We start from the raw sequence: 575010 nt of genomic DNA, 5'->3' as shown, positions 1-575010 counted from the left end.
ATGCCTCTCCCCTAGCTTCTGATGGTTTGCTGGTAATCTTTGCTACTCCTTGTTTTGGAGAAGCATTGCTCCAACCTCTGCCTTCATCTTCACATGGTATTCTCCCTGAGTGCATGTATCTTGTCCAAATTTCCCCCCCCTTTTTTTTTTTTGCGGTACGCGGGCCTCTCACCGCTGTGGCCTCTCCCATTGCGGAGCACAGGCTCCGGACGCGCTGGCTCAGCGGCCATGGCTCACGGGCCCAGCCATTCCGCGGCATGTGGGATCTTCCCGGACCGGGGCACGAACCCGTGTCCCCTGCATCGGCAGGCGGACTCTCAACCACTGCGCCACCAGGGAAGCCCCCAAATTTCCCCTTTTTATAAGGACACCAGTCATATTGGATTAGGGACTCACCCTACTCCAGTAAGACTTCATCTTAACTAATTTCATCTGCAATGACCCTGTTAACGTATAAGGTCGCATTCCGAGGTACTGGGGGATAGGACTTTAACATATGAATTTGGGGGGGGACACAACTCAACCCATAACATGTCTCTCATTTTTTGAAAGAAGGAGCTTTTTTTGACGTGGTTTCTGAAAGTATGAATGGAAGAGCAGGGCCCAATCCCAAGTAAAATTTTCAAATATTATATCTATCTTCCCCTTTCCATGGCCCTGGCCATTCTCTTGTATCTCCTAAACACCTTCTTTAAATTTTAAGTAAAGGTTTTCATTAAGGCTTTTAATGTCATTAGAGTATATTAGGATTAAATGTCCTTTTTGTTAAAACGCAATGATCAAATATTGCTTATGGGGTCTCATTCCCTCCCAAATTTTCTATCGTCCTAATGCCCCTAGTTATGCAACTTCATATTGCATAGCATTTTTCAAGACTTTATCCTCCTTGTAACCTGGGTCTCACCTATACAACAACCTAGTTCATTTAAGGAGGCTTAAAGAGCAATTTATTGATTTGGGGGATTTGAGATTTTTCTCTCTCAGTATTAGGCAGACATTTTAAATTTTATTTCCTTTGGACGTCTAAAGCAAAAAGAAAATAAAACAGGCACATCCCGCTGCCTCATTAGGGAAGCCACAAGTCTTTGGCTTTTCTAACCTAGCACTTACCTTGCACTTGATGTTTTTAAAATACCATCCAATCATTAAATAGCCAGTTCCTACTACATCTTTGTAAGATGTGAGAATTCTTGCCTTTTTTTTTTTTTTTTTTTTTTGCGGTACGCGGGCCTCTCACTGTCGTGGCCTCTCCCGTTGCGGAACACAGGCTCCGGATGTGCAGGCTCAGCGGCCATGGCTCACGGGCCCAGCCGCTCCGCGGCATGTGGGATCCTTCCCGCACCGGGGCACGAACCCGTGTCCCCTGTATCGGCAGGCTGACTCTCAACCACTGTGCCACCAGGGAAGCCCAATTCTTGCCATTTTTAGTAGAGGAAATTGAAGCCAAAAGAACCAAGGTGACCTTTGCAAGGTGAAATAACAAATGAGGAGTAGACCCAGATATCCACCATTTTATGAACTAAAACTTTGTCCTGTGCAAGCCCAGGGGTAGATTTTCATGACCACATCCTTTTCTTCTCTTCCCAGAAGCCAAATGCCCACTTTCCCCTTTGCTCTGCAGTCATAAGAGGGGCAGCAGGAAAGGCAGGAGTTAGCAGATGCCCAGCAAACAAGGATGCCTAGCAGATACCTACTGAGAGCAGGCTTGTTATTAGTGTTTGTAAAACACCCCCTGGAGAGTCCCAGAAATCTTAAGGGGAAACTTTGGAATATGAAGCCCTGAGTCAGCAGGTGGGCATCCCAGTGCAATCTCTTTTGCATTTGCTGGGTGGTGAGATCTGAGAAATTCAGGTCATATGATAATAATGAAAAAGATATGGAAGGTGTTCCTTCTAATCCTAGAAAACTGTAATCTTCTTAATCACAGATTCTATTAGAAACAGGCCCCCAAAATACTTTGGTCTGGTCTTATGCCAATAAACGGCAATAGCAAATTTTACCCTTAATTCAAGGAAGGTCTGCAGGAAAGAATCCCAGGCATCTTGTGTGGTTGCCTCCCCAGGAAGGTCAGTAGGCACCATGATGCCCTCTAGTATTTGCAAAGTTCTCAGTTATTTCTCTGGTGAGGAAAGATTGCGTATAATTGGCTGGCCCTATCCTTGAGTGGAGGGAAATCAATGACATGCACATTATCTTGCTTAAGGTAATTCAAGATGCCACCCAGATGAGCATGTTCCTCTTAGGCAGGCCAACAAGAAGCAAGGGGCCAACTCATATCACATTCTCCTCTCCTGAGCTACCGAACACACCTTTTCCTTGCTTTTCTCTTTAGTCATTTACTTTAAAACGGTGACTAGCTTTTTACTGGGCCGAAGTATATCTAGTAAGGTATGCTTCGCTTTGATTATATGATACTTACATGAAATAGCACGTGATATGGCCTTCTTTATGAGCAAGGATATAAATTGAGGCTTCTTGTTTTCATATCAAAGTGCCACCTTTGTGTCCTGTACCCATCAATTCTAAGCATAAGGATAGAAGCATTTAGGCCTGTTTTCATAATCAATACTAGGAAATTCATCCTATTTCTCATTTCACATTGGCTGCTGAGAGTCTCAGAGCCAAATTTAGTGCTCAGTTTCATTGTATATTCTTAGGTTAGGTTTTCAGGTATAAAATATTTACGATGTTTCTTATTTATCCGGTCTTAATGATTTTATTTTCAAAGAGTTTTTTACTACAAGTTATGTCAAATCTTTTTTTCTTAATAATTTAAGCATGGTATTCATAATAAATAAAATACATTTTAAAAAACAGTATAGTATTCAACACTGAGAATGTCCTTAGAAAGTCATTGTTTGTTTTGTGCACGGGTTGATTAGAGAACACTGGTAAGAGATAACCAGTTCTGACAGTTTGCTGGCAAACACCTATCCTGCCATACTGGAAAGTTAAGATGTTGACATCTCTCTATGAATTGTTTAAAGACACTGCCCTGAGCCTCCTTAGCACATGCCACAGCAATTTACCTCTGCCCCTTGCCTGGGACCACTCCCTCCTGCACCTTCCCCAGGATCCAGCTCTGACCTGTAGCCATTCTCTCAAGTTTGGTTGTCTAGCCATTCTGGTGATGTATTTTAATAACCCCCTTGCCTCCTTTTAGTGCAAGTATTTTAATAACCCCCTTGCCTCCTTTTAGTGCAAACAATAGCTCTGCTTATTAATATAAGGACAGGATAGTGATGGAGAATACAGACTCTCAAGCTGGACTGCTTGGGTTCAAGCCCTGGTAAAGCCTCACGTTGTCCCTGTGACCTTAGTGAGTCCTGTATCTTCTCTGTGCCTCATTTCTTCCTCTCTGAGCTGGAGGTTCTAGTGTTATCACTGTCACAGGACTGTTGTGAGGAATGAATGAGTGTAAAGCAGTTAGAGCAGTGCTTGTATAAGCTCCATGCATTAGCCATTATTATTGAGCATCTACTCTGTGCCAGGCACAGTATTAACTGCTTTATGTTATCAAATCCCCCAAATCCCCCATCAAGTAGGTATTATCATCCCTAATTTCAAGAGAACTGAATCTCAGAGAAATTAAGAAATGTGCCTGAGGTTACTATGCTGGTGACAGAGAAGGAAGATTTAAATTCCTATCTTTGACCCTGACTCCATGCTTTCCCTTGTGCCCTAGATTCTTCTCTGGAGGAAGTGGTACTTTGCAGCAAAGAAGAAAAAGGAGACAACTGGCTGGTCCAGGTACCTTTGGGGAATGCTGAGTATGTGAAGATGGTCAGTGGATACAGAGACCTCAGAGGATGGGTGGAAAACAGGGTTCCCCTCTGACTAGGAGAGTCAGAGCTTCTGTTTATAACAGTACTCTCCCATCACTCAGGCTTAAAACCTGGCAGTCAGCCCCGACCCCTCCCTTTTCCTCCTCCCAAGCACCTCTGTTCTGCTCTAAAGTGACGCCTCTCACATCCCTTTCATTCCGTTCATGCCTCATGCTAACACTCCATTTCAAGTTCTCATTACCTCATGTCTAGATCATTTCAAGAGCCTCTTAGCTCTTCTCCCAGCCTCCATGTCTCTAAGACACCCTTCCCACAACCTCCGTGTTATCCCTAAAGAAACTGCTTCCATCATGTGATTTCACTGGTCAAACCTTGCCCCCTCATGACTACCCAGTGTCTCCTGAACACAGTTCAGCTTTCTGGAACAGCATTCAAGTTTCTTCTTAAGCTAATTCCAATCTGCATTTTCAGATTGCTCCCTCAGGACTCCTCTGTAAGAATCCTGTGATTTAGCCAGGACTGTTTCCTTGTTATTCCTTAACTACACCATTTTCTTCCCCACCTCCAAGACTACCTACTCCATTCCCCACGCCTGGCACACCTTCCTCTGTCCCATCCGTCACAACTCAATTCAGCCCCTCCCCACTGTGACCCCTTCCCTGCTCACTCCAGGGCAAGGAGCCTCTCCCTTATCTGAATCATACCGCCCATGAGGCACTCAGCCCCTACTGCCTTATAGCATTAGGAATCAGCTTTTCATTAGCACATGCTCTGCTTTCCCGGTTACACTGTGACTGACTTCCAGCCAGAGGAGTGAAGGAGAGGGGTGGTGGGAGGGCTGTGACACGGGGAGGTAAGTGGTGGGGCTGGTGGCTAGGCTCTTGGGCACAGAAATCAGACAAGCTGGGTCTGAACCACAGCTCTGCACCAACTAACTAAGGAGACAGTCTTATTAGGACACCTAATCTCTCAGTGTCCCCATCTGTAAAAAGAGGAGAATGACCACCCCTTCCTCATAGGGCTATTGTGAGGATTAAATGAGTTACTATGCAGAGAGCCCTTACCCAGGGCCTGACACACAGATAAAGGTCAATTAATATTAGTTATTATTACTTTCATTATCAAACAAGAGATGGTTTATGATCTACTAGACACTGTGTAAATGACCTTATTTAATTTGTATGACAACCATATGAGACAAGAAGTTCATGCCCTAGCTGTGCCCAGCTGTGGAGCCCTCAGATCAGCCCTGAATGGCTAAATTGGGACTTCTACAATGAGAGGGAAATACACGCCAGTCATATTTAGTCCATGTTTAATGTCCCTGTTGCAGCTGAGCTTAAGTCTAACAGGCACGATTCCTGTCTCTCTGGTGCTGGGTGTAGCAGAATTTCTCTCTGGTGGCCATTAGGAACTTCATTTCTCGTATTAAAAATTCTGGTAAAGGGGGTTCCCTGGTGGCCCAGAGGTTAAGAATCTGCCTGCCAATGCAGGAGATATGGGTTCAAGCCCTGGTCCGGGAAGGTCCCACATGCCGCGGAGCAACTAAGCCCCTGTGCCACAACTACTGAGCCCGCGTGCCACAGCTACTGAAGCCTGCGTGCCTAGAGCCTGTGCTCTGCAACAAGAGAAGCCAGCGCAATGAGAAGCCCGCGCACCGCAACTAAAGAAAGCCCACACGCAGCAACGAAGACCCAACGCAGCCAAAAATAGAAAATAAATAAAATTTAAAAAGAATTCTAGTAAGAGGAAATGACTCAATTTCAGTCTTTCCCACACTGTCCAGGTCTCTCGAGTGAGCTGAAAAATATGAGATTGAGGAATAAAAGAGAGCGAGAAACAGATATAGAGTCTTTCTAAATAGATGGGAGGAGGCAGGACAGCATTAAAATTGGGGACTCTAGGCTGCCACTGCCCATGACACCCTGGGGACACTGGGGCAGGTAGAGTTTCACTGTTGACACAGTCTCTTCAGAGACTCATGTAACAGCATCAGAAGTGGATGTTTCAGGCTGTATAGATCTTAAGCCCAGCCTCAGATCAAAATGCGCCTGGAGCTGGCTATGGGTCATGGTTTAGCAATTTGCATTGTCATGACCTTGATTTGTCCTTTGTGCATCTACATCTTAGAGATAAAGAAAAGTAAAACAGGGACTTCCCTGGTGGCGCAGTGGTTAAGAATCCGCCTGCCAATGCAGGGGACAGGGTTCGAGCCCTGGTCCGAGAAGATCCCACATTTCGCGGAGCAGCTAAGCCCGTGCGCCACAACTACTGAGCCTGCGCTCTAGAGCCCGCGCGCCACAACTAGAGAAAGCCCACGTGCAGCAACGAAGACCCAACGCAGCCAAAAATAAATAAATTTTAAAAAGAAACATAAAACATAAAAACAATGAGTAGGTGGTCAAATCAGTGACACAACACCCCTCACCCCACCTCATTCTGACTTGCTAGAGGAGCTTGTCCTTCAGTAGAGCTGCGAATTGTAGCTGGGCACAGACATGAGACCCAGTTTAGTCCAACTGACTGGTGATGTCTTCTGAGGGTCTTATGGGAAACTCCTTCTTCACTGGATATAATGTTGTTGACATGTGGTGCCTGGAACTGCTGCAGCCAACTGGTTAGTAGAAGGGAGACATGGTTGAGATACCCAGGAAGGCAGAGCCAGGAGATGAAACATATCTGGATCCTGAAGACGTCATTGATCCAATCTTTTAAAGTTGGACTGAATCCAGACTTATTGCTATGTGAAAGAATAAATGTCCTTATTGTTTAATTACTTTTGGTTAGATATTGTTATTTGTAGAGTAACTTACTGATGCAGTGGCCAAACACATTTTAACATTCTAAGCTGTGATGCTACATCTGTTTTTTTTTTTTTTTTTTTTGCGGTACGCGGGGCTCTCACTGTTGTGGCCTCTCCTGTTGCAGAGCACAGGCTCCGGACGCGCAGGCTCAGCGGCCATGGCTCACGGGCCCAGCCACTCCACGGCATGTGGGATCTTCCCGGACCGGGGCACGAACCCGTGTCCCCTGCATCGGCAGGCGGACTCTCAACCACTGCGCCACCAGGGAAGCCCTGTGATGCTATGTCTTTATAGTCCACCCTAGGTCTTGCCTTTGCTGGCATGTTATTTCCCCATTTTCTGATGGGAGACAGGCTAGGGAAACACGCTATATCCACTTAATGGAAGATTCTGCAGCTAGGTGATCTGTGTTCAAAATCTGGCTTTACCTGGGTGACCTTCGGCAGATTAACTTTTCTGTGCCTCAGCTTCCTCATCCATCAAATGGCGACGAGAATTGTCCTGACTGATAGGATTGTACTGAGGATCAAATGAGCTAATACAAACGCAACACTTGGAAGATTGCCTGGCCCATAGCAAGTCATCAATCAGTTTACATTAGCTTTATTTTCATCCTCAGCAGCTGCGCACCCTTCTGCATGTTTCCAAGGCATTTTGCTGTCACACTTTCCACCCATATTTTCCTTTGCCAAGCACTTCTGGGAAGAGCTAAGATGTGGGACAGACATGGCCAGCTCAGTCCTCATCCTAGCATGCATATCACAAGATCATCAGAAAAGAAGCTTCATGAACAGAAAGTAACAAATATTTTGTTTGGAAACACCATATAGGAGCCAAAATTCCCTACGCTCCCCCGATCCCACGCTCTGGGATCCCACGTCCTTCACCCTTTGTGCTGAGACAGAGATAGCAGGGACTCCCAGGGCTGGTTTTCCCACAGACCCCTGGGCTGTGCCCTTGGCAATGACTGTGTTCCTCGTACGACTAAAGTCCTAGAAACTAGAAATGGGAAAACACCACAGATCCTCTTATATCACTAGCATTTTTTACTTTGCTACCTGCCATTTCTCCCCCTCTTCCTCTTTTTCGCTGGGCCAAGGATTCTTCTAGTCTTCTCCTGGGAGACTCCTTTTCCCATCCTTGTCCCCCTCGGGGACTGCAGAGGCCATTTCAGCTTCTTACATCTGTATTATGCTTGCCAATCTAAGTCGGCTTGCAGCCAAGACTTGTGTATATCTCATCTGTAGAGCCCTTGGCAGCTTCCAAGATACTTTGGCCCAAATTGTCTAATCCTCACAAAAACCTTGTATGGTGCATGTTTTTATTCCAAACCAGACTCCTCGGGGCTTTTCTCCTTTCCTGTGGAGATCAAGGGCAGAGGGAGGTAGGACAAAAATATTCACTTTCTTTGCAATACAGACCTGAGGCGATTAGGACCTCGTCCAATTTTACCTCAGCAGTGAGCCTTTCAGGTGGAGAGAGAGCAAAGACCCTGCAGAAATCACTCAAAGTCCACCTAAAACTCGAGTACCTGGCTTTTAAAGGAAAAACAAACACCTGATACTTCTCTGGGTCAAAGGATCTGGTTCTGACTTCTCACTGGAGGTCCCGTGCAGATAGAGGGAGAGGGAGGAAGAAGGCTCTGGAATCTAAGCTGGTTTAACGAAGTGCTTCCTGGCGTGAAACCTTTGGCCATTTGTTTGAGACTGAAGAAGCCCAGTACCTGGGCCCTTCAGATTAAAGACGCTCTACTGCTTTGTTGACCGGAGAGGTCCTCAAATGTTTATACTGGCAGCGACTGGGCTAGAAACTGAGGAGTCCACCCTGTGCTCAAAGGACTGGAGGTTTCAATTCTCTGTGAAGAGCTGACGTGCAGGTGAGGTTTGCCCGAACAGGACTGCAGGTCTGTGGAGCTCCGCTTGCCGCATTCTGGAAGGTGGAAGGAAACGGAGGCCTCTGCGTGCGAGCTGGTACCTCACAGTTCTGCCGACTCAGCCTCTGTCTGAGCTGCCAGACTCATGGAAAAGCTCCTTTCACGTCTTCAGTTTCATTCAGTGTCAGGTTGGGAGGCCTGGAGAGGGATCAGGGTCCCAACCACTGCGTTAACCAGAGCAGTACAAGTGACAAACAAATACTGTGCTTTCTTTTTTTTCTTTTTCTTTTCTGCCTTCCAGGAAGAATTTTTAAAACCACAGAAGCAAAAGCCCAGGTCACTTTCTGCTTTCAAGCACAACCTGTTCCTTCACAAGGAAAAAAGAAGCCCACAGAGCAACATTTACTCATAAAGTCTCTATTCAGCTCTCCTTGCTTGTTTTTGACACAGGGTTCAGCTAACTGGTGCCCACACAGTGCAGACCAGCGGGGGAAGTGGGGTTTGCAGCAGAGAACAGTAAAAAGATCTGCTCTTCCAGAATGCAGGGAAAAAACGCATTATTTCTGGATGAGTGGCCCGGAACACAGTGGGGACTCTCTTCCCTATTTTCCCCTTTGGATTGGAGACTGCCCACCTGCCTATTCCTGCCTGGGACACTCTTCCTCGCAAGGGGCTTCCTCGGGGGGAAATGGGGCGTCTGCCTTCACGTCATTTGAATGGGCTCTTTTTGGGTGGCTTTCATGGTACAGCGATTCCTACCTTAGAAGGAGACAAGTGAGCCACTTTCTAGCTGCTCAGGGTGAAAATTTTGGAAACATCCTTAACTCCTTTCTTCCTCACGTCCCACTTCCAGCCCACCAGCATATCGTGTTGGCTCCCCATTCAAAAGTTAGTCCGTATTTATAACGATCTAAATCACAAGATGTACTCAGTATCTGTAACTATATATGGTTCCACAAGTGACAGAACCAGTAGGAGATTTATTGCCAGGAACCGGCTTTGACAGTTGCAGGGGCTGGTTAGGTGAGTCTGAAATCTGTAGGGTGGGCCATCAGGAAGGGCAGGAGGGAACTCTCAGGCATGAGCCGAAACTGCTGTCCACAGGTAAATCTTCTTCTTCATCAAGGAACCCTTAGCTCTGCCCACAAGGCTTTTCAGCTGATTGAATCTAGGATGAGCTCCCTGACTTAAAGTCAACTAATTAGGGCTTCCCTGGTGGCGCAGTGGTTAAGAATCCGCCTGCCAATGCTAGGGGACACGGGTTGGAGCCCTGGTCCGGGAAGATCCCACATGCTGCAGAGCATCTAAGCCCGTGTGCCACAACTACTGAGCCTGCGCTCTAGAGCCTGCAAACCACAACTACTGAGCCCATGAGCCACAACTACTGAAGCCTGCGCACCGCAGCGAAGAATAGCCCCCGCCCACCACAACTAGAGAAAGCCCACGCACAGCAATGAAGACCCAGTGCAGCCAAAAAAAAAAGGGTCAACTAATTAGAGACTTTAACTATCTTCACAGCAACACCCAGGTCAGTGTTTGATTGAATAACTGGGGACTGTAGCCTAGTCAAGGTGACATATAAAACCTACTGTCACTTATCCAAATTCAACTCTCCCCTCCACAGCCCCCTCCCTTGAGCCGGGCCACCAGCATTTCTCCCCTGAATTATTGCTTTAGCCTCTTTACCAGTTTCCCTGTTTTTCTTTTCTTGGCCTCCCTGCCCCTCCCCACAACTGTTTTCAACAAAGCAGCTAGAGTGATCATTACTCCATTGCTCAAAGCCCTCATGGTGGGCAGAATCACGGTCTCCCAAAGATGTCTGTGTCCTAATCCCTCGAACCATGACTCTGTTACCTGACATGGCAAAAGGGGCTTTTAAGGATGTGCTCAGGGTATGGACCTCGAAATAGGCAGATGATCCTGGATTACCAGGTGGGTGCAATCTAATCACATGTCATTAAAAATGGAAGAGAGAGGCCTCAGAGTGGTCAGAGACATCTGCTGTGAGAAGGGCTTGACCCTCCACCACTGGCTTTGAAAATGGAGGAAGGGGCCACAGCCAACAGCAAGGAAAGGGGGGCTTCGTTCCTACACCGGCATGGAACTGAATTCTGCTGACACACTGAACAAGCAAGAAAAAAGATTCTCCTCTAGAGCTTCCGGTAAAAAGTGCTGCCCTGCCAACCGCTTGATTTTAGCCTGGTGAGACCCGTGTTGGACTTCTGATCGATAGAACTGCAAGGTACAGATATATGTTGTTTAAGCCACTCGGTTTGAGGTAATTTGTCATGGCAGCAATAGAAAATGAATTCAGCCCTCTAGTGACTTCATGCTACGCAGGGTAAAAGCCACGCCCCTCTGATTCCCTGCGCCCTTTGCTGTGACATCATTTCCTCACACTCCCTTCTTTCTCCCCTCACCCCTCCAACAACTCCAGGGTCTGAACTAGAGTGTAGTTTGCGAGGCACAGGCCTCGACGTGCCAAAAAACTCAGTAATCAAGATAAATATTTTAGTTTAATATCAGAATTAATGCAAAAAAATCCACGAAGCACAAAATGTTAAAAGTTAGAAGAGGGACTTCCCTGGTGGCGCAGTGGCTGGGGGTCCACCTGCCGATGCGGGGGGCGCGAGTTCGTGCCCCGGTCCGGGAGGATCCCACGTGCCGCGGAGCGGCTGGGCCCGTGAGCCGTGGCCGCTGAGCCTGCGCGTCCGGAGCCTGTGCTCCGCAACGGGAGAGGCCGCAACAGTGAGAGGCCCGCGTGCTGCAAAAAAAAAAAAAGTTAGAAGAAAGACAGGACCCGACCCTGCATTTGCACAGTTTGCCTCCCCCTAATCCCAGCCCTGAACCTTATTGCTCTCAAGCTTCTGGGCATACTCCATCAGCAGCACTTTTCCATTTGCTTTTGCCCCAAATATCTGCAAAGTGTCCTCCCTTACCTGCTTTGGCCTTTGCTCAAATATCGCCCTCATAAGGAGCCTTCCCTGACCCTTTAAAATTGTAGTGCCCCTCACCAACTCTCCCTGACCCCTCCTTTGCTTCATACTTCCCCAAAGCACATTACACATCTAACATTCTATTTTATTTATTTTCTACCATAAGGGAGGTAAAATTTCTCCTTTACCCTCTTAGGGTTTCCACCTGGGACTGTCTTAACAAATTAACGGGAAGAAAGCATAAAAATTTCATTATCATAAAATTTTACATGTACATGGGAGTCCTCACAGGAAAATGAAGACCCAAAGAAGTGTATAGGCCTAAGTGTTTATATGCTAGGTTGAACAAAGAGGGACGATTGTGGAAAAGTAAGTAAAATACATGAAGGGGCTAAAGGAAGATAAGAGTTATTTTAACAATGTCGGTTTCTATTGATTTCTCTCAGCCTCGACTCCTTGTCTCTAGTGATACGAATGTTCTTTTCTTCCTGGTATTGGGAGGGCATCTTTCACATGAGAGTTTCATCTCCTGCTCTCAGGAAGAAAATGGGAGGTCAGAGTGCCCTTCTTGCACCTATTTTTCAAGTGCCTTTAGCTCGAAATAATCGTTATGCCAAAGTGGCATATTTTGGGATGTTGTATTCTAAACCCCTTCCCTACTTATTGTTCACTGCTGTTTCACCAAGGACTAACTGTATGTGGCACGTGATAGGTGTTCAATAAGTATTTGTAGTAGGAATGAAGGAAGGGAAGGCGGGGGGAAGGAGAGGAAGAGAGGAAGGGTAGGAAGTGTTATTTGGGTAACAAGGTGTGTATGTGTATTCAAGGATAGACTTTCCCATTGGTTTATTGAAGCCTAAAATCCCTGAAGAACTGCAGTAAATTTTAATCTGTCTGTTTAAGGAACCATCAGTTTTTAAGCAGAGTTATTTTTTTCCTTTCCCAAAGGAGAAAGCCAAAAAAAGCCAATGTGTTCTATTAGATTAATTAGCAGATTTAGGTTTGCTGTGGACTTTCTTTTCTAGGATTTTAGCTGAGATTCTGGGAAATGTTTGAAGCCCATACAGTTTGTCCAAATTCCTTTGAGATAGAATCTCTGCAGCCCTGTATTTAATAATGCTTAGAGATTTTATTCTCTTCTAGTTCCCCCTCAAATAAAAATTCGATTTTGGGGCTTCCCTGGTGGCGCAGTGGTTGGGAGTCCGCCTGCCGATGCAGGGGACACGGGTTCGTGCCCCGGTCTGGGAGGATCCCACATGCTGCAGAGCGGCTGGGCCCATGAGCTATGGTCACTGGACCTGCGTGTCCGGAGCCTGTGCTCCGCAACGGGAGAGTCCACAGCAGAGAGAGGCCCGCGTACCGCAAAAAAAAAAAAAAAAAAAAAAATTCGATTTTGATGATCTCCTTCCTCCAATTTTTTACGAGTGCATTCTAATAATGCTATTGTCAAATATCAGTGATAACTTGCATCATAGATAAATTGATTTTTCTGACACAATAACAAAAAATTGTATATATTTAATACAATTGTACATATGTAAATATATAAGATACATTTCAAGGTTGATTAGGATGAAAAATAGACCCCAGTTTTACCACCATCTGTTGTCTAACACCCGTAAGACTTGGGGGTTGGCTGGAATATACGAGCTGGGATTTCAGCAGAGTGAAGTTGCATTTGGTGGCACATGCTAAACTATGTGGATTGTGGGCCAGAGTGGCCAGCGTGGGCATGTGTAGGACAGGTAAGCAGGGGAACTAGGTCAGGAGAGGGAAAGGAGAGGTGCAGAGGTGAGAAAGGAGAGGTGCAGAGGTAAGCAAAGGAGAGAGAAACTGTGAGACAAACTTGAGAGAATAGCATCTGTTCCTGACAGCTGTTCCAGTTCCTGTCCTTGATTCTTTGCTTCCTGTCCATGAATACCCATGGACTTGCTCCTTGGCCTTATTTAAGCTAGTTTGAGGTATTCTCTGTTCCTTGTAGTCAAAACTGAGTAGACTGTATATTCCTGAAGATGGTTATTGAAAAATCAAAAAGTTATTTGAGCAGACTTGGAAAACCACAGCCAGAATTATGCAGTGTTTCCACTGGAATTAAAGAGTGGGTTTTGATGTTTTTAGTGTATGAAAGAAAAATGGGTTTCAACTAAATGTAGTATCTCAGATTGGATCCTAGTACAGAAAAAGGATATTGGTGAAATCTGAATAAAGTCTGGAATTTGGTTAATAATACTAATACCAATTTCTCAACTTTGACAAAGTTAAGTTTGAAAGATGTTAACGTTGGGGCAAACTGGAAGACCATACACAACTCTGTACTATCTTTGCAACTCTTCGTAGGTCTAAACTTATTCCAAAATACGAAGTGTATTCTAAAAATAGGCTTCAACTGACTCACTTTGCTATACATCTGAAACGAACACAACATTGTAAATCAACTATACTCCAAAAAAATTTTTTGTAAAAAATAACCTTCAATTCCTAGATAGAGAAGGAAGTAGAATGATGGACTGGAAATAGCAACTATAACAGAAGTCAGAAAAAACAGGGTCAAATCTAGAAAACCCTTGGTTCAAGTCTATGCTTGGCTTCTTCCCAGCTGTGATCCCCAGTTCTCTTGTGAATTCATAGTGTTTTTTGGGGACACAAACAATGACACCAACAATGATAGCCTGGCACAATAAGCCAGGGTGGTGGAATAGGAAGGAGAGGAAGCTGATCCAGCCCAGATACCTGAACAACATATGAATGAGTTCAACCCTAGGCTGCTGGTTGATACTTACTTTTTTGCACTTTGACAAATAAAAAAATCACCATCATGCATACCACTATTACAGCCTCTTCAGAGATGCATGTTAACGTACGTAGAAAATCACAAATCACCATGCACACACATTTCGTGGGGGCCACCTTTTAGGTAACGTTATCTCATTGGCATTTTAAATGTTTGTAATTGTCCTTATAAATATTTTAACAGAAAATATAAATGTATGTATACCCATATATATACAACATACTGGTCAAGACCATGGCTACAGAGTCAGGCTCTGCGTTTGAATCCTAATTCCACCGCTATGTGATGCCCATCCTCTCCTGTGCCTCACTTTCCTCAGGCAGAGAAAATGATAGAACTTGCTTAAAAGACAACTGAGATAGATGAATGAGGTAATGGATACAAATAACAGAGTATAGTGTCTCCCCCTCCCCATTTGGGGTCTTTGCATTTTTCTTGTCCATGTGTATGGATTCTTTATTTATTTTTTATTTTATTTTTTTGCGGTACATGGCCCTCTCACTGTTGTGGCCTCTCCTGTTGCGGAGCACAGGCTCCGGACGCGCAGGTTCAGCGGCCATGGCTCACGGGCCTAGCCACTCCGCGGCATGTGGGATCTTCCAGGACCGGGGCACGAACCCGTGTACCCTGTATCGGCAGGCAGACTCTCAACCACTGCGCCACCAGGGAAGCCCCGTGTATGGATTCTTTATATTAAAAATAGTAGTCCTGGGGCCTCCCTGGTGGCGCAGTGGTTAAGAATCCGCCTGCCAATGCGGGAGACACGGGTTCGAGCCCTGGTCCAGGAAGATCCCACGTGCCGCGGAGCAACTAAGCCCGTGCGCCACAACTACTGAGCCTGTGCTCTAGGGCCCGTGAGCCATGACTACTGAAGCCCGCGCGCCTAGAGCCCGTGCTCTGCAACAAGAGAAGCCACCACAATGAGAAGCCCACGCACCGCAACAAAGAGTAGCCCCCGCTCGCCGCAGCTGGAGAAAGCCCGCGCGCAGCAACAAAGACCCAACGCAGCCAAAAAAAAAAAAAAAGTCATGGGGACTTCCCTGGTGGTTCACTGGTCTTCCACTGCTAGAGGACAAGGATTTGATCCCTGGTCAGGGAACTAAGATCCCACATGCCACATGGCACAGCCAAAACATAAAAATAATAAATAAATAATAACGAAATTTATTTTAAAAATAAAAATAGTAGTCCTTTGTCTTCCTGTTTGCTAAGTATTTCCCCCAATCTACTGTTTATCTTTTGTTTTGATTATTGGCTTGGAGGTCACATGGAGGTTTGGTAAACATGATTTCATAGCCTATGTAAACTAGATTTCTGCCCATTCCCAGGCTGATCTCCTTTTCTTGAGGAAGTTCAGGGGGATGTGGATAGTATCAAGACGTTGAGGAGAGGGGCTGGAATTTTGTGCTCTCAGTATCACAGTCCATGATGGTGGTGCCTTCTGAGGTGCCCTCATTACCATCTGGTCATCAGTTGTGGGTCCATGCAGGTCCCAGCCCTGAGACCTCTTCAAGTCCATTGTCTGCCAGTGCCACATCTGGGACCCTCCTGACCAGATCAGTGATCCTGTACTGTTCTGGAAGAAGCTCGGGCCTGTGGGAAATACTGAGACTCACTTGGGCCTTCTCAGCTGACACAAGCTGCATGTCACTTTTCCTCTACTCTCCTGCACTAGGCTAAGCTTCAGGGATTCTGGGGACCTCTCCAGGTGCCTTCCATTCCTCAGTTTTCAGGTGTCTTCCCAGGAGGTGCCAGGAACCTTTAGGTAGATGAACATTTGAGTGCAAGAAGCTACTAAGGAGAGGGAATGGGGAGACTTTTGGGAACAGCAGCTACGTTTGGGCCAAGGGAGAGATTGAACTGGGGTGCAGTTGCCGCAGAGGCCCCTACCAATGCCTCAGGAAGCTCTGACACTGGATGGCCTCTCAGAGTTATCCTAAGTTGAAGCAAGGGGGCTGGACCTTTGTTCTTCCACATAGAAGAATCTTTATTACTGGTTGTCCCTAGGGAGGGAACATAATCTTGGGCAAGGCAGCCTTCTGTAATACCTGGGCAGGGACTCAGGTATGAGCCAACAGCAGTCAGCACTCCCAGAAGTTGGGGGAGGGGTGAGTGTTCAGTCCTAAAGGGGGGATTTGGGCAGCGTCCACAGCAACCCTCACCATGGCCAACCGGCCTTTGAGCTCATTTGGTGCCCCTGGCTGCTCTCTCTTTTCACTCATTATTATCTAGTCTGCAGAAGTAGCCTGGCTTTTTTATATTTTTCCTGATTCATTGTGTTTGCTTTGAGGCCTGGGATTTTGAAAGTGCAAAGCCCCAAATTAGCCTCTTTTGTAATCCACATTCTGCTGTGTCACCCCATCCCTGAGACAACAAAACAAATTGCCTAGCTTCCTAAATGTGGGTCAGGGAAAGGGTAAACAGGGAATACCAGGACAAAGCGTTCAGAAAACAACACACAACGTGTACCTAATGTTTCTTTTCTTTTTTAAAATTTATTTATTTATTTTTGGCTGCGTTGGGTCTTCGTTGCTGTGCTCGGGCTTTCTCTAGTAGCGGCAAGCGGGGGCTACTCTTCGTTGCGGTGCACGGACTTCTCATTGCGGTGGCTTCTCTTGCTGGGGAGGACGGGCTCTAGGCGCGCGGGCTTCAGTAGTTGTGGCTCGCAGGCTCTAGAGCGCAGGCTCAGTAGTTGTGGTGCACGGGCTTAGTTGCTCCGCGGCACGTGGGATCTTCCTGGACCAGGGCTTGAAACTGTGTCCCCTGCATTGGCAAGTGGATACTACCAGGGAAGTCCCCCTAATGTTTCCATGAGGCAAATGACCGAAGGTGATGCTCTAGACTCTTCTTACCCAATGAAGACACAGAGAAGATGGAGGGATTCTCAAAGGGGACCAGAGCACACCTTGCTAGGGAAAACCTTTCAGAATCTCCAGGGCATGGGGTGAGAAGGGATTGGTGAGATCTTTCTATTTAGCCAAAGGGAGTGTGGATTTATTTATAAATATGAGAACATTGCAAAAGGGTAAGATCTTTTCAGAGGCTGACAAGAGATGGGATCCAGAGACCAGAATGATTCTTGGCAGGAGGAGGGAAAGTTCTTCTCTTTTAACTGGAAGGGAAGAGGAAAAGTGGGATGTGTGTAGGAGGAATGGCTGGATACTCTGGAGTTGCCTTCAAGTGGTGTCTTTTTCACTGACAAGTTAGAAGCAGGGTCATTTGATGAGAGTGAAGGAGGAAATACTCCTGTGGAAAGAATTTTGAGAAAAGAGAAAGCCCTTCCCAGGGACATATGGAGGGATCGGTGGGCAGCACAAGAGCCCCACAGAGATTAGGCACCACTCACAGAGGTTGGGAGATTTTCTCCAGCAGCGCTGAAGGGCACAGGTGTGGGCTCAGATAAGGAAGAGCAATGCTTTTTCTCTTTTTACTTTTTTACTTTTCATTGAAGTATACTATATACATAGCAGTGTGCAAACATCACATATAACATGATGAATTCACACAGAGAAGACACTTGTATATCCAGCAGCCTAGAAGCCCCTATCATAGTTTCCTAGGGCTGCTGTAACAAATTACAACCAATATGGCTTAAAACAACAGAAACCCATTCTCTCACAGTTTGGAGGCTAGAATGTGAAATCAAAGTGTCAACTCTAGGGAAGGACCTTTCCTTGCCTCTTCCTGGCTTCCAGTGTTCCCCAGCAATCCGTGGGCCTCCTCAACTTGTAGATGCACCACTCCAATTTCTGCCTCCATTTCACACGGTCTTCTTCCCTTGGTGTATGTCTGCGTCTGTGTCTCTCTGTCTTCTTATAGCCTTATAGCCTTCTTATAAGGCTATAAGGCTATAAGAAGCCTTATAGCCTTCTTATAAGGGCACCACTCATTGGATTTAGGACCCACCTTCATCCACTACAATCTCATCCTAACTGATTACATATACAAAGACCCTATTTCCAGATAAGGAACATTCTGAGGTGCTGGGTGGATATGAATTTTGGGAAGACACTATTCAAACTAGTATACTAACTTTGTGTCTCTTTCCAGTCACTAGATCCAAGTTTGTTTATCTTTATTTGTTTTGGGTTTCTGCCACAGGGTATAATGGCAGGGAAATGGAGCAAGGAAGTTGAAAGTATGAGCAAATAATTGTTGAAACAAAACATGGAGTCTCCATCACGTTGGGAAGGGAGTGAAGACAAGAGACGAATAGGTAGGGATGGATACTAAGAAGCAGAGGGGCCAGGGATTCAAGATTTTGACAAGGGTGAAGAAATAGGTCTACAGGGATAACTAAAGGAGGCTGATGGAAGGAGAGGAGATTGTGCTGAGAAAAAGGCCATTGAGTTGGACTGTTTCTACTTTAGATGGTTCCACTGAACTACCTGTTTATTCCAGAATTATTAATATACTGTTTTAATCACTGTAACTCTAAAATAGTTCTACCCTTTAAAATGTCTAGCCCCTTCAGGGTTATCTTTTTCCAGAACTTTCTTTGATATTCTAAAATGTTTACTCTTCCAGATTAATTTTAAAATAATATCATTACAAAAATTCTTTTAAAAAATTTTTTTTTTATTGAATGAAAGTTTTAAAATTCTACAATGCTTTACAATTTTCAGAAGTTTCACACCAGGATTTCATATAATCCCATAATAACCCTTTTTTAAAATCCCCTATCCCTATATTTCTCCTCCCCCCACAAAATTCTTATTGTAATGTTGACTAGAATTGCATTAAACTTACAAATTTATTTAAGAAGAATTAACATCTTTTTTTTTTTTTTTGGTACGCGGGCCTCTCACCAATGTGGCCTCTCCCGTTGCGGAGCACAGGCTCCGGACGCGCAGGTTCAGCGGCCATGGCTCAAGGGCGCTGCCGCTCTGCGGCATGTGGGATCTTCCCGGCCCGGGGCACGAACCCATGTCCCCTGCATCGGTAGGCGGACTCTCTACCACTGTGCCACCAGGGAAGCCCAAGAATTAACATCTTTAATATTTCTATCCAGGAAAATTTTTTGTCGTACCATTTACTCAAGTCTTTTACAACTCTCAATAAAGTTTTACAGTTTTCTTTGCATATACTTTTGTAATGGAATGGAATGTTTCCTTCTGTCATGGAGCCTGGACTAGATGACCTTATATCTAGGAGGAGGGTGGCTATATGGTCTCAGGCGAGTAATTGTGCCTTTTGATCACTTTCTTAAAAAGAGATTTAAAGTGACCATTAGTTACTATTTTAAGACTATAATAAAAGTATGTTCAAGGAAGCAGTATAAAGACAAGGCTGTGAACATAAAAAGAAATGAACTACTGATACATACTATGACATCAGTGAATCTTAAAAATATTATTCCAAGTGAAAAGAGCCAGGCAAAAATGGCCACATATGTTATGATTCCACTTACATGAAGTGTCCAGACAGGAAAATGCATAGAGAGAAAGCAGCAGTTGCTAGGGGCTGGGGGGAGAGGGGAATGGACAATGACTGTTTAATGAGTATAAGATTTCCTTTAGGGATGATGGAAATATTCTGGGACTAGATAGTGGAGATATTTGTACAACATTGTTAGTGTGCTAAATGTCACTGAATTGTATACATTGAAATGGCTGAAATGGTAAATTTTATGTCTATTTTATTGTGTGCATATATGTATGTGTGTGCCCACACACGTAAACACACACACACAACTCAAGGCTAGGGAAAGCAGGCACAGGGTTTTCCTTTATTGCACAGTTGCGCCACCACTTCTGTCACCACCCCTGCCGGGAACACAGGCCTGACTCCACACCCTGTCCAGCCTCCTTCCCCTGGTCTTTGACCTGGCTGCACCTCTGCAGGAGGGACATATGTGCCGTGCACACAGGTGTGGACGAGATGGCCTCTAAGGATCCTTCCAAATCTGAGACTCTCTGATCTTATCATTCATTTGTGGGAATCTCCTTTCCTTTCTCCTTCCCACACACTCTCCTACTTAGAGATATACCAGTATGACATACTGAGGAAGGAGCAGGAAATCTGGAATCAGCTGGATCTACATTCAAATCTCTGCTTTGCCAGTGCACCTGTTGTGTGGGCTTAAGCCCATGATATCACCAAGGCTCTGAGCTTCCTTCTTCCTTGGCTGTAAAGGGGAAATCATGACCACCACCTTGCCAGGGCACTGTAGGGATTAGCAATGGTGAATAGGACTGGCACTGAGTAAGAGCAAATCCATGGTTTTTTTTTTAATCTTTATTGGAGTATAATTGCTTTACAATGGTGTGTTGGTTTCTGCTTTATAACAAAGTGAATCAGTTATACATATACATATGTTCCCATATCTCTTCCCTCTTGCGTCTCCCTCCCTCCCACCCTCCCTATCCCACCCCTCCAGGCGGTCACAAAGCACCGAGCTGATCTCCCTGTGCTATGCGGCTGCTTCCCACTAGCTATCTGCCTTACGTTTGGTAGTGTATATATGTCCATGCCTCTCTCTCGCTTTGTCACAGCTTACCCTTCCCCCTCCCCGTATCCTCAAGTCCATTCTCTAGTAGGTCTGTGTCTTTATTCCTGTCTTACCCCAAGGTTCTTCATGACATATTTTTTCTTAAATTCCATATATATGTGTTAGCATACGGTATTTGTCTTTCTCTTTCTGACTTATTTCACTCTGTATGACAGACCCTAGGTCTATCCACCTCATTACAAATAGCTCAGTTTCGTTTCTTTTTATGGCTGAGTAATATTCCATTGTATATACGTGCCACATCTTCTTTATCCATTCATCCGATGATGGACACTTAGGTTGTTTTCATCTTCGGGCTATTGTAAATAGAGCTGCAATGAACATTTTGGTACATGACTCTTTGAATTATGGTTTTCTCAGGGTATAGGCCCAGTAGTGGGATTGCTGGGTCATATGGTAGTTCTATTTGTAGTTTTTTAAGGAACCTCCATACTGTTCTCCATAGTGGCTGTATCAATTTACATTCCCACCAACAGTGCAAGAGGATTCCCTTTTCTCCACACCCTCTCCAGCATTTATTCTTTCTAGATTTTTTGATGATGGCCATTCTGACTAGTGTGAGATGATATCTCATTGTAGTTTTGATTTGCATTTCTCTGATGATTAATGATGTTGAGCATTCTTTCATGTGTTTGTTGGCAGTCTGTATATCTTCTTTGGAGAAATGTCTATTTAGGTCTTCTGCCCATTTTTGGATTGGGTTGTTTGTTTTTTTGTTATTGAGCTGCATGAGCTGCTTATAAATTTTGGAGATTAATCCTTTGTCAGTTGCTTCATTTTGCAAATATTTTCTCCCATTCTGAGGGTTGTCTGTTGGTCTTGTTTATGGTTTCCTTTGCTGTGCAAAAGCTTTGAAGTTTCATTAGGTCTCATTTGTTTATTTTTGTTTTTATTTCCATTTCTCTAGGAGATGGGTCAAAAACGATCTTGCTGTGATTTATGTCATAGAGTGTTCTGCCTATGTTTTCCTCTAAGAGTTTGATAGTGTCTGGCCTTACATTTAGGTCTTTAATCCATTTTGAGCTTATTTTTGTGTATGGTGTTAGGGAGTGATCTAATCTCATACTTTTACATGTACCTGTCCAGTTTTCCCAGCACCACTTATTGAAGAGGCTGTCCTTTCTCCCCTGTACATTCCTGCCTCCTTTATCAAAGATAAGGTGACCTTATGTGCGTGGGTTTATCTCTGGGCTTTGTATCCTGTTCCATTGATCTATCTTTCTGTTTTTGTGCCAGTACCATACTGTCTTGATTACTGTAGCTTTGTAGTATAGCCTGAAGTCAGGGAGCCTGATTCCTCCAGCTCCGTTTTTCGTTCTCAAGATTGCTTTGGCTATTCGGGGTCTTTTGTGTTTCCATACAAATTGTGAAATTTTTTGTTCTAGTTCTGTGAAAAATGCCAGTGGTAGTTTGATAGGGATTACACTGAATCTGTAGATTGCTTTGGGTAGTAGAGTCATTTTCACAATGTTGATTCTTCCAATCCAGGAACATGGTATATCTCTCCATCTATTTGTATCATCTTTAATTTCTTTCATCAGTGTCTTATAATTTTCTGCATACAGGTCTTTTGTCTCCTTAGGTAGGTTTATTCCTAGATATTTTATTCTTTTTGTTGCAATGGTAAATGGGAGTGTTTTCTTGATTTCCCTTTCAGATTTTTCATCCTTAGTGTATAGGAATGCCAGAGACTTCTGTGCATTAATTTTGTATCCTGCTACTTTACCAAATTCATTGATTAGCTCTAGTAGTTTTCTGATAGCATCTTTAGGATTCTCTATGTATAGTATCATGTCTTCTGCAAACAGTGACAGCTTTACTTCTTCTTTTCCTATTTGGATTCCTTTTATTTCCTTTTCTTCTCTGATTGCTGTGGCTAAAACTATGCTGAATAAGAGTGGTGAGAGTGGGCAACCTTGTCTTGTACCTGATCTTAGTGGAAATACTTTCAGTTTTTCACCATTGAGGACGATGTTGGCTGTGGGTTTGTCATATATGGCCTTTATTATGTTGAGGAAAATTCCCTCTATGCCTACTTTCTGCAGGGTTTTTATCATAAATGGGTGTTGAATTTTGTCGAAAGCTTTCTCTGCATCTATTGAGATGATCATATGGTTTTTCTCCTTCAGTTTGTTAATATGGTTTATCACATTGATTGATTTGCGTATGTTAAAGAATCCTTGCATTTCTGGAATAAACCCAACTTGATCATGGTGTATGATCCTTTTAATGTGTTGTTGGATTCTGTTTGCTAGTATTTTGTTGAGATTTTTGCATCTATGTTCATCAGTGATATTGGCCTGTACTTTTCTTTCTTTGTGACATCCTTGTCTGGTTTTGGTATCAGGGTAATGGTGGCCTTGTAGAATGAGTTTGGGAGTGTTCCTCCCTCTGCTATATTTTGGAAAAGTTTCAGAAGGATAGGTGTTAGCTCTTCTCTAAATGTTTGATAGAATTCGCCTGTGAAGCCATCTGGTCCTGGGCTTTTGTTTGTTGGAAGATTTTTAATCACAGTTTCAATTTCAGTGCTTGTGATTGGTCTATTCATATTTTCTATTTCTTCCTGATTCAGTCTTGGCAGTTTGTACATTTCTAAGAATTTGTCCATTTCTTCCAGGTTGTCCATTTTATTGGCATAGAGTTGCTTGTAGTAATCTCTCATGATCCTTTGTATTTCTGCAGTGTCATTTGTTACTTCTCCTTTTTCATTTCTAATTCTATTGATTTGAGTCTTCTCCCTTTTTTTCTTGATGAGTCTGGCTAATGGTTTATCAATTTTGTTTATCTTCTCAAAGAACCAGATTTTAGTTTTATTGATCTTTGCTATCGTTTCCTTCATTTCTTTTTCATTTATTTCTGATCTGATTTTTATGATTTCTTTCCTTCTGCTAACTTTGGGGTATTTTTGTTCTTCTTTCTCTAATTGCTTTAGGTGCAAGGTTAGATTGTTTATTCGAGATGTTTCCTGTTTCTTAAGGTAGGATTGTATTGCTATAAACTTCCCTCTTAGAACTGCTTTTGCTGCATCCCATAGGTTTTGGGTCGTCGTGTCTCCATTGTTATTTGTTTCTAGGTATTTTTTTATTTCCTCTTTGATTTCTTCAGTGATCACTTCGTCATTAAGTAGTGTATTGTTTAGCCTCCATGTGTTTGTATTTTTTACAGATCTTTTCCTGTAATTGATATCTAATCTCATAGCGTTGTGGTCGGAAAAGATACTTGATACAATTTCAATTTTCTTAAATTTACTAAGGCTTGATTTGTGACCCACGATATGATCTATCCTGGAGAATGTTCCATGAGCACTTGAGAAAAATCTGTATTCTGTTGTTTTTGGATGGAATGTCCTATAAATATCAATTAAGTTCATCTTGTTTAATGTATCATTTAAAGCTTGTGTTTCCTTATTTATTTTCACTTTGGATGATCTGTCCATTGGTGAAAGTGGAGTGTTAAAGTCCCCTACTATGAATGTGTTACTGTCGATTTCCACTTTTGTGGCTGTTAGTATTTGCTCCTATGTTGGGTGCATAAATATTTACAATTGTTATATCTTCTTCTTGGATTGATCCCTTGATCATTATTTAGTGTCCTTCTTTGTCTCTTCTAATATTCTTTATTTTAAAGTCTATTTTGTCTGATATGACAATTGGTACTCCAGCTTTCTTTGGTTTCCATTTGCATGAAATATCTTTTTCCATCCCCTTACTTTCAGTCTGTATGTGTCTCTAGGTCTGAAGTGGGTTTCTAGTAGACAGCAAATATATGGGTCTTGTTTTTGTATCCATTCAGCTAATCTGTGTCTTTTGGTGGGAGCATTTAGTCCATTTACATTTAAGGTAATTATCAATATGTATGTTCCTATTTCTATTTTCTTAATTGTTTTGGGTTCATTATTGTAGGTCTTTTCCTTCTCTTGTGTTTCTTGCCTAGAGAAGTTCCTTTAGCAGTTGTTGTAAAGATGGTTTGGTGGTGCTGAACTCTGTCAGCTTTTGCTTGTCTGTAAAGGTTTTAATTTCTCCATCAAATCTGAATAAGATCCTTGCTGTGTAGAGTAATCTTGGTTGTATGTTTTTCTCCTTCATCACTTTAAATATGTCCTGCCACTCCCTTCTGGCTTGCAGAGTTTCTGCTGAAACATCAGCTGTTACCCTTATGGGGATTCCCTTGTGTGTTATTTGTTGTTTTTCCCTTGCTGCTTTTAATATGTTTTCTTTGTATTTAGTTTTTGACAGTTTGATTAATATGTGTCTTGGTGTATTTCTCCTTGGATTTATCCTGTATGGGACTTTCTTTGCTTCCTGGACTTGATTAACTATTTCCTTTCCCATATTAGGGAAGATTTCAACTATAATCTGTTCAAATATTTTCTCAGTCCCTTTCTTTTTCTCTTCTTCTTCTGGCACCCCTATAATTCGAATGTTGGTGCATTTAATGTTGTCCCAGAGATCTCTCTGTCCCAGAGACTGTCCTCAATGCTTTTCATTCTTTTTTCTTTATTCTGCTCTGCAGTAGTTATTTCCACTATTTTATCTTCCAGGTCACTTATCCGTTCTTCTGCCTCAGTTATTCTGCTATTGATCCCATCTAGAGTATTTTTAATTTCATTTATTGTGTTGTTCATTGTTGTTTGTTTCATCTTTAGTTCTTCTAGGTCCTTGCTAAATGTTTCTTGCCTTTTGTCTATTCATTTTCCAAGATTTTGGATCATCTTTACTATCATTATTCTGAATTCTTTTTCAAGTAGACTGCCTATTTCCTCTCCATTTGTTAGGTCTGGTGGGTTTTTATCTTACTCCTTCATCTGCTGTGTGTTTTTCTGTCTTCTCATTTTGCTTATCTTACTGTGTCTGGGGTCTCCTTTTTGCAGGCTGCAGGTTCGTAGTTCCCGTTGTTTTTGGTGTCTGTCGCCAGTGGCTAAGGTTGGTTCAGTGGGTTGTGTAGGCTTCCTGGTGGAGGGGACTAGTGCCTGTGTTCTGGTGGATGAGGCTGGATCTTGTCTTTCTGGTGGGCAGGTCCACATTTGGTGGTGTGTTTTGGGGTGTCTGTGGACTTATTATGATTTTAGGCAGCCTCTCTGCTAATGCGTGGGGTTGTGTTCCTGTCTTGCTAGTTGTTTGGCATAGGATGTCCAGCACTGTAGCTTGCTGGTCGTTGAGTGAAGCTGGGTGCTGGTGTTGAGATGGAGATCTCTGGGAGATTTTCGCCATTTGATATTGTGTGGAGCTGGGAGGTCTCTTGTGGACCAGTGTCCTGAAGTTGGCTCTCCCACCTCAGAGTCACAGCACTGACTCCTGGCTGCAGCACCAAGAGCCTTTCATCCACACGGCTCAGAATAAAAGGGAGAAAAATTAGAAAGAAAGAATTAGTAGAAGTAGAAAGAAAGAAAGAAAAAAAGAAGGGAGGGAGGAAGGAAGGGAGGAAGGAGGGAAGGAAGTAAAAAAAGATAGAAAGAAGATAGAGTAAAATAAAATAAAGTAAGATAAAATATAATAAAGTTATTAAAATTAAAAAATAATTAAGAAAAAAGAAAAAAAATCAAAACAAAACAAAACAAAAAAAAAACGGACGGATAGAACCCTAGGCCAAGTGGTGGAAGCAAAGCTATACAGACAAAATCTCACACAGAAGCAAACATATACACACTCACAAAAAGAGGAAAAGGGGAAACAATCATAAATGTTGCTCTCAGAGTCCACTTCCTCAGTTTGGGATGACTCGTTGTCTATACATGTATTCCACAGATGCAGGGAACATCAAGTTGATTGTGGAGCTTTAATCCGCTGCTTCTGAGGCTGCTGGGAGAGATTTCCCTTTCTTTTCTTTGTTCTCACAGCTCCCAGGGGCTCCGCTTTGGATTTGGCCCCGCCTCTGCGTGTAGGTCGCTGGAGGGCGTCCGTTTGTTCTTCGCTCAGACAGGATGGGGTTAAAGGAGCAGCTGATTCGGGGCCTCTGGCTCATTTAGGCCGCGGGGGAGGGAGGGGCACGGAGTGCGGGGCGGGCCTGCGGGCGGCAGAGGCCGGCGTGACGTTGCACCAGCGTGAGGCGCGCCGTGCGTTCTCGCGGGGAAGTTGTCCCTGGATCCCGGGACCCTGGCAGTGGCGGGCTGCACAGGCTCCCCGGAAGCGGGGTGTGGATAGTGACCTGTGCTCGCACACAGGCTTCTTGGTGGCGGCAGCAGCAGCCTTAGCGTCTCCTGCCTGTCTCTGGGGTCCGCGCTTTTAGCCGCGGCTCGCGCCCGTCTCTGGAGCTCCTTTAAGCAGCGCTCTTAATCCCCTCTCCTCGCGCACCAGGAAACAAAGAGGGAAGAAAAAGTCTCTTGCCTCTTCGGCAGGTCCAGACTTTTCCCTGGACTCCCTCCCGGCCAGCTGTGGCTCACTAGCCCCCTTCAGGCTGTGTTCACGCCGCCAACCCCAGTCCTCTACCGGCGCTCCGACCAAAGCCTGAGCCTCAGCTCGCAGCCCCGCCCGCCCCGGCAAGTGAGCAGACAAGCCTCTCGGGCTGGTGAGTGCCGGTCGGCCCTGATCCTCTGTGCGGGAATCTCCCCGCTTTACCCTCCGCACCCTTGTTGTTGTGCTCTCCTCCACGGCTTCGAAGCTCCCCCCTCTGCCGCCCGCAGTCTCCACCCGCGAAGGGGCTTTCCAGTGTGTGGAAACCGTTCCTCCTTCACAGCTCCCTCCCACTGGTGCCGGTCCCATCCCTATCCTTTTGTCTCTGTTTATTCTTTATTCTTTTGCCCTACCCAGGTACGTGGGGGGTTTCTTTTCTTTTGAGAGGTCTGAGGTCTGCCAGCGTTCAGTATGTGTTCTGTAGGAGTTGTTCCACGTGTAGATGTATTTCTGGAGTATCTGTGGGGAGGAAGGTGATTTCCGCGTTTTACTCTTCCGCCATCTTCCCGGAAGTCCCATGTTTTTGTTTTTTTTTTTAATCAGAGAAATTCTGAAATCCCTACTAAGAAGTAGCTATTTGACCACTGCTGATTGGGTGGGATTTAAATTTATAAATGTACTTGCTGAAGCCCAGAAACATCTAGGCCCAATCGGACACTTAAAGGATATGTATTACCTTTGAGGCACACCTTGGCAAAGTTAGATAATGCCTAAGAAATAATTATTAAACTTTGTATGTGTCAGCCAGATTTGCCATCAGTTAAGGCTGAAATTGGGGTATAATCTTATTTAAAAATCAAAGCCACACAATTACATCATCTCATCAGAAAGGCAGCAGAATTATAACATGCCACTGCCGTTTACATGAAGGACCTAAGCCCTGAACAATATTTTCAGCAAAACTCTGCTCTAACATAAGCCAGTGAGATAATAAATGGGAGTTGGAAATGATTTGGAGTAAAATCCAAGATGTAGCCCTGAAGGAATGAGGCAAAGATATTCTGATACTGCTGCCTCTCCCAAGGGCTCTGCAAAACCCCTGAGGCCTTAACCTGTAATTTTCCAATAAATTCTCACGTCTCCAAACTTTACCTTACCTTAAGGTGACAAATAAAGCCCTGCAAACTGCTGTCTGAGAACAGTTAGTGCTCCCCAGATTTTCCATGAGTTCTTGTCTTAGCTTGAGTTCCCCCCAAAGCAGAATCTGACAGCAGGACTTGGTCCAGGTAGTTTACTGAAGAGGGATCCCCTGAAACAGGAATGGGGGGAGCAGGGAGAGTGATGTCAAGAAGGAAAATGTGTTATCAAGATGAGAACAGTACAGAAGGCCTCCTACAACCATTCACCTAAAGGTGAGGGAATTTATCCACTAGCTTCCATCCCCCAGTGGTTGGAAGTTGCCAAGAGAGACATTAACACCCCTGTACTTTGGGGTACTATTACCTGTAGGCTGAGCAGGGTCCTAGGGTATTGAAGAAGGCCCTGGGGCAGAACGCGGAAGGCTGAGACCTCACACTGGAGGAGAAATGCTGTCAGAACAACACCTGGGCTCACATAGGATGACTGTCCATTGTAGCCGTGGCTGATATCAGAGATGGCCAAGGGGATGTGATGTGGGCCACCAAATGTGTTTGTTTCCACACTCTTACAGTGCCCAGCCTCTCTTGTAGCTAGGTTGTGATCATGTGATCCTTGAGTCTGTATGGAAGATATCTGACAAACCCAGAACCATATTCTTTTTTTTTTTTTTTTTTTTGGCTACACTGCATAGCTTGTGGGATCTTAGTTCCCTGACCAGGAATTGAACCCAGGCCCCTTGCAGTGGAAGTATGGAGTCCTAACCACTGGACCAAGAGGGAATTCCCAGAACCATACTCTTTCTACTCATGTCCACTTCACCAGGGAGGCAACAACCTCCAGGCAAGTGCGGGGTGGACATAGAAGGGAATTGTTTCCCAGACTCAGGCAACAGCTTCAGTAGGGCGATTGTGAGGATTAGGTGGTATTTTTCTGTCCTTTTCCCTCTGAGGAGCTATATCTAACAGATAGATATGTCCATAGAACCACTCACCTCCTTGTAAATGTACACATAAGCATAGTATTTGTTTTAACGTTCTGGGTTTGAATCTCATTGCTTTGGTTTAAATCACAGGTCCATCCCTGTGGCCAAGGTGTGGAAAACTCTGATGGCCAGTCCTGGATCATGTGACGTATATATGAGGTGAGCATTGTCTACACCCCGTAAAGGTAAAGGACAGTGGTAAATCAGGGTTAATTACTTTAAGAAAAGGACAAAAAAATGCTGGATAGCAAAAACAAAAGCTATCTATAACACACTCTTCTTCTTTTTTTTTTAACTCTTTATTGAGGTATAAGTTAAAGACAGTGAAATGTACCAATCTTAAGTGTATAGCTGGATAACTTTTTACATATACTCTTGGGTAATCACCACCCAAATCAATATTTAGATATTTTCAGAACCCTCAGATTTTCCCTTGTGTCCCTTCCCAGTCATAACTCTGCAAAGATAACTCTGTAAAAAGGGTGTAGACACCATAGATCATCTTGCCTGTGCTTGAACTTCACATAAGTGGAATCATACAGTATATGTTCTTTTGTGTTTGTCTTCTTTCAACTCAATATTATGTCTATGAGATTCATCCAGGTCATTATGTATAGCAGTAGTTTATTTTTTTCATTGCTGTGTAATATTCTATTGTATAAAATACTATCCAATCTACTATTTTTTGAAATAAATTTATTTATTTGTTTTTGGCTGTGTTGGGTCTTCGTTGCAGTGCACGGGCTTCTCATTGTGGTGGCTTCTCTCGTTGTGGAGCACGGGCTCTAGGCGCGTGGGCTTCAGTAGTTGTGGCATGTGGGCTCAGTAGTTGTGGCTCACGGGCTCTAGAGCACAGGCTCAGTAGTTGTGGTGCACGAGCTTAGTTGCTCCGCAGCATGTAGGATCTTCCCGGACCAAGGATTGAAACCTGTGTCCCCTGCATTGGCAGATAGATTCTCAACCACTGCGCCACCAGGGAAGCCCCTATCCAATCTACTATTGATGGACATTTGAACTGTTTCCAGTTTTTGGCTATCATGGATAAAGCTGGCATGAACATGCTTGTACATGTCTTTTGGTGGACATAAGCACTTGTTTCTCTTGGGTGTTTACCCAAGAATGGAGTTACTGGGTCAAAGTATATATAAATATTTAGCTTTAATAGGTATTGCCAAACAGTTTTCACTCCTACCAGCAGTGTGTGAGAGTTTCAGTTGCTACACAGTCTTGCCAGCTCTGGGTTTTGCCAGTCCTTCTAATTACCTACTCTTCTTGATTTGTCAAATACCCTTCTATTATACAAAGAGATACAGATATTCACTAGTGGACTAAAACTCCCAGGCATGGGAAAGGTTCCATAGATCAACAGTTAGAGGTTGGGCTTCCCTGGTGGTGCAGTGGTTAAGAATCCGCCTGCCAATGCAGTAGACATGGGTTCGATCCCTGGTCCGGGAAGATCCCACATGCCGCAGAGCAACTAAGCCCATGCGCCACAACTACTGAGCCTGTGCCCTAGAGCCTTCGAACCACAGCTACTGAAGCCTGCGCGCCTAGAGCCCGTGCTCCGCAACAACAGAAGCCACCGCAATGAGAACCTGTGCACAGCAACGAAGACCCAACGCAGCCATAAATTAATTAATTAATTAATTAAAAAAAAAAAAAACAGAGGTTGAACTTAAGTGCTTGGTCCTGACCCTAAGGGCAATAGGAACTCAGAAATGGGAGAGATCAGCATGGACATGGCGTTAGGTGATAGATACAGCCTGAAATCATGCAGGGGGACGTGTAAGGTAAAAAGGAAAGAGGGACAAGGACAGTGCCATGGAGAACACTAGGCTTTAAGGGGTATGTGAACAAAAGTCGCCCCAGGGAAGAAGACAGAGGAGCAGTTAAAAAGATAGAATAAAGCCAGAAGAAATTTATACTGTGTGAGGGCATTTCTCCTCGTTCATAATGTATCCAGACCTCATAGAAGTGTCCGGCTCATAGCTGTTGCCTGAATGAATAAACAATTGAGTGGAGTGGTGTCATAAAGATAAGGAGGCATTTCTAGAAGAGTACACACTCCAGTGCTGCAAAGAGGTCAGTGATGCAAGATGAGTACTAAGTGTTCCCAGGCTGATAGGCACTTGAACAGGAAGCCCTAGGATAGCCTCAGCCACTTCATCCTGAAGGGCTCTGCCTGAGTTGCTTTCCTCCCCATGTAGATGAGGGTGTGCTCTCCCCAGTGTGACAATAGGATGCTCCTTCAATGGTGACTCTCACCCTCAAGGCCTCCCCAACTTCCACCCTCATATCCTAGAGCTGGGTCTCTGGGTTCCCAAGTTCCTCCTTTGGTACATTGCTGAATTAGTTATCTATTGCTATGTATCAAAATACTCTAAAATGTAATGGTTTAGAACAGCACACATTAATTATCTCACAGTTTCTGGGGTTAGGAATCTGGACATGGCTTAACGGGGATCTCTGCCTGAGTCTCTCAAAAGGCTGAAATCAAGTTTCACCTGAGGCTGGATCCATTTCCAGCTCACTCAGTCGTTGTTGGCAGTCCCTCACAGGCTGCTGGACTGATGGTCTCAATTCTTTACAGGCTGTTTGGCCTCAGGCTTCCCCCAGTTCTTTGCTGTGAGGGCCTCCCCACCAAGGCAGCTTTAGCATCATCACAGCCAGCAAGAGAAAGAGCCTGCTAGCAAGACCAGAATCACAGCCTTTTGTAACCTAATCACGAAAATGAGATCCTACCATCATTGTCATATTCTGTGAGTTATACACAAGTCACCAGGTCCAGCCCACTCTCAATGGGAAATGGATTACACAAGGGTGTGAAAACCCAGAGGTGGGGACCTTTGGGTTTCATTTTAGAAATCCGCCTATTACAACTGCCTAGAACCTCCATTCCTTCCCAAAAGTTAGGATCTGTTTTACTGAGAATAATTCTTCTCTGACAGTCATCTACGCCATCTTGGTTGAACCAAGGCAGAAAAATCTCATGACCTCAAATTTTCCTGTACCTACTAATAGCTAATGCTTATGTAGGGCTAACTACATGTTGGGCTTTACATGAGCTTTACAAATATCAACTCATTTATTCCTCACAACAGCTCTCTGAAGTAGATACTCTTGTTAACTCATTTTGCAGACAAAGCAACTGAGTCACAGAGAATGAAGTATCTTGCCAAAGGTCACACGGCTATTAAGTGGTAGCAATGGGATTTGAGATCCAAGAGTTTGGTCCCAGAATTCCTGCTGTTACGCTGGAATACAATATTGTCTAGTCTAAGCATGGTATGACATAAAACCAAAACATTAAAAACATAAAACATTAAAAGCGGTGAGCAGCCAAAACCGAAATTGCAACATTTAATTAGTATTAAAAGAGATTCAATCCATACCATACAACAACATATTTTCTATCTTGGAGCCTTTCATTTATCAAGACTCCCCCTGCAAATGTTCCCTGAAGCCCAGCCCAAAGTCTTTTTCTTTTTTTTTTTTTTCCTACTTCTCTCTTAGGTCCGTATTATATGGGTTGACTTGATCTTCTGGCTTCATTCTTTAGTATCTAGTCGATATAGTTCTTGATGTGAATTTTACAGAGAGAAGGGTAACCCTGAACTGGAGCAAGCCATCCGAATTTTATCCCTTTTCCTAACTGTCCAGTCTGGTTTCTCTCTCCCTATTTCTGTATCACAAGAAAAACAGGATCAGTAGACGGAATTCTTCTTAGAGAGTAGAGGAAGGGAAGAAGCTAAGCAGTAAAAAAAAAAACTCTCTTTAGTTGGTGGAGGGTGTGGAGGGGAGAAAGGACAGTAGGTTAAGAACACGTAAGCTAATAATCTGGTCGTTGTCACATTCCAAGAGATACATGACTGTTGTGCTGTGTTTTTATTATTACAGATGAGGGTGCCAAGCCTCATCCTGTGATGTGGGGCTGTCCAAGCAGAACTGAGAACCTGGGGAGGGGCGGGGAAGCTTCCTTCTCACAGCTCGCTCCTCTAGCTCTTTCCTCTGAGGCCGGGCTAAAGCACATGGAGCACCAAGGAGAATAAGAGATGCTTCCAGCTCTCCAAGCCCCTCTCCCAACCTACAGACCCGGGGTCCACACTTTGCTTCCAAGCCTGGGGTCTTTTCACTGGAAGATAGTGAGAGTTGATTTGGGAAAGATGAAGCATCCAAACTTCATTTTCTCTTCAAGTAAAACAAGGGAACTGACTTAAGTCCTATCGTAGTTACCTCAACAAAGCCTCTCCAATAGGCCCCTCTTGCCCATTCCTGCTGCCCACACCCTCGTTCGTAATTTCTTCCCAGATCCACTTCAGCTGCTCCCTAAGTCATCCCCCACTTCCTGCCGTGCTCCACCTCAATCCCTTTCACATAACACTGCTAGTTTAATTTTCCCCATTACCAGTCTGATCACACGACTTCCCTGCTCAAAATCTCTCAGTTGCTCTCCATTCCCTATAAATCTTCATCTGAACCTCAAGGCCCTCAAAGCCCTCTTTCTAGACTTATTCTTCTACGTGTATTATATGATCCACCTAAAATACTTTGTTCCTCTCATTCCGCCTGCCTCTAATCTACTTTCCTCCCCTACCCCATGGTACCAAATGCAAAGACCATCTGGAAGGGTACCTCTCTTGAGAAACATAACCAGATAATTACAGCTGAATGTAATTTCTGCCTTCTTTCATTTCCCATATTGTTCATTTGATCATCTTTATGGCATTTTTCTCATAGTAGCATATCTATATGCTACCCATTTATTAGAAAGTATATGCTTTGAGAGAAGAGGTGTTTTCTTGCTGATCTTCAAATTTCCAACAGTGCCCAATGAAGAGCCTTAAATGTTAAACATTCAATAAATAGTAGAAGTTTGAACTGAAATGAAGTTTGCAGGGCTGATATCTCTCCTGTCCTAATTTATTATCCAATTTATCATTTTACATCTTTCACTGGAATAAACAAAACACATTCCTTTGAAGAGGGAGGGCATGAGGGAGAGCACAGTAGAGGCCCTTGACCTGGGTCATATACATTCCATAGCATGAATTTCATCAAACTCCATGAGCATTTAGTCTCGGTGTTACCTAGCGGACAACGCCTTTAACTAGCCTGACCTCATGCTTTGTGACCCTGTCACCCATCAATGTGGGAGTGTGGCGTGTCAAACAGGAAAAGCATCTATATCAAATCAAGTCTGCAAGCATCCATTCAGTACGTACTAAGACCAGCACTCTGTTAAGTGCTGGGGAGAGAGGGATGAACAAGAAAGACACGGTATGGGACCCTCCGGAGTATAATTCCAGCTACCATGTACTGATAGCTTACTCTACTAGGCCCTGGACTTGCATTGTCTCACTTAATCCTCACAGCAATCCCTAGCATCACCCTCATTTATAGATGGGAAAATGGAGGCTTAAAGAGGTCAAGTATTGTGCCCTGGGTTAGCAGGTAGTGGAGCTAGGATGTAAACCTCGGGCTTATGACTTAGGTGCATTCTTAGAAGCACTAACTCTGCTTCCTCAGCATGCTTTTGTTAGGCCCCAAATAGATTCTTTCTTCATTCTTTGAGTCTTGCGATGTGGATTTGGATGAAGTAATGTATAATATAAACAGTCTTGTCTTCCTTCGCCTCTGGAGCTTCCACATGTTCATAGAGCAATCTTGCTCTGGATTTCTCTGACATTCCTTCACCTACAATGCTCAGATTGAGAGAGCCCATGGACAGAGGCAGTGTCTGCTCATATATCTTAAAGGTATCCCTCCCACCTTTCTCTGCCCTGATACTCTTGACTATGTATTTTATCCTTTTCTATTGTATAGGTTTTTGCAAATCTTCTCAAATCCTTTGTGGAACAGGTAATGTATAAGTAAATCAAATATGCCTTATGCCTATTGGCTGCTCAGTATGTCACGTGAATGTAGACTCATTGATGCTTGACACGTGAAGGAGCCTTAGAGCAGCGGTCCCCAACCTTTTTTGGCACCAGTTGCATGGAAGACAATTTTTCCACAGCCAGGGGTGGGGAAGGGGGGGTGGTTCAGGCAGTAATGCAAACGATAGGGAGCCATGGGGAGCCGCAGATGAAGCTTCACTCACTTGCCTGCCATCACCTCCTAACAGGTACCGGTCTGTGGCGGCCCGAGGTGTTGGCGACCCCTGCCTTAGAGAACGTCTTATCCAATTTTCATTTTGTTCCATAGAGACACTCTTGGGGTTACTGGACTCCTCGCCCCCACTGCTTTGGAGCACTCCACTCTAAATGTCTTTTGCATATAGAGCATCCTGGAACATTTCTTCTGAAAAATGGATTCTCTGACTAATAAAAGTTCAATGTTTTATTGGCACCCTTGTGCATTGCTGATGGGAATGTAAAATGGTGCAGCCACTATGGAAAACAATTTGGTGGTTCCTCAAGGAATTAAACATAGAATTATCGTATGATCCAGCAATTCCATTTCTGGGTACATAGCCAAAAGAAGTGAAAGAAGGGACTCAAACAAATACTTGCACACCCACGTTCAAAGTAGCATTATTCACAATAGGCAAAAGGCGGAAGCAAACCAATCAATGGATAAATGGGTAAACAATATGTGGTATATACATACGATGGAATAGTGTTCAGACTTAAAATTCTGACGCATGCTACAACATGTGAACCTTGAACATAGATAAACCTTAAAGACATTATGGTGAGTGAAATAAGTCAGTCACAAAAGAACAAATACTGTATGATTCCACTTATATGAGGCACCTAGAATAGGCAAATTCATAGAGACAGAAAGTAGAATGGTGAGTGTCAGGGTAGGGGAGAGGGAGGAATGAGGAGTTTCTGTTTAACAGGTATGAAATTTCAATTGGGAAGATGAAAAAGTTCTAGAGATGGATGGTGATGGTTGCACAACAATGTGATTATATTTAATGCCACTGAACTATATACACTTCAAAATGATGAAAGTGATAAATTGTATGTTACATATATTTTACCATGTTTTTTTAAAAGTTCAAATTCTAAGTCAGACAGAAAAAGACAAATACTGTATGTGGAAGCTAAAAACAAAAAAAACTAGTGAATATAGCAAAAAAGAAGCAGACTCACAGATATAGAAAACAAATTAGTGGTTACCAGTGGGGAGAGGGAATGGGGGAGGGGGTAAGACGGGGGTGGGGAGTAAGAGGTACAAACTACTAGGTATAAAATAAGCTACAAGGATATATAGTACAACACAGGTAATATAGCCAATATTTTATAATAACTATAAATGGAGTATAATCTTTAAAAATTGTGAATCACTATGTTATACACCTGAAACGTCTATAATATTGTAAATCGACTATACCTCAATAAAAAAAAAAGTTCAGTTTCTCATTTAATAGAAGAAGAACCCACGTTTCAAGGTGAAGTGGCTTGTCCAAGGTCACTCAGCAAAGCGAGGAGCACAGTTGAGAGCAGCAGAACCCAGGGCTGCTGGCCATCAGGCCAAGACTCTCCCTGTTGTAACATACCCCCCTCTCCGGGAGGAGGGGTCCAAAGGAGACCCCAGGGAAACTCTAGAGATCATCACCCTCTAGAGCCAGGAAGTGTTTCCACAGCAGCCCTTCTCCCTTGCCCGTGGCCTTGTTATCTTCATTCTACTCTCCTCTCCCTTTTCACCCTGAACTGAATGTTCTTTTTTTTTTCCTGCTGCACAGCTTGTGGGATCTAATTCCCCACCAGGGATGGAACCTGCCGCCCCTGCAGTGGGAGCGCGGAGTCTTAACCACCACACTGCCAGGCAAGTCCCTGAACTGAATGTTTTTGATGGTCAATGCAAGTAAGGTCCTCACGGCAAGGCCCTGGAGAAACAAACACAGATGGAATGGCTCCAGTGAAAATGTATGTGTCGATGGGAGTTTTCCTGTTTTTTCCAACTCTCTTGGCTCTTGTTGGGATTTCTTTCAAAGTGGACTTTCCAGCCCCAGGTTGGCTCCCAAGTTAAGAGTTTTATTTTTCCATGTGCATCTCTCCTGAGCTTGCTGGTCGTCTCCTGTGGACGCTCCTGGCTGCCACGCTCCGGCGGCTCAGTTGAGCTTGAGCAGTGCCTGCATTTCTGGAGAAGCGTGCCCTGGCAAGCTCTGAGGGCACATCCTGTCTGACTGGGAGAGGGCACACCCTTGAGAAACAGGTTGTTTCACCCACTGAGAAAACATCTGCTCCCTTAGAGTGCTCAGTGTACCAGGGGAGAGACCTCAGAGAGACCCGAGTCAAGACTTTGTTTGGTCTTTGGATGGATGAAAGGCTTAGCCCAGAGCAGGAAGGCAACAGAACATGTTGAGAGTTTGAAAACCACTCTGAGAGCTAAGATGAACCTTCCACCAATACAGCAGCTAGTGCCCTGAAGGGAAACAATTCTTTCAGTCTTTGCTCACCAACTATGTGTTGAGCACCTCCCACAGACTGGATACTGTCTTAGGAGCTGGTATATGCTGGTGAATGAGAGAAATAAGTCCTCTGCCTTCATGGAGTCTACGGTCTAGTGGAGGAAGCAGAAGCTAAGTAAGGAAACAACTAAATAAATAAGAACGTTATAAACTAAGACGTACTAGGGAGGAAACAGTGAGATTGATGGCAGGTAAAAGTGGCAGGAGCAGAGGTTATGTTACTTTACATGAGATGGTTAGAGAAGGCCACACTGAGAAAGCGACCCTAAGCTGAGACCTGAAACATAATAAGAAGCTGAATCTGTGAAAAGCCAGAGGAGCAGCATATGCAAAGGCTACAAGAAAGGAAGGGGGTGGCATGTGTGAGGACCAGAAGGGTCACCAGTGTGGCTGGAGGACAGGGAGTGGAAGAGAGATAAGAGACCAGGACATGCAAGTCCTGCTGGGCTACAGTAAGGAGTCTGGCTTTTATTCTAAGGGAAGTAAGGAAACCTTTGAAGGTTTAAACATAGATGGATATCCACACATGTCAGGTCTATAGTCCTCCGCTCTACCAGCTGAGCTCTCAAAGGGTGCATGGAAGGTTTTAAACATAGATGGAATTGGTTGTGAACAGACCTCACCTCCTTGGCTGAGACCTCCTTATCCTGACCATTTAACTCTCCAAATTACTGGGCCCCAGTTTTGTTTTTTTTAATATAAATTTATTTATTTTATTTTTGGTGGCGTTGGGTCTTCGTTGCTGTGCGCGGGTTTTCTCTAGTTGTGGTGAGCGGGGGCTACTCTTCGTTGAGGTGCGCGGGCTTCTCATTGCGGTGGCTTCTCTTGTTGCGGAGCATGGGCTCTAGGCATGCAGCCGTCAGTAGTTGTGGCGCATGGGCTCAGTAGTTGTGGCTTAGTTGATCCACGGCATGTGGGATCTTCCCGGACCAGGGCTCGAACCCGTATCCCCTGCATTGGCAGGCGGATTCTGAACCACTGCACCACCAGGAAAGCCCTGGGCCCCAGTTTTAAATAAGCCCTTCTCTGCCCTCATGCTAAAGGGTAGAAACTGGGCTGTCAGAAATTCCAGAGACCCATGAGATTCCTGAAAGGCCTGGGCCATGTTAAATCAACTTTCCTAAGTTTCCATCCCTTTGTCTGCTTTTAAGGTGTTGGAATTCAGTATTAAAAGCCTCCTCTTGTCTGAGGCCTGAGAAAGCAGAAGAGAAGCACAGAGCATATCACTGATCTCACTACATCTGAAATAAAGATCAAGCCAGCTGCTCTTTAAATTCAAAGTGCAGATTTCCTTTCCTGCCTCCTCTCATTTAACAACTAAAGTTAAGCAACAGGCATTGAACTGGTGAATGACACATTCATCAAAAATCTACCTGGGCGTATTTTCATTATTTATTTACCAAAGCTACAATTAACCCTAATTAAGGCTCATCCATCTTCTCCCCATTGCCCCACCCCACCCACAGAGAAAAACCCAACCCTCTCCCCACCTGTTACCCAGAAAAATAGAAACTGCTTTATGAGGGCATGTGGACCCAGAGCCCTCTTACAAAGTCATCATTTGTGTTTTGTTCCATATACTGGCCTGGACTGTGGAGCATGGAAAACAGGTTGACATCTGTAAGAAATGTAGGGAAAGTGTCTGTCCCAGCTGGAAAGGTGGGATTCTGGCCCGTTTTCCTTCCTACTGACGGATTGTCTTTCTTTGGCCCCTTAAAGGATTCCTGGCTCCTGCTTGACTTCTTTCTTTTCTTTCATTTGTCTCATGAATATTTATTGAGCAGTTAATATATGTCATGCAAAAATGTCTTGTATGAGTCTTCTCTGGAATGATACAGTAGAAAGGCATGAATTCTGAAGTTAAAAGACCTCACTGTTGGGCTTCCCTGGTGGCGCAGTGGTTGAGAGTCCACCTGCCGATGCAGGGGACACGGGTTCGTGCCCCGGTCCGGGAAGATCCCACATGCCTCAGAGCGGCTGGGCCCGTGAGCCATGGCCGCTGAGCCTGCGCGTCCGGAGCCTGTGCTCCGCAACGGGAGAGGCCACAGCAGTGAGAGGCCCGCGTACAAAAAAAAAAAAAAAAAAAAAAAGACCTCACTCTTGAGTCTAGGAGGTTTCACTTGCTGGAGCAAAACATTTTACTTCCCAAAGTTTTGGTATCAGCTCTGGCAACCTAAAGGCTGCTCTGAGGATCAGCTATAGTGATGAGTATGAAAGCTCTGTAAGTTATAAAGTACTGCAAAATAACAGTTGGTTTTTGAGGATATTGCATTTGTTTTAAGACGGATCTCCTCAGGGTCACTTACAACCTCTAGCCAGGGGAAGCTCATGGAGGTTAAGCTTCACTTGTACATGCCCCATCCAAGGCCCATTGAGCAGCCCTAACAATGTATTCCAACGGTCTCACGTCTTTATAAAGTTTGGGAAATAAGGATATTTCAACAGCAATGGTTTAAGACGACTGTGTCTTTCCTCTCCGACTTTCTCACCATCAGTCTTCTCCTACTGAACAGTGATGTGTGGCAGTAGGCATTTTTGGTAACTGGCTAAAGAGAAGTTGAGTTGAGGATACATGAAGTTTGGACTGACTGGCATATATATCTGTGATTTGTAGTCACTTCCAGGTTTGGTCATGTTATCACAGGCCTCCTGGTATAGAAATGGCTTCTAAGAATACTCCTGACCCTCCCATGCCAACTCATCGGGCACCATAACATAAAAGTGCAGAGCCAAGGGTAAAATAGTGGTATGAACATGTCCCAAGGTACCCAACACCAGAAATAGATGTAAGTAATGGAGGAGAAATAAGGTTTGGAAAGTAGGGGACCAAAAGCTAGTCTTCAGGAAGTTCTTCCAATCATTAGATGTGTACAGTTGTAAGTGGAAGGCTCAGTTCTCATTGAAACTTACTTAAAAGTTTGCTACTTCAGAAATATACTTGATGGTACAATGTACACAATTATTAATGCGTCATATATTGTTTCTTTTTTGATGGAAATCTTGCAAAATAGAATTGATCACAATTCCTAGGTTTATAGGGCAGGTACCTGTAGCAGTATTGTCAATGACAAGCACATCTGTGTATGAAGACTCATGTTTTATGCATCAGATCAAATCAGATTACCTCTTAGCCTACCGGGTGCTTCTTGTGCTGACAAAGTCTATCGGTTGATGAAAACAAACACAGCATTACCATAGACACAGGAAAATGGCCCAAAGAAGCAAGGGTTCCTGTATCAAAAGTCCCATACACATTCCATTAATAAGTCAATGTAAGTAATATAAAAATAATTTGATTACATAATTATGGAGATCAATACAAGAAGCAATTTTAAATTGCTCTTCTATATACCTTAATTTCAGATTAATTTTGTGTATTTTTTGACAATTACTATGATTTCTTTCCTCATTCTAAATAAGTATTTATTTTGTGTTCTTGATACATAGTTAATTTTGTATTCATAATTTTGTATTAGTTTTTTTTTTAAAGAAGGCTCCCAAATTGTATAAGCTTCAGGCACATAAAAGCCTGGATCTACCCTGCCTGACCAGTGCAAAATGTGGTTACTCCACCATGCCATAAACATGAGTCCAGTATCCCTTCCCTACTCACTGCTCCCCCTTCACCAAGAGCTCCAAGCCCAGCCATACACATTGCTGATCCTAGGACCTTCCACCCAGGACCAGAAGCAGAGCATCCCAGAGTCTGCTAACGAAAAGATTCTCATTAGCGAGCTCCTGAAAGTAAGGGTTAGGGTAGAGTGCCAAGAGAGGCTAAGGAAGGAAGAAATCTGCAGAGGTTACCAAGGCAAATGCCTCTCAGATAAAAGCCATACAGAGCCATCTCACAGTAAAGATATTAAAAGATTGTTTACACATCTCACCCTGCACTATTTCAAGCAATGCTAGCCATAGGGAAATATTTCTGTGGTGTAGAATGCTAGTTGTCTGCCAAAATCCATCTCCCCCTCTTCCACAGACATAGATTTTAGGCCAAGCATAGGGACACTTGTGTAGAGATTCCACTTCCCAGCCTCCTTTGCAGCTGGCTGTAGCCCTGTGGCTAAGTTCACCAGTGGAACATGAGCAGGAGAGATGTGTGTAACTCATACCTGGTTTTCTTTTTTAAAAAAATTGCTTCCCTGGACTTTCTCCTCTCCCCTCCCTGCCAGCTGGCAAGTGACAGGTCTCACGTTTAAACATGTGGATGAGAACAATGCACTAAGCCAGAAGTTCCCAAACTTTCCAGTTCATAGCATCCCCCTAGTGTCTCAGTAATTTTATCATGGTGCTCTTGGGGCAAAAGAAAGAATAGTTCTGTATTTTAAGTAGTTTTGTCCAAACAACCTAACAAGTACTTATGTCCTAACCACTTAGTGTCAAGAACTGTAAAGAGTCTGAGGTTTTATCCTATTTGTAAACTAACAAGTTAGCCAGCCACAATTTCATGGATGTTGGCAGAAGACAGGAGACTCTTGGGTCAGAGATAATGGAATGCATTACTCATGGCAAGAGCAATAGTCAGCGTGTCAGCACTGGCTTTGGTTTCCTGAGCCCCAGTTCCTATGGGGCTCTGTGAAGAGGGTGGTGTGACATCTGCATAGGCAGCAGGTAGCGTTACAGCAGAGGTGACCTGAGTCTCTCTTTACCAAGCTTTGGCAACCTGAATCTTTTGTAACGGGTAGTAAGCCTGCCTGATCTTTGCCCTAGAGGGAAACGTTATTTCTTTTTTAAAAAAAAATTTTATTTATTTATTTTGGCTGTGTTGGGTCTTCGTTTTTGGGCGTGGGCTTTCTCTAGTTGCGGCAAGCGGGGGCCACTCTTCATCGTGGTGCGCGGGCCTCTCACTGTTGTGGTCTCTCTTGTTGCGGAGCACAGGCTCCAGACGCGCAGGCTCAGTAGTTGTGGCTCACGGGCCTAGTTGCTCCGCGGCATGTGGGATCTTCCTAGACCAGGGCTCGAACCCGTGTCCCCTGCATTGGCAGGCAGATTCTCAACCACTGCACCACCAGGGAAGCCCAAGGGAAACGTTATTTCTATTATACTAGACAGTAAGTAGACCCACCCACCCTTTGTTCCAGAGGCAGTCACTATCTCTGTCTTCCAAGCCTATTAGTTATACAAGCATCCTTAAAAAGATAGCCTGGATCAATGGCAGTCAATGCCTCTGCTTACAACATGTGCAAAACAATGAGAGATCCATGGAGAATTGTCTCCCAACATTTAGTAGACATTTGTAACAAGTAATATGCATAAACTGAAAGAAAAATATTTTACTTTAAACAACTGCAGTCACTTGATGATGGAATGTGTATACCTATGGGGCACTGCACAACTCCTCAAACCTTGGAATCAGATTGGACACCACTACCCCATTCCCTGTTCCACATTGATTTTCTTAGAGGACTTGCTTTTTATCATGGCAACCACCAAAAACCTAGATTCAGAAATATGTCATCAAAAGGAAAGCAGTGCTATCTGATGTTGAAACTGTGAAGAACCTCAAGCTAGTAGTTTATGTGGTGTATATCAGATGTGGAGGATTACTGTGTTTTCCTCAAAAATCTGACACATCCCATGGTGCTCCTGTGAGCTCACTGAGGCTCTTTGGGACAACTTGGGAACTGTAGCCCTAAGCAGTGGTGGAAGAAGCATTGATTCTAAATGATCACGCAGAGTAGCGCTGTCTTGGTAGCCTGGAGTAAATGGTTGTTATATCAGAGAGAAATAAACTTCTATCCTCTTCCAGTCAGATCTGTGGATGTTTTTGTTGCAGTAGCATAGTCTCTATCCTAACTAGTACAATCTCCTAATAAATTCGGCTGCGTCTCATAATGTAGTATTTGATGACATGTCCTTACATTGTGAAAACAGTATTCACTATGTGTTTCTTTTGTCTTTCCAACCTCAGTCATCACCTCAGTCCACATTTATTGAGCCCCTGCTATGCCCTGGCAGTGGGTTAAATCAAATCCAAGACCACTTCTATGTTCCTCAGTCCCCTCAGCTGCAGGCCAGCTGCTCTTGAGCATTTAGCCACGTCTAAGCAAGTCCCCTCCCCATTTAGCAAATAGGGTCTGGAAGTTGCATTGATGCTTTACTCCCAGGAGTAGGTGGTGCGCCTTTGTTGCTGACTGGGCTTGGACCTGGAACTCGATGAGGAGAACTTGGGTGATCTGAACTGAAATGTGTGCATCAGTCCTTTTTGGCCAGTCTGGTTAGAACGAAGAACTTTCGGACCAAAAGCCAATCTGACACATCCAGCAAGACACAGAATGTGTCCAGAAAGAAGCAGGCAGGCAGCAAGATAGAAGGTACTTGTTTTCACTGCCAGTGCTGAGCTGGCCTGAACTGCTGCTGGGGTAGTGAGCACTGTGTGTGTCTGTGCAAAAGGGAAGCAGGAAGGAGAACAGACTCTTGGCCTGTCAGTGATTGAAGGGAGAGAAGAGCCCAAGAGCTGGCCTTGGGTAGCATTGGGCTAAGCAGGCCCTATGTCCACTCACTATTTTGCAACCTGGGGCTCACACACACACACCCACACACACACACTGAGCTAGGAATGGGCCCTGATATCCTCCAGTTCTGCAGCATGGAGAGAAGAGAATGCTGAAAGAGTTTCAGTCTTCCCACACCCAAAATGAGTGACATTTTAATGTACATTGATCGCTAGTAAATTTGATCCAATAAGAGTCCTAGAGGGACTTCCCTGGTGGCACAGTGGTTAAGAATATGCCTGCCAATGCAGGGGACACGGGTTCGATCCCTGGGCCGGGAAGATCCCACATGCCGCGGAGCAATTAAGCCCCTGCACCACAACTACTGAAGCCTGCATGCCACAACTACTGAAGACTGTGCGCCTAGAGCCCGTGCTCCGCAACAAGAGAAGCCACCACAATGAGAAGCCCGTGCACCGCAACGAAGAGTAGCCCCCCTCACTGCAACTAAAGAAAGCCCATGTGCAGCTATGAAAACCCAACATAGCCCAAAAAAATTTTTTAAAGTCCTAGAATTTGAACAATCCATACCAACTTTCTTCTTCTTTTTTTCTTCCTTTTTTTCTTCTTTTTTTTTTTGCGGTACGCGGGCCTCTCACTGTTGTGGCCTCTCCCGTTGCAGAGCACGGGCTTCGGACATGCAGGCTCAGCAGCCATGGCTCACGGGCCCAGTCGCTCCGCAGCATGTGGGATCTTCCCGGACTGGGGCGCGAACCCATGTCCCCTACATCGGCAGGCGGACTCTCAACCACTGCGCCACCAGGGAAGCCCCCAACTTTCTTCCTGATGGCAGCACAGGGAAGAGGAGAAAGTTGATGGAGGGGGTGCTTTGCCTCTCTTAAAGCATATTCTGTGTAATACTCATGGACTTATTATAGTAGGAAGAGTCCATTTACCTAAGGATCTCGGAAGCGTTGAAATAAAGCAAGATTTTAGGTAAACTTTGAATAAATGAGAAAATTTGTCTTTGATTTCTGGTTTCAAAATCCACTGTTATATGTTATCATTTTTTAACTTGTAGATTGGCTTAAACTGCTGTTTTATTGGAAATACTATTATTTTATTGAAAGATAAATATACAACCAATAAAAAGAATCAAGCAGTACAACTCTTAGCCAATAGGACAGGTGAAAAGTGACATCTTGTTTGTTTTTGGCTGCATTGGGTCTTCATTGCTGCACTCCAGCTTTCTCTAGTTGTGAGGACCGGGGGCTACTCTTCATTGTAGTTCACAAGCTTCTCATTGCAGTGGCTTGGGCTTCTCATTGCCATGGCTTCTCTTGTTGCAGAGCATGGGCACGCGGGCTCAGAAGTTGTGGCTCGCAGGCTGCAGGGCACAGGCTCAGTAGTTGTGGGGCACGGGCTTAGTTGCTCCGTGGCATATGGGATCTTCCCCGACCAGGGGTCGAACCCGTGTCCCCTGCACTGGCAGGTGGATTCTTAACCATTGCACCACCAGGGAAGTCATGTGATATCTTGTTTTTATTTGCACTACTTTAATGATGAATGAAGTTGAGCAACTCTTCCAATGTTTAAAAGCTTTTTCTGTGAACTGCCTCTTCACATCCTTCATCCATTTCTTTTCTTTTTATGCTATTGGTATTTTTCTTATTGTTTTGTAGCAGTTCCTTGTATATAAAGGAAATTAGCATTTTGTCTGTCATAACTGTTTTAAGTATTTTTCTGGGATCTTTTACTTTGTTTAAGGTATTTTTTCCATGCAGAATTTTTTTTTTTGTCCGTGCCACATGACATGTGGGATCTTAGTCCCATGACCAGGGATTGAACCCATGGTCCCTGCAGTGGAAGCATGGAGTCTTAACCACTGGACCACCAGGGAAATCCCCACCATGCAGAAATATTTGATAATTTAATGTTCTTTTTTATGAATTCAAGGTAACTTGTCTTTTTCCATTCTGGGATTTTAAATAATTTTTCCAGTGTCGTCTCCTAATAATTTATAGGCTAAACTCTTTAGGTTTGCATCTGTTCTCCATTTGGAATTTGTTTCAGTGTATAGAATTAACTGGAGACTTAGCTTTGCTTTTCTTCAGGTGGCCAGCCAGTTGCCCCAGCACCATTTACTTAAAAATCCTTGTTTCTTATGATTTGAAATGCTACCTTTATCATAGTCTAAATTTTCACAGTTTTGGGTTGATTTCAGAGTTCCCTTTCCTGAGGCATTTGTTTGACTGTCTAGTCAGAGTCCAGTACCAACCTACTTTAATTAGATAGCACCTATATTAAATTAAAAATACATATTATTTATCAGATGTGCAAAGATAATAATAGCTTACATTTATTAACACTTGCACTGAACCCTGTGCAATTGCTGATTTTTTTTTTTACCGTTTATTAATTTCAAATGGCTCAACCTGAGATATTCAGGTTCATTGCTAAGCACTTTACAAAAATTAATTCACTGAATCTGTACAACAACCCAAAAGTACATATTATTACACTCCTTGTATTATAGATTATGTAACTGAGGCACAGAGATATTAAGTAATTTGCTCAAGGTCACACAGCTAGAAAGTAGCAGAGCCGTGATTCTAATTTAGGTACTCTGAAGCCATAGCTTATGCTCTTAACTACCATACTTTACAGACTCTAAAGAAAAAAAACAGGGAGGGAAGCTGTCAATGTGCAGTGTAGGCAAGGATGTAAGAAAAACACACTCATTAAATATATAAATTGTTACCAGTTTTCTAAAAAATAATTTTTCAATATGCATCAACATTTAAAATACACCTACCTTTGACAGCAGTTCAACTCCTAAGAATTTACCATAATGATCTAAGAGTTCAGAAACACAGAGGAGTGTCTATTGGGATGTTCACACTTTACCACAGTGCTCTGCTTCTTGATCTCTTCCCCAACAAGGGTTAGGAGCCCCTCAATTTGTGAACGTCATGATTTTGCCCTAAATTGGCCCCGGTCTTGTCTCTATGAATGTTAAATATGCATGTTTAACATGAATGTTTAAACGATATGTAACGGATAATCTCATGCTGTCATTAGAGCGAGAAACTGCCTCCCCAACAGACCAAATCACAAACCATTTTTCTACGAACTGGAAAGAGAAAAAGTATTTGACCTGAGGGCTTATCTTTATGTGTAAAAGACATAGGAGATGAGATGCACTTGGTTAATTTTAATCAAGCTGTTATAATGCATGATATCAAAAAAATTTTTTAAACACATTTATTGTTAATGAATTTGAAGAGCAAGTACTTGAAGAGCAAGTGACAACTAAATAAAATGTGAACATTTTATTCCACAATAATTCTTTGCACTTAAAGCATAAGCTCACTATTAAATTACTCAGTTGTTTCCCACATGGACATCAAAGGATTAGAATATGTTATCAATGTTACCTGGGAAAATTATACTTACATTCTTGCTGAAATGTTTATGACTCAACTACAGATGAAGAATTTTTACTTTTCTTCATTAGCTGGAGGTAGCTTAAATAAATTTCTCTATTCCTAGTTTTTCAATGGCAAAAGCTGGAAAACCATTAGACTTGGCAGGCAGAGCAAATGGCCTTGGGATTGGTCCAGGATAATGGTTCAGTCGTGGGGTCAGAAGGACTAACTGGTGCTTCTGGCTCTGCACCACTCCCTGCAGCCCCTCATCCCCCAGGTCATGGGGGTCATTCAACCTGCTTCTCTGCCCTCACAGTCCCATCCTGTGGGGCATTTGGTGGTTTACGGAATCTGGTTTCTCTATAAAGCAAATACATTTATTATTATAAGTCAATATATTTTTTGAAGATAAGTTTTTTGGTTTTTTTTGTGTGTGGTGCGCGGGCCTCTCACTGTTGTGGCCTCTCCCGTTGCGGAGCAAAGGCTCAGGACGTGCAGGCTTAGCGGCCATGGCTCACGGGCGCAGCCGCTCTGCAGCATGTGGGATCTTGCCGGACCAGGGCACGAACCCGTGTCCCCTGCATCGGCAGGCGGACTCTCAACCACTGCGCCACCAGGGAAGCCCCAAGATAAGATATTTTTAAAACATAATTTTTTCATTAGAAAATATTTTACTAATGTACTGAGATCCTATGAAATTAGTCCCTGTTTTGTTAGAAGCACATATTACTTTTAAATATAGGTTGTTGCTAAATGTCTATCTTAGGGCACAAGTAAAAAAAAAAGTTGTTATTTACATAATGGAATACTACTACACAAAGAAAGAATAAGGGCACTCAAAATATGGATACAAAAATTTCTCTGAGATATATTGTAAAACAAAACAAAAGCAAGTTGCAAAAATAGTATGTATAACAATGGAATATTAATTAAGCACCAGTGAGAATGACTAAATTACAACTACATCTGTCAATATGGAAGAATCTCACAAACATAATGTTGAGAGAAAGAATCCAGGCACAATCTTACTGAATAATTCCATTTATGTAAGGTATACATAGACTGCAAAAGTAATGCATGCTGTTAAAAGTCAAGGTTGCCCTATTTATATAAATATAGCAAAAGTATACTGTTAAAAATGAGAATAGTGGACTCTTGAGGGATGTAGTGACTAGAAGGGACATTGAGGACATTGAGGGGGCCAAGGGGTTCAGGTAATGATGTTTCTTGATCTCAGTACTGGTAACATAAATATGTCCAGTGTATGAAAATTAATTGAGGTGTGCATTCCTTTTTGTTTTTTTTTTGTTTTTGGCTGCACTGCACAGCTTGTGGGATCTTAGCTCCCCGACCAGGGATTGAACCCGGGCCCCAAGCAGTGAAAGCACCGAGTCCTAACCACTGGACCACAAGGGAATTCCCTGCATTATTCTTTATGTTATTCTTCAGTTAAAAGGTTTTTAAATTTTAAACTGTGCATAGGTTGCCACCATTTGTGCAGAAAACATCTCTGGAAGTATAATAAGAAACAAACTGCCCCTCTGTTTCCTGTGAATAAGCAAACTGTGTAGTACGGAGAGAGACTGGATGACTGGAGGATAGAAACAAGAGGAAATTTTCATGTTTACACCCGTTTATACTTTTTGACTTTTGAATCATTTGAGTGTATTACCTATTCAAAAAAGTAACTTTTTTCTGATAGTTTTTTATTTTTTTCCAATAGCTTTTTTTTTTAATTAATAAATGTATTTATTTATTTTTGGCTGTGTTGGGTCTTCGTTGCCGTGCGCGGGCTTCTCATTCTGGTGGCTTCTCTTGTTGTGGAGCACGGGCTCTAGGTGTGTGGGCTTCAGTAGCTGGGCTCAGTATTTGTGGCTCACGGGCTCTAGAGCGCAGGCTCAGTGGTTGTGGTGCAGGGGCTTAGTTGCTCCGCGGCATGTGGGATCTTCCCGGACCAGGGCTCGAACCCGTGTCCCCTGCATTGGCAGGCGGATTCTTAACCACTGTGCCATGAGGGAAGCCCCCTGATAGCTTTTTAAAAATTATTTTAAGAGTAAATTTACACTGACCAGGGACTTCCCTGGTGGCCCAGTGGGTAAGACTCCATGCTCCCAATGCAGGGGGCCTGGGTTCGATCCCTGGTCAAGGAACTAGATCCTGCATGCCACAACTAAGAAGTCTGCATACTGCAGCTAAGACCCAGGGCATCCAAAATAAATATTAAAAAAAAATTTTACACTGGGCATGCTGCTCAATATAATCATGTTATTTTAATTTTTTATTGAAGTATAGTTGATTTACAATGATGTGTTAGTTTCAGTGTATAGCATAGTGATTCAGTGAATATATATATATTCTTTTTCAGATTCTTTTCCATTATAGGTTTTTATAAGGTATTGAATATAGTTCCCTGTGCTATACAGTAAGACCTTGTTATTTATTTTACATATAGTAGTGTATCTGTTAATTCCAAGTTCCTAATTTATCCCTTGCCTCCCACTTTCCCATTTGGTAACCAAAAGTTTGTTTTCTATGTCCGTGAGTCTCTTTCTGTTTTGTAAATAAGTTCATTTGTATCATTTTTTTAGATTCCACGTATAAGTGATATCATATAGTATTTGTCTTTCTCTTTCTGACTTACTTCACTTAGTATGATAATCTCTACTTGCATCCATGTTGCTGTAAATGGCATTATTTCAGGTTTTTTTATGGCTGTGTTGTATTCCATTGTATATATGTACCACATCTTCTTCATCCATTCATCTGTTGATGGACATTTAGGTTGTTTCCATGTCTTGGCTATTGTGAATAGTGCTCCTATGAACATAGTGGTGCATGTATCTTTTTGAATTAGAGTTTTGTCTGGATATATGCCTGGAGTGAGATTGTTGGATCATATGGTAATTCTATTTTTAGTTTTCTGAGGAACCTCCATACTGTTTTTCATAGTGGCTGCACCAACTTACATTTCCCCCAACGGTATAGGAGGGTTCCCTTTTCTCCACATTCTCTCCAGCATTTGTTACTTGTAGAGTTTTTAATAATGGCCATTCTTAACAGTGTGAGATGGTACCTCATTGTAGTTTTGATTTGCATTTCTGTAGTAATTAGCGATGTTGAGCAGTTTTTCATGTGCTTATTGGCCATCTGTATGTCTTCTTCAGCGAAATGTCAATTTAGGTCTTCTGTCCTTTTTTTTTTTTTTGCGGTACGCAGGCCTCTCACTGTTGTGGCCTCTCCCGTTGCGGAGCACAGGCTCCGGATGCACAGGCTCAGCGGCCATGGCTCACGGACCTAGCCGCTCCGCGGCATGTGGGATCTTCCTGGACCGGGGCACGAACCCGTGTCCCCTGCATCGGCAGGCGGACTCTCAACCACTGCGCCACCAGGAAAGCCCCTTCTGCCCATTTTTTGATTGGGTAGTTTGTTTTTTTGTTGTTGAGTTGTATGAGCTGTTTGTATATTATGGAAATTAAGCCCTTGTAGGTCCCATCGTTTGCAAATTTTTTTTTTTCCAATCCGTAAGTTGTCTTTTCATTTTGTTGATGGTTTCCTTTGCTGTGCAAAAGCTTATAAATTTGATTAGGTCCCATTTGTTTACTTTTGCTTTTATTTCATTTGCCTCAGGGGACTGACCTAAGAAAACATTGCTGGTGAATTCCCTGGAGGTCCAGTGGTTAGGACTCGGCTGGGGCCTGGTTTCAGTCCCTGGTTGGGGATCTAAGATCTCACAAGCAGTACACTGCAGCCAAAAGAAACCCAAAACAAAACAAAACAACAACAAAAAAGGGACTTCTCTGGTGGTGCAGCGGTTAAGAATCCACCTGCCAACGCAGGGGACACAGGTTCAAGCCCTGGTCCAGGAAGATCCCACATGCCTCAGAACAACTAAGCCCATGTGCCACAACTACTGAGCCTGTACTCTAGATCCTGCAAGCCACAACTACTGAACCCTCCTGATGCAAGTACTGAAGCCCACATGCCTAGAGCCCGTGCTCCGCAACAAGACAAGCCACTGCAATGAGAAGCCCATGCACTACAATGAAGAGTAGCCCCCGCTTGCCACAACTACAGAAAGCCTGCACACAGCAACAAAGACCCAACACAGCCAAATAAATAAATAAATCTTTTAAAAAAAAAACAGAAAACAAAAAAGACCATTGCTACAATTTATGTCATGAAATGTTTTGCTATGTTCTCTTCTAGGAGTTTTATGGTGTCATGTCTTATATTTAAGTCTTTAAGCCATTTTGACTTTATCTTTGTGTACGGTGTGAGGGAGTGTTCTATCTTCATTGGCTTAGAACCAGTGAAGTGCTATGGCTGTTCAGCTTTCCCACCACCACTTGCTGAAGAGACTGTCTTTTCTCCATTGTATATTCTTGCCTCCTTTGTTGAAGATTAATTGACCGTAGGTGTGCGGGTTATTTCTGGGCTCTCTATTCTGTTCCACTGATCCAATCATATTATTTTATTTTATTTTTTATTTTTATTTATTTATTTATTTATTTGTGGTACGTGGGCCTCTCACTGTTGCGGCCTCTCCCGTTGCAGAGCACAGGCTCCGGAGGCACAGGCTCAGCGGCCATGGCTCACGGGCCCAGCCGCTCCGTGGCATGTGGGATCTTCCCGGACCGGGGCGTGAACCCGTGTCCCCTGCATCGGCAGGCAGACTCTCAACCACTGCGCCACTGGGGAAGCCCTAAATACAATCTTTTATTTAGGAATTTTCTACAGGAATTTATTCCTGTACAAAATTTATTAGGAATTTTGTAAACTGTGGCTTTTGTAAACTGTAATTTATTAGGAATTTTGTAAACTGTGGCTCAGGGTACCTTTCCTTAAAAATTGCTACACTCTGAGATAACTGGTTCTCCAGATGAAGAATATATTACAGTACAAATTGTCAACAGAAGAAAGATTTTCAGAGTTTTCCATCTTGTTGAAGTCTGAGGAGGAGAATGTTTTAGGCAATGAAGACCATTTCAAGAAACTGAAGGGCAATTGGAATACAGTTTGTAATGGAATTTCATCTTATGTCCTCTAAAAAGATCAGCTTGTCCTGCTCTCTTTGTGCATTTTAATCTGCTAGGCACCCTGGCAGACAAGCTCTCTACACTGTGTATATGCAGGCCTGTGGACCCATGTTATTTCCAATTTGAGTTCAGTCTCCCGCCATCATCAAGATCTTCACCTGCCATCCATGTGAGTTGCTGGTGGCCCATCTGAAGTCCCCATGCCTGCCATGAGGGGCTGAGGAAGCCCTTGGAGAGGACTGCTCCTAAAGGAAGAGGGAACCAGACAGGACAAGTTTGTGCAGAAGAGAGATGTGATGTCAAGTAGAGTTCGGGGGCTGCCGTTCAGCCTGGTGTCTCAGCCTGGGATCCCCATATAATCGTGTCTGAGTGCTATGGGAGCAACAAATAAAAGAGCTTTCAGTTAAAGAACACTCAATTAAAACAAAACCAAAGACCTCTGTGAGACGGTGAAAGAACATAAGCAACGCTGTTCGTATTCATTTCCTAAGGCGGCTGTAAAAAGTTACCACTACTGGGCTTCCCTGGTGGCACAGTGGTTGAGAGTCCGCCTGCCGATTCAGGGGTTACGGGTTCGTGACCCGGTCTGGGAAGATCCCACATGCCGCGGAGCGGCTGGGCCCGTGAGCCATGGCCGCTGAGCCTGCACGTCCGGAGCCTGCACTCTGCAACAGGAGACGCCACAACAGTGAGAGGCCCGCGTACCGCAAAAAAAAAAAACCACTACTGGGTAGATGAACACAAGAGAAATTTATTGTGGCACAATTCTGAAGTCCAGAAATCAGAAATCAAGATGTCAGCAGGACTGTACTCCCACTGGAGGTCCTAGGGGACAATCCATTCCTGCCTCTTCCATCTTCTAATGGCTGCCTTAGCATTTCTGGGCTTGTGGCCTCATCATTCCGAATCTCTGTCTTCATATTAGCTTCTCCTCTGTCTGGCTCTTCTCCTCTGTGTCTGTATCTTATAAGGATACATATGGTTGCATTTAGGGCCCACTAGGATAAGCACCTCCTCTCAAGATGGGTAATTTAATCACGTCGGCAAAGACCTTTTCTCCCCAATAAGATAACATTCACGGATTCCAGGGATTTGACGTGGATATCTTTTGGGGGCTATTTTTTGGCTTACTACATGACTCTTAAATACCCTAAAAACAGAGTAAAATTTAAACTAAGAGACAAGGTACTCTCCCCCTGCTTTGCCCTGCACCACAGTAGTGCAGGGGGACAGTGCAGGATGCTGGCAGCAGAGTCCAGGGACATAACATTGTAACTCAGCTGATTTAATCCTAAGGACCCAAGAGAAGGTCCCTGTGGGCATCCAGAATTATTTAAAATGAGGAGTGGGGAGAACTTTGCAGGCGGCTGGGATCCTGCATTAGCAGGAGAGGCAAGAACACCCTAAGACTTTACTATTTGAACAGTTTGTAACAAGACCAGTACACAAAACCTGTGGCTGGCTTGGAGGAGGTCCAGAAGAGGCTCCCTGCACCCCCTAGTTTGCAGCTGTTAATCTGACAGGTCAACCTGTTCCAAGGGACTCAACTCTTGGCCTCTAGGGCTGCAGCGTGCTCTGCCTCTGGGGGAATAGCCAGCTTGGTACTTGTGAAGGCTTCACTGCCCGACCCCAGGCAGCTCGGTCCTTCAGGCTGATTCTGGGTCTGGATGGTGTGTTCCAGGCCCAGCCTGGGCCAGTTTCAAAGGTCACCCCTGTGCCATCTCAAACCAGCTTGGGCTCTGGGAGATGTAGGATGGAAATGGCCGAAGATCCAGGGTGTACACCAGGCCAGAGGCAAAATGCTGGCAGTCTGTGGGCTTATGCAGTGGGAAAATACTCAGACATAGTGCAGTGGGGTCCTCCATACCCAGACCTTGCAGGCAGCACCAGCGTATCAAACAGTCTGAGAGCTACGGGCAGCTAGGGTATGCTGGTAGGGCTGGATGGGCTTGACACTGTTAAACACCTTATTTATTTGGTTGCACTGGGTCTCCTTGCAGCTTGCGGGCTCCTTAGTTGTGGCTTTCAGCCTCCTTAGTTGTGGCTCACCGGCTCCTTAATTGAAGCATGTGGGCTTCTTAGTTGAAGCAGGCAGCCTCCTTAGTTGAGGCAGGCGGGCTCCTTAGTTGTGGCTGGCGGGCTCCTTGATTGTGGCATGTGAACTCTTACTTGCGGCATGCATGTGGGATCTAGTTTCCTGACCAGGGATCGAACCTTGGCCCCCTGCATTGGTAGCACGGAGTCTTATCCACTGTGCCACCAGGGAAGTCCCTTTTGTTTTTCTTTTAAGAAAGTACAAGTACAAATTATGTTATTGTCTTTTTCCCTGCTGGCCTGCCTACTGATCTGTTGCTTGAGAGAATCCACTGCATTTCCCACAAATACTCAAGGAGCTGGGGAGTGTCCTGGCACCCAACCTTCTGTTCTGCCCTGTTAGTGTGAAGCCCCTGCTCAGGCTGTCAAGGGGGAGGGACACAGGTTGAAATCTGGCATCTCTGGAGCCTTGGGTTTGGCACTGAATTTGGAGAGACCATTAACAATGGAAAGCCTGGGACAGGGGTTCAAGGGCTAACTGCCAGGATTTGACTTTCAGTGATAAGACATGGAGGTGGGTGAGTTTAGTGCAAAGAACTGGGTTTTACTCACTAGCTCTGCAGGGGCTAAACCTAGGTGCTTTTTTTTTTTAAATATGGTTGTTTGTTTTGATCTCCAGCTTCCTGTAGTATCAGTTTCTGTCAGACTAGTTTGTTAAAAAAAGCACTTTGAGTAAATACCAGGGGCCAGGATGAAAGTCAAATAAGGAGACTTAAAAAAATGTTTTGTTTTCACATACCTTGAATTTAATTCCCACTCAGGGTTAAACAAACTTCTCTTCAGAATAAAGAATGCCCACTGGCTTGGGTGAAGTTTCGGAGCTGGGGGAAAAACAAGCTAGAGCCCTGGAGTTGGAGACCCACCCTATGGTATTGCAAGCATTTGGTTGCATCTGCGGGCTTTAAAACACTAAGAACAAAATTAGAGAAGAGTTGTACCTTTTGTTATAAACTAGCTTTGTTCCTGAAAAATTATATGAAAAATTTCTAAACGGACTCCTATTCATAGTGCAATAGATGAGCTCTCCAAAGAACCTTCACCAGAAAGTTTCATAAAGCAAGCCTCAGGACTTCCCTGGTGGTCCAATGACTAAGACTCCATGCTCCCAATGCAGGGGTCCCAGGTTCGACCCCTGGTCAGGGAACTAGATCCCACATAACGCAACTAAGAGCCTGCGTGCCGCAAATAAGACCCGGCACAGCCAAATAAATAAATAAATAAAAGCAAGGCTCTTGCAGGGCCAGGATTAGAGTGAAGCAAGTAAGGGGTGGCCAAAATACTTAGCAATCAAGATGAATAATATGTTAATGTAATATTCTAACAAATCAAAATTAAGGCAAAAAATCCATGATGAACAAATCGTCAAAATTTTAAATGAAGACAGGTCCTGTCCATGACTCTTTTTTTTTTTCCCAGCAAGTTAAAAAGATTTATTACCATTCCAGGTTTCATATGAGTCCAGAACCCAGGGCTAGTCATGGGTGATTACATTGTGTTTGTGACACTTTCTTCTCTGAGGTTTCAAGCACCTGCAATTGCTTCAGGTGAGGATAAGGTTACTTCTTCTCTGATTGAGGGATGGAGAGAAATTTTCAGGTGTCAACCCCCATGATACCCTCATCACTCACTACCTTGTTAAAAGTGACCCCGTCCTTTTGTCTCCACTGAATGCAAACACCTTAACGACTGCTTATGTATTCAATTACTGTGCATGTGGATTTTATCACATGTTCTTAGTATCTCTATCAGTGTTGCCTGGATTAATTTGAAAGTCTCCCTGAGATAGACTTTCAACTGAAGTCTGCAGTGGACAGTGACCCTCACGATTAGACATATGGACTGGATGACAGTGATGATGATCAGTGGCATCCTAGTAACCACCAGATAGAGAGTAGAATTGTTTCGTGAAAACTACGTGCAGGATCACCGTGTGATGAGCCGTACGGGGACCCAGGGGGGTGCAGAGTCAGAAAAGAAAATAGGAGGTTAAATCCACTTTGACTCTATGTGGGAGCCTGGGATGACATTCTGAAGAAGTACCACTGATATTTACTTTTTTCTTTGTTTCCTTTTGCCCAGTGGGTAGACAATCCCCTCCTTGGGCAGACGCTGCTGCCCTGGAAGACCAACTGTGCAATGATGAATAAAAGGGTGGTGTGCTGGGTATTTTCCATTCTTTCCCACCAGATGCACTTTCTGCCCCACTCTGTGCTTAAGTAGGATGGCCTCTATAAACTGTATCAACAAGGATCCCTGGTGCCCTGTCTTTGAGTTGGGTTAGGAAAATGGGAGGCAACAGCAGAAGATAGAGGAGGGAGAAGAGAAGGGTTGGGGTATTAGGTGCTCTGGCTCCCTTCCAGCTGGGCTTCAGATTGGCTGCATTCCTCCACTGAAGGGTCCAGCTGTTCAGTGCCTCTTTTCAGTTGTTGTCTCTGAGCTTTGTAACTACTCCCTGACCCGTCTCTTTAGACCTGGGGTAGGGGGTGTTCTAGCCCTGAGGGGTCTCAGCATTCCTCATTTGTTTCCTTAACCCTACCCACACCTTGTAAATAGCCTTATATTAAACCCGCTTCCTCCATTGACCTCTGTTGATGTGGCATCTGTCTGTGGCAGGACCCTGACTGATGTCAGTCGTAGGTGCCTATCACCCAGCAAAGGTGGGGCACAGTCCCGGCCTCAGGACCCTTGACTCTGGCAGTTACCTTTCCCCTCAGAGAATAAAGCAGCCCTGCCTGGCATTTCCTGGCTATAGATCCTGTGCACAGTCAGGTGCACCTGTGAATGAGTGAGCTGCAGGAAGTTTAAAGAATGGAGGATTCCCATTAGCATCATCTCTGTCTCTTTGGATTTAAAATATTTATTCAAGAATTTGAAGCTTGACCTCATTCCCAAGGACGACATCCAATCACCTGCCACTGAGAGGCGACAGCCCTTAGTCAGCATAAATAAATACAGCCCCAGCAATTGTGTTACTATTAAGCTTTCTTCCTTGTTCCAAAGTACTGGGAAGAGCAGACATTTCAGGCCCCAGACAAGATGCTCTGTATCTCTGCAGCTGTGAAGATGACAGGCGATATCAAAAGATCAAGGGACTTTGCTGCGCTCACTGAGGTACCATCTGCATCCTCCTGTACCTTTAACTTGGTGTCTCATACCTAATGGTTCCCGGGACATCCCCAACCCCCTTTTGTACCACCTTTCTCTCCAGGTATGCCTCAACAAGGAAGCACTGTAGCCCTGATAACTTGGGCAGGTAACTTACAACTCTAAGGAAAATCGACCTTAGGTGAAGCTAAGGACAATGGAGTAGAGGAGTGGAAAGAGCCTGAGTTCTTTTTTTAAAAAAATTTTATTGGAGTATAGCTGATTTACAATGTTGTGTTAGTTTCAGGTGTACAGCAAAGTGAATCATTATACATATAGACGTATCTACTCTTTTTTAGATTCTTTTCCCTTATAGGTCATTACAGAGTATTGAGTAGATTTCCCTGTGCTATACAGTAGGTCCTTATTAGTTATCTATTTTATATATAGCAGCGTGTATATGTCAATCCCAATCTCCCAATTTATCCCTCCCTTCCCTTTCCCCCCCGGTAACTATAAGTTTGTTTTCTACATCTGTGACTCTGTTTTATAAATAAGTTTATTTGTATCATTTTTTTAGATTCCACATATAAGTGATATCATATGATATTTGTCTTTCTCTGCCTGACTTACTTCACTCAGTATGATAATCTCTAGGTCCATCCATGTTGCTGCAAATGACATTATTTCTTTCTTTTTTTATGGCTGAGTAATATTCCATTGTGTATATCTACTACATCTTCTTTATCCATTCCTCTGTCAATGGACATTTAGGTTGTTTCCATGTCTTGGATATTGTAAATAGCGCTGCAATGAGCATTGGGGTGCATGTATCTTTTTGAATTTCTCCAGATACATGCCCAGCAGTGGGATTGCTGGGTCATATGGTAGTTCTATTTTTAGTTCTTTAAGGAACCTCCATGCTGTTCTCCATAGTGGCTGTACCAATTTACATTCCCATCAGCAGTGTAGGAGGTTCCCTTTTCTCCACACCCTCTCCAGCATTTATTGTTTGTAGATTTTTTGACGATGGCCATTCTGACCAGTGTGAGGTGATAGCTCATTGTAGTTCTGAGGATGTCACTGAGAAACTGATGCACACTGTTACTGCAGCCCATCCTAATTCTGGACTTACACTATAGTGACACAGTGAGATCCCTTTTGGTTTTCATCAGTTTAGTCAGGGTGTTCTGTTTCATTCAGTCAAAAGCAACATAACTCAGGAGTATCTACAAAAAATCCATATCTAACCTTATATTTAATGATGAAAGACTGACTGCTTTCCCTCTACGATCAGGAACAAGGATGTTCACTCTCACTATGCCTATTCAGTATGTTTGCATACACACACACACAGTACTAATAAACACGTTCAACAAGGTTGGAGGATACAAGCTCAATATATAAAAATCAATTGTATTTCTATGCACTAGCAAGACTAATCCAAAAAGGAAATTAAGAAAACAATTCCATTTACAATAACACAAAAAAGGATAAAATATCTAGGAATAAATTTAACAAAAAAGGTACAAGACTTGTATACTGAAAATTATAAAACATTGTGGAGGGACTTCCCTGAGGGTCCAGTGGTTAAGACTTCACCTTCCAATGCAGGGGGTGTGGGTTTGATCCCTGGTCAGGGAGATAAGATCCCACATGCCTTGCAGCCAAAAAAACCAAAACGTAAAACAGAAGCAATATTGTAACAAATTCAATAAAGGCTTTAAAAATTGTCCACATCAAAAAAATCTAAAAAAAAATTTGTGGAAAGAAATTGAAGAACTAAACAAATGGAAAGACATCTGTATTTATGGATATGAACATTTAATATTAAGACAGCAATATTCCCTAAATTGATCTGAAGATTCAATGCATTCCCTACCAGAATCCTAGCTCTCTTGTAGAAATTGACAAACTTATCCTAAAATTCATATGGAAATTCAAGGAACCCAGACTAGACAAACAACCTTGCAAAAGAACAAAGGACTTTGAAGGAGTCCCTGATTCCAAAATTTATTACGAACCTACAGTTACCTAAAGAATGCAATACTAACATAAGGATAGGTCTATAGATCAATGGAATCGAATTGGGAGTCCAAAAATAAACCCTTACATTTATGACCAACTGATTTTCAACAAGAGTGCCAAGATAATTCAGTGGAAATAGAATAGTCTTTTCAACAAATGGTGCTGAGACAAATAGATATCCACATGCAAAAGAATTAAGTTGGACCCCAAAATCACACTGTATACAAATATTAATTCAAAATTGATCAAAGACTTAAATGTAAGAGCTAAAACTATAAAATTCTTAGAAGAAAACATGAACACATCTTCATGAACTGAGCTTTGGCAATGCTTTCTTATACATGGCATCAAAAAACACAAATGATGAAAGAAAAAAATAGATAAGTTCGATTTCTTCAAAATTAAATACTTTCATGAATTGAAGGACACTACCAATAACGTAAAAAGAAAACACACAGAATGAGAGAAAATATTTGCAAATTGTATATCCCATAAGGGACTTGTATCTAGAATATATATGGAATTCTTCAACTCAATAACAAAAAAGACGAATATATCAATTTAAAAGTGAACAAAAGATTTGAATAAAGTGAACAAAAGATTTCTCCAGGGAGTTCCCTGGTGGTCCGGTGGTTTGGACTCTGAGCTCTCACTGCCGAGGACCCAGGTTCAATCCCCGGTTGGGGAACTAAGATCCCACAAGCTGCGAGGTACGGCCAAAAAAATTATTTAGAAAAACCCCACATTTCTCAAAAAAAGATACACAAATGACCAACAAGCCCATGAAAAGATGCTCAACATCATTACTTGTTAGGAAAACAGAAATCGAAACCACAATAAGATACCACTTCACACCCATTAGGATGACCATTATCTAAAAGACTATAAGAAATGTTGACAAGGATGTGCCTTTCTCCAAGAATCTCCTTCAAAACTCTTTGTTTTAGACTCTTTGTCTAGAAGCTCTATTCATTCCTATGAAAACTCAGGCTTTAACTACAAGGAGGGAGCTCACTCCTGGAGCGGTTTACCTGTTCACATTCAGTGTATAAAAACTTTCTGTCTCAAAAGGCACCTTGTGCGGATGCTGCAGTGTAGTCCCTGGGTCCCCTCCTGGAATGAAGGACTTGCCCCTGCTGTGGAAATGTGGCCAAAAGACAGCTCTCACCTGTCAGCCCTCTCTTTGAAGACTGCCTCTAACGATAAAAACTGCCTTGTCCCAAGTCAACCTCTTTCCAAGGGTAGCACACATACAATGACTAATCAACACAAGGGTGTAAAGGCCCAACCCCCTCACTCTGACTTGGGGCATCTCTGCAGGACCATTTCAGACCCGAATCTCCCTGTGGGGTTGGTTAAAGCCCTTTGCTGGGTCTGCAGCACAACTCAACTTCTCCCTTTGTCCCCATCCTGCTTCCTCTCCTTCCCTTTCACGGGTGTTGGTTGCAAGAGCACTGTGATGCCCTACACGAACACACACACACACACACAGGCTTTATTTATTTATTTATTTATTTTTGGCCACCCCTTGCGGCATGTGGGATCTTAGTTCCCTGACCAGGGACCTGTGCCCCCTGCATTGGAAGCATGGAATCAACCACTGGACCACCAGGGAAGTCCCCATGTAGGCTTTCAATTTTTATTTATTTATTTAGGCTGTGCCGGGTCATAGTTGCGGCACATGGGATCTTTTTTTTTCAGTTGCAGCATGCGGACTTCTTAGTTGTGGTATGCGTGTGGGATCTAATTCCACAACCAGGGATCGACCCGGGCCCCCTGCTTTGGGAGCGTGGAGTCTTATCCACTGGACCAGCAGGGAAGTCTCCCCACATGGGCTTTAATATGATGCTCCATGTCCCTGTTGCAAAACATCAAGGGCATTAAGGGGTAGGGAGCTGGGGCCTCTAGATCTCAAAGTCAGTGGGACCTATGTTCTTCTTATAGGATTTGTTTTCAATAATTCACCAGTATGAGCTGCATACACACTGGTTTCTTTACCAGTGAATACATTTAGTTAAATGAATAAAATGTACAGCCATACTAGAAAGGACATATTCAGCAATTCTCATTTAGGTCCTTATTTTCATGAGGGGAACACTTTCCCTATTCTTTGGAAAGGAATTCTTTCCTCATCTATAAAAGGGAATAAATAATCTCTTCAAACAGTTGTAGAGTAGTGAGTTGGTATATGTGCCCAGCATGTTGTGAGTGCTATGCTTACCAGAATAACAAAGACATGAGAGTATTTTGAATAGCAGCTCCCTTTGTTATCCCAGGACTCTCAGACTTAATGGTTAAGGCTCTGCAGTTTCTCTCTGTGGGAGGAGGGTTGCCAATTCGTTCATCTTCACTTGAGACATTTTACGTGCATATGTGGGAGGGGCTCTTTCCCATAAATGCGACAGACACTCTGTGCTTCATGATAATGCATATTACATTCCCCGTGGAACCCACTGCAACATCATCATAGAGGTATGTGCCTTGTGAGTCTTGAAAGGGTACATAGTGTTTCTTAGGTGTATTTGTCCATGAAATCCACCCCCTCCCTTGGTTTCTGAGTCATACCCAGGAATTATTTCTTGAATAGTGTCCTGTGAGACACATTTCTGGAATCCCTGATCTCTTCCAGGTGATTCTATTAATTTGGGAGGACGTTTTCCCCAAATAACAGCAGGGAACCTGCTTTATGTGTCGGGTACCAAGCATTGTCCTGAGAGCTGTACAAGCATCACCTCTTTTAAATCTCTCAATAGTTTTTTTAGAGATGGCCCTTTAAAGCCCCACTTTAGAGATGAGGAAATTGAGGAGCAAAAAGGTTAAATAGCTTGTCACACAGCAAGTAGTGGAGCCAAGATTTAAATCCAGGTCTATCTGACTTGAAAGCCCATGAATTTCAATTTCTGGTTTGAACATGGTGATATAAAGGTAGCATCTCTCTTTTCTCTTCATTGAAATCAGCCAAAAGCAACAAAGAGATAGAGAAACAAAGATACAAAATTCTTTTTCTTAGAACGTAGGAGATAGTTAAAACCCCAGGTCCCCATTTATTTGGAAGGGCTGCCAAAACCAGTAGAAACCAAGGGGACATGTGGGAACAAGAAGAGAAAAAACCTACAGCAAGGGGACACGGGGGCTGTTTATCTCAGAAAGAGCTGGATGCACTTCTCCAAATCAAGGGGCAAAACCTAACTCTCTTGTTTGCTATATTCGGGTAAATATGTGTCTGCTGGTATCAAGAATTTCCCTGTACCCTGTTTCATATCAAAAGACAAAGATAAACCTTCCTAGGAACCGGAGATTAGCCACTTTTGGGAGAAACCCTGTCTTTGTGGCAGCACAGAAGAGTCTTTGTGTTGTAAAAACTTCACAGCTGCTCATCTTCATTGCTTAGGAGATGCAAAAGCTAAACAAACTCACTTAAAACCCCAAATAAAGAAAAGTTGCAGCTAGCCTGACCCTTCTCCTACACAAACCTTCTGAAAACAGCTCATCAAGGAAAAACTCATATCCTGCAAGGATGAATAATATAAAAGAAACCAGTACAGGAAGCTACACAAAATACTATAAAAAAAAAAGTGGAAACGGGTAGGAAACCACATAGTAGACAAAGAATACAACCTGGTATGTTGCTATGAAGCAGGTAATAGATGTGATCAAATTTTTCATCAGGAATTTTTAAAATTTAATGAAGCAATTGCCTGTGTGAGACCAGCACACAAAGCAAACAATGCCAAGGGTCAGGAAGGACACAGTGAGATGATGGGATAAAATGAACTGGCAGAGCTCAGATGTCAGCGCAAGCCCAGTAACAAAGCTCACCTGTTCTTCTACATACATCACTAGTAGAGCACAAAAAGGATGATGATAGCAAATGGAAACAGGGTAGGTTTCTCTTATGACCAGAGCATAATTGGAGGGGAAATTTGGGGCTAGATGAGCTCACCTCCAGAAATCCAAGATGGTCTGTTATAGTTTTTGGTACAGCTGTAGGGCTAACTCTGACTACAACTTTCAACAGATATGATGTGTTCATGGAGATGTAAGGTAGGAACTAAGTATCAATAGATTGTGTCAAAGTTTCTCTTGGCTGTCAATTTTTTTTTCTTTTTTTAAATTTTATTAATTTTTTAAAATTTTATTTTATTTATGTATTTTTTATACAGCAGGTTCTTATTAGTTAATCTACTTTATACATATTAGTGCATATGTGTCAATCCCAATCTCCCAATTCATCCCACCACCACCACCCTGCACCCCTGCTTCCCCCCTTGGTGTCCATAAATTTGTTCTCTACATCTGTGTCTATTTCTGCCTTGCAAACCAGTTCATCTGTACCATTTTTCTAGATTCCATGTATATGCGTTAACATACGATATTTGTTTTTCTCTTTCTGACTTACTTCACTCTGTATGACAGTCTGTAGGTCCATCCATGTCTCTACAAATGACCCAATTTCGTTCCTTTTCATGGCTGAGTAATATTCCATTGTATATACGGTATATACATACCACATCTTCCTTATCCATTTGTGGGCATTTAGGTTGCTTCCATGACCTGGCTATTGTAAACAGTGCTGCAGTGAACGTTGGGGTGTTTCAAATTGTTGAATGGGGAATTTAGTTTGAAAGAATCATGCCAAGGAATGATTGCTATGGGAAAATAGAGGAATTCTTAAATCCTTTAACACACACATACACACACACACACACAAACATGCATGTACACTAGATAGATAGATAGAAAGACAGACACACACGTATGTCTTAAATAGACTCTAAATGCGTAGGCCGAGGCCTTTCCCACCAGAGACAACAAAACTGCCACATTTTCCTCTCATTGCCAGGTATCATTAGCTTAAGCCCTCATTTCACTTGCCTTTAGGAAATCTAGTGTTTTTTGATTGTGTTTTCCACACCCAAGTATCACTGAAATTCCTGGAAAATGCTTACTTCTGAAATTCATCTTGGTTGTCCCTTTCCTCCTCAGCAGTGACTAATCACCTCTGAGCCATCTTGGGCCACCATCTCTTCTGCCAAATTCTTCCCCTGGAAGTTCCTAAAACGCCCTCCCTCTGGTTGCTGCTGCTTTCCCTTCTACCGCTTCATCCCAACCAGGCACAGACCTCTCCCTCATTTCTACAGAGCACCAGTGGAAACCAGGCTGTAATGTTTAAAAAAATTTTTCTAGAAGCTGGTGTCTAACATGAGGGAATTACAACACAGGCCTAGAATCTTCACAGTCCTTGAATGCTTCACAGGAGTCCCTCGTGGAGCATAGCTTTACTTAAACCCCAGCCTGCAGTCACATACTGAGGCTACTAAACATCATTTTTCTCCTGAGAAGACCCATGGGTGAGTCACTGGGTACATTTTCTCTTCCAAGAGTTCAGGTCCAAGTAGAGGATGGAATTGCCCACTCACACCTGTGTAAAGCCTTCTTCCAGAAGCCTTACCTCATGTTCTAGGACCTACATTTTCCCAGAATGATTGACAGTAGAAATGTCCCCTTCCCAACCAACAGGGCTAACCTTGCCCCAACTGGGCAAGCAGTTTCTCAAGAGGTCCAGCTAATTCAGTACTTTATAGGATCACAGTCTAGTGCCAGGTCAGGCACAGCTAGTCCAATCAAATTTATTTTTTAGAATCTCCTTTAATTCAAGAGAATAACGCTCCAGCTGTTTTCAGAGTCTTGTGTCTTGATTTCCTGTTTGCACAGCAATACATATGCATACCTTTACCAAAAATGAGAAATAATATATTATCTATACCTTACACATTATCATTCAGGGCATTTTAACTTCTTGGAGCCACACATATCAAATCCATCCATTCTAGAAGATATGATAGCCAGTCTCTGAATATACCCCCCAAAAAACCATACCTCCTGGTATGAAATCCTTGTGAAGTCCTCTCTAACACGAAATCTTGGCTAGCCTCATGACTCACGTATTCAATCGAACGAGACAGAAGTGACATTGTGCCAGATCTAGGCCTAAGGCTAAAGAAGGCCAGGAAGCTTCTATGTTTGAACTTTTGGGAGCCCTGAATCACCATATAAGTCAGACTACCCTACTGAAGAGACCATGTAGAGGGAGAGGGCATGTAGATAGAGGTCCCAGCCTTCCAGTCATCTCTGCCAAGGCTGCAGACATATGAATGATGCCTTCTTGAAGGTTCCAGCCATTACCACTCTCCCACCATTGCAGCTGGTTGAGAGGCCCCAAATCACTATGTTCTGGAGTGCATTGTTATGCAACTATAGATAATTGCGACTTAACCTGTTGTCATACAAGAAATGCACAGGAAAAAAAAAAGGTAGTTTACTCCAAAGGCGAACTTTTTCAAAAATTTATTGTACTGAAGAATAGTTGATTTACAATGTTGTGTTAACTTCTGCTGTACAGCAAAGTGATTCAGTTATACATACACATATATACTCTGTTTCATATTCTTTTCCATTATGGTTTATTACAGGATACTGAATATAGTTCCCTGTGGTCTAGAGTAGGACCTTGTTGTTTATCCATTCTATATATAATAGTTTGCATCTGCTAGTCCCAAACTCCCAATCCATCCCTCCCCGACCTCCCCTTTCTTTTGGCAACCACAAGCTTGTTCTCTATGTCTGTGAGTCTGTTTCTGTTTCATATATAAGTTCATTTATGTCATATTTTAGATTCCACAGATAAGTGATAACATAGGGTATTTGTCTTGCTCTTTCTGATTTACTTCACTTAGTATGATAATCTCTAGGTCCATCCCAAAGGTGAACTTTTTAACTGTCATCTCTTATCTGCTTAAAGTTGTAAAATTTTAATTGTTTCCCTTTTGATATTTCAAATATTTTAGGAAGAGTATGTAAGATTTGAGCTCAAAGTACCATCACTTTCTTATCCCCTTAGCAGTCTCAGTGTAGCTCATAGCTTTCACAGGTCAGTTTAAGCCTGAAATTAGGGTACAGGATCTCTTTCCTCCTTCCATGCTTAACTCCAAAGGTCATGGCCTTTCTCTATTACAGTAAGTGAGTTAGTTAAATTAAACAAAGCTACTTATGAAAGAGCATGCATTAAAAGTTTTACAAGTATAAAAAAAACATGAAATTTAAAAACATTAAGCTAGAGATATAGGGATGGAATGAAAGGTAAATGTAATAGAATGGAGTATATTGTACACCTAGATTAAAATTAAAATTTTATTCTAATCTGACCTTACGACATCACAGTTAGTATAAGGCAATTCCATTTTTACCACTGCCTAAGGGAATCACTACTGAGTCAATGGTTATTTTGTGTGGCCGTCTTACCTAAAATATGTTCTTGCGACATAGAGCAAGAGGACACTATTTTATCTCCACTTACTCAAATAGCCAATTCCCAGTTACCCAAAAGCAATATCATGGGTATAATATCATATGTTGCTGACAAGTCTCCTTCTGCCAGTTAGCTCCCTCTTGTCATCCCCAAGTCCATTATCTTGGTCTTTGTAATGGCCTTCTACTCCTGGCCCACAAGGTCTATAGGAAGACAATTCATATCTATTCATTCAATCATCCATTGATTCAACAAATATTCAGTGAGTACTTACTATAGGATAGATACCCTTCTGCCCTATCACTGCTGCAACAATTACAGAACAATTTGTAGTTTACAAAGTGTATTCAAACACATTACTTCCTCTGTTTTATTAAATTGGTCACCAAACATTTAAACCTCTCAAAGTGAGGCTCATTCTACCCACCCATCTCTAAGTTGGTAGGATTTTTTTTGCCTAACTTCAGCACCATTTAGTGAGGTTTACTAGTGCCCTGAATTATTCCAGACATAAAGAATGATAGTGATATCTCTGCACAGAGAGGCCTAATAGAAGTTTCTATCAATAAGTGGTCACAAATGTAGGTGATGATGTCATTGTAAAATCACAATTTATCGTATAAATAATACAATGCAGTTGAAAACTAAGTGCAACTCTGAAAAACAGAAATGACGCAAGCCGACAAAGAGAAATAAATGACCAGTGTGTTATGATAATAAGTGCTTTATAAATACCTACTTACCTCATATTAAACTTGGGTGGAAAATGGGGTTGGGGGAAGCTATACTCACATGTGTCTCTCTCTGGTTCCTGAGTATTTCTCAGGATTTTCCTTACAAGGTGGGCACACAGTTTTAAACTCCATGTCTTAGGACAATGTCCAAATTTTCTTAGGTGGACCTGATATATTATTGAGTAAGCTCAAACAAATGATAATATTAAATATTTTATTAGTAGCAAGAAAAGCATTTTGAACATGTAGCAACATTTTCTTAAAATAGGTGATTTCTAGAATCTTCAGGCTAAAAAAACTATTCAAAAGATAGTATGGATTTCTCAGATTTAAAATGTGGGCATTAACATTGTATTTGCGAAAATTTGGTTGTCTATTTCAATATATAAAAAATAATTTGAACACATTTGATATGGGTGGCTGAATGATAGTGGTCGTTTGAAACATGTTTCTCAGAGGCTGTTTCTAGGCATCAAGAAATTTAAGATCTAGTTTTGTTTTTCAGTCCAGAGTGAAGGTAACAAATGTTGAAAGCTATTAATTTTACAGATGATGGAAAAATGATGAGAAAGGAAAATGAGAATCCCGTTTCCCTATGACTTCAAAGAATCCTGTAAACATAGCTTCATTCATGTAAGAAAAGAATCCTGCTAATTATATTATATGTAATTATTATATATAATAAGTAATCTCATAGTTGCCTGTTTTATAGAAAGAGAAGTCAAGCCTTGGGAGAAGAGTTGTGCAAAAGTGGAAAAACCGGAATGAAGCCCCTAGATTTTCTAACTTTTTGGCTCAGACTAACCTTCCATGTAAATGGAGATGCGTTTTCCTCTTGGTCTAACTGGTTCAGTGGGTTGTGAGCTCCTCCCTAGTGGGAATGTATCTTCTTCACCTCCCTGGTTTCCATGTCACCACTCACCCACTTCGTTTCTCTTCCTATCTCTCTAGTCACTTCTCAGTCTTCTGTAGGTTTCTCTTCTATCATGTGCCTCCTACATCTTGCAGCTATTGGTCCTTCCTTGGCCCTTTTTCCTTTTGACGTTATTCATTCTCCCTGGGTAAATTTTTCTTTCCCATGTCTTCAACTACCAACCATATGCAGATGGGTTTCAACTTTAATCTCCAATACCAGCTTCTCCTTAACCTCCAAGCCTATCTGTCCAGCTGTCTACTGAGTGTTTCCTGGAGTTCAGCATATCCAAAGCTGAGATCCTCATCTTCCCCTGAAGACCTGGTCTTCTTCATTTCCCCCCATCTCAATGGATGTCACACCATCTACTAAATGTTGAAACCAGAAAACTGGGAATTGTCCAAGATTCCCTTTTCTTTCACAGACTCTACATCCAAACCATCAAGTCCTGACCACTAGTCCCTGAAATCTTTCTCAGGTTTGCCTTTGTCTGTCTGTTCCTATTGTTGCTGCCTTTTTTTTTTTTTTTCAAGTTTTCATCCCTTCTCGCTTGGACGAAACGCTAGCCTCCTTTACTGGTCTCCCTGACTTCAGACCCATTTCCTGCCCCCCCACCCCATCCACCATAGTGTCTCCAAAGCAGCTCTAGATATGAATTCTCTGTTAACCTTCAGTGGATCCTCATCCAGGACAATATAACATGGTCCCTCTCTATCTAAACTTCCTTGTCTTACACCAATTTCATACTTTCATAAATCCTTTCATGCTGCATTTTATGCTCTAAGAACATCAAACTCTTTGTAACTCCCCAAATGTGCTAGACCTCCCTGCCTTTGCATGGCCTTTTCTCTCTGCCCTACCCTGATGTCCAGCTGGCAATGTGCACAAGCCCTTCATGTCCTGGTTCAAGCATTCCCTCCTCTGTGAAAGCCTTCCCTGACTCTCCAGGGCAGGTTTTATCCTTCCTCCTACAACTGCAGCAGCCACAATACTGTTAGAGCATTCATAACATAGATTGTGAGGCAGGAGCATGCTTTGATATAATGAATTGGAAAAACTCAGTCTTTCCCTCGTATGTGTCTCCTTTACCACCACAAAACACTTCACTTCTCGTTACTAAACATGTGCTGGTTTTTCCCCCACCACACCAAGGAATCCTCTTTGACACGAGCTAGGTGTCCTACGATTTAACTCAATTCTAACACTATTTAGGTGGAGATAGTGTCAGATCCCATAGGTTAAGTGCTCAGTCCCCTTAAGACTGCTACCAACCTGGGAATGTAAATTGACACAGCCACTGTGGAGAACAGTATGGAGGTTCCTTAAAAAGCTAAAAATAGAACTACCATATAATCCTGCAATCCCACTCCTGGCCATATATCTGGAGAAAAACATGGTCCGAAAGGATACATGCACCCCAATGTTCATTGCAGTATTGTTTACAATAGCCAAGACATGGAAGCAACCTAAATGTCCATCGACAGAGGAATGGATAAAGAAGATGTGGTACATATGTACAATGGAATATTACTCAGCCATAAAAAAGAATGAAATAATGCCATTTGCAGCAACATGGATGGACCCAGAGATTGTCATACTGAGTGAAGTAATTCAGACAGAGAAGGACAAATATCATATGATATTGCTTACATGTGGAATCTTTTTTTTTTTTACATGTGGAATCTTTAAAAAAAAATGATATAAATGAACTCATTTACAAAACAGAAACAGACTTATAGACTTAGAAAAAAACTTATGGTGACCAGGAGAGAAGGTTGTGTGGGGAGTGTTAGTTAGGGAGTTTGGGATTGACATGTACACACTGCGATATTTAAAATGGATAACCTGGGACATCCCTGGTGGTCCAGTGGTTAAGACTCCACACTTCCAGTGCAGAGGGCATTGGTTCTATCCCCAGTCAAGGAAGTAAGATCCCACATGCCTCACGGTGTGGCCAGAAATGTTTTTAATTAAAAAATAAAATAAAATAATAATTAAAAAAATGGATAACCAACAACAGGGAACTCTGCTCAATATTAGGTAACAACCTAAATGGGAAAAGAATTTGAAAAAGAATGATGCATGTATATGTATAACTGATTAACTTTGCTGTACACCTGAAACTAGCACAACATTGTTAATCAACTACACTCCAATATAAAATAAAAAGTTAAAAAAAATGTACCACCAGAAAACCAAAAAAAAAAAAGACCGCTTCTACCCTACATTAGATGCCGATCACAAGTAGTAGGTCCCACAACTTCTGCCCGATTTGCCTACAAACAAGGGTTCCCATGACCCCCTCTTCATGTTCAGTTAATTTGCTAGAGCAGCTCATAGAACTCAGGGAAATATTTACTTATATTTACTAGTTTATTAAAGGGTATGATAAAAGATAAAGCTGGACACCAAGATGAAGAGTGATATATAGAACGAGGTCTGGGAGGGTCCCAAGCTCAGGAGCTTCTGTCCCTGTGGATTTGGGGTGTGTCACCCTCCCAGTGTGTAGATGTGTTCACCAACCTGGAAGCTTGTCGAACCCCATACTATTGGGATTTTTATGGAGGCTTCATCATGTAGACATGATTGATCATTAACTCCATTTTCAGCCCTTCTCCCTTCTCAAGAGAATGAGGGGCAGGGCTGAAAATTCCAAGCTTCTAAGTATGGCGTGGTCTTTCTGGAGACCAGCCCTCATCCAGGAGCCATCTGGGAGCCCACCCAGGGTTAAGGCAGGTGGATTGTACCTTTGCCTCCATAGTGTGATTTTAGGGACCTGAGCAGCTCCCTACAAAGCCTTCTTACCTGCTCGTTCTAGGTGATGCCTGGAATTCCATTGTCAATACTCCATTCCCTTAACCAGAGATTTTGATCCTTACTAAAATGGAGGCACATTCGGGAGAAAAAATATTTTGAGTTGCTATCAATATTTGGGGTGACCAAGAGAGTCGAGGAATTTTTTAAAAAGAGGTGATAAGGTGGAGAAGAAGAGAGTTAACAGGTACCTGGAGATTGGGAAGGGGACTCCATGAATAGAGAAAAAAGAATAGAGAAATGTGGGGTGCAGATTCTTGGTGGACTTTGCAGTGCTGCCTTGGACCTACTCTACCTGTGCATGGATAGGATTTGGTTCTGGATCTGGGAAGGCTGGGACAAGAGGACAGAGATGCTTTCCCCTTGCCGCCACCTCCTGACAGTAGTCATTGGCAGTGTGGGAATTATCCTGGCCTGCTCGGCAGCAGTTTTCTGTCTTGGATCAGTTGGTGCTTTTCTAAGCACGAAGAGAGCTGAATTGGACTAAACAGACGTAAACACTAGGGCATGTGCCAACTCACCAAATTGCTTCCTGAGCTTGTGATGCAGAGAACTATGTAATTATGAGACTAATACGTATATGTTGGCTTGAAGAAATTAGACATATACACCCAATTGCCAAGAGCAATGAGAAAACATGGACTTGTTGGAGCCAAGTGAATGGTGTGGAGACAAGGACCTTGGAAGCTTGGGTTTTCTGATGAGAAGATACTGCTGAATTAAATCTAATTGCTGCAGGAAGTAGCTCTCACTTTCCAAAGCAAAGAAACAGTCATGGCTGTGGCATGGCTATGACAAGCAGGACCTGAAGGTGTGTCTCAGAATTTCCTAAGATTGACTGCCAGAGCAGCCCATTGTCCTCCTGTTTCACTGGGTCTTCTCAAATGGGGTGAAGATCTGTTTCTCTCCAAGTTCATCTCAGCTGTGCTTCTGTCCCAGTTATTGAACAAGTGATGTACCCCTGCTGTTGCTTAGAAACAACTGTACAGTCATTGATTGTAACTTAGGTGTCTCTGGAAACTTAGCACCTCTTTGCTCTTCACCCTTCCTGCCAATGGCTCTGCCAATTTCTCAGTCTCTGAGTTGGTAAATAGTAAAGTAAGCTCTTGCCAAGAGCCGAGGAAATGCTTGTTGATTCTCCATCAGGAAAACAATGCAATCACTAGTTCATTTCAGTATAGGGTTAGCAGGACCTTAGTACTAGAGCTTGAAATGCAGTGGGTATGTAGGCCCCCAGGGACTCTTCTTGCAGGTTACACAGGGGGGTAAACAACGGGGGTGAAATGTCCCTTCACTGTGCTCGAGAGATAATTGCAGGTACAAGAATGAACGGGTGTGTAAGAATAAATCCACGCTAATATCTAGACAGAAAAAAATATTGAAAAGAAATCAAGAGAAATTTGGATTGACATCTTAGAATCAGGATAATGAAAATATCAGCAGTTCCCCCCAAAGACCACTGTATTAGCCAAGGTTCTCCCGAGACAGAACAAATAGGATAGACAGAGATAAAGATAGAGTCAGAGAAAGAGACAGAGAGAGATTTGTGGGGATTTCTTATGATGAATTGGCTCACATGATTATGAATGCTGAAAAGTCTGAGAAGATCTGCTGTCTGTTAAGCTGGAGACCCAGGAAAGCTAGTGGTGCAATTTAGCACTGTTCCCAAAGACACCTAAGTTACAATCAATGACTGTACATTTGTTTCTAAGGTACAGCAAGGGGTACAACACTTGTTCAATAACTGGGACAGAAGCACAACTGAGGTAAACTTGGAGAGAGTGTTTCCTGTTATTTTTTTAGTTTAGCACCTTGAAATATTTCCTCCTTTACTTGGGTTTATGTGGTGAATACAGAGTATTCATCAAAAATTTATCTTTAAATTTGGATTTACTTTATAAACATTTTCATTTACCAACAACACTCTGAGGATATTTTTCAAGTGATGGCATACCTTAAGGAAGGTGGGAAGGAAATGAAATGTGAAGGGAAACCCCCCTCCCAGGCAATGGGAATGGGTGGCTGGTGTGAATGGAGGAAAGCAAATATTACAGAAGAGAAGGGCCCTGCACAGTCTGTCGATGCGAATGTGTTCTGAGATAAGGTGCCTATTCACCTCAACTCTGCACCTGGTGTCTTGAAGAAAAGAGATTAGCGGGTGGGGGTGAGGAGGGGAGAGGGGGAAGATAAAGGAAAGCAATGCAAAGAGTTATTGTCAATAATCCTACAAAACTCTGCAGGATGACACATGGATAAAATTCATCTGGCATCAGCTGACCCAGGAATCCATGACAGCTCTCCTAGGCTCAAATCTTCCCCATCTTGCCAGAGTCCGACTTCACTGGGGGGCTCTCCAATGTCCAACAGTACGGTAGCCAGTGCCCTGGGGATGACTAAGGCGAATTCTCTGCTTGCGGTACCCTTCCCTGCAGATGTGAACAAGAACCCCATGGCGCTCCTGCCGGAAGTACACGGGCTGCTGGCCAGCCCTCATGTCTCAAATCCAAACACTAGATTCCCTTTCCAGATCCTCTGTCCTGGGCTTGGGCTTCCACCCAGCTAGCTTCAGGGCCTGGATCAGTCTTTACACAGCTGTCCCTTTTAAGACTCAGTAGACCTGACTTCCTGTTTAGGTTCTCTTCTCCCTGGGGGCAGATTGCTGGCTTCCTTCTTCCTCTAAGCAGAGGTGCATAAAATTAAATGTTAAGTAAAACATCTGTGTTGTGAAAGAGAGATTTGACAGAAGAGCCATGCAATAGAAGCCTCAGGAAGAGCGCAGTAGGCTGCCACGTGGGTAACCCCAGATGGACCAGGCCTCCTGACATTCGCACCCCGTGTAGACCCCTCTCCTTGACTCCCGATGGCCCTGTGACGTGCTTGACCCCCAAAAATGAGGCATAAGTGATGCCGGGCCAGTTTGGGGCCTAGAACTAAAGAAAGCCTGGGAGCTTCTGCTCTGACACTCGGTGTTCTGGGGGAAGCCAGCTCCTAAGGAGGAGAGCTGATTACCCTGAGACCATCATGCTGGGAGGGAGCCCGCAGGTTTTAGGGTGGTTTGTCACCCAACATGAGATAACCAAAACAAGGAGCTACTATATACATTCTATTTAGGGTTTAAACCTAGAAAGACTTTGGAAATCTTTCTATAGGAAATAGAAATGGAAAGATTTAGAGGGAGAGGTAGTATTTCTTCACTTGAAATCTTTCTATAGAAAATAGAAATAGAAAGATTTAGAGGGAAAGGTAGTATTTCTTCACTCAAGGGTAAGAGAGTGGTTTTTTTTTTGCGGTACGCGGGCCTCTCACTGTTGTGGCCTCTCCTGCTGCGGAGCACAGGCTCCGGACGCGCAGGCTCAGCGGCCATGGCTCACGGGCCTAGCCGCTCCGCAGCATGTGGGATCTTCCTGGACAGGGGCATGAACCCATATCCCCTGCAACGGCAGGCGGACTCTCAACCACTGCGCCACCAGGGAAGCCCAAAGAGAGTGGTCTTTTGACAAATGGTCTTCCAACCCAAGCTTAAGAGAATGTGTGCTACTGCAGAGCTTCGTGTGAATACTAAGTTCATCTTCCCGCTCATCTCCTTCCCTCCTCCACCTCCTCTATGTATGCCGTTCCCTGTCCCGTGGATTTGCGTTATGCTTCTCCCACTCCTGTGGTTGGCCTGTGCTGTACCATTCACCTGTAACGGCTCCTCCTTTCCTCACTGCATATCAAAGTCCCACCAGGTCTTGTAACCATTGTGAAGCTGGGCCACTTTATGACAGTTTCCCAGTGAGGGCTCTTCCCTTCCTCTGAACTCCATTCCCAGAGCAATTCTAAAATGGAAAACTTATGGGTCATTAGTCATTTTGTACCATCATTTCTCTTATTATCTTGAACTGACGTGTAAATGTATTTTGATTTAACTTTATACTGGTTCATTTCTTGTTCCTCAAATCAGATTGTATCTTATCAAGACAGGAACATGTGTGTCTCCCCTCAAAGGATAGTCAGTAAATATCTATTGATTTCTACTATACTTTCCAGTTATCCCCAATCCAAGGGACCCAGCAGTTGTATTTTCTTTTTCTTACTTTTTTTTTCTTTTGTATGAAGCTTGAAATAGTGCTTTTGCAACATGCAGGTTTTAATTTATTTTTTTCTTGTGATATAATTGACATATAACATCGTATTAGTTTTTATTTGAAGTATAGTTGATTTACAATGTTGTGTGCACAGCAAAGTGATATATATAGATACAGATATATACACATACGTACATATTCTTTTTCATATTCTTTTCCATTATGGTTTATTACAGGATATTGAATATAGTTCCCTGTGTTCTATAGTAGGCCCTTGCTGTTTATCTATTGTATGTATAGTAGTGTGTATATGTTTGTCCCAAACTCCTAATTTATCTCTCCTCCACCCCCATTCCCCTTTGGCAACCGTAAGTTTATTTTCTATGTCTGTGAATCTGCCTCTGTTTCATAAATAAGTTTATTTTTATTGTATTTTAGTTTCCACATGTAAGTGATATATGGTATTCGTCTTTCTCTGTCTGACTTACTTCACTTAGTATGATAATCTCTAGGTCCATCCATGTTACTGCGAATGGCATTATTTCATTCTTTTTTATGGCTGAGTAGTATTCTATTGTAACATTATATTAGTTTTATCTTTTCTTTTTAAAGCTTCCATTTCCCATCAAAACAGTTGTAGTGATTTTAAACTCTTGCCCGAGACTAAGGAGACTCCTGGGAAGTAGGACCTTTAGTATTAAAACTGGGAAAGTCTCTTGCAAACCAGGGTAGTTTGGCTACCCTCCTTCTATAAATTATTGCCACATCTAATTCATTTGGCGTCCCACCCAGAGTTTCAACTGCAGAGACTGCAGAACGGTTGCCCAATCCTATTTTCACATAAAGTTCAAGCAGATGGTCTCCTAAATGAGTTTCACTATCATTTACATTTGATAGGAAGGTTTTTGAAAACTACTTGTGGTAATTATATGTTAGCATAATGGTGGTTGTTTTCATAGTAGCAGCTATAAAAAGGAAGATTAAAAACTTGCTGAATTTTCTCCAGCGTGGTTCTAGAGAGGGAAGCAATATAACAAGCACATGCAGTCCAGAGTCCAGAGAGTTTACCATAGTCCATGTGGCAGTAAAGAAAGTCCAGGACTTCACTCATACCTTCATTATAGCATTTATTACATTGCATTGTATTTGCTTCTTCACATGTCACTCTTTATGCCTCAGTACTGTGAGCTTCTTAAAGACACAGACAGGTGTATTTATATGACAATATTTATAAAACATGTATAATATGCCAGATAGTATTCTCTGCTTTTTACAAATGTTAACTCCTTTAATTCTCATATCTCTCTTATAAGGTAGGTGCAATTTTTATTCTCATATTACAAGTGAAGAAACCGAGGCACAAAGTAGTTATGTAACTTGCCAAGCTAGTATGTGACAGACTTCAGACTTGAATTCAGGCAATCTGGCTCCAGAATTGCTTCAACTATGACACAATCCTGTCTAGTCCTTATTTACTTTTGTATTCACAGCACCTAGCCCCATCCTTGGCATAGGACTCAATAAGTATGTACTAAGGAATTAATAAATGAACAACTCTCATATGTAAGACAATCATATGTCCAGGATATTCTTGGAGAGTTCTAATTTTAAACATTCTGCTGTATTTTCAAAGCATGTATTTAATCTATACATCAGGTGCTCGCTTTGGCAGCACATATACTAAACCATGCATCAGATGATACATCTAGATTTGGGGGTCAGAAACTGTGACACAGTTTCCATAAGTTTATAAATTCCATTTATTCTAAGTTCAAACTGATATTCTTAGTCCAAAAAATCGTGATGCCCTGGATAACAAGTTTCAAATACCAGACATTGGAAAAATATCAAGTGTTCTTCATTCCTATTTGCAAGTTTGAAGCTGAAACAGTAATGAAAATATACATTATATATGATTTTGCAAGGGTTTGGGTCAAACAAAGGATTGGAGGGAGGATGTAAGAAGGAGTCTTCTTAGATCTGTTATTATTAGATGTAAAAACACTTGGAAAATCTTAGAAGGGTTGCCTGGCCAGGAATGCACTTTGTTAAGATACTATCTTATAAAAGGGGCTGCTATCTCAAGTTTCAATCTGGTCTCCAGAATATTTCAGCTAAGGACTCCCAGGTCCAGAATATTATCTACAGCAGTGATTCTCAAAGTATGCTCCCTAACCAGCAGCATCAGCATCTCCAAGGAACTTACTAGAAACACAAATTCTTGAGCCCACCCTAGACCTATAGAATCAGAAATTCTAGGGGTGGGGTCCAGCAACCTGTTTTTTTTTAACAAGCCCTCCTGGTGATTCTGATGCAAACTAGAGTTTAAGAGTCACAGATCTCGACTCCCCTGGTGGTGCAGTGGTTAAGAATCCGCCTGCCAATGCAGGAGACACGGGTTCGAGCCCTGGTCCGGGAAGATCCCACATGCGGGGGAGCAACTAAGCCCGTGCACCACAACTGCTGAGCCTGCGCTCTAGAGCCCGCAAGCCACAACTACTGAAGCCCCATGCTCCGCAACAAGAGAAGCCATTGCAATGAAAAGCCCACGCACCGCAACAAAGAGTAGCCCCCACTCACTGCAACTAGAGAAAAGACCGCGTGCGGCAACGAAGACCCAACGCAGCCAAAAATAAATAAATAAATAAGAATCACAGATCTACAATAATGAAATTTGGTTTGTTTTTAACTTTATTCTTTCAAAAAGAGGAATGTTTTGAGAATAAGTGAACTGGTCTTTGAAGTGAACTAAACACAGAATTGTTGAATTAGTAATGTAAACAAACATATATACACACCCATAGGTGACAAGTGTGACCCAAGTTTCAGAAGCCGCATAGGGTTGAGCAGGTATTCGTCTCACATTTAATCAGAGTCCGTAGCAAAAGCCTTCCATCTGTTTCAATGGCCCTGTTATTTCATGACAACCCACCAAGCAGAAAAGCGTTCCCAAGACTGAACTTGTGGCTCCTTATGACATGGTTCTTTCTTTTCTTTCCTTTGCACCATGGCTTCCTCTTCCCAGGCAGGTGTGCCGTCCCTGGAGGAGCTGGCAGCTAAGGTAGTTAAGACCAGCTGCCCCTAGAACACTGCTTCCTTGGGACAGTCTCAAGTCCTGATGCTCAGTCCAGCTGGCTCTACTAGAAGGTCCTACTTTCTCTCCTTCTAGTCCTTTCTTCTAGGGTCACAGTCCATAGGTACAATTTCTACATGTCTGAACTGCAACTCTACTGGGTTCCACTTCTTTCCCACAGGGTTTCTAGACCGCATGTGAAATGAGGGGTATGTTTGGGTATTTATGTTAATTCATATCCCTGAGTGTGGCAAAATGGTTTAAAAGCTCTCAGAATATTCTCTAATACTCAGGAGACTGACTTGTCTAAACCTCATAGAGGCCTTGTACAGGATAGTGTTGCCTCAACTAACCTTACCTAAATGACCTGTCAGACATATCCATCTATCTATCATCTGTCCATTTGTCCATCCATCCAAAAACACACATAGGCACATGCATATCCAGGTGCTTTAAGTCCTTTCTAGAAAAAGGCAAAATATTTTTTAATACCCATATCTATAAGTGTGTCTAAGAATGAAAAACACATAAATACTACAAAATATGACTTTCAAAAAATATGATTTTTATATATAGAATATGACTACTCATCACTAAGGAACAGATGAAACCTTAGTTAGGTGAAGCTAATGTAAATATTTCTTCTTTCTTGGTCCAGTATGAACCCTCCACCCCATTTTTAAAAAATAAATTTGTTTATTTTTGGCTGCGTTGGGTCTTCGTTTGTGCACGGGCTTTCTCTAGTTGAGGCGAGCAGGGGCTGCTCATCGTTGCAGCGCGCAGGCTTCTCATCGTGGTGGCTTCTCTTGTCATGGAGCACGGGCTCTAGGCACACAGGCTTCAGTAGTTGTGGCACGCCGGCTCAGTAGTTGTGGCGCATGGGCTTAGTTGTTCCACAGCATGTGGGATCTTCCCAGGCCAGGACTCGAACCCATGTCCCCTGCATTGGCAGGCGGATTCTTAACCACTGTGCCACCAGGGAAGTCCCACCACCCTATTTTCTGGCAACTAAATCTATATTTTTTGCTAATACTCTTCAGTGGCTACATCATTCTGTTTTGAAGACTTTTTTAAAAAAAATCTTTTTGGTCGTGCAGCACGTGGGATCTTAGTTCCCTGACCAGTGATCGAACCCGCAGCCCCTGCAGTGGAATCGCAGGGTCTTAACCAGTGGACCACCAGGGAAGTCCCCATTCTTTTTTGGAAGGAACAATGCGAGACTTTTATGCTCACCACTGAATATTTGGTCTCTCCGCAATAGTCTAAATGTTAGACCAAGAACAGAATTGAATGTACCTTCACAGCCCTCACTATTTTGTTATTATTTATCAGGAGCTTCCTTCACTTTCAAGGTGCTTTCTGGAATGTGTCAGCTGCAGCTGGCCCTCTCTTAAAAGGACTTCACTCTCTGTATGATTTTCGCTCTGCTTTTATATTATGGGGGTCATGGAGACTGACTTTTGGTAGGAAGAGAACAAATTCAAGGTAGTTCAAGCAACACAACACCTGGAAAATCTCCCCCAGCGTGCAGGAGACGTTGACCTCATTGTTTTTTTCTGGGTGACACCATCCAACTCCCCTTGGCAGTAGCTGCTCAACATTTTCCGTTCAATTTCAGGCCCACTATGTGTGAGCTTCACTTGGCTTAGGGATAGAAGAATATCTGTGTGCAAGTCTTGATGAATGAGCTGATTGGAGATGGACAGTTACCCATTTAGGAAGGCCTGACAATATTCCACTATTATAAAGTAAATGTCCCACAACTTTTATTTTGTAGATCAGCCACCCTGGTTTTTTATTTCTGCTATTAAAGTAGTATCGGGCAAAGAGCCTGGGGTGAAATTGTGATGTAGAACAAGCTTGACCTTAATAGCTCCTCTCATACCCTCATTATCCAGTTTCCCTGCTTCTAGAACCTACCAAGGGGATATTGTATTATCAATCTATTCAATTTACACTGCTACAGCAGGGATGCCAAAGAGGCTTCAGCTCATCTGCCACCTTTGATTAGCCTGGATAGGCTGCCAGGAGCACTGTGTTGAGGATTTAACTCCAGACTCCTTGAGAAAGCGTGCATGTCTGCCATAGACCGGAGTGTGCCAGGAGATTTGCCTAGAATTTGCCATCCCTGTGTTAAGAATTTAATATATTACCTTTCTATGGGATATTTGCACATTAAAAGAAGAATGTGAAAGAGAGAGCAGTTTATTACGATGGATAAGTGGATGTTCAGGCATTTGTAGAAGGTCAGTGGGGTATATATTTTGGGGAGTCCTTAGAAAGAGTGCTGAAGAAAGTGAAAGGAAGATCTGTCCCAAAAGAGAATCAGTTTGAAAGGGTGCAGAGAAGTTGCTAATCCTAGCCTTAAAAACTACGATTTTATGGACCTAACATTAACTCTAAATTTTGGTTAAGTGTATAAAATGTGTCCAAGGTGCTTTGATTTACTTTGCTGCTAATGTGATTTCTATTTAACAACAACTTTCTAAGATTCACATTACACCCCTTGGTCTGTTGCTTATTTTATTCTCTGTCTGTGATATGAGCCAAGGAGCCTGAGAAGGTGGCTTATAGAAGGCACAGACTGTACCATGCGTCATTTTACCGGACTGAGCACATGCTTGATTCTCAACACATAATAAACCACCCAAGTGCTGCCACCTACTTAGAGACCAACTTTTTTCCCAACAGGGTCTAAGTAAGAAACTCCTCACTCAGCAGCACTGAAAACACCAAATGCTGGGAATTCCCTGGCGGTCCAATGGTTGGTTAGGACTCTGCACTTCCATTGCAGGGGGTACGGGTTCGATCCCTGGGCAGGGATCCTGCAAGCCACGTGGTGCGGCCATAAAAAAAAAAAAGAATAAGAAAACACCAAATGCTTTTGGAGCCTTAGTTTTTTAGGTTCAGAATTGGAAAACAGTAGCCACCAAATCCACTGCAGAGAGAAGCAAAAGTGGTCTGGTGATAGGATTTCCTTAACAGAGAGAGATTTTCAGAGCACAGTGATTTAAAAAAAAAAAAAAAGAATCCCAGATTTAGAGTCAAAAGATCTGCTGTGCCCTTTGATTGACCATGACACTTAACCTGTTTCAGATTTTCTCCTAAACCATAGAATAGAAACACAACAACGCCCAACTTTCAACCAGATCATTCCTGGTTGACAATCAAAAGAGAAGCCATCATGAATTTACCCTGAATTCCTATAAGCACAATGCTGTTTCCTATCACAAAAATTATAAAATTGATCACAAAAATAGAACAAAAAGAACCCCTCCAAATATATGTGCCTTTATTAAATATGTAAAGCCACACAGCCTTCAAAACTAGGTAGTAGATGCTTCTTTTGTGAGATTCTTCTGCATAGCTTAGACTTGCTGCAACTTATCAAAATATATGGTTTAGGAGGACAAGTTTCCCTAATAAATCACCCTATGGCAAACAAAGGATTTCTTCACTCCTCCAAAGATGAACATACGACATTGCAAGTTAGGGTCATCTGTCTCACAAATATTCATTGTCGATTCCATGCGCATGGATGCCTCTGAAAGTCTTTGAGTGGCAGATGCTTCTACAGTGCCATCTTGCCCTTCCTTTTCAGAAAGGAATTCATTCCTGAGCTCCCTAACCCAGATTCTAACACTTCCATTCTGCCCACATCACACCGTTTACCCTGCAGCTTGGTCCGTGTTTCCAGGCTAATGCGATGTCCTTGGCACTTGGTTCCCAGCTTTTCATTGGTTTTTTGGTATTAGCTTTGGTCAGTATGATGGAGTCTATTTCCAATAATAAAGTTCACTAAAAAGTGGGTGTCAAAAGTCAAAGCATTTCAAATAGTGGGTGATAAACATACATGAAAGTGGTTTATAAAGTAGGAAAGACTTTGGAAACTGTAAATAGCCAAGCTAATATTGGATATTACGGATTTTCTGAATTAATGGATATGGTTACCAGGGCAGAAGTTTTAGTCAGCATGGAAGACATTGAACCAGAGAGGGACAGGAGGCAGAAAACCTAGAGAAGAAAGGTCGGAAGCTTCTTCATAAACCTGCCCACCACGGAAGAACAGTCTTCTCTAAGGCCTGTCGGGCCAGAGCTTTTTGCTCAGGTCACCTAATCTTGCACCCTCCTCCTCTGGCAGCTTTTCAAATTCCACCCTTTCCAGCCACAAACTGAGAGCATTTGCCTGACCCCTACTCCAGAGGGTAAAACTGTTTATTTGTCAGCATTTCACCTAGGTCCTTGACCCCGCATGAGCTCCAACTGGACCATTCATTCGGTGTTATTCATAGAAACAGTGTCTTCAAAGAATCAAAGCAGGAGTCTTTAAAAGCAGTTTGCAAGTGAAATGTGACTCTCCCAGGCCAGTGGCCATGCACTAGAGACACATGACTGAGTTGGTTTCAGGCTGAGCTGCATGATTTGCCGGCAAGTGCCAGTTCCCAGGGAGCCGCTGCCCCCTTGTGGCTCAGCACTGGCCAGGAATTATTCCGTGACGGGGAGAACACTTGGCAAAAGTCTGTAAAAGATTATTGGAGGGGGCTTCCCTGGTGGCGCAGTGGTTGAGAGTCCGCCTGCCGATGCAGGGGTGCCCCGGTCCGGGAAGACCCCACATGCCGCGGAGGGGCTAGGCCCGTGAGCCATGGCCGCTGAGCCTGCGCGTCCGGAGCCTGTGTCCGCAACGGGAAAGGCCACAGCAGTGAGAGGCCCGCGTACCGCAAGAAAAAAAAAAAAAAAAGATTATTGGTGGGCTCTTTCTGGCCCTTAGATTTGTTGGTTCAAATAAAATTTCCTTTCATCTCATGGCTTTTTAAATTAAAATCTTTCTTCTTTCTTTAAAAAAACCAAATTTTAAAAGGAATATTTTATTACAATTATCAAAGTAGTGTATACTCCTTGAAGGAAAATTTGTGTAAAATTATTTAATTTTGTTAATGTTTTGATGTATTTCTTCCCTGACTTTTTAAATCTTTTTCCATATAAGGAAACCTAATTTTACTTCGGGACAGAAAAAAAGCCACAGAACTATGAAATCTAATTGTATCATAAATGTTATGTAAACATGACCTCTTCTCCACAGTAAGAAAATAGGCTTTTGAATATGATAGAGTACTATGAAACAGAATTGACTTTTTTTCCTACAAAATTTTAAATGTAAAGGATAGCATTTTAGATCATAGAATTTCATAAAGTTTGCTTGTAATTTCAATTCTATGGATTAAGAATACTGTAGTGAATGCAACTATTAGACACATTAAATTAAATATTATCTCATTTTCAAGACAGAAAAATAAAACTCCTTGCTCTAAAGATGGACTGTGGGAGTTATGGTAATTTAGCAGTGTAAATGATCCAGTCACTGACAAATGCTTCAGATGTTGGTCATATTTCTAAATACTGTATAGATATGTTGCTTCCCCCCAACTATGGAGAATGTAGAAACAAAGGCATTATAAGAAGAGCTGAGGGGCTTCCCTGGTGGCACAGTGGTTAAGAATCCGTCTGCCAATGCAGGGGGCACGGGTTCGAGCCCTGGCCCGGGAAGATCCCATATGCGGTGGAGCAACTAAGCCCCTGCACCACAACTATTGAGCCTGCACTCTAGAGCCATCGAGCCACAACTACTGAAGCCCGCGCCTCGAGCCCGTGCCCTGCAACAAGAGAAGCCACTGCAAAGAGAAGCCTGCATACCGCAGCTAGAGAAAGCCCGCGTGCAGCAACAAAGAACCAACGCGGCCAAAAATAAATAAATTTAAAAAAAAAAAGAGCTGAGAATGAGTCATTTGTGTCTCCAAGTACCTTTCCTTCTATATCTCGTTTGCTGTATGTGTCATCTAGATGTGTATATAACACAATATAAATATGGGTGATGGTGTCAAAGGGAGTCTGTGGACAAGTCCTAGAATGGGCTGGGAGGAAATTGACCATATCTTTAGCTGCTTTATCTGATCCTTTATTTTCTCAAGAGTTCTCAATCTTTTTGATCCGCAGATCATTTTAATTCTACAGGAAAAATGTCCACAGTCCACCTACTTCTTGTGTATCGCTTTTATAAAAACGTATATGAACATTTTATCACTTTCAACATAGAAAAATGAAACTTCCTAAAAAAAAAAAACTTCCTTCTGTAAAGAAAGCCAATGGGAATTATGTAATTTGGTCATTTAAATGACCCAGTTATTGGCGACTGCAAATGGCTATTACTATGCATACATACAAAATAATGCTGTATAAGTTTAAACAATTTTACCAAAAAGTCTATTGAATATTAAGCTATTAATTATAATACCTCAAAGTCTCTTATTGTTATTACACATTTCTACATGTTAACATCCTTGTAATCCATGCCCTATTTTTGGTGCTCTTCTTTTTATTTATTTATATTAATTTATTATTTATTTTTTGGCTGCATTGGGTCTTTGTTTCTTCACCCCTTGGAGGGAGGGGGGCTGGGGGGACTACTTTACATTGCGGTTGCGCGGGCTTCTCATTGCGGTGGCTTCTCTTGTTGCAGAGCACGGGCTCTAGGCGCGCAAGCTTCAGTAGTTGTGGCTCCCGGGCTCTAGAGTACAGGCTCAGTAGTTGTGGCTCACGGGCTTAGTTGCTCCACCGCATGTGGGATCTTCCCGGACCAGGGCTTGAACCCCTGTCCCCTGCACTGGCAGGCGGATTCTTAACCACTGCGCCACCAGGGAAGCCCTTATTTATTTATTTATTTATTTTTTTCCCTACCTAATTTGACTTATAATGAGGCCAAAAAATGATACAATGGAGAGTTAACAAGAGAGTGAGGAAATGGGCACTCTTGCTCACGTTCAAGGTCACAAAGCTGGGAAGAGGGCAAAACAAAATCAAAGCCAAAGTCTTATCAGAGTCCCAAACAAAAAGATGTGTTCTCTCTCCACCAGTACTCACTGCCTCCTGGGCTTGGAATCCTGTCTCTTGAGTAGAACCAAGGATGATGTTATTCACCTTCAGATTGTAGGGGAATTAATTAATGTAACCTCCAGTGAGTGTCAATCGATGTCCTTCCTGGTGAACACACTGCTGTAGCCTCTTGTTATCCTCTGAAACTTCACAAAGTAGCTTGAATAAAGCGTTTTCAATGGGCGATGACTGGATTAGACCAATGTCATGTGGATCGTGCAGGGTCTGGCCGTGTGATCCGGTTGTTTTTATTCTCACTCCAACTGCTGGTCCAGCAGCAGAGCCTTCAGCTCGGCACTTTTGTGGTCGCGCTGACTTTCTGAGGCTCAGCTGGCATCACATGCAGATTCCCCAAGTCACGTGCATCTCTGATATTAACCTAAGCTCCAAGCTTCTCTTCTCTCTTCGGGGGAGGCTTCGGAAGTCTGTATGTAAAGCAACTCCTCCCGCAAGACTGGCCAGGGCCGGCTCACTTCCAAGCTTCTAGAGGATGCTCCGCCCCCTCCCTGTGATGGGGAAAGCAGGAGGTCCTTCCCTCCTTTAGAAGGAGGACAATCTCCAAGTTGAACCGAAATACAGTTAAAGGAAAGAAATGTTCATTTTAAAGAACTTTAACATGTAATGGAAACATATGTCTGTTCAATTTTCTTTTAAACCCCGAAGGGTGGTGCTCTTCTTTTAAAAAAAAAAAATTATTTATTTTTGGCTGCGTTGGGTCTTCGTTACTGTGCGTGGGCTTTCTCTAGTTGCGGTGAGCAGGGGCTACTCTTCGTTGTGGTGCGTGGGCTCCTTCTCATTGCTGTGGCTTCTCGTTGCAGAGCACCGGCTCTAGGCATGCACGCGGGCTCAGTAGTTGTGGTGCACAGGCTTAGTTGCTCTGCGGCATGTGGGATCTTCCCGGACCAGGGCTCGAACCCATGTCCCCTGCATTGGCAAGTGGATGCCACCAGGGAAACCCTGGTGCTCTTCTTTTTTTGTTGTTTTTTTTTGCGGTACGCGGGCCTCTCACTGTTGTGGCCTCTCCCGTTGCGGAGCACAGGCTCCGGACGCGCAGGCTCAGCAGCCATGGCTCACAGGCCCAGCCGCTCCGCGGCATGTGGGATCTTCCCAGACCGGGGCACGAACCCGTGTCCCCTGCATCGGCAGGCGGACTCACAACCACTGCACCACCAGGGAAGCCCCGGTGCTCTTCTTTTTAAATTCATTTTTATTCTTTGAAATATATGAGCTTCAAATCTAGATCAAGATGGTGGAAAATATATATCCCGCAGATTTTAGTGGGATTTGCATTTTAGACTACTCTAAGGAGATAATCTGAAGGGTCCAGAGAGATCTGCTTGACCAGCACCGGTGGAGTAGAGTGCTCTACTCTAGGGCATGCGAGGGCAGAGTAAAAGATGGGGCCCACATTTCTCGAGATGCATGTATGGTCAGGCCACTCAAGATGGCTCTTCTATTCCTCTGTACATCCCCTGCTCGACCGGTCCCTGCTTCACTCACAGGACTATCCAATCCTCTTAATTACAGGAGTTAATCAGTAACTAATTGTGCGCTTGCCCCTGCGGCAACCGCTGGTTTCCCTGGTAACTGACGAGCCAAACCGACGTCACTTCCCCCTATTAATGGTAGCCTCCTTCTCCCGCCATGTCCCGCCTGCAGTCAGCCGTCCACCGTAGGGTGTCACTCCAGGACCCTTTTGCTTCTGACACGTAAGCTCCCCTGTCTGATAAACGGGATAAACGGTTGATGGCTCTGTCACTGTCTCCCGGGTCTTTATTCAGTCTCGAGGCTGGGCAACTACAAGGGTGCAGGCCTGCGGGGTGCAGCCCAGCAACGCAGCTCATCAGAGCTGAGGATACAGAAAGCCAACCAAGGCCACAAGTAACTGTATCAGGTTCATGGCTCTAATCCTAATCTAATCTAATTCTGTCTTGTGGTTTCTCTTGCCGTCTCAGTTGAGCGTTTCACTCTGATAGAGACTATTAGAAAGAATCCCTCATGCCCCAAGGAATTTTGCAATTGTACTTCCCAACTATCACCTCTAGCTCTCTGCTATCCTTGCCTGCTCCTAAAGCGGGGGAAGGGGAAATTACAAAACTGAAAGCTAATGCCAAGCCAGTGATTAGCGGTAATTACCAACTTGATGTCTACTGATCAGATCCAGAGAGACAATGCCATTTTGGGCAACTCTCAACCCAGTTGCTCCTCGGTTTACTCATCTGTAAATGACATTGGTCCAGTTATACTTCAGTCTGTACTAATTCAAACTCTAGGAATATGTATTTAATACTTGGGCTTCACAGGCAGAAAGTGTTTGGTTTAGCCAAGAAACAACAAGTGTGTCAAAATAACTTTATATTGGCCACCCCAATACCTTAAAAACCCAAATAAAACCAAGTACTGGGCTTCCCTGGTGGCGCAGTGGTTGAGAGTCCGCCTGCCGATGCAGGGGACAAGGGTTCGTGCCCCGGTCCGGGAAAATCCCACATGCCGCGGAGCGGCTGGGCCCGTGAGCCATGGCCGCTGAGCCTGCGCGTCCGGAGCCTGTGCTCCGCAACGGGAGAGGCCACAACAGTGAGAGGCCCGTGTACCACAAAAAAAAAAAAAAAAAACAAAAAAACAAGTACTTACTTAAAAATAAATATTGTTGGTCGAATATTCCAATAAACTAGGACGTAGATCACTTATGTCAAGGCTCATGGCCTTGGTGCACGTCCTGCCCTGGTGAGGAAGTGGCTGTCCCTGGAGGTTGAATATGAGTGATTTCTTTCTGACTGTTGCAACCTGCTTTACTGCCTGATTTTCAGACTCTCCTGCTGTTCAAAATACTCTTACCTTCCTAAATCTGGCCATAGAATACTGAAGCCAACAGAATGGAACTGACTTAAGGTAGCAAGCCCACAAATAGGTATTAAACACCTACTGTACGTCAAGCTAGGAATATAGTAGAGAAGATGACAGGTAAGTGTTCTAGCCTCATGGAATTTATAGTTTATAGCAGACATCGGGTTTTTAGTTTCCAGAAGTGAGAGTTGTTTGCTTTTCAGAGGAACTTAAGAATGTGATCCTATAGGCTCTGCATGAACAGGGCTACATTTCGTTCATCACTGTAGACCCAGTGCTCGGTACATGATATCCACAAATGTTCATGGCATAATTAAGGGAATAATCAGATATAAACTGGATACTTAACAAAAGACCTAAACCAAGTTTGAGGTATACTCCAAGAATCGTTCAAGATCACCTGGACATTCAGTCCCTTTTTCAGAATAATGAAGGAAAAAATTGCAATTCACTGTTGGCCAAGAGTCAAAACCTTGTTTCCTTTGTGGTGTGTGGGTTGTATATTTGCCTGTTTTCAAGGAAGAAGGGAATTCAGGGAGGTTAGTGGTTTTGTTGTCATTATTTTGTGAAGCCTCCTGGGCTATTTTTTTCTTCCTTTAATCAACAAATATGCACTGTGCTAGGCATTGTCCCAGGCACTGAAGATACCATGATGAGCAGGACTGGTGAGAACTCTGTCCTCTGGGAGCTTCTATTTCAGAACTCTCCATGGACTGGTGGGCTATTCTTTTCTCCACTTACTTTGGATGACTCTAATGATTACATATCACTTTCATAATGAGAGCATTTTTAAGAGGGTAAAAAAAGAGACTTCTTCAACAAAGGATGGATACAAATCTGAGTTTTCAGTACAACTCTGAGTGAGCATATTTGGGCAGCACTGCTTCCATTGCACAAAAAGAAAAGAAGACCAGGCACTAGTTTACCACAGAGAATATGTAAATAGGCACAACCTTTTCAGAAAGAAATTTTGAAACTTTAAACTTTCTTTAAACTTTGAAACTTTCTTTAAAAAGAAACATTTTAAATTTATTTGTCTTCCAACCAAGTGATTCCAGTCTTACGAATTTATCCTACACATTGCTTGCAAAAATAAAGAAGGATATATGCGAAACATTATTTGTGATGGTGGAAAATGAAAAATAACCTAACTGTCCATCACAGGGGAACTGCATAAATAGATCATTGTATGTCTGTATAATAGAATACAATAACGTTCTTCTTAAAATGAAGTAGTAACATATACACACTAGTATATATAAAATAGATAACCAACAAGGACTTACGTTATAGCACAGGGAACTATACTCAACCAAGAGAATTCTCATAAACAATTCAAATACAGAACAGAGACTGAATAAATTATGACACAATAATATAATGGAACACTATGTAGCTTTTACAAAGAGGAAACTGTACATTAATATGAAAACCTAATATAAGGGAGAAAAGCAAGTTTACAGGATGTATATGTATAGGTGTTTTATAATAATAGAAGGTTGTACAGAAAAGCACAGAAGTATTGATAGTTCAGTGTCATAAAAACAATACTGCAGGGACTTCCTTGGTGGTACAGTGGATAAGACTGTGCTCCCAATGCAGGGGGCCCTGGTTCAATCCCTGGTCAGGGAACTAGATCCCACATGAATGCCACAACTATGAGTTTGCATGCCACAACTAAGGAGCCCTGGAGCTGCAACTAAGGGGCCTGCCTGCCACAAAGAAGACCCCATTGCAACCTAATAAATAAATAAATATTTTAAAAAAACACTGCAACAAAATCCTTATAACACATGTTTACACATTTGAGTTTCTTTTTGAAATACCATTATTATCAGTTTTTTTCCTGAATATAAAAGTCTTCCATGCTCACTGTAGTGGGCAATAATTGTTTTATCACCTCACACACTTAAGAATTGCTTGAATTTATTAGTAGATGAGTTTCTTTTAACAACCCAACTCAAACTGCTACAAGCAAACAAGAAGAAGGAGAGGAGGAGGATGAAGAGGACAAAGTGGAAGAAGGAGAAGAAAAATAAAAAGGAAGGTGTGGGGGGGATCCTGAATGGGCAGCGGGCCAGCTCACAGATTCAAAGGAAAAGTTGACCAACTAAGAATGAGCCATGGCAAGGTAGAAAACAAGGGTGCTCCAGGAACCCTAATGCCTGGAACCAGACTTTTTAAAATTTTATTGAAGTGTACTTGATTTACAGTGTTGTGTTAATTTCTGCTGTACAGCAAAGTTATTCAGTTATACATATATGTATATATATTCTTTTTCATCCTCTTTTCCATTATGGTTTATCACAGGATATTAAATACAGTTCCCTGTGCTATGCAGTAGGTCCTTGTTGGTTATCCATCCTATATATAATAATTTGCATCTGCTAATCCCAAACTCCCAATCCTTCCCTCCCCACTTCCCCTTCCCCTTGGCAACCACAAGTCTGTTCTCTATGTCTGAGTCTGTTTCTGTTTCATAGATATATTCATTTGTGTTGTATTTCAGATGCCACATATAAGTGTTATCCTATGGTATTTGTATTTCTCTTTCTGACTTACTTCACTTGATATGATAATCTCTAGGTCCATCCATGTTGCTGCAAATGGCATCGTTTCATGCTTTTTTATGGCTGAGTAATATTCCATTCTATATATGTGCCACGTCTTCTTTATCCATTCATCTGTTGATGGACATTTAGGTTGTTTCCATGTCTTGGCTATTGTGAATAGTGCTGCTATGAATATAATGGTGCATGTAACTTTTTGAATTAGAGTTTTGTCTGGTTATATGCCCAGGAGTGGGATTGCTGGATCACATGGCAACTCTATTGTTAGTTTTCTGAGGAACCTCCATACTGTTCTCCATAGTGGCTGCACCAATTTACATTCCCACCAACGGTGTAAGAGGATTCCCTTTTTTTCACACCCTCTCCAGCATTTATTATTTGAAGACTTTTTAAATATTTATTTATTATATTATTTATTTTTGGCTGCATTGGGTCTTTGTTGCTGCACGTGGACTTTCCCTAGTTGCAGCGAGTGGGGGCTACTCTTCATTGCAGAGTGTGGGCTTCTCATTGTGGTGGCTTCTCTTGTCGTGGAGCACGGGCTCTAGGTGCGCGGGCTTCAGTAGTTGTGGCACGTGGGCTCAGTAGTTGTGGCTCCCAGGCTCTAGAGCACAGGCTCAGTAGTTGTGGTGTATGGGCTTAGCTGCTCCACATCATGTGGGATCTTCCTGGACCAGGGATCGAACCCATGTCCCCTGCATTGGTAGGTGGATTCTTAACCACTGTGCCACCAGGGAAATCCGTTTGCTGACTGTTTAATGATGGACATTCTGATTGGTGTGAGGTGGTACCTCATTGTAGTTTTGATTTGCGTTTCTCTAATAATTAGCAATGATGAGCATCTTTTCATGTGCCTCTTGGCCATCTGTATGTCTTCTTTGGAGAAAAGTCTATTTAGGATTTCTGCTCATTTTTCGATTGGGTTGTTTGGTTTTTGTTATTGAATTGTATGTGCTGTTTGTATATTTTGGAAATTAAGCCCTTGTTGGTTGCATTATTCGCAAATATTGTCTTCCAGTCCATAGTTTGGCTTTTCATTTTGTTTATGGTTTCCTTTGCTGTGCAAAAGCTTATAAGTTTGATTAGGTCCCATTTGCTTATTTTTGCTTTTATTTCTATTGCCTTGGGAGACTGACCAAAGAAAACATTGATACAATTTATGTCATCGAATATTTTGCCTATGTTCTCTTCTAGGAGTTTTACAGTGTCATGTCTTATATTTAAGTGTTTAATCCATTTTGAGTTTATGTTTATGTATGGTGTGAGGGTATGTTCTAACTTTATTGATTTACATGTGGCTGTCCAGCTTTCCCAGCACCATTTGCTGAAGAGACCATCTTTTCCCCATCATATATTCTTGCATCCTTTGTCAAAGATTAACTGACCCTAAGTTTGTGGATTTATTTCTGGGATCTCTATTCTGTTCCATTGATCCATATGTCTCTTTTCGAGCTGATACCATGATGTTTTGATTACTTTAGCTTTGTAGTATTGTCTGAAGCCTAGGAGGGTTATGCCTCCTGCTTTGTTCTTTTTCCTCAGTATTAGTTTGGCAATTCTGAGTCTTTTATGTTGGAACCAGAATGTTGAGCTCCACCACGACTCTCTGGGTCTCGGGTCTCTGCTCTCCGTGGCATGTTGGCCTCATGCTGTCCTACCGCAGTCTTTCTCTGTAGTGAGGGATCATGGCTTCCAGCAGCTTTCACTGACAAAGACTCTCAATCCCACCACCTAAAAGGAAAAGGGCTCTTCTCTGAGGGAGGACTCTGAATGGTCAGAAACCCACTGCAGACCAACCTCTGTGACCAGGGTAGGGGGAATTATTACTGGTCATGACTGGTCTAATTTGGACCAGGTGCTCACCCTTCAACCTATCACCAGGGTCAGGGATACAGGATCTTGTAAGAAGGCGGCAGCTCCATTCGGCCAGAAGTCTGGAGTGGAGTGGAGAAGGAGAGTGGGAAGCAGAAACAGTGCTTTTTTGGAGCAGAAGAAGGAAGAGCTGCTGGGCAAAACAGGTGATTAGTGTATGCTACATGAGCATAATTTTATTCTAAATATTTTTAAGTTATTTTCATCATGTGTATATATACATATATACATTCAAGTGCCAAGAATGTATTTATAAGGATATTCTCTGAAACAGTTTTATAATCATTAAAAACTGTAAGCAGCCTATAGTTAACATCTACTGATATTTTGTCTTCTTGAATTTTTCCCTCTGGGAACATTGCACCCAAGTGCTCATCTCAGCTGAACCAATCACATATCACCGTACTTCCTGTGACTACAGCAATTGGCCTGAAGGGTGGGTGTGTGATCCAGCGTGAACCGATTTGTCTTGGCCCAGAAAAGGGTCATTTTCTTTTCAGGTAGTGAGGCGGTGGGGCTGTGACTCAGGCAGACTTTTTCACCTGGAGCTGTTACAAAAGAGTCATCTCCTGTCAGGTCAGGAAGCTGCTAGGATACGATCTGGAGCCGCCAATTCTGCCTCCCACACAGGGGGTAAAGCTAGTCTATAAAGGAAGCTGTTTATGCTGAAATAAACAGAGATGAGACACGAAGAGACAGGGAGTCCTGATGGGTTAGAGGCCCTGGTCCCAGGCACCCTCTGAGGCTAACGCGCCCCCGCCCCGTCCCCCCACTCTTCTGCAAATATGACTAAATGGGCCAATTTCCTCCTTACCTAAGGCTAGTTTGAATTGGGATTCTTCCAGTTTCAACCACGAGACTCCTAATATCTGACTACAGATCAATAGAGCTGGGTAACTTATGGCACAATAAAATACTTTTAAGTGTAGCTTTTAAAAAGAGAAGACTACATATATTGACGTAAAAAACAAATATAAGGAGAGAAGCAAGTTTATAGGGCAGGGGTGTGTTTCTGTGTGTGATTTTATATATACCACATACTTACGGAGACTGTGTTCCGAAAGGTTAATATTGGTTACCTCTGGAGGCTAGTATGGGAAAGACTTTCAATTTTTAAATATATTTCTGTGGGTTTTTTTAAATAAATTTATTTATTTATTTTTGGCTGCGTTGGGTCTTCCGTTGCTGCACGTGGGCTTTCTCTGGTTGAGGCGAGTGGGGGCTATTCTTCATTGCAGTGTGCTGGCTTCTCATTGCGGTGGCTTTTCTTGTTGCGGAGCACGGGCTCTAGACTCACAGGTTTCAATAGCTGTGGCACGCTGGCTTAGCTGCTCCACAGCATGTGGGATCTTCCCAGACCAGGGCTCGAACCCGTGTCCCCTGCATTGGCAGGCGGAGTCTTAACCACTCTACCACCAGGGAAGCCCTCTGTGTACTTTTTTAACTTTCTGAAAATCATACATCACTTTTATAAAACTTTTAAGCCAAAAATAACTACAGGACATAATGTAATTGTGGCACATTTATGTTATACAACTTCCCACTTCATTGCCTCTATTTCTTTTAAGAACAGAGGTCTGGGAATTCAGAGACCAGGCTTCTAGTCCAGACTGTTTTGCATGTATTCTATAACCTTGGACAAGTTGGTTTGCCTCTGCAGGCCTCAGTTTCTTCCTCCCTAAGAGGGGTACTTAAGTAACAGTGCCTATTTCAGTGGTTTCCATGTGCCAAGTGCTGTGCTGAGCAGTTTCCTCACAGCAGCTCCATGGGTTGAGCATTATCCCCCTTTTCCAGATAAGAAAAGAGAAGCTCAAGTAAGTGTTGGAATCAGAATTCAAATTCACGTTTAGCCCACCCCCCAAAGCCATGTTCTGTTCACTACACACTCTCCCAGCCACCTCTTGCCTCACGGTCTCACAGTTTCCTGGCCCTGGAATGAACTTAAACCCAGGACTTGACTCAAAATCCTCTATCTGGAAAACACTATCTTTCTAAATTAACCTTTGGTCACTTTTGTTATTACTATGTCTGTTCTTTATGTTGCATCAAACTCTAAGACAGGATGTCTCAACCTCAGCACTACTGACATTTTGGACTGAAAATTTCCTGGTTGTTGGGAGCTGGATGTCTTTGGCAGCATCCCTGGCTTCTACCCGCTATATGTCAGGAGCACCCACCCTTCAAGTTGTGACACCAAAAATGCTTCCAGATATAGTCGCAAATGTCCCCTGGGGGATAATCGCCCAGGCTTGAGAATCAGTGTCCTAAAAAAAGGGAAAAGGCAAATTCCTGCATTAACCCTGAAGGAACACTGTTTTGAAAGGAGTTATGGAATCTTATAAGTATTTTTACCTGCATGATTCTTAGACTCTACCAGCTCAGAGTAAAGTCTCATCTCACATTATTTGCTCTGTGCAGAACACTGTACCAGTTACACATACATTACCTATCCAAGATTTAGGGAAATGGGGAAGGAGAATAAACTTTGCCCTCTAAAAAAATGACTCCACTTCTCCCTTAGTGAAATTCACTTTTGCCTCAGAGGGAAAGAGCCACATGAGGCTGCTGAGTGAGAATGGATATTCAACAGGGAATAGTGGTAATTGAATATGATGCTGATTTTATTCCAGCTAAATAAAGCAGCACATAAGTCATCTGGGCAATAATCTTAACTCAAGGGGCAAAAGCCAAGAAACAAGTATTTTTGTTTGTTTGTTTTAATTATTAGTCACAGTCCATGGCTCTCTTCCATACCTCACCTCAGAAAATGTGGGTTAACGTATTTCACGCAAAGTAACATAGGAAAAGAGAAAAAGGGAAGATGAAATGCATTTAGTGTGCAGTTAAAGGTGGTTTCTCCAATTTCTCTTCTGTGAACTGTTCCATTAGCATGGTCCACTTTGGATTATTTTAATATCATGACCATCTTCCCTGCAAAATGAACAACCATAAAAACACATTTATTACCTACCATATTGAAACTGTCCGCCTCTTTGTATTAAAAAGAGCCATGTCATTATACATTAGATTCTTTCCAGGGTGACACTTAATTAGTCATTTTTAAAGCTAAATCTAGGAAATTATGAGGGCGAAAGCCCAACTCTGCCATTTTTTTCCTAACCCAGTGGCACAAGGAACTATCCCCAAAGAATCACTCTGCGAAGACCTAGTAATTTCCTGAAGACTGAGTTCAGAGAATGGACCCCTGAAATACAAAGCAGCATACCTGGAGGGGGAGTCATGATCACCTGAGCTGGTCAGGTATGTTACATGAAGGGCATCAGGTATAATATCAATACACTTATTACTGAGCATTCTAACAGATCTGTTTTCTGACCAGTAGTGCAGGCTGTGTAGGTCGCCTGTACATGCCCTCTGAATTTAATAGAACATTTACTACTCCACAGAGTTTGACTACTACATATATTCTTAATTTTGGGAAACTACCCATCCCTGGATAGTAACATCACTTCATTATTTGGTCTATAATTGATTAATCACTCACCTCGTTCTCTAACCTTGACCTAGAAAATGTACTGAAGGAGTCTGTGTCTTTTTAAATGTCAGTCTTAAAATAGAACTACTTATGTCTCATTTGATTCTTATGTCCAAGAGTCACAACTTCCTAAGTAATAAAAATGCAAGATAAGAACTAAAGAAAACTTGGCTAGTTTATACTGTAAAATTGTTACCTGATTTTCATGCACAGAGTACACTCATTGGGATACGTGGACATGTCGCTTCCACACACGGGGTTAAAGTCCCTGGGACATCCTGGTAATTTATACTGATCGCAGTTTGGCTAGAAAAGGGAAGGGAAGACAGAAATTGGAGAATAACTTGAGACGTTCTCATCACAAAATAGCTGAGGGGAGGACAAAGTCCCAAGTTTCCCTAGATTTCCTAGAAACGGCCTACAGAAAGATTTCTATTTTCCACACACAAAAAAAGTTTTTCTAATGCAAAAATCAGATGCAGTATTGAAGCAATGGGTCAAAACCTGCTATGTAAGAAAAGGACCTCAGAGGAAGGTTCTGTCTGGCTGATTTTTAAATGAAAGTCCAAGACATGTCACCAAACCTACTTTTCTATCCTCCAGCTTCATAATTTGCTCTTCACTCCCACCTCCATGAGAATGTCCTGTTACATTCCACCTAATCCCTGTGCATAATGCCCAGATACACTCGGGAATCCTGTCTGGACTTTTAAGATACTGGCATTTAAGCAACAGCATTAAAGAAAGCAGTACGTTCAGAATCAGATCTCAGGGGTGGTTATAGGTTTAATTGTGTCCACCCAGAAAGATAGGTTAAAGTCCTAACCCCCAGTACCTCAGAATGTGACCATATATGGAAATAGGGTCTTTATATAGGTAATCAACTTAAGGTGAGTAGAATTGGCCTTAATCCAGTATGACTGGTGTCCCTATAAAAAGGGAAAATTTGGACACAGAGTCACACACAGAGGGAAGGTTGTGTGAAGACATGGAGAGAATGTCATTTACAAGCCAAGGAATGCCTGAGGCTACCAGATACTAGGCGAGAGGAAGAGAACTTCCTCTCTCGGAAGGAAGCAACCCTGCCAACACCTTGAGTTTGGACTTCTAGCCTTGAGAACTGTGAGACAATCCATTTCTGTTGTGTAAGATACTCGGTTTGTGGCTTTATTATGGCAGCCCTAAGAAACCGATATGGGGTCATGGAACTCAACCCTCAGATTTCATGGAATTGAGGCCAGATAGGTAACATGTCTTGTGCACAGCCACTAGTCTCTAGCAGGGCCAGGACTAGAAATGGTCACAATGGTCACACCATGGTGTGCAGAGTCCCACTTTAATAACAGGTTAAATATATGGCCTGCTGTATTTCTGTTTTGTGTGTGCGTGTATGTTTTAGTAAATAGTGATTACCTTTCCTCACTTCAGAGTAAGTCACACTGTTTAGCACTCTTAATAAATGAATTACACACTTCTACTGACATTATCTGGATTTATAAGGTGCTAAGCAGGGCTGGCCTTGGGCCAAACTCTGAAGTAAAGAAATTTTTTGACCCTTTCCATCCTCCGTTCAGCCCTCTATCTCCATTTTGGAGCCTGATGTGTTTCTTGCAGCTCCAGGCTCACTAAGATGATGCCTTCCAGGGCTTCCACAGGAGAGTAGATGCCCTCTTATCCAATGAGATTGGGACAAGTGGTTCTTGGTCATTTAACTGAAAAAGTCAATTAAAGCACATAAACAGTAACAAAAAATATAACATACCCTAAATATTTTATCTTAAAACATATAAATGAAAATAAAATTGCCACTCTTTTGATGTAAGGCAAAGACAGGGCACATGGCCAGCTGTAATGCTACCTACACTAAGATAACCTCCCTTGCAGCTAGGTATGACCACATGATCAAGGTCAGGCTGATGGGATACCAGTGGAATTATTGTGTAGTAGTGTCTGGGAACCTCCTTTAAAAGAAAGTTGGTACCTGTCCTCTGCTTCTGCCAACTTTTATTCTCCTTTGTCCATTCCTCCGTCCTGCTCCTGGGTGCACGGAGCTCTACTTTTTATCTTACAGACCAGGAAGACAAAAGCCACATCCTAAGATGGCAGCTCTGTGAGCTGTTATTTTGAGTCGTTGTTTCTTGCAGCTGAATCTAATCCTACCTGACACAAGACGTAAGACTTTTCCTATGAATGTTTCAACTAGAGTTTTGTGTAGTAAGACTGCAAAAATCATACCCACAATAAATCACCTATGATTTCTTGTTTTGATTTCTTTAAAATGGAATTTCTCAACCCCATTCATATTTTGGACCAGATAATTCTTTGCTGTGTGAGGCTGTGCGCTGTAGGATATTTAGTAGCATCTCTGTTCTCTATCCACTAGATGCCAGTGACAACTCCCTGGTCATGACAATCAAAATGTCTGCTGGGGGGTAAAACTGCCCCTTTTTAAATATGGTGAGACTTTATAGACACTGGCACAGCAAGGTAATATACAATTTTAAAAATTAATTCCCCAATTATTTTCAGTTGTTTACCTACACCTAATTCAATTTGTTTTTAGCATTTTGTCTTTCAGCAAGTCTTTCAAAATCATTTGACTCATTTCTCATATAAACAGCTTTATTTCTCTACACTCATGTTTATGCTGTCTTTACACTTTTAATTAAAATAGGACTGGCAACTGGCATAATAGGCTTGTGAACACACACACCTGAGTCTTGGTCAGCACATAACACCACTGATGGAAAATAAGCTTTACTGGAATACAGGAGAGTAGTTAAGCAGGAAGGTAACCTGTCTATAACCAGTGAGTAATCGATCTGCTGTGGGAATCGTTCAGAGAGAAAGGAGAGGGTCATATGTGAGTCTGCTTAAATGCAGGATGCCTGATTGAGTTTCTACTGTTATTATCCCCCATTTTCTGAAAGAAAATGAAACCCAAGAAAACTGAGTCATCTGAGCAAAAGTAATATTGGGCACCCATTAAGTGCTGAAGACTGGGTATCAAATAACAAATAAGACATCATCCATGACCACAGGAGTATACCGCCTACTAGGGGAAGACAGGCTATTACAATTCAGTGCTATGATGGGCTAGTGAAGAGCACCAATCTGGAGTCAGAATGCCTGGGTTGGACCCATAGTTGCACCATTTCCATGTGACCTTGCAAGGGGATAATAATGGTACCTACTTCATAGTGCTGTGAAAAGTTAAATGAGGGAATTCCCTGGTTGTCCAGTGGTTAGGACTCCACACTTTCAGTTCCAAGGGCCTGGGTTCAATCCCTGGTTGGGGAACTAAGATCCCATAAGCCTTGCTGCGTGGCCAAAAAAAAAAAAAAAATTAAATGACTTATTCTATATAAAGAATTTAGAACAGTGCTTGGCACATAGTAAATGGTATCTAAACATTTAGTGTTGAAGAAAATCAGAATGTCACCCCCAAAATATGGCTCTATGACATAAAAATTACTTTGAGCTAAAGGCAGTTAATATTGCAGCTCTCTCTCTCTTCCCCTTTTCTGCCTAAAGGCAGGATATAAATTCTCCTTTAGTGGAGATGACTCTGGACTCTTATCAGCCCAGAAATGGCACCTGAGGAATCTGCAAACAAACCTTACTTCATTAGTTCCCTCCCACTATTTTTCTTCCCACTGTTTGCCACCCTTGGAAGCCTAAAACCATTTTCCTTTGTCCTGTCATTTATCTACAAACTTATTGCTCTCTGGTAAAGATGCTATATAAGGCAGATTTCAAAGCCACCTCTTTGAGTTACTCATCTCTTGAGTGCTCCCATGTGTATGCACAATGCACTTGTTAATAAACGTTTGTTTATTTTTCTCTTGTTAACCTGTCCTTTGTTATAGGTGCCCCAGCTGAGAACTTAGAAGGGTAGAGGAAAGATTTTTTTCCTCCCTACACTAGCATGGTGATGATGATGATGCAGTATAGTTTGAATGGAAGCATGGAGAAAGTGCATTTATATCTGCTTTGGAGGAAAAAAAACAGAGTGGGAAGATTTCCTGGGAAAGGTCTACACTGAATTGAATACTCAAAGTTACCTAACCCACGGAGGTCAATATCCCCATATGTAAAATAATAATATCTATCTATCTTACAAGGTCATTGTGAGAACTGAGAGACTGCATATACAAATGGACAGTGTCAGACCACATATTAAAATAGAACTCTGACCCATAACCTGTAGCAACTTGCCTAGGAAACCAACCCATTACTTAGAATAACCAACCCAAGAAGCCAACCTGCTATAAATTAGACTCGTCAGAAGTCAGATGGTTATCTCTAGTGACAGTCCAATAGGCCAAAGAGTAAGCTCTGTAACGATTGGCCAAAATGGCCAGGCCTTGATTAATAACTGATAGTTTCCCTAAATTTTTGTTCCTGCTTCCAACTTAGGACCAATCAGAGAAAGCCAATATGCCCTCCTAACCAATCACATAGGATTCCTGCCTTTAGTTACCCACTTACAGCCTCCCCATGCCAACAGCCTTGATCAGGGCACACCTGATGCCTTCCCTTTTTCCCACTTTAAAGCTTTCCCACTCCTCTGCCTTTGAGTCTCTGCCAAAATGCAGGTGATATGCCTGATTCACTTGCTTCAACAAGCTCTGAATAACTAGCTTTTGCTTCTTCTCATTTGCTCGACCTTCGCTTGCTTACACAGAATTTAATTTGATAATATACATAAAATGTCTAGTACAAGGTGTAACTATTAGGGAAACAAAGCCCTGAGGCCTTCAAGGCCTGAGCTATTGTCAACCAAATTTTACATCGTGATCCGTCAAAAAGCCTGCCTGAGAATCTGGTTTCTAAAGAAGCAGTCCACTGTTTTGAAAGTGGCAGGTCAGACCTGAAAACCAGCCCCCAACCCAAACTCTTGAGGGCTTCGCTGTATCAGTAGAAACAATACAAGTGGTTTCCTACTTACTGTTCTGTATTCTGAAGGGTGAGCAAACTGAGTGTTCAAAGAGGCTGCAAGAAGGAAACAGACACTTTAAAGCATGGGGTTAATAAAGGTCAATTCTTGTTCATAAGGGTTTTTTAAAATTCACCTTGTGATTTATACGGGCCATGTGTCTCCCTTTCCCTCCGATGCCTAGCTTCTTTGAACCCCCCCTAAGAAGTATGTTCAGCTGTGTTCTGGCACCTCTCCTAGCAGGCACACAGAGAACATTTGGTACCGGTTCCGTAACTGACCACGCTAATAGAATTGCTTGAGAAACTTTGGAGCTACCGAATAAAAGTTAGAGAAGAAACTCAATAATTCACGATGTTCTTTTCCTCTGTGGCTCAAGGTAATAAATGCAAAATTTGACATTAGGTGTTACCACTTTAACTCCATTTTTTTTGTTTTCTGGTATGCGGGCCTCTCACTGTTGTGGCCTCTCTCATTGCGGAGCACAGGCTCTGGACGTGCAGGCTCAGCGGCCATGGCTCACGGGCCCAGCCGCTCTGCGGCATGTGGGATCTTCCCGGACCAGGGCACGAACCCGTGTCCCCTGCATCGGCAGGCGGACTCTCAACCACTGCGCCACCAGGGAAGCCCTTAACTACATTTTAAATGGGCATCATGTCTGGCTGGACTAAGTAAGGCCCCTTTCTCATGAGCCCCAGAGTGCCCGGCGCCCTTGGCGTTCACAATTCCTGATTCCTGTACATCTCCCGCTGAGGCTCTGTAGGGCCCCTGGTACATAAAAACCCAACTCCCGATCTTGGGCTCCAGGAAATCTGCTTTAAAAGAGAAAGAGCAGACAGCAGGGTCACTAAGAAGATGCTGGGACTAAAGAGGGTTGCTGGCTTCACAACGCCAGCCCCGCACACCCCCAAGTTCGTGTCCCTAGGCAACCGCGGGGCGGGCCTGGAACCGCCAGTAACGGCTGCGCGGAGGGACGCCAAGGCCGCCCGGACCCGGGCAGGGGCAGTTGCCAGCGAGACCCCCTCTCGGTAACTCCTCGGCCGGTCCTCCGCGGAGCAGGCCCACAGGTGAGCGTTACCTGCCGAGTCCCAGCAGACCAGGAGCAACAGCCCCAAGCGCAGTGCCTCGAGCGCCATCCTCCCTCCGCGGCCCGCGGTCGGGTCCCTGCGCTCCAGCGCCCGTGCCCTCGGGTCAGACACGCGACAGGGTGGGGTGAAGGAGAGGCGGGTAAGAGGAGGAAGAACAGAGCAGGTAGGAGGAGGGGGGAGGGGAAGGCAGAGGAGGGGTGGTGGCTAGCCCCCCATCTCCTCACCCCGCTGAGGGTGAGAGTAAGCAGTTAGAGGGCCACCTCTCCCTGCAGCAAACCAGAACCTTGTAAGAGCCCTGGATAAGCTTGTGGGCTCTCAGTCAACCTCAGTTTCTTCAGCATCTGCTCTGTACCAAGCAGTGTTTGTGGCTGAACTTAAAAGCGTCCCTGCTGTCTGGAAGCTTTCCAGTGTAGGTGTTGGGGGAGAGGTAACAGAGGGAACTCCAAAACAAGTGAATACAATAATTTCGAAAATTAAGTGCTAGAGAGTTGAGAGTGGGGAGAAGACTTTCCATTGGGAGGTCAGGAAAGGCCTTTCAGAGGTAGTTGAGCTGAAAGCTGAAGGATGAGAAAGAAGCCTGGTGAAGACCCTGGGGACAAGTATTCCAGGCTCAAGGAAAAGCGAGTGTGGAAAACTAGAGGCAGGAACCAACTCAGTGTGTTCAGCTGGAGCCCTAGGTGAGGGAGGGGGAACGGGGAGGGAGATGGAACCACAAGGTCATGAACATGTGTGGTCATGTAGGCCATGATAAGGGGTTTGGATTTGTTCCTGTTGCAGTGGGAAGCCAGTGGAGGCTTTTAAGCAGGGACATGGCCCTGGTACTTACGTCTTAAGAGATTGGATGAAGAATGGAGGAGATAGGTAAGAGTGGAGGTGGGGTGGGGGAGAAATTCGGTGGCTTTTACAGTAATCCAGGCAAGGGATGGTGGCAGCTTGAACTGGTGGCTAACAGGGAACTGGTGAGATGTGGTCAGATTCAGGATGTCTTTTGGAGGCAGAACCAATTGGAGTGAAGAGAAGAATCAAGGATGCTTCCCGGGATTTTGTCCTGAACAGATGGGTGTGTGGTGATGCCATTTCTGATGATGAAGAATGTTTGGAGAGGGTGCCTATTAGACCTCCAAGTGGACATGTAGACAAGGCAGTTGGAATTACAAATTTGGAGCTAGAGATATAAATGCAGAAGTCATCAGCATATCAATGGTATGCTGACCCAAAGCCCAGGGGAAGAGTACTGCGTGGGTCAGAGGTCAGAGCCCTGGGGCACTACTATGTGCAGAACTCTGACAGATATGGAGAACAAGGAACAAGCCAGTGAAGGAGGAAGAAAACCAAACTAGAGTCTGGGGTTGCTGAACTGTGGAGCAGCAGTGCAACCATGTGAGTTGCCACTGCAAGGTTGGGAATTAGGAGGACTGAGCATCATCATGAGCTTTGGCGAGATTGTAGTCACTGACGACCCTGATAAGATCTTTTTAAGAGAAGTGATGGGTTCCAGAGCCCAAATGGCCTGGTTGAAGGGATGAGGTGAGAAAGTGGTGACAGAGAGTGTAGACAGTCCTTGTGAATTTTGCTATGAAAGGGGAGCCAGAGGTGGGCAGTGAGTAGCCTATGAAACTTCCGAGTCTTCTGGGGATCATGTCAAAAACCCTCAAGTATCTTCCCACCTCCGTTGTCTTAGGAGGAAACCAAAGTTCTTACTATAGCCGCCAAGGCCTCTGCTGGTCTCTTACTGCTCTCCCCTGACTCACTCTTCCCCAGCCCCACCCTGTTCCCACCCTAGTGCCTTTGCACTTGCCTTTCCCTCTGCTTACATATCTATGGAGCTCCCTCCTTCCCTTCCTTCTGTTGCAGCTCACATGTCCCCATATCATAAGTGCCTTCCCTGACCATTCTATAAAACCATAGTGCCCCACCTTTCTATTCTCCTTAGCCTGCCTTATTTTCCCTCCCCCATAGGGTTTATCTCAACTTGACTTTAAAAAAATTTTTATTTATGACATCCTCATGTCAGTTCCTAAAGGGGAGTGATTCTTTTTTGGTTCATGGCATATGTCCAGCACCTAGAAGAGTACTGCTCAACAAATATTTGTTAAATGAATAAATGGATTCCTACGGAGTCGGGACCTTAGCTTACCTAAAAGTATGGTCCACAGAAAAAAAAAAAAAAACAAACCACCAGCATGCATAAACAAAATGGCTCTTTGGTTAAGAAGGAATTAAACCTTGATTTCTGGTTTTGCATGCATTCATTTCTTAGTATAACATGGCTATAAAGAGTTTTGCAGTCAGATACTTGCTCTGCAAGTTACTTTACAAGCTCTTAATCTCAGAGCTTCCACTTTTGCCTTCCCCCTACAAAGTGGGTATTATAATAATAGAATCTTGGGAGTATTAAATGAGAACATGTACATAAAGAACTTAGGACACAGTGGACTCAATAAATTTTTGTCTCTTGCCATCTTCTCCATGATGGCATCTGTAACAAAGACAGTTATTCAGTTTGTAAGTGATTATGCACCTGCCCTGAACTCACACAACATTGGCCACTGTGTTGTTACAGAGCTGGACATCACGAGCCTATAGGCAGTGACATTTTCTATTTCTCTTACTTCTCTAACCTAGTGACTAGCACTGTGCCTGACACAAGCTCAAAAAATATTTGGTGAATAAGTAAATCTTTGAAATATTAAACTGACATCACAACGGGAAAGTAGACCAAAAAGAGGAAGACATAGGACCCAGGAAACAGAAATTCCAACCCAAGAGAGAAGCAAAGGAATTATAGGCAGCAGTATAGCAGTCCTAGAGTTCAGCCAATCCAGAATGGAACAAGCAAGAGGCCCCTGGAGGCAGGTTCTAGAGGAGGAAGTAGATAGAATAAGAAATGCGTCTTACAGTAATTGAGATGAGATTGACATCAAAGGGGTAAAGTTTAGGGATTGATGTGCAACAAGTACATAGAAAACTAAGCAAATAAAAAAGACAGTAATTGGCTTCAGGAAAAACAAAGTTGTTCAAAGTTGTTCAGTCATTGATTTATCCAAAAGTATGATTCACTATTTTGGGAGAATGGGAGGCGAAGAAGTGTGTATGTGGGTAATGCGAGTGATGGGAGGTATGACAGAGTTACGTCTTTCATGGTAAAAATCAAGGGATGAAATCTAAACCTGAAAAACCAAGAAGAAACATTATATACATATTATTTAGAGATGGGAAGTTAACTGCTCAAATAATTAGTTAAAAGAGTACAAATTGGAGGGGCTTCCCTGGTGGCGCAGTGGTTGAGAGTCCGCCTGCTGATGCAGGGGACGCAGGTTCGTGCCCCGGTCCAGGAGGATCCCACATGTGGCGGAGTGGCTGGGCCCGTGAGCCATGGCCGCTGAGCCTGCGCGTCCGGGGCCTGTGCTCCGCAACAGGAGAGGCCACGGCAGTGAGAGGCCCGCATACCGCAAAAAAAAAAAAAAAAAAAGAGTACAAATTGGATTCTTCCAGGAATTGGAAAATGAGGCAGGAGGGATGGAGTACAAGCAGCCCACTGCTACTTTCTTAACAAACAGTGCATGTGTCATGGGCTGAACCGGGTCTCTGCCCCAAAGTTACATTGAGGTCCTAACACCAAGTACCTCAGAATGTGACCATATTTGGGGATTTAATTAAGTTAAAATGGTGTCATTAGAGTGGACCCTAATCCAATATGACTGGTGTCCTTATAAAAATATATTAGGACACAGACAACACAGAAGGATGAGCATGTGAGGACACAGAGAGAAGATGACCATCTGAAAGACAAGGACGGAGGCATCGGAAGGAAACAAACCTTGATCTTTGACATCTAGCCTCCAGAACTGTAAGATAATACATTTTTGTTGTTTAAGCTACCTGGTCTGTGATATTTTGCTAGGACAGCCCTAGCAAACTAATACAACATGTACAGTGTTTAAAAAATTAAAAGTATCATTTTGTATTACAAGAATAATATTTTAAGAAATTAGCAAAAAAAAGAAAGGTTATTCTGAGACTCATTCATCAATGACCTCTAAAAGTAACTAGTATAGTATGAGAACATTTATTTACTGATTATTTTTTTTTCCCTTGAGAAACTCCCTTTGACATATTGACTGATTCTACAATACATACAGATTTTTGTGGCTATTCAGCAAACCTTAATGAGAGGTTTAGAGATGAGAAATAATTTGCCCAAGGAGGCACAACAAGTTAGTACATTGGCAGATCTGTTTCTTTTCTGCCTCCTATATCTGTGTGTCAGTGTTGATCTGTGACATACTCCCTGGTTCAGTCCAGGTCTAGTCTGGAAAATACAGTCTACATCAAACAAAAAGATTCCTAAGCCCAAGCAGGTAGTTCACTCATTTGAAATAACATATGCCCTTCATCCACATTTCCGCATAATCACAGAAGTGGGACTAGGCCAAGTAAGTAACTCTATGAAAACTATCCTGTATTTCCTCCCTCAGCTCTTTGTTTAGTTGGGCTCAGCTCTATTTTGTGATGTCTACTGCCATCTAGTGGAAATGAATTGACATTTTAACTAGTGCCTCATTTTTAGGGTACTTTAGTTTTCGAAGAGCTCTCTTTTTATCTTCACAATAACCTATGAAGTAGACATTGTTATTCCATTTTGCTTTAACTTTTTAGAAACACTTGATATTATTGAGCTTATTGTGCTTCAGACACTACACATGAATGATCTTATTTACTCCCCGTATCAATTTTTTTTTAATTTATTTATTTTAGGTTGCATTGGGTCTTCGTTGCTGTGCGCAGGCTTTCTTTAGTTGCAGCGAGCGGGGGCTACTCTTCGTTGTGGTGTGCGGGCTTCTCATTGCAGTGGCTTCTCTTGTTGCGGAGCACAGGCTCTAGGTGTGCGAGCTTCAGTAGTTGTGGCACGCGGGCTCAGTTGTTGTGGCTCACAGGCTCTAGAGCGCAGGCTCAGTAGTTGTGGCGCAAGGGATTAGTTGCTCTGCGGCATGTGGGATCTTCCCGGACCAGGGCTCGGACCCGTGTCCCCTGCATTGGCAGGTGGATTCTTAACCACTGCGCCACCAGGGAACCCACCCCCCTTATCAATTTTGTGTGATCTGTGCATATTGCCTATGTTGTTATCCCATTTACAGATGAGCAGTCTAAGGCTTAGAGAATTTAAGCCTTAGATTTAAACCTCAGTAGGAATCAGGATTCAAACCCAGGAGAGGCACACATCACTAATACAAACCTTCTCCCCCTCCTTCTCCTTCTCCTCTTCCCTTTCCTCCTCCTCCATTTTCTTCTCCTCTCTCCTTCCCCTTCTTCATCTTCATCTTCATTATTGCAAACATTGTGATTATGTGCCAGGCATTTTCCTAAGTCCTGTACAGGTATTATATAACTTAATCCTCACAACAACTCTTATGAATTAAGTATAATTATTATTCCCATTTCATAGATGAGGAAATCAAGGCACAGAGCAGTTAAGCAAGTTAACTGAGGTCACCAGCTAGTGAAAGCGTAGCCAGAATTGGAACCCAGAGAATTTTGGGTTTTATTTTTATTTATTTATTTATTTATTTTTGGCCACGCCGGCACAGCTTGTGAGATCTTAGTTCCCCGACCAGGGATTTAACCTGGGCTCTGGCAGTGAAAGTACCAAGTCCTAACCACTGGACCACCAGGGAATTCCCTGTTTTAATATTTTGTTTTCTAGCTTTATTGAGCTATCACTGACATATAAATTGTGCAAGTTTAAGTATACAGTGTGATGATTTGATACACATAATATATGTGAAATGATTACCACAAAATAGTTAACACATCCATCACCTCACATAATCACAAATTGCGTGTGTGTGTGTGAGATGAGAACATTTAAAATCTATAATCTCAGCAATTTTCAAGTATATGATACAGTATTGTTAATCGTAGTCACCATGCTGTACGTTAGATCCCCAGAGCTTTCTCATCTTATAACTGGAAGTTTGTACCCTTTGACCAACATCTCCCCATTTCCCCACCCATACAGCCCCTGGCAACCACCATTCTTATTCTCTATTTCTATGAGTTTGGGTTTCTTTTATATTCCATGTGTAAGTGAGGTCATACGGTGTTTGTCTTTCTCTGTCTGAATTGCTTCACTCACAACACCACAGGGCCCTCAGGGGAACCCCAGGGAGCATTATATTATTCCAGACCCCATGCTCTCAACAGTAAGCAGTTTCAGAAATAAAGTTAATTTGTCTCCTCATTACAAAATTAATACATATTTAGAAAACCAGAAAGAAAAAAATCACTCAAAATTCTGTCTCCCGGGACTTCCCTGGTGGTCCAATGGTTGAGACTCTGTGCTCGTTCCCAATGCAGGGGGCCCGGGTTCGATCCCTGGTCAGGGAACTAGATCCCACATGCGTGCTGCAACAAAGATCCCGCATGCCGCAACTAAGACCCGGCACAGTCAAATAAACAAATATTTAAAAAATAGGGCTTCCCTTGGTGGCGCAGTGGTTGAGAGTCCACCTGCCGATGCAGGGGACACGGGTTCGTGCCCCAGTCTGGGAAGATCCCATGTGCCGCAGAGCGGCTGGGCCCGTGAGCCATGGCCGCTAAGCCTGCACGTCTGGAGCCTGTGCTCCGCAACGGGAGAGGCCACAACAGTGAGAGGCCCACGTACCGCAAAAAATAAATAAATAAATAAATAAATAAAATAAAAAATTCTGTCTCCCAAACACAATCAAAATTAATATTTGGTGTCTTACTCCTAGCCATAATTCTAAGCTACTTTGATTTTAATATAGCTGTGATTGTACTATAAAAACCATTTTGGGCTGTTTCTTTTATTTAACGTTTTAACTTAGGCATTTCCAATATCCCCAAACTCTTCATAATTGTTACTGTGAATAGGTCCTTTATTAAGATTATAACTTGTGTAATGCCTTCTATGGGTCAGGTACTGGTGTAAGGAATTTCTATGTATTTATTCCTTTAATCTTCACAACAAACCCCTTAAGACAGAGAGTATTTTTAGCCCTATTTAGATGGGGAAACTGAGACACAGCTGGTAAGTGACGCAGCTTGGATATGAACCTCCACAGTCTATGCCATCATCTAACTGAGGAAGCAAGGATTTAAATTGTTTATATTTTGAATCAGTTACTAAAAAGCACATGGAGAAGCACTAACAGTTTTACCATTAAATTGTAAGAAACATTTATGCAAAAAATAATAATGATGGTGATTAATGTGTCGCTTATTAAAGAGGCAAAATTTGCATATAATTAGATAAAGCCCAGAAAATAGAGGAGAGTATTAATAGTCACCATTTATCAAGTAATAGCTATGTACTTTTACATATGTTATCCCTAATCTTCACTGTGACCCTGTGAAATAGTTAATATTATTTCCTGTTCATATGATGAGGAAAGGAAACCAGAGAGGAGTAATTTGCTCAAAATCACAAAGCTAATACGTGCTGAAGCTGGGTTCACTCACAGATTTTTTTACTTTAACCTTAAGTTCCCATCTGCAAGCTAAACTCTAGAACTGCATTTTCTAATACTGTAGGAATTAGCCATGTGGCTATTGAACACTTGAAATGTGGCTGGTGTGAAGTGAGATGTGGTGTAAGGTTAAAATACACACTGAATTTAAAAAACTTAACAGAAAAAGGAGTGTAAAATATTTCAATGATTTTATATGGATTACACGTTGAAATTATAACCGTTTGTATTTATTGAGTTCAATAAACTATGATGACAATTAATTTCACATGTTTCTTTTCATTTTTAAATGTGGCTGCTAGAAATTTCAGATTACACACGTGGCACACATATTGCTATTGCTTAGTGCTGCCATAGACCAGCACCTCTTAAACTTTAATGTGCAGATGAATCACTTGGGGATCTGAATTAAAATACAGATTCTGGGCTTCCCTGGTGGCGCAGTGGTTAAGAATCCACCTGCCAATGCAGGGGACACGGGTTCGAGCCCTGGTCCGAGAAGATCCCACATGCCGCGGAGCATCTAAGCCCGTGTGCCACAACTACTGAAGCCCGCATGTCTAGAGCCCATGCTCTGCAGCAAGAGAAGCCCGCGCATGGCAATGAAGCGTAGCCCGGGCTCACTGCAACTAGAAAAAGCCCGTGTGCAGCAACTGAAGACCCAAAGCAGCCAAAAAAATAAAAAACAATAAATCAATAAATTAAAAAATAAATAAAATAAAATACAGATTCTGATGCAGGAAGTCCAGGGTAGGACCTAAGATTCTGCGTTTCTAACGCACTCTCAATGAAACCAATGCTGCTGGTCCAGGTGGAACACATTGAGGAGCAAGGCTCTAGATGGGAGGGAGGCGGGGGAGATCAGCATTAGAACCCTTAGCAACACCTGTGTTTGGGGGACTAAAGGGAGGCTCCGACGCGGGGAAGGGGAGAGGTGGCCTGAGAAGGTCCTTGCAGAGCCAGGACGGTGTGTTGTTGGGGAGGCCAGGGTGGCAGCATGTCAAGGCGAAATAATCAACAGCAACGCCTGTGCAGAGACTAATCGGGGCCTTGCTGGTTTGTCGACGAAGAGGCCACTGATGAATGCAGCGAGGACAGTTTCCGTGAGTAATGAAAACGGGAAGCAGATGTCAGAATGTTGGGAAATAGGACAAGTGGACCTGGTCGCTCTCTTTTTTCCTAGAACGACAGGGAAAAAACAGTAGCTAAGGCTGATGTCAGGGGCAAGTGAGAGAAAGTGGGATGAGGAGTGTAATGGATTATGGGGACACTTGCTTGGTTTGATTTTGCAGGGGGGAGACCTGAGTCTATGACTTATGCAGAAAGGGAAGGGTGTGAGGGAGAAGTTGGCCCAGAGAACATGGGCAACTTCTCTCCTAAGTAAAGGAACGGCCTCTCTGAATGTCAGCTGTGAGGCCATGCCAGGAATAAATATGACACAGCCTCTAGCTTCGAGGATCTCACAGTCTCGAGTACTAAGAGACCTGTGTGCCCCTTCCGTGAAGCCCTGAGAAGGCAGTAAAGCTGGCATGGATTAGTGATGAGCTATGTTTTCTAAATGAAGCCCAATTCAAAAAAAAATATGGTCCCCAATTTTCCTCACAGTTACATTTAAGCATTCTATATTTCTTGTATGGTCAGGCCACCCAAGATGGCTGTTCTCTTGCTCTCTGTACATCCCCTGCTGACCAGTGCCTGCTTCACCTATACCCTACTCACCTGACCGACCTTCATAGGTTCTTGCCGGGGCCCCAGCTGGTGATTGTTCTTATCAAAGGGGCAGTGAGGGGTGGGCCTCTCTGCTGGTTTCCCTGCTGATGAGCCAGCCTGACTTAATTCCCCCTGTAACTGGTAACCTCCCTTCCCCCTCCCCACGCAGTCTGTCACCACGTCCTGCCCGCCGTAGGACACACAAGGTGGGGGGGGGGTCACTCCAGGACCTTGCTTCAGATGCATAAGCTCCCCCCATCCATTAAATCATTGATGTCTGTCGCTGACTCCGGGCTTTTTCTTTGGTCTAGAAGCTGGGCAAGTACAGGCCTTGTAGACCTGAGGGGTACAGCCCAACATTCTCCATCACATCAAAATGAAGGGTTTTATGTTTTAGGCTAAAATTTCACAAACAACTTCACTAGTAACACCCACTGCAGTGACCTTGGTGACAATGAAACTGTGCACCTCAGATTGGGACTTGAACCCATGTGGCCGGTACTCGAACCCAGCCAAAACCCACGGTCTTCCAAGTGAGATCACACACCTCTCTTCAGGACTTAATGAAGCTCAGATTCCTGATGTCTCATCACAGAAAGAATTCAGTGAAAGACAAAGTGATAGGTAAGAGGTGGATTTATTTAGGGAGAAACACACTCCACAGATGGAGTGTGGGCCATCTCAGAAGGTGAGAAAAGTACCAGGGTATGGGGTTGTCAGTTTTTAGAGGGGTGGGTAATTTCATAGGCTAATGAGTGGGAGGAGTATTCCAGCTATTTCGGGAAGGGGTGGGGATTTACAGGAATTGGGCCACCGCCCACTTTTTGATCCTTATGGTCGGTCTTGGAACTGTCATGGCGCCTGTGGTGTGTCATTTAGCTTGCTGATGTGTTACAGTGAACATATACTGAGGCTCAAGGCCTATTGGAAGTCAACTTGTCCGCCATCTTGGACCCATTTGGTTCTAATCAGTTTGTCTTGTCCTCCCGCTATGTCATTCTTTCAAAGGTTGTGCCCTGCCCCCTTCCCTCCTGTTTCAACAACACCAAGTCTTTGAAGAAATGTTGAGTGAGGTGACACCACGTGGGGTTGGTGAGGTTATGACGTAGAGGCAGGGAAGAGATTTGGCGTCAGGATACCGTCACAGACCAGGAACGACCAAAAACCTCTGGCCCCTCGGAAAAGGCTACTTTTGGTGGCAACTGGAGGAGGCGGGGGTCTTGTCCTTTTAGTGGGAGCACATGGCGGGTATGGAGTGAAGTGGCAGTGTGCCAGGCCAGAGTGAGGGGGAGGGGATGCTGGTGCAGGCGCAAAAGAGAGATTTCTCCCTCCCTTATCTCCTTGTCAGCCGCCTAAAAACAGTTAAAAGAGAAATCCATATCAGGCCCCACCCAGCCCATCTTCTGAATAAGCTCTGCAGTCCATTCAGTTGCTGTAGAGATTCCTAGAAGGGTTAAAGGTCAATCCTCCAATTCTGTCCGGAAACCAGCCCACCTGGTGGTTTGTGTAACTATTGTCCCATTGTGTCACATTCTTATGCAAATATTCTGAAGCACAGCAATCAAAGAACCAGCCACAGGGAGTAAACAAACTTTAAACACACAATGAAGATGCTCATCCCTCTTCAGGATTTTGTTTTTTTAAATTTTTATCGGAGTATAGTTGCTTTACAATGTTGTGTTAGTTTCTACTGTACAGCAAAGTAAATCAGCTATACGTATACATATATCCCCTCTTTTTTGGATTTCCTTCCCATTTAGGTCACCACAGAGCACTGAGTAGAGTTCCCTGTGCTATACAGTGGGTTCTCATTAGTTATCTATTTTATACATAGTATCAATAGTGTTTATATGTCAATCCCAATCTTTCAATTCATCCCACTGCCCCTTCCCCCTTGGTATCCATAAATTTGTTCTCTACATCTGTCTCTATTTCTGCTTAGTAAATAAGATCGTCTATACCAATTTTTTCAGATTCCACATATATGCATTAATATACGATATTTGTTTTTCTGACAAGAGCACAGAATCGTGGAGCTCTTTGGAGATTCACCTCCAGCATCTTGGCTTCCTGGGGGCTCAACTGCCTCCTAGCCCTGGGCCAACCCTTCTCTGCCAGCTCTCTGGGTCCTTCTTCCTCCCTGAGACAGTCTGAGCCTTTTTTTTTTTTTTTTTTTTTTCCGGTACACAGGCCTCTCACTGCTGTGGCCTCTCCCATTGCAGAGCACAGGCTCCGGACGCGCAGGCTCAGCAGACATGGCTCACGGGCCCAGCCGCCCCGCGGCATGTGGGATCTTCCCAGACCGGGGCACGAACCCGCGTCCCCTGCATCCGCAGGCGGACTCTCAACCACTGCGCCACCAGGGAAGCCCCAGTCTGAGCCATTTTAAAGCAGCCTGGCTCAAATAAAGGAAGAGCCATTCCTGTTCTTTCCCTCAAGGATGAGTGTTTACACAGGCAGACATGGAGCGTTTAGAAGTGGTTCTTTTAACATGTCTGTGGAGAATGACCTACTTCTGTAATGACCTGTCCAACACACCAAAGAAGCCCAGCCACTTATGCACCTTCAACAGTTTTCTGACACCTTAATAATTAAGGCCCATGCACCTCACCAAGGTGGTTTTAAAAAACCTTTGTTTCCTTGAAACTTTCCTGCTTAAAGCCACTGTCTCACCCTGGTTAAGCTTCCTCCCCTCAGCCTCCTCCCCAGCCTCCTAAGTGCACCTTCATCTCCAAAAACCAGGCTCCAGTTTGCCAGCGTGTAAAAGCCCTGCCAAGCCCTGGCCCTTCCCTGAAGCGTGTCTGAAATTTCAACATTCTCCAAAAGGCACACCTAGCCCTCATGAATGACTTCTTTCTCTTCACTCCTATGGTTATTTTGTAAAACGTCCACACTCACAGTGGCTAATTCAGAAAATATAAGGCTTACTGCGTGCCTGGAGATTTTTACGGTGCACTAACAATTCCAAGATGTATAAAGTGGTCAGTCCTATTCCCACAGAGCTTGAAGATCACTGAGGGAAAATGACATGTAAACATATTACTGTATGGTAGGTGCTATGTTTGGGATATTCCCCAAGTACCATGAAAATCCATCCCAGCCTTGAGGGCCCTAAAAAGGCTTTCTGGAAAGGGAATGGGGAAGGGCATCCCAGGCAGGAAGTAGACAGGCAAAGGCCTAGAGAGGGGTCTTAGCCTAGTTAAGAACACCATTGGGTCAGCTAGGCTGGAGGGCAAGGGGAGGGTGGGATGAGGCTGGAGTGGAACTCAGGGTCCAAAGGGTGAAGGATCTTTTCAGCCACGTTCAGGAGTTTGGTCTTGATCCCTCAGGCATGTGGGCCATTTAAGAAAATTCCTCTGTGGTGGGCTGAATGCATTGGTTGGGGTGAGGGGACTGCAAGAATGAAGGTGCATCACATGGGATCTGACACAAATAGGAACCAGGCGAGTATTTCTTCCACGAGGAGACAGCTAGAAGCCTTTGAGGTTACCCAGATGAGAGATGACTGAGGCCTAAGCTCAACAGATGACTGTCTTCAGAGTATTTGTTTCTTCACTTGTGTATGCGTGTGTGTATGTTTCTCCTTCATTGGAATGGAAGCCCTGAGATGGCATTTCTGTCTTGTTTACTGCTTATTATAAGCCCAGGACTTACAGTGGCGCCTTGACCCTAAGAGGCACTCAATAAATAGGTGAATGAAGGAATGAGAGCAGCTGACAGTTGATTTGACAGGTGACTGATTGGGGTGGGGGGAGAGGTAGAGGGAGGCAGGACTGCCTGCGGTCCCTGCCCCAATGCCATGACCCCTGAAATGAGGCCCCCTCAGAGTTGGTGACTTTTAGTTTCCTATTGCTACTGTAACAAATGACCACATGCTTAAAACAACACACATTTGTTCTCTTCCACTTCTGGAAGTCAAATGTCCAAAATCAATTTGACTGAGCCAACACAAGGTATTAGCAGGTCTGGCTCTTTCTAGGGATGTAGGGGAGAATCTAACTTTTCTAATTTCTGGAGGCTGCCTGCATTCCTTGACTCCTGGCTCCCTCCTCAAATCGATCCAACCCCTTGTTTCCATCCTCAGGTCTCCTACTTGCTATTTTGTACTCAAATCCTCTTCTGCCCGCCTCTTGTAGGGACACCTGACTATGTTCAGACCCATCTGGATAATGCAGGATAGTGTCTGCCTTTCAAAGTCTTCTATTTAGTCACATCTGCAAAGTCCCTTTTGCCATATAAGGTGACATTCACAGGTTCTGGACATTAGGACGGGGATATCATTGGGGGCCATTATATCAGCCTATGACAGTGACCAGCACGTGAGGTGGTTACTGGGTGCTTGAGTTGAGCCCCCGTTGAGGTTGGTAGGACTGAACCTCTTCACCTGAGAGTGTTTAGGAGCACAGCCTGGAGCCAGACTGCCCAGATTCAAAGCTCTGCTATTCATTAGCTGTGTGACCTTGGGTAAGTTACTTAACCTCTCTGTGCCTCACTTTCCTCATCTGTAAAATAGAGACTAGCTGCCACACAGGGTTGCCGGGATGAGTTAATACAAAAAAAAGGCATGCAGGTAGACTAATGCTAGTCACACAGTAAGCCCTCAGGAAGTGTTGGCTACTTGGGATAGACCAAGGGAAAACCTGCGGATGCCCTGATCCCACTTCTCAGCGTGAGGTGTGTCAGCAACTGAACCCTGAAGAAGCAAACTACCCTGGGCATCTGAAGCCTCTCCTATGCTGGGGAGATTGAATGACTTGGAGGTGGTGAAGCAGGACATTGCTACTCAGAACTCCTCCATTGAATCTCCCCATTTCAGATAATCTTTCTATAATAAAAGTCAACACAAATGTATGCCACGTGCTAACTTAAGTACTTTTAATATTTTGAATCCATGTAATTCTCACAACAACCATATGTTATAGGAACTGTGATTATGTCCATTTTACAGTTAGGAAGATTGAGGACCAGAGACCAAGATTCACTGCAGGAACAGTCTGGCCAAAAAGCTGCCTTTAGCTCCCTCTACTGTGGGATACTCAGAGCAGCCACTGTGAAGAATCATTTCTCAACGATCGATCCCTACATCTTTAGGTCACTAAATCCCAGGCTGTTTCTGAATAGGCTGAGCCCACACGTGCCCATATTCTCGAGGAACTGAGGGCAGGTCATGTCTGGCTCTTTTCAATAGCCTTAATGGAGGCTGAGCCACGCCTTCAACCAAAGCTCAGATAATTGGTGAATTGCCCCTGGATTAGTTCCCTTTTCTGTGTAACAAATTACCCTAAATCATAGCAAGTCAAAACAACAAAACAAACATCATTTCAGCTTCTGTGGGTCAGGAACCTGGATCCGGTGTCGTTGGGTCTTTTGGCTCAGGATCTCTCACAAGGAAGCAACTATATTGTCAGGAATATAGTCATCTCAAGTCTTGACTAGGTGAGGATCCACTTCTAAGCTCACTCGTGGCTGTTGTTAGGCTTCTGGTCTTTGCTGACTGTCAGCCAAGTCAATAGTTCCTTGTCATGCAAGTGTTTCCATAGAGCTGCTTACACCATGGCAGCTGGCTTCCCCCAGAGTAAAGGCTGAGAGAGAGGAACGTGAACACCTCCTCAGTACAATATTTAGGAGGAGAGTAGAGAAGAGCAGACAGAAGGAATTAAGGTAGGAGGCGAGGACAACCCAAAGGACTGGTGAGATGGCTTGATCCTCAACATTTTTCTTTGTATAGTTTAGGCAGACTCAATATGAAAAAACGATATAACTTTAAAGGAAAAATAGCACAAAGTTCAGGAATCCACCATGTAGCAAGAAATGAACAGATTCTCAATATGAAAAACATGCAAGCATAATTTTTAAATGGATAAAACTGAAGAAGTCTAGGGGCTGCCGTGAAATACAAGACCATTGGAACAGATGGAAATCGTCAATGACATTATGCAGCAGGTGGAGAAAGGAAAGTTAACCCCTGGAAAATATGAGTCAGAATTTGAAGGCGGTAAGGCTGTGGTATACATTTTAATGGAGAAAAGTTGTACCTTCCTGTTTTGGTGTTAGGGCTCACAATTAAAGATACTCTCGGGAGTCATTTGTGTGTACAGAATTACATTCCATGTACCCTGAGTCCTGTGCACTAGTGGCTTTCAGACACTTTTGAAGTGGACAAAGAGTTAGAAATACATTTTACACAGCAACTGAGGTGCACACACTCACACATGTAACAGGGAAGAGCCAATCAGACTACATGTTGGATCTGTTTCTTTTACTTTAACCTTTGCTTTCTGTGCTTTTGTTCACTAAAAGGATACTGTCTCTACATAATGGCCTGCCTCGGGGAACCCTGCCCCTCTGCCTGAATGTTAAACCAAAGTGCCTTTGTGCAGGGAAACATCCAGACCCTGTCCACCTGTGGGTGGCTGCAAGAAAGAAGAAATTAACACATCCCCTCCCCGAGGCTGGCCATTCCAGGGCATAGTTGCAAAACTTAGTGCCTTTTTACTTTACTTCCTCATCTGCTCCCCCTCTCTGAGCTGTAAAAGAAACTGGCATCCAAACCCCGATAAGATGGTTATTTTGAGACATTAGTCTGCCATCTTCTCGGTCTGCTGGCTTTCCGAATAAAGTCGTATTCCTTGCCCCAGCACCTCGTCTCCGATTTCTTGGCCTGTTGTGTGGCGAGCAGAGTGAGCTTAGACTTGGTGACACACACACAACAGAAGTACAAGTTTTATGAAAACGATATTTACCCTTATTATGTGCTCAGATTTTTATATTCTATTTTAAAATTCTGGTCAAGATCCACTACACAGATTTCATGAACATTTAATAGATTGTAAACATGCAGGTTGAAGAATACTACTCTTGGGAGAATTTTAGCCAGTTTCATCCTGAATTATAGAGAATGGTCAGGATAAAGCCACAAAGCCCATTTACATTAACTGACTTCCCCATAGGGAAAAGGAAGAAAATCAGGTGTGAAATAAACATTTTATCTTAAAGATTATTTTTTCATTTTTATTCTTTTTTTTTTACCATTTTTAATTGAAATATGGTTACTTTACAATGTTATTTTAGCTTCAGGTGTACAGCAAAGTGATTCAATTATATATACATTATATATATTATATAATGTATATATAATTCAGAGTCTTTTCCATTATAGGTTGTTACAAGACATTGAATATAGTTCCCTGTGCTATACAGTAGGTCCTTGTTGTTTATTTTATACATAATATTGTGTATATGTTAATCACAAACTCCTAATTTACTTCCCCCCCACCCCCTGCTATCTCCTCTGGTAACCATAAGTTTGTTTTCTACATCTGAATCTATTTCGGTTTTGTAAATAAGTTCATTTATATTATTTTTGTAGATTCCACATATAAGTGATATGCTATAATATTTGTCTTTGTCTGACTTACTTCACTTAATATGACAATCTCTAGGTACATCCATGTTGCTCCAAATGGAATTATTTCATTCTTTTTCATGACTGAGTAATATCTTTTAATAATGCATAAAGTTGAACCAAGTACTTAAAAATGTTTTTCTATATCTGTGCTTATTTCCCCATTCTAATTTTTTATTTTGTGTATCATTTTGTTTTCTTTTTTCTTTGGTTAGCAGTTTATTGCTTTTCAAAGAATTCAGTTCTTGGGTTTATTTATTAGTTCTATAATTTTTCAGTTCTCTAATATGTTAATATTTGTATTCATCCTTTATTTTTGCTTTCCTTAGGTTTATTCTGTTTTTCTGTTAAATTTGAAAAATTCAATGCCTAATTTATTTAATTTTTCTTGTGTGAGTTATCTATTGCTAATTATTGCTAATAAATTACCCTAAAACTTGGTGACTTAAAATAACATACATCTATTATCTCACAGTTTCTGTGGGTCAGAAATCCAGGTTTCACCTGCCCTCTGCTCCAGGGTCTATTGTGAGGCTGCAATAAAAGTGTCAGCCAAGGACACAGTCATCTCCAAGTTCAGCTGGGACAGAACTTCCAAGCTCACCCAGTGGTTGTTGGTAGGAATCAGTTCCTCTCCGGCTGTTGGTCCAATGTTGCCCTTAGTTCCTTGACAGGAAGCCTTCTCCATCAGGGTAGGCATGGGAGAAAAGCCAGGGACAAAAACACAGTAAGATGAAAGTCAGTCCTTTGTAATGAAGAAAGCAAGAATTTGTCATCCCAAAATATTGCCTCTTTGATATAAAAATCATTTTGAGCTCAAGGCAATTGAGAAGAAGCAAATACAGGAAAAGCTCTCTGCCCTTCCCTTATTTTCCTAAAAGCAGGACATAAATTTTCAAAGGTGTCCCTCTCCTCTCTCTACCAGGAAAGATAAAAATGATCAGAGACAGCTTTAGGCTCATATCAGCCTGGAGCTGGCACCAGAGGAATCTACATAACCAACTTTACTAACTAGCCTTTATCTGCCATTGGTTCCTCATATATTTACCTTTCCTTGGAAGTCTAAAGCAATTTTCCTTTGTCCTGTCATTTCTCTACAAATTTATTGTTCTTTGTTGAAGATGCTGTGTAAGCTAGATTTCTAAGCCACCTCTTGGAGTTACTCTTTCCCTGAGTCTCTCCCAGGTATATATGAGATATACATGTTAGTAACTTCAGTTTTTCTCTTGTTAATCTGTCTTTTGATACAGAGGTCCCAGCTAGAATTTAGAAGGGTAGAAGGAAAAGATTTTTTTTCCTCCCCTACAGAAACCTAATGACAAAAGGAAGCTTCAATCCACCTCTGTCACCATGTTCTATTCATTAAAAGGGAATCATTATGTGCAGCCCACACTCCAGGGGAAAAGATTACACAAGGGTGTGAATTCCGGGAGGCAGGGACCACTAGGATTCATGTCAGAACTCCCTACTTCACTTATATACAATTGATCCTCAGGCACTTTTGCCTGAGGCTGTACAAGAAGGCTGTACATCATTCACAGACATGCAGAGCAGCAAAAAATTTGAGTCAGCTGATATGTTTGTTCCCAGATGGGGTTGAACAAGGTGAAACTCTGCCTTCTTGCTTTAGCTCTCATACTATAAAGTGTCCCTTCCACAGTCTATTTAGTGCCACATTTTTGTGTTTTTTGGTGGTGATTTCCATATTTATGCCCCCCCCCATGTTAAGTACTGAGCTATTGCCTAGTATTCCCAAGTACAAGAAACTTGTGATGAGCCTTAAGGAGAAAACACATGTGATAGATGAGCTCTACTCAGGCATGATTTATAGTGCTGTTGAACATGAGTTCAATGTTAATCAATCAAAAATGTATACGTGGGCTTCCCTGGTGGCGCAGTGGTTGGGAGTCCGCCTGCCGATGCGGGGGACGCGGGTTCGTGCCCCGGTCTGGGAGGATCCCACATGCCGCGGAGCGGCTGGGCTCGTGAGCCATGGCCACTGAGCCCGTGCGTCTGGAGCCTGTGCTCCGCAACGGGAGAGGCCACGGCAGTGAGAGGCCCGCATACCGCAAAAAAGGAAAAAAAAAAAAAAAATGTATACGTTAGGGGACTTCCTAGCCGTCCAGTGGTTAAGACTCCGAGCTTCCACTGCAGGGGGTGCAGGTTCGATCCCTGGTCAGGGAACTAAGATCCCACATGCTGCACAGCCCCACCCCCGCAAAAAAAGTGTATGTTAAAAAAGGTGTCTTTAAACATAAACACCCATAAAACTAGTTTATGTATTAATTGTTTGACAGAAATGTTGTGACCAGAGGCTCATAGGAAACTAACCCTGTATTTTCCCTAGAGCAATGGTTCAGTATTCACTAGTGCAGCGTTTGTGGCCACTTTATAGAACATAACTACTATAAATAATGTGAATAGGCTCTATGAGTGTTTGTATTTAAGACTATGATTTTCTTCTGAGGTGGGCTTTTTATGCATCTCAGAATTCTGATATGTGGAGTGTGCCTGTTCCTAAGCTTTTATCAAACCCAGAAAGAATTGCTTTCCAACTAGCTTGAATCCTATATGTTAGTGGTTTTGAAACCTCTGTGCTGGGCTTTGTGATGGCGGGACTAGAACTCTACAGCTTACATTCATTCTTTGTCAGCTGGCTGCTGTTAGGTTCTGCCAACAGGGGGCACTATAGGGAGACTTGAAGGCAGGAGGAGGAAGCAGGAACTTTGGTCCGCAATGCTCCTTTACCCTGGCAGAAGCAGCAGCTAGTTTCAGCCTCCAGACATTTTTCCAGGCTCCCTGAACCACTGTAGCCCTCAGAGCCCTGAGTCTCAGCTCTGTGGAGCCCTTCCTAGAACATGGCAGATGCTACCTGCAGGCCTTACCTCAGAGTTACCTCAGTGTCCCTTTCCTTTTTTTCAGACCTTTAAGGTCTGTATAACTAATTTAATTTCCAAGTTAAATTCTCTCTGTTGAGCTACCTACTATGGTTTCAATTTTCTTGGAACTTAATTGATACATAGAGGTTTCTTTAACTTTTTACTTTAAAATAATTTTATACTTACAGAAAAGTTGCAGAATAGTACAGAAAAATTCTGTATACCCTTTATACCCTTTACTCAAATCCATCATTTTGTTTCATTGAGGTGAAACTCACATAATATAAAAGTAACCATTTTAAAGTGAACAAGTCAGTAGCAATCAGTACAATAAAATGAATTGATCAACTTTTATCATTTTTGCACGTTTGTTTTATAATTCACTATCTATCTCTATAAAGCACATATGTATGGATGCATAATTTTGCATAATATTATTTCTCCTGAAACATTCGGAAGTTGCATACATCACACTCCTTTATCTCTTACTACAATTACATGTACTTTTTTAGAATATATTTGTATATAACCATTGGTACATTACTTGAATCTATAATCCATATTACAATTTTGCAAAATATCCCAGCAATATCCTTTACAATATTATTTTTCCCCATTAGTTCAGGACACAGTCCAGGATGACACATTGAATTTAGTTGTTATGTCTCTTTTATTTTATTTATTTATTTATTTTGAAGGTTCATGTCTTTATTTAAGTACACATACACCTTTTGTAGGGTTGCAAAATTCAGTTTTTGATGCACGCAATTTTTGCTCCCTTTTTACCATTACTGCGGTTGTGATTTGTAACCCGTTATGTCCATTAATAACTGTGACTTTTTCTTTGATTTTTTTTAACATCTGTATTGGAGTATGATTGCTTTACAAATGGTGTGTTAGTTTCTGCTGTATAACAAAGTGATCAGCTATACATACACGTATGTTCTCATATCTCCTCCCTCTTGCGTCTCCCTCCCACCCTCCCCATCCCACCCCTCTAGGTGGTCACAAAGCACCGAGCTGATCTCCCTGTGCTATGCGGCTACTTCCCACTAGCTATCTATTTTACGTTTGGTAGTGTATATATGTCCATGCAACTCTCTCACTTCATCCCAGCTTACCCTTCCCCCTCCCCGTATCCTCAAGTCCATACTCTATGTCTGTGTCCTTATTCCTGTCCTGCCCCTAGGTTCATCAGAATCAGTTTTCTTTTAGATTCCATATATATGTGTTAGCATACGGCATTTGTTTTTCTCTTTCTGACTTACTTCACTCTGTATGACAGACTCTAGGTCCATCCACCTCACTGCAGATGACTCAATTTCATTTCTTTTTATGGCTGAGTAATATTCCATTGTATATATGTGCCACATCTTCTTTATCCATTCATCTGTCAATGGACACTTAGGTTGCTTCCATGTCCTGGCTATTGTAAATAGAGCTTCAGTGAACATTGTGGTACATGACTCTTTTTGAATTATGGTTTTCTCAGTGTGCATGCCCAGTAGTGGGATTACTGGGTTCTATGGTAGTTCTATTTTTAGTTTTTTAAGGAACCTCCATACTGTTCTCCATAGTGGCTGTATCAATTTACACACCCATCAACAGTGCAAGAGGGTTCCCTTTTCTCCACACCCTCGCCAGTGTTTATTGTTTGTAGATTTTCTGATGATGCCCATTCTAACTAGTGTGAGGTGATACCTCATTGTAGTTTTGATTTGCATTTCTCTAATGATTAGTGATGTTGAGCATCCTTTCATGTTTTGTTGGCAATCTGTATATCTTCTTTGGAGAAATGTCTATTTAGGTCTTCTGCCCATTTTTGGATTGGGTTGTTTGTTTTTTTGATATTGAGCTGCATGAGCTGCTTGTATATTTTGGAGGTCAATCCTTTGTCAGTTGCTTTGTTTGCAAATATTTTCTCCCATTCTGAGGGTTGTCTTTCTGTCTTGTTTATGGTTTCCTTTGCTGTGAAAAAGCTTTTAAGTTTCATTAGGTCCCATTTGTTTATTTTTGTTTTTATTTCCATTTCTCTAGGAGGTGGGTCAAAAGGATCTTGCTGTGATTTATGTCATAGAGTGTTCTGCTTATGTTTTCCTCTAAGAGTTTTATAGTGTCTGGCCTTACATTTAGGTCTTTAATCCATTTTGAGTTTGGTGTTAGGGAGGGTTCTAATTTCATTCTTTTACATGTAGCTGTCCAGTTTTCCCAGCACCACTTATTAAAGAGGCTGTCTTTTCTCCATTGTATACTATTGCCTCCTTTATAAAAGATAACATGACCATTTGTGTGTGGGTTTATCTCTGGGCTTTCTATCCTGTTCCATTGATCTATATTTCTGCTTTTGTGCCAGTACCATACTGTCTTGATTACTGTAGCTTTGTAGTATAGTCTGAAGTTTGGGAGCCTGATTCCTCCAGCTCCGTTTTTCGTTCTCAAGATTGCTTTGGCTATTCGGGGTCTTTTGTGTTTCCATACAAATTGTGAAATTTTTGTTCTAGTTCTGTGAAAAATGCCATTGGTAGTTAGATAGGGATTGCACTGAATCTGTAGATTGCTTTGGCTAGGTTTCACAATGTTGGTTCTTCCAATCCAAGAACATGGTATATCTCTCTATCTATTTGTATCATTTTAATTTCTTTCATCAGTGTCTTATAGTTTTCTACCTACAGGTCTTTTGTCTCCTTAGGTAAGTTTATTCCTAGGTATTTTATTTTTCTTGTTGCAATGGTAAATGAGAATGTTTCCTTAATTTCTCTTTCAGATTTTTCATCATTAGTGTATAGGAATGCACGAGATTTCTGTGCATTAATTTTCTATCCTGCTACTAAATTTACCAAATTCACTGATTAACTCTAGTAGTTTTCTGGTAACATCTTTAGGATTCTGTATGTATAGTATCATGTCACCTGTAAACAGTGACAGTGTTCCTTCTTTTCTGACTTGGATTCCTTTTATTTCTTCTTCTTCTCTAATTGCTGTGGCTACAACTTCCAAAACTATGTTGATTAGTAGTGGTGAGAGTGGGCAACCTTGTCTTGTTCCTGACCTTAGTGGAAATGGTTTCAGTTTTTCGCCATTGAGAACGATGTTGGCTGTGGGTTTGTCATATATGCCTTTATTATGTTGAGGTGAGTTCCCTCTATGCCTACTTTCTGGAAGGATTTTAACATAAATGGGTGTTGAATTTTGTCAAAACCTTTTTCTGCATCTATTGAGATGATCATATGGTTTATCGTATTGATTGGTCTGTGTATACGGAAGAATCTTTGCATTCCTGGGATAAACGCCACTTGATCATAGTATATGATCCTTTTAATGTGCTGTTTGCTAGTATTTTGTTGAGGATTTTTTTTTTTATTATCATTTATTTTTGGATGTGTTGGGTCTTCCTTGTTGCCTGCAGGCTTTCTCTAGTTGTGGAGAGCAGGGACTACTTTTTGTTGGGGTGTGCGTGCTTCTCATTGTGGTGGCTTCTCTTGTTGTGGGGCATGGGCTCTAGACACGTGGGCTTCAGTAGTTGTGGCTTGTGGGCTCTAGAGCACAGAGTCAGTAGTTGTGGCACACGGGCTTAGTTGCTCCGTGGCATGTGGGATCTTCCCAGACCAGGGTTCGAACCCATGTCCCCTGCATTGGCAGGAAGATTCTTAACCACTCTGCCACCAGGGAAGCCCTTGTTGAGGATTTTTGCATCTATGTTCATCAGTGATATTGGCCTGTAGTTTTCTTTGTGACATCTTTGTCTTGTTTTGGTATCAGGGTAATGGTGGCCTCATAGAATGATTTTGGCCTCCCTCTGCTATATTTTGGAAGAGTTTGAGAAGGATAGGTGTTAGCTCTTTTCTGAATGTTTGATAGAATTTGCCTGTGAAGCCATGTGTTCCTGGGCTTTTGTTTGTTGGAAAATTTTTGATCACAGTTTCAGTTTCAGTGCTTGTGGTTGGCCTGTTTATATTTTCTATTTCTTCCTTGTTCAGTCTCGGAAGATTGTGCTTTTCTAAGAATTTGTCCATTTCTTCCAGGTTGTCCATTATATTGGCATATAGTTGCTTGTAGTCACCTCTCATGATCCTCTGTATTTCTGCAGTGTCAGTTGTTACTTCTTTTTCATTTCTAATTCTACTGATTTGAGTCTTCTCTTTTTTTTTTTTTTTTGATGAGTCTGGATAATGGTTTATAAATTTTGTTTATCTTGTCAAAGAAAGAGCTTTTAGTTTTATTGATCTTTGCTGTCTTTTCCTTCATTTCTTTTCCCTTTGTTTCTGATCTGATCTTTATGATTTCTTTACTTCTGCTACCTTTGGGGGTTTTTTTGTTCTTCTTTCTCTAATTGCTTTAGGTGTAAGATTAGATTGCTTATTTGAGATGTTTCTTGTTTCTTGAGGTAGGATTGTATTGCTATAAACTTCCCCTCTTGGAACTGCTTTTGCTGCATCCCACAGGTTTTGGGTCGTCGTCTTTTCATTGTCATTTGTTTCTGGGTATTTTTTGATTTCCTCTTTGATTTCTTCAGTGATCTCTTGGCTATTTAGTAGAGTATTGTTTAGCCTCCATGAGTTTGTATTTTTTACGATTTTTTTCCTGTAAATGATATCTAGTCTCATAGCGTTGTGGTTGGAAAAGATACTTGATATGATTTCAATTTTCTTAAATTTACCGAGGCTTGATTTGTGACCCAAGATATGATCTATCCTGGAGAATGTTCCATGAGCACTTGAGAAAAATCTGTATTCTGTTGTTTTTGGATGGAATGTCCTATAAATATCAATTAAGTTCATCTTGTTTAATGTATCATTTAAAGCTTGTGTTTCCTTATTTATTTTCATTTTGGATGATCTGTCCATTGGTGAAAGTGGGGTGTTAAAGTCCCCTACTATGAATGTGTTACTGTCGATTTCCCCTTTTATGGCTGTTAGTATTTGCTCCTATGTTGGGTGCATAAATATTTACAATTGTTATATCTTCTTCTTGGATCAATCCCTTGATCATTATGTAGTGTCCTTCTTTGTCTCTTGTAATAGTCTTTATTTTAAAGTCTGTTTTGTCTGATATGAGAATTGCTACTCTGGCTTTCTTTTGATTTCCATTTGCATGGAATATCTTTTTCCATCCCCTCGCTTTCAGTCTGTATGTGTCTCTAGGTCTGAAGTGGGTCTCTTGTAGACTGAATATATACAGGTCTTGTTTTTGTATCCATTCAGCCAGTCTATGTCTTTGGGTTGGAGCATTTAATCCATTTACATTTAAGGTAGCTATCAATATGTATGTTCCTATTACCATTTCCTTAATTGTTTTGGGTTTGTTATTGTAAGTCTTTTCCTTCTCTTGTGTTTCCTGCCTAGAGAAGTTCCTTTAGCAGTTGTTGTAAAGATGGTTTGGTGGTGCTGAATTCTCTTAGCTTTTGCTTGTCTGTAAAGGTTTTAATTTCTCCACTGAATCTGAATGAGATCTTTGCTGGATAGAGTAATCTTAGTTCTAAGTTTTCCCTTTCATCACTTTAAATATGTCCTGCCACTCCCTTCTGGCTTGCAGATTTTCTGCTGAAAGATCAGCTGTTAACCTTATGGGGATTCCCTTGTATGTTATTTGTTGCTTTTCCCTTGCTGCTTTTAATATTTTTTCTTTGTATTTAATTTTTGATAGTTTGATTAATATGTGTCTTGGCCTGGTTCTCCTTGAATTTATCCTGTATGGGACTCTCTGCACTTCCTGGACTTGGTTGACTATTTCCTTACCCATATTAGGGATGTTTTCAACTATAATCTCTTCAAATATTTTCTCAGTCCCTTTTTTTTCTCTTCTTCTTCTAGGACCCCTATAATTCGAATGCTGATGTGTTTAATGTTGTCCCAGAGATCTCTGTGATAGTCCTTAATTCCTTTCATTCTTTTTTCTTTATTCAGCTCTGTGGTAGTTATTTCCACTATTTTATCTTCCAGGTCACTTATCCATTCTTCTGCCTCAGTTATTCTGCTATTGATTCCTTCTAGAGAATTTTTAATTTCATTTATTTTGTTGTTCATCATTGTTTGTTTGCTCTTTGACATAGTTCTTCTAGGTCCTTGTTAAACGTTTCTTGTATTTTCTCCATTCTATTTCCAAGATTTTGGATCATCTTTACTGTCATTACTCTGAATTCTTTTTCAGGTAGACCTCCTATTTCCTCTTCATTTGTTTGGTCTGGTGGGTTTTTACCTTGCTCCTTCATCTGCTCCTTCATCTGTATTTCTCTGTCTTCTCATTTTGCTTAACTTACTGTCTTTGGGGTCTCCTTTCGCAGGCTGCAGGTTCATAGTTTCCATTGTTTTTGGTGTCTGCTCCCAGTGGGTAAGGTTAGTTCAGTGGGTTGTGTAGGCTTCCTGGTGGAGGGGACTGGTGCCTGTGTTCTGGTGGATGAGGCTGGATCTTGTCTTTCTGGTGGGCAGGACCATGTCCAGTGGTGTGTTTTGGTGTTTGTGAACTTAAGATTTTAGGCAGCCTCTCTGCTAATGGGTGGGTTGTGTTCCTTTCTTGCTAGTTGTTTGGCATAGGGTGTCCAGCACTGTAGCTTGCTGGTTGTAGAATGGAGCTGGGTCTTATCGTTGAGATGGAGACCTCTGGGAGAGCTTTCGCTGTTTGATATTACGTGGGGCCGGGAGATCTCTGGTGGACCAATGTCCTGAACTCGGCTCTCCCACCTCAGAGGCTCAGGCCTGACACCTGGCCAGAACACCAAGATCCTGTCAGCCACACGACTCAGAAGAAAAGGGAGGAAGAAAAAGAAAGAAAGAAAACAAATAAATAAAATAAAGTTATTAAATTTTTAAAATTATTAAAAATTAAAAAGTAATAAAAAAAAGAGAAAGAAAGAAGAGAGCAACCAAACCAAAAAACAAATCCACCAATGATAACAAGCAATAAAACCTATACTAAAAACAAAACAAGGCCGCACTGCTGGAGGGACCCAGCCTATCCCAAGTGTGCTGTTAGCCAGGGGTAGCCGGAAGAGACCGGGCAGTGGGGGAGAGCTGCAGAGGGTGGTGGAGTCCGCCCCGCACGCCCAGGGAGGGAAGGGGGAGAGAGGGAGGCAGAGTTAAGCAAGGAGCGCGAGTAAGTGAGCTTGGGTCCGACTTGAGCTCGGGCTCAAGACTGAGCCTGGTGGGCCAGGCCCCCAAGCCAGCGTCACACCCCATCTGAAGAAGACAGGCAGTCACATGGCTTCGCCATTCCTGCCTGCGGGAGCCACCGCGGGTGACAGCAGCGGAAAGCTGAGCTCGGGGGACAACTCTGGGGATATGGAATCCCTCCAAAGCCCGGAGACCGAGGCCTCCAAAAGCCTGACAGAGCTGTTTGAGAAGGCTGCCACGCACTTCCGAGGCCTGGTTCAAGTGGCCAGCAGGGAGCAGCTCTTGTACCTGTATGCCCGGTACAAGCAGGGAAGCATGGAAAGCACTTGGTGATTCAAGCCCCAGCCGAACAATGCAGGAGTATACTGCCGTAGTTAACAAATTAGATCCAAGTTGGAATCCTCAGCTTCTTGAAATGGAAACTTAAATTACTATGTTCTTTTGGGAATTAAAAATCACTCAAGGACTTCCCTGGTGGCGCAGTGGTTAAGAATCTGCCTGCCAATGCAGGGGACACGGGTTTGAGCCCTCATCTGAAAAGATCCCACATGCCTCAGAGCAACTAAGCCCGTGCGCCACAACTATTGAGCCCAAGCTCTAGAGCCCGTGAGCCGCAACTGATGAAGCCCGCGTGTCACAACTACTGAAGCTCGCACTCCTAGAGCCTGTGCTGTACAACAAGAGAAACCACCGCAATGAGAAGCCCACGCACCGCAATGAGGAGTAGCCCCCACTTGCCACAATTAGAGAAAGCCCGCACGCAGCAACGAAGACCAAACACAGCCAAAAAAAAAAAAAAAAAAAACTACTCAAGAAGAAACTTACTGAGGATAAATATCCAGATATATTCTTAACTTTTACTGGATTCTGTGGCTTTTCACTTGAACAAAAAGGAGGAATTTGTTCTTGTTTCATCAAACAGGATGTTGATGAATAGAAAGAAAGGGCTCAAAATAAAAATTTCCTTGCCTATGTAAGGCTAATCTTATTTAAGTATAAGCTAAAAACAGACCGACAGACGGTTTATCTCAGGACTGCAATACATGGGGCATAGAAAGGTAAATAAAGTAACATTTCCCCAGGGAGTATATTTTAGACCCCCGACAATAATCAAAAGTATCTTAAGTAACTGTCTCTGACCCATGCAGATATTGCAGAATAACGTTAAGGAGGAATGAATAGGAATTGTTTCTTTCAGTTAACTGAGTAGTTCACTCCTTTACCAATTTAAAGTCCTTGTTCACTAAACTTGTCTTGCCTTATCAGTCTCTGCACCTCTTTTTCATGAAATCATCCATTTTATTAAGATAGTTGGTTGAATGGAGGCAAAAGTAATGGAAAAGAGAATGGAATGGAAACAGTTTAGCAATACTAATCTATTCATTTGTGTATTCCCATTCAGGGAAGCATGGAAAGCTTGGTCTCTTGCCAAGTAATGGTCTCTTGCCTCTTCGGCAGGTCCAGGTCAAAAATCATTCAGAGTTATTGGAATTCGGGCATGATGATAGTGGTTGTAGCATAGTTTTTGAATTTTCCCGAATCCTTAACAGAATAACTAGGATAGCGTAACCAAAAGCACTTGGGCAATATCTGTAACAAAACCTAGTTGATCAGAGAAACTAGGGACAAACTATCAACAGCTCCAAGATTTGTGTAGCATTGGCATCTCTGTGGGAGGAAGCAGAGGAAACAGTAGGGAGTCTAATTGACCTGAGAATGGCAGAAGCCTAAAATTGTCCACAGGTGAAGAGTACAGGGGGTTCATGGTAAGGTTTTCTAGAGCTGTCTGGAGCTCTAGAGTTCCAAAATTAAGCAGCCAAAACTTCCCTTCCAGTACACAGCCTCACACTGAGAGGAATCTGCAGGACAAGTCAAGCAGGACAAGGACAATGAAGACAAAAGGAAAAAGAAACCAGATAAGCGTGGGAGAGGGGACCAGAGCCAAGTGATCTTGAAAGTATCCTAGGGGCCAGATTTTTAATTACTTCATGAAAATAACAGAAAAGGGACTTACATACCTAAAACTATATCCTGATTCACATTTCTATCTTAAAAATTCAAAAACATTAATTTCACATAAAGATGATCAACAGAAAAAGAATTACGGTTGAAACCTGTACAAAGTTACTATAATTCAGAATTGTATCTTTTTTCTTATAATATCCAGAAGCTGTATTAATGGTTAAAATAATGAAAATGTGCTAATATTTTTATGGGTCTTGGTAGGATTGCAATATTGCTTTCCAAAAGAGTAATACCATTTTACAAGAGCATTAGGGCCATTAACTTAGTATAGTGCCTGTTTCATTACAGTTTTACCAATTTGGATAATTTTGTTACCCTAATGGAATTAGTTTAAAATCTGTTGCTCGTTGTTGTTTTAATTTGCATTTTCTTAAATGATTATGGATGTTGAACTTTTTTCCAAGTAGCGATATAACATTATTGATATTTTTGTATGTACGTGAATAAAATCCTAAACCTCTGTGTCACTTCAAAAAAAAAAAAAAAAAGGAAAGACAGAACCCTAGGACAAATGGCAAAAGCAAATCTATAGAGACAAAATCACACAAAGAAGCATACACATACACACTCACAAAAAGAGAAAAAGGAAAAAATATATATATATAAAAAGGAAGAGAGCAACCAAATCAATAAACACAAAGATAATAAGCTCTAAATAATAAACTAAGGTAAACATAAAACCAGAAACAAATCAGATGCAGAAAGCAAACCCCAAGTCTGCAGTTACTCTCAAAGTCCACCGTCTCAATTTTGGGATGATTCATTGTCTAGTCAGTTATTCCACAGATGCAGGGTACATCAAGTTGATTGTGGAGATTTGATCCGCTGCTCCTGAGGCTGCTGGGAGAGATTTCCCTTTCTCTTCTTTGTTCGCACAGCTCCAGGGGTTCAGCTTTGGATTTGGCCCCGCCTCTGCATGTAGGTCGCCTGAGGACGTCTGTTCCCCACCCAGACAGGCCGGGGTTAAAGTATCAGCTGATTAGGGGGCTCTGGCTCAGGCCGGGTGGAGGGAAGGGTACGGAATGCGGGGCGAGCCTGCGGCGGCAGAGGCCAGCTTGACGTTGCACCAGCCTGAGGCGAACCGTGTGTTCTCCCCGGGAAGTTGTCCCTGGATCACGGGACCCTGGCAGTGGTGCGATGCACAGTCTCCCGGGAGGGGAGGTGTGGATAGTGACCTGTGCTTGCACACAGGCTTCTTGGTGGCTTCAGCAGCCTTAGCATTTCATGCCTGTCTCTGGTGTCCGCGCTGATAGCCATAGCTCACACCTGTCTCTGGAGCTCGTTTAGGCCGTGCTCTGAATCCCCTCTCCTTGTGCACCCTGAAACAATGGTCTCTTGCCTCTTAGGCAGGTCCAGACTTTTTCCCGGACTCCCTCCCGGCTAGCTGTGGCGCACTAGTCCCCTCAGGCTGTGTTCACGCAGCCAACCCCAGTCTTCTCCCTGGGATCTGATCTCCAAAGCCTGAGCCTCAGCTCCCAGCCCCCACCCGTCCCGGTGGGTGAGCAGACAAGCCTCTCGGGCTGGTGAGTCCTGGTCGGCGCAGATCCTCTGTGTGGGAATCTCTCCGCTTTGTCCTCTGCACCCTGTTGCTGCGCTCTCCTCCGTGGCTCCGAAGCTTCTCCCCTGCCCATCCCCCCATCTCCGCCCGCGAAGGGGCTTCCTAGTGTGTGGAAACTTTTCCTCCTTCACAGCTCCCTCCAGGAGGTGCAGGTCCCATCTCTATTCTCTTGTCTCTGTTTTTCCTTTTTTCTTTTGCCCTACCCAGGTACGTGGGGAGTTTCTTGCCTTTTGGGAAGTCTGAGATCTTCTGCCAGCATACAGTAGGTGTCCTGTAGGATTTGTTCCACATGTAGATATATTTTTGATATATTTTCATTTTGTGGGGAGGAAGGTGATCTCCACATCTTACTCCTCCACCATCTTGAAGGCACCTCTAGTTTCTTTTAATGTGGAACAGTTGTTAGCTTTTCTTTGTCTTTCATAACTTCGAAATTTTTTAAAGAATACAAGTCACTTATTAGAAAATGTTCTTCAGTTTGGGTTGCCTCATGATTAGATTCTGGGTTTACATTCCCACAAGTGATTTGTGTCCTTTTCATGGTGTCACAATATGTCTGTCTGCCTCTCATTGGTAATTTTAATTTTGATCATTCAGTCAAGGTGTTGCTTAGTTTCACCACTTGATATTATACTTTTACTCCTTGGCAACAGATCAACAATCCATGCAACGTCACTTTGAGGCCATGTAAATATCTAGAAATTTTATATTTATGTTCTGTACATTTTTCAGTTTGGTCTTAGATTTCTCTTTGAATCAAAGTTGTTGTAAAGATAGCTTTAAAATGTCCAGGTGTTAGGGTAAAATGTATAACTCCACAATTCTTGCTTATTATTTCCTTAAAGGAAAATATAAATCACATTATTAAGGAAACTGTTGGTTATGCCTATTTTGTTATGTGTTAAAATTCTCAATAGTTTCAATTTTCACAAATCCTTTAAAATTGTTGACATAGGGACTTCCCTGGTGGTGCAGTGGTTACGAATACACCTGCCAGTGCAGGGGACACAGGTTCAAGCCCTGGTCTGGGAAGATCCCATGTGCCGCGGAGCAATTAAGCCCGTGCACCACAACTACTGAGCCTGTGCTCTAGAGCCTGCAAGTCACAACTACGGAAGCCCGCATGCCTAGGGCCTGTGCTCTGCAACAAGAGAAGCCACCGCAATGAGAAACCCACACACCGCAACAAAGAGTAGCCCCAACTTGCCACAACTAGAGAAAGCCTGCGTACAGCAACCAAGACCCAATGCAGCCAAAAATAAATAAATAAGTTTAAAATTGTTAATATAGTTGAAAACTCAAAAGATAAAAAGAGCATACACTGAGAAGTCTCCTCACCAGCTACTCAGTTCTCTGAAGTAACCAACATTGTAATTTTCTCTGTGTCCTTCTAGAGATAGTTTCTGCATATAAAGCAAAATCATATATATCCCCACCGCCACTACCCCATACAAGTTGACTTTTGTCTATACTTTCCACACTGTTCTGCATTTGGCTTTTTTCATTTAACTATATATCCTGGAGATCATTAATATCAGTACATTATATATTAGCTTCCTTATTCCAATGGCTGCTTATGATTCCATTGTATACATATACTGTGATTTATTAAGTTAGTCCTCTATAGATACTTAGGTTGTTTCCATTCTTTTGCCTTTATATAAACTATGGTGCAGAATAACCATGTACATATATCAGTACATGTGCAAGTATGTCTATAATATAAATTCCTGAATATGAAATTTGAGTCAAAAAGTTTGTAGTTTTGTATTATAACTTTGATAAATGTTTCCAGTGTATCCTTCATCAAGATTTCACAGAGACTGTACCAATTTACAGGGAATACATTTTAGCACAGTTGTTTCTTTTTTTTTTTTAAATTATTTATTTGCGCCAGGTCTTAGTGTCCTAGCTGAGAGAACTCAACTAAGTGTCTTAGTGTCTTAGTTGCGGCACGTGGGATCTTCGTTGAGGCATGTGGACTCTTAGTTGCGGCATGCTGGATCTAGTTTCCTGACCAGGGATGGAACCCAGGCCCCCTGCTTTGGGAGTGAGTACAGAGTCTTAACCACTGGACCACCAGGGAAGTCCCTAGCACAGCTGTTTCTTTATCTTTTTTTTACTCTACATAATGGCTGTAAGAAAGGTAATTTGAAAATAGTGTTAACACAAGTAGATTCAAAAGGTGTGGCTTTTCCAAAAATGATACCTTCAGTATTGCAAAATATAATTCTTAGGGTTCAAAAAACTTACCTTATAGTTGAGGTTGGAATTTTAGTTTAATTCTTATACTTGTAAAGTACAAGTATTTCCTTGTTTCTCTCACTCTGAAGTCTTGCTATTGGCTTAATTTTTAACTTTATGATGCATATTTCCACGTCTGCTGTAAACAGCTGAGCAAAAACTCAGGAAGGTAACAAATAGTTCATCTGTTTTACAGACATGAACCCTGGCAGAGGGAAAGAGGAAAAAGGGCTCTCAGCTGGATTCTTCTGCAGACTTTTACTGTCCTTGAGGCATTTTCCCTGCCCAAATATGAAGGAAAATTGTTTTCCAGTCTTAAGTTGAATGCCAAAATTATTCTTGGAATTGCTCCCTTAATCTGTCAGTTTCTCTTTTTCCCATGGAGGTGTGATCAGGGCGGCCAAACCTTCCCAGTCAGAATCTGAGTTAGAACTTGATTGTCCCCACAGACAACTGGTTTGGAAAAACTCCCTGCAAGGTGATTTCAATTAGTGACCAGAAATATCAGAGAGCTGGTACTAGGATCTGAAGTTCTAACCTTACATGTGACTTCAGTCTTTCTACAGAGCTAGTGACTAACAGAGATACAAAGGAATTAATCACCTCCAGGGATTTCTTAGGAAAGAAAAGACTGAGGAATCAAATTCCAAAGCTCCTTAGTATTGGTCTCTAGCCCATTTCCCAAGTTCTTCATTTTCATTCTTTTTCCCACTCTGCTCTAGTCAAGAGTGTGGGCTTTGGTGGCGGATACACCTCAGCTCACATCCAAGCTTTGTCCTTTGCTGGCTTGGGACCACAGGTGAGCTAGTTAGCCTCCCAGAGACAAAGGGTCCTCACCGATAAAACTGGGATCACACTACCTTCCTTGCAGTGTTGATGTGAGGATTAAAGGAAGTCAAGTGTATGGGCACAGTGCCTAGCTCAGTCCTGAAAAATTAGCCTCAGTAAATGTTAGTTTTTTCCTAGTATCATCTTTCTTCCCCTCTCACCAATGGATTAAAACTCATTCTTCTGGAGCTCATAGTCTTAACCAGTATTAAATTATTAGAAAAGAAACATTATTGGGAACTCCACTTCGCTGTACAGTAGAAACTAACACAACATTGTAAAACAACTATATCCTAATAATAAAAAAAAAAAGAAAGAAAAGAAAAACGTTATGGTAAGACAATCTGAGTGAAAACTCCAGGCTTTATCTGGGCCTAACTTAGAATTTAGAAATTTTTTAGATATCCATTCTTTTCTAGGTGGTAAGTTTCAAACCCTCAGAAATGCGTTTTGCAGCATTGACAGCCACACTGTTAGAAAATCCACACCTTTGGGGGCAACTCTGGCAGGTTTTGTAATCAAGTCAAACTATAGTTTATATGTAAACATTTCACAATCTTGTAAAGCAATTTAGATACAAATGGAATTTTTACAAAAATCATATTCAAGTTTCTCTTTTCTTTCCTCTCCCCAGAGAATATAGAAGGCAGATCTTAAGAATAGGGAATGGTTTTATCATAGATGGAGACTTTGGAAATGCTCTGAAATAAATGGTTTCCAGATTTTATAAACACAAATATACAGTAGTGAATGATTTTACTCTGAACTATCTATTTATAGATATCTAACAGGGACCGACTTATTTAACCACAGTGGCAAAGATCAGCTAGATGTTTACTAAACCCTCTTCCTTCTCCACCTAGATACACCCCTGAACTATATTTCCAAACGTCCCTTGCCCTTAGGTATGCCAAGTGGCATGTGGTCAAAAGTGATATGTAGCACCTCCAGGCCTGGCCCATTAAAACTTCCATGTGTTATCCTCTATGCCCTTGAACCCTCCCAGGTGATGGGAAGGGAGATGACTCCCAGGGCAACCTTGGGAACCACATTTTGGAATGTGGAAGGAGCCACATATGGAAGGAGACTGAGTCCCTGAATCGATACTTGGAGGAAAACTGCCCAACCAGGAACATCTGCATTAGACTATTTTGCGACTGAGAAATAAGTTCTTTGTGCCAAGCTACTGAGATTTTGGGAGGTTTATCTCTTATAGCAGCTAGTATTACCGATACAGTCTGAAACACAAAATACCATCTCAAAGTCCTCAAATGTCTTTATACCAGTCCCTTTTTTTATGTAGTGTTGAGCTAGAGACCAACATTAAGGAGCTTTGGAATTTGATTCCTTCCACCTCTCCTTTCCTGCCTCCCTCCCTCCTTCCCATCCCACCCTCTCTTCCTTCCTCCCTTCCCTAGTACTAATTGAGCAACTAGTACATTCCTTCCAGGCACTATTCTAGGCACTGGGGATTTGGGTGAACAAAGCAGATAAACCTTTGCCCTTGAGAAGCTCACATTATAATGGGTGAAACAGGCAATAAATAAGTAAGTAATATGGTTTCAAGTGTTGAAAATTGCTTAGAAGAAAACTAAGAAAGAATTAAAAAACAAAAAACGTGAGAGTGACAAGGAGGATCTTTTAGACAAGGTGGTTAGGAAAGGGCTTTCTGAGGAGGTAGCATTTGACCAGAGACCTAAATAATACAAAGAAACCAGTCATACAAAGATCTAAAAGGACAAAGAACTGAATCATTTCTGTAAACTCAGTGACCTGTAGGAGAAAAACAAACATAATAATACAAAAGGAAAAACTGAAATGACATAACTTAGTCAAAGATGAGTCAAAGAGATGTGAAACTCAAACTCCAGATTTATGTATTCCTAACCTAACTTTGCCTTAGGCCAAGAAACTTAGCAGTGTCAGTAAACTCTTTCATTCTTGGCTGACTAGTTTCATATCTCCCAGTCTTCAATATGATGTTTGCCCATGTATTCAGGCAACTCAAAAAATACAATAAAATGTCAGGCTCCATCCTTAGATATTTATAAACACTGGGAACTCCAGCAGGTTATTTAACTTCTCCAGTTCTGAATTCCCTCTTCTTTTAAAATGGAAAGAGTCCTAGTAACTAAGTTACTTCATAGATTTGTTCTGATGTTAGATGAGGTTGTACACATAAAATGCTAGCACAACATAGGTACTAAAGAAATGTTTTTATTAATTTTAACTTAACCTGCTGCATGTCTATCAAATACTTGAGTCCATATTCTTAAAACACCGAGATATTTCTGCCTTCTTTAGGGTCACACTCCAATTCAATCCTGATCTGAAGGGAAAGGATAGTCTTCCCCAGAGCCTTGGTCAGTGGAGGCAGCCAACAGTTGGCTCTGCAGGAGCCAAATTAAAAAGAAAAAAAGACAAATAGCCAGAAGAATACAAAAAAAAATGTGTCGAACTCAATAAATTTTTACAGAATGGACACACCCGTGTAGCCAACTTGATGTGAAAAAACAGAATATTGATAGCATTTCAGAAACCCTCTATGCTCTATGCAGGAACCTTTATCTTAGGGATGCGTATTCACAAGCAGCTGATCTGAGATACCCATCTGGCTGTCTGAGGCAAGATCACCACCAGCCACTGTCTTATACAACCCCATTGGGCACCATTCATATAGAACTGTGAGTTGTAATCTGTTTGTAGGTTGGGAAATCAATTTGTGGATCATGGCTGGCATCTTTTAAAATGTTGTTGAAGTATAACCTAAAAGCAGAAAAGTGAACACATCAAAAAGTGTCGAATTCCATGCACCCCAATGTTCATTGCAGCACTATGTACAATAGCCAGGTCATGGAAGCAACCTAAATGCCCATCGACAGACGAATGGATAAAGAAGTTGTGGTACATATATACAATGGAATATTACTCAACCATAAAAAGGAATGAAATTGGGTCATTTGTAGAGGTTGGATGGATCTAGAGACTGTCATACAGAGTGAAGTAAGTCAGAAAGAGAGAAACAAATATCGTATATTAACACATATATGTGGAACATAGAAAAATGGTACAGATGAACTGGTTTGCAGGGCAGAAATAGAGACACAGATGTAGAGAATAAATGTATGGACACCAAGGGCGGAAAGTGGTGGTGGTGGGTGGTGGTGTGATGAATTGGGAGATTGGGATTGACATGTATACACTGATGTGTATAAAATGGATAACTAGGGCTTCCCTGGTGGCGCAGTGGTTGAGAGTCTGCCTGCCAATGCAGGGGACACGGGTTCATTCATGCCCGAGTCTGGGAGGATCCCACATGCCGCAGAGTGGCTGGGCCTGTGAGCCATGGCCGCTGAGCCTGCACGTCCGGAGCCTGTGCTCTGCGACGGTAGAGGCCACAACAGTGAGAGGCCCGCGTAATGCAAAAAACAAACGAACAAACAAACAAAACAAAAAATGGATAACTAATAAGAACCTTCTGTATAAAAAAATAAAATAAAATTCAAAAATTCAAAAAAAAATCCTATGATAAACCGTAATGGAAAAGAATATGAAAAAGAATATATATATATGTGTATAACTGAATCACTGCTCTACAGCAGAAATTAACACATTATAAGTCAACTATACTTCAATAAAAAAAAAAAAGACAAATAGCCAGAAGAATACAAAAACAAAAAAGTGTCAAACTCAATAAATTTGTATAGAATGGACACACCCGTGTAGCCAACTGGACGTGAAAAAACAGAACATTGCTAGCATTTCAGAAACCCTCTTCACGTGCCCTGCCAGTCACTGCCTCCCTCCAAAGCTAACCACTGGGCTGATTTCTAGCACTAAACATATGTTTTGTCTTCTTGGAATTTCATATAAATAAAACCTTATGGTATATATTCTCTTTATTTGGCTACTTTTACTCAGCATTGTATTTGTGAAACTCATCCATGTTGTTGTGTGTATCAGTAGTTCTCATTGCCATAGTAGTCCATTATAAGAATATTGCAATAGTAGTCCATTATAAGAATATACTGCAACTATCTGTTCTACTATTAATGAACATTTGCGTTGTTTTCAGTTTGGGACCATTACAGATAGTGGTGTAAAAGAAGGACCATCTTATCATGTTTGCAGATTCTATGAATCAGGAGTTTGGAAAGGGCACTCTGAGGATGGTTTATCTCTGCTCCAGTGAGGTCTGGGGCCTTGGCTGTAAAGGCTCAATGGTTGGGGGTGAGTTGACGGTGGCACCAGCACACATCTGGCACCTGGGCTAAGAGGACTCTAAGACTGAGTACTGTCAACTGGGTCACCTATGTGTGGACTCTCCTCGTAGTTTGGCTCCACACAGCATGGTAGCCTCAGAGCAGCTGGACTTCTTACACAATGGCTCAGAATTCCAAGCATGACCGTCCCCAGGAACAAGGAGGAAGCTGCGTGGCTTTTTCTAATGTAGGGGAGGAAAAACTGTTTTGCCTCTACCCATCTTAGGTTCATTGGCTGGAACCTTGTAAATTAGGTTAACAAAAAACAGATTAAGAGAGAAAAACAAAAGTTTTTTATCATGTGCATCGCACATACACATGAGAACACTCCGTGAAGAGCAACTTAAAGGGCAGTTGGAACTTGGGTTATATAGCGTCTTAACAAAAGAACAATAAATTTTGAGAGAAGTGACAAGAGAAATGAAAAGGACTTCAGGTTTTTAGGACAGCAAATTGTGGGAACGTAAATATATGGGGGAACTAATGGGAGATAAGGGCTGGACTGATAGGTCTACCATTGTCTCTGGTGATTATTAACTTCTGTTCTTCCTGGTAGAGAGGAGAGAGAGGACATCATTACAAATTTATGTCCTGGGCTTCCCTGGTGACACAGTGGTTAAGAATCAGCCTGCTAATGCAGGGGACACGGGTTCGAGCCCTGGTCCAGGAAGATCCCACATGCCACAGAGCAACCAAGCCTGTGCACCACAACTACTGAGCCTGTGCTCTAGAGCCCGCGAGCCACAGCTACTGAAGCCCGCACGCCTAGAGCCCGTGCTCTGCAGCAAGAGAAGCCACTGCAATGAGAAGCCAATGCACCACAACTAGAGAAAGCCCATGCGCAGCAACAAAGACCCAATTCAGCCAAAAATAAATAAATTTATAAAATAAACAAAAACAAAAACAAATTTGTGTCCTATGAAAGTAAAAGGCAGAGAGATTTTCTTATATTTGCTTTTTTCTCAATTACTTTCAGCTCAAAGAATCCTAATGTCCAGTGGCACATTGTTAGGTGGCATATTCTTCTACCCTCCATTCACTTAACTTTAGAAGTCACATGGTATCACCTACACACCACTCTATTGTTCCAGATGAGTCACAAGCCTGCCTAGGTTCAAAGGGAGGAGGCAGAGACCCTACCTCTCCTAGGGAAGAGTCTCCAGGTCACATATAGGAACGCATATGCAACAGGAGAGATTTTTACAGCCGTCTTCGGAAAATAAGATCTGCCTCAGCTGCTATGAGCATTCTGGGATATTTTTCTTAGCCCTATGTACATTTCTGTTGGGTATGTACCTCGGAGCTCAATTGCTGAGTCAAAGTGTGTATGTGTACTAAGCTTTAGTAGATAATGCTAGTTGTTTTTGGCTTGTGCCAATTTATACTCCCATAATGTATGAAAATTCCAGTTGCTCCATCTTTGCTAACAATTGGTATTGTTTTTGTTTTTTTAAATAAATTTATTTACTTATTTTTATTTTTGGTTGCATTGGGTCTTTGTTACTGTGCGCGGGCTTTCTCTAGTTGCGGAGAGCAGGGGCTACTCTTTGTTGTGGTGCGCGGGCTTCAGCAGTTGTGGCACTTGGGCTCAGTAGTTGTGTCTCGCGGGCTCTGGAGCGCAGGCTCAGTAGTTGTGGTGCACAGGCTTAGTTGCTCTGCAGCATGTGGAATCTTCCCGGACCAGGGCTAGAACCCGTGTCCCCTGCATTGGCAGATGGATTCTCAACCACTGTGCCACCAGGAAAGCCCAATTAGCATTGTTTTTCTCAGTTTAGCCATTTGGTTGGGTATACAGTGGTATTTTGCATTGTGGTTTAAATTTGCATTTCTCTGATAACTAATGAAGTTGAGGTACTTTTCATATGTTTATTGGCTATTTGAATATCTTCTTTTGCGAAATGCCTGTTCAGAGGTCCAGTATATTTTTTAATAGAATAGAATAGAAAATATCAGAATATATCACACATAGCAAGAGTAGATATATTTTCCTGAAACATAGTTTTAGTTTCATATATTGTAGTAGGTGCTGTAGTGTTCTCCCCAGATTTTTCCATCTGTGATTAAACACACACTCCCCAGTTCCCAGGAATGTTGCCTGCTGCTGACTCACTGCTTAGAATTGCGTCCTTCCCCAGAAATTTCCCTTGGTCTGAGGAAGCTGAGTTACCCAGGGTTAAGGTCCCTCCCCAAGGAAAGCCCACACCCAATGACTGGTCAATTTGGGAGGTAGGTACAGAGGTCCAGCCTTCTAGATGTATTCTGGCTTGCCTGGGGATTTTGAAACTGAAGGTCCTGTGTCCTGGGAGACCTCTCAATACTGGACAAACTAGAATGGTTGGTCACCCTACTCTTGCCACAATGTGGGACACCACTGACAAGCCAACTTCAGAACTCTGTGTAATCAACTGAAGCTTCACTTAGGTTGCAGGAGCATCACAGTTCAATTTCTCCCTCTGCCCAATCCTGTGTCCCTTGTTCTTTCACAGGTACTGCTTCTAGAGCACTCCCCAATAAACAAGCTGCATGCAATTCTCGATCCAGAATCTGCTTCCCAGGGAACCCAAAGTACTATATACATGTAGTGTTTCCTAATGATAAAATGCCTTTTCTTGCTGGCTCAAAAAGGTAATGGAAGCCACTGATAGAGTAGATATTACTGTTTTGCCCACCCAGTACTCCTCTCTTCCTTTTTTGACAGCATCCTGCTTCTTTGGGGGAAGTAGTACACCTCTCACTCAAGTCAGGGGTTCTTGTAGGCACATCCAATTTAAGTACCCCCATCCTCTGCCACCATCACAGGAGTGGGTCTGTGACTTAAGCCAGGCCAATCAGAATCCCTTCCCAGAATTTTTCTATTCAGCATTAGAGAAAAAGTCCTTTCCTGGGTCAGCCTCCGCACTACAATACTGAACCAGAGGCTGTGTAGACCACATAAAGAGAGAAGAGCAGGAGAAACATGGAGAAAGGGATTCCTGTGACATTACAGTTTGGTTCCAAGGCAGCCCTGAGACACATTTGCACCTCTACCCTTCCCTGATTCTCCTCCACTTTGGCTTGTGCCATTTGCAACCAAAAGCGTCCTGATTAGTGCACAGGCTTTTAAGAAGGGCAGATTATGATAATTCATCGGGCAAATAATCAATAGCTGTGCTGCTGCTTCTACCTAATGTTTTTTTCTGTCTTCTATTTATCTGTCTTCCTTATTTTGTCTTCTTTTCTCTACTTAAATCAAACCCCTCGTTCAAGATTTGTTTGAATGCCCCCTGCCCAATGAAGTCAAACTTTCCTGACACTCCCAATTTACATGAATGCAGCCCACAAACATTATTGAGCTCTTGCTACTCTTCTACCTTAAGCACCGTCATGCTAGCACTGAGGCCCAAAGACAGAACAGGGCATAGCTCAGGCCTCCAGGTGCTTTAGTATCATAGTGGGGGAAGCTGACTCATAAACAGATAGTTACCATATGAGGTGGCAAGTGCAATGACAGTTATTAGAGAGTCCCTAGGAGGGGAAGTACGTGGCAGCTAGCCTCCAGGATGGTCCCCAATGATCCCTGCCTCCTCTTATTCATACTCTGTATAGTCCTCTCCCACACTGTATCAGGGTTTATCTCTGTAACCAGTAGAATACCATGGAAGTAATTGTGCATGACTTCCAAGACTAGGTCAAAAGTTGACAAACGTTTTTGTAAAGGTAGTAAATGTAGTAAATATTTTAAGCTTTACAAGCTATAGGGTTTCTATTGTAACTACTCACCTCTGTCACTTTAGCATGAAAGCAACCAATAAGTAAATGATGACTGCAGCTGTGATCCAATAAAACTTTATTTCCAAAAATGTAGCAGGGTGGCTTTATCCATCACTTGTTGTTTGCCAGCTCCTGGTCTAGGTCATAAAACACATTGCGGCTTTTGACTTGCTCTCTTGGATCACTTGCTCTGGGGGAAGTCAATTGCCATGTCATAAGGACGTTTGAGTAGGTGAGGAACCAGTGCATCTGCCAACAGCCAGTACCAAGTGGGCCACTCATATGAGTGGGCCATCTTCTAAGTGGATCCTCCAGCTCCATCAAGCCTTCAGATGAGGTTGCAGCCCCAGCTGACATTTGACCACAACTTCATGAGAGACCCCAAGCCAAAAGCACCCAGGTAGAGCTCTCCCAAATTCCTGAAATTGTCTGAGCTAGTTTGTATTTATTGTTGTTTTAAGGCACTAAGTTTTGACTTTGTGCAGAAATAGAGAACTAATACCAAAGATTTGTCCTCCTACTGACTCCTGAGATAACCATTAAGAGACAGTAGGCTGGGCTTCCCTGGTGGCGCAGTGGTTAAGCATCTGCCTGCCAATGAAGGGGACATGGGTTCAAGCCCTGGTCTGGGAAGATCCCACATGCTGCGGAGCAAATAAACCCATGCGCCACAATTACTGAACCTGAGTTCTAGAGCCCGCGAGCCACAACTACTGAGCCCGTGTGCCTAGAGCCCGTGCTCCACAACAAAGAGAAGCCACTGCAATGAGAAGTCTGCGCACCACACAAAGAGTAGCCCCCACTCGCCGCAACTAGAGAAAGTCCGCGCTCAGCAACGAAGACCCAATGCAGCCAAAAAATAAGAATAAATTTATTAAAAAGAAAAAAAAAAGAAACAGTAGGCTGTTGGCACAACATTGTAAATCAACTATACTTCAATGAAAAGAAAGGAAAAGGAACAGGCCGGCTGTAGCCTTTAGTTAAGTCATTTATTTGAATTACAAATACATAAATACACACTCATGGTAAAAGATTCAAATAATACAGAAGTACAGAGACCAAACAAGTAAAGCCTTCTGTATCAACTCCCAACTGTGAATGAAGAATTTCACCTGTCATATCAGTAAACAAAGGATGTTAGGACCATCAAGCCATCAGCCACTTCAGCCATCCCCCCACTGTGGACCCTGAGGGAATTCAGGATGGAGAAAAGCAGGATCCAGGCCCTAGATAGCTAAGGTTCATATCAAAGGAATGATTTCAATGAGCCCAGACTCTTGCATCCTCCCATACATAGAAAAGCACCATATTCATTAACTTGAGTTGTCAGGTTTTCTTTAATTAACAGTAATCTTTTGATGTTCCAACTACCTGGGGTTTTTTGTTTGGTTGGTCGGTTGGTTTTTGTTTTTTTTGCAGAAACTCCTATATATCCCGGCTTCTCCCTTACCTCTTCGGAACAGTCCCTCTGAGCTATATGACAGGCTGTCTCCTGGGCCTAAGTCCTCAGCAAATTTACCGAATAAAACATAATTCTCAACTTTTTGGTTGCGCATTTTTTTCATTTGACACTGCCCTCCTCAGCCCCACATCCACTGCCCTTAGAGGATGTATTGGCATTTTTGTGTATAATCTTTCAGCCTGTTTTCTGTAGCATGGCTGCCTAATGGCTTATTCCCTTCTTATTTCCTCAGCACCTTGTGCATTTCTCAAGAGTTTATTTCATTCTATTTTGTCTTAATGATTTGTTGTTTTCTTCAGGGACAGCTTCATGGTTGTGTGACCGGTGCAATCACATGGGGCCCCACAATTAGAAGAGCCTAAGCTTGATTTTATGCTCTGTTGTCACTAATTTGAAATTCTTAAAAATGTTGTAACAAGGGGCCGCAACATTTTCCTTTCGTATGTGCCTGGTTTTCAGATTTATCTTCCCCAAGATTACAAAGACAGGGGCCCAGGGCAGCAATATTGTCATGGACATCTTTGAATTCCTCACAGCACCTTGAGAATACCCACAGTAAATATTTGTTAATATGAAGGGAAATTTTCTTATCTCTGAAGGGCTTTTTTTTTTTTTTTGCTTTTTGTTTTGTTTTGTGCAGCCATACACAGATATCTTTAATGATGATCAACAAGCACAGAAGAATCCAAAGTTCTTATTATTGAGGTGGAGTCCCATTTTCTCTCTGATTTTTGCATGCTACTCTGAACTTCATTTGTTCCAGGCAAAGAACAAAGAAGAATGCTGTTCTCTGTTTCTCATTTAGAGAGATCTATAAACACATTCTCAAGAAGAAAGAACTTCAGCCCCTTGCAGCCTATAAGTTCCATGTTTCCACAATATCTGTACTCAAAGAAGGATTGTGAGTCAGGCATAATGAAGTTCATGTTTGCAGGCAAGCAGACAGCAGGAATGAGTGAATATGTAATGGAGCTTAGAACTAAGATGTTCAAATTTTTTCATCTGTCCATACATCAGTCAGTGATTCTTCTGGTCATTTCACGTGTTGGATGGTCCTTGAATTTCAGTCATTGGGAAGATTTACCATAATTTCCTGAAAAAAATAAAAGTTAGATTTCAGGTTGTTCTGGTTAACTTTTTAGAATAGCTTATATAAAATCAAATTCTCTACTTTTCCAAATTTATATTTGGAGATCATTCGGGTCTTTCTCTAATCCATGTCCCCTACATGCGAAAATAATATTTTTCTCCAATTTTTATTACTCAAATATTTTATGCTTTTGAGAGTGTATTTTTTTTGGCTGCATTGGGTCTTCATTGCTGCACTTGGGCTTTCTCTAGCTGCGGCGAGCAGGGGCTACTGTTCATTGTGGTGCACGGGCTTTACATTGTGGTGGCTTCTCTTGTTGAGGAGCACAGGTTCTACGTGTGCAGGCTTCAGTAGTTGTAGAACGCAGGCTCAATAGTTGCAGCATGCAGGCCTTAGAGCACGTAGGCTTCGGTAGTTGTGGCGGGGAGGCTCAGTAGTTGTGGCACACGGGCTTAGTTGCTCCGAGGCATGTGGGATCTTCCTGGACCAGTGATCAAATCTGTGTCCCCTGCATTGGCAGGCAGATTCTTAACCACCATGCCATCAGGCAAGTCCCAAGAGTGTATCTTCTATATTATTTTATTTATTTTTTTGGCCACACAGCGTGGCCTGCAGGATCTTAGTTCCATGGCCAGGGATTGAACCCATGCCCCTGCAGTGGAAACGCAGAGTCCTAACCACTGGACGGCAGGGAATTCCCCTATTTTATTTAATTAATTAATTAATTAATTTTATTTTTTAATACATCTTTATTGGAGTATAATTGCTTCACAATACCGTGTTAGTTTCTGTTGCACAACAAAGTGAATCAGCCATATGCATACACATGTCTCCATATCCCCTCCCTATCCCACGCCTCTAGGTCATCACAGAGCACCAAGCCGATCTCCCTGTGCTATGCTGTTTCCCACCAGACAACTATTTTACATTCAGTAATGTATATATGTCGATGCTATTCTCATGTCGCCCTCCCACCCCATGTCTTCAAGTCCATTCTCTATGCCTACCTCTTTATTCCTGTCCTGCAACTAGGTTCATCAGTACCTTTTTTTTTTTTTAGCTTCCATATATATGTGTTAGCATACAGTATTTGTTTTTCTCTTTCTGACTTACTTCACTCTGTATGACAGACTCTAGGTCCATCCACCTCACTACATATAACTCAATTTTGTTTCTTTTTGTGGCTGAGTAATATTCCATTGTATATATGTGCCACATCTTCTTTATCCATTCATCTGCCGATGGACATTTAGGTTGCTTCCATGTCCTGGCTATTGTAAATAGTGCCGCAATGAACATTGTGGTGCATGTCTCTTTTTGAATTATGGTTTTCTCAGGGTATATGCCCAGTAGTGGGATTGCTGGGTCAAATGGTAGTACTATTTTTAGTTTTTTAAGGAACCTCCATACTGTTTTCCATAGTGGTTGTATCAATTTACATTCCCACCAGCAATGTAGGAGGGTTCGCTTTTCACCACACCCTCTCTAGCATTTATTGTTTCCAGCTTTTTTGATAATGACAATTCTGACCAGTGTGAGGTGATATCTCATTGTAGTTTTTTTTTTAATTAATTAATTTATTTTTTATTTTTATTTTTTTTGCGGTACACGGGCCTCTCACTGTTGTGGCCTCTCCCGTTGCGGAGCACAGGCTCCGGACGCGCAGGCTCAGCGGCCATGGCTCACGGGCCCAGCTGCTCCGTGGCATGTGGGATCTTCTCAGACCGGGGCATGAACCCGTGTCCCCTGCATCGGCAGGCAGACTCTCAACCACCGCGCCACCAGGGAAGCCCCTCATTGTAGTTTTGATTTGAATTTCTCTAATAATTAGTGATGTTGAGCATCTTTTCATGTGCCTCTTGGCCATGTGTATGTCTTCCTTTGTGAAATGTCTATTTAGGTCTTCCACCCATTTTTTAACTGGATAGTTGGTTTTTTTGATATTGAGCTCCATTAGCCGTTTGTATATTTTGGAGATTAATCCTTTGTCTGTTGTTTCATTTGCAAATATTTTCTCCCATTCTGAGGGTTGTCTTTTTGTCTTGTTTATGGTTTCCATTGCTGTGCAAAAGCTTTTAAGTTTAATTAAGTCCCATTTGTTTATTTTTGTTTTTATTTCCAGTTACTCAAGGTCAAAAAAGATCTTGCTGTGGTTTATGTCAAAGAGTGTTTTTCCTATAGAAGTTTTATAGTGTTTCGTCTTACATTTAAGTCTTTAATCCATTTGGAGTTTATTTTTGTGTATGGTGTTAGGTAGTGTTCTAATTTCCTTCTTTTACATGTAGCTGTCCAGTTTTCCCAGAACCACTCATGGAAGAGGGTGTCTTTTTTCCATTGTATGTTCCTGCCTCCTTTGTCATAAATTAGGTGCCCATATATGTGTGGTTTATCTCTGGGCATTCTAACCCGTACCATTGGTCTACATTTCTGTTTTTGTGCCAGTACCATACTGTCTTGATTACTGTAGCTTTGTGGTATAGTTTGAAGTTAGGGAGCCTGATTCCTCCAGATCCATTTTTCTTTCTCAAGATTGCTTTTGCTATTCGGAGTCTTTTGTGTTTCCATACGAATTGTAAGATTTTTTTCTTCTAATTCTGTGAAGATTGTCATTGGTAGTTTGATAGGGCTTGCACTGAATCTGTAGATTGCTTTGGGTAGTATAGTCATTTTCACAATATTGATTCCTCCAGTCCAAGAACATGGTATATTTCTCCATCTGTTTATGTCATCTTTGATTTCTTTCATCAGTGTTTTATAGTTTTCTGAGTAAAAGTCTTTCGCCTCCTTAGGCAGGTTTATTCCTAGGTATTTTATTCTTTTTGTTGCAGTGGTAAATGGGAGTGTTTCCTTAATTTCTGTTTCTGAATTTTCATTGTTAGTGTATAGGAATGCCAGAGATTTCTGTGCATTAATTTTGTATCCTGCAACTTTACCAAATTCATTGATTAGTTCTAGTAGTTTTCTGGTGGCATCTTTAGGATTTTCTATGTACAGTATCATGTCATTGGCAAATAGTGACAGTTTTACTTCTTCTTTCCCAATTTCTATTCTTTTTATTTCTTTTTCTTCTCTGACTGCTGTGGCTAGGACTTCCCAAACTATGCTGAATAAGAGTGGAGAGAGTGGATATACTTGTCTTGTTCCTGATCCTAGTGTAAATGCTTTCACTTTTTCACCACTGAGTATGATGCTTGCTGTGGGTTTGTCATATATAGCCTTTATTATGTTGAGGTAGTTTCCCTCTGTGCCCATTTTCTGGAGAGTTTTTCTCATAAATGGGTGTTGAATTTTGTCAAAAGCTTTTTCTGCATCTATTGAGATGATCACATGGTTTTTATTCCTTAATTTGTTAATGTGGTGTATCACATTGATTCATTTGCATATATTGAAGAATCCTTGCATCCCTGAGATAAATCCCACTTGATCATGGTGTATGATCCTTTTAATGTGCTGTTGGATTCTGTTTCCTAGTATTTTGTTGAGGATTTTTGCATCTATGTTCATCAGTGATATTGGTCTATAATTTTCTTTTTTTGTGATATCATTTTCTGGTTTCGGTATCAGGGTGATGGTGGCCTCGTAGAATGAATTTGAGATTGTTTCTCCCTCAGCAATATTTTGGAAGAGTTTGAGAAGGATTGGTGTTAGCTCTTCTCTAAATGTTTGATAGAATTCGCCTGTGAAGCCATCTGGTCCTGGACTTTTGTTTGTTGGAAAATTTTTAATTATGGTTTCAATTTCAGTGCTTTTGGTTGGTCTGTTTATATTTTCTAGTTCTTCCTGGTTCAGTCTTGGAAAATTGTACCTTTCCAAGAATTTGTCTATTTCTTTGTGGTGGTCCATTTTATTGGCATATAGTTGTTTGTAATAGTCTCTTATAATCCTTTGTATTTCTCCAGTGTCAGTTGTGATTTCTCCTTTTTAATTTCTAATTTTATTGATTTGATGAGTCTGGCTTTTTTCTTGATGAGTCTGGCTAAGGGTCTATCAATTTTGTTTATCTTCTCAAATAACAAGCTTTTAGTTTTATTGATCTTTGCTGTTCTTTTCTGCATTTCTCTTTCATTTATTTCTGCTCTGATCTTTATGATTTCTTTCCTTCTACTGACTTTGGGTTTTCTTTGTTCTTCTTTTTCTACTTGTTTTAAGTGTAGCGTTAGATTGTTTATTTGAGATTTTTCTTGTTTCTTGAAGTGAGATTGAATTCCTATAAACTTCCCTCTTAGAACTGCTTTTGCCTCATTCCATATGTTTTGGATCGTCTGTGTTTTCATTGTCATTTGTTTCTATGTATTTTTTAATTTCTTCTTTGATTTCTTCAGTGATCTCTTGGTTATTTAGTAGTGCACTCTTTAGCCTCCATGTATTTGTGATTTTTACAGGTTTTTTTTCTGTAATTGATTTCCAATCTCATAGCTTTGTGGTCAGAAAAAATGCTTGATATGATTTCAATTTTCTTAAATTTTCCAAGGCTTGATTTGTGACCCAAGATGTGATCTATCCTGAAGAATGTTCCATGTGCACTTGAGAAGAAAGTGTATTCTGCCACTTTTGGGTGGGATGTTCTATAAATATCAATTAGATCTATCTGCTCTATTGTGTAATTTAAAGCTTGTGTTTCTTTGTTTTCTGTTTGGATGATCTGTCCATTGGTGTAAGTGGGGTGTTAAAGTCCCCTGCTATTATTGTGTTACTGTCGATTTTCCCTTTCATGGTTGTTAACATTTGCCTTATGTATTGAGGTGCTCCTGTGTTGGGTGCATAAACATTTATAATTGTTATATCTTCTTCTTGGATTGATCCTTTGATCATTATGTAGTGTCCCTCCTTATCTCTTGTAACAGTCTTTATTTTAAAGTTTATTTTATCTGATACGAATATTGCTACTCCAGCTTTCTTTTGCTTTCCCTTTGCATGGAATATCTTTTTCCATTCCTTCACTTTCAGTCTATATGTGTCCCTAGGTCTGAAGTGGGTCTCTTGTAGACAGCATATATATGGGTCTTGTTTTTGTATCCATTCAGCCAGTCTGTGTCTTTTGGTTGGGGTATTTAATCTATTTACATTCAAGGTTATTATCGATATGTATGTTCCTATTACCATTTTCTTTTTTTTTTTAAATAAATTTATTTATTTATTTATTTTTGGTGGTGTTTGTTCTTCATTGTTGAGTCTTCATTGCTGTGCATGGGCTTTCTCTAGTTGTGGTGAGCGGGGGTTTCTCTTCGTTGTGGTGCACGGGCTTCTCATTGCTGTAGCTTCTCTTGTTTCGGAGCTTGGGCTCCAGGCATGTGGGCTTCAGTAGTTGTGGGCTCAGTAGTTGTGGCTCACAGGCTTAGTTGCTCTGTGCCATGTGGGATCTTCCCAGACCAGGGCTTGAACCTGTGTCCCATGCATTGGCAGGCAGATTCTTAACCACTGTGCCACCAGGGATGTCCCCATTTTCTTAATTGTTTTGGGTTTGTTTTTGTGTGTCTTTTTCTTCTCTTGTATTTCCCACTTAGAGAAGTTTCTTTAGCATTTGTTGTAAAGCTTGTTTGGTGGTGCTGCATTCTCTTTGCTTCTTTTTGTCTGAAAAGCTTTTGACTTCTCCACCGAATCTGAATGAAATCCTTGCTGGTTAGAGTAATCTTGGTTGCAGGTTTTTCTCTTTCATCACTTTAAGTATATCCTGCCACTCCCTTCTGGCCTGCAGAGTTTCCACTGACAAATCAGCTGATAACCTTATGGAGATTCCTTTGTATGTTATTTTTTGTTTTTCCCTTGCAGCTTTTAATATTTTTTCTTTGAATGTAATTTTTGTTAGTTTGATTAATATGTGTCTTGGTGTGTTTTTCCTAGAGTTTATCCTATTTGGGACTCTCTGTGCTTCCTGGACTTGGGTGACTATTTCCATTCCCATGTTAGGGAATTTTTCCCCCATAATCTCTTTGAATATTTTCTCAGACCCTTTCTTTTTCTCTTCTTCTTCTGGGACCCCTATAATTCGAATGTTGGTGTGTTTATTGTTGTCCCAGAGGTCTCTGAGGTCGTCTTCAATTCTTTTCATTCTTTTTTCTTTATTCTGCTCCTTGGCAATTATTTCCACCATTTTGTCCTCCAGCTCACTTATTCGTTCTTCTGCCTCAGTTATTCTGTTACTGATTCCTTCTAGTGTATTTTTCGTTTTGGTTACTGTGTTGTTCATCTCTGTTTGTACTTTAGTTCTTCTAGATCTTTGTTAAACATTTCTTGTATTTTCTCAATCCGTGCTTCCATTCTATTTCCAAGATTCTGGATCATCCTTACTCTGAATTCTTTTTCAGGTAGATTGCCTGTTTCCTCTTCATTTATGTGGTTTTGTAGGTTTTTACCTTGCTCCTTCATCTGTGATCTATTTTTTTGCTGTCTCATTTTTTGTTTTTTTATGAGTGGGATTGTGTTCCTGTCTTACTGGTTGTTTGGCCTGAGGCTTCCAACACTGGAGTTTTAGGCTGTTGGGTAGAGCTGGGTCTTGGTGCTGAGATCAGGAACTCTGTGAGACCTCACTCCAATGAATATTTTCTGGGGTCTGAGGTTCTCTGTTAGTCCAGTGGTTTGGACTCAGAGCTCCCATCGCAGGAGTTTCCACCCAGCCCCAGGCTCACAAATCAAGATCCCGCAGGCCGTACGGGGTGGCAAAAAAACAAACAAACAAAAACAATAACAAAGTAAAAAATAAAATTATACTAGGAAACTAACAGATATGTTAGAAAGAATGTAAAAATAAAAATGAATCAACAACTGGAAGGTACATCAGTACCAGAATAGTAAAAAAGAGGAGGAGGGAAAGGAAAAAAAAAGGGGGGGGGACTTGGCTGTGGAGAGCGGGGCCTAAGCATGGGCGAGGTTTGGACGGTGGGCAGGGCCAGTGCTCAGGACCCACAGGGCTGGAAAAGGCCCTGGGGCTCTGTGGGGTGGGGCTTAGGCTCAAGGATCAGACGGGGCCCAGGCGTGCCTCCACCCCAGGTCTCAGAGGGCAGGGGACCTCACCTGGTAGCCCAGCAGGTTTCCCGGGCTCGAGTGGGTGGGACAAACTGCCTCCTCTCCTCTCCTGCTCCTCTGGCCTGGGGTCTGGGAGGGCCCTCCCACTTGCCTCTCCGGATCTCCCCAGCCTCCCTCCTATGCCTCCAGGACCAATGTTGGTGGGGAAGGGGAAGGGGGAGCCTTGGAGGGCAGGGTACTGGCCTGGGAGCTCAGCAGGCTCCCCACGCCCAGGTGGGCGGGGCAATTGCCCTCCGCTCCTCTCCTGCTCCTCCCCGACGGCCCCTCCCACCTGCCTCTCCTGATCTCCCCCAGCCTCCCTCCTATGCCCCCAAGGACCCACGCAGTCTGGAGGGGGCTTGGAGGGCAGGAGATCGGCCTGGGAGCTCTGTAGGCTCCCTGGGCCCCTAGAGGGTGGGGCAATTGCCCTTCGCTCCTCCCCGAGGATCCCTCCAGCCTGCCTCTCCTGATCTCCCCAGCCTCCCTCTTATGCTCCCAGGGCCGACGCAGCCTGGGTGGGGCTTTGGATGGGGGGTACCGGCTTGGGAGCTCAGCAGGCTCCCCAGCCCGAGTGAGCCAGGTGATCGCCTGCCGCTCCTTTCCTGCTCTTCCCGGCGAGTCCCTCCCACCTGCCTCTCCTGATCCCCTGTCTGGCCTCCACTTCTCCTCCCTGCTCTGTCTCCCTACATCCTACCAGTTCACTCTGGGGTTCCTCCCATTTTCTTGAGGGTCAGAGTCCCACACTAGCGTCCAGCAGGTGCCCTAGTTGTGGGGAGAGCTAACTCTGCATCTCTGCACACCGCTATCTTGACTCCTCCTTTATTTTTTTAATTTATTATTATTTTTTTGGCTGCGTTGGGTTTTTGTTGCTGTGCACGGGTTTTCTCTAGTTGCGGCAGAGTGGGGGTTACACTTACTTGTGGTGCACGGGCTTCTCGTTGCAGTGGCTGCTCTTGTTGAGGAGGACAGGCTCTAGGTGCGGGCTTCAGTAGTTGTGGCTCATGGGCTCTAGCGCATAGGCTCAGTAGTTGTGGTGCAGGGGCTTAGTTGCTCCGCGGTATGTAGTATCTTCCCGGACCAGGGATCGAACCTGTGTCCCCAGCATTGGCAGGTAGATTCTTAACCACTGTGCCACCAGGGAAGCCCCTCCCCTATGTTATTTATTTTTATTTATTTATATATTTTTTGCGGTACATGGGCCTCTCACCGCTGTGGCCTCTCCCGTTGTGGAGCACAGGCTCCGGACGCGCAGGCTCAGCGGCCATGGCTCACGGGTCCAGCTGCTCCGCGGCATGCGGGATCCTCCTGGACCGGGGCACGAACCCGTGTCCCCTGCATCGGCAGGTGGACTCTCAACCACTGCGCCACCAGGGAAGCCCCCCTATGTTATTTTAAAATGGAGTAATCCAAAAGTTCAGAAAAGTAAAATAATAAAAATTTAAATAAAGTAGTTATATCTTAACTTTTTTAAAATTAATTTTTATTAATTTTTATTGGAGTATAGTTGCTTTACAGTGTTGTGTATACCTTAACATTTAAAGTGAATTTTTTGTTATTCATTCAATCATTAATTTAACAAATATCTATGAAGTTCCTACTATTTGCCAGGCAGGGTTTCAGACCTGGGGAGCAACCGACAAGTTCTCTGCTTGCATTATGGTGAGAGAACATGACAGTCAAGAGAAATAGGGAGAGGATGGATAAGCAACATAATAGAATGTTTCATTTTAGCTAGTGATATGTAGGATGAAGAAAAAATACAAATTTGGATATTTATTGATTTGAAAAGATCTTTAGAGTATAGTTGACCCTTGAACAACACAGGTTTAAACAACACGTGTCCACTTAGGTGTGGATTTTTCAGTGAACATGTACTACAGTACTGCCCAATTCGTGGTTAGTTGAATCTATGGATATGGAACCGTAGATACAGAGAGCTGCCTTCAAGTTATGCACAGATTTTGACTGCACAGAGGGTCGGTATCACTAACCTGAGAAGTGTTCAAGGGTCAACTGTATACTGTTAAATGAAAAATGGGAGTTGCAAAATAATGAGGTTTTTGGGATCTCAGTTTTAGGGATCTCAGTTTTAGGCATATGTAGGTGTCTTACCAAAAAAAGTTGAGAAGTATATACACTAATATATAAGTATATAAGATACTGAAAAAAAAAAAGAGAGAGACCATTTGAATTAGGGATCTATTTCCCAATATTAGGAACAAAGAAAATAGGAGGAGCTGAGTTCTCTGGGACCTTCAAAACATCTATCAGATTTTATGGCCACCTAGGGAGAAATTTTTCCTAATGGTCTGGAGCCATACTGACAAAAATTATTGACAGGGTGATAATTAATTTAAGATCTCTTGTTTGCATTAATGTGTTCCCCTGCCCACTTCTATGGTCAATTTTTTTTTTTTTAGCAGTGCTGTGCAGCTTGTGGGATCTTAGTTCTCCCACCAGGGATTGAACCCGTGCCCCTGCAGTGGAAGCACAGAGCCCTAGCCACCGGACCACCAGGGAATTCCCTATGGTCAAATTTTCATATTACCTGAAGAAATGCTTTGCAGGTAGTAGGTGCTTCATAGCTATTTGCTGCAAATTGGCAGGAAGGAATGTATGAACTTACTATGGAATGAAAAACAGATGTCACTATTTTGGAAATGTAATCAAACAGCTTTTGAGGTACCAGGAAGGAGCATATTTGCAAATCAGGAAATACTCAACCCCAGGAAGCATGTGCTAGTATGCTTTTGGTCAAAACATCTTCATAGAAAGCCCTGGGTCACATTTTTACTTTGGTGACTATTAAAATTTTTAATCTGTCCAGGGAATTTATTTCCAAAATGACATTCTGAGTGACCCCTTCCATTCACAGCAAGCTGGGTTTCGTGATAATTGCCTTTGATGTCTGTTCTGTGGCCTTCCTCCCTCTCCTAAACTGTGTAGCTGTCAATTACGGTGGGATGCTGCGCATAACAGTGGAGACTATTGCCTCAGTAAAGGCGGTATCCATGGTGCCAGAGGCTGCAGGCACTGCTGAAGGCTATACTGAGCGCAAAGGGAACTTCCAAGTGTTTGCTTACACTGAAATATATGATTTTCCTTTCTAAAACCTATGCCCATCGTCACATGGTTTTGGGTAGCAGTTTCATCTCAACTCTTCACAAGCTGTGGGCAAAGTGATTCTTAATATTGCAAGGCTGCATCTGGAGAATTCAGAGGGCAGGTAGAGAAAAAAGATCATCCCTAGGGTGTTAACAGTGCCCCAGGGGCTGTTTTTCATAAACCATTTCCGCCTTCCACAACCAGCATCTTTCTTGAAGGATTAAGATGTTTTACCACTACCAGAGAAAGGAACTAACATTTACTGAGTAATGATTATGGGCTGTTGGCTGTATGGATCAGTTTTAATTCTACCTTATTTAAGAGGTATTATCAATCCACTTTACAAATGAGAAAAATGAGTCTCCTTTAGGGTGTATACTCAGATTTCTTGACTCTAAAAATCATGTTCATTCTACTTACAAGGAGCTTTGAGAGAGTAGGGGACGGGAGTCAAGATTACTGGGTTGTTTGGGGCAGTATGCTCAGTAAATGACACCAGGACAGTGCTTCACAAGGATGAGCATAAAGTAGTCTAATCCAACATATTAGTTTAATTATATTCGAATAAAACACTCACCTTGAATGCATCCTGATTTGGGGGAAATAACTGAAATTTTAAGACAATTGAAAGTGCCTCTTTATGAATTTTTAAACAGCTTAATAGGTGTCCTGATCCCCAGCCCATCACACCTCTACAATTAGTCAAGGATCAAGGACTCCTTTTTCAGATCCTAATGCTCCAGGTTTCCACTCTTGGCCATTTCCCAGTAAGATAAAGGAAGATGCCAGCCATACTGGGATAAAGTTGTACTTTGGGCTCCCGCTGACTTCCATAATTCATCACTTTTCAAATACGCCCATGGTAGTGTAAGCTATGCTCATCATCATGAACTTCTCAATGTCTTTCTGAGCCTACCACTAACATTATTTAAAATTGACAAAATGTTTCCTAGACATGAAATTAAAATGTACTCACGGGTTTCCCTGGTGGCACAGTGGTTAAGAATCCACCTGCCAATGCAGGGGACACGGGTTCGAGCCCTGGTCCGGGAAGGTCCCACATGCTGTGGAGCAGCTAAGCCTGTGCACCACAACTACAGAGTTTGCACTCTAGAGTTGTGATCCGCAACTACTGAGCCCCTGTGCCACAATTACTGAAGCCTGCGCGCCTAGAGCCTGTGCTCTGCAACAAGAGAAGCCACCGCAATGAGAAGCCCTCGCACTGCAATGAAGGGTAGCCCCTGCTTGCTGCAAATAGAGAAAGCCTGCGCACAGCAATGGAAGACCCAATTTAGCCAATAAATAAATAAATAAATAAAATCTATAAAAAAAGAAAAAAAAATGTACTTGCAAACCTGACAAATAGAGTTGCAGGTAGAAGTGGATACAAATAATTCCTTGAAACCCAGAAGTTCATAGAAAGGAAATTTAAAAGTTATCAAACTCTTGGGACTTCCCTGGTGGTCCAGTGGTTAAGACTCCCGCATTTCCACTGCAGGGGGCGCGGATTCAATCCCTGGTCGGGGAACTAAGATCCCCATACTGCACAGCCAAAAAACCAAAACCAAACAAACAAAATTATCAAACTCTTGATTGTGTGGAATAGTATAAGAACAAATTGTCATAGAGAATGCTAGGTTGTCTACAAGCAGTGAAAGATGAGTTCTTTAGAAATAGAAAATGTTTTTAAAAGTAGATACCATTGATTCTGGAAGGAAAAAAAGAAGATATGGCAAGAGAAGCCATTTCAAATCTTCTACTTGAATCGTGTTCTTGGAGATGACTTTTTCCCAGGGCTGAGTCTAAAATAAAGAATGTGTCTTTTCCATTGTCATTATTTAAGTCCTACTTATCAATATGAAAGTCCAGCTCTCTGAAAAAAGTTGAATACTTTAAAAGGAGCTTCAGCTCTTTAGCAAGTCACTGGTATATCACATGTCACAAATTCTGTTTTGAACTTAAAATCTGATTTTGAAAAAATCTGATTTTGGAAAAATTTCAATGGTAGATTTAGTTTTAATTTGCCCTGCTTTAAGAGATTTTGCACAGAAAAATTCGCCTGAAGTTTTTCTAAGTTCCTTTTACCTCTTTTATAACAGTGCCTCTTAAATTTTAATGTGCATGGACAGCTTGTCAAAATGCAACTTCTGATTCAGTAGGTGTGGGTTGAGTTTCAGATTTCGCATTTTTAACAAGCTCTCAGGTGATAACAGTGTCGCTGGCCCATGAAATACATTCTGTGTGAGACTTTAGATCACAGAATTCTTAAAACTTGGTGGGACCAGTTCTCAAAAGCAGGGACTAAATGGAAGACTTTTTTTCATAAGGGGACATTTAAGAATGAAAAGAATATGAATAGAAACTATCTTAAACCAGGACTCAGTGAGGGCTTTACTGTGGAGAAACAATGATAGGTTTTAAACAAGGAGGAACTTGGTTAGATTGGTTTACTATCACTCCTTTCTTGCTAAGTAGGAGTCTACGTTAACAACACACAAGCCCCCACTGGGGGAAGTAGCCAGAAAACTGCAAAAAGGCCCTAGCAAAGTTTTTCTTTCTCCCTCCCTCATGGCAGTTATATGCAAGTTGAGAAATTTCATCAAGCATAGGATAATAAACTTTGCTCAAGATACATATGATCTCAAAGTTACAAACTCCCAGGGCTTTACAGTTTTGTAAAATACAAGAAAAATTATTTAAGGAAGCTTTCTGGATTCTATAACAAACTGCAACATCTTTCCTCTGATTCTTTTTAAGCCTTGATATCTTTGCAGTATATTCTCATAGGGTCATCATGAGACAAAACCATATAGTCCTTGGGAATTCCCTGGTGGTCCAGTGGTTAGGACTCTGTGCTTCCACTTCAGGGGTCACAGGTTTGATCCCAGTTCAGAAAACTAAGATCCTGCAAGCCCAATGCCTGCTTTCATCATGACACTTAATACCTTGTATTTATAAATCTCTTTATATAAATCTCCTTACTTAAACTGTCTCCTTGGAAAAGATAATAATAAAGGTAACCTTTATTCATCACTTACTATGTGAAGGCATATTCTAAATACTTTTTATCATTACAACAGGCTAATGAAGTAGATGCTGTTATCCACGCCCACTTACAGATGAAGAAACTGAGACAGAGTTGTAGTAATTGCCAAAGTCATTGAGCTAGTTAGTGAAAGGGCTGAGATTTGAGCCCAGGCAGTCAGGGTCTAGAACCCACATTCCACTTCAGTAGAAGCTTCCTCAAGTATTGCTCTCAAGAATTCTATAACATAGCACAGTGTGATGTGTACCAGGCATCTAATCTTGTTGGATTTCACTTTGATGAGATCATCAAGATCCTGCTAGGAACGTAATTATTGTTTGTAGAGTCTAAATCTCTTCCAGAAGTCTCAGGTACATCTGTAGTATAAGTTTTCTACTTGTACTGTCTCCACATCTTCAGCTTCCATTTACCCTTTAACCCATTCACATCCAGCCAGGCATCTGTCCTCATCATTCCACACTAAGCGACCTTTTTAAAGTCCTGGCTGTCTTCCATGTTGCCATATCTAATACATGCATTCTACTCCTTATCTGACACAGCCTCTCAGCAGCATTTGACCCAGCCCTCTATTTTCTCTGACACTAGACTGTTTTGTTTTCTGATGTCTCTGTTCCCTCTCCAGTCTCCTTTGCTACCTCTTCATCCTCTGTGGGTCTCTAAATATTGGAGTTCCAATTTGATATTGTATCACGTCAACTACTCTGTGTCAGTCTTTATTCCTTCTCTCATTCTTTTCCCCACTCCTTCATCCCTCTCTGTTTATCCTCATGACTGTAAATACCTTATTAAAAAAAATTATTAGTTTTATTTATTTATTTTTGGCTGCGTTGGGTCTTCATTGCTGTGCGCGGGCTTTCTCTAGTTGCGGTGAGCGGGGCTACTCTTCGTTGAGGCGCACGGGCTTCCATTGCAGTGGCTTCTCTTGTCACACAGCATGGGCTCTAGGTGCCCGGGTTTCAGGAGTTGTGGCTCCTGGGCTCTGGAACACAGGCTCAGTAGTTGTGGCACATGGGCTTAGTTGTTCCACAGCATGTAGGATCTCCCTGGAGCAGGGCTCGAACCCGTGTCCCCTGCATTGGCAGGTGGATTCTTAACCATCTGCACCACCAGGGAAACCCTGTAAATACCTTCTTGATGATGCAAATGACTCTCAAACTTACATTGTCAGCTCAGGCCTCTTCCCTGAACTCTAAGCTTAGAACTTCCTTAACATCTCCACTGGCGTGTTTCATGGGCATCTTAAACCTCGCATGTTCAAAACTAAACCTGATTGTATCGTATAAGCAGAAAAAATAAGCACCATAAGCTGTGGAGACTGGGCAAATCTTGTGCCAAAGAAAAGGTTTTTTCTCACATGACATTGACTACAAAGAGGAAACCAAGGGGTAAGGAAAATGATGTTTATTAGCTACTTGCCCAAATTTAAAATATGACTCCCAGAGGGGCGTGTGTGTGTGTGTGTGTGTGTGTGTGTGTGAGAGAGAGAGAGAGAGAGAGAGAGAGAGAGAGAAAGAGAGAGAGAAAGAGAGAGAGAGAGAGATTTGTTTAACTTATCAGCAAGGGAACTGGCAGACAATAAAGCTGTTTCAAAGACCATTTGAAGAATACAGATTTGTAAAGTCACCCAGGAAAGACATGCTAAATAAATTTGCTAGATGACAGACACAACTAGTTAATGTCCTACAGGGCACTAAAATTGTAGCCATTTGGAGGTATTGTTTCAGCTGGAGAGGAATCATTTGCCCCTCTATCAGGCAAAAGTCTTCACATTAACATGTAATTACCCAGAGCCTGGGCCTAATCAAAATGAAATAGCATGACAAAAATTGGCCATTTCCCTAGAGAATTAAATCATCCTTGGGTGGGCCTGTTAAGATAGACCTGAAGTGTGACATTGGAATCATACACAACCTTCTTTTTGCCTTATTTCCATGTTTTGGATAATTTTTCTTAACAAGTATCAGAATCTTTACACACTTTTTTCTTTTTTTTTTTTTTTTTGCGGTACGCGGGCCTCTCACTGTTGTGGCCTCTCCCGTCGCGGAGCACAGGCTCCTGACGCGCAGGCTCAGCGGCCATGGCTCACGGGCCCAGCCGCTCCGCGGCATGTGGGATCTTCCCGGACCGGGGCACGAACCCACGTCCCCTGCATTGGCAGGCGGACTCTCAACCACTGCGCCACCAGGGAAGCCCAACACACACTTTTTTCTTGAGCACACAGTTTATAATAAATGGACAGAACTGGGATTTTTATTCCAAAGCTCATATTCTACCATATACCATTGACACATACCTTTTATTTAGGTTGCTTTATTTATCTTATGACAGGAGGTCCTGGTAAGGAATGCGGAACTAACAAGCTACCATCAACCAGGAGAATTTGGGAAAGGTCAAAAGGAGACAGGAGACGCCAGTCCATATGTCCTACCAACCTCCCAGAACCCTTCTGGCTGGAATCCATCTTGGCTGAGCGATATGCGCGCCACCAAGAAGGATCCTGAGTCAGAGTGCTTGGCCAGAGACAACCGGGAAACTAACCCCAATATCATAAAACCCAAGACTGCGAGCCACGTGGCAGAGCAGTTCTCCTAGCTTCCCTTACTCTGCTGCTCTCCGCCCGGGTGCCCCTTCCCGATAAAGTCTCTTGCTTCGTCAGCACATGTGTCTCCTCGGACAATTCATTTCTGAGTATTAAACAATAACCCACTCCTGGGCCCTAGAAGGGGTCCCCCTTCCTGCAACAAAATGACAAAAATAATACAATTTAGTAATGAGTTCGATGAACTGTATTCAAGGGAAAACCATCCCTGGATTGGGGAGTACACTGCCTCACAGACAGTGGAGCACTTTTCCCAAGGAATTTTGGGCTACAGTGAGTTTTACAGAGCTTAGAAGAGGCAACAGGAAACAAAGCTAGATTGCCTAGGAGGTCAGCGATTTCTTTATAAGTCTAGAGCGTCCTATTTTCCAGGGTAAGGTGAGCAAGCTAAAGCTCAGCTAGAGGACTGTGATCTGTGTGTGTTAGGTTTCCTTGAGAGTGTGGCGTTTCCTGGAAGTGCAGGCTGACTCAGGTTTAGATTTGTGACCTGGGCCGGGCTGCTGGGGTGGCCTCCATTTTCTGGGTCCCCATACGTGAATTATCTTTATCCATACTTTTTATACAGGGGATATCGTGAGAACAAAGTGAGTCTGTGTTGGTCCCACATTCCCTAATCACTGAACGTCATTTTTTCTTAACTGTTCCTTGACGTTGAGTAATCAATGTCACCACAGCTGTCTGCATAAACCACCAAGAGTGACCACATAGTTGTCTCTTTTTGAGTTATATTACATGTTAAAAATAAACTTGAAGAAGTTCCGGGTTTGTTTTATTTAAGCTGGGGACTGTTCCTCATTTAATAGCTTCTGAATATAGAAAGCAAAGATAGCAGTTTATATTCACTAAAACAATTATATGGAAGGTGAGTGAGTGGTGAGGTAATTCGATTGACTTTCAGTCTGAAACCTCTGGATCTTGGAGGGTGGTGGTTGACAGTTAAAGGAATTAGCTTTAGCTTTCAGTTTCTTTTCGGAAGAAGCTGGTGTGGCAGGCCTTCCTTAGGATTGTGATCAAGGAACTCTTCAAATAGCACCCTCTATTTTATCTTCTACCCTGTCTTTCTGCACCCTGTAGATTCCTTGGTACCCACAAAACATTCAGTTAGTCATCTCCTTATTTTCTCTCCTTTTACAAATTATTTTTTCATCCCAATCTTAGATTGGTGAGAGAAGATTCAAAAGAGTAAAACCTGACACACTGTAAGTACCGAATAATTGTTAAGTGAATGAGGCAATTTATAAGCAAATTTGAACCCTATAATTTGAATATAACATTATAAGCTGCATAATATAGAAATGCATATTGTTGAAAGTACCCTCCCATAAGCCCATTTCACAAAATAATCCTGGTTAATATTTTGACCACTAGTTTTACTAAAAACACTGAACTGAGCATTCTTATTTATCTCTTTGCACCGTAGGAGGTTATGTTGGGTGAAAAGGTTTCTCGCTCTGTGTGTGTGTGTGTGTGTGTGTGTGTGTGTGTGTGTGTGTGTGTATTCTGGTAGTGCCAACTTATTCGCCAAAAAGTTGTAACAATTTTGACTTCCCTAAACAAAGTGTTGTAAAATGTTCCATGATGAATTTATTTTACTTGAAAAATTCTTATTTTCTAAATTATAAAAGTACACACATCCTTTAGGAAGAGTTGAATAATTTGGGAGCATAGAAAGTAGAAAATTAAAGTATTTCCCACCCTCTATCCAATTTTTGAGATAATTTTACAATGAGATGACAATATGGTCAATGTAGTAACCTCCCAAAGTCAATTATAGTTTTTTTTTCTTCTTTTTCCTCCAGCACATGTAAACAACTTATGTCACTCCTAAGGAATTCTGGGAAAGAGCAGCCTAGACCTCTGAGGTCTCAGGCACTCTTGCATTTTGAAAAGGAAAACCCTACCTTACATCCTACCAATCATCTTCAAATGCACCCACATCAAATATATATAATACAAAAGAGTAATAATTTAACATTTTTTCTCTGAAAATTACTTGACTATAAGTAACTTATTTATCAGCTATGATTTTTCAATAATTATTCAGCATACTCAGGGTTTTTTGGAAAGTAAGAAAATCTAGCCTATAAATTTTTTAAAAGATATAATGACATTTAATAAATGCTAAATTTATGCATTAAGTTGACATAATGTATTTATAGTCTTTTCATTCAACCATTGTCAATTTGTCTTAGAATTCATTTTTCTTTTTTTTCTTTTTTTTTTTTTGCGGTACACGGGTCTCTCACTGTTGTGGCCTCTCCCGTTGCGGAGCACAGGCTCGGGACGCGCAGGCTCAGCGGCCATGGCTCACGGGCCCAGCTGCTCCGCGGCATGTGGGATCTTCCCGGACCAGGGCACGAACCCGTGTCCTCTGCATTGGCAGGCGGACTCTCAACCACTGCGCCACCAGGGAAGCCCTAGAATTCATTTTTCAAAGCTTGGAGCATAAACCTTTGTACTGTTGGTTGATCTGGCTTAGAATTGAAGAGAAATTTATTCTCTCACAGTTCTTGAGGCTGGAAGTCCAAAACCAAGGTGTCAGCAGAGCCATGCTGCCTCTGAATGGCCTCTAGGGGAGGATCCATTCCATGCCTCTCCTAAATTCTGGTGGTTGCCAGCTTCCTTGGCTTGTGGCCACATCACTCCAATTTCTGCTTCAGTCTTCACATTGCCTTCTCTGTTTTCCCCTCTGTGTGTGCTTTATAAAGACACCTGTCATTGGATTTAGGACACAACCAGATAATCCAGAATGATCTCCTCATTTCAAGATCCTTCATTTAAGTACATCTGCAAAGGCCTTAAGACATCACTATGCAAGGCACGTGTGGCTGGAGCCCAGTGAGTGAGGGTAAGAAAAGGAAGAGATACAGTAAGAGACGTTAGGGGGAGAGTAGGAGGAGGAGATGCAAAAATGAGAATACTAGTTGTTAAATGACATAATTGTCGCTTGAAATCAAAGTATGGACGGTATATGTTATTAGCTATTAAGTGACTTTGTGAGTATGGACTTAATGTCAGGAGAGATAATCTTCACATCTATTCTGAGCCAAAAAAACCAAGTGAACTTGAGCTTGTCCTAAACCTGGATGATGCACCTCTATCTGCCAGATTCAGTATCTCAATGCTCTGTGGACTGTGTTAGGTACAGTGCCAGTTTCCCCCCCTTTGTTTTCCTCTTTTCTAGGTTACATGCAGACTGGCTTCTTATGGAAACAGTCTATCTTCTGATAGAATCTATCTATCTTCCACAACACAGGAATTTAGATTTCATTTTTGTCCAAATCAGTATACTGAATTCGGATAAGGTTTCATGGTGTGACAACCACAGCTGTGATTGGATTGTAGTGGTCTGGTTTTGTTTTCCAAAGAGACTTCATCACTGCTTATTTAAGACTTCCTTGGAGCAAGCCAAGCCTATGCTTAAAATGGTATCTGTTCTAGACTGATGCCATACACTTTATCTTCAGTCCTGATTTGCTCCAACCCCAGGTGCTTTGCCATTCTGGTTTACTTGAGTTTCCTGCATCCCTTCTCCTGCCTCTTCATCTTTCAGCAGAGGACCAGGCTCCCCTCCTCTCGGATGACACATTAAGAATGACCTTAAGGGGACTTCCCTGGTGGCACAGTGGTTAAGAATCCGCCTGCCAGTGCAAGGGACATGGGTTCGAGCCCTGGTCTGGGAAGATCCCGCATGCCTCAGAGCAATGAAGCCTGTGCGCCACAACTACTGAGCCTGTGCTCTAAAGCCCGCGAGCCACAACTACTGAAGCCCGCGAGCCACAACTACTGAAGCCCACGCGCCTAGAGCCCATGCGCTGCAACAAGAGAAACCACCGCAATGAGAAGCCCGTGCACTGCAGCGAAGTGTAGCCCCCGCTTGCCGCAACTAGAGAAAGCCCGTGCACAGCAACAAAGACCCAATGCAGCCAAAAATAAATGTAAAAAATAAAAATTAATAAATTTATTAAAAAAAAAAGACCTTAAGGTAACGGATCTCTAGACTTTGGAGTTTTTGCTTATAAACTGCCCATGAGTTGCTTACTTTCCTGAAATAAATACTCCTCTGAAGCTTTGCCTAGCTAGAAGCCATTTCTCCTCCAAACTCTAAAAATTCTTACTGTTTGTGCTTTTACTAAAGCAGGGTATGTTTTATTTCCCAAACTAGATCATAAGTTTGGTGAAGGTCAAAACCTATTCTATACTTCTTTACTTGCCCTCCACCCCCATACCACTTTTTACCTTAAACAGAGAAGATGCTTTATAAATACCTGTTGAATAAAGCAGCTTTAAGGATAAGAAGTAACTTTATAGTATAAATTAGTAGAGACTCTATCAGGAGGAAAATCAACATCCTTGGATACAATATTTTGTGAAAAGATTTGGAACACTTACCAAAATAATGCAAATAACTAAAACACCCCAATAAATCAAGTCTCCATTGTTTATAGTTACATTTTTTCAAGTTAGGTTTATTGAGGTATAATTTGCATTTAGCAAAATTTACCCTTTTAAGTTATTCATGTCTATGAATTTTGAGTAATTTTTACAGTTAGGTATCCATTACTACAGCCAAGATATAGATCATTTACATCACCCCCCCAAATTGCCTCGTGCCTTTTTATAGTCAATCCATTTCCCTCACCACCAGCTCCTGGCAATTACTAATCTCATTTGTATCTCTAGAACCTTTCCCAGAATGCTGTATAAATGAAATCATAAGGTAAGTAGCCTTTTGTATCTGGCTTCTTTCACTTAGCATAATGCTTTTGAGATTCATCTGTGTAGTTGCCTCTATTAATAGCTAGCTCCTTTTTATTGATATTTAAAGGGTCAGTAATACCCACTCACTGTGGCATATAAAAATTACTTTTAGCAGAAGGCATTTGAGTTCCTGAAATTACTTATCTTCCTAAAAACAGAACTAAGATGAACTCAAACCCCCTCCACTAGAGGCCATCCCTGGGATCCGCCAGGGATGATTGACTCTTATCAAGAGCCATGAGAAGTCTCCACACCACATGTAAACAGACATTGTCACAAAACTATCCTATCTCCCATCTGTTCTCCTGAGGCCCATTTATCTTTCCAGAAATTCATTTGTTTTCTCATGAGTTCCCTTTCTCCCTCCCTTTCGCTTATTGAGAACTCATTTGTTTGCCCATAATTGTCTTTCTCTCCCTCCCCTTCCCCTATTAAGATGGTATATAAGCCCCAAATTCTAACTATCCCTTGAGTCACCCTTTTCTCTGCACCCTCTACATACCTTAACAAAAATACGATGATTGAATGTTATCTTTTGCTAATCTGTCTTTTATCAGTTGAATTTGAAAGATCCCAATCACTAAAGAGAGTACAGGAAAAGTTTTAATTCCCTGAGACTTTATTCCATTGTGTGAGTGTATTAAAGTTGTTTTATCCATTCACCAGTTGGACTTTTGGGCTGTTCCCAGTTTTTGGACACTTCCCTACCAGGTCTTTGCATAGCATGAAATTTCAGTTCTGTTCTGAAATGGGATATCTAGATTATATGCTACATGTCTCTATAGGAAACTTCAAGACTGTTTTCCATAATGGTTGTATTGCAGGAAAGAGAGTAGGGCAAGAGAGGATAGTCATGTTCCAGGTTGCAGGCGAGTCCCTGGGATGGCCACCAAGTGTGGGTTCTTGGCTTTGTGCAGGAAAGAATTCAAGAGCGAGCCATAGTAAAGAGAAAGAAGGTTATTCAGGGAGATACACACTCCACAGACAGAGTGTTGGCCATCTCAGAAGGGGAGAGCGGTTGTCAGTTTTTACAGGAGTGGATAATCTCATAGGCTAATGAGTGGGAGGAGTTTCCAGCTATTTGGGGGAAGGGGTGGGGATTTCCAGGAATTGGACTTGTCTGCCATCTTGCACCTAGCTGGTTCTAACCAGTTTCTGTCGTGTTCTCAGGGTATGTCATTCTTTTAAAGGTTGTGCCCTGTCCCCTTCCTGTCTCATTTGTAACAGTTTGCATTGTCATCATTAATATATGAAGTTCCAGTTGCTTAGCATCCTCGTCAGCACTTTATATTGCCCGCTGTTTTACTTTCAGCCATTCTGGAAGGTTAAGTGATAATTTGAAGACAAATAAGGAAAACATACAGGTTCACTCATCAAAGAAACATTTATTGATAAAACCAGTTAACTTTGGCTGGGTTGCTACACTTTGTCAGATGTTTGATTTTCTTGACTGTCAGGAATAAGATCATGTGGAGAACGGATAACACAGTTCTTTATCTCAAGGTCCTCATGGTCATGTCAGAAAGACATGGGAAAGAAAGTATGTGCACAAGTACATTTCCCATGGCACTTTGGGAGCACATTTTGCCTGTTTCTCAATGTAAGAGAAAGGCTGAGAGAAGTTGTATTTTGAGTCAAGTCCCCTTTCCCCTAAACTGATGATGAGCTTTGTACATTAAAATGTCAATCCTGGCTCTTCAGTATTTTAAAAGCAATAGAAGACAATAAGGCCTCTCCTAGCCAGAAGATAATTAATTTTAACATAAAACTATACTTAAAAGTTAAGAAAATGTGGTCTGAAGAGACTTCTTACCTCAAATACCCTGTCTGTACAGCCATTGAACAAAGTAGCTCAACAGGCCCAGAGGAGTTTTCAGAAAGGAGTGCTGCTGGGGTCAGGAAAGAACAGAGGAAGCCTGGAGAGTTTGAGAGAGGTAGAAAGGTCAGCAGACTGGTTGGAAATCTGTGTCCCTGGATCCAAGTTCCAGCGGTGCTCTAACTACTTGTGCAAACTTGGACAAGCCAAATGCTTGCAGGCCTGTTTCTTTTCATCTACAAAACAATTTGGACCTCTAAGGTCTCTTTCAGTTGTGACATTTTCTGGTCTGCATACCATATGGAGGGAGAATCCTAGGAAGAAGGATAATAGGGAAGGCAAGAGCAAATAGATGGAATGCAGGGGAGGGGCAGGGCTGTGCAGGGAGAGGGTTATGGCTTGTATTTAAACAGGGGCAAATGGAGGGACCCTGGAGGCCCAAACGGACTCTTAAATTTCACTAAGGAAAATCCAAGGAAAGACTGGTGTGTGGAACTAGGAGTGTGCTAGGAATACAATATGCAGAAGAGCAGGAAGGGAGATTTTTGACAGGAAGGCAGCGCACAGGGACCGGTGATCTGAGAGCATTTATTTGTCCATTCAACAAACAGCTATTGAAAAGGGGATATTTTAGGGGCCATTCAAAGAGGCAGGCCAGCATTTAGCATGAGGGAAGTCTGTGATGAGTATTGAGCTGGGGGTACCAATGGGGATATGAGGGGCCCCATTTTGAGAGACTGTGACACCAAGCTAGGATCCTGTAAACTTAACGAACACATGTTGAGTAACTACCATGTTACAGGCACTGGAGATAAAGACTAATTTCTCTGCCCTTCTGCACCTTGGTTCTAGTAAGGAAAGATAAACAATAAAATGGTAAATAAAATGAATAAATAAAATACATGGCATGTTTGTTAGTGATAAATGCTAATAAGAAAAACAAAGCAGGGAAGGACAGTAGGATTGGGTGTAAAGGGAATGGGGCTGTAATTCTAAAGAGTGCGACCACTGAGAAGATAACATTGGACCCAGGAGGGGAGGGAGTGAGCGGGATGGACAGAGAGGTACTGGATAGTCTTTCAGAAAAAGAACAGCAAGTTGGGAGAGTAGCCAGGGTTCAACAAGGCCAGTGAGGTGAAGGGAAGAGGAACGAGGGGAGAGTAGTTCAAAATGTGGTCTGGGCTCCATGAGGAGGCAGGAAGGATCCCGGCTCATTCTGGAGCTCCCTTGCTCACCTCCTTCCCGTCCCTCAGCATTTAGGGAACACCTCTGTGGCTCAAGCTGCAGATACTGTCATGGATAAGACACTGTGTTCCAGTTACCAGAAGCAGAACAGAAGGTCGAGGCCCAACTGGCAGCGAGGGGAGATGAAGCTGCCATCAACAGCACTAGATCAGGCTGTAAATCCCTGTCTTCAGACACCATCATTCTTGAAGCCAGTGTGGCTCAAGACCTACTGGTGGGTCTCCCCACAGAGGGCAAAAGAAGCTACAGAGAAGAAACTAGGGTATATTGAACTAAAATATATATATAATTTTTCTAGAAAACACCTGCAGGAGATTCAAAATTTAACAGAATAAAAAGCACCTCAGATTTCTAAGCTGCTGAGAATTTTAGTCATCACTAGTACAACCTCTTCATTTTTTGGACAAAACTCAAGAGATGTTCTTTCTTTTTTTTTTTTTAATTTTATAGAAGTATAGGTGATTTACAATGTTGTGTTTAATTTCTGCTGTACAGCAAAGTGACTCATTTATACATATATTCTTTTTCATATTCTTTTCCATTATGATTTATCACAGGATATTGAATATAGTTGCCTGTGCTATACAGTAGGACCTTGTCATTTATCCATTCTAAGAGAAGTGATTTCTCAAAGCAACAGAGGAAAGGAGAAACAGTTCTCTAGCCTACATGGCCAGTACAGTGTCTAATTTATCACCACTTTTTAAACTTCACCAAAAGTTTCAGAATAAGGTTGTAGAGAGCACAAGCAATATTCTAAATTATGTTGTAAGTTCACTGTGACCTAAATGAGAAATAGAAATTGTGCTGACTCAGAGGACAAAAATTTCAGAGCCAGAGTTCAATTCCTATATGATCAGTTATATCAGGAGGAGATTCCTGGAGGGACAAGCATTGACAGGTACTATTGGAAATGTAGGGAAAATGGGAGAAAGGCACCATGCATAAGTCCCTAACAGACCAAAGCCAGCTCTGGCTGGTGACAGCAAGAATAGACCTGAAACCCAACAACATCAGGATGGAGATGTTGTACTCTTATTTTTAAATAGCACTAACTTTATGTAATATGTAACATTTAAAGCAGATTGTTGTAATTCAGTGTAACATTAACATAAGTTCAGTCAAGATAAGCTTTTTTCTAAAGGAAAAAATGAAACATGGTAAGGAATAAAAAGTACATGGAAGCTCAAAAACAATATTAAACCGAACTTATGAAATAAGTCTCTAGAGAAAAATATTACTAAGAGCATATGATAATTAATTTTTTTGTGTGTGTGTGGTACGCGAGCCTCTCACTGTTGTGGCCTCTCCCGTTGCGGAGCACAGGCTCCGGACACGCAGGCTCAGCGGCCATGGCTCACAGGCCTAGCCACTCCGCGGCATGTGGGGTCTTCCCGGACCGGGGCACGAACCTGTGTCACCTGCATCGGCAGGCGGACTCTCAACCACTGCGCCACCAGGGAAGCCCTAAATTTTTTTTAATGATGAATTAAATATATGGGAAAAAATCCATATTCTCAAAATAAGAAAACCAGAATTCATTGACATTTTAAAGTCTTTATTTTGAAGAAGATCTTAAATTTTGCTTGAAGCAAAGTAAAATACAACCTCTTGAAAAACAATTAAGAATTCAAGTTTATAACACTAGTTTCCCCCAAGGAGAGTTCCTATTGATTTGTAACTTGGCCTTGAATTTGACCTGTGGCCCCTTCATGTCAGGATAATTTGGGTCACTCTGAATATGCCATCTCTTGAACAAGGGCCTCTACTAATTTTAAATGAATGCAGCTGCCGATTTGCCATTCATTTATTTGCATCACAATATGTGGGAATAAATTTGCAATTAATAAAACATTTCCAGTAACAGTCAGACTGAGGAAATGAACATTTATCTAGTAAGTTTAAAAAGATGTTTCAAAAAAAAAAAAGATGTTACATTTTTGCCTTTCTGGACATGAAAAAAGGAAAGAAAGTATATATCTTTGAGGTATCGATTGAGGCCAGAATTGTTCCCTGGGCTACAGCATCTAAAAAAGCCATGCAACCTCAAATTAGATTTTAGTTTAAAAAAAAAAGAATACATTTTTTAAAAAAGAATAAATGTTGAAAATTTTGTACCAGTTCTACAAAAGTTTTTTTCTCCCTTTTTTCCCTCCTTCTTTCCTTGTTTCCTTCCTTCCTCTCTTTCATTTTTCTTTCTCTTTTTCTTTCTTTTTTCCTTCCTTTCTGCATTTCTTTTTCTCTTTGGTTCAATGAAAATGAATAGTTCTCAAGTTTGATTTATGGAGAGGGCTTGCATTTGATATTAAGAATCAAAACCTTTGGTAAACACATTGGGGCCTTCATTCCATCTTGCATCTGACACTGCAAAATTAATAATATATTGTCTAGATTTAGGGAAACAGTTCTACTGAGGAGTAGACCAGGGGAGTAAGGAGTTTGGAAGCTCTCGAAAAAGCCAGACAAATGAAGGAACTTGAAAAGAGAAGGAACTGGGGGAGCTCCAGAAAGAGTTAGGGAAGCCTCAGCGGATGGGTTTTGAGGCTTGCTGCTTTCACCGTGTGAAATGTTCCTTCCTCTATTTTCCACCTGTTGAAATTCTAATTCTCCAGGACCAGACTGGATAATCACCTACGGTGAGAAGTTTCTAGATCCTCTTGGTTAGAAACTATCTTCCTACTCTGAAGCCTCCTAGTACTTGCTGCTACCTTTACAGCATATTACTATGTACCAGGTAACATGCATGGTTACCCCACTTTATAAACGTGGAAGCAGGTTACTATGGGACACTTGCTCATGAAGCAGCCGCCATGTGTTTAACACCCTTTTTACCCTCTATAATCTGAGGGTAATTGCTACACTGAAATAGTGCTTCGAAGGTTCAGCAATGACCTGCTACTTTCTGTGTCTAGGGACTTGTCCCCTCTGTCCTCATTCGTGAATTTTGGGTCCACGATCTTCCCGAAACATTTTCTTCTTACAACTCACTGATTGAGGTTTTTTTTCTTACATATATACATATATATGCCTTCTAAATTTTAAACAGTAAGAAAAAAACCTCAATCAGTTCATATATATATATAATTTTTTTGTTTTTTTCTAAAGAAGCTTAAAACAAAGCTTAATTGGTTAAGGGTGGCTATGGATGGAGACTTGAAGAGATTCTGAAAGGTATTTTTGAGCGCTTTAGACTTGAAAGGGCGGGTGACAGTCCTTCTAAAGAGAATGGTCAAAGTCTGTAGATTTTTCTTTTAACAGCGCCTTTCTCCTGCATGCACTCCAGGGCTGGGGGATAACTTTTCTGTTGTTAGTTTATGAAGGAAATCAAGAATGGGAGCAGAGCGCTCTTCTCTTTAGACCTAAGGGTCAGAGTTGGGGGTCTGGGGAGATTACGGACCTCCACCTCTTGGCGCGCCCCCAGCACAGCCGGGGCCCAGAGCAACCTCTTTCGTCCAGGGGCGGGGCGCGCCAGGCGGCCACGCGCGGGGGCGGTGGAGGGGGCGTGTCCCGCGGGCGCGCGCGGGAGGCGGAGGGGGCGTGTCCCGGGAGTGGCGGCGGCGGCGGCGGCGCGGGCCGGGTGCGCGTTGCAGCCTTCTGTGTTGGAATGTGCGGCTCCCGAGAGCTCACGGCGCAGGAGCAGAGCAAGCGCCGCCGAGGCCCGGGGCCCCAGGCGGCGGCGGCGGCCGGGACGGCAGGGCGAGAGCCGGAGGCCTGAACACTCTCTGCAGCCCCTCTCCTGGGTCTTCGCGGGCCTCGACTGCCCCAGCGTCCAACTTTTCCGCCCTCTCCCTCCCCTCCCCCGAAACTGCAGCAACAAAGAAAAGTAGTCCGAGAAGGAGCGGCGACGCGGGTCTTCGCCCCTCCTCGCCCAGGAAGGCCGGTAAGCGTGGCGCGGTCTGGGAGACGGTTGGGTGGGGGCGGCGGGCCGGCCGGGCGGTCGTGGCGGCGGTTGCCGCGGGAGGGGGAGGGCGCGGAAGGACGCGGAGCGAGGCGCTGTCCAGGGCTGATTTGCAGATACTGTGGCTCCGGCGGTGGCGGCCGCGTCGGGCGGGGACTGGCGGCTGAACGGGATCGGGTTACACCGTCGCGGTCCGGGGGCTGGGCCGGGGGCGTTGGTGGGGAGCGGCGCGGCGCCGGGACCCCCTCCCCAGTTGAGGCCGGGCCGCCGCCTCCGCGCGGGCCCGGGCGTCTCTGGGAGTCTTGTCCTGAGGCCAGGAGCGGAGCTGCTTGGGGCCCTAGTTCTGAAACTTCCTCTCGTGCTCCTGCTCCAGGTCCCGCCGCAGCTCCTTGCTTGCCGGCGGTCCTCCCGCCCCCTCCCTCTGCGGCCTCTCCCTTTCGCCGGAAGGCGCCGTTGAGTGCGGCCGGGAGGGTTGAGTCAGCCTGGGGCTCGGGTGGTTCTGCCAATGGGGCTGGACAGCGATTTCTGCGATCGGGCCGCCCCGCCGCCGGGGCCCTCTGCGTGGGGCCACCTAGCCGCCGCCGTCGGCGGGGCCGGGGCGCGCGTCCCGCGGGGCGCCGTGGGGGAGTGAACCCGCAAACTTCCGGGGCGCGGGGTGCCCCCTCCGGCGCTCGGGGCCCGGCGCCTCGGGAGGGCGCTCGCGGCGGCTCCTCGGCCCCCTGCGGAGGGCGAGGCTGGGGCCGGCGAGCAGCCGGGACGGCGGCGACGCGGTAACTTTCCTCCCTCTTCCCGGACTCCGGCGCGCGGGCCAGGAGGGGGCAGCCTGAACTGGGGAAGACTTGACCTGGCCCAGCGGCACCCCGAGTTTGCCCGTCTTGCAGTCTTTAGTGTTGGGGAGCCCAGGGAAAGGTTCAGGACGAGTGTGGCGGCAACTGGTGTGTCAGTGGTGCAGTGAGCGGGCCGAGCCGAGAGGAAGCGAGAGCTCCCGAGTTTGCAAAGAGCTGCTTTGTGTTTGGTACGTATTTTGAGAAAATGGCCGAATGCCTATTTGAGTTAGGAATGCCGCCGCCGAGGCAGGCTCTGGTGGCAGCAGCACGTAGGAATTCGCGTAGCACGTTGGGCTTTCGGACTGTGCTTGGACAGTCTTCCCGACCAACGTTAAAATCCCTTTGGGGATGGTAGTTAGGGTTTGGGAAGAATTAGAAATTACCGAGTAGTCTGGGCTGTTAAACCCGTGGACAGCGTTTGCTTTGTGTGATGGCATTTGATTCCAACTTTTGTTGGTACCTGTGACTCAACCGGTTTGTGTTTATGCACTTGGGTGAGACAGGATTACTTTTTGTATTTTGGGTTTAACATTTTTTTTTAGCCTTTGCCACCTATTTTGCAGGAGAACACCTAATTTGTGAATAACACCTTTTAGATTGGAAAGTAAAGTGTGAAGACGGTTTATAAAAAGCCCAGTATGTTTTCAAGGTGATCTTGTAATGGCTCCGGTAGGCAAGTGAGCCAAGTCAAGCGCAATGCAAGAAAGTTGCTGATTGCGGAGATGACTTGATCGGCTGTTTTATATGGGGATTTGAAAGTTTCTTTACTTTGATTTGTGATCTCTTAAATACACCAAACTTCTCTTTTCACAGGAGGAAAGGTCCGTAATTTTTTTTTACTTTTTAACAGGTCGTCATTCCAAAAAAAATAAAGAGAAAGGGAAAGAAACTAAGTGGTACTTTTATAATATAGTTGATCCTTGAACAATACATGATTGAACTCTGAGGGTCCACTTATACGTGGCTTTTTTTCAAGAAATATATTGTAATTTTTTGGAGATTTGCAATATTTTGAAAAAATTAACAGATGAACCATGCACCCTATTAATATAAAAAATTAGGAAATAGATGTTATTAATATGTAAAATATATGTAGATACTAGTCTCTTATCATTTACTGCCATAAAATAACAAAAATCTAATAAAAGGTAAAATTTATCAAGACTTAACGCACACAAACTCATAACCAACCACACGAGTGCCATTCACAGAAATGCAAACATAAAGATTCATTATTAAATCATAATTGCTTAAAATTAACTGTAGTACATACTGTACTAATGTAATAATTTTGTGGCCACCTCTTGTTAATTTTGGTGAGCTCAAGTGTTGCAAGTATCTGCTTAAAATGCCAGGTGAGGTAATCATCTCCACGTGAGCAGTCTCTCCAGTAAATTGTGTGGCAATAAAAAGTCACCACTCACGGTTCTCGCATATTTTTCATCCTGTTCAGTGCAATACCAGAAACCTTGAATAACATCATGGACCCCATAGTGCCACTTGTGATGCTGGAAGTGCTCCCCAGAAGCAGAGTAGAGTCAAGACTTTACAAGAAAAAGTTGAATTGTTTGATGTGTACTGGGGTAGATTGATATCCGCACTTGAGGTTGCCCACCATTTCAAGATAAATGAATTGACCCTAAGGACCAATGGTTAAAAAAGAAAAAAAAGGAAATTTGTGAGGTCATCACTGCATCTACGCCAGCAGGCCTGAAAACCTTGCATGTTTTGGGAAATACCTTTTTATCTCGAATTAAGAATTCAGTTTTTACGTTGGTGCAGGATTGCTATAATAAGTAAGGCATACCTATGGACTCTAAATATGATTTGAGAGAAAGCAAAGTCATTATATGATGACTTAAAGCAAAAGGAAGGTGAAAGATCTAAAGCTGGAGAATTTTATGCCAGCAAAGGTTGTTTTGATAATTTTAGGAAGAGATTTAGCTTAAAACATGTCAAGATAACAGAAGTAGTGTCTGCCAATCAAGACGCAGCAGACAAGTTCCCAATCCACTGGTGGCACAGTGGATAAGATCAGTGCATGGGGCCCAAGTTCGATCCCTGGTCAGGGAACTAGATCCCACATGAATGCTGCAACTAAGAGTTTGTATGCCACAACTAAGGAGCTGGAGAGCTGAAACTAAGACCTGGTGCAACCAAATAAATAAATATTAAAAGAAAGTCGTTGATCACAACATTGTAAATCAACTATACTTCAGTTAAAAAAAAAAAACCTGTTCAGGCTGCTATTCTTTTTCCTCAATGACTTTTTTTTAAATTGAAGTATAGTTGATTTACAATGTTGTATTAATTTCTGCTGTACAGCAAAGTGATTGTTATACATATATATAAATTCTTTTTTTAATATTCTTTTTTATGGTTTATCGTAGGATATTGAATGTAGTTCTTTGTGCTATACAGTAGGACTTTGTTTATCCATTCTATATATAATAGCTTACATCTGCTAACCCCAACTTCCTACTCTGTCCCTCTCCCAACCCCCCCCTCCCCCTTGGCAACCACAAGTCTCAAGGTTTTTAATGCAGACAAAAGTGCCCTATTATGGAAAAAAATGAGAGGACATTTATTAGGAAGAGGAATGAGCACCAGGATTTAAGACAGGAGGGGTTAGGCTAACTCTTCTGTTTTGTGCAAATGCAGTGGGGTTTAGGATCAGGACTGCCCTTATAAAGCTGCTAACCCCCGAGCCTTGAGGGGAAAGCATAAACACCAGCCACCAGTCTTTTTTTTTTAAATTTATTTATTTTATATATATTTTGACTGCGTTGGGTCTTCGTTGCTGCGTGTGGGCTATCTCTAGTTACAGTGAGTGGGGGCTACTCTTCGTTGCGGTGTGCGGGCTCTAGGTCGCAGGCTCAGTAGTTGTGGCGCACGGGCTTAGTTGCTCTGCGGCATGTGGGATCTTCCCAGACCAGGGATCGAACCCGTGTCCCCTGTATTGGCAGGTGGATTCTTAACCACTGTGCCACCAGGGAAGTCCCCAGCTGCCAGTCTTTTGGTTGTACAACAAGAAGGCCTGGACAATGAGAACCCTTTTTCTGCATTGATTCCATTGATACTTTGTCTCTGAAGTCAGGAAATACATTGCCAGTAAGGGACTGCCTTTTAAAGTAGTTTTGATTTGGATAATACCCCTGGCTACCCAGAACCCCATGAGTTCAACATTAATGATGTTGAAGTGGTCTGCTTTCCCCCAGACAGAACTGTTTCTAATTCAGCCTCTAGATTAGGGAGTCTTTAAAGCTCATTACACATGGTAGTCTATGGAAAGATTGTCAGTGCTGTGGAAGGGGAACCCTGATAGAACATCATGAAAGTCTGGAAGGATTACATGATTGAAGTTGGCTGTTGTTATAGGAAAAGCTGTGAAGACTGTCAAGCCCCAAACAGTAAATTCCTGCTGGAGAAAACTGTGTCCAGATGTTGTGCATGACTTACAGGATTTACAACAGAGCCAATCAAGGAAATCATGAGATTCTGGATATGGCAAAAAGAAAAAGAAAAAAGGTGGAGGGTGAAGGGTGTCAAGATAGGGATCTTGGAGAAATTCAAGAGCTAATAAACACATCAGAGGCATTAAGATGACTTGATGGAGATGAGTGCTTTGGAACCAGCGCCAGGTGATGAGGAATAAGATGCAGAAGAAGCAGTGTCAGAAACAAATTGACAATCTGACCGAAGGGTTCTGATTATTCAAGACTGTTTTTGACTCCTTTCACAGCATGGACCTTCTGTGATACAGGCACTAAAACTAAAGCAAAGCGTGGAAGGATTGGTACCACATGGAAACATTTTAGGAGAAATAAAAAAGCAAAAAAGTCAGACAGAAAAATTAGGATGTATTTCCATCAAGTTACATGAGTGTGCCTGGCTCTCCTGCCTTACCCTTCATCTCCTTCACTTCTTCCACCCCTTAGACAGCAAGGCCAACCCCTCCTCTTCCTCCCCTCAACCTACTCAGTGTGAATGACAACTATTAGGATGAAGACCTTTGTGATGATCCACTTCCACTTAATGAATAGTAAATAATCATCATACTGTACAGTTAATGAACTAATCTGTTGTGTGTGAGTGTCTTGTGAAAATCTAGTAACTTTATGGCAAGAACCCTGAGACGTTATTGTGTCATCATCTTTATCGCCTACAGGTTCATTGTGTAGAACATGGTGTGCAAAACCTGTATTGACGTGGATAGCCTATCCTTACATTGGTATGAGGTGACTGATATTTAATATAAAATTAATTATGTGTTAGTTTTCCTACTGTTTTGTAACTTTGCTTTCAAAAGTTATAGTACCATACAGTATGCCTTTCTCTCTCCTACTTGGTCAAATTATGTATCAGCCTGTCATCTCAGGTAAGTGGCTTTTTAAAAAAAATGTGACATTTCCAATGCTGTATGATGAATATAACTGTAATACTATATGCCATAAATTTTAATAAAGATTCATTTGCATGTACACTAGACTACCGGGATGCAATCGTGTTGATGGTATTAGGTTACCATAAAGCAATCATATTGCTGCTTCTTTGTTGTCAATGCATAAATGTTATACCTGTAAATAAGTATGAATTTCTTTTTCATATTTTTGATGTCTAGTGTTAGTAATATGTTTAACATCAACAGTATTTTGTATCGTATAAGACAAGATGGATGTCTTATATACATGTTGTACACAAACTTATGGTATCAATAAATACAGTACTTTAAATATATTTTCACTTATGATTTTCTTTTTTTTAGTGCTGAAAAATTTTAATATTTCTGTCATTTCACAAAACATCTTTTTTTTTTTTCCAATTTATATTTTGGCCACGCTGCACAGCATGTGGGATCTCAGTTCCTCGAGCAGGGATTGAACCCATGCGCCTCCGCACCCCGCCATTGGAAGCGCGGAGTCCTAACCGCTGGACTGCCAGGGAAGTCCCCATTTCACAGAGCATCTTTTGTTGACATTCTACAAATGATACCATCCAATAATGTCCCAATACTTTCTTCCTGTGAAGATAGTTCATATATCTTTTTGACTTCTGTAATATGTGTTATTTCTGGGAGATTTTTCAGAGAAACTTTTGACCTTCTATCAGAGATATTAGGTCTTCTTGATTTATTTGTTTTTCCCCCTCTTCAGTATAAGCAGTTAGAATTGATGTGTCATTTGCCGAGGTACCAAATTTTTTCAAGGCCTCTGAAGTATTGTTATTTGGGGAAAGATTGAAAATAATTTCAGTAGATAGAGTTCTTGTCTTCATTTTTCCCAGTCTGTAGAGGTGAACTGCTTTGTTTGCTGCCACAAGTATCTGAAATGGATCGACAGTCACTGTAGGGTTTATTAACGAGCCATCAATGTCGCCTTCCATGGCCTTTATTCTCAAGCATTTTTTACATCATTAAATAACAGAAGGGTCACCCTGTGTTTGGGAAATAGGTCCAGCTGATGTGTTAACTGCATTTCATAGATAAGCAGGATTCAGCGGGCCCAGAACCCCAGGACTAGCTCCCTATTCTGCAGGCTACTTTGTCACAACTTTGGTGAGTCAATAGGCTTATCAGGATGATGTATCGCTGCTATGCTGTCAGCCCTCAAAGGGAGAGACTGAGCTGATTATTGCCAGGCTGCATCCCAGGGCCAGGCCTCGGAAGGTGTTGGATAAATGAAGGTGTCAAGAATCACAGGCGTCACCTGGAAAATCACGGTCATGGGTGCTGGGGTTGAGTCTCCTATTCCCTCTCAGCCCAGACCGGCCTGGCCCCTCTTTTGATTTTCTTTCTTTTTTTTTTTTGCGGTACGCAGGCTTCTCACCATTGCGGCCCCTCCCGCCGCGGAGCACGGGCTCTGGACGTGCAGGCCCAGCGGCCATGGCTCATGGGCCCAGCCGCTCCGCGGCACGCGGGATCTTGCCGGACCGGGGCACGAACCCGCGTCCCCTGCATCGGCAGGCGGACTCTCAACCACTGTGCCACCAGGGAGGCCCCTGATTTTCTTAATAACATTTTCTTTTCTCAGCTCACTTAATTGTAAGAATACAGTACGTAAGAATACAGTATATATAATACATGTAACATGCACAGTATGTGTTAATCTACTCTTTATGTTATCGGTAGACTTCTGGTCAACAGTAGGCTGTTGATAGTTAAGTTTTTGTGGAGTCAAAAGTTATACTCAGATTTAAGACTACACCAGGGAGTTAGTGCCCCTAGCCCCTTGCTCAAGGGTCAACTGTAGTTTATTCTTTTGAAGGTAGTTGAGTTCATATGAGATTTAATCCACTGGCCAATTATTACAGGCTTCTACTTTCCAGACTATACTTAATAAGTGCACAGTTGGCTTTTGAATTTTTCCCCTTTCTGATTCAGACCAGTAAGCTGTTGAAGCAGGAGATGGGAGGACAGCATGTTTGGAATTTATGTATGGAATTCATGTATGGAATATAAAATATAATTTTAATTAACACTAAAAATGAAGGTTACTTATATTTTTCTACCAGAGAAATTAAAAGTGCTTGAGGGAAGGCACACTAGTGGTAAACCTAGTTGATGGATGAGTTGTGTCAAACGCTTGATAGAATTTTTTGTAGGGGGTCATAGAAATTTTTTTGATGACTGCAGTAAAGAGAATTTGGAATTACAAAAATATTGTAAAGGCTTATTTTCAGTAGTTAATGAGGCTGATTGAGTTTAAAGATTATATGGGAAAATGTATTTTTTTTAAATTACGAAGAATTACAGTGATGTTGTGGTTTTAGACCAGTAAAAGTTGTGTTTAAAGTGGTGCTTTCGTGTTATTTGTTTTGTTTTGAATGCAGAACACCGTTATGGCCACCCAGGTAATGGGGCAGTCTTCCGGAGGAGGAGGTCTGTTCACCGGCAGTGGCACCATGGGCATGGCCTTGCCTAACGACATGTATGACTTGCCTGATCTCTCCAGAGCTGAACTGGCTGCGCCTCAGCTCATCATGTTGGCAAATGTGGCCTTAACTGGGGAAGTAAACGGCGGCTGCTGTGATTACCTGGTTGGCGAAGAAAGACAGATGGCAGAATTGATGCCTGTTGGGGAGAACAACTTTTCAGATAGTGACGGAGAAGGACTTGAGGAGTCTCCTGAGGTAAAAGGCGAGCCCAGTGGGCTGGAAAACATGGAACTGGAGAGTTTGGAACTCAGTGTTGTGCAACCGCGGCCTGTGTTTGAGGTGTCAGCTGCCTCAGAACCGTACAGCGCAAATAAAGATCTTCCTCGGGAAACACCTGTAGCAGAGGACAAATGCAAGAACTTGAAGACCAAGCCCTTTCGCTGTAAACCATGCCAGTATGAAGCAGAATCTGAAGAACAGTTTGTGCATCACATCCGAGTTCATAGTGCCAAGAAATTTTTTGTGGAGGAAAGTGCAGAGAAGCAAGCCAAAGCCAGGGAATGTGGCTCTTCCACTGGGGAAGAGGGAGATTTCTCCAAGGGCCCCATTCGCTGTGACCGCTGCGGCTACAATACCAATCGCTATGATCACTATACTGCTCACCTGAAACACCACACCCGAGCCGGGGACAATGAGCGAGTCTACAAGTGCATCATTTGCACGTACACCACAGTAAGCGAATATCACTGGAGGAAACACTTGAGAAACCATTTTCCAAGGAAAGTATACACATGTGGAAAATGCAACTATTTTTCAGACAGAAAAAACAATTATGTTCAGCATGTTCGAACTCATACAGGTAAGAGGACCTTTCTTGTTTATAAGTGTATGCTACCCCCCAAATAAAACACTTTAAAAATGAAAAATTTCAGGGCTTCCCTGATGTCGTAGTGGTTGAGAGTCCGTCTGCCGATGCAGGGGTCACAGGTTCATGCCCCGGTCCGGGAAGATCCCACATGCTGTGGAGTGGCTGGGCCCGTGAGCCATGGCCGCTGAGCCTTCGCGTCCTGTGCTCCGCAACGGGAGAGGCCACAACAGTGAGAGGCCCGCGTACCGCAAAAAAAAAAAAAAAGAAAGAAAAATTTCAAACATCTCAGAAGTAAAGAGAATGCCCCACTGCACCCATGGGTCCCCATCACCTGTACTCAAGGGTTATTAATATTCTGTCATATTTGGCAATTCAGTTTTTTAAATAACAGCTTTATTGAGATGTACTCCAATGTAATGTAATGTAAGATATTTTTAGATGTAAGATATTTTTAGATTCTAAAAATGTAAGACTTTTTAGAATTGTAAGACATTTTTAGAATTAAAAAAAGGAAAATGGAGAGAACTGGAAAAATTTCGGTTTTGTTGTATATTTCCAATTTTTTATGTATACTTTATGTATACTTTTTTTTTTTAAATAGGATCTCTACTTTTTGCCATTTAATGTTTTTTCTTATAGTGGTTTATTTTCACTTACTTACAGTCCAGGTGACTAATTTTAATAGCTGTATTTTATATACTTCATCATTCATTACTTTTTCTCCACATTAAAGTTGATATTTCCACAATAAGGTTATGACTTACATAGCTAACATTGGTTGTACATATCTCATTTCACATTTTAGTGTTAAACTTACTTGGACTTAATACATTTTTTAAAAAAATTATTTATTTATCTTATTTTTGGCTGTGTTGGGTCTTAGTTGCGGCATGTGGGATCTTTCGTTGCCATGCGTGGGCTTCTCTCTAGTTGTGGTGTAGGGGTCCGGAGCACGTGGGCTCTGCATTTGTGGTACACGGGCTCATTAGTTGGTGGAGCTCAGGCTCAGTTGCCCAGTGGTATGTGGGATCTTAGTTCCCGGACCAGGGATCGAACCCATGTCCCCTGCATTGGAAGGTGGATTCTTAACAACTGGACCACCAGGGAAGTCCCTGTCTTAATACTTTTTAAAAGCTTTTCCCCCCGGTATTACCTAATTTGTGGTTTTTTTAAAAGAAAAAAATTTCAAAACAAGTTGTTGGTGTATACACAGAAGGATAGTATTTTGATTATGTAAATTCTGAGAGTATCAGTGGTATTAAATGCATGGTTCTGAAGTTGTATTTATTGAAAAATTCAGCTAGTGCTGAAGAGCAGAGATAAGAAATGATCGTCAACAGGAATTGCTTGTTTCTTATTTCTTACTTAGGTAGCCTGCTTTTCAAGTTCACTTAGTGGGTCTCTTATGTTCCTGTATTGAGGGCTCAGTGTTAGGTGCTTTCTTCTACTCTCTGCTAATCTTCAGAACAATTTACTGAGGAAAACAGGGTAAGTGTTTACTGAAAGCCTAAAGTGATGTGCTCAGGGTCACATACAACTAAGATTCAAAGTTCCAAATCTCATTTCTATAGGTAGTTATCATGGTAGGGGGCTGAGGATTTTCATTTGAGTCTTCAGTCAAAAGATTTTTCAGTCTGTAGTCTCGATATTTAACCAGTTCACAAATTCTACTTTTTTTAAAATCAGTTTTTATTGGAGTACACAAATTCTACTTTAAAAGATGACATTAAAAAAAAAAAGACATTTTTGCCTATATGTATGACTGAAAAATTACTAGTGTTTCTAGAGTATTTATGCCTTTTTTGGTGAGTTGCACAGATAGAAGCAATCTATTTTGTTATGAAGAATTTTAAAGTAAATTGTCCTTAGTGGATTCTTCATGTTAATCTGTAAGGGTATTAAATTTTTCTTCCATTAACTTATTTATTTATTTACTGGCTGCATTGGGTCTTTGTTGCTGCACGTGGGCTTTCTCTAGTTGCGGTGAGTGGGGGCTACTCTGTTGCAGTGTGCAGGCTTCTCATTGCGGTGGCTTCTCTTCTGGAGCACGGTCTCTAGGCACCTGGGCTTCAGTAGTTGCAGCATGTGGGCTCAGTAGTTGTGGCATGCAGGCTCTAGGGTGCACGGGCTTCAGTAGTTGTGGCATGTGGGCTGTAGAGCGCAGGCTCAGTAATTGTGGTACAGGGGCGTAGTTAGTTGCTCTGCGGCACGTGAGATCTTCCTGGACCAGGGATTGAACCCGTGTCCCCTGCATTGGCAGGCGGATTCTTAACCACTGTGCCACCAGGGAAGTCCGTATGTATCTTCTTTACAGAAATACATTCAACAATTTTTAAGCTGTTTTAAAATTATTCTAGGTCAAAGTAGGCATTTTGTTGCTATAATGTATTTACAGCTAATCTATAGCTGCTGGCTAATAACAGCTGAATAGTTACTAGGAACACATTTCACAGTCATCAACACATTCTGTTTGTTTATTTATTTATGGTTGTATTGGTTCTTTGTTGCTGCTCGCTATCTTTCTCTAGTTGCAATGAATGGGGGCTACTCTTCATTGCGGTGCGCAGGCTTCTCATTGCAGTGGCTTCTCTTATTGCGGAGCACGGGCTCTAGGCGCGCGAGCTTCAGTAGTTGTGGCTTGCGGGCTCTAGAGCACAGGCTCAGTAGTTGTGGCTCACGGGCTTCGTTGCTTCGCAGCATGTGGAATCTTCCCGGACCAGGGCTTGAACCCATGTCCCCTGCGTTGGCAGGCGGATTCTTAACCACTGCGCCACCAGGGAAGTCCCATCATCAACACATTCTCTTTTTTCTTTCTTTTTTTTTTTGTACTCGTCTTTTCCTTATCCCATTTTTTAGACACATCTATTACTGTAACTTACAGTGTAGACAAAATAATAACTGATGGTTATTGAGGGCTTTTATGTGCCAGGCACTACGTTAAATGCTCTGGATATATTATCTTGATTTAAATTCTCACAATTCTAGGAAGTGAAGGTACTATTACTTTTACAGATGAGGAAGCTTGCCTGAGGTCATAATTATTACCTTGTGGTTAAAGAATATACGAAAACAAATTAGCAAGCTGGTTTTTTGATATGTTTTGTGGTTGACACGTGTTTCCAAAAAATACACGTTTCCTGCCTTTGAGTCTTAAGTTCTTTATTAAATCACTGGCCTCTCATCTTCAGTTGCTCTCAGTCCCTGTGGCCTTATGATTATAATTTGTTTTAACACTGAGCTGACTATTTTATAAAAGTTTTATCTACCACTTGAAATTTTTAGCTTACAACAACAGCTTCCCCACTCAAAAATGTTATTGCTTTAAGCTAACAATTTCAAATGGTAGATTTATCATTTATAAGGATCAAAAAAATTACCTGGGCTTCCCTGGTGGCGCAGTGTTTGGGAGTCCGCCTGCTGATGCAGGGGACATGGGTTTGTGCCCCGGTCCAGGAAGATCCCACATGCCGCGGAGCAGCTAGGCCCGTGAGCTATGGCCGCTGAGCCTGCGCTCCGCAACAGGAGAGGCCACAATAGTGAGAGGCCCGCGTACCGCAAAAAAAAAAAAAAAGTTACCTAAGTCATAGCATCAGAAAATTTGGGTAGTTTTTTTTTTTTAATTTTATTGAAGTATTGTTGATTTACAATGTTGTGGATTTTTTTAAAAGGATAATTCTAATTTTATACCTGATCTAAGATACTTTTTCATTTCTTAATATTTAATGTAATAACATGTAGCATTACTGTGAAAATTAAAAGGGCTGTGAGAATTCAGAAAGCCAATGGTATTTTTTGTCAGCAAAGCTAAAATAATGTAGTTAGTTGTATTCTGAATAATCTTTCTAATACATGATAAAAATCGATCATTTTGCCAGGGACAGGAAAAAAGAAATCCTTGTTAAAAAATGCTCAATACTGAATGATGTGTATATTGTTAGTGAGAATCGTAATTGCATTATTTTATCATATTTGAACATTAATCATTATATTTTTGTAGGAGAACGTCCGTATAAATGTGAACTTTGTCCTTACTCAAGTTCTCAGAAGACTCATTTAACCAGACATATGCGTACTCATTCAGGTTGGTAAGAAATGGGAACGTTTCTATCATTGGTAAACTACCATTATAAGAAAGTTCTTCTAGACTTGGAACTGGTTCCTTATTTATAGTTCATTTATAATATGATTTTGAAATTAGAGTTAAAAATTAGTGGTCTACTAGTGTGAAGCTGTATTTAAATGGAGATTCCTAACCAGGGAGTCTGTAGGTGGAATGTCCAAAACTAAATGTAAATGTATGTGTGTACTTTTTCTGGGAGGAGTGTCCTTAATTTTCATCAGACCTTCATCAAGTTCCATGATGTAATAAAAGTTGAACTGCTATCATAGACCAAGCCTGGTTTATCCTTTTTAGAGCAACCTCTGCCTTCTTATACTCCTTCCCGACTCTCCCTCCGCATCCCCAACAAAGTATAACACCAAGTTTCATAGTGTGTGGTTGCCAGGTTCCAGGGGTTCCTTATTAGCTACCTGCTCAGGTCCTGAAATTTGGCTTTATTCTCTTGACAATTGATAGGGCATCTGAGGACTGATTTATAAAAGCCAAACTTTAAAGAATGATAAATAATCCAGGATCCCATTTTATTAACCTATAATAGATAAAATGCAGGGCTATAACAAGTGGGAGATTTATATCCCCTCTAGTGACTGAAATTATCATGATCACCACCAGAATTGGTCCCCGCTATCAAAATATGTAGGTAAATGGCAAAGTTAAAAAGTCGAAATATGTAGGTAGATGGCAAAGTTAAAAAGCATAGTGGTCTTGAATGGATAATTATTTCATTTTGGCCACACTGACCCTGGGTGAACAGTCACATCTGATCAGAGTACTCTCTTCCTAAATTTAGAATATATACCCCTGTGGGGGAGGTATGCTAAAATCTTGCTGTTTACCAAAGTGTATGTAGACCCAACTCCCTTAAGTTAACAATTACCAATTACCTTAACAGTTTGTGCTGTCTAATTGGATAGCCACTAGCCACATGTGAAATGTGGCCGGTTTGAATTGAGATGTATAAAATAACACACCTGAATTTAAACAGTATGAAGAAAATTATGTAAAATATCTATTTTTTAATATTACACGTTGGCATGATACTGAATATATTGGGTTAAATAAGTAGTAAAGTTAATGTTACCTCTTTTTTACTTTTGTAATGTGACTGCTAGACAATTTAAAGTTACCTATGTTGCTTGCATTTTATTTCTATTGGGTATTGCTGTTTTAAGTCAGTGATTGAGTAAGACTTGATTATAGTATGAATTCTAATTTGAGCAGCTATGAGGGCTCACAGCATGCTTACTGGCTCAACTTGACCTTACATGCTTGTCAAGTTTTATACTTTGAATGTTCCTTCTCAATCTCCTAAACTATTGAGTCACTTAACCAGAAACCTGTTTTTAGTATTACTTTTGGGTGCTTCCTGGTTTCATTTTCTGTGGGTAATATGGTTGCTTTATTGAGGGTAGGCCATCATATCCTACTGATACTTGTGCTCTAACCCTTAAATAAAATATTTAAGAGCTTTTCATGAGTTGGATCATTTCCGTTTTCATAACTGTCTCATGATGAGTAAGTTCTGTTATTGTCCCCATTTTACAAATGGGGAAACTAAGGCCTTGGAGAAATATGGCCATTTTTCCTCTGGAATGTCCCCTCTTCTGGATTTGTGTTAATTTGCTTTCTCATGGTATCATTTAGTTTTTCCTCTGTCCCTGTGCCTTGTATAACTTGTACACTGGAAATTAAATCTAAATGCTTGAATTGTAGATAATAATGTGTCTCACTTGAAGTCATATCTGGTTGACCTAATATTAGTGTCACTGGATCAGAATGACAACACACTTGTATTTTTTTCATTGAATCGATAATACTTTTGTCACTGTATAAATTTTTATCTATGGTGTTTTACACCAGACAATAATGATTGCCTGAATGATTTTGCATTGGTTACTGTTATCTTTTGTCTGCTATATTTTAAAGGTGATTTTTAGTAGTTGCTGTTATAGTACAGCAAGTATTTAAAAAGTGTCATAATAATGAGTAGCAGTTACTATTTATTGTATGCATGCTGGGTACTGAAAAATTGGAATTTGTTATCTATAATCTTAGTACCTCTAGAATACTTAAATCCCAGTTTATAGATTAGGACACTGGCTTAGAGAAGATAAGTGTTTTATCTAAGGTTAATTGTCATTCTTCCAATTTAGAAGAGCTCGAGTTTGGCCTCGACTCCCCCACCCTCATTTTCAGTCATCAGCAGTGTTTAAAGAATATTATGGCTCAGAAAATGGCTCAAGAAACTACAGCATAGCACAGAGTATGGAGAGAGCAGAGCCATTGTCTTTTATCGTATGCCAATAATTTGTGAGTCACAAACAGGAAACAAACATGGTTAGTTTGTTTTGTGTATAAGTGTGCTGAATTATTTCGAGCCGGATCCTATGTTTTAGTACTTCTCTTAGAAGTTGCTGATAACACTTGCAAATTAAGTGAGGCTAAGTGTGGTCAAATTGGGTAGGTAGTCTTTCTGACTGGGTTGCATGGAGTGAATATCTTGGATGCTTTCTCTGTGGTCTTGAGTCTGAGCTTTATAGGTCATCTTGTGCATTCACTTCCTTGTTCATGTGAATGTATTTTAGGGAAGAGAAGTGTATGCTCAGTCTCTTATTTCTGGAAGAGACTAGGCTCTGCTGAGTTGGTACATTTTAGCTAAAATGACAAATTGGTTTATAAAGCAAAACCACATTGGTTATTTCCTTGGAGCACTACCATTAGGGTAGGTCTTCTGAGGCTAAAGTAAGAAGGGATCAGAGTATTGGTTTGGTGAAATATACAGACACACTAACCTAATCTGGTGTTATTCTGCGTTTTATTGGTGTTTGTAACTAATGGTTTTCAAGTATCCTCACTTGGGTAGTCTAGAGATACTGACATAATCCACAGCTCTCCATTTCCTATTCTGAGTGGATATGCTACCATTTCATCCTGGAGGAAATACATCCAGTTTATGATGTTTTTGTAGATATGACACTGGATAGTTCTCCCGTCCTGCCAGCATAGGAGTTCATTTTGATTATTTTCCCATTATGAGTATAATGGATGTTTGTTAAAGGAAACTAACAACTTGCCAAGTTCCACCTCCATCAACTACTCTTTAAGATGGAAAAATATTTTTTTCAGCAAAAATTATTTTCCTTTCACCAAGTATTTGAAACATGTTATGGTTTGAGGGTCTTTTTGTGAATTTTAGAATAATTTAAAAAATAGTATTAAGGTTTAATTAATACACATGAAAATGCACACATCTTAGGTATACAGGTCAGTGACCTTATGTATGTTTTCTCTTGTTTGACTACCATCTAGGTGAAGACATGAAATGTTTTACCACCTTCAGAAAAGTTCCCTCCTTACCCTTTCTAGTCAATACTCCCATAGTCTCCCCTCAACTGATACTCTGACTTAAATGTAACATCCTTCTGTAAAGTATTTTTGAGATTCATTCCATGCTGCATTATCAGAACTTTGTGTTTATTGCTGAGTAATATCCCCCTATTACTCTTTAATTAAAAGTTCCCTTGTTACTCTTTCTGGGCTCTTCTTGATAAGAATGTGTAAAGCTTGTAAAACTCCCTTTTTGAATTTCCCTTATCTCTGTAAATTAATTTAGGAAGAATAAAATAGACATCTGACACATTTATAAAGATCAAAAACAGGTAAATATTACTGTTGGTTCAGGGCAAAAGAATTTTCATTCAGCTAGGTATTAATAAACTAAACTTGATGAATAGATCTTTCAATACAAGAAAGGTTAACGGCAACAAAGCAAAAATGTGGGTAGGGTGAATGAAGCAACTAAATGATGCCATCACTGTTTAAAGAGAGTCCTACGAACTCCCATTCCCTGACCATTTCACAGATGGAGGTTTGCACCTTGCTTGATGCTGGCTGTGTAAATACCCTCATTCATTAGGACTTAAAAATGACCATTTTCATTTTAATTACTTTATGAGCACAAATACTTTCCTAAAGAGATCAGCTCCATTCATCAGCTCTTTGTTTACTGAGAGGTAGGGTTTATATGGTAAGGCAGGATAAACACGTGAAATCTTCCCTTTTGTTTACCCATTCTAAAACTTACCAGCCATTCCAAAAGTGATGCATTACAGGTAATGTGTATTGACTGCTTGGCTATCTATCCTTTGCTAAGAGCTCTATGTGGATTAGATTATTTATAGTTCACAACACTTAAGAATATTTTACAGATGAGGAAATTGAGCCTTACAGAGTTTTCAGTACCTTGCTCAAGACTTCACAGTAATTTGCAGAGCCCATATTTGATCCCCCCAGGTATTCTTACTGTAGAATAAATTCCTAACTGTTATGTCACATATCTTTTCCCCATTCTGTGTCTATATATGTTAAGTAAATGTTTGTCTCCTTTGAAGTCATTCAATGGAGAGGACAAGATAGGGCCAGGTGTAGACTAAGGCAGCATGTTGTTAGAAACCTCCATTTATGAATCTATTAGTGGACTAATGTGGAGAAGAGTTGTCCAGTTAGCTACGTTTACAATCTGACATACGTGGTTAAGTTTTTGTTTTTGTGATCGAGTATTCTATCATCAGACATTTTTTAATCATGTAAAGCTTACCATCTATATGGTTTTACTTCATGTCTGAGTAGTTTTGCTTTATGAAAAAAATTAAATAAGATTTGATGTGAATTTGAGAATGTTTGAGAGATGAATTTTCATAAATGTCAATTTCCATTTTTCTGCTATGCATTCCATTGGACCAGTGGGGTATGGATACCATTTGGTAATATTTGCTAGAGTGTGATCTAGATGGGTATGTATTCAGGTAGAATGAGTTAATCTTAATGCCTTTAATTTGGGGGTTGGGGGTGGGCTTCTGGTCTTGTATGTATCTGTGATTATGACTTTTTGTGCTTATTTTATATACCATATATATTTGTATGCCCCTTTTCGTTTACCTAGTTTCTTTGCCCATTCTTTAGAAGAAGGTGAGAGAAAATCAAGAAAAGATTTCTCACTTGTTTTATTTTTGCTGTGGAATAGCAACTCTGGCAGTGGAAAAGTTTGCTGAGTGAAACTTGACTCAGCTCTTGCCACGATGGGCAAAAGGGTTAAATTTAAAGAAAAAGCCTTTTGTTCCCTGAGGCCAAGAATTGTTTTAAAACTTTCACATGGAAGGTCTGGGAGTGTAGCCTATAGTGTATAATATTTCTTTTGAAGTCTCAAGGTTTATCTGAAATGTATGGGAGTTTTATGTTCTACTCCATTATACATTTGTTTTATCTAAACATGAAAACTTTAAAATTACCTTCTTTTTTAGTGCCCTTGTCCCAAAATTAACATCAAGAGCGCAAGTCACTTTGCCAGTAATTGTTGTGTACTTCTTTTTTTTTTTTTTTTGTGGCCACGCCACTCAGCATGCAGGATCTTCCCCGACCAGGGATCGAACCCGTGCCCCCTGCATTGGGAGCGCAGAGTCTTAACCACTGGAATGGTAGGGAAGTCCTGTTGTGTACTTCTTGATGAATCTGTATTTGATGAACTTTTTAGAAGATGATGATTAACTGAGATAATTATTCCTCCATTTGATATGAGAATCTATGTCAAGGGATAGAGAAAAGATATACAAATAAATATGGTAAATATGAGTTGCATGATAAAGTCTTCAAGAAATAGTTTCTGTCAGTTTTTTTTGTTTTTTGTTTTTCAATATATATCCAATTCCTTTTAAGTATGCTTGAGTAAATCTTGAATTCATTTCTTAATGTATGCCTTCTGCAACATCTTTTGTTTACCTTCAGGTGAGAAGCCATTTAAGTGTGACCAGTGCAGTTATGTGGCCTCTAATCAACATGAAGTAACCCGTCACGCAAGACAGGTTCACAATGGGCCTAAACCTCTTAACTGCCCACACTGTGACTACAAAACAGCAGATAGAAGTAACTTCAAAAAACACGTGGAGCTACATGTTAATCCACGGCAGTTCAACTGCCCTGTATGCGAGTACGCAGCTTCCAAGAAGTGTAATCTGCAGTATCATTTCAAATCTAAGCATCCTACTTGTCCTAATAAGACCATGGATGTCTCAAAAGTGAAGCTAAAGAAAACCAAAAAGCGAGAGGCCGACTTGCCTGATAACAAAATCACCAATGAGAAAACAGAAACAGAGCAGACAAAAATGAAGGGGGATGTGACTGGGAAGAAAAACGAGAGGTCTGTAAAAGTGGAGAAAAAAGATAATGTTTCAAAAGAGAAAAAGCCTTGTAGTAATGCCTCAAGCCAAGTGACTACGAGAACTCGCAAATCGGCACTGGAAGCTAAAGAGATGGATGTGCACCCAGGAAATAATGCAGAAAAAAGCTGTAAAAGCAAGAAAAGCAAAAGGAAGACAGAAGCTGAAGCCCGTTCCTTACAAGAACGTGTGAATGATGAGGAACCTGTGACAAAAAAGAAAAAGAAGGCAGAAAGCAAATCCAGAAATAGTCAGGAAGTGCCGAAGGGTGACAGCAAAGTAGAGGAGAATAAAAAGCAAAGTAGTTGCATGAAAAACAGTGCAAAGAAGAAAACTCTGAGAAGTAAATCATGTAAAAAAAGCGGCAAGCCTGCTCAGAGGAGGCCCACTCAGATAGAGCCTCCTCCTCCCACGGAGTCTGCTGAGGGGGGGCCTGTTCAGACGGAGCCTCCTCCCGCCGCCCCCCCATCTCCTCCTCCTCCCCTTGCCCCCGAGCGGCATGCTGAGGTCGAGGTTGTTCAGACGGAGCCTCCGCCTCCTCCTTCCCCTCCCCCCCCATCCCCTCCTCCACCTCTTCCCCCCGGGGTCGAGGTTGTTCAGAAGGGGCCTGTTCATGCGGAGCCTCCTCCTCCCGTGGAGCCGATCCCCAAAAGGTCTCCTCACAAAGATAATGGCAAGGAAAAGACCAACATGCACAGTGAAATGGCGCAGAAGGAGCAAGTCCTTATTGAAGTTGGCTTAGTGCCTGTTAAAGACAGGCAGGTTCTAAAGGAAAGTGCCGGTGCACAGGATCTCTTACCACCATCACCACCTCTGCCAAAGGAAGACTTAAAAGAGGAAGAGTCAGAAGACCAAAAATTAGTCCCTGCAGGGGAAGGACATAAAGAAGCTCCTCTTCAAAAAGTGGAAGCAGAAGAGGCAGATAAGAGTCTAGCTGGTCTTGCTGCTGTTACCAAGGCATCTGCCAGTATTTCATCCTCTGAACAAAACTTGAATATGCCAGAGGGTGAAACTTCAGATGGTAAACGTCAGGCTGACGCTATGCTTTGTGAAATGAAGATGGACGCTGATGAGAAGAAAACAGAGAATCCCCCCGGCAGAGACTCGGCGGTTGAAGAACCAGCTTCACCACCACTTCTTCCTCTACCGCTAGAAAAATGTGAAGCAGTGTCCACAGCTACTGTGGCATCACCTCCTGTCACCGTGGCAGTAAATGAGTCTCAGGAAATGGATGAAGACGAAGGCATCCACAGTCATGATGGAAGTGACCTAAGTGACAACATGTCAGAGGATAGTGATGACTCTGGATTGAATGGGGCTCGGCCAGTTCCACAAGAGACTAGTAGAAAAAATGGAAAGGAAGCCTTGGCAGTCAAAGTGGCCGAGGGAGATTTTGTTTGTATCTTCTGTGATCGTTCTTTTAGAAAGGAAAAAGATTACAGCAAACACCTCAATCGCCATTTGGTTAATGTATACTTCCTTGAAGAGGCAGCTCAAGGGCAGGAGTAAATAAACTTTGGGCAAGGCTTCAGTTCTTAGTTTGTAAGGTCTGTGACATTTTGTATTCATTTGTAGTAGTAGACAGCCTTTTGTTTTTAAAAAATTGCTTTAATTAGTATCCAATCTTGATTTTTAAGTGGCATTCTTTTCCTTAGGAATCCATGTACCTAATGATGTACAAATTTTAGCAAATCCAAGGGAGTTAGTGTAATAAACCAGCTAAATCTATTAGCTTTTGCTTTTAATTGAACCAAGAGGGCCAAGGTGGTATTAGAGCATTCTGTTGATTTGTTCAACTATAACTATTGAGTTTTTTCCCCATGTCTACTCCTGTTTCACTTTAGTTTATTCTTAGTTCCTTGTTTAGCTCTGTAAAAATTGGCATACTTAAATAGCAAATTACTTGAAGAATTTGCCTGCTTTATATAAAGTTAGCACTTTAAAATTGTTTTAGAAATGAAAAGAGACATTTAAATTGAAGAGAAGTTCTGCCAACAATGGACAGTGTATCAGCCCAGGTATTTACTTCCTGAGTTTTGATCAATACATATTTCTTATTTGTGTATATGTTAATTGTCATAAAAACATTGATTTTGGTGTGTTTTTTTATTTCGGTGCTTTAATAGCTTAAGATGTTGCACATTGTTTTTTAATCTATGCAGTTACATTTTTTTCTAGAACTAGCATTTTTGTTGAACAGTAACACTTTATACATATATTTGCATTTTATTTTTTCCTCTTTGGAGGGATGCTTTTAATCTTGTTTGCAAAAGGGCAGTTTTCTTTTTTCCTTTGCTGCAATTGTCGTTTTTGCAGAATATTAATGTGTGCAAATTTCTGAGCAAATGAAACATGCAGGTTAAATTCATTGATTTTGATATTCATATCTATGCCAGAATCTGCATTTCATAAGTTATTTATTTTAAATGCGTATAATGAATTCATAGCTCTCAGTTTGAACTTTACAATAAATAAGCCACTAGGTCTATACTGAATGGATTTTTTTTTTTCTGAATGGATTTTTATCTCAAATACCAACCATAAGTAAACTTTTGGCCTGTCTTAGTACATCTACTTCCTAAATGTACAGTGTTAAATCGTATTTTAGAGGGAAACCTCTTTCATAGATGGTTGGTGTTTTTATGTCTACTCCGCTGAATAAAGAACTGTAATTTTTATTTGGAAACTGCAAATCTGGAATTAGGAGGCATAATTTACTCCTTCAAGTTATACAGAATATCAGTTTGTGAGATTCCAAAGCCATAGCGATTTTACAGAAAACCTATGATGAGAAAGGTAGTATGAGTGCCGGTAGACCAGCTGCTACTTCCTGTGAATACAGTGAAAAAGGCTGGTGAAAGTTAAATTCAGTCCAGATTAAAAAAATCACACTTTCTCAGGGATCTCCACCAACTAGTGGGTGTCCTAGCTGTTCCTGTGACTGCCTTTTTCTACAGGCGAGGACTCAAAATGAGCTGCAGCTATTCTCGTGTTCCTGTGGGGCACTTTGTATGGAAGAGTATGTACTTCCAAACTTTGTTGGTAGGTTCTTTGGCCAGTCACCAAAGAATATGAAAGAATCCAGTAAAGGATTTTTCTTGTTGACAGCAGTTATTCATTGTAGTCCAATAAAGTATGATCCCCATAGGGAACCCTGAACAATTCCAGTTCTCCCATGTTCTATTCTGAAATAACCACTTTATATTTCATTGATTTTCTTCTGTCTGATGACCTCTGAAGCAGGTTTCAGAGTTTGGCAATGCAACAGGAAAGATTAGGAAAAGTATTGAAGTATGGGTGGAAAACTTGTTAAAATTCTGAGAAGTCCAAGTTAAAAGACATTTGAACTTGGAATTGACTGGGAGGCCAAAGATTTAAAGAAGCGGAAGATTCTCTCAAGACATGAGGAGTAAGTTGTGTTACTGGTGTGTGTTTTGTGTGCACGTTGGGGATTTGTAAATGATGTTGAATTCTAAGCTCCGACAATCATTGTCAATGGAAGATTAAGCTGCAAATATTTATGTTTTAAAACTTAAATTATAAGGCTAGTTAAATCTTTCTAACAACTATTTTTTAATATTCATGGGTACATTTTATATAAGTTACCTTTTACAGTATACATGAAAAGATTCATGTTAAGTACAAATTACAGATTGGGAATCAGTTTTGGGAAGAGGTTTTGTGGATTCTTTTGATACTTCAAAAGAAAAAAATCTGACTTCTGGGGAATTGGACTAATTTTCTTGTCTAGATTTTAAGACTAGAATGCCAAAAACAAAAATGTGAAGGAAATTAAAACTCCTTATTATGAAAATGATCTGTGAAAACATTGTTACTGGAAATTGAATGAACTTGAGGCCTTTCTTCCAGAAAACAAGGACTTGATTGTCAGGCCTATATTAGGTTCTGAACCTTAATGCCATGTATTTGTTCTTATTAAAAATTGTTTCAATGAAAAGTGCATTAGTAATAAGAACTTCTGGTCTAGTTGGGAGTTCTTCCATTTGAAAAATGTGATATTTGCATGGAACTGTTTGAATCTTTTTATTTTCTCAGTATACCCTCCACTGGATAGGATTGAAGCTAGAATTTTCCCTTTTGATAAAGGAATGAAAAGTGAACATGTTATTTGTAGATTGATGTTTAGTACTAGAGCAAAAGTTGAAATATTAGAATATAAGCCTAATCCTTGGTAGTCTTATAAAAATATATCTTTTAACTATCTTCTGAACCTATATTCACATTGGTTTTCAAGGTATTTTAAGTTATATTTTCTTCCTCTTTTCAGAGCTGCTTCTATGGGGCTGCCTTTTTTTCTTTTTTAAAGTTAAATTGAGGTGTCATTCGCAAAGGGCTGCATTTTTTGTTAAGGTTTCTTATGACTATGGCTGGGTGTTTTACTCTGGTCTCCCAAGAAGGGCCATTTTATCTTTGTCATGACTTTAGATTCCCTCTAGAGTCACTTCTAAAGTCATGTGGTCTTTAACTTTGGGAACTATTTCTCATCTGAGTGCTAATTCAGATTTAAGCTTGAGTCATCGCCTATCACCCCATGAATGTTGACAGTGGAAGGAATACCTTTCCTGTAGTTTCAGTTCTAGACTGAAAACCTGGGGGAAGAAACTTCATTTTCTTTTTTGCACAAATCAGAAAAACAGCTACTGTGCAGTTTCCTTGTTGACCTCAGCAGATGAACTGGACTGGTAGTGTTAATTCAGATTTAAGAAATTATCTGAATCTTGATTTGAGTAAACTTGTGATCTACATGCAATATTAACTAGATTGGATTGCTTTTATATTTTCACACGTACACATAGGCTCTCCCCACCCTCATCAACATCCATTAGTTATCGAACTTTGTGAACTGGCATTGAAACATTACAACAATGTTTTGTTGCACCAATTTTATAAACTTTTACAGTGCAATACGTGTTATTTTTCAGAGACAAACCAAAGTTTAATTTCTCAAGGTTCATGCTGTTTGCTTTAGCAGCATTTGATGGTGGATCTTTTATATACATTTGTAATAGATGGAAAAATAAACCAGATTGCAAATGCTTTTTCTTTCTTTTTTAAAGCAAACCATGTACCAAGTTTTTTGGTCCAAATTGTGTAGGATAAGTTAAATTGCGTTCTAATAACCAATATGAGTGTATTTCTGTAAGTATAGTTATGTTGAAATAAAGTTTTAAAAAGCATTTTATGCCTTTGTTTATTATTGGTACATCAAGTATCAAGGAAGTCAATTTATTTGGCTGGAATTGCAAGTGTATTAATTTTCAAAATCTTTTACCCCAGATAACCCATGGTAGGTAGAAAGGTTGTGGCAGATGTTTTTGTTTGAGTTAACAATCCCAGTGGGTAGTAGTCTAAAGCCCATCTTTCTATAATTTGCTTTTTGGGAGGCAGAGGTGAAGGTTGGGAAAAAACAACCTGCAGACAGTTTATAGGAGATTTTACGTAGTAATTCCTTCCCAACTACAGGTCCCTTTAACAGTTTTAATGTACACATCCATTCTCAGTTGCAGGCCTGGTATTAGTAAATTTTGACTCATAATTGGAAAAAGATGCACTGAAGAGAAAATAAAATGAGTTACATTGAATGTTCACAGAAAGCCCGGGCACTATTTTAAGGATTTTACTGTATTCAGTGGAAGTCTGAGAAGAATATGAAACCCATGAAAAAACCCATGAAAAAGCCACATTCTAGTAAGGTTCTCTTTCCTTTGTTAGTTCACATAAACAGTGGTGCTGTATGTTGAAGGCTTAGGTGTTTTTGTGGACTTTAGGGAAAAGGGAAAGCGATGCAAAGCATCAAAACAACTGGATTGCATCCTGTCCTGATGCAGCAAGTGACCTGGAAGCTGTCAGGAAAAGATAGATGTTTCTTGTTGAACCGATGAGTGTGATTCACTCTCTTCCCCCTCTTGCTTCCGCCTCTTGCAAGAGTCCTTATCATGAACAAAGCAAAATGAGTTTCCAAGCATTTGTTTTATTGGCATGGTAGAATCAGTGATGAGGAGCTGTAAGTTTCTGCCTAATGCAAGGATATATGGGAAATTTATCATGAATATATAAATGTTACTGATGTGTGACTTGGTTTGTTATTTTAAGGAATGAAAGAATTGTTATTAGTGTGTTTCTCCAGTCCCTTGCTACTCCTTTCTCAGAGGCTCACCCTGTTATGATTTTTATATGTATCATCCGTTTACGCTTAACTTTTGGCCATCCTTTCTTTGTATTCTGCCCATGGTCTCAGTCAGGGCTTAACACTAGTTTGTAGGTAGAGTTAACGGTACAGTAGTATGATCTCTAGGGTACGTTACAGCTCTCATCCTCAGCTCCAAAAAGGCAGGTTGGTGAAGCTGCTAAAACAATGTGCTAATGTTTGGTAATCAGGGAAGGTTTGTGGTACGAAATTTCCTTTTTAAAGGATTTCGATGTTTGCTGTATGAGGTGCTCTGTGGCCCTTGCAATTAGAGCTGGGTTCACAATGGGCCTCTCTTCCTTACTACTATAACTGGGCAAATCATTTTTAACTTTATTAAACCTCTTTCTTCATCCAGAAAATGGGGGCATATGGTACTTCTGTCCATAGAGTGGCTTTGAGTGTTAAATGCTTATTGAGCACTTAGCCTAGTGCTTGGCATGTAGTTTTAATATTAAGATATTTACCACTAGATAACAGAGTAAGTATCCTTAAATATATAGTGTGCTTCCTGTATTTGACATTATTAAATTGTATAATCCACCTGCTTGTCTTCATGTCTTGCAAAATAGTGGAGTTTTAATGTTATATGTGGGCTTTTGTGTCCGCTACTTTACTCAACTATATTGTAATCTCCATTAACAGTCAGAATGCTTTTGTGTGCACTGCTTTCCTCAAGCACCTAAAACAGTATCTGGCCCGTGGAAAGGCAAATAGTTTTTAATTGCCCAGGCCAAGAATAATTATGTGTGTGGTGTCTTGGTGTGTGTGTGTTTCCTTGATTTCAACTAATAATACAATGGTAGTGGTAATTTTAAGATTTTGATAATGCAGAAATCGCTGTTCATAGAGTAGGATTTTTTTTTCTGGGTGCATTAACAAGTCAAGGAGAGTTCACCCAAGTAGCAGGAAATAGTAAGTTTTGAGAAAGAGACTTAGTGAAGAAACTTTATTTTGGGACTTCCCTGGTGGTCCAGTGGTTAAGACTCTGTGCTCCCAATGCAGGGGGCCCGGATTTGATCCCTGGTCAGGGCAGTAGATCCCACATGCTGCTATGAAGATCCCATGTGCTGCAGCTAAGACCCAGCGAAGCCAGATAAATAAGTTAAAAAAAGAAACTTTATTTTGAGAAAGGTTCAGACTTACAGAGAAGTTACAGAAATGGTACCCTGAATTCTTGTGTACCTCTTATTATTTTTTAAAATTTTAATTTAATTTTATTTATTTGGTAGTGCCAGGTCTTAGTTGCAGCATGTGTGCTCCTTAGTTGCGGCTCGCCGGCTCCTTAGTTGTGGCATGCCAACTCTTAGTTGCAGCATGCATGTGGGATCTAGTTCCCTGACCAGGGATCGAACCCGGGCCTCCTGCATTGGGAGCTTGGAGTCTTAACCACTGCATCACCAAGGAAGTCCCTTGTGTACCCCTTATTGTGATCCACTACTCACATTTGCTTTCTATTATGTACGTATTATGTGGTGGACCCCCAGAAATTAAGTTGCAAGCATACCTGTTCATCTCTAAATACTTCAGTTTATCTCTTAAGGATTAGGGCATTCTCTTACAATGGTGAAATTCAGGACTTTAAAGATGGGTGTAGTCTTTAATACACAGTCTATATTCAGAGTGTGCCAAATGTCTTAATATTAACCTTCAACAATCTCCCTGTTCCTAATCCCTCCTCGCATTTAGTTGTCACATCTCTTCAGTTTCCTTTAATTTGGAACAACTCTATGCTTTTGTCCTTTACAACATTAAGAGTTTGAAGAACGTATGCCAGCTGTTTAAAGAATGTTCCTTAATTTGGGTTATTCTAATTGTTTTCCTCATGCTTCATTTCAGGTTACGCATCTTCACAGGAATAGTAAGTACTGGTGCATTACATCAGAAGGCATATGATGCCATTATTGGTTGTGTTAACTTTTATTATTTGGTTAAGGTGTTGTCCACCACATTTCTCAACCGGAAAGTTTTTTTTTCCATTTATAATTAATATTCTGTAGGATGATATAGTGAAACGATCTTATTCTTCAACACAGCCATTGATTTTAGCATCTACTGATTTTTGTTTAAGTCAATTATATATCTTCTATGGTAACTGGTATTCTCTATCAAAAACAGCTTTCTCTTTTCCCCATAGACCTAGGTTCTTGTTTCATGTGCTGAGTTATTCACTTTACCCCAGTTCGGGGGGGGGGGGGTGCCCTTTTAAGCTAAACGAGACTATTACAGTTTGAGTATCACACTGAACGACTGAAACTCAGAAATACTACATTACTCTGTGCTGAAGTCGTAACAGTCAATTAAAGTTATGAAAGCTTGATGGAATGCCTTAAGGGATAAACTGCAAGTAGAAATTTGCCAGTGGTAGAGATTCTACCACCAGAAGGCAATTTTACAGAATGATGTTTTAATTCTTTTATTGATTTTAAAATACCACACCTTTCATTTCTTTTTTGGTGTGCTCTAATTTTTAAAAGACATAATGCAAGTACAACTACATACTCAAAATTCAAGCAAGTTAAAATTCATCCCGACTAGCTCTCTTCCTACTAATCCTCTTACTTTCATTTGTTTCTCCTCTAGAATTAACTACTGTTAATGATCTGCTGTTAACTCTTAACCTCCATATGTGTATGCATATTGAAATGCTTGATTTCTATGCTTTTTACATAATTCAGGTTATTGATATTCTGCAGTGAGTAGAATTTGAGGATCTTTGTCCTAGTTAAGGACCTTCCTTATTCTTTACAACTGTTGCATAATATTTCATAGTATCATGGTTTAATCACTGATTATAGTGAAAAGTGACCATCTGGAAGTATTTTGAGAGTGGACACCAAGTGGAGTGAGTGGTTCAGGGGATCCAAAGGATCTTACAACCTTGCAAGTTATGTTTTTTGTTTGTTTGTTTGTTTGTTTTTTGTGGTACGCGGGCCTCTCACTGTTGTGGCCTCTCCTGTTGCGGAGCCTGTGCTCCGGACGCGCAGGCTCAGCAGCCATGGCTCACGGGCCTAGCCGTTCCGCGGCATGTGGGATCTTCCCAGACCGGGGCATGAACCTGTGTCCCCTGCATCAGCAGGCGGACTCTCAACCACTGCGCCACCAGGGAAGCCCATAAGTTATGTTTATGCTTATGTTCTTAAAGTAGAACAACTTTTAGATTTGCTAATAGTAATCAAGTCTTGTACTCTATTTCAAGGTGGTTTTTTGGTTTTTTTTTTAAATACAGAAGATGGATGTTTAATTTAGTGTTGCTTAAAGTAACAGAATGATGAGTAACATTTTCATTTAACATTCACCTTTGATGTGATAGGGGAATAGCACCTTGGTACTCAGCTAATTTTACTGGGGGGAAATGAATTCTCCATATGATGGTATATTAAGGAATTGCAAGTTAATAAGACAGAGGTCCCTGCTTGAGCACGAGCTACAATGGTAGCTGGAATTTTGCCATGTCTAGTGGACCAGTGTGGGGATCCCGGCAGGAGTTTTATCTGCATGGCAGGACAAAGATTTTTTTTTCTTTTTTTCCCTTTCAATTCGTTTAAGACCAAAGATTTTTCTGATGATATACAGCACATCTTACAGATACTGAGAATAAGGTAGGCAAGTTTGCCTAGTAGCAAGCATGAGGCCTTGCAGTTAACAGTAGCAGAGGTAGCTGTAGTGATTGCAGTACCCAGGGACCAGAGAGAGGCAAGGGCAGGAATCTGCACTAGTGTGTCAGAAGTGCTGAGATAGCCTCTTTGGTAGGGACACTAATGAACATGATTTTTCTGTAGGTTAGTAGCAGCAGCAGTGGAGTGGTGAGACTTGCATGTTTCTGCTCTGTGTCCTGTGTGCACAAGTATGAATTTCCACTGAAGGGAGCTGTTGTTGGGGAGGAAGGAAATGGCTGACTTCACGTAAGAGCAGGCTGGCCTTATTCACGACCCACGGGAGCCAACCCTGGGGACACCGGAAATAATTGGGAAACATTTTGCACAGAACTGGAGATCCCACATTAGCATCTAGGAGTAGTCCTTTTCTAAGTACCAGGCACTCTTCTAAGCGCATCCCATTAACTCTGAATCCTCTCAACATCCCTAAAAAGTAGATTGTTATTCCCACTTTGCTTCCTACAGACAAGCCAATTGCCTGAAGTCACACAAGTAGGAAGTGCCAGGTCTGTGTTACACTGCTTTTCTGATTAAGTGAAGAATTTTATGTGGGGAAATTAGGAGTGGTGGTGAAAAGGATTTCAGCCTGATCTGAATGTTCTCAATTTATGATAATGTATTAATTATATTAACATGATATAGAGGTCACTCTTTAAGCAGCCTTTCTCTATCATAACATCTAACCAATTTATATTTACTGACGATCATGAGTAGTTTACTAGCAGTAGTGAGATGAACTTCACCTTTTTGAGATGAAAGTGAAGTAGGGTAATACACTTGTTCCCTGATTCTACTTATGCCCGGTTCTGAGATAGCATAAGCTGGCATTTTTAGGTAAGCGACTATATTATGTGGGTAGTTATTTTTTAAAAAATAATTAGTATTTTAAAAATTTTTTATTGGAGTGTAGTTGATTTCCAATGTTGTGCTAGTTTCTGCTGTAGAGCAAAGTGAATCAATTATACATATTTCCACTCTTTTAGATTCTTTTCCCATATATGTCATTACAGAGTATTGAGTAGAGTTCCCTGTGCTATACAGTAGGTCCTTATTAGTTACCTATTTTATATAGTGTGTATATGTCAATCCCAATCTCACAATTTATCCCTTCCCCTCTTCCCTTTCCCCTTGGTAACCATAAGTTTTTCTACTGTGTGACTCTGTTTTGTAAATAAGTTCATTTGTATCATTTTTCAAGATTCCACATATAAGCAATATCATATGATATTTATCTTTCTCTGTCTGACTTACTTTACTTACTATGATAATCTCTAGGTCCATCCTTGTTGCTGCCAATGGCATTGTTTCATTCTTTTTTATGGCTGAGTAATAATTCCATTGTATATATATATACCACATTTTCTTTATCCATTCCTCTGTCGATGAACATTTAGGTTGCTTCCATGTCTTGGCTGTTGTAAATAGTGCTGCTGTGAACATTGGGGTGCATGTACCTTTTCGAATTAGAGTTTTCTCTGGGTATATGCCCAGCAGTGGTATTGCTGGATCATACGGTAGTTCTATATTTAGTTGTTTTTTTTTTTAAAGGAACCTCCACACTGTCCTCCATAGCGGCTGTACCAATTTACATTCCCACCAACAGTGTAGGAGGGTTCCCTTTTCTCCACGCCCTCTCCAGCATTTAATGTTTGTAGTTTTTTTTTAAATTAATTATTAATTATTTTTGGCTGTGTTGGGTCTTTGTTGCTGCGTGTGGGTTTTTCTCTAGCTGCGGTGAGTGGGGGCTACTCTTTGTGGTGCACGGGCTTCTCATTGCGGTGGCTTCTCTTGTTGCGGAGCACGGGCTCTAGGCGCGTGGGTGCTTCAGTAGTTGTGGCTCGCAGGCTCTAGAACGCAGGCTCCTGTAGTTGTGGTGCGCAGGCTTAGTTGCTCCATGGCATGTGGGATCTTCCTGGACAGGGCTTAAACCCATGTGCCCTGCATTGGCAGGCGGATTCTTAACCAGTGTGCCACCAGGGAAGTCCCGTTTGTGGAGTTTTCAACGATGGCCATTCTGACCGGTGTGAGGTGATATTTCATTGTAGTTTTGATTTGTGGGTAACTATTTGAAAACAGAAGAACATATAATTTAAAGAGAAGAGCGGCATTTATTTTTAAATGTCCTTGGTTCTTGGGCCCTGTGAGCCTGCTATATTGTAGGCCCAGATATTTGTCCCATTTGATCCATTTATTAGAATATCACTTGAGTTGCAGGCACTTGGCATCAGGTGCCTGTCTCCTGGTCTCTCAGAATCCATAGGGAGTGGTGGAGACATACAGCAACAAATGTCTCCACGTGGGTTTCTGTCTCCTTGTTTGGCGTCAGAGATGGAGAAATGCTGGTAGGTGGCCAATGCTAAGAGCAGGATTCTGAAATCACTTTCAACCCCATGTCACTCTACTCCTCTCCCTGGTTGTAGAGCCAGGAAAAGAAAGGAAGAGTTTCTAGGGCCTCAGGATCCTAAGCTTGGATTCTGCCTAAAACCTCCTTTCTCCTTCTTGGAGAGTAATAGGGTACTACTTTGAGATACTAAGTTCCTTCATTTCTGTGTCCTCATTACCTCCCCTAACAGAGACTATGCAGATAGCTGACATCCTGATTTAGCTTTCTGATAGTGTAAGTGCTCCATGAGGGTGGGTCAGGATGGGAGTAGAGATTGCCTAGGTTTGCACCTGAACGGATTTGTTTTTTCACTTTAAATTTATGAAAGTAATACATGCACAGTTAAAACACTATTCCTAAAAGATTCATGATGAAATCAAAATCCCACAGCCTTGTGTTCCTTCCTTTCCTCAGTCATGAGCTGTTCTATGTATCTGACTCCTGAGGTAAATTTAAGTCAGCATCAAATTTCTTATTTGATAAATTTACAGTGGATTTTCTTCACATAGGTCAGAATATATAGCATGTTATACTGCCTTTTCGTCAAGGGGATGAACATGCTGAAACCTTGTGGTGGATGAAAGTGGCTACAGATTCTTTGCAGCCCTTCCAGTCAGCTTGAGTCTGTGCTGCCATTGCGACTTGCTTTGACCAGTAGAATGCAGCAGAGTGACATTGCGTGATCTCTGAGCTTCAGAGGCATTGCAGCTTCTACTCTCATGCTTTTTCTGAACACGATGACCTTGTGAACAAACCTGAACTGGCCTACTTTGGGACGATATTCTAGGTAGAGAGAGGGACCCATGGAAGAATGCCCAGGTTTCCAAGTTATTACAGCCATCCCAGCTGAAGCTCCCGACATGGAGTGAGATCTGCAAATACATATCCCCACAGAGTGGGAGAACCATTGAGCTGAGCCCAGATTAAACTGCCAAACTAAAGAGCAAATAGAAGCTTGTTTGAAGTCACTAAGTTTTGGGGTGGTTAGTTATTCAGCAACAGATGTGGGTAGAAACCTAATTATGCCTTCAGTCTAGTTAAAAAAGAAGCATTTCCTATTGACAAATGAGCAAGTGTACCTAGAACTGATAGAAGCCAGGCTGAATGGGGGAGTTAGTGGGTAAGTGGGACTGTTAAGCATTGTTTTCTTTTGTTGAATAGTTTCATCCAAGTTCCCATGCTGTACATTTTCAGTACATTTCATGGAATTAACCTTTACATAATAACTTTTTCATCCAGTGAAAAAGACATTTTCCTTAGCAAGTGTTTCAGTAAAATATATATCTAGTATTTAAGGGAAAGAGGTCACCATATCTAATTTTTCTTCCAGTTGAATATTTAACCATAAAGTTTAAAGTGAACAGTGGAAAATGAGAAATCTCTTTAGGCTACATGTTAAATGTTGAGAAAACTGGAGATAATAGAAAGCTTTTAGTTGGGCAACTAAGATCCCCTTTTAGTGAAAATCAGTTAAGATGTGAAAAGGAACAGGAAACAGGATGAATGCTCAAGCAGAAAGGCAAGGCCATTTAAACACGTTCAGAACCAAATTAATTTGGTTTTTGAAGGTATTTGATTTGCGAATAAATAGGGACTACTAGTTCTATGTCACTTATAGGATCAGGACTTTATATATATTTTTAACATTACATTAGTTTACTTAAAATACAACTACAGAAATTTTTAAAATTAATCATCTCCGTTTCATTAATAAGAAACTTAATGAACTTCCTTTTTTCTCCTTTACCATCAATGGTTTTTCTTTTTTTTTTTTGGTAGGTTCTTATTAGTCATCAATTTTATACACATCAGTGTATACATGTCAATCTCAATCGCCCAATTCAGCACACCACCATCCCTACACCCCCGCGGCTTTCCCCCTTTGTTGTCTATACGTTTGTTCTCTACATCTGGGTCTCAACTTCTGCCCTGCAAACCGGTTCATCTGTACCATTTTTCCAGCTTCCACATACATGCATTAATATACGATATTTGTTTTTCTCTTTCTGACTTACTTCACTCTGTATGACAGTCTCTAGATCCATCCACGTCTCAAGAAATGACTCAATTTCATTCCTTTTTATGGCTGGGTAATATTCCATTGTATATATGTACCACATGTTCTTTATCCATTCGTCTGTCGATGGGCATTTAGGTTGCTTCCATGGCCTGGCTATTGTAAATAGTGCTGCAATGAACATTGGGGTTCATGCATCTTTTTGAATTACAGTTTTCTCTGGGTATATGCCCAGTAGTGGGATTGCTGGGTCATATGGTAATTCTATTTTTAGTTTTTTAAGGAACCTCCATATTGTTCTTCATAGTGGCTGTATAAATTTACATACCCACCAACAGTGCAAGAAGGTTCCCTTTTCTCCACACCCTCTCCAGGATTTGTTGTTTGTAGATTTTCTGATGATGCCCATTCTAACTGGTGTGAGGTGATACCTCATTGTAGTTTTGATTTGCATTTCTCTAATAATTAGTGATGTTGAGCAGCTTTTCATGTGCTTCTTGGCCATCTGTATGTCTTCTTTGGAGAAATGTCTATTTAGGTCTTCTGCCCATTTTTGGATTGGATTGTTTGTTTCTTTAATATTGAGCTGCATGGGCTGTTTATATATTTTGGAGATTACTCCTTTTCCATTGATTCATTTGCAAATATTTTCTCCCATTCTGAGGGTTCTCTTTTGGTCTTGTTTATGGTTTCCTTTGCTGTGCAAAAGCTTTAAAGTTTCATTAGGTCCCATTTGTTTATTTTTGTTTTTATTTCCATTACTTCAGGAGGTGGATCAAAAAAGATCTTTTTGTGATTTATGTCAAAGAGTGTTCTTCCTATGTTTTCCTCTAAGAGTTTTATAGGGTCCGGTCTTACATTTAGGTCTCGAATCCATTTTGAGTTTATTTTTGTGTATGGTGTTAACGAGGGTTCTAATTTCATTCTTTTGCATGTTGCTGTCCAGTTTTCCCAGCACCACTTATTGAAGAGACTGCCTTTTCTCCATTGTATATCCTTGCCTCCTTTGTCATAGATTAGTTGACCATAAGTGCGTGGGTTTACCTCTGGGCTTTCTATCTTGTTCCATTGATCTATGTTTCTGTTTTTGTTCCAGTACCATATTGTCTTGATTACTGTAGCTTTGTAGTGTAGTCTGAAGTGAGGGAGTCTGATTCCTCCAGCTCCATTTTTTTCCCTCAAGACTGCTTTGGCTATTCGGGGTCTTTTGTGTCTCCATACAAATTTTACAATTTTTTGTTCTAGTTTCGTAAAAAATGCCATTGGTAATTTGATAGGGATTGCATTGAATCTGTAGATTGCTCTGGGTAGTATAGTCATTTTCACAGTATTGATTCTTCCAATCCAAGAACATGGTATATCTCTCCATCTGTTAGTATCATCTTTAATTTCTTTCATCAGTGCCTTATAGTTTTCTGCATACAGGTCTTTAGTATCCCTAGGTAGGTTTATTCCTAGGTATTTTATTCTTTTCGTTGCAGTGGTAAATGGGAGGGTTTCCTTAATTTCTCTTTCTGATCTTTCATTGTTATTGTATAGTAATGCAAGAGATTTCTGTGCATTAATTTTATATCCTGCAACTTTACCAAATTCATTGATTAGCTCTAGTAGTTTTCTGGTGGCATCTTTAGGATTCTCTATGTATAGTATCATGTCATCTGCAAACAGTGACAGTTTTACTTCTTCTTTTCCAATTTGTATTCCCTTTATTTCTTTTTCTTCTCTGATTGTTGTGGCTAGGACTTCCAAAACTATGTTGAATAATAGAGGTGAGAGTGGACATCCTTGTCTTGTCCCTGATCTTAGAGGAAATGCTTTCAGTTTTTCACCATTGAGAATGATGTTTGCTGTGGGTTTGTCGTATATGGCCTTTATTATGTTGAGGTAGGTTCCCTCTATGCCCACATTCTGGAGAGTTTTTATCATAAATCGGTGTTGAATTTTGTCAGAAGCTTTTTCTGCATCTATTGAGATGATCATATGGTTTTTATTCTTCAGTTTCTTAATATGGTGTATCACATTGATTTGCATATATTGAAGAATCCTTGCATGCCTGGGATAAATCCCACCTGATGATGGTGTATGATCCTTTTAATGTGTCGTTGGATTCTGTTTGCTAGTATTTTGTTGAGGATTTTTGCATCTATATTCATCAGTGATATTGGTCTGTAATTTTCTTTTTTGGTAGTATCTTTGTCTGGTTTTGGTATCAGGGTGATGGTGGCCTCATAGAATGAGTTTGGGAGCGTTCCTTCCTCTGTAATTTTTTGGAAGAGTTTGAGAAGGATGGCTGTTAGCTCTTCTCTAAATGTTTGATAGAATTCACCTGTGAAGCCATCTGGTCCTGGACTTTTGTTTGTTGGAAGATTTTTAATCACAGTTTCAATTTCATTACTTGTGATTGGTCTGTTCATATTTTCTATTTCTTCCTGGTTCAGTCTTGGAAGGCTATACCTTTCTAAGAATTTGTCCATTTCTTCCAGGTTGTCCATTTTATTGGCACAGAGTTGCTTGTAGTAGTCTCTTAGGATGCTTTGTATTTCTGCGGTGTCTGTTGTAACTTCTCCTTTTTCATTTCTAATTTTATTGATTCGAGTCCTCTCGCTCTTTTTCTTGATGAGTCTGGCTAATGGTTTGTCAATTTTGTTTATCTTCTCAAAGAACCAGCTTTTTAGTTTTATTGATCTTTGCTATTGTTTTCTTTGTTTCATTTATTTCTGCTCTGATCTTTATGATTTCTTTCCTTCTGCTAACTTTGGATTTGTTTGTTCTTCTTTCTCTAGTTCCTTTAGGTGTAAGGTTAGATTTTTTATTTGAGATTTTTCTTGTTTCTTGAGGTAGGCTTGTATAGCTATAAACTTCTCTCTTAGAACTGCTTTTGCTGCATCCCATAGTTTTGGATTGTTGTGTTTTCACTGTCATTTGTCTCTAGGTATTTTTTGATTTCCTGTTTGATTTCTTCAGTGACCTCTTGGTTATTTAGTACCGTATTGTTTAGCCTCCGTATGTTTGTGTTTTTTATGTTTTTTTCCCTGTAATTGATTTCTAATGTCATAGCGTTGTGGTCAGAAAAGATGCTTGGTATGATTTCAATTTTCTTAAATTTACCGAGGCTTGATTTGTGACCCAAGATGTGATCTATCCTAGAGAATGTTCCATGCGCACTTGATAAGAAAGTGTAGTCAGCTGTTTTTGGATGGAATGTCCTATAAATATCAATTAAATCTATCTGGTCTATTGTGTCTATTTAAAGCTTGTGTTTCCATATTAATTTTCTGTTTGAATGATCTGTCCATTGGTGTAAGTGAGGTGTTAAAGTCCCCCACTATTACTGTGTTAGTGTCGATTTCCTCTTTTACAGCTGTTAGCTATAAATACAAAAAGCAGTTGCCTTTTGTATTGAGGTGCTCCTATGTTGGGTGCATATATATTTATATTTGTTATATCTTCTTCTTGGATTGATCCCTTGATCACTATGTCGTGTCTTTCTTTGTCTTTTGTAACATTCTTTATTTTAAAGTCTATTTTATCTGAGTATTGCTACTCCAGCTTTCTTTTGATTTCCATTTGCATGGAATGTGTTTTTCCATCTCCTCACTTTCAGTCTGTATGTGTCCCTAGGTCTGAAGTGGGTCTCTTGTAGACAGCATATAGATGGGTCTTGCTTTTGTATCCATTCAGCAAGCCTGTGTCGTTTGGTTGGAGCATTTAGTCCATTTACTTTTAAGGTAATTATCAATATGTATGTTCCTGTTATCATTTTCTTAATTGTTTTGGGTTTGTTTTTGTAGGTCCTTTTCTTCTCCTGTGTTTCCCACTTAGAGAAGTTCCTTTAGCCTTTGTCGTAGAGCTGGTTTGGTGGTGCTGAATTCTCTTAGCTTTTGCTTGTGTGTAAAGCTTTTGATTTCTCCATCGAATCTGAATGAGATCCTTGCCAGGTAGAGTAATCTTGGTTTTAGGTTCTTCCCTTTTATCACTTTAAGTATATCATGCCACTCCCTTCTGGCTTGTAGAGTTTCTGCTGAGAAATCAGCTGTTCACCATATTGGAGTTCCCTTGTATGTTATTTGTCATTTTTCCCTTGCTGCTTTCAGTAATTTTTCTTTGTTTTTAATTTTTGCCAATTTGAGTACTATGTGTCTCGGCATGTTTCTCCTTGGGATTATCCTGTATGGGACTCGCTGCGCTTCCTGGACTGGGTGGCTATTTCCTTTCCCATGTTTGGGAAGTTTTCAGCTATTATCTCTTCAAATATTTTCTCTGGTCCTTTCTCTCTCTCTTCTCCTTCTGGGACCAGTGTAATGTGAATGTTGTTGCATTTAATGTTGTTCCAGAGGTCTCTTAGGCTGTCTTCATTTCTTTTCATTGTTTTTTTATTTATTCTGTTCCGCAGCAGTGAATTCCACCATTCTGTGTTCCAGGTCACTTATCCGTTCTTCTGTCTCAGTTATTCTGCTATTGATTCCTTCTAGTGTAGTTTTCATTTCAGTTATTGTATTGTTCATCTCTGTTTGTTCTTTAATTCTTCTAGGTGTTTGTTAAACATTTCTTGCATCTTCTCAATTTTTGCCACCATTCTTTTTCCGAGGTCCTGGATCATCTTCACTATCATTATTTTGAATTCTTTTTCGGGCAGGTTGCCTATCTCCACTTCATTTAGTTTTTGTGGGGTTTTATCTTGTTCCTTCATCTGGTACATAGCCCTCTGCCTTTTCATCTTGTCTATCTTTCTGTGAATGTGGTTTTTGTTCCACAGGCTGCAGGATTGTAGTTCTTCTTGTTTCTGCTGTCTGCCCTTTGGTGGATGAGGCTATCTAAGAGGCTTGTGTAGGTTTCCTGATGGGAGGGACTGGTGGTGGGTAGAGCTGCATCGATGGTTTTGTTCTCAGATCAAGTACAGACCTTCATGAGAAGTGGTAAATTCTGAATAGAACATATTTTCCAGCACAGTTATAGGCACAAATGTAGAAGTCAAGCTGCTGCCTGCTGACCTCTCTTCTGGCTCTGTAACTGCAGATGACTCCACTTTTTAAAGCATCAGGATGAGGACTTTATATCAGTTTTTGTTTTTTAGGATACTTTACTGGTGTGTTTCTTTGGATGTTTGCATTCCAAATTTCCTGTATATGTAATTTCCTATTTTCTTCATCAGAATTGTGGGTCAGGATCTCCACTCATGCTGTGATCTGTCCGTGGTACTTGACAAAGCTCACTAGCAATGTGAAAAGATTCCCAGCCAGCCATGAAAGCACTTTCAATTTAAAACTACCTGAGATGGTAAGACAGCATGGAAATCACAGTGAGACACTTTAGGATTGGGCAGCAGTGCTGAAGTCAGACAGCAAGGGTGCAGCACATCACACCCCCTAGCTCTGAGGAATGTTCTCAGGCTGGGGTTGTATATGGGAGGGTTCAAAGGAAGATAGAAAGAGAACTAAGTGGCAGTAACACAGGGTTTCCAAGGAAATTGTGTCATAACCTTTGAGGTCTTCAACGTGGGTTGCTTTTCTTTTCTAAGATAACACGTTTACCTCTTAAGGTTGAAAAGTTCTTGCCTTCTCGCCTTTAGCCTTGTAATGGGTTCTAGTATATAGAGGAAGTATTATGTGGTGGTTAAAACCTGGGTGCTGGTGGAACTGTTTTGTATCCTGATTATGGTGGTTGTTAATTAACTTGTACATATATTAAAACTCCATAGAACTGTACATCGAAAGGGGAAAAAAAAAGTCAGTTTTACTGTATAATTAAACAAACCCACAGGGTGCTGTGGCTAGGCTGCTGGGGTTTGTTTGAATCAGAGATCCATCACTCCTTCATTGTGTGACCCTGGGCTGGTTACATGTTCCCTAGCTTCCTCATCTCCAAATGCAGGTAATAACAGTACCACCTGCATGGGATTGTTGTAAGGATTCAGTTAATCATGTAAAGTGCTTAAAAGCACCAGGCTCATTGTGCTTGCTTAAATAAGAGTTAGCTATTATTACTATTATAAGAATGTAAAGGAATAAAAAGAAGCTATATGGGCTATCATGATCATAGCAGCTGCGAAGTCTCACATACAACTGTCCTGAGGTACTGTCTTTAGGCAGTACAGGAAGAAACCCTAGAAAAATGTCAAGTTACTAAGCAAATTTAAGTCTGCTCTATTGCTATTTTTCAGGGAAGGCAAAAACCAGCTCCCAAAACAAAAAAGTCCCCTCTTCCTCCTAATTCATTCATTCATGCATTGAATGCTGGCTATTTTTGAGGGACTTACTGAAAAATTAGAAAGGATCTTGGCAGTCTCTCATGTCCAAAATCATCTGATGATGTGTTCTCTAGCATGTGTGTCTTTGTGTGTGTGTGTGTGTGTGTGTGTGTGTGTGGCCTCAGTTTTCTCAGATTTACCACAGTTACTGGCCAGAGGTACTGACTGACTGTGATTAAGCATCATAACTAGTGCACCTACCAGTGAGAACATTATGACCAAATTCTTCCACTAGGTTGATTAGCCAGAAGGTAAATTCTGACAATTGTTTGAGAAGCAAAAGGAAGCTTCTGCAAAACTGTTTTAAGGATGGTCTAGACTTAATAATCAGATCATGAAACTCCTGTATTAAATGAGAGAATATCGATGGTCTTTGACATGAAGGGGAAAAGTGAGGCATCATTCCTACATGATGTTAAAATGTTAATCTTTAGCCATTCCCACCCACTACAGGGCATCAGTGGGGCAGACAACATGACAGAGACATTAAGAGCAGGCAGAGGTGCTATCTATTGGATTCACGTGAGTCTGAAGTTTTGTTTTTATTGTTTAAGCACTACTCTTTGACAGTTGAGAGAAAACAATCCCCCGGGGAGGAGGAGAGCAGCCAAGAGAAAATGGAACATTCTGAGAAAGAATGGAAATGATTCTATTGCTCCACAAGACAGAGCCAAGCGGGAGGGATGCCAGGGTAAATGGTCAGAGGCCATCGACAAAACAGCTCGCCTCAGCTTCAGTGCTGGGTTCCTACTCAGTGATTAACAGCTCTGCCATGTCTGGCACAGGTGGAGCTCCAAGTTAGTCATCTGCAGGAAACTAGCCTTGATTTCCATTTTGCAAAAAGCGTCTGAGTGATCAAGAAACACAAGCACACAGGATTGCATCTGTGCTCCACTTTTCCTTGGTTGTCATGGGAATTGTTGCAAGTAACATAAACAAATTTAGACTCTGCGGAACTACACAGTAAAGACCTAATGATTAGTAGGGCTTGCTGTTTATGGTGATTAAAAATGCAAAATGTTTAAACTTCACTTTGTCTCAGTAAGTTTGAAGGAAATGCTCCTGTTTTAAAGAGGGGAAGAAAGATACGGAACTTTATAAAAATGCATATTTAATATCACATTGAAGTCAAAAAACTCTTCGATGGCACATATTTTCTTCCTTTTAAGGTGTCATGAATACAAAAGGGGTGACATGCTGAACACAACAAGGCTGCAGAACCAACTGGTATAAAGTTACTAAATCATTTTCTAGCCCCTCAAAACAACTTCTGTTCTGTGGACATGAGGGGGCTGTACTGACACCTTGCCATTAATTTCTACTCTTTACTAATTCCTGCATGCTGTCATAGTGTAAATGATTAATGATGGGAGGGCACTCTTCACACTAAGATCGATGGATTAAGGAGTATCAGTAAGCTGACGTATGCTCAGAAAACAACACAGTAAGAGAACTTTCTTAAAGCAAAATCCATTGTGGGTCAATTGGATAGAACAGCAGTGATCCTGGGCTGCATTAGGTTGGCAGAATGTGGTGTAAATTAATAGCAGATCCTAGCACCAGTTCTCAACTGTCTAGGCACAGTTGTCTGAGGTCTGAGGGCCTTTTCTGTCTGAGGTATTGTAAACACCGTTTCCTGGCTTTCCTGCCTGTTTTGGCTGAGAATCATAAAATGTTAGGACTGAAATATCTGCTGTCATTCCCCCCATTTTACAAATGAGAAAATGATGACCCAAAGAGACTAAATACAACCAGGGAGACTGAAACTTACTTAGTAAATTGCACTGTTTGAAATTGCTAGCAAAGTACCTTGGAACATTTTTAGATATGCCTCAGTCAAAACATAACCATTGAATTTTACAGGTAAGAAAAACCTGAGAATATAAGTTATGAACATTTAAAAATGGAATCTTTGCTGGTTGAGAGGTCTAAAAGCCTAGAGAGAAGATAAGGAGGGAGAAATATTCTGCTCTCTAAAATACATTATAAGTTTTCAGGGTGAATACAGTATCAGTTTTTGGATTCTGTATTTTTCCACAGATGCTAAGTTTACCATATTTTCTTCATTTTATCTAAAGATTCAGGCCTAGCTCCAAACTATAAACAGTAGATAGAAATATAATGGTCACAATTTTAACTTGTAAAATTAACTATTTCACTCTCTCCAAAATAAACTAGAAATCGACTACCAATCATTTTCTCAACTTGGGAAGCTACCGCCCTCTAGAGGGTGGGTCTGGAAACGTCAGGGGTACTTCTCAACTATCACGATGAGGGATGGGGCTGGGAAGTTGCTCCTGGCCTTTCATATCTGGGAATGAAGGATGCACATAAAGAACTACCTTTCCCAAGATGTCAATAGTATTCACTTTGAAACCCAATGAAAGTGAAATCTACAAAGTTTTGACAAGTTGCATTTTAAAACACTGACCGTTTATCCTTACTTAGTGAGAAGGGAGCTAGAGTGTACTCGTTGACAGAGAACATGGGACTATTAAGAAGTTCATGCTAGGGCTTCCCTGGTGTCTCAGTGGTTAAAAATACGCCTGCCAGTGCAGGGAACCCGGGTTCGAGCCCTGGTCCAGGAAGATCCCACATGCCACGGAGCAACTAAGCCCATGCACCACAACTACTGAGCCTGCGCTCTAGAGCCTGCGAGCTGCAACTACTGAGCCCACGTGCCACAACTACTGAAGCCCGTGCGCCTAGAGCCCGTGCTCCGCAACAAGAGAAGCCACCGCAATGAGAAGCCTGTGCACCGCGATGAAGAGTAGCCCCCGCTCGCCCCAACTAGAGAAAGCCCACACGCAGCAACGAAGACCCAGTGCAGCCAAAGATAAATAAAATAAATTTATTTTTTAAAAAAGTTCATGCTAAACCTGAGTCTATAGGAAGCTCATGGATCTGCGTTTCAGGCCAGCTTACTCCACGAGCTTTTATCTCAACATTGGGATCTGGGACTTGACTGGCCAGTGCATTGTCCACAGCTCTAGTGCCACTTACTCATTTAGGAATACATAAAGGTAAAGACTTCTGACTGATGTAATGTTATACAGTGTTTACAGGCAAATGTTGATAAAATGGTTAAAGTGCTCTGATCCTTGCAGAAGAAACTGAATGCCAGAAAAACATAACATGAATTCTTTTCTAAGATTTTCAGGCCCTTTTAGATTATGTAAGGGAAACTTCTACTTGTTTTCCAGTTTCTATTCTCCCCTTCTTCCCTTAAGTAATACAAGTCCGAAATCCCCATTTCCCTCTACATCCTCCAGCTTCCCCATGGGGGGTGTGGCCATGTAAGTGTTGACCAATGGGCGCTGTGATGTGGGCAACTTCCAGCACTTCCCCCTTCTTTTCAGTAGGGGAGCTGCACGCTCTTCACTCTCTTCTCTTTTTGCCATTGCGAAAGGATGACAACTTGAGCAACCACCTTAGACCCAGAGATGGAAGCTGCGGCATGTTCCCCCGGTGGGGTCCCTGGATGACTCTGTGGAGCAAAGCCACTTACTCGCTTCTATCTCATTTCAGCCCATGTATTTTGGAGACATTGATTTTCTGCCATTTTTTCATATGCCAACTGCTAAGCTGCTCTCTCAACTAGACTCCAAATTAGAAATGCCATCTGGTTTCATTAAAAATATAGTGGGAGAAACCTGAATTCAACAGAACTCCTTTTTAGGTATATCTGAATCACAGATATACACATATATGTACCCAGCAAAAAATAACTTCTGTTTACAAGCTCAATTCATTAAAAACTGGCACGGTCCTTGGTAGCTTAAAAAGGGTGGCGGAAGGTTTTATTATAGCAATATTTAATGCAATGTAATGTATACAGTATGTTGTATATCGTTAATTTTCAATGTGAACAGGTCAGCTTCATATATTATCTTTTTTTCTTTTTCTGCAGATTGTACACAAGGGCAGGAGGCTTTTTGGTTTTATAGGCCACGCTTCTCCAGATGCGCTCTCCTTTGATGTTAACTACATGTGGCAAGAGTGGGCGCCGGACCGTCAGGACTGTTCCTTGAGGTGTGTAGCCTCGGAGGTGCAGTTTGTCCTTAAACTGCGGCGTTACTGCTACCCAGCCTATGCAAGAACATGGCAGAACACAGGTGGTGTTAGCAACTATCTTATTAAAAACACCAAACACAGCTCAAAATGGAAACCCAAGGGAGGCTACTGTTGTCTTTCACTCTATTTTTTAAAAGCATACAATGCATTTGTGAAAAGGTACAGATTTATTTTCAGAGTAGGTTACATCTTATGAATAATCTAGTATGTATTTCTTAAAATATTCAGCTTATGTCAGTTAAGGCACATCTGTATAAAAATATACTAAAAGTCAGTAAGGCTACTTTATTCACCTTTTAACAAGTGCTTGGTGTAGGGACCTCCCTGGTGGTCCAGTCGATAAGACTCCGTGCTTCTATTACAGGGGGTGCGGGTTCGATCCCTGGTCAGGGAGCTAAGATCCCACATGCCGCGTGGTGCGGCCAAATTAAAAAAGATAAAAAAAGTGCTTGGTGTAAAATTACCTGCAGAGGAGAACTTGATATCAGCCACTGCTTCAGGTTCCCCAAGTCCTTCATCTAATGTGATGTCTTCAGCAACAAGAGGAGGAAATCCTGCCATTCTTTCTTCTCCACCCATTGGAACCTTCCATTGGGAGGAGATGAAGATATTTGGAGGTTCAAATTAAACCCCTGATAACTCTAATATTAAGTAAGGCACTGATAAGATAATACTGTACAGGTATCAAGAATAAAATCCTTTTAAACATTCAACTGTTGAAAAAACCTCAAATCATTTCTAGATCAAATGAAAAACCTGGGAGCTCTGTGATGGGATGAAGCCTATAGATCCCAGTGACAAGGGCCCCATGTGGGCATCCAACTGGTGGTAACCTCCAGACAGCAGAATCTTGCTTTATTAGCTTACAGTTTTTACAGTCCTCCATAAAGCTTTAGACACAATAATTTTGGGCAATTAAAGCAACATCCTTCCAAATACCTTAGTTCTTACAGGCCTGGCTGGACACAGAGATTAATCCCTGCCTCATCACCTCTCAAGGGTGCATGGATAACGGGTAAGATTCAGCTTCTATGTTTACATGAATTGGAAGTAACTGGATAATAATTTACCTGTTTATTAACAGATCTCTCCGTGTTTAGCACTAAGGACACAAAGATAGCTATTACAATATGTTCTATATGGTCCCTACCCCCGAGGAGATCAGAAGGTGGAAACAGCAAGTAAATAAATTACAAGGTAAGAAACGTGATGAGAGGCATCTACTAAGTACTGTGATTGTGAAGGAAGTAATGAACGTGGTTTGGTCAAGGAAAACATTAATGAAGAGCAGAATTTGAAAAATAGATTAAAGTTATTCAGTGGGAAGGTATCCTGGGTTAGTATCATGTACACAGAAATTGGAAAAAGGATGAGTTCAGAGAACTGTAGTTTAACTGTGCAGAGTATGTTATGTGTGTCTGTACATTACTGATGAGGCTATCAGTTTAGACTTCTCTCAGTAATGTGGAACTACCAAGGAATTATAAGCAGGAAAGAGAAAAGAATCAAAAAACAATACTGTGGCCTGCTTTGTAGTTTGGAAAAATCTGCGTAGTGCAGGGTTTCTCAACCTCAGCACTATTGACCTTTTGGGCCAAATAATTCTTTGTCTCGGGAGGCTGTCCTGTGCATTGCACAATTTTTAGCAGCCTCTACTCAGCATCCACCAAGTTGTGAAAACGAAAAATGCCTCCAGTCTTTGTCAAATGTTCCCTTGGGGTAAGAGTCAACCCTGGTTGAGAACTACAGCTGTGATGGGGTGAGGGTGGGCAGAAGGCAGTAAAACTGGGAGCTGGGAAAATACCTCAAAACAGGATTTCAAAACAGCCTAAAGAAAGTAGATTACAGTTTGGACTATGAGGCTGGACTCAGTGATAATTAGGAGGCAGGGTTGACTTTGACTTGGGAGGTGAGTAAGAAAACCAGAAGGCAAGGATGAGCCACAGAGCAGCCCAAGAAACCATTTGTATTACACCGGGAGAGAAGCCTCAGTGTTGTTTTGTGAATTATCAGTGAGTCCACTCTGAAGACTACACAGATGCATGGGGGTGGAGCCCTACCCTGAAAATCCCACATGTCTCTGGAGTATTAACTTTAGGGCAGTTATTTCGATGGAGTTTTAATTTCACTCTGGCTTTCTTAGGAAATCCAGAGAGAAAGAAGCATTTACTTCCCAAGTCAGGTTGGTTTTATCCTTGTTGAAGGGCGGGTGTGTATTTTGTGTTTTGACTTATTTTCAGTTGTATGAGCATTAATTAATGGTAAATCACCTCTGCATTGGACGTACCTGCTATTTTTGCAGTAGGTATGTCCCATAATCTTCATCACCACAAATACTTACGTAGCAGTGACAACAGTCGCCTTGCACTTGATCTTCTCCACAACCTCGTGGTGTAGGTACAACAGAGAGAGGTAAAGGAAACTTACCTAAAGTCACACAGCTTTGTTAAGTGGTGGAGCAGAGCAGGATTTGGACCCAGCTTGGCTCCAGAGATCTTAACTATCATACACTACACACCAGCCAACAGTGTATACCCATGTCTGGTTAAAGATCTGTAAACAGGCCCCATTCAGTCTCTGGTGAACTTGGAACAATTTCAGTGGCATAGAAAGGGCACAACAGGGACTGCAGAGCATGGGACGTGAGGAGTAAGCTTGATTGTAAAGAGGTGGAACGAGTGGGACACTGAGTTTTGTTTTGTTTTTTAAAGGTCAGAGAAATTTTAACACACTCCTTAACAGGTGAAAGGAAGGAGCAGGTAAAGCAGGAGAGAAGAGGTACGATAACCTCTAAGTGCCTGGGATTAAGAACCTCGGAGGAGAGCTTTTCCACTCATACAAGGGCTTCTCAACTCAGCACTACTCATATTTTGGACCAGATAATTCTGTGTTGTGAGGTACTGTCTTGTGCATTGCATTATGTTTAGCATCATCTCTGGCTTCCACCCACTAGATGCCAGTAGCATCACCCAGTTGTGAGAAAATCTGTAACTTAGAGCTCTTCACTCACATTATCCAGTACAACTTTCTGCAATGATGTGACCGTTGGGCAGTTGAAAAGTGGCTAGTGCAAGGGAAGGACTAAATTTTAAAGTTTATTTCATTTTAATTAACTTATTTAAATAGGTGCATGGCGCTACAATATTGGACAGTGTCACCTAGAGAAAACCCAGCTCTGTCACTATTCTAGGATCAGTCCAATCCAACATCACTTTTCTATAAGAGCCCACCTCAATTTATAGCCAAAATCCTCAAGGTGAACAAGGTCGGGGAGAGCTAGCTGATGGTGTAACAAAGTTGGTTCTGTCCAACAAAGTCTTTTTTAGCAGGGTGTGTTAACCTAACTATACAACCATCAAAGCATGTTGCCTCACCTTGAGTAACGTATGACCCCCGTGCTTCTGATATACAGTGTCCACCTTGTCCAATGAAGTAATGTGAACGGGAAGGAAGTTGGAAGCCACAACTGTAAGCACCGTTCACTGATTTTCCTTAAGAAAGGAAGAAGTAACTTATTTTATACAATGAAAAACTACCAACCAGTATAAAACTGCTGTGTGTATAAGTCAACTAAAGTTCTCTACAGAGAAAAACAGCTTTTCAAAGTTAAATACTGGTTTCAAAGGAACAAATGAAGTATTTAGTTTTGCCTTCTATGGCAAACAGGGCCATAGAAGCACCCATTCTGCAGTTACCACAGACGTTTCTTAAAGCCACATATTTGACATTTGACATTTGACATTCTTCTCAGCGAAGCCACACATCATATTGCATTAGTGAATTATTCAAATGTTAAATCTGTATAGTAATCTCATGAGTAAACTCAAGATACGAAGAGAAAGTGAGGGGTGAAGCTAGGTGTAGAAAGTGAAAGAAGGATTTTCCGGAGAAATATACAGAGAACTAAAGCTACGAGGGAAACCTCCAAGATAACAGAAACTACTTTGTCATCTGGTTCACATACAGTGCCTAGAAGAGGGACTGGTACATAGAAGTACTCTAATTATTTATGTTGGAAAGTTACTACAACATATACTGAATTTCCAAGCACTAAACTGACACAGAAGAGAAATGTGACCAAAGTAGGTAGATAATTTTTAAAGTGAAGGCTCCAGCCAGTCCCTGGTGGACATTAATGAAAGATATAGGATTAGGTGCCTGAACCACGATCAGACTCCCAGCGTCTCAGAAACCGATGGGGACTGGCGCCCTAAGGCTCACCATCTGGTCTATAGCTTCGGCGCCCTTGGCGATGCAGTAATCGGACTCCAGAAGCGTGTAGAAGAGAGTGCACTTGCCAGCGTTGGTGGCGCCAACCACGTAGACGTCGCCGCGGTAGCGTCAGGAACGCTGGAGCGCGGAGATCAAACTCTTCGACTCCATAGCCAGTCTTGAAGCTGATGAGCCGCACGTCTCTGAGCATCGTGCTGGACTTGGGCGAAGGATTCGCTTTCTCCTGCTCGTCCCGTGGCCGGTCCCCGCTGGGGTGTTGTGGCCTTCGGTAGCCAGGGGGCGGCAGGAGCCCGGCGCGGGCACAGTCGTTCCACTGTCGCTCCTGGAGCCGCTGTCGGTAGCCGGGAGTATCCAGGGGCAGCAGGTTCACCTTGTTTCCCAGCAAGATCAGCTGCTTGGGGCCCACCGGCGCGGGCAGGTGCGGTAGCAGGGCGTCGGGCAGATCAAGCAGGTCCATCATGTACAGCACCAGGGCGAGCTTGGGCCTCCGCAGCGCGGCGGTCACCAGCTCCGGGTACTACTGCTCGCGGCTCACCTGCAGGTGCAGGGCGCGCCGGTGAAACACCAGCAGTCAGCAGCGCTGGCACACGGTCTGGGTGCATCTGCCGGGAGTTCCGTAGTTCCTGCTGCCACCGCTCCTCCCGCCGCTGCAGCACCGTCGCTCCTCCTCTTCCTGCCGCTGCTGCAGCTCCCGCAGCTGGTCCTGGAGGGTCACTGCGGGCTCCGAATCCGGGACGTACTCGGGGAACACAAAACTCTCCTCCATGTCAGCCCTTCCTTGGTTATCCCCAGTCGCTGTCGCGCCACGGGGAAGCCCACATCCCAGGCCGGATGGGTACAGGGAGGAGGAGTTGGCCGCACATCTCCTCTCGAGGAGCGTCTCCCGGAGGCCATGGCGCGCTATCGTGGGAGTGGATCCCCGCAGGAAGCTGCATAGCAGCCTATGAGTGAGGCCCGTGGGCAGCATGAGAAACGCGGGCGTGGGCAAAAGGGGCTGAGCCACCTTTTCTCACGTGCTCTGTGGCCCCAGTTGTGCGCAAAACAGTAGAGACTACCTGAGAGCTGTCATTTGTCAGCGTCGCACTTCGGCTCCTCCTCTCGCGTCTAATCTCGTAAATTCTAGCGAGGAAGGCTCTGTGGCCTGAGAGCCCAGTTGAAACCGAGATAAAGGCACCGGGGGCTTAAGACTACGGTTGAATAGGCTAGCGAGTGAGGGTTTGTTCACTTTCAGGCTTCTTCAACGCGCCGCCGCTGGCACCATCTGCTGGTAAGAAATCACATTTTTAAAATCTTCGTGTTTTTTTTGTCTTTGGAACTGGAAAAAAATAGAAAATCGAATGCCGCAGACATATGGCCACAATAAAAACTTTTAAAAACATCTTTATATTAGAGTATAATTGCTTTACAATGGTAAAAACCTTTTATTAATACATCTTCTTGGCTTTTTTCCATGTGTCATTTGTGCAACAGCATTAAAAAGCAAAAACTTTCATTGGCTAGATCCAAAGCTTGAGAGTGTAGAAGCAGCCCCTGCTTCAACCGCTTGAAGCTTCAGCCCACAACTTGCGCATGTGCAGTTCAAGCCGTCAGCAAAGCTTAACCTGCACTTTGCGCAGGCGCAGAATTAATATTGGGCTTTTTTTTTTTTTTCCGCTCCCTCTGCCCCTCCCGCGCCGTGAGACGCAGAGTATTCTGGGAACGCCCGACACGGAAATGTTTTCTTTCGACGCTGCGTAGGTCTGTGGGCGCTTGGCTTTTCTCTCTGTGGTTTTGAGAGTTAGCTTCTCGTGAACCGTTTGTCAATATGTGTGACGCACACGAGGGTAGGTGACCACTCAGAACACTCCGCGGCGACCCATCTAAGGGGGGAAACGTGGGTAGCTGGACTAATTGAGGATTTGCGGCCTCCTCCCCGGCCCGCCGCACCATGGCCCCAGTCGTTTCCCCACACTCCCGAGGCCGGGAACGAATCCGGGATTTTGAGAGGTGGAGGGTGCAGGGAACGTAGCCTTTATCATCTCGGTCAGGGTGACTCTTGTTCTCTCCTCTGTCTGCCCCTGGGTGAGTCTGACACTCCCTTCCCGTGTTGAAAATAGTGCGCAGAACCATGCGACAGGTTCCGTTGTTCCGACTTTGAAGCAAAGGACTCCTTTCTTGATTTCCCTTAAGGCCAGAGTTAATGAATTTATGCATAGTTGAATTTTTGAGCGTCAGCCTGTGCCAGGCATTGTGCTAGGCTCTGGAAATACTCCGGGGACAAAGAGTATTGAGAGGAGGGGAGCAGGGATTAGTCTATTTTGGCGTTCCTTCATGCTGTCACGTGCCTAAGTAAATTATCTTAAAAGATGACTTTTCCATTTCCTCTTTCCACAAGATGACACAGTTCTAGGTGGCGTGTGTTTCACTGAACAGGACCAATATATCTTTTTTTTTTCTTTCTATATGTAGAATTCTTAGTCATGTCTAGTGTATTTTCATTATGTATTTTTAAAGCTCCCAATTCCATTCTCTACAGCTTCTATTTCTACGTCGTTTTCTTCTAGCTCCTTATACCGTGTTCACCCCTCACATTTATCCTTATTTTCTCAGCTGCTTCGTGGAGAAAATAGAAGCAGAAGCTTAAACTCTACTGTTTAAACGTCTGTCACTTTTAATCTTGAGTCTATTAGCATCATTATTATATTCTCTCTTTTTTTTTTTACATTCTCTTAACTTCTGTGTTGGAAAAAAGTGAAAGTTTTTTTAGCTTTATTTTTGAGTAGGTAATATATTCTCATGGCTCAGAAGCCATGAAAATGTAAAGTGTAAGGTCTTATTCTTGTCCGCCATCTCTCCTGTGTGAGCCCTCTCCATCATAAGTAACCACTGTTCTTTAGAGTCATAAGTAACCACTGTTCTTAGATTCTTAGCTCTCCAGATGCTTTATTTATATTCAAGGAAATACAAGTATAGTATTCTTTTTTTTTTTTTTACAAGTTTATTTATTTATTTTTGGGTGCATTGCACATGCTTTGTCTAGTTGTGGCGAGCAGGGGCTACTCTTCGTTGAGGTGTGTGGGCTTCTCATTGCGTTGGCCTCTGTTGTTGCGGAGCACGAGCTCTAGGCGCACGGGCTTTGTTGCTCCACGGCATGTGGGATCTTCCCAGACCATGGATCGAACCCGTGTCTCCTGCATTGGCAGGTGGATTCTTAACCACTGTGCCACCATGGAAGTCCCTACGAATATAGTATTCTGTTTTCCCCCTTTTTACAGACAAAAAGTAACTTCACATTTTTCTGCACTTTTATTTTTTGCTTTATCTACTATATCCAGGAGATTTTCATATCAGTACATAGAGAACATTCTAATTTTTTTTCACAGCTACTTAGTTTGTCTGGATATACCATAACTAAAGTTGTGTCTTGATGGATAGTTGGGTTATTTCCAGTCTTTTTCTGCTTTAAACAATGCTGTAATGAGTAATCTTGTACGTATCATTTTGTCCAATACAAATATATCTGTAGGATAAATTTTTAGGTGTAGAATTGTCAGGTCAGATAATGTATACATGTTACACAAAATATTAACATTTTGCTAAATGGTGCCAAGTGACCACTGTAGTGATTATGCTAATTAGTATTCTCTTAACAATGTATAATAATCCTGTGGGGAAACAGTTAACGTTATCTCAGTTATCAAGTTTGCTCCAGCGTTGAGTCTCAATTCCTGTCCTGCTTGTGTCCTTTGATCATTATTTGATATGCCCTCATCAGTTTTTAGACACTCTTTCTTCAGCTGGCTTCTTTCTGTGTGAAATACTAGATCTCTCTTGTCCTCAAGAAAGCAAGTTGAATGGTTTATTTCCTTTTTCTTCCAATATTTTGAGAAAATGAGTGACTTCTCAATTGATAAATCAGATGGACATTTTTTAAACCTTATCTAAACCCTGTGGCAGTCAACACTGTTGATGACTTTCTCATGGAAAGTCATTCCTTCTATCTGCAACATCACTCTCACTTAATTCTTCTTACCTTTGTGGCTTTTTTTCTCTTTCTCTTCTGCTATTCACATTATCCCTGGATGATTTCATCCCTTCCCCATGGCTTCAGTTTCCATACGTGGATGACTTCTGAGTACAGTCAGCCCTCCATATCAATAGGTTCTGCATCTGGGAATTTAACCTCAGATGGAAAATATTTGGGAATACAGTGCCAGGAAGGAAAACTTGAATTTGCCTTGAGCTGACAACTATTTATAGGTGTGCCTTGTTTTATTTTGCACCTCTTTTTGTGCTTCACATTACTGTTCTTTACAAATTTAGGTTTATGGCAACCCTGGATTGAGCAAGTCTGTTGATGCCATTTTTAAACAGCATTTGTTCACTTCATGTCTCTATATCAGATTTTGCTAATTCTTGCAATATTTAAGACTTTTTCATTATTATATTTGTTATGGTGACCTGTGATCAGTGATCTTTGATTTTACTACAGTGAGTCTCTGAAAGATCAGATGATGGTTAGCAATTTTTCACAAAAAGTATTTTTTAATCAAGGTATGTACATAATTTTTTAGACATAGTGCTATTGCATAATTAATAGACTATGGTGTAGTATAAACATAACTTTTATATGCCCAACAGGCTTTCTGTCTTGTTCAATTGATCTGTATTTGTTTTTGTGCCAGTACCATACTGTTTTGATTACTGTAGCTTTCTAGCATAGTCTGAAGTCAGGGAGCCTGACTCCTCCAGTGGCATTTTTCTTTCTGAGAATTCCTTTGGCTATTCGGGATCTTCGTTGTTACCATACAAATTTAAAAATATTTTGTTCTAATTTTGTGAAAAATGTGTAAAAATGTGTAATTTGATAGGGATTGCACTGAATCTGTAAATTTCCTTGGATAGTATACTCATTTTGACAATATTGATTCTTCCAATCCAAGAACAGGATATATCTTTACATCTGTTTGTGTCATCTTCCATTTCTTTCATTAGTGTCTTAAAGTTTTTGGAGTACAGATCTTTTGCTTCCTTAGGTAGGTTTATTCCTAGTTATTTTATTCTTTGGATGTGATGGTAAATGGGATTGTTTCCTTAACTTTTCTTTCTGATCTTTCATTGTTAGTGTATAGAAATGCAAGAGATTTCTATGTATAAATTTTGTATTCTGCAACTTTAGCAGAATTCTTTTTTTAAATTTTTCAATTTTATTTTTATACAGCAGGTTCTTATTAGTTATTTGTTTTATACATATTAGTGTATATATGTCAGTCCAGTCTCCCAATTCATCAGACCACCACCACCTCCCCCCCACCACTTTTTCCCCTTGGTGTCCATACGTTTGTTCTCTACATCTGGGTCTCAACTTCTGCCCTGCAAACCGGTTCATCTGTAGCATTTTTCTAGGTTCTACATATATGCATTAATATACAATATTTGTTTTTCTCTTTCTGACTTACTTCACTCTGTATGACAGTCTCTAGATCCATCCACGTCTCTACAAATAACCCAATTTCATTCCTTTTTATGGTTGAGTAATATTCCATTGTATATATGCACCACATCTTCTTTATCCATTCATCTGTTGATGGGCATTTAGGTTGCTTACATGTCCTGGCTATTGTAAATAGTGCTACAGTGAACATTGGGGTGCATGTGTCTTTTTGAATTATGATTTTCTCTGGGTATAGGCCCAGTAGTGGGGTTACTGGGTCATAGGGTAATTCTATTTTTAGTTTTTTAAGGAACCTCCATACTGTTCTCCATAGTGGCTGTATCAATTTACATTCCCACCAACAGTGCAAGAGGGTTCCTTTTCCTCCACACCCTCTCCAGCATTTCTTGTTTGTAGATTTTCTGATGATGCCCCATTCTAACTGATGTGAGGTGATATCTCATTGTAGTTTTGATTTGCATTTCTCTAATAATTAGTGATGTTGAGCAGCTTTTCATGTGCTTATTGGCCATCTGTATGTCTTCTTTGGAGAAATGTCTATTTAGGTCTTCTGCCCATTTTTGGATTGGGTTGTTTGGGTTTTTTTTTTTTTGGGGGGTTGTTTGTTTTTTTAATACTGAGCTGCATGAGCTGTTTATATATTTTGGAGATTACTCCTTTGTTGATTCGTTTGCAAATATTTTCTCCCATTCTGAGGGTTGTCTTTTCGTCTTGTTTGTAGTTTCCTTTGCTGTGCAAAAGCTTTTAACTTTCATTAGGTCCCATTTGTTTATTTTTGTTTTTATTTTCATTACTCTAGGAAGTGGATCAAAAAAGATCTTGGTGTGATTTATGTCAAAGAGTGTTCTTCCTGTGTTTTGCTCTAAGAGTTTTATAGTGTCCGGTCTTACATTTAGGTCTCTAGTCCATTTTGAGTTTATTTTTGTGTATGGTGTTAGGGAGGGTTCTAATTTCATTCTTTTACATGTAGCTGTCCAGTTTTCCCAGCACCACTTATTGAAGAAACTGTCTTTTCTCCATTGTATAACCTTGCCTCCTTTGTCATAGATTAGTTGACCACAGGTGCGTGGGTTTATGTCTGGACTTTCTGTCCTGTTCCATTGATCTATATTTCTGTTTTTCTGCCAGTGCCATATTGTCTTGGTTACTATAGCTTTGTAGTATAGTTTGAAGTCAGGGAGTCCGATCCCTCCAGCTCCGTTTTCTTCCCTCAAGGCCTCATTGGCTATTCGGGGTCTTTTGTGTCTCCATACAAATTTTAAGATTTTTTGTTTTAGTTCTGTAAAAAATGTCATTGGTAATTTGATAGGGATTGCATTGACTCTGTAGATTGCTTTGGGTAGTATAGTCATTTTCACAGTATTGATTCTTCCAATCCAAGAACATGGTATATCTCTCCATCTGTTTGTATCATCTTTAATTTCTTTTATCAGTGTCTTATAGATTTCTGCCTACAGATCTTTTGTCTCCCTAGGTAGGTTTATTCCTAGGTATTTTATCCTTTTTGTTGCAATGGTAAATGGGAGTGTTTCCTTAATTTCTCTTTTAGATTTGTCATCATTAGTGTATAGGAATGCAAGAGATTTCTGTGCATTAATTTTATATCCTGTAACTTTACCAGATTCATTGATTAGCTCTAGTAGTTTTCTGGTGGCATCTTTAGGATTCTCTATGTATAGTATCATGTCATCTGCAAACAGTGACAGTTTTAGTTCTTCTTTTCCAATATGGATTCATTTTATTTCTTTTTCTACCCTGATTATGGTGGCTAGGACTTCCAAAACTATGTTGAATAAAAGTGGCGAGAGTGGACATCCTTGTCTTGTTCCTGATCTTTGAGGAAATGCTTTCAGGTTTTCACCAATAGTGTGATGTTAGCTGTGGGTTTGTTATATATGGCTTTATTATTTTGAGGTAGGTTCCCTCTATGCCCACTTTCTGAAGGTTTTTATCAAAAATGTGTGTTGAATTTTGTTAGAAGCTTTTTCTTCGTCTATTGAGATGATTGTATGGTTTTTATTCTACAATTTGTAATGTGGCGTATCACACTGATTGATTTGTGGACATTGAAAAATTCTTACATCCCTGGGATAAATCCCACTTGATCATGGTGTATGATCCTTTTAATGTATTGTTGGATTCGGTTTGCTGAGATTTTTGCATCCATGTTCATCAGTGATATTGGCCTGTAAGTTTCTTTTTTTGTGATATCTTTGTCCAGTTTTGGTATCAGGTGATGGTGGTCTTATAGAAGGAGTTTGGGAGTGTTCCTTCCTCTGCAGTTTTTTGGAATAGTCTCAGAAGGATGGGTGTGATTGAGGTGCTCGTATGTTGGGTGCATATATATTTACAATTGCAATATCTCCTTCTTGTATTGATCCCTTGATCGTTATGTAGTGTTCTTCTTTGTTTCTTCTAACAGTCTTTATTTTAAAGTCTGTTTTGTCTGATATGAGTATTGCTACTCCAGCTTTTTTTTTACTTTCCATTTGCATGGAATACCTTTTTCCATCCCCTCACTTTCAGTCTGTATGTGTCCTTAGATCTGAAGTGAGCCTCTTGTAGACAGCATATATGTAGGTCTCGTAATTGTATCCATTCAGCCAGTCGGTGTCTTTTGGTTGGAGCATTTAATCCAATTACATTTAAGGTAATTATTGATATGTATGTTCTTATTACCATTTTGTTAATTGTTTTGGATTTGTTTTTGTAGGTCTTTTTTCTTCCCATTTTCTTTTGTTCTTTTCTCTTGTGATTTGATGACTACGTGTTTTTTTTTAATATATAAATTTATTTATTTATGTATTTATTTTTGACTGTATTGGGTCTTTGTTGGTGCACGCGGGCTTTGTCTAGTTGTGGCACACTGGGGCTGCTCTTCGTTGTGGTGCACAGGCTTCTCATTGCGGTGGCTTCTCTTGTGGTGGAGCACGGGCTGTAGGTGTGCAGGCTTCAGTAGTTGTGGCTTGCAGGCTCTGTAGTTGTGTGTTGTGGGCTCTAGAGCACAGGCTTAGTAGTTGTGGCGCATGGGCTTAGTTGCTCCACAGCATGTGGGATCTTCCCGGACCAGGGCTCAAACTCGTTTCCCCTGCACTGGCAGGCGGATTCTTAACCACTGCGCCACCAGGGAAGTCCCATGACTATGTTTAGAGTTGTGTTTTATAGCTTTTTCTTTTTTGTATGTGTATCTATTGTAGATTTTTGGTTTGTGGTTATCGTGAGGTTTTTATATAGCAGTTTCTCTCTATATTTTTATATGTGTGATTGCTTTAAGTTGCTGGTCTCTTAATTGCAAATGCATTTCCGATATCTTGCATTTGTACTCTTCTCTTCTCATGATTGCTGGTTTTGACTTCATATTTGTGTGTAGATGATTTCCTACCTTTACTGTATGTTTATCTTTACTGGTGAGCTTTGTCATTGGTAATTTTCTTTTTTCTCGTTGTGGCCTTTTCTTTCCCATCTAGAGAAGTTCCTTTAGCATTTGTTGTAAAGTTGGTTTGGTGGTGCTGAATTCTCTTAGCTTTTGCTTGTCTGTAAAGCTTTTGATTTCTCTGTCAAAGCTGAACAAGAGCCTTGCTAGGTAGAGCATTCTTGGTTGTAGGTTTTCCCCTTTGATCACTTTAAATATATCATGGCACTCCGTTCTGGCCTGCAGAGTTTCTGGGGGAAAAAACAGCTGATAGCCTTATGGGGATTCCCTTGTATGTTATTTGTTGCTTTTCCCTTGTTGCTTTTAACATTTTCTCTTTGTTTTTAATTTTTATCAGTTTGATTAATATGTGTCTCAGAATGTTCCTCCTTGGGTTTATCCTGTATGGAACTCTCTGTACTTCCTGGACTTGAGTGATTGTTTCCTTTCCTGTGTTAGGGAAATTTTCAGCTATTATCTCTTCAAATATTTTCTCAGGCCCTTTTTCTCTCTCTTCTCCTTCTGGGACCCCTATAATGCGAATGTTGGTGCATTTAATGTGTCCCAGAGGTTTCTTAGATTGTCCTCATTTCTTTCCATTCTTCTTTCTTTATTCTGTTCCTCAACAGTGATTTCCACCATCCGTCTTCCAGTCTCGTTTATTCTGCAATTGATTCCTTCTGGTGTATTTTTAATTTCAGCTATTGTATTGTTCATCTCTATGTCTTTGTTTCTTAAATTTTCTAGCTCTTTTTTTTTTTTTTTTTTTTGCGATACGCGGGCCTCTCACTGTTGTGGCCTCTCCCATTGTGGAGCACAGGCTCCGGACGCGCAGGCTCAGCGGCCATGGCTCACGGGCCCAGCTGCTCCGCGGCATGTGGGATCTTCCCGGACCAGGGCACGAACCCGTGTCCCCTGCATCAGCAGGCGGACTCTCAACCACTGCGCCACCAGGGAAGCCCTAAATCTTCCAGCTCTTTATTAAACATTTCTTGTATCCTCTCGGTCTGTGCCTCCATTCTTTTTCTGAGATTTTGGATCATCTTTACTATCATCACTCTGAAATCTTTTTCGGGTAGATTGACTATCTCCACTTCACTTAGTTCTTTTTGGGTTTTGTCTGGTTTCTTTGTCTGGAACATATTTCTCTGCCATCTCATTTTGTCTGACTTTCTGTGTTTGTGGTCTCTGTTCCTCAGGCTGCAGGATTGTAGTTCCTTTTGCTTCTGGCGTGTGCCCCCGGTGGGTGAGGTTGGTTCAGGGGCTTGTGCAGGCTTCCTGGTGGGAGGGACTGGTGCCTGCCCACTGGTGTGTGGAGCTGGGTCTTATCCTTCTGGTGGGCAGTGGTGTGTTTATAAGCAGCTGTTGGTTCAGGACAACTTCAGGCGGCCTGTCTGCTGATGGGTAGGGCTGTGTTCCCACCCTGTTGGTTGTTTGGCCTGAGACGTCCCAACACTGGAGCCTGCAGGCTTTCGGGTGGGGCAGGTCTTGGTGCCAAAGTGGCAACCTCAGGAGAGCTCACTCTGGGACCTCTACCACCAGTGGCCTTGCCCCTGGTGTGAGCCCCAGCTAACCCCCTCCTCCCCAGGAGACACCCCAAGACCTGCAGGTACATCTGGCCCAGACTCCTATGGAGTCACTGCTTTGCCCTGGGTCCCAGTGCATGTGAAAACTTGTGTGCTCCCTCCAAGAGTGGAGTCTGTATTTCCCCCAGTCCTCTGGAGCTCCTGCACTCAATCCCTGCTGACCTTCAAAGTCAAATGCTCTGGGGGCTCCTCCTCCTGTTGCCAGTCCCCCGCTGGGGAGCCTGACGTGGGGCTCAGAACTCTCACTCCTATGGGAGAACCTCTGTGATATAATTATTTTCCAGTTTGTGGGTTGCCCGCCTGGCAGGTATGGGATTGATTATATCGTGAAAGCGCCCCTCCTACCATCTCATTGTGGCTTCTTTTTCTTTGGATGTAGAATATCTTTTTTGGTAGGTTTCCATCTTTTTTGTTAGTGGTTGCTCAGTTAGTTGTGATTTTGGTGTTTTCATGAGAGGAGTTGAGCTCAAGTCCTTCTACTCCCCCATCTCGTCCTTATCTCCACAACACACTTATTCTTTTACATAAGAAGATGAGACTAATATTAGGACCAGTGCACACTAATTTTTACAATGCCCTGTTGTTTAAGTACCTATTATTGCATAACTACCCCAAAATGTGGCTGTGTAAAAATTAATTTAATATGCTCATGGATTCAGTGGGTCAGGAATTTGGACAGCATAGTAGGAATGGCTCGTCTGCTGCCTGATGTCAGTGGTTGAACTGAGAAGTCTCAAAGACTAAGTGTTGACAGCTGGGGGTTGGGTGATCCTAGAGTATTTACTCACATGTCTGGCATCCAGCCTAGGAAAACTCAAAGACTAGGATTGCTGACTAGAGCATCTGTAAGTGGCCTCTCCATATGGTTTGGGCTTCCTCACCCAAGTATACCAGCCTTAGAGTAGTAGAACTTCTTAATGGCAGCTCAGGGCTCCAGAAGAAAGTGTCTCAGCAAACAAGGTGGAACCACATTGTCTTTCCTGACCTAGCATCTAAAGTTATGTAGCATTGTTTTAGCTGTATTCTCTTGGTTATACGAGAGTCAAAAATCCACTCACATTCAAGGGAAGAAAAGATAGACTCTCATATCTTCGTAGTAGGAGTGTCAGTACGACTTTTATTATTATAAAGGAGCATGTGAAATGGACGATATGGATGTGATCATCTTTGGAAAATACAGCCTGTTATCCCTGTCCATGTATGAAATGTTGCTGTAATAGACAGCCCACCTTAAGGTATTGCCTAGCTATTGGAGTCCTTTGCTGGCTGTACCCTCTTACCCAAATGTCTCCAAGGAGCCTGTTGGTCAGAGGACTATGACCTTGTTCCTAGTTATCAATAGTTAGCTATTAATGAGAATTACATGGACTTTCTGGAGAAGATGGAATACTTAAAATTCACACAGTTTACACTGAACCTTTGTCATGAAGCCTCTTAGTGTTTTGGGAGAATACCTGTGTGACACAGACATATGTATACATAGACCTATGAATATTATTTCATTACAATTTAGTTAATGTAGTTGAAATTTTAGAAAAGTGGGGTAAAAGGATTGTTTTTTACTTAGGAGATAGTTATGTGTTTCTGCTACATCATATCATAGGAGCAAGATGTTAACTGGTTGCATTTTACTGAAAGTGAGAATATTTTTGTTTTTTGTAGGTATGCAGTATGAGGAGGAGGAGGATGAAATCCCCCAGATTTGTGGCAAGAGGCATGCTAGATTGTAATCAGGTAACTTTTTAGACCAAACTGAATCAACTTGAAAAGCACTATAACCTATACAGGGATTTCCTGCTAATTCTGTTTTTGAAAATTAAATGTTCTATATGAATATGCTACATGAGAGCTGGTTTCTCATTTTATTTATTTATTTAAATATTTAACTTTAACTTTTGAAGTATTTCCGACCTACACAAAAGTTACACAAAGAAATCATGTTTGTACTTCACCCAGATTCCATAAATGTTAACCTTATATTACATTTTCTTTGTCTTTTCCTTTTTCTCTCTCTCTACGTATATTTTTTTTCTGAAACATTTGAGAGTAATTTGGTTACATAAGAACATTCTTTTACATACTCATAATAGAACTCATCAAAATCAGGAAATTAAATATGCATACAGTTATCTTATTTAATTTAGAAACCATATCCAAATTCTGCCAGTTGTCCAACTAACGTTGTTTATAACAAAATAAAAAAAAATTTTTTGATCCTGGATCCAACATAAGAGCACATAGTGCAGTTAGTTTCCATGCCTTATTTTTTTGTCTCCCATAATCTACAACAGTTTCTCACTCTTTTTCTGTTTTTCCTTACCTTGACATTTTTGAAGAATACAGACCAGTTACTTTTTAGAATGCCCCTCAGTTTGGGTTTCCTCATAATTGGATTCAGATGATTACTTTTGGAAACAGTGAATTTTCTGCTCTTAGTGCATTATATCAGGAGGTACATGATGCCTATTAGGTGCTGTTAATTTGATTCCTTTGTTTTCTCATTATTTTAAATGGATGAAGCTACAGTAGGTGGTAGTATTTCAACACAAATTCCCATTCAATTCTGAGTATAATTAACTGTAGTAAAAGTCAGTAAGAAGCCTTACATATAGGTAAGAAGAGTAACTTTTAACTAAATAAAGTAACATCCTGCTACAGGATGTAAAATGTAAAAACTCTCCTCTCTTACCAAACTGACAGTTGCTTTGTATATAGTAACATTATGATGCCTCTTTGACCCTTGCCATCTCCAAGATGCACATCCTCTCAGTTGACCCTTTCTCCTTTTTCAAAGAACACATGCTTCTGACATTCTACTAGTTGTATTTGGAGGATAAGTGAACCTGTCTTGAACATTGTTTTGTTAAAAATCTATTGAGTTTTTGGTGTGTAAATACATATCTATTTTCCCTATTAAACATGACTATAAAAACTTCTTACTGAGATATTTTGTATTTTCTATGATGTTTGAGTATTAAACACCAAGAGACATTTTATTAGTAAATGCCTATATTCTGTAGGCTATGCCTAAATTCTGTAATCTCTAGGGAGAAAGAATATTTTGATCTTAGCCAAAAGAGAATTGTTTTCAATGTATGTGACAGGTTGCTCAAGGATAAAATACTCTATTTGACCAGTCATTGCATTTAACATTTGTTACAAAATAAATTATTAGATGCTTATACTTGAATTGATTATAGGTGCTTTGGCTATTGTGAGATGACATTTTGTTTTTTCACTATTTAACATCAAGTGATCTGTCCCAAGCATTGTGAATGTGATATTACTTAATATAACCAATGCTTTCAATAAGATGATTTCTTGTACAATTATGATGGTAGATGGCATAAATATGAACTATTCATAGAGTTTAGGTGTTTAAAGAATAGCATTTGAATGAAGTACTACTGTTCTAATGATTTGGGGGAAACTAACTATGGTTCAGCTCCGTGGGGGACTGAAACTTGTTCATAGTTTTGTAAAGATTTTTCATTGTAAATTGTCCATAAAAACCATTGCTATTTATCTTACGGACAGTGCCTTCTAGGTGCTTCTTACATATCAATGGCTAACCCAGATCATTGTGAGAAATTTTTCTTTCCTGTCAGCTCACAGTCTCTACTGAAGGAAATTGCCCCCACCATTCTCGAGGCCATACCTTGTACAGGGATGATTGTGTACTGTGTTCTCTACCATAGCATCTGACTTCTAATAGTGGTGGCCATGGTGGATTGAATCAGGGTGGGACTTTGACCCAAAGCCAGCCAATCTGTAGGCTGGCCAGTAACCTGTGTGGTAATCTGATGATGTCAAAATGGGAGGCTGATGATTAGTTGGGCTACACATGTTGTTTCAGAAAATTAATCTGAGGATGGGGGAGTTAGTTACTAAGGAGAGGAGGCTAGAAGCTGAGTCCGGCTATGCAGCTCTTCCTGTGTGGTGGTGAGGGGAGAGATTCCTCTTGCACTTATATCTACTTGTATCTTCATTGTATAGCTCCTTCCCCATCCCTGACATGAACAAGTGTCTATTCCTTATAAACAGTACATCTACTCTTTTAGATTCTTTGTTCTTCTTTAAGGCATCATTCTGTGATTTCTCTCTATCTACACTACTAATTCTGATCTCTCACTCTTGCTCCATTTGTTATCATCAGTCATTTGCTGAATATTTTCACTTCAGTGACTTATTCTCATCTTACCTTTAACATATTCAAAATAGAATAATTTTAACCTAAAGTTGAAATTCTTACCCATTCCATATTTTAGTCATTGATATCATCATCTTCACAGTCATTCAAATAGAGGGTTTTTTTGTTTTTTGTGTTTTTTTTAATAAGAAACGCTGTTTAACTTTTGAGGTGATAAAAAAGTAAAATAACAATGAAATATTTTGTTTTTACATGTCATGTTGAATCAGACAACAACTTAAACAAAATCGTTTGTTCTTAGAGTATATGGAAATGAGCAATCCTCCATACTCATAGCAGAAATATTAAGTGGCACAAATCTCTGAACAGCATTTGGGCAATTTAAATATTAAACGTTAATTCCAATGAATCATACATTTTCTGAAGAAAATAATTATATACATCAGCTTTTAAGAATTTGCAAAGGGTGTTTATCTCCAAGTTGTTTATGATAGAGGAAAAAAAAGGGAGGAAACAATCTAGCAACCTATATGTTTATCAAGAGGAAATTGTTATATTATGGTACAAACATTAAAGGAAAGATAAAAGTCATTAAAATTATAGTGCAAATAATTATTTGTGGTCATGGAAGTTGACTATGGCGTATTGTCAAATTAAGAAAGCAGTTTCAAGCAAGGTTTATAGCATGATTCCATTTTTGTTAAATCATGTGTATAAATATAGAGAAATTTGGGAGGAGATGCAAGAAATGTTAACAGAAGATCTGTCTGCATAATAGGATTATGTGTTGCCGTAATTTTTTCATTGTCCATAATTTTTTCATTGTCTAAAGAGATTTTAAATTTAGAAAATGTACAGTGAATATACATATAGTTCATACAAAAAAAACAAACAGATTTTCTCATTCTTTCATAGCTAAAGTATTGCCACGGAAATATTTTAATATTTCTTTTGTACTGGTAATATATGAAACAGAAGACTCGAATATATGGTTACAGGAAACAACAAAGCAGAGTAAAAAAAAATAAAACAACAACAACAAAACTATTTTTAGACACCTTTGGTATGAGAGAATCAGAATTTTAAAAGTAATTACTTAAATGTAAATAAATAACTCTTGCATCTATTTCCGAAGTGGATTTCAAACAGCACACAGTAAAAGTCAGTATAATAAAACCCTTTTTAAAAAGTATAGAGGAGCTGAGTAATATAGAGGAAAGGCAGAAGAGAATAAAAGATCTGGGAATGGGACTGAAATAAAAATCATGCTGGAAAGCAGCCTAAGTGATACAACTTCCATTTATCAGAAAATCAATTAGCGAACTTCTGATCAATCAAGGCTAAAAGTGAGCCTTCATAGGTTACATAGCTCTTAAGGTCTAATAAAGGAGACGTGGAGTTCATAAACTTTTACTGTTTTGAACCCTGAGACAATATCACTACGTGTTACAACATATAACAGAGATTAGAAAACACAGTTGTTAAAGAGAATGTCTGTGTTTTCTATATATGACTTTTGTAATGTTGGTACCTGGTTCAAAACTTAAAGCATAATTTTATGCTGTATATGTATGAAGAGAATTAAGAGTAGGCCAACTTTTTTTTTTTAGCGGTACGCGGGCCTCTCACTGTTGTGGCCCCTCCCATCGCGGAGCACAGGCTCCGGGACGTGCAGGCCCAGCGGCCATGGCTCACGGGCCCAGCTGCTCTGCGGCATGTGGGATCCTCCCGGACCGGGGCACGAACCCGTGTCCCCTGCATCAGCAGGCAGACTCTCAACCACTGCGCCACCAGGGAAGCCCCTAGGCCAACTTTTTGACCTGAAATGATACAGGCTTATAACTTAAGAAATGTGGAAGTTAAGGTTTTACTATTCAAGTCACAATTTTGATAACCAGCAAGCACCTGGATTATGTCAACCAATGGAAAGAACAGTAAAATATCCTATAAAGCAGGTTTGTAGGCAACATTAAAAAACTCCATCATTAATTTCAGCCATCAGAAAAACACCATTTCAGGATATAAATTGAAAGGAAATTCAACTATTTCCTAGTATTTTAAACATTAATTCAAAATGAAATTAGATATTGAGTTTGTAGTAGCAATTTTTAAACTTTGGTTTCTTTAAAAAAAAATAGGTGAGAAATTAGAAGATTTCTGTTTGTAACAATAAATTACTTTGCAATCCTTGGGTATAAGAACTACTTTGGGCATATTTTCATGGAAGAAATTGAAGCTAGCAATATTATTAAAATAAGAAGTATGCAATAAATGCAAATAATTACCACACTTCAGTTGGTTCAAAATGCAGTAAAAATATATCTAATTATACTTATTGCTATTAGCACTACATCAAAATCAGAAAAATATACCATATTATAATTAGATGGTGTGCCTCCATAAAAAGAACCGAGGTTCTAAGATTCACTTATTTTTCCTCCAAAGAAAAATAAATAGCTTTGTATACAAAACCTTCGATCCTAATGTTTACTAAACTAAGCACCCATCAGTTGGGATTTGAAATTTACTGAGGAGGATTCAGGCAGAGATCACTAACATCCCCCAAGCTGCTACAAACACTGGCTGGTGCATTAAGTTTTCCTCTCCTACAGCCTCTGGGCCAGGGCGATGTTGAGCGGCTTGGAGCCCAAGATGCGGCCATTCATCTCAGTCATTGCTTTAGTGGCCTCCTCAGGAGAGGAGAAGCAGATCAAGCCAAACCCTTTGTTTCGCCCTTCTTCCTGCATTACCTTAACTCTGCTAATTGATCCAAATGAAGAAAATTCCCTCCGTAGCTTTTCATCATCAGTGGTCTCATCCAGGTTCTTAATATAGAGTTTTGCCCCCCAGCACTGCCGAAATCTTTCCTGTTTCAGCTGTTCAGACATTTGCTTTAACTCAGCCTGTCACTCTGCTTTCTTTTGTGCCCGGCCTACAAAAAGCAGTTGTCCATTTATGTCCTTTCCATTCATTTCTTCAGCAGCCTTTTTGGCAGCCTCATGGCTATCAAAACTCACAAAGCCAAAAAGCCTTTGGATTTCCCACTGGAATCTGTCATCACCTTAACACTCAGGGTTTTCCCATATTTGCTGAAAACTTCCCTCAGTCTCTCATCATCCATGTCATCTCCGAAGTTTTTGATGTAAACATTGGTGAACTCACTGGCTTTGTTTTGGAGCTCGGCTTCCCGATCTTTGCGGCTTTTGAATCTGCCAACAAACAGCCTGCAGTCCTTAAGCAGTGCCCCATTCATCTCCTGGATGGCCCTGTCAGTGGCAATCTGGTTCTGAAAGTGTACGAACGCATAGCACCTGGAGCTGTGATCATCACTCATCATCTTGGAGGACGGGATCTTCCCAAAAGATGAAAAGTGTTCATAAAGGGTTTTGTTATCAATGGATTTGTCCAGATTCTTGATGAACACGTTCCCAATTCCAGATTTCCTCAAGTAGGCGTCACGCTGAGACCACATGAGACGGATGGATTTGCCCTTTATAGGGTCAAAGTTCGTGGTGTCCGGGGCCTTCTGGGCATCTGCCAGCTGCAGAAAGTTCACGTAGGCATAGCCCAGAGAGGGGCAGGTGACCAGGTCCCTGCAGATGCGGATAGACAGCACGGGCCTCACAGCGCTGAACTTCTTAAACAGCAGGTCCTCGGTGACATCCGCGTGGAGGTCACCCACGTACAGGGAGGCCTGGCGGTACTTGGCACCTACATGCATCTCCTGGCTCCTCACCACCACAAGCCGGTCCCTAAGGAGCTCCTGTTGTGACTTCTGCAGGAGGGTGGCCCGGGCTCATGCGTGGTGGCCTCAGAGTCGGCGCTCTGAGGCCAGGCGATGCGGTTCATTCATGTACAGCTCCCCAGGCTCGGGCAGCACCCTCAGTCAAAAGCCACTCAGCAACCAGTCCGGCCAACCCTGGAAGGGGGCGACAGAACCTTGAAATCTCAAAGAAGGATTCCTAGGTCAAGCCGGTCCTTCCCGGCCACTTGGTGAGGAATCTTCAAGTGGCGGGCTGGCCCTCCATCTCAGCGTTCTCCACAGCCATTCTCCGGTGGCTGGCTTCTGACTAAAAATAGGCCTCGCTCAGGCCGGTTTAAAGTTACAGCCGCCGGGGGAAAGAATTCCACAAGTGGCGTCTGAGGCGGCGGCCCGGGACGCGGCGCGCGGCCGGCGGGCGTGGGGCGCCGGAGCCCCGAACCAACCGGGACCGGGTCGTGCAGGCGCCACCGGCCGCATGCGCCCTGACCAACCCCGGCCGCTCTCCTCCCTGCAGACCCCGCCTAGAGTTCTTATTTTATCTTTTTTTAATCCTTTTTAAAAATTATATAAGTTTCAGGAATACAGCATTATAGTTCAACATCTGTATATACAACAGAGTGATCACCACCGTAGTCTAGTTACCATCCATCATCGTACAGTTGATCCCATTCACCCATTTCAACTACCCCTCAACTCCCTTCCCCTCTGGTAACCATTAATCTGTCCTATATCTGTAAGTTTGTTTTTCTGTTCTTTTGTTTGTTGGTTGGTTTGGTTTGGGGTTTTTTGTTTAGACTCCACATATGAGTGAAATCATATGGTATTTGTCCTCCATCTGACTTAGCATAATTATCTAAAGGTCCATTCATGTTGTCATACTTGTTTTTATCTTTGTGCATTTTCTTTAGTTTTTATCTTCAGACGCATTTTTCAAGAAATGTTTCAAACATATTGGATGAAATTGATATATAAAGGACATTTGTAAATTAGGGCTTTCTTATAGTTCTTAAGTTCTGTTTGAATTATTTTACCAATATGTCTCTTTCCCCCAAATTTAACTAAGTTCTACAGAGAAAGCGTTCTTAGACTTATTCCTTTTTTGGATACCACATAGTATTTTTTGTAATGATTTATATAGAGTGGTTGGTATTTAATGATTAGTATTTACTGAATTTAATAATAATGGAAATGGGGAAATATGCTGGAAAACATCACTGAGTTGTAACTGATTATGAACTCAACTGTTTTTCCAGTTCCCATTTTGACAAGAAAGGCTTGGTCAGACAACAGCTGGATGCTTTTGATGAGTTTATTCAGATGTCTATTCAAAGAATTGTGGAAGATGCTCCACCTATAGACCTATAAGCGGAAACAGCATGCTAGTAGAGAAGTTGAAGAACCAGTAAAATGGTTATTCTAATAAAGTAACATAAATAAGAGTATTGATTTGAAATTTCAGTCCTTAACTCACCTGGCCTAACAGTTAAAAAAAAAAAAAGAAGAGGGTCTGTAGGTGTTTTTAGTAGTGTTCTTCTAGTATCATCAATCAGCTCCTGATTTATTCTTACTAATGAAGAGATACATTTTTGCAAGTAATGTAAAACCCTAATCCTTATTCAGATAGTAAGTATTTAATAGCCAGTAAGACACAACTCAGAGATATGATAGACTACTAAGAGAAGCAAGCCAGAAATAGTTATATTGCTTCGGAAAAACCTCACTTTTTTTCTTTTACAGTGTAAGGAATCATAAAAGAAAAAGTATGTGAAGGACTTTTTCCCTTGATTATTTGTTGCATGAAATACATTATCATAACAATAGAAGATATAATAAAGGAAAACCATCAATCATATTAGCTGTTTTAATTTTTCTAAGTTCATTGTAGTCTCTGTTTTCATATGCATGTTTTTTTAGCATTGTTAAAATCATAGCAAGGCTATAACTTTATTTAACTTATTTTTTATATAACTTTATTTATTTTTGGCTGCATTGGGTCTTTGTTGCTGTGCGGGGGCTTTCTCTAGTTGCAGTCAGCAGGGGCTACTCTTCGTTACGGTGCACGGGCTTCTCATTCAGGTGGTTTCTCTTGTTGCAGAGCACAGGCTCTAGGCATGCGGGCTTCTGTAGTTGTGGCACGTGGGCTCAGTAGTTGTGGCTCACAGGCTCTAGAGCACAGGCTCAGTAGTTGTGGCACATGGGCTTCGTTGCTCCACAGCATGTGGGATCTTCCCGGACCAGGGATCAAGCCCATGTCCCCTGCATTGGCAGGCAGATTCTTAACCACTGCACCAACAGGGAAGTCCCAAGGCTATAATTTTAGAATCTAGTTTTACATGAATAATAATGACTGACCCTAGTTTTTGAGTAGAGAGGCAGCATGATGGGCCTTGAGGGACAGGGAAAACTGAAAAACAAGGGGAAGTAGGGAGAGCCCCAGAAATAGAATTAGACAGAAAGAGAGAATATTACTTCCGGCCAGTTCAGTCCCTCTTTTCTGTAGCTTATCTTGTAAGGGCTGATGTATTATTCTCATTCTGGCTGGAGGTGCTGCACAGACTTCTGCTGTTAAGAACAAAAATAATTGGCACTTCTGGCACTGTGTTGGAAAATGGGCATAAAATGCCTTTTTTATACGTAGAGCATTTTCTCTTCATGGTCTTTGCAAAACAAGAGAGACAACAATATTATAATGTAGCATTTTCAAAGTGCCAGTGTCATAAGTACTTATGGAGGAAGAGATGTCTCAAGCTGGTATATCAGAGCCTACAGGAGGAGATGGGAGGGACTTTAACTCTGAAGGGCAGGGTAGGACTTGTCTTAGTAGAGAAAAGATACTTAATCATTTCAGCAAATAAATACTTGGTATATCAATATTTGGCTTGGGGATAGATTTTAGGGTCTATAACAGTATATGATTTTTGGTTTGATTTGTTTTTGATAGGTATTAGTAGAAGATAAGATGAAACCAGATTGTCACAGCCTTTGGATGTCATTGGATGTCAAGGGGAATTGTGGAAAGATTGTCAAAGAATGTGCATGAAGCATTATTTTAGAAAGGTTACTTAGGAGATCATGTTTACTTGGCGTGGAGAGGCTGGAGTCAGATTAAAATCTTGGTATAGCTTGGGTTTCAGATAATAATGTCCTATACTAGAGTGATAGTAGAAATGAGTAGTTGGATGGCTGGCTTCCATTTGACTCATTATCACCACCAGTTCTCTATGCTTTTTTCCTACTCCAGTTTGGGAAGCTTGGGTGTCAACAATTTACCTTTAATGGTCTGCTTACTCTCATCTTCTCCTCCTCTGAGAATTGATCTAGAGAGAAATACACTATCCATTTATAATTGGAAAGTTTTCGTGGGTCTTGTTTTATTGGGCAACAAATAGATATGTTACTGAAAACTTTTTTTTTCTGCTAAGGGCTGAGCTATAGTCAGCCAGGGCTAGAAGTATTCAGTCCTTTATGTAGAGTAGTAATTAGGATTTTCTTTATGTTTAATTGAAGAGTTAGGTTTAGTTTTTCTGTGTTCTATTGATGAGATTAGAGTATAGTTCTAATTGTCCAAATTTATCTTTTCTTTTTTTCCTGGTAACTGTACTTCTGACCTGAATGAAGGAGAGGGCACATGAAACGGCTGTGTAGATCATTAGTGCAAATCCATTTTAATTGTTTCATATAAATTCAGAGCGTATGATACGTGTATAGTCTTACTTACTTGCGATATATTAACTCTTGATAAATGTTGCTTTTTGTCTTACACCTTAAGAAAGTGATGAAGTATAAAACTTTATGTCTGTGAAATATGGCTGTTGACTTTGGAGAGTACCCATATTAAAGTGGATTGATTTAGTCGGTTTATAGAGTTTTTTCTACTCAAAATGTTAATGGTGGTTTAAATGGAATCATCAAAAGTTTTATGGAAAAAAGTTGTTCACCCTCTTCATGTTTTTTGGTTTCATTTTAGCCAAGATATTTGCTGAAGTTTGAACAGCTTTACCTCTCCAAGCCCATAAGAGATGGTGCTGCTTCACCAGTGTTGCCACGTGAAGCCAGATTAAGAAATCTCACGTAAGAAAGAGTTATTCCAGCAGCTGATATTGAAATACAGTTTAGAAAATGCAGTTTTAACCAGTTGAGGGTTTTAACAATTACCTTACTATTAACTTGTGATCTGCTTTTATTTTCTGCTCCACTTTATAACAGAAACAGTCATTAAAGAAGGTGAAGAACAACTTCAGATGCAGCATCAGAAAACCTTTATTGGTAAAGTTCCAGTTATGTTGCATTCAATTTACTGTCTACTAAATGGCTTAGCAGATCATGATCTTTGTGAGTTACATGGCTGCCTCTTGGATCCTGATGGCTACTTCATTATTAATGGATCAGAAAAGGTATAGTAGCGTTATTTTTATAAATTTATTTTATTTGTTTATTATTTTTGGCTGTGTTGGGTCTTCGTTGCTGTGCACAGGCTTTCTCTAGGTGCGGCGAGCGGGGGCTACTCTTCGTTGCGGTGCGTGGGCTTCTCATTGCAGTGGCTTCTCTTATTGCGGAGCACAGGCTCTGAAGTGCACGGGCTTCAGTAGATGTGGCGTGTGGGCTCATTAGTTGTGGCTCGTGGGCTCTAGAGTGCAGGGTCAGTAGTTGTGGCGCACGGGCTTAGTTGCTCCGCGGCATGTGGGATCTTCCCGGGCCAGGGCTCGATCCCATGGCCCCTGCATTGGCAGGTGGATTCTTAACCACTGCACCACCAGGAAAGCCCTAGTAGCATTATTTTTTTAAAATTACACAATTATCATTAAGATTTAAATTATGAAAGTTGAAATTAAAAAGTAAGCTTTTCTATAGAATAATCTGAAAGTGGTAGTTGAATTATTTAGGGGGGTGACAGCTGAATTTATATAAACCAAAGTTTTATTTAGCTGTATATAATACGCACTAGAAATTTGGTCAGTTGTTCAAACTTGTATGTTTCTGTGGAGCATTTTTGCAAAATGGAGTTTGTAAAGTTCAAGAATTGATGTTTCAGTGAGCCTGTATGATGAGATTAAATTAAGATGCAGATTTCACGCTTCTTTCTACTTCAAGGACCTTGTGGGTTTTATGGCTGTAACTTTTATTGTCCATGTAGGTTCTGATTGGTCAAGAGAAAATGGCAACAAACACAACCTTTGTGTTTGCCAAAAAGGATTCTAAATATGCCTACACAGGAGAGTGTAGATCATGTCTGGAGAATTCTTTTGACCCACTATCTGGGTTAGCATGCTGGCAAGAGGAGGACAGGTATGGACTATTACATGATATTGTTTGGGTTTATTCCTGTTGGTCTAGTTTTGTAAGTTACCAGACTGCATGTTTAGTCAAAAAGTTTTTCTGGAGCATATTATCAGTGTTATATGCTAGGTATTTTATTATTTACTTACTACTGTGTAATAAATCACTCCAGTAGCAACATTTATCATCTTACAGTTTCTGGATGTGGCTTAATTGGGTCCTTTAGCTAAGTATCTCTCACAAGGCTTCAGTCAAGTTATTTGTCTGGGCTGCAGTCATCATCTTAAGGCTCGTTTGCATGGTTGTTGGCAGGAATCAGTTCCTTGCCGCTTGGCTCCCCTCCATACAGCAACTGATAACATGGCAGCTCACTTTGGCAGAGAGAGTAATTAAGAAAATTTGTAGAGCATAAGGGCAGGATGGTAGTCACCTTTTTTTTGTTTTTCTTTTTTTTGGCTGCGCCTCGAGACTTGCAGGGTCTTAGTTCCCCAACCAAGGACTGAACCCAGGCCCTGGCAGTGAAAGCGCCGAGTCCTAACCACTGGATTGCCAGGGAATTCCTAGAAATCACCATCTTTTTATACCTTAATCTTGGAAGCAACGTCCTATCATTTTTACCAAGTTCTATTTATTAGATGCAAGTCAGCACATCCAGTCCATACTCAAGGGAGGGGATTATACAAGGCAGTAATAGTAGGCAGGGATCATCGAGCAGTATCTTAGTAGCTGCCTACCCTAGGCATGTTGCTTATAATAATGTAATATAATAACAGCTAGCATTTCTTGAATATTTGCTATGTGCCAATTATGTTACTCAGTTTGCTTGATTTAATCTTTACAACTGTATTGGAAATTTGTTGTAATCAACTCTTATTTAATTTCATGTACATTTTTTATTAAATTGTTTTGAATAAGGCACATGTGCACATTAAAATAGTTCAAAAAATTACAAAAAAGGGTACACTATAAAAAGTAGTCTTCCTTTGATCCCCAGATTTCTTCCCCAGCGGTAGCTGTTTGTTTATTTATGGCTGCGTTGGGTCTTCGTTGCTGTGCGCAGGGTTTCTCTAGTTGCGGTGAACTGGGGCTACTCTTGGTTGCAATGCGTGGGCCTCTCATTGCTGTGGCTTCTTTTGTTGCAGAGCACAGGCTTCTAGGTGCGCAGGCTTAAGTAGTTGTGGCTTGCGAGCTTTAGACCACAGGCTCAGTAGCTGTGGCTCATGGGCTTAGTTGCTTCGCAGCATGTGGGATCTTCCCAGACCAGGGCTCGAACCCGTGTCCCCTGCATTGGCAGGCAGATTCTTAACCACTGCGCCACCAAGGAAGTCCTGTGGTAGCTGTTTTTGATAATTTCTCATGAATCCATCCAGAAATAGTCTTAACACAAAATTATAAATGGGAGCATAACATATGCACTGTTTGAAGGTTGCTGGTATCCTTTAAAAATATATTTAGATCAGCAATTGATCATTGTTTTTGAGCTGTGATATTCCATGTGTAGATGTAGCATAATTTTTTGAACCATTTCTTTTTTGATGGACATTTAGGTTTCCAGTCTTGTGCTCTTACAAACAGTTCTGCAGAGTCTAATATCACTTTTATAAGTTTTATAAAGAAGGAGTCTTGAACATCAGAGATGTTTAAGTGCCTGAAGTTAAAATCCCGTGTAGAATAGGTGTTTTAAAGAATTAAAATGGTTTTTACTTGTGAATGGGGGTAGAACGGGGCCCAAGCACAAGGGTTTGGAAAAGATCCCCAGGTGACTGTGATGTGCATTTTTTGTTGATAAGCATTGGCCTGGATTATGGAGGGCAAAAGTAAGAACCCAGTATGTTAGACAGATTATCATGGCAGCTATGGGCAAAATGAATTAATTAGTGGCAGAGAAAGGAAAATCATCCAGATATAGTGATAAATTTGATATAATATGAGAATGAGTCGATTAAGATTGTATGGTTCTTACTCTGAGGTCCTAGATAAAATAGAGAACTCCCAAGAATTGGTTTTTAGAGTGAACCTAGTGAGTTCATTTTTAGACAAAAGATTTTGGGTGGTGCATGATGTAGGCATTCTGCTTTAATGTTTTGCTTATTCAGAAAATTTTTTTTGATGAAACAAATAATAGACTGAATGGAATAATTGGTATCTAAGTCGAAAGAATGAAATAGCAATCGGAGACATGAGGGTTGACGGTACCGGAAAAAGATCAAGATGAAGATTTGCATATCCTTTATGTAAAGTTGTTACTGAACATCCGTGAGATGGGATAAGGTTTCTAAGGAAGAAGGCCTGAAGTAGGAGGAGGAAGACAACAGAAACTTTTATTAGATGGACCATGATAATGTAGGGTTATGAGGCCAAGAGAAGATAGAATTTGATATTGAAGGAAAGAAATTTGATTAAAACTGAGAAACCAGGTGTTGTGTAATGCAGTGTAAGCTAGTAACTTTTATTTCATTTCTGTCTGTGTTGCAATTAAAGGGGGAAAAATTGGAAAAGAGACGCTTATATGAGAGAGGCTGTTTGTTAATTTTGAAACATTGTTCGTATGTGGAGATACCTCACAGACCAACTAAGAGTTAATATTTATTTTTCATTTTGTGCTTAGCTTTTCCCACATTTGTCTATCCATATTCTCTCTTATTTTGCCCTCATTTCTTTCTTTCTTCCAAAGTTTTTAATTTTTTTGGTTGGGGGAAAGGACTGGGGGTCTGTGTTTTGCAGCCAAAGGTCATTTCCAAATCCAGCCTTGGGGAATTCTAGAGGATCTTGGCAGACAGAGAGAGTAGATAATGCAAGTTCTCTCAGGTCCAAATGACCAGTCTGTCCATCAAATGAGTAAACTTGTTCCATTGGTTTGAAAAGCAGCCATAGGACGTTCCTTAAAATATGAGAGGCATGCTTCTTTTGAAATACATATAATGAACATGTATATGAAATGGTTCTTATGATGTTTATATATGGCTACGATCTCTGTGTCCTCATATTCTAATGATGTTTTTTTTCCTAGGGTGCAAAAAGAGTGCTATTGGTCAGCACATTGTGGCAACCCTACCATATATTAACCCAGACATTTTCATCATTAATTTTTTTAGAGCGTTAGATTTTGTGTCTGACAGAGATATTTCAGAGCATATTATTTATGATTTTGAAGATCCAGAGATGATGGAAATGGTATTGCACAAGCAAAATGTATTCATAGTATTTTCATGAGATTTAAAGTTATTGACTGTTGCTAATCCTAAAACACAGTACAAAGCTGCTCTGAAGATCATTTTAGCTGTTGCAAACCCCATGCTGTTTACTGTGTAGTGCAAGCCTTCAGCCCTGCCTTGCCTTCTCTCCTGACAATTCTCTGTAAAATAGACATGAAACCTAGAGGCAGCCAGAGTTCATTGACATCAACAAGAAGAAAGAGTAGTAAGGAAAACCATAAAAGCATACTAGTCTGGCGCTATTTAGTATAAAGGGAAAAAGAGTAGTTGATACCGTTTTTTTTTTTAAACCTTTTACTTTGGAATCATTTCTAATTTGTAGGAAAGTTGCAGATAACCCTCCTATACTCTGCACCCAGAATCACCAGTTGTTACCTTTGCCTCATTTACTTTAGGATTCTATTATCTATATATACGTTTTATTTTTTTCTGGACCGCTTGAGAGTAAGTTTCAGGCATTCATGCCCCTTTAATCCTAAATACTTCAGTGTATATTTCCTAAGAACCAGGACATTCACTTACCCAGTTGTAGTATAATTATCCAAATCAGGACATTTAACTTTGATACAACACTGTTAGCTTTGCCATCTTATTCAGGTTTTTGCCTGTTGTGCTGATCATGTCCTTAATGGCATTTTTTTTTCTGGTTCAGAAATCTAGTCCACGATCATGTATTGCATGTTGTTTTTATGTCTCTTTAGTCTCTTTTTATCTTCCCTTGTCTTTATTTATTTATTTATTTATTTTTGGCTGCTTTGGGTCTTTGTTGCTGCACGCGGGCTCTCTCTAGTTGCAGCGAGCGGGGGCTACTCTTCGTTACAGTGCATGGGCTTCTTGTTGCGATGGCTTCTCTTGTTGCAGAGCACGGGCTCTAGGGGCGTGAGCTTCAGTAGTTGTGGCATGCAGCCTCAGTAGTTGTGGCTCACGGGCTCTAGAGTGCAGGCTCAGTAGTTGTGGTGCACGGGCTTAGTTGCTCCGTGGCATGTGGAATCTTCCCAGACCAGGGCTCAAACCCGTGTCCCCTGCATTGGCAGGCAGATTCTTAACCACTGCGCCACCAGGTAAGTCCCTGTCTTCCCTTGTATTTATCCTCAGTGTTTCAGAACACTGAAATTTTTGAAAAGGATAGGCCATTTATTTTGTAGAATATCCTCAATTTGGGCTTTTCCGTATTTCCTTATGATTAGATTCAATTTATGCATTTTTTGGCAGGACAAATACAGAGATCATATTGTGTACTTCCCAGGGCATCACATCAGGAGTCACAGGGTGTCATTTTGTCCCATTATTGGTAATATTAACTTCACAGTGGCATCTGTTAGGTTCTTCCACTGTGAAGTTACTATTTTTGTGGAAAGGTTTGTTGAGTCTAGATAAATATGCATTTCCTTATCAATTTTTTCCATTGATGATCCTTGTCTCAGGAGTAATTGATATTCTTAAAGTTGTCCTGAATTGTCCAGAGTCTTTAAGACTACAGAGAAGTAAGGTAATGTAGACCAAACACTAGTCACAGAGTTAGAAAGTGGAGTATATTTTAGTTATTAGAGTATTTATTGATATGGTTACATGACCCAAATGGATTCTTTAAATCCAACAGAGAATGAAACAAACAAATAAAATTCCCCACCCTTGTGGAACTAACATCCTAGTACTTGGAGATAGACCATAAACAAAACATTTACGTGGTATGTTAGAACTATATGTCATGTATTTGCCATCCCTGCTATAAGGGTCAGTTAAGTTACAGGGGTGAATAAGATTATCCAGGGCAGGATGGAGAAAGGAGGGATGGGGACAGTTGAACACTGAGTGGATTATATGTAAAAATATGACTTTGCTTCATTCTAGTATTTGCCAAAAACACGATAGTGTGAGTAACAGAAATGCCCAAACTTTAAAGATTTGCTATTGTTTTCTAGGTATTTAAACTGCCTGACTTTTGCATCTACTCTTTCTCACCTGTGTTGTTTAAATCCTTCCATTGGTAGAGATGGCAAGCTAGCAAAACCAAGACAGTTGCATAATACATTGTGGGGAATGGTGTGTCCTGCTGAGACTCCAGAGGTAATGCATTAGAATTTATGTTCAGGATAAAAAGTCTGACAGTAATTATGTAGGGTATAATTATTTTTAGAAGCAAATTTTTATTTAATTGTGTAGTGTAGTTTAGAACTAAGATATTATTTATAATTTTGTTCTTAAGAAGTAAGAGTACATCCTGAGGTCAAATTGAAGGAAAAATATTTTTGGAAAAGAATTTCGATAGGCATGTTAAATCAGTATGAGTAATACGTACTTTATTTATTCCAAGGGCCATGCTGTAGGACTTGTGAAGAATTTAGCTCTGATGGCTTATATTTCAGTTGGATCTCAACCATCTTCAATTCTGGTATTTTTAGAAGAATGGAGTATGGAAGTTTAGAAGAAATTTCTCCTGCAGCTGTTGCTGAGTGTGTATAGATGCAAAAAACTATTGTTAATCTTTAGTTATAGCTTATTATAGGGTTACTAAGTACAGAATGCTTTTGGTGTTGCATTTTAGTGCAACCAATATTTTTGTTAATGGCTGCTGGGTTGGAATACATAAAGATCCTGAACAACTTATGAACACTCTATGGAAATTGTGGCATCAGGTAGACATCACTGTGTCTGAAATAAGAGTCTTTAATTAACTAAGACCATGTGATCTGTGAGATTTCCAAATGAGGTATAAGACTAGTGAAAGTTATCTTTGCATTGGTATCTTTCTTGAACTGGTTTCCTTTGAATTGTAAAGTATATTGTCAAAATTATCGTTGATGTTTTGAGCTAAATTTAATTATAAGGTATTCCTTGCTTTAATGCCTTAGATATATACATCTATATGCATTGAGAATCTTTTTGTAAAGCTGACAACAGTACTTTTTTTTTTTTTTTTTGCCGTACACGGGCCTCTCACTGCTGTGGCCTCTCCCGTTGCGGAGCACAGGCTCCAGACGGGCAGGCTTAGCGGCCATGGCTCACGGGCCCAGCCACTCTGTGGCATGTGGGATCTTCCCGGCCCCGGGCACGAACCCGTGTCCCCTGCATCGGCAGGAGGACTCTCAACCACTGCGCCACCAGGGAAGCCCCTGACAACAGTACTTTTAAAAAGGGAATGAGCATCTCTGATTTCTCCTTTGTCTGATTCCAGAGATTCATTCATGAAATGTGATACACCTCTATTAGATCTTCTTATGTTTAGAGGCTGTTGAAGGACTCTGGGATTAGGACGAATTTTTTTTAATCATTAAAATAGAGTATGAGTTCTAATACTCCCTGAAAATAGGGCTTTTGCTTTTAGTGTACTGTATTGAGGGATAGGGCTCAGGCTTTTGATTCTCTCAGATATACACCTTGGGGTCTGTCTAGGTGAAAGTAGGTTTGGAGAGAAACTGTAACACACTTCACCCAGAGCTGGCCTCCTGTCTACGTAGCAAAGCAGAGAATCGAGGTTTGGCTGCTCCAAAGCAGGCAGACCCTGGGTTTTGATTCGGGTGTATTCGTACCTTGAAGTCAGGAACAGCATGCTTCACCTGAGGGCAGGCAGGGGTAAGAGAAAGCCTAAGAACCAACACTGGTTGTGTTTTTTATGATTGAGAACTCATTGTTAATGCCATGTGTTTCTGCTGAGAGCTGCCTTCAGCTTTTCTGTGTTCTCTAGGGTAAAATTGAGTTCTTTATGCTGTTTTAGGCCTCTTTGCCTTTCCATGGGCCCATTCCCTCAACCTGGAATGCCCTGTCACCCATGCCTCCTCAAAAATGGGTAATAGGGAAAAGGGTGCTTATTACTTTTTTCAGGTAAATCTCACTTATTCTGCAAAACTTATATTAACTCTCATCTCCTTCAGGATACCTTACCTGACCCCTCAATTTGATTTAGACCAGAGGTTGGCAAACATTTTCTGTGAAGGGTCAGATATTAAATATTTTAGTCTTTGTTTACCTTACCTGTTGTGTGTTGAACTCTGTTGTGTAGTGAAAAGCAGCCATAGACAATACGTAAACCAATAAAACTTTATTTACAAAAGCAGATGGCAGATGAGGGCAGATTTGGCCTGCAGGCTGTTCGCTGAGCCCCTGATTTAGATCTATCCTTGTGACTATATATGGCATATTTTCCTTAAATAACTTCTGACAGAATGTGTATACCAGATAGTAACTGTTGATTTATATGCCTGCCTCACTCACTACACTATTCAGTTTTCAGAGGCAGGGAACATGTCTTAATATGACTTTGTATTTTCAGCTCTGAGAATGGTGCCTGACATGCAGTGTCTGACACTGAGTGTGTGTTTGTTGAACCTATAAGTGGATCCTGTGTCCTTGGACTAGGCTCTTTAATCTTCTTTTGGGGAGTGTTGTTGGGATTTTATGAGTGGGAAAATTGTATTTTTCAGGAGTCTAGTAGTTTTCTTTTACTTCATATTTTCTGATAACCAGAGGTCCTCATTTTGCCTGTTTCTGGTAGGGTTTCCTGTCAGTAGTCCTCTCTAGACATACTAAAGAACCCCTGTTTCCTTTGGAACACAAGATACTATTTGGCCTTTGAGGAGACACAGCTCAGTTTATGTCTTCCTGTTAAGACAATAGAGCTATATTCTATTAGCTATATTGTAATATAATATTCTATATTCTATTAGGAATTCTCTAAGGATTGAAGGCAAGCATTTGAAAATGTCACTCATGCTGTTTTTGCTCACAAACAGTGTTTCATCTTAGATTGTTTTCTAAGGACAGGAAGTGGGCTAAGAATGTGGGGCATTTTCTGTTTCTTGACTTCTGACTCTTTGGGAGAACTTGATGTTTCTGATCAACCTTTTATGATTTACTGTTGTTTTTAAACTGAGTAATAAGCCAAAGCTTTTCCTTTCTTAAATAAACCTGATCTTTTTAAAAATAAAAGTGTCCAGATGTGATTTTACTTTTTTAAAGTACTTTTGTGGAGAAATACCAATCTATTTTTCCATTTCCCAACTAACTGGCAATTCACTTCTTAGTTGACATCCACGATTATACATTAGATATAGATAATTCACTGGAAATTCTTAATTTACTTTTTGACTTATACCTTTATATATAGGCACCTCAAAACCTGAAATGCTTTTAATAATTATTATGTCCTATATTGCATATTTTCCCAAAATATTTTTGATATTTTCACGGAATATATTTTCTAGTGCTATCCAGTAGAAATATAATGTGAATTACATATGCAGTTAAAAATTTTCTAGACACCATATTAAGGTAAAAAGGAAATAGATGGGACTTCCCTTGTGGTGCAGTTGTTAAGAATCCGCCTGCCAATGCAGGGGACACAGGTTCAATCCCTGGCCCAGGAAGATCCCACATGCCGCAGAGCAACTAAGCCCATGAGCCACAACTACTGAGCCTGCGCTCTAGAGCCCATGTGACACAACTGTTGAAGCCCGTGTGCCTAGAGCCTGTGCTCTGCAACAAGAGAAGCCACTGCAGTGGTAAGCCCTTGCACCACAACTAGAGAAAGCCTGCACGCAGCAACGAAAACCCAATGCAGCCAAAAATAAATAAATAAATTTATATTTAAAAAAAGGAAATAGATGAAAGTAATTTTAATAATATTTTTATTTGACCTAATACATCCAAAATATTATTTCAACATATAATCAACGTAAAAATTATTAATGAGAATTTTATATTTTTATGTGTGTGAGATATTGTCTTTGAAGTCCAGTGTGTAGTTTATACTAACAACATATCTCATTTCAGAATGGCCATATTTCAGGTGCTCAGTAGTGACATGTGGCTAGTTACTGCTGTATTAGACAGCTAGGCTAGAAGCCATTTGTCTGATAGGCAATTGTGAGAAGTCAGGCTTATAACTGGGAAAGCCTGATCAAGGCAGAGTGATATAGGACTGGATACTGAAAGGTTACAGAGTGAAGTATGTATAATTATCAGAGAGGCAAAATAAGAAATTATCAGATACAATTGACCCTTAAACAACACAGGTTTGAACTGCATAGTTCCACTTATATGTGGATTATTTTCAGTAAACATTTTGCAAAATTATTTGGAGATTTGCAACAATTTGAAAAATTCACAGACTAACCATGTAGCCTAGAAGTATTGAAAAAAATAATAAAAAGATATGTCATGAATGTATAAAATATGTATAGATACTAGTCTATTTGATCATTTTCTACCATAAAATATACACAAATCCATTAACAAGAGTTAAAATTTATCAAAACTTGTGCAAAGACTTATAGATAGTACATGGCCCTTTTGCAGTTGAGAGAAATATAAACAAGCATAAATATGCAGTATTGAATCATAAACTGCATAAAATTAACTATAGTGCATATTGTACTATTATAATAGTTAACCTCCTTTTAATATTGTGGTGAGCTCAAGTTTTGTGGGTATCCACTTAAAATCCCATGTGACACTAATCGTCTCCACGTGAGCACTTCATCTTTCCACTAAACTGCTTATCACAGCAAAAAGTGATGTCTTACAGTTCTTGCATATTTTTCTTCGTGTTTAGTGCAATACTGTAAACCTTGAATAACCCCATGGGACTCATTAGAAGTGCCACTAGTGTTGCTGGAAGTGCTCCCAGGAAGCAGAGAAAAGTCTTGACATTTCAAAAAAAAGCTGAATTGCTTGATGTATACTGTAGACTGAGATCTGTAGCTGCGGTTGCCAGACATTCAAGCATCACTACACCTATGCCAGTATACATGAAAATGTACTTTTTGTGAAATAACTTTTTATTTTATATTGAAAATGTAGCTTTTTTGTAGGTATAGGATTGCTATAAGAAAGGCATACCTACTAATATGATTTGAGAAAAAGCAGTCATTATATGATGACTTCAAGCAAAAGGAAGGTGAAGGATCTAAAGCTGGAGAATTTAATGCCAGCAAAAGTTGGTTTGATAATTTTAGAAAGAGTTTTGGCTTTAAAAAAAATGTCAAGATAACAGGAGGATGACCAAGAGAGAGCAGACCAGTTCCTAGGCACAATTAAAAAAATCATTGAGGAGAAACAATAGCAGGCTGAACAGGTTTTTAATGTAGAAAAGAGTGCCCTATTCTGGAAAAAAAAAATGCCACCAAGGACATTTACTAGTAAGGAAGGGAAGCGAATACTAGGATTTAAGACAGAAAGGGATAGGCTAACTCTCCTGTTTCGCACAAATGCAGCGGGGTTTAGGATCAGGACTGCCCTTGTCTATAAAGCTGCTAACCCCCGAGCCTTGAGGGGAAAGATAAACAGCAGATGCCAGTCTTTTGGTTGTACTACAGCAAGGAAGCCTGGACTTTGAGAACCCTTTTTCTAGATTGGTTCCGTCCATGCTTTGTCCTTGAAGTCAGGAATTACATTGCCAGTAAAGGCCTGCCTTTTAAAATTTATTTGATTTGGACAGTATTTCCCTGGCCACCCAGAACCCCATGAGTTCAACACTGAAGGCACTGAAGTGGTCTTCTTGCCTCCAAACACATCTAATTCATTCTGTAGATCAGGGGATCTTAGGGACCTTGATGGCTCATTACACATGGTACTCCATGGAAAAAATTGTCAGTGCTATGGTAGAGAAAGATCATGGAAGTCTGGAAGGATTATACCACTGAAGATGCTGTGTTATTATAGGAAAAGCTGTGAAGACCATCAAGCCCCAAACAATAAATTCCTGCTGGAGAAAACTGTCCAGATGTGCGCGACTTCACAGGATTTAGGACAGAACCAATCAAGGAAATCATGAAAGAGATTGCAGATATGGCAAAAAAGGTTGGCTGTGAAGGGTTTCAAGATAGGGATCTTAGAGAAATTCAAGAGCTAATAGACAGGACTTCCCTGGTGGTCCAGTGGTAAAGAATCCGCCTTACAATGCAGGGTTCAATCCCTGGTCAGGGAACTAAGATCCCACATGCAGCGGGGCAACTAAGCCCGCGTGCCACAACTAATGAGGTCACGTGCCTCAGCTAGAGCCCGCGTGCCACGAACTACAGAGCCCACGCACTCTGGAACCCCCGCGACACAACTACAGAGCCCACGTGCCCTGGAGCCTGTGTGCCACAACTAGAGAAGAGAAAACCCGCACACCACAACTAGAGAGAAGCCCGCACACCACAACTAGAGAGAACCCCACACACCACAATAAAAGAGCCCACGCGCCGCAATAAAGAGCCGGCATGCCACAACTAAGACCCAGTGCGGCCAAAAATAAATAAAATAAATAAATAATAAATAAATCTTAAAAAAAAAAAAGAGCTAATAGACACCATACCAGAGGATTTAACAAGAGATGACTTGGACAGGAGTGCTTCTGAACCAGTGCCAGACAATGAGGAAAAAGACATGGGAGAAGTAGTGCCAGAAAACAGATTGACATTAGACACTCTGGCAGAAGGGTTCTGATAATTAAAAACTGCTTTTGACTTCTTTTACAACATGGACCATTCTATGATACTGGTGCTGAAACTAAAGCACACAGTGGCCGAAGGATTAATACTTTATAGAAACATTTTTAGAAAAATATAAAAGCAAAAAAGTCAGATAGAAATGAGGATGTAAGGACTTCCCTGGTGGCACAGTGGTTAAGAATCCGCCTGCCAATGCAGGGGACACGGGTTTCAGCCCTGGTCTGGGAAGATCCCACATGCCGCGGAGCAACTAAGCCTGTGTGCCACAACTACTGAGCCTGTGCTCTAGAGCCTGCAAGCCAAAACTACTAAGCCCACGTGCCACAACTACTGAAGCCCATGCACCTGGATCTCGTGCTCCGCAACAAGAGAAGCCACTACAGTGAGAAGCCCATGCACCGCAACGGAGTAGCTCCTGCTCGCCACAACTAGAGAAAGCCTGCGCACAGCAACGAAGACCCAACACAGCCAAAAATAAATAAATAAAATAAATAAATAAATAGCTCCTCTATACTACATTAAAAAAAAAGAAATTAGGATGTATTTTTGTCAAGTTACACCCTGTGTGTGTACCTCTCCTGCCTCCCCTCCAACCTCCTCCACCTCTTCCACACCTGAGACAGCAAGACCAACCCTTCCTCTTTCTCTTCCTCCTCAGCCTACTCAATGTGAATCAAGACTACTAGGATGGGGCTTCCCTGGTGGCGCAGTGGTTGAGAGTCCGGCCTGCCGATGCAGGGGACGTGGGTTCGTACCCCAGTCTGGGAAGATCCCACATGCTGCGGAGCAGCTGGGCCCGTGAGCCATGCCTGCTGAGCCTGCGTGTCCGGAGCCTGTGCTCCGCAACGGGAGAGACCACAGCAGTGAGAGGCCCATGTACCGCAAAAAAAAAAAAAAAAAAAGCAAAAAGACTACTAGGATGAAGACCTTTGTGATGATCCACTTCTACTTAATGAATAGTAGGCAGTCATCATGTGCTACAGTTAATAAACTTATTTGTTATGTATGTGTGTGTCTTTCTATGAAAATCTAATAACTACTGCAAGAACCATGAGACATTGTGTCATCACCACCATCATCATCATTGCCTAAATATCATCATGTAGAACATCATGTTCAAGACTTGTATTGAAGTGGCTAGCCTACCTTATATAGGAATAAGGTGATACTTAATATAAAATTAATAATGTATTAGTTTTCCTACTGTTCTATAACTTTGCTTTCAAAGTTACATACATTACCATACAGTATGCCTCTGTCTTCCCTTCTAATTGGAGAAACTGCGTATCACGATGTCACCATAGGTAAGTGGATTTTTAAAAATGTAAGTGTTTCCAACACTGTATTATGAATATGACTGTATGCCATAACATTTTTATAAGGATTCATTCAGTGTATAAGCTAAGCTACTGTGAAGCAATTGTATCAATTACACTAAGCTTACCATGAAGTAATCATATTGCTGCTTCTGTATTATTATATTATATATGTATATAAATATATCTGTATATAAATATGAATTTGTTTTTACACATTATCTTTTCATTTGTGATGTCTAGAGTTAGTAATTCACATAGTATCTACAGTGTTTCGTATCATATACAATAATATGGATGTTAGGTACTGACAGATAATCTCATAAACAGATGACATTAACTTGTATTGATATAGTCTCTAGTTTATTGTAAGAGTACAATAATATTATATATAGTATCATGTATTTTGTATAATGGTACTATTATCATATAGTAGTACTATTGTATAATAGTGTATGTGTGGCATATAATATTGATACAAGTAACATAAAATATGTGTTAATTGACTATATTATCGGTAAGGTGGTCAGCAGTAGGCTATTGGTTGTTAAGGTGCAGGGGAGTCAAAAATTATATATGGATGTTTGACTGCACTGGTGTTGGCACCCCTAACCCCCATGTTGTTCGAGGGCCACCTGTACAAGCATCCTTGAAAAGATAGCCTGGATCAAAGGCAGTCATTGCCTCTGCTTACAACATGTGCAAAACCATGAGAGATCCATGGAGAATTGTCTCCCAACATTTAGTAGACATTTGTAACAAGTAATATGCATAAACTGAAAGAAAAATATTTTACTTTAAACAACTGCAGTCACTTGGTGATGGAATGTATATACCTATGGGGCACTGTACAACTCCTCAAACCTTGGAATCAGATTGGACACCACTACCCCATTCCCTGTTCCACATTGATTTTCTTAGAGGACTTGCTTTTTATCACAGCAGCCACCAAAAACCTAGATTCAGAAATATCTCATGTCATCAAAAAGTAGTGCTATCTCATGTTGAAACTGAACTACCTCAAATTAGTAGTTTATGTGGTATATATCAGATGTTGAGGATTACTGTGTTTTTCTCAAAAATTTGACACATCCCATGGTGCTCTTGTGAGCTCACTGAGGCACTTTGGGACAACTTGGGAACTATAGCCCTAAGCAGTGGTGGAAGAAGCACTGATTCTGAATGACCTCACAGAGTAGCGCTGTTTCGGTAGCCTAGACTAAATGGTTGTTGTTATACCAGAGAGAAATAAACTTCTATCCTCTTCCAGTCAGATCTGTGGATGTTTTTGTTGCAGTAGCATAGTCTCTATCCTAACTAGTACAATCTCCTAATAAATTCGGCTGCGTCTCATAATGTAGTATTTGATGACATGTCCTTACATTGTGAAAACAGTATTCACTATGTGTTTCTTTTGTCTTTCCAACTTCAGTCATCACCTCAGTCCACATTTATTGAGCCCCTGCTATGCCCTGGCAGTGGGTTAAATCAAATCCAAGTCCACTTCTATGTTCCTCCGTCCCCTCAGCTGCAGGCCAGCTGCTCTTGAGCATTTAGCCACGTCTAAGCAAATCCCCTCCCCATTTAGCAAGTAGGGTCTGGAAGTTGCATTGATGCTTTACTCCCAGGAGTAGGTGGTGTGCCTTTGTTGCTGACTGGGCTTGGACCTGGAACTCAGTAAGAAGAACTTGGGTGATTTGAACTGAAATGCGTGCATCAGTCCTTTTTGGCCAGTCTGGTTAGGACTAAGAACCTTCAGGCAAAAAGCCAATCTGACACATCCAGCAAGACACAGAGTGTGTTCAGAAAGAAGCAAGCACACAGGCAGCAAGATAGAAGGTACTTGTTGTCACTGCCAGTGCTGAGCTGGCTTAGACTACTGCTGGGGTGGTGAGCACTGTGTGTGTCTGTGCAAAAGGGAAGCAGGAAGGAGAACAGACTCTGGCCTGTCAGTGATTGAAGGAAGAGGAGAGACAAAGGATGGCTGGGCTGGCCTTGGGTAGTGTTGGGAGAAGCAGACCCTATGTCCATTCACTATTTTGCAACCTGGGGCTCCCGCGCGCACAAACACACACAGCTAGGAATGGGCCCTGACACCTTCCAGTTCTTCAGCATGGAGAGAAGAGAATGCTGAAAGAGTTTCAGTCTTCCCACACCCAAAATGAGTGACATTTTAACGTACATTAATTGCTAGTAAACTTGACCCAATAAGAGTCCTAGAATCTGAACAATCATGCCAACTTTCTTCTTGATGGCAGCACAGGGAAGAGGAGAAGGATGATGGAGGGGGCGCTTTGCTTCTCTTAAAGCATATTCTGTGTAATACTCATGGACTTCTTATAGCAGGAAGAGTTTATTTACCTAAGGATCTCAGAAGGGTTGAAATAAAGCAAGATTTTAGGTAAATTTTGAATAAATGAGAAAATTTGTCTTGATTTGAAACCAGGTTTCTGGTTTCAGAATCTATTGTTATATGTTATTTTTAACATGTAGGTTTGCTTAAAGTATTTTATTGACAGAGAAATATAGATGCAGTAAAAAAAATCAAGCAGTACAACTCTTAGCCAACGTGATGGGTGAAAAAGTGATACTTTGGTTTTATTTGCACTTCTTTAATGATGGATGAATTTGAGCATGTCTTCCCATGTTTAAAAGCTTTTTCTGTGAACTGCCTAATCATAGCCTTCATCCATTTTGTTTCTTTTTCTGTTGGTATTTTTCTTATCGTTTTGTAAGAGTTCTTACAAAACTCATTTTGTCTGTCACAATTGTTTTAAGTATTTTTCTAGGGTCTTTTAGTGTATTAAAGGTATTTTTCCATGTAGGAATTTTTAATCAGCTTGGTGTCTCATCCCAGGATCCCCATATATTCATGTCTGAGTGCTGGGAGCAACAACTAAAAGAGCTTTCAGTTAAAGAACACTCACTCAATTAAAACAAAAACCTCTGTCAGACAGTGAGAGAATATAAGCAACACTATTTGTATTCATTTCCTGAGGCTGCTGTAAAAAATTACCATTACTGGGTAGATGAACACGACAGAAATTTATTGTGGCACAATTCTGGAGTCCAGAAATCAGAAATCAAGATGTCAGCAGGACTGTACTCTCACTGGAGGCCCTAGGGAACAATCCATTCCTGCCTCTTCCATCTTCTGATGTGCCTTAGCATTTCTGGGCTTGTGGCCTCATCATTCCAAATCTCTCTTCATGTTACCTTCTCCTCTGTATGTCTGGCTCTTCTCTGTGTATTTATCTTATAAGGATACAGATGGTTGCATTTAGGGCCCACTAGGATAAGCACCTCCTCTCAAGATTGGTAATTTAATCACATTGGCAAAGACCTTAACAGATTCCAGGGATTTGACGTGGATATCTTTTGGGGGCTATTTTTTGGCTTACTACGTGACTCTTAAATACCCTAATAACAGTAAAATTTAAAATGGGGAATGAGGTGCTCTCCCCCTGCTTTGCCCTGCACCTCAGTAGTGCAGGGGGACAGTGCAGGATGCTGGCAGCAGAGTCCAGGGACATAACATTGTAACTCAGCTGATTTAATCCTAAGGACCCAAGAGAAGGTCCCTGTGGGCATCCAGAATTATTTAAAATGAGGAGTGGGGAGAACTTTGCAGGGGGCTGGGATCCTGCATTAGCAGGAGAGGCAAGAACACCCCAAGACTTTACTATTTGAACAGTTTGTAACAAGACCAGTACACAAAACCTGTGGCTGGCTTGGAGGAGGTCCAGAAGAGGCTCCCTGCACCCCCTAGTTTGCAGCTGTTAATCCGACAGGTCAGCCTGTTCCAAGGGACTCAACTCCTGGCCTCTAGGGCTGCAGTGTGCTCTGCCTCTGGGAGAATAGCCAGCTTGGTGCTTGTCAAGGCTTCACTGCCCAACCCCAGGAAGCTTGGTCCTTCAGGCTGATTCTGGGTCTGGATGGTGTGTTCCAGGCCCAGCCTGGGCCAGTTTCAAAGGTCACCCCTGTGCCATCTCAAACCACCTTGGGCTCTGGGAGATGTAAGATGGAAATGGCCAAAGATCCAGGGTGTACACCAGGCCAGAGGCAAAATGCTGGCGGTCTGTGGGCTTATGCAGTGGGAAAATACTCAGACATAGTGCAGTGGGGTCCTCCATACCCAGATATTGCAGGCAGCACCAGCGTATCAAACAGTCTGAGAGCTACGGGCAGCTAGGGTATGCTGGTAGGGCTGGATGGGCTTGACATTGTTAAACACTTTATTTATTTGGTTGCACTGGGTCTTAGTTGCAGCTTGCGGGCTCCTTAGTTGTGGCTTGCAGCCTCCTTAGTTGTGGCTCACCAGCTCCTTAATTGAAGCATGTGGGCTTCTTAGTTGAAGCAGGCAGCCTCCTTAGTTGAGGCAGGCGGGCTCCTTAGTTGTGGCTGGCGGGCTCCTTGGTTGTGGCATGCGAACTCTTACTTGCGGCATGCATGTGGGATCTAGTTTCCTGACCAGGGATCGAACCTTGGTCCCCTGCATTGGTAGTGCAGAGTCTTATCCACTGTGCCACCAGGGAAGTCCCTTTTGTTTTTCTTTTAAGAAAGTACAAGTACAAATTATGTTATTGTCTTTTTCCCGCTGGCCTGCCTACTGATCTGTTGCTTGAGGGAATCCAGTGCATCTCCCACAAATACTCAAGTAGCTGGGGAGTGTCCTGGCACCCAACCTTCTGTTCTGCCCTGTTAGTGTGAAGCCCCTGCTCAGGCTGTCAAGGGGGAGGGACACAGGATGAAATCTGGCATCTCTGGAGCCTTGGGTTTAGCACTGAATTAGGAAAGACTGTTGCAGTGGAAAGCTTGGGATGGGGGTTCAAGGGCTAACTGCCAGGATTTGACTTTCAGTGATAAGATGTGGAGGTGGGTGAGTTTAGTGCAAAGAACTGGGTTTTACTTCCTGGGAGTCTGTTCATTCTGCTCTGGCTGAACCTAGGTGCTCTTTTTTTTTCTCCTATATGGTTGTTTGTTTTCGGCTTTAGCTTACTGCAGTATCAATTTCTGTCAGAGTTTGTTAAAAAGGCACTTTGAATAACCAAAGGCCAGGATGAAAGTAAAATAGGGAGACTTTAAAATGTTGTTTGTTTTTACATAACTTTAATTCCCACCCAGGGTTAAACAAAGTTCTGGTCAGTATAAAGAATGCCCATTGGCTTGGGCAAAGTTTTAGAGCTGGGGGAGAAGCAGTGATAGCCCTGGAGTTGGAGACCCACCCTGTGGTACTGGAGGTATTTGGTTGCACCTACGGGCTCCAAAACACCAAGAAAAAAAAAAAAAAAGAATTGTAACTTCTGTTATAAACTAGCTATATTCCTGAAAAGTTATATGAAAAATTTCTAAACCAATTCCTAGTCACAATGCAATAGGTAAGCTCTCCAAAGAAACTTCACCAGAAAGTTTCATAAAGCAAGGCCCTTGCAGGGCCAGGATTAGAGTGAGGCAAGTAAGTGGTGGCCAAAAAACTCAGCAATCAAGATGAATAATACGTTACTAATCTAACAAATCAGAATTAATGCAAAGAATTCATGATGAACAAATTATTAAAATTTTACATGAAGACAGGATCTTTGCATTTCTGAGGACAGGATCTTTTCCAGTCTGAGATTTCAAGCACCACCAATTGCTTCAAGGGGGGATAAGTCCACTTCTTCATGATGCAGGGATGGAGAGAAATTTGTAGGTAACAGGCCTCATATGCCCTTATTCACCACTTTGCTCAAAGTGACGCCATTTCTTTTGTCTGCACTATAGGTAAACACCTTAATCATGGCTTGTGTATTCAGTGACTGGGTGGGAGTGTTCACCACCTTTTCTTAAGATCTTTATCAGTGTTGCCTGGGTTAACTTGAAAGCTTCCCCGAGATAGACTTTCAGCTGAAATCTAAAATGGCCCTCACAATTAGACATATGGGCTGGGCAACGGTGATGATGATCAGTGGCACCCTAGTAGCCCCCAGAAATAGAATAGAATTGTTTTGTGAAACCTGCATGCACGACTACTATGTGATGAACAGTGCTGGGACCCAGGGGGGTTCAGAGGCAGAAAAGAAAATAGGTTAAATCCACTTTGACCGTATGTGGGAGCCTGGGTTGGCATTCTCAAGAGGTACCACTGGTACTTAATTTTTTCTTTGTTTCCTTTCGCCCAGTGGGTAGAAAGTCCCCTCCTTGGGCAGACACCAGTTGTGCAATGATGAATGAAAGGGTTGTGTGCTGGGTATTTTCCATTTTTTCCCACCAGATCCACTTTCTCAACAAGGATCCCTGGTGCTCTCTCTTTGAGTTGGGTTAGGAAAATGGGAGGCAACAGCAGAAGATAGAGGAGGGAGAAGAGAAGGGTTGGGGTATTTAGTGCCCTGGCTCCCTTCCAGCCAGGCTTCAGATTGGCTGCATTCCTCCACTGAAGGACCCAGCTGTTCAGTGCCTCTTCTCAGTTGTTGTCTCTGAGCTTTGTAACTACTCCCTCCCCCTGTCTCTTTAGACCTGGGGTAGGGGGTGTTCTAGCCCTGAGGGGTCTCAGCATTCCTCATTTGTTTCCTTAACCCTACCCACACCTTGTAAATAGCCTTATATTAAACCCTCTTCCTCCATGGACCTCTGTTGGTGTGGCATCTGTCTGTGGCAGGACCCTGACTGATGTCAGTCGTAGGTGCCTATCACCCAGCAAAGGTGGGGCACAGTCCCGGCCTCAGGACCCTTGACTCTGGCAGTTACCTTTCCCCTTAGAGAATAAAGCAGCCCTGCCTGGCATTTCCTGGCTATAGATCCTGTGCACAGTCAGGTGCACCTGTGAATGAGTGAGCTGCAGGAACTTTAAAGAATGGAGGATTCCCATTAGCATCATTTCTGCCCCTTTGGATTTAAAATATTCAAGAATGAGAAGCTTAGTTAGCTTAGATGCAAACTATTACATATAGAACGGATAAACAACAAGGTCCTACTGTACAGCACAGGGAACTATATTCAGTATCCTGAGGTAAATCATACTGGAAAAGAATATTTAAAAAAGTGTGTGTATGTGTGTGTGTGTGTGTGTGTGTATATGTAACTGAATCACTTTGCTGTACGGCAGAAATTAACAACATTGTAAATCAACTATACTTCAATTAAATAAAATAAAAAAAAACAATGAGTGGAAAGCCCCTAGTTAGCTCAAATAAATACAGCCCCAGCAATTATGTTACTATTAAGCTTTCTTCCTTGTTCCAAAGTACTGGGAAGAGCAGACATTTCAGGCCCCAGACAAGATGCTCTGTATCTCTGCAGCTGTGAAGATGACAGGCGATATCAAAAGATCAAGGGACTTTGCTGCGCTCACTAAGGTACCATCTGCATCCTCCTGTACCTTTAACTTGGTGTCTCATACCTAATGGCTTCCAGGACATCCCCAACCCCCTTTTGTACCACCTCTGTCTCCAGGTATGCCTCAACAAGGAAGCACTGTAGCCCTGGTAACTTGGGCAGGTAACTTACAACTCTAAGGAAAATCGACCTTAGGTGAAGCTAAGGACAATGGAGTGGAGGAGTGGAAAGAGCCTGAGTTCTTGAGGACGTCATTGAGAAGCTGATCAACACTGTTACTGGAGCCCATCCTAATTCTGGACTTATCCTACAGTGACACAGTGAGAGGAAGCTGTACAATCAGCCTTTTACACTGGTGCATTAAAAAAAAAAAAAGCTGAGTGGTAAATTTAATGTGGCATAGACATAGTGGTCACCAGCCAGCAATGGAAAGCAGTGGAATCAAATACTGCATGTGAAAGCCTGGTGCGCAGGGCTTGGGCCATCAGAGCTGCTTCACTGTTCACTCAGCCTCACTGAAAGCAGGTCTTCTGTAGCAAGAAGACCTGATTCCTTTTAGAACGAGTGCCACTGCTTAGGTTGATTTCTTTCTTGCTTTGAGAGTTCTCACAAGCAGCAATATTAATAGAGTTGTTTTCTTTTTCTTTCCCAAGCTAGCACTGAAAGTGCTGATGAATATAAATAAAAATGAACCAGTCAACAAAATCTAAGTGATAGCAGTTAGAATGAGGAATACCTTCAGGTGGTAAAGAAGATGGGTGTGTGTGTGTGTGCACGCGTGTATGTGTGTAAATTCAAGCTCTACACTAGATTTTGCATGTATAGATTGCATTTCAATTTCATTTTTAAAAATGAGTCATATGAGATAGGCTAGCTGATAAGTGATACTGTGTATAAAAAAACTTTCTTCCGGGCTTCCCTGGTGGCGCAGTGGTTGAGAGTTCGCCTGCCGATGCAGGGGACACAGGTTTGTGCCCCGGTCCGGGAAGATCCCACATGCCGTGGAGCGGCTGGGCCCGTGAGCCATGGCCGCTGGGCCTGCGCGTCCGGAGCCCGTGCTCCACAATGGGAGAGGCCACAACTGTGAGAGGCCCGCGTACCGAAAAACAAAACAAAAAACTTTCTTCCTACTCCTAGCTCTGCCATGGATCTGTCTTCCATACTGCTGATCACAGCTTGAAACTCTAATATGTAACCCACTTGATAGAATTTTAAATAGATTCACAGAAAGTTGCAGCTAAGGCTAAAGAAGGCCTGGAATCTTCTATGTTTGAACTTTTGGAAGCCCTGAGTCACCACATAAGTCAGGCTACCCTACTGAAGAGACCACATGGAGGGAGAGGTCATGTACCAACAGATGGAGATCCCAGTCTTCCCGTCATCTCTGCCAAGGCAGAGATGAATGATACCTTCTCGAAGGTCAAAAAATTCCAATTATATGTATATTAAGTATGTAAAACAACACAGCCCTAAAAACTATGTAACACATGCTTCTTTTGTGATATTCTTCTCCATGGCCTAGATGTTGCAACTTATGATTTATTTTCCTAATAAATCAACCTTATGACAAACAAAGGATTTCTTCACTCCTCCAAAGACTAACATATGACATTGCAAGTTAGGGTCATCTGTCTCACAACTATTCATTGTCAATTTCACGTGCATGGATGCCTGTGAAAGTCTTTGAGTGGCAAATGTTTCTACAGTGCCACCTTGCCCTTCCTTTTCAGAAAGGAATGCGTTCCTGAGCTCCATACCCCAGAATCTAACACTTCCATTCTGCCCACATCGCACTGTTTACCCTGCAGCTTGGTCTGTGTTGCCAGGCCAATTCAGTGTCCTTAGCACTTGGTCCCCAACCTTTCACTGGTTTTTTTTATATTTGGTCAGTATATGGACTCTATTTCCAGTTAAAAAAAAAGTTAATTTGGGCTTCCCTGGTGGTGCAGTGGTTGAGAGTCCGCCTGCCGATGCAGGGGACATGGGTTCGTGCCCTGGTCCAGGAAGATCCCACATGCTGTGGAGTGGCTGGGCCCGTGAGCCGTGGCTGCTGAGCCTGCGCATCCGGAGCCTGTGCTCCGCAACGGGAGAGGCCACAACAGTGAGAGGCCCACGTACCGCAAAAAAAAAAAAAAAAGTTAATTTAAGTCAGAGTCAAAAGTCAAAGCATTTCAAATAGTGGGTGATAAACATACATGAAAGTGGTTTATAAAGTAGGAAAGACTTTGGAAACTGTAAATAGCCAAGCTAATATTGGATATTATGGATTTTCTGAATTAATGGATATGGTTACTAGGGCAGAAGTTTTTGTCAGCATGAAAGACGTTAAACCAGAGAGGGACAGGAGGCAGAAAACCTAGAGAAGAAAGGTTGGAAGCTTCTTCATAAACCTGCCCACCACGGAAGAACAGTCTTCTCTTAGGCCTGTCGGGTCAGAGCTTTTTGCTCAGGTCACCTAAGCTTGCACCATCCTCCTCTGGCAGCTTTTCAAATTCCACCCTTTCCAGCCACAATCTGAGAGCATTTGCCTGACCCCTACTCCAGAGGGTAAAACTGTTTGTCAGCATTTCACCTAGGTCCTTGACCCCGCATGAGCTCCAACTGGACCATTCATTCGGTGTTATTCATAGAAACAGTGTCTTCAAAGAATCAAAGCAGGAGTCTTTAAAAGCAGTTTGCAAGTGAAATGTGACTCTCCCAGGCCAGTGGCCATGCACTAGAGACACATGACTGAGCTGGTTTCAGGCTGAGCTGCATGATTTGCTGGCAAGTGCCAGTTCCCAGGGAGCCGCTGCCCCCTTGTGGCTCAGCACTGGCCAGGAATTATTCCGTGATGGGGAGAACACTTGGCAAAAGTCTGTAAAAGATTATTGGTGGGCTCTTTCTGGCCCTTAGATTTGTTGGTTCAAATAAAATTTCCTTTCATCTCATGGCTTTTTAATTTGTAATATTTCTTCCTTCTTTTAAGAAAACGAATTTTTAAAAGGCATATTTTATCATAATTATAAAAGTAGTGTATACTCCTTGAAGAAAAATTTGTGTAAAATTATTTAATTTTGTTAATTTTTGATGTATTTCCTCCTTAATTTTTTTATTTCTCCGTATAAGGAAACCTGATTTTACTTGGAGACAGAAAAAAAAGCCACAGAACTATGGAATCTAATTTTATCATAAATGTATAAACATGATCTCTACAATAAGAAAATCAACTTTTGAATATGCTAGAGTACTAAGAAACAGTTGCCTTTTTTTTCACAAAATTTAAAATGTAAAGGGTGGCATTTTAGATCATAGAACTTCATAAACTTTGCCTGTAATTTCAGTTCTATGGATTAAGATTACTACAGTGAATGCAATTATTAGACACATTAAATTGAATATTATCTCAATTTCAAGACAGAAGAATGAAACTCCTTGCTCTAAAGATAGCCTGTGAGAGTTATGGTAATTTAGCAGTGTAAATGATCCAGTCATTGGCAAATGCTTCAGATGTGATTTCAGATGTGCTTTCAGATGTGATTGGTCATATTTCTAAATGTCATGTAGATATGTTGCTTCCCCCAACTATGGAGAATGTAGAAACAAAGGCTTGGATCTGGGCATTATAGGAGGAGATAAGAATGAGTCGTTTGTGTCTCTAAATTACTTTCCTTCTATATCTTGTCTGTGTCATCTAGTTGTGTATACAATATAATATAAATATGGGGGATGGTGTCAGAGACAGTCTGTGGACAAGAACAGGAATGAGCTGGGAGGAAGTTAAACATATCTTTAGCTTCTTTATCTGATCCTTTATTTTCCTTTGAGACCCTGTGACTAAGAGAATATTTCAGTGTGGGTCAGGATCAATCCCGATTGGGGGTTTGGGGAGCAACAGGGGAAAGGAGCCCTGTAACAAGAGTTCTCAATCTTTTTGATCCACAGATCACTTTAACTTTTTTCTATAGGAAGAAATTCCACAGTCCACCTACTTCTTGTGTATCACTTTAAAAAAATGTATATTAACATATTACCAATTTCAACACAGAAAAAAACAGAACTTCCTTATGTAAAGACAGCCATTACAGAATTATGGGGAATTATGTACTTTGGTCATTTAAATGATCCAGTTATTGGTGATTGCAAATGGCCATTACTATGCATACATACAAATTAATACTGTATAAACTTAATTTCACAAAAAAGTCTGCTGAATATTAAATAAGTATAATACCTCAAGGCCTCTGATCACTGTTATTATACATTTCTATATGTTAACATGATTAATCGGTGCCCTATTTTTGGTGCTCTACGTTTTAAATCTACTTTTATTCTTTGAAATATGTAATATTCAAATCTAATTCATGGTGGAAAATATTTATCCCATATATTTTAGTGGGATTTGCATTTTAGACTCATCTATGGAGATGATCTGAAGGGTCCAGAGAGATCTACTTCACCAGCTTTTTATAAAAGTAGTAACATAGGGTGCTCTACTCTAGGGCATGTGAAGGCAGAGCAAAACATGGGGCCCACGTTTCTCAAGCTGCAGTTCATCAGAGCTGAGGATGCAGAAAGCCAACCAAGGCCACAAGTACCTGTGTCAGGTTCACAGCTCTAATCCTCCTGGCCTGTGGTTTCTCTTACCATCTCAGTTGAACACCTTCACTGTGATAGAGACTATTGGAAAGAATTCCTCATGCTCCAAGGAAATTTGTTAGTTTTACCTCTCATCTATCTACTCCAGCTTTCTGCCATCCTTGCCAATTTCTAAAGGGAGAAGAGGAAATTACAAAACTGAAAGCTAATGCCGAACCAGTGATTAGCGGTAATTACCAACTTGATGTCTACTGATCAGATCCAGAGAGACAATGCCATTTTGGGCAACTCTCAACCCAGTTGCTCCTCAGTTTACACATCTGTAAAGGACATTGGTCCAGTTATACTTCAGTCTGTACTAGTTCAAACTCTAGGAATATGTATTTCATACTTGGGCTTCACAGACAGAAAAAGTGTTTGGTTTAGCCAAGAAAAACAAAACAAAACCCAGTGTATCAAAATAACTTTATACCTTAAAAAAAAGATAAATAAATAGTGCTTTCTTAAAAATAAATACTGTTGATCAAATATTCCAATAAGCTAGGATGTAGATCACTTAATGTCAAGACTCATGGCCAGGTGAGCCACGTCCCGCACCTGGTGAGGAAGTGGCTGTCCCTGGAGGTTGAATGAGAGTGATTTCTTTCTGACTGTTGCAACCTGCTTTACCGCCTGAATTTCAGACTCTCCTGCTGTTCAGAATACTCTTACCTTCCTAAATCTGGCCATAGAATACAGAAGCCAACAGAACTGACTTAAGCTAGCCAGCCCACAAATAGATATTAAACACCTGCTGTACGTCAAGCTAGGAATATAGTAGAGAAGATGACAGGTAAGTGTTCTAGCCTCATGGAATTTATAGTCTATAGCAGACATCAGGTTTTTAGTTTCCAGAAGTGAGAGTTGTTTGCTTTTCAGAGAAACTTAAGAGTATGATCCTATAGGCTCTGCATGAACAGGGCTATGTTTCATTCCTCACTGTAGACCCAGTGCTCAGTACATAATAGATATCCACAAATGTTCATGGCATAATTGAGGGAATAATCAGATATAAACTGGATACTTAACAAAAGACCTAAACCAAGTTTGAGATATGCTCCAAGAGTTTGTTCAAGATCATCTGGACATTCAGTCTCATTCGCTTTTTCAGAGTAATGAAGGAAAAAATTGCAGTTCACTGTTGGCCGAGAGTCAGAACCTTGTTTCCTTTGTGGTGTGTGGGTTGTGTATTTGTTTGCCAGTTTGCGGGGGAAGGAAGGAATTCAGGGAGGTTAGTGGTTTTGTTATTATTTTGTGAAGCCTCCTGGGCTATTTTTTTCTTCCTTTAATCAACAAATATGCACTATGCTAGGCATTGTCCCAGGCACTGAAGAAACCATGATGAGCAGGACTGGCGAGAACTCTGTCCTCTGGGATCTTCTATTTCAGAACTCTCCATGGACTGGTGGGCTATTCTTTTCTCCACTTACTTTGGATGACTCTAATGATTACATACCACTTTTATAATGAGAACCTTTTTAAGAGGGTAAAAAAAGAGACTTCTTCAACAAAGTACGGATATAAATCTGAGTTTTCAGTACAACTCTGAGTGAGCATATTTGGGCAGCACTGCTTCCATTGCACAAAATGAAAAGACTAGGCACTAGTTCACCACAGGGAGTATGTAATTAGGCACAACCTTTTCAGAAAGAAATTTTGCAGTTTCTTTCAATATTTTAAATTTTTTTATCTTCTAACTAAGTGATTCCAGTCTTTTGAATTTATCCTACAGAGTGCTTGCACAAATAAAAAAGGATATATATATATATATATATACACACACACACATATATGTGCAACATTATCTGTGATGGTGGAAAATGAGAAGTAACTGAAATGTCCATCACTAGAGTATTGCATAATAGGTAATTGTATGTCCATATAATAGAATACAATACTGTTCTCTTTAAAATGAAGTACAGGGCCTCCCTGGTGGCGCAGTGGTTGAGAGTCTGCCTGCCGATGCAGGGGACACAGGTTCGTGTCCTGGTCCGGCAAGATCCCACATCCCGCAGAGCGGCTGGGCCCGTGAGCCATGGCCGCTGAGCCTGCGCATCCGGAGCCTGTGCTCCGCAACGGGAGAGGCCACAACAGTAAGAGGCCCGCGTACTGCAAATAAATAAATAAATAAATAAAAATAAAATGAAGTACAGACTTGGGAAAATATCATGATATATTGCTATAGGATCAGGGATAAAGCCAAAAAACAGCGGGGTTTTTTCTTAAAAGTATAGTTTTGTATAATATAGCCAACATTTCAGGTGTTCTGAGCTCCTTACATATATCTTATTTACATCTCACAACAACCCTATGAAATAACTACTATTATCATCCTCACTTTCCAGGTGAGGAAACTGGGTCAAATTGTAACTTGCTTAATGAACACAGATACCTGACTTTGAGCTCACGTACTTAGTCACTCTGCTATATCCAGGATCCAATTACACAATTCTCTCTTTAGCTTAGACTAGTTTCAGTTGGGATTTTCAACTTTCAACCAAGGGAGTTCTCATAAACAATCCAAATATAGATCAATAAAAACTAGATAAATTATGACACAATGATATAATGAAATGCTATGTAGCTCTTAAAAGGAGGAAGCTACATATATTAACATGAAAACAAACAAGGGAGAACAAGTTTACAGAATATATATGTGTATATATATATATATATTTTTTTACATCTTTATTGGAGTATAATTGCTTTACAATGGTGTGTGGGTTTCTGCTTTATAACAAAGTGAATCAGTTATACATATACATATGTTCCCATATCTCTTCTCTCTTGCGTCTCCCTCCCTCCCACCCTCCCTATCCCACCCCTCCAGGCGGTCACAAAGCACCGAGCTGATCTCCCTGTGCTATGCGGCTGCTTCCCACTAGCTATCTACCTTACATTTGGTAGTGTATTTATGTCCATGACTCTCTCTCGCTTTGTCACAGCTTACCCTTCCCCCTCCCCATATCCTCAAGTCCATTCTCTAGTAGGTCTGTGTCTTTATTCCTGTCTTACCCCAAGGTTCTTCATGACATTTTTTTTTCTTAAATTCCATATATATGTGTTAGCTTATGGTATTTGTCTTTCTCTTTCTGACTTACTTCACTCTGTATGACAGACTCTAGGTCTACCCACCTCATTACAAATAGCTCAATTTTGTTTCTTTTTATGGCTGAGTAATATTCCATTGTATATATGTGCCACATCTTCTTTATCCATTCATCCAATGATGGACACTTAGGTTGTTTCCATCTCCGGCTATTGTAAATAGAGCTTCAATGAATATTTTGGTACATGACTCTTTTTGAATTATGGTTTTCTCAGGGTATAGGCCCAGTAGTGGGATTGCTGGCTCATATGGTAGTTCTATTTGTAGATTTTTAAGGAACCTCCATACTGTTCTCCCTAGTGGCTGTATCAATTAACATTCCCACCAACAGTGCAAGAGGGTTTCCTTTTCTGCACACCCTCTCCAGCATTTATTGTTTCTAGATTTTTTGATGATGGCCATTCTGACTGGTGTGAGATGATATCTCATTGTAGTTTTGATTTGCATTTCTCTAATGATTAATGATGTTGAGCATTCTTTCATATGTTTGTTGTCAGTCTGTATATCTTCTTTGGAGAAATGTCTATTTAGGTCTTCTGCCCATTTTTGGATTGGGTTGTTTGTTTCTTTGTTATTGAGCTGTATGAGCTGCTTATAAATTTTGGAGATTAATCCTTTGTCAATTGCTTCATTTACAAATATTTTCTCCCATTCTGAGGGTTGTCTTTTGGTCTTGTTTATGGTTTCCTTTGCTGTGCAAAAGCTTTCAAGTTTCATTAGGTCCCATTTGTTTATTTTTGTTTTTATTTCCATTTCTCTAGGAGGTGGGTCAAAAAGGATCTTGCTGTGATTTATGTCATAGAGTGTTCTGCCTATGTTTTCCTCTAAGAGTTTGATAGTTTCTGGTCTTACATTTAGGTCTTTCATCCATTTTGAGCTTATTTTTGTGTATGGTATTAGGGAGTGATCTAATTTCATACTTTTACATGTACCTGTCCAGTTTTCCCAGCACCACTTATTGAAGAGGCTGTCCTTTCTCCCCTGTACACTCCTGCCTCCTTTATCAAAGATAAGGTGACCATATGTGCGTGGGTTAATCTCTGGGCTTTCTATCCTATTCCATTGATCTATATTTCTGTTTTTGTGCCAGTACCATACTGTCTTGATTAGAGTAGCTTTGTAGTATAGTCTGAAGTCAGGGAGCCTGATTCCTCCAGCTCTGTTTTTTGTTCTGAAGATTGCTTTGGCTATTCAGGGTCTTTTGTGTTTCCATACAGATTGTGAAACTTTTTGTTCTAGTTCTGTGAAAAATGCCAGTGGTAGTTTGATAGGGATTGCATTGAATCTGTAGATTGTGTATATGTTTTATAATAGAAGTTTGTACAGAAAACACAGAAGTATTGATAGTTCAGTGTCATAAAAGCAGTACTGCAATAAAATCCTTATAATACAAGTTTACACAAATGAGTTTCTTTTTGAAATACCATTTTATCAGTTTTTTCCTGAGCATAAAAGACTTCCAAGCTCACTGTAGTAGGCAATGATTGTTTACTTAGGAGAGGAGAATGGGACTAGAACAGGGAAACTCTTTCACCTCACACATTTCTGAATTGCTTGAATTTATTAGTAGCCGAGTTTATGTGATGAAAACCCAACTTAAACTGCTAAAAACAAACAAAAAATGTGTTGTGGGGAATATTGAATGGACAGCATGCCAGTTCACAGAATCAAAGGAAAAGCTGACCAACTAAGCATAAACCGTGGCAGGGTAGACAACTGGGGCGCCCCAGGGACCCTACGGCCTGGAACCGGAATGCTGAGCTCCACCAAGACTCTCTGGGTCTCGGGTTTCTGCTCCCCATGGCATATTGGCCTCATGCTCTCCTACTGCAGTCTTTCTTTGTAGTGAGGGATCATGGCTTCCAGCAGCTTTCAGTGACAAAGATTCTCAATCCCACCACCTAAAAGGAAAAGGGCTCTTCTCTGAGGGAGGACTCTGAATGGTCAGAAACCCACTGCAGACCAACCTCTGTGACCAGGGTAGGGGGAATTATTACTGGTCATGACTGGTCTAATTTGGACCAGGTGCTCACCCTTCAACCTATCACCAGGGTCAGGGATACAGGATCTTGTAAGAAGGCGGCAGCTCCATTCAGCCAGAAGTCTGGAGTGGAGTGGAGAAGGAGAGTGGGAAGCAGAAACAGTGCTTTTTTGGAGCAAAAGAAGGAAGAGCTGCTGGGCAAAACAGGTGATTAGTGTATGCTACATGAGCATAATTTTATTCTAAATATTTTTAAGTTATTTTCATCATGTGTATATATACATATATACATTCAAGTGCCAAGAATGTATTTATAAGGATATTCTCTGAAACAGTTTTATAATCATTAAAAACTGTAAGCAGCCTATAGTTAACATCTACTGATATTTTGTCTTCTTGAATTTTTCCCTCTGGGAACATTGCACCCAAGTGCTCATCTCAGCTGAACCAATCACATATCACCGTACTTCCTGTGACTACAGCAATTGGCCTGAAGGGTGGGTGTGTGATCCAGCATGAACCGATTTGTCTTGGCCCAGAAAAGGGTCATTTTCTTTTCAGGTAGTGAGGCGGTGGGGCTGTGACTCAGGCAGACTTTTTCACCTGGAGCTGTTACAAAAGAGTCATCTCCTGTCAGGTCAGGAAGCTGCTAGGATACGATCTGGAGCCGCCAATTCTGCCTCCCACACAGGGGGTAAAGCTAGTCTATAAAGGAAGCTGTTTATGCTGAAATAAACAGAGATGAGACACGAAGAGACAGGGAGTCCTGATGGGTTAGAGGCCCTGGTCCCAGGCACCCTCTGAGGCTAACGCGCCCCAGCCCCGTCCCCCCACTCTTCTGCAAATATGACTAAATGGGCCAATTTCCTCCTTACCTAAGGCTAGTTTGAATTAGGATTCTTCCAGTTTCAGCCACGAGACTCCTAATATCTGACTACAGATCAGTAGAGCTGGGTAACTTATGGCACAATAAAATACTTTTAAGTGTAGCTTTTAAAAAGAACAAACTACATATATTGACGTAAAAAACAAATATAAGGAGAGAAGCAAGTTTATAGGGCAGGGGTGTGTTTCTGTGTGTGATTTTATATACACCACATACTTACGGAGACTGTGTTCCGAAAGGTTAATATTGGTTACCTCTGGAGGCTAGTATGGGAAAGACTTTCATTTTTTAAATATATTTCTGTATATATTTTTTAAAATAAATTTATTTATTTATTTTTGGCTGCGTTGGGTCTTCGTTGCTGCGCATGGGCTTTCTCTGGTTGAGGCGAGTGGGGGCTATTCTTCATTGCAGTGCACAGGCTTCTCATTGCGGTGGCTTTTCTTGTTGCGGAGCATGGGCTCTAGACTCGCAGGGTTGAGAAGCTGTGGCACGCGGGCTTAGCTGCTCCACAGTATGTGGGATCTTCCCAGACCAGGGCTCAAACCCGTGTCCCCTGCATTGGCAGGCGGAGTCTTAACCACTGCACCACCAGGGAAGCCCTCTGTGTAGTTTTTTTAACTTTCTGAAAATCATATACCACTTTTATAAAACTTTTAAGCCAAAAATAACTACAGGACATAATGTAATTGTGGCACATTTATGTTATACAACTTCCCACTTCATTGCCTCTATTCCATTTAAGAACAGAGGTCTGGGAATTTGGAGACCAGGCTTCTAGTCCAGACTGTTTTGCATGTATTCTATAACCTTGGGCAAGTTGGTTTGCCTCTGCAGGCCTCAGTTTCTTCCTCCTTAAGAGGGGTACTTAAGTAACAGTAGCTACTATTTCAGTGGTTTCCATGTGCCAAGTGCTGTGCTGAGCAGTTTCCTCACAGCAGCTCCATGGGTTGAGCATTATCCCCCTTTTCCAGATAAGAAAACAGAAGCTCAAGTAAGTCTTGGAATCAGAATTCAAATTCACATTTAGCCCATCCCCCAAAGCCATGTTCTTTTCACTACACACTCTCCCAGCCGCCTCTTGCCTCACGGTCTCACAGTTTCCTAGCCCTGGAATGCACTTAAATCCAGGACTTGACTCAAAATCCTCTATCTGGAAAACACTATCTTTCTAAATTAAACTTAGGTCACTTTTGTTATTGCTATGTCTGTTCTTTTTTTTTTTTAATATTTTATTTATTTATTTGGCTGAGCCAGGTCTTAGTTGTGGCAGGCAGGATCTTTAGTTGCAGCATGCGGGATCTTTCAGTTGCAGCATGTGGGATCTCGTTCCCTGACCAGGAATCAAATCTGGGCCCCCTGCGTTGGGAGCACAGAGTCTTAGCCACTAGACCACTAGGGAAGTCCCTCTGTGTATTCTTTATGTTACATCAAATTCTAAGACAGAATGTCTCAACCTCAGCACTACTGACATTTTGGACTGAAAATTTCTTGGTTGTTGGGAGCTGGATGTCTTTGGCAGCATCCCTGGCTTCTACCCGCTATATGTCAGGAGCACCCACCTTTCAACTTGTGACACCAAAGATGTTTCCAGACATAGTCGCAAATGTCCCCTGGGGGAAAATCACCCAGGGTTGAGAATCAGTGTTCTAAAAGAAGGGAAAAGGCAAATTTCTGCATTAACCCTGGAGTAAAATTGTATTGAAAAGAGACATGGAATCTTGTATTTTTACCTGCATGATTCTTGGACTCTACCAGCTCTGGCTAAAGTCAGCTCCAGTGTCTCACATTATTTGCTCTGTGCAGAACACTGTACCAGTTACACATACATTATATATCCAAGATTTAAGGAAATGGGGAAGGAGAATAAACCTTGCCCTCTCAAAAATGACTCTACTTCCTTAGTGAAATTCACATTTGCCTGAGAAGAAAAGAGCCACATGAGGCTGCTGAGTGAGAATGGATATTCGACAGGGAACAGTGGTAATTGAATACAATGCTGATTTTATTCCAACCAAATAAAGCAATACATAGGTCACCTGGGCAATAAGCTTAACTCAAGGGACAAAAGCCAAAAAACAAGGATTTTGTTGTTGTTTTATCAGTCACTGCCCACTTACACAACTCATCTCAGAAAATATGGGTTAAAAAATCTCATGCATAGAAACATAGGAAAAGAGGAAAAGGGAAAAATGAAGTTCATCTAGTGTGCAGTTGAAGGTGGTTTCTCCAATTTCCTTTCTGGTCCATCAGCATGGTCCACTTCGGATTACCTTAATATCATGACCATCGTCCCTGCAAATCGAACAACCATAAAAACATTTATTATTAAATTTCCCCCTGTACCCATCTTGAGTTCTTGTGGCTGGACTAAAAATAAAATGGACACAAGACAGATTAACAGGAGAAAAAGAAATTTTCATTCTTGTGCACGGAGTTCTCATAGAAATGGGACCTAATAAGTGACCAAAGCAGGCAGATTTTATACATTTTAGACAAAGAAACAATAAATTTGTGAGGAATTGACAAAGAAACTTAGGCTCTGGGAGCTTAATTAGTAAAGAATCTAAAGAGAGCTTTGGCTTGGGGTAGTAAATTAAAGAAGTAACAAGGTTTGTTTATACAGGCTTTTCAGCTCTGAATTCCCTATGTTTGGTGATAAGAGTGTCCTTCTACCTCAAGAAGCAGGGAATGCATCTTTCATATGATTTATTTCCTCCTCTCAGGGAGACAGAGAGAAGGGTCAAAGTGTAACTCTTGCATCGGCTCTTTCTTAAGTAAATTTAATTCAAAATAATTAATATGGCATTGAGGCATATTTTGGGGTGGCTTGCCCTGGGCCTCAACAGTTCCCTCTTCTAAAACTTCCTTGGCAATCTCACATATTAAAAGTCAAGCTGATAGAGTGTTCCATCCCACTAAACCAGTCTCTTAGACTTGACAGTAAGTCAGATGAGTTAAGCTCATTTCAGGTGATGCAGGTGGCATCCCAAAGTTAGGCCTATGCTGCAAGCAATCAGGCATTTAATAAGAGGCATGCCGGAACTTCCCTGGTGGTGCAGTAGTTAAGAATCTGCCTGCCAATGCAGGGGACACAGGTTCGAGCCCTGGTCTGGGAAGATTCCACATGCTGCAGAGCAACTGAGCCCATGCGCAACAACTACTGAGCCTGCACTCTGAAGCCCACAAGCCACAACTACTGAGCCCTCGTGCCACAACTACTGAAGCCTGTGCACCTAGAGACCATGATCCCCAACAAGAGAAGCCACTGCAGTGAGAAGCCCATGCACTGCAATGAAGAGTAGCCCCCGCTTGCTGCAACTAGAGAAAAGCCCCAAAATAAATAAATAAATAATTTAATTTAAAAAAATAAATAAGAGGCATGTCTATGGAAACAAAGGAAAAACAGAGGTTAATGATTGGAGCAGATTATAAACCAGTTTCTGAGCCCAGGGGTCAGTCAGTTATGATTTCTAGATGTCAGGGTCACAGCATCTTTTGCAATTTGAAATGTCTCTGATGATGTCATCAGGTGTTCAGGTAAACTTTCTGAGTTGCTTATACAGCAACAGGCACAAAGATTGTTTAAATATGAGCTTTTGAAGTTTATTTCAAATTGTCTAGCTTCAGTTTGTAGGGCTTCATAAAAAAAGGGCAGTTTTAGTTTTCAGTGATTTCAGATAAAAAAATAATAGGACAAATTTGGAAAGGATAGTTTGGAGAGTAATAGCCTGATATAGGAGGAAACTTGAAGAATTCAGGATATAGTCTAGTTTACAGGTAAATAACAAAACCCTCAAAGACAATGAACAGAACTAGAATTTGGTGTGTACAAGTGTGTATTATAGTTTCTGCTGAAACATAATTTTCTCTCTGCAATTACCCCCAGTTTTTACCAAAAATAGCCAAATTAGACTAATTTGTTTGCAAAATAAGTCTAGATTCAATAACCTTGGCCTGGTTGTTTACATAAGTACAGCAAGAATAGTGATTGAGCATATGGACTATTTTAAATCTGCTTTGCTGGAACTTTTTATGAGGAATCTCAGATTGAATTTTTTTTTTTTTAAGATTTTTTTGATGTGGACAATTTTTAAAGTCTTTATTGAATTTGTTACAATATTGCTTCTGTTTTTGTTTTTTGTTTTTGGCCGTGCAGCATGTGGGATCTTAGCTCCCTGACCAGGGATCAAACCCACACCCCTTGCATTGGAAGGCAAAGCCTTAACCACTGGACCACCAAGGAAGTCCCTCAGATTGAATTTTTAATAGCCTCTCAAGGCTAAGAAGCCAAGCCAAACATTCGCCAACAGACTTTGCCTGCAATAGGTATAGATTTGGGTGAATTCCTTTCTTCACGAGGTCCTCAAAATAAACTATTTCCTGGGTCTGCCAGGAAATGACCCTTCCTATTCACCTGGTAAGACTGCTGGGAACCCTGAAAGTAAGGTACTAGGCTGTTTTTCCAAGAGGCTTTATTGGCTACATAAAGTCAACCTTAGTTTCTCAAAGCTGTCTGGTCATATCTGAGTCTATGCATGTCTCTCTCCAATATGACATTCCAGTCAAAGCGTTGATAATATTATATAATCAATGTTTCCAATTGTGTTTTGTTGTAAGAAAAACAGATTCTTACTGAACTTATGCAAATAACTATATTGCCAAGAAAATAAGAGTACTCACTGAGAGTTTCTGAATTCTGGAGGGATCCAATAGAGAGAAAAAGATAAATGTTCCAATGCTGCTTAGAAACCTATAATGGACCAAATTGTTCTAAGTCACAGCTTAAGAGAAAAGAGAAAAAAGTCTCCTTAAATCTGGAGAAACAAAAAAATTTTTAAATCATCAATGTTTCAAATTTTAATAAATCATAAAAAATTATAATTATCTTCCTCAGTTTATTTGGTCCCATAGTTAATTCTTGCTCCACTTGATCTTTTGTTAGAAATTTTTTGAAGCCATCAGTTTCTCCATTAGGGTTCTGTAAATTCTTACCCAGGTATGATTTGAAAGTCATCAGAAACTTATATTCTAGAATAGTTGTTAGATTGCTTTCCATGAATTCCCCTCAAGATAAAACACATTTGCAGAAAGCTTCTGTAAAAGCATGTGAGTAAAACAGTAACTGTGTGTAGATGATAAGACTTTAAAATGTCCATTATTGAAGATCTGATTCATTATAATGGAACTGATAAAGAAATTTAGTTATCTCTGAGACACATATTATTTTAAGATAACAACTAGAATTATGGCTAACATACTAGGACATATCCAAAGCTTAGGATTTTCAGTTATTTTCTAGAACATTTATGTTAATAACATTTACCCATACAATATGACCTAAGAAGGTTTATCATCATTTACTTGACAATGCTTCCTATGTAATTTAACATACAAAATAAGCCTAATTAATTTAGTATCTCTTTTATAAGGAGAGAAAATAAATTTTTGAGGTGTTCCAGGGGCCCTCTGGAAAACCCCAAAATTATTTCCAGTTCAATAAGACTTCATTTAGAATTTGTTTTTTTGTGCAGTTTGTCAAAAATATCAAATGTTTTTAAAACACTTGGTCAAATAGGATCATAGGTCACTGTGAAAGAATACTGAGCTGCCCATTTAATCAAAGTGACAAAGACATCCCTGGCATATACAGAAAGTTAAATAGTTGTAAAAAGCCTTAGTTCTTTTAATATTGAAAAGACTTAGATTTGTGTGTGTGTGTGTCTTCTAAGTGATCAAAAATCTGATAAAGACAAAACATAGAATCTGTTTTTCTAGACAGATTAAAGGTAAAGAAAACTCTTTTTCTTACAATTTCTTATTAAGACTAGACCAATAATCTAAGAAAACTTTGTCCTTTTAACAGAGATACATACCAAATTTTAATTTTGTACCAGTTTACTTTTGATATTAAAACTCATTTACTTAATTAAATTCATTTCAGTCTTAGCCAGTCCTGATCACACATAAAATTCCTAAAGATTCTATTTTTCATAAACCTTTTATAATTTTCTATGTTCATTTTATTTGTCCCTTGTTTTCTTTCCCATTTAGAAATAGCCAACTTTAGGAAAAAATCGCTTTCTCTTTCCTTAACAAAAGCACCTCTTTTCCTTTTTCTAGCCCAAAACACATAATACTTCTTTTTTTATTTCTGGTACCTTTAACTACATATATTAATTAGAATTCTTAATCCTTTGAAATCTTAATTTCGGGGGGAAATAAAGAAGTAAACAACTGTGAACTGTATTAACATTTTGCTGCTTGGCAAACGTAAATACATTTCATAATTTCTAGAAATATATGCCACTTCATAGCACAGTATTTCAATAAAGCACAAGCTATATCTACTAACAGACCCAAACATAACACATCAAAAGTAGGTAAACTTAAACTTGTTTAGCAATTAATGTTTCTGTATTTTATCTTATTTGGAAATGATATAGACACCCAATGAATTCCCATCATTTAATTTAACTTAGCAAAACTCTAAGGTTGTAAATTAAATTACCAAAGAATTTAGAAAAATAGACACATAATAAAACAATTGTCATTAAAAGCCTCAGCTAAAAATTCTTATCTAATTTACATCTATTTAATTCATTTGTTTTTAACAATCACACTTAGTTTACTTATGAAAATTTAATGAGTCATTAAAGCAGCTATTCATTAAGGTTTTCTTTCATTTTTTTCTGCTGGCAGAATTTGCAACAGAGACAACATAAGCCCATTTGACTAGCAAAACTAGGTAGAACAAAATTTTTTATATGCATTATATTTAATGCTTGTAACTCTGAAGACATACCTATATTAATTAAACCAAAAAGCCTAAAATTAGCTTTTATTTATCAAAGATTATCCTAGAACTTGAAAAAATTTTGGGTTCTTATTATATGTTTGAGAATTTTAATGTAAGTGCTTGTTTGTTTAGGCCAATTAAGTGGAGCTCTTCTACAAATTAATTTTGGCAATACCATCTAGAGGTAGAAAAATATCTATGATGTACCCATATAGACATATACACAACCAGAGATCTCTTAGTTTTCATTTTAAAACTTTAGTCATGAGCAGGTACAATAGAAAAATCACTAGTTTATAAATAAAGTTGAAATAAATTAAGTTTACTTGCTCAGATGGCTAACATCTTTTATTATTTGTGGAGAAGACTTAAGATCTGTATTTGCCCTTGACAAATAATTGCAGAAGGGATGTGATTTACTAGAGTTTGGGCAAGAGATCCTTTTAGCAGTTTGTGTTTTAAAAGGCCTCTTTCCCTTTTTTTTTTTGGTTTCAGGTTTTACCAATTCAGCTAATCCAGGCTCAGTCTCAGGCAATGTGGGCTGTGTTTACATTTCAAAGACATGATAAGATTTATAGCTTTTAGGGCCAAAGAAAATGTTAGGTTTTCTCCTAGGAGTTCTGGAGTATATTTATCTATTATTTATATATATATATATATATATATATATATATATATATATATATATATATATATATTATAAGTCTTAGGGTAATTATTATTTTAAAATAATTTTTAAAGTACAGGACAGTTTTGCTCCAATATCCTGATCTTTTATAATATCTAGAAAGCATTTTGAGAGGAATAGGTAAGGACTGGGAATTGGTAAAGGCAAGTGGAACTTGACTTGTTTCTACAGTTGCATTTCTCATTTTGTAGAGTTTTGCAAGACAAAGAAAGTTGTTTCTATTAAACCCTTGAATATTGGCTTCCAGCTGATTTACTTCCTGATTATTTGCAGGAGGCACTGGGGAATTATAGAGGAGATGGGCGATTTTTTTTAGAAGGGGAATTTATGTTGCATCTTACTTTTAGGTCTAATTTCTGTTTTTTCATCTTTATAAGGGCCTACCTAAAGCTCACCATTATACTTTTTTTTCCTTTCAATTTGATCCTCCCATAAGTATCAATATAAGTTATTTATGATGAGAGCTTTCAAAATTTTTTTCCTCTTAAATATAGCCAACTTAAAGGATCCTTTTTCTGGCCATTGATGAGTAGGATCTTGTATTAATTTCAAATACAGACTCAAACCAATAAGCCTTTTTTATGGCTTAACCAAAGATGAAAGAAGTATCTCACAAGAGTATATAGCCCTCACATGATCAAGAAAGTTCACTCCCATAGTTAGTCTAAGAAAGTAAGGCAATGAAGGTTGAGACAACAGCCCATTAAGACAAACTCTCCTGAGAGCTGGTATGGCCAGAGTGCTGACTTTCTGTTTCAAAACCCAAGTCTATTCAACTGACCACCAGATGCACCTTCCAAATGGCCGGGACCAGAGAGAATATTCTCACTGGACACAAAACTGAGATCTCAGGACATAAAGCAAGGTGGAAGGACAAACTTTATCTGGGTTTATATGGAAGATCCACAGCAAAGTTTGTTTAAGTAGATGCAGGTCTGGTGAGAAACATTAACTCACCAGTCTATGAGGGTGGCTCAAACAGCAGGCTTATAGGAAGGACCTATGCCTGCATTCTGCCCTATGGTTCTTCCTCCTTATGGCAAACAATACAACAGACAGAGACGAAGAAAAACAGTGACCATCTCTGGGAAGAAAAGAATTCCCAAGAGTTGCTAAGTACAAGGAACTAGCTCAAAAATATTTTCTCCTGCTAATCTAAATTTAGAGAGGGAGTAAGGAACTCTCACCACTTTCCCTTCCACCAGACCTTGCAGACAGAGATCCAGGAAGCTGAGGTGGTAAGAAATCTTACCTTCTGCTGGTCTTTATCAGATGTCTCAGGATCTCTCATCTGCAGTAGCCTCAGGGCGGGAAGCAGGTTCCAGCCAGGCTCCTGCCTGGCTCACCAACTGTCAGGTTGAATAAATTTCCCCCTCTACCCTCTTGAGTTCTTGTGGCTGGACTAATAATAAAATGGACACAAGACAGATTAACAGGAGAAAAAGAAAAACTTTTATTTATGTGCACAGAGGTCTCATAGAAATGGGACCTAATAAGTAACCAAAGCAGGCAGCTTTTATTCTTTTTAGACAAAGAAACAATACATTTGTGAGGAATTGACAAGACAAAGAAATTTAGACTTTGGGTAGTTAATTAGTGAAGAATCTATACAGAGTTTTGGCTTAGGGAAGTAAATTAAAGACGTAACAAGGTTTGTTTTTACAGGCTTTTCAGCTCTGAATTCCCTATCTCTGGTGAGTAAGGGTGTCCCTTCTACCTTTCAGATGAAGGGAGTGCATCTTTCATATGAGATTATTTTCCTGCTTTCAGGGAGACAGAGAGGAGGGTCAAAGTGTCTCTCTTGCTGGCTCTTTCTTAAGCAACTTTAATTCACAATAATTAACATGCCATTGAGGCACATTTTGGGGTGACCTGCCCTGGGCCGCCATATTGAAACACTACCTGCCGTATTGAAACTGCCCCACTATTTGTATTAAAAAGACCCATGTCATTATACATTAGATTCTTTACAGGGTGACAATTAATCATTTTTAAAGCTAAATCGAGGGTGAAAGCCCAACTCAGCTATTTTTTTTCCCTAACCCTAGGGCACAGGGAACTATCCCCAAAGAATCACTCTGAGAAGAAAGACCTAGGTAACTCACTTAAGACTGAGGTCAGAGAATGGACCCCTGAAATACAAAGCAGCATACCTGGAGTAGAAGTCATGGTCACATGAGCTGGTTAGGTGTTTTACACTAAGGGTATCAGGTGTAATACACTTATTACTGAGCATTCTACCAGATGGAGTTATTAAGACCTCTTTTCCAACTAATAGAGCAGGGTGCGTAGGTTACCTGAACATGCCCTCTGACTTTAAAAGAACACTTAATATTCCACACTTAATATTCCACAGAGTTTAACTACTAAATATATTCTTTTTTGTTTAATTTTTATTTTATATTGGTGTATAGTTGATTTACAATGTTCTGTTAGTCTCAGGTGTACAGCAAAATGATTCAATTATACATTACATATATCCATTCTTTTTCAGATTCTTTTCCCATATAGTTTATTACAGAATATTGAATAGAGTTCCCTGTGCTATACAGTAGGTCCTTGTTGATTACCCATTTTATATATAGTAGTGCATATATGTTAATCCCAAACTCCTAATTTATCCCTCTCCCACCTTTCCCCTTTGGTAACCATAAGTTTGGGTTTTTTTTTTTTTTTTAATTTATTTATTTTTGGCTGTGTTGGGTCTTCGTTTCTGTGCGAGAGCTTTCTCTAGTTGTGGCAAGCGGGGGCCACTCTTCATCGCGGTGCGTGGGCCTCTCACTGTCGCAGCCTCTCTTGTTGCAGAGCACAGGCTCCAGATGCGCAGGCTCAGTAGTTGTGGCTCACGGGCCCAGTCGTTCCACGGCATGTGGGATCTTCCCAGACCAGGGCTCGAACCCGTATCCCCTGCATTGGCAGGCAGATTCTCAACCACTGCACCACCAGGGAAGCCCCATAAGTTTGCTTTTGAAGTCTGTGCGTCTGTTTCTGTTTTGTAAATAAGTTCACTTGTATCATTTGTTTTAGATTCCACATATAATATCATATGATATTTGTCTCTCTCTGTCTTACTTATTTCACTTAGTATGATAATCTCTAGGTCCATCCATGTTGCTGCAGATGGCATTATTTTGTTCTTTTCTATGGCTGAGTAATATTCCATTGTATATATGTACCACATCTTCTTTATCCATTCTTCTGTCGGTGGACACTTAGGTTGCTTCCATGTCTTGGCTATTATAAATAGTGCTCTAATGAACACTGGGGTGCATGTATCTTTTCAAATTATGGTTTTCTCCAGATATATGTCCAGGAGTGGGATTGCTGGATCATGTGGTAATTCTTTTTTTAAGGCATCTCCATACTGTTCTCCATATTAGTTGTACCAATTTACATTCCCACCAATAGTGTAGGAGGGTTCCCTTTTCTCCACACCCTCTCCAGCATTTTTTTTTTTTTGCGGTACACGGGCCTCTCACTGCTGTGGCCTCTCCCATTGCGGAGCACAGGCTCTGGACGCACAGGCTCAGCGGCCATGGCTCACGGGCCCAGCCATTCCGCGGCATGTGGGATCCTCCCAGACCAGGGCACGAACCTGTGTCCCCTGCATCGGCAGGCAGACTCTCAACCACTGCGCCACCAGGGAAGCCCCCTCTCCAGCATTTATTGTTTATAGACTTTTTTTAAAAAAATTATTTATTTATTTATTTACTTGGCTGAGCCAGGTCTTAGCTGTGACACACGGGATCTTTGTTGTGACATGATGGATCTTTAGTTGAGACATGCGGGATCTAGTTCCCTGACCAAGGATAGAACCCAGGCCCGCTGCATTGGGAGCACAGAGTCTTAACCACTGGACCACCAGGGAAGTCCCTATAGATGTTTTGATGATGGCCATTCTAACTGGTGTGAGGTGATACCTCATTGAGGTTTTAATTTGCATTTCTCTTAATAATTAGTGATGTTGAGCACCTTGCCATGGGCTTTTTGGCCATCTGTATATCTTCTTTGGAGAAATGTCTATTTAGATATTCTGCCCATTTTGGATTGGGTTGTTTGTTTTTTTGATATTGAGCTGCATGATCTGTTTGTGTATTTTGGAGATTAATCCCCAGTTGGTCGCTTCGTTTGCAAATATTTTCTCCCATTCTGTGGGTTGTTTTTTTGTTTTGTTTATGGCTTCCTCTGCTGTGCAAAAGCTTTTAAGATTAATTAGGTCCCATTTTAAAATTTTAGTTTTTATTTTCATTACTCTAGGAGTTGGATCCAAAAAGATATTGTTGTATTTCATGTCAAAGAGTGTTCTGCCTATGTTTTCCTCTAAGAGTTTTATAGTATCCAGTCTTACATTTAGGTCTTTAATCCATTTTGAGGTTATTTTTGTTTATGGTGTTAGAGAATGTTCTAATTTCATTCTTTTTCATGTAACTGTCCAGTTTTCCCAGCACCATTATTGAAGAGACTGTCTTTTCTCCATTGTATATTCTTGCCTCCTTTGTCATAGATTAATTGACCATAGGTGCATGGGTTTATTTCTGGGCTTTCTATCCTGTTCTATTAGTCTATATTTCTATTTTTGTGCCAATACCATACTGTTTTAATTATTGTAACTTTGTAGTATAGTCTGAGGCCATGGAGCCTGATTTCTCCAGCTCCATTTTTCTTTCTCAGGATTGCTTTGGCTATTCGGGGTCTTTTGTGTTTCCATACAAATTGTAAAATTTTTTGCTCTAGTCCTGTGAAAAATGCCATTGGTAATTTGATAGGGAGTGCATTGAATCTGGAGATTGCCTTGGATAGCATAGTCATTTTGACAATACTGATTCTTCCAATTCAAGAACATGGTACATCCTTCCATCTGTTTGTGTTGCCTTCACTTTCTTTCATCAGCATCTTATAGCTTTCAGAGTACAGGTCTTTTGCCTCCTTAGGCAGGTTTATTCCTAGGTATTTTATTCTTTTGATGCAATGGTAAATGGGATTGTTTCCTTAATTTCTGTTTCTGATCCTTCGTTGTTAGTGTATAGAAATGCAAGAGATTTCTGTGTATTAACTTTGTATTCTGCAACTTTAGCGAATTCATTCATGAGCTCTAGTAGTTTTCTGGTAGCATCTTTTTTTTTTTCAAGACTGGAGTTGAAGTTTATTCTTGGGAAGAACAAAGTCCCCCCAACCCTCCACATCCAGGAAGGCTTCCCCAGGAGGCCCTGCCCCTCCAAATGGTCGTCTCTCTTTTCTGAACCCCTGCTTCCACCAACACCCATTATGATACTGCTACTTGGGTGAGAGGCTCCTTCAGGTACTGCACCAAGGCCTGGGCCTTGGCCTTGAGCATTCCGAAGCCAACAGTCTCCTTGGCATACATGCACAGTGGAAGGTTGGCCACTCGAGTGATGGCTACCCGGCCCTCCATGCAGTCCATGAGGATGAATTTGAGATTGTCTTCATTAAAGGCTTGGTTCCCATTCCGGTCGTAGGCCGCCCAGATGTTACTGGTGATGGCAGCGGTGACCCGGGCGTCTGTATCCCCGTAACCGGAGCAGGCCAACAGAGATCCCTTGTTATTCAGCAGCAGGGTGCTCTGGATGCCTCCAGTGTTGGCCTGGCTTAGCACCTGGGTCAAAGCCTTGGGACGCAGCATGCCTGCGGCTCCTATCCCTGGGCTTTTGCATCCAGATCCCCGAGTTTCCTACTGCTGCCCTCTGACTGCCGCTTCCCATAGTCCAGCTGCCCTGCTCCGGAACGCCCTTAGCATCTTTATGATCTTCTATGTATAGTATCATGTCATCTATAAAGAGTGACAGTTTTACTTCTTGTTTTCCAATTGGGATTCATTTTATTTCTTTTTATTCTCTGATTGCCATGGCTAGGACTTCCAAAACTATGTCGAATAAAAGTGATGAGAGTGGACACCTTGTCTTGTTCCTGATCTTAGAGGAAATGCTTTCAGCTTTTCACTATTGAGTATGATGTGAGCTGTGGGTTTAGCATATATGGCCTGTATTATGTTGAGATAGGTTCCCTCTATGCCCACTTTCTAGAGAGTTTTTATCATAAATGTGTGTTGAATTTTGTCAAAAGCTTTTTCTGTATCTATTGAGATGATCGTATGGTTTTTATTCTTCAATTTGTTAATGTGGTGTATCACACTGATTTGCAGATATTGAAAAATCCTTGCATTCCTGAGATAAATCCCACTTGATCATGGTGTATGATCCTTTTCGTTTTTTTTTTTTTTTTTTTTTTTGGTGTATTATCCTTTTAATGTATTCTTGGATTTGGTTTTCTAGTATTTTGTTGAGAATTTGTGCTTCTATGTTCATCAGTGATATTGGCCTGTAATTTTCTTTTTTTGTGGTATTTTTCTCTGGGTTTGGTATCAGGGTGATGGTGGACTCATAGAATGAGTTTAGGAGTACTCCTTCCTCTTCAATTTTTTGGAATACAGTAAGTCCCCTACATATGAATGAGTTCTGTTCCAAGAGTGCATTCATAAGTCCAATTCATTCGTAAGTCCAACAAAGTTAGACTAGGTACCCAATTAACACAATTGGCTATATAGTACTGTACTGTAATAGGTTTATAATACTTTTCACACAAATAATGCATAAAAGACAAACAAACAAAAAATAAAGAATACATTTTTTTTTTGGCTGTGTTGAGTCTTTGTTGCTGCACGCAGGCTTTCTCTAGTTACGGTGAGTGAGGGCTAGTCTTCGTCGCAGTGCATGGGCTTCTCATTGCGGTGGCTTCTCTTGTTGCAGAGCACAGGCTCTAGGTGCGCAGGCTTCAGTGGTTGCAGCACATGGGCTCGGTAGTTGTGTCCCTCAGACCCTAGAGCGTGCGGGCTTCAGTAGTTGAGGAGCATGGGCTCAGTAGTTGTGGTGCGCAGGCTCAGTAGTTGTGGCGCACAGGCTTAGTTGCTCCATGGCATGTGGGTTCTTCCCAGACCAGGGATCAAATCCATGTCCCCTGCATTGGCAGGCATATTCTTAACCTCCGCAGTGGAAGGGAAGTCCCAAGAAAACAATTTTAATCTTACAGTACAGTACCTCAAAAAGTACAGTACAATACCAGCTACATCATTGCTGCTTTTACGCTTGCTTCTGGACATCCTGGGCTTGAAATAAAGATACTGTACTACTGTACTCTATACAGTACTGTACAGTAAAGTACACAAAAGCACACCACTTGTAGAGGATGCACACGTGACAATGTACGCCAGATACGTGAACTAACTCATGTGATTGGACATGCGAACGCATGTTCACATCTTTGAAAGTTTGCAACTTGAAGGTTTATATGTAGGGGACTTACTGTAGTTTCAGAAGGATAGGTGTTAACTCTCCTCTGAATGTTTGAGAGAATTCGTCTATGGAGCCATATAGTCCTGGACTTTTTTTTTGGGGGGGTGCTGCATTGGGTCTTCGTTGCTGCACACAGCCTTTCCCTAGTTGCAGCTAGAGATTTGGGCTGCTCTTTGTTGCAGTGTGTGGGCTTCTCATTGCAGTGGCTTCTCTTGTTGCACAACACGGGCTCTAGGCATGTGGGCTTCAGTAGTTGGAGCATGCAGGCTCAGTAGTTGCAGCACGCAGGCTCAGTAGTTGCAGCACACAGGCCCTAGAGTACGTGGGCTTCAGTAGTTGTGGTGCATGGGCTCAGTAGTTGTGGTTCACAGCCTCTAGGGCACGTGGGCTTCAGTAGTTATGTCACACGGGCTTAGTTGCTCCACGGCATGTGGGATCTTCCCAGACCAGGGATTGAACCTGTGTCTCCTACATTGGCAGGCGGATTCTTAACCGCTGCACCACCAGGGAGGTCCCAGGACTTTTGTTTGTTGGAAGTTTTTAAATCACAGTTTCAATTTCAGTACTTGTGATTGGTCTGTTCATATTTTCTATTTCTTCCTGGTTCAGTCTTGGAAGATTATACCTTTCTAAGAAATTGTCCATGTCTTCTAGGTTGCCAATTTTATTGGCTTGTAGTTGCTTGTAGTAGTCTCTTATGATCCTTTGTATTTATGTGGTGTTAGTTGTAACTTCTCCTTTTTCATTTCTAATTTTATTGAGCCCTCTCCCTTTTTTTCTTGATGAGTCTGGCTAAAGGCTTATCAATTTTGTTTATCTTTTCAAAGAAACAACTTTTAGTTTTATTGATCTTTGCTATTGTTTTCTTCGTCTCTATTTCATTTATTTCTGCTCTGATCTTTATGATTTCTTTCCTTCTACTGTCTTTGGGTTTTGTTTGTTCTTTCTTTAGTTGCTTTAGGTGTAAGTTTAGGTTGTTTGAGATTTTTTTGTTTCCTGAGGTAACATTGTGTTGGTATAAATTTCCCTCTTAGAACTTCTTTTGCTGCGCCCCACAGGTTTTGGATCTTTGTGTTTTTGTTTTACCTGTAGGTATTTTTTGATTTCCTCTGATTTCTTCAGTGATCCATTGGTTGTTTAGTAATATATGGTTTAGCTTCCCTGAGTTTGTGTTTTTTACAGTTTCTTTTTATTGTAGTTGATTTCTGATCTCATAGCACTGTGTTCAGAAAAGATGCTTGATATGATTTCAGTTTTCTTAAATTTACTTAGGCTTCCTTTGTGGACCAGCATGTGCTCTATCCTGGGGAATGTTCCATGTGCACTTGAGAAGAATGTGTATTCTGCTGCTTTCAGATGGAATGCTCTATAAATTTTAATTAAGTCCATCTGGTCTAATGTGTCATTTAAGGCCTGTGTTTCCTTATTGATTTTTTGTCTGGATGATCTGCCCATTGATGTAAGTGGGATGTTAAAGTCTCCACTATTATTGTGTTACTGTCAATTTCTCCTTTTATGGCTGTTAGCATTTGCTTTATATATTGAGGTGCTCCTATGTTGGGTGCATATATATTTACAATTGTTATATCTTCTTCTTGGATTGATTCCTTGATCATTATGTAGTGCCCTTCTGTCTCTTGTAACAGTCTTTATTTTAAAGTCTATTTTCTCTGATATGAGTATTGCTACTCCAGCTTTCTTTTGCTTTCCATTTGTATGGAATACTTTTTTCCATCCCCTCACTTTCAGTCTGTATGTGTCCCTAGATCTGAAGTGGGTCTCTTGTAGGCAGGGTATATATGGGTCTTGTTTTTGTATCCATTCAGCCAGTCAGTGTCTTTTGGTTGGAGCATTTAATCCATTTACATTTAAGGTAATTATTGATATGTATGTTCTTATTACCATTTTGTTAATTGTTTTGGATTTGTTTTTGTAGGTCTTTTTTTCCCCCTCTCTTTTGTTCTTTTCTCTTGTGATCTGATGACTATGTTTAGAGTTGTGTTTGGATTGCTTTTTCTTTTTTGTATGTGTATCTATTGTAGATTTTTGGTCTGTGGTTATCTTGAGGTTTTTATATAGCAGTCTATATATGTATTTATATATACGATTGCTTTAAGTTGCTGGTCTCTTAATTGCAAATGCATTTCCAATATCCTGCATTCGTACTCTTCTCTCCTCATGATTCCTGGTTTTGACTTCATATTTGTGTATGGATGATTTCCTACCTTTACTATATGTTTGTCTTTACTGGTGAGCTTTGTCATTGGTAATTTTCTTGGTTCTGGTTGTGGCCTTTTCTTTTTCATCTAGAGAAGTTCCTTTAGCATTTGTTGTAAAGCTGGTTTGGTGGTGCTGGATTCTCTTAGCTTTTGCTTGTCTGTAAAGCTTTTTTTTTTTTTTTTAATTTGGCTGTGTTGGGTCTTAATTGTGGCGTGCGGGATCTTGGTTGCGGCATGCGGGATCTTTCGTTGCAGCATGTGGGCTCTTCATTGTGGTGTGTGGGCTTCTCTCTAGTTGTCGCACATGGGCTCTAGAGTGCACAGGCTCAGTGGTTGCAGCACACGGTCTCTCTAGCAGTGTAGAGCTTTTGATTTCTCTGTCAAATCTGAACAAGAGCCTTGCTGGGTAGAGCATTCTTGGTTGTAGGTTTTTCCCTTTCATCACTTTAAATGTATCATGCCACTCCCTTCTGGCCTGCAGAATTTCGGGTGAAAAAAACAGCTGATAACCTTATGGGGATTCCCTTGTATGTTATTTGTTGCTTTTCCCTTGTTGCTTTTAACATTTTCTCTTTGTCTTTAATTTTTGTCAGTTTGATTAATATGTATCTCAGAGTGTTCCTCCTTGGGTTTATCCTGTATGTAACTCTCAGGGCTTCCTGGACTTGAGTGAGTTTTTCCTTTCCCACGTTAGGGAAATTTTCAATTATTATCTCTTCAAATATTTTCTCAGGCCTTTTGTCTCTCTCTTCTCCTTCTGGGACCCCTAATGTGAATGTTGGTGCACTTAATATTGTCCCAGATGTCTCTTAGACTATCCTCATTTCTTTTCATTCTTCTTTCTTTATTCTGTTCTCTAGCAGTGTTTTCTACCATTCTGTGTTCCAGCTCACTTATTTTTTCTTCTGCCTCATTTATTCTGCTATTGATTCCTTCTAGTGTATTCTTAATTTCAGTTATTGTATTGTTCACCTCTGTTTGTTCTTTATTGACTTATTTTAAAATTTTATTTATTTATTGGCTGCGTTGGGTCTTTGTTGCTGCGTGTGGGCTTTCTCTAGTTGCAGTGAGTGGGGTCTATTCTTTGTTGCAGTGCACCAGCTTCTCATTGTGGCTTCTCTTGTTGCAGAGCATGGACTCTAGGCATGCAGGCTTCAGTAGTTGCAGCACGTGTTCTCAGTAGTTACAGCATGCAGGCCCTAGTGTGTACGGGCTTCAGTAGTTGCAGTGCATGGGCTCAGTAGTTGCGGTGCACAGACTCTATGGCTCGCAGGCTTCAGTAGTTGTGGTACACAGGCTCAGTATTTGTGGCTCACAAGCTCTAGAGTGCAGGCTCAGTAGTTGTGGCACGCAGGCTTAGTTGCTCTGAAGCATGTGGGATCTTCCCAGGCCAGGGATTGAACCCATGTTGCCTGCATTGGCAGGCAGATTCTTAACCACTTTTCCATGAAGGAAGTTCCTCTGTTTGTTCTTTAAATCTTCCAACTCTTCGTTAAACATTTCTTATATCTTTTGGTCTGTGCCTCCATTCTTTTTCTGAGATCTTGGATCATCTTTACTATCATTATTCTGAATTCTTTTTCAGGCAGATTGCCTATCTCCACTTCACTTAGCTGTTCTTCTGGGGTTTTGTCTGGTTCCTTTGTCTGGAACATATTTCTCTGCCATCTCATTTTGCCTGACTTTCTGTGTTTGTGGTCTCCATTCCTCAGGCTGCAGAATTGTAGTCCTTGGTTCTGGTGTCTGTCCCCTGGTCGGTGAGGTTGGTTCAGGGGCTTGTGCAGGCTTCCTGGTGCGAGGGACTGGTGCCTGCCCACTGGTGTATGGAGCTGGGTCTTGTCCTTCTGGTGGGCAGGGCCATGTCAAGGGGTCTGTTTATAGGCAGCCGTTGGCTCAGGACAACTTTAGACAACTTTGCTGATGGGTGGGGCTGTGTTCCCACCCCGTTGGTTGTTTGGCCTGAGTCGTCCCAGCACTGGAGCCTGCAAGCTGTTGGGTGGGGCCAGGTTTTGGTGCTGAGATGGCGACCTCCAGGAGAGCACACGCCCGATGAATATTCCCTGGGGCCTCCGCCACCAGTGTCCTTGCCCCCCACAGTGAACCACAGCCGACCCCTGCCTCCCCAGGAGTCCTTCCAAGACCTGTAGTTACATCTGGCTCAGGCTCCTGTGGAGTCACTGCTTTGCCTGGGACCCAGTGCACATGAAACCTTGTGTGCTCCCTCCAAGAGTGGAGTCTCTATTTCCCTCAGTCCTGTGGAGCTCCAGCACTCAAGCCCTGCTGGCCTTCAAAGCCAAATGCTCTGGGGACTTCTCCCAGTGCCAGAACCCCAGGCTGGGGAGCCTGACATGGGGCTCAGAACTCTCACTCCTGTGGGAGAACCTCTGTGATATAATTATTTTCCAGTTTGAGGGTTGCCCAACCAGCAGGTATAGCATTTGATTATATCGCGAAAGCACCCCTCCTACCATCTGGTTTTGGCTTCCTCTTTGTCTTTCAATATAGAATATCTTTTTTGGTAGGTTCCCATCTTTTTTGTCGATGGTTGTTCAGCAGTTGGTTGTGATTTTGGTGTTTTCGTGAGAGGAGGTGAGCTCAAGTCCTTCTACTCCCCCATCTTGTCTTCTGAGGGACAATGCATTCTGAGGGAACTTGATGCTCTGGGACATCCCTGTTCCCCTTCAAGTTGTGCCAGGATGGGTAGGGTTGTTTATGGGCTGGGGTCTACATGGCAGGGCCTCATCTCCATGACCTGCCTCAAAACCCAGAAATATCTACCATTCCCTTCCTTGTTTTCTTTCATTCCTCTGAAGACACACTGATTCATTACTCTGGAACTGTCCCTAGACACTGGGTGGCAGACCCAGGTCTTCTTTCTCAGTGCCCAGCACAGGCTCGACCAACGGGGCTGCAAAGTACACTGCAGCTACAATCCTAAATATATTCTTAATTTTTGGAAACTACCCATCCCTGATAGTACATCACTTAATTATCCGGTCTATAATTGATTAATCACACACCTTATTGTCTAACTTTGGCCTGGAAAATGCACTGGAGGATTCTGTGTTTTTTAAAATATCAGTCTTAAAACAGAACTACTTATGTCACATTTGATTCTTGTGTCCAAGAAAAGAGTCACAACTTCCTAAGTAATCAAAATTCATGAGAAGAACTAAAGAAAACTTGGCTAGTTTATACTGTAAAATTGTTACCTGATTTTCACACACAGAGTACACTCATTGGGATAAGTAGACATGTCGCTTCCACACACAGGGCTAAAGTCCCTGGGACATCCTGGTAATTCATACTGATTGCAATCTGGCTGGAAAAGAGAAAGGAAGACCGCAATTGGAGAATACCGTGAGACTTTCTCATCACAAAACAGCTGAGAGGAGGCCAAACACCCACATTTTCCTAGATTTCCTAGAAACAGCCTACAGAAAGATTTCTATTTTCCACAAAAAAAAAAAAAAAAGCTTTTTCTAATGCAAAAATCAGATGCCGTGTTGAAGCAATGGGTCAGTACCTGCTATGTAAGAAAAGGACCTCAGAGGAAGGTTCTGTCTGGCTGATTTTTAAATGAAAGTCCAAGATATGTCACCAAACCTACTTTTCTATCCTCCAGCTTCATAATTTGCTCTTCACTCCCACCTCCATGAGAATGTCCTGTTACATTCCACCTAATCCCTGTGCATAATGCCCAGATACACTCGGGAATCCTGTCTGGACTTTTAAGATACTGGCATTTAAGCAACAGCATTAAAGAAAGCAGTAGGTTCAGAATTAGATCTCAGGGGTTGTTATGGGTTTAATTGTGTCCACCCAGAAAGATATGTTAAAGTCCTAACCCCCAGTACCTCAGAATGTGACCATATATGGAAATAGGGTCTTTATATAGGTAATCAACTTAAGGTTAGTAGAATTGGCCCTAATCCAATATGACTGGTGTCCTTATCAAAAGGGAAATATGGACACAGAGTCACACACAGAGGGAAGATCATGTGAAGACACCAAGAGAATGCCATTAACTAGCCAAGGAATGCCTGAGGCTACCAGATACTAGGGCAGAGGAATAGAACAGATTCTCCCTCTGAAGGAAGCAACCCTGCCAACACCTTGAGTTTGGACTTCTAGCCTTGAGAACTGTGAGACAGTGCATTTCCATTGTGTAAGATACCCAGTTTGTGGCTTTATTACAGCAGCCCTAAGAAACCGATATGGGGTCATGGAACTCAACCCTCAGATTCAATGGAATCGAGGCCAGAGACATAACATGTCTTATGCATAGCCACTAGTCTCTAGCAGGGCCAGGACTAGAAATGGTCACAATGGTCACACCATGGTGTGCAGAGTCCCACTTTAATAACAGGTTAAATATATGGCCTGCTGTATTTCTGTTTGTGTGTGTATGTTTTAGTAGTGATTACCATTCCTCACTTCAGAGTAAGTCACCCTGTTTAGCTTAATAAATGAACTACACATTTCTACTGATATCTGGATTTATAAAGAGCTAAGCAGGGCTGGCCATGGGCCAAACTCTAAAGTAAAGAACTTTTTTGACCCTTTCCATCCTCCATTCAGCCCTCTATCTCCATTTAGGAGCCTGATGTGTTCTTGCTGCCCCAGCTTCATTAAGATGTTGCCTTCCAGGGCTTCCACAGGAGAGTAGATGCCCTCTTATCCAATGAGATTGGGACAAGTGGTAATTGCTCACTTAATTGAAAAAGTCAATTAACAGGGAAACAATAACAGAATCTCTTAAAACATAAAAGAAAACAGATGCCAATCTTTTGATGTAAGACAATGACAAGGCACATGGCCAGCTGTAATGCTACCTACACTAAGATAACCTCCCTTGCAGCTAGGTATGACCATGTGATCAAGGTCAGGCTGATGGGGTACAAGTGGAATTATTGTGTAGTAGCTTCTGGGAACCTCCTTTAAAAGAAAGTTGGTACCTGTCCTCTGCTTCCCCCAATTCTTATTCTCCTTTGTCCATTCCTCCATCCTGCTCCTGGGTGCATGGAGCGCTACTTTTTATCTTACAGACCAGGAGGCCAAAGGCCACGTCCTAAGATGGCAGCTCTGCGAGCTGTTATTTTGAGTCGTTGTTTCTTGCAGCTGAATCTAATCCTACCTGACATAAGACATAAGACTTTTCCTATGAATGTTTCAACTAATTAGAGTTCTGTGCACTATCACTGCAAAAATCATACACATAATAAATCACCTATGATTTCCTGTTTTGGTGTCTTTAAAAATGGGATTTCTCAACCCCATTCATATTTTGGACCAGATAATTCTTTGTTGGTGAGGCTGCCCTGTGCATTGTAGGAAGTTTAGTAGCATCTCTGTTCTCTATCCACTAGATGCCAGTAACAACTCCCCAGTTAGACAATCAAAATGACTGTCTAAATGTCTTCTGGCGGGTAAAACTACCCATTTTAAACATTGTGAGAATTTAAAGACACTGTTACAACAAGGTAATATACAATTAAAACATAATTCCCCAATTATTTACCATTGTTTTACCTACACCTAATTCAAGAGCAATTTTTTTGTTTTTAGCGTTTTGTCTTTTAGCAAGTCTTTCAAAAGCATTTGACACAGTTCTCATATAAATGGCTTATCTCTTTACACTCATGTTTATGCTGTTTTTACATTTTTAATTAAAATAAGACTGGAGACTCACATAACAGGCCTGTGAACACACATACTTGAGTCTTAGTGAGAATACAACTCCACTGATGGAAATATTCGACTTTACAAGAGAGTAGTCATACAAGACAGTGGTATATCTACAACCAGTGAGTGAGTGATCTGCTGTGGAAACTGTTCAGAGAGAAAGGAGAGGGTCGTATGTGAGTTGCTTAAATGGAAGATGCCAGAGTGAGTTTTTGCTGTTATTATCCCCATTTTTCTGAAAGAAAATCAAACCCAAGAAAACTGAGTCATCTGAGTAAAAGTATTATTGGGCACCCATTAAGTGCTGAAGACTGGGCACCAAATAACAAGACATCATCCTTGACCACAAAATATACAGTTTACTGGAGGGAGACAGACAATTACAATTCAGTGCTCTGGTGGGCTAGTGAAGAGCACTGGATCTGGAGTCAGAATGCCTGGGTTGGAACCACAGTTCCACCATTTCCATGTGAACTTGACCAGGGGGATAATATTGGTACCTACTTTTACTGCTATAAAGGATTAAGTGAGTTATTCTATACAAAGAATTTAGAACACTGTCTGGTATCTAAGCATTCACTGTTGAAGGAAACCAGGCTATGTCACCCCCAAAATATGGCTCTTTGATATAAAAATTACTTTGAGCTAAAGGCAGTTAATATGCAGCTCTCTCTCTCTTCCCCTTTTCTGCCTAAGGGCAGGATATAAATTCTTCTTTACTGGAGATGACTCTGGATTCTTATCAGTCCAGAGGTGGGACCTGAGGAATCTGCAAACAAACCGTACCCCATTAGTTCCCTCCCACTATTTATCTTCCCACTGTTTGCCACCCTTGGAAGTCTAAAACCATTTTCCTTTGTCCTGTCATTTATCTACAAACTTATTGCTCTCTGGTAAAGATGCTATATAAGGCAGATTTCAAAGCCACCTCTTTGAGTTACTCATCTCTTGAGTGCTCCCATGTGTATGCACAATGCACTTGTTAATAAACGTTTGTTTATTTTTCTCTTGTTAACCTGTCCTTTGTTATAGGGGCCCCAGCTGAGAACTTAGAAGGGTAGAGGAAAGATTTTTTTCCTCCCTACACTAGCATGGTGGTGATGATAATGCAATGTAGTTTGAATGGAGGCACAGAGAAAGTACATGTATGTCTGCTTTGGAGGAAGAGAACAGGGTGGGAAAGTTTCCGGGAAAAGGTCTGTACTAAATTGAATACTCAAAGTTACCTAACCCACTGAGGTCAGTATCCCCATATGTAAATAATAATATCTATCCATCTTACAAGGTCATTGTGAGAAATGAGAGACTGCGTATACAAATGGACAGTGTCAGACCAGATATTAAGAACTCTGACCCACAACCTTAGCAAGCTGCCCAGGAAACCAACACATTATTTACAATAACCAGTCCAGGGAGTCAGTCTGCTAGAGTCAGACTGGTAAAAAATCAGATAGCTATCTGTAGTGACATCCAGGGAGCCAAACAGTAAGCTCTGTAACAATTGGCCCCAAATGGCCAGGACTTGATTAGGGAAGCTGATAGTTTCCTAAATTTTGTCCCTGCTTCCAACTTAGGGCCAGTCAGAGAAAGCCAAATATGTCCTTCTAACAATTCACATAGGATGCCTGCTTCTCGTTACCCACCTACAGCTTCGCCATGCCAATAGCCTCAATCGGCATACCTGATGCTTTCCCATTTTCCCACTTTAAAGCCTTCCCACTCTCTGCCTTTTAGTCTTAGCCAAAATGACGCAAGTGACATGGCTAACTCACTTGCTACATCAAGCTCTGAATAACTAGCTTTTTATTATTATTGACCTTTTAAAAAAATTGAAGTATAGTTATTTACAATGTTGTGTTAGTTTCAGGTGTACAGCAAAGTGATTCAGATATATACATACATATATATATATATATTCTTTTTCAGATTCTTTTCCATTATAGGTCACTACGAGACATTGAATATAGTTCCGCATGCTACACAGCAGGTCCTTGTTGTTTATCTATTTTATATATAGTATTGTGCATATGTTAATCCCAAACTCCTAATTTTTCCTTCCCTCCCCCTCCCCATTGGCAACCATAAGTCTGTCCTCTGTCTGAGTCTGTTTCTGTTTCATAGGTAGGTTCATTTGTGTCATATTTTAGGTTTAAGTTATATATGATTATTTGTCTTTCTCTGTCTTACTTCAGTTAGTAAGATAATCTCTAGGTCCGTCCATGTTGCTGCAAATGGCATTATTTTGTTCTTTTTTATAGCTGAGTAGTAGTATTCCGTTGTATATAAGTACCACATCTTCTTTATCCATTTGTCTGTCGATGGACACTTAGGCTGCTTCCATGTCTTGGCTACTGTAAATAGTGCTGCTGCTGCTATGAGTACTGGGGTGCATGTTGAATAACTAGCTTTTGCTAGTTATTTGGTTGGTCTTCCTTTACTTCCACAGAATTTAATTTGTTAATATACATAAAATGCCTAGTATAAGGTGTAACTGTTAGGCTTAGGATCTTCTAAATCATCAAAGGGAACATTAAAGGAAACAAAGCCCTGAGGTATCCAAGGCCTGAGCTATTTTCAACCAACCTGTACATTGTGATCCGTATCAAAAAGCCTGCCTGAGAATCTGGTTTCTAAAGAAGCAGTCCACTGTTTCGAAAGTGGCAGGTCAGACCTGAAAACCAGCCCCCAACCCAAACTGTTGTCAGCTTCACATATCAGTAGAAATGATACAAGTGGTTTCTTACTTACTGTTCTATATTCTGAATGTTGACCAAATTGAGCATTCAAAGAGGCTGCAAGAAGAAAACAGACATTTTAAAGGATGTAATTAAGGTCAGTTCTTCTTCATAAGGGGTTTTTTAAATCCAGCTTGTGATTTTTTTTTTTTTTTTTTTTTTTTTTTTTGCGGTACGCGGGCACTGACTCAGCCTCTCCCGTTGCGGAGCACAGGCTCCGGACGCGCAGGCTCAGTGGCCATGGCTCACGGGCCCAGCCGCTCCGCGGCATGTGGGATCCTCCTGGACCGGGGCACGAACCTGTGCCGTTTCTCCTGCATCGGCAGGCGGACTCTCAACCCCTGCGCCACCAGGGAAGCCCCAGCTTGTGATTTATACAGGCCACACCTTCTCCTTTTCTCTCCCACGTCCAGCTGTTGAAGAACTCCTAAGAAGTATGTTCATTTGTGTTCTGGCACCTCTCCTAGCAGGCACACAGAGAACATTTGGTACCAGCTCTGTAACTGACCACCCTAATAAGTTTGCTTGAGAAAGGAATTTGGAGCTACATAACAAAAATGAGAGAAGAGGCCCTGATTCCATCCTCAGATATGTTTGCAGGGTTGGTCATACCCACCCCGCCCCTTGCCCCAGCTGATTCCTGAGGAGCCAGTGGAAGTTCAGAGATCAGAAAGAACTTCCCCTGAGCCTCAGCTGGAGAATGCTTACCCAGCCCTTGGAACAACAGCAGAAGAGGCCGTGTCCCAAGGTCCACCTGCTGCTCCTTGAGGGGGGCTCCCGAGACAAGCATGATGGAGCTTCAGCTGAGACAGAACTTTGGGCAGCTGCAGTCCCCCCAGAATGGGTCCCTATTATCCAGCAGGACATTCAGAGCCAGCGGAAAGTGAACCCACAGCCCCCACTGAGCGACATCTACCTCAGTGATAGTCTTGCCAAGAGATGCAAGCTCCGGGCTGATATACAAAAGCCGCTGCAGGAAGACCCTAACTACGGCACCCCGCGCTTCCCTAATGCCCACAGGACCTCTGCTGATGATCCCTACTCTTTGCTCCATGGCCCTCCATCATCAGGGGACCATTTTGCCCCTCTTCCTTCACAGTATTTAAGAAATAAAAAGTCAGATTTTCCTGGCTAAAAAACCCCAAAAGTCAGGGAAGTAATTCAGTAACTCACGGTATTGTTTTCCTCTGTGGCTCACGGTAATAAACACAAAACTTAACACTAGCGGTTACCATTTTAACTCCATTTTAAATGGGCATCAAAGTCTGGCTGGACTAAGGCCCCTTTCTCATGAGCCCCAGAGTGCCCGACGCCCTTGTCATTCACAATTCCTGATTCCTGTACATCTCCTGCTGAGGCTCTGTAGGGCCCCTGGTACATAAAAACCCAACTCCCGATCTTGGGCTCCAGGAAATCTGCTTTAAGGGAGAAAGAGCAGACAGCAGGGTCACTAAGAAGATGCTGGGAACGAAGCCCAAGCAAGAACTGAAGAGGGTTGCTGGCTTCACAACGCCAGCCCCGCACATCCCCAAGTTCGTGTCCCTAGACAACCGCGGGGCGGGCCTGGAACCGCCAGTAACGGCTGCGCGGAAGGACGCCAAGGCCGCCCGGACCCGGGCAGGGGCAGTCGCCAGCGAGACCCCCTCTCGGTAACTCCTCGGCTGGCCCTCCGCGGAGCAGGCCCACAGGTGAGCGTTACCTGCCGAGTCCCAGCAGACCAGGAGCAACAGCCCCAAGCGCAGTGCCTCGAGCGCCATCCTCCCTCCGCGGCCGGCGGTCGGGTCCCTGCGCTCCAGCGCCCGTGCGACACGGAGAGTGCCCTCGGGTCGGACACGCGACAGGGTGGGGTGAAGGAGAGGCGGTTAAGAGGAGGAAGAACGGAGCAGGTAGGAGGGGCAGGAAAGGGTGCGAGGAGGGGGTATGGAGGAAGTGGGGAGAAAAAGGTAGAGGAGGGTGGTTACTAGCCTCCAACCTCCCTACCCTTGCCCCAGTCCCACCCCTACTCCACTGAGAATGGGAGCAAGCAATTAAGGGGACCATGTCCCCTGCAGCAGACAAAAACCTTGTAAGAGCCCTGGATAAGCTTGTGGACTCTGTCAATCAACCCCAGTTTATTCAGCATCTTCTCTATCCCAGGAACTGTTTTGGGGATGAACTTAACAAAGGCGTCCCTGCTGTCTGGAAGCTTTCCAGTGTAGGTGTTGGGGGAGAGGTAACAGAGGGAACTCCAAAACAAGTGAATACAATAATTTCTAAAATTAGGTGCTAGAGAGTTGGGAGCGGGGAGGAGAAGACTTTCCATTGGGAGGTCAGGAAAGGCCTTTCAGAGGTGGCATTTAAGCTGAAAGCTAAAGGATGAGAAGGAAGCCTGGTGAAGACCTTGAGGACAGATATTCCAGGCTCAAGAAAAAGCAAGTGCAGAGATCTGGACAAGGTCATGAACATGTGTGGTCATGTAGGGCATGATAAGGGGTTTGGATTTGTTCCTGTTGCAGTGGGAAGCCAGTGGAGGATTTTAAGCAGGGGCATGGCCCTGATATGACTTACATCTTAAGAGATTGGATGAAGAATGGAGGAGATAGGTAAGAGCGGAGGCAGGGGGACAAATTAGGTGGCTTTTACAGTAAGGGATGATGGCAGCTGGAATTAATGGATAATAGGGGACTGGTGAGAAATAGATTCAGGATGTCTTTTGGAGGTGGAACCAACTGGAGTGAGAAGAACCAAGGATGCTTCCTGGGATTTTGTCCTGAGCCGGTGGATGTGTGGTGATGCCATTTCTGTGATGAAGAACATTTGGAGAGGATGCTATTAGACCTCCAAGTTGGAATCACAAATTTGGAGCTGGATATATACCTCAATAAAAAAATTAAATTATATGCATGTATCATTAAAAATATTTTAATTGAGGTATAGTTGATGTACAATGTTATATAAGTTTCAGGTATACAGCATAGTGATTCACAGTTTTTAAAGGTTACACTCCATTTATAGTTATTATAAAATATTGGCTATATTACTTGTGTGGTGTGATATATCCTTATAGCTTATTTATTTATTTATTAAAAATATTTTTTTTGGCTGTGTTGTGTCTTTGTTGCTGCATGCAGGCTTTCTCTAGTGGCAAGCAGGGGCTACTCTTCGTTGCGGTGAGTGGGCTTCTCACTGCAGTGGCTCCTCTTGTTGCGGAGCATGGGCTCTAGGAGCACAGGCTTCAGTAGTTGTGGCACACAGGCTCAGTAATTGTGGCTCACAGGCTCTAGAGTGCAGGCTCAGTAGTTGTGGCACACGGGCTTAGTTGCTCCACGACATGTGGGATCTTCCCGGACCAGGGCTTGAACCTGTGTCCCCTGCATTGGCAGGCGGATTCTTAACCACTGTGCTACCAGGGAAGTCCCACTTATTCATTTTATATGTAGTAGTTTGTACCTCTTAATCCCCTAACCCTGTCTTGCCTCTTCCTTCCTCCTTCTCTCCACTGGTAACCACTAGTTTGTTCTCCATATCTGTGAGTCTGTTTCTTTTTTGTTATATTTACTAGTTTGTTTTATCTTTTAGATTCCACATTTAAGTGATATCATACAGTATTCATCTTTCTCTGACTTATTTCACTTAGCATAATATCCTACAAGTCCATTCATGTTTTCGCAAATGGCAAATTTTTATTCTTTTTTATCGCTGAGTAGTATTCCATTTTATATATGTACCACTTCTTCTTTATCCATTCATCTGTTGATGGACATTTAAGTTGCTTCCATATCTTGGCAATTGCAAATAATGCTGCTATGGGGCTTCCCTAGTGGTGCAGTGGTTAAGAATCCACCTGCCGATGCAGGGGACACAGGTTCGAGCCCTGGTCCGGGAATATCCCATATGCCGTGGAGCAACTAAGCCCATGCACCACAACTACTGAGCCTGCGCTCTAGAGCCATGAGCCACAACTACTGAGCCCACGAACCACAACTACTGAAGCCTGTGCACCTAGAGCCCATGCTCTGCAGCAAGAGAAGCCACCGCAGTGAGAAGCCCGTGCACCGCAATGAAGAGTAGCCCCTGTTCGCCACAACTAGAGAAAGCCCTCGGGCAGCAACGAAGACCCAACACAGCCAAAAATAAATGAATAAAGTAAGTAAATTAAAAAAGAAATAATAATGCTGCTATGAACATTGGGGTGCATGTACCTTTTTGAATTAGTGTTTTCATTTTTTTTGTATAAATACCTAGGAGTGGAATTGCTGGATCATATGGTAGTTCTGTTTTTAGTTTTTTGGAAACCTCCATACTATTTTCCACAGTGGTTGCACCAATAGTGTATGAAGGTTTCCTTTTCTCCACAACCTCCCCAGCATTTGTTATTTGTAGTGTTTTTGATGATAGCCCTACTGGCATGTATCATTTTTTATTAAAATAATTAAAATTTAAGAAATTTAACAGGGGACTTCCCTGGTGGCGCAGTGGATAAGACTCTGTGCTCCCAATGCAAGGCACCCAGGTTCAATCCCTGGTCAGGGAACTAGATCCCACATGCATGCCACAACTAAGAGTTCACATGCCACAACTAAGGAGCCCGCATGCTGCAACTAAAGAGCCTACTTGCCACCACTGAGGAGCCTGTGAGCCACAACTAAGGAGCCCACCTGCCACAACTAAGACCCAGCGCAACCAAATTAATTAATTAAGTTTAAAAAAAAAGAAATTTAACAAATAATGAAAGGTTATTCTGAGACACATACATCAATGCCCTCCAACAGGACCTCATATAGTATTTCAGAATATTTATTTACCGATCTTTTTCCCTTGAGAAGGTCCCATTGACGTATTTACTTATTCTAAATACAGACTTTGGTAGTTATTCAGCGAATATTAATAAGTTTAGGGAAGAGAAATAATTTGGCCAAAGAGGCACAACAAGTTAGTGCATAGATCTGTTTCTTTTCCAACCCTTATGCATATGTGTCAATGTTGATCTGTGACATACTTCCTGGTTCAGTCAGGGTCTAGTCTGGAAAACACAAGCCTCACTAGGTATTTCACCAGAGAGAATTTAATATGAGAACTTGGCCAGGCTAGAATTGGAGAACTGAAAAAAGCAGAAAGGGAACCATGAGGTAACACACAGAGATAGTAACTTCAGAATATGGGCATCATCCCTAAGTCTGGGGGAACAAAGGGAAGAAATTTGGGATTTGCAGAACCTAGCAATTTGGAGGAGAGGCCCTGGAAAGCTGGAACTCAGACCTCTGAGCGGGGGTGCTACCTGGCTGGTGCTGGTGGGTGTAAGGGCCATGATGAGACATTTTGTTTGTTTTTTTAAATTTCTTTATTTTTGGCTACATTGGGCCTTTGTGGCGGCGAGCAGGGGCTACTCTTTGTTGTGGTGTGTGGGCTTCTCATTGTGGTGGCTTCTCTTGTTGTAGAGCATGGGTTCTAGGCATGTGGGCTTCAGTAGTTGTGGTGCACGGGCTCAGTAGTTGCAGCGCATGGGCTTAGTTGCTCCACAGCATGTGGGAGCTTCCCGGACCAGGGCTTGAACCTGTGTCCCCTGCATTGGCAGGTGGATTCTTAACCACTGCTCCACCAGGGATGTCCAGTGAGGCAGTTTTGAGAATGTGTGACAAAGCTGGAGACTGGAACCAGCTGCTATTGCCAATGGCCATAGCTGGGGCACCACTGAAAGAAACAGCAAGTCCCTCCTCCATCCCCTTGACTTGCAGTCACCCCCTGACACATCCCTATTGGCAGAAGAAGCCAGCTAGCAAAGCAGATGGGAGGTCTGCAGAAATCTATCATCACAGAGTCTGGAAGGCTGGTTTTAGAGCTGACATACTACAACCTAATGACTGGCACTGTCACATGCCCTACCCCTTGACTTTAGCAACCTCAGGTACAGGGACAAGAAGACAATGTGCAGTTTTGTTTTTGTTTTTGTTTTTGTTTTTGCGGTACACGGGCCTCTCACTGTTGTGGCCTCTCCCGTTGCGGAGCACAGGCTCCGGGCGTGCAGGCTCAGCGGCCATGGCTCCCGGGCCTAGCCGCTCTGCAGCATGTGGGATCTTCCCGGACTGGGGCACGAACCCGTGTCCCCTGCATCAGCAGGCGGACTCTCAACCACTGCGCCACCAGGGAAGCCTGACAATGTGCAGTTTTAAACTCTACCTGGAACTGTGCATAGCTAAAGTTCTGGCTAGTGTCCTATTGAGGTCAGAGCGTAAATTTGAAATGGATGTTAATACTTTTCTGAGATACGTAATGTAAATTCTTTGAACAATGGTCATAAAATGGAGATGACTTATTTTGCTGACTTTCATACAAAAATATTTTCTTAAATTTGTGGGATTTCTATTACCAAATAACATAGACACTTGCTTATAAACACCTTCACATTTGATGTTCAGGAACACAAACTGAAATCTGAGCACAGACTCAGGAACAGCACTTAGAGTTGTGTTAGCAGGAATTTCAGCTTCAAAAAGAAAACCATGTACCCCTCAAGGTAGATTTCTTATAAATTGATGTGGGTGGACGCTGCTGCCTTTATGTTATTTTGTTCCAAACAGTTGATATCACACCTTAGAAATATTTTATACCAGGGTGCTTTTCACATAGTTGTGTCAGCATTTGTCAGCTAAGAATAAGAGTTGACAAAAAATTTTCTGTAAAGGGCCTGAGAGTAAGTACTTTAGACTTTCTGGATCATGCAGTCTGTCACAACTCATCACTTCTGCCATTCTAGTGCAAAAGCAGGCAGATTATGTATGAGTCAGCAAATGGACGTGGCTGCATTCCAGCAAAACTTTGCAGAAACAGGCATCAGGCCATATTTAGACTGTGGACCATAGTTTACTGACCCCTGAACAAATATGCTGAACAAAAATGGCCAATGCAACCATTGTCATGTTAGTAACACAAAGAGCAAGGTAGGAGATTTGTTCTGCAGTTCTGTGGTTAATGCTTGTTGCTTTGTTTTTAGTCCTTCTTTAGGTATTCACTACTGCTTAGGTCTCCACAGCTCCAAATGAATGAACATTCGATAAATTACCTAGGCAATGTTGGCAAAATAAAAATTTTTTTCAGCCCTATATATGGTCCCTTCATTCAAAATCATTTTTCTTCTATCCTGAATCATCTGGTCGATTGTGCCTCTAGGAAGTGTGACATTTAACTTTAGTGTCTGTCACTTGCTGCTCTTCTGCCTCTGATTACAGGTGCTGGTGAATCTTCTGAAATTATGCAATCTGAAGGTGCTTTTACTGTTTCTAATGCTACAACCAAATAAGAAATCTTACATACAAACCCCACCATAGGATATCATCCAGTCCATATTTAATTATTGATACTAGGCTTTTAAAAGGCATCCATAAGCATAAAAAGGAAGTCTTGTTACACTAAAATTAACTCAAAATGGAATGTGGATTTAAATGTAAAACGTGAAACTTTAAAATTTTAGAGAAGGGCTTCCCTGGTGGTGCAGTGGTTGAGAATCCACCTGCCAATGCAGGGGACATGGGTTCGAGCCCTGGTCCGGGAAGATTCCACGTGCCACGGAGCACCTAAGCCCATGTGCCACAACTACTGAGCCTGCGTTCTACAGCCCTTGAGCCACAACTACTGAAGCCAGCGCGCCTAGAGCCCGTGCTCTGCAACAAGAGAAGCCATCGCAATGAGAAGCCTGCACACCACAACGAAGAGTAGCCCCCGCTCACCGCAACTAGAGACAGCCCGCGCACAGTAACGAAGACCCAATGCAGCCAAAAATAAATAAATAAGATTTTAGAGAAAAACATAGGAGAAAAATTTCAGAACCTAGGCAAGGAGTTCTTAGACTTGACATAAAAGCATGGTTCATAAAAAGACAAATTGATAAATTGGACTTCATCAAAATTAAAAACTTCTGTTCTGCAAAAAAAACCCTGTAAAGAGAATGAACAGACAAACTACAGATTGGGAGAAAATATTTGCAAACCACATATCCAACAATGGACTTATATCTAGAATATGTAAAGAGATCTCAAAACTCCAGAGCAAAACAACAATCTGATTAGAAAATGGGCAAAAGATATGAACAGACATTTCACTGGAAAGGATATACAGATGGCAAATAAACACATGAAAAGAGGTCCAACATCATTAATCATTAGGAGAATGCAACTTAAAATCACAGTGAGTTGTCATTATATATCTATCAGAATAGCTAAAATAAAAAATATTAGTCACATGAAATGCTGTCAAGGATGTGGAGAAGCCAGATCACTCGTTGGTGGGAAAGTAAACTGGTACAGCTACTCTGAAATATAGTTTGGCAGTTTTTAAAAAAATGAAGCATACAAGTACAATACAATCCAGCAATAGCGCTCTTTGGCATTTATCCCACAGAAGTGAAAACTTATTTTTACACAAAAATCTATACATGAATGTTTATAGCAGCTTTATTGCTAATAGCCAAAAACTGGAAACAACCTAAATATCCTTCAGCAAGTTAATAGTTAAACAAACTGTGGTACATTCATACCATGGAATACTACTCAACAAAAGGAATTGACAACTGATATAGGTAACAATTTGGATGGATCTCAAGGGCTTTATGCTGAATTTTAAAAATCCAGCTTCAAAAAGTTACTTACTGTAGAATATTTACATTTGACCCTTGAACAGCTCAGGGGTGCTGACATCCCATACAGTTGAAATATAACTTTACCCACCTTTGTATCCATGGTTCTGCATCCATAGATTCAACCAACCACAGATTGTGTAGTACTGTAGTACTTGTTTGAAAAAAATTTGTGTATAAGCGGACCGATGTAGTTCAAACCCATGTTATCAAAGGGTCAACTATATATAACATTCTTGAAATGATGAAACTAAAGAGATGATAAACAGATTAGTGATTGGCAAGAGCTGAGGTTGGGGGTAGGGGTAGGAAAAATGGCTGTGGCTCTTTCAAAAGTAGCGTGAGAGATCCATGTGATGGAATTGTTCTGTAGATTCAGTGGGTCACAGGAATCTAAAGATGTTATACAATTGCATAGAATTCAATGCACACATGCAAATGGGTATGGATAAAACTGGTGAAATCTGAATAAAGTTGGTGGATTGTATTAGTGTCAGTTTCAGGTTTTGAAGTTGTACCAAAATCATGCAAGATGTTACCACTGGGGCAACCTGCACAAAAGGTATATGAGAGCTCTCTGTATTATTTTTTACAACTGCATACACATCTATAATTATCTTAAGTTATAAAGCATAAAAAGAAGTGAAGCTCTAAAAATTGTCTGAGGAATCTGAATAGTAAAGGAACATCATCATTAGTTAAATTAACCTGAATAATTAATGTTGATCTAGCAAATTGTGGTGGCTTTAACTCTGTGTTGAGGATATGTAATTTTATTATTCTCCATAAGGAAGGGCAGTTTGTTAAGCATAAAGTAATATGATATAATGTTTAATGTGACTTAATATTTAGACTTTTCTAAGACTTTCAACTAAACAGATTCATAAATGCATATGAAAACAATCTTTTGTCAAAGTGTATCCTGATTATTTTACAGAACACAATCACCACAAACAAAATGACTGTGTGACTTAGAAATAAATAATGCTAAAATACCTTAACTTTTTCCCCGCTTTACACAGAGTATTGTGACATTATGTGTTCTGATGTTTTTAAGTTAGTTTCTGGTTAGCTATATATGCTTCTAGTTAGCTGGAAAACAGAGAAATATAGCGGTCAAAACTGAGAATTTATCAAAAACATTTTTGCTAGCTTATTACATACATGGTTCTCAGAATTTTTAAAAAACTGATCATCAGGGACTTCCCTGGTGGTGCAGTGGTTAAGAATCTGCCTGCCAATGCAGGGGACACAGGTTTGAGCTCTGGTCCCGAAAGATCCCACATGCCGCAGAGCAACTAAGCCTGTGTGCCACAGCTACTGAGCCCACGTGCCACGGCTACTGAAGCCTATGCGCCTAGAGCCCGTGCTCCCCAACAAGAGACGCCACTGCAATGAGAAGCCCGTGCACCGCGACGAGGAGTAACCCCTGATTGCTGCAGCTAGAGAAAGCCTGTGTGCCGCAACAAAGACCCAAAGCAGCCAAAAAAAGAAAAAAACAAAAAACAACAAAAAAACTAATCATCAGTAAAGTTAAATTGTATATCTTTGGAAAGAATTCTCAAATATTTATGACTTTTACCATGACTTTTTTTTATGACTTTTGAGAGTCCCTTCCCCCACTTTAAAAAAAATAAATGTATTTTATTTTTGGCTGTGTTGGGTCTTCATTTCTGCATGCAAGCTTTCTCTAGTTGCGGCGAGTAGGGGCTACTCCTCGTTGTAGTGAGCAGGCTTCTCATTGCGGTGGCTTCTCGTTGCTGAGCACAGGCTCTAGGTGCACAGGCTTCAGTAGTTGTGGTGCGTGGGCTCAGTAGTTGTGGCCCGCAGGCTCTGGAGCGCAGGCTCAGTAGTTGTGGTGCAGGGGCTTAGTTGCTCTGCGGCATGTGGGTTCTTCCTGGACCAGGGATTGAAGCTGTGTCCCCTGCATTGGCAGGCAGATTCTTAACCACCACACCACCAGGGAAGCCCCTCCAACTTTTTTTTAAAGTGGGCACTGTGCATGATCACAATTTGCAAATTACAGAAAAAGAATTTTTTTAAGATAAGTAATTACTTTTGAATGAAACCATCCCTACTATCCAGAAGGATAAATGATCCTAGAAACGTCACACTCATTTCATACATTCATCCATTCCACAAAAATTTACAAATTATTTATATATGCAGTCCTAAGAATCAGATTTAGCAGTGAATAAAACATACATCAGAATCAAAATCTCTGCCCTCTAGGAGCTTACATTCTAGTGATATTACTGTGATAAAAAACCCAGTTAAAACAACAACAAAAGACTCTTCAAATATAGTCACAATCAATGTATAACCTACTCCTAATTGATTATACAAGAGCTATGGATCAGAGAATTTTTTTAAAAATTTAATCAGTGTAGTAAATCAGGCCGTATAAATACCAAAAAATGTATGTTGTCGCTCCTAAGCCCATCTTGGACCAGCATGTTATCAAATCTCACCTAAACAGAAGTTATGGAAGCACCAAAGTCACTGTGGAAAACTTTAACTGGCTCCGCTGAATCAAATCCAAACCTTTGTGGGGTTTTGGAATATACAATTACTTTTCACAAAAATTTTGTTATTTATGTTAACAAGTAATGAATTGTTTATTATTTTAAATGACTTAATATTTTCTAAATTTCTTAGTTTTAATTTCTAATAGTATTAAATATTGATAGACACAACAGGAAACACTCTTCAGGATCTTCAATAATTTTTAAAAATATAAAAATTTGATTTTGGAGACCAAAATATTAGAGATCAATTGCCAAATGAAATAAATGCTATCCCCATTTTCTAGTTAGAGTAAATAGGCCCAAAAAGATCAGGAAGATGTAAAAGACAAGGCTAATTCAATCTTGTTTTCCTTTCTATTCAGCTCTGTGATGGAGATATTCACTTCATCCTCTGAAACTAACATAAGTAGAATTCTACTATATTAAGTCAGCTTTGGCAACCTGACATGCGTACTTCTATTGCCTCTGTCATCAAATTTAAATTTTTAAGAAAAATTATCCAAAATGTGGAAATAAAGCAAAATATTACTATGTGCTTTTGCAAAGTCATACTAGAGCATTGTCTAAGAATCCTGCAAGGAGATCGTGAGATTCTAGGAGCTATGATCTTATATGGCTTATTATTTACTACTGATAGGGTCTAGAGTCTATAAAGTTAGATCTTAATTTGTAGCTGTTATAAATGACTTTGTCAGGTAGAAAAGATTATGCCAAAGGTTACTGTTTTATTGATCTCTCGACAAAAAGCAGTGTTCCATTTAATTTTCATTCTTATTCCAACATTCTTTTTTCCATAGACTGTATATTTACCAGTCTCCTCTCTTCTCCTTGAACTGGGTTTACCATCCTGCTGGTTCCCTCACTAATGAGTTAAATAAGAGGAGTAAATAAGAGGCCAGTTTGCCTAGCATATGGGGAAGGGAGTGTTTCCAATTTGGGAAGACCAGCATGTGCAAAAGCTTCATGACTCCTTTAGAGAATTCCAAGAGGTTCAATGTGGCTAAAACTGTGCTTCTCAGACTTTGATATGCATGTGAATCACTTAGGTTCAATAAGTCTGGGATAAGGCCCAAGGTTCTGTATTTCTACAAGTTCCCAGGTGAAGCTGATGCCATGAACCACACTTTAAGTAACAAGGGGCTAGACCAGAGCATAGGTGTATGTGAGAATGTCCAGAGCTGAAGAGGGAAACTGACCATCTGCATCAAACAAAAGATTCCTAACTAAGCCCAAGCTGGTAGTTCATTCATTTGAAATAATATATCCCTCCGGCCCCATTTCAGTATAATTACGGAAGTGGGACTAGGCCTAGTAAGTAACTGCATGAAAACTGGCCTGGTTTTTTTGTTTTTGTTTTTGCCCCATGGCTTATGGGGTCTTAGTTCCCCGACCAGGGATCAAACCTGGGCCCACGGCAGTGAAAGCATCCTAGCCATTGGCCCGCCAAGGAATTCCCATTAGTCCTGTATTCGTGTTCTCCCTCAGCTCTTTGTTTAGTTGAGCTCAGCTGTATTTGGTGATGCCTACTGCCATCTAGTGGAAATGAATTGACATTTTAACTAGTGCTTGATTTCTATGGTACTTTAGTTTTCAAAGTGCTCATTTTATCTTAACGGTAACCTGTGAAGTAGACATTGTTTTCCAGTTTGTTTTAACTTTTTAGAACTAGTTAATATTAATGAGCTTACTGTGACCCAGGCCCTGTACATGAATGATCTTACTTATTCCCTGTATCAATTTCGTGCGATCCATGGATATTGCCTGGGTTGTTATTCCATTTACAGATGAGAAAGCTAAGACAGAGAATTTAAGAAACATGCCCAAACTCCAACAGCTAATCAGGATTCAAACCCAGGGGAGGCACACATCACTAACATAAACCTTCTCCTCCTTCTCTTCCTCCCCACCCCTCCTCCTCCCTCATCTGCATCTTCATCATCTTCATTATCACAAACCGTTGTGATTATGTGCCAGGCATTTTCCTAAGCCCTTTACAGGTATTATATAATTTAATTCTCACAACCACTCTTATGAGTTGAGTATAATTATTATTCCCACTTCATAGATGAGGAAACCAAGGCACAGAGGAGTTAAGCAAGTTATCCAAGGTCACCAGCTAGGAAAAGCATGGCCAGAATTGGAACCCAGAGAATCTTGGGTTTTGTTTTAATATTTTAAAAAATTTAAATAAAATTAAAATTTGATTCTCTGAAGTCTATGAAATGAATCTTTTCTTCCTCATTTCTTGTTTTCCAGATTTATTGAGATATCATTGACATATAGCATTGTGCAAGTTTAAGTATACAATATGATGATTTGATACACGTAATGTATGTGAAATGATTACCACAAAAAAGTTAATTAACATATCCATCACCTCAATCACAAATTTTATGTATGTGTGATGAGAACATTTAAAAATCTACTCTCAGCAACTTTCAAGTATATAATACAACATTATTAATTCTGCAGTCACCATGCTGTTCCCCAGAACTTGTTCATCTTATAACTGGAAGTTTGTACCCTTTGGCCAACATCTCCCCATTATCACTACCCATACAGCACCTGTAAATCACCATTCTATTCTCTGTTTCTTTGAGTTTGACTTCTTTTTAGATTCCACATGTAAGTGAGATCATACAGTACTTGTCTTTCTTTGACTGACTTATTTCACTTACCATAATGCCCTCAAGGGAACCCCAGGGAGTATTATTCCAGAGCCCCATACTCTCAACCAGTAATCGATTTAAGAAATAAAGTTAATTTGCTCCTCCCACTTACAAAATTAATACATATTTAGAAAAGCAGAAAGAAAAAAATCACTCAAAGTTCTGTCTCCCAAACACAATCAAAATTAATATTTGGTGTCTTACTCCTAGCCATAATTCTAAGCTACTTTGATTTTAATATAGTTGTAATCATACTATAAAAACCATTTTGTGTTCTGCTTCTTTTATTTAACATTTTAACTTAGGCATTTCCAATATCCCCAAACTCTTCATAATTGTTACCGTGAATAGGTCCTTTATTAACATTATAACTTGTGTAATGCCTTCTATGGGTCAGGTACTGGTGCAAGGAATTTCTGTGTATTTACTCCTTTAATCTTTACAACAAACCCCATAGGATAGAGAGTATTTTTAGCCCTATTTTAGATGAGGAAACAGAGGCACAGCTGGTAAGTGACATAGCTCGGATATGAACCTCCACAGCGTGTATGCCATCATCTAACTGTGGAAGCAAGGATTTAAATTGTTTATATATATATATTTAAATATTTTATTTATTTATTTATTTATTGGGTTGTGCCAGGTCTTAGTTGTGGCTCGCCAGCTCCTTAGTTGTGGCATGCGAACTCTTAGTTGCAGCATGCATGTGGGATCTAGTTCTCTGACCAGGGATCGAACCCGGGCCCCCTGCATTGGAAGCTCAGAGTCTTAACCACTGTGCCGCCAGGGAAGTCCCTAAATTGTTTATATTTTTAATCAGTTACTGAAAACCACATGGAGAAGCACTAAGACGGTCTTTAACCATTAAATTATAAGAAACCTTTATGCAAAAAAATACTAATAATGATGATAATTAATGTGTTGCTTATTAAACAGACAAATTTTGCATACAATTAGATAAAGCCCAGAAAATAGAGGAGAGTACTAATAGTCACCATTTAGCAAGTGAAAGCTGTATACTTTTACATACTTTAATCTTCACTGTGACCCTGAGAAATAGTTAATATTGTTCCCTGTTCACGTGATGAGGAAAGGAAGCCAGAGAGGGGTAATTTGCTGAAGATCACAAATCTAATACTTGCTGAATTGAGGTTCATACAGTGATTTTTTTCACTTTAAAAAGATTCCTTAAGTTCTCACCTGCATGCTAAACTCTAGAGCTGCATTGTCCAATACTGTAGCCACTAGCCATGTAGCTATTAAACACTTGAAATGTGGCTGGTGTGAAGTGAGATGTGCTGCAAGGGTAAAATACACACTGAATTTCAAAAATTTACTACAAAAAAAGGAGTGTAAAACATTTCAGTAATTTTTATATGGGTTACACGTTGAAATTATAACACTTTGGATATATTGAGTTAAATGAATGATACGATGACAATGAATTTCACTTGTTTCTTTTCACTTTTTAAAGTGTGGCTGCTAGAAATTTCAAATTACACTTGTGGTACACATTATATTTCTGTTGCTTAGTGCTGCTATAGACCGGCACCTCTTAAACTTTAGTGTGCAGATGAGTCACTTGGGAATCTGAATTAAAATGCAGATTCTTTTTTTAAAATTTATTTTATTGAAGTTTAGTTGATTTACAATGTTGCGTTAATTTCTACTGTACAGCAAAGTGAATCAGTTGTACCTATACATACATTCTTTTTCGTATCCTTTTTCATTATGATTTATCACAGGATATTGAATATAGTACCCTACGCTATACAGTAGGACCTTATTGTTTAGCCATTATATATAATAGTTTGCATCTGCTAATCCCAAACTCCCAATCCATCCCCACTTGGCAACCACAAGTCTGTTCTCTATGTCTGTGAGCCTGTTTCTGTTTCATAGTTAAGTTTATCTTTGTCATATTTTAGATTCCACATTTATGCGGTATGGTATTTGTATTTCTCTTTCTGACTTACTTCACTTAGTATGCTAATCTCTAGGTCCGTCCATGTTGCTGCAAATGACATTATTTTGTTCTTTTTTATGGCTGAGTGGTAGTATTCCATTGTATATAGGTACCGCATTTTCTTTATCCATTCATCTTTTGATGGACATTTAGCTTGTTTCCATGTCTTGCCTATTGTAAATAGTGCTGCAATGAAGAGGGTGCATGGACCTTTTCAAATTATGGTTTTCTCCGGATATATGCCCAGGAGTGGGTTTGCAGGATCATATGGCAACTCTGTTTCTAGTTTTTCGTGGAACCTCATACTGTTTTCCGTAGTGGCTGAACAAATTTACATTCCCACCAACAGTGTAGGAGGGTTCCCTTTTCTCCACACCCTTTCCAGCATTTGTTAATCTGCAGACTTTTTAATGATGGCCATTCTGACTGGTGTAAGGTGGTACCTCATTGCAGTTTTGATTTGCATTTCTCTAATAATTAGTGATGTTGAGAATCTTTTCATGTGCCTTTTGGCCATCTGTATGTCTTCTTTGGAGAGATGTGTATTTAGGTCTTCTGCCCAAAAAATAGATTCTGATGCAGGAAGTCCAGGGTAGGACCGAAGATTCTGCGTTTCTAACGCACTCTCAATGAAACCAATGCTGCTGGTCCAGGTGGAACACGTTGAGGAGCAAGGCTCTAGATGGGAGGGAGGCGGGGGAGATCAGCATTAGAACCCTTAGCAACACCTGTGTTTAGGGGACTAAAGGGAAGCTCCAACGCGGGGAAGGGGAGAGGTGGCCTGAGAAGGTCCTTGCAGAGCCAGGACGGTGTGTTGTTGGGGAGGCCAGGGTGGCAGCATGTCAAGGCGAAATAATCAACAGCAACGCCTGTGCAGAGACTAATCGGGGCCTTGCTGGTTTGTCGACGAAGACGCTACTGATGAATGCAGCGAGGACAGTTTCCGTGAGTAATGAAAACGGGAAGCAGATGTCAGAATGTTGGGGAATAGGACAAGTGGACCTGGTCGCTCTCTTTTTTCCTAGAACGACAGGGAAAAAACAGTAGCTAAGGCTGATGTCAGGGGCAAGTGAGAGAAAGTGGGATGAGGAGTGTAATGGATTATGGGGACACTTGTTTGGTTTGCTTTTGCAGGGGGGAGACCTGAGTCTATGACTTATGCAGAAAGGGAAGGGTGTGAGGGAGAAGTTGGCCCAGAGAACATGGGCAACTTCTCTCCTAAGTAAAGGAACGGCCTCACTGAATGTCAGCTGTGAGGCCGTGCCAGGAATAAATATGACACAGCCTCTAGCTTCGAGGATCTCACAGTCTTGAGTACTAAGAGACCTGTGTGCCCCTTCCGTGAAGCCCTGAGAAGGCAGTAAAGCTGGCATGGATTAGTGATGAGCTATGTTTTCTAAATGAAGCCCAATTCAAAAAAAAAAATATGGTCCCCAATTTTCCTTACACTTACATTTAAGCATTTCTTATTTCTCCATCACTGGAGGGTTTCATTTTCAGGCTAAAATTTCACAAACATCACTAGTAGCACCCACTGCAGTGACCTTGGTAACTTGTATTTGTATTGTATTTGGTGACAATATCAAGTCTTTGAACAAATGTTGAGTGAGGTGACACCATGTGGGGTTGGTGAAGAGATTAAGACACAGAGGCAGGGAAGAGATTTGGCAACAGAATACAGTCACAGACCAGGGACAACCACAAAAACTCTGGCTCCTTGAAAATTGTACACTTGGTGGCAGCTAGAGGAGGCAGGCTGCCCTTTCAGTGGAAGCAGGTAGGAGTTGTGGACTAACGTGGCAATGTGCAGGGCCAGAGTGAGGGGAAGAGAGAGGCCGATGCTGTTGAACAATAATCAATATCAAGGCTTCATAAAACAAAGAGCTTTATTTGGGGTTTTAGGAATTGCGATTCAGGAGGCACATATTTGGGTAAAAACAAAAGAGTGTTGCAAGGAATAGAAAGAGGGGCTTATAAAGTGAAAAACCACTACCTTTTTAAAGTTGTCCGGCAGAAATTATGATTGACTTTGATGTGTGAAGGAAATATTTGTCCTTAGGGATAGGGTGACATGCGCTATTTTAGGGTAAGGGTACAATGAGTATCTTGAGTTTCTGGAATATTGGGCAGATGTTCTGGATGCCTGCATTAATATTCCATCTGAGCTGAAATGTGCATAAGTCTTACTTTCTGAATGGTTTCCTGGCTCCATTTTTAATTTTAATTTTTAAAATATTTATTTATTTGGCTGCACCTGGTCTTTGTTGTGGCACATGGGATCTTCCTTGCCACGTGCAAATCTTGTTGCCATGTGTGGGATCTTCGTTGCGGCATGCGGGATCTTTAGTTGTGGCATGTGGGATCTAATTCCCTGACCAGGGATCAAACCTGGGCCCCCTGCATTGGGAGTGTGGAATCTTAGCCACTGGGCCACCAGTGAAGTCCCTCCTGGCTACGTTTTAGAGAACTCTCTTAGCAGTACCCACTCCATTTGTTTTTCCTTTCATATTTCCCCCCTTTTGATGAAGATATTCCTTTTGGAAAGCATCAGTATTCAAACATTTGGTTATTTGGCATCAGCGTCTATTCCTTCTCACTGGGAAGACTCATTCCCAGAGAGTCATGTCCCACAGAGGAGGGAAAGAGGTAGTTGTGTGAGAGGTGTGCTTTTAGAGAGTTTATGCCCACCTTTGAGCAACAAGGGGCCATCTGGGAAGTGAGTCTTAGGCAGTGATCAAAACAGGAGAAATTCACAGACCTTCATTAGGAGGAATCGCATAGGAGTGATTAATTATCTCCAGACATCAAGCTATCATTATTCTTTTTAGTATTACTCCAAGACTGGTATTGGGCCATTCACAGCATTTGCTTTTTTCATGTAACTTATTAAGTGGGTGACATTAGATGATTTATCTGATATAAAACACAACATTCAGTTTGTATTATAGCACAGGTACTGCCTTGAGAGGCTATAGTAATGTCAAGAGTCATCCAGTTTTATAAGATTGCCTTTCCTATGAAATATACTTCAGAATTTAAAAGATTGATATCTTGTTGGCTGCCATTTAGGGCTTGCTGGGTAAATTTGGTTAAAACTTCTATATCAGTAATGACATCTTCAAGTCTCAGTGAGGGAACAAAATTAGCTGCCACATGATCATACCAGTGAAAGACTGACCTAGCCCATCTTGCTTTTAATAAGGAGTAGTTTGCAGGGGCCGTGTTGAGGGTTATGCAAATATGCCCTTGAGTCCAAGGAAATTCTAAAGTACAATGTCCACTTGGGAGGGAGCCAAGGCCAGGGTTTAGTTCCACAAAGCCATTGGGTTCCATTTGGGGCTACCCAATAAATATTGGACAGTCTATTCCAGTCAGTTCCAATACCAATCACTAGCTTTTTAAGTGATAGTCACAGTACAAGAATCATGTGGTGCCCATAATAGATGTTGGGTATTATTAGGTAAGTTCATCTTTGTATGGTTAAGCTATTCCCCACATACAGGGGCTTTGGTACCTAGATGTTCATAATCCTGTGTTAAGCATATAAATCTGTCCCATCATTGAGGAACAGTACCCCTTAAAAAATGAAAGGTGACATTCTTCAATTCTGGTCTAGTTCTTTCCCATGTTTGGGCCTTGGTAACATTAACAGAAAACAAATTCCTATGCCTAGAGTCATTTAAGGTTTCATTGATGGCCATTCATGTGTGTTCCAATTAGTGATATCTGTGGTTTCTAGAGTACTACTGGTGTTTCTGTCTTTTAAAATGAAACTTATTAAAGCCAACAAGTCAGAACCTTGTAGTCAATTAACTAATATTTGCCAGTTAACCCAGCAGTGCTGGATGAGGGCAGGTGTCCACAAATCCAACAATTGGATTCACTTTTTTTTAAATAGATCTTTATTGGAGTATAATTGCTTCACAATACTGTGTTAGTTTCCGTTGTACACCAAAGTGAATCAGCCATATGCATACATCTGTCCCCATATCCCCTCCCTCTTGAGCCTCCCTCCCACCCTCCCTATCCCACTGCTCTAGGTCATCACAAAGCACTGAGCTGATCTCCCTGTGCTATGCGGCTGCTTCCCACAAGCTATCTGTTTTACATGTGGTAGTGTATATATGTCGATGCTTCTCTCACTTTGCCCCAGCTTCCTCCCCAACCCCGTGTCCTTAAGTCCATTCTCTATGTCTACATTTTTATTCCTACCCTGCAACTAGGTTCATCAGTACCATTTTTTTTTTAGATTCCATATATATGCATTAGAATACGGTATTTGGTTTTCTCTTTCTGACTTATTTCACTCTATATGACAGACTCTAGGTCCATCCACCTCACTACAAATAACTCAATTTCATTTCTTTTTATGGCTGAGTAATATTCCATTGTATATATGTGCCACATCTTCTTTATGCATTCATCTGTTGATGGGCACTTAGGTTGCTTCCATGTCCTGGCTATTGTAAATAGAGCTGCAGTGAACACTGTGATACATGACTCTTTTTGAAATATTGTTTTCTCAGGGTATGTGCCCAGTAGTGAGATTGGGTCATATGGTAGTTCTATTTTTAGTTTTTTAAGGAACCTCCATACTGTTTGCCATAGTGGTTGTATCAATTTACATTCCCACCAGCAGTGCAGGAGGGTTCCCTTTTCACCACACCCTTTCCAGCATTTATTGTTTCTAGATTTTTTGATAATAGCCATTCTGACTGGCAGGAGGAGATACCTCATTGTAGTCTTGATTTGCATTTTCCTAATAATTAGTGATGTTGAGCATCTTTTCATGTGCCTCTTGGCCATCTGTATGTCTTCCTTGGTGAACTATTTAGGTCTTCCGCCCATTTTTTAATTGGATTGTTTGTCTTTTTGATATTGAGCTCCATGAGCTGTTTGTATATTTTGGAGATTAATCCTTTGTTGTTTCATTTGCAAATATTTTCTCCCATTGTGAGGGATGTCTTTTTGTCTTGTTTATGGTTTCCTTTGCTGTGCAAAAGCTTTTAAGTTTAATTAAGTCCCATTTGTTTATTTTTGTTTTTATTTCTGTTACTCTAGGAGGTGGGTCAAAAACTACTTGCTGTAGTTTATGTCAGAGAGTGTTTTTCCTATGTTTTCCTCTAACAGTTTTATAGTGTCTGGTCTTACATTTAGGTCTTTAATCCATTTGGAGCTCATTTTTGAGTATGGTGTTAGGTAGTGTTCTAATTTCATTCTTTTACATGTAGCTGTCCAGTTTCCCAGCACCACTTATTGGAGAGGCTGTCCTTTCTCCATTGTATGTTCTTGCCTCCCTTGTCATAAATTAGGTGACCACATGTGCATGGGTTTATCTCTGGGCTTTCTATCCTGTACCATTGATCTATATTTCTGTTTTTGAGCCAGTACCATACTGTCTTGATTACTGTAGCTTTGTGGTATAGTTTGAAGTTGGGGCACCTGATTCCTCCAGCTCCATTTTTCTTTCTCAAGATTGGTTTGGCTATTCGGGGTCTTTTGTGTTTCCATACGAATTGTAAAATTTTTTGTTTCAATTCTGTGAAGAATGCCATTCGTAGTTTGATAGGGATTGTATTGAATCTGTAGATTGCTTTAGGTAGTATAGTCATTTTTCACAATATTGATTCTTCCCATCCAAGAACGTGGTATATTTCTCCACCTGTTTATGTCATCTTTGATTTCTTTCATCAGTGTTTTATAGTTTTCTGAGTACAAGTCTTTTGCCTCCTTAGGCAGGTTTATTCCTTGGTATTTTATTCTTTTTGTTGTGATGGTAAATGGGATTGTTTCCTTAATTTCTCTTTCTGATTTTTCGTTGTTGGTGTATAGGAATGCCAGAGATTTCTGTGCATTAATTTTGTATCCTGCAACCTTACCGAATTCATTGATTAGTTCTAATAGTTTTCTGGTGGCATCTTTAGGATTTTCTATGTATACTATCATCTCATCTGCATACAGTGACAGTTTTACTTCTTCTTTTCCAGTTTGTATTGCTTTTATTTCTTTTTCTTCTCTGATGGCTGTGGCTAGGACTTCCAAAACTATGTTGAATAAGAGTGGCAAGAGTGGACATCCTTGTCTTGTTCCTGACCTTAGTGGAAATGCTTTCAGTTTTTCACCATTGAGTATGATGCTTGCTGTGGGTTTGTCATATATGGCTTTATTATGTTGAGGTATGTTCTCTCTATGCCCATTTTCTGGAGAGTTTTTGTCAAAAGCTTTTTTTGCATCTATTGAGATGATCATATGGTTTTTATTCCTTAATTTGTTAAGGTGGTGTATCACATTGATTGATTTGCTTATATTGAAGAATTCTTGCATACTTGGGATAATTCCCACTTGATCATGGTATATGATCCTTTTAATGTGTTGTTGGATTCTGTTTGCTAGTATTTTGTTCAGGATTTTTGCATCTATGTTCATCAGTGATATTGGTCTATAATTGTGTGTGTGTGTGTGTGTGTGTGTGTGTGTGTGTGTGATATCTTTTTCCGGTTTTGGTATCAGGGTGATGGTGACCTCGTAGAATGAATTTGGGAGTGTTTCTCCCTCTGCAATTTTTGGAAGAGTTTGAGAAAGATCAGTGTTAGCTCTTCTCTAAATGTTTGATAGAATTCGCCTGTGAAGCCATCTGGTCCTGGGCTTTTGTTTGTTGGAAGATTTTTAATTATGGTTTTAATTTCATTACTTGTGATAGGTCTGTTTATATTTTCTAATTCTTCCTGGTTCAGTCTTGGAAAATTGTACCTTTCCAAAAATTTGTCCATTTCTTTGTGGTTGTCCATTTTATTCTCATACAGTTGTTTGTAGCAATCTCTTATAATCCTTTGTATTTCTGTGGTGTCAGTTGTGATTTTTCCTTTTTAATTTCTAATTTTATTGATTTGCATCCTCTCCCTTTTTTGTTGATGAGTCTGGCTAAGGGCTTATCAATTTTGTTTATCTTCTCAAAGAACCAGGTTTTAGTTTTATTGAACTTTGCGCTTGTTTTCTATTTCATTTATTTCTGCTCTGATCTTTATGATTTCTTTCCTTCTACTGACTTTGGGTTTTCTTTGTTCTTCTTTCTCTAGTTGTTTTAACTATAAGGTTAGATTGTTTATTTGAGATTTTTCTTGTTTCTTGAGATGAGATTGAATTGCTCTAAACTTCCCTCTTAGAACTGCTTTTGCTGCATCCATAGGTTTTGTATCATCATGTTTTCGTTGTCATTTGTTTCTATGTATTTTTTAAAATTTCTTCTGTGATCTTCAGTGATTTCTGGGTTATTTAGTAGTGCACTGTTTAGCCTCCATGTATTTCTGTTTTTTACAGTTTTTTTCCTATAATTGATTTCCCATCTCATAGTGTTGTGGTCAGAAAAGATGCTTTGTATGATTTAAATTTTCTGAGGCTTGATTTGTGACCCAAGATGTGATCTATCCTGGAGAATGTTCCGTGTGCACTTGAGAAGAAAGTGCATTCTGCCACTTTTGGGTGGAATGTTCTGTAAATATCAATTAAATCTATCTGGTCTAGTGTGTCATTTAAAGCTTGTGTTTCCTTATTAATTTTCTGTTTGGATGATCTGTCCCTTGGTGTAAGTGGCGTGTTAAAGTCCTCTACTATTATTGTGTTACTGTCGATTTCTCCTTTCATGGTTGTTAGCATTTGCCTTATGTATTGAGGTGCTCCTATGTTGGGTGCATAAACATTTATAATTGTTATATCTTCTTCTTGGATTGATCCTTTGATCATTATGTAGTGTCCTTCTTTGTCTCTTGTAATAGTCTTTATTTTAAAGTCTATTTTATCTGATACGAGTATTGCTACTCCAGCTTTCTTTTGATTTCCATTTGCATGCAATACCTTTTTCCATCCCTTCACCTTCAGTCTGTATGTGTCCCTAGGTCTAAAGTGGGTCTCTTGTAGACACAGTATATATGGGTCTTATTTTTGTATCCATTCAGCCAGCCTGTGTGTTTTGGTTGGGGTATTTAATCCATTTACATTCAAGGTTATTATTGATATGTATGTTCCTATTCCCATTTTCTTAATTGTTTTGGCTTTGTTTTTGTGGGTCTTTTTCTTTTCTTGTGTTTCCCACCTAGAGAAGTTTCTTTAGCGTTTGTTGTAAAGCTGGTTTGGTGATGCTGAATTCTCTTAGCTTTTGCTTATCTGGAAAGCTTTTGATTTCTTTGTTGAATCTGAATGAGATCCTTGCTGGGTAGAGTAATCTTGGTTGCAGGTTTTTCTCTTTCATCACTTTAAGTATATCATGCCACTCCCTTCTGGCCTGCAGAGTTTCTGCTGAAAAATCAGCTGATTACCTTATGGGGATTCCTTTATATGTTATTTTTTGTTTTTCCCTTGCTGCTTTTAATATTTTTTCTTTGAATATAATTTTTGTTAGTTTGATTAATATGTGTCTTGGTGTGTTTTTCCTAGGGTTTATCCTGTATGGGACTCTCTGTGCTTCCTGGACTTGGGTGACTGTTTCCTTTCCCATGTTAGGGAAGTTTTCAACTATAATCTCTTCAAATATTTTCTCAGATGCTTTCTTTTTCTCTTCTTCTGGGACCCCTGTAATTCGAATGTTGTTGCGTTTAGTGTTATTCCAGAGGTCTCTGAGGTTGTCTTCAATTCTTTTCATTCTTTTTTCTTTATTCTGCTCCTCAGCAGTTATTTCCACCATTTTGTCTTCCAGCTCACTTATTCGTTCTTCTGCCTCAGTTATTCTGTTATTGATTCCTTCTAGTGTATTTTTTATTTCAGTTATTGTGGTGTTCACCTCTGTTTGTTTGTTCTTTAGTTCTTCTAGATCTTTGTTAAACATTTCTTGTATTTTCTCAATCCATGCCTCCATTCTATTTCCCAGGTTCTGGATCATCTTTACTATCATTACTCTGAATTCTTTTTCAGTTAAGTTGCCTATTTCCTCTTCATTTATTTAGTCTTGTAGGTTTTTACCTTGCTCCTTCATCTGTGACATATTTTTTTGCTGTCTCATTTTTTTTTCTTTTTTTTTTAATGAGTGGGATTGTGTTCCTGTCTTACTGGTTGTTTGGCCTGAGGCTTCCAGCACTGGAGTTAGTAGACTTTTAGGTAGATCTAGGTCTTGGTGCTGAGACGAGGACCTCCATGAGACCTCACTCTGATGAATCCCGGAATCTGAGTTTCTCAGCTCTCACGGAGCTCCCACTGCAGGAGCTTTGGCCCGACCCCCTGGGTCATGAACCAAGATCCCACAAGCTGTGTGGGGTGGTGAAAAAAAAAAAAAAGAGAGAGAGAGAGAACAATAATAAAATAAAAAATAAAATTAGACTAGGAAGCTAACAGATATGTTAGAAAGAATATAAAAATAAAAATATAGGTGAAACAACTGGAAGGTACAACAGTACCACCACAGTAAAAAAAGAGGAGAGAAAAGAGGGGAAAAAAAGGAAAAGCCCTTGCCTCTGGAGGGCAAGGCCTAAGCAAGGGTGAGGTTTGGGAGGTGGGCGGGGCCTATGCTCAGGACCCCCAGGGCTGGAAAAGGCCCAGGGGTCTGTGTGGGGTGGGGCTTAGGTTAAAGGAACAGAAGGGGCCCAGGCATGTCCCCCATCCCTGGTCTCAGAGGGCAGGGGACCTCACCTGGGAGCCCAGCAGGCTTCCTGGGCTTTAGTGGGTGGGGCAAATGCCCTCCTCTCCTCTCCTGCTCCTCCTGTCCCGGAGGGCCCCTCCCACCTGCCTCTCCTGTTCTCCCCTTGGCCTCCTTCCTATGCCCCCAGGGCCAGTGTGGCTGGTGGGGTGGGCCTTGGAGAGCAGAGGACTGGCCTGGGTGCTCAGCAGTCTCCCTGGCCTGAGCCAGTGAGTAAACACCCTCCACTTCTCCAGGAGGGCCCCTCCTGCCTGCCTCTCCTGATATCCCTGACCTCCCTCCTATGCCCCCAGGACCCACATGGCCTGGAGGGGTCTTTGGAGGTGGGGTACTGGCCTGGGAGCTCAGCAGGCTCCCCGGGGCCGAGTGGACCCGGAGATCTCCCTCTGTTCCTCTGTTGCTCCTCCCGGAGGGCCCCTCCTGCCTACCTCTCCTGATCTCCCCAGACTCAGGGGTGCCGATCCTGTCTGGCCTCCACTTCTCCTCCCCCCTCTGTACCCCCACGTTCTACTGGTTCACTTGGGGGTTCCTCCTGTCTCCTTGGGCATCACCATCCCCCACCAGCAGCCGGCAAGAGCCCTAGTTGTGGGAAGACGCTAACTCGGTGTCTTCCCACACTGCCATCTTGACTCCTGGATTCACTTTTTAAATTAGCATAGAATTGTACCCATAGGAGAAAAAACGTTTGAATCAAAAGCATTGATATGTGGAAAAAGGCATATAAAAAGGAAGATTTAGAGGCCTGGTCCTGAATCTTGGGGAAGCTGTCCACAACAGATGTCATCTGTTTCATTATCCCAGCCTTTTTCTGGTTAATTTTAGTTTCAGTTCTCTAGCCAGTTAAGTCTAGGTGTCTTCTTTAAATGAGAAACATGAATCCATGAGTCAATGTCCTTAAGTTTAGTGGCACAAAGGTTAGTTAACAATGCCTGGCAAGGTCACTTCCAGTGAGGTTGGAGGGCATCTTTGTGAAGATATCATTTCCAGTAGATATAGTCACTAAGTTGAAGGTCATGATGTTGTAGGTCTTCATCTCCTGGGAATGCACTGTGAAAAGACTGCTCTATGAGCTTTGCATGTATTTCAAGGGCTTTAGTTAATTCTTGGCAGTAGGTGAGAAGGTCTTCTTTAATCAGAGTAGGTTCATATATTCCTTCATCTAGTTGCATGGGCCTGCCAGTAACAATTTCAAATGGTAAAAGTATATTTTTCCTGAGGAAGTGGATATGAGATTAAGCAAAACCAAAGCCAATGCTTTGAGCCAAGGAAGCTTAAATGATTCAACTAATTTTGCTGAGTTCTAATTATTCCAACAGCATGTTCTACCCATGCAGAAGCCTGAGGATGCTTAGCACAGTGAAAATATTGCATTACTGGCCAAATATTACAGACAGACTGTAAAATTTGTCCTGAAAATAGGAGCCTCTGTCACTGTGTATTTCAGAAGGAATTCCCCAAGTTGGGCTGCTGTGGCTATAGCTCTGTGACAAGGAAATGCTTCTACCCAGTGAGAAAACATGAAAATCATTACCAGAACATATTTTTACCCTTGAGAGGGAGACAATTGGATGAAGTCCATTTGCCATATCTCAAAGGGTCCCCAGGGGAGAGGAAAATGTCCCAAAGATGCATGAATAGGCTTTCCTGGGTTATGTTTAAGACAGATTTGCCATCTCTGAACTTAGGAAGCCATCAGTAATTCAATGAGTTAATTCATGTATGTAATTCAAGACTATTCTTGTATTAAAATCTGATTCATTAGAATGGAATTGACAAGAAAATTTGGTTATCTCTGTGACACACATCATTTTAAGATCACTAGAATTATGGTGATAACATTATACTAGGACATATATATCTAAATTTTAGGAATTTCATATATTTTCTAATATATTCATATTAATAACATTTACCCATACAATATAACTTTAAAAGGTTTATTATTGCTTATTTGACAGTGCTTCCCATGTAATTTACTTTACCAAATAAGCTTAATTACTTTAATATCTCTCTTTCATAAGGAGAAAAAATAAATCTTTTGAGGTGTTAGAGGGGCCCTTTGGGAACCCCAAAGTTATTTCCAGGGCAATAAGGCTTCATTTAGAATTTGATTTGGGTGAAGTTGGTCAAAAATATCAAAAGTTGTTAAAGCATTTGATCTAATTGGATCATAGGTCATTGTGAAACAGTATTTTAATCAAAGTGACAAAGACTACATAGGTGAATACAGAAAGTTAAATAGTTGTAAAAACCCTTAGCTACAACATATAGAATCTTTGTTTTTGTAGGTAGATTATATTAAAGGTAAAGAAATTGTAACCATTGTTTACAATAATCTAAGAAAATTTTGTCCATTTAGCAGAGAGATAAACCAAATTTTAATTTTGTACCAGTTTATTTTTGATATTAAAACTCATTTACTTAATTCATTCTAATCTTAGTCCTGACTACAAATAAACTTCCTTTCTAAAGATTCCTTTTTTCACAAACCTTTTACAACTTTCTGTGTCCATTCTACTTGTACCTTGTTTTCTTTCCCATTTAGAAATAACCAACTTCAGAACAAAATCACTTTCTTTTTCCTTAAATGTATGTCCATTCCTTATGCCTTTTAAAAAATTTTCTTGTGTACAAAGATGTTTTCCTTATTAATTTTAGTAGTTTTAATTACATGTATTAATTTGAATTCTTAACCCTGAGAAACCTTAATTTCTAGTGAAAACTAAGAAGTAAGCAATTGTGAACTGTTCGTTATACCAGTATTTTTTTTTTTTTGGATTGGCAAACTTATGAATACATTTCATAATTTTTAGAAACATACATTTCCTCATAGCATTCTTTTTCTTAATGTGGTACAAGACATGCTTCTAATAAACCCAAACGTCTTTAGTTTTTCTATAATAAGACAAAACTAGGTAAACTTAGACCTGTTTAGCAATTAATGTTTCAGTATTTTATCTTATTTGGAAATGATTTATACATTCAATGAATTCCCATCATTTAACTTAACTTAGCAAAGCTCTAAAGAATCATGTTAGCAGAAATATTTAAGAAACTAATTTTAAGTAGATATACCATAAAACATAATTATTCTTAAAGAGTTTATCTAAAAACTCTTATCTCATTTACATTTAACTTACTTATGAAAATTTCATCCTAACAAGTTATTTTTCTTGCTGAAAAATTTTGTAACAGAGATAAAATAAATGTATTTGGCTTTTAGTAAAGCTAGGTACAATAAAAGTATCATACTTAATGTTGATAACTCTAAAGATGTGTCCATATTAATTAAAACAACAAACAAGCTAGCTTTAATACCAAATATTTTCCCAGATCACGTGAACCTGAAATTCTTTGGGTTAGTTTCTATTATATTTCTGAGACTCTTATATAAGTAGTTGTTGTTTAAGCCAATTAAATAGAGCTCTTTTACAAATTAATTTTGACAATATCATCCAAAGGTAGAAAAATAGCATTACTATAGCATACTTAGATAGACACAGAGAGCTCATAATTTTCACTTTACTTTAGTCATAAATTAGCTACAATACAAAACTCACTAGTTTATAAATAACAGAATAAATTAAATCTACTCACTCAGTTGGCTAAAGTTTTTTATTATTTGTGAAAAAGATTTTTATGATCTGTATTTGCCCTTGACAAGAAATTTTAAGGAAACTATTTGGGCAAAATTGTCCATTTAAGAGTTTGTGTTTAAAAGGGCCTCTTTTCTCTTTTCTTTTCTCAGTCTTAGGAATTGGAGATGGTCTAGAGTTCCATTAAGAGTTCCCAGAGAGATTACAAGCCTTTTGAGATAAATAGGGGGGGTTTGGGGGTTGATGATAAGGAATGGGTGGAATTTGAACTGTCTGTAGGACTGCATTTCCAGTTTTGCCAAGATTTTTAAGATTTAACTTAAATGATAGGTTGATCCACCCATCCAACTACATTATACCTGGTTTTAAAAGGAGCTGTCACTACAGAGTGGGGTGTGTGTGCGTGCAGTATGGCTAGCCATCTGTGGGGCATCAATCTTATTGTTATGAAAAAAAGAGTTCAGAGATATAAAGGAAGAGAGCACTGCAGTAGACATTTAGAAGAATGGGGAGGAGCAGAGAGAGCCAGAGGGAGAGAGTTCTCAGAAGACTTGGAAGATTTTTCCAACTTGGAAATCCTTTGAGATAATTGTGTTAGTTTCTCTGAGGAAAGCAATTATGGATTTAGTAGTATATTTGGAGGCTGAAAATGACAATCGAAACGTGCTTCCTATTCCTGTTGTCTTATTCTATAGCTTTTCTCCAATTGAGTGTGCAAATAAACTAATTTAGGACTCTCAAATAAGCCCCATGTGGGCCAACAGAGTTTCAAGTAGTCGTGGTTGATTTTAGTCCAACACAACAGAAATTTTCAAGAGGAGGGCCCATCAGTTTTAAACATGAGCCGAGGTCCAATGGCAGCTGCCTGTCAGCACTGCCCTTAGAAACCAAATTCCCCATAACTGAATACTCACCAAGATGAAGGATTCCCTTCCTAGATGAAGACAGCAACAGAGGACACACAAATAAAGGCTCAGAACCTCTAACAAACCGGTAGGTTTGGAATCAGGAGGAGTTACCCCCATGACCCAAGGCCACCAAGGAGAACATCGGAGTGCAAGGGAGTCCCATAAACACCTTACTCACCTTCACAGCAGTGCTGGAGGTAGAGGTGAGTCACTTTGGATCCCACTTCTGACACCATGTAATGTTAAACAATAATCAATATCAAGGCTGCAAAGAACAGAAAACTTTATTTGGGGTCTTAGGAATTGTAATTAAGGAGATACAGATTCGGGGAAAACTGAATAAGTGATTCAGGGAAGAGAGAGTTGGGAACTTATAAGGCAAAATCCACAAGGTTGTTAAAGTTGTCTGTCAAGAATTAGTATTGACTCTGATGCAGGAAAGGAAATATTTGTTCTTAAGGAATAGGCTGTCATGAGTTGTTTTAGGGTAAGCGTTTAACAACTATCTTGAGATTCTAGAATATTGAGCAGATGTTTCAGATGCCTGCATTAAGATTCCATCCATGCTGAGACATGCATAGGTCACACTTCCTCCCTGGCCTCCCAGCTCCATTTCAGAGAACTCCCTTAGAACTCCATTTTTATTTTCCTTTAGTAGTGCGAAAGAGAAACGTCATCCTCCCCTATCCCCTCTCAGCCCAAAAATAGTTAAAAGAGAATACTAATATTCAGGTCTCACCCAGTCTCTCTTCTGAATAAGCTCTGTAGTCCATTAAATTGCTGTAGAGATTCCCAGAAGAGTTGAAGGTCAGTCCTCCTCCAGTTTTGGTCCAGAATTTACACCAGCCCACCTGGGGTTCTGTGTAAATACTGTCCCATTGTATCTCATTTTTAAGCAAATATTCTGAAGCACAGCAATCAAAGAACCAGCCCCAGGGAGTAAACAAGCTTTAGGCACACAATGAAGATGCTCATCCCCCTTCAGAATTTAAGAGGGCCTACAGGAGCACAGAATCCTGGAGCTCTTTGTTTATTCACCTCCAGCATCTTGGCTTTCTGGGGGCTCAACTGCCTCCTAGCCCTAGGCCAACCCTTCTCTGCCAGCTCTCTGGGTCCTTCTTCCTCCCCTGGGCAGCCTGAGCCATTTTAAAGCAATTTGGTTCAAATAAAGGAAGAGCCATTGTATTTAGAAGTGTCTCTTTTAACACGTCTCTGGAGAATGATCTTCTACTTCTGTAATAACCTGTCCAGTACACCAAAGAAGCCCAGCCACTTATGCACCTTCAACAGTTTTCTGACACCTTAATAATTAAGGCCCATGCACCTCAACAAGGTGGTTTTAAAAAACCTTTCTGTTTCCTTGAAACTTTCCTGCTTAAAGCCACTGTCTCACCCTGGTTAAGCTTCCTCCCCTCAGCCTCCTCCCCAGCCTCCTAAGTGCACCTTCATCTCCAAAAACCAGGCTCCAGTTTGCCAGCGTGTAAAAGCCCTGCCAAGCCCTGGCCCTTCCCTGAAGCATGTCTGAAATTTCAACATTCTCCAAAAGGCACACCTAGCCCTCATGAATGACTTCTTTCTCTTCATTCCTATGGTTATTTTGTAAAACATCCACACTCACAGTGGCTAATTCAGAAAATATTTATGAAGGCTTACTGCATGCTTGGAGATTTTTACGGTGCACGAACAATTCCAAGATGTATAAAGTGGTCAGTCCTATTCCCACAGACCTTGAAGATCACTGAGGGAAAATGACATGTAAACATATTACTGTATGGTAGGTGTTATGTTTGGGATATTCCCCAAGTACCATGAAAAACCATCCCAGGCACCTATGTAGATTTTTATTACCTTATATTAAAAAAATGAATAAAAATATTTTGCCCACCTAAAAGCTTACAGGTGAAACAAGATGATTTTTTGATTATGATTGTTGATATATTGAACTCAAGTATCATTTTAGAGTACTTTATTCAAGTATTGGTCTGTTGGAATTCATTCTAGTGCACTCTTGTTGAATTTTTCAATCCACTCTTAAAATTTTTTTCCTCTCACCTATACGTAATGTAAGAATCTATATATTTAAAAAATAAGCCAGTGGTTTCCAAATTTATATTTTCAGAGTCTAAACATTTCTTCTGACTTCAAGGATTACTTATCTATCTACTTGAGCTCCATACTTAAATATCTAATAAACACCTAAAATTTAAAAAACAAAAAAAAACCATCCCAGACTTGGGGGCCCTAAAAAGGCTTTCTGGAAAGGGAATGGGGAAGGGCATCCCAGGCAGGAAGTAGACAGGCAAAGGCCTAGAGAGGGGTCTTAGCCTAGTTAAGAACACCATTGGGTCAGCTAGGCTGGAGGGCAAGGGGAGGGTGGGATGAGGCTGGAGTGGAACTCAGGGTCCAAAGGGTGAAGGATCTTTTCAGCCACGTTCAGGAGTTTGGTCTTGATCCCTCAGGCATGTGGGCCATTTAAGAAAATTCCTCTGTGGTGGGCTGAATGCATTGGTTGGGGTGAGGGGACTGCAAGAATGAAGGTGCATCATATGGGATCTGACACAAATAGGAACCAGACGAGTATTTCTTCCACGAGGAGACAGCTAGAAGCCTTTGAGGTTACCCAGATGAGAGATGACTGAGGCCTAAGCTCAACAGATGACTGTCTTCAGAGTATTTGTTTCTTCACTTGTGTATGCGTGTGTGTATGTTTCTCCTTCGTTGGAATGGAAGCCCTGAGATGGCATTTCTGTCTTGTTTACTGCTTATTATAAGCCCAGGACTTACAGTGGCGCCTTGACCCTAAGAGGCACTCAATAAATAGGTGAATGAAGGAATGAGAGCAGCTGACAGTTGATTTGACAGGTGACTGATTGGGGTGGGGGGAGAGGTAGAGGGAGGCAGGACTGCCTGCGGTCCCTGCCCCAATGCCATGACCCCTGAAATGAGGCCCCCTCAGAGTTGGTGATTTTTAGTTTCCTATTGCTACTGTAACAAATGACCACATGCTTAAAACAACACACATTTGTTCTCTTCCACTTCTGGAAGTCAAATGTCCAAAATCAATTTGACTGAGCCAACACAAGGTATTAGCAGGTCTGGCTCTTTCTAGGGATGTAGGGGAGAATCTAACTTTTCTAATTTCTGGAGGCTGCCTGCATTCCTTGACTCCTGGCTCCCTCCTCAAATCGATCCAACCCCTTGTTTCCATCCTCAGGTCTCCTACTTGCTATTTTGTACTCAAATCCCCTTCTGCCCGCCTCTTATAGAGACACCTGACTATGTTCAGACCCATCTGGATAATGCAGGATAGTGTCTGCCTTTCAAAGTCTTCTATTTAGTCACATCTGCAAAGTCCCTTTTGCCATATAAGGTGGCATTCACAGGTTCTGGACATTAGGACGTGGATATCATTGGGGACCATTATATCAGCCTATGACAGTGACCAGCACGTGAGGTGGTTACTGGGTGCTTGAGTTGAGCCCCCGTTGAGGTTGGTAGGACTGAACCTCTTCACCTGAGAGTGTTTAGGAGCACAGCCTGGAGCCAGACTGCCCAGATTCAAAGCTCTGCTACTCATTAGCTGTGTGACCTTGGGTAAATTACTTGACCTCTCTGTGCCTCAGTTTTCTTATCTGTAAAACAGAGATAATAATAGCCACCCCAAAGGGTTTCTGGGATGAGCTAATGCATAAAAAATGTGTGGGTAGATAAGTGCCAGTGACATAATAAGCCCTCAGGGAGTGTTGGCTTCTTGGGATAGCCCACAGGGAAGACCTGGGGATGCCCTGATCCCACTTCTCACCATGAGGTGTGTCAGTGGCTCAACCCTGAAGAAGCGAACTACTCTGGGCATCTGAAGCCTCTCCAGTGTAGGGGAGATTGAATGACTTAGAGGTGGCAAAGCAAGATGTTGCTACTCAGAACCCCTCCATTGAATCTCTGTCTTCAATATCACCATCTCCCCATTTCTGATTATCTTTCTTCAAGTTTCCTAAGGGCAAAGGTGAAAATGAGTCCCCTTTTGCATATACCCCTTTCCCAGTTTTTAATAAGAGTTCCAATGCTGGCAAATTACTTCTCTGGCTCATCGTTTTCTCATGAATAAAATAATAAAAGTCAACACTAAAATAGCACTTGCTGGATCCTGGTAGAAAATAGCAGGCAGCTGAGGCCTGGGTTTCTGGGCCACAGCTGAGGTGGCCTATGTCAAGTGGTACCCATGACTGGGAGGGCTCTCTGAGGTGGGAGTGAGCATGTTGACGGCCTTCCTGAAGCCACACCATGGAGATCATGGAAGACCCAAGTTTGTTGCCTATACCCAAGTCCGTATCATGTCCAAGCCCACCCAAGTCCGTATCAGGTCCAAGCCCTTTCCTGGGGGAAATGGTATCCATACTGTATTCCATTACTCTCATGTGAATCCACTTCTGACCCACTATGAAGATGAATAAAGAGAAACTGGGCCACTTCCCAGTGGGGACCACAGCACTGGTTTGGACCATTATTCTGCATATGGACCAGAAAGTTTAGAAGACCTCAAGCTCAGCTTAGGCAAGCATGCCTCATCACCCTGGTGGCAGCAGCAGCAGCAGCAGCAGCAGATGGGTTTCAGCCTCCAGGTTCTTTTCCAGGCTCCCTGAAGCAGCCCCACTCTACCCCTCAGAGGCCTGAGTCTCAGCTCTGTGGAGCCCTTCCTAGAACATGGCAGATGCTACCTGCAGACTTTACCTTGGAATTACCTCAGTGTCCCTTTGCTTTTTTCAGTCCTTTAATATCTCTTTAACCGATTTAATTTCCAAATTAAATTCTCTACGTTGAACCACGACTATGGTTTCCATTTTCCTAAGACTAACTGCATAGAGGGTTCATTTAACTCTTTCTTTGAAATAACTTCAAACTTATAGAAAAGTTGCAAGAATAGTACAGAGAAATCTTGGATACACTTTTATATCCTTTACTCAATCCATCAGTTTTTTCATTGAGGTGAAATTCACAAAATACAAAATTAACCATCTTGGGACTGCCCTGGTGGTCCAGTGGCTAAGACTCTGCGCTCCCAATGCAGGAGGCCTGGGTTCAATCCCTGGTCAGGGAACTACATCCCACATGTCGCAACTAAGACGCGGTACAGCCAAATAAATAAATAAATAAAATATTTTTAAAAAATTAACCATCTTAATGTGAACAAATCAGTGGCAATCAGTACATTCACAATGAATCCATCAACTTTTAACATTTTGCCATATTTGCTTTATAATTCACTATTTATAGCTATACACACATGATTATGCATAATATTTTTATGAACCATTCATAAGTTGCACACACCACACTCTTTTACTATAATTACAGGTACTTCTTTAGAATATACTTCTATATAACCATTGGTACATTACTTTTTTTTTTTTTTTTTTTTTTTTTTTTTTTGGCGGTACGCGGGCCTCTCACTGTTGTGGCCTCTTCTGTTGTGGAGCACAGGCTCCGGCCGCGTAGGCTCAGCAGCCATGGCTCACGGGCCTAGCCGCTCCGCGGCATGTGGGATCTTCCCGGATCAGGGCATGAACCCGTGTCCCCTGCACTGGCAGGCGGACTCTCAGCCACTGCGCCACCAGGGAAGCCCGGTACATTACTTTTATCCAGTCTATAATCCATATACCAATTTTGTGAAATGTCCCAATAATATCCTTTACAATATTATTTTTCCCATTAGTGCAGGTCCTGGTCTAGTATGACACATTGAATTTAGTTATGTCTGTTTAGTCTCTTTTAATGTGGAACAGTCCTTAGCTTTTCTTTGTCTTTCATAACATTGCCTTTTTTTTTGGCCGTGCCATGGGCCTTGTGGGATTTTAGTTCCCCAACCAAAGACTGAACCTGGGCCCCTGGCAGTGAAAGCATGGAGTCCTAATCACTGGACCACCAGGGAATTCCCACTTTGACATTTTTTAAGGAATACAGGTCAGTTATTAGAATGTTCTTCAGTTTGGGTTGCCTCATGATTAGATTCTGGTTTTACATTCCCATAAGTGATCTGTGTCTTTTTCATGGTGTCACAAGGTCTGTCTGCCTCTGATTGGTGATATTAATTTTGATCACACAGTCAAGGTGTTATCTAGTTTCTCCACTGAATAGTTACACTTTTGCTCCTTGGAATCAAACAAGAAATCTGGGGAGAGTCACTTTGACACCATGTAAATATCTAGAAATTTTATTATATTTATCTTCTGTACATTTTGAAGTTTGGGCTTGGATTTTTCTTTGATTCTAAGTTATTATAAAGAGAGCTTTAAAATGTCCAGATGTTAGGGTGTGATGTATAACTTCACAAATCTTTTTATTTTTTCTTTAAAGGAAAAAAAAGCATACTATTAAAGAAACTGTTGGTTATGCTTATTTTGTTATGGTGGTTTTGTTTTTTGTTTTTTGTTTTGCGGTACGCGGGCCTCTCACCGCAGCGGTGAGAGGCCCGCGTACCGCAAAACAAAACAAAACAAAAAATTATCCCGTTAAATTGCTAATATAGTTCAAAACGCAAAGGTACAAAGAGCATACAGTGAGAAGTCTCCTCACCAGCTACCAGTTCTCTGAAGTAACTTTTACAGATTTCTCTTTATCTTTCTAGAGATAGTTCCTCCATATAAAGCAAAAACGTATATATCCCCCTATCCCCATACAAGTTGACTTTTGTCTATACTTACCACACTGTTCTGCATTTGGCTTTTTTTGTTTAATAATATATCCTGGATCTCATTAAATGTCAGCACATTAAATGTTAGTTTCCTTATTCATTCCAGTGGCTGCTTAGTATTCCATTGTATACATGTACTGTGATTTATTTAGTTAGTCCTCTACTGAAACTTAGGTTGTTTCCATTCTTTTGCCTTTATATAAACTATGATGCAGAATAACCATGTTCATATATCAGTACCTATGCAAGTATTTCTACAATATAAATTCCTGGATGTGAAATTTCTGAGTCAAAAAGTTTGTAATTTTGATAAATGTTGTCAATGTATCCTTCACCAAGATTCCACAGAGACTGTATCAATTTACAGGGAATATATTTTAGCATAGTTGTTCCTTTATCTCCTTTGTACTCTATGCAATGGCTGTGAAAAAGGTAATTTGAAAATAGTGTTAACCCAAGTAGATTCGAAAAGTGTGCTTTTGCAAAAATGATACATTCAATATTGTAAAATGTAATTCTTAGGGTTCAAAAAACTTACCTTATAGTTGAAGTTGGAATTTTAGTTTAATTCATGTGTTTGTAAAGACTACTATTTCTCCCACTCTGAAATCTTGCTATTTGGCTTCATTTTTTACTTTGATGATGCACATATTGCCAGGTCTGCTATAAACAACTGAGTAAAAACCCAGAAAGGTAGCAAATAGTTCATCTGTTTTACAGACATGAGCCTTGGCAGAGGGGAAGAGAAAAAAGGGCTCTCAGCTGGCTTCTCCTGCAGGCTTTTACTGTCCTTGAGGCATTTTCCCTGCCCAAATAAAAAGGAAAATTGTTTTTCAGTCTTGAGTGCCAAAATTATTCTTGGAATTGCCCCCTTAATCTGTCAGTTTCATTTTTCCCATGGAAGTGTGATCAGGGTGGCCAAACCTTCCCAGTCAGAATCTGGGTTAGAACTTGATTGCTTCCGCAGACAACTGGTTTGGAAAAACTCCCTGCAAGGTGATTTCAGTGAGTGACCAGAAATATCAGAGAGCTGGTACTAGGATCTGAAGTTCTAACCTTGCATGTGCCTTCAGTCTTTCTACAGAGCTAGTGGCTAACAGAAATACAAAGGAATTAATCACCTCCAGGGATTTCTTAGGAAAGTAAAGACTGAGGAATCAAATTCCAAAGCTCCTTAGTGTTGGTCTCTAGCCCATTTCCCAAGTTCTTCATTTTCATTCTTTTTCCCAATCTGCTCTAGTCAAGAGTGTGGGCTTTGGTGGTGGATACACCTCAGCTCACATCCAAGCTTTGTCCTTTGCTGGCTTGGGACCACAGGTGAGCTAGTTAGCCTCCCAGAGACAAAGGGTCCTCACCGATAAAACTGGGATCACACTACCTTCCTTGCAGTGTTGATGTGAGGATTAAAGGAAGTCAAGTGTATGGGCACAGTGCCTAGCTCAGTCCTGAAAAATTAGCCTCAGTAAATGTTAGTTTTTTCCTAGTATCACCTTTCTACCCCTCTCACCAATGGATTAAAACTCATTCTTCTGGAGCTCATAGTCTTAACCTGTATTAAATTAGAAAACAAACATTATGGTAAGACAATCTGAGTGGAAACACCAGGCTTCATCTAGGCCTATCTTAGAATTTGGAAATTTTTAAAAATTCATTCCTTTCTACGTAGTAAGATTTCAGTACCTCAGAAATGCATTTTGCAGTGTTGACAGCCATGCTGTTTGGAAATCCACACCTTTGGGGGCAACTCTGGCAGGTTTTGTAATCAAGTCAAAACTACAGCTTTTGTGCAAACATTTTATTAGTTGTGTGTCTAGGAGAAGAAGGAAGTGGGTTTGGTAAAATTGCAAAGCAGTTTAAATACAAATGGATTTTTATAAAAATCAAGTTTAAGTTTTTCCTTTCTTTCCTTGGAGAAATAAAAGGCAGCTCACAAGAATAGGGAATGGTTTTGTCATAGTTGGAGACTTCGGAAATTCTCTGAAACAAATAGTTGCCAGATTTTATAAACACAAATATACAGGAGTGAATGATTTTACTCTGAACTCTTTATTTATAGATATCTAACAGGGACCGACTTATTTAACTACAGTGGCAGAGATTGGCTAGTTGTTTACCAAACCTGCTTTCTTCTCCTCCTAGACACACACCTGAACTATATTTCCACACCTCCCTTACACTTAGGTATGCCAAGTGGCATGTGGTCAAAAGTGATATGTAGCACTTCCAGGCCTGGCCCATTAAAACTTCCTTGCATTATCCTCTATGCCCTTGAACCCTCCCAGCTGACAGGAAGGGAGATGACTCTCCCAGGGCAACCTTGGGAGCCACATTTTTAATACGGGAGGAGCCTGGATCCCTGAATCACTACTTGGAAGAAAACTGCCCGAACAGGAAGATTCCTTGAATTTCAGTCATGGGAAGATTTACCATGACTTCTTTTTTAATTTAAAAAATTTTAAATTTTTACTGTTTTGATTTTAATTATGTTTTATTGAACAGAATATTTTAAAAGATTCGAATTTTGAATACAATTTATAAACCTTACGCTTGTACTTAATTTTCAGTTGATTGAACTATACTCATAATAAAAGCAAAAAGGTTAAACATAGCTAAGTGATCATACGTATATCATCTATTCTTCTCAAAACTTAACATAAATGTCAATAAAGACGTGGATTTTATAAAAATTTTGTTATTTTTTATTGAAGTATAATTGACCTACAACACTATAAGTTCCAGTGTACAACATAGTGATTTGATATTTCTGTACGCTGCAAAATGAATAACATGACAAGTCTGGTTAGCATCTGTCACCATACAAAGTTATTTTAATATTATTGACTATATTCCTCATGCTTTTCATTTCATCCCCATAACTCATTTATTTTGTAATTGGAAGTTTGTACCGCTTAATCTCTCTCACCCATTTCATTGAACCACCTACATACATGCCCCTGGAAACTACTGGTTTGTTCTCTGTATCTATGAATCTGTTTCTGTTTTGGTATTTTTATTCATTTGTTTTGTTTTATAGATTCCAATATAAGTGAAAACGTAGAATATGTCTTTGTCTGATTTATTTCACTAAGCATAATACCCTCTAGGTCCATCCATGTTGTTACAAATAGCAGAATTTCATGCTTTTTTATTGTTGAGTAATTTACATTTTGTTATACCACATCTTCTTTATCAGTTCATCTATTGATGGAAACTTAGGTTACTTCCATGTCTTGGCTATTGCAAGTAGTGCTGCAATGACCATAAGGGTACATATATCTTTTTGGATTAGTGTTTTTGTTTTACTTGGAAACATACACAAAAGTAGAATTGCTGGGTTGTGGGGTAGATCTATTTTTAATTTTTTTTTGGGAATTCCCCATACCATTTTCCATAGTGGCTGTACGGATTTACTATCCTACCAGCAGTGGACCAGGGTTGCCTTTCCTCCTCATCCTAGTAAACACTTATTTGTTGTCTTTTTGATAATAGACATTCTGACAGATATGAGGTGATATCTCATTGTGGTTTTGATGTGCATTTCTCTGATGATTAGTGATGTTGAGCATGTTTTCATGTATCTGTTGGCAATCTGTATGTCTTTGGAGAAATATCTAGTTAGGTCCTCTGCCAATTTTTAATCAGGTTGTTTGCTTTTTTGATGTTGAGTTTTATGGGTTCTTCGTATATTTTGCATATTAACCCCTTATCAGGTATATTGTTTGGAAATATCATCTCCCATTCAGTAGACAGCCTTTCTGTTTTGTTGATCGTTTCCTTTGCTGTGTAAAGCTTTTTAGATGAATGTAGTTCCATTTGTTTGTTTTTGCTTTTGATTCCCTTGCCTGAGGAGACACAGCAAAAAATTATTGCTGAGACCAATGTCAAAGAGTGAACTGCCTGTGTTTTCTTCTAGGAGTTTTATGGTTTGGGGTCTTACATTTAAGTCTTTAATCCATTTTGAGTTTATTTTTGTATTTGGTATGAGAAAGTAGTCCACTGTGATTCTTTTGAATGTAGCTGTCTAGTTTTCACACCACCATTTATTGAGGAGGCTGTCTTTTCCCCATTGTATATTCTTGGCTCCTTTGTCATAGGTTAATTGACCATATAAGTGTGGGTTCATTTCTGGGCTCTGTATTCTCTTCCATTTATCTATGTGTCTGTTTTCATGCTAGTACCATACTTTTTGATTGCTAAGCTTTGTAGTATAGTTCGAATTCAGGGAGTGTAATACTTCCAGCTTTGTTCTTTTTTCTCAAGATTGTTTTCACTATTTGGAGTCTTTGGTATTTCCATACAAATTTTAGAATTAGTTGTTCTATCTAGCTCTGGAAAAATGCCATTAGTATTTTCATCGGGATTGCATTGAATCTGTAGATTGCCTTGGGTAGTACGGTCATTTTAACAATATTAATTCTTCCAATCCATGAGGATGGTATATCTTTTCATTTGTTTGTGTCATCTTCAGTTTCCTTTTTTTTATTTTTATTTTGGAGGAGAGAAAGGCTTATTGCAGGGCCAAGCAAGGAGAATGGGTGGCTCATGCTCAAAAACCCTGAACTCCCCAATGGTTTTCAGGGAGAAGTTTTTAATAGGCAAAATTTGGGATGAGAGCTTCAGAGTGTATGACTTTCGTCTGATTGGTTGGTGGTGAGGTAAAAGGGCAGTGTTCCAGGAATCTTGTGCTCAGCCTGAAGTTACCATCCTCCACCTGGGTGGGGGCCTTAGTTCGATTTTAGGTGCTATCCCTTCCAAGGTAGTCTCCCAGCCAGGTGTTAGTGCCCAAAACGTTGTCACAAAGAAATACTGCAGAAGGTGTCTCCCACAGTGTTAACGATGAGCAGGAGTTGGTCTAGCTTATTGCTGTCCCTTTGTGGCTCACCAGCTGGTCTCAGGGACTAATGAAGCTCAGCTTCTTTATGTCTCAGTACAGAAGGAAGTCAGTGAGGGGCAAAGTGATAGGTAAGAAGTGATTTATTTAGAGAGGCACATATTTCATAGACAGAATACAGTCCATCTCAAGAGGCAAGAGTGGCACTGGGAGAAACACACTTCACAGACAGAGTGTAGGCCATATCAGAAGGTGAGAGTCCTTCAGTTTCTTACATCAATGTTTTATAGTTTTCCAAATATAGGTCTTTACCTGCTTGGGTAGATTTATTCCTAGGTACTTTTTTCCTTATGATGCAATAGTAAATGGGATTGTTTTCTTAATTTCTATTTCTGATAGCTTGTTGTTAGTATATAGAGATGCAACAAGTTTCTATATATTAATTTTGTATTCTGCAGCTTTACTGAATTCATTGATGAATTCTGATAGTTTTTTGACAATTCAAATGATATGTTTACTTTTTTGTATTTTAAAAAAAGGTGATAATCCTAAAATTTATATCAGACCATAAAAGACCCAGAATTGCCAAAGAAATCCTGAGGAAACAGAAAAACCTGGAGGCATAACCCTCCCAGACTTCAGACAATACTACAAAGCTACAGTAATCATAACAGTGCGGTATTGGCCCCAAAACAGATATATGGATCAATGGAAGAGAATACAGAGCCCAGAAATAAACCCACACACCTATGGTCAATTGCTCTTCGACAAAGGAGCAAGCATATACAATGGAGAAAAGATGGTCTTGTCAGCAAGTGGTGTTGGGAAAGCTGAACAGCTGCATGTAAATCAATGAAGTTAGAAGAAATCCTCAAACTGTACAAAAAATAAACTCAAAATGGCTTAAACACTTAAATATAAACCATGACATCATAAGACTCCTAGAAGAGAATATAGGCAAAACACTCTCTGCGATAAATCGTACCAATGTAGGAATGAGAAAGACAAATACCATATGCTGTCACTTATATGTGGAATCTAAAATATGACACAAATGAAATTATTTACAAAACAGAACCAGGCTCACAGACATTGAAAACAAACTTATGGTAACCAAATGGGAAAGGAGGTAGTGGAGGGGTAAATGAGGAGTTTGGGATTAGCAGATACAAACTACTATATATAAAATAGATAAACAAGGTCCTACTCTATAGCACAGGGAACTATATTCAATACCCTGTAATAAACCATAATGGAAAAGAATATGAAAAAGAATGTGTGTGTGTGTGTATATATATATATATATGTGTGTGTGTGTGTGTGTGTGTGTCTATATATATATGTGTATATATATATATATGTATGTGTATATATATATATATGTATATAACTGAATTGCTTTGCTGTACACCAGAAACTAACACAACATTGTAAATCAACTATAATTTAAAAAAACATGTTCTGTGATCCTTTTCATGTATTACTGAATTCAGTTTGCTAATATTTTGTTGAGGATTTTTGCATTTATATTCATTGGTGATATTAGCCGGTAATTTTCTTTTTTTGTGTTCTCTGGATCCATCCACGTCTCTACAAATGACCCAATTTCGTTCCTTTTTATGGCTGAGTAATATTCCATTGTATATATGTACCACATCTTCTTTATCCATTCGTCTGTCGATGGGCATTTAAGTTGTTTCCATGACCTGGCTATTGTAAATAGTGCTGCAATGAACATTGGGGTGCATGTGTCTTTTTGAATTATGGTTTTCTCTGGGTATATGCCCAGTACTGGGATTGCTGGGTCATATGGTAATTCTATTTTTAGCTCTTTAAGGAACCTCCATACTGTTCTCCATAGTGGCTGTATCAATTTACATACCCACCAACAATGCAAGAGGGTTCCCTTTTCTCCACACCCTCTCCAGGATTTGTTGTTTGTAGATTTTCTGATGATGCCCATTCTGACTGGTGTAAGGAGATACTGCATTGTAGTTTTGATTTGCATTTCTCTAATAATTAATGATGTTGAGCTGCTTTTCATGTGCTGCTTGGCCATCTGTATGTCTTCTTTGGAGAAATGTCTATTTAGGTCTTCTGCCCATTTTGGGATTGGGTTGTTTGTTTTTTTAATATTCAGCTGCATGAGCTGTTTATATATTTTGGAAATTAATCCTTTGTCCAATGATTCATTGCAAATATTTTCTCCCTTTGGAGGGTTGTCTTTTCATCTTGTTTATGGTTTCCTTTGCTGTTCAGAAGCTTTTAAGTTTCATTAGGTCCCATTTGTTTATTTTTGTTTTTATTTCCATTACTCTAGGAGGTGGATCAAAAAAGATCTTGCTGTGATTTATGTCAAAGAGTGTTCTTCCTATGTTTTCCTCTAAGAGTATTATAGTGACCGGTCTTACATTTAGGTCTCGAATCCATTTTGGGTTTATTTTTGTGTATGGTGTTAGGGAGTGTTCTAATTTCATTCTTTTACATGTAGCTGTCCGGTTTTCCCAGCACCACTTATTGAAGAGGCTGTCTTTTCTCGAATGTGTATCCTTGCCTCCTTTGTCATAGATTAGTTGACCAAAGGTGCGTGGGTTTATCTCTGGCCTTTCTATCCTGTTCCATTGGTCTATATTTCTGTTTTTGTGCCAGTACCATATTGTCTTGATTATTGTAGCTTTGTAGTATAGTCTGAAGTCAGAGAGTCTGATCCTTCCAGCTCTGTTTTTTTCCCTCAAGACTGCTTTGGCTATTTGGGGTCATGGTACCTCCATACAAATTTTAAGACTTTTTGTTCTAGTTCTGTAAAAAATGCCATTGGTAATTTGATAGGGATTGCATTGAATCTGTAGATTGCTTTGGGTAGTATAGTCATTTTCACAGTATTGATTCTTCCAATCCAAGAACATGGTATATCTCTCCATCTGTTGGTATCATCTTAATTTCTTTCATCAGTGTCTTATAGTTTTCTGCATACAGGTCTTTTGTCTCCCTAGTTAGGTTTATTCCTAGGTATTTTATTCTTTTTGTTGCAGTGGTAAATGGGAGTGTTTCCTTAATTTCTCTTTCAGATTTTTCATCATTAGTGCATAGGAATGCAAGGGATTTCTGTACATTAATTTTGTATCCTGCAAGAATATCAAATTCATTGATTAGCTCTAGTAGTTTGCTAGTGGCATCTGTAGGATTCTCTATGTTTAGTATCATATCATCTGCAAACAGTGACAGCTTTACTTCTTCTTTTCCAATTTGTATTCCTTTGTTTCTTTTTCTTCTCTGATTGCCGTGGCTAGGACTTCCAAAACTATGTTGAATAATAGTGGTGAGAGTGGACATCCTTGTCTTGTTCCTGATCTTAAAGGAAATGCTTTCAGTTTTTTGCCATTGAGAATGATGTTTGCTGTGGGTTTTTTCTTATGTTGAAGTAGTTTCCCTCTATGACCACCTTCTGGAGAGTTTTTATCATAAATGGGTGTTGAATTTTGTCAAACACTTTTTCTGCATCTATTGAGATAATCATATGGTTTTTCTCCTTCAATTTGTTAATATGGTGTATCACATTGATTGATTTCCGTATATTGAAGAATCCTTGCATCTCTTGGATAAATCCCACTTGATCATGTGTATGATCCTTTTAATGTGTTGTTGGATTCTGTTTGCTAGTATTTTGTTGAGGATTTTTGCATGTATATTCATCAGTGATATTGGTCTGTAATTTTCTTTTTTTGTAGTATGTTTGTCTGATTTTGCTGTCAGGGTGATGGTGACCTCATAGAATGAGTTTGGGAGTGTTCCTTCCTCTACAACTTTTTGGAAGAGTTTGAGAAGGATAGGTGTTAGCTCTTCTCTAAATGTTTGATAGAATTCACCTGTGAAGCCATCTGGACCTGGACTTCTGTTTGTTGGAAGATTTTTTCTTTCTTTTTTTTTTTCTTTTGCGGTACACAGGCTTCTCACTGCCGTGGCCTCCCCTGTCGTGGAGCACAGGCTCCGGATGCGCAGCCCCAACGGCCATGGCCCATGGGCCCAGCCACTCCGCGGCACGTGGGATCCTCCCAGACCAGGGCACAGACCTGCGTCCCCTGCACCGGCAGGCGGACTCCCAACCACTGCACCACCAGGAAAGCCCTGTTGGAACATTTTTAATCACAGTTTCAATTTCATTAGTTGTGATTGGTCTGTTCATGTTTTCAATTTCTTCCTGGTTCAGTCTTGTAAGGTTATACCTTTCTAAGAATTTGTCCATTTCTTCCAGGATGTCCATTTTACTGGCATAGAGTTGCTTGTAGTAGTATCTTAGGATGCTTTGTATTTCTGTGGTGTCTGTTGTAACTTTTCCTTTTTCATTTCTAATTTTATTGATTTGAGTCCTCTCCCTCTTTTTCTTGATGAGTCTGGCTAATGGTTTATCAGTTTTGTTTATCTTCTCAAAGAACCAGCTTTTAGTTTTATTGATCTTTGCTATTGTTTTCTTTGTTTCTATTTCATTTATTTCTGCTCTGATCTTTCTGATTTCTTTCCTTTTACTAACTTTGGGTTTTGTTTGTTCTTCTTTCTCTAGTGCCTGTAGGTGTAAGGTTACATTGTTTATTTGAGATTTTTCTTGTTTCTTGAGGTAGGCTTGTATAGCTGTAAACTTCCCTCTTACAACTGCTTTTGCTGCGTCCCATAGTTTTGGATCGTCATGTTTTCATTGTCATTTGTGTCTAGATATTTTTTGATTTCCTCTTTGATTTCTTCAGTGATCTCTTGGTTATTTAGTAATGTATTGTTTAGCTTCCATGTGTTTGTGTATTTTACGTTTTTTTCCCTGTAATTGATTTCTAATCTCATAGCGTTGTGGTCAGAAATGATGCTTGATATGATTTCAATTTTCTTAAGTTTACTGAGGCTTGATTTGTGACCCAAGATGTGATCTATCCTGGAGAATCTTCTGTGCACACTTGAGAAGAAAGTGTAATCTGCTGTTTTGGGATGGAATGTCCTATAAATATCAATTAAATCTATCTGGTCTATTGTGTCATTTGAAGATTGTGTTTCCTTATTAATTTTCTATTTGGCTGATCTGTCCATTGGTGTAAGTGAGGTGCTAAAGTCCCCCACTATTATTGTATTACTGTCAATTTCCTCTTTTATAGCTGTTAGCATTTGCCTTATGTATTGAGGTGCTCCTATGTTGGGTGCATATATATTTATAATTGTTATATCTTCTTGTTGAATTGATCCCTTGATCATTATGTAGTGTCCTTCCTTGCCTCTTGTAACATTCTTTATTTTAAAGTCTATTTTATCTGGTATGAGTATTGCTACTCCAGCTTTCTTTTGATTTCCATTTGCATGGAATATCTTTTTCCATCCCCTCACTTTCAGTCTGTATGTGTCCCTAGGTCTCAGATGGATCTCTTGTAGACAGCACATATATGGGTCTTGTTTTTGTATCCATTCAGTGAGCCTGTGTCTTTTGGTTGGAGCATTTAATCCATTGACTCTTAAGGTACTTATTGATATGTATGTTCCTATTCCCATTTTCTTAATTGTTTTGGGTTTGTTTTTGTAGGTCCTTTTCTTCTCTTTCGTTTCCTACTTAGAGAAGTTCCTTTAGCATTTGTTGTAGAGCTGGTTTGGTGGTGCTGAATTCTCTTAGCTTTTGCTTGTGTGTAAAGCTTTTGATTTCTCTATCGAAGCTGAATGAGATCCTTGCCGGGTAGAGTAATCTTGGGTGTAGGTTCTTCCCTTTCATCACTTTAAGTATATCATGCCACTCCCTTCTGGCTTGTAGAGTTTCTACTGAGAAATCAGCTGTTAACCTTATGGGAGTTCCCTTGTATGTTATTTGTCATTTTTCCCTTGCTGCTTTCCATAATTTTTCTTTGTCTTTAATTTTTGCCAGTTTGATTACTATGTGTCTCAGCATGTTTCTCCTTGGGTTTATCCTGTATGGGACTCTCTGCACTTCCTGGACTTGGGTGGCTATTTCCTTTCCCATGTTAGGGAAGTTTTTGATTATAATCTCTTCAAATATTTTCTCGGGTCCTTTCTCTCTCTCTTCTCCTTCTAGACCCCTATAATGTGAATGTTGTTGCATTTAATGCTGTCCCAGAGGTCTCTTAGGCTGTCTTCATTTCTTTTCATTCTTTTTTCTTTATTCTGTTCCACGGCAGTGAATTCCACCATTCTGTCTTCCAGGTCACTTATCCGTTCTTCTGCCTCAGTTATTCTGCTATTGATTCCTTCTAGCGTATTATTCATTTCAGTTATTGTATCATTCATCTCTGTTTGTTCTTTAATTCTTCTAGATCTTTCTTAAACATTTCTTTCATCTTCTAGATCTTTGCCTCCATTCTTTTTCTGAGGTCCTGGATCATCTTCACTGTCATTATTCTGAATTCTTTTTCTGGAAGATTGCCTATCTCCATTTCATTTAGTTGTTTTTGTGGGGTTTTATCTTGTTCCTTCATCTGGTACATAGCCCTCTGCCTTTTCATCTTGTCTTTCTTTCTGTGAATGTGGTTTCATTCCACAGCCTGCAAGATTGTAGTTATTCTTGCTTCTGCTGTCTGCCCTCTGGTGGATGAGGCTATCTAAGAGGCTTGTGCAAGTTTCCTGATGGGAGGGACTGGTGGTGAGTAGAGCTGGCTGTTGCACTGGTGGGCAGAGCTCAGTAAAACTTTAATGTGCTTTTCTGCTGATGGGTGGGGCTGGGTTCCCTCCCTGTTGGTTGTTTGGCCTGAGGCAACCCAACACTGGACCCTACCCGGGCTCTTTGGTGGGGCTAATGGCAGACTCTGGGAGGGCTCACACCAAGGAGTACTTCCCAGAACTTCTGCTGCCAGTGTCCTTGTCCCTTGGTGAGCCACAGCTGCCCCCCACCTCTGCAGGAGACCCTCCAACACTAGCAGGTAGGTCTGGTTCCGTATCCTATGGGGTCACTGCTCCTTCCTCTGTGTTCCGATGCGCACACTACTTTGTGTGTGCCCTCCAAGAGTGGAGTCTCTGTTTCCCCCAGTGCTGCTGAAGTCCTGCTATCAAATCCTGCTAGCCTTCAACGTCTGATTCTCTAGGAATTCCTCCTCCCGTTGCCAGATCCCCAGGTTGCGAAGCCTGATGTGTAGCTCAGAACCTTCACTCCAGTGGGTGGACTTCTGTGGTGTAAGTGTTTTTCAGTTTGTGAGTCACCCACCCAGCGGTTATGGGATTTGATTTTATTGTGATAGAGCCCCTCCTACCATCTCATTGCAGCTTCACCTTTGTCTTTGAATGTGGGGTTATCTTTCTTGGTGAGTTCCAGTGTCTTCCTGTCGATGATTGTTCAGCAGTTAGTTGTGGTTCCGGTGTTCTCGAAAGAGGGAGTGAGAGCATGTCCTTCTACTTTGCCATCTTGAACCAATCTTCCTGTTTTATCCCTCTTCTTTTGCTCTCTTCTCTTATGTTTTGACGACTATCTTTAGTGTTATTTTGGATTCCTTTATTTTTTTGTGTGTATCTATTATAAATTTTTGGTTTGTGGTAATATTATATTTTAAATATACATATATTTAAAGTTTATGATCTCTGGAATTCCCTGGCAGTCCAGTGGTTAGGACTTGGTGCTCTCACTGCCAGGGCCCTGGGTTTGATCCCCGGTTGGGGAAATAAGAAATAAGATCCCGCAAGCTGCATGGTGGGCAAAAAATAAATAAATAAATAAAAATTGATGATCTCTTATGTTCAGATGCATTCTAACAATGCTGCATTTTTACTCCCCCCACAACACACATTTGATAGTTTTGCCTTCGTATTTTACCTCTTTTTGTTTTGTGTATCCCTTAACTAGTTATTGGGGATATGGATGACTTTACTATTTTTGTCTTTTAACCTTCCTACTATCTTTGTAGGTGGTTGATCTACTACCTTTACTGTGTATTTGCCTTTTCCCTTTCATAGTTTTAATTTTTATAGCTGTGGTCTTTTCTTTTCCACTTAGAAAAGTCCCTTTAACATTTCATGTAAGGCCCGTTTAGTGGCGCTGAACTCTTTTAGCTTTTGCTTGTCTATAATTACTTTTTTTAATCTTTATTAGAGTATAATTGCTTCACAATGGTGTGTTAGTTTCTGCTTTATAACAAAGTGAATCAGTTATATATATACATATGTTCCCATATTTCTTCCCTCTTGCGTCTCCCTCCCTATCCCACCCCTCCAGGCGGTCACAAAGCACTGAGCTGATCTCCCTGTGCTACGCAGCTGCTTCCCACTAGCTATCTACCTTACGTTTGGTAGTGTATATATGTCCATGCCTCTCTCTCGCTTTGTCACAGCTTACCCTTCCCCCTCCCCATATCCTCAAGTCCATTCTCTAGTAGGTCTGTGTCTTTATTCCTGTCTTACCCCTAGGTTCTTCATGACATTTTTTTCCCTTAAATTCCATATATATGTGTTAGCATACGGTATTTGTCTTTCTCTTTCTGACTTACTTCACTCTGTATGACAGACGCTAGGTCTATCCACCTCATTACAAATAGCTCAATTTCGTTTCTTTTTATGGCTGAGTAATATTCCATTGTATATATGTGCCACATCTTCTTTATCCATTCATCCAATGATGGACACTTAGGTTGTTTCCATCTCTGGGCTATTGTAAATAGAGCTGCAATGAACATTTTGGTACACGACTCTTTTTGAATTATGGTTTTCTCAGGGTATAGGCCCAGTAGTGGGATTGCTGGGTCATATGGTAGTTCTATTTGTAGTTTTTTAAGGAACCTCCACACTGTTCTGCATAGTGGCTGTACTAATTCACATTCCCATCAGCAGTGCATGAGTGTTCCCTTTTCTCCACACCCTCTCCAGCATTTATTGTTTCTAAATTTTTTGATGATGGCCATTCTGACTGGTGTGAGATGATATCTCATTGTAGTTCTGATTTGCATTTCTCTAATGATTAATGATGTTGAGCATTCTTTCATGTGTTTGTTGTCAGTCTGTATATCTTCTTTGGAGAAATGTCTATTTAGGTCTTCTGCCCATTTTTGGATTGCGTTGTTTGTTTTTTTGTTATTGAGCTGCATGAGCTGCTTATAAATTTTGGAGATTAATCCTTTGTCAGTTGCTTCATTTGCAAATATTTTCTCCCATTCTGAGGGTTGTCTTTTGGTCTTGTTTATGGTTTCCTTTGCTGTGCAAAAGCTTTGAAGTTTCATTAGGTCCCATTTGTTTATTTTTGTTTTTATTTCCATTTCCCTAGGAGGTGGGTCAAAAAGGATCTTGCTGTGATTTATGTCATAGAGTGTTCTGCCTATGTTTTCCTCTAAGATTTGATAGTTTCTGGCCTTACATTTAGGTCTTTAATCCATTTTGAGCTTATTTTTGTGTATGGTGTTAGGGAGTGTTCTAATCTCATACTTTTACATGTACCTGTCCAGTTTTCCCAGCACCACTTATTGAAGAGGCTGTCCTTTCTCCACTGTACATTCCTGCCTCCTTTTCAAAGATAAAGTGACCATATGTGCGGGGGTTTATCTCTGGGCTTTCTATCCTGTTGCATTGATCTATCTTTCTGTTTTTATGCCAGTACCATACTGTCTTGATTAGAGTAGCTTTGTAGTATAGTCTGAAGTCAGGGAGCCTGATTCCTCCAGCTGTGTTTTTCTTTCTCAAGATTGCTTTGGCTATTCGGGGTCTTTTGTGTTTCCATACAAATTGTGAAATTCTTTGTTCTAGTTCTGTGAAAAATGCCAGTGGTAGTTTGATAGGGATTGCATTGAATCTGTAGATTGCTTTGGGTAGTAGAGTCGTTTTCACAATGTTGATTCTTCCAATCCAAGAACATGGTATATCTCTCCATCTATTTGTATCATCTTTAATTTCTTTCACCAGTGTCTTATAATTTTCTGCATACAGGTCTTTTGTCTCCTTAGGTAGGTTTATTCCTAGATATTTCATTCTTTTTGCTGCAATGGTAAATGGGAGTGTTTTCTTGATTTCACTTTCAGATTTTTCATCATTAGTGTATAGGAATGCCAGAGATTTCTGTGCATTAATTTTGTATCCTGCTACTTTACCAAATTCATTGATTAGCTCTAGTAGTTTTCTGGTAGCATCTTTAGGATTCTCTATGTATAGTATCATGTCATCTGCAAACAGTGACATCTTTACTTCTTCTTTTCCGATTTGGATTCCTTTTATTTCCTTTTCTTCTCTGACTGCTGTGGCTAAAACTTCCAAAACTATGTTGAATAAGAGTGGTGAGGGCTTCCCTGGTGGCGCAGTGGTTGAGAGTCCACCTGCCGATGCAGGGGACACGGGTTCGTGCCCGGTCTGGGAAGATCCCACATGCCGCGGAGCAACTGGGCCTGTGAGCCATGGCTGCTGAGCCTGCCCGTCTGGAGCCTGTGCTCCGGGATGGGAGAGGCCGCAACAGTGAGAGGCCCGTGTACCGCAAAAAAAAAAGAAAAAAGAGTGGTGAGAGTGCGCAACCTTATCTTGTTCCTGTTCTTAGTGGAAATGCTTTCAGTTTTTCACCACTGAGGACGATGTTGGCTGTGGGTTTGTCATATATGGCCTTTATTATGTTGAGGAAAGTTCCCTCTATGACTACTTTCTGCAGGGTTTTTATCATAAATGGGTGTTGAATTTTGTCGTAAGCTTTCTCTGCATCTATTGAGATGATCATATGGTTTTTCTCCTTCAGTTTGTTAATATGGTTTATCACATTGATTGTTTTGGGTATATTGAAGAATCCTTGCATTCCTGGGATAAACCCCACTTGATCATGGTGTATGATCCTTTTAATGTGCTGTTGGATTCTGTTTGCTAGTATTTTGTTGAGGATTTTTGCATCTATGTTCATCAGTGATATTTGCCTGTAGTTTTCTTTCTTTGTGACATCCATGTCTGGTTTTGGTATCAAGGTGATGGTGGCCTCGTAGAATGAGTCTGAGAGTGTTCCTCCCTCTGCTATATTTTGGAAGAGTTTGAGAAGGATAGGTGTTAGCTCTTCTCTAAATGTTTGATAGAATTCACCTGTGAAGCCATCTGGTCCTGAGCTTTTGTTTGTTGGAAGATTTTTAATCACAGTTTCAATTTCAGTGCTTGTGATTGGTCTGTTCATATTTTCTGTTTCTTCCTGATTCAGTCTTGACAGGTTGTGCATTTCTAAGAATTTGTCCATTTCTTCCAGGTTGTCCATTTTATTGGCATAGAGTTGCTTGTAGTAATCTCTCATGATCCTTTGTATTTCTGCAGTGTCAGTTGTTACTTCTCCTTTTTCATTTCTAATTCTATTGATTTGAGTCTTCTCCCTTTTTTCTTGATGAGTCTGGTTTATCAATTTTGTTTATCTTCTCAAAAAACCAGCTTTTAGTTTTATTGATCTTTGCTATTGTGTCCTTCATTTATTTCTGATCTGATTTGTATGATTTCTTTCCTTCTGCTAACTTTGGGGTTTTTTTGTTCTTCTTTCTCTAATTGCTTTAGGTGCAAGGTTAGGTTGTTTATTCGAGATGTTTCCTGTTTCTTAAGGTAGGATTGTATTGCTATAAACTTCCCTCTTAGAACTGCTTTTGCTGCATCCCATAGGTTTTGGGTGGTGGTGTCTCCATTGTCATTTGTTTCTAGGTATTTTTTAACTTCCTCTTTGATTTCTTCAGTGATCACTTCATTATTAAGTAGTGTATTGTTTCATCTTTATTTCTTCTAGGTCCTTGTTAAATGTTTCTTGCATTTTGTCTATTCTATTTCCAAGATTTTGGATCATCTTTACTATCATTATTCTGAATTCTTTTTCAGGCAGACTGCCTATTTCCTCTTCATTTGTTAGGTCTGGTGGGTTTTTATCTTGCTCTTTCATCTGCTGTGTGTTTTTCTGTCTTCTCATTTTTTTTTATCTTACTGTGTTTGGGGTCTCCTTTTTGCAGGCTGCAGGTTCGTAGTTCCCGTTGTTTTTGGTGTCTTTCCCCAGTGGCTAATGTTGGTTCAGTGGGTTGTGTAGGCTTCCTGGTGGAGGGGACTAGTGCCTGTGTTCTGGTGGATGAGGCTGGATCTTGTCTTTCTGGTGGGCAGGTCCACGTCTGGTGGTGTGTTTTGGGGTGTCTGTGGACTTATTATGATTTTAGGCAGCCTCTCTGCTAATGAGTGGCGTTGTGTTCCTGTCTTGCTAGTTGTTTGGCATAGGATGTCCAGCACTGTAGCTTGCTGGTCGTTGAGTGAAGCTGGGTGCTGGTGTTGAGATGGAGATCTCTGGGAGATTTTTGCTGTTTGATATTATGTGGAGCTGGGAGGTCTTTTGTGGACCAGTGTCCTGAAGTTGGCTCTCCCACGTCAGAGGCACAGCACTGACTCCTGGCTGCAGCACCAAGAGCCTTTCATCCACACGGCTCAGAATAAAAGGGAGAAAAAGTAGAAAGAAAGAATTAGTAGAAGAGGAAAGAAAGAAAGAAAGAAAGAAAGGAAGGAGGGAGGGAGGGAGGGAGGGAGGAAAAAAAGAAAGAAAGAGGGCTTCCCTGGTGGCGCAATGGTTGGGAGTCCGCCTGCCGATGCGGGGACGCAAGTTCGTGCCCGGTGACTGGTGAGTGCCGGTTGGAATCTCTCCGCTTTGCCCTCCGCACCCCTGTGGCTGCGCTTTCCTCCGCGGCTCCGAAGCTTTCCCCCTCCGCCACCTGCAGTCTCCGCCCAGAAAGGGGCTTCCTAGTGTGTGGAAACCTTTCCTCCTTGACAGCTCCCTCTCACTGGTGCAGGTCCCGTCCCTATTCTTTTGTCTCTGTTTGTTCTTTTTTCTTTTGCCCTACCCAGGTACGTGGGGGAGTTTCTTGCCTTTTGGGAGGTCTGAGGTCTTCTGCCAGCGTTCAGTAGGTGTTCTGTAGGAGTTGTTCCACATGTAGATGTATTTCTGGAGTATCTGTGGTGAGGAAGGTGATCTCTGCGTCTTACTCTTCCGCCATCTTATCTCTCCATCTATAATTCTTTATAGCTCCTTCAGATCTGAATTATAGCCTTTGTGAGTTGAATATTCTTGGTTGTGGGTTTTTTTCCTTTCACTACTTTGAATATGTATGGCTAGCTGTGAGGGCTTCAAAGCCAGGTATTCTGGGGGCTCATCTTCTGGTATAGGACACTTAGACTGGGGTCCTGTAACACAGGACCCTGGTCTGATCCCCACATTGGGAGCCCAGTGTGGGAATCAGACCCTTTACTACTTGCGGAGAACTTCTGCAGTTGTGATTATTATCATGTTTGTGTATATCTTCTTTTTTTTAATTTATTTATTTTATTTATTTATTTTTGGTTGTGTTGGTTTTTGTTGCTGCACACGGGCTTCCTCTAGTTGCGGTGAGCGGGGGCTACTCCTTCTTGCGGTGCACGGGCTTCTCGTTTTGGTGGCTTCTCTTGTTGCAGCATGGGCTGTAGGCATACGGGCTTCAGTAGTTGTGGCATGAGGGCTCTAGAGCACAGTTTCAGTAGTTGTGGCGCATGGGCTTAGTTGCATCATGGCATGTGGGATCTTCCTGGACCAGGGCTCGAACCTGTATCGCCTGCATTGGCAGGTGGATTCTTAACCACTGCACCACCAGGGAAGGCCCTGTGTATATCTTCTTTGGAAAAATATCTATTTAGGTCTATTGCCCATTTTTGATCAGGTTTTTTTTTTTTAAATTAAGTTATATGAGCTGTTTATATATTTTGGATATTAATCTCTTATTGGTCATGTCATTTGCAAATATTTCTCTCATTCAGTAGGTTGTCTTTTCATTGTTTTCAATGGTTTCTCTTCTACGGTTATTATTTTTTTAAGGGGTTGTTTTGTTTGGTTTTTTTTTTTTTGGCTTTGCAGGGTCTCTGTTGCAGCGCGCAGGCTTCTCTAGTTGTGGCATGTGGGCTCTAGAGCACGTGGGCTCAGTAGTTGCAGCGCGAGGGCTCTCTAGCTGTGGTGTGCAGGCTCAGCTGCAGTATTTGGGATCTGAGTTCCCCAACCAGGAATCGAACCTGGGCCCCCTGAATTGGGAGTGTGGAGTCTTAACCACTGGACCACCAGGGAAGTCCCTACATTTATTTTAAAATTGAGTAAACCACAGGTTCAGGAAAGTAAAATAGCACTTATGTGTTTTTTTAAAAAATAAATAAATATATTTATTTATTTATTTTTGGCCACACTGGGTCTTTGTTTCTGTGCATGGGCTTTCTCTAGTTGCAGTGAGTGAGGGCTTCTCTTGTTGAAGAACACGGGCTCTAGGCACACAGGATTCATTAGTTGTGGCACACAGGCTTAGTAGTTGTGGCTTGGCAGGCTCTAGAGTGCAGCCTCAGTTGTGAGCCTTAGTTGTGGTGCACGGGCTTAGTTGCTCCACAGCATGTGGAATCTTCCTGGACCAGGCCTCGAACCCGTGTCTCCTGCATTGGCAGGCAGATTCTTAACCACTGCACCACCAGGGAAGTCCCAAAATAGTAGTTATATCTTAAAGTAAGATATTTTTGTTATTTATTCAATCATTCATTTAGCAACAACTGTGAAGTTCAGACTATGTGCCAGGCATCGTTTCAGACATGGAGAACACAGAAAACAAATTCTCTGCATTCCAGAGCTTAAATTATGGTGGGAGAACATGACAATCAATAGAAATAAGGAGAGGATAGATATAAATATAACAGTAAGCTTAATTTTAGCTAGTGACGTGATATAAAGAAAAAATACAAATTTTATTGATATGAAAAGATATTTAGAATATGTTGTTAAATAAAAAATGGGAGTTGCAAAAGAATAAGGTGTAGGGGTCTCAATTTTCAGCATATGTAGGAGTACTACTAAAAAAAGGAAGTTGAGAAGTATATACACTAAAATATAAGCATATAAAATACTAAAAACAAGACCATTTGAATTTTGGATCTATTTCCCAATATTAAGAGCAAGGAAAATAAGGGGAGCTGAATTCTCTGGGACCTTCAAAACATCAGATCTATCAGATTTTATGTCTACCTGAAGAAGAATTTTTCCTAGTGGCCTGGAGCCATTACTGACAAAAATAATTGACAGGGTGATGATTTGTGTAAGATCCCTGGTTTGAATTAATGTGCTCCCCTGCCCACCTCTATCAAATTTTCAAATTACCTTGAAGCAAAGCTTTGCTCGTAGTAGGTACTGCAGGACTATTTACTGCAAGCTGGCAGGAAGGAATGTATGAACTTACTGTGGAATGGAAAACAGATGTCAGTACTTTGGAAATATAATAAAACAGCTTTTTAGGTACCAGGAAGGAGTGTATTTGCAAATCAGGAAACACTCAACCCCAGGAAGCAGATGCTAGTGTGCTTTTTGTCAAAACTCTGGGGTAACATTTTTACTTTGGTGACTATCAAATTTTTAATCTATCCAAGGAATTTATTTCCAAAATGACATTCTTGGTGACTGCTTCCATTCACAACAAGCTGGGTTTTGCGATAATTGCCTTTGATGTTTGTTCTGTGGCCTTCCTCCTTCTCCTAACCCCTGCCACTGCCAATTACTCTGGGAGGCTGCCCACAACAATGGAGACTATTGCCTCAGTAAAGGCGGTATCCATGGTGCCAGAGGCTGCAGGCACTGCTGAAGGCTATACTGAGAGCAAAGGGAACTTCCAAGGGTTTGCTTATATAATGTTCCTTTCTAAAATGTATGACCATCGTCACATGGCTTGGGGCAGCATTTTCATCTCAGATCTCCACTGGATTCACAAGCTGCCTCTGCTGTGGGCAAAGTGATTCTTAACATTGCAAGGCTGTAGCTGGGGAATTCCAAGGGCAGGTAGAGAAAAGAGGAGATCCTTGCTAGGGTGATAACAGTGCCCTAGGGGCTGTCTTCCATAAACCATTTCTGCCTTCTACACCCAGCAATATTTCTTGAAGGATTAAGACATTTTAGACAGTGCCAGAGAAAGGAACTAACATTTATTGGTTCATGATTACGGGGCACAAGTTGTACAAATCCGTCTTAATCCTAGAACATTTAAGAGTCCCAGTTTATAGATGAGAAAAAAAATGAAGCTCTCTTGGTATCTAAACTCAGATCTCTAGACTCTAAAATCATGTTCTTTCTACTACAAGGAGCTTTGAGAGAATGGGGAAATGGCATTCAAGATTACTGGCTTATTTGGGGCAGTATGCTCAGTAAATGATACCAGGACAGTGGTATTCACAGGGATGGGCATAAAATAGTCTAATCCAATATATTACTTTAGTTACATTGGAACAAAACGATCACTTTTAATACATCCTCATTTGGGGGAAATAACTGAAATTTTAAGACTATTGAAAGTACCTAATTATAAAATTTTTAACAGTTTAATAGGTGTCCTGACCCCCAGCCCATCACACCTCAACAATCGGTCAAGGACCAGGGGCTTCTTGTTCAGATCCTAACTCTCCAGGTTTCCACTCTTGGCCATTTCCTGTAAGATAAAGGAAGATGCCAGCCATACTGGATAAAGCTGTACTTTGGGCTCCCAATGCCTTCCATAATTAATCACATTTCAAATAGGTCCAAGTAGTATATGCTATGCTCATCATAATGAACTTATTAATATCTTTTTGCGCCCACTCCTAACTATTTAAAACTGACAAGCTGTTTCCGATAAATGATATAAAATGTACATGCAAACCTGATGAATAGAGTTGTAGGTAGATGTTGTTACAAAAAATTCCTTGAAACCAAGAAGTTCACAGAAAGGGCATTTAAAAATTATCAAATTCTTGTGTGGAACAATACAAGAACAAATTGTCATAGAGAATGCTAAGTTGTCTACAAGCAGTGGAACATGAGTTCTTTAGAAACAGGAAAAGAAGATTTTAAAAAGTGGCTACCATTGATTCTGGAAGGAAAAAAAGAAAATATGGCAAAAGAAACCATTTGACCTCTTCTATCTGACACATGTTCTTGGAGATGACTTTGTCCCAGGGCTGAGTCTAAAAATAAAGAATGTGTCCTTTCCATTGTCATTATTTAAGTCCTACTTATCAGTATGAAAGGCCAGCTCTCTGAAAAAGTTGAATACTTAAAAAACAGTTTAAATATTCAGCTGTAGCAAGTCACTTTAATGAGTATACAAAATGTCACAAATTTTATTTTGAACTTGTACATCTGATTTTGGAAAACATTTCCATGGTAGATTTAGTTTTAATTTGTCCTACTTCGGTGCAAAAATTCTTGGATCCCTGAAGTCTTCCCAAGTTCCTTTTACCTCTTTTGTAACAGTGACTCTTAAATTTTAATATGCATGAACAGCTTGTCAAAATGCAATTTCTGATTAGTAGATTTGGGTCGGGCCTCAGATTCTGCAGTTTTACTAAGCTCTCAGGTGATGACAGTGCTGCTGATTGATGGACTTACACTCTGTGAAGCAAGACTTTAGATTATAGAATTCTTAAAACTCAGTGGAATGAGATCTCAAAAGCAGGGACTAAATGGATTAATAGAGGAAAACTTTTTATAAGGGGACATTTAAGAATAAAAAGAATATGAATAAAAACTATCTTAAACCAGGACTTGAGGGCTTTACTGTGGAGAAACACTGACAGGTTTAAAACAAGGAGGAAGTTGGTCAGATTGGTTTACTATATCACTCCTTTCTTGCTAAGAACAACACACAAGGCACCACTGGCGAAAGTGCCTAGATAGCTACAACAATTCCCTAGCCAAGTCTTTTTTTCTTTTTTTTTTGGCCATGAGGCATAGGGGATCTTCGTTCTCCAACCGGCGCCCCCTGAAGTGGAGGCGCAGAGTCTTAACCCCCGGACCACCAGGGCCCTAGCCAAGTCTTTGTCTCTGTCTCGACCTCCCTCTCTCCCTCATGGCAGTTAAGTGCAAGCTGAGAAATTTCAAGCATAGATGACAGACACAGTCTTTTTTTTTTTTGGCTGTGTTAGGTCTTGTTGCGGCACACAGGCTCTTCGCTGTGGCATGGGGGCTTCTCTCTAGTTGTGGTGTGTGGGTTTTCTCACTCTAGTTGTGGTGTGCGGGCTCCAGAGCGTGTGGGCTCTGTAGTTTGTGGCACGCGGGCTCTCTAGTTGTGGCGGGCAAGCTCAGTAGTTGTGGCATGCGGGCTTAGTTGCCCTGCGGCATGTGGGATCTTAGTTCCCTGACCAGGGATCAAACCCACATCCCCTGCACTGGAAGACAGATTTTCTACCACTGGACCACCAGGGAAGTCCCACAAACACAGTCTTTATTTGAGATATTATCTCAAATAAGCCGACTTATGAAGCAGGTGCTACTAACTATCCCTATTTTACAGAGGAAGAAACTGAGATTCAGAGTTGTAGTAATTGCCAAGGTCATTGAGCTAGTTAATGAGACAGCTGGGATTTGAGCCCAGGCAGTCAGGGTCTAGAACCCACATTCCACTTCAGCAGAAGCTTCCTCAAGTATTGCTCTCAAGAATTCTATAACGTAGCACAGTGTGGTGTGTACCAGGCATCTAATCTTGTTGGATTTCACTTTGGTGCGATCAGCAGGATCCTGCTAGGAACGTAATTATTGTTTGTAGAGTCTAAATCTCTTGCAGAAGTCTCAGGTACATCTGTAGTATAAGTTTTCTACTTGTACTGTCTCCACATCTTTTTTTTTTAAATAAATTTATTTATTTTATTTATTTATTTTTGGCTGCATTGGGTCTTTGTTGCTGTGCGCGTGCTTTCTCTAGTTGTGGTGAGCAGGGGCTACTCTTCGTTGCAGTGCGTGGGCTCTAGGCGTGTGGGCTGCAGTAGTTGTGGCTCGTGGGCTCTAGAGCACAGGCTCAGTAGTTGTGGCGCACAGGTTTAGTTGCTCTGCGGCATATGGGATCTTCCTGGACCAGGGCTCGAACCTGTGTCCCCTGCCTCGGCAGGTGGATTCTTAACCACTGTGCCACCAGGGAAGCCCTTTCTCCACATCTTCAGCTTCCATTTACCCTTCAACCCATTCACATCCAGCCGGGCATCTGTCCTCATCACTCCACACTAAGTGACCTTTTTAAAGTCCTGGCTGTCTTCCTTGTTGCCATATCTAATATATGCGTTCTACTCCTTATCTGACACAGCCTCTCAGCAGCATTTGACCCAGCCCTCTAGTTTTTCTAACACTATACTGTTTTATTCTCTGGTGTGTCTGTTCCCTCTCCAGTCTCCTTTGCTACCGCTTCATCCTCTGTGGGTCTCTAAATGTTGTAGTTCCAATTTGGTATTGTATCATGTTAACAATTCTGTGTCAGTCTTTATTTCTTCTCTCATTCTTTTCCCCACTCCTTCATCCCTCTCTGTTTATACTCATGACTGTAAATACCTTCTTGATGATGTAAATGACTCTCAAACCTACATTGTCAGCCCAGGCCTCTTCCCTGAACTCTAAGTTTAGAACTTCCTTGACGTCTCCACCGGCATATCTTATGGGCATCTTAAACCTCTCATGTTCAAAACTAAATTTGCTTGTAAGGTATAAGCAGGAAAACTAAGCCCTGTAACCTGTGGAGACTGGGCAGATCTTTTGCCAAAGAAAAGGTCTTTTCCCATACAACACTGAACACAAAGAGGATATTTATTAGTTACTTGTCCAAAGTTAAAATATGGCTCTCAGAGAAATATGTGTGTGTGTGTGTGTGTGTGTGTGTGTGTGTGTGTGTGAAAGATTTGTTTAACTTATCAGTAAGGGAACAGACAGATGGTAAAGCTCACCATTTGAAAACAGAGACTTACAAAGTCTGCCAGGAAAGACATGCTAAAAAATATTTGCTAGATGAGAGACACAACTAGTTAATGTCCTATAGGGCAATAAAACTATAGCCTTTGGGGATATCTTTTCTGATGGAGAGAAATCATTTTCCTCTCTATCAGACAAAAATCTACACGTTAACATTAACTTCACAAAGTCTGTGCCTGATTGATAGTAAATAACATAGCAAAAGTGGTCATTTCCCTAGAGATTTAAATCATCCTTGAGCAGACCTGTTAAGATAGAACTCAGACATGACATTGAAAAGGTACACATGCTTCTTTTTGCCTTATTTCCATGTTTTGGATGATTTTTTTAAAGATGTATCAGAATCTTTACACACTATTTCTTAAGCACACAGTTTATAATGGACAGAGCTGGAATTTTGATTCTAAAGCTTGTATTCCTTCTACCATATTCCTTTGACACATACCTTTTATTTAGATGCTATAAAGATTTTCAGGTTCTAGGGCTGACAACTGAATATCCATTACCAGAACCAAGTGCTCTCAGAAAGCTGGGCATTGTTTATGGATTTTTTTCAAGCCTACTCTCTTGGGTCCCATTGAGTTTTCTGTTCCCAGAGACCTAGTAAGTATTTCAGGTTTATATCATTCATTTCCAAGGTTACCCAATGTTTCATTTTTTGATATTTATTTCTATGTACATATCTAGTCTTCTCAAGGAGACTGTAAGCCTCTCAGAAGGAATTTTTCCTTCTAAATACATTGCTGTAATTACAGCTCCTTGGATATGCTCTACAACATTCAGTAAGGATTAGCTATAATGAACCCATATATACATGAAAATGAACGCTAAAGAAGTTGAGTTAAAGGAGACATATTGTAAAGTAAAATAATATGAAAAACGCAATGGACAGAAGGAATCTGAATTTAAACTAGAAGAGAGAATGGATTTGTACTGATATACTAAGAAAGATTTGTAATGATATACTAAGAAGGCCATACTTAGCCCTGAGGAGAATTCCTAACAGTAGGAATTTCCAATGATACCTCCTGGAGGAATGTTGTTTCATGAGCAATAATTTATTCATTTAGCAATTTATATTGAGTGTCTGCTATGTATTAGCCACTGGGATACAGCTGTGAGTAAGTCAGACATGGCCCAACTTCATGGAGATTATAGTGTACTGGGAAAAACTAGTACTAATTTTTCAAAGAGAATTAAATTACTATTAAGAAATTATTCTTAAATAAACAGTTTCCTTAAAAAAATAACATCCGACAATGTACCTGACCAGTACTCCTCAAACTGTGAAGGTCATCAAAAATAAAGAAAGTCTGGGACTTCCCTGGTGGTCCAGTGGTTAAGACTCCGTGCTTCCAATGCAGGGGGGCTGGATTCGATCCCTGGTCAGGGAACTAGATCCCACATGCTGCAACTAAGAGCCCACATGCCACAACTAAGACCCGGTGCAGCCAAATAAATAAATAAATATTAAACACAGACACACACACACACACAAATAAGGAAAGTCTGAGAAACTGTCATAGCCTATGGAGACATGACAATGAATAAACATAATATGGTGTCCTGGATGGGATTCTGGAACAGAAAAAGGACATTAGGTAAAAACTAAGGAAATCTGAATAACTGTGGACTTTACTTAATACTAATAATGTGTTGAAAGAAATGAACACATACTGGTTCATTAACTATAACAAACGTGCCATTTTAAAAGTAAGATAATAGGGCAAACTATGTTGGGAGTGGAAGTGTATGGGAATTCTGTACTATCTGCTGTATTCTTCTATAAATCTAAAACTATTCTAAAAAAATAGTCTAGAAATTTTCAAAATGCTTTTTCTATAGATAAAAAGAAAAATTATTTATGATAAACACTAAGAAGGCAAAAAACTGGTGTTTGTTGTTAAGAGTCTCTAAAAGTGGCAAGAAAAGGCTTCCTGGGAAATCACATAAAAGCTGAAACTTGAAGTTTGAAAAGGAGTTGGACAAGAAAAGAGGACATTAAGATCCTTCTAGGCAGGGAATTCTAAGCCTGAGAAAGTTAAAGCAAGTGAGTGTGACCCCAGCAAGAGCCCTGGGCAAAGATGATAAGATGAGGCTGTGACTGCCCCAGATAGGCCTTGGATACCAGGTTAAGAATTTTTAAATTTATCCCCAAATGAAAGAACCATTTACTCATGAACCAGTATTATCAGCATGCCTATGTGAAGCTCTGCTAAGCACTGGCCCTATAGCAGTGAACAAAACAATAAAACTCCTGCCCTAGGAAGCTCCTTGCTTGGTCAGGCCATTCAAGATGGCTGTTCTCTTGCTCTCTGTACATACCCTACTCACATGACTGACCTTCCTACCTACTTGCCCCAGGCCCAAGCTAGTGATTGGGTGAGGGGCGGGCCCCTCTGCTAGTTTCCCTGGTAGTCCATGAACCAACATGATGTCTATTCCCCCTGTAACTGGCAATCTTCCCCTCCCCCCAGGAGAAAAGACTGCTCCCACATCCCACCCGCTGTCTGCAGCAAACAGTGGGGTGTCGCTTCAGGACATTGCTTCAGACATGTTAAATTCACCCCCATCCATTAAACCATTGATGTCTCTGTTGCTGACTCCAGGCTCTTTCTTAACATCTTGAAGCTGGGCAAGTATAGGCTTTGTAGGCCGGCTGGGTGCAGCCCAACACCCCCAAAATTGGTGGCGGGTGCTGGAGAGATTGAGCACTGAAGGGCCTTTGGTTTTACTATGAGATGAAGGCTTTTGAGCCAAGGAATGACTTAAACTTCGTGCGTTATTTATAAAACCTCAGTCAGGCTGCTACTTTTCCCTATAATCCATTCCCTCGCATTAGCCAAAGTGACCTTTTGCAAACAGACCTGGTCATTCTCCTCCCCTGTTGTTTCTCCTTGCAGAGAGACAAGAATCCAAACTCCTAAAATACTTAAAGAAACTAAACTCTAAAAAAATTTCAGCAAAATATGTCAATCTGAAAAGAAAATCTGATTATTTTCTAACAGGTTTTTACAGTATTTAATACTATTCTATAGTATTTAAAGCAGGGGTCCGGGGTAGAGTTCCTCTCCAGACTAAACCAATTCCAGAGGAATGTTGGAGGTCACTCTGAAGTGATCTGCATATGCAAACCAATGTCCTTTAGTTTATCTATTCTATCAAAACCTTGTCTTCAGTTAAAGACCTCACTCCTGTAAATGGGAAAATAATTTTCTTTGTATTCCTGAAACTGCATGTCACAAATGCACCAAATAAACATGTATGTGAAACATCCTCTTTATTTCTCTATACTGACTTTATCTATCCTCCTACAACTCTACTTTGGGGAGATTCCTCCAAGAAATTCAATTTGATCTTTTTATATATAACTGGATTTGGTGGGTTTTAGGTCTGAGCACACTTTACTGGAATATTTCTAGGAGACACACCCAGTAAAAACGATGAATAAATGAATTTCATTTGTGCAACATAAAGAAAATTTCAGTATACAAATATTTAATTTTGTTCTTGGAATGCTCTAAAATTTTAATACATGGGATTCTGGGAATTTATTAAAAAGAACTAGACAAATCTACATATAATGACAGGTTCAAGATCTATTATTAAAGGAAAAAAGTTCAGGACAGTATGTAATAATTTTAGTTTGAATATGTATTTTATATGTATGTCATATATGGTTAGAAAAAAGCCTTAACCATGTAACTATTGACACTACTTATTCTTGAGTATGAGTGATATATAAAATTTTAGTTTTCAAATCGTACACTTCTGGAATGTTTGATATTTTTTACAAGTTTGTTTCTAATTAGTTGTGAATCACAAAAAATTCCAGAATCTAATACTTATAAAGTATATAATACTTCAGTGTTTAAATTCATATTTATAGAAACTAACAAAATAGAACTAAATTATGACTATTGTAAAATAATGATAGTCAATGATTGGACTAAAACTTCTCTCTAGGTGTAAATGACCCATTTTATTTGGACTTCCAGATTAAGATGATCTATACTTGCTGACAAATTATCAGTGATTATTCTAAAAAAAAAAAAAGTTATGCTTCAGTTTTGCGGCTATATTAAGGAAAAGTCTACCTCCTTACTATAATTCCCACTTCCGTCTTTAAAAAAAAGGGGGGGCTTACCCAGTTCCTGCTGATTTACTAACCAGCCCATCTTGGTACTGACCAATAGTTGCTCTGCTCACTGTGAATGGGAAAAGATGGATGGTACCTGACCACAGGCTAAGTTAGTTTGGCAGAATATCAAGCAGGAATGTCAGTAACTGAATATTCCTGAAAGATCACTGAAAGAGTTCCCCTCCCTCAGTGAACCACTTACCACATATAAGAATAAGACTATTGGAGCCTTGTTGGATGGATTTCCTCCACAAAGTTGTTACCCGAAAACTGGGTTTGCTTCTTGGTGGGTGTCAGGGCAAAAGATACAACCAAGCCAAAGACTGGAAGAAGTAATGATTTGTGAAATAAAAGTCATATTTTTATGTCAAGACAAGAGAAGTTTAAACAAAAAATCTTCTCAGCCCTTTGGACTCCTCTCTCCCCACACTGCGCATTGTATATCTGCATTATGCATCACCAACCTTCCCCTGGGAGGGGGAGGAATACCTGCTCATCCTTAAAGAGGAACTTCTAGCATCAACAAGACAACTCCTTAAAAGATAGCATTACTTCTTGATCTTGTAAGAGGTCACATGACCTACCACAATGACTCATTTGATGTCCAGCCCTCTGTCTCAAAAAAGCTTATATAACAGTGCCTTGACTTCTAAAGGGTGGAACAGTTCTCAGAGCTTTCTGACATGCTCTTCCTGGGTTATAATCCTCAAATTTGTCTCGAATAAAATTTTCCATTTCTTTCTTAGATCGACTGATTAATTTTTCATCAACAGATTTATTACTTGCAGCAAGTAAGGAGAACACCAGAGATCTTTCCCAAAGCAGTGTCTCTCCAAACAGCAAAATGTGGAATTTTTAAGCTAAGGGTACATGCATATTTATGAAGGGGCTTGGGTGGTATATGCATATTCATGAAGGGGCTTGAGCAAGGGAGAATTCAGGCTAGAATTGGTGCAAAAGTTGACAGAGTCCAAGCTTTAGTTGATGGAAGTCAGAAAAGGTCAACATCATCATTCAGTCCTCCACCTGAGTGGGGCCCTCAGTTCCTGCACAACTCAGAATATCAGATTGTGATGTATACCCCTTGAGGGGGAACTAGGACTCTGTTTTATTGCTGAACTATTGCTTCCTGACTGCTTTTCTTTTGTTCCTCCATTCCCTCACTTCCCTTAAGATCATTAATTACTGAGACCCATTCAAGGGCAATCATTGTGGCCAGGCTTAGATCACAAAATGGCTTAGGCCCAAAATGGCTTCTCTTATGTCAAGAAAGCCATGCCTGGTTCTCTTTCTCTGGGGACCCCCTACCCTACCTGCTTACGAAGTCAGTGTCTCCTCCAGTAAACCTGTCCTGGCCTACACTGGGTTAGGTGCATGGATTGGCTGCCATGCATAATTAAATAAATCGTGTTTAGGGCCACGACATCCAAGTACCAGGTACTAACAGAGCACATAGAGGCTTAGCAGGACTTGATGTAGTTCAGGTGGAGGCTTCCTGGAAGATGTGACATTTAAGCAGATTCCTGAAATGAGAACAAGCTGCCCAAGCAGAGTGGGTCTGTGTTGCAATGGGGGTAAGTACTGAGGCCCAGAAGAACCATTTAGGTAGTTGGAACAGCACGTGGAGATAGTCTGAGACTGGAAATGGCCAATGTGGTGGAGCTGGTGAAAGGAGAGGTAGCAGCCGAGGTCAGGCAGCTTCTTATTGGACTTGTTAAGCAGTTCAAACATTGCCCTAAAAGAAATGTGAAGACACTGAGGGGATTTTATCCCAGGAATGATGTGATCAGATGATCTGATTTGCATTTTTAAAAGTTGACTTTTTAAGGCCTCTAGGTGAAGAATGGAATGTCGAGGAGCAGGAATGGGCAAAGGGACATTAATTAAGGCAAGAGATAATGGTGGCTTAATACTTGTAGATAGAGTGAATGACAGAACTTTTGAATAAAAGTATAGGATATAAGGTCTGAAAAGTCCCCACAAATCCCTGCCAGGTTCCAGGTTTTATGTCTCAGTTAACAAGGCACCATGAATTATCCAATGCTACATAGCTTATTCATAGTAGAGATAGACTACAAACCAATTCATAGTAGAGATAGACTACAAACCAATTGCATTTTTCTCTTGCTACCTTTTTTTATGGACCTCCTCATATGACTCAGCAAGTTTTTGAATTTTAAAAAATACAGTGCTTTACTAAATGATGGATATATGAACTTCATTACACTAGTCTCTCTGCTTTATGTTTGAAAATGTTATAATAAACAGTTCTATATAAAGCAGTGCTTTAAAACTGTTGGGGCATAGGTACAAATTCAAGGCCTTTGGGTCAGTTTAGCAATGGAAACAATTCCAGAGTTTCCTGGGGCTCCCATACTCACATGGTACCCTCTGGGCCCCAGCCTGGTAGACTCAGCTGGCTAGTATTTGGACTGATTGCCATAGTCATAGATAATGCCAGATTGCTGGACTCCATGGCACTTCCCTGGGGTAAGACATGGAACCTCTCTTTGAATCTTCTGTAAAATGGGAGTCCATACTCTTAAATGACAAAGATAATACAATTTAGTAACGCGTTCAATGAACTGTATTGAAGGGAAAACCATCCATGAATTGGGGATGCTGCTCACAGAGAGTGGATCCCTCTTTCCGAGGGGTTTTAGGCCAGATTGAGTTTTATAGCACTTAGAAGAGGCAACAGGAAACAGGGCGTGATTTCCTTATAAGCCTAGTAGGTCCTATTTTCCAGGGTAAGGCGAGCTAGCTAAAGCTCAGCTAGAGGACTGTGATCTGTGTGTGTTAGGTTTCCTTGAGAGTGCGGCGTTTCCTGGAAGTGCAGGCTGACTCAGGTTTAGATTTGTGACCTGGGCCGGGCTGCTGGGGCGGCCTCCATTTTCTGGGTCCCCATACATGAATTATCTTTATCCATACTTCCTATACAGGGGATATTGTGAGAACAAAGTGAGTCTGTGTTGGTCCCACATTCCCTAATCACTGAACGTCATTTTTTCTTAACTGTTCCTTGACGTTGAGTAATCAATGTCACCACAGCTGTCTGCATAAACCACCAAGAGTGACCACATAGTTGTCTCTTTTTGAGTTATATTACATGTTAAAAATAAACTTGAAGAAGTTCCGGGTTTGTTTATTTAACCTGGGGACTGTTACTCATTTAATAGCTTCCGAATATAGAAAGCAAAGATAGCAGTTTATATTCACTAAAACAATTATATGGAAGGTGAGTGAGTGGTGAGGTAATTCGATTGACTTTCAGTCTGAAACCTCTGGATCTTGGAGGGTGGTGGTTGACAGTTAAAGGAATTAGCTTTAGCTATTAATTTCTTTTCCAAATGGCTGGTGTGGCAGGTGTTCCTTAGGATTGTGATCAAGGAACTCTTCAAATAGCACCCTCTATTTTTTTTTAATTTAAAAAAATTTGTTTGTTTATTTTTGGCTGCATTGGGTCTTCGTTGCTGCTCATGGGTTTTCTCTAGTTGCGGCGAGCAGGGGCCACCCCTCGTTGCAGTGCGTGGACTTCTTACCGCGGTGGCCTCTCTTGTTGCGGAGCATGGACTCTAGGCACGCGGGCTCAGTAGCTGTGGCTCGCAGACTCCAGAGCACAGGCTCAACAGTTGTGGCACAAGGGCCCAGTTACTCTGCAGCATGTGAGATCCTCCCGGACCAGGGCCTGAACCCATGTACCCTGCATTGGCAGGCGGATTCCTAACTACTGCATCACCAGGGAAGCCCCAGCACCCTCTATTTTATCTTCTACCCGGTCTTTCTGCACCATGTAGATTCCTTGGTACCCAGAAAACATTCAATTGGTCATCTCCTTATTTGCATTGGTGAGGGAAGATTCAAAAGAGTAAACCTGACACATTGTAAGTACTGAATGATTGTTGAATGAATGAAACAATTTATAAGCAAATTTGAGGCCTATAATTTAAATATAACATTATAAGCTGCATAATATAGAAATGCATATTGTAGAAAGTGAAAGTACCTTCCCATAAGCCCATTCCACAAAATAAACCTGGTTAATATTTTAACCACTAATTTTATTGAAAACACTGGACTGAATATACTTGTATATCTATATACACTAGAAGATTTTGTTGGGTCAAAAGCCTTGTGTGTTTATGTGTGTGTGTGTGTTTATTTTGGCAGTGCCAAGTTATTCTCCAAAAAAGTTGTAACATTTTTCACTTCCCCAAACATACTCTTATAAGATGTTCCAAGATTATTTTATTTTACTTTAAAAATTCTTATTTTCTATATTATAAAAGTACACATTCTTTTGAGAAAAATTAGAACAATTTGGGAACATACAAATTAGAAAATCATAGTATTTCCTACCCTCCATCCAATTTTGGGGGTTATTTTAGAATTAGACGATGATATGGTCAATATATTAACCTCTCAAAATCAATTTTAGTTTATTATTTTTTTCTTTTTCTCCCCAGCATATGTAAACAACCTATGTCACTCCTAAGAAATTCTGGGAGAGACCTGCCTAGGCCTCCGAGACCTCAGGCACTCTTGCTTTTCAAGGCCCTACCTTACATCCTACCAATCAACTTCAAATGCAGCCACATCAAATATTATACATATATATATATACCCATACAAAATGGTAATAATCGAATATTTTTCTCTTAAAAATACTTGGGTGTAAGTAACTTATTTAATTTGTCAGTTATGATTTCTCAATAACTGTTCTGCATACTCAGGATTTCTTGAGAAGTGAGAAAATATAGTCTGTAAGTTTTTAAAAATATATAATGACATTTAGTAAATGCTAAATTTATGAATTAAGTTGACATAATGTATTTGTAATCTTTCATTAAACCTTTGTCAACTTGTCTTACAATTCCTTTTTCAAAGCTTAGAGCATAGACCTTGTAGAGGTGGCTGATCTAGCTTAGAAAGAATCATACCAGAGCAGAAGGACAGGATTTATTCTTTCTACACAAAACTATCTGGCCCAGCAATTCTTCAGAAAAATACTGTGGAGCTTAGTCTGAATGAGGGAATTTTCTGGAGGATACTATTGATTGTTTGGTGGCAGACAGTGCAAGAGATGTAACAGGAAAATGACTTGGCTTTTTGCAGACTTCCAATCAGCCTACAGCCCATGGCTATATCATGGTGCAGAGAGGGACAAAGAAGCGGAGTTTTCTGTATCAAGACTGATCTTCAGAAAAGTCAAGGCAACAAAGCAGTGTAACACCTAAGGCCAGTGGGTCTCAACCAGAACAACTAGTGCCCCAGGTAAGTTGCCAGATTTAGCAAATAAAATTATAGGATGCAACAGAGAAATATTACATGTGACAACCTTATAAAAATTATTTGCTATTTATATGAAATTCAAATTTAACTGGGTTGCTATGTAAGGCAACCATGTCACTAGGAGACATTTCCAATGTCTGGAGTCACAACTGGGCAGGAAGGTGTGCTACTGGCACCCAGAATGTAGAGGCCAGAATGCTGGTAACATCCTAGACTGCAAGGACAGTGACCCTAAATGAAGAATTATCCAGCCCAAGATGTCAGTGCTGAAGTTGAGAAACTCTGACCTAGGCTAACTGGTACATAAGGCATTTGCTGGATTGGCCATATATTTACATTTCAGTTTTTGAAAGAATAATTCTTGTTATAATAAAAAATTCAAATAGCAAGAAAATTATTATTTGAAAGCAGAAATCTCCTGTCATCCTACTTCCCAAATCACCACAAATAGTTTGAAACATTATTCCAGATATTTTTTCAGACCAATGTATACCCTTTTTATTTTTTGGTCACACCGTGCAGCTTGCAGGATCCTAGTTCCCTGACTAGAGATTGAACCCAGGCCCATGGCAGTGAAAGTGTAGAGTCCTAACCACTGGACTGCCAGGGAATTCCCATATACTCTTTTTAAAAAATTAAAAACTGGTGCATACTATATGATCTGTTCTGAAATCTGCTTTTTAAAAATTGTACAATGTTAGATATCTTTTTATACCAATATACAGTACTATTTAAGCCATATTTATCTATATGAAACATTTATTTTTAAAAAAGTTTTTATTGGAGTATAGTTGATTTACAGTGTTGTGTTACTTTCTGCTGTACAGCGCAGTGAATCAGTTGTACATACACATATATCCATTCTTTTTTAAATTCATTTACCATATAGGTTATTACAGAGTATTGAGTGGAGTTCCCTGTGCTATATAGTAGGTCCTTATTAGTTATTTTATATATAGTGGTGTGTATATGTCAATCCTAATCTCCCAATTTATCCCTCCCCCCATTTTTTCCCTTTTAGAAACTATATGTCTATGATTACATCCAAAACCAACTCCTGCTGATGAGCATTTGGACTGTTTCCAGTTTTTTGCGATTGCAAATAGTGCCACAATAACCATCTCTCTCTCTCTCTCTCTGTGTGTGTGTGTGTGTGTGTGTGTATATGTATATATATATATATATATATATATATATACACACATACACACATATATATGTATATATATATTTTTCCCCCAAATATTTCTGTAGGGTAAATTCTTAGAAATGGAGTTGCTAGGACAAAGTGTGTGCACAATGAAGTCTTCAAGAGTCTACCCTCCCAAGCCGAATTACCCTCCCAAGAGGTGATACCAGTTTACATGGCAACTTAACCATGTATGAGCCTGCTTAGAGATTTCTTTATGAGGGTTACTAATTTATTTACTTTACATTTTTACCCCACTGGAACTGAAAAAGCAATGTAAACACCAGCAAATAAATATGTTATTTATTTTAAATTTATTTATTTATTTATTTTTGGCTGCACTGGGTCTTCATTGCTGTGCGCGGGCTTTCTCTAGTTGCAGCAAGCAGGGGCTACTCTTCATTAACGTGCATGGGCTTCTTGCAGTGGCTTCTTTTGTTGTGGACCACGGGCTCTAGGCGTGCAGGCTTCAGTATTTGCGGCACGTGGGCTCAGTAGTTGTGGCATGTGGGCTCAGTAGTTGTGGCATGCAGGCTCCAGAGCGCGGGCTCAGTAGCTGTGGTGCACAGGCTTAGTTGCTCCACAGCATGTGGGATACTCCTGGACCAGGGATCGAACCTGTGTCCCCTGTATCCGCAGGCATATTCTTAACCACTGGAACACCAGGGAAGTGGACTTACCAAAATTACTTATCAAAATTAACAAGTTGCTCATTAATACTTGTTTCAAGACCGTCACCTTGCTATGCTCACCAATGCTATACTATTATATTATAAAGTCTGCCCATTCCCGACCAGTTCCCTGCCTTACCAGAGCAGCTTAAAGTCATCTGACCTGGGCCTGAAACCCTATAAATATCCTCCTCTTATTATTAAGAGTCTGTCAAGGTGCTGTTCCTTCTTTCTGCAGTATTAAACTTAGCTTTGCTTAGTCAACAAGTTTTTTGGTGGTTTTATGGGAGGTTAATGATTGACAGCAATAATCTACATCACAGGATTGTCATGAGCAGTGAATGAAATCAAGTCCTGAAAGCATCTCTAAACAGTAATGTACTTTCCATTGCACAGCAGACAGTGCCTAAGATGGTGCCCAATTATCACTTCCCTCCTCTTCCTCTTTCTTGAACTGTGCAGGCCTAATGTGGCCTGAGAAACTTAGAAGAGCATGGCAAAGAACTGACATTTACTGAGCACTTGACACAACACTGTGCCAGGCACTCTGGTAGGAGTTCTCCATTTATGACCTCACTTTGTTCTCACATTAGACTTGGCAAGATGTCATTATTATTCTGATTTTCCAGACTAAGAGATGGAGACTGAGAGAGGTTAAAGGATTTGCCTGAGGTCTAAGTAGCAAAGCCAGGATTCCATCCAGCTCTCTCTGACTCAGCTTGTACTTTCCCTCCTATTACTACTTTACTTCCCAGGCTTGTAGAGTTTTCACTGCAATTGTGGAAGGTCAGCCTGAGATTTCAGGGCAGGAGGCCACTCAGCTCCTTATATAAGAACCCCAAAGGAGAACATCACATTCTAGGGCAGCACTGATGAAATTGAAATATAATGCAAGCCACATATGTAATTGAAAATTTTCTAGCAGTCATAACTGAAAATAGTGAAAAGAAACAAGTGAAATTAATTCTTTAAATTTTTCAATTTAAAGTAATTATAGATTCACAGAAGTTGCAAAAATAGTACAGAGGGATTTGATGTCCTCCTTCGTCCACTTTCCTCCAATTATAACATCTTATATGATTATGGTATAATATCAAAACAGGAAAATTGATATAGGTACAATCCACAGACCCTATTCGGATTTATCACATTTACATGCATATAGAGCTATTCCATCACCACAACAATCTCCTTTGTGGTGTCCCTGTATAATCAATCACAAGCCACCACCCCATCCCCCCAACCCCACAAACACACCCCCCTCTCCATTCTTAATACCTGGTCACATCTAACCTATTCTGCATATCTATAATTTTGTCAGTTTGAGACCATTACATAGACGGTATCATGCACTGTATTAGTTTCCTAGGGCTGCTGTAACAAATTGCCACAAACTGGGGCTTTAAAAAGAGAAATTTATTCTCTCACAGTTCTGGAGGCGGGAAGTCCAAAATCAAGGTCAGCAGAGCCATGCTGACTCTGAATGGCCTCTAGGGTAGGATCCATTCCATGCCTCTTCTAAATTCTGATGGTTGCCAGCTTCCTTGGCTTGTGGCCACATCACTCCAATCTCTGCTTCAGTCTTCACACTGCCTTCTCTGTTTTCTTCTCTGTGTATCTCTTATAAGGACACCTGTCTTTGGATTTAGGACACACCCAGATAATCCGGGATGATCTCCTTATTTCAAGATCCTTCATTTAAGTACATGTGCAAAGGTTTTATGACAGCACTATGCTAGGCATGTGTAGCTAGAGCCCAGTGAGTGAGAGTGAAAAAAAGGAAAGAAATATAGTAGGAGATGTTAGGGAGAGAATAGCAGGAGGAGATGCAAAAATTAGAATACTAGTTGTTTAATGACTTAATTGTTGCTTGAAATCAAAGTATGGACGGTATATGTTATTAGCTATTAACTGACTTTGTGAGCATGGACTTAATATCAGGAGAGATAATCTTCACATCTATTCTGAGCCAAAAAATCCAAGTGAACTATGCTTGTCCTAAACCTAGATTATGCATCTCTGTCAGATTCAGTGTCTCAGTGCTCTGCGGACAGTGTTAGGTAAACAGTGCCAATATTTCCCCCTTCATTTTCCTCTTTTCTAGATTACATGCAGACTATCTTCTTATGGAAACATTCTATCTTCTGAGCACAACATCGGAATTTAGATTTCATTTTCATCCAAATTGATACACTTGATTCAGTTAAGGTTTCACGGTGTTGATGCCGAAAGCTCCGCCGCTGTGCACCGGTGCTGAATTGAATCTTGGAGACAGAGTTTTGGGTAAAGTAGAAAAGAAGAGCTTTATTGCTTTGCCAGGCAAAGGGGGACACAGCAGGATTCTGCCCTTGAAAACTATGTGTCCCCTGGGCTTCCCTGGTGGCGCAGTGTTTAAGAATCCGCCTGCCAATGCAGGGGACATGGGTTCGAGCCCTGCTCTGGGAAGATCCCACATGCCGTGGAGCAACTAAGCCCGTGTGCCACAACTACTGAGCCTGCACTCTACAGCCCATGAGCCACAACCGCTGAGCCCACGTGCCACAACTACTGAAGCCCACGTGCCTAGAGCTTGTGCTCCGCAACAAGAGAAACCATCGCAATGAGAAGCCCGTGCACCGCAATGAACAGTAGCCCCCACTCACCGCAACTAGAGAAAGCCTGTGCACAGTAACGAAGACCCAATGCAGTCAAAATAAATAAATAATAAATATATTAAAAAAAAAAAGAAAACTATGTGTCCCAACCCAGGAGGATTTAGTGAGATGTTTTATAGCAGTAGTTCAAGGGTGGAGTTGTGCTGACAAAATTAGGGTGTGTGCAGGGCCTGCACTCCTCTAATCTGGTCTCAGGTAATCTTCTTTTTTTAAAAATAATTAAATAAATAATTAATTAAAAAATATTTATTTTTATTTATTATTTTTGTCTGTGTTGGGTCTTCGTTGCTGCACACCGGCTTTCTCTTAGTTGTGGCATGCGGGCTTCTCATTGCGGTGGCTTCTCCTGTTGCAGAGCACGGGCTCTAGGCACACGGGCTTCCATAGTTGTGGCACGCGGGCTCAGTAGTTATGGCTCGCGGGCTCTAGAGTGCAGGCTCAGTAGTTGTGGTGCACGGGCTTAGTTGCTCCACGGCATGTGGGATCTTCCCAGACCAGGGCTCGAACCCGTGTCCCCTGCATTGGCAGGTGGATTCTTAACCACAGCACCACCAGGGAAGCCCTAATTTATTTATTTTATTTATTTATTTTGGCTGCATTGGGTCCATGTTGCTCCGTGCAGGCTTTCTCTAGTTGGGGCGAGCAGGAGCTACTCTTTGTTTTGGTGCGCTGGCTTCTCACCATGATGCCTTCTCTTGTTATGGAGTATGGGCTCTAGGAGCGTGGGCTGCAGTTGTGACTGCAGTTGTGAGTATGGGCTCTAAAGTGCAGGCTCAGTTGTTGTGGCACATGGGCTTAGTTGCTCCACGGTGTGTGGGATCTTCCCGGACCAGGGCTTGAACCCATGTCCCCTAGCATTGGCAGGTGGATTCTTTACAACTGTGCCACCAGGGAGGCCCCTCAGGTAATCTTGATGAGCCTCTCTGCTTCCTTTAATCTGACTTCAGGTAGTCTTCTGTGGTATGAGGAATGCTGACATAATCCATTTTGGGGTTTTTAATTCTATAAAGAGCTTAAAGACATTGTTATGCGTATTCCTTGAGAGGGAACCAGGACCCTGCTCCAAGGCTGCACTACTGTTTCTTGGTTGCTCCTCCTTTGTCTCTGCATCCCATCCCCTCCCTGATTAGCAACTGTTTGAACCTGCCCTTTGGAACTCAGGGAAAGTCATGGAGGCTGAAACCTATTCCCTACAAACAAGAATCAAGGGACACGGAAAGGCTTCCGTGCCCAGAAGCCCCACAGGGTCCTGCTTGGTTTCACTATTGAAAGGGTCAGTGATACCCACTCACTGTGGCATAGAAATTATTTTATCAGAAGGCATTTGAGTTTGTGAAATCTCTTATCTTCCTAAAAGTAGAATTAAGAACTCAATTGTCATAAATCCCCTACCCTAGAGGCCATCCCTGGGATCCACCAGGGATGATTGACTCTTATCAGGAGCCATGAGAAGTCTCCACACCACATGTAAACAGACATTGTTACAAAACTATCCTATCTCCCATCTGTTCTCCTGAGGCCAATTTATCTTTCCAGAAAGTCATTTGTTTCCCCATGAATGCCCTTTCTCCCTCCCTTTCCCTTATTGAGAACTCATTTGTTTCCCCATAAGTGTCTTTCTCTCCCTCCCCTTCCCCATTAAGGTGGTATATAATAAGCCCTAAATTCTAACTGCCCCTTGAGTCACATTTTTCTGTGCACCCTCTACATACCTTAAGGAAAATATGGTGATTGAATGTTATCCTTTGTTAATCTGTCTTTTGTCAGTTGAATTCAAAAGACCTGAATCAAGAAAGAATGAGTACAGGAAAAGTTTTTGTTGTTGTTCTTTTTTTCTTTTTTATTAAAGTATAGTTGATATACAATGTTGTGTTAATTTTTGTTGTACAGCAAAATGATTCACTTATATATACATTCTTTTTTTTTTTTTTTTTTTTTTTTTTTTTTTTGCGGTACGCGGGCCTCTCACTGTCGTGGCCTCTCCCGTTGCGGAGCACAGGCTCCGGACGCGCAGGCTCAGCGGCCATGGCTCACGGGCCCAGCCGCTCCGCGGCATGTGGGATCTTCCTGGACTGGGCACGAACCCGCGTCCCCTGCATCGGCAGGCGGACTCTCAACCACTGCCCCACCAGGGAAGCCCTACATTCTTTTTTTAATATTCTTTTCCGTTATGGTTTATCTTAGGATATTGAATAAAGTTCCCTGTGCTATACAGTAGAAATTTGTTGTCTATCAATACTATATATAATAACTTACATCTGCTAACTCCAACCTCCCACTCCATCCCTCCCCCAACCCCCGCCCACCCTTGGCAACCACAAGTCTTTTCTCTATGTCCATGAGTCTGTTACTCTTTCTTAAATAGGTTCATTTGTGTCATATTTTATGTTACTTTTTTTAAGAAATTTATTTATTTATTTTTGGCTGTGTTGGGTCTTCGTTGATGCACGCGGGCTTTCTCTGGTTGCAGTGAGCGGGGACTACTCTTCATTTTGGTGTGAGGGCTTCTCATTGTGGAGCAAGGGCTCTAGGTGCGTGGACTTCAGTAGTTGTGGCTCGCGGGCTCTAGAGTGCAGGCTCAGTAGTTGTGGTGCATGGACTTAGTTGCTCCGTGGCATGTGGGATCTTCCTGGACCAGGGATCGAACCCATGTCCCCTGCATTGGCAGGCAGATTCTTAACCACTGTGCCACCAGGGAAGTCCCTGTGTCATATTTTAGATTCCACATATAAGGGATATCATATGATATTTTTCTTTCTGACTTACTTCATTTACTATGATAATCTCTGTCTCCATCCAAATTGCTGCAATGGCATTATTTCATTCTTTTTTAGGGCTGAGTGGTATTCCATTGTATATATGTACCATATCTTCTTTTCTTTTTTTTTTTTTTTTTTTTTTTTGCGGTACATGGGCCTCTCACTGCCACACTGCCATGGCCTCTCCCCTTGTGGAGCACAGGCTCCGGACGCGCAGGCTCAGCGGCCATGACTCATGGGCCCAGCCGCTCCGCGGCACGTGGGATCCTCCCGGACCAGGGCACGAACCTGCGTCCCCTGCATCGGCAGGCGGACTTTCAACCACTGCGCCACCAGGGAAGCCCCTGTACCATATCTTCTTTATCCATTCATCTGTCAGTGGACATTTAGGTTGCTTCCCTGTCTTGGTTATTGTGAATAGTGCTGCTATGAACATAGGGGTGCATGTATCTTTTTGAGTTATAGTTTTGTTGGTATATATGCCCAGGAGTGGGATTGCTGGATCATATGGTAATTTTATTCTTAGTTTTCTGAGGAACCTCTATACTGTTTTCCATAGTGTTTGCACCAACTAACATGCTCACCAATAGTGTAGGAGAGTTCTATGGGAAAAGTTTTAACTCCTAGACACTTTTGTATGAGTATATTAAAATTTTATTCATTCGCTAGCTGGGCTTTAGGCTTGTTTCTGTTCTTGGACACTAATCTATAGGGTTTTTTGCATGGCGTAAGTTTTCAATTCTCCTCAGTTGATACCTGGAATGGCATATCTAGATTGTGTTCTACGTGTCTCTATAAGAAACTTTAAGACTATTTTCCAGAATGGTTCTTTTGGGGGATGTTGAACCAAAAGACAGAAGCAAGCCGAAGATTGGGAGAAGTGAGGATTTATTACTTGCAGCAAATAAGGAGAACACTTGGGACGTTTCCCAAAGCAGTGTCTCCCAAACAGCAAAATTGGGGAACTTAATTTTAAGCTAAGGGTACATACATATTCTTGAAGGAGCTAGAGCAGAGAATTCAACACAGAACTGGGACATAGGTTGACAGAGTCCAAGCTTTAGTTGATAGAAGTCAGAAAAGGTCAATATCATCATTGCATCCTCCACCTGGGTAGGGGCCTTGGTTCCTGCAGAACTCAAAGATATGTAACAGATTGTTATTTATATCCCTTGAGGAGAAACTAAACTCGTCTTATCTCTGAACTATTGTTTCCTGACTGTTTTTCCTTTGTTCCTTTCTTTCCTAATTTCCCTTAAGATCTTTAATTACTGAGGCAAGCATGGTGCCAGTCTTAGATGCAGAAAACTTAGGCCAAATTAGTTTCTCTTATATGTCGGGAAAGCCATGCCTGGTTCTCTTTCTCTGGGGACCCCCTACCAGTTTTCATTTCCATTATCAATAGATGAGAGCTCTAGTTGCTCAGCTTCCCCATCAGCACCTTATATGGATAGCTATGTTACTTTTAGCCATTCTGGTAGGTTAAGTGATTATTTGAAGACAAATAAGGAAATGTCCATTGAAGAAACATTTATTTATAAAACCACCACCTGGTTTTAGCTTTGGCTGGGTTGATATAAATACTTTGTTTGATTTTATTGACTGTGTCAGAAATAAGATCATGTGGAGAACACACAACACAATTCTTTATCTCTTCAGGTCCTCATGGTCAGGTCAGAAAGGGTATAAAAACTATGTACAATAGTATACCTCTCATGGTACTCTGGAAGATTTTGCCTCTTTTCGGAAGGAAGGGAAAGACAGCCAGAAGTTGTCTTTTGAATCAAGTCCCATTTCCCCTAAATTGACAATGAGCTTTGTAGGTTAAAAGGTCAATGCTGGGGCATGAGTGTTTTAAAAGCAATGCAGGACAATAAGGGTTTCCCGTGCCAGAAGGTAATCTTAACCTTAAAATAGGCTTAAGAGTTAAGGAAATGTGGATCTGAAGAGACTTCTTACCTCAGATATATGCTATCTGTATAGCCATTGAACAAAATAATTCACCAGGCCCAAAAGAGTAAAAGATATTTTAGGTAAGGGCAGACTGCTGCCAGTGAAGAGAATTTAAGGCACGTGGGAAGGGCACTGGACCGGTTGGGAATCTGTGTCCCTGGATCCAAGTTCTGGCCGTGGCCTAACTAGTTGTGCAAATCTGGACAAGACAAATGCTTGCAGGCCTGTCTCTTTTCATCTATAAAACAAGAGCTTGGACCCCTAAGGTCTCTTCCAGTTGCAACATTTTGTGGTCAGCATATGACATGGAGGAAGGATTCTGGGAAGAAGGACAATAGAGGAGGCCACAACAAAGAGATGGAATGCAGGGGAGGGGCAGGGCTGTGCAGGGAGAGGGGTGTGGCTTGTATTTAAACAGGGGCAGGCAATTCCCTGGCAGTCCAGTGGTTAAGACTCCTTGCTTTCACTGTGGAGGGCCTGGGTTCAATCCCTTGTCGGGGAACTAAGGTCCCACAAGCTGCATGGTAGTGGTGGCGTGGCCAAAAACAAAAAACAAGGGGCTTCCCTGGCGGTCCAGTGAGTAAGACTCTGCCCTTGCCCTGCAGGGGGCACGGGTTCGATCCCTGGTCAGGGAAAGTCCCACATGCCATGTGGTATGGCCAAAAAAAATAGAGGCAAAAACCAAAAAAACAGGGGCAAATGGAAGGACCGTTGAGGCCCAAACGGACTCTTAAATTTCACCAAGGATAATCCAAGGAAAGACTGGTGTGTGGAACTAGGAGTGTGCTAGGAATACAATATGCAGAAGAGCCGGAAGGGAGATTTTCGACAGGAAGGCAGCGCACAGGGACCGGTGATCTGAGAGCATTTATTTGTCCATTCAACAAACAGCTATTGAAAAGGGGATATTTTAGGGGCCATTCAAAGAGGCAGGCCAGCATTTAGCATGAGGGAAGTCTGTGATGGGTATTGAGCTGGGGGTACCAATGGGGATATGAGGGGCCCCATTTTGAGACTGTGACACCAAACTAGGATCCTGTAAATTTAACAAACACTTGTTGAGCAACTACCATGTTATAGGCACTGGAGATAAAGACTAATTTCTCTGCCCTTCTGCACCTTGGTTCTAGTAAGGAAAGATAAACAATAAAATGGTAAATAAAATGAATAAATAAAATACATGGGATGTTTGTTAGTGATAAATGCTAATAAGAAAAACAAAGCAGGGAAGGACAGTAGGATTGGGTGTAAAGGGAATGGGGCTGTAATTCTAAAGAGTGTGGCCACTGAGAAGATAACATCGGACCCAGGAGGGGAGGGAGTGAGCGGGATGGACACAGAGGTACTGGATAGTCTTTCAGAAAAAGAACAGCAAGTCGGGAGAGTAGCCAGGGTTCAACAAGGCCAGTGAGGTGAAGGGAAGAGGAACGAGGGGAGAGTAGTTCAAAATGTGGTCTGGGTTCCATGAGGAGGCAGGAAGGATCCCGGCTCATTCTGGACCTCCCTTGCTCACCTCCTTCCCGTCCCTCAGCATTTAGGGAACACCTCTGTGGCTCAAGCTGCAGATACTGTCATGGATAAGACACTGTGTTCCAGTTACCAGAACCAGAACAGAAGGTCGGGGCCCAACTGGCAGCGAGGGGAGATGAAGCTGCTATCAACAGCACTAGATCAGGCCGTAAATCCCTGTCTTCAGACACCATCATTCTTGAAGCCAGTGTGGCTCAAGACCTACTGGTGGGTCTCCCCACAGAGGGCAAAAGAAGCTACAGAGAAGAAACTAGGACTGCCAGGTATACTGAACTAATATATATATATATATATATATATATAACTAATATATATATATAGTATATATATATAGTATATATATATAGTATATATATATATACTATATATAGTATATACATATAGTATATATAGTATATATATAGTATATATATATTAGTAATATATATATACTATATATAGTATATATATAGTATATATATATTACTAATATATATAGTATATATATTAGTATATATATATTATATATAATATATATGTTCTAGGAAATACCTGCACAATATTCAATTTTTTAAAAATAAATTCATTTATTTATTTATGGCTGCGTTGGGTCTTCGTTGCTGCGTGCGGGCTTTCTCTAGCTGCAGCGAGCGGGGCTGTTCTTCCTTGCGGTGCGCCGGCTTCTCGTTGCGGTGGCTTCTGTTGTTGCGGAGCACAGGCTGTAGGCGGGTGGGCTTCAGTAGTTGTGGTGCGTGGGCTCAGTCGTTGTGGCTCGCGGGCTCTAGAGCACAGGCGCAGTAGTTGTGGTGCCTGGGCTTAGTTGCTCCGCGGCAGGTGGGATCTTCCCGGACCAGGGCTTGAACCCGTGTCCCCTGCATTGGCAGGCGGATTCTTAACCACTGTGCCACCAGGGAAGCCCAAGATTCAAATTTTAACAGAATAAAAAGCACCTTATTGCTGTACAGCAGAAACTAACACAACACTGTAAATCAACTATATTCCAATAAAAACTAATTGAAAAAAAAAAGCACCTTAGACTACTAAGCTGCTGAGAATTTTAGCCATCAATAGTACAACCTCTTCATTTTACAGAAGAAAGTCAAGAGCAGTGATTTCTCAAAGCAACATAGGGAAGGAGAAACCATTCTCTAGCCTATCTGGCCAGTGCACTGTCTAATCTGTTGCCGGAAAAATGGGGCAGGAGAGGATGGTCATGTCTCAGGTCTCCGGTGAGTTCCTGGGATGGGCGCCAAGTGAGGGTCCTTGGCTTCTCTCAGGGAAGAATTCAAGAGCTAGTAAAGTGAAAGCAAATTTGTTTAGAGAGATACACATTCCATAGACGGATTGGGGGCTGTCTCAGAAGGCTAGAGGCCCTGGGGTGTGCAGGTGTTTACTTTTTATGGACTGGGTAATTTCAAAGGCTAACAAGTGGGAGGAATATTCTAACTACCTTGGAGAAGGGGCAGGGATTTCCAGGAATTGGGGCACCACCCACTTTTGGGCCTTTTATGGTCAGCCTTGGAACTGTGATGGCACCTGTGTGTGTTTCATTTAGAATGCTAATGTATTACAATGAGCATATAATGAGGCTCAAAGTCTACTGGAAATCTAATCTTCTGCCATCTTTGGCCTAGTAGGTTCTAACCCGTTTCTGTCATGTCCTGATCTTCTTAATGGTTGTATCATTCTTTTATTTGTTGTGCCCTGAACCCTTCCTTTTCTGTCTCAAATCTATCACAACTTTTGTTACCATCACCAAAAGTTTCAGAATAAGATTGTAGAGAGCACAAAGCAATATTTTAAGTTACTGTAAGTTATTGTTATTATAAGTTATTAAAAGTTATTGTTAAGTTATTGTAAGTCATTGTGAACTAAATGAGAAATGGAAATTGTGCTGACTCAGAGAACACAAATTTCAGAGCCAGATTTTAATCCTTACAGGATCAGTTATCTCTGGAGGAGACTCCTGGAGGTGCAAAGTGGAAATGTAGGGAAAATGGGAGAAAGGCCCCAGGTGTTCGTCCAATGTTACCTCTTTGGCTGGTGATAGTGGAACCATAACGTTTCAACATCAGGATGGAGATGTTGTACCCTAATTTTTTTTTTTTTTTGCGGTACGCGGGCCTCTCGCTGCCGTGGCATCTCCCATTGTGGAGCACAGGCTCCGGACGCGCAGGCTCAGCGGCCATGGCTCACGGGCCCAGCCACTCCACGGCATGTGGGATCTTCCTGGACAGGGGCACGAACCCATGTCCCTTGCATCGGCAGGCGGACTCTCAACCACTGCGCCACCAGGGAAGACCAAGATGTAACATTTAAAGTGGATTATTGAACTTCTTAAAAAGAGCTCAGTCAAATTGAGCTTTTCCTGAAGAAAAAGCGAATCATGGTCAGGAATAAAAAGCATAGAAGCTCAAAAACAATATTTAACCAAACTTATGAAGTGAATCTCTAGAGAAAAATATTACTAAGAACATATGACAATTAAAAATTTTTAAATGATGAATTAAATTTCTGGGAAAGAATCCATGGGCTCAGATTTTAAAAACCAGAAATCAGTGACAGTTTAAAGTCTTTATTTTGTAGAAGATCTTAAATTTTGGATGCAGCAAAGTAACACAGAGCTTCTTGAAAACAATTAATAATTAGTTTATAGAACCAGCTTTTCAATGGAAAGTTTCTATTGATTTGTAACTTGGCTTTGAATTTGACCTGTGGCCTTCATGTCATGATAATTTGGGTCACTCTGAATATGCCATCTCTTGAACAAGGGCCTCCGCTAATTTTAAATGAATGCAGCTGCTGATTTGCCATTCATCTATTTGCATCACAATATGTGGGAATAAATTCCCAATTAATAAAACATTTCCAGTAAGCAGTCAGACTGAGGAATGAAGGACATTTATCTAGTAAGTTTAAAAAGAGATGCTGCCTTTTTGGACATGAAAAAGGGAAAGAATGTTAACATTTTTGAGGGCTTTGTAGAGGACAGAATTGTTCCCTGGGCTACAGCATCTAAAAAACCCATGCAACCTCAAATTAGATTTTAGTTAAAAAAATTTTTTTTTAACTGAATAAATGCAGAAACATTTGGGGGATTCCCTGGTGGTGCAGTGTTTAGGACCTGGCGTTTTCACTGCCAGGGGCCCAGGTTCCATCCCTGGTCAGGGAACTCTTGATTCATGCAAGCCATGTGGTGTGGCCAAAAAAACAAAAAAGTTTGTTACCAGGCCTACAAAGGTTTTCTTCCTTCTTTCCTTTCTTCCTTCCTTTCATTCCTTCTACACTCCCCCCACCCCCCATTCTCTCTTTTTTTTTTTTACCGTTCCCTTCTGCATTTTTCTTTTTCTTTTGGGATCAATGAAGGTGAATACTTCTTGATTCATGGGGAGAGTTTGAATTTGATATTAAGTATCAAAACCTTTTGTGGTTAAGCACCATAGGACCTTCATTCCATTTTGCATCTGACATTGCATTAATTAATAACATTGTCAACAGTTAGGAAAAGAAGTCTACTGAGGAGTAGACCAGAGAGTCTGAAAGCTCTCTCATAAGAGAAAAAAGTGAAGGAACTTTAAAGAGAAGGAACTGGGGGAGCCTGAGAAGGAGGTAGGGAAGTCTCAGGTAGGTTTTTGAGCTTGCTGTTTTCACTGTGTATAATGTTCCTTCCCTTATTTTCTACCTGTTGAAATTCTCCCAGTGCTCAAGGCCAGATCAGATAATCATCTACTGTGACGTTTCTAGATCCTCTTAGTTAGAAACTATCTCCCTCCTCTAAACCCCCAAAGCACTTGCTGCTACCTCTTTTATAAAACTGATAGTCCAACTTATCTAGATCTGGGTAGTCAGGATCTCGAATGCCACACTAAGGGGTTTAAGGGAGCCATTCAATTTCTGAGGACAGCTGTTATTTAAGACATCTAAGGCATTTCTGGTACAAAAAGAAGGGAAGGGGGCATGAAACTACTCTCTCTCTCTCTCTCTCTCCCTCTCTCTCTAGCATATTACTGTGTACCAGGTAGCATGCATGGGTTACCCCACTTTATAAACGTGGAAGCAGGTTACTCTCCAAAACTTGCTCAGGAAGCAGCCTCCACGTCCTCACCACCCTCTATACCCTCTGTAATCTGAGGGTAATTGCTACACTGAAATAGTGCTTTGAAGGCTCAGCAATGACCTTCCACGTCTAGGGACTTGTCCCCTCTGTCCTCATTCTCACAATTTTGAATCCACAACCTTCCTGTAACATTTTCTTTTCACAACTCACTAACTGATTGCGTTTTTTTGGCTTACATTTTAAAATTTGGAAGGCATTTTTTACGTAGAAGCTTAAAATGAAGCTTAATTAGTTAAGGGTGGAGACTTGAAGAGATTCTTAAAGGTATTTTCAAGCACTTTAGACTTGAAAGGGAGGGTGACAAAGCTTATACATTTTTCTTTTAACAGTGCTGTTCTCATGCATGCACGCCAGGGCTGGGAGTTAACTTTTCTGTTTATGATGGAAATCAAGAAAGGGAGGCGGCCTCGCTTCTCTTTAGACCTAAGGGTCAGAGTTGGGGATCTGAGGAGGTCAGGGTCAGCTATCCGTCGGGGCGCCCCTAGCACGGCTGGGGCCCAGAGCAACCTCCTTCATCCAGGGGCGGGGCGCGCCAGGCGGCCACGCGCGGGGGCGGTGGAGAGGGCGTGTCCCGCGGGCGCGCGCGGGAGGCGGAGGGGGCGTGTCCCGGGAGTGGCGGCGGCGGCTGCGGCGGCGGCGGCGCCGCGGGCCGGGTGCGCGGCGCAGCCTTCTGTGCTGGAATGTGCGGCTCCCGAGAGCTCACGGCGCAGGAGCAGAGCAAGCGCCGCCGAGGTCCGGGGCCCCAGGTGGCGGCGGCGGCGGCGGCGGCGGCCGGGACGGTAGGGCGAGAGCCGGAGGCCTGAATACTCTCTGCAGCCCCTCTCCTGGGTCTTCGCGGGCCTCGACTGCCCCAGCGTCCAACTTTTCCGCCCTCTCCCTCCCCTCCCCCGAAACTCCAGCAACAAAGAAAAGTAGTCCGAGAAGGAGCGGCGACGCGGGTCTTCGCCCCTCCTCGCCCAGGAAGGCCGGTAAGCGTGGCGCGGTCTGGGTGACGGTTGGGTGGGGGCGGCGGGCCGGCCGGGCGGTCGTGGCGGCGGTTGCCGCGGGAGGGGGAGGGCGCGGAAGGACGCGGAGCGAGGCGCTGTCCAGGGCTGATTTGCAGATACTGTGGCTCCGGCGGTGGCGGCCGCGTCGGGCGGGGACTGGCGGCTGAACGGGATCGGGTTACACCGTCGCGGTCCGGGGGCTGGGCCGGGGGCGTTGGTGGGGAGCGGCGCGGCGCCGGGACCCCCTCCCCAGTTGAGGCCGGGCCGCCGCCTCCGCGCGGGCCCGGGCGTCCCTGGGAGTCTTGTCCTGAGGCCAGGAGCGGAGCTGCTTGGGGCCCTAGTTCTGAAACTTCCTCTCGTGCTCCTGCTCCAGGTCCCGCCGCAGCTCCTTGCTTGCCGGCGGTCCTCCCGCCCCCTCCCTCTGCGGCCTCTCCCTTTCGCCGGAAGGCGCCGTTGAGTGCGGCCGGGAGGGTTGAGTCAGCCTGGGGCTCGGGTGGTTCTGCCAATGGGGCTGGACAGCGATTTCTGCGATCGGGCCGCCCCGCCGCCGGGGCCCTCTGCGTGGGGCCACCTAGCCGCCGCCGTCGGCGGGGTCGGGGCGCGCGTCCCGCGGGGCGCCGTGGGGGAGTGAACCCGCAAACTTCCGGGGCGCGGGGTGCCCCCTCCGGCGCTCGGGGCCCGGCGCCTCGGGAGGGCGCTCGCGGCGGCTCCTCGGCCCCCTGCGGAGGGCGAGGCTGGGGCCGGCGAGCAGCCGGGACGGCGGCGACGCGGTAACTTTCCTCCCTCTTCCCGGACTCCGGCGCGCGAGACAGGAGGGGGCAGGCTGAACTGGGGAAGACTTGACCTGGCCCAGCGGCACCCCGAGTTTGCCCGTCTTGCAGTCTTTAGTGTTGGGGAGCCCAGGGAAAGGTTCAGGACGAGTGTGGCGGCAACTGGTGTGTCAGTGGTGCAGTGAGCGGGCCGAGCCGAGAGGAAGCGAGAGCTCCCGAGTTTGCAAAGAGCTGCTTTGTGTTTGGTACGTATTTTGAGAAAATGGCCGAATGCCTATTTGAGTTAGGAATGCCGCCGCCGAGGCAGGCTCTGGTGGCAGCAGCACGTAGGAATTCGCGTAGCACGTTGGGCTTTCGGACTGTGCTTGGACAGTCTTCCCGACCAACGTTAAAATCCCTTTGGGGATGGTAGTTAGAGTTTGGGAAGAATTAGAAATTACCGAGTAGTCTGGGCTGTTAAACCCTTGGACAGCGTTTGCTTTGTGTGATGGCATTTGATTCCAACTTTTGTTGGTACCTATGACTCAACCGGATTGTGTTTATGCACTTGGGTGAGACAGGATTACTTTTTGTATTTTGGGTTTAACATTTTTTTTTAGCCTTTGCCACCTATTTTGCTTTTTCTAATTCGCAGGAGAACACCTAATTTGAGAATTACACCTTTTAGATTGGAAAGTAGCATGGTTAAGACAGTTTATAAAAAAGCCCAACATGTTTTCAAGGTGATCTTGTTATGGCTCCGCCAGGCAAGTGGGCCAAGTCAAGCGCAGTGCAAGAAAGTTGCTGATTTGGAGCTGAGTTGTCCAGTTATTTTATTAGGGGGTTTGAAAGTTTCTGTATTTTCATTTGTGTATTTTTGAATACACCAAACTTCCCTTTTTACAGGAAGAAAGGTCCATAACTTTTGTTTACTTTGAAACAGGTCATCAAAAAAAGAAACTAAGTGGTACTTTAATGGTACTAAGTATGTTTTCAGAGTACATTGGACCCTTGAAACAACAGGAGTTTGAGCTGTATGGGTCCACTTATATGTGGATTTTGTTTTCCAAGAAATATATTGGAAAGTTTCTTAGAGATTTGCAACATTTTGAAAAAATTTACAGATGATACACATAGCCTAGAAATATCGAAAAAATTTAGAAGGTACCTCATGAGTGCCTAAAATATATGTAGATAATAGTGTATTTTATCATTTGCTACCATAAAATATATACAAATCTAATAAAAAGTTTAAATTTATCAAAAATTAAACAAACACAGACCACCCATGGCACCATTCCAGTCCAGAGAAATGTAAACAAATGTAAAGATGCAGTAGTAACTCATTACTGCCTAATATTAACTGTAGTCCATACTGTAGTACTGTAATAATTTCATAGCTACCTCTTTTTGCTGTTTTGGTGAGTGCAAGTGTTGCAGGTATCCACTCAAAACGTCTTGTGAGTCTAATCATTTCCAGGTGAGCAGTTGGTCTCTCCAGTAAACTGTGTTTGCAGTAAAAAAAAAAAAAAAAGTCACCTCTCGTAGTTCCTGAGCGTTTTTTATCGTGTTTAGTGTGATACCAGAAACCTTGAATAACACCGTGGGACCCATATGAAGTGTTCTAGTGATGCTGGAAATGCTCCCAAGAAGTAAAGTCATGGCATTAGAAGAAAAAGTTGAATTGCTTGATATGTACCATAAACTGAGTTCTGTAGTTTCTGTTACCCGCCATTTCAAGATCAATGAGTCCAGTGTAAGGATTGTTGTAAAAAAAGAAAAGGAAGTTTGGAAACTGTCTCTGCATTTTTGCCAGCAGACATGAAAGACTTACACTTTTTGCGAAATGCCTTTCTATCTCATTGAAAATGCATCTTTTACGTGGTTATAGCATTACTATAAGAAAGGCATACCTATAGAGTCTAATATGATTCGAGGAAAAGAGAAGTTATATGACGACTTAAAGCAAAAGGAAGGTGCAGTTTCTAAATCTGGAGAATTTAATGCCAGCAGAGGATAGTTTGGTAATTTTAGAAAAAAATATCAAGATACCAGAACCGGCTTTGAGTTCCCAGATGCCGTGAACACAGTTATTGAAGAGAAAGGCTGTCTGCCTAAACCAGGTTTTTAACACAGAGAAATGTGCCCTACTCTGGAAAAAATTGCCAAAAAGGTCATTCATTAGTAAGAAAGAGAAGTGAGCATCAGGATTTAAGGCTGATTGAAGACTAACATGTTTTGTGCGAATTGATTTTTTGATCAGGACTGCTCTTATCTATAAAGCTGCTAAGCCCACTATCCTTTTTTTTTTTTTTTTTTTTTGGCCACGCCATATGGTTTGCGTGATCTCAGTTCCCTGACTAGGGATTAAACCTGCGCCACGGCAGAAGCCTGGAATCCTAACCGCTAGGCTGCCAGGGAACTCCTGAAGCCCACTATACTTAAAGGGAAAAAAGATAAATACCAGTTGCTATTCTTTTGGTTGTACAACAAGAAGGCCTCGGCAATGAGAACACTTTTCTGGATTGGTTCCATCAGTGCTTTGTCCCTGATCACGAAGTACCTTGCAGTAAGGGACTGCATTTTAAAGTTTTTTGGTATTGGACAATGCCCCTGGCCACCTAGAACCATGAGCAACATTGAAGGTGTCAAAGTGGTATACTTGTCCCCCAACACAACGTCTTTGAATGAAGCCTGTATCGAGGTGTTGTAAGGATCTTGAAGGCTCATTACTTGTGGTACTCTATGAAAGGATTGTCAATGCTATGAAAGACAACCCCGATAGAACATCATGAAAGTCTGGAAGGATCACATCATTGTGATAGAAAAAGCTGTGAAAGCCAGCAAGCCTAAAACAATAAATTCCTGCTGGAGAAAACTGTGTCCAGATGTGCAAGACTTCACAGGATTTACGACAGCCAATCAAGGAAGTCATGAAAGAGATTGTGGGTATGGCAAAAAGGTGGGGGGGGGGGCGGTGAAGGGCTTCAAGATACATATCTTGGGAATATTCAAGAGCTAATAGACACCATACCAGAGGAATTAACGGGAGTCGATTTGGAGTTAAGTGTTTCTGAGCCGGTGCCAGATGATGAGGAAAAAGACATGGAAGTAGCAGTACCAGAAAACAAATTGACATTGGACAGTCTGGCAGCAGGGTTCCTTTTGTTGAAGACTACTTTTGACTTCTTTTATGACTTGGACCCTTGTGTGATACAGACACTAAAACTAAAGCCAGTGGTTGAAGAAGGATTAGTACCCTATAGAAACATTTTTAGAGAAGTGGAAAAGCAAAAAAGTCAGACAGAAATTAAGATGTATTTCCCTCAAGTTACACAGAGTGCCTCCCTCCTTCCACTTCCTCCACCTCTTCTGCCTCTGCACCTCTTTCTTCCTTCCCTTCCACTTCCTCTACCTCTTTCCACTCTGCCACTCCTGACTCAGCAAGACCAACCCCTCCTCTTCCCCGCCCTCCTCACCCTACTCAACTGAAGACAGAAAGATGAAGACCTTTATGATGATCCACTTCCACTTAATGAATAGTAAATAATCATGCCATTCAGTTAATAAACTTATCTGTTGGATATGTGTGTGTGTGTCTTGTGAAAATCTAGTAATCGTATAACAAGAGCTGGGAGACATTGTGTCATCATCGTCATTACCTAAGTATTCATTGTGTGCAAGACTTGTACAAAGGTATAAGATGATATTTAATATGAAATTAATAATGTATTAGTTTTTCTACTGCTGTATAACTTTGCTTTTAAATACTTACATTAAAATACAGTATGCCTCTTACAATTTGAGAAAGCGTATCAGCCTATCATCACATGTATGTAGTTTCTTAAAACAAAACAGTATTTCCAATACTATATTATGAATATGCCTTATACTATATGCTTAAAAATTTTGTGATTAATTCATTTGCATATAGGCTAGGCTACTGTGAAGCAGTCCTATTGATCACAATAGACTACCATAAAGCAATCATTGTTGCTGCTTCTTTATCAGTGCATTAATCGTTATACCTGTAAATAAGTATGAATTTCTTTTTCACATTATCTTTTCTCTTTTGATGCCTAATGTTAGTAATACGTGTAACATCTACAGTATTTTGCATCGTATAATACAATATTGATAAAGATACTGACAAGCACAATTCATCTTGTACACTATTATATAATGCACATAACATGCAAAATATGTTTAACTGATTGTTAATGTTATCCATAAGGCTTCCGGTCAGCAGTAGGCTATTGGTAGTCTAGTTTTTATGGAACCCAAAGTTACATGCAGATTTTTAACTGCACTGGGGATTGGTGCCCCTAACCCTCTTGTTCAAGGGTCAACTGTAGTTTATTCTTTTGGAGCTAGTTGAGTTCATATGAACTTCAATTCACTAACTATAGGCTTCTGCTTTTCAGGCTGTTTGTACTTAATAAATGCACAGGTAGCTTTTGGATTTTTCCCCTTTCTGATTCAGACCAGTAAACTTTTGAAGGGGGAGTTGAGAGGACAGCAGTTTACTGTTCATATATGGAATTTAAAATAAAATTTTAATTAGCACTAAAAATGAGGGTTACTTATATTTTTCCACTAGAAAAAGTAAAAGTGCTTGAGGGAAGGCAAGCCGGTGGTAGACCTAGTTGATGGATGAGTTGTGTCAAACGCTTGATAGAATTTTTTGTAGGGGCTCATAGAAATTTTTTTTGATAACTGCAGTAAAGAGAATTTGGAATTACAAAAATATTGTAAAGGCTTATTTTCAGTAGTTAATGAAGCTGATTGAGTTTAAAGATTATATTGGAAAATGTATCTTTTTAAGTTATGAAGAATTACAGTGATGTTGTGGTTTTAGACCAGTAAAAGTTGTGTTTAAAGTGGTGCTTTCGTGTTATTTGTTTTGTTTTGAATGCAGAACACCGTTATGGCCACCCAGGTAATGGGGCAGTCTTCCGGAGGAGGAGGTCTGTTCACCGGCAGTGGCACCATGGGCATGGCCTTGCCTAACGACATGTATGACTTGCCTGATCTCTCCAGAGCTGAACTGGCTGCGCCTCAGCTCATCATGTTGGCAAATGTGGCCTTAACTGGGGAAGTAAACGGCGGCTGCTGTGATTACCTGGTTGGCGAAGAAAGACAGATGGCAGAATTGATGCCTGTTGGGGATAACAACTTTTCAGATAGTGACGGAGAAGGACTTGAGGAGTCTCCTGAGGTAAAAGGCGAGCCCAGTGGGCTGGAAAACATGGAACTGGAGAGTTTGGAACTCAGTGTTGTGCAGCCGCGGCCTGTGTTTGAGGTGTCAGCTGCCTCAGAACCGTACAGCGCAAATAAAGATCTTCCTCGGGAAACACCTGTAGCAGAGGACAAATGCAAGAACTTGAAGACCAAGCCCTTTCGCTGTAAACCATGCCAGTATGAAGCAGAATCTGAAGAACAGTTTGTGCATCACATCCGAGTTCATAGTGCCAAGAAATTTTTTGTGGAGGAAAGTGCAGAGAAGCAAGCCAAAGCCAGGGAATGTGGCTCTTCCACCGGGGAAGAGGGAGATTTCTCCAAGGGCCCCATTCGCTGTGACCGCTGCGGCTACAATACCAATCGCTATGATCACTATACTGCTCACCTGAAACACCACACCCGAGCCGGGGACAATGAGCGAGTCTACAAGTGCATCATTTGCACGTACACCACAGTAAGCGAATATCACTGGAGGAAACACTTGAGAAACCATTTTCCAAGGAAAGTATACACATGTGGAAAATGCAACTATTTTTCAGACAGAAAAAACAATTATGTTCAGCATGTTCGAACTCATACAGGTAAGAGGACCTTTCTTGTTTATAAGTGTACGCTACCCCCCAAATGAAACACTTTAAAAATGAAAAATTTCAAACATCTCAGAAGAGAATGCCCCACTGCACCCATGGGTCCCCATCAGCTATACTCAAGAGTTATTAATATTTTGTCATATTTGGCAATTCAGTTTTTTAAATAACAGCTTTATTGAGATGTACTCCACTCCCACACAATTCATCCATTGAAAGTTAGAATGCATTGGTTTTACTGTGTTCACAGAATTGTGCAGCCAACACCACAGTCAATTTTGGGACATCTTCACCCCAAAAGGAAACCCCTCTCAGTGGTTGCTCCCCATTTCTCCCCAACACCCCTTAATTATTCACTTTTAAATTGACTTTCATTAAGGGGTCTCATTTTTTTTTTTTTTTTTTTGAGGTCCATGGGCCTCTCACCGCTGTGGCCTCTCCCGCTGCGGAGCACAGGCTCTGGACGCGCAGGCTCAGCGGCCATGGCTCACGGGCCCAGCCGCTCCGCGGCATGTGGGATCCTCCCGTACCGGGGCACGAACCCACGTCCCCTGCATTGGCAGGCAGACTCCCAGCCACTGCACCACCAGGGAAGCCCAAGGGGTCTCATTTTTTAAAAGCAGTGTTTGTAACTACTGATAGTTATGTTAACATTTTCCTGATGTGAATTGGTACCTTTGAGGACTGATTACTGGTCTGAACAAAATGGTTAGGGTAACCTAGTACTCTACTCTGTATCAGAAGTGAAAAGGGGCTCTGGAATGCTGTTTGCATCAGATCCCTTTTGCAGTAGTTGTCACTCTGCAGGACTGAACCCCATGCTGAAATGAGTCATACTGAGGAGAGGAATTGATGTTGCTTTGCTTAAGTGGTAGACATAAACAAGAAAACTTGCAGATGAAATTCTATTATAAGAAAGACCATGTGTAGCAAGATTCCTAAGCTCTAGTAGATGGCTTCTGTGTAATTTAAAGCTTTAAAATCTAGTTATGTAAAAGAATTTGCAATCTCTTTGGAATTTGTTATAATCTGTGATTGTCTCCAGGCTTCAAAACCATTTTATTACAAAAGTAAAAAAGTACACACACTTCACAATTACATGGCATAGGAAATGAGAGTTACTTGGGAATTCTACACCATTAATCACTTAACAGTTTTAATTAAACAAACTGTTAGACTAAACTAACCTCACCTGCAATATCATAAAACAAATCCCAGATACCATATATTCTTTCGCCCTAAGTACTTTATGTCCTTTCACAGTTTTGTGAAAACCTTGGGGCCTAATTTAGAATTGGCCATAATCTGTAGAGCTTTCAGGTAGTAACTGTGACATATGGTAAAAGTGCATGACTTTTATGTGTACACCTTTATGAATTTTTTTAAATTGAGGTATTATTGACAATGATGAAGTTTTACAAATATATATACTCATAGCCACCATGCAAGTCAGCATAAGGAATATTACCAGTGTTGGGACTTCCCTGGTGGTTCAGTGGTTAAAACTCTGTGCTCCCAATGCAGGGGGCCTGAGTTCGATCCCTGGTCAGGGAACTGGATCCTGCATGCCGTAGCTAAAAGATTCCCGCATGCCGCAACTAAGATCCAGCGCAGCCAACTGAATAAATAAATATATTTTTAAAAAGTATTAAAAAAAAGAATATGACCAGTGTCTTTGTCATATTAAATTTTGATTTTTTGGTGTCAGTTATATTTTGATACTTTCAAAATTGTTGAGTCACTGAACAGTTTAAAAATTTTCCCCAAAATCTAAAAATGTTTTCAACAATAAGTCTAAATTAGTTGATTTAAGAAATTTTTAGAATTAAAAAAAAGGAAAATGGAGAGAACTGGGAAAATTTCAGTTTTGTTGTATATTTTCAATTTTTTATGTATACTTTTTTAAAAATAGGATCTCTACTTTTTGCCATTTCTTAATTTTACAGTGGTTTCTTTTCACTTAATTACTGTCTAGGTGACTAATTTTAATGGCTGTATTTTATATACGTCATCATTCATTACTTAACTTTTTCTCCACATTAAAGTTGCTATTTCCACAATAAGGTTATGACTTACATAGCTAACATTGGTTGTACATATCTCATTTCATTTTAGTGTTAAACTTATTTGGTCTTAATACATTTTTTATTAAAAAATTTTTTTTATTTATGTGTTTTTTAAATTAATTAAATTTTTTGGCTGCGTTGGGTCTTGGTTGCTGCACACGGGCTTTCTTTAGTCGCGGTGAGCGGGGGCTACTCTTCACTGCGGTGCGCGGGCTTCTCATTGCGGTGGCTTATCTTGTTGTGGAGCACAGGCTCTAGGCGCGCGGACTTCAGTGGTTGCAGCACGTGGGCTCAGTAGTTGTGGCTCGCGGGCTCTAGAGCGCAGACTCGGTATTTGTGGCACACGGGCTCAGTTGCTCCGTGGCATGTGGGATCTTCCTGGACCAGGGATCGAACCTGTATCCCCTGCATTGGCAGCTGGATTCTTAACCACTGCACCACCAGGGGAGCCCTGGTCTTAATACATTTTTTAACAAAATATTTGTTTTATTTTTGGCTGTGTTGGGTCTTAGTTGTGGCATGTGGGATCTTTCGTTGGGGTGTGTGGGCTTCTCTCTAGTTGTGGTGCAGGGGCTCCAGAGCGTGTGGTCTCTGCAGTTGTGGTACATGGACTCATTAGTTGGTGGAGCTCAGATTGCGTGGGCTCTGCAGTTGTGGTACACGGGCTCATTAGTTGGTGGAGCTCAGGCTCAGTTGCCCTGTGGTATGTGGGATCTTAGTTCCTGGACCAGGGATCGAACCCACGTCCCCTGCATTGGAAGGTGGATTCTTAACCACTGGAGCAGGAGGGAAGCCCCTGTCTTAATACTTTTAAAAAGCTTTTTCCCCCAGTATTACCTAATTTGTGGTTTTTTAAAAGAAAAAAATTTCAAAACAGTTTGTTGGTGTATAAATAGAAGGATAGTATTTATTATGTAAATTCTGAGAGTGTCAGTGGTATTAAATGCATGGTTCTGAAAATGGTATTTATGGAAAAATTAATTCATCTAGTGCTGAAGAGCAGAGGAGATAAGAAGCGATCATCAGCAGGAATCACTTGTTTCTTATTTCTCCCTTAGGTAGCCTACTTTTCAGGTTCACTTAGTGGGTGTCTTATGTTCCTGTATTGAGTGCTCAGTGTTAGGTGCTTTCTTCTACTCTCTCCTAATCTTCAGAACAATTTACTGAGGAAGACAGTGTTTACTGAGGGAGAACTTCAGGCTTGATAGCCTAAAGTGATGTGCCCATGGTCATATACAACTAAGATTCAAACTTCTGAATCTCATTTTATATGTAATCATCATGGTAGGGGGCTGAGGATTTCCATTTGAGTCTTCAATCAAAAGAGTTTTCATTTTGTGGTTTTGATATCTAACCAGTTCACAAATTTTACTTTAGTGCATTCATTTTTTTTTTAATGTATTTATTTATTTATATTTTGGCTGCATTGGGTGTTCGTTGCTGTGTGCTGGCTTTCTTTAGTTGCAGCGAGTGGGGGCTACTGTTTGTTGTGGTGTGTGGGCTTCTCATTGTGGTGGCTTCTCGTTGTGGAGCACGGGCTCTAGTCGCACGGGCTTCAGTAGTTGTGGCGTGCAGGCTCAGTAGTTGTGGTTCTCGGGCTCTAGAGCGCAGGCTCAGCAGTTGTGCACGGGCTTAGTTGCTCCGCTGCATGTGGGATCTTCCTGGACCAGGGCTCAAACCCGTGTCCCCTGCATTGGCAGGTGGATTCTTAACCACTGCGCCACCAGGGAAGTCCTCACAAATTCTACTTTAAAAGATGATGTTTTTGCCTATATGTGTGACTGAAAAATTACTAGCACTTCTAGAGTATTTATGCCTATTTTGGTGAGTTGCACAGGCAGAAGCAACTTGTTTCGTTAGGAAGAATTTAAAAGTAGATTATCCTTAGTTGATCCTTCACGTTAATCTGTAAGGGTATCAAATTTTTCTTCCGTTAACTTTTTTTGGTAACAGCTTGACTGATACACAATTGATGTACCATATAATTCACTGTAGATTGGCCTGTTCTGAACATTTCATATCAATGGAATCATATAATATGTGGCCCTCAGTGGCTACCTTCTTTCACTTAGTATAATGTCTTCAAGGTTCATCCATGTCCTATGTACAGTACTTGTTTTCCTTTTACTGCCAAATAATACTCTCTTGTATGGATAAGCAACATTTTGTTTATCTGTTTATCAGTTAATGGATTTTTGGATTATTTCCACTTTTTGGATATTATGAGTAATGTTGCTGTGACCATTCTTATACAAGTTTTTGTGTAGACATACGTTTTTATTTCTCTTGGGTAAATATACACCTAGGAGTGGAATTGCTAGGCCATATGGTAATTATGTTTAATCATTTGAGGGACCGGCAAACTGTTTTCCAGAGTGGCTGCACTGTTTTACAGTCTCACAGGCACTGTATCAGGGTTCCAAATTCTCCACAACCTAACAAATAAATGTTAACATCTGTTATTTTTGATTATAGCCATGTTGGTGCGTGTGAAATTTTCATCTCACTGCGGTTTTGTTTTAATTTCTCTTTTGGCTAATGATACTATGCATCTTTTCATGTGATTATTGGCCAATTATGTATCTTTTTTTACAAAAATACATTCAACATTTTTTTTTTTTTTTTGCGGTATGAGGGCCTCTCCCGTTGCGGAGCACAGGCTCCGGACACGCAGGCTCAGCGGCCATGGCTCACAGGCCCAGCCGCTTCGTGGCATGTGGGATCTTCCCAGACCAGGGCATGAACCCGTGTCCCCTGCATCAGCAGGCGGACTCTCAACCACTGCGCCACCAGGGAAAGCCCACATTCAACATTTTTTAAGCTATCTTAAAATTCATCCAGGCTAAAGTAGGCATTCTGTTACCATGAGCTATTTATGTCTAATCTATAGTACCAGCTAATAACAGCTGAACAGTTATTAGGAACACATTTCACACTTATCACCACATTCTCTTTTTATTTTTCACTCTGTCTATTCCTTTCCTTGTCCCATGTTATTAAATACATCTATTACTGTAATGTATAATATAGACAAAATAATAACTGTTGTTTATGTGCCAGGCACAGGGGTTGAATGCTCTACAGGTATTATCTTAAATTCTCACAATTCTAGAAAATGAAGGTAGTGTTACTGTTATAGATGAGGAGGCTTGCCTGAAGTCATACTTATTATCTTGTGGCCAAAAAATAGACAAAAACAAATTGTCAAGGTGTTTTTTTCAGTATATTTTGTGGTTGACAACGCCTGTCCAAAAAACACACATGTTCTGCCTTTGAATCTTAAATTCTTTAGTAGTAAATCACTGGTCTGTTATTGTCAGCTGGTCGCTGTCCCTGTGGCTTTATGAGTATAATTTAAAACTGACCTGAGTCTGGGACTTCCCTGGTGGCGCAGTGCTTAAGAATCCACCTGCCAATACAAAGGACATGAATATGAGCCCTGGTCCGGGAAGATCCCACATGCCGCAGAGCATCTAAGCCCGTGCGCCACAACTACTGAGCCTGTGTGCTAGAGCCCGTGAGCCACAACTACTGAAGCCCGCGTGCCTAGAGCCAGTGCTCCGCAACAAGAGAAGCCACCGTAATGAGAAGCCTGTGCACCACAACAAAGAGTAGTAAGTAGCTCCTGCTCGCCGCAACTAGAGAAAGCCCGCACGCAGCAACGAAGACCCAACGCAGCCAAAAAATACATAAATTTAAAAAAGAAAAAGAAAACTGACCTGAGTCTTCTATAAAACTTCTAATTATCACTTGAAATTTTTAGCTTAAAACAATAGCCTCCCCACTCAAAAATGTTATTGCTTTAAGCTAACAATTTAAAATGGTAGATTTATCATTTATAAGGATCCAAAAAATTACCCAAGCCATAGCATCAGAAAATTTGGGTACATGGTTTTGTTAAGGATAATTCTGATTTTCAGAAGTTGATTGATACCTGATCAAGATAATTTTTCAGTTCTTAATATTTGCTATTACACATGTAGCATTACTGTGAAAATTAAAAGGGCTATAATTCAGAAAGCCAATGATACTTTTTCTTCAGCAAAGCAGAAATAATGTAGTTATGTGTATTCTGAATTAAGTCATTTACTGTTTCAATAAATGATAAAAACTGGCCATTTTGCCAATAATAGGGAGAAAAAATTCTTGGTAAAAAATTTTTGCTCAGTATTGAATAATGTATGTATTGTTAGTGAGAATTGTATTTGCCTTATTTTATTATTTGAACATTAATCATTATATTTTTGTAGGAGAACGTCCGTATAAATGTGAGCTTTGTCCTTATTCAAGTTCTCAGAAAACTCATCTAACCAGACATATGCGTACTCATTCAGGTTGGTAAGAAATCGGAATTTTTCTATCATTTTTAGTAAACTACCATTATAAGGAAGTTCTTCTAGACCTGGAACTGGGTCATTATTTATGATTTATTTTTAATATAATTTGGATATTTATATACTTTTAATAATTTCAGTGTGTGGCTGCTGGGTTCCAGGGATTCCTACTTAGCTGCTTTCCTGAAATTTGGATTTGTGCTCTTGAGAGTTGATAAGGTTTCTGAGGATTGATTAACAAAAGCCAAACTTTAAGGAATGATTGATAATCCAGGATCCCAGTTTATTAACCTATAATAAATAAAATACAGGACTATAACAAGTGAGAGATTTATCCACTCTAGAACTGAAATAATCATTGTCACCATCCAGAATTGGTCCCCGTTATGAAGGTATATAGATGGCAAAATTAAAAAGCCAATATTAGCATAGGTGGTCTTGAATGGATAATTATTTCATTTTGGCCACACTGACCCTTGGGTGGTCCTAGAGATATTGACATGGTCCACAACTTCCTTTCCTTTTCTCAATAGATATGTTACCATTTCATCTTGCATGAAATATTTCGTACTGGAGGAAATACATCCAGTTTGTATTTGCCTTTGTAATATTTTTGTAGGTATCACACTGGATAGTTCCCCCATCCTGCTAACATAGGAATTCGTTTCCCATTGTGAGCACAGTGAATGTTTGTTAAAGGGAATTGACATCTTACTAAGTTTTTTCACGGACTACTCTTTTTTTTTTAACATCTTTATTGGAGTGTAATTGCTCTACAACAGTGTGTTAGTTTTTGCTTTATAACAAAGTGAGTCAGCCATACATATACATATATCCCCATATCTCCTCCGTCTTGTTTCTCCCTCCCACCCTCCCTATCCCACCCCTCTAGGTGGTCACAAAGCACTGAGCTGATTTCCCTATGCTATGTGGCTGCTTCCCACTAGCTATTGATTTTACATTTGGTAGTCTATATATGAACATGCCACTCTCTCACTTTGTCTCAGCTTACCCTTCCTCCTCCCCATGTCCTCAAGTCCATTCTCTATGTCTGCGTCTTTATTCCTGTCCTGCCCCTAGGTTCTTCAGAACTTTTTTTTTTTTTTAGATTCCATATATATATGTTAGCATACGGTATTTGTTATTCTCTTTCTGACTTATTTCACTCTGTATGACAGACTGTAGGTCCATCCACCTCACTACAAATAACTCCATTTCATTTCTTTCTATGGCTGAGTAATATTCCATTGTATGTATGTGCCACATCTTCTTTATCCATTCATCTGTCGATAGACACTTAGGTTGCTTCCATGTCCTGTCTGTTGTAAATAGAGCTGCAATGAACATTGTGGTACATGACTCTTTTTGAATTATGGTTTCTCATGGTATATGGTAGTGGGATTGCTGGGTCAGATGGTAGTTTTATTTTTAGTTTTTTTTCTTTAACTTTTTTAAAAATTTATTTGTTTTATTTATTTTTGGCTGCATTGGGTCTTTGTTGCTGCGTGTGGGCTTTCTCTAGTTGCGGTGAGCGGGGGTTACTCTTCGTTGCAGTGAGCAGGCTTCTCATTGCAGTGGCTTCTCTTGTTGTGGAGCATGGGCTCTAGGCACACGGGCTTCAGTAGTTGTGGCTTGCGGGCTTTAGAGCGCAGGCTCAGTAGTTCTGGAGCACACATTTAGTTGCTCTGCGGCATGTGGGCTCTTCACGGACCAGGACTCGAACCCTTGTCCCCTGCATTGGCAGGCGGATTCTTAACCACTGCACCACCAGGGAAGCCCTATTTTTAGTTTTTTAAGGAATCTCCATACTGTTCTCCGTAGTGGCTGTATCAATTTACATTCCCACCAACAGTGCAAGAGGGTTCCATTTTCTCCACACCCTCTCCAGCATTTATTGTTTGTAGATTTTTTGATGATGGCCATTCTGTGAGGTGATACCTCATTGTGGTTTTGATTTGCATTTCTCTAATGATTAGTGATGTTGAGCATCCTTTCATATGTTTGTTGGTGATCTGTATATCTTCTTTGGAGAAATGTCTGTTTAGGTCTTCTGTCCATTTTTGGTTTGGGGTGTTTGTTTTTTTGATGTTGAGCTGCATGAGCTGCTTGTAAATTTTGGAGATTAATCCTTTGTCAGCTGCTTTGTTTGCAAATATTTTCTCCCATTCTGAGGGTTGTATTTTCATCTTGTTTATGGTTTCCTTTGCTGTGCAAAAGCTTTTAAGTTTCATTAGGTCCCATTTGTTTATTTTTGTTTTTATTTCCATTTCTCTAGGAGGTGGGTCAAAAAGGATCTTGCTGTGCTTTATGTCATAGGGCGTTCTGCCTGTTTTCCTATAAGAGTTTTATAGTGTCTGGTCTTACATTTAGGTCTTTAATCCATTTTGAGTTTATTTTTGAGTATGGTGTTAGGGAGTGTTCTAATTTCATTCTTTTACATGTAGCTGTCAGTTTTCCCAGCACCTCTTATTGAAGAGACTGTCTTTTCTTCATTGTATATTCTTGCCTCCTTTATCAAAAATAAGGTAACCACATGTTCTTGGGTTTATCTCTGGGCTTTCTATCCTGTTGCATTGATCTATATTTCTGTTTTTGTGCCAGTACCATACTATCTTGATTAGAGTAGCTTTGTAGTATAGTCTGAAGTCAGGGAGCCTGATTCCTCCAGCTGTGTTTTTCTTTCTCAAGATTGCTTTGGCTATTCGGGGTCTTTTGTGTTTCCATACAAATTGTGAAATTTTTTGTTCTAGTTCTGTGAAAAATACCAGTGGTAGTTTGATAGGGATTGCATTGAATCTGTAGATTGCTTTGGGTAGTATAGTCATTTTCACAGTGTTGATTCTTACAATCCAAGAACATTGTATATCTCTCCATCTGTTTGTATCCTCTTTAATTTCTTTCATCAGTGTCTTATAGTTTTCTGCATACAGGTCTTTTGTCTCCTTAGGCAGGTTTATTCCTAGGTATTATTTTTTTGTTGTTGTAATGGTAAATGGAATGTTTCCTTCATTTCTCTTTCAGATTTTTCATCATTAGTGTATAGGAATGCCAGAGATTTCTGTGCATTAATTTTGTATCCTGCTACTTTACTAAATTCATTGATTAGCTCTAGTAGTTTTCTGGTAGCATCTTTAGGATTCTCTATGTATAGTATCATGTCATCTGCAAACAATGACAGCTTTACTTCTTCTTTTCCAATTTGTATTCCTTTTATTTCTTTTTCTTCTCTGATTGCTGTGGCTGAAACTTCCAAAATTATGTTGAATAATACTGGTGAGAGTGGAGAACCTTGTCTTGTTCCTGATGTTAGAGGAAATGGTTTCATTTTTTCACCATTGAGAATGATGTTGGCTGTGGGTTTGTCATATATAGCCTTTATTATGTTGAGGTAAGTTCCCCCTGTGCCTACTTTCTGGAGGGTTTTTATCATAAATGGGTGTTGAATTTTGTCGAAAGGTTTTTCTGCATCTATTGAGATGATGATATGGTTTTTCTCCTTCAATTTGTTAATATAGTGTATCACATTGATTAATTTGGGTATATTGAAGAATCCTTGCATTCCTGGGATAAACTCCACTTGATCATGGTGTATGATCCTTTTAATATGCTGTTGGATTCTGTTTGCTAGTATTTTGTTGAGGATTTTTGCAACTCTGTTCATCAGTGCTATTGTCATGTAGTTTTCTTTCTTTTTGACATCTTTGTCTGGTTTTGGTATCAGGGTGATGGTGCCCTTGTAGAATGAGTTTGGGAGTGTTCTTCCCTCTGCTATATTTTGGAAGGGTTTGAGAAGGATAGGTGTTAGCTCTTCTCTAAATGTTTGACAGAATTTGCCTGTGAAGCCATCTGGTCTTGGGCTCTTGTTTGTTGGAAGATTTTTAATCCCAGTCTCAATTTCAGTGCTTGTGATTGGTCTGTTTATATTTTTTATTTCTTCCTGGTTCAGTCTCGGAAGGTTGTGCTTTTCTAACAATTTGTCAGTTTCTTCCAGATGGTCCATTTTATTGGCATATAGTTGCTTGTAGTAATCTCTCATGATACTTCATATTTCTGCAGTGTCAGTTGTTACTTCTCCTTTTTCATTTCTAATTCTATTGATTTGATTCTTTTCCCTTTTTTTCTTGATGAGTCTGGCTAATGGTTTATCATTTTTCTTCTCAGGACTACTCCTTTTAAGATTAAAAAAATATTTTCTTAAGCAAAAATTATTTTCCCCTCGCCAAATACTTGATGGTTACTATGGAGGCACTTTTTTTTTTTTGGCTGCACATCCTTCAGGATCTTAGTTCCCCCACCAGGGATTGAACCTGTACCCCCTGCAGTGGAAGCGCAGAGTCCTAACTGCTGGACCACCAGGGAATTCTGTGGAGGCGCTGTTTAATAGCTGGGTCATTTGACACATTTTATGGTTTGAGAGTCTTTTTATGAATTTTAGATTTTTTTTTTTTGGCCACTCCAGGCAGTATGTAAGATCTTAGTTCCTCCACCAGTGATCGAACCCGTGCCCCTTGCATTGGGAGCTCAGAGTCTTAACCACTGGACTGCCAGGGAAGTCCCTAGAATAATTTTTTAATAATTTTTATTAAGGTTTAATTTACACATACCAAAATGCACGCATCTTAGGTATATGGGGCAGTGACTTTATGTTTTCTCTTGTTTGACTACACCATCTAGGTGGAGACATGAAATGTTTTACCACCTTCAGAAAAGTTCCCTCCTTACCCTTTCTAGTCAGTACTCCCATAGTCCCCCCTCAACTGATACTCTGACTTACGTTAAGAAATGTAACATCTTTCTGTAAAATATTTTTGAGATAGATTTCATGCTGCATTTTCAGAATTCTAAATTTATTGCTGAGTAGTATGCCCCTGTTACTCACTAATTAAAATTTCCCTTGTTACTCTTTCTGGGCTCTTCTTGATAAGCATGTGTAAAGCTTGTAAAACTCCCTTTTTGAATTTGCCTTACATCTATAAATTCATTTGGGAAGAATTAAACAGACATCTGACATTTATAAAGATGAAAAGCAGGTAAATTTTACCAGAACTGGAAAAGGGAATTAAGTTAAAACTGTTGGTACAGGGCAAAAGAATTTTCATTTAGCTAGGTATTAATAAGCTAAACTTGATGAATTGATTTTCCAATACAAGAAGGATTTGATGGCAATAAAGCAAAAATGGGGGTGGGGTGAATGAATCAAATAAATGATGTCACAGTTTTATACAGACTCCTAGGAACTCCCATTCTCTGACCGTTTCACAGGTGGGGGCTTGCATCTTGTTTGATTCTGGCTGTGAAAATACTCTCATTCATTAGGGCTTATAAAATGATGACATTTTCTTTATAATTCTTTTAAGAGCACAACTATTTTCCTGAAGAGATAAACTCCATTTATCAGCTGTTTGTTTACTCAAAAGTAGGATTTATGTACTAAGGCAGGATAGGCACATGAAATCTTCCCTTTTGTTTACCTATTCTAAAACTTACCAGTTCATTCCAAAAGTGATGCATTACAGGTAATGTGTATTGACTGCTTGGCTATCTATCCTTTGCTAAGAGCTCTATGTGGATTAGATTACTTATAGTTCACAACACTTAAGAATATTTTACAGATGAGGAAGTTGAGCCTTAGAGAGTTTTCAGTACCTTGCTCAAGACTTCACAGTAAGTTGCAGAGCCCATATTTGATCTCCGCACGTATTTTTACTGTAGGACAAGTTTTTAACCGTTATGTCACATACCTTTTCCCCATTCTGTATCTATATATGTTAAGTAAATGTCTCCATTCAAGTCATTCAATGGAGAGGACAAGATAGGGCGAAGTATAGAGTGATGTAGCATATTGTTAGAAACCTCTATTTATGAATCTGTTAGTGGATTAATAATGGAAAAGAGTTGTCCAGTTAGCTGCGTTTACAATCTGACATGGGCAGATAAGTTTTTGTTTTGTGATCGAGTATTCTATCATCAGACATTTTTTAATCATGTAAAGCTCACCATCTACATGGTTTTACTTCATGTCTGAGTAGTTTTGCTTTATGAAAACATTAAATAAGATTTGATGTGAATTTGAGAATGTTTGAGAGATGAATTTTCATAAATGTCAATTTCCATTTTTCTGCTATGCATTCCATTGGACCAGTGGGGTATGGATACCATTTGGTAATATTTGCTAGAGTGTGATCTAGATGGGTATGTATTCAGATAGAATGAGTTAATCTTAATGCCTTTAATTTGGGGGTTGGGGGTGGGCTTCTAGTCTTGTATGTACGTGTGATTACTTTCTTTGCTAATTTTATATACCATATATATTTGTATGCCCCTTTTCATTTACCTAGTTTCTTTGCCCATTCTTTAGAAGAAGGTGGGAGAAAATCAAGAAAAGATTTCTGACTTGTTATATTTTTGCTGCAGAATAGAAACTCCAGCAGTGAAAAAGTTTGCTAAGTAAAACTTGACTCAGCTCTTGCCACGATGCACAAAAGGGTTAAATTTAAAGGAAAATCCTTTTTGCTCCCTGAAGACAAAGCATTCTTTTAAAACTTTCACACAGAAGGTCTGGGAGTGTAGCCTAGAGTGTATAATATTTCTTTTGAAGTCTCAAGGTTTATCTGAACTGTATGGGATTTTTCTGTTCTATTCCATTATACATTTGTTTTAACTAAACATAAAAACTTTAAAATTATCTTATCTCTTTGAGTGCCTTTGCCCCAAAATTAACATCAAGAGCCCAAGTCACTTTTCCAGTAATTGTGTATTTCTTGATGAATCTGTGTCCTTTATTAGTGCTGGAGAGCCCTAGCTTGATGAACTTTTTTGAAGATGGTGATTAACTGATATAATTATTCTCCCATTTGTTATGAGAATCAATGTCAAGAGATAGAGGAAGGATATACAAATAAATATGGTAAATGTAATTTGCATGATAAAGTCTTCAAGAAATAGTTTTGGTGGTTTTTTGTTTGTTTGCTTTTTTACATATATCCAATTCCTTACAAGTATGCTTGAGTAAATCTTGAATTCATTTCTTAATGTATGCCTTCTGCAACGTCTCTCGTTTACCTTCAGGTGAGAAGCCATTTAAGTGTGACCAGTGCAGTTATGTGGCCTCTAATCAACATGAAGTAACCCGTCACGCAAGACAGGTTCACAATGGGCCTAAACCTCTTAACTGCCCACACTGTGACTACAAAACAGCAGATAGAAGTAACTTCAAAAAACACGTGGAGCTACATGTTAATCCACGGCAGTTCAACTGCCCTGTATGCGAGTACGCAGCTTCCAAGAAGTGTAATCTGCAGTATCATTTCAAATCTAAGCATCCTACTTGTCCTAATAAGACCATGGATGTCTCAAAAGTGAAGCTAAAGAAAACCAAAAAGCGAGAGGCTGACTTGCCTGATAACAAAATCACCAATGAGAAAACAGAAACAGAGCAGACAAAAATGAAGGGGGATGTGACTGGGAAGAAAAACGAGAGGTCTGTAAAAGTGGAGAAAAAAGATAATGTTTCAAAAGAGAAAAAGCCTTGTAGTAATGCCTCAAGCCAAGTGACTACGAGAACTCGCAAATCGGCACTGGAAGCTAAAGAGATGGATGTGCACCCAGGAAATAATGCAGAAAAAAGCTGTAAAAGCAAGAAAAGCAAAAGGAAGACAGAAGCTGAAGCCCGTTCCTTACAAGAACGTGTGAATGATGAGGAACCTGTGACAAAAAAGAAAAAGAAGGCAGAAAGCAAATCCAGAAATAGTCAGGAAGTGCCGAAGGGTGACAGCAAAGTAGAGGAGAATAAAAAGCAAAGTAGTTGCATGAAAAACAGTGCAAAGAAGAAAACTCTGAGAAGTAAATCATGTAAAAAAAGCGGCAAGCCTGCTCAGAGGAGGCCCACTCAGATAGAGCCTCCTCCTCCCACGGAGTCTGCTGAGGGGGGGCCTGTTCAGACGGAGCCTCCTCCCGCTGCCCCCCCATCTCCTCCCCCTCCCCTTGCCCCCGAGCGGCATGCTGAGGTCGAGGTTGTTCAGAAGGAGCGGCGGCCTCCTCCCCCTCCACCCCCATCTCCTCCTCCACCTCTTTCCCCCGGGGGGCATGCTGAGGTCGAGGTTGTTCAGAAGGGGCCTGTTCATGCGGAGCCTCCTCCTCCCGTGGAGCCGATCCCCAAAAGGTCTCCTCACAAAGATAATGGCAAGGAAAAGTCCAACATGCAGAGTGAAATGGCACAGAAGGAGCAAGTCCTTATTGAAGTTGGCTTAGTGCCTGTTAAAGACAGGCAGGTTCTAAAGGAAAGTGCCGGTGCACAGGATCTCTTACCACCATCACCACCTCTGCCAAAGGAAGACTTAAAAGAGGAAGAGTCAGTAGACCAAAAATTAGTCCCTGCAGGCGAAGGACATAAAGAAGCTCCTCTTCAAAAAGTGGAAGCAGAAGAGGCAGATAAGAGTCTAGCTGGTCTTGCTGCTGTTACCAAGGCATCTGCCAGTATTTCATCCTCTGAACAAAACTTGAATATGCCAGAAGGTGAAACTTCAGATGGTAAACGTCAGGCTGACGCTATGCTTTGTGAAATGAAGATGGACGCTGATGAGAAGAAAACAGAGAATCCCCCCGGCAGAGACTCGGCGGTTGAAGAACCAGCTTCACCACCACTTCTTCCTCTACCGCTAGAAAAATGTGAAGCAGTGTCCACAGCTACTGTGGCATCACCTCCTGTCACCGTGGCAGTAAATGAGTCTCAGGAAATGGATGAAGACGAAGGCATCCACAGTCATGATGGAAGTGACCTAAGTGACAACATGTCAGAGGATAGTGATGACTCTGGATTGAATGGGGCTCGACCAGTTCCACAAGAGACTAGTAGAAAAAATGGAAAGGAAGCCTTGGCAGTCAAAGTGGCCGAGGGAGATTTTGTTTGTATCTTCTGTGATCGTTCTTTTAGAAAGGAAAAAGATTACAGCAAACACCTCAATCGCCATTTGGTTAATGTATACTTCCTTGAAGAGGCAGCTCAAGGGCAGGAGTAAATAAACTTTGGGCAAGGCTTCAGTTCTTAGTTTGTAAGGTCTGTGACATTTTGTATTCATTTGTAGTAATAGACAACCTTTTGTTTTTAAAATTGCTTTAATTAGTATCCAATCTTGATTTTTAAGTGGCATTCTTTTCCTTAGGAATCCGTGTACCTATTGATGTACACATTTTAGCAAAGCCAAGGGAGTTAGTGTAATAAACCAGCAGACATCTAAATCTATTAGCTTTTGCTTTTAATTGAACCCAGAAGGCCAAGGTGGTATTAGAGCATTCTATCGATTTGTTCAGCTATAATTTGTGAGTTTTTTCCTCATGTCTATCTTCCTGTTTCACGTTAGTTTATTCTTAGTTCCTTGTTTAGCTCTGTAAAAATTAGCATACTTAAATAGCAAATTACTTGAAGAATTTGCCTGCTTTATATAAAGTTAGCACTTTAAAATTGTTTTAGAGATGAGAAGAGACATTTAAATTGAAGAGAAATTCTCCCAACAATGGATGTTATATCAGTCCAGGTATTTACTTCCTGAGTTTTGATCAGTATATGTGTTTTGTGTATGTCAATCGTCATAAAAAGTGGTTTTGGTGGGTTTTTTTTTTTTCGGTGCTTTAATGCCTTAAGATGTTGCACATTGTTGTTTTTAACCTATGCAGTTAAATTTTTTCTAGAAATAGCATTTGTGTTGTAACACTTTATATCTATATATGCATGTTTATTTTGACCTCTTTGGAGGGATGCTTAAGTCTTGTTTGCAAAAGAGCAGTTTTCTTTTCCCCTGCTGCAATTGTCTTTTTTGCAGAATATTAGTCTGTTCAAATTTGTGAGCAAATGAAAGATGCCGGTTCAGTCCATTGATTTTGATTTTAACATCTTATATCTATGCCAGAATCTGTATTTCATATAAGTTATTTATTTTAAATTGATGTGGTGAATCACAGCTCTCAGTTTGAACTTTACAATAAATAAACCACTAGGCTCCATACTGAATGGATTTTTATCTCAAGTACCAACCGTAAGTAAACTTTTGGCCTGTTTTAGTAGATTTGCTTCCTAAATGTATGGTGTTAAATCGTATCTTAGAGGAAAACCTCTTCTCATAGATGGTTGGTGTATTTATGGCTACTCCGCTGAATAAAGAACTGTAATTTTTATCTGGAAGCTGCAAATCTGGAATTAGGAGGCATAGTTACTCCTTCAAGTTATACAGGATTATCAGTTTGTGAGATTCCAAAGCCATAGCAATTATGTGGAAAACCTAGGATGAGAAAGGGTAGTATGAGTGCTGGTAGACCAGCTGCTACTTCCTGTGAATTCAATGAAAAAGGCCTGGTGAAAGTTAAGTTCAGTCCAGATTAAAAAATCATACTTTCTCAGGGATGTCCTGGCTGTTCCCGGGACAGCCTTTTTCTACAGGTGAGGCCTCAAATGAATAGAAGCTATTCTGGTGTTCCTACAGGACCACTTTGTATGGAAAAGAGTATGTACCCCATATTTGTTAGTTGGTTCTTTGGCCAGTCACCAAAGAATATGAAAGACTCTAACATAGGTTTTTTTCCTTGCTGATAAGTTATTCATTACAGTAAAATAAAATATGATCCCAGTAGGGAACTTTGATTCCGATCCTCCCATGTTCTATTCTGAAGTAACCACTTTATATTTCATTTATTTTCTTTTGTCTGGTGATCTCTGAGGCAGGTTTCAGAGTTTGGCAATGCAACATGAAAGATTAGGAAAAGTATTAAAGTGTGGGTAGAAAACTTATTAACCTGAGAGTGAAATTTAAGGTAAAAGACATTTGAACCTTGGAATTGGCTGGGAGGCCAAAGATTTAAAGAAGCAGAAGATTTTCTCAAGACATGAGTAAGTTGTTTGTTACTGGTGTGTGTTTTGTTGAATTGTAGGTGAATTCTCAGCTCTGACAATCATTGTCATACAGATCAATCTGCAAATATTTATGTTTTAAAACTTAAATTATAAAGCTAGTTAAACCTTTCTAACAACTAGATTTAATATTCATGGATACATTTTATGTTAAAAAGTTACCTTTTACAGTACATATGAAAATATTTGTGTTAAGTTCAAATTGGAGATTGGGAATCAGTTTGGGGAAGAGGTTTTGTGGATTCTTTGACACTTCAAAAGAAAAAAATATGACTTCTGGGCAATTGGACTAATTTTCTTATTTAGATTTAAAACTAGAATTCCAAAAACAAAAATGTGAAGGAAATTAAAACCCCTTATTATTAAAGTGATCTGTGAAAACATTGTTACTGGAAATTGAATGAACTTGAGGCCTTTCCTCCAGAAAACAAGGACTTGATTGTCAGGCCTATATTAGGTTCTGAACCTTAATGCCATGTATTTGTTCTTATTAAAAATTGTTTCATTGAAAAGTATATTAGTAATATGAACTTCTGGTCTAGTTGGGAGTTCTTCCATTTGAAAAATGTGCTATTTGCATGAGACTGTTTGAATCTTTTTGTTTTCTCAGTTTCCCCTCCACTGGATAGGATTGAAGCTAGACTTTTCCCTTTTGATAACAGAATAAAAAGTGAACATCTTGTTTATAAATTGATGTTTAGTATTAGAGTGAAAGTTGAAATACTTAGAATACATTATAAGCCTAATGCTAGGTAGCCTTGTAAAAATAGATCTCTTTTAACTATCTTCTGCACCTATATTCACATTGCTTTTCAAGATATTTTAAGTTATATTTTTTTCCTCTTTTCAGAGCTGCTTCTTTGGGGCTCTTTTTTTTTTTTTAAATTGAGGTGTAATTCACAAAGGGCTACATTTTATTGATAAGGCTTCTTATAACTATTGCTAGATGTTTTGCTCTAGTCTTCCAGGAAGGGCCATTTTATTTTTTAGAGTCATTTCTAAAGTCATGTGGTCCTTAACTTTGGGGACTCTTGCATCTGAGTGCTAATTCAGATTTAAGCCTAAGTAACCTCATTGCCTCTCACCCCATGAATGTTGACAATGGATGAAATACTTTGCTGTAGTTCTGGACTAAAATGCTGGGGAAGAAACTTAATTTTCTTTTTTGCACAAATCAGGAAAACAGCTACTGTGCAGAGTTTCCTTTTGACCTCAGCAGATGAACTGGACTGATAGTGTTAATTCAGATTTAAGAAATTATCTGAATCTTGGTTTGAGTTGATTCAGGATCTACATGCAATATTAACTAGATCGGATACCTTTTATATTTTCACATGTATGCATAGGCTTTCCTCACCCTCATCAACATCCATTAGTTATTGAACTTTGTGAACTGGCATTGAAACATTACAACAATGTTTTGTTGCACCAGTTTTGTAAAGTTTTACAGTGCAATACCTGTTACTTTTCAGAGACAAACCAAAGGTTAATTTCTCAAGGATCTTGCTGTTTGCTTTAGCAGCATTTGATGGAGTATCTTTTTTATATATATATACATTTGTAATAGATGAAAAATAAACCAGATTGCAAATCCTTTTTTTTTTTGAAGCAAACCATGTACCAGGTTTTTGGTCCAAATTGTGTAGGATAAGTTAAATTGCATTCTATTAACCCATATGAGTGTATTTCTGTATGCATAGTTATGTTGAAATAAAGTTTTAAAAAGCATTTTATGCCTTTGTTTATTTTTGGTACATCAAATGTCAAGGAAGCCAAATTTATTTGACCGGAGCTGCAAGTGTATTAATAATTCTCAAAATATTTTCCCCCTGATAACCTAGAAGTAGAAAGGTTGTGGAAGTCTTTATTTGGGGTAAACAATCCAGTGGGTAGTAGTCCAAATCCTCTCTTCCTATAATCTGCATTCTGGGAAGTGGATGTGGAGGTAGGGGAGAAACAACCTGAAGACAATTTTATAGGAAGTTTTATGCGGTAATATTTTCCAAACCACAGGTCCCCTTAACAGTTGTAATATACACGTCCATTCTCAGTAGCAGGCCTGGTATCAGTAAATTTTCACGCACAATTGGAAAAAGATGCATTGAAGGGAAAATAAGATTAAGTTACATTGAGTGTTCACTGAATGCTAGGGCAGTATTTTAAGGATTTTACTCTACTAGTGGAAGTCTGAGATGAAAGTGAAATCCAAGGGAAAGTGATAAGCCATACTGTAGTAAGGTTCTGCTTCCTTTGTTAATGGAAATAAACAGTTGTGCTTTATGTTGAAGGCTTAGGTATTTTTGGACTTGAGAGAAAAGGGAGAGTGAGTTGGAGAAACATCAGAACAACTGGATTGCATTCTGTCCTGATGTAGCAGGTGACCTAGAAGATCGTGAGTCAGGAAAGAATGCATATTTTTTGTTGAATTGATGAGTGATTCACCCTCTTTCCCCTCCTGCAAGACTTTATCAGCGAAAAGCAAAATGAATTTCCACCATTTATTTTATTGGCATGGTGGAATCGATAACAAGTATGAAAATTTCTGCCTAACTAAGGATATATGGGGAGTTTATCACGAATATATAAATGTTATTGATGTGTGACTTGGTTTGTTACCCTCAAGTTACAAGTGTGTTTGGTTACAAGTGTGTTTCTCCAGTCCTTTGCTACTCCTTTCTCAGTCATCCATTTTACGTTTACCCTTTGGCCATGCTTGTATTCTGCTCATGTCTCACTAAGGGCTTGACCCTAGTTTGTAGGCAGAGTTAACGGTACGATAGTATGAGCTCCCCTCCAAGAGTACTTCAGAGGTCTTGTCTTCAGCTCCATAAGAGCAGGTTGGTGAAGATGCTAAGGATAATGTACTGATCTCTGGTAATCGGGAAGTTTCAGTGTCACAAAATGCCTTTTTAAAGGATTTTGATGCTTGCTGTACTAAGTGCTTGGTTGGCCTTGCAATTAGAGCTGGTTCACGATGGGCCTCTTACTACTGTAATTGGGCAAATCATTTTTAACTTTACTGAACCTGTTTCTTCATCCAGAAAATGGGGGCATATGGTACTTCTATCCATAGAGTGGCTTTTGAGTGTTAAATGCTTTTGTTGGTTTTTTAAATATTTTTTTTGTCTCTGCTGCATGGCTTATGGGATCTTAGTTCCCCGATCAGAGATTGAACCTGGGCAATGGCATTGGAAGCACCGAGTGCGAACCACTGGACCGCCAGGGAATTCCCGAGTGTTAAGTGCTTATTAAGCACTTAGCCTAGTGCTTGGCATGTAGTTTTAGTATTAAGACCTTTTCCACTAGATAACAAAGCAAGTAAGTATCCTTAAATATATAAAGTGCTTCCTCTGTTTGGCATTGATTAAGTTGTATAAGCCACCTGCTTCTCTTCCATGTCTTGCAAAATAGCTTTTAATGTTAAAGTAGTATGTGGGTTTTTGTGTCAGATGATATTGTAATCTCCACTAGAGTCAGAATGCTTTTGTATTCACTGCTTTACTCAAGTACCTAAAACAATATCTGGCCCTTAGAAGGGCAAATAGTTGATTGCCCAGGCCAAGGATTGTGTTTGTGGTGTTTTTCTGTGTGTGTGCTTCTCCTTAATTTCAACTAATTAATATACAATGGTCGTTTTACTGTAACTTAAAAATTCTGGTAATACAGAAATCTTGGTTCATAGACGTCGGTATTGTCTGGATGCATTAGCAAGGCAAGGAGGAGAGTTCACTCAAGTAGCAGGAAATAGCAAGTCTTGAGAAAGCGACTTTAAGAAACAAATGTTTAAACTTACAGAGAAGTTGGAGCAGTGGTACCCTGAAATCTTGTGTACCCATTATTTGGATCCACCACTCACATTTTGCCTTCTGTATATTATGTGTGTCTTATGTGGTGGACCCCCAGAAATTAAGTTGTAGGCATACCCCTTCATCTCTGAATACATCAGTTTGTATCTCCTAAGGATAAGGGCATTCTCTTGTACAATCGTACTGTAAAAATCAAATTCAGGACTTTAAAGATTGGTGTAGTTCAGACTGTGCCAAATCGCTTAATACTAATCTTTAACAGTCTCCCTGTTCCTAATCCCTCATTGTATTTAGTTGTCACATCTCTTCAGTTTCCTTTAATTTGGAATAACTCCTTAGCATTCGTCCTTCACAGCATGAAGAGTTGGAAGCTGTTTAAAGAATGCTCCTTAATTTGGATTATTCTGATTGCTTCTTCATGCCTCAATTCAGGTTATGCATCTTGGCAGGAATAGTAAGTACTGGTGCATTACGTCAGAAGACACATGATGCCGTTATTGGTTGTGTTAATTTTTACTATTTGGTTAGTGTGTTGTCTACCAGATTTCTCCACTAAGTTATTATTTATACATTTTTATACATTCTGTGGGATGATATAGCGAAATTATCTTCAACAAACCCAGTGATTTTAGCGTATATTGATTTTTTGCTTGAGTCAATTATATCTTTTATGGTAACTGATATTCTCTATCAAAAAGAGCTTTCTTTCCCCTTTCCCCATAGACCCAGGTTCTTGTTTCTGTGTTATCTCACAGTCATTTGTTTACCCCCATTCATCCTGTGGGGTTGGGGGAGGGTGCCCTTTCAGGCTTCCTAAATGAGACTCTCGTGAGACTATTACACTGAACGACTGAAACTCAGATTTATCACATTTCTCTCTGCTTATCTTGTAACAGTGCTATAAAATTTATGAAAGCTTGATGGAATGCCTTAAGGATTAAGTTGTGGAAATTTACCAGTGGTCAAGATTCTACCACCAGAAGGGGCAATTTTAGAGAACAGAATCCTAATTCTTATATTGATTTCGAAATACCACACCTTTCATTTCATTTTTTTTTGTGCTCTAATTACTTTTTAAAGATCACATAATGCACGTACAACTGCATACTTATAAAACTCAAACACGTTAAAATCTATCTTGACTAGCTCTCTTCCTATTAGTCTTCTTACTCTCATTTGTTTCTTAAGAATTAAATACTATTAATGGTTAATATTAACTCTTTACCTCCATATGTGTATGCATGTTAAATGCTTGATTTCTATGCATTTTACATAACTGAGATTATTGATACTCTGCAATGAGTAGAATTTGGAGATCTTTAGTCAGTATTTAGGACTATTTTCATTCTCTACAACTATCGCATCATGTTTTATTGTATGGATATATCTGGTTTTATCACTTTAATTATTGCCAAAATTGGTTGACACTTTGGAAGTACTTTGAGAGTGGACGCCATGTGAAGTGAGTGATTCAGGGAACCCATAATATCTTACAGCCTTACAAGTTATGTTTATGCTTGTGTTCTTAAGATAGAACTTCTTTCAGGGCTTCCCTGGTGGAGCAGTGGTTAAGAATCCGCCTGCCAATGCGGGGGAGACGGGTTCGAGCCCTGGTCCAGCAAGATCCTACATGCCGCGGAGCAACTAAGCCCGTGTGCCACAAGCTAGAGCCCGTGAGCCACAACTACTGAAACCCACAGGCCTAGAGCCCATGTTCCGCAACAAGAGAAGCCACTGCAATGAGAGGCCTGCGCACTGCAAAGAAGAATAACGCCCACTTGCTGCAACTAAAAAGCCTGCGTGCAAGCAACGAAGAACCAACGCAGCCAAAAATAAATTTCAAAAAAAAGGTAGAACTTTCAGATTTGCTAATAGTAATCATGTCTTGCACTCTTTATGTTCAAGTTTTTGTTTGTTTTAACACAAGATGTATATATTCGGGATGTTTAATTTAGTGTTGCTTATAATAACAAAATGATGGATAACGTGTTCATTTAACATTCATCATTTATGTGGTAAGGGAGTGGAGATAGCTTAGATTTGCATCTGAATGGAGTTTTTGGTCATCTTAAATTTAGGAAAGTAATACACCCACAGTTAAAAAAAAACCAAACTATTCCTAAAAGATTTATGATGAAATCAAAATCCTACAGCCTTGTGTTCCCTCCTTTTCTCAGTCACGTAGCTGCTCTATGTATCTGACTCCTGAGGTAAATTTAAGTCAGCATCAGATTTCTTATTTGATAAATTTACAATGGATTCTCTTCACATAGGTTAGAATATATAGCATGTTATACTGCATTTTCCTCAAGGTGATGAACATGCTGAAACCTTGTGGTGGATGAAAGTGGCCACAGATTCTTTGCAGCCCTTCCAGTCAGCTTGAGTCTGTGCTGCCATTGCGACTTGCTTTGACCAATAGAATGCAGCAGAGTGACATTGCGTGATTTCTGAGCTTCAGCCTCCAGAGGCCTTGCAGCTTCTACTCTCATGCTTTTTCTGAACATCATGACCTTGTGAACAAGCCTGAACTAGCCTACTATAGGATGATATTCTAGGTAGAGAGAGGGACCCATGGAAAAAGGTCCAGGTTTCTCACCTATTACAGCCATCGCAGCTGAAGCTTCTGACATGGACTGAGGTCTGTAAATGCATGTCCCCATAGAGCAGAAGAAACACTGAGCAGAGCCCAGATTAAACTGCCCAACTAAAGAGCCAAATAGAAGCTGTTTCAAGTCACTAAGTTTTGGGGTGGTTAGCTGCTCAGCAACATATGTGGATACAAACCTAATTATGCCCTCAATCTGGTTAAAAAAGAAGCGTTTCCAATTGACAAATGAGTAACTGTACCTAGAAGTTACTGAAGCCACGCTGAATGGTAGAGTTGGTGGGTTAGTGGGACTGCTAAGCATTGTTATCTTTTATTGAACAGTATTAGCCAACTCCCTGTGCTGCAAATCTTCAACACATTCCTCAGAATTACTTTATGTAATAGCCTTAGTTGTCCAGTGAAAAACAAATTTTTTTAGCTAGTGCTTCAATAAAATACATCTTTCATCCGATATTTTAAGGGACAGTCGTCCCCATTTTTCTAATTTTCCTTCCTGTTGAATATTTAACCATAGTTTAAAGTCAAAGACAGGAAAATAATCTTTTTAGGCCAGATGTTAAATGCTGAGGAAAACTGGAGATTAATAAAAAGCCTTTAAGTGGGCAACCAGGATCCCCTTTTAGTGAAAGTAAGATGTGAAAAGGAACAGGAAACAGGATGAGTGCTACACAAGTACAAAAGACAAGGCCACTTAAGTTCAGGGCCAAATTTTGTTTTTGAAGCTATTGGTTTTGTGAATAAATACGGACCACCAGTTCTCCTATGTCACTAATAGGATCAGGATTTTAAATAGGTTTCTATTTTAGGATAGTTCAGTGATCTAATTCTTTGGATGTTTGCATTCCAAATTTCCTGTGTATGTAATTTCCTATTTTCTTTTCTTTTCTTTTTTTTTTTTTGTGGTACGCGGGCCTCTCACTGTTGTGGCCTCTCCCGTTGCGGAGCACAGGCTCCAGACGCACAGGCTCAGCGGCCATGGCTCACGGGCCCAGCCGCTCTGTGGCATGTGGGATCTTCCCGGACCGGGGCACGAACTCGTATCCCCTGCATCGGCAGGCGGACTCTTAACCACTGCACCACCAGGGAAGCCCTCCTATTTTCTTAATCAGGATTGTGGGTTAGGATCTCCACTCATGCTGTGATCTGTCCGTGGTACTTGGCAAAGCTCACTAGCAATGTGAAAAGATTCCCAGCCAGCTATGAAAGCACTTTCGTTTTAAAGTTGCCTGAGATGGTAAGACAGCATGGAAATCACAGTGGGACACTTGTTTAGGTTTGGGCAGCATTGCTGAAGTAAGACAGCAAGGGTGCAGCACACCGTGCGTGCACACACACGCACACACACGCACACACACACACACACACCAGCTCTGAGGAATTGTTTTTAGGAATATTCTTCTCAGGCTGGCATTGTATATGGGAGGATTCAAAGGAAATTAGGAAGGGTCAGTAACACAGAGTTTACAAGAAAATTGTGTCATTACCTTCTTTGGAGGCCTTCAAAGTGGTTTTCTTTTCTAAGATAACACATTTCCCTCCTAAGGTTGAAAAGTTCTCGCTTTTAGATTTGTAATGGATTCTAGTAAATACAGGAAGTATTGTTGGGTGGTTAAAAACCTGGGTGTTGTTGGAACTTTTCTGTCCTGATTATGATGGTTGTTAAACGAACCTATATGTATATTAAAAATCCATAGAACTGTACATTGAAAGGGGGAAAAAAGTCATTTTTACTGTATAATTAAACAAACCCACAGGGTACTGGAGCTTGTGTTTGAATCACGGCTCTGTCACTCATTAGTTGTGTGACCCTGGGCAATTACTTTTACCTCAGCTTCATCTCTAAATACAGGTAATAATAGTATATACCTCCTACATGGGGTTGTTCTAAGGATACAGTTAACCTATATAAAATGCTTAAAACAGTGCCTGGCTCATTGTATGTGCTAAATAAGGGCTAGCCACTAGTATTATTATAAGAATGTAAGGAATTAAAAGAAGCTATATGGGCTATCATGTGATCATAGCAGCTAGGAATAGTCTCAAATACAACTATCTTAAGGTATTGCATTTAGGCAGGACGGGAAGAAACCCTAGAAAAGTGTCAGTGCTACTAAGCAAATTTAAGTCTGCTCTATTGCTATTTTTCAGGGAAGGCAAAAAACAACACCCCAAATAGAAAAGTCCTCTCGTTCTAATTCATTCATTCCTGTACTGAATGCTGGCTGTTTTCCAGGGAATTACTGAAAAGTTAGAAAGGATCTTGGCAGTCTCTCATGTCCAAAATTACCTGATGATGTGTTCTCTAGCACGTGTATCTCTGTGTGGCCTCAGTTTTCTCAGATTTACCAATACTCCTGGCCAGATGTACTGACTGTGATTAAGCATCATACCTGTTGCACCTACCAGTGAGAATATTATGACCAAATTCTTCCACTAGGTTGATTAGCCAGAAGGTAAATTCTGAGAATTGTTTGAGAAGCAAAAGCAAGCTTCTGCAAAACAGGAACCTGGGGCTCTAAGCCATGGGTATATTAAGTATGCTCTTAGGTATATTCAGATCATGAAACTCCTGTACTAAATGCGAGAATATCGATGGTCTTTGACATGAAGGGGAAAAGTGAGGCATCATTCCTATATGATGTTAAAATGTTAATTTTCTTTCTTTTTTTTTTTTTTTGCAGTATGCGGGCCCCTCATGCTGCGGCCTCTCCCATTGTGGAGCACAGGCTCCAGACGCGCAGGCTCAGCGGCCATGGCTCATGGGCCCGGCCGCTCTGTGGCATGTGGGATCCTCCCAGACCGGGGCACGAACCCGCATCCCCTGCATTGGCAGGCGGACTCCCAACCACTGCGCCACCAGGGAAGCCCCTAAAATGTTAATCTTTAGCCATTCCCACCCACTACAGGGCATCAGTGGGGCAGACAACATGACAGACATTAAGAGCAGGCAGAGGTGCTATCTATTGGATTCACGTGAGTCTGAAGTTTTGTTTTTATTGTTTAAGCACTACTCTTTGACAGTTGAAAGAAAACAATCCCCCGGGGAGGAGGAGAGCCGCCAAGAGAAAATGGAACATTCTGAGAAAGAATGGAAATGATTCTATTGCTCCACAAGACAGAGCCAAGTGGGAGGGAAGCCAGGGTAAATGGTCAGAGGCCATCGACAAAACAGCTCGCCTCAGCTTCAGTGCTGGGTTCCTACTCAGTGATTAACAGCTCTGCCATGTCTGGCACAGCTGGAGCTCCAAGTTAGTCATCTGCAGGAAACTAGCCTTGATTTCCATTTTGCAAAAAGCGTCTGAGTGATCAAGAAACACAAGCACACAGGATTGCATCTTGTGCTCCACTTCTTGGTTGTCATGGGAAGTGTCCCAAGTATCATAAACACATTTGGACTCTGGGGAACTACACAGTAAAGCCCTGATGATTGGTAGGGCTTGCTGTTTATGGTAATTAAAAATACAAAATGTGTTAAGCTTCACTTTGTAACTTTGAAGAAAATGCTGCTGTTTTAAAGGTGACGGCAGGGGTGGTGGGAAGAGAGATGGGGGTACTTCAGCCTCTGTCCTGTGGACAGGAGGGGGCTGTCCTGACACCTTGCCATTAATTTCTACTCTTTACTAATTCTTGCATGCTGCCACAGTGTAAATGATTAGTGATGGAAGGGCAGTCTTCGCACTTAGTTCAATGGATTAATAAGTGTCAGTAAGCTGGGCTTCCCTGGTGGCGCAGTGGTTGAGAGTCCGCCTGCCGATGCAGGGGACACGGGTTCGTGCCCCGGTCCAGGAAGATCCCACGTGCCGCGGAGTGGCTGGGCCCGTGTGCCATGGCCACTGAGCCTGCGCGTCCAGAGCCTGTGCTCCGCAACGGAAGAGGCCACAACGGTGAGAGGCCTGCGTACCGCAAAAAAAAAAAAAAATAATAAAGTATCAGTAAGCTGACTTAGAAACCAACACAGTAAGAGAACTTTCTTATAGCAAATCCGCTGTGGATCAGTTGGATAGACCGGCAGTGATCCTTGGCTGCATTAGGTTGGCAGAATGTAAATTAATAGCAGATTCTAGCAGCAGTTCATTGCCTTATGCTCAGAGGGCCTTTTCTTTTTTCTGTCTGAGGTATTGTAACCACTCTTTCCTGGCTTTCCTGCCTGTTTTTGCTGAGAATCATAAAAGGTTAGGACTGAGAAATATATAGTGTAACTCCCTCATTTTATAGATGAGAAAATGATGACCCAAAGAGACTGATATAACCAGAGAAACTGAAACTTACTTAGTAAATTGCACTGGTACATTGCAAGGTACATTGGAACATTTTTTAGATACTCCTTGGTCAAAACGTAACCATTGAATTTTAGAGGTAAGAGAAACCTGAGAATATAAGTTATGAACATTTAAAAATGGAATCTTTGCTAGTAGAGAGGTGTAAAAGCCTAGAGAGAAGATAAGGAGGGAGAAATGTTCTGCTCTCTAAAATACATTATAAGTTTTCAGGGTAAATACAGCATCAGTTTTGGGGTTCTGTATTTTTCCACAAATGCCAAGTTTACCATATTTTCTTCATTTAATCTAAAGATTCAGGCCTAAGCTCCAATCTATGAACAGTACATAGAAATATAATGGTCACAATTTTAACTTGTAAAATTAACAGTATTTCATTCTCTCCAAAATCATCTAAAAATCGACTACCAATCATTTTCTCAATTTGGGAAGCTACCGCCCTCTAGAGGGTGGGTCTGGAAACGTCAGGGGTACTTCTCAACTATCACAATGAGGGATGGGGCTGGGAAGTTGCTCCTGGCCTTTCATATCTGGGAAGGATGCACATAAAGAACTACCTTCCCCAAGATGTCAATAGTATTTACTTTGAAACTCAATGAAAGTGAGATCTACAGAGTTTTGACAAGTTGCATTTTAAAACATTGACCGTTTATCCTACAATGACTTACTTAGTGAGAAGGGAGCTAGAGTGTACACGTTGACAGAGACCATGGGACTATTGAGAAGTTCATGCTAAACCTGAGTCCATAGGAAGCTCATGGATCTGCGTTTCAGTCCACCTTACTCCACGAGCGTTTATCTCAACATTGGGATCTGGGACTTGACTGGCCAGTTCATTGTGCACAGCTCTAGTGCCACTTACTCAATTAGGAATACAGAAAGGTAAAGACTTCTGACTGATGTAATGTTATACAGTTTACAGGCAAATGTTGATAAAATGGTTAAAGTGCTCTGATCCTTGCAGAAGAAACTCTGAATGCCAGAAAGACATAACATGAATTCTTTTCTAAGATTTTCAGGCCCTTTTAGATTATGTAAGAGAAACTTCTACTTGTTTTCCCGTTTCCATTCTCCCTTTCTTCCCTTAAGTAATACAAGTCCGAAATCCCCATTTCCCTCTACATCCTCCAGCTTCCCCATGGCGGGTGCGGCCATGTAAGTGTTGACCAGTGGGCGCTGTGATGTGGGCAACTTCCAGCACTTCCCCCTTCTTTTCAGTAGGGGAGCTGCACGCTCTTCACTCTCTTCTCTTTTTGCCATTGCGAAAGGATGACAACTTGAGCAACCACCTTAGACCCAGAGATGGAAGCTGCGGCATGGTCCCCCGGTTGGGTCCCTGGATGACTCTGGAGCAAAGCCAGTTACTTGCTTTTATCTCATTTCAGCCCATGTATTTTGGAGACATTGATTTTCTGCCATTTTTTCATATGCCAACGGCTAAGCTGCTCTCTCAACTAGACTCCAAATTAGAAATGCCATCTGGTTTCAAAAAATAGTAGTGGGAGAAACCTGAGTGTAACAGAACTCCATTTTAGGTATATTTGAACCATAGATACACACATATACATACCCTACCAAACAATAACTTGTGTTTACAAACTAAATTCATTAAAAAGAGGCACGGTCCTTGGTAGCTTAAAAAGGGTGGCAGAAGGTTTTATTATAGCAATATTTAATGCAATGCAATGTATACAGTATGTTCTATATCGTTAATCTTCAGTGTGAACAGGTTAGCTTCATATATTTATCTTTTTTTCTTTTTCTGCAGATTGTACACAAGGGCAGGAGGCTTTTTGGTTTTATAGGCCACGCTTCTCCGGATGCGCTCTCCTTTGATGTTAACTACATGTGGCAAGAGTGGGCGCCGGACCGTCAGGACTGTTCCTTGAGGTGTGTAGCCTCGGAGGTGCAGTTTGTCCTTAAACTGCGGCGTTACTGCTACCCAGCCTATGCAAGAACATGGCAGAACACAGGTGGTGTTAGCAACTATCTTATTAAAAACACCAAACACAGCTCAAAATGGAAACCCAAGGGAGGCTACTGCTGTCTTTCACTCTATTTTTTAAAAGCATACAATGCATTTGTGAAAAGGTACAGATTTATTTTCAGAGTAGGTTACATCTTATGAATAATCTAGTATGTATTTCTTAAAATATTCAGCTTATGTCAGTAAAGGCATATCTGTATAAAAATATACTAAAGGTCAGTAAGGCTACTTTATTCACCTTTTAAAAAGTGCTTGGTGTAGGGACCTCCCTGGCAGTCCAGTCGATAAGACTCCGTGCTTCTATTACATGGGGTGCGGGTTCGATCCCTGGTCAGGGAGCTAAGATCCCACATACCGCGCGGTGCGGCCAAATTAAAAAAGATAAAAAAGTGCTTGGTGTAAAATTACCTGCAGAGGAGAACTTGATATCAGCCACTGCTTCAGGTTCCCCAAGTCCTTCATCTAATGTGATGTCTTCAGCAACAAGAGGAGGAAATCCTGCCATTCTTTCTTCTCCACCCATTGGAACCTTCCATTGGGAGGAGATGAAGATATTTGGAGGTTCAAATTAAACCCCTGATAACTCTAATATTAAGTAAGGCACTGATAAGATAATACTGTACAGGTATCAAGAATAAAATCCTTTTAAACCATTTAACTGTTGAAAAAAACCCAAATCACACTTCTAGGTCAAATGAAAAGCCCGGGAGCTCTGTGATGGATGAAGCCTATAGATCCCAGTGACAAGGGCCCCATGTGGGCATCCAACTGGTGGTAACGTCCAGACAGCAGAATCTTGCTTTATTAGCTTACAGTTTTTACAGTCCTCCATAAAGCTTTAGACACAATAATTTTGGGCAATTAAAGCAACATCCTTCCAAATACCTTAGTTCTTACAGGCCTGGCTGGACACACAGATTAATCCCTGCCTCATCACCTCTCAAGGGTACATGGATAACGGGTAAGATTCAGCTTCTATGTTTCCATGAATTGGAAGTAACTGGATAATAATTTACCTGTTTATTAACAGATCTCTCCGTGTTTAGCACTAAGGACACAAAGATAGCTATTACAATATGTTCTATATGGTCCCTACCCCCGAGGAGATCAGAAGGTGGAAACAGCAAGTAAATAAATTACAAGGTAAGAAACGTGATGAGAGGCATCTACTAAGTACTGTGATTGTGAAGGAAGTAATGAACGTGGTTTGGTCAAGGAAAACATTAATGAAGAGCAGAATTTGAAAAATAGATTAAAGTTATTCAGTGGGAAGGTATCCTGGGTTAGTATCATGTACACAGAAATTGGAAAAAGGATAATGAGTTCAGAGAACTGTAGTTTAACTGTGCAGAGTATGTTATGTGTGTCTGTACATTACTGATGAGGCTATCAGTTTAGACTTCTCTCAGTAATGTGGAACTACCAAGGAATTATAAGCAGGAAAGAGAAAAGAATCAAGAAAGAATACTGTGGCCTGCTTTGTAGTTTGGAAAAATCTGCGTAGTGCAGGGTTTCTCAACCTCAGCACTATTGACCTTTTGGGCCAAATAATTCTTTGTCTCGGGAGGCTGTCCTGTGCATTGCACAATTTTTAGCAGCCTCTACTCAGCATCCACCAAGTTGTGAAAACCAAAAATGCCTCCAGTCTTTGTCAAATGTTCCCTTGGGGTAAGAGTCAGCCCTGGTTGAGAACTACAGCTGTGATGGGGTGAGGGTGGGCAGAAGGCAGTAAAACTGGGAGCTGGGAAAATACCTAAGGATATCAAAACAGCCTAAAGAAAGTAGATTACAGTTTGGACTATGAGGCTGGACTCAGTGATAATTAGGAGGCAGGGTTGACTTTGACTTGGGAGGTGAGTAAGAAAACCAGAAGGCAAGGATGAGCCACAGAGCAGCCCAAGAAACCATTTGTATTACACCGGGAGAGAAGCCTCAGTGTTGTTTTGTGAATTATCAGTGAGTCCACTCTGAAGACTACACAGATGCATGGGGGTGGAGCCCTACCCTGAAAATCCCACATGTCTCTGGAGTATTAACTTTAGGGCAGTTATTTCGATGGAGTTTTAATTTCACTCTGGCTTTCTTAGGAAATCCAGAGAGAAAGAAGCATTTACTTCCCAAGTCAGGTTGGTTTTATCCTTGTTGAAGGGCGGGTGTGTATTTTGTGTTTTGACTTATTTTCAGTTGTATGAGCATTAATTAATGGTAAATCACCTCTGCATTGGATGTACCCGCTATTTTTGCAGTAGGTATGTCCCATAATCTTCATCACCACAAATATGGAGCAGTGACAACAGTCCCCTTGCACTTGATCTTCTCCACAACCTCGTGGTGTAGGTACAACAGAGAGAGGTAAAGGAAACTTACCTAAAGTCACACAGCTTCGTTAAGTGGTGGAGCAGAGCAGGATTTGGACCCAGCCTGGCTCCAGAGATCTTAACTGTCATACATTACACACCAGCCAACAGTGTGTACCCATGTCTGGTTAAAGATCTGTAAACAGGCCCCATTCAGTCTCTGGTGAACTTGGAACAATTTCAGTGGCATAGAAAGGGCACAACAGGGACTGCAGAGCATGGGACGTGAGGAGTAAACTTGATTGTAAAGAGGAGGAATGAGCGGGACACTGAGTTTTGTTTTTTAAAGATTAGAGAGAGGGACTTCCCTGGTGGTCCAATGGTTAAGACTCTGTGCTCCCAATGCAGGGGGCCCAAGTTTGATCCCTGGTCAGGGGACTAGATCCCACATGCATGCCGCAATGAAGATCCCAAGTGTCACAACTAAGACCCAGCACAGCCAAATAAATAAATATTAAAAAAAAATAAAGATCAGAGAAATTTTAACACACTGCTTAACAGGTCAAAGGAAGGAGCAAGTAAAGCAGGAGAGAAGAGGTACAATAACCTCTAAGTGCCTGGGATTAAGAACCTGGGAGGAGAGCTTTTCCACTCATACAAGGGCTTCTCAACTCAGCACTATGCACGTTTTGGACCTGATAACTCTGTGTTGTGAGGTGCTGTCTTGTGCATTGCATTATGTTTAGCATCATCTCTGGCTTCCACCCACTAGATGCCAGTAGCATCACCCAGTTGTGAGAAAATCTGTAACTTGGAGCTCTTCACTCACAGTATACAGCACAACTTTCTGCAATAATGTGACCGCTGGGCAGTTGAAAAGTGGCTAGTACAAGTGAAGAACTAAATTTTAAAGTTTATTTCATTTTAATTAATTTATTTAAATAGGCACACGGGCCTACCGTATTGGACAGTATGACCTAGAGAAAACCCAGCTCTGTCACTATTCTAGGATCAGTCCAATCCAACGTCCCTTTTCTATAGGAGCCCACCTCACAAATATAGTCAAAATCCTCAAGGTGAACAAGGTCAGGGGAGAGCTAGCTGAGAGTGTAACAAAGATGGTTCTGTCCAACAAAGGCATTTTTAGCAGGGCCCTGGGACTATCACAGGGTGTGTTAACCTAACTATGCAACCATCAAAGCGTGTTGTCTTACCTTGAGTAACGTATGACCCCCGTGTTTCTGATATATAGTGTCTGCCTTGTCCAACGAAGTAATGTGAACGGGAAGGAAGTTGGAAGCCACAACTGTAAACCAAGCTGACTGATTTCCCTTAAGAAAGGAAGAAGGAACTTATTTTATATAATGAAAAACTTGCAAAACCAGCACATAACAAGGTATGATTAAAAAAAAAAAATGGAATTCCCTGGTGGTCCCCTGGTTAGGGCTCTGCACTTCTACTGCATGGCGCACGGGTTCGATCCCTGGTTGGGGAACTAAGACCCTGCATGCTGTGCAGTGCAGCCAAAAAAAACAAGGTGGGGGGGTGCAAAATATGGCAGAATACTGCATTTCACCCATTTACATAAAACTATGATTCCTTCCATAGGTTTGTTGATACTTAAAAAAAAAACAAACAAACGTCTATTATAAAAAACAAAAAATACTGTCTGCTTTAAGCGTCCCTGTGTAAAGTTTGGTTTAAAATGTTAACATTCTATGGTCTCTATGGAAATACATAAGGTTTTAAGTGTGTAAGCCTAAATTTCCAACAAATTATGAACAAACACAAAACCAAGAAGTGTGCTAAGGCAATGGCTTGCAGGTTGCATTTAGTGTTGTTGGACATATCCATGTTTCATTTTCCATTTTTCTCCTCACTTTGGTAAAACGGGGATCAATTCTATAGATGCTCTAAAATCTCTGAGTGATGCTATGTAAATGAATACCAAACCCAAAAACACATCTATAAAAGTATACACATCATGGAATATAAAGAGCATGGAATTTATTTAATGCATATTAACCCTGCACTTAAAGGTACGACCTCTGATTTCCATGTAAGACAATACCACAGGAGAGGGAAAGTATCTTTGCTTAATGCCAAGCTGTATGGGGCACTCGACTGCCTACTGAAGATACAGTTTTTTAAGACCTATTACTTTTTTTCCCCCCATTTCATTATCCCAGGTTTTTACTATAGACATTTTCAAACACACACAAAGGAATAGTATACCAACCCCCACATAGTCATGACCTGGTTATCAACATTTTGCTAGTCTTGATTGTATATCTGCTTCCTTAAAGTAAATCCCAATACTAAAGTCATTTTTCAATGGTACGGACTTTCCTTACCTTCAGAAAATCTATGCGGCCTATGGCACCCAAAAATAGAACCATTCCTGGTTTAAGCACGAAAGTTCTTGGAACAATGGAATGTGTTGGCAAAACAATATTTACTTCTTTTTCTGTTAGAAGACTTAAAATCTGTAAAGCAGAGGGCAGATTTTTTAGAGAATTACTTTCAATGAACGTCTGATATATCATGCTTTACCTGTAGGATAAAAAGTTATTATATATTCCAGGCTTCACAAGAAATCAAAGTATGTATTTTAGAATTTTCTGCACATAAAATTCATATATTCTTTCTAAATGAATCAATTTATAGATGGCTTTACTCTTGTTTTACAACTTAATCTTGAGTAATGGCAAAATAACTTTACAGGAATATGAAACAGCAGCATCCTCTGAATTCTGTCAAACTTGCTGTGAACTGAAAACACTGATGATTCAATCCCAGGAGAAAAAATATGTTCTCTCGTCAAGCCTTCTAGGGAGCAGTAGTTTTCAGATAAAGGTAAGGTAAGGTAACGTGCTATATTCTGTCCTAGTGGCAGCTATGCATGCATTAAATGAAAATGATCACCCCGTTCTTGGAGCAGGCAAAGAGCTTGAAGAAGCTTTTCTAAATTCCAGTCTTTGGTTTCCTTATTTCCTCCAAATACTCAGCAAAAAAATGAGAGAAAGTTATGAATCCTGTGGCTTCTAAGGATGAAGAGTTCCTAAATAGACTAGAGAAAATGGAAAAGAAAAGCCAGGCGGTACAAGATTCTTGTAAGACTTAGGGAATCAAAATCTGATTTAAAAATTTTTGAGAAAGTAAAAAAATGGCCAGAAGTCTTTTGTGAACTTGCTTCTTAAGAAAAATAACAAGGAGATAACAAAATATGTGATATCTAGGGAGACTCACAAGAGAATATGTAAGGGGGCTGTGAGTATTTGTGCTTGAAAAAGCACATTAAAAGCCACGTGCAGTAAAGAAATATTTTAACCCTTTTAGCAGAGACCCTAATACTTCACAATAGAGTTCCTTGGTTCAATTTGGGAAACACTGGTTCAAGGCATTAAATAAATATATCAATAAATGGACAGAAAATCAAACTGCCTGAGAGAACTCTTATATCTAAAACCTTGAGGGTCTCACTGCAAATTAGCAAATCTGAATTTGCGAGTTAGCAAAGTCTTGCCTTTCTGACTAATTAACAAGAGGATATACATGACTGAAGTAACTGCTATCTCTGACCTAACTGAGCCTAAAACTGAAGAATGAGTTGGTGAAGTTAAAGTTAAAGAACAGTTAAGGTTAAAGTTGAAGTTAAAGTTAAAGAACATTACTAGGAAGCACTACAGTTACTCTGAAGTTCTGGATTGCTAAGGAAGTAAAAACTGGACACAATTATTCTAGGAGAGAGAAAAAAAAGTTAAAAGGTACATCAAATTCTGAGAAGGAAACAAGTGATTCTGATGAGGCAAAGGAAGGAAAAGTATCTAAGAATCTAATGTTGTTTCATAGGGATATACGGAGATAACTAGGTGAATTAGAACCTGGTCACTAACCATATTCAAAGGAAGCTGATTAGTGGATCTGTTGAAAGGCAGTATCCTGGATACACACTTGATTCAGTCAGTGACTTGGATAATGATCAAAACTGCAAATGAGGGCTTCTCTGGTGGCACAGTGGTTAAGAATCCACCTGGCAACGCAGGGGACACAGGTTCAAGCCCTGGTCCGGGAAGATCCCACCTGCTGTGGAGCAACTAAGCCCGTGTGCCACAACTACTGAAGCCCGCGTGCCTAGAGCCCGTGCTCTGCAGCAAGAGAAGCCACCGCAATGAGAAGCCCACACACCACAACGAAGAGTAGCCCCTGCTTGCCACAACTAGAGAAAGCCCACATGCAGCAATGAGGACCCAGCCCAGCCAAAAATAAATTAAGTAAATAAATTTAAAAAACAAAAAAAACCAAAAAAACTGCAAATGAATAAAAGGTTCTGAGATATAACAAATAGGTAGGATATAGGCTGAATTTAAGATAAAATAAAAGTTGCCCGGGAGATCCTGCAACTGGACTAAAAAGATATACAAGGGCAAGATAGGTAGAGTTGATTCTATTCTAAATTAGGTTCATCTGAGGGCACTTACATAAGAAAGTTAGTTCTTTGTGTCATACTTTCAGGAACAAAAACAAATTAGAATTCGTTCTGGAAAGGGTCCTTTGTTCATAGCCTGTTCTCAGAATAGCTATAGGAAATGAAGACAAACCATCTGGATTACGTCAGCACAGTAAGTGCTCCATGTTTGTTGGCTGAACTAATGAAAGAGAAGAAAAGGGTAGAGTGAGGAAGAGAGAGGATATTACACTCTAAAACATTTCAATGTCTGGCAAGGGGAACTAGACATTATATTTGTTCTATACACCTTTGGGGAACAATAGGTACAAATTACAGGGACACTGCTCGGCTCAATATAAAGAGCAGGGTTACCTTGGGAGGTGAGGTGACACTGCTTCAGCTGATGGTGAGTCACTCCTTACTTCAATTCAAGGTGGATGCACCTTCTGGTGAACATGTTATAGAGGGAACTCAAGCATGGAACAGGTGGCTGGACTGCAGTGATATTTATGCTTTCTTCCAACCTCAAAATCTAGGATTCTGTAAATGTCTTCCTAACTAAGGTAACAACCACAAGGATAGAAGTAGGTTGTTAGCAGTGACGTCTACCAAATGGCATACAGTACTTGATGGCATATAGATTCATCCCTGAAACGCTTCTATGCATGAATCAGAACTGAGTCTAAAATGAAAGGATACCTCTTTTTCTGCCAATTAAGACACTACTCTTGCAATTGAAAGTTAATGTTTCTAAAAGACATTAAATACCTACACAATTTTCTTTTGTAATTCCAGGGGTGTCATAAAACCAGTGGGCATCTTTCACATCTTGTGGGGTCAATTCTACTCGTTTGGTGGATTTATCTGCAACCATAACAGGTTCATTTCCCATGTCAAAGGCAAGTGAATCGGCATCAAACTCAAAGGCAGCTTTATTCTTCTGTTCTTCTGAATACAAGAATGTTCTTCCAACTCTTCCTAGAACAAGTTATACTGAAGTTAGTAGTCACTCCTTTAAAGCTTTTGACTTGAGACAGGTAGTTCTTAAGTTTGCCTCGTAGAAGTTACTAGGACTAACAATGGTGTTTGGAAGGAAGTGAGACCACAATGATACTTTTGCTTTATTTCTAAATGCAGTGGGAGTCGGACTCTTGCATTGATCAAGTATGTGTGGCTGGCTGTGCACACTGGGCAAAGGGGGAGAGTTTTGGGAATCAAACTGTTTTTAGTAAAGAAAGGTTGTAAAGAGATACCAAGGAAAGGGGGACAATCCAGTTTAAACCTGCTGCAGGTCAACAACTTGTACAGGGGGCTGGTATCTTAGTGAAAATGCTTGTTGCTGACAATGGCCAGAGAGGCAGTTATTTGCATTTCCTTTCCTGGATTTCTCCAAGTATCTACTGTCTCAATTTTCCCAACACAATGAATTCTGGGTTTCCAAACAGTAGCCTTGCCTCTAAAAGGCCTCTATGTTCCAGAAAGAGGAAGTGTCTCTCCCCACAAAAACTGGCTAGCTCCAGAGAGCTCTATTTCAGGTTGTTCTACAGAAAATTTTAGCATAGACCTAAGGAAGAGTTTTCCTACAGAAGATGCTTACCTACTACGTAACCATGCTTTTTCAAGAGATTAAGTTTATTTTGTTCTTGCTGACTAAGATCTTCTTCTGCTTCTGTTGCATCTTTTTTAAGCCTTTTTTGCCTTTGAAACATTCTGTAAGGAGTTGGGTTACAAATAGGAAACTTCAGAAGGTTTAATGTAGTACCTGAAATACCAAAGAAGACATATATTCTCATAAACGTTGTACAAGAAAATGGAATAAAACATGTATGAGGATCTACACTGTCTTGGATACTGTGATTATTTCTCTTAACTTTCATGACAACCCTCCACAAAATTATTCTTACTTTACAGATGAGGCAATAGGTTCAGAGATTGGCCCACAAGCTCAACCAGGATTTGAATGCCAAATCTACAGGCCTGATCTTTTACATCTTCTGCATACTCCTAACCGGTATAAAAGCACTTCTGTGTATAAGTCAACCAGTGTCCCTGACAGAGAAGTACAGCTTATCAAGCAAAGTTCAACACTGGTTTCAAAGAATCAAATGAAGTAGTTCACTTTGCCAACTATTAGATACAAACAAGTCACAGAAGGACCCAGTTTGCAATTACTACAGACGTTTCTTTAAGTCACAAAGTTGATATTTCTTTGCAACAAAGCCACATATATTGCATTAGTGAATTATTCAAATGTTAAATCTGTATAGTACTCTCCTGACTAAACTCAAGATATGAAGAGTGAGACTGAAGGGTGGAGGGAGGTTTAGAAAGTAAAAGGACTTTCTGGAGAAATATACAAAGAACTAAAGTTACAAGGGAAACCTCCAAGAGAGCAGACACTGCTTTGTCCCCTGGTTCATCTACAGTGCCTAGAACAGTGACTGGTACCTAGAAGTACTCTAATTATTTCTATTGGAAAGTTACTAAAACATGTACTGAATTTCCAAGCATTAAACTGACACAAAAGAGAAATGTGACCGAAGTAGGTAGAGAATTTTTAAAGGAAGCCTCCAGCCGGCCCCTGGTGTACATTAAGGAGGGATATAGGACTAGGTGCCTGAACTACGATCAGACTTCCAGCTTCTCAGAAAACGAAGGAGGGTACTTCCCTGGTGGTGCAGTGGGTAAGACTCCACGCTCCCAATGCAGGAGGCCTGGGTTCGATCCCTGGTCAGGGAACTAGATCCCACATGCATGCCACAACTAAGAAGCCAGGCTGCCGCAACTAAGGAGCCCAAGTGCTGCAACTAAGGAGCCTGCCTACCTCAAGACCAGACACAACCAAATAAATATTTTAAAAAAATACGAAGGGGACGGGTATCCTAAGGCTCACCAGGCCAAGAGGAGATGGTGGCTCTGTCGATAGCCTCAGCGCCCTTGGCGATGCAGTAATCGGACTCCAGGAGCGTGTTGAAGAGAGTGGACTTGCCAGCGTTGGTGGCGCCAACCAGGTAGACGTCGCCGCGGTAGCGCCAGGAACGCTGGAGCGCGGAGATCAACTCTTCGACTCCATAGCCAGTCTTGGCGCTGATGAGCCGCACGTCTCTGAGCACCGTGCGGGACCTGGGCGAAAGATTCGCATTCTCCCCGTCCCGTGGCCGGTCCCCGCTGGGGTGTTGTGGCCTTCGGTAGCCAGGGGGCGGCAGGAGCCCGGCGCGGGTACAGTCGTCCCACAGTCGCTCCCGGAGCCGCTGTCGGTAGCCGGGAGTATCCTGGGGCAGCAGGTCCACCTTGTTTCCCAGCACGATCAGCTGCTTGGGGCCCACCAGCGCGGGCAGGTGGGGCAGCAGGGCGTCGGGCAGATCAAGCAGGTCCACCATGTACAGCACCAGGGCGGGCTCGGGCCGCCGCAGCGCGGCAGTCACCAGCTCCAGGTACTGCTTGCGACTCACCTGCATGTGCAGGGCGCGCCGGTGATGCACCAGCAGCCAGCAGCGCTGGCACACGGTCTGCGTCAGTCCGCCGTCCTCCTGCGCCGCCGCGCTGAGGAACTTCTCGCTGGGCAGGTAACCGGGCAGTCCCGGGTCCTGGCAGTGCAGCTCCGCCCCGCAACCCGAACAGTTTAGGCCGCTGGGCGGCACCGTCGCGTCCGGGTGCCCCACGACCGGGTGCACCCGCCGGCCGGTGCGTAGTTTCTGCTGCCGCCGCTCCTCCTGCCGCTGCAGCACCCGTCGCTCCTCCTCCTGACGCTGCTGCAGCTCCCGCAGCTGGTCTTGGAGGGTCACTGCGGGCTCCGAATCCGGGACGTACTCGGGGAACACAAAACTCTCCTCCATGTCAGCCCTTCCTTGGTTATCCCCAGTCGCTGTCGCGCCACGGGGAAGCCCACATCCCAGGCCGGATGAGTGCCGGGAGGTGGAGTTGGTCGCACATCTCTCGAGGAGCGTCTCCCGGAGGCCATGGCGCGCTATCGTGGGAGTGGATCCCCGCAGGAAGCTGCACAGAAGCCTACGAGTGAGGCCCGCGGGCAGCATGAGAAACGCGGGCGTGGGCAAAGGGGCTGAGCCACCTTTTCTCACGTGCTCTGTGGCCCCAGATGTGCGTAAAACGGTAGCGACAGCCCGGGACTACCTGAGAGCTGTCATTTTTCAGCGTCGCACTTCAGCTCCTCCCGCGTCTAATCTCGTGAGTTCTCGCGATGAAGGCTCTGTGGTCAGAGAGCCCACTTAAAGCGGAGATAAATGCCCCGGGCACCTTAACTGGGGTGGGTTGGCCCAATAGGCTAGTGAGTGAGGGTTTATCAACTTTCAGGCTTCTTCAACACGCCGCCGCTGGCTCTACCTGCCGTTAAGAAATCACATTTTTTAAAGCTTCGTATTGTTTTGTCTTTCGGATTGGAAAATAGAAAATCTAATGCCGCAGACTTATGGCCACAATTAAAACCTTTTATTAATACATCTTCCTGGCTTTATTATTTTTTTGCGGGTGTCAGTATTTGTGCAACAACATTAAAATATTTCTTAAACATTTTAAAAAATTGACAATGGTTTATGTACACAGAAATCTTTTTTTTTTTTTTTTTTTTTTTTTTTTGCGGTACGCGGACTCACTGTTGTGGCCTCTCCCGTTGCGGAGCACAGGCTCCGGAGCACAGAAATCATTTTTTAAATCTTCGTATTTTTAAGTCTTTGGAACCGAAAAAAATAAAGCAGGGCTACAACTAAACCCTTTATTATTAAATCTTTTTGACTTTTTTTTTTTTAGGTGCCATTATTTGTGCAACAACACTGAAAAACAAAGTTTCATTGGCTGGATCCGACTCAAACTGTAAAGAACAGTTCTCATTCTCAGGCACAGGGAAACTTCAGCCCACAAATCGCGCATGCACAATACTAACCCTTAACACAGCTTAACGTACCCTTCGCGCAGGCGCAGACCTTAATTGGCGTCTTTGTGGGCGGAGCTTCGTGTGGGACGCAGCGTATCCTGGGAACGCCGGAGACGGAAATTACTTCGCCTCACGCTGCGGACGTCGGAGTCGTTGCGCGCCTTTCCGTGTGTGATTTCTAGAGTTAGGAGCTCCGGAACCGTTTACCAATATGTATGACGCGGACGAGGGTAGGTGACCACCCAGAACACTCCGTGGCGACCTGTCTAAGGGGGGAAACGTGGGTAGCTGGACGAGTTGAGGATTTGCGGTCTCCTCCTCGGCCCGCCGCACCATGGCCCCAGTCGTTTCCCCACACTCCCGAGGCCGGGAACGAATCCGGGATTTTGAGAGGTGGAGGGTGCAGGGAACGTAGCCTTTATCATCTCGGTCAGGGTGACTCTTGTTCTCTCCTCAGTCTGCCCCTGGGTGAGTCTGACACTCCCTTCCCGTCTTGAAAACAGCGCGCAGAACCATGCGACAGGTTCCGTTGTTCCGACTTTGAAGCAAAGGACTCCTTTTTTGATTTCCCTTAAGGCGAGAGTTAATGAATTTATGAATAGTTGAATTTTTGAGCATCACCCTGTGCCAGGCATTGTGTTAGGCTCTGGAAGAACTCTGGGGACAAGGAATATAGTTTCTGTGTGTGTGCGGCGCGGGGGCAGGGTTTGGTTTAGTTTGGCGTTCCTTCATGCTGTCATATGCCTAAGTAAATTATTTTAAAAGATGACCTTTACATTTCCTCTATCCGCGAGATGACACAGTTCTAGATGGTATGTATTTTAACGAACAGGGACAGTATGTCTTTTTCTTTTTACATGTAGAGTTCGTAGTCACGTGTAGTGTATTTTCATTGTATATTTTTAATGCTCCCTCTTCCGTTCTCCAAAGCTGCTATTTCAAAGTTCGTTTTCTTCTAGCTCCCAATCTCCTGGCCACCGCTTACATTTCTCTTTATTCCCTCAGCTACTTCATGGAGAAAATAGAAGCAAAAACTTAAACTCTACTGTTTAAACTTGTCTCATTTTTATCTTGCGTCTAGAAATTTATTAGCATCATTGTATTCTTTTTCTTAACTCCTGAGAAAAAAATTCAAAAAAAGTTTTTTCAGCTTAATTTTTTGAGTAGGTAATATAGTCTCATTTCTCAGAGGCTAGAAAACAAAAATGTTAAAAAGGATAAATGATGTACAAGTATAACTAAAACTGACTTCATTATTATCTCTCCTTTTCCAACCTTCCTACTTCTCCTGGGTGGCTGTGATAATAACATCTAGTGTGCCATCAAAGCTAGAAATCTCCAAGCCATTTTAGATACCTTTGTCTATTTTACCTCGCCCCCCGTGTGTAGGAGTCAGTAATTCCAGACCATTCAAGAAGCACTTATTAATAATTTATTTTGGATATGTATCAAATTTTGAATCAAAGTTGTTAAGTTTTACAGACTATGTATATAGGTCAGAATAGAAAAACAAAAATAGAGCACATTTATTCTTTTGCAGAAGATGAGACTAATATTAGCACCAGTGCACACTGATTTTTCAAATGCCGCATTTTATAAATTACTGTTGCTGCACAAATTCCCCAAAGTTTTGCTGCTTAAAAATTATTTAATATGTTCATGGATTAAATGAGTCAGGAATTTGGACAGGCATAGTAGGAATGACTTGTCTGTTGCCTGATGTCTGTCAGTGGTTGAACTGGGAAGACGCAAAAGCTGAGTGTTGACTGCTGGGGGCTGGGTGATGTGGAGTGTTTACTCATGTGTCTGGCATCTAGCCTAGGAAAACACAAGGACTAGGATTGCTGATTGCAGCATCTCGTAAGTGGGCCCACCATTTAGATTTTCTCACCTAAGTAGTAGGAGTTCTTAACGGCAGCTCAGGGCTCCAGAAGTAAGTGTTTCAATAAAGAAGGTGGAATTGCATTGTTATTCCTGACCTAGCTTCTAAAATCATGTAGCATTGCTTTAGCTGTATTCTCTTAGTTATGGGAGAGTCAAAAACCCACCCAGATTCAAGGGGAGGAAGCATAGACCCTCTATATTTTGATGGTAGGAGTGTCAAGATCACTTTATAAAAGAGCATGTGAAATGGAAGATAGTTGTGTCCATCTTTGGAAAATACAGCCTGTCATCCCTGTCCATGTGTGAAATGTTGCTGTTATAGACAGTTCACCTTAAGGTATTGCCCAGCTATTGGAGTCCTTTGCTGACTCCTCCCTCTTAACCTGATCTCTGACTGCAGTCTCTGAGGAGCCTATTGATCAGAGGATTATGAGCTTGCTCCTAGTTATCATTATAGGTAGTTATTAATGAGAATTATATGGGCTTCTTGGAGATGATGGAACAATCACAGATTCACACGACTTGCACTGAAACTTTCTCACGAGGCCTCTTTGTGTATTGGGAGAATACTGTGACGTAGACCTATGTATGTGTACATATATACCTATGTATATTGTTTCATTACAGTTCAAGTAATGTGATGACTGAAATTTTAAAGAAGTGGGGTAAAGTGATTGTTTTTTATTTAGTAAAGAGTAAATGTGTTTTTGCTACTTCACATCATAGTAAGATGTGAGCTAGTAGTATTTATTGCAAGTGAGAATGATTTTTTTTGTTTTTGCAGATATGCAATATGATGAGGATGATGATGAAATCACACCAGATTTGTGGCAAGAGGCATGCTGGATTGTAATTAGGTAACTTTTTAGACCAAACTGAATAAATTTTAAAAGGCACTGTAAACTGTACAGGGATTTCCTGCTTATTCTGTGTTTGAAAATTAGATGTTCTGTGTGAATATGCTGCATGAGAGCTGGTTTGTCATTTTATTTATTTTTTTAACTTTTAAAGTATTCTGATATACAGAAAAGTTACACAAAGAATTCATGTACACTTCACCCAGATTCCCTAAATGTTAACCTTATGCTGTGTTTTCTTTGCCTTATTCTTTCTCTGTCTACGTATTTTTTTTCTGAAATATTTGAGTCAGTTGTTTACCTAGGAATATTCTTTTACAGAATCATAATCTTATTAAAATAAGGAAATTAATACAGTAATCTTATTTAATCTAGAGACCTTACGCAGATTTTGCCAGTGTCCCAGTAATGTTCATAGCAAAATAAAAATTTTCTTATCCTGGATCCAACATAAGATCATATATTACATCTTGTTTTCATGACTTATTCTTTTGTCTTCTATAATCTAGAACAGTTCCTCAATCTTCCTTTCTTTTTTTTTGTTTCTCAAACTCACCATCTCTCTACAGCTTCCCATGACCTCACCTTTTTTTTTTTGACCTTGACATTTTTGAAGAATATAGGCAAATTATTTTTTAGACTGCCCCTCAGTTTGGGTTTGTCTGATGTTTCCTCATGATTAGTTTCAGATGATTACTTTTGGCAACAGTGATGTTCTGCTCTCAGTGCATTGTATCAGGAGGCACATGATGCCTATTTGTTACATTACTGGTGCTGTTAATTTGATTCCTCTTGGTTTTCTCCTTGTTTTAAATGGATAAAGTTACAACAGGTGGTATTTCGACCCACATTCCCATCCAATTCTAAGTGTAATTAAACTGTAATAAAACTCAGCAGGAAGCCTTACATATAGGTAAGAGAAGTAACTTTTAAGTAATAAAGTAACATCCTGCTATGTTAGGATATAAAATGCTGCAAGTCTCCTCACTTACCAAACTGACAGGTGCTTTGTATATAGTAACATTTTGATGCCTGTTTGAGCCCCACCATCTCCAAGATGCACATCCTCTCAGTTGACACTCCCTTTTCAAAGAGCACAAGCTTCTGACATTCTACCAGTTGTGTATGGAATAAAACTGAACCTTTGCTGAACGTTGTTTTAAAAATATGAGTTTTGGGGATGTAAGTATGTGTTTTTTTTTCCTATTAAACATGGGCTATAAACACTTTGTATTGAGACACTTGAATCTTCTATGATTTTGAGTATTAAACACAAAGAGACATTTTTAGCCAGATATTTGGAGTATGCCTATATTTTGTGATTGCCAGGGAGAAAGAATATTTTGATCTTAGCCAAAAAAACCAAATTGTTTTCAACTTATGTGACAAATTGCTCAAGGATTATATATGCTATTTGACAAGTCCTTGCATTTAACATTTGTTACAGAATAAAATGCCGTTTGATCTTTATATTTTAATTGATTATAGGTGCTTTAGTTTTTTGTGATATGACATTTTGTTTTTTCACTATTTAATATCAAGTGATCTTTCCCAAGCATTGTGAATGTGATATTACTTAATATATAGTGACTTCAGTAAGATGTCTCTTGGACAATAATCATGGTAGTAGATACCATAAATAAGAACTATTCAAATAGTTTAGGTGTTTAAGGGATGGCATTCTAATGAAGTACTGTCCTAATGATTTTGGGGAGAGTAACTATGGTTCAGCTTCCTGGGAGGATGAAACTTGTCCATAGTTTTTTAAAGATTTTTCATTGTAAATTGTCCATAAAAACCATTGCTGTTTACCTTACAGATTGTGCTTTCCATGTGCTTATGTACCAATGGCTGACCTAAATGGTTGTGAGAAATTTCTTTCCTGTCAGCTCACAGTCTCTACTGAAGGAAGTTGCCTCCACTCTTCTTGAGTCTGTGCCTTATACAGGGATGAATGTGTACTGTGTTCTCTGCCATAGAGAGCTTCTAATATTGGTGGCCATGGTTGATTGAATCAGGGTGGAACCTTGACCCAAAGCCAGCCAATCTGTAGGCTGGCCAGTTACGTGTGAGGTGATCTGATGATGCCAAAATGGAAGGCTGATTCGTAGTTGGGCTACGAATGTTGTCTCAGAAAATTGATGTGAGGATGGGGGGAGTTAGTTACTAGGCAGAGAGGGCAAGGAGCTAAGTCCAGCTATGCAGCTTTTCCTGTGTGGTGGTGAGGGGAGAGATTCCTCTTGCAAATGGTGTGTCTACTCTTCTCGAGTCTCTGTCCTTCTTTAGGGCTTCAGTATTTGATTTCTGTGTCTATACTAATAGCTTTGATCTCTCACCCTTGCTCCATTTTTAATCAGTCATTTGCTGAGTATTTTCACTTGAATGACTTAGTCCCATCTTACCTTTAACGTATTCAAAGTAGAATAATCTTTAACCTAAAATCGAAGTTCTTACACATGCTATATTTTAGTCATTGATATCATTTTCTTCCCTCTTATTCAAATTAAAGTTCTTATTTTTATCTTTTTTTCCATGCTTTTTTTTGTTATATAAGTTTTAGGTGGACAGCATTATAGTTCAACATCTGAATACACTACAGAGGGATCACCACCACAGTCTAGTTACCATCCATCACCATACCTTTGACCCCCTTCACCCATTTCACCCACACACACTAACCCCCTCCTCTCTGGTAACCACTAGTCTGTTCTCTGTGTTTGTGAGCTTTTGTTATCTTTTGTTTGTCGGTTGGTTTTGGTTTGGGTTTTTTTTTTTTAAGATTCCACATATGAGTGAAATCATGTGGTATTTGTTTTTCTCTGACTTTTTTCACTTAGCATAATATTCTCTTTGTCCATGTTGTCATTTATTTTTCTGTTTGACTATGCATTTCATTAGTTTTGAGAAATGTTTCAAGAGGTTGGATGAAATTTATCTATAAAGGACATTTATAAATTAGGACTTCCTTATAGTTCTTATGTTGTGCTTTAATAATTTTACCCACAAGTATGTCTCATTTCCCCAAACTTAACAATAAGTCCTACAAAGAAAGTGTTCCTAATCTTACCTCTTTTTTGGACACCTCATAGTATTTTATGTAGTGATGAGTGCAGAGTGTTGGTATTTAATGATTAGTATTTGTCAAATTTGATGATAATGAAAATGGGGAAATATGCTAGAAAACATCACTAGGTGTAACTGATTATGAACTCAAATATTTTCCCAGTTCCTATTTTGATGAGAAAGGCTTGGTCAGACAACAGCTGGATTCTTTTGATGAGTTTATTCAGATGTCTGTTCAAAGAATTGTGGAAGATGCTCCACCTATAGACCTACAAGCCGAAGCTCAGCATGCTAGTGGAGAAGTTGAAGAACCGGTAAGATGGTTCAATAAAGTAATATAAATAAGGGTATTGATTTGAAATTTCAGTCCTTCTGTCACCTGGCTTAAAGGTTAAAAAAATAAAAAGTTAGGAGGTGTTTTTATTAGTGTACTTAAAACGTTTCAGTCAGCTCCTGATTTATTCTTACTAATGGAGAGATGCATTTTTGCAAGTAATGCAGAACCCTAATTCTTTTTCAGATAGTATGTGTTTAATAGCCAGGAAGAGGAAACTCAGAGGTATGATGAACTACAAAGAGAAGCAAGCCAGAAATAGTCGTGTTGCCTCAGAAAATCCCACTTTTTTCTTTCATAGAGTAAGGAATCAAAAGAAAAATAGGTGAAGGACCTTTTTCCCTTGATTATTTGTTGCATGAAATACATTATTATATCAATATAAGAGCTAATAAGGGAAAAGCACCCAAATATATTAGCTCTTTTAATTTTTCTAAGTTCATTGTAGTCTTTTTTTTTTTACACATATGCATGTTTTCAGCATTGTTAAATCATAGCAAGGCTATCATTTTAGAATCTAGTTTTACATGAGTGATTGTAAATAACTGTGTAGTCCAAAAAATGACTGTCCCTAGTTTTTTTTTTTTTTTTTAACATTATTTATTTATTTATTGGCCGCGCTGCCTGGCTTGCGGGACCTCAGTTCCCTGACCAGGGATTGAACCTGAACCACGGCAGTGAAAGCCCAGAATCCTAACCACTAGGCCACCAGGGAACTCCCATGTCCTTAGTTTCTGAGTAGAGAGGCAGCATGATGGGCCTTGAGGGACAGGGAAAGCTAAAAAAAAAAATGAGGTAGAGAAGAAGTAGAATTAGACAGAGGGAGAGATTATTATTTCCTGCCAGTTCAGTCCCTCTTTTCTGTAGCTTATCTCGTAAGGGCTAATGTATTATTCTCATTCTGGTTGGAGGTGCTGCACAGACTTTTGCTGTTAAGAACAAAAATAATTGGCTCTTCTGGCACTGTGTTGGAAAAATGGGTGTAAAATGCTTTTCCTATACTTACGGCGTTTTCTGTTCATGGTCTTTTCAAAACAAGAGAGATAACAATATAACATAGCAGCTTCATAGTGCCAGAATAAGTACTACCAAAGAGCTCTCTCAAGCTTGGCTATCAGAGCTTAGTGGAAAAGATGGGAGGGACTTAAGCTGACTGTGAAGGGCGTTAGTCTTAGTAGGGAAAAGATATTTAATCATTTCAGCAAAAATACTTTGTGTTTTTGGCTTATGGCTGGAATAGAGGGACCACAGCAGTCAGTAGATTGTTTTTGGTTTGATCTGTTTTTGATAGGTGTTTGTGGAAGATAAGATGGAACCAGATTGTCACATGCTTTGGATGTCATGGGGCATTGTGGAAAGATTGTCAAAGAATGTACATGAAGCATTATTTTTAAAAGGTTACTTTGGAAATGGTGTTTACTTGGAGTGGGAAGAGGCTGGAGTCAGATTAAAATCTTGGAATAGCTGAAGTTTCAGATAATAATGTCCTAGATTAGGGTAATAGTGGAAATGAGTAGTTGGATGGCTGAATTCCTTTTGGTTCATTATCACCACTAGTTCTCTTTGCTCTTTACCTACTCCAGTTTGGGAAACTTGGGTATTAATAATTTTCCTTTAGTGGTCTGCTTAGTCCCATCTTTTCCTTTTCTGATATTTGATTTAGAGAGAAATCCACTATCCATTTAGCTCTGGAAAGTTCTCATGGATCTTGTTTTATTGGGTAGCAGATAGATATTTAATTGAAAACTTTTCTTTCTCCTTTCTTCCTTTCTTTCTTTCTTAACTATGGACTGAGCTAAAGTCAGCCAGGGTTGGAAATTCTCATTCCTTTATGTAGAATAGTAATTAGGATTTTCTGTGTGTTTTTAAATTCCTCTTTGCACAGAGCGGTATATGAAGGTGGCTGTCATCCTGACTCTATACATCCCTTACACAAAAATGCCCCCCAAGGATGCCCAGTTATCCACCCCACTTCAGTTTTGGAGAATTGGCAGGTGGGGCAAAACACTAAGTCTCAGGAGGGTTTCTTGAGACATTTTTGTGGGAAGTTTTGGGTCAAGGGGAGAGATGAGACCCAACAGTGGGTGTGCCATCCTCTGCCTTCCTGGGGAAATCCAAATCCCAAAAGTTTTCTGAAGAGAGGCACCTCTCTGCGTGACCTAGGGAGGGGAGGTGACCAGATGACCAGACCTACTGCCTGGATGTAAGGCTGAGGCAGAGAGAGGACAGGGTCAAGCAGATATCTCAGACCCAAGACAGAAGAATGAAATGCAAGAGAGGGGGAGAAGGGGACTGAGAGATCCCAGAGGCCCAAGTCATCAATTCCACCCTGTCTCCAGTTCTGAGCAGAAACTCTTCTTCCCAAGACTACAGTGGAGTTTTAGTTCAGGGACTGGCTTTGCTCCAGGGCACAGAGAGGACAAGCCAGGCAGAGATCCCACAGGTAGTGAAGGTGGAGAGTTAAGGTATCGGACAAAAAGATGGACGCTCCCACAGTGGGTACGCACAGACCACAGCAGTTTTGAAACTGTAAGCCAGGATCAGGGTAAAACATGCAGCTGTGGCTGAAATACAGAATGTTATAGGCCCTCTCCAGTAAAATTTAAATCACTGCTTATTCCACTCTGTCCCCTGCCTATGAGCTGTTCCCAAGGTTTTTTCCAAGGCTGGAGTCCTGGACAGTAAGAAGGAATGGGAGAAAATACTGAGGTCAGCATGTAGGGCTGCGGCTGAGACTTGATATGCCTCTCCCCACCCCCACTCATTCTGTAGAAAAGAATTTGCTCTCCCTCCCCTTGATGGGCTGTTGGGATGAAGGCAGGGTAAAGACAAAGGGAGGAAAACACTCAGCACATTCTTTCTCCTGCTTTGATCTGAAGTGTAGCTGCAGCCAAAGGGCACAGAAGTGGGGGAGAAAATATGGGGGATAGGAAAGCATGGGAGCATAATCCAGCTGAGAAAGGAAGAGGGTTCTTCCACTGCCCTGTGTCCAAAAATCTGCTGAGAGCTTTAGTCCCGGAACTGCAAAAAAGAGTGCGAAGGAATGGGAAGCGTATATGGGTTTGTGGGGGAGGCAGCCACAGACAGGATGGAGATCTAAGGATCCCTGGGATCCCCGAGCTGACTCTGAGAGCATTAGTTGGGGGACTGGATGAGAAGTCACAGCAGACATGTGGATTTTTTGAGGGGGTATGGAGCCAGGAACAGTGAGGTCTTCACCGAAGGAGTGACCACTTGATCTGTTCTTTGGCTGACTGCAGCACCTGAGACTCAGTCTTCTCTGTAAGGGGGACATCTCCCCTTAGTGCCACCCGCTGTACCACTTGCTGGGGATTGCTCTCTAGGATCACCCCTCAATCTACGATTTCATCCACAACCAAGAAGAACCCCTCCATGTTCTTCAGCAGAGCTCACTTTTCTACATTTTTCCTCAGCATCTGGCTCAGTGAGTCGAAGAAGAGGCAGTTCAGAATAGCCATGAGCATCATCTCATTTTCGTATGAGCTGCCAATCGTATAGAAATAGAGATCGATAACTGCTTTTGCATACCACTGTCAGGACTCCCAAGAGGGCAGTTTCAGTGTCAGACTGACAGGTCTTGTTGAAAGTGTTCTTCTCAAAGGCCTTTTGCTCCTTGACACAGAGGTAGCTGTCATCACAGTACTTGGCAAAAAATCTATCTCCATCATTGTCCAGAGTCAGAATGGCTTTGACAGTGTACAAGGAGGGGTCCGAAATCAGTGCATCTATCTTGCCCCATAGCTGGCACCGATGTCTTCTGTACATTTAATTGAAGAGTTAGGTTTTCTTTTTTTCTATCTTCTGTTGATTAGTTTAGAACACACTTCTAATTGTATGAATTTATCTTTTCTTTGTTTTCTGATAACTTTGTTAACCTGACCTAAACTAAGGAGAGGGCACATGAAACAGCTATACAGATCATTAATGCAAATCCATTTCAGTTGTTTGATATGAACTCAGAGCTTAGTCTTTATTTACTTGTGATACATTAAATCTCCTTTTGTCTTCCACCTTAAGAAAGTGATGAAGTATAAAACTTGACGTTTGTGGAGTATGAGTGTTGCCCTGGGAGAGTCACCATTTTAGTAAAGTGGATTGACTTTGGCATTTTCTAGAGCTGTTTCTACTCAAAATGTTAATGTTGATTAAAATGGAATCATTAAATCGTTTATGGAAAAAAATTATTTACCCTTTTCCATTGTTTTTGTTTTCATTTTAGCCAAGATACTTGCTGAAGTTCGAACAAATTTACCTCTCCAAGCCTACCCATTGGGAAAGAGATGGTGCTCCATCACCGATGATGCCAAATGAGGCCAGATTAAGAAATCTCACGTAAGAAAGATATTTCTTTTCCAGCAGCTGATATTGAAATAAGATTCAGAAAATAAAATTTTAGCCAGTTGAGAGTATTAGTAATCACCTTAGTATTCTCTTGTGATCTATTTTTATTTTCAAAGGTACTCTGCTCCACTTTATGTTGATATAACAAAAACAGTCATTAAAGAAGGCGAAGAACAACTTCAGACACAGCATCAGAAAACTTTTATAGGGAAAATTCCAATTATGTTGCGTTCAACTTACTGCCTATTGAATGGCTTAACAGATCGTGATCTTTGTGAGTTAAATGAATGCCCCTTGGATCCTGGTGGCTACTTCATTATTAATGGATCCGAAAAGGTATAGTAGCATTATTTTTTTTTAATTACCAAATGATGATTAAGATTTAAATCATGAAAGTTGAAATCAAAAAGTAAACTTTTGTATAATCTGGAAGTAGCAGTTGAATTATTAAGGAGGTGACAGCCGAATTTATATTAAACCAAAACTTTGTTTAGTTATATATATTGGGTTGGTCAACCCAATAATATACACTAGAAATTTGGTCAGTTTGAGCTTGTATGTTTTGGTGAAGTGTTTATGCAAAATGGAGTTTGTAAAGTTCAAGAATTGATGTTTCAGTGAGCCTATACAGTCAGACTAAATAAAGATGTAGCTTTGACTGTTGTTTCTAATTCAAAGATCTTGTTGGTTTTATGGCTGTAATTTTATTGTCCATATAGGTTCTGATTGCTCAAGAGAAAATGGCAACAAACACAGTCTATGTGTTTGCCAAAAAGGATTCTAAATATGCCTACACAGGAGAGTGTAGATCATGTCTGGAGAATTCTTCTCGACCCACCAGTACCATCTGGGTTAGCATGCTGGCAAGAGGAGGACAGGTATGGACTATTATATGCTATTTGGGTTTATTCCTTTTGGTCTAGTTTTGTAAGTTACCAGGCTGCATGTTTAGTCAGAAAGTTTTTCTGGAGCATATTATCAGTGTTGTATGGTAGGCATTTTATTATTTACTTACTACTGTGTAATAAATCACTCCAGTAGCAACATTTATCATCTCACAGTGTCTGGATGTGGATTAGCTGGGTCCTCTGGTCACAGGGCTGCAAACAAAGTGCTTGGGCTGCAGTCATCATCATAAGGCTTATTTGCATGGCTGTCGGCAAGATCCAGTTCCTTGCTGCACGGCTCCCCTCCATACAGCCCCTGACAATATGGCAGCCTGCTTGTCAGAGAGAGTAATTGAGCAGAGCCGTAGAGCATATGAGCAAGGTGGAAATCACCATCTTTTACACCTTAATCTTGGAAGCAACATCCTATCATTTTTGCCATGTTCTTTTTGTTAGATACAAGTCAGTAGTACATCTAGTCTGTACTCGGGGCGGGGGGGGGGACTACACAAGGCAGTAGTAGTAGGCAGGGATCATTAGTCACCATCTTAGAAGCCACCTACCATAGGCTTGTTACTTACAATAATGTAATCTAATAATAGCATTTCTTGACTGTTTGCTATGTGCCAATTATGTTACTCAGATTGCTTGATTTAATCTTTGCAACTATACTGGAAATTTGTTGTAATTAACTATTTAATTTCATGTACATTTTTATTTGTAAAATTTTAAAAAATAAGTCATATACACATTAAATAGTTCAAAAAAGTACAAAAAAGCGTACACTATAAAAATTAGTCTTCCTTTGACCCCCAGATCTCTTCTCTAAGAAGCAGCTGATTTGATAATTTCTCATGAATCCATCCAGAAATAGTCTTAATTAAAAAATGCAAATGGGGGCTTTCCTGGTTTTACAGTGGTTAAGATTTTGCCTGCCAGTGCAGGGGACACGGGTTCGATCCCTGGCCTGGGAAGATCCCAGGCCGTAGAGCAATTAAGCCCATATGCCACAACTACTGAGCCCACGTGCCGCAACTACTGAGCCTGCATGCTACAACTACTGAACCCTGCATGCCTAGAGCCCGTGCTCTGCCACAAGAGAAGGCACTGCAATGAGAAGCCCATGCACCGCAACAGAGTAGCCCCCGCTCACAACTAGAGAAAGCCCACTTGAAGCAACGAAGACCCAATGCAGCCAAAAATAAATTTAAAAATTAAAATAAAAAAACCAAATGGGAGCATACCATGCACACTGTTTGAACATTGCTGATACCTTTTAAAAACAGATTTAGATCAGCAGTTGATCATTGTTTGTAAGTTGATATTCCATGCGTAGATATAGCATAATTTATTGAGCCATTTCCCTTGTGATGGATGTTTAGGTTTCCAGTTTTGTGCTCTATTATAAACAGTTCTGCAGAGTCTAATGTCACTTTAATAAGTTTTATAAAGAAGAACTTGAACATTAGAGAGGTTTAAGTGCCTGAAGTTAAAATCCTGTGTGGAATAGGTGTTTTAAAGAATTAAAATGGTTTTTACTTGTGAATGGGGGTAGAATGGGGCCCAAGTACAAGTGTTTGGAAAAGATCCCCAGGTGATTGTGATGTGCATTCTTTGTTGATAAGCATTGGCCTGGATTATGAAGGGCAAAAGAAAGGAAAATCATCTAGATTTAGTGATAAGTTTGATATGAGGATGAATCAGTTAAGATTCTTTGGTTCTTTCCAGAATTTTCATTTAATCAATTTAGGAATCGGGCCTAAATTGCTGTTGGTGCCCATGTTGCTGTTGTTTTTAATTCCCCAGAGTAGTCTAATGTGAAGCCAGAGTTGAAAATCACTGAGCAAAAACACAAGGTCTTTGTCGTATAATCATGGGAAATAAAATTAAAAGGATAATATTTTAAAGGGAATGAAGTGAACAATCAAGGTGTATGATTTTTATTTTGTTGAAATTCAGTATACATGTATATTTCTGTGTAGGTTTTTTGTTTGTTTTTTTGTTTTGACCTTGCCACTCGGCTTGCGGGATCTTAGTTCCACGACCAGGGATTGAAACCAGGCCTCGGCAGTGAAAGTGTTGAGTCCTAACCACTGTACCACCAGGGAACTCCCTCTGTGTAGTCTTTTTAATTTTTTTTAATTCACAAACAGTTGTTCATAGTGATTCTGTCGACTTGGACGTTGTGGCTAAAAGATGTAGCCAACTGCCCATTCCCATACTCTGTGTGCTTTCGGAGTGCTTTGTAGTCAACCCTGGCTAAGTATGGGACAGTTGGTATCTCACAACTCCTTGTATCCACCAGGCTTTGTGTAATCATTGCCAAGGGCTTCATTGTCATGTCCATTAGTGCCCACAGTAGCTATTTGAAAACAATCTGAAACCTTCCCTCACCTTTCCAACTTTACAAATTACTTGCCTTGGGCCTTGAGGCTTGCTGGCAATGGAGTGAAATTAGGATTCTCAGCCACTGAATTTCCTGTATTTATTAGGCTCCTAAAGTGTGTGCACCCAAAAAGCTGACTAGTCTGCCTGAGCTGCCAACATTGTGATTATAAGTATCAGCAGCATGTGGGCAGCCGCAAAAAAAAAAATTCTATCGTTCTCTCCTGAGGTTCTAGATAAAATAGAGAACGTCCAAGAATTGATTTTTAGAAAGAACCTAGTGAGTTCATTTTTAGACAAAAGGTTTGGAGGTGGCGTGGTGCATGGTGTAGGCATTCTTTTTTAATGTTTTGTGTATTCTGAAAAAGGTCTATGATGAAACAAATGGAATAATTGAAAACTAAGTTGAAACAGCCAAATGGCAGTTGGGATGGGAGGGTTGAGAGTACAGGAAAAAGGTCAAGATGAAGATTCACCTGTCCTTTATGTAAAGTTGTTACTGAACATCCGTGAGATAGGTTAAGGTTTCTAAGGAAGGAGGCCTGAAGTAGGAGGAGGAAGACAACAGAAACTTATTAGATGGACCATGATAATGTAGGGTTATGAAGCCAAGAGAAGATAGACTTTGATATTGAAGGAAAGAAATTTGATTAAAATTGAGAAACTAGGTGTTTGTATGCCAGTGTAGTAACTTTTATTTCACTTCTGTGTTGCAATTAAAGAGGGAGAAATTGGAAGAGAATCTTATGTGAGAGAGGCTGTTTGTTGATTTTGAAATGTTATTCATATTTGGAGATATGTCACAGACCAACTCTGAGTTAGTATTTATTTTTCATTCTGTGCTTAGCTTTTTTCCACATTTGTCTAGCTATATTCTCTCTTATTTTCCCCTCATCTATTTCTTTCTTCCAAAATTTTTAATTGTTTTGGTTGGGGGAAAGGACGGGGGGGGTCTGTGTTCATACCTGCAGCCAAAGGTCATTTCCAAATACAGTCTGGGGCAGTTCTAGAGGATCCTGGCAGACAGAGAGTAGAGAATGGAAGTCCTCTCAGGTTCAGATGACCAGTCTATCCATCAAATAAGTAAACCTCTTGCAGTGGTTTTTGAAAAGCAGCCATAGGATGTTCCTTAGAATATGAAAGGCATGCCTCTTTTGAAATACCTACAATGAACATGTATGTAAAATGGTTCTTTTGATGTTTATATATGGCTATAACGTCTGTATTCTCATATTCTAATGATTTTTTATTTTTCTAGGGTGCAAAAAAGAGTGCTATTGGTCAGCGCATTGTGGCAACCCTACCATATATCAAGCAGGAAGTTCCCATCATTATTGTGTTCAGAGCATTAGGTTTTGTGTCTGACAGAGATATTTTAGAGCATATTATTTATGACTTTGAAGATCCAGAGATGATGGAAATGGTAATGTGCAAGCAAAATGTATTCATAGTATTTTTCAAGAGGTTTAAAGTTACTGTTGCTAATCCAAAAACATAGTAGAAAGCTGCTCTGAAGATCAGTTTAGCTGTTGCAAACCCCATGCTGTTTACTGTGTAGTGAAAGCCTTCAGCCCTGCCTTGGCTTCTTTCTTATTTTTTTTTAAAGGCATATAAATACCAGAATTTAGTGAATTAATTTTCTGTTTTACCTTTTTTTTTTAACACCTTTATTGGAGTATAATTGCTTTACAGTGGTGTGTTAGTTTCTGCTTTATAACAAAGTGAATCAGTTATACATATACATACATCCCCATATCTCTTCCCTCTTGCATCTCCCTCCCTCCGACCCTCCCTATCCCACCCCTCTAGGTGGTCACCAAGCAACAAGCTGATTTCTCTGTGGTATGCGGCTGCTTCCCACTAGCTCTGTGTTTTACATTTGGTAGTGTATATATGTTCATTTGGCTTCTTTCTTGACAATTCTCTGTAAAATCGACATGAAAACTAGAGGCAGTCAGAGTTCATTGACAGCAGCAAGAAGAAACAGTAGTAAGGAAAATCGTAAAAGCATACTAGTCTGATGCAGTGTAGTAAAAAGGGAAAATGTAGTTGATATCTTCTTTTTTTAAACAACTTTTTATTTTGAAATCATTTCAAACTTACAGAAAAGTTGCAAACAGCTCCTGTATACTCTACACCTATTTTCAGCAGTTGTTACCTTTGCTGCATTTGCTTTAGGATGCTCTTTATCTATATATACACATTGTTTTTTTCGGGATCATTTGAGAGTAAGTTTTAGGCATCATGCCCTTTTACTCCTAAATACTTCAGTGTATATTTCCTAAGAATCAGGATATTTACTCACATAATCATAGTATTACAATTTTTAAAATTGGTACTTCAGTGCAGTACATACTGTTAACTTGGAGATCTTATTTAGGTTTATGTCAGTGGTCCTGATCATGTCCTAATGGCATTTCTTTTTTTTCCTGGTTCAAAATCCAATCTAGGATAATGTATTACATGTTGTTTTTATGTCCCTTTAGTCTCTTTTAATCTTCCCTTGTCTTTTTCCTCAATGTTTCATGACACTGAAGTTTTTGGATAGGATAGGCCATTTATTTTGTAGAATATCCTTCAATTTGGGTTTTTCTGATATTTCCTCATGATTAGATTCAATTTATGCATTTTCTGGCAGGACAAATACAGAGATCATATTGTGTGCTTTCCAGGGCATCACATCAGGAGTCACATGATTTTATTGTGTCCCATTATTGGTAATGTTAATTTCACAGTGCCGTCTGTTAGGTTCCGCCACTGTAAAGTTATTATTTTTGTGGGAAGGATTGTTGAGTCTAGAGAAATATGCATTTCCTTATCAATCTTTTCCATTGATGATCCTTGGCTAAGGAGTAGTTGATATTCTTAAAGTTGTCCTGAATCATCCAGAGTCTTTAAGACTACAGAGAAATAAGGTAAAATACAGGCTAAACATCGGTCACAAAGAAGCTGGAGTATATTTTAGTTATTAGAGTATTTATTGCTATGGTTACATGACAAAAATGGATTCTGGTTAGATTTTTGGCAATAGTCATGTGCTTTTTTTTTTTTAAACTTAAAGATAATAAGTATTTAGATACTTAAAAGATAACCTTTTAAACCAAGGCTGAAAACAGTATGACACATTTATTCATTTGAGACTTAGTAAATTTTAATTTGAGTGTTAAACTTCTCTAAATTGATTTTAGATATTTGAAAGGAACTTTTTAAAGCTACTGTTCATTAAAATGTAAAAAACAAACAAAACATCCCCAAGACTCACTGTGCTCTGTTATAATGGAATTATTTGTATTTTTCTGGAAAGTATAATTGTGCTGATGAGTGGATTTTTTTCAGAGGTCCCTAGATCTCTAAGGTGTCTTCAAGTTCTAAGATTTTGTGATTCCTTGAATTTCTAAAAATATTTGCATATTCAGTTAGGTTCATAGGGATATTTAACATAAATTAAGTGACAGTTGCCTTATTTTAAAGTAAAGATGTGAATTTGAAAATAATTTTTATTTAAATTAACTGCTAGGTTAAACCTTCTCTCGATGAAGCTTTTGTCATCCAAGAACAGAATGTTGCACTAAATTTCATTGGTTCAAGAGGGGCAAAGCCTGGTGTCACCAAAGAGAAAAGGATTAAATATGCAAAGGAAGTATTACAGAAAGAAATGCTCCCTCATGTTGGCGTCAGTGATTTTTGTGAGACCAAGAAAGCTTATTTCTTGGGGTATGTCAAATTTCATTGTTTCAAGTTCTTTGCCAAGCTGTGGTTGAGATAAAATTTTTCTTAAAGCTAAAAATGTCAAAATTGATGTTTTTAATGTATAAGTTTAAAAAAAATCCCAAACCATGTCCTTTCTTTTTTACTTCTTTCTTTTCTTTTTTTAAAGGTACATGGTTCATAGGTTGCTGCTAGCAGCTTTGGGTAGAAGAGAATTAGATGACAGAGATCATTATGGAAACAAAAGATTGGACCTTGCTGGACCACTACTTGCATTCTTATTTAGAGGGTAAGGAATTACAGAATGATATTGTTAAAAGTAGAGAGATTTCACTTTAGATTGGTTATTGCACTTGAGATGCTAAACTATCTTGGCATCCATATTGGGTACACATGAAGTTAGCTACATTCTTTGCCACTTGCCCAGTTTAGTTCTATTGATACTTCAAATTTGAGAATTTCAAGATTGTGAGGAAATTTATAACTTGTTTACGTTTTCTCTACCTTTACAAAGCATTTGAGAAAGCTGAATTATTGCCTTGATTTTCTAAGTGCTGATACTGGAATTTTTATTAGTTCTGCTTTGCAGTTTATAAAAACAAAAGCTGGAAGGAAGTCTATCAAGATATTAGCAGTGGTTGTCTCAGTATTGGGGTTATATGTGATTTTTATCTTATTCTTGATATGTTTTTATATTTTTCGTATTTTCTATAATGAACATATACTTCTATAATTAGAAAAACTTATTTGTAAAAATAATGTAGGTAAAAATAATGTAGGTAATAATATAGGTAAAAATAATGTAGGTAATTTAATACAGAAATAATATTATTGTATGTGTTCTGTTATTTATTATATTGTATATTAGTGTTTTTCAACCTCGTTTTGTTATTGCCCCACTAAGGGGCCTCTTTTGAGTATTTTTCTCTAATTGCTTTGCTTGTATATGTTTATGTACCATATGTACGTCTTTGCTTTTTATATAAAAAGTAATAACACTTCCCTCCCTCTACCTCAACCACTTTTCGCCCCCTTGTGGGCAATATTATCCTTGTTAAGGATGCATATTGTAGACCTTTACATGTTTAAAACATTTTATTGGGCAGAATGTTTAAGAATTTGCTTAAAGAAGTACGGATCTATGCCCAGAAGTTCATTGATCGAGGAAAGGATTTTAACTTGGAGTTGGCAATTAAAACAAGGATTATATCTGATGGCCTAAAATATTCTTTAGCTACTGGGAACTGGGGTGACCAAAAGAAAGCTCATCAAGCCAGAGCTGGAGTATCTCAGGTAAGGATGTTAACTGTGACTACAGGTTTGATAAGAAAATGTTATGGGACTAATAGAATCTTTCACTAAATGTAAATTGTTTTGCCTTTTTTTTTTTCTTGGTCAGATATAAAAGTACTTGGGGGCTTTTGAATTATGAAAGTGAAATTTTTCTTAAATTAGCTGTTAGCATTACTAAGAGATTTAAAAGTTTTGACTTGCATCAAGATATTTAATGAATTCGAGTAGCTTCTTGGGAGGTGAAACAGTCCATGTTTGTGAAATTTTTGGTTTTTTTTAATGCCTTAAATATTCTTCTTTAATTAATTAATTTATTTATTTATTTTTGGCTACATTGGGTTTTCGTTGCTGTGCACGGGCTTTTCTCTTTAGTTGCTGTGAGCGGGGGCTACTCTTCGTGCGGCGCGTGGGCTTCTCGTTGCATTGGCTTCTCTTGTTGCGGAGCACAGGCTCTAGGTGCGTGGGCTTCAGTAGTTGTGGCACGCAGGCTCAGTAGTTGTGGCTTACAAGCTCTAGAGCACAGGCTCAGTAGTTGTGGTGCACAGGCTTAGTTGCTCCGTGGCATGTGGGATCCTCCCGGACCAGGGATTGAACCCATGTCCCCTGCATTGGCAGGTGGACTCCCAACCACTGTGCCACCAAGGAAGTCCCAGTTTTTCTGTCTTAAAAGCTCTGTATTAGAAGCTGATACCCAGAGAATAAATGGGCACCTGCTTCCTTTTTTGCAAAATGTAATACCTCTAACAGTGATTTCTCTATGTTGGCCTGTTGTTATGTACAGTGATTGCAATAGCTACTCTCAGGAGGAGTAATGGGGGAAACCTTTTACAAAAATGTCTCACTAGGTATTTTTTATTTATTTTTTGTATTTTCATATAAGATTGAAAATTTATAGTGTATATGTCTAGCTTTATGGAGGGGATCTCCCCCTCTTTTTTTTTTTTTTTTTAAACTAGCCTATACCAGCGTCACCTTATTAATTTGGCATTCAGACACCAACTTTAAGCTCCTGATTCCTAGAAACCTAGATGCCTTAAGAAATTCTGGAAGAATGCTTAGAGTCCAGTTAAATTTCTAGTTCCTTTTAGTTTAGTAAGGATTTGTTGAGTCTACTTGGTGTTTGTGATGCTGGGTTCACAGAGTTGAATGAGACGCTCTTCCAGCCCTCGAGCTTACCATCTATTAGAGGAAACATTCGTCCATGTACAGCTCATTCTGCCTTGAGCTGAATTATGATAAACGCCATCCTGCCAATTCAGTTCAGTGTGTGTACTGGGACTTAAGATGTGCCAGGCACTCTGTCACACATTGGAGATACAGAAATGAATAAAACATGATCCTTGATCTTCAGTAGTTCACAGTCTATACTCATAGATGTAAACAGATATTACAACATGATACAGTGAGTATTAAATGAGAGCTGTGCACACCTGTTCTGTGGGAATGCTGGAGAAAGGCATTTAGCACTGGCTGAAAGGGTGAAAAGAAGTGTTTTCTTTAGGAGGTGACAGTTGAGCTGATTCCTGAAGGGTTGTTGGGAAATAGCCCAAGTCTTGGAGGAGGGTAGAACCAGTAGCTCACAGGAAAACTGGAGAAAACTTAATATCCTGAACAAAGGGACAGGGAGAAAAGAGCATGTGTATGTGGAAGGAGCCAGAGCATTCTTGGGTTTTCAGATCAAAGCGAGAGAGTTAGGAAGATGGGGTTGGAGTGGAGAGCTGGAACACCTCATAGAGGGGAGTGACATGTTCATTTTTGCTTTTTAGGTAGATTCACAGTAATTGGCAGTGTGGAGAAAGATTTGAGAAGGGCAGAGTTGGTGGCAGAAAGATTGTTGCAACAGCCTTAGTGAGAAATAATTAGGGCCTGCACTAGAGCAGTTTTGTAGAGGTGGAGAGTGGAGTCAAATTTGAGAAATATTTACGAAATAAGTTTTGTAAGACTTTGTGACTGATTAGTTGAATGATGGAAAACTCCACAGAGTAGAGAGAAGAGAACAGTTCTTCCTGGAGGTGGGTCGTATGTCTTCTATGGAAGTGGTAACATTTCACCAGACAGAGCAGAATGGGGTAGTACATTCCATTCTGTGGCAGTAGCGTGGTCAGAGTTGTGGAGGTGAGAAGGTGTTTGGCAATGTGAATGGAGTACAGGAGTTCTGGAGACTGCTGGTAGGGGAAGGTCATCTGGGGCTTCATTGAGAAGAGCTTCAGAGTCATGCTGCTCTAGTTGGCGGGGAACTGTATAATATTTTTTAATTCAGTGAGTGATGTGAACTTATCTATATCTGTGTTTTAATAATTCTGGTAACTGAGGAGAGTAGATTGGAGAGGACATTACAGGAACTTATGAGCTGATGGCGATAGTATAGGTAAGAGGTAAGGGGCTGGTTTATTGCTGTGACATTGGGAATGGTTTTTTGAGAAAGTTTGAAAATAGAGTTGACAGGATATGCTTATTGTTTATTATATGTGAAAGGAGGAAGTCAGAGACAAAAATATCTTGAGATTTCTAGATTGGGAGATAAAGGGAAGGGTGATGCCATTAACAATGACAGGAGACTTAGGAAGAAGAAGGAGGATGGGTTGTTGTAGGGCTGGGGAATGTGGTGATTTTGTTATTAGGTACATTGAGTTTGTGTTGCTTGCTTTATATCCCTCTAAATATTATCTTACTTACAAGTATTACCTTGCTTAGTGTTCTGTAAGTGTTGAATCTCTGTGTTGGATTCAGAGGCCTCAGCCTGGGAAAAGTTCTCGGATGGATTAGTGATGTCTGCTATGATCAAAGGAATGTGAGTTGGTAGCATATAAGACTTACTGAGTGCCTAATGTATGCCAAGTGTACTGTTCTAGGTACAGGGATACAACAGAGAACAAAACAAACAAATAAAAATTCCCCACCCTTGTGGAACTAACATCCTAGTGGTTGGAGATAGACCGTAAACAAAACATTTATGTGGTATGTTAGAACTGTATGTCATATATTTGCCATTGCTGCTGTAAGGGTCAGTTAAGTTACAGGGGTGAATAAGATTATCCAGGGCAGGATGGAGAAAGGAGGGAGGGATGCGGACAGTTGGACACTGAGTGGATTATATGTAAAAATATGACTTTGCCTGATTCTAGTATTTGCCAAAAATGTGATAGTGTGAGTAACCGAAATGCCCAAAATTTAAAGATTTGCTATTGTTTTCTAGGTATTAAACCGCCTAACTTTTGCATCTACTCTTTCTCACCTGCGTCGTTTAAATTCTCCCATTGGTAGAGATGGCAAGCTAGCAAAACCAAGACAGTTGCATAATACGTTGTGGGGAATGGTGTGTCCTGCTGAGACTCCAGAGGTAATGCATTAGAATTTATGTTCAAGACAGAAAGTCCAGCAGTAATCATGTAGGGTATAATTACTTTTATAAGAAATTTTTTGTTACTTATAATTACTTATAATTTTATTTAACTATGTAGTATAGTTTAGAACTAAGATATTATAATTTTGTTCTTAGGAAGTAAGAGTACATTCTGAAATCAAATTGGAGGAAAATGTTTGTGGAAAAGAATTTGGATAGGCATGTTAAATCAGTATGAGTAATATGTACTTTATTTATTCCAAGGGCCATGCTGTAGGACTTGTGAAGAATTTAGCTCTGATGGCTTATATTTCAGTTGGATCTCAGCCTTCTCCAATTCTGGAATTTTTAGAAGAATGGAGTATGGAAAATTTAGAAGAAATTTCTCCTGCAGCTATTGCTGAGTGTGTATAAATACAATTTAAAAAAAAAACTTGTTAATCTTCGGTTATAACTTATTAGAGGGTTACTAAGTGCAGAATGCTTTTGGTTTTGCATTTTAGTGCAACGAAGATTTTTGTTAATGGCTGCTGGGTTGGAATACATAAAGATCCTGAACAACTTATGAACACTCTACGGAAATTGAGGCGTCAGATGGACATCATTGTGTCTGAAGTAAGAGTCCTTAATTAATTAAGAGGACGTGATCTCTGGGATTTCCAAACTAGGCATAAAGACTAGTGAAAGTTATCTTTGCATTGGTATCTTTCTTGAACTGGTTTCCTTTGAATTGTAAAGTACATTTTCAAAATTCTAGATGATGTTTTGAGCTAGATTTAATTATAAGGTATTGTTTGCTTTAATGCCTTAGATATACGCATCTAAAATTTTGACATGTAATTTGTTATTAAATTATATTTTGGAATTCAAATTACATTTTGAAGTAAAAAATTCTTTTGAGAATCTTTTTGTAAAGCTGACTACAGTGCTTTTAAAAAGCGAGTGAATATCTCTGATTTCTCCTTTGTCGGAATCCAGAGATTCATTCATGAAATGTGATACACCTCTATTAGATTCCTTTATGTTTAGGTGGATGTTGAAGAGCTCTGGGATTAGGATGGATTTTTTTTTTTAGTCATCAAAATACTGTATGAGCTTTATTCCTCCCCAAAATAGGGCTTTTGCTTTTAGTGTACTGTATTGAGGGCTGGGCTCAGGCTTTTGATTTCCCCAAATCTACACCTTTGGGTCTGTCTCGGTGAAAGTGGATTTGGAGAGAAACTGTAACACACTTAAGCTGACCTCCTGTCTATGTAGCAAAGCAGAGAATCGAGGTTTGGCTGCTCCAGGCCTTCCTCTAGTAGGCAAACCTGGATTTTGACCCAGGCGTATTCATGGCTTGAAGAAATCAGGAACAGCATGCTTCACTTGAGTGTGGCGGGCAAGGCTAAGAGAAAGCCTAAGAACCAAAATTGGTTGTGTTTTTTGTGATTGAGAACTTTGTTAATGCCAGGTGTTTCTGCTGAGAGCTGCCTTTAGGTTTTCTGTCTTCTCTAGGATAAAATTAAATTCTTCATGCTGTTTTAGGCCTCTTTACCTTTCCATGGGCCCATTCCCTCAACCTGGAATGCTTGTGCTCCTTGTCATCCATGCGTCCTCAAAAATGGGTAATAGGGAAAAGGGTGCTTATTACTTTTTTTTTAGGTAAATCTCACCAATTCTGCAAAACTCTAGTGTTAACTCTCGTCTCCTTCAGGATATTTCACCTGACCACCCAGTTTGATTTAGATCAGAGGTTGGCAAACATTTTCTTTAAAGGACCAGGTATTAAATATTTTAGTCTTGGTTTACCTTACAGTGTCTGGTGTGTATTCAACGCTGCTGTTGTAGTAAAAAGTAGCCATAGACAATACATAAATCAGTAAAACTTTATTTAAAAAAAATAGATGGCAGGTGAGGGCAGATTTGGCCTGCAGGCTGTTCGCTGAGCCCCTGATTTAGATCTGTCTCTGTGACTATATGTGGCATATTTTCCTTAAATAACTTCTGACAGAATGCTTATACCAGATAGTAACTGTTGATTTATTTGCCTACCTCACTTTCTAAACTATTAACTTCTCAGAGGCAGGGAACATGTCTTAATATGACTTTGTATTTTCAGTTCTGAGTATGGTGCCTGACATGTAGTGTCTGACACTGAGTGAGTGTTTGTTGAAACTATGAATGGACCCTATGTCCTTGGACTAGGCTCTTTAATCTCCTATTGGAGAGTGTTGTTGGGAGCTTCTTAGTGGGAAAATTGTGTATATTTTTCAGGAGTCTAGTATTTTTTCTTTTCCTTCATACTTTCTGATAATCAGAGGTCCTCATTTTACCCATTTCTAACTTTAGCCTTGTGTTGGACCTGTTAGGCTTTCCTGTCAATAGTCCTCTCAAGAACACCTGTTTCCTTTGGAACACAAGATACTGTTTGGCCTTTGAGGAGACGCAGCTCAGTTTATGTCTTCCTGTTAAGACAAGAGCTATATTCTATTAACTGTATTGTAATATTCTATATTCTATTAGGAATTCTCTAAGGATTCAAGGTAAGCATTTGAGAATGCCACGCATGGTGTTTTTGCTCATAAACACAGTGTTTCAGATTGTTTTCTAAGGACAGGAAGTGGGCTAGGAATGTGGGACTTATCTTCTTCTTGGCTTTTGACTCTTTACTTTGGGAGAACTTGGTGTTTTTGATCAAGCTTTTATGATTTACTATCATTTTAAAACTGAGTAATCCAAACCTTTCCTTTCTTAAATAAACCCAATCTTTAATTTCTTTCTTTTTTTTGGCTGCATTGAGTTGCTTGCGTGGTTTTAGTTCCCCCACCAGGGATCGAACCTGGGCCCCGGCAGTGAAATCGCAGAGTCCTAACCACTGGACCACCAAGGAATTCCCCACCCAATCTTTTCTTTAATAAAAGTATCCAGATGCTGATTTCACTTTTTAAAAGTACTTTTGTGTAGAAATACCAATCTGTTTTTCCATTTCCCAACTCATTGGCAATTCATTGCTTAGTTGACTTTTAAGATTATATATTAGATCTAGATAATTTACTGAAGATTCTTATTTGTTTACTTCTTGACTTATTTCTTTTTATATTGGCACTTCAGATTCTGTAGTGCTTTTAATATTATGTTCTTTATCGTAAGTTTTCCCAAAATATTTTTGATGTTTTCCAGGAATATATTTTCTAGCACTATCCAGTAGAAATATAATGCAAGTTACATATGCAATTTATGTTTTTCTACTAGTCAGGTTAAAAAAGTAAAAAAAAGGGAATTCCCTGGTGGTCCAGTGGTTAGGACTCTGCGCTTTCACTGCCGAGGACGTGGGTTCAATTCCTCGTTGGGGAACTAAGATCCTGTGAGCCATGTGGCATGGCCCCCCCCAAAAAAGAAATAGATGAAAATAATTTCATTATGTTTTATTTGACCGGATACATCAAAAATATTACAATTTCAACATATAATCAATGGAAAATTATTAATGATAAATTTTATTTTTTTGTACTATCTTTGAAATCCAGTGAGTAGTTTATACTTACAGCATATCTCCTTTCAGAATGGCCACATTTCAAGTGCTCAGTAGTGACATGTGGCTAGTGACTGCTGTATTAGAGAGCTAGACTATAAACCATTTGTCTTATAGGTGATTGTGAGAAGTCAGGCTTATTACTGGGAAAGCCTGATCAAGGCAGAGTGATATAGGGCTGGATATTGAAAGGTTACACACGTGAAGTACATGTAATTACCAAAGAGGGAAAACAAGAAAATAAGAAATATACTCGTATTTGTCATATCAAACATATATTTTCTTCATTTTAATTTATTTTGCATGACATTATTACCAGATATTGTTCAGCTTTATAATTACCAAGGTTAGATATTTATCCTACATAAAATTTTAAATTATACCTAGGTTTTTAGTATATTGAACAATGATAAACTAAGATCTATTAATTTTATTTGATAATCTATTAATCCTGTTGTATTTTTAGCTAAGCCTTAATGATACAGAGAAAATAAAAGTGCATGAGACTGTTTTGTCTTTTTATGTATAGGTTTCTATGATCAGAGATATTCGAGAGAGGGAGATTCGGATCTATACAGATGCAGGCCGTATTTGTAGACCACTTCTGATTGTGGAAAAACAAAAGCTACTTTTGAAGAAGAGACACATTGATCAATTGAAAGAGAGAGAATATAACAACTACAGGTAAGAACATGCAGTTAGAAAAAAAGTTAGATATAATTCACATGCCCTAAAATTAAGCATTTTAAACTATGTAGTTCGGTGGGTTTTAGTATAGTCACAAGATTGTGCAACCATTACCACTATCTAATTCCAGAATATTTTCATTGACCCGGAAAGAAACTCTGTACTCATTAGCAGTCACATTTGCTTTTTCTTAATTTTTGTTATCAAGTAAGAGACTTTTAGGGTTTTATTTAAGCGTAAAAGTCTTTGTGACATGGTAAAGACTACCTCTACTACTAATAAGAAATAACCTCTGTGCTTTCACTGCATGGGGAATGGGTTCGATCCCTGGTTGGGGAGTTAGGATCCTGCATACCGTGTGGTGCGGCCAAAAAAAAGAAAAATAACCGATGTGATATAGATAATGTATAACATAAACAATATAATAATAAATTTAATAAAAAGAATCTTTTACAATTTATTATTAGTGATATATGAATGTGTATATTTTTATTGTTAAAAATTCAAAAAATAGGTGTAATAAAAAAACATAAAAGCCCCCAATTCACACTCTCCTTTTCAGAAGTAAATACTGTTACCATTTGGGGTATTTGTTCTTCCAGACCTTATTTTTTGTTTTTATATACTCACCCTAGCCCCACAAGTAGGTTCTTTACATCAGAGCAGAGCAAAACAAACTAACAGTAGTTACAGAGCCATACTTTATGTGTATTGTTCAGTAACTTGTTTGTTTCACTGTTAACAATGGTATGCTTATTTTGGGACTCTTTCTATGTGAATGCATACAGATATAGGAATACTCTTTATTAAGTAGGAAGCCTAGTTAATTAAAATAGTTCAGGAAGTAAGGAAATTAAATGAATTCTTTTTTAGTTGGCAGGATCTTGTGGCCAGTGGGGTAGTAGAATATATTGATACTCTAGAAGAAGAAACAGTGATGCTCGCAATGACCCCAGATGATTTACAAGAGAAAGAAGTAGCTTATTGTTCCACATATACGCACTGTGAGATTCATCCATCAATGATTCTTGGTGTCTGTGCATCTATTATTCCTTTTCCTGATCATAACCAGGTTGGTAGCAGTTTTTGACTATGCTTTGTAAGGAATTGGGGGAAGCAGAATAAAAATTAGAGATTAGTCTGTAGTTTTTTCTGGAAGAAAAGCCTTTTAGTGTAAAGATGATGAACTACAGCATTTAATATGCTTATTCTTGTGTTTGACTCTTAAGAGCCATAATTGATTATTCCAAATGGTTATCACTTATCTTTCAGAAAGAATAGGAACTTTACCAGCCATATTTCTGATTTATGAAGTACCCTGTAAAGTCTGTTTATTTAGAAGTAATTAAATTTTCACTGATTCCGCTTTTCATTTCTACCTTTAGTCCCCTAGAAACACATACCAGTCTGCTATGGGTAAGCAGGCTATGGGGGTTTATATTACCAACTTTCATGTTCGTATGGATACATTGGCCCATGTTCTCTATTATCCTCAAAAACCACTTGTGACTACACGGTCAATGGAATACCTACGATTTAGAGAGCTGCCAGCAGGTATGTTCAGTTTTGTTCTACATTTTTTAAGATCCTGCCATGCTTAAGACACTTTTGTGGGTTCTTTGGACGGTTAATAAATGCATATGACACAGTCTCTATTCTCTTAGAATTTATAATGTGGTGGGAAAACATGAGCACAATTCAATAAAAAGGTAGATATATGTAAAGTGTTATGATGGAGGTATATATTCCTTTGGAAGCACAGAGTGAAAGAAATGATTGATTCCTGTTGGAGTCTAGAGCCAATTTCATAGGGGAGGTAGCATTTTGGACTAGAGTAAAGTTGATGAAAGGGTATTTGAATTTGAGAGATGGTTTGAACAAGGTCCTGGGTGCATGAAGGCAACTGTCAGTATTTATGTCAGTTTAGTATGGCCTGAGTGGAAATGCATGGAAGTGATACTTGGTCTCATAGTGTGGAGACAGCAGGTTGAATTTTATTTGGAGAATGAAGAACTATCCAGCGTTTTTTTTTTTTTTTTTTTGCGGTACGCGGGCCCCTCACTGTTGCGGCCTCTCCCGTTGCGGAGCACAGGCTCCGGACGCGCAGGCTCAGTGGCCATGGCTCACGGGCCTAGCCGCTCCACAGCATGTGGGATCCTCCTGCACCAGGGCACAAACCCGTGTCCCCTGCACCGGCAGGTGGACTCTCAACCACTGTGCCACCAGGGAAACCCTATCCAGCCTTTTTGAACAAGGAAGTAATACAGTTACAAATTTATTTTACAGTATAATTCTGGCAGTCACGTAAGGGATCGATTAGAGTCATATACGGTATTAAGTAGGGAGGTAACTTAGAGGTTCTTGTAGTGGTCTAAGTGAGAAATGGTAAGGTCCTTATTGAGACATGAAAAAGCGTAAGGGCGTGAAACACCTGTTGGAATACACTTGTTAACATTAACACTTGATTACTTATTGGATGTAGAATGATGAAGAGAGGGGAGAAAGGAATTGGAAATATTGTTGGTGTTCTTGGCTTGGGTGATCAAGAGAGAGATACTATTAATAACATTGGGAGCATGTTAGAAGAAAGAAGAGGTTTTATTTATTTATTTTTTTAAATCAATTTTTATTGGAGTATAGTTGATTTACAGTTATACATATATCCACTCTTTTTTAGATTGAAAGAAGAGGTTTTAGACGTAAGATAATAAGTTCAGTTTTCAACATGCTGATTTTGAGTTGCTGCCAAAGCATCTCAGGAATGATCCTCCAACAGTGAGTTGCAAATGTGGTTAGAAAGAAGGTCAAATCAAGAGCTGTGAAGTTTTTGATATATTAATGATAATTATAGATTACTGTGAAATTGCTGAGGGAAAATTCAGAGTGAGAATAAAGCCAGAAAAAATAAAGTCAGGCACCAGGAAGAGAAATCCAGAGAGGAGATTTGAGATGTAGATGATAAGGAGAAGAATCAGGAAGTTGCAGGAAGAGGTTCTCAAGGAGACTGGACAACGGGTAAAATGGTGCAGAGAAGACTGAAGGGTATCAGTATTGAATATAAAGGAGACAGCATAGTTCTTTGGCAGAGTTGTTGTCTTACCGTATTATTAGCGGAATTTTGGCTTTGACCCTGGATAACATTATTTAGTAAAGTTTGCCTTGTAAATAGTGACTTTAAATTATTTAATAGGGGATCTGACATTTTGATAGCAAATTCTCACAGGTTAGAATGATTTATTTTCAAAGTCTTCCACAAGGGGTTACTATTGTCTAGAAAAACAAAATCTGTTACGTTGTCTACAGTATGCTGGTATCTTTGGGCTATACTTGCAGTGCTGTGTTTTTCTTCAGCATTTAGATAATTTCTTTATGGCTAGAGAAGAAAAGAAACAGGTGAAGGATTGGATTTGAAATAGAATGTTCCTTTGGCACTGATACGAAGTGGTGAGGGCATGGCTGGTAGGGACTACAAGCCTTTCAGCTCTGTTATTGCTTCATGCCTTAATCTTGTTATCTATCTATATTTTAAAAAACTTTATTTTGAGATAATTTCAAGCTTACAGAAAAGTTGTAAGACTGTTACAAAGAACTCCTATATAATATTCATCCAGATTTCCTAGTTCACATTTTACCACACTTGCCTTATTCTTTCCCTTTCTCTTTCTTCTTGAACCATTTAAAAGTTAAGTTACAGACCTGAAGCTACATGACTAATTAATTAATTAATTTATTTATTTTTGGCTGCGTTGGGTCTTTGTTATTGTGCGTGGGCTTTCTATAGTTGTGGTGTGTGGGCTTCTCATTGCGGTGGCTTCCCTTGTTGCGGAGCACGGGCTCTAGACACGCAGGCTTCAGTAGTTGTGGCACGCAGGCTCAGTAGTTGTGGCACGTGGGCTCTAGAGTGCAGGCTCAGTAATTGTGGCGCACGGGCTTAGCTGCTCCGTGGCATGTGGGATCTTCCCGGACCAGGGCTTGAACCCGTGACCCCTGCATTGGCAGGTGGATTCTTAACCACTGTGCCACCAGGGAAGTCCCACATCACTCTTTTTTTTTTTTTTTTTTTTTTTTTTTTTGCGGTACACGGGCCTCTCACTGTTGTGGCCTCCCCCGTTGCGGAGCACAGGCTCCAGACGCGCAGGCTCAGTGGCCATGGCTCACGGGCCCAGCTGCTCCGCAGCACGCGGGATCTTCCCAGACCGGGGCACGAACCCGTGTCCCCTGCATCGGCAGGCAGACTCTCAACCACTGCGCCACCAGGGAAGCCCCCACATCACTCTTTAATTCTTCAGTGTATGTTTCCTAAAAAAGACATTCTCCACAGTACAACCATCAACATCAGGGGGTTAACATTGATACCCATCTAGTCAGCAGTCCCCAATTCAGACTTTGCCAGTTGTCCTCATAATATCCATTATTGGTCTAGGATCTAATCCAGGATAGTGCATGTCTCTTTAGTCTCTTTAATGTGGAACAGTTCTTTCGTTTTTCCTTGTCTCTATGACCTCCACATTTTTGAAGAGTCCAGTCAAGTTACTTTATACATTGTCTCTCAATTTGGGTTTGACTATTGTTTCCCCATGGAAACAATATTCAGGTTATGAATTTTTGGCAGTACTAGCATAGAAGCAGTGCTATATTCTCTGGGCATGATATCAGGAAGCACATGCTGTCTCTGTCCCATTATTAGTGATTTTAACTTTTATCATGTAATTAAGATATTGTTTGTCAGGTTTCTCCACTTTTTATTAATTATAATTATTTTGTACTTATTAGGTAAGTAATAAGTCTTTGTGAGAAGATACTTTGAGATGATGTGAATAGCTATTCCTTGTCACACTTTCAGTCATTAATTTAGCAGGTGATTATTGCCAAATGGTGATTTTCTAATCTTATCATTCCTCCCTGTTTGATGCTGAAATTGTCCCAGATTTTCCAATGGGAGTATCTTCAAGATGACTCCTGATAGGTCCTCATTGTTCTTCAAGCACTTCCTTACATTTTGCCTCATCTTGTGCTTTTCTTCCCCTAAACTTGGACTTGGTCATTTCTCCTTTTAGGATAAAAGAATAGTGTGTAGAAACCAAAATCTGGGTGCTAGGTGTGCTCCTTGCTATTATAATGTCATCATTTCTAGGTCCTCTCGGCTGTTGGAACTAGGAAAATATATGTATGCATATACCCCTCCCCTCCTTTATCTATTTTTTTATCTCTATATACTAAAGAACCATGAGTTCATATCAATACCATATCTCCCATCCCAGTACAACACCATAGTGTTTATTTTAGAATTCCATTCTCTGACAGTGACAAACCTGGCTCCCGTTGTCCTCAGTATATTTAGTTATTTGCTCAATCTATTGATGTAACCAATCTCCTGACCATCGTGGCTGAATTATTAGCTCTGGCCCTGCCTAACCTGCCAGCTGCATTGGCCAAATTCTAAGGGGCTTAGGAGCCCTAAGGAGAAGGGGCTAATAGGGTTATCTTAAGGAATGTCTTTGGATTAGTATCATTCCTATTTCTATAGAGTACTGTTTCTTTGGTTGACATCTTCTGGGAGCAAAGATCCTTGTGACAAAAGTTCACCTTGACTTAAAGTGAGTCAAGATACTTAGAGCCTCCTTACTGCTGAGCTGAGGTTTGAAGTAGGTGGGGACAGAATGGCTGAAAGGGTTTGAGCCTGGCTGACAGGTGGGTTGTAATCCTAGATTTCACATGTTTATAGTCTTTGAGATCACAGATACTTTTTTGAAGTTACTAATATTTATTGAGCAGTTCGTGTGAACCACCAGCCAAGGCACCTTACACGTTATTTCTAAGCATCATAAAAGCTTTGTGATGTTTTTTCACCTAAAAAGTGAGAATAATAATAGTACCTGCCTCATAAAGCTTTTCTGATGATTAGATGGTTAAATCCACTTAAAACTCAAGGTTTAGTGCCTAGCAGTTAATAAGGGAGAAATAAATGTTAGCTGATTAGTGATAGTGGTGGTTGTATCATCTCTGTTTTACAGATGTGGCGACAGGATCAGAAAGGTTATTTGCCCAAAGTTTATACAACTTAATTTGAAAATCCAGAATGTAAACTCTGGTCCTTTTTTTTTCCCTTTTAGACCAGATGTACACCTTCCCCCCATTTCACTTTCTTGTGCTGTTTCCTCTTCACTACATTGTTTCTTGATTTGGGGCTTTTAAGCTAAGAAGAAAATATTAGACATATAATTCAGAAGTTTACTGTTTTTAGCTAAATTTAGCTGATCTTTCAGACTTGCCCAGATACCTTGGATAAAGGTTGTAGGATGGAGGGGGTTGCCTCCTGGGCTGTAGTTGATACAGCAAGTGTGGGCGATCCAGGGATTGTCACATGAGAGGAGGAAAGCCCCACAAGGGCCAAGACAGTTGAGCACCTATAGGCTGTCACCTGGAGAAGAGGGAGGGCATAGGTAGCGCTGCATAAAAACATGAGGACGTGCTAGGGAAGTCTTGCCCATTCGATGTATCACAGATGTCACGTATGTCCTGCTCCTGGCTCCTTAGCAGTAGGATCATATTACATCTCCCAAGACCCTGGAATTTCTGCCAATTCCCGACTCCTTTCAGATCACCCCCTGCCGTCAGGATCCTGCATCTTTATGTACTTTTTCTGTGTTATGCAGCTTGACTGTGCGTGAAAATTAAAATTCTTCTAGTTTTCTCAGACAGTCCACACAAAAGAGTGGTGACTAGTGTGGATATTACTAAAGATTCCTTAGAGGAAATCATTTAGATTTCAGGAGTTTTCATTGCACGCCTGAGGAGAGACTATTTGACTTTTCTGATCTCTGAAAACTCTTCTTGGCTCCCTGCTATTGGGTGCTTTATCTCTGGTCCTTCCCAGGAAGGACTCAGCTTCCTTGACACTGCCTTTCCCTTGGAGGATTTCTTACTCCCCTTCCTCTCCCAGCAGAGCATTTTAGTTTTTCCTGCTCCAAATACAGGTACACAAACCCATCAGGGTGCCCAGAACAACAGATGCCCTCTTGTTACTATGATCCTTCTTTAGAGAGCAATCAAGGTTATATTTAGCACAAAGTGTTTCGTGTTATCTGTTCAACAGAGCTTGCAGTCTCAGATTCCTACAGGCTTAGGCAAGATTGGTTGAGTAGGTGGAGTTGAAGAGAGGTTTGCCTTTTTGCTGGGGTTAGCCCTATTCAGCTTCAGCTGTGGTTGTGATGTGTACGTGCAGACTCAGTGATGCCAGATCTGACTTTTCAAGAAAAGCTTGAAATCTAAGCTTTAGTGTGAATTTATTTTTTTAAATGTTATGGTCAGTGCATTTAAAATAGCTAGTGGAAAGCTTTCTGTGGCACAGTGGGCCATAGAAATGTAGTTGTTAAGGAGGAGCAAATGTGGTAGTTGGGGAGGAGGGCCTGCTTTTTGTGAGTATCTCTTTCTACAAATCTATTCCTACCTTGGGTTGGGAATTACTGAGAATCAGAGACTTGGAGGAGTGTGTCTTTAGTGACCCAGACTCAGACCAGCAGTGCTACCACCCCTTACCTGCACTCTGCTTATGAAAACTTTTGCATCCCTGCTGTACACATAAAAGTGTGAATGAATGGTGTGTCTCCTCTTGAAGGGTGGGTTGTGTTTTGTTTTGTTTTGTTTTTTGCGGTACGCGCGCCTCTCACCGTTGTGGCCTCTCCTGTTGCGGAGCACAGGCTCCGGATGCGCAGGCTCAGTGGCCATGGCTCACGGGCCCAGCCGCTCCGCGGCATGTGGGATCCTCCCAGACCGGGGCACAAACCCGTGTACCCTGCATCGGCAGGCGGACTCTCAACCACTGCGCCACCAGGGAAGCCCGGTGGGTTGTGTTTTGAAAGTTGAATTTAGCTTTAAGGAAGCAAATATAAACAGTTTATTCAGAACTTAGATAACCAAAACATTCAGTCATCCAGATTTTGGTTCCTTTGTATTCTGTAGTCATAGTTTTTACTCCACATTTGAAATATTTAGGTCAAGGTACTATGTTACTGTAGCTTTAGAGTTGAGTGTGTTTCAGTTTTTGGAAAATCTGATGATTCACGTATATATGAATTATGTTCATTGAAACCCCACTCAGGGACTTCCCTGGAGGTCCAGTGGTAAAGAAACCACCCTGCAATGCAGGGGACTCCGGGTCAATCCCTGGTCAGGGAACTAAGATCCCAAATGCTGCGGGGCAGCTGAGCCTGCGTGCCATATCTGCTGAGCTCGCACGCCTCAACTAGAGCCCACGTGCTGCAAAACTACAGAGCCCACGCGTTCTGGAGCCCATGCGCCACAACTACAGAGCCCACGTGCCCTGGAGCCTGTGCACCACAACTAGAGAAGAGAAAACCACGCCACAACTAGAGAAGCCCCCGCACCGCAACGGAAGATCCCGCATGCCGCAACTAAGACCTGATGTAGCCAAAAATAAAATAAAAAAATAATAAATAAATCTTAAAAAAAAAAGAAACCCCACTCACATTCAACAATCATTTCTTATATTGCAATCTACTAGTTTATAGAGTTTTCAGCTTTTTTTCTTCTTTAATACTTGTTACTTTATTTAAATATAATTTTAATTTTATATTGTAGTTGATTTACAATATTGTGTTATTTTTAGGGGGTACAGCAAAGTGATTCAGTTATACATATATACATATCCGTTCTTTTTCAGATTCTTTTCCCATATAGGTTATTACAGAATATTGAGTAGAGTTTCCTGTGCTATACAGTAGATCCTTGTTGATCCCAAACTCCTAATTTATCCCTCCCCCCCACCCTTCCCCTTTGGTAACCATAAGTTTATTTTCGAAGTCTGTGAATCTGTTTCTGATTTGCAAAAAAGTTCATTTGTATCATTTTTTTAGATTCCACATATATTCCAAATATCATACGTGTCTTTCTCTTTCTTACTTCACTTAGTATGATAATCTCTAGGTCCATCCATGTTGCTGCAAATGGCATTATTTCATTCTTTTTTATGGCCAAGTAGTATTCCATTGTATATATGTACCACATCTTCTTTATCCATTCCTCTATCAATGGACATTTAGGTTGCTTCCATGCCTGGCTATTGTAAATAGTGCTGCAGTGAACGTTGGGGTGCATGTGTCTTTTTGAATTATGGTTTTCTCTGGGTATATGCCCAGTAGTGGGATTGCTGGGTCTTATGGTAGTTCTGTTTTTCATTTTTTAAGGAATCTCCATACTGTTCTCCACAGTGGCTGTATCAATTTACATTCCCACCAACAATGCATGAGGGTTCCCTTTTCTCCATGCCCTCTTCAGCATTTATTGTTTGTAGGTTTTTTGAAGATGGCCATTCTGATCGGTGTGAGGTGATACCTCATTGTAGTTTTAATTTGTATTTCTCTGATAATTAGTGATATTGAGCATCTTTTCATGTGTTTGTTGGCCATCTGTATGTCCTCTTTGGAGAAATGTCTGTTTAGATCTTCTGCCCATTTTTTGATTGGGTTGTTTCTTTTTTGATGTTGAGCTGCATGAGCTGTTTGTATATTTTGGAAATTTATCCCTTGTCAGTCACTTGGTTTGCAAACATTTTCTCCCATTCTGTGGATTGTATTTTCATTTTGCTTATGGTTTCCTTTTCTGTGCAAAAGCTTTTAAGTTTAATTAGATCCCATTTATTTGTTTTTATTTCCATTATTCTAGGAGGTGGATCCAAAAAGATATTGCTTCAATTTATGTCAGAGTGTCTGCCTATGTTTTCCTCTAAGAGTTTTATAGTGTCCAGTCTTAAGTTTAGGTCTTTAATCCATTTTGAGTTCACTTTTGTGTATGGTGTTAGAGAATGTTCTAATTTCATTGTTTTACATATAACTGTCCAGTTTTCCCAGCACCACTTATTGAAGAGACTGTCTTTTCTCCACTGTATATTCTTGCCTCCTTCCTAGATTAATTGACCATAAGTGTGTGGGTTTATTTCTGGGCTTTCTATCCTGTTCCATTAATCTATATTTCTGTTTTTGTGCCAGTACCATACTGTTTTTATGACTGTAGCTTTGTAGTATAGTCTGAAGCCAGGGAGCCTGATTCTTCCAGCTCTGTTTTTCTCTCTCAGGATTGCTTTGGGGTCTTTTGAATTTCCATTACAAATTTAAAAATTTTTCGTTCTAGTTCTGTGAAAAATGCCATTGGTAATTTGATAGGGATTGCATTGAATCTGTAGATTGCCTTGGGTGGTATAGTCATTTTGACAGTATTGATTCTTCCAATCTAAGAACTTGGTATATCTTTCCATCTGTTTGTGTCATTTTTGATTTCTTTCATCAGTGTCATATAGTTTTCAAACTACAGGTCTTTTGCCTCCTTAGGTAGGCTTATTCCTAGGTATTTTATTCTTTTTGATGTGATCGTTATTGGGATTGTTTCCTTAATTTCTCTTTCTGATCTTTTGTTGTTAGTGTATAGAAAAGCAAGAGATTTCTGTGTATTAATTTTGTATCCTGCAGCTATACTGAATTCATTCATGAGCTCTAGTAAGTTTTCTGGTAGCATCTTCAGGATTTTCTGTGTATAGTATCATGTCATCTGCAAACAGTGACAGCTTTACTTCTTTTCCGATTTGGATTCCTTTTCTTTCTTTCTCTTTTCTGAGTACCAATGGCTAGGACTTCCAGAACTATGTTGAGTGAAAGTGGTGAGAGTGGACATCCTTGTCTTGTTCCTGATCTTAGAGGAAATGCTTTCAGCTTTTTACTGTTGAGTACGATGCGAGCTGTGGGTTTGTCATATATGACCTTTATTATGTTGAGATAGGTTCCCTCTATGCCCACTTTCTGGAGATTTTTTGTCATAAATGGGTGTTGAATTTTGTCAAAAGCTTTTTCTGCATTTATCGAGTTGACCATATGGTTTTTATCTTCAGTTTGTTAATGTGGTGTATCACACTGATTTGCAGATACTGAAAAATCCTTGTATCCCTGGGATAAATACCATTTGATCATGGTGTGTGATCCTTTTTTTTGTGGTATCTTTGTCTGGTTTTGGTATCAGGGTGATGGTGGCCTCATAGAATGAGTTTAGGAATGTTCCTTCCTCTGCAATTTTTTGGAATAGTTTTAGAAGGATAGGTGTTAATTCTCTCAATGTTTGATAGAATTTGCCTGTGAAGCCATCTGGTCCTGGACTTTTGTTGGAAGTTTTTAAATCACAGTTTCAATTTCAGTACTTGTGATTGGTCTGTTCATATTTTCTATTCCTTCCTGGTTCAGTCTTAGGAGATTGTACTTTTCCAAGAATTTGTCCATTTCTTCTAGGTTGTCCATTTTATTGGCATATAGTGGTTTGTAGTCTCTTATGATCCTTTGTATTTGTGTGGTGTCAGTTGTAACTTCTATTTCATTTCTGATTTTGTTTTTTCTTTTTTTCTTCATGAGTGTAGCTAAAGGTTTATCAATTTTGTTTATCAATACTTGATACTTTAAATCTTTATGGTCTCATCAAAAATAGTTTTGGCAGCAGCAACTAAATAAGATTGTTTATATTAAAAACTTGCTTATATCAAACATTTAGCTATCAGAGTAGTTGTCTCACAGATTGCTATTCCAGGAGGAGTAGACTTTGACAGTTACCATGGTGAAAACATTTGAGGCAAATATGATTAAATAAAATTGATTTAAAAGAAAGGGGTAATTTTTCTTTGTTTCTCATATGGTGCTTTAATGCTTTCTCTTAAATGCACTGCAGGTATCAACTCAATTGTGGCCATTGCATCATACACTGGATATAATCAAGAAGACTCTGTTATCATGAATCGTTCAGCTGTAGACCGAGGCTTTTTCAGGTCAGCTATTTATAAAAGTTGTCAAAATACATATATGGTGGAAATATTAATATTTTATTTTTAAAAAGTTCTTTAAAAATAGGTGCGAATTGTGTGTTTCCAAACTTTTGGTGGTTTTAAATGTCAGTCCGGAAGAAATTTTGATCTGACAGCAGAGAAATTTTTCTGTTAGGATATTTAATCTTCTGCCTCCATTCATGGAACGTTGTGGATATCTGCCAGGCACATGTTGTTATATGGTTTCCTATATCGGGGTTAGTGTGGTAAAATCAGTGCCCTACTCCAGAAAGCAGAAGGCTTGGGTGATGGTCACGAACAACTGAAGACACTGCTTCTTGTATCTGAGGATTTTCAGTTGCTAATATTTTGAGCCCCCCTTTATTTGTAAGCAAATAAATGTTTGTGTTTAGATAATATAGAAATATCTAAAGTAAAAATAAACCTAGAGTTTCAGGACCCGTGAATATTGGGTTAGCTAAAAAGTTCGTTTGGGTTTTTTTGTAAGATGTTATGGAAAAACCCGAATGAACTTTTTGGCCAACCCAATAACTACTATTAAAATTATAGTATATTTTCTTTTTCAATCTTCTATTCTTCAGTTTATTCTATTGTCAAACATTAATCTCAAATCCATGGTATGTGAAAGTTGGTTAAAAAACTGGGAGTTAAGAAGAGAGGATGGATTTTTTTCTGTATAGTTTTCAGAGGATAGGCACTAAGACCAGAGGTGGACGTTATAGCTTAATATCATAAACTTCTCACTAGAAATATTGGGACAGATCCTGGGTGACCATCTCTGAGGGTTATTATGGGAGGGATTCTTATTTTGGGTAGGAGGTTGGACTCAGTGACATTAGTCCTTCCTGGTCTCACATATAATTCCAGCTGTGTTAAGGTTATGGGTCAAATGCTACATGTGTGGCCTGTACAGCTCTTATGACTTAACTTTGACCCTTAATACAGTTAACTCTTGTCCCAGATTCATGGTTTAAATTGCCATGGTTTAAATTACCACATATCAATTAAGTAAAATTTATTGGTATGTTCTAAGCCCTATTATTAAAGGAAAATAAAAGTTAACTTTAGAACCATGTGTTTTTAGGTCTGTTTTCTATCGATCATACAAAGAACAGGAGTCTAAAAAAGGGTTTGATCAAGAAGAAGTTTTTGAGAAGCCTACACGTGAAACTTGCCAGGGTAAGCAATACTGACATTGAAATTATGGAATTCAAAGTTAGCTTACCATGGTTTTCCTGATTAATTTTTTGGGTTTTGCCCGCCCCCCTTTCTTTTTGCCATGTGGGAGTATGTTTTCTTATTATTCTTAGAGCTTATATTAAGGAAATAGGTATATTTGCCAGAAGTCTTTGCACCTAGGAGTGGGCTTGCTATAGTCCTTCCATTCCGCTAAGTCTTGCATTGAGGAGGGGATTTAGGATATCAGAGAGGTCATGTAATTTCATGGGACACACCTCAGCCCCATTCTCACTTGTACTGTGTCCTGTCCCTCAGTTTATCTATTTGCATGGGAACTTCCTCTCCTCTTCACGTTGTGGTGTGACCATAGTGTTTGTCTAGCCACACTATTTGTATGTATTTAACAAATAACTAATGAGAGGACGCCTAGAACTTTCTGTTTCTTCTGGAAAACTCAAAACTTATTTTCTAGTTATTATTTTTACAGTCACTTAAAAGCTGTATAAAGTGGGATGGATAGGATATCCCAGGGAAAAGGGTTATCTCTCCTATAGTTTTGGCTTTTTTTTTTTTTTTTTTTTTTGCGGTACGCAGGCCTCTCACTGTTGTGGCCTCTCCCGTTGCGGAGCACAGGCTCCGGACGCGCAGGCTCAGCGGCCATGGCTCACGGGCCTAGCCGCTCTGCAGCATGTGGCATCTTCCCGGACCGGGGCACGAACCTGTGTCCCCTGCATCAGCAGGCGGACTCTCAATCACTGTGCCACCAGGGAAGCCCAGTTTTGGCTTTTAATAGTATTGCATGAAGTAAAATGTTTTTTTTTTTTCCTTAGGTATCTTCCTGTTACTCCATTTCCTGTGGGTGGTTCTCTGTGGTAGTGAATTGATGTTCAGTGGAGTTAAGATTATAGAAGATTAAATTCAAACTTTCTGTTGGAGTTTATATGTAGAGGACATAGATACTCTTCCTTATGCAATATAGAGATCAGAAGATGGCAACACACTTACCCAAAGTCACTTAGCAAATGGAGAGTCTGAATCAGCCCAATGCTTTTCTACCGAGTTCAGAATAGTTTGTAGTATTTGGAATAAGGGCACATTACTACACATGTTAGAGATTCCTATGAACTTCTCTCTGACTTGGAACTGATTTATATATTTGGTTTTTAATCTTTTGGGGAGGGGGATTATGGGACATTTTAAATACTTTTCTTTATGGTATTACCATTTCAGAAAATTCTCTTTCTTCTCAGGTATGAGGCATGCTATTTATGACAAGCTGGATGACGATGGTTTGATAGCTCCTGGGGTTCGTGTATCAGGAGATGATGTTATTATAGGCAAAACAGTCACGTTGCCTGAAAATGAAGATGAATTGGAGGGCACTAATAGACGCTATACTAAGAGAGACTGTAGCACTTTTCTCAGGACTAGTGAGACGGGCATTGTGGATCAGGTTATGGTAACTCTCAACCAAGAAGGATATAAATTTTGTAAAATAAGGGTGAGTATAGCTTTGTCATATTGCTATTTATAGAAAGTAAATCAGAATGACTTAACTAACCTATTTTTTGTGTGAATTCAGGTACGCTCTGTTAGAATTCCACAGATTGGAGACAAATTTGCTAGTCGACATGGTCAAAAGGGTACTTGTGGTATTCAGTATAGACAAGAGGTAGGTATCTTTTATCACCTCTAACCCAAAGTTTTGTTGAACATTTTATTAAATCAAAATGTTCTTTAACTTGAGAGCCCAGAGGCAGTAAAGGCTTGACTTTTAATTTTAGTGTTTTTTTTTTTTTAGATTTTATTTATTTATGGCTGCATTGGGTCTTCCTTGCTGTGTGTGGGCTTTCTCTAGTTGTGGTGAGCGGGGGCTGCTCTTCGTTGTGGTGCATGGGCTCTAGGCACACAGGCTTCAGTAGTTGTGGCTCGTGGGCTCAGTAATTGTGGCTCATGGGCTCTAGAGTGCAGGCTCAGTAGTTGTGGTGCATGGGCTTAGTTGCTCCATGGCATGTGGGATCTTCCCGGACCAGGGCTCGAACCCGTGTCCCCTGCATTGACAGGCGGATTCTTAACCACTGCGCCACCAGGGAAGCCCTAATTTTAGTGTTGAATAAGTAGGTGAACACACTACGTTGAACAGAATTTAGGACATAGAAAAGTTTAGATGAGCGGGAGCTAGTTCTAGTTCTCTAGCTAAGAGATTTAAGTTTTTTTAAGTGTCTTTAAAAAAAATTCCTTTATAGGATATGCCTTTCACCTGCGAAGGTATCACCCCCGATATCATCATAAATCCCCATGCCATTCCCTCTCGTATGACTATTGGTCACTTGATCGAATGTCTTCAAGGGAAGGTAAGAGATTTTCTTTAAAAATATAGGTTCCAAATTGATGTTTCTTCTGAAATGTTAGGTCATTTCTTTCATTTGAGCCAGGGTACTTTGGAAAAAGCCAATATGACACTTAACTTTCCTGCTTTTAAATTGGTTTGATTATGTCTCTGTTTTTTGCCAAACTTTGCAAAGTTATGACTGAGAAGTTTTGCAAAATTTACTACATCCAGTCTTTACTTGTATATATGGTTATTCTTTTGACTGGTTCTTTTCTATAAATGGTGGTTAGTTCAGTGTGAACCTAATGGTTTTATAGCTATACTATTAGCTATGCATGCATCTTTCAGTGGAGGTTTTTCTATTTTTGAGTATCTTATTAAGGCAGAGAGGCTACAGCTTAACACATGGATGGCTTGGTTTTAGGGCATTAAAATGTCATTTTCCTTGAGTCGTAGGAAGTACTTGGGAGTCTCATTCTTTTTGTATCTGGCCTCACAGAGTTTCCTACTTGAAGGCTTATAATTGAGTTGCTTTTATTTTTTAGGTAAATTAGTTTGTTATATTTTATGTAAAATGCTAATAAAATGAACCTTACTATATTACAGCTTTCCATAACATAGATATTTAAGTTAATCCTTAATCTTAAGTTCAAAATCTTCCTTTCCAGAAAGGATTTTTTTTTTTAATATATTTATATTGACATAGACTTCTAAAGGGTGACAGAAGGAAGCAGGCTTTTAGAGATGACTTTTCTTTTTAAAGGTATCAGCTAACAAGGGTGAAATTGGTGATGCCACTCCATTCAATGATGCTGTTAATGTACAGAAGATTTCTAATCTTTTATCTGATTATGGTTACCATCTCAGAGGAAATGAGGTATGTTTGCTCTTACATTGGTAATTTGTTATGAGTATTCTTTTTTGTATGTGTGTGATTTCATTTTTTAAAAAATTAAATTTTTCATTAAAGTATACCACATACTTCAAATTACATACAAAATCGTAAATTTACAGGTTGATGAATTTTCACAAAGTGAACACAGCTGTGTGACTGGCACCCAGATCTTGAAAATTACCAGAACCCTTTTATGCTTAGATGCCCCCCTTGTGTCCCCTTCCAGTCACTACCATCATACCCCCCCCGTGACTACTCTCTTTACACTATAGTTTTGTTTTGATTTTTATAGAAATGGAATTATACAGTATATGCACATATATTCTTTGAGCTTGTTTAATACTTTTAAGTCTGCTTCAAAATCTGTCTGTTTCAGGTCCTATACAATGGATTCACTGGTCGAAAAATCACATCACAAATTTTTATTGGCCCCACTTACTATCAGCGTTTGAAACACATGGTGGATGATAAGATTCATTCTCGTGCTCGGGGACCTATTCAGATCCTTAATAGGCAGCCCATGGAGGGTAGATCTCGGTAAGAGAGCTGCATCATCATCATTTTTATATAAAGGAATGGTTCTCAAATTTCTTGATTCCAGGACCCCAAAGGCTTTTGTCTGGGAGTTGTATCTTTTTTTGTTGTTGCACTGGGTCTTAGTTGCAGTAGGCAGGCTCCTTAGTTTAAATATTTTCCAAGTAAATTTAGTGATGAGTGACATTGGTTTACCTTTTTGCAAATCTTTTTAAATGAACTGGTTTGTGAGAAGACAGCTGGATTATTGTGTCTGCTTCTGCATTCATCCCATTGCAGGATTTTATTTTTTATAATTAAGTATTGCTATATGAGGAAAATCTGACCTCACACAGATTTGTGGTTGGAAAGGGAAGAATATTTTAATAATTTTCAGGTGATTGTGGATTTTTTTTTTGATGCTACACCAAAACAAGTTGTCCTTTTTTTAAAAATAAATTTATTTACTTTTGGCTGCGTTGGGTCTTCGTCGCTTCGTGTAGGCTTTCTCTAGTTGCTCCGAGCGGGGACTACTCTTTGTTGTGGTGTGCGGGCTTCTCGTTGCGGTGGCTTCTCTTTATTGTGTAGCACGGGCTCTAGGCATGCGAGCTCAGTAGTTGTGGCGCACAGGTTTAGTTGGTCCACGGCATGTGGAATCTTCCCAGACCAGGGTTCGAACTCGTGTCCCCTGCATTGGCAGGTGGATTCTTAACTACTGTGCCACCAGGGAAGTCCAAGTTGTCCTTTCTTAAAGGTTACTTGTGATGTAGAATTTGAAACCACTTAAGTGAATCTTTTATGTTTATTATATTAAAATCCATTGGGCTTATTTGTATCTTTTATACTTATGTAATTTTATAGTATCATATTTGGTCATTTGGAAAATATTTTCACTCAGCAGTGAAAGCGCTGAGTCCTAACCACTGGACTGCCAAGGAATTCCCTCTCACAGTCTGGATTTTTGTTGATTGCATTCCTGGGCTCTATGTTCCTATTTTTCTTGTAAATAGCTAATCGGATCTAGAGCCTTGATGAGGTGAAGGGTTTGTGTTCTTTCACAGTAATACTTCAAAGGCAGTGCTGTATACTTTCAATATCTGGTTGTCTCTTTTATGACTTTAGCAGCTATTAATGATCATTACGTAAAACCTTTAATTATTGGGCTTCCCTGGTGGCGCAGTGGTTGAGAGTCCGCCTGCCGATGCAGGGGACACGGGTTTGTGCCCTGGTCCGGGAAGATCCCACATGCCGCAGAGCGGCTGGGCCCGTGAGCCATGGCCGCTGAGCCTGCGCATCCAGAGCCTGTGCTCTGCAACAGGAGAGGCCACAACAGTGAGAGGCCCGCGTACTGCAAAACAAAAAACAAAAAAAAAAACCTTTAATTATTTAAAGGTTTGCAAACTGATGAGATTCTAATTTATCATTTCTTCATTTATTAGCTGGAATACTTTCATAGAGAGAAATGTTGTTTCCTCAGCTGCTAACCTGGTGACATGGTTCATATACTAAAAGGCAAAATAAATGCTTAATTCTTTCCTTTTATTTACCAATTTTCAAAATGACGTGGTAGTTGCCTAGAATCCTCCAAAGCTGACCAAATGTTTTGTTTTTGGTAATATCATTAGAAGCTCATTGATCTTATGTATTTTGTACATTAAGAATGTTAAGGAAGCCATCATCCACTTGCCTGGCCATCAGAACAATGCATTTCACTTACATGCTGGGGAAACCTGTGATTAGTCACCTGTTCTTTCCATCACTTTTGCCAACATGCATTTATCATTTTAGGTTTGATTGCCTGGGAGTCTCATTCATGGAGAAGCTGCTTTATTTAGATTGACTTTTTTATTATTCATTTTTTAGTATAGAGGTGAATTCTAGTAAGTTAAATAGTCTGATGAGATTTTATTTTGTACTTCATTGTATTTTATTTGGAAAAGTATATGCTATACTTGAGAATCTTATGTGTTTACTCTGGGGACCTTCTAATGCACACCAAATAGTTGGTAGACTTCTCACCCTCCCCACCATATAGAGAGAATGCAAGAGTAGAAAAATCGGAGTCTAGTTCTCTTTCTTTCTAATATTCTTTATGATAATAGAAAATCAGTACAAAATAGTCTGTTGTTTTTTTCCATGACAGTGATGGTGGCCTGCGTTTTGGAGAAATGGAACGAGATTGTCAGATTGCCCACGGAGCAGCCCAGTTTTTAAGGGAAAGACTGTTTGAGGCATCAGATCCATATCAGGTTCATGTTTGCAACCTTTGTGGAATAATGGCGATCGCTAACACCAGGACCCATACGTATGAATGCAGGGGCTGCCGAAATAAAACCCAGGTATGTACATACCTTACTGACAGTTGATATCTGTTTAGGATATAACCACGTTGGCCTAATCATCCAGGTAGATTTAGTGTGGTGGAACAGATTGGCATTTTCACAATTTTGATAGCATGCTTCTATAAGATAAGAGTCCTAGTTTTAAATGAGGAAAAAGGTAACAATTCTGTTTTTCTAAAAACTAATTAAGTTTCAGTGTGGTAATTTCTCTAAGCTAAGCTGTTCATCTTTTGGAAATAATAAGACCTTGTACAAGGAATTTTAAACAATGAGTTTTGTTAAACCTTTTAATTGAGAAGGGTGAATATAAATTATATCTGGCAGAAAGGGCAGAATACCAAAGCCTTTTAGGAGAAGAGCCCCAAAGGCCAAGGTAGGATGAGTGTTATCAGCCTCATTTGTTCATCACCTCCAGTACCAAGTCTTTAGCTTTTTCTGGGGTAGGGAAGTGGGGTCCCTTCAATACAGCTTTGCTAATTACCTTTTTTTTTCTCTCCCCCAGATCTCTTTGGTGCGAATGCCTTATGCATGCAAACTGTTGTTTCAGGAACTCATGTCTATGAGTATTGCACCTCGAATGATGAGTGTTTAGCTCTTTTAAAAATCTTTGTGTCTTGTTTGTTTCTATGATATAGCTTTTAAAAAATTTTTAAAACAACAAAAATGTACTTGCACTAGGAGAAAAAGCATTTTATTTGTTTTGTTTAATGATATGCATGCTTTTCTTCTGTAAATAGACAAATTTTTGTAGACAGTCTTGATGTGTTATCTTTATTTTGTATTTCATGGTATTTTGTATTTCATGGTGTAAAACCAGTGAATATAACTAAAGTGTTAGTGGACTGGATGAAAAGAAACTGGTTATTAGGCAAGAACAGGGGTTGTAGTTACCCATGACTACTTTTAGCTATGCAGATTAATATATTCTGCAGGTTTACAGCTCAGCACCTTCACCTGTTTAAAAAGAAAAGATAAAAATAAGTTACATATATGGACATGGTTGACTTTCTAATTTTGAGGTAGTTTAGTGTTTGTTTCCAAATAAATGAAGATGTTAAAATGTGGGGATAAAGGATGTGTGAGTAACTATAAATGATATGGTGGAATTTGAGCCATATGGTTTTAGATGTGGAAGGTGATTTTGTTGTACTTGTCTATCTGTAAGTGACAGACCTTACTATAGAACTGGGAGAAGCATGTTTCACAGATGAGCAAGGTGAGATCCAGAGAGGCCAAGGAACTTTCCTTTGTCATCCAGTTCTCATTCAGAATTTAAAACGGAATAATTAGTGGCAGAGCTGAGACTCAAACACATGACTCTTAGCTACTGCTCTGTTTCATCACTTGACTTTACACATCTTGGCTGAAGAGAATCTGACCAAACACATCTTTACTTGATATTTCTTCCTTTCGTACCGCAGCTGAGTGATCCACACAGTGGAATGGTTTTGACAAATGCTGACAGTAAATTTCGTTATTTTTGGCTTAAGGAAAAACCAAGTCAGACATCAGTCTAATAGATCTATATAAATGTAAAGTAGCATTACTCTCATACCGCCAGGATGGATGCTTAAGAGGAAGCTTTTGACAGTGAAGTGGATAGAGGCAGAACAGAATTGAGTACTTGCCAATATACTCTTTCTGGGTTTTTTCTTATAAAAGCTCAAAGTGAAGGACCAGAATTGTCTACAATCATTTCCTTTTAAATGGGAATTTAATATAATAGTCACAACACCAAGGAAAATGCTGTGATGATAGATAGAAAGTTATGGGAAATATAAACCATTCCAATCAGGTTTGACTCTTATGTGTAAGATAAAGTGAAAGCATCTGAGTCATAATAATAGCATTCCATCAACCACTGAATGTTCTTTTGGAGCCATGCACTCTACATTTTGATTACATACTTAATGTCCTTCCCTTGTGGATTCCTAACATCACAGAATTTCATTAAGAGCTATGTCTGATACTTTCATACTTGGTTCTGTGCTTTATTAAACAAAAGCACTAGTCATTTTTAAATGGTTATGAGATTTATTACCTACCTTTTTTCACTGGTATTTCATGTAAGGCATCAACCACTGTAATTTTTGCTGATGCCGAAGCCTGTCCTTGGGAATTGGATGCATGGCACTCATATTCTCCGGCATCTTCCTTACTAAGAGGAGATACCTGTGAAAGAAAAAGGATCTTTAGTTTCTCTATGGCAGTGAACTTTTTTCTTGTGACTTCAATTAGGTCATTATTTCATAAGTTTCCTAACATGACCAGGCGTTTCATAGCAAAGTATTTCTACTGCTAGAAACAGTGCAAGTCTTGTGTTAGGAGTAATTATATAGCTATCGAATTTGGTCTGCCAGGAGGATTCCTACTATGAGGTAAAGCTGTCATGGACAACTTTAGGTCACGTTGCATAGGTTAAAAACAGGCTAGGTGCACATATCCTCATTTGAGGGAGACGTTGGTGTAGGGTATGTGATCTAAGTACTATCCATGCGTGTCCATGGCTATCAGAGGTCAAGTAAAATAATCAATAATTGATTAAAATAATGCTTGGGTCATTAGTTCCCTTTGAGGATTTTGCTTTGAACTCTTAGGGGAAAAAAAAAGTTGGTTCTGACTTATTTTTTGGTGATTTCCAAAACATCCTAATAAAGCCCAGCTGTTTTTTTTTTTTTTTTTTAAGTTTCCTTTGAAAGAGAAACAGCAGCTTGTGGTAAGGCTGTTCTAAAGAGATGTGGAAGGGCAGACGAATACTTTGAGCCTGGTAGTACATCAGGCACCTTTGGTTTGCTCTGTCTATTCCTAAGAGTGAAATCCTTGCTAGCTCTTGGTACTCACCAGCACCCAGCCAGTTACTTCATGCTTTTCTGGGCCACCCCGGGTCTGAATGGCCAGGTTGTCTCGGTCGCCAGGCAAGAGTTCTGTTCTTTGAACTCCATAATGACCCCTTTTAACCTGCAAAAAAAAAAAGGCGGGGGTGGGGGATATAGTCTGAGTTCTCTGCACTGGATCATCAGCTTGGAAGTGGTCAGCATTCCTAGAATTGCACAGGGTATGCATCAGACTTTCTAACTGGATTAAACCCAGCAATTTCCATATTACCCTTTCCTGAATACTTATGTAAAATATACATTCTTTTTTTTACTTCTTCCTGTCAGTTTCCCTCTAAGCTTGTATATTTTGAATTAATGTATTTTTCTGCATGTTTGGGGAATACAGACTCACACTTTCCTGCCACTGGCTACCATCATTAACGCATGCCCTTGTAAATTCTGCTTCTCAATGTTGGGTCTTGTTTGCCATATGCCATTTTGATAAACTGTCACCGAGTCCTAGGTTTGATACTTGGGACCTTGTGTAAGAGCTCAACTCTTGGGACTCTTCCTGCAACAGCTTCATCAATGGAAAATAACAGTTTGAGTCCAAAGCCAATACCATTACTCTATTCTGAGGGCTAAGGGTTCATCACATGATTTACTAAAGACCTGAGAACAAAAACGCCTGTCCAATACGAGCTGCTGTCGTTGTTCTCTTATGACAAAACTTGCTATCCCTGTGCATGTCATGATGAGATTCAGAAAGATGAAGAAAGAAGAAACTGGGTTTCCTTGGCTTGAGGCCACTAGAGAATACTGTCCTACTTCCCCCCCTCATCTAAAAAGGTAAACTGTGCTCATTATGTAAACTTTGGAAAATGTATAAAAATTCACAGAATAAAATAATTTACCTGTAACTCCTCCATACATATACATTTAGCATAAATTTCTAGAAGTGGAATTGCTGAGTCACAGTATAAATATTTTAAGGCTTGTGATAATGATGGGTTTAAAAATATATATCGAAGAATACATGAAGCAATGTTTGTTTATTCCATCCCAGCCTTCAAGAGTTAGGTTGATGTTTATTGATATTACCTTTGTAATTAGAAAAAAGGATTTACAGTCTCAAATAGGTAGTTTTCATTTTCTTTTATAATTAAGCAAATCTTGAGTTAGATCATAGTATCTAATTTTTTTTTTGACACTTTACATCAGAGTTGCTTCTCCTACTTGTGAGCCCACTGCCACCACATGCTGTTACTAAGCTGTTGTCTCAGCATCAAACCCACCCTTTATTTTTTCTGCTTCATGACACCAGGATTGGCACTCGGCAAACCATGTGGAATCTAGGCCAACTCCTACTCTAAAAAATACCTAGCATTACTTATTTGGAATGCCTGGTTTTCACCTGTTTGCTTTTCTTTTTTTCCTGACACTTCCCCATATTGCCACTATTAGTGAGAGAAAACCAGGTATCTCAGTGTTTTTCTCATATGAATGTTATAAAGACAAAACAGATAAACTCAATAGGCATCTTTTTCCTTCAGTTTCCAAGTTGCAAACTGGAAGAAATGGTTTATACTAGTGCAGATCTTGAAACATTTATTTAAAAACGGTTTTAAATAATGGTTTTGGTATTTCTCTCTTTTTTTTTAAATAATGGTTTTAAGTATTAATTTGATTCAGTGGCTAAAGTAATATATCTCTGGTCTTTATATATTGAATTTCAGAATTCTTTAAGGGTTTTGTATGTGACCAAAGCAGAAAAACACTACCGTGTTGAAATAGTGAATCTTAGCAACTGAGCTGTTGCTCCTCAGCTCATGTAGCTCTCAGTAAAGAGCATTCTGTACCAATTAACCTGACCCACTGTGTGCCAAGAAACTGTTCTTGTTAAGTATTTGATTGGAAAATGAATGCTTATATTCAACAGAACTCATATCTTAATTAACATATTGTAAAAAGTTTTATATCATGTAGAAAACATATAGAAGTGCAAAGAATTTTTACGTGGCAAATTTTTATATGGCAAACTACTGCCTTACTTATGTAAGGGGAGTGGGTTGATAAATACATTTTTGGTTTGAGAAAAAAAGATGCAGGCTGAGCTAAGTGATTTCTAATACAATTCTACAGATGTGCAATGGGCTGGAAGTTTGTAGGGTGGAAAAAACTGCCTAGAAGTCACTGCTCACCATAGAGCCTCAACTAGGTGAAGAATCAGAGGGAGACCCAGGAATTCACCTCAGCCCTCTGTGGTTGTGTTTTAGCTGCAACAAGCAATAACTAAGAAAAAGGTGCCAATGACTACAGAAACAGGATGCATTAGTCTGATTGCTACAGGTTGATAAACCTCAAGCATCCATTGAATTGCAGGGATCATTTATGCAGCTTAGAACATATTTGCTGTGCCTTTTTGGTGAAATTTCAGAATTCTATGATGAAATAGAATACACAACTGTTAAAATTTTAAGCTCCTCAGCCACTGTAAACAAATAAAAGAATGGTTGGCTAGGAAGAAATATTTGTAATACATGATAAAGGGTCAGTATCTCTAATGTACAAAAAGCCACAAACTGATAATAACAAGAATCAACCGAATAGAAAAATGACTAAGGCTATGAACAGGTAATTCATATAAAAGAAAATTCAAATATAAAAATATTCTGAATGTAGTCAAGGAAATTAAAGCATTAATGATACTTGTACCCATCATTAACAAAAACTAAAAAGAGTGGTAATATTCATTGCTGGTGAGGATGCAGGGAAATGACATCCAAACATTGCTGGGGAGAGTGTGAACTGCTACAATCCATTTAGAAAATGATCTGACACCACAGCAATCAGACAGGAAAAAGAAATAAAAGGTATCCAAATTGAAAGGGAAGAGGTAAAACTGCCATTATACTCAGATGACATGATTCTGTGTATAGAAAACCCTAACTGTCCACACAAAAACTACTAGAACTGATAAACAAATCCAGCAAGACAGCAGGGTACAAGAATACCATACAGAAGTCAGTTGCATTTCTTTACACTAACAAGTATAAGAAAGGGAATGTAAAAAAAAAATACCTTTCAAGATTGCACGCCCAAAAATAAAATATTTAGATATAAACCTGACCAGGAAGGTGGAAGACATATGCTGAGAACAATAAACCATTAATAAAGGAAACTGAAGATGATTCAAAGAAATGGAAAGATATCCCATGCTCTTGGATTGGAAGAATTAATACTGTTAAAATGGCCATATGACCCAAAGCAATCTGCAGATTTAATGGGATCCCTATCAAATTACCCATGACATTTTTCACAGAACTAGAAAAAATAATCCTCAGGTCTATATGGAACCATAAAAGACCCAGAATTGCCAAAGCAATCCTGAAGAAAAAGAACAAAACAGGAGGCATAACCCTCCCAGACTTCAGACAATACTGCAAAGCTATAGTAATCAAAACAGCGTGGTACTGGCATGAAAAGAGACACATGGATCAGTGGAACAGAATAGAGAGCCCAGAAATAGACCCAAACACCTACGGTCAATTTTCAACAAAGGCAAGAATATACAATGGGAAAAAGACAGTCTCTTCAGCAAGTGGTGTTGGGAAAATTGGACAGCCGCATGTAAATCAATGAAGTTAGAACACACCCTCTCACCATACACGAAAATAAACTCAAAATGGCTTAAAGACTTAAGCATAAAACAAACCATAAAACTCCTAGAAGAGATTGTAGGCAAAACATTCTCTGACATAAATCGTACCAATGTTTTCTTAGGTCAGTCTCCCAAGGCAATAGAAATAAAAATAAACAAATGGGACCTAGTCAAACTTACAGGCTTTTGCACAGCAAGGGAAACTATACAAAACCTGCAAAGACACCCTACAGAATGGAAGAAAATATTTGCAAACAATGTGACCCACAAGGGCTTAATTTCCAAAATATACAAACAGCTCATACAACCCAGCAACAAAAAAAATGACTCAATCGAAAAATGGTCAGAAGTCCTAAATAAATATTTCTCTGAAGAAGAAATACGAATGTCCAATAAGCACATGAAAAAATGCTCAACGTTGCTAATTATTAGAGAAATGCAAATCAAAACTACAACGAGGTGCCACCTCACACCAGTCAGAATGGCCATCATTAAAAAGTCTACAAATAACATGCTGGAGAGGGTGTGGAGAAAAGGGAACCCTCCTACACTGTTGGTGGGAATGTAAATTGATACAGCCACTATGGAAAACAGTATGGAGGTTCCTTTAAAAATAGAATTACCATATGATCCAGCAGTCCCACTACTGGGCATATAGCCAGAGAAAACTGTAATTCAAAGATACGTGCACCCCTGTGTTCATAGCAGCACTATTCACAATAGTCAAGACATGGAAACAACCTAAATGTCCATCAACAGATGAATGGAAACAGTAGATCTGGTTCATATATACAATGGAATACTACTCAGCCATAAAAAGAACAAAACAATGCCATTTGCAGCAACACGGATCTAGAGATTATCATACTAAATGAAGTAAGTCAGAAAGAGAAGACAAATACCGTATAATATCACTTATATGTGGAATCTAAAATATGACACAAATGAACCTATCTACAAAACAGGAACAGACTCACGGACATAGAAGACAGACTTGTGGTTGCCAAGGGGGAGGGGGTTGGTGGAGGGATGGAGTGGGAGGTTGGGATTAGCAGATGTGGGCTATACTCAGACATATAACTGAATCACTTTGCTGCATAGCAGAAATTAATACATTATAAATCAACTATAGTTCAATTAGAAAAGAAACCAGACAGAATTCCTTGAAAACAGGAACAAATGAGATTAGCAGAGTGCATAACACACTGTAGATAAGAAATAAATGTTTACTGTATTGAGGGTACTAAGGAGTGCTCTAAGAGGTACACTGCCTCCAACTTGTCAGATTTTTTAACATTTTCATAATTATTAAATGAAGTGGTAAAGAATTTAAAAAAAAAAGTAATCTGACAATGTCTATTAAGACTAAAATTAAATCTTTTGACTTAGTCATGTATCTTTTGGGGGAATCTATCCTATAGGGGCAAAAAAGGTGGTTGCATGTAGGATATGTATACTCAGATATTTAAGGCAGCATTATCTAAGGTGATGAAAAGTTGGAAACACAGAAACTGTGTTTATTATGGTATATCCACACTTGGAATATTATGTAGTTCTTGAGAAGCAGACCTGGAGGGATGCCCATGAAATATTTCTTGAGAAACGCAATTTCAGAGTACTTGCACACTACATCCCCACCTCACCCCGCACACTGGGAATATGTGTTTGTATACATTTGGGCATGAATAAGGGTATAGAAAGATAAAAACCTGGGAAGTTCACATTGCTTATTTCAAGGAGTGGAAGGAGGTGGGAGGATGTTATGACCTCTTTCTTTATACATCTTTGGATAGTTTCTCCTTTTTACCACAATCACACACATATACATATATATATATTTTTTTTACTAAAAAAAGAATATTCTTAGAGGTCATGAAAGTCCTAATCTGAAGAAATGTTCAGGTAGGAAAAGAATAGAAAGCCTCAATCTCAGAAACATCTAAATGTTTGGAAGGAATTCTGGTGTTTCACGTTCCTTGTAAGCATCCCTCTGACTTACCAGGGTTAAGGTAAATTCAGCTATTTCAGTTCATTTCCCCATTTCAAAATATTTCCCTTGGAATCTTTATAGGCTAGGGGTTTTCTGAAAAAAACTATGGGACTTGTTAAGGTCACATGATAAGTCCTGGTCAGGATAGCACAGACCACTCACTAGGCTGCCATAGAACTGTCGCTGTAGCCTGAAGTGTCTTGGAGAGAAGGCTTATCCTGTCAGTTCTGCTGTTGCTAAGAAGCCTTGAGCAAGAAAGACATGCTACCTTCTTTGAACCTTGGTTTAACAAGTCAGGATTCTAAGATTCATTTATGTCCAAAAAGCAGTTCTGCGCTTAAATTGGCTTTGACAGGTGATCTTAAATATAAATCTGCATTCTTAACAGTTTGGTTACAAGGAGAGTGGGGCAGAAAACAAATGGCCTGTTTTAATTCTTTAGGTCAGTGACTCTCCAAGTGCTTTGACATGGTCCATAGTAAGAAATATATTTTGCATTGCGATCTGGAATATACAAAGGAAACGTTTTATGAAATACCTTTACTAAATGTACCTTTACCTAAGACATTTTATATTTTATTTTTTAAGAAAATTCTTGTTGTGATCCCTACATTAAATTCAAGACTCACTGATGGGTCATGGTCTGCAGTTTGAAAAACACTGCTTTAGGTCATGCATGTGGCAAAGTACATTATGAAGGTGGAAGAAAATCAGCAGAGCCTGGCAGTTGGGTTTTTGTTTGTTTTGGCAAGTCTGTAGACATTTTTTTTTTCTGTTTCTCTCTCCACTCCCACTCCATCCATTCCCACCGCCACCCCACCCCCCCCCCCCCGAACTCCCCCAGTTGACAAGCCCTCAGGGAAGTCCATGGAATCTGCCCCCATAGGATCCTAAAATTTAAAGGAAAAGATTCCTGAGGTTAATTTATTCCCTGGTATGTGCGTACGTTAGCTGGAGCGATAGGCAGAGCAAGGACTGAAGAAATTACTCTCTGTCAAGATCGGTCATGAAGGTCACATGCCCTGGGACGCCTGGGTCACCCTGGCTTCTCATTGTGTATCCCTAGAGAACTGCACAGAGCTTTTTATGGATATCCTTTGGAAAAGTTGTTCCTCACCTCTCCACCCCCTGGATCAAACCAGCAACCTCCAAATAAGCAATGAGGAGCATAAGCAGCTTTTGCTGAAGGCCAGGAGGAACACATCCACCGGCTGCATTTTTGCTTTTCACTGCTCCTGCCTCCCCTTTTAAAAAATATAGTTTACGGAGGTAAAATTTCATCCCTCCCTTTAACAGACGTTCTGGCTGTAAAGGGCAGTAATAGCACAGCTGGTGTCATCTCTGCCCACCCCCCAGCCCCAGAGAGGTTCCAGAGTCCCCCTGACACCGCTCCTGCCAGACGGCCACATGGGAGACCCGGAGGTTAGCAGGTGACCCAGCCTGGGTCAGAGCCCTTCAGTGGGAATTCTACAAAGCAGCAGAGAGAGGAGGCGCTTTCTCTCCTCTGGGGTCTTGAAACATTATAATGTGACCTTGGAGCTGCCAGTGACACTATGGCCTATAGCATGGAGGAATCTTTCTGAAGTAGAAGGAAAAAATGATGTAAGGGTACATTGAGAGCAAAGAGTCAAGAGTTAGGGTTCTGACCCAACTGTGAACCTGGATCCAGCTGCCCTTGAGGCTAGAAACGTCCCCCCCCCCCTTTTTTTTTCTCTTTTGCCTAAAGTTGTGTGAAGTGAGTTTCTACAACTTGCAACACAAAAAGTTCTGACAATGGGAGCCAAAATCCCTCCTGGAGTTCTAGAAGTTGCTCCCCTGGTCAGACACCAAGGAAACAAGATAATCAGGAGAGCCCATCATCCACCTTAGAGCTTGCTGGAGAAGAAAAGCAGCTGAAAAGGGGCTTCTTGTCATGCCTTTTAACGGAAACTACATTTCCCTTTTGTTAGCATGAGTTCGATGATATTTACCCCACAGACTGTTGTGAGACTTAAGTCAAAAGGTATAAGGGCAATAATGTAAAATAATGTACAGTATGACTGTGAAGTATTACTTGAGCTGGCAAACGAGTGTTTTCTCTTCCCTTCTACAGACACACTAAGAATATGTTGTCTTTCAAATATAAAGATAGCTATACAAGATAACCGCTCCTCAAAGGGAAACATGTTCAGGAACAAGAGCTAACATCTCCTGAGTGCTAATTATGTATCTGACAACGGGCCAAGTGATGTAGCTGGGTTACTTTATGTAATCTTTACAAGAATGCTATGCCATGTTCATGTGGAGGAAAAACAGAGAGAGCATTGTTTTTCAATCTAGGGTGGCTTTTCCCCCAGGGAACATCTGATAATGTCTGCTGGCATTTTTAACCGTCACAGTGGTGTGTGTATGTGCGCACACGCGCACCTGCTACTGGCATCAGGTGGGTAGAAGCCAGGGACGCTGCAAAACTACTTACTGTGCACAGGGCAGCTGCCACAACAAAGAACCATCTGGATCAAAATGTCAACAGTGCTGACGCTGAGAAATCCTGGCTCAGAGACAACCCAGCCAACCCGCCCAAGGAGCTCACAATCTTAACTTGTAACAATGTTACACTGCAACACACACACACACGCTCACACTCACATATGCACACACACACACACACACACACAGAGGGTGGGATGGGTGTTTAGCATCATAGTTCTTCTAGCTCCTAAGGCTCCCTGCTCAGGGACTGCTAACAAAAGCAGGGCAGGGACTATTCTGGAGGTCAGTAAAATTGTTTGATAGATCCAGGACAGGTGTCTGGAAGACTGTCAGAAGGCCTTGAGTTTAAGGAGCCGCAGGCACTGGACTGGCTGAGGACTTCAGGCTATTACTACCCTGTGCAGCATAAGAGGAGCCGGTCAATCTAGGGTATCTTCTGAAATCTGGGCCACTGACCTTGTTCCAGATGAGGACAGGGGTTGGGATTCCGATGACCTCACAGCTCAAGTACACCTGGGCGCCAGTGACATTCCAGATATCCTTGGGGGGCGTCACGATGGAGGGACCTATAAGAGAGGGCACAAAGTCAAACCATCCTTTTAAGCAGTCTTTAACATCCCTCAGCGTGCTAGTAATCTGTTAAGTATTACTAGGAAGTAAATACCTCATTATATTTAGGAGGCTATCCCCTCTGTTGATTACCTGAAGCCAATTTCAAAGACCAGACTAGCTTACCCCAGCCACCAGCGGGAGTTTAAGCTATTCTCTGGTGATGCATACATCTTGACAGTCAAAAGACAATTAGGAAGAAAAACATATTGCTTACAAAATTTTCTTCTCCCACGAATCATGCTTAAATGAGTTTTAATTTACCAGCTGTTTTGCTTATCTGCGACTTTCCAATTAATATAGTGAAACTTTACTCCCAAAATAGTGAATGTTTCTCTTTTTTATATACCAGTATTTCTGTCTGGGGGGAAGGGGCAACAAACAACCACTCCTTGGTTAATGTGCTGGACACTCAGCACATCCACTGCTAATTCGCAGTGCCCGGTTTCAGGCACCAGGGGCCTTCAGAGAGTCCACATTAGAGGGAAGGAGAGCCAGGAGCCTGGGGTGACAGCACATTACTTCCAGAACCGAACCTGGCCTGAACCCAAAGCTCGACGCCATTTCTTCAAAGAATGAGTTAATTATTCCCTCTGAATTTCAGCTCTCCACTGCCTTGGGTCTTCCAGCTGAATAAAATATCTAACTTTAGGGTCATCTTGCATCACAGTCCTGGGAAAGGGACAACCTCCCCTTGGGGCCTGGAAAGTTTTCTGGCATAAGCAGCATTCAAAGGGCATGAAGTCTCCCCTTTTGCAACAGGCTATTTCCAGCCCACGATTAACTTCTTGAAACAGAAAGGAAGTAACAGCATGTAAGATTTTTCCCACTCATCTAAAGTATTAGAAGCTGATTTTTTAAAAATCCCTCAGGGTAGTTTTATTTTTCCCCTTTGTAAGAATGTGCCAAACAAAGTTTTGAAAGCTCTAAATATATTTCGTGTTTCCTTCCCGCTAAACCCTAGGTCTGAAAGGAAGCATCTATTTTGGCCAGGGGTCTTGGCTTTTCTGTGGCAAACATGGACGTGGTTAGCACAGCGGTGCTGTGTTTATGTGTGTTGCTGGCTCGGTCTCTGATGTTTCCTCATCTGTCCTCACCAACACAAGGCCCCACAAAGGGCAGGGCTGGGCCTCACTGCATCCCAGCCTTCCTCCAGGGCCCTGGGACCCCAAGAGCTTGGACACCACAGAACCGGATCTGGCTCACCTCTGAGGGCCCCAAGAGACTGTCCTCCTTCCCACACACGGACTTGGTGGGATGACCTCAAGGCTCGGGGGTTCTCAAGGGAGTGTTCTGAGAAGAATACACCAGTGTTCAGAGACTAGAGGGGCTCGGGAACAAAGCTGCCTCTCACGTAGCAAAACCACATGAGGAATGCAAGATTCCTGTGAGATCTGAGTGCCTCAGCCTTGTGACAAACCATTTATTTCAACTCACAGCCATCTCTCTATAGGCAGAGCAGGGAGCAGAGTTATCCATCGTTGCCAGGGGCAGATTCTGGAGAGCACGTGGAAGAACTCCAGCCTAATTTTCTGTCACACGTCTTGAAGACATGCTATGGATTCCTCTGACAGCCTAATTTTAAAACTAAGATATTCTTTTTTTTTTAATTTTATTTATTTATATTTATTTATTTAGCTGTGCCAGGTCTTAGTTGCGGCACACGGGCTTCTCTCTAGTTGTGGTGCACTGGCTCCAGAGCGTGCGGGCTTAGTTGCCCCACGGCATGTGGGATCTTAATTCCCCAGCCAGGGATCGAACTGGCGTCCCTTGCATTGGAAGATGGATGCTTAACCACTGGACCACCAAGGAAATCCCAAACGAAGATATTCTTTATTTTACTTATTTATTTTTGGCCACACTGCGTGGCTTTCAGGATCTTCCCTGACCAGGGATTGAACCTGGGCCACCACAGTGAAAGCCTGGAATCCTAACCACTAGGCCACCAGGGAAGTCCAAAACTAAGATATTCATAGTTTTAATATAGTCTGATATATCAAAATTTTCTTTTATGATTAGTGCTTTTTGTGTCCTATTAAATTTATTTTGTGTAGCCCATGGCCCTAAAGATCTCCTGTTTTCTTCTACAAGCTTTATGGTTTTACCTTTCACATTTCGGTTTGTGGTCCATCTTGAATTAATTTTTGTGTATGCTATGAAGTAGAGGTCAAAGTTCATCACTCTCTCCCCAAAGGATAACCAATTGTTTTGGCATCATTTGTTGAAAAGACCATCCTTTTCCTACTGAAAGTGGTGCCTTTGTGGTAGATCCATTGATCATATATGTGTGAGTCTTCTTCTGGATTCGCTATTCTGTTCCATTGGTCTATGTGTCTATCCTTGTACCAACAAACATGGTATGATTTAGAATTAAATGTAATAAAACTGAAGCACTGAATGGAGAACAGATCTGTTTTATCTCCCTGCAAGTCTCTCCTTATTCCATGAAGCAGAACATTTCAGGAGGAGCAAACATTCTTTAAAAACATCTGAACCTACCCAGGAATACTCTGAGAGCCATCACCAGGGCATTCAAATTAGGACGAATCATGCTGTGAGTTCCTCTTTCTCTCTCCCAACTCTTGAAATACATATAAAACCTTGGGTGGATGGGCTGAGTCAATATTTGGACCATCACAGGAACATAAATAATTTTGTCAATTCTGCTACCAGGCAATGCCTAGAATTCAACAAGAGTTGCATACCACAAAAATCTGTATTATTCACTGACCCCTGTTGAGTTGATGGGGTGGAGAGGCAAAGGAAGGGCCATCAGGACCAGTTTGCTGCACAACATTTACAAAACCCCTTGCTACTTCAGATGTCCCTGAACAAATGTTGACCCACAGAGACACCAAGTGGACACGTTCTGTATGGAAGTGAAGGATGGTGAAAATATGTGGGGCTGATATGATGGCAGATCCAACAGCACTGCACCCTGTCCCCACTCTGAAGAACCACCGTCCCACATACTCCATTGACAAGCAATTTCACTGCCAAAATCACCTCAAATTGCAATTCCTGAAGGTTCTGTTCTACCTCAGGAGAGCAGTTGAAAAAATAACTCTTTACCAAAATAATTTCTAAATCTTTCCACGTTGCCTTTTTTCCAAGAAGGCCAAAGCAGACCCAGAATTATTTCTGTTTTTAAGGATAAAATAACTTTTTAGTTCATTCTGAGCTCATTTTTGGGCAGAAAGCTCAAAACCAGCCCTTGAGGCCAAGCCAAGGGTAACAACATTGCCATCTAAATCATGCACAGTGTTTGGATTCCACTTAAAACAAGTCACAGAATATTTAAATGTATAGGGACAAACACCAGAATAGGTTCAATTATTTATTTATCCTTGCCTTTGTTCCAGTAAGGACTTCAGGCTGCACAAACATCTGTCTAGCAGACATCCTGTACAGATTAACTGCCCACTGCCTCTCTCCTCTCCTTCCCCACTGCGGACAACTCCAGGCAGCAACCAAGCTGTCACAGCGATGCCTGGTGGCTGATGTGGGGAGAGTCCATCCCAAGACTTTCCCCACCTCCAACTCACCCTATTTTTCTATTTCACATGAATGTCCCCAAACCAGGCTACTCCATGTTCCATTCTTACCTTTCTCAACTCAATTCTCATTCAATTTCATTCGATCTTTCTCAGATCTCTAAGTTTGTTTTCTTGCTCCCCCCCCTTTTTTTTTTTTTGCGGTACGCTGGCCTCTCACTGCTGTGGCCTCTCCCGTTGCGGAGCACAGGCTCCGGACGCGCAGGCTCAGTGGCCGTGGCTCACGGACCCAGCCGCTCCGTGGCATGTGGGATCTTCCAGGACCGGGGCACGAGCCCGTGTCCCCTGCATCGGCAGGCGAACTCTCAACCACTGCGCCACCAGGGAAGCTCGCTCCCTTATAAGTCTTGCCTGGTAAACTTAGGTGGTCTCTTCCTTTTAATCAATCCTTGAAGAGAAAGAGGAAGAAAAAGAAGGGAGGGAGGGAGGAAGTAAAGGAGAAGGAGAAGAAAGAGAAAGTGAAATAAAGAGAACCAGGTCCTGAATGAAACTGTGTAAGGAAGAAGAAAGTTTTAAGTTTGGAATAAAACTAAAATTAAATTTAAGGAACCAGTGTCACCTTAAAACTACCTGGAAGGAGTCAGATTCTCCTATGGAATGTCCACCTAAGTCTACATCGTCCCCCTCAGACACTCTTAATTAAATTCTAGACAAATGGCCCACAGACCACAGATTGCTTATTCAATTATAACCTAAAATTAGCTATGGTCTGAAAAATCACTAGAGATACAGAAAAGGAAGAATTTTCAATGGATTTAAATTTGTAATATTTCAATTTGATTCTGAAGAGGTAAAGAAGGGCAGTTCTCACAAAACACACAAATGTCATGAGAAAAAGACCCTGAAATAGAATTAATTTTGAACTTGACAAGAAATTGATTCAACCTGATCTTACATAAAATTGTAGGAGAGGACAGAGTTAAAATTTGTTACCTATAAAAAGCATGGGAATAATATAAAAGAAATATGGGAACAATTTCCTAGTCTCTTACAGAGCACAAAACACTCCCCAGACATGACCTTAGATGCCTTCACCATGTTACCATTAAAACAAACAAACAAACAAAAATACCCAAAGCACTTTTGGGAAGAGAACACTTGGCTCTGGATCCTTGTCTACTGCTTATAGCCAAGAGACCTTGGACAAGTCACTTACCCATTTATACAGAAGAAACCAGGGCAGGTCTAAGAATTTTCTTTTTGGGCTGGAAGTGAATGTACCCATCATGAATGTGTCCTAGAGCACAGTCATATGGCATCTTTGACAACCATGAAGTTTTGAGGCTCCACTGCCTGCCTGGTTCTGGGAGCTCTCATTCCCTACAAATCAGTCCAATGCACCACCTCATCTACCTAAATGCACTGTACATGACTCATAACAAAGTTCATTCTCCCAGTGATGGAAAAAACAGAGCTTTATTAGAAAGGTATCAGTGGTTACCTAGTTAGCCAATATTTTCATCTGGAAAAGCTGCACAGAAGATGTTAGGAGAGGTCATGTTTTGGAGCTAAATATACATACTCGATTGAACCTGGGAAATGGTCAAAAGTCAAATTCTCCTTAACAGTCAGTTTTTGTTCAATTTTGTTGATATCCTATTCAACCGCATTTTTTTTCATTGCTGCCTTCATTTCCCCCATGATCTCTCCCATGTTTACCCTACAAATTCACTCTTCTTTCTTATTTCTACCAAATTCTCTGCTCCTAGCATCCATGCTCACTCTCTCATTACATGCTTATTACCACTTCTAGAACCTTTGCTTATGCTGATGCACTTGCCTACTTGGGATGTCCTCCTTCCTCTCATCTATTATCTATGCCCTACCCTTTTATTTGGAGCTCTAAGGCTGAAGTTTCATCTCCTTTTTGACTTTTTTTTTTTTTTTTTTTTTACAGCTCCAGTTTGCACTTATTTCTTCTCTGAAATCTTGTTGAGTTCAGAGTTAGTGCCACACAGCTTAGTGCATCATTATTCTCTAGCGCTTTCCTTAGCAGGGCTAATTGAAGATGCCAGTGTCCTGATAGAGTCATAACTGAGCCAGAAACTCTGGAATCAGATGTACTTCGTGTTCATTGGGAGGAGGGACAGACCAGATTCTATGTAGTGGAAAAAGGGCAGCAGTAAATTCAGAACATAACATGACTAGTCATACGGAACTAAGAAGATAGCCACGATCTTGAAAATATACCAGTGTACACATTTGCCAAGGTACCTAACCAAAGTGGTGCTATAGTCACTTCTTATTTATCAACTGGAAGATTATTCACTGCGACTTTCTTTAATCTTCCACTTGACTTCCTCTTGCCATAAACAAGGTTTCTTGGCTACTGCCCACTCAACAACCAATTTGTATACAATCTGGGATGCAAAATAATTTAAATATATATTAGCTAAGAAAGTTCCAATGAGAAGGGTAGATCTGCTGTGGGGAAACGATCATCAATCAACCATACATCAAAAACAGGGTTTCTGCAATATGCTGGTTTATATTATTCACATTATAGCTCTCACTAAGTACTTATTAACATGGCTAAGAGAGTCGAGTATAAAGACTTCTCCAAGTTATGGTAATTTGCAAACCACACTCATCTCGTCTCTTAATGATGCTGGGTCCTAAAATAGCTCACAGAGTATGTGCATTCATACCAAAAAAGGAGGGTTTAAGAACGAAGTGAGACACCACATATGGAGATAAAGAGTTCAGACAACTTGGCAAAAATCCCCAGATTGGATTCCGATAACACGTTGAAGGGAAAAGCACCAAACAAAAGTACAAAATGGGAAAAGAATAGTAGGAAGGCACTATGGCCAAGAGGGGGAAGGGGATGAACGATGTGGAAACTTCCTGATATTAAATCAGGGGAAGCAGGAACTGTATGGCTAATTAAAGGGCAGAGCCACCTGCCAAGGCAAGTCATTTCGGGAACTTCTAGAGGTGCGGTGATACAGCAGCTGACCCTAGGTATGAGAATCTGGCACGCAGTCTCATGGGTATCAGCTGAGGACAGTAAGGGCAGGAGAAAAAAGGACTAAATCTTAAGCACCATAGGCCAGATTTAACTTCAGAGTTTTTGTTTAAGGCAAAGTCATCTCGTTATGGTTGCTCCTGTTGGTCATTTACATTTTAGTGTGAGTGAAGGCCCAAAAGTTTATAATGATGGGGTTCTCCCAAACACTGCTGGGGGGAAATGTATGTAAGAAATGCTTCCTCTTTTTCGGATACAATATATTGAGGTGGGATGGGGAGGTTGAACAGATATAGACAGATTAAAATGCTACGAAGGTAATAGACTGCTCTACCACTTCTGAGTTATGTGACACTGAACAAGTTATTTAACTTTTCTCAGTTTATTCATCTGTGAAATGGGATAATACCTAAGTCATTAGATTTTCAGAAAGATCAAACAAGATACAGCAATTAGCACAGTACCTGGCATGGGGTAAACACTCAGTAAGTATTAGTTACTGCTTTTATTTCAAAGTAAATCCTTATGACTGGAGCTAATACAAATTGCTTCTTCAGAGAATGGAGATGACACATCGTTTGGAGCTGGGGTGGCTGGCGAAAGGAGCTGGTATCTGAGCAGGCCCTGAAGTTCAGAAGTAAACTTTCTCTCAAGGAAGGTTTTCAACTTCAGAGACCTGCCTCAGCAGAGGTGTGGAGGCAGGAAAACAACAGCTGGCTGGTGGAACAGCAAGCACCCCAGTCCGCTCGGGGAGAGCATAGCTGAGATTCGGGTGTGGAGCACAGTGGAAGGAGGAGGGGGGGACACTTTGTGGTCCACTGCGTCTCTGAATGTTGGAGAGATGTGATTCAAGTGGCATTTCAGGAGATGACTTTGGAGGCCTTTGCAGCAGGACTGGGACAGGGTGGGGATTAGAAGCCTAAATCAAGGTGGTAGGAATGGGAACAGAAAGGAAAGAGGCAGATTTGAGAGATTATTCAGGAAGAACCAACACTACCTGGGAACTGACTGGATGTGGGCATGAGGGAATGAGTCAAAAGTTGTGGGCTGGGTAAGAGGAGGCTGCGACACCATGGACAGAAAAGCCAGGGTGTCTGTCTGAGGAAGGCCTTGGATTGGAGAAGGGGGAAAGGATGAGTTTGGGCTTAGATTTGCGGATTTGGGCAATGAGGAGGTGCCGAACCCCACAGAGAGAAAGGAAACAGACTGGGGGACCAGTGGTACCAAGGTAAACACTGTCAAGTTTACACTTTAGCCCTAGCAGGCTGGGTGGGTTCCTGGGTATGGAAGGAAGACAGCTTTGGCTCGCTTTCCCAGGGACAGCTTCTCTGGAGGGAATTCCAGCAGCTCGCTGCTGACACCCAGCCCATTCTCACCCCACCCCATCCCAGGTAAAGCAGGGGAGTAGACAGCTAAGACACTGCTTAGCAACCAGCCACTTATCTGCAGGGGCAGTTCATCTGAAAGTAGACTGTCCAGTATGATGCAACCCTGGTAACGGCATACACAGATCCTGTGAATTACATTTCTCGGCTGACAGCCAGTTATCTCTGGGTTAATGAGACACCCCATTTTGGCTCCAATCTTTGATGCTGAAAATCTTCCTAGAGTGTATTAATCTTTTTTTTTTTCTGTAGTAGATATCATAGTATTCAGATGTCTTTCTAGGATTATGACTCTTGCAATGTCTCAGAAGTATCATAAGTTTGAACGGACCATGGAACATAAAAAGAAAGTTGCTGTTTCTTGTAATTTGTCGCTTGCAAACCAATCTCTTATTTCATGACGTCTTCTTATTCTTTTCCCCTAACAAGTATGGACCCAGCACAAAATGATAAATAACCAAGGGTCTGACTCCAGGCTGAGGTTCCCACCCACAGGTGATTCTGGTACATGTGGTCTGGGGTCATCCTTGCAGCAACGCTGCACTAGGTAAAATAAATCCATGAGGGATTTAAAGCCAAGTTCAGATGTGTAAGGGGGAGAGATCACTCTGGTGGCCGTGTGGTGGCTGAGCTAACCTGGGGCTGTGTCAGCAACATTGCCAAGGGATGAGCTCATGTATCCGGCAAAGCTCCCACGGAGCTGGAATAGCTGAACTACCATCACAACACCGGCATGACTGACATCCACACATGTTAAGTTAGCGGGCTACATTTTTATGTGGTTTGAGCATATGGAAGAACTGACTTCACACAGGGTACCTTTATGAAGGGAAACTCCCTAGTTATGTGGGTGTATCTTGTTCATGCTAACGGAGCCTTGGAAATACTTTTTTCCCCCACATTTCATGGGCCTGTCCTCTCTGGACTGTGACTCACCTTAATTCCAACACGTGAAAATTTAGGGTCACTTTTTCCTATTCTGCAAGCACAGAACTGGGTGGGGAAGTTTCCACAGGAGGGCACTTATGCCACCTGATTCTGAGCTTCCTAGAAACCCAGAGTGCAAGTTCCCCCAGGACACTTCGTCTTTGAGTCCTTGCCTTCCCTACACACCCCCAAGTGCCTGGCATCGTCAGGCATCAGAACTGTTTCCTGAGCCGAGCTGTGAGCTGTAAGGGGAACTCCTCCAGAACCTGGAGGCTCACCCACCCTCAAAGCTTAGTCTCTGTCCATAGGCCCCGAGCTGACTAACAAGGGATGTAGTCCAAAGAAAGAGATGCTCTTGAACCCTGCCCCTAGGGGGAAGGATATGCGGGACTGCCAAGTGGCCTTCAACTTCAGGAGCGTTGGACTTGCTAAGCCTAGTACCTAGAATATTTTGGAAAGCTGAAGAAGGCTGAGGCCTGAGCTCCCAGGAGGACCTGGGAGGATGCTACCGTGGGGACATTTCTGCAGTTCCCTGTCCACTAGACAGCCCGGGCTCCAGGGAGCTTCCCACCTGGGGTCTTAAGTAGAAGACTAAAGTTCTTCAGCTCCCTGAGAACTAGATAAGTCCTCAATTCCACTTCATCCAAGGAAGAGATTTACATTGTAGGAGGCCCAGTAAATCCCTCAGGCCAGGCTGACCACTCTGGAAGCAGACTGTGGGGATGGGCAGTGCAGTACCGGGTCACTCTTTTAGATTAGGAATTATCAAAAAGAGGAGATTTGTTCAGTCTCTGGAAGGTTATGCAGGTTGGAAGAGATCTTGCAGAGGGGCATCTGCAGGAATAACAGGCACCAGACACACAGCCAACAGGGCAAGCTCCAACCACCCGGGAACCAGCCTCTAAGAAGGATGCTGTCTTACAGTGGTTGCCAATCCTGGCTGCACACTGGGCTCCTCTGGGAGCGGTTAACTACTACGCAGGCCTGGGCTGCACTCCCAGAGTTTCGCGTTGGTCTGGGCGTTGGTCTGGGTGTGGGGTCTGGCACTGGAATTATTTTTTTTCAACTCCCCAGGTAGAACCACTCACTTAAAACGCGGCTTCAGAGCAGGAGACGCTCAGATGACAAAGACAACACCAACGTGGAAAGTAAGAGAGGAGAAGAGGAGGACAGATTTGGAGAAACATTGCTCCCAAGTCTTTTCAGGGAGAGGCTGAGGACACTGGGAGGTGCAAGCATTTAAGGAGAAGAGAGGAAAGTTCCAGGAGCTGGAGTGAAGGGTATAGATACCCGATAACCTTCTTATTGTTACTATTATCGCTCTAGCTCCATGGGGGGTACGGTGGGCCATGTCTGACCTCCCCGCGTTTGTCACAAGCTTTGAGTTGCCTGCTCTCAGAGTCTCAGTAGTTCTCCTTCTATGCTGTTTTCCATTTTCCTAAAATAAAGCACTTGGTTCACATCCCCAGCCCCGCCCCTGCCCCTCTCCTGCCCTCAGAATTCCTACCCTTCATGACAGTGCCAGAGATGGGGCTCTGCGTCCGTCTGGAGTCTGTGGGTCTCATTTAAGAGCCCACTAAATCCGGACCCTTTGCCTTTGCTCATTTAGAGTCAGATCGCCTCCCTGCTAAGACGCGTTCAGCTCGGCTTTGCGAGGGCCTGGAGCCGCATTAAACACAAGGGATCTGTGTGAGGCACGGCCCCCTCCGTCCCCCCCAACCATGAACACAGTGCGGGGCATGCCGTGCCTGTGCCTGGCTGGCATTTTTACCCAGTGATGTCTTTGCCCGTCAGGCCCCAGTCTCTACAGCTCTCATGGTTACAGTTGCCTCCTTGGCCCAAAACCCCAGACATTAATCAGCCGCGCATAACGGCTCCCCCTGTTCTCTCTCAGTGTTTTCCCCTCCTTCACTTGTGCCCTCTGGTTATTTTCTGTACTCCTCTGTGACCTCCACAGACTTGAAAGCTCTCAGCTATTTACCCCAAGTCTCATCCTTTGTTTATCTCTGCTTTGCTGAGTGTTCTCAGATTTCCTCCCCACTTCCTAGTAGGATTTAGGTTCCTTCTCCCATGTTCTGCACTTCTCTAGCACTGCCCTCCAGGCTCAAACTGGAACAGAACATTCCTCTTACCCGTGGGCTAATTCTTTTCATGTGCGTCCTGAGTACTTACTACATTTGCTACCGTGTACTTGCTTTGTGGACATACTGTGTGTTCCCAGTATAACAAGACATTCTTTCTGAGTGCTGAGAGGAAATTCACATTACAGAACGTGCTAGATGTGGGTGCAGTGGACCACCTGAGCTTGGAAGAGCTGGATTGTTCAAAGACGCTCAGAAGTGCCAAGTAACACTGCTCTGAAAATCAGGGAAATGGGCAGGTCTCTGATCACGGGGGAGGAAGACCTCTCTAAGAGGGACTGGGGGACTTTGAATAAGGGTTTTGTATTTTTCATTAGTGAGGCAAGTCTTGCTTGCTCTTGTTGGGTGGAGGTTGACCTGGAGCCCACCCTGCTGGGCGTGAGCTATGAAAGTGGGAACCAGACTTCCCTGGTGACGTAGTCGTTAAGAATCCGCCTGCCAATGCAGGGGACACGGGTTCAATCCCTGGTCCGGGAAGATCCCACATGCCGCAGAGCAACTAAGCCCCTGCGCCACAACTACTGAGCCTGCGCTCTAGAGCCCGTGCGCCACAACTACTGAAGCCTGCACGCTTACAGCCCATGCTCCACAACAAGAGAAACCACCGCAATGAGAAGCCTGCACACCGCAATGAAGAGTAGCCCCTGCTCGCCGCAACCAGAGAAGGCCCGCGCGCAGCAACGAAGACTCATCGCAGCCAAAAATAAATAAATAAATAATAAATCAATTAAAAACAAAAAAAAAAAGAAAAGTGGGAACCAGGTGAAGGAAAGCTATGCTACCTCATGGGCGAGTAGTTACCCCAGAAGGAGGGTCTCTGGGGGCATAAAAATGCTCTTTGCTGCTCTTACTGGTATTTATAGGACCAGACAACTTTACTTTGGCATCTTGATTATTTTCAGACAGTGATTATTTTTCTATAATTAGTGGTTCTTTTTCTTTTCTTCTTTTTTTTGAGTTTTTTTTTTTTTTTTTTTTTGCGGTACGCGGGCCTCTCACTGTCGTGGCCTCTCCCGTTGCGGAGCACAGGCTCCGGACGCGCAGGCTCAGCGGCCATGGCTCACGGGCCCAGCTGCTCCGCGGCATGTGGGATCCTCCCGAACCGGGGCACGAACCCATGTCCCCTGCATCAGCAGGCGGACTCTCAACCACTGCGCCACCAGGGAAGTCCCCGCCCCTGTTTTTTTTTGAGTTTTGTTTTCCTTGAGTTGTTAATTCCTTTTACAGTGCAGGAAAAAAAGGGGCTCTCATGGTTTCAATAGTAAACTGGGTTTGAAAGGTTAAGATACCGCATCTTTACAAGGACTTGGAGCAACTGCCTGTGAAGTGTGCTATGGGGCCTGTCATCGAAACATCCTTTCCCTCTGCAGGTGTTTCTTCTAGGGCAGCCACCAGCTCCAGCCTTGGAGATTCTATTCTTCTGTTTAAGTAAAGGAAAGTAATTTCCTTTCAGAGCAGTAGCTGGGATTTCAGACTGGGCACCTCTTTAGAGCAGCCATGCATAAGAGCAGGAAACTCGTTCTTTACAAACTTGGGGAAGAAAATGTGCACGATTTTCCCGAAATTGACATAGAACCTGCGCTTTATGCCTCCTTAGTCCTTGCCTTTTGGGTACATTCTCAGGGGATCTCTCTAGCAAACGTGTGACCCCTTTAGCAAGCTGGGGGCTTCAAGGGGATGATGCCTGCTCTGCCTATGAACAAGGGGTGGAAAGCAGCCCAGACTTATCTAGTCCATGGGAAAGGATTATGGTCTCTGAGCCTGTAAATCAGTTAAACTGACACTTGAAGAGAAGAAAGTAGACTCAAACAGGTAAACTGAGACAAGACCCCCGGGACAAGCATGACGCTGGTAATCACGAAACCTGCTTCCGCCCACACATCCACGGGAGCTTGGCCTCCGTGAAAACACAGTCATGATCTCTGCAGCTGAGAGAGCTTAACCTCACTCACAGACGGTTCTGAATAACGCTTTGGAAAACAAGCAAGCAGCATTTTAACCTACACAGCAATAATGAGGAATAACAGATCCACACATACTCCAGTGTCAGCACTAGATAGCTTTCCCAATGTCATAACATGCTCAGACGATTAAAGAACAGATATTTTTGGAACATATTGATCGACAGATGTAAAACTGGGTTGGCCAGGGACTTACTTCCCTGGTGGTCCGGTGGTTAAGACTCTGCACTCACTCCCAATGCAGGGGCCCCGGGTTCCATCCCTGGTCAAGGAACTAGATCCCACGCCGCAACTAAGAGCCCACATGCCGCAACTAAGAGCCCACATGCCACAACTAAGAGCCCACATGCCACAACTAAAGATCCGACATGCCGCAACTAAGACCCGGCACAGCCAAACAAACGAATAAATAAATAAATAATTAAAAGAAAAAAAAAAGAAACTGGACTGGCCAGTGGTTTAATTCCTATTAGTTAGGGGTTATCAAAAGAAAAATGTCATCAATTCATCATTAATATTCATTTCCTGTAATGAGAGCACTAACTTCTACTGTTGCCTAGATGAAGTTACTCCTTAAGGGAAAATCCCTATGGAAAAAGGTATAAAAGTTGAGAAAGACTCACAATGAAACTAAATCGAATTTCAGCATTGTATGGCACTAAGCAGGTAAAAACAAGGAGTGGATTAATTCATTCAGGTCCTCCACAGACTAAGTGCTGTGCTGGGTGACAGGAGGAATGGAAAGATGATGGGGTTGGACTCCTATCTGACATGGATTTAGAATCCACAAAGTGTAGACTAGAATACAAGTATAGAATCAATTATAATATGGAAGGAGTATGACTGGTCCTATGATATAAATATAAAAAGCATTCTGACTGAGTAGGTCAGAACTGAATTCATGGAACAGGAAAAGGGCTTTCAAAGTTAAAGGCAGTGGGTGGGGTTGGTAAGGAAATTCCAAGCGAGGGGGTCAGCCTGCTCGAAGAGGTGAGATGTCGCTGTATATTGGCGTTGGGGTTTACAGCCCACGTAGAGTTTTTATAACTATTACTTCATTTTCACTTTCCCAACAATCAGCTAAGCGAGTCATTTTACAGATAAAGATATTGAGGTTCACTAACGTTGAGCGTCTTGTGCAAAGTCCCCAAGCCTGGGAGTGGTGTGTCCAGGACATGAATCTACGTTTTCTGAGTCCAAACCCAGAGCTTTCCCTAGGCTCCTGTGGTGCCTCTCTACACAACCCAGTATTGCTGAAGTGTCCCTTTCTTGCTTTGTTTTGTTGGAGCGTGAGGGGTTTGGAGAGAAGGAAAAGAAGTCTTGAGAACTGGAGGCCAGACTAGATTGCAGCGGTTTTCAGTGTCAAGGCAAGGAGATTAGGTATGTCTATAAGTTACCATGAAGAAAAGAAAAACAAGATAATGAAAACATTAATGTCTTTTGGAGGAAAGATTACACAATCGTGAGAATCCTAAACAGAGGTCACGGCTCACCATGACCTGACTCAGAGGTCACGGCTCACATGACTCCGGCCTGAAATGTTTCAGGGGTATTTTCTGAGCGGCTCTGGGTAAGCAGTTTGGACTTGTAACCCCAAACAGGTCAGAATTATCCTGCTCATGCTGAATGCTCAGCAGATGTTAACTCTACCGCGACCACGTAGAGTCCTACCACATCTTAGAATAAAACAGTCTGAGAACGCCAGGCCTTTTCATTAGATTTGAATGGTTTCAATGAATGTTTAATGGGAAAATCAGTATTTGAAAATAGGCTTCATGTTTTGCTTTGCAAATCATTAAGAAGATGCCATCTTCTTAGAAAGTACCTTATATAGGCAGGAATCCTATGAAAACTTTATTTTTTTAATTTTATAAATTTATTTATTTTTGGCTGTGTTGGGTCTTTGTTGCTGCACGCGGGCTTTCTCTAGTTGCGGCGAGCAGGGGCTACTCTTCATTGTGGTGTGTGGGCTTCTCATTGTGGTGGCTTCTCTTGTTGCAGAGCACGGGCTCTAGGCATGCGGGCTTCGGTAGTTGTGCTGTGTGGGCTCAGTAGTTGTGGCTCGCGGGCTCTAGAGTGCAGGCTCAGTAGTTGTGGTGCATGGGCTTATTTGTTCCACGGCGCATGGAATCTTCCCAGACCAGGGCTCGAACCCGTGTCCCCTGTATTGGCAGGCGGATTCTTAACCACTGTGCCACCACGGAAGCCCTTTTTTTTTTTTTAATAGAAAACTTTAAAAGTCAATGTTAACAGTTAGTAAACATTCCTGGGCAGAGCCAAGCAATCCTTCTATTAGTGAAAATGTCTCCTCTTTGGGCTTAGATATGTTTCAGATTTACATCTTCATCTTGAGAAAAAATTTAACTGCCAGTAAGGGGAGAAGGGTTCGAAATGACTACATTTATTTAAACTATAAAATCCAGAATAAATAAGATCTGGCCCTGAGTATGTTCCCAGCCTCCTTTCTTGCCTCGTCCCTCCTGAACTCTGAGCTCCAGCCATAATGAACTTCAGTGTTCCTCAAATGTGTCCTGCTCTCCCTGGCCCCTAGCCTTTGGGCATGCCATTCCTTTTCCTGGAACATTCTCCCCATTTCCCATTCCTTCCCATCTTTGCCTAGTTAACCCCTAGATATCCTTTAGATCTCAGTTATCTTTTTGTTTGACACACCTCCCTTGACGTCTTTCCTCATCCCCCTTCCCCGTATTTAGAATGGAGGCCTTCTCAAGAATATACAATGGGGAGGACAGTCTCTTCAGCAAGTGGTGTTGGGTAAGCTGGACAGCCACATGTAAATCAATGAAGTTATAAGAAATCCTCACACCATACACAATAATAAACTCAAAATGGCTTAAAGACTTAAACATAAGACATGATACCATAAAACTCCTAAAAGAGAACATAGGCAAAACATTCTCTGATCTAAATCGTACCAATGTTTTCTTAGGTCAGTATCCCAAGGCAATAGAAATAAAAGCAAAAGTAAACAAATGGGACCTAATCAAACTTACAAGCTTTTGCACAGCAAAGGAAACCATAAACAAAACAAAAAGACAACCTATGAACTGGGAGAAAATATTTGCAAATGATGCAACTAACAAAGGCTTAATTTCCAAAATATATGAACAGCTCATACAACTCAATAACAAAAAAACAAATAACCCGGGCTCCCCCGGTGGCGCAGTGGTTGAGAACCTGCCTGCCAATGCAGGGCAACTAGGCCTATGAGCCACAACTACTGAGCCTGCGCGTCTGGAGCTTGTGCTCTGCAACAAGAGAGGCCGCGACAGTGAGAGGCCCGCGCACCGCGATGAAGAGTGGCCCCCGCTCGCCGCAACTAGAGAAAGCCCACGCACAGAAATGAAGACCCAACACAACCATAAATAAATAAATAAATAAATAAAAATTTAAAAAAAAACCCAATTGAAAAATGTGCAGAAGACCTAAATAGACATTTCTCCAAAGAAGACATACAAATGGCCAAAAGGCACATGAAAAGATGTTCAACGTTGCTAATTATTAGAGAAATGCAAATCAAAACTACAATAAGGTACCACCTCACACTGGTCAGAAGGGCCATCATTAAAAAAAGTCTATAAATAACAAATGCTGGAGAGGGTGTGGAGAAAAGGGAACCCTCCTACACTGCTGGTGGGAATGTAAATTGGTGCAGCCACTATGGAGAATAGTATGGAGGTTCTGCAAAAGACTAAAAATAGAGTTGCCATATGATCCAGCAATCCTACTGCTGGGCATGTATCTGGAGAAAACTATAATTCGAAAAGATACATGCACCCCAATGTTCACTGCAGCACTATTTACCACAGCCACAACATGGAAACAATCTAAATGTCCATCAACATATGAATAAAGAAGATGTGGTGTATAAATATATACATATACACACACACACAGTGGAATATTACTCAGCCATAAAAAAGAATGAAATAATGCCATTTGCAGCTACATGAATGGACCCAGAGATTATCATGCTAAGCAAAGTCAGAAAGAGAAAGACAAATACTATATGATACCACCTACATGTGGAATCTAAAATATGACACAAATGAACCTATCTATGAAACAGACTCACAGACATAGAGAAGAGACTTGTGGTTGCCAAGGTTAGGGGAGGGGAGGGATGGACCGGGAGTTTGGGGTTAGTTGATGCAAACTATTACATATAGAATGGATAAACAACAAGGTCCTACTCTATAGCACAGGGAACTATATTCAATCAATATCCTGAGATAAACCATAATGGAAAAGAATATAAAAAAGAATGTATATATATGTATAACTGAGTCACTTTGCTGTACAGCAGAAATTAACCAACACTGTAAATCAACTATATTTCAATAAATAGAATGAGGGCCTCCTTCCTCGTTCTTGTATGGCTCTATTTACCCTCATCACAGCAATTTCTCAGGGCTTTCACTGTGTCTTCGCACCCCATTAGACTGTGGGCTCAATGCTGGTAAGGACAGGCCAGCTTCTCTCAAGTTCTATTCTGTATCCCAGTGCCTGGCACTGAGTAAATGATCAACAAACCTGAGTAGCTGAGTGTACTGATGCTGTTACCAAAATATACACCAGGTTTTGTGCTTTCATGTAAAGGTTTAAGTAGCAAGACTTTAGGAACCATTCCAAGAGCTTCCTTTGTTGTTATTAAAAAGATTTGGGGGGGCTAGCTAGTTATAACTACTTTTATTCCAGAGTTTGTACAAGGGCATGTTTTACCATTTGGGCAGAAATTTTGATTACTGTGGCTTTTTTTTTTTTTTTCGCGGTATGCGGGCCTCTCACTGTTGTGGCCTCTCCCGTTGCGGAGCACAGGCTCTGGACGCGCAGGCTCAGCAGCCATGGCTCACGGGCCCAGCCGCTCCGCGACATGTGGGATCTTTTCGGACCGGGGCACGAACCCGTGTGCCCTGCATCAGCAGGCGGACTCTCAACCACTGCGCCACCAGGGAAGCCCCTACTGTGGCTTTTTAAAAATTGGTCCTCAGCTGTTCATACGTACAAACAGGCCAATGTTTAGGGATGCTCTGTTTATGTTCCTGACCCAGCTACTCAACTAGAGCAATAAAGTGGCCAGAGTTGCTGATGCTGTATTCTTATGCTTACATTAACATAGAGCATATGTTAAAAATCTATACAAAAGTAGCAATTTCATTAAAAAATTTAGATAAAACCCAGGAGACAAAAGATAAAGGATGACTCTATAGCAAAATGCTGCCTTATTAGTCAGTTTATAAGATTTAAAAATTGGGATTATTTTTTAAAAAACAAACAGCTGGACTTCCGGGAAGATGGCAGAAGAATAAGACGCGGAGATCACCTTCCTCTCCACAGATACACCAGAAATACATCTACGCGTGGAACAACTCCTACAGAACACCTACTGAACGCTGGCAGAAGACCTCAGACCTCCCAAAAGGCAAGGAACCCCCCACGTACCTGGTTAGGGCAAAAGAAAAAACTAAACAGAGACAAAAGGATAGGGACGGGTCCTGCACCACCGGGAGAGAGCTGTGAAGGAGGAAAAGTGTCCCCACACTAGGAAGCCCCTTCGCGGGTGGAGACTTCGGGAGGCGGAGTGGGGGAGCTTGGGAGCCGCGGAGGAGAGCACAGCAACAGGGGTGCGGAGGGCAAAGCGGACAGATTCCAGCGCAGAGGATCGGGCCGACCGGCACTCACCAGCCGGGAGGCTTGTCTGCTTGCCCGCCGGGGCGGGTGGGACTGGGAGCTGGGGCTCCGGCTTTTGTCGGAGCGCCGGGAGAGGACTGAGGTTGGCGGCGTGAACACAGCCTGCAGGGCGTTGGTGCGCCGCGACTGGCCGGGAGAGAGTCGGGGAGGGGGGGGCGGGTCTGGACCTGCCGAAGAGGCAAGAGACTTTTACGTCTCTCTTTGTTTCCTGGTGCACGAGGGGAGGGGATTAAGAGCGCTGCTTGGGGGAGCTCCGGGGACGGGCGCGAGCCGCGGCTGGGAGTGCGGAGCCCAGGGACGGACATGGGACGCTGGGGCCGCTGCTGCTGCCGCCGCCGCCGGGAGGCCTGTGTGCGAACACAGGTCACTGGCCACACGCCCTTCCGGGGAGCCTGTGCGGCCCGCCGCTGCCGGGGTCCCAGGATCCAGGGACGGCTCCCCGGGAGAGCGCACGGCGCGCCTCAGGCTGCAGCGTCACGCCGGCCTCTGCCGCTGCAGGCACGCCCCGCACTCCGTGACCCTCCCTACCCCCCGGCCTGGGTGAGCCAGAGCCTCCGAATCAGCGGCTCCTTTAACCTCGTCCTGTCTGAGCAAAGAACACACGCCCTCCGGCTACCTACACGCACAGGCGGGGCCAAATCCAAAGCTGAGCCCCTGGGAACTGTCAGAACAAAGAAGAGAAAGGGAAATCTCTCCCAGCAGCCTCAGAAGCAGCGGATTAAAGCTCCACAATCAACTTGATATACCCTGCATCTGTGGAATACCTGAATAGACAACGAATCATCCCAAATTAAGGAGCCCTGTGGGTGAAAGGCTCTTGGTGCTGCAGCCAGGACTCAGTGCTGTGCCTCTGAGGTGGGAGAGCCAACTTCAGGACACTGGTCCACAAGAGGCCTCCCAGCTGCACATAATATCAAACAGCAAAAATCTCCGAGAGATCTCCATCTCAACGCCAGCACCCAGCTTCACTCAACGACCAGCAAGCTACAGTGCTGGACATCCTATGCCAAACAACTAGCAAGACAGGAACACAACCCCACCCATTAGCAGAGAGGCTGCCCAAAATCATAGTAAGTCTACAGACACCCCAAAACACACCACCAGACGTGGACCTGCCCACCAGAAAGACAAGATCCAGCCTCATACACCAGAACACAGGCACTAGTACCCTCCACCAGGAAGCCTACACAACCCACTGAACCAACCTTAGCCACTGGGGACAGACACAAAAAACAACAGGAACTACGAACCTTCAGCCTGCAAAAAAGGAGACCCCAAACACAGTAAGATAAGCAAAATGAAAAGACAGAAAAACACACAACAGATGAAGGAGCAAGATAAAAACGCACCAGACCTAACAAATGAAGAGGAAATAGGCAGTCTACCTGAAAAAGAATTCAGAATAATGATAGTAAGGTTGATCCGAAATCTTGGAGATAGAATGGACAATAGAATGGACAAATTGCAAGAATCAGTTAACAAGGACCTAGAAGAACTAAAGATGAAGCAAGCAACGATGAACAACACAATAAATGAAATTAAAAGTACTCTAGATGGGATCAATAGCAGAATAACTGAGGCAGAAGAACGGATAAGTGACCTGGAAGATAAAATAGTGGAAATAACTACTGCAGAGCAGAATAAAGAAAAAAGAATGAAAAGAACTGAGGACAGTCTCAGAGACCTCTGGGACAACATTAAACGCACCAACATTCGAATTATAGGGGTTCCAGAAGAAGAAGAGAAAAAGAAAGGGACTGAGAAAATATTTGAAGAGATTATAGTTGAAAACTTCCCTAATATGGGAAAAGAAATCGTTAATCAAGTCCAGGAAGCACAGAGAGTCCCATACAGGATAAATCCAAGGAGAAATACGCCAAGACACATATTAATCAAATTGTCAAAAATTAAATACAAAGAAAACATATTAAAAGCAGCAAGGGAAAAACAACAAATAACACACAAGGGAATCCCCATAAGGTTAACAGCTGATCTTTCAGCAGAAACTCTGCAAGCCAGAAGGGAGTGGCAGGACATATTGAAAGTGTTGAAGGAGAAAAACCTGCAACCAAGATTACTCTACCCAGCAAGGATCTCATTCAGATTTGATGGAGAAATTAAAACCTTTACAGACAAGCAAAAGCTGAGAGAGTTCAGCACCACCAAACCAGCTCTACAACAACTGCTAAAGGAACTTCTCTAGGCAAGAAACACAAAAGAAGGAAAGGACCTACAATAACGAACCCAAAACAATTAAGAAAATGGGAATAGGAACACACATATCGATAATTACCTTAAATGTAAATGGACTAAATGCTCCCACCAAAAGACACAGATTGGCTGAATGGATACAAAAACAAGACCCATATATTTGCTGTCTACAAGAGACCCACTTCAGACCTAGAGACACATACAGACTGAAAGTAAGGGGATGGAAAAAGGTATTTCATGCAAATGGAAACCAAAAGAAAGCTGGAGTAGCAATTCTCATATCAGACAAAATAGACTTTAAAACAAAGACTATTAGAAGAGACAAAGAAGGACACTACATAATGATCAAGGGATCGATCCAAGAGGAAGATATAACAATTGTAAATATTTATGCACCCAACATAGGTGCACCTCAATACATAAGGCAAATACTGACAACCATAAAAGGGGAAATCGACAGTAACACATTCATAGTAGGGGACTTTAACACCCCACTTTCACCAATGGACAGATCATCCAAAATTAAAATAAATAAGGAAACACAAGCTTTAAATGATACATTAAACGAGATGGAGTTAATTGATATTTATAGGACATTCCATCCAAAAACAACAGAATACACATTTTTCTCAAGTGCTCATGGAACATTCTCCAGGATAGATCATATCTTGGGTCACAAATCAAGCCTTGGTAAATTTAAGAAAATTGAAATTGTATCAAGTATCTTTTCTGACCACAACGCCATGAGACTAGATATCAATTACAGGAAAAGATCTGTAAAAAATACAAACACATGGAGGCTAAACAATACACTACTTAATAATGAAGTGATCACTGAAGAAATCAAAGAGGAAATGAAAAAATACCTAGAAACAAATGACAATGGAGACACAACGACCCAAAACCTGTGGGAGGCAGCAAAAGCAGTTCTAAGGGGGAAGTTTATAGCAACACAAGCCGACCTTAAGAAGCAGGAAACATCTCGAATAAACAACCTAACCTTGCACCTCAAGCAATTAGAGAAAGAAGAACAAGAAAACCCCAAAGCTAGCAGAAGGAAAGAAATCATAAAAATCAGATCAGAAATAAATGAAAAAGAAATGAAGGAAACAATAGCAAAGATCAATAAAACTAAAAGCTGATTCTTTGAGAAGATAAACAAAATAGATAAACCACTAGCCAGACTCATTAAGAAAAAAAGGGAGAAGACTCAAATCAATAGAATTAGAAATGAAAAAGGAGAGGTAACAACTGACACTGCAGAAATAAAAGAGATCATGAGAGATTACTACAAGCAACTCTATGCCAATAAAATGGACAATCTGGAAGAAATGGACAAATTCTTAGAAATGCACAACCTGCCAAGACTGAATCAGGAAGAAATAGAAAATATGAACAGACCAATCACAAGCACTGAAATTGAAACTGTGATTAAAAATCTTCCAACAAAGAAAAGCCCAGGACCAGATGGCTTCACAGGCGAATTCTATCAAACATTTAGAGAAGAGCTAACACCTATCCTTCTCAAACTCTTCCAAAATATAGCAGAGGGAGGAACACTCCCAAACTCCTTCTACGAGGCCACCATCACCTTGATACCAAAACCAGACAAGGATGTCACAAAGAAAGAAAACTACAGGCCAATATCACTGATGAACATAGATGCAAAAATCCTCAACAAAATACTAGCAAATAGAATCCAACAGCACATTAAAAGGATCATACACCATGATCAAGTGGGGTTTATTCCAGGAATGCAAGGATTCTTCAATATACGCAAATCTATCAATGTGATAAACCATATTAACAACTTGAAGGAGAAAAACCATATGATCATCTCAATAGATGCAGAGAAAGCTTTTGACAAAATTCAACACCCATTTATGATAAAAACCCTGCAGAAAGTAGGCATAGAGGGAACTTTCCTCAACATAATAAAGGCCATATATGACAAGCCCACAGCAAACATCATCCTCAATGGTGAAAAACTGAAAGCATTTCCACTAAGATCAGGAAAAAGACAAGGTTGCCCACTCTCACCACTCTTATTCAACATAGTTTTGGAAGTTTTAGCCACAGCAATCAGAGAAGAAAAGGAAATAAAAGGAATCCAAATCGGAAAAGAAGAAGTAAAGCTGTCACTGTTTGCAGATGACATGATCCTATACATAGAGAACCCTAAAGATGCTACCAGAAAACTACTAGAGCTAATCAATGAATTTGGTAAAGTGGCAGGATACAAAATTAATGCACAGAAATCTCTGGCATTCCTATATACTAATGATGAAAAATCTGAAAGTGAAATCAAGAAAACACTCCCATTTACCATTGCAACAAAAAGAATAAAATATCTAGGAATAAACCTACCTAAGGAGACAAAAGATCTGTATGCAGAAAATTATAAGACACTGATGAAAGAAATTAAAGATGATACAAATAGATGGAGAGATATACCATGTTCTTGGATTGGAAGAATCAACATTGTGAAAATGACTCTACTACCGAAAGCAATCTATAGATTCAATGCAATCCCTATCAAACTACCACTGGCATTTTTCACAGAACTAGAACAAAAAATTTTGCAATTTGTATGGAAACACAAAAGACCCCAAATAGCCAAAGCAATCTTGAGAACGAAAGAAGGAACTGGAGGAATCAGGCTCCCAGACTTCAGACTATACTACAAAGCTACAGTTATCAAAACGGTATGGTACTGGCACAAAAACAGAAAGATAGATCAATGGAACAGGATAGAAAGCTCAGAGATAAACCCACGCACATATGGTCACCTTATCTTTGACAAAGGAGGCAGAAATGTACCGTGGAGAAAGGACAGCCTATTCAATAAGTGGTGCTGGGAAAACTGGACAGCTACATGTAAAAGTATGAAGTTAGATCACTCCCTAACACCATACACAAAAATAAGCTCAAAATGGATTAAAGACCTAAATGTAAGGCCAGAAACTATCAAACTCTTAGAGGAAAACATAGGCAGAACACTCTATGACATAAATCACAGCAAGATTCTTTCTGACCCACCTCCTAGAGTAATGGAAATAAAAACAAGAGTAAACAAATGGGACCTAATGAAACTTAAAAGCTTTTGCGCAGCAAAGGAAACCATAAAGAAGACCAAAAGACAACCCTCAGAATGGGAGAAAATATTTGCAAATGAAGCAACTGACAAAGGATTGATCTCCAAAATTTATAAGCAGCTCATGCAGCTTAATAACAAAAAAACAAACAACCCAATCCAAAAATGGGCAGAAGACCTAAATAGACATTTCTCCAAAGAAGATATACAGAGTGCCAACAAACACATGAAAGAATGCTCAACATCACTAATCATGAGAGAAATGCAAATCAAAACTACAATGAGATATCATCTCACACCAGTCAGAATGGCTATCATCAAAAAATCTAGAAACAATAAATGCTGGAGAGGGTGTGGAGAAAAGGGAACCCTCTTACACTGTTGGTGGGAATGTAAATTGATACAGCCACTGTGGAGAACAGTATGGAGGTTCCTTAAAAAGCTACAAATAGAACTACCATATGACCCAGCAATCCCACTACTGGGCATATACCCTGAGAAAACCATAATTCAAAAAGAGTCATGTACCAAAATGTTCATTGCAGCTCTATTTACAATAGCCCAGAGATGGAAACAACCTAAGTGTCCATCATCGGATGAATGGATAAAGAAGATGTGGCACATATATACAATGGAATATTACTCAGCCATAAAAAGAGACGAAATTGAGCTATTTGTAATGAGGTGGATAGACCTAGAGTCTGTCATACAGAGTGAAGTAAGTCAGAAAGAGAGAGACAAATACCGTATGCTAACACATATATATGGAATTTAAAAAAAAAAAATGTCATGAAAAACCTAGGGGTGAAACAGGAATAAAGACACAGACTTACTAGAGAATGGACTTGAGGCTATGGGGAGGGGGAAGTGTAAACGGTGACAAAGCGATAAAGAGGCATGGACATATATACACTACCAAACGTAAGGTAGATAGCTAGTGGGAAGCAGCCGCATAGCACAGGGAGATCAGCTCGGTGCTTTGTGACCGCCTGGAGGGGTGGGATAGGGAGGGTGGGAGGGAGGGAGACGCAAGCGGGAAGAGATATGGGAATATATGTATATATATAACTGATTCATTTTGTTGTGAAGCTGAAACTAACATACCATTGTAAAGCAATTATACTCCAATAAAGATGTTAAAAAAAACAAAAAACAAAAAAAAAAATTGGGGGTCACTGGTCAGACTTTTAGTGGGAGAAACCAGAGTGAAGTTTGGGGCAACTATTTAAAAGTGCAAAAGGGCAAGTCTATGTTGACAAGCAATAATGTTATATTAGAAAAGATGGATTTAAAAGAAACAATCAGCAAAGCATAAACCCCAGTTCCCTAAAACACGTTAAAAACATTTATGTGAGGTTTTAAGTGAAAAAGGTCCACTTTAAAGTCTGTTTCCAAACGTGAAAGAAGAATTGCTGATTCCACGTGCAGAGGAAAAGCACCGGCTGACAGACAGGCCCTTTCCGGCGGGATGGTTGACAGGAGACAGTACTGAGATTCTCCTCTTGTGGTAAATAAATCCTACCCTATTAATACTTCCATGTTCTTAAATTATCACATAGCCAGTGACCTTTAGATGTAGAAGGACCCTAAGATCCATTTTGTCCAAATTCTCATTTTATAGATGAGGTTTGGGAGGGGCGCTGGTTCGACATTTGCCTACACTCATTCCAGGATGCTGGCAGAAGCAGAACTAGAACGGTATGAATTCATTTCCTTGTACTTTATTAATAATCAGAAAAAAACACTATCTGTTCTCAATCAGCCGGCTGCCATCTGAACAGTGTAAAGCTGAGAGATTAGAAAGGCGCGGAGCAAAAGCATTAAGCACGAACAGCTGCATTTCCCAGGCAGAAGGGCGGCACACAGTTTAGTTGTGGGAGTATTTCCAATTTGCATGAATGGAACATGGACAAGTAAGATAAAGCTGGCTCCAGAAAAGTAATTCCCCCAATTTCCATGAGCCTGGGATTTGGGAAACTGCAGTCTGCTCTGGAATTCGGGGACATGACAAACGATACTGGGAAGAACTCCCTAGGTGACCTCAACCTATGCACACACAGAGGCTTGTCAAGGTCCCAGGTGCTGGGCTCGCCCACGGGTTGTGGCTGAGACAGAAAAACAAAGGAAAACAAAAATGCTCCCCAAACACGCACATAAGCAAAAACGATCTTCCTGTGTTCTCTGCCAAGAGAACTGGAGCCACAAAGGATGAGTTCAAGAATCTGATTCATCCATCAAGACAAGTCAACTCAGTCTAAGGAGGCTAGAAGGGCAATTGAGGTAAACAAAAGTTCAGTTTCAGAAAGAGGCTTTGGAGAAAACACAGAGGCCATCCCTGGAATCCAACTCCATAGTGAAAACAGAAAAGGGCTCACTCTTAAGGCATGGAGTTCTGAACATGCCAACAGGTGGACATGTTCCAAGGGGCAGCTCCAGAGGCAAACAGCACCAAGATGTTAGCCCTCCTCCCATGTGGAGTCTGGGTTCTGAGCCAGCTCCTTGCTGAGCTGAAGAAGCATCTCTAGTGAAGAAGGCCTGAGAGCACTGTTCAAGTTCAGCAACAGCTAAGGAAAGTCATATCGGCGAAAAGTACTTCCCCTCCAGGAGTGCCAAGCTCCTGGGCTGGCCTGGAGCATCGACCCTTGCTCATGGTCAAAGCCACTACTCTTACCTGTATCATTTCTCTGGTTTGGCTGGCCAGTTGTTTCCCCAGTTCCCTCCCCCACTGCTAGCCCCCATGCCAGCCACAGATTGGAGTTTGTGTCCACATTCTCTTTCTCTTTGTCTCCAGGTATCACTAGAGTATCTGGTCCAGATCCTGTTCATCCCTTCTGCGTCATGGGTCTCCCATCCCCTTATCAAATCCTCCCTTTTTAGGTGGAGCCGAATTCTGCTGCCCTTGAATGTGGGCTAGATTTAATGACTCCATTCTAATGAAAAGAATGTGGTGGAAGTGACAATATGTGAATTCCGAGACTACGTCGTTAAGGGCATTGCAGCTTCCTTCTTGCTTTTTCTCAGATCACTTGGTCTGGAAGAAGCCAGTTGCCATGTTGTTAGGATGCTCAAGCAGTGCAATGGAGATGTCCACGTGATGAGGAACTAAGTCCTCAGGACAATAGGCATGTGAGTGAGCCAACTTGGAAACAGATTCTCCAACTTCAAACTTTCAGATGACTAGCCCCCACCGACATCTTGACTGCAACCTCATGAGAGACCCCCAAGCCAAAGACTATTTAGATAAGCCAGTCCCAAATTTCTGACCCACGGAAACTGTATGAGATAATAGATATTCATTGTTGTTTTATTTAGGCTGCAAATTTTGGACTAATTTATTGTGTAGCAGTAAATAACTAATACAACATCTTTGAGCTTTCTCTACCGTCAACTAGAGTTGTCCCTTAATTAATCATAATCTCTTTTTGGAGAAGGAGGGTTTTTTGTTTTTGTCATACAGTTCTTTCCTCAAGGGTTACAACAAAACCTCCCACATTTGTACAGTCCTCATGGATGGACATTTATTGATTTGGGGTCATTATGGCTAAGTCTCAAGGAGGTCACTGCAATAATGATAATATGCATTTTCAAGGACTGTTCTTTGTACATGCTCTCCTAGAATCTTTTATGTTACTTCATCGTTATATAAAAAATAATTGGACCTTGTATCCCCCACAGGATCCCCCAAACATAAGCCTTAACTGTGAGTATTTGTAACCTTAAACAGCCCATAGAAACTATAAAAGACTTTTTTTTTCCTTAAGGGTCTTATATTCACACTTTAGGAAACAGTGAGATTAATCTGCCATATACTACAACATGGATAAACCTTGAGGACACTAACCTAAGTGAAATAAGCCAGTCATAGAAAAACAAATGTTGCATGATTTCACTCACACGAAGGATCTAAAGTTGTCAAACTCATAAAAGCAGAAAGTAGAATGGTGGTTGCCAGGGGCTAGAGGTGGGGGAGATGCAGAGTTGCTGTTCGATGTTTCTGCAAGACGAGAAAGTTCTCGAAATTTGCTGTATACCAATGTGCCTATATTTAATAATACTGTATGTACACTTAATTTGTTAACAGGGTAGATTTCACGTTATGCATTTTCTACCTCAATTTAAAAAAAAAGGAAATAGTGAGTGAGATTAAAATGACCTTATTCCAAGATTCACAGCAGTGATTCCTTTTTTGCAATGCCTTTTCCAATACACCACTGAGTGTCATGTCATCCCCAAGCCCCCTCAAAACTAAAAAATTTTTTACTTGTTTTTACATTAAAAAACAAAAAATGTTGCTCTATTCTTCCTGGAGGATTGATAGGGTGAAAAGGGAGGTAGGATCTCATACAAACCAAACGTAAGGATAGGTTGTTAAAATTCCCAGAAGTTTGGGAATCATTGATCTGGAGATATGTTGAGGTTTCAGAAGAAGTATGCTTGAGAAAACATCTGACATGTGCCTAGAGCCCATGCTCTGCAGCAAGAGAAGCCACCGCAATGAGAAGCCTGTGCACCTCAATGAAGAGTAGCCCCAGCTCGCCACAACTAGAGAAAGCCTGCGCGCAGCAATGAAGACCCAATGCAGCCAAAAATAAATAATTAAAAAAAAAACTTTCAGGCAAAGAATCAGAAAAATGTTAGCCATAAAAAAGTACAAATAAGTAATAAAAATAATCTGAGCATTTGAAAAAGCTAAGCTCCAATCAAAGGACTGCTGTCGCCAGTTTACTATCTAATTCTCCATAGAGACAAGACCTATAGACATCATGCCCAAGAGATCAAGGCAAAACAGAAGCCAGTGAAGACTCAGATAAGAAATGAGCTAATGCCCAGATAAGAGGAGCCTAGTAATGCATCAGCAATGACAGAGAAAAATAAGGAGACTGAAATACTTTCTATCCGTTAATACATGACTGGGGTCAAAAGTGAAGAACAGGGCTTCCCTGGTGGCGCAGTGGTTGAGAATCCGCCTGCCAATGCAGGGGACGTAGGTTCGAGCTCTGGTCTGGGAAGATCTCACAGGCCACGCAGCAACTAAGCCCGTGTGCCACAACTACTGAGCCTGCGTGCCACAATTACTGAGCCCACATGCCACAACTACTGAAGCCCGCGCACCTAGAGCCCATGCTCCGCAACAAGAGAAGCCACCGCAATGAGAAGCCCGCGCTCCGGGGAGGAGCCGGAGGAGCGAGTGGGCCCGCGAGGCAGAGAGGCAGGCAGGAGGCCAGAGCTTATTTAATGAAAAGTGCCACAGACTGAAAAACCAAACACGAGGGTAGCAGGTGCTGCAAAGTTGGTGGTGTGGTAGCCGTGGCAGTATTTTTACTGACATTCTATGTTATTTCTCAAGCATTTGAAATAAAAATGGATGTGAGTTTAGGAAATCTATTTGCAAGGTCAGCAATGGACGCAGTTGCACGTTCCACAAAACCTCCCAGGTATAAATGTGGGATCTCAAAAGCTTGCCCTGAGAAGCATTTTGCTTTTAAAATGGCAAGTGGAGCAGCCAGTGTGGTAGGACCCAAAATCTGCCTGGAGGAGAATGTTTTAATGAGTGTTGTTAAGAATAATGTTGGAAGAGGAATCAATGTTGCCTAGGTAAATGGAAAAACAGGAGATCTAATAGACACCAGATATTTTGACATGTGGGGAGGAAATGTGGCCTCATTTATTGAGTTTCTGAAGGCCATACAAGATGGAACAATAGTCTTAATGGGAACATATGATGATGGAGCGACCAAACTCAATGATGAGGCCCGGCAGCTCATTGCTGAACTGGGGAGTACATCTACTACTCATCTTGGTTTTAGAGACAACTGGGTCTTCTGTTGTGGAAAAGGCATTAAGACAAAAAGGCCTTTTGAACAGCACATAAAGAGCAATAAGGACACAAACAAATATGAAGGATGGCCCGAAGTTGTAGAAATGGAAGGATGCATTCCCCAGAAGCAAGACTGATGTGGAGAAAATTGAAGAGAGCTCACTTTCACTTGCTAATGGGAAAGCCCTGACGGAAAAAACTACATGTAAATATTTTAAGAGCATGCAGCCATCTCGGTGTGTGCGTGACCATTATCTCTTTTGGTATCAGGATTATTTATTGCTAAGGTAAATAGACATCTTTGTAAATAGTCATAATGAGCAAATCACTGAACCATTTCTAAGCACATCTCCCTAATGGTACAATGTTCAGACTGCAATGATAATGGCATCTTTTAATTCTAAAACCATTACCCAATGGATAACTGAACAGATTTGAAAACTATGTCGATATAGGGCTTCCCTGGTGGCGCAGTGGTTGAGAGTCCGCCTGCCGATGCAGGGGACACGGGTTTGTGCCCCAGTCCGGGAAGATCCCACATGCCGCGGAGCGGCTGGGCCCGTGAGCCATGGCCGCTGGGCCTGCGGTCCGGAGCCTGTGCTCCACAACGGGAGAGGCCACAACAATGAGAGGCCCGCGTACCGCAAAAACAAACAAACAAACAAAAACTATATCGATATATATATACTAGTCACTGTGAAAATCTATCATGGGATAATATGGATTTTAGGGAGGAGACTTTTCTTTTATAAATATATATATAAATAAATATATAAATATATATATTAAAATATATATAACCTTTTGATGATAGTATCTTTTAAATTAAAAAGATATTGGGCCAGTTGTGTGTGTAATGTTACTTTACAGTCTGACTCCCCTGTTCTATTTCTTTTTTCTTAGTCTTTCTCTTCCCTTCCCAAGAAACCTAGAAATAAAATATGAAGACTTATATCCAATATGTGAAAAGCACAACAGAATTCTTTGTTTAATGTACACAGTAAAAAGTAAATATATAAATGTAGGTGGCATCAGGGCTGTAGCTTGCTGGATTTTGTGTTAACAGTGTGCATAAGTTGATTTTGTATAAGCTGTTTAGAGTAAGACAGGAGGGGGCAACTTCACAGAGCTGAGGAACCAGGCCAGGTCCCTTCCCCAGCCTTGGTAGGTCATTCAGGACAGCGTGTCAGTATAGTTAGAGAAATACTGGCCTAAGTTTTCCTTATTTAAGTGTCATTAGCATTGACCAAATGGTTTGGAAAGAGGCATGCTTTAATGTCACAATAATAATTTTGGATTGTAAACCAAGAAATTCTGTATTTACTTTCATCTAACTTCATAATAGTAATTTTTGCCTGAAAAGATGACGACATATTTAAAAAAGTCCTAATTACTGATTGGGACTGATAACATTTAAAAATAATTTGACACACAATGACTTTATACCCAACTCTACATAAAAATATAAGAGATCTAACTTCAGATGTTCACAAAATGACTCAAGTTTTTAAAATATTTTTAGGGCATTAAATATCTGTTGTGTGTGAAGTGTCAAACTGGAACATAAAAAATGTTAACAATCAAACTGCTATTCACAGTAAAAGGCAGCACTTCAATTTTGGATTTAATTTTAGATGACTTATATAAGAAAAATTAAAAGCGGTATTTTTTATTTTGTTATAAACCAAGGCGAAAGTTATTCAGCTAGTTCTTAAATATCAGGGCGTCTGGGGGCACCGTTTCTTCCCTCAAACTGAATATAATTCATGTATGCACCTTACATACCTAACAATTTTTGTAGACTTTTCAGATTTTTGGTGCTGATACACTAAATCACATTCAGCATGTGTGTTTTGACATTTAAAATACTTCCCTCAATTCTGTAAATTAAAAGAATGGCTATTTTACAGGTCCAGGGATTGTGAAATAAGTGTTGCTTTTTTCTTTTTAAATAATGAGAATAACTACTCTTGGTTTTACACTGTGAATTTTTTGGTATTATCTGGCAAAGTAATATGCCTATAGAACTTCACACAGATTTGTCAAGCGTGTACTGTACTGCTTAACATGCAAAATTAAAGTCATTCCTATGGGTAAACACACTAATATCCTCAGGCTGTATCTTAACAGGGATAGAATTTAAGTATCTAGATGGCAGGACATCCCTTTCAAGATAAGGACTATCACGTGATAGCTTTGTAGAGCTGTATAAAATGCCAAAAGAAGGGATAAAGATTGGTTATGTAACTGTTTTCATGCAGTATGCTATTGGTTCAATTCTGCCTTGTATAGATTATGTCAACATAACTTTGGGAAGCAATAATTTTACTATATTTTATTTTCAGATAGCTTTTAAAAATCAGCATTGTAAATGCAGCAATGCTCCTTTAATGTTCAGAATTTTCATTAAAATCAGAAATTTGGCATTGACACTTTGGTTTCTTTTAATGGTGTTGAAGGACTTATGGATGCGTATTTTTTTATTTGTAATCATAGAGGCTGTCCCAGACTGTTAAAATTCAGCAAAGACAGTAGGAAAATAAGTGATATGTGGGAAATTAAAGAAAAATTGAGGTAGAATCTTTATATTCCTGACTTTAATTTGATTAAAGTTTATCACTGTTCTTTCAAAACAAGAAGCCTGCTCAACGCAACTAAGAGTAGCCCCCGCTCACCACAACTAGAGAAAGCCCGTGTGCAGCAATGAAGACCGAACGCAGCCAAAAATAAATAAATAATTTTTTTTTTTTTTTTTTTGCGGTACGCGGGCCTCTCGCTGTTGTGGCCCCTCCCGCTGCTGAGCACAGGCTCCGGACACGCAGGCTCAGCGGCCATGGCTCACGGGCCCAGCCGCTCCGTGGCATGTGGGATCCTCCCGTACCGGGTCACGAACCTGTGTCCCCTGCATCGGCAGGCGGACTCTCAACCACTGTGCCACCAGGGAAGCCCAATAAATTTATTTTTTTTAAAAAAAGTGAAGAACATGCAGATAGCAAGTTTCTGTTATATCATTTTCCACAAAAAAGGAAAAAATATCGGAGAGGAAATGGCACATGAAGGGTTAAATTTTCAGGATGCATATACATAATTATCATCGCCATGTAGTAAACCAGGAATGGGGTTAGTGGAAGGCAGGGAGGGAAGTGAAAGGAAACTTCGGGTGTTATATGGATAAGGAGAAAGGGACAAATTATGTTTAAATTTAGAACATCCACTAATGCTCTCCAAGTTGTCTGACAGCTGGAATGTGCTTTCGCTTCCATCATTCCTCAGCTTGCTTTTTTTCTTTTGTTTTTAACATTAAAAGCTAATTCTGTGAAGCTTTTCAATTTGCCATTCTGGTGTGCAGAATCCATCTGAAGGACATGAGAGAAAAGCCAAAGCTCGAAGGAAGCCTTTCTAGCCAAGACTAGAGAATGTTCTGAGCCTCTTGCCCAGACATACAGTAGGGTCCAGGGCGGGGGGCTTCCTCCAGGCCACCACTCTCAGGCTTTCCTCCAGGAGTGACAGAGACTGTCATATCCTCTCCTTGTATGGTTTCAGGACAGAATGTTACCATGAGACACACTGACTTGACTCAAATTGGTGTAGAAGCCTGAAGGCCCCTCTGAGCCTCTTGGACCATCTGTGGGGCTGGACGGAGCAGAAGAGAAGAATAAAGATGGCAAATGAGCGGAAGCTGGGCAGGAAGCAGAGGCGGGGGGAACTTCCAGTTACTGGGATCTCTCTCTCTCTCTCTGGGTTGTTTATGGTCCCTCACCACAAAACACAGATGGGAGGTCCGCCACCAGGAGTTCTCTTTAGATTTCCTGCAGGAATCTTAGGTGAGTCTTTCTTTCTTCTAGAAGTCCTTCCACAGTAAGATGTTTTCTCTTCAAAATGCCAATCATACTCATTGTACAATGTTGTCTTATTAAGAAATAAATTTTATAAAGAGGAGGCTGGTTTAAATAAAAATGAAAATCACGTAGATACTCATTTCATGTTTGTTTTTTAACATCTTTATTGGAGGTTAATTGCTTTACAATGTTGTGTTAGTTTCTGCTTTATAACAGACTGAATCAGCTATACATATACGTATGCCCCCACATCTCTTCCCTCTTGCATCTCCCTCCCACCCTCCCTAACCCACCCCTCTAGGTGGTCACAAAGCACTGAGCTGATCTCCCTGTGCTATGCGGCTGCTTCACACTAGCTATCTATTTTACATTTGGTAGTGTATATATGTCCATGCCACTCTCTCACTTCGTCCCAGCTTACCCTTCCCCCTCCCCGTGTCTTCAAGTCCATTCTCTACGTCTGCGTCTTTTTCCTGTCCTGCCCCTCATTTCATGTTTGACAGAGCTTTTTCTATCTTTGTTTCCCGTATCCTGTCTCCCACTCCCAAATCTGACTATATTCACACAGATTCTGTTTATCTATGCATTTCCATTATGGCTAACAAATAAAAAAAGCGCATTTCCTGCTGAAAATCACATTTAACAAATCCCTTTGGGGAAAGAAAGAAGTGCACACCATTGAAAAAGATTAGTTTGTAGGAGGCAGAAGTCAGGCCCCAATCACTCCTTTGCGTTAAGCTCTAGTTAAAATGAGGTGGGCGCCACAGGCCACATTTATAATGATGGAAGTTTCTCAATCTCTGACTGTGGGCCTGAACCTCTGTGAGACCATAATCAGCCTCAAAAACATGCAAAATGAACCACCAAAAGTTTAAGTAAGAATGCTTCTCTTCTGAATGCCTCAGACCCCTTGAGCCGGCTCACAGATTTGGGGGAGGAGCAATGAGCAACGAACACAGGGGGGCCTCAGTGCATTTTTCTATTTGGTTAAGATTGATTCCTCCTGAAAAACAAATGTGATCGATCTGGAAGATCAATGCTGAACAGTACAACACAATGTATTCAAGAATGTACTGAAACAAAACTGCTCATTAAAAAGGCCAATTTTTCTGCAGATGGGCTCTCCCTGCACGTGTTCGTTTTTCACTACATGCTATTTCTTCTGCTCTAAACACACCAGGCTCACCTAGTTAAGGAAGCCCCTCGGTCCTCGTGCATGTGGCAGTGGTGAAACCTAGCTGGAGGAAGTGTGTGAATCAGTACAAGCTGCAGCAGGAGTACATTTTGGCCAAAACTGATGCTGATCAAGGCACAACTCTAGGTCCTACTAGAGGCACCATTTCTTGTATCTCCGGGGTACGAAACACTAGCTTGGAACTTACAAAGAATGTTCCTCTTTCTTGCTCTAGCCTTTGGAAAGCCTCTTCTAGTCAAACACTACGTTTCATGCTGCTATTGAGTACATATATGTCTCATCAAATCAGGCGAGTTCTGCGTGGGTAAGAGAAGGACCAGGGCTTCCCTGGTGGCACAGTGGTTGAGAATCTGCCTGCCGATGCAGGGGAAACGGGTTCGAGCCCTGGTCTGGGAGGATCCCACATGCCGTGGAGCAACTGGGCCCGTGAGCCACAACTACTGAGCTTGCGCGTCTGGAGCTTGTGCTCCGCACCAAGAGAGGCCGCGACAGTGAGAGGCCCGCGCACCACGATGAAGAGTGGCCCCCGCTTGCCACAACTAGAGAAAGCCCTCGCACAGAAACAAAGACCCAACACAGCCAAAAATAAATAAATAAATTAATTAAATAAAATAAGAAAAAATTAAAAAAAAAAAGAGAAGGACCAGTCAGTAGGAGGCCTACTGGGGCTGTTACATTTAGCAGGCCTATTTCTTTCCTCTATCTGTGCTGACAAATGTTCGCTTTCAGTCTGGCACTGTCCTTGGTTCCTGATCATTCAGGCTTAGACTAAGCGACTCCAGATTCCAACGCTGGCGGGTTCCAACACACACGAGGTAAGACAGCTTCCCTTGGTTTTTCCTGGGTGGTCACTCAGTGGGCAGGATCCTCTAACAGCACACGCTGGGCCATCACCCCCCGCCCACAGTCCTGGCTCCCAGCCCAGCAGAGGGGGCTGGGCTGGGTCAATATCATGACAGGTGTAAGGGAGCCACACTGGTGCTGTGCATACTGTCTTCCCTCAATATCTGCAGGGGTTTGGATCCAGGAGTACTCACGGATACCAAAATCCACAGATGCTCAAGTTCCTTATATAGAATGGCGCCGTGCGATGAATACGGTTGGCTGTGGGTATACGGAGGATGAAAAGCCCACGGATTTGGAGGGCCGACTGTACTTGGCGTGGGGGAATATCTGGGGACTCAGGAAGGCAGGTCCACAGTGGCTTTCAAAACTTTGAGCCTGCTTAAGAGGTCTTGTCTTGAACAGCTTTTCTCTGCAGATTGTGAACCCTTGCTGCGGGAAGGGAGGTGGTTATAAAGAAAGCCAGAACTGCCTGAGAACTAGGGTCTCTGGATCAGAAGGGGCAATAAGATGGGCCTTCTGAGTAGCCCCATGAGCTTGCACGGCTGCAAAGGAACTGGCCAGGCTTGGAGTCAGTCAGGATAAGACATCAGAGTCATCATCACCACCTCCAGCTTGCCCCACCATCACTGCCCATTTGTGGAGAACTTTCTAAACTGTGTTATCTTACCCGACCCGCAGCACAGAGCTGTGGAGTTGGTTGAGAGCCTCTGTGACCCCTAATGCACAGAGATGAGGAGACACAGTGTGTGTGTGTATGGGTACTCAGAGTAACCTGCCTGAGGCCAGCGACTCACACAGCGGGTCCTGGTCTGAGCACACAGATCTCCAAACTGCATTTTCTTTGGAAAATGCACCTCTAACACATAACTAAACCATTTATTGTTTCTGCCCGTCCCTCCCTCTCTCCTACCTGCCTTGGAAGGTATGAAAAGGTGAAAGTGAGCCATCATTGGCAACTGGGTTCTGCTTGTCAATCAGGCAAGCCGAAAAGCACTACATGATTCTTTCATTTATGTCTGTCACTATGCAGGATGCTCCAGTTTCCTCTCCAACCTTATTTCAGCGGCTTAATGTCACTCTTGCCAAAATGCTCCATTCCTTTTCCTTTCTCTCTCGATAAAGGAGGAGGCCCTCCTTTCATACGACCATTTGCTTGCTGCCCTATTTCTACCATTCTAATAACTGAGCCCTCTTTTTAGTTTTTTTTTTTAAAAACACCTTTTCAGGGTTTCCCTGGTGGCGCAGTGGTTGAGAGTCCGCCTGCTGATGCAGGGGACACGGGTTCGTGCCCCGGTCCGGGAAGATCCCACATGCCGCGGAGCGGCTGGGCCTGTAAGCCATGGCTGCTGAGCCTGCGCATCCAGAGCCTGTGCTCCGCAATGGGAGAGGCCACAACAGTGAGAGGCCCGCGTATCGTGCAAAAAAAAAAAACAAAAACAGAAAAACACCTTTTCAGACAGCTTGCTTCAAGTCTTTCAATTAAAAGAAAAAAGATACAGCTCCTTAAAAAAAAAAAAAAGTCACCAGCACCCAAGTATTGCCCTGCTTCAGGAACTTGTACTTCATTTGGTATATATACTCTGTGTTGAAACAATATAGCATTATCTACTTTGAATACACTAGAAGCCCTCCCGGTAGCTTTTTTGTATGGGAGACATTAAATCTGGTTGGAACTCAACAAGAAACAGTGTCATGTGGGAAATCCTTGCCTGTTGGACCCTTGACTGATCACATTTCAAAGCCCAGTGCTGTGCTAAAGGGCATCTTTCTTTAAAAATAAAGCAATCCTATTAGTCAGATCCTTCTCTGCACACCACAGCTTTGAAGGAATTTGATAGTTTGCAAATTCAAAGTTGAAAATTAAAAACCCACGAATAAGACTTGAATCCATTTATTCATGGTAAAATGAATATAGCTTTGAAAAGTCTACCCTCATTAGGATCATTTCAATGTGATCTGTGATCTGGAGTGAGTCTGTTTAACTAGGCTCTTGCCACTGAAAGAGACCCATTTTCTAAAGTAAGTCCTATCATCAAAGGACTCAGGAGATACCACAGAATAATATTAAATAAAGTGCAATTCTTTTTTGAGAATGTTTCATTGTTTTCTTAATCAGTGTTATTTTTATTTTGCCAGATTTAGAGTACCTCTTCCCCTTCCCCCTCAAATGCATTAAAATAAACCCTGGCCCCTGCTGGAGTGATCAAAGCTTCCCAATTCACAGAGGAATGTCCGTTCCTCCAAGCCTGGGGAGGTTTCCTAACTAATGAACTAGAACACTGTCAGATGTCTGGTTGCCAAGTAATATATTAAAGTGCTTTTCTAATGAGATTTCTGCAAGGTAACTATAAAACCATGAAAAGCACATTAACCTTCAGTAAAGCAAAAACATTTAAAAAAATAACCAAATGCCTTTAAGGAAAAGAAGAGTTCAACACAGCAGCTAAAAAGCTGAAGAGAATTTGACAAGTGGAAAAATAAAGCCCAACAATTTCACATCTGAGAAAAAAGGGTGGACACAAAGCAGAGCAATGTAGGAGTTAGATCAAAGGGAGCCACCTGATGATCTCAATATGTGACTTTAAACGTCTCCCTCTCCATGCACCCCTGTCTATTTGTAACATGGATCTGTGATAAACATAGCTACAAATGCCCCCTCTTATGAAAAGAAGGAACAGCTTTTCACTTTTAGAACTTGTGCCTGAGAATTGAGCAACAGTCCACACAAATCTTGAATGTCAAGGATCCTTTTGTTAGAACCCACATGAGGAACTCTCACGTGAAATACAAACGATAGCAATGACTCGAAGTCTCTATCACGGACCACTCAGAAACAGTTTGGGGAAATCCTTCTAGTTGGCTTCTGCTTATCACCCTTTCTTTATTATTTAACCATGGAGTCTATCATGACATCAGTGAGGCTAGGAGGCTGGAGGCCATCTGTCTGGGTCTGCATTTGTGTGACCCTGTGGCTGCAGTGTGTTCTGTATTGATCCGGTCAGTCCTGCAGCCCTGGATCTTGTTCAAACTCTTAACCACCCGTTAAAGACTGGTGTGGGGTCTGAAAACCAACACAGAAGGTGATGTGGGTGTTTAGCTTAAAGAAGAGATGCCTGGGGTGGGGGACTACCTGTTAAATATCTTCTACCATCTGAAGGGATGCCATGTCAGGGAATGAGGAGTCTTGATGTTACTTACTCCCAAAGGAAGCACTAAGATCAAAGACGCATCGCATATTTAAAGTCAGGGTAACACAGCGTTTGTCAGCAGTTAAGGATCTCTAACAATTTCAAATGCATCCATACATGGATGAGCAAAGGCTGAGAGTTGTCAGGGATGGATTCTTCATTTTATTCACAATTTCAATCAGATCCAATCAAACGATGGATTGATTCCAAAGGAAAATTTTTTATTACTTAATATTATCGTTTCTTTTAAATAGCTAACCAAGAACTGGGAAATGATTTACTCCAGATTAATAGAATTAAAGTATTTTTCAAAATATGGTGCCTGGATTTATACAGAACAAAACAAAATAAGGCATGTATTCATGGGTATGAAATATTTGCTTCAATGGGACCATAGAACACAATAAATCAGTCCTCTCTTTGCAGAGGTTCTCCAAGGAAAGCACACTTTAAAAAGTCAAATAGGGACATCCCTGGTGGCGCAGTGGTTAAGAATCCGCCTGCCAATGCAGGGGATACGGGTTCGAGCCCTGGTCCAGGAAGATCCCACATGCTGCGGAGCAACTAAGCCCGTGCGCCACAACTACTGAGCCTGTGCTCTAGAGCCCGCAAGCCACAACTACTGAGCCTATGTGCCACAACTACTGGAAAGCCCGCGTGCCTAGAGCCTGCGCTCCGCAACAAGAGAAGCCACTGCAATGAGAAGCCCGCGCACTGCAACCAAGAGTAGCCCCCGTTCGCCGCAACTAGAGAAAGCCAGCGTGCAGCAACGAAGACCCAATACAACCAAAAATAAAGTAATAAATAAATTTATTTAAAAAAAAAGTCAAATAATTGACAAAACAATGACCCTGGCACTCCAGGTCCAATGCACGTGCTGGGATGCAGCCTTCAGTTGAAATCTGTCCTGACAGTTGAAATCTGTCCTGAAGCTTTAGTCTTCAGGAATGTGATAGAAAATGGAAAGCAAAGGGAACAGAACTGCTGTGTTGTGAACATAATCTCTGGATTCAGACAGATCTAGGTGATGTTGGGTAAGTTACCTAACATTTTGAGCCTCAGTTTTCTCATTGATAAAAATGGTGTAATAATAAGTACCAGGGCCCACGGGATTGTTAGGATGTGTGCACAGGGCTTCCCATGCTGTCTGGCACACAGTGAGTACTCCATAAACGGTCACTGTTATTTATGATTTCAAATTAATTATTTTAAAGTGGACTAGGATTTGTTTTCCTGGTTAAGGAGGAAGCTGGACCCAGTGACTTTCCTAGTTTCTAACCACCATATACTCTGTTATCCTATTTCATGCTAATTGTTTCCCCTCAACTCAGTCCTGCCCCCCACCTCCCCACCAATGGCCACTCACACCAACAGCTACGCCTATTCATTGACTGCTCACCGTGGGCATTCAGGTGTGTAACTAATCTAACCCTGTCAACCACTCTGTGAGGTTGGGGCTGCCTCCCATGTCACAAGAGGAGACACCGGAGGCACAGGAAAGCTGAGTGATTTGCCTAGAGTCGCAAGGCTTATAAATGGTAGAGGTGGGATTCCAAACCAGGCAATTTGGTTCTAGAGCCCAGGCTCCTAACCACTGTCCCATATGACCTTCCAGGCAACCTAAAATTCTGCCTCGACATATCAGCTAACCCATGTGCAGTCAACTACTTGCTGCAGCTGATGAAAACGTGGTACAAGATCCAGTGTTTGCCTTCAGTCTCCTCTCCTCCGTCTTCGCCACAGATCTTCTAGCTTTACATTCCAGAGTTCATTCCTAATCACCAATTTCTCTCCCTCCCCACAAAACACCCTGACCTTTGACGGCCCAGTGATATAAATATGCATTTCCATTCACTTGTGGGTTTAGGGTTGTTTTTTTCCTTCAAAAAATGGCTCTACCAAGTTCCTCTGATCTTTGCTAGTGATGCAGACCAGGTCCCTGGAGGGCTGGCTAATCCTGAGCTTACAGAGCCCTGAGCACAGTCAGGCATTTCAGAAATGCACTTAGATGATGCAGAGGTGGTTTCTCTAACAACAGAAAGTTCCCACCATCGACTGCTGGCCCGGGAGCTGCCACATGGGTGCAGCTGGCTCCCGCCCACAGGGTCCCCAACCCTCCTGGGCTCAACTCAGGCCTCCTGCTGCAGTTGCTCGTTCCTTCCTGTTCCACGTTTTCTCTAGCACCGATGGTTAACGCCCTCTCTTTAGGGTAAGAAAAATGACCTTGCTCTCCATGCAAGTAGGGACCACTCATTCCATCTACAACAGATGCACACAGCTACTCGGTTCAACTCAAGAGTATCCTCTCTGCTGTCTTGTCACTTTTTCAAGCAAGGTATTACATTGCCTTGTAATTTCCTTTTTTCTCTTAAAACCAAAACAAATTGCAGGTGATTCCTTGCAATTCGTGTTGCAAAAATTCACATTCTGCTGTACTTCATGAGTAAAAGCTCTTTCATCCCCACCTTTCAACACTGCCCTATGAGATGCAAATAGAACCATTTCAGTTTTCCAGTTGAACAGCCAGGAAAAAAGAAAAAAGAAATAAAATGTAGCAGCACCCTGCTTATCTCCATGTTACACATTAACATGGTCCTCCTTTGCAGAGGTTCTTCAAGGTAAGCACACTTTAAAAAGTCAAATAATTGACAGAATAATTACCTTAAGCACTCTAAGGTCAATGCAAATGCTGGGATGTAGCCTCCAGCTGAATGCTGTACCAAAGCTTCAGTTTTCAGGAATGTAATAGAAAATGGAAGGCAAAGGGAAAGGAATTTCCAAATTTCTCCACTAAGATGTCATTGAAAAAACTAATAGAGCTCAAGGGAAAGAAAGCCCACAAGTCCTCTCCTGTCCAGCAATCTCTCGCCTGCTGAAACCTATCACTTTTGCTTTGCTCTCTCACTCTTGTGCTCTTGGTCTCATTAATAGTAGTAATCGCTAATAACAGAAATTACTACTATCCTTACCATAACCTCTAATACTGCCTCTACCACCACGTACTGAGCTTATTATATTCCAGGAACGGCGCAGGTTCTCTCATGTTATTTCAGGTAACTCTCACAGGAATCCAATGAGGTGTTTATGCTTATTAGTCCCATTTTCAGGTGAGAAATCAGAGGCTCTGAGAGGTTAAATACCTTGCACAGAGCGTATCCGTAGCAGGGCCAGGATTCTATGGTACGTTTAACTCTAGAACTTTCATCCTGAGTAATGGCCCATTGACATGGCCCATTCCATCCCCCCAGAGCCCACCATAGGGCTTGGAGGGCACTTGAATGTATGAATTAATGAATGACTACATGAAGAAACAAATCAACAAACAAGTGGATGTGCTTTCTGAAGACTAGCTTTTTAAAGTAAAGTTCTCTCTCATGTCTAAAATGGAGTATGGGAATACTCCATGAGTCCACAGTCATGACTTCAAAATGAGATCTCCACCTGCTTAAAACTCAACAGTAAGTGGGCTTCCCCGATGGCGCAGTGGTTGAGAGTCCACCTGCCGATGCAGGGGACGCGGGTTCGTGCTCCGATCCGGGAAGATCCCACATGCCGCGGAGCAGCTGGGCCCGTGAGCCATGGCTGCTGAGCCTGCGCGTCCGGAGCCTGTGCTCCGCAACGGGAGAGGCCACAACAGCGAGAGGCCCGAGTACCGCAAAAACAAACAAACAAACTCAACAGTGAGTAACTGACACAATTGCATTCTACCTACATTGGTCCTCAGTGCTCCCGGCCACAGAGGTAATGGCTGAAATAACTGAAGCTGACATATTCAAAAGAACTTTGATTTCAGATACATGAAGGGTTTCACTAAAGTTGACATCAACGTCTCTTCTTCCAATACTGAATCTCCCTCCTCCCATTGAGAGGGAGCTTGCTGACTGACATTTATTCTTCTTGCTTTTTATTTAGTACAGGGGAGACAGAATGCCAGTCTTTACCTACATCTCCTTCCCTCAACACACACGCATCCAGGAAATGTAAGGAGACAAACCAAACAGCCCATGGGCAGGGAAGTGCTCAAGACACTGTATCTGCACTACCAGTGAAAGCCCTTTGGGTCACAGAAACTATGCTGCTTTCTTTTCCCCTGTGAAGGGGACATCTATGCTGGCTCTCTGCTCTTCAATCTCTGCTCCCTGTCCTGGGCCAACGCCCCAGAATTCCTCGGGTGGGCTGAGGATGCTGAGAAGTCCCATCTGGACCAACTCACCTTTCCTCCCCCAGAAGTCAACGCCCATTTCCTCTACAGAGCTTCCCCCTTTTGTCAGCAAAGGAAGGGAGCATCCCAACCGGGTACTTAAATTGTGCCTTGAGGGCATACGTTTCAGGGCACTCGTGGTCTGAGGGTGGGAAACAGGGAAACCGGCCCTAATTGCCCTGCGTAGCTCCAAACTTGCTTGGTAATCACTTTGGAATTGCTGGATCTTCACCTTTTCCATCTCTCTCCTCTTCTGGCAAGCACCCATCTATGGGTCCTAAGTAGGAAAGCCTGTCAGAGTATTAAAAATGGTTGCTGCTAAAATGCTTAAGAATTATGGAAGGAGGAAGCTGATGTTTAGATTTATTCCCCTCTGCTCCCTCCCACTCACACCATAGACTGCATAGTTTCCCCTCAGAAAGGAAAACATTCTTGACCTCTGTTTAAATGTTTATCAGAAGTTGTCTGGACGTGCAGAGTCTGAAGTCACATTCAGTATTAGTCACATCCTTCTGTGTGTGTGGTGTAACCCTCCTATCAGGCCAGGAGGAATGCCTGGACTTTGTACAGAAACCATTTGGTGCTAGAAGCATCCACTACCACCCAGGGATTTTCACTAAGCCCAGACACAGGCAGAAGCTGAGCAAAGAACTTGAGCTTCCTGATGGCTGTAGGGCTTCAGTTTTGAATAGGTACGGAAAAAAAAAAAAATCCTCTTAGCTCTGTGGGTCCTGTGGGGTCTTGATTTTAAAACAAAGCTCTAGCATGGAGCCTGGAACCAGTGGAGGTTCTAGGTCCTCAGCACAAAATGAGGGTCATTCAGAGTTTTATCTTTGCTCCGAAACACTCCTACTTTGGAGTAGGAAAAATCGCTTTGCCTTCTTGGGCCTTTGATATTGATAAATTAGTTTATGCTTCAGAAGTTCTGTAAGTAGTACGTATCTAACAGACCTTGTATCAATGCGTGAAAGGCACTGTATGTAGACTCAACTAGGTGATGCAGGTGTGTGTCTGAGAGGAAGGTATGACTAAGGCAATAGAAAGTGTGTGGTCTGGCAGGTAGGATAAGTGGGTTTTGGTACCACTCTCACCACAGGCAGGTTACACATTCCACTCGTCCTCAGCTTTTTCATCTTTAAAATGGGAAGTTTGAAGCAATCATCTAGGAGGTCCTTTGGGGGCCAACGATAATTTCTGATATTTTTGTCTCTAATATCTGAAGCTGAGGCAATAGGCATAAGCTTCAGCCCAAAGGACATGAGTCACAATAAGAAAGACTTTCCTGAGAGTAACCCTGAGTTTGCAAAGGACACTCTGGAACTTTCCGTTCTAGACCAGTGTGGGTCTTAAACTGTGGTCCAAGAAAACTCTTCCAGGACTGGTGTTTTGGAGCTGTCAAATTTGAAATCTCATAGACTGGGATGATACAGGATGTGGGCATTGGATGGTTATGGTGAACTAAAATATCACTTGAGAATCATTCTAGATCTATGAGTCTACACTCAAAATCTAATTAAGTTTTTTGGTAATTAAAAGAAGGGAAAGAAAATTTCCCTTCACAAATTTAGCAGCTTTTATCATGTTACACAGGGATCACCAATGCTGTAATGGTACAGTATTTTTTTTTTAAATTTTGTTGGTATTTTAAAAAAATACAAAAGTGCATGCTCATCAACATCATTTATGATAAAAACCCTCAACAAAGTGGGTATAGAGGGAACATACCTCAACATAATAAAGGCCATATATGATAAGCCCACAGCTAACATACTCAACAGTGAAAAGCTAAAAGCTTTTCCTCTAAGATGATAAACCAGATGAAAATGCCCACTCTTGCCACTTTTACTCAACATAGTATTCGTAGTCCTAGCCAGAGCAATTAGGCAAGCATCCAAATCAGAACGGAGGAAGGAAGGCTGTCATTATTTGCAGGTGACATAATGTTATATATAGAAAACCTAAAGACTCCACCGAAAAACTGTTAGAACTAATAGACAAATTCAGTAAAGTTGCAGGATACAAAATAAATATACCCAAATCAGTTGCATTTCTATATACCAACAGTGAACTATCAGAAAGAGAAACTAAGAAAAGCAGTCCCATTTACAACAGCATCGAAAAGAACAAAATTCTTGGGAATATATTTAACCAAGGAGGTGAAAGATCTGTACACTAAAAACTATAAGACACTGGGCTTCCCTGGTGGCGTAGTGGTTGAGAATCTGCCTGCTAATGCAGGGGACACGGGTTCGAGTCCTGGTCTGGGAGGATCCCACATGCTGCGGAGCAACTAGGCCCGTGAGCCACAACTACTGAGCCTGCGTGTCTGGAGCCTGTGCTCCGCAACAAGAGAGGCCGCGATAGTGAGGCCCGCGCACTGCGATGAAGAGTGGCCCCCGCTTGCCACAACGAGAGAAAGCCCTCGCACAGAAACGAAGACCCAACACAGCAAAAATAAATAAGTAAATTAATAAACTCCTACCCCCAACGTCTTCTTTTAAAAAAACAAACAAAAAAAACTATAAGACACTGATGAAAGGAACTGAAGAAAATACAAATAAATAGAAAGATATCCCTTGCTCATGGATTGGAAGAATATTGTTAAAATGTCCATACTACCTGAAACAATGTACAGATTCAATGTAATCCCTATCAAAATAGTGTTTCTCATAGAAATAGAGAAAACAATCCTAAAAGTTGTATGGAACCAAAAAAGAGCCTGGATAGCCAAAGCAATCTTGACAAAGAAGAAGAAAGCTGGAGGCATGATATGTCCTGATTTCAAACTATATTACAAAGCTGTAGTAATCCAAATGGGATGGTTTTGGCATAAAAACAGACACATAGATCAATGGAACAGAATAGAGAGTCCAGAAATAAACTCACACATTTATGACCAATTAATTTACAACAAAGGAGCCAAGAACATACAATGGGAGGAGAATAGTCGCTTCAACAGCTGTGTTTGTAAAACTGGACAGCCACATGCAAAAGAATGAATGAATCTGGACCACCATCTTACACCATAAACAAAAATTAACTCAAAATGAATTAAAGACTTGAATGTAAGACCTGAAACCATAAAACTCCTAGAACAAAACATAGGGGGTAAGCTCCTTGACATTGGTCTTGGCAATACTTTTTCAAATCTGGCACCAAAATGAAAAATAAACAAGTGGAGCCACCTCAAATCAAAAAGCTTCTGCACAGCAAAGGAAACCATCAACAAAATGAAAAGGTAACCAACCAGTGGGAGAAAATATTTGCAAATCATATTATCTGATAAGGGGTTAATATCCAAAACATATAAAGAATTCATACAATTCAACAGCCAAAAACCAAACAATCTGATTGAAAAATAGGCAGAGGATCTGGATGGACACTTTTTCCAGAGAAGACATACTGATGGCCAACAGGTACATGAAAAGGTGCTCAATGTCACTAATCATCAGGGAAGTGCAAATCAAAATCGCAATAAAACTTCACATCTGTTAGAATGACTCCTATCAAAAGAGAAGGAATAACAAGTGATGGGGAGGATGTGGAGAAAAGGGAAACCCTTGTGCACTGCTGGTGGGAATGTAAATTGGTGCAGCCACTATGGAAAAAAGTATGAAGGCTCCTCAAAAAATTAAAAATAGAACTACCATTATGATTCAGCAATTCCACTTTTGGGTATTTATCTGAAGGAAACAAAAACACTAACCCGAAAATATATGCACCCCTGTGTTCACTGCAGCATTATTTTTACTAACCAAGACATGCAAGTAACCTAAGTGTCCATTGATGGATGAATAGATAAAGATGTGCTGTATATATATACAATGGAATAATATTCAGCCATAAAAAAGGAAATCTTGTCATTTGCAACAACATGGATGGACCTTGAAGGCATTATGAAAAGTGAAATAAGTCAGACAAAGAAAGACAAATACCATTATGATCTCGTATGTAGAATCTAAAACAAACCAACAATGGAACTCATAGATACAGAGAACTATACTTATAGATACCGTGGTTGCCAGAGGTAGGGGATTGGCGAAGGGGGCAAAAGGTACAAATTTCTAGTTATAAAATAAGTCATAGGGATGTAATGTACAGCATGGTGACTACAGTTAATAATACTATATTTGAAAGTTGCTAAGAGAGTATACCTTAAAAGTTCTCGTCACAAGAAAAAAATTATAACTATGTGTGATGATGAATGTTAACTAGACTTATTGCGGTAGCCATTTCACAATAAAGTATACAAATATTGAATCATTATGTTGCACACCTGAAACGAATATAATGTTGTATGTCCATTATATCTCAATGAAAAAACCTTTAATAAAAAATAATCACAAGTCTCACTGTATAACATTAAGCTATTATAAAACTATTGGGGTTGGAAAGAACCTTAAGAGTCATCTAGTCCAACCCTCAAACTGGACACAAAAGTCTGCTCTCCAACAGCTTATGGTTCTCTGTCTGAATACTTCCAGAAACCCTCAACCAAGGTTCCCAAATCCATTGCTGAATCACTGTTGTTGTCATAAGGTTCTTCCTTAGGTGAACTAAAATCAGCCTTCCTGCAACTTCCACCTTTGATTATAGTTCCACCCTCCAAAACATCATTGAATAAGTTAAATTGTTTTTCAAGATGATTAAAAAAAAAGTACATGCTCATTGTAACAATTAAAACAATATACAAGTATATAGACAGTAAATTGTCTACTTTTAATCTCATGATAATCCTAACCTCCCAATAACCTGTTAACAGTTTATACATCCATATACTTTTTCATTTTATTTTTTAAATTAGAAAGTTTATACCTATCACCCTACAAATTGCCTGTTATCAGTGATCAATATATCATATATTGATTTATTAAGTCAATACACATAAATCAACTTCATTCTTTTCAATAACAGCAAAATGTTCCATAACACGGGTGTACCTCTTTAATAATATTCAGGGTGTTTCAACTTTTTTCTATATGCAAACTATGATACAACAAATATTCTTACACATATTCTTAGTGCTTTTGTTTCTGTGGGATAGGTTCCAAGAAATGTGCTTTCTGGGTCAAGGGTATGAGAATGTGTAATTTTAATAGACATTCTTAGATCACTTTCAAAAAGTTAGGAATTCTTGCACCTAGTGATAGTGTATGAGGGTGCTCATTTCCTCACACATTTCCCAGCAATGGGAGTTAGGAATTTTAAAAAATTAGCCCCAGTTGAAGGGGGAAACGCTGTATGTCATTGCTGTTCTAATTGCATTTTCAGGACTGCTTGTGTGGTTGAGCAACTTTTCAGAGCAACTCTTCACATGTTTATTGGCCATTTGCATTTGTTCTCACTTTAATTCACTATAATTTCTGTTTATTTGCCTTTGGGTCATTTATCAATTTATATGAGCTCTTGTTTATTACAGATATTTACTCTTTATATTTTGCGAATAATTTCTCCATGCTATGACTGTCTTTCAAGTTCGTTTGTTTTTGTTTTTTTTACAGACATTTATTTGTGGTACTGGTTGCCATATAGCATGTAAGCTCCTTGAGAGCAGCGATGCTGGCTCTTTAGCACACTGCTGTATCTTCAGCATCAAGAACAGTGCCTGGGGCTTCCCTGGTGGCGCAGTGGTTGAGAGTCCACCTGCCGATGCAGGAGACGCGGGTTCGTGCCCCGGTCCGGGAAGAGTTCACATGCCGCGCAGCGGCTGGGCCCGTGAGCCATGGCCGCTGAGCCTGTGCTCCACAACGGGAGAGGCCACAACAGTGAGAGGCCCGCGTACCGCAAAAAAAAAGAACAGTGCCTGGCACATACTTCGCTCCCAATAAAAATAATGCCTGACTAACTGAATACAAGCTTAAAACTTGTATGTAGCTGTTAACCTTTTCCTTTATGATTTCTGGGTTATCAGAATAGCTCTATTTTATTACTTTTACTTTTCTGCATTTAATCCTTTAATCCATCTTGAATTTTTTGTTAAAAAAATTTTTTTTTCCTATTTGGAGTGCTAATCCATCTTGAATTTGTTTTGCATGCAGTAGGAAGCGGCATAAACTGTTTGACCCTGCTTTGGCCACTACTTTGTATAAAAGGCATTATATTAAAGTAAGTTCTAAAAAGAACTTGCATTTTATGTGTTCTATACATTAAAATAGAAGTACACCCTACCAACCATTTTATGTGCTATTAAAATATCTAAAATTAATTATTCAAAAATAAAGATGGTAACTTGCTCTTTGAGATTTCCTTGTTCTGTTTCCCTCCCCAGTTTTTTGTTTTTTTTACCTCCCCACTGGAAAATTTTTATGTAATTGGTGCTGAGCTGCTCCCTAGGAGAATTACTTGATAAGAGACCCAGGTGCTGCTTGAGACTTATTCTGCTTAGACAATAAAATTATGTCACAGGCTTGAATGTGGTTGATTATACCTTATATTATAGTCTAGGAACCTTAAAGATAGAAATCATACCTTATTCATTCTACATCCTGCCATAATTCAAAGATTATTTTGATATATTAGGTAGTCAATAATACTTATTTAAATTAATACTGTGGTAGTAGAGCATGTATTTAACTTACCCAAGAGAATTGAGGATATTTTGAAAAAGGCTCAAACAACTGTATATGTCACCCTTGAAGACTCATTTTGCATGTGTGATAACATACCTACCAACTGCAATTAACAGAAGAATTCCCATAGACTTGGTGTGACTGCACTATTGGAAGATCAGAGGCATAATTGGGCATGATGGCAAGATAGAAGATAGCACATTGTTGCAAATACTGTTGATTATATACCCAGTAGGCAGGCCCCTTCTTCCTTGATGGCAAACCAGGCTTTTGTTTGGGTCTTCAGTCTCTCATGCGACAGAAGCAGCTTAATTCTTAAGTGGTGAATTACGACTGGTGTCAGCCCATCATGGTGTCTCATTCCCCTTGGCAGTGATTGGTGCAGGCATGGGTGTGTGCTCCAATTCTGGCTGATGAGACTCACGAATAAATCTACAGGAGCATTTCTTGGAAAGGTTTTCTCTGATAGCAATGTGGAATGCATGAGAAGATAGGATCCTCTTTTCTCCGGTTGTTGTTGAGCTGTCTCGCAATCACAAGGACCTAAATCCCTCCCCAACTGCCTTTGTCTTTCCTTCATCTCTGTTGTCTCTCTCCTGCTCAATTTTGATTCTACTTCTAGAAGTTTCTCCTTGGTGAAGGACCCTGTCCTGGAAGGGAGTCCTAGTCAGCTGTGAGAATTCACAGGGCTCAGGATGCTCCAGCTCCATAGACCCTCCCATGGGTGCTTGCACTCACCCACTAATGGACTGGGTGCACGACACTTTCCAGTGAGTGAACACCTGTTGGCTATGTTGGAATTTTCCTATTATCAGATCTGTCTTCACCTCATTACTTCCCTCTGCTTCCTTCCACAGAGCTGCTGACATCATGCAGGCCTCCCAGCACAAGAGGGCTTGTTTAAAGCCACTTATATTTTGGGATTCACAGGGCTAGCTTGTCACTTTTGTGTGGTAAATGCTGTCCATGGGGTTTTGATTTTGGTATCTAGTGGCTTTATTTTTTACTTTTTAAAAAACTGTAGTAAAATATGCAACATAAAATTTACCATCTTAGCAATTTTTAAGTGTATAGTTCAGTAGTGTTAAGCATATTCACATTGTTGGGCAACAGAGCTCCAGAAATCTTTTCATCTTGCAAAACTGAAACTCTATAGCCACTCAAAAACTCCCTACTCTTCCTTTCCCCCAGGTCCTGGCAACCATCCTTCCAGTGGCTCTGTTTTTATGAGGGGATTGAATTCAGGGAGATCAACAAACTCTGCTGTTGCCACGGTCCCATTATTAAACTGTAACTCCTGGAGACTGGAGCCTGTTCCATGGCCACAGTGCCAGTGTAGCACCTGACACAGAAAACATGCACATAGTTAACTGACGAAGGAGTCATTCTTAATTCCTGTTCCTTATGGCAGGGTGATAGGATGCTTTCTTGTACTCATTAAAGTGATTGATGGTTAACATAAAAGTTGCCATCGTTACCTGGACTGATACCTTTCCAGGTCAATATGCAACACGAGCTTCTAGATGGGAGAGCACTGCCAACTCTTGGTTACTCAACAAATGGAGGGCAGGAGAAGAAAAGACTAACTCAAATGGATGCTGATTTTAAACTACTTTATAGTTTTGCTGTGTATGAATTTGTTGGGGCAGATTTCCTTACTAATTATGTTTGGTTCAGGCTAACATTATAACATAAGCAGTTCCTGGGCACTCTTTGCTGGTAGTGATTTGAAGGGAAGGCGTACATGGGGTGGCCTATTAAAAAGTAAACATTTGACACAGGTGTACACAAGGTAGATAACTAATTGGGCATATTTGAGAGTTGTTGCTATAACAACGGGTGAAATGAAAGGGAATCAAATCTTGCATTCATACAGGGCTTTACAGTTACAAAGAGCCTTCAAATCCATTACCTCATTTCTTTCCCATAACCTTAACCCTTTAATACAGGTCTTGGTAGCTCCATTTTACAGGTGAGGAAATAGACAGGACTGGGAGATTAAGTAATGTGCTCACAATCACACATTTGGTCAATGTATAATCAGGACTCTGACTCTTCTAAGATTAGTGGTTTTAAAATTTTTTTATAATTTTATAAAATTTTATTGTATTTATAGGTTATAGCCACCCTTTTCATTCCTAATACCATATGTTCATACCCTTTATTTTAATTTTTATTTTATTATTATTTTTAACTGCAGTCTAATTGACCTACACCACCATGTTAATTCCAGGTATACAACATAGTGATTGGATACAAGATTAGTATTTTTAGAACACTATTGTTATACCTGAAGAGTGTGATGATATAGACTACCTCATATTCCATTTTGGAAGAAGGCAGGGTACCAATTATAAATATATAAAGACAAAGAGGTTCTGGACTAGTTTGGGCGAGAATAGCCTTCATTTTCTCCATACAATCCCCCCAAATTACTCCTACCATTCAGTTGCCGCCTCCATCCTTGATTACCACATCTCTAGGCATCCTTGCAGAAAAAGACAGAAAAAGAGGGAAGAAGGGTAAAAGTACCAGCATGACATTTGGGGGCTGTTCCAGAAGCATTGGCACTACAACTAATATGAGGGTAATGACCAGACTGTGAGCCCCTACTGTGTGTGCTGAGTACCACGCTTGAAGACAACCATGAAAAGTAGGCAATATCGTCCCCACTTTACAGATGACAAAACCGAGGCTCAGAGAAGTAACTTGCCCAAGATCATGCATTTAGTAAGTGGGGGAGTGGGAATTTGAACCTCATGCTCTCAAGCGTTTATCTCTGCAATACATACGATTTAAATAAGCATAAAAACATTACAGCAATTAGAAATTCACCATACTTAGACCGGAGGATGAACTGAAGTTCATCTTTATACAATTTATGAAAAATCAAAGTATGCTTGTTTTCTAAGCATTTTTACAGCTCTTACCCACAAACAATTAAAAACCCCTAGTTCCTTGTTTGAGTTAATTTCAAATGATCCCTTTCCACGTATTTAAAGCAAATAAGGCATGAACCCTCAAATCTGTCAGCCATCATTTCTGTTAAGGAAACTGTTAAGGAGTGAAATATCGTTTCTTTCAAAGTGGTCTCTATGAAGATCTTTGGCACCTTTTACATAGGACTTCTTCCCTCTTCCCACTGAATTTTGGGAATGACATATTTTTCTAGAAAGCTCTTTTTTTTTTCCCCAGCCATGATCTATTTCATCACCTGCTTCTCAAAAGTAACTGATTACTGTTCAGTGAAATCTGAGGGGGTCTGTGGACTCTCAAACACTGAGCTTCCAGTCATCCTTTAAATTTGCCTCCAGCAACTGTTTCTGAAGTGTAAAACTAATAACTGCTGCCCAGCTATAGCAGACATTGTAGGTAGGCAGACTCTGCCCTAATCTCCACCCTCCTTCTCAGTCTTTCTTGCAGCTAGAGGTAGCCAAGTGACCCATTTTTGGCCAATGAGATAGACGTTTGCTGAGAGTGTACGGGAAACTTTTGCTCACCTGATAAAATGGGACATGCGACAGGCACTGCCCTTTTCCTTGTTCCTTCTAATTGCCTTGAAATTAGCACTCAATGATCTGAAGTACTGCAGCCTCCTTGTGACCATTAGGCATGAAGTCAAAAGCCAACACACAAAGGACAGCAGAGCACAAAGAACAAACCTGGGTCCTCCAAGCTGTTACTGTTGAACTGTTAAACCCACACCAATAGCTGTCTACACCTGGACTCTGTTCTGCAAGCAACCAACCCCCTTCTAAGGGAGCCACTGTAGCCAGGTTTTCTATTACTTGCAGCTGAACATGTTCCTTACTGAGAGACCAGCTCTTGTGCTTTTGGGTGATCATTCTTCTTTTCCCCTTCCCCAAATCTAAACATCCCCTTATATGTTGAAGGAACTGGTATAAGAATGGCACTTTCACATCAGGTACAAGCTCACATAACCTAAAAGGTATTTGCAAACTAAAATATAATGCACACTAAATTACACAACTGATTCAGAAAATTGCTGAGAAATGTTCCTTCACCTCTGACTAAGAATTTCTTCAGTCTGAGATAAATGTCACAATTTCATGAGAAACCTACTATTTCCTGCTTTCTTTGGCAGTATCTGAGGTCAAGGCCTTCTAGTTCTTATGATACACTGTTAGTTTTAAGGACCTCTCAGTGGGTCACATTCTCATTCCACAAAGATGAAGCACACGCACATGAATTCATGTGACACAAGGAAAAAAAATCCCGAAATCTCCCTGAGACTCAATTTTATTCAAATTGATCAAAAATTTAATTTGTTCTTCACAAAGTTCTCCTTAGGCTCTTCAATGATATAGGTTTTATTTGTTAGAAAACATGTGAAAGCAGCGATTTATCTCATTACCTTTTCTAACTTATTTTGCACTTCCCTCAGAACACTGAATGGCACACTGGTTATTTCACCGAGCAAAGCTTACAGATCCTGGCAGTGTGCTTGCTTTGGGAGTTGGACTACCTTAATTAACCAAGTTAATCACAAGCACTTGGGGAATTATTATTTCATGCTATATTAGACAACTGCCACTGCCAAAACCTTGAATTTAGGTTATTTGCTGAAACAACAGCTTCGGATTCTCTTTCTTTGAAGAAGGATTTTCCATCTTTCTTCAAAAACACATACATGGTTTAACAAAACAAGCACAAGTATATGCATTTCCATACTTTAGTAATAATCAGAGTAACTTAACAATACAGGCGGGACTTCCCTGGTGGCGCAGTGGTTAAGAATCCGCCTGCCAATGCAGGGGACACAGGTTCGAGCCCTGGTCCAGGAAGATCCCACATGCCATGATGCAACTAAGCCCATGTGCCACAACTACTCAGCTTGCGCTCCAGAGCCCGTGAGCCACAACTGCTGAAGCCCACGTGCCACAACTACTGAAGCCCGCATGCCTAGAGCCGGTGCTCCGCAAGAGAAGCCACCACACTGCAACAAAGAGTAGCCTCCGCTCGCCACAACTAGAGAGACTGCGCGCAGCAACCAAGACCCAACGCAGCCCCCCCCCAAAACAAAACAAAACAAAACACAATACAGGCAATTTAATGGAGACACAAGTTTAGGAATGGCAACTGAAATGCACAGATCAAGAACTGGAATGAAGCATTTATGTTTAACTGGCTCTGCAACTCAATTTTAGCTTCCTGTGGCTTTAAATGTGGGCACACGGGTATGTGTGGGTGCGCCCATCTACACAACAGCTCACCCAAAATCCTTGCTCCAGCTTCACTGGATTCCCCCTTAATTAGGGCTCTGTTTGGGCATTCAAACTGAATCATGGTTGCCTAATTTATAACGTAGGGATAACACACCACAGGGTTCTGGTGGGGATTAAAAAGGTGATATATGTGTGCATGTAGGTGAAAATGCTTATAAACTGTACTGTGCTATGTTGATTTAAGGTCTTGTTAGTATTCCTCTCTCGCAGTCAAATATGGGAAAAATTCCACCCGAACAATCACATACAGAGTCTCCATTTTATAAATATATTCTCAGCACTGTTTAGTTACTGTCTTAGCTGGAATAACTGCCTTACAAAAGACTTTTGTTGCTGAATGTGCTGGAGATTAAAGGACTTAAGGAAAAAAGAAACAAGGCTTTGCCAGTCTCTTTAAGGACCCAAGGAAAGCCCCAAGGACACGTGCAGTAAAATGTTGTAAGTAGATTCTTTTCCAGTTTTATGAAGTGGAGCAGGCCACAGGCTCTCACTGAAAAGTGGAGAGTAACAGTGCATCTCACAAACTGAGATGAAACAGGGGTCAAACCATGGTCTTGGTATTATGCACACAACTCATATTTAAAGAGATGCTGAGAATCAATTGTACGTATATTTGGCTGTAGTCAAATAAAGCTGTGAAGGCTATTTATTTTCTTCTGTGAAAAAAATACCAAAGACAAACCTTCCAAATTTCACAAAGTTTTTACTGTTTACGTCTCATATAGGTGGCTGCCACTGCAACAGACATTTTCAAGCTACTCTAGCAGGGATGCACGTGCTTTGTATAAACCCCAATTCAATGATGTAAGCAGAGTTCTAGCTGATCTGAACTATTCCCGATGCCTGGCAGTCTTGGACGCAAACTAGATGAGTGGCAGGGCCCTCGGTTTTTTGGCCAGTTGTTACAAATTTCATAAATGGGAACTGGGCTGAAGGAACAACTCTCAATGGTCTCTATGCCATCAGAGTGGGGCAGTCACGAGAATAACCCAAGTCTGAAGATAATTAAAAAGTAATTCCAATGGCATATTGAAATGCTTTGCTTTTGGCCTTTTGTTTAAATTATTTTGGAGAGGCTAATTTTTAACCTGGAATCTACCAATGTCAACATGTATCAAAAAATGTTTAAATGTTCACACCTTTGAATCAGTAATTCTAATTTGCAATCTATTCTAAAGAAATAATGCAGAAGAAAGAAGATCTATATGTCCAAAGATGTGAATTTAAAGCTTGTTTTTGACAGAGGAAAACTGGGGTAAACTATGGCTCATTCAAATGCCTATGCAACATTGTAAATATTTATAAAATCTTTTAAACACATGGAAAATAGTTACAAATGAAAAACAAGATGTAAAAAATATATGGATAGCACTATCAAAAATGGCTGTATAATACATGCCTAGAAAAACACTAGAATAAAATATAATAAAATATGAACTGGGTAGAATAAAAATATTAATGATTGATTTCAATGTATTCTACAGATTTCTTTAACATTTTTCTTCAATAACAAAGATCTTTATTGAAAATGAAATTAATTCTGGGAATTAACATTCCCAGAACACACAGCTGAAATTAAATGAACAAGGATATGTAAGTCCAGAATTTAAAACCCACTGTGGTTTGTCCGACAAGCTAAACATCTGATGGCTGTTTAGCAGCTGCAAAATATATCCTCCTGGTCTCAGTAGGTCACTGCCTCTGTTTAAAATTTTGCTTTTACACATTGCCAGGGAATTAGGTAGAGCAAAGTGAATTTACTGAGTTTTTTTCTTAGTGTTACCAAAGTATTTAAACACAATCTTAAAGATTCTTTTGGATCAATATTCTATACTTAGTTCAATTCTGAGCAAACAAAAATAAAATTCACTCGTCTCCTCTCCGGAATGGCACTTTGGGCAAAGTAATAGCTAATTCATTTATCTACTACACACCTAGCCATAGTTACATTCTTTATAAGCTCTTAAGTCTATAATTAAATTATGATGTATTCATAGGCCACAAACATGAATGTACTTTTGTTCATCTTTTCCCTTCCAGTATAAACTGCACAGAAAATAAATGCTTCCAACGATAAAGAGCTGAGTACACATGTGTGTGTATTCTTTGCTCCTATGCATTCTTATTAACCTGACTTAAAAGGGCTCTTTTATTTTAGTGTAAATGCCACTTCTGCCTTCCCACACATTACCAACCACCAGATGGACCACAGGTTTGTAGGCTTCTTAGAGAAGGGGCATTATCGTCCTCACCACTGCAAATTTCCTTATTATGGCACCTTGCACAGCATTTACAGAAAGCAGGCACTTGACTGACAGGGAAGTCATTATCATTTTCCACTTCTAATGACAGCGAGGACCAGGTAACCGTTGTTTCCCGAGTTACGTGATGCGTGAACTCATAGGAGCCAGGAGAGAGCCTGACTGCTAAGCGTAAACCTGGAGAGGGATGAGAGGCCCGGCTGCGGGCAAGGTGAGGGATGGCACCATGAGCCTGGCTCTGCGTGAGGGAAGGAAGGGCACCCAGGAGACCAGCTGGTGGTAAGGCTGGAGAGAGAAATGGGAGGACCTTCCTGCCACCCTACAAAGACTTAGTAAAATCTACACTTCTCATGAACGCCTTTGGGATGGGAGTCCTGCTTGCAGGTGGGTGCAGGGCAAAAATAAAGACTGATCACGGGGACAGTCAACACAGGGATAGCACATGTGTTTGTTAAACTGGGTCACGGGTCCAAGAATAATCTTCTAAGCACCTGCTTAGCGCGCACCTCCAAGCACCAGAACTATGCAAAGGAGGCATAACCCATACGTGTGCTCTGCTTTCAGAAACCCTGGTAGTTCCCTATTGCTTGTCACTGATCTGACCCTTTCTAACAGTGTTGATCATCATTATTTGTGGGTTCCGTATTTGCGAATCCACCTACTTGCTAAAATTGATTGGTAACCCCCAAATCAAATCATCCTTGGACATGCACAGAGTGGCAAAAAACGTGAGGCCCAGCTGAGGTCGAACAAGGCGACACCCCCCTTCTCGTTCCTGGTCTCACACTGTAACCTTGCGGTCTATTTAGTGCCACTGAGAATTCAACAGTGAACAAAAAGGATAAAAAGCACTGGGCTCACGGGACTTATGTTCTAGTGACGCGACTGAAAGGTTGGATTGTGCGCGTTTAGGTGAATACTTAAAGTACTGCGGTACTCAAACTTTTATTAATACCAACAAGACCGATGGATGTAGAAATACTTTCATTGCGTCCGATTCAGATTACAGCACTGAAACAGTCAAGGAAGCAGTTAAGCCACCACGCTGCTTGTGTTGTATCGAGTGATCGTGTTTTCTAGGGCTTCCGCTTCCTGTGGTGTACTAGATAGCCTGAAAAGTCATCCTGCTGTAAAACACGAGAAGCTGGATGAACGGAGCAAAAATTGGCCCATCACTACTATAATTATCCCGAGGAAACGATGCACCCCCTAGGTCACATGAAGTCTTTTAAGAACAATGGTTCCGAACCTCGCCTGGACATTAAATCATCTGGGGAGCTTTTAAAAGTCCTGCTGCCCAGATCACAAGCAAACTAATTAAACCAGCATCCTGGAGCGGCACTCAGGCATCAGCAATTTTATAAAACTCCCTAGGTGATCTGGTGTCCAGCCAAGGTCAAGAACTACTGCTTTAGAAGGTGATAGGGTATATAGTGCATGGAGAGGCAGTAGTCCCAATGTTCTGTCAACTTCACTCAAAATTACCGACGCTGGGGAATCTGCAAAGTTATCCAGCTTCTTAAATCTCTTCTCCACAACCTCATTTCTTCTGCTTTCCCCCCTTATACTGGGAAGTGGATGCTATCACTTTTCAGATGGATGCAAAGAACCAACCTAAGTGGGTACCTTCCTGAGTCTAAATATGCCCGTTTATAGTTAAACATTTGAGTTTTTAAAATGAGTTCCCGCTAAGCTAAGGCTACATATGAAAGCCAAAGAAGAGACACGTGAATTGCAAACAAAAGGCTTTATTATTTCCATCAATAAGTCTCTAAAAGTCAAGGGTAATACCCAATATGGACTTAATGGATACTAATCATACTCTTCCTCTGCCAATCTCTGTGTTTTTGGTTCACATTCCTCTTTGGAGACAATAACTCCATTTTTTTTTTTTTTTAAATGAACCAACCAGCATTTCCTATACATGTAGGGAAGAAATACACCAGTAATTACTGAATTTGAGTGTCCTGAAAATCCAAAATGTCCTCTATACATAAAAGGTGTTATTAGAAAATACTGTGTGTGACCTGCGCTCGAAGATGGAAATATTCCATGCTGTAAAAGCAAAGTGAATCCTCCGGCAGGTATCCTGCGGGGTTCCCATGTGATTGTGCATTTGGACTCTGGGATCTCTCCCCGATGGAGTAGGACTCCCTGTCCCGGAATCCTTGAAGCGCAAGAACAAGAGCTAGGCGGAAGTTTCCAGGGATTTGTTTATAAGAACATTACACTGCTATTTTGTTTGCATAGATCTAAACACAGGTTTCAGATCTAACCTGGAGATAGTTTGGATTGGTCAAAGTTAAGACATCAAGACGTCACAGTCAAGGCACTTATAAACTAACTCATACCAGGGTTTATGATGCTAATAACAATAAAAACTGAAGTGAAAACAGCATTTAATGAGACTTTACTATATGCCAGGTACCCGTGCTTTTCACGTATCTCACTTAAGCTCCCAACAACCCTAAGTGGCAGACAGTATTATTATACTTGATTTGCAAGTAAGAAAACTATGAATCAAGGAGGTTAGAGTCACACAAACAGTTAAGTGGCGGAGAGGAATTTGACTCAGGTGGTCCGAGTCCAAAGTTCACCCACTCACCCCTCTGCTGTATTTTCCCATGCATACCAGGCACATTTTGGTTTCTGGTGACCAGCATAGTCACAAGAGTTGAAGACAAGAGTCAGGCCTGGGGTCAGCCTTGGGGACCTGTTAAGCCCATGGTCACCATGGGATGTGGCCATCTCCCCAACCCTCTGGACTGGACCTGAGAGGGGTCACAGGGTTTGGGGCTGATTACACGGAATGGATTAGGCTCCTAAGACATCTGAAAAACTGCATCCCAAAGGAGTATCAAGAAGAGAAGGGACAGCCAACTCCTGGCTGACGTGGACCGAGCTGGCTGCGTTATAGGGGTGGCACACCAAGTGTCCGCGTCTTCATTGTCTTGTGGGGGAAGCCAGGAGATGGCTCATGAGTCTGGGGATGGAGTTGAGGAAGCAGATTGAGCAGAGCTCACCATTTATAAAGTTGCCGGCCAGGCTCTGTAGCTAAGAAAGGGGTGGGAGGTGGAGAAAGAACACCACATTTGCACTCAGTCAGACAGGAAAAAGGGGCAGCGTGTAATGACAGGCCAGGCAGAGCGGGTGAAAAGAAAGAGGCTTCAGATGAGGCGGGGCTGACAACCTGCCCACATCACGACTGGGTCCTGAACAGGCCTGCCCTGGACCTGACAGTTATCTTCTAGTGCATCAAAGGCTCGGTGGTATAGAGAGAGCCAAGCTGGATCAGCTTCTGTCTTCTGCTCTGCAGCTCTGATCTGAGACACAGCTGAGCAGAGAGCGGCCTCTGGCTCCACAGTCCTGACCTGTCAAAACTCAGGCAGCATCTTCATCTCTGCCCCAGCCTGCCCTCTCCAGCTGGGCTGAGCATCTCTAATAAGCGGCCTCGCTGCACGGATCCCTGGCCTCACCTCCTCTAACTCAGAGCTGCGCCGCCACCTGGGCACTTCATTCTGGATCACGCGCTCTACGGCTTCCTGAGCGGTGTCCCCCGGAAGCCAGGGCTGCGGTGTAATTGCTGCAGCTTCTATTGAAATTCACTTTTGGATTTCCGTTCCCTGAGCAGAAAGTTCTGAAAGCTCCCAGGGAGAAGGGAGCAGGCTTTGCATCCTGCAGGCTTGGGCTATCCTGAAAATTCCTAAAGCCTCATTTCTGTGTGGTCTCTTTCAAAACCTTCTGAAAGTTCCAGGAGATATATTTCTTGATAACTTTTTCTCCCTTGCTTGAGGTCGGGCCAGAAGAGAGCTGAACAGATGTCAGGTCTGAAGCTTTCCCAATTCAACCAGTTGACCGCCGGCCTGCTAATCTGCCCTAATGTAAATGAAATGTCTTTGAGCTTTTCTCACTCAGAGAAAAAGACAAGACTCCAAAAAAGCTGGAGACGTCCCTTCTTCAAGAAAAACAACATGAAAGAACAGGGTGACTGGAGTCAGCTGCATTTCTGCCTGTTAGAATATTAAAGTGTGCTTGTTTTCCTCTTTCTCAGAAAGTCACAATGGATTATCTTGAGTTCTCAAACTCCTACATGGATTTTTCCTTCTTCTGCAAGTTGTCACTTGACTGACAAAAGATATGCTTCAGTCCCTAAAAATGCAAATTCCCTGAAGAGAGTACTGACCTACAATGAACTACAGCTGAGATGTGGAGTAAATGTTATTATCCCAACTAGGAATATTGATGGCTCCATGCTGGGGGCAGGCCTCAGTCAGCACTCAGGGCTAAAACCTCAGGTGAAAGCACATACTTGAGCGTGTTGACAGTTATCTTAGTGATTTTCCCCTATATCCTGGTTGGAGTTACCAGAAAGGCCTGGCCAGTGATCAAACACCACACACAAACGTTATACCCCAAGAGGTCCTGCTTGGGAAAATATCCAGGCCAGCTGCCCCCAGCATACTGGATCTTTAAGAGCCTCTTGGTTGCAATTAAAGACACTGGCTCTCCGACTTCCAATCTGGCCCTGGAATGGCTGACTCTAGACTGGGCTCAGGGATCTGTACAAAGGTGCCCCAGAGACACTCATTCATTGAAGACATACCATCTTTTGCTGAATATATTATGACATTTATTACAAGGTGTACCACATTACCACAAAAAGCCAATTAAACTATGATATCAACTCTGTTATCATATAGAATTTCTCTTTTATGCTATTGAAAGAGCTCTTTTAGAGCAGTTTAGACGGGAATGTATCACATATCCCCCTTGTCGATTCATCAAAAGGCAAACAGAAGCAAGATAAATTCATTAAGCTCTTCCTAATGCTTTTTCATACCCAAGAGTTTGACTTTGTGAATCACTTTTGTTTTAAGCTGTTAATTTTGAAATAATTTTAGGTTTACAGAAGAGAAAGACACTATGTACACAGAGCCGATGCCACTGGGTCTACATGCCACACTGTGAACAGCAAGGCTGTAGCAGAATTCCTAGATTTATGTACCAGGACTGCTAGTTACTGGCTGTGTGATGGCTGACCTTCAGTTCCTTATTTGGAAACTGGGATAATCATTCCCCTTATCTTCCCAAGGCTGTTGTGAGGTTTTGGAGGAAACATCCACAGAAACCCTAAGTGCTGCACAAACATCAGTTATCATTAACACACCCTACAAGGCACTATGTAGGGTTCTGGTCCCAAAGGAGTTTACAGTCCAGTCAATAACGGTTCTTTGCATTTATTTGGTGCCGCACAGTTTTACAGTGACTTCATATCCATTCTATAATCTGACCTTCGCAATGATCCTGTGAAGTAGGTAGACTATACTGTGCCTTCATTTGTAATATATGTTATCCTGAGGTTTGGAGGGGGTTCCTTTCTCATAGTGGTAAACTCTACTTTGAGCACGTTGGCTTGTCCTTGGCCTTGCCAACACTCTGTAAGTAACTTCAGACCATGTGAACGGGGCTTTGTCAACAGTGGGTTACTAGGACTGTCTAACCTGGTCTGAACCTTTCTTACTTTTCAGACACCAAACTTTGCCACCTGGACCTGCTTTGGGGCCCAGGCGATTTCATGGATGCCTCCTCTCTCTGGGAACCCACTGCTTGGTGGAGGCCCTGAGCGGGTGGGGCTCTTGCTAGCTCCAGCTCTTTCTAATTAACCTCACCCTGCTTTCCTCCTAGGATGGTTAAGTCAATTCAACAGATAAGCATTTTCAAAGGCACCGGATCACTTGCCATTAAACCAGCTTGGGATAAAACAGAATTCAACCATTTTACACATTAATTTTCAGTCAAGAATAAAACACCAATTTTGAATTTTTCTTTATGGCGAGGGAGAGGCCACTGCCGGGACCCCATCGAATCCCCGGACTCTTAGCCTAAAACCATGCCCAAGTTCAAGCAACGAAGAAGAAAGCTAAAAGCCAAAGCGAAAAGATTTTTCAAAAGGAAAGAGGCCTCTCACTTTCAGTCTAAGCTAGTTACACCTCCCGCTCCACCACCCTCACCAGAAAGAGTGGTTATTCCTTCAACAGATACACCCCTTAGCAGAAGCTGGCTAAGACCGTCCTGGAACTTCAAATTTCCCAATTTTAAAGATGCAGTAAAGCTTTGGACAAATAGAGTATGGTCTATATACAACTGGTTTCAGAACTGCATGGCCTGGAGTTTGGAAGTACTGAAAGACACCATCTTTCCATCCCGTTTCTGCCACCAAGAACTTCATAGACTAAAACAACGGTTTCGCATTTTGGAAAGTGAATTACACAAGCTCCAGGAAGCATTGAAGGCCGTCTCAGAAAATTCTTCCTGTCCAAGCTGTGGTTAGATGTGTCACATGCGTGGTAAACTTACAAATGTGCCTGCATGTGCTCTAACCACCCCTGGAGACTCCGAGGCTGTACTGCCCACCTCACTGCCACAGCCAGCCAGTCGTCATCCCCCGCCCCCTCCGCCCCCGCTCCCTCCGCCTCCACCACTGACAGCACCTTTGCTGCTCAGAAAATCTGATCTCACTAAGGCACATCAGGCTGGACCATTAAAAAAAAAATGTACCCATGCATATAACAGTTAAAGATCTACTGACTGTGAAATTAAAGAAGACACAGAGTTTTGATGAAAGGAGGAAGCTTGTACCATCACCAAAGGCACAGAATCCACTAGTTACTGTCTCTGACCTGCGGTGCGTTTCCCTGAAACCGAAGTCCAAAGTGTTATCAACTCGAGTTACAAATGTCTTAATTACTCCTGGTAAAAGCCAGTTAGATCTGCGAAAACTACTCAGAAAAGTCGATGTAGAGAGGAGCCCAGGTGGAACCCCACTTACCAATAAAGAAAATATGGAAACAGGAACTGGGCTGACCCCAGTAATGACCCAGGCCTTGAAGAGAAAGTTTCAGGTGCAGTTATGACATTAAGAAAATAACCTGGTGCCCATTCATCTTGGGTAGTCTCAGGTAATTGAAAAGCAAAGTATTTCAGCCTGTAAAGTTCATGCATTCATTAAGTGCTACAAACTTAACCATAAAAAACAGACCCTCTAGATTTTATTTCTGTTCCCTATAATCAATTAAGAAGTAAAACCATCCCCCATTCAAACCTAACTGTTCCAAAAGAATTTGAAACAAAAACTCCAATGTGACCTTAAAAATTAGAATATCATGGGACTTCCCTGGTGGTGCAGTGGATGGGACTCCGCTCTCCCAATGCAGGGGGCCTGGGTTCAATCCCTGGTCAGGGAACTAGATCCTGCATACATGCGCAACTGAGAGTTCGCATACTGCAACTAAGGAGCCTACATGCTGTAACTAAGGAGCTGGCAAGCTGCGACTAAGGAGCCCTGGAGCCACAGCTAAGGAGCCTGCCTGCTGCAACTAAGACCTGGCGTAACCAAAACAATAAATAAATGGTTTTTTAAAAAAAAAAAAGAAAAAAAGAATAAAACACCCCTCCCTCCATTATCAACCTGTTTTTTTTTTTTTTTTCTCCTGACCTCCTCACTTTCTCTTGGAGACTTCATGGGGGTAGTGGGATACTGGTGGGGTGATGGTCTATGATCAACCTGAAAAATCCACACAAGTCAGGCTTGGCAAAGCTTTCCTTAGAGATTTCTATAGTCCCTCCCACTCTCCTACCCCCCTCATAAAGAGTAGAGGACTCACTGGGAAATCTTTAAAATTTCCTAAAGTAACTAGACTCATTCATTTACATATTCCTAAGTCTGCTTCCATCTCAAAGCTTTTTAACGGTGCCACTCCCGGATCTAAACTACAAAAAACGTTAGTCATGTGTTCCCTGGCTTAAAAATTCTTTTGACAATAATTCACCTTTTTTTTGTTTTTTTTTCAAACAGTTGCTAAAAACAAGATGTTATTTATCTTACAATTAAAAACACAGATGAGGTGAGATCATTTGTGGGGTAGCTTGAGGTAAAGGAAGCACCATAATCTTATCCACTGTGGGGAGGAATTTAGAATGAGGGAAGGCTGGCTGGCCTTGGACCCTATCCAAGGGAGTTCTGTCACTAAACTACCCAAAAGAGAGCCTTATAAGGCAGTTTCTTCTAGAAGGCAAGTCTGTAATAAACCCTGAGGGCAGGCTCTAGAGAAAGATGGAAATCGTATCTAAGGGCATCAAATAAATGCCTTCTCAGCTCAATCACTCCGTAGCGTAGGTCTAGAGTGCAAAAGATCTTAAAAGTTATAACATCCTCTCCCAGACACTTCCCCTCCTCCCTTAGGAAGCTGAGAGATAACCTAAAAGGGAATCTTGGAAACAGAATTCTCCTGACTCCCACATAGCACTTACAGTATCCAACAGCTTTTATTGCAAGTTCTTCCTGGTGTGCAATTTAAATGTGCCTTGTGGCTATTTAATTCCAGCCTGTTAATTCCTCTCCCGAAGAGCTGTAGAACAGTAGGTCAGGCACCTTCCATTTAATTCCCAAACCACAAAGAAACATTAACTTGTTCTTTCGATTACATTCCTTTAAAAGAATCTTGTGTGCGTGTGTGCGTGTGTGTGTGTGTGTGTGTGTGTGTGTGTTTGAAACTCTTGTATTTTATTTTTTTAACATCTTTATTGGAGTATAATTGCTTCACAATGGTGTGTTAGTTTCTGCTGTATAACAAAGTGAATCAGCTATACATATACATATATCCCCGTATCTCTTCCTTCTTGCATCTCCCTCCCTCCTACCCTCCCCATCCCACCGCTCTAGGTGGTCACAAAGCACCCAAGCTGATCTCCCTGTGCTATGCGGCTGCTTCCCACTAGCTATCTATTTTACGTTTGGTAGTGTGTATATGTCCATGCCACTGTCTCACTTTGTCCCAGCTTACCCTTCCCCCTCCCCGTATCCTCAAGTCCATTCTCTAGACTTTTAAAAGAATCTTAAGGCAACCTATGGAATAGGAGAAAATATTTGCAAATGATGCAACCAACAAGGGCTTAATTTCCAAAATATACAAACACCTTACACAACTCAAACACAAAAACCCAAACAACTCAGTCGAAAAATGGGCAGAAGACCTAAATAGACATTTCTCCAAAGAAGCCATACAGATGGCCAAGAGGCACATGAAAAGATGCTCAACATCACTAATTATTAGAGAAATGCAAATCAAAACTACAATGAGGTATCACCTCACACCAGTTAGAATGGCCATCGTTAAAAAGTCTATAAATAAAAAATGCTGGAGAGGGTGTGGAGAAAAGGAAACCCTCTTGCACTGTTGGTGGGAATGTAAATTGATACAGCCACTATGGAGAACAGTACAGAGGTTCCTCAGAAAACTAAAACTAGAATTACCGTATGACCCAGCAATCCCACTCCTGGCCATTCATCCAGACAAAACTCTAATCCAAAAAGATACAAGCACCACTATGTTCATAGCAGCACCATTCACGATAGCCAAGACATGGAAACAACCTAAATGTCCATCAACAAATGAATGGATGAAGAAGATGTGGTACATATATACAATGGAATACTACTTGGCCATAAAAAAGAACAAAATAATGCCATTTGCAGCAACATGGATGCAACTAGAGATTATCATACTAAGTGAAGTCAGAAACAGAAAGACAAATACCCTATGATATCCACTTATATGTGGTATCTAAAATATGACACAAATGAACCTATCTACAAAACAGACTCACAGACATAGAGAACAGACTTGTGGTTGCCAAGGTGGGGGGAGGGGAGGGATGGACCGGGAGTTTGGGGTTAGTTGATGCAAACTATTACGTATAGAATGGATAAACAACAAGGTCCTACTGCATAGCACAGGGAACTATATTCAACATCATGACATAAACCATAATGGAAAAGAATACAAAAAAGAATGTATATATATGTATAACTGAGTCACTTTGCCATACAGCAGAAATTAACACATTGTAGATCAACTGTACTTCAATAAAAAAATAATTTAAAAAAAGAATCTTAAGTCCTTTAAGACCTTCTTCAAGGCTGCCTATTTTATTTTCTAAAGCTTCTTCAGGTTTTCAATTCTTTCCTAAGATGCAGTGATTAAAACTGGGTAAAGGGATAAGAACGAACCAACAACTCACTCAACTTTCTGGAACTTTCTGTCTGAAAAAGGGCAACTGAAGCCAGAAGAATATTTTAAAGCATTTCTATTGGGCTGGGGTAGACTCTTTGAGATGTGACTTTTTCTGATTCTGATCTAAAAGCGAGGTGAGTCAATGTCAGATGTATTCCCTGGTCTACACATCAGACAGGCAGAAGATGCAAGGAGAGAAGAGGGCAGACATGCAGCAGAGCCCATTGCCTGCATTTCCAATGAGAAGGCATTTTGAGAGGAGTCCTGTGTTTAATCAACAAATATTTAGGGAGTGTCCAACCATTAGCCAGCCACTGTGTTTATGAAGAATAATCAAGATGGAGTCCCTCTTCTAGGATGCTCCCAGTCTAGTGGGGAAGACAGACATTCAAAGAGCTCTTTGGAGTCAGTGGAAGATGCTGTACCAACTAGAAGAGTTCTTTCTCTCCTCAGGAGCTCTGTTCCCTTTCCTGAAATCCTCACGAGGGTCCTCGGCATGGCTTGGCCCACCTCACTTAATACTGCTCAACCATCCCTAAGTCTCTATCCTTTGCCCTGGTGTACATTCTTTACAGCACATACTACTACATGAAAGTATCTGTTCACTTGTTTCTGTCTAAAGCTTATGGTAAATGCCACAAGAGAGGGATCTTGTCTATCTTATTCAAGTCTGCTTACCCCGACAACAGAAGAGTGCCTGGCAAATTCATATATTCATTCATTCATTCAACATATATTCAAAGCATCTACTAGTGCCAGGCACTGATCTCGGCCCTTGAGGATAGAACAGGGAGCAAGAATTCCCTTCCCTCCTGGAGCTTACTTTCAAGTTGAATAATGACAACAGTAAACATTCATTGAGTGCTTTCTATGGATTATCTTATTGAATCCTCACAACAATTCTATGAGATAGGTATGATTATAATCGTTATATTATAGGTGAGTAACCAAGGCCCAGAGAGGTCAAGGAACATGCTCAAAGCTCAGTAAGTGGCAGGGTTAAGATTTACACTCAGGGAGTCTGGTTCTAGAGTTCTGCATCTTAACTATTCTGCTAGAATGTCTCTTGTTCACATATACATAGTACATGTGCAATGAATATTGTTTAAAAAATTGCTAGAGGGCAGAGGAGCTGAATAGGTATTTTTCCAAAGAAGACATACAGATGGCCAATAGGCACATGAAAAGATGTTCAACATCACTAATTATTAGGGAAATGCAAATCAAAACCACAATGAGCTATCACCTCAAACCTGTGTCAGAATGGCTATTATCAGAAGAGGATGTGGAGAAAAGGCAACCTTTGTACACTGTTGGTGGGAATGTATATTGGTGCAACCACTATGGAAAACAGTATGGATATTCCTCAAAAAATTAAGAATAGAACTACCATACAATTCTACTATCCCACTTCTGGCTATTTACCTAAAGAATAAGAAAACACTAATTTGAAAAGAAATACACACCTTATGTTCATCACAGCATTATTTACAACAGCCAAGATACGGAAACAATGTTAAGTGCCCATCCATGCATGAATGGATAAAGATGTGGTACATATACATAATGGAATACCACTCAGCCATAAAAAAGGTGAAATCTTGTCATTGGCAACAACATGGATGGACCTTGAGGGTATTGTGCTAAGTAAAGTAAGTCAGACGGAGAAGGATAAATATTGTATGATTTCACTCATATGTGGAATCTAGAAAAAATAAAACCCTAAAATAAATAAACAAAGCAAACAAAAATAAACATGTAGATACAGAGAACATAGCAGTGGTTACCAGAGGGGGTAGGGTGGGGGAGATGGCAAAATGGGTAACGGGGGTCAACTGTATGGTGACAGATGGAAACGAAATTTTTGGTGGTGAGCACCCTGTTGGGTATACAGAAGTAGAAACATAATATTGTATACGTGAAACTTATCTAATGTTATAAATTAACGTTACGCCAATAAAAAATTTTAAAAAGTAACACCCTCCACCCCCCCCCCCACAAAATGTATAAACAGAATCAGAACATAAAAAAAAAGTCTGGGGTCTTCCCTGGTGGCGCAGTGGTTGAGAGTCCGCCTGCCGATGCAGGGGACACGGGTTCGTGCCCCGGTGCGGGAAGATCCCACATGCTGCGGAGTGGCTGGGCCCGTGAGCCATGGCCGCTGAGCCTGCGCGTCCGGAGCCTGTGCTCCGCAATGGGAGAGGCCACAACAGTGAGAGGCCCGCGTACCGCAAAAAAAAAAAAAAAAGTCTGGAAGCCTACACAGATCTGCAAAAGGACAAAGACATCATTATGGGGGTTGGGGAGGGGAAAGACAAGGGGTTTCACAAAGAAAGTGACACCAGCTGATCCTTGAAGGCTAAGAGTTCAAAGGGTGGAAAGATAAGTGAGGGTGTGATTATAAACAACAGCAAAGAGCAAACAATTACGGTGGCCGGACCACAAAGGGGGTTGGACAGAAGAGGCCAAAATAAGAGTTATTGCTAGGTAGTTTTTTAACTTGCTACTAAAGGTACTAGCAAGCAAGACCCTTAAGAGTGAATTCCGATTCCACAAATAAAAATTAATTCTAAGGAAGAAGAGGGGATGGGACCCAAAGGAAACAAGGGATTGCCAAGGAGCTCAGCTATAACGGCCCATGAACAAAAAGAGTAACCAAGAACCGGAATAAGGGAGCACCATGTTCTCTTCTAACTGTGAGATTTTATTACACATCTTGGTGTCTCTATTAACTTTTTATTAAACTGAATTTTCAAATCTCCTCTTCCAGTTTCGCATGACTTCAGGGACCTGAATAAGATCTAATGGCACTAAATTAATGATAACAGTTTTAGATTTGAGATTATTACGTCACTACCTTTTAGATAGATTTATTTTTAGAAAGATGGCTTTGCCTCTTATCACAGAGGCACAGAAAACAAGCAGACCAAGGTCTCTCCACAGAAGGTGGGTAAGTGTTGACCTCAGAAAAGAAGGGACTGGGAAAAGATTCAGAGTGGCTCCAGGGCAAGCACTCTGGGAGGTAGGTTTGTAACTTGCATGGACACTTTGTTAATCAAAGTATCCTGTTTTGTGCATCCTCAGCTGTAAAGCATCTTAGCACAGTGCTGACACCTGACAGATGCTCAATAAATGCGGGTTAAATGAGACCAATCACCAGAAGGAATGATGCCCCCTCCCTCTCAATACTTGAGGAAGCATAAAGTTTCTTCCGCGGGTAGAAGAAGAACCCTTTCTAGGCTGGAAGAACCTAGAAAATGCATTTCCTATTCTTTGCAAAGCCCCAATACTAAATGGCACAGAAGTTAATGGCACTCTGATGGGTTTGCTTCTATAATTGTTAAAACACTTCCAGGAGTCAGGAGAAATATATTAGGAGATCTGGCTTTAGCCCCATTTATCTCTGCTGTGGAAAAGTACTCTGGTGGACCTCACATTCTTTTCTGCTCTCCCTGGCATTCTTCTATAAATGGCCCGAGGCACTAGACCCCTTATCTCTAAATTTAGGTTGGGAAGAAAGGTTAATATATGACAAGGTTTCCAGTTTTAGATGCTATTTCTCTTAACATTTTCCCCAAACATAAAGAAAAACTAGGTCTGTACCCTCCTGAGGTTTGCACTCTAGAGATGCTGAGGATCTGGTTTTCATGATAATGAGGTTATATGACTAGTTCTATATGACTATCAGTCTCAATATTTTATAATTGCACTGTGTGAGGGTTTAGAGATGTAAATAGCACGAGAGAAGATGGATAAAACTAGCTACAGGCTAGAATTGACAATAATACTTAAATAATCACCAAGCTATCCTTCTGCTCTGATAAGGCAAGTTCCAGTGATTTGGAAAGACTAGGGAAAAATTCCCCTTGGAACGTGTAAGAAAAATGTCAATATTTGGAATGAATTCTTAAGCTATGCTCATTTCTCTTTTCATGGTGTGACTGATAAATTAGACCCAAAGGGCTGTTTCTGTGGGGAAAGTGTGTGATTATTTTGGATTGTGATTTAAGTTTAAGGTGATGATAATATAGTTAACAGTAAGCTGGTTACACTATTTAAGGCTTTCAATAGTGAACTCTGAAATCAGTGGCAGATGACCTATTAGCCATGTGGACTTCTGGGAAAAACTAAAAAAAAAAAAGAATTACTTGGAAAGCTTGGAGAAAGTCTGAACTGTGTTAAAGAAGCAACTGCTTCTGTCATTTCAGGAGAACTGCCTCTTCTCTCCCTTTTTCCTACCTTGGCTGGGACCAGGAGAGAAACTGCCAAGGTTGCATTTCTAACCTTCCCTTGAAACTACTGCCTAAGCAGACATTAGAATTAAAAGCTCTTTTTTTTTTTCTTTTTTGCAAGTCCAGACTCTATGTTCCCCTTTCATTTATGGCAAGCTTGGACTTGTTTGGAATAAAATAAACGATCAAACATAACCTCAAAGGCATTCCTGCTGAACAGTGCATCCTGGGGACAAATTACACAAGAAAGGAAAAAGAAAAACAAAATGGTCATAAGGTTCGCAACACAAACGACATCATAAAAACATCCTTCAAAGAGTTTGTATTTTTTTGCCCACAAATAATTAGCTAGTTAGATTACTGTTTGAGAATCTGTAACTTCCAGTAAGTGAATTATTTTCCTTAATATTAAGAAACCATGAAATCCAATTTTTAAAATTCTTACAATCTAACCAATCAAACATGGGACAAACAACTTCTCTCTGAAAGTCCTTATACTGTATTTCATCGTCAAACGCCTTTCTCCTATCTCTTGACTTCATCTCTATACACTCAAGCCAAGAAAGAATGGAGAGAAAATGACATTTTTGGGTTCCTAGAAGAGTGGGGGCAGCTTTTGCGAATCAACTTGCCAGCTGTTCGCATGACCTGGGTGAGCTTTGGGGACGGGAGAATCTGTAGTATCTGGAAATCTTTTCTATACATACACTCGCCCTGCAAGTCCTCACTTTCTTGGCGCACGCATCAATCTCTCAAAACCACCAAAAAAAGAGAAGGGGAGGCGTCGCCCACCCCTCCCGGCATCACACGGCTGCCAACTCCCCCCTCCCCGAGTCTGCCCGGATGCCCACGGGAGAAGCCGCGGGAACCAGCCAGGTGCGCCGGCCGCGGACGCCCTGTCGGCTCTTCCCCGCAAGGGGGCGCCTGGTTCTCCCCGCCCGGCGGCGCGGGGTCGGAGTCGGAGGGGAAAGCGCACATGCCCACCTTGCTCGCAGGTGCCCTTGCTGACCTGGGTGATAGCCTTCTCCCCGCGGCTCTCGGCCTTCAGGCTGGCGGCGCGCAGCTGGCAGCCGCTGGGGTAGGTGATGCCGTTGCTGCCGCACACCGGGTAGCGGCTCTTGCACACGCACACGCCGCTCACCTCCGGGCCGCCGGCTGCTGCCCCGGCTTTACCCTTCCGCCTCTTGCGGCTCTTCACGCACTCCATCCCCGGCGCGCAGTGCCCCCTGCCGGCGCCGCTGCCCCCGCACGGCTCGCCCTCGCCGCGGGCGCACACCGGGCAGCAGCCGCACGCGTCGCGGGTCTCGCCCAGCTGGCAGCCCCGCGGGGGCAGGGGCGGGCAGGCGGCCGGCTCGCAGGGGCCGCAGGCGTCCGAAGAGGAGGAAGAGGAGAGGGGCAGAAGCAGGAGCAGCAGCCCGGCTGCACCGAGGAGCAGGGCGGACAGCGGCGGCCGCTCCATGGCGGGGAGCGTTGGCGGCGGCGGGAGCGCGAGTGAGGCGCGTCCTGCCGGCCAGCGCTTTAAATCCGGCGCCCCGCCCGGCCGGGCCGCGGGAACCACACCCCCCGGGCGGCTAGAGCTTGGCCGCCTCGTCCGCACCGCCCCTCCCGGGACCGCGGGGCTCGAGCGCGCCCCTGCTGGCGGGGCATCCGCTGGGCCCGGGGACGCTCCGTCTCACGCCTCTTCGCTTTTGGTTTTGGCTCTGAGCGCACCCCGCCGGCTGCTGCTCAGGCCCCTGCTCCCGAGGGCTGCACCCCGTCCTTTGGGGCTCTCCCGCAGTGAAGACAGTTCCCTCCCCTCTGGTCCCTCTACTCTCGCAGTCCGGGCATTCATACTTATTAACAACAGCTTTGAGATGACCCCATGTGTAATCCATTATATTCTCCGTGAGTCTGGGAGACCTGAGTGTTGATTGCTCCGCGGTTTGGGAAGCTCTTTTAAGAACAATTAGTTTTTCAAACCCCGCTTGGGGATTTTGTGTCCCCGTTGGCCACAGGCCCGGTGTGGTCTTGGGTGCCAAGCTAAAAGGACAAACCGTTGCCAACCACGCCTGTTCTCAGCACCTCATAACTGCTTCCTTATGCCAAGTTTTAAGTCTGAGTACTGGAACCCATGCGAGAACAAGTCATGTCTTCAGTTTATAATATGTGGTGCTGGACCTCCATCAAACCTCTCCGGAGAACTGAGCACAGCTGGGGGTGCCACTGAGGCCCCTAAAGCACCCCAGTTTTCACGAGTCATTCCGTGAGGTTTTTGATATAAACGACTGACAATTCCTCCTCAGTCTTTCTCAAAAGTGCTCTGCAAGCTCAACTTCAAAGCTTTTTTTTTCCAAGAAAAAGGGCTCTTCAAATCCCTCTTACCCAGACTTTTGTTTCCATGTTTATTAGATACGCAACACTGCAGTGTGCGTCATTCTGCACGTCACATCTGAATTCTTTTTTCTTAGCACAAATCCAAGGATGTATAGGATTGCTAACTCAAAGTGTGCGGTTCACTATGCCACCAGCAATGTATAGATGTCACTCTCACCAGTCTTCCTGGGATAATCATTGTAAACTTTTCTGAAAATTAGATAGTCACAAAACTCAGAGAATAAAAAACCAAGCACCCTCCTAACCAGAAAACCTAGCACCTATTCTTTGGCCTCTCCTTAGCATATTCTAGAAAAGTGGCACTTTTTTTTTAAAGGTCATGTGTTGTCATGACAATTGTTTATAAAACAATGAAAAGTCTTTGGAGCAGACTTTTTCTAAGTATTCTTGCCTTTGTCCCTCAGTAATAGAGTTTACATGACCCAGTCTACAGTCCCAAACTAAAACAAATGCAGAGAGGGCACTCTGATATTGCCTGTTCTATCTCAATTTTATTAATTCACTGGTCAAGGTCCACTAAGTTGGTTTCATGACCTGTTATAACTGTTGTAGTTTTAGGATCTCCAGAACCTGAGACAAGGATTCCAGTGCAATAGTTTACCTGAGAGGCCATGTCAGGACATACCAACTCTGGGGGGCGGGGGGGCGGGGCAGGGGCGGTAGGGAGTGAGCCGGAGGGGAAGACAGCCAATAAAGATGCTTATCAAGTCAGCTCTGGGCAGGGTGGGCTCTGTAGCCAGATGAAGCCCCCTCAGGCTCTGCAAAGTTTTGTGTATGGGGGGGTTGGGGGAGTAGGGGGCAGGCACTGCACCACTCAGGGCTGTATACCACCGTGTTTTTCAAACCCTGCGTTGGAGCCAGCAGTAAGAAGGCAAATACGAGGCACAGTAGAATCCCTTTGGCGGCGTGGGGAGACCCTTATTGCCCAGCAAGCAGAAGAGCAAGTAGGGTTTTTAATCACTGGAGGGGGTGCCTGGGCTTTGTGTGATGACACCAATCTGGAGGACTTGAAAATAAGAAGAGATGTGCTTATTCAGAAGAAGGAGAAAAGGCAGGAAAATGGGGCCTTTACAAAGAAACTTGACAACCCCTGCCTTCCAAGAAAGAAGATATTGTCACCCATTCAGCTTCAGTTCTGGTGAGACGAAGAGCCTAGATCTGGAGACAGGATATGTTATCTGCAAATAGAGAGCATTTTACTTCTTCCTGTTTAAGCTAGATGACCTATATTTCTTTTTCTTGCCTAATTGCCCTGGTTAGAACCTCTAGTATAACGTGGAATAGATTGGTGAGAGTGAGCTTCCTTGCCTTATTACTGACCTTAGAGGGAAAGCTTTCAGTCTTTCACCATTAAGATGTTAGCTGTGGGTTTTCCATAGATGGTCTTATTACACTGAGGAAATTGCTTTCTATTTCCAGTTTGTTGAGTGCTTTCATCATGAAGAGGTATTGCATTTTGTCAAATGTCTTTTTTTGCATCTACTGAGATGATCAATAAAGTTGTATTTTATTTTATTGATTTTTGAATGTTAAACCAAGCTAGCATTCCTGGATTAAATCCCACTTGTTATATAGTGATGTATAATCCTTTTAAATATGTTTCTGTATGTGATTTGCTAATATTTTGCTGAGGATTTTTGCATCTATATTCATAAGAGATATTGGATTGTAATTTTCTTGTGATGTCTTTGATTTTGATATCAGGGTAATAGTGGGTTCATAGGATGAGTTAGAAGTGTTTTCTTATCTCCTGCTTTTTTGGAAGAGTTTGTGAAGAATTGGTATAATTCTTCTTTAAATGTTTAGTAAATTCAGTGAAGCCATCTGGACCTGGGTTTTTCTTCATGGGAAGTGTTTGGCTATTAACTCAATCTCTTTACTTATTATAGGTCTGTATTCGTTTGCTAGGGCTACCATAACAAAATACCACAGACTGTGTGGTTTAAACAACAGAAATTTATTTTCTCACAGTTCTGGAGGCTGGAAGTCCAAGATCAAGGTGCCAGCAGGGTTGTTTTCCTCTGAGAGTCATAAGGGCAAGATCCTCCCCACAAGGTGCCACCCACAAAATACCAAGAACCCTCCTCCCTTCACTAAATAAGACCTGCTGCTTTGCCAGTTGTAGCTTTACATTGCTCAAGTCTGCCTTTCTTATAGATAAGATTTATTGAGATACTCAGTCACAGAATTCTCCCCATCTAGAGCAAGCTCCTGCTTCCTTAGACCTTTGCCAAAATTACTCAACCAAAGCCCAAATCCCATGATAATTTCATAACTTCCTCTTACTGAGACCCCCAACAGTTCCATATGGAGTCCATTCTCTCTTGCTAAGATGGGTAATAAACCCAACTTATTTGACTACGGGTATGTTCCTGGAGGTCTTTACATGAAGGGCAATGACACATGAGAGATTTCCTTTCAGCTCCTTCTCTTCTATCCTACTTCAGCTCAAAATTCTCCTGCCCGAACCCATAGTACACTCCAATAACCTTCGCTGATGGGTCCTTGTACCTGGCAAGCATCTTTCTTTGTGGGGCATCTTTAAGACTTCTCTGGCAAGCAAACTTCAGTGGCATTTGTAGGAAACCCATGGTGCCGTGCAGTCTACACTGCTGTGTCCCTCTGTGCCCATCCTTCCCAGCAGTTAGATGGCTACCTGGAAAATGGAATGTTTGTCTCCCTTTATTGCAATCGTCACAAATATTTTGGCTTCTCCCCCTTTACTTGGCTTCTTTGGGTAGGGGGGACAGGCATGGAAGGGGAGGAGAAACCCCATGCATCCTCCACTAGGCTCTTATCCCCAACCTCCTTATATAGAGAGGGGGTTAGTGTGCCTGGTGGGGTTGATTGAGGTAGGGCCATTTAGGAAAATTTGAGGAACATTCTGCTCCAGTTCTTGGTGGCTCTTTTTCAGAATGTGGGGACACATAGCACCTGTACTTTTGGGTTATGGATGCTAGTGCTGTTTTCAGGCAAGGGAAAAGTTGTTCTATTCAATAGTCCGTTACAGTAATTATCTATCATCTTTATCATCATCTCATGTTTTCCCCTCTCCCTCCTCCTTCATCATCACCAGTAGGTAGATTGTCAGGTGGTGGGATGGGATGTGGATGACCCTCCCAGCCTAGATAAACAGCATGTAAAAAGGAATGAAGCCAGTGGAAATCATTTGGGCACATTCCAGCAACCAGAAAAAGTCCAGCACAGCTGAAGCAAGGTGTGTATGGGGGGAAATGGGGGGAAATGAGTCTGGAGAGAGGGCAGATGTCAGATAACCAAGGGCTTTGCAGATCATGCCCAGGACTTTGGACTGGAACATATAGGTGACAGTGAGCTGTTGAAGGATGCCGGGGAAAAGGAAGATCAGGTTTTCAATGTAGGAAGGTCAATACAGAGGAGAGAAATGCATTCAGATGGAAATGGACTTAAGAAGTAATGTAATTTTCACAGTGCAGAGGCGACCTGAAGCCTATGCAGCGCCTTCATATGAGAAACTATCAAACTCTTAGAGGAAAACATAGGCAGAACACTCTATGACATAAATCACAGCAAGATCCTTTTTGACCCACCTCCTAGAGAAATGGAAATAAAAACAAAAATAAACAAATGGGACCTAATGAAACTTAAAAACTTTTGCACAGCAAAGGAAACCATAAATAAGACCAAAAGACAACCCTCAGAATGGGAGAAAATATTTGCAAATGAAACAACAGACAAAGGATTAATCTCCAAAATTTACAAACAGCTCATGCAGCTCAATAACAAACAAACAAACCCAATCCAAAAATCGGCAGAGGACCTAAATAGACATTTCTCCAAAGAAGATATACAGATTGCCAACAAACACATGAAAGGATGCTCAACATCACTAATCATTAGAGAAATGCAAATCAAAACTACAATGAGATATCATCTCACACCAGTCAGAATGGCCATCATCAAAAAATCTAGAAACAATAAATGCTGGAGAGGGTGTGGAGAAAAGGAACACTCTTGCACTGCCGATGGGAATGTAAATTGATACAGTCACTATGGAGAACAGTATGGAGGTTCCTTAAAAAACTACAAATAGAACTACCATACGACCCAGCAATCCCACTACTGGGCATATACCCTGAGAAAACCATAATTCAAAAAGAGTCATGCACCACAATGTTCATTGCAGCTCTATTTACAATAGCCAGGAGATGGAAACAACCTAAGTGTCCATCATTGGATGAATGGATAAAGAAGATGTGGCACATATATACAATGGAATTTTACTCAGCCATAAAAAGAAACAAAATTGAGTTATTTGTAGTGAGGTGGGTGGACCTAGAGTCTGTCATACAGAGTGAAGTAAGTCAGAAAGAGAAAAACAAATACTGTATGCTAACACATATATATGGAATCTAAGAAAAAAAAAAAAAGGTCATGAAGAACCTAGGGGTAAGATGGGAATAAAGACACAGACCTACTAGAGAATGGACTTGAGGATATGGGGAGGGGGAAGGGTAAGTTGTGACAAAGTGAGAGAGTGGCATGGACATATATACCCTACCAAACGTGAAATAGATAGCTAGGGGGAAGCAGCCGCATAGCACAAGGAGATCAGCTCGGTGCTTTGTGACCACCTAGAGGGGTGGGATAGGGATGGGGGGAGGGAGGGAGACGCAAGAGGGAAGTGATGTGGGAACATATGTATATGTATAACTGATTCACTTTGTTATAAAGCAGAAACTAACACACCATTGTAAAGCAATTATACGCCAATAAAGATGTTAAAAAAAAAAGTGACAACTTAAATGATATATGGAATATTTTGCTGACTTACAAGAGCATGCAGAATATGACAGAGTTGAAAAAAAAAAGAAAAAGAAAAAAAGCACTGTAGGCAGATGCGGCACTGAGGGTACAAGACTTGGCAAGAAGCTGGCGCCTTTGTGCCAAGAAAAAGGAACCTCTTTCTCCTGAGAAGAGGACCTGCACCCCACCGAGGTGCATGGCTTGGCAGGTGGAGGAAGGGCTGAACTTTGGCCTCACTTGCTCCCTGGGCTGGGCACCCTTGCACAGTGTGCAAACTGCACAGACTTACAGGGAAACCCAATCTGGTGCCAACACTGTGTGTGGTTCAGAATTAGCACTCAATTAAAAAGTTTGAAAGGTAGATGGATGAAAGGGAAGATCAGTTGGGCAGCTACTACCACCCACTACTGTCAACTACTACTACCATCCAGGCAGGAATCAATGAGAGCTTGGAGTAATTCGTGGCCATGTGGCTGGAGGGAATGGACTATATCATTTCTGGTCCTTCCTGGATAAGTTTGTGAGCAAAAGGGGGCACTGTTCACAATTACACTGGACAATAGGCATAAATCAAGATTGCCTTGGACAATAGGGACATATGTTCACCCTAAATAGAGGGGAAGGGATGGTTGAGAGATCTTTAAGAGGTAGAATATATCAGGCCTCAGGAAGCAACTGACTTGTGAGAGGAAGTCAAGAAAAACCTTGACATTTCTTGCATGGGAGACGGGGTGAAAACTGCTGCAGGTTTGTGTTGGGGGAAGGAAACCAGCTTGATTTTGGACATGCTGATTCTTTACAAAACCAGGTCTATCCTATTTGGACAGTTCTAGAAAGGGAAACAGGGGAAACTAGTAATCATATGACATTGCTGTAGAGACACTGCAGGGCTCTGACTTAGAGTAAGCCCTTGATGTTTGTTCTCTCTATATGTGAAGTCCCTCAGTGATTAAATCTTATTGTTTAATAAAGGACAGAAACTGATTTCTTATCAGCATTCTGTATCTGATCTCTTAAAAGAGCTACGGCTATGCAGGGAAATAGCTAATGATATAATTGAAAAGGCATTAATAGCCTATAAAATTCAATATTACAGACAGAACTTGAAGAACTCTCTAGAGGTCATTTAAAGCTAGCTGACACTGGAGTGTGCCATTAGCCCTGATTGTAAGTCATCAGGGGCACAGAGATAACTGAGAACTCTTAGAGATCATCGAGGAAGATGGTCTTGTTTGTATTCTGCTCTATTATTTGACAGTCTTTCAAGATTTCAGAAAGTCACTGAATAATCAGCCAACTTCCAAATATATACAGCTGCAAAGAAAATGTAGGTTTCAGCTCTAATCCTTACCATAGCAGATATGTCATGAGAGGCTTTTAAACCTCTAGGAGCTTCACTTCCTGACTTAAAATTCATTATTTTATACCTTAACTTTGAATTAACATAGACTTTTACATTTACATTCCTCTATAAAATAAATTAGAGAGCATTGCTTCTTATGACAAAAAGTAGGAAGAAATCTCTTTGGGTTATTCCATAATTAGGCTTCATCCTTTTTTGTTATGGGGGAAATGATATGATCATTTGGTGGTAAATGATGCAGTGCCCCTATATTAATCTTCCAGTTGCCTGATTCCATAATTCACCTTGGCAAAGTAGAAAAATAAAAAAATTAAAAATGGCTCCTCATCGTAAGAAGCCTGGGAGAACATCAAACCAGGAGGGAAAAGAATATTTTCAGGGAATAAGCGGTTCAGTCACAAACTTAACTGTGAGTGAAACTTTGTGCTCATGAAGAGGTTACATGAGTGTCTTTGATCAGCGGTCCCCAACCTTTTTGGCACCAGGGACCAGTTTCGTGGAAGACAATTTTTCCTCTGATGGGGGTGTGGGGGTGCGGGTTGGGGAATAGTCCGGGCGGTAATGCGAGCGATGGGGAGCAATGGGGAGCGGCAGATGACGCTTCGCTCACTCGCCCGCCTCTCACCTCCTAATGGGCAGCCCGGTTCCTAACAGACCACGGACCACTAAGGGGGTTGAGGACCTCTGTCTTTGATAGTTTGTGAGGATGTTTATCCTGAGAGCCTCGATTCCTTCCCTTCTGAACGGATGATCAGCTACAATGTTAAGAAGTTGAGGAACAAATTTTCTTTCACTGATGCTGTTTTATTCATTCATTTTAAGCTTGTTAAGGGATTAGAATAACACTAATAATAATGTTATTAGAATAACATTCCTTTCAATGCTGCTAAAAATTCACTTTTTAAAAACCTGATACCTGAAGGACATGATTGTTCCTTTATTCCTGCAATGGAGCTACCTAGCTGGGATGTCAGCCTCTTAGGGGAATAACAAGCTAATTCCAGTATTGTCAAAATCCATATCTTATCAAGCTTCAAATTCAAATCCCTTCATGCCAAGCCACTTCCCTCATTAGTGCCTCCTCATATCATTCATGTTTAATAAAATATGCTTGCTTTTTTTTTTTTTTTTAATGCTTGCTTTTTAAGATAAATGGTGATGTGCCAGAACTGAGGGAATACCGGAAAAGTGTAAGTCCCTCTTCTTTTTATTTTTTATTTTATTATTATTATTTTTTAATTGTTTTTTGTGGTACGCGGGCCTCTCACTGCTGTGGCCTCTCCCGTTGCGGAGCACAGGCTCCAGACGCGCAAGCTCAGCGGCCATGGCTCACGGGCCCAGCCGCTCCGCGGCATGTGGGATCTTCCCGGATCGGGACACGAACCCGTGTCCCCTGCATCGGCAGGCGGACTCTCAACCACTGCGCCACCAGGGAAGCCCCCTTATTCTTTTTAATTCTTGCTGAGTGGAATTCTCTCAGGTCATTTGAGTATATTCCTATGCCTTCTTGAGAAGTAACATTTTTAGGTTTTCCTCAAGGTTCAAAGGTGAAAATTTTGTCCTCAAAAATGTCCTGAAAGCCCATGAGATGCACTGGTTGTTGGCTTGAAAGTCAAGGCCTTCAGGGGCAGGGGAGGTTCCCCAGTGACTTTCTTACTGCAGAAAAACTGATTTGGGAATGAGGTAGTCAAGAAAGGGGAGAGAGGATACAACTTTAAGAGAAAGGAACTAACGCCTCCTTGGTCCTGTGCAGTCCCAGGTCTCAGGAATCCACAGGGCAGGCTAACACACAGCAGGGGACCCTAGCGGGGGCTTGAACAGCCTTCAGGGTGGGAAGCAGACCCACTGAGTTGTCCTGGTAGGTGCACAGTGAGTGGCAGGAGGGCCTTTGTGGTGGCAATGACGCAGGTGTGGAAAAACCTTCCACCTCTTTAACCATGGCAGTCAGGTGATGCACATTCCAGAGTCCAGGAAATTCACTTACTGTGGGAAAGTGACACATTACAGCTTCACGTGCCTCTCAGAAACCATCTTGCTAAATCTTTTTGGGTCACATTCTTAGTGTAATTGTCTACCACTAGCATTCACAAGAAGAGCTCACTGGGGACCGAATTAGAGCTATTCTCAGGTATAACTGCATCAAACCATTCAGAACATATAAAATTCTTCATCTGGGCCTCTCGAGGCAGGTCTGGTCAGTCAAGGGTTTGTGTTCAAATAAATACTATTGATTTATCACCCCCAGTTAATAAGAAGAATGCCATACTTCTTACAATTTTCTTTTTCTTTCTCTTTTCTTTTCCCAGG

The 575010-nt window shown here is 41.1% G+C and overlaps 7 protein-coding genes and 6 pseudogenes across 16 annotated transcripts; 5 read left to right on the top strand and 8 right to left on the bottom strand.

Moving 5' to 3' along the window:
* Positions 1 to 95685: 95685 nt before the first annotated feature.
* On the bottom strand, positions 95686 to 102371 carry SPINK2 (serine peptidase inhibitor Kazal type 2). Its single transcript, XM_060012472.1, has 4 exons — positions 102314 to 102371; positions 101248 to 101291; positions 96493 to 96602; positions 95686 to 95731 (listed from the first exon to the last, which is right to left on the bottom strand). The coding sequence occupies exons 1-4, from the start codon at positions 102369 to 102371 to the stop codon at positions 95686 to 95688; spliced, it is 258 nt and encodes an 85-aa protein (XP_059868455.1).
* Positions 102372 to 173310: 70939 nt separating this feature from the next.
* On the top strand, positions 173311 to 197696 carry REST (RE1 silencing transcription factor). Of its 2 annotated transcripts, XM_060012464.1 has the most exons (5): positions 173311 to 173397; positions 173518 to 173586; positions 181260 to 182163; positions 186170 to 186253; positions 192074 to 197696. In XM_060012464.1, the coding sequence occupies exons 1-5, from the start codon at positions 173311 to 173313 to the stop codon at positions 194011 to 194013; spliced, it is 3084 nt and encodes a 1027-aa protein (XP_059868447.1). In that variant the 3' UTR covers positions 194014 to 197696. The 2 variants fall into 2 exon arrangements, with proteins under 2 accessions (XP_059868447.1, XP_069396786.1); XM_069540685.1 differs by lacking the exon at positions 173311 to 173397 and having other exon boundaries at positions 173503 to 173586.
* LOC132425950 (EKC/KEOPS complex subunit TPRKB pseudogene) lies at positions 177341 to 179956 on the bottom strand (annotated as a pseudogene).
* Positions 197697 to 215912: 18216 nt separating the features above from the next.
* Positions 215913 to 222401, bottom strand: NOA1 (nitric oxide associated 1). Its single transcript, XM_069540686.1, is given in 8 exon segments — positions 215913 to 217107; positions 217557 to 217677; positions 220467 to 220670; positions 221015 to 221178; positions 221181 to 221460; positions 221462 to 221918; positions 221920 to 221981; positions 221984 to 222401. Coding segments are annotated over 8 exon segments (1800 nt in total). The 5' UTR covers positions 222293 to 222401; the 3' UTR covers positions 215913 to 216904.
* A 632-nt stretch (positions 222402 to 223033) lies between these two features.
* Positions 223034 to 414607, top strand: LOC132425944 (RE1-silencing transcription factor-like). Of its 9 annotated transcripts, XM_060012460.1 has the most exons (9): positions 223034 to 223148; positions 233420 to 233491; positions 243638 to 243741; positions 243877 to 244064; positions 244805 to 244956; positions 371595 to 371753; positions 393277 to 394180; positions 400503 to 400586; positions 407655 to 414607. In XM_060012460.1, the coding sequence occupies exons 7-9, from the start codon at positions 393286 to 393288 to the stop codon at positions 409601 to 409603; spliced, it is 2928 nt and encodes a 975-aa protein (XP_059868443.1). In that variant the 5' UTR covers positions 223034 to 223148; positions 233420 to 233491; positions 243638 to 243741; positions 243877 to 244064; positions 244805 to 244956; positions 371595 to 371753; positions 393277 to 393285; the 3' UTR covers positions 409604 to 414607. The 9 variants fall into 9 exon arrangements, 4 of the variants coding, with proteins under 4 accessions (XP_059868443.1, XP_059868444.1, XP_059868446.1 ...); XM_060012461.1 differs by lacking the exon at positions 244805 to 244956; XR_009519554.1 differs by lacking the exons at positions 393277 to 394180; positions 400503 to 400586; positions 407655 to 414607 and adding an exon at positions 372793 to 373281.
* Positions 237504 to 239697, bottom strand: LOC132425948 (polyadenylate-binding protein 4-like; annotated as a pseudogene).
* On the bottom strand, positions 288464 to 289045 carry LOC132425441 (ragulator complex protein LAMTOR2 pseudogene; annotated as a pseudogene).
* Positions 414608 to 423787: 9180 nt separating the features above from the next.
* Positions 423788 to 435033, bottom strand: LOC132425947 (nitric oxide-associated protein 1). The gene is made up of 7 exons (XM_060012465.1): positions 433808 to 435033; positions 432512 to 432676; positions 431687 to 431892; positions 428819 to 428950; positions 427679 to 427795; positions 424576 to 424696; positions 423788 to 424127 (listed from the first exon to the last, which is right to left on the bottom strand). The coding sequence occupies exons 1-7, from the start codon at positions 434946 to 434948 to the stop codon at positions 423925 to 423927; spliced, it is 2085 nt and encodes a 694-aa protein (XP_059868448.1). The 5' UTR covers positions 434949 to 435033; the 3' UTR covers positions 423788 to 423924.
* Positions 435013 to 481895, top strand: POLR2B (RNA polymerase II subunit B). Its single transcript, XM_060012459.1, has 26 exons — positions 435013 to 435099; positions 435844 to 436032; positions 438471 to 438543; positions 441770 to 441920; positions 446181 to 446293; positions 446419 to 446638; positions 447022 to 447180; positions 450833 to 450997; positions 453092 to 453288; positions 453452 to 453571; positions 454389 to 454575; positions 457772 to 457915; positions 458183 to 458322; positions 458422 to 458533; positions 461962 to 462116; positions 462993 to 463191; positions 463505 to 463673; positions 473841 to 473937; positions 475040 to 475134; positions 476385 to 476635; positions 476717 to 476806; positions 477381 to 477488; positions 478230 to 478343; positions 478738 to 478898; positions 481018 to 481213; positions 481719 to 481895. Exons 2-26 carry the CDS (start codon positions 436014 to 436016, stop codon positions 481806 to 481808), a joined length of 3525 nt encoding a protein of 1174 aa, XP_059868442.1. The 5' UTR covers positions 435013 to 435099; positions 435844 to 436013; the 3' UTR covers positions 481809 to 481895.
* LOC132425648 (coatomer subunit zeta-1 pseudogene) lies at positions 444869 to 445726 on the bottom strand (annotated as a pseudogene).
* Positions 481896 to 481955: 60 nt separating the features above from the next.
* IGFBP7 (insulin like growth factor binding protein 7) lies at positions 481956 to 565666 on the bottom strand. The gene is made up of 5 exons (XM_060012467.1): positions 565167 to 565666; positions 492612 to 492721; positions 484058 to 484174; positions 483262 to 483388; positions 481956 to 482170 (listed from the first exon to the last, which is right to left on the bottom strand). Exons 1-5 carry the CDS (start codon positions 565639 to 565641, stop codon positions 482151 to 482153), a joined length of 849 nt encoding a protein of 282 aa, XP_059868450.1. The 5' UTR covers positions 565642 to 565666; the 3' UTR covers positions 481956 to 482150.
* On the top strand, positions 511713 to 522669 carry LOC132425647 (protein FAM3C-like; annotated as a pseudogene).
* LOC132425440 (proline-rich protein 11 pseudogene) lies at positions 555768 to 557185 on the top strand (annotated as a pseudogene).
* Positions 565667 to 575010: the final 9344 nt, after the last annotated feature.

Source organism: Delphinus delphis, chromosome 5, assembly GCF_949987515.2.
Source record: "Delphinus delphis chromosome 5, mDelDel1.2, whole genome shotgun sequence".
NCBI lineage: Eukaryota > Metazoa > Chordata > Mammalia > Artiodactyla > Delphinidae > Delphinus > Delphinus delphis.
Note: the sequence above shows the minus strand (reverse complement) of the source record. Positions and strands in the feature narration are given on the sequence as shown.

Excerpts from the sequence above, each read along its gene's own strand:
- IGFBP7 (XM_060012467.1), bottom strand. The coding sequence starts at position 565,641 with ATGGAGCGGCCGCCGCTGTCCGCCCTGCTCCTCGGTGCAGCCGGGCTG. Across the intron at positions 484,175-492,611 it reads CTGTCCTCATCTGGAACAAG|GTTAAAAGGGGTCATTATGG; the intron begins GTCAGTGGCCCA and ends TTTTTTTTGCAG. Across the intron at positions 483,389-484,057 it reads AAGTAACTGGCTGGGTGCTG|GTATCTCCTCTTAGTAAGGA; the intron begins GTGAGTACCAAG and ends TTTCTTTCACAG.
- REST (XM_060012464.1), top strand. The coding sequence starts at position 173,311 with ATGTGCGGCTCCCGAGAGCTCACGGCGCAGGAGCAGAGCAAGCGCCGC. Across the intron at positions 173,398-173,517 it reads CGGCGGCGGCGGCCGGGACG|CAACAAAGAAAAGTAGTCCG; the intron begins GCAGGGCGAGAG and ends CCGAAACTGCAG. Across the intron at positions 173,587-181,259 it reads CTCCTCGCCCAGGAAGGCCG|AACACCGTTATGGCCACCCA; the intron begins GTAAGCGTGGCG and ends TTTTGAATGCAG.
- LOC132425944 (XM_060012463.2), top strand. The coding sequence starts at position 387,304 with ATGTGCGGCTCCCGAGAGCTCACGGCGCAGGAGCAGAGCAAGCGCCGC. Across the intron at positions 387,403-387,522 it reads CGGCGGCGGCGGCCGGGACG|CAACAAAGAAAAGTAGTCCG; the intron begins GTAGGGCGAGAG and ends CCGAAACTCCAG. Across the intron at positions 400,587-407,654 it reads ACATATGCGTACTCATTCAG|GTGAGAAGCCATTTAAGTGT; the intron begins GTTGGTAAGAAA and ends GTTTACCTTCAG.
- SPINK2 (XM_060012472.1), bottom strand. The coding sequence starts at position 102,371 with ATGGCGCTCGAGGCACTGCGCTTGGGGCTGTTGCTCCTGGTCTGCTGG. Across the intron at positions 101,292-102,313 it reads GGTCTGCTGGGACTCGGCAG|CCTCTTTGAACACTCAGTTT; the intron begins GTAACGCTCACC and ends TCCTTCTTGCAG. Across the intron at positions 96,603-101,247 it reads ACCCTTCAGAATACAGAACA|CCAAACTGCGATCAGTATAA; the intron begins GTAAGTAGGAAA and ends TCCCTTTTCTAG.
- LOC132425947 (XM_060012465.1), bottom strand. The coding sequence starts at position 434,948 with ATGCTGCCCGCGGGCCTCACTCGTAGGCTTCTGTGCAGCTTCCTGCGG. Across the intron at positions 428,951-431,686 it reads GAATTACAAAAGAAAATTGT|ATTTTAAGTCTTCTAACAGA; the intron begins GTAGGTATTTAA and ends TCTGCTTTACAG. Across the intron at positions 424,697-427,678 it reads GGGGTCATACGTTACTCAAG|GTTCCAATGGGTGGAGAAGA; the intron begins GTAAGACAACAC and ends TCCCAATGGAAG.
- POLR2B (XM_060012459.1), top strand. Across the intron at positions 458,323-458,421 it reads TCTCCTGCAGCTATTGCTGA|TGCAACGAAGATTTTTGTTA; the intron begins GTGTGTATAAAT and ends TTTGCATTTTAG. Across the intron at positions 458,534-461,961 it reads TGGACATCATTGTGTCTGAA|GTTTCTATGATCAGAGATAT; the intron begins GTAAGAGTCCTT and ends TTTTATGTATAG.